Source organism: Podarcis erhardii (genome assembly GCF_964252035.2).
Source record: "Podarcis erhardii genome assembly, chromosome: 5".
Taxonomy (NCBI): Eukaryota; Metazoa; Chordata; class Lepidosauria; order Squamata; family Lacertidae; genus Podarcis; species Podarcis erhardii.
This window is the reverse complement of record NC_138509.1, coordinates 46,637,338-47,214,053: the sequence shown is the minus strand read 5'-3', so window position 1 is coordinate 47,214,053 and position 576,716 is coordinate 46,637,338. Positions and strand designations below refer to the sequence as shown.

The 576,716-nt window shown below is 41.2% G+C and overlaps 4 protein-coding genes and 1 long non-coding RNA gene across 17 annotated transcripts; 2 read left to right on the top strand and 3 right to left on the bottom strand.

The window, feature by feature from the left end:
- Positions 1 to 17,752: 17,752 nt before the first annotated feature.
- On the top strand, positions 17,753 to 71,702 carry WDR11 (WD repeat domain 11). Its single transcript, XM_081863644.1, has 29 exons — positions 17,753 to 18,112; positions 20,394 to 20,505; positions 21,337 to 21,490; positions 26,096 to 26,269; positions 27,220 to 27,406; positions 30,219 to 30,384; positions 32,686 to 32,800; positions 33,443 to 33,638; positions 34,461 to 34,564; positions 34,746 to 34,922; positions 36,653 to 36,737; positions 47,839 to 47,945; positions 50,968 to 51,043; positions 51,965 to 52,073; positions 52,396 to 52,520; positions 53,290 to 53,437; positions 56,632 to 56,738; positions 57,631 to 57,745; positions 58,677 to 58,848; positions 60,455 to 60,563; positions 61,320 to 61,382; positions 62,693 to 62,758; positions 64,620 to 64,797; positions 65,410 to 65,505; positions 65,718 to 65,883; positions 66,706 to 66,803; positions 67,774 to 67,919; positions 69,094 to 69,174; positions 69,595 to 71,702. The coding sequence occupies exons 1-29, from the start codon at positions 18,027 to 18,029 to the stop codon at positions 69,740 to 69,742; spliced, it is 3,666 nt and encodes a 1,221-aa protein (XP_081719770.1). The 5' UTR covers positions 17,753 to 18,026; the 3' UTR covers positions 69,743 to 71,702.
- Positions 71,703 to 152,207: 80,505 nt separating this feature from the next.
- Positions 152,208 to 311,278, top strand: LOC309342863. Its single transcript, XR_014157020.1, has 3 exons — positions 152,208 to 152,266; positions 238,951 to 238,991; positions 309,353 to 311,278. It is a non-coding gene; the product is annotated as an uncharacterized lncRNA (long non-coding RNA).
- Positions 284,913 to 426,611, bottom strand: FGFR2 (fibroblast growth factor receptor 2). 8 transcript variants are annotated; one of them, XM_081863653.1, is made up of 18 exons: positions 426,468 to 426,611; positions 388,057 to 388,320; positions 364,253 to 364,519; positions 361,873 to 361,947; positions 354,892 to 355,061; positions 341,735 to 341,858; positions 322,712 to 322,902; positions 321,728 to 321,872; positions 317,203 to 317,405; positions 306,960 to 307,111; positions 303,712 to 303,833; positions 301,985 to 302,095; positions 299,760 to 299,950; positions 295,122 to 295,244; positions 293,626 to 293,696; positions 291,892 to 292,029; positions 289,876 to 289,981; positions 284,913 to 286,734 (listed from the first exon to the last, which is right to left on the bottom strand). In XM_081863653.1, the coding sequence occupies exons 2-18, from the start codon at positions 388,229 to 388,231 to the stop codon at positions 286,570 to 286,572; spliced, it is 2,529 nt and encodes an 842-aa protein (XP_081719779.1). In that variant the 5' UTR covers positions 388,232 to 388,320; positions 426,468 to 426,611; the 3' UTR covers positions 284,913 to 286,569. The 8 variants fall into 8 exon arrangements, with proteins under 8 accessions (XP_081719779.1, XP_081719780.1, XP_081719782.1 ...); XM_081863654.1 differs by lacking the exons at positions 321,728 to 321,872; positions 426,468 to 426,611 and adding exons at positions 319,946 to 320,090; positions 396,318 to 396,967; XM_081863656.1 differs by lacking the exons at positions 321,728 to 321,872; positions 426,468 to 426,611 and adding exons at positions 319,946 to 320,090; positions 396,318 to 396,966 and having other exon boundaries at positions 317,209 to 317,405.
- A 60,065-nt stretch (positions 426,612 to 486,676) lies between these two features.
- On the bottom strand, positions 486,677 to 561,787 carry ATE1 (arginyltransferase 1). 6 transcript variants are annotated; one of them, XM_081863735.1, is made up of 13 exons: positions 561,452 to 561,787; positions 557,668 to 557,731; positions 555,943 to 556,005; positions 555,292 to 555,395; positions 554,813 to 555,064; positions 552,638 to 552,861; positions 549,723 to 549,851; positions 546,653 to 546,781; positions 535,926 to 535,958; positions 528,935 to 529,116; positions 525,894 to 525,993; positions 499,349 to 499,469; positions 486,677 to 487,615 (listed from the first exon to the last, which is right to left on the bottom strand). In XM_081863735.1, the coding sequence occupies exons 1-13, from the start codon at positions 561,534 to 561,536 to the stop codon at positions 487,437 to 487,439; spliced, it is 1,665 nt and encodes a 554-aa protein (XP_081719861.1). In that variant the 5' UTR covers positions 561,537 to 561,787; the 3' UTR covers positions 486,677 to 487,436. The 6 variants fall into 6 exon arrangements, 5 of the variants coding, with proteins under 5 accessions (XP_081719861.1, XP_081719860.1, XP_081719863.1 ...); XM_081863734.1 differs by lacking the exon at positions 561,452 to 561,787 and adding an exon at positions 559,549 to 559,759; XR_014157007.1 differs by lacking the exons at positions 486,677 to 487,615; positions 561,452 to 561,787 and adding exons at positions 506,287 to 506,400; positions 559,549 to 559,762.
- Positions 561,788 to 563,390: 1,603 nt separating this feature from the next.
- NSMCE4A (NSE4 homolog A, SMC5-SMC6 complex component) lies at positions 563,391 to 575,976 on the bottom strand. The gene is made up of 11 exons (XM_081864567.1): positions 575,643 to 575,976; positions 574,561 to 574,641; positions 573,406 to 573,536; positions 571,520 to 571,671; positions 570,512 to 570,614; positions 568,023 to 568,113; positions 567,466 to 567,560; positions 566,299 to 566,347; positions 566,067 to 566,152; positions 565,772 to 565,855; positions 563,391 to 564,982 (listed from the first exon to the last, which is right to left on the bottom strand). Exons 1-11 carry the CDS (start codon positions 575,911 to 575,913, stop codon positions 564,974 to 564,976), a joined length of 1,152 nt encoding a protein of 383 aa, XP_081720693.1. The 5' UTR covers positions 575,914 to 575,976; the 3' UTR covers positions 563,391 to 564,973.
- Positions 575,977 to 576,716: the final 740 nt, after the last annotated feature.

The following is a 576,716-nucleotide window of genomic DNA, read 5'->3' as shown; positions in this document are numbered from 1 at the left end:
TTTAAGTAGCAGGAAGAACTTGGGGTGACACACTAATCATTGGGAAAATGTAGCAATTAATACAAATAATTAAGGGCAATAAAGCAAACTGAAGAACTTGGAAGGGGATATTTATGTGTAAGCAGAACATTATTTCCTCACTCCCCCCCCAAAAAAAACCCCCTTTGCAGTATGAATTAATATAAATTCACAGAATCGGATAAGACTTAAAGCCAAACAAATCCATTTTAGATTAATTTATTTTTAGCTATGGAAACAGGGATGTTCTATCCAAAAGAGGTGTGTGCTCTCTATATTGCATCTGGAGCAACATGAATTCAGTCTGACAAGTTCCAAAGTTTAAAATATAGATGTAGCTCCCAGCAGCTGCCTGAATAAAATTAAACAGGAATTATTTGTTCTCTTTGAGGCTACAGAACTAAAAACATTAGCTATGTACAAAAGGGAATTGCTAAATCCAAAGATAATGTTGCTCAATGGATGGTCTGAGCTGCTTAAGAAGAATGTCTATAGCAAAGTTATGCGATAGAAGATCTGTGGTTTTCAAACTAGCTTGTGCATAGCCATGGGATGGCTCAGCAGCTTACTCATCATAAGATAATAAGTCATGGTGTGCAATTTTTCTGAATGTTTGTTCACCATTTTAACTTACTGTAACAGCTACTGCAGTGCTCTGATGTTTCCTTGGCCATCCCTACAAGCTGGGCAATAGAGGTGTGTCAGGCCTCACACACTAATATCCCTTTACCCGTGGTTCCACTAGCCCAACCCTGAGTTACAATAATAAAGAAGCGAAATAACAATAGACACCACATTTAAACACTTCAAAGTACAGCAAATGCAATTGATATAATCACAGTGTGTGGCTGATGTTTATAACTCTCAGCACTTTTAAAAAATCTGATTGCTATTGCTTTGTAACAGTAAACCCATTCTCTATATAAGGGATTGCGAATATCAGCACCTTTAGAATGCCCAGGGCAAGAAATAAACAGTCTAACTGAAATGGCTCCTTTGGATTGGATGTTCCTGCTCAAATCACGCAAACAGCTAAAAACAGGCTTGTAAGCAGTAGCAGCGCATGCAGTAAGACAAAGCCACCCTCTGAAGAGAGCATTGGTGTGTCTTCCCTGGATGAGAGTGGACAGTGACGAGGTTGGGGTGGTGAAGTTGCTCTGCTGGGAATGCCATTGTCAATCTGTTACTCCTGCCCAACCCCTAACCTCACCCCAATATCTACAGTCCTTCTCAGCCTCTCTAGACTGGACTTCTGGGATCTTCCCAGAGCTGTCAACCCCTCCTGAAAGTCCATGTACTGAGCATGCCCCACCAGCTAGCTCTGAGAAGAGAAGGAAGACAGCAGCTGCCACATGTTACTCATACTATCCTCAGTCCAGAACCATTGAGAGCTAACATTGTTGCACAGCTGCGTAGCGTGGGTTATCAGCACCCGGGGCAAGGCAAGTAATTTGCGCCCCCTAACCCGGGGCAAGGCAAGTAATTTGCGGCCCCTAACCCGGGGCAAGGCAAGTAATTTGCGCCCCCTAACCCGGGGCAAGGCAAGTAATTTGCGCCCCTAACCCCTAACCTGCCGCCGCTGCCAGCTTCTTCTTGCTGCTGCCTGGGCTGGTCGGGTGTGGTTCTCTCCCGCGCTCAGCGCTGCGCTGGGCGGCCGCTGCACTGTCCCTCCCCCAGATAGTCCCTCCCTCGCTCTCTCTCCGCTCCACACCGCAACGCACGCCTGGCACCCTCCCCCTCCACAGTGGGCGGCGACCCGGCAGCTCGGATTGGATTCGCACAGCCAGCACTGCAGTGAGAGAGAGTGAGTGAGCCAGGTAGGGGCAGAGAGCTGCGAGTGCGAGCGTGCCCCCCCAATGTTGCGCCCGGTGCGGCTGGCCCCCCCTGCACCCCCCACGCTACGTCACTGTTGTTGCAGAAGGGCTAGGTCTTGCTATAATGCTTACGAGTTACAATTTTTTGCATCAAAGGGTCTAAGGTCACTGCCAGTGACTGCTATTGTAGTCTTCATTAAAGGCAATACTTCTTGGAGGACAGAATTGAAATGTGAAGGTCTCAAGTTTAGTACTTGTTACTATGATAATGCAAAAGGCTTGTTGAGAGGGCAGCAAGTTGTCACTGTGACAAAGCTAATTTGTTGCCACGGTGCTTTTGTAGCAGGAACAGATTATAAGGTTTACTACGTGTGACACTGGCATCTGGGCTTACACATCCAGGGATGTAAGAACTCTGCGAGGCTTCATTGTGCACCATTATGGGGTGGTAATTAAAGCATATTGCCATTGTCAACTGCTACTATTAGGATCAGCCACATGACCAATCATTGGCACATTTTTAGCATTAATACTACCTTCTGTGGTGTGGGCAGAATGTTTGAAGATGCTTGTGCCTCCAGTGGTGCAAAAATTGGGCAGATGGAAAGCACTTAAGCATCTAAGAGACTTAATGTGCACCAGGAATGTGAATGAATGTAAATCCCAAAGCTTCAATGGCAAAAAAGTACAGAATAATATTCTGGCTCCTGTGCTGTATATTTATTTTCAAACTGCTTTTGAGAATTCTTGAGTTTTAGGCTGTAGTGCTATATACACCAACCTGGGAGTAAACCCCATTGAACACAATCAAACTTACTTCTGAGTAGACGCATGTGGGGTGGCACTGTTACCCTTTGTTGAATACCTCTGATAAGGGAGATCATTTCCTAGTTTTGGGGGGATGTGAGGTGAGTAGGTCAAAATTACCATGGAAGAAACCATACTGTGTCAACCATGGTTGTGTATGGGTGTATTTTGTCCCTGCTTTCAATATTGCACCAGAGTTCCTTTGTCTGCTGCTCGGGTCGGGTTGTATCCCTTTCTTGAGTTTCTTCTATTGTGGGATGAGAGAGGATAGGTAAAATATTTTCCTCTGTGTGAATTTGAAGGAGACAGCACCACAGAATTTCCTCACTTGTTGCTAGTGCCTGGCTCTATGTATTTCTTTCCCATGTGGATTTGAGCCAGCAAACTACTTAGCACATGTCTGCCTTAGCAGACAGCACCACATCAGAGTTTCCTCGTTGAAACATAAAAAACCATCAGAAAATAGCCATCAGAACAGATCAAAAAGGCTTTTGGTTAAATACTATTCTAGAAATTCCAGGCAAAACACATTTGGGTTACCTGATTTTCATATATGAAAATCATATATGAAAATCAGGTAACCTAAAATGTGTTTACAACAACAGAGTTTATGATATAATGAAACTCGTGGCATATAAATCCAGGGAAGAAGAACAGCACATTGCAGTTTTCTTTTCAGTCTGTCAAAGAGACCTATAAATGCTTTTAATGCCAGCCAGGGTAAAAGTGTGGGATCTCAGTCCATTTTTAGACAGCAGAATATCATTAATATTCAACTAAGAAGAAGAGCTTGCAATATTTGATGCAGATAAAATGCATATAGAGAGAAGTCAGATTAATAAAACATTAATTTCATATCAGCCTGTCAAGTAACATCACAGGTAAATAGAGAAGAAAGAGAGTCAGGTGTTTTCTGTAGGCTTGGATCCTGACAAAATGAAAGGGAGATATCAGGAATAATTAAGTCATCAGCAATACTTTAACTAGCTGTTCTAAATAAACAAGGCCAGATCCCATCTCAGCTAGGTAAACACGAGTGTTCCATTTGCTATTCATCATTTAAAGTTTGGAAATACACGACAAATCTCCAACTAACTGCACACTTGATGTATCTGAAAGTATATACTTGTGATAACCTAAGCATTTTGTTTATATGAAAATCAAGAAAAATAATGGTGGGGGGGGGGACAAGTTCAGAAAGTATCCTGTACTCATTTGGTCTTAAAATTCTAACATGCTGCACTAATGTGTTCTGTAGTGGTAAGGGTCATATTAAATGTGACATTTGTCACATAGTTTGCCCTTGCATAGTTGCACACACAAAAATTGGCAGAGTTGTTGTTTTTTCTCTTTAGTTGGCTTTCCTGGATCAATTGGGACCATGACACAAGGGAATATTAAATTTATCCCTATGCCCAACATTTATATTCCTTCAGAGGTACTAAGAACCTCTTTTCATACCAGCTTCAATAGCTACAGTAATTTAAATGATCAAATACTGTACCATGATTATACTGTAGTAACAATACCCTATGTGTTTTAACATATGGGCATGCTGAAGATGGTGAGGTCAATACTCAGCAACTATATTTGGGGCTTATTTTATGCTAGCATCAACATATTATTTATATAGAACTTTTAAACATACAAAGTGGTTTATTTAATTACTAAAGGCTTTCTTCCTGCTTCTTCCCCGTAGAAGAGGCTTCCTATTTTGCAGAAGGGAACTGAGAATGATATATAATAACTTGCTGTTAACTGAGCTTAGGACTGAGACAGGATAGAATTATCTCTGCCTAGTCCAGAACTACCTTTATCTTCTCTTAATGAATTTCACTGACAACCTTAAAGCATCTTGTAAATGTAATGGCTGAGTCCTGAGTTTTACTATTGAAGAATTCCTGCTAAATTGTAAAATATCTCTGGTACCTTTTCAGCTCAGATGCAAGGCTATGATTGCTCTCCAACAATACATTTGATCTTCAAATGTAATATATATTATTTAAACTGCTTCAGAGAAGGTGAATCCAAATGCTTTTGTCAGGCAAATGTGTTCTCAATCTGACTTATTGCTTGTGTGAATAAAACAGGGTAAAGATGAAGGAATGGGGGAAACTGAGCAGCTGCAGAATACATAAGCAGTGCAAAATATATGCTAGTGCAATGAAAATGTTTCTCCTACTTAGGAATTGTATAAAAAAATATGTTCACATTAGAACAGGGGTGAGGAAAATCAGAGGTAGGGACAGGAGAGAAATTCGGTCCTCTTTGCATTTAAAGGAAAATCTACCTAACTTGCACTTTCTGAAAGAACAAATTGAAACACAGCCATTTTTAAAAATGTGCACTTTCCTAAATTTTGCAGCAGAATTCTCCAGCCAAGTAATGTGTGCAAAAATGTATATATTAGGGTAAAAACACATACATTATTGAAACTAACATACAAAATGCATTATAATGGGGAGCATTGTGTTATAAAAATGCCTATATATTAGGCAAAAATGCTTATTATTATCATTATAATTATTGGCAGGACTCAAGGTGGCTTACAGATAAAAACAAGAATTGTTTAAAACACAGGGGGAAATCTATATATAAATATTGTGTAAAACATACAAATAATTGCAATGGAAACAGCATGACACAAGCCCTTTCATTCAAAGCAGTCAGTTCCCAAAAGACTGTTGGAATAAGGGCAAAGGGGAAGCCAGTCTAGCTTTACAACACAATGCTCCACATGGAGGGAGCTCCGGAGTCTAGGAGCGGCCACCAAGAATGCCCTTTCCCACGCCCCCACCAAGCATTCCTGTGAGGATGGCAGGACCAAGAGAAGGGCCTCCCCCAATAACGTGCATATTAGGAGAAATGGGCATTAACATGCTGGTGTTACTGAAATGAAGATTCAGGAAAAATGAGAAACCAGGAGAAACTGAATTGACAGATTTGCCCAGCAGTAAGTGGAGCCAGAGCCAAAAATGAGTAGAACCCCCACCCCTTTCCTTTATTTTGGATACCCATCTCTCTCTCTCTCTCTCTCTCTCTCTCTCTCTCTCTCTCTCCCTCCCCCTCCCCCTCCCTCTCCCTCTCCCTCTCTATTTATTTCTCTCTCAGCCCAATGGATTTCAGAGGGAGGGACAGATCACTCTGAACTGATGGCTTACAGAGGGCTTTCTCTGCTCCTCTTCCATCTCGCCATCCATTTCTGCTCCCCTTCCCTGTTTCTCTTCCTTCCCACCCCCCTCTTCTCCTTTGGGTTTCCTCCTACATCTGCATGAAATTAGGCCAAGGGCCTCGTGCAAACCTTGAGCTGCAAGTTGCCAATACCTCTATCAGAGCCCTAGGTCACCTGTTTTCATCTGTGAGATTTCCACCTGGCAGCTGCCTCCAGGGGCACGACAATAAATTTTGGTGTCTGAGGTGGAATAACAAACAATGCCCCCCTCCCAAATTGAGGTGTATATCAGCCCAGGGCTCGGTAAAAAACAAATGTAGATCATGCAAGCCTAAAGCTTGCCAATTTCTTGAGGTAAATACTCCTGAGAGCAGATAGCATCCAATAATTCTACAAGAACTGTCAAAATAGTCATGTACTGCCAAAGGAAATCAGACAAGATGATGAATTTCACTAACTTTGTCTCTCTTAATGCATGCTTGCCACTTGGGCACGTGCTTTCTGAAGAATAATCCTTAACTGTATTACATAGGCTGTTTACTCTGTTTTACTAGAATTATGATGGCATACTGAAGCAATCTTTCCCCAGAGTACATTGTGAATGTGACAGCGGCTGGATCTAGACACATCAAAGAAGCATTTCAGTTTGAAGCGGCTTAAATTTAAACAGGGAAAACAGGTAGAGAGAAGCGGAACTCCACATCACCATCTGGTGGCACAATGTTATATCGCACATACAACACGTATGAATCGATTTTTCTTTGCTAGTCTAGCTGAGTCCAGCCTTTGATACACACACACACACACACACACACGTGTAGGGAGTTCTTTTTTCGGGGGTGTGTGCAGGGGTATGCATACCCCTAAACATTTTGTGAATCTAAGTTTGGCCTCATTGAGGGGCAGTATTTCAATATGAGTAAGAAAATGAGAGTTCCCTTAAACAGTTTTTTAAGAAAAAAAGCACTGGATGTAGGGTTCCAGTACACTAATGTCAGTGTACTGGAAGAAGCAAAGATCACCACTGTCAAAGTGATGATTCTTCAACATCAACTTTGTTGGACTGGTCATGTTCTGCAGATACCTGATTATCATCTTCTGAAGCAACTACTCTATTCTGAACTTAAAAATGGGAAGTGTAATGCCGGTGGTCAACAAAAGTAGTTTAAAGACTCAAGGCAAATCTTTAAAAATGTAGTATAAATACCGACAACTGGAAAACATTGGCCTGCAAGTGCTCCAGCCTTTACCAAAGGTGTCATGGGCATTGAAGACACTCAAATTTGGGACAAAAGGGAGAAACGTGCTAAGAGGAAGGCACACTTGGCAAACCCTCACCATGATCAACTCCCACTCGGAAACTTATGTCCTCACTGTGGAAGGATGTGTGGATCCAGAACTGGCCTCCACAGTCACTTACATACCCAGTGTTAAAACCGTGTTTATGGAAGCCAATCTTACTTGGCTACGAGTGATCGCCTAAGATAAGAGATTTAGTAGTCTTGGGCTACAAATATTCTCCAGTGCAGTAGCTTTTATGATATTAGTATTGGGGTGGGATGCTGGACAGGAATGGAACAGTACACATAGCTGATTAATTTCATTTCATTCTGGACATGTCAGGACAAAGTCTGAATAATGCTCCACTTCCAAGCCCCTCAGTAGCCTTTGGCTAAGGAAGTTATTTTCTGTAGTTATGCTGTTGTTCCAAGAATTTGTCAGTTAAATGGATAGCAGGTAACAAATCTAGCAACTCATCTCATGGGGAGGAGTAGCATTATGGCAATAATTACAAAGCTTCAGAGAGCAGAATGGTTTGAATGAGAAGGAGCAGAATGAAGTGGAAAGATGTTGTATCTGTTTAAGCCCCATTCGGGTATTCTTAAATTGCATCCCTGGAGAGGGGCAAAGGGTCCTCTTGTCAGCCTCACCTCCTCTGAGAGGGATGAATCTGTCAATGTTAGTTTCTCTCAGTGTCTCGTTTTATCAATCTTAAACTCACTTTGTCACGATTTCTGCATTAGCTTGCATTTTTAAGTCCTCACAAAAACTGGTCAGCATTTTCGTGCACAGTTCTAAAATACACATTTCTGTATGTGACCTTGCCTAATAAACATGGTTTTGGCAAGCAATCCTCCTAATATAATGCATTTGTGTTTCTTCTTTAAAAATATGAAACTTGGAAACAGAGCCTAATTTTATCTGCTTTGCTACAGAAACTCCACACGATCCTTTTGAAATTCTGTGGGGATATAAATGAAAAGAAGGTGGGAAATGTAGCAGTTCCTCGAGTGGTTTAAAATCCTGTTTATAAGGATGGGAGTTCTACTTTTGAGAGAAAAGTTGAAAGTTCTTTGGAAGAAGACGAGATTATTTGAGGCCAAGCTTGTTTTTAAATGAGTGACAGACCATTGCTGTGGGAGGGTGCTCTTATATTTCAGAGAGCCCTTTTTGTAAGCGTTACCTTCAAACTCTGAGACTGGGACTCCTTAATTAGGCATTTCTTTGGATCAATATTTCATATTCACTCCCTACCTAACATACCCTTGTTTTTGGAGAAAAGAAGGCTGCCTTGCTTTCCCATGGTTCTCAGGAGACATAAAAGCAGCAGTTATAAACAGGAACACTGTAAATAAAACCTACCATAACATTGCTGCCAATGTGCCCTGGGATTCACAAGCTGATCTCTTGTGCTGCCAAAACTGGTCATTAAAGCTACATGCATAGACAGAAGAGTACACATCAGTGGCAGCTAATGCTTTAAGGGACCATCTGTTGTACCTCTGGGAAATTCTGCTGTTCTTTCCGAGAAGTTCCTTGAAGAAGGAAATGTGAACATAACACCCCCACACGTGCGCACACACAATCTAAGCGGAACAAGTTGTATCTCAGTAGATTTTCCTCACATGCTTTGAAAATAATTTCATCACCTGGGACTAGGGATGGGGTTCACAACCGTGTATCTATTTGTTCGTTCTTTTCTCACAGTAAACTTGGTTTGTTTCAGTTCTCAGCTTGTAAAATGCATGTCAGCTTGGCCTGCTCTCCCTTTATGAAAACGATGCAATTGACTTTGATTCTCCAGTTCTCTGTGTTGTGAGAACTCCTGACAGATTTTCAGCCATTTGCAGTTCTGCTCCTGTTAATCAAGGCTCACCAAATATCCATTCACTTGCCCCCAGGGATATTGTAATTTGTTCTTCTTGCAGTGTCTTTGATACCAGCAGAGCAACTTGGGCTCCTGACCATCTTGTCCCTTTTATATCACATTTCCCCTTAATTTGGTTTCAATGCAAGAAATAAAATGGTAAAGGGAATCAGAGAGCAGGGGTGGCTGAAATTTTCTGCGATAGTTACTTAGCAACAGTAAAAAATAAAAAAGGTATAAGGGTGGAATCCTAACATGACTTACCTGGGAGTAAGCACCATTGATTTAAATGGAAGTTACTGCTGAGTAGACATGGTTAGGCTTGGTTTTCTGGCTAGGCCAGTTATGTACATAGATGCTATTATTTTACTATTTTTGTTATCATCTGTTAGCAAAAGCAGTGACACTGCCATGGCAATGGCATCTTGTACAACATGGCGAAGTGTGTGTGTGTCCATGGATGTCTCTCTGTGTACAACTTTTACCCAAAAAATTAGTTTCCCAATTACTACCATTAAACATTATCACCTTCACAAGCACACACATCACACACAAAATCATGTCAGGATTTGAAACATAACAAGGAATGTTAATGGCTACTATCATCGCTTCAATTAAAGAGAGTTCAAGAGAATACACATTTCAGCAGCAGAATAGATCTGACATTGAAATGGGTTGCGCAGTTATGGTCTGGTTCTATAAATTGCCATTTAGCTTGTTATTTTTTTACGACTGGATAAATTCGTACTGCTGAGTATCAGCTACACTCAAATGAAATCTGATCAGCTCGCAAAGCTCATGAATGGCTGTGAGCAAGCGAGTAGGACTCAGCTTGAGTGCAAACTTCATTATTGCAAAAATCATACCACTCCACTGGAGACTAGGGCTGCCAGGTTGCAACAGGCAGAGCAGCCCAGTAAGGATGGGCAAGAAAGAATCTGTAGAGGTAGATCATCCAACCCTTTCTGTAAAATTTATTTTATTTATTAATTTGTATGCCACTCTTCATCCATCACAGTGCGGTTCACAACATAAAAATACAAAATGAGAACACAAAATATACATTTTGAATGCATTTACCCTTAAAATACATATTTATTGTACACATTATGGATAAAATATGCACTTTTGCATATGTATCACAAACTTCAGAGTAGTGTGCAATCCAGCTGAAAACAGAATTCTCATCTGCATATATGTTTGGGAGCTGGGAATAGGCCAGTTTGTTTTAAAACGTGGACCAAATGAAATTCTCCTTTTTGTCAACTTCACATGCATTTGATGTTTGCTATGTCAGCCTCCAGCTCTAATACATTGATAAAGTGTTAACTTTAAGGACACCATTATTTGAAGAGTGTGAGCAAGTTTGTGAGTCCTACACATGCCTGATGTGCAATATTGGAACATAGCTAGTCAGCACAGCTATTCCATGCTCACATGTAAGGAGAACCTGCAAATAAAACTTCTGAATAGGACTGCCATTTGGTCAACAGGTATTTGGTGAGCAGGGTTAGAATCAGGTTGGCAAATGCAATATCTTTGTTTAAAAGTGTTTCTGACAACCACAATTCTTTAAGAAGTCTAATATATTTTCAACTCTACTAATGGACGTAATATTTCAGTAATGTCATTCCCTTGTAATGACATTTGCAAGTGCAAGACGTTTTTATATGTGAGTTGCGATGGTTCTTGTGGGATGCTTTTTTTCCACATTAATTTTTAGCAGTGAACGTAAAACTTGCTTTTTCAGCACTATTTCACAGTCAGATCAAATCATGGGGTTACTTGAGGGAAACATTTACATAAGCTCTTTCAACTCTAAAATTCAAACAGGGAACAGGCCACAATAGGAAAAATACCAAGAACTATTTTTTTCTGGCTCTCTTAACTCATGGCATGCTTCACTGAAAAAGTTAAAAATGCAAAAATAGCTTCCATCCGTCACTGCAGTAATTCATATAATCATTAATGAAGGATAGCACAATAATGCAAATCTCATCCATTGTCTATGGACCAGGGAAATTTCAGCTGAGGCAGTTTTTAAAGATAGATTTATCTGGTTTTGGCAACTATGCCAAACTATGGAGAATATTCCATGAAGATTTGTCTTAGAAGAGATAGGAGCAAATGCTGTTGTTTTAAAATTGCAGATAGAAGTGGGTGAGGCTATGGCTTTTATATTCAGAAGCACAAGCCAGAGCTATAAAACTTATACACACAGAGAGAGAGTGCTGCTGTATTTAGGTATCAAGCCCAGCCAAAGACATTTTTTTGCCGGAGGTGGCACAGCAAATGACACTGACACATACACACACAGAGAGAGAGAGAGAGAGAGAGAGAGAGAGAGAGACAGGCCAACCAGTAGGGGTGACTTCTCCCAACTCAGGTCTATGCTAAAGGGAGATTCAACAAAATATAAGTTGGGGCTGTATATCCATTGCAGCTGCAGTCCATATATGTGGTTTAGAATGTAACGTACTGTGAAACTTCTTTTCTTTTTTAAAAAGGGTATTTTTTTGTTTTTGAAGCTTAAAGGTAGGCATGAAAGCATATGGGCAACGAGTGACATCTCAAAAGTGAGACATGGGACCAACCAGTGGTCGGTGAGTCCTTTCCCGTGACTATCCCAAACAGAATAAATTATGCAAATATATGCAAATATAATTGGCTCTGTATAAATTATGCACGTTGGAAAATTCACTTTTCTTTAACATTATTATTATTATTATTATTATTATTATTATTATTATTATTTCCTTTTAGGCCAACAAAGATAATTCTGATGGCTTGATAAGGGATTGATAAAGTATTGGTGAAGACTGAGTAGAAAACAGATGGAATTTTGTAATGTTGGTCATAGTAGTAGTAGTGGTAGTAATCTATTATTATTATTATTTAGTCCTCCTGTACCCAGGTTTCATCCCTGGCTTAAAGAGATTAATTAATTAAATACAATACTTATTTGGAGTGAGGTTTTTATTCTTGCTGCTTACCCAGTAGGAACAACCAACTTTTTAACTCATTAGGATTCTGCTGTACAGCCGTTTCCTCCCACCTCCAAATGTAACCACAAAGCTTCCCACAGAGAACATGAAAACAACATCTACGCAGGCTGCCTTTTGCTCTAAATGGGCCTCAATACATCACCCAGGACTGGTATGAGGGGCGGACCATGATGGTGGCTTCACTCGGCAGTATATCGCAAGTGAAATCACCACTCTTGGCTCCCTCCAGCTGGCACTGTTGGCAGACGGACTCGGGAGTGGTGGCAGTTTCACCAGCAATCTACTGCTGAGTGAAGCCACCATTCCACTCTGCCCTCATACCGGCAGAGGGAGAAACAAGCTGCATCCATGAGGCGTGATACAGCTTGTTCCTCCCTCTGCTTCTTTAAACTGCTCAGCTAAGCAGTGGGCAGCTGCCCTTGCCTCAGCCAAGCAGTTTTATAGAGCACCCACTGGCTTGCACGAGCTGGTGGCGGGGTGCAGGGCTCCGTGAAACTGCTCCACTGAGGGGGCAAGTGGTTACTGCTCTCCTCAGCCAAGCAGTTAGCAGAGTCCCAAGTCTGCCGTTGGCTCGTTCAGCTGGGGGGGAGGCCTCTCCCACCCCCAAGCTGAGCAGTTCAGGGAAGCCCCAATGAGCCTGAGAGGCATTGGGACTTGCTCACTGTGTACGGCTGGGCCATGCATCTCAGCTGCTCCTTGCTTCCCTAGCAGCCGAGATAAATTCCAGTCATCGTAATATATCAGCATATTATTTAGCTGCTGATATATCACGATGTTGAAAAGAAAGTATTGCCCAGCCCTAAACGAAATCATCAGAGGGTGAGCTGTCGTTCTAATCATAATGGCAATTAGCTTAGCTATTTCCCCTGTTGGGCCAGATGAGGCATGAATCCCAAACTTGTAAGTCAAACCCCTAATTGGGAACCACTGGTATAGAATATTCCGACTATGTGTTTGGCAGGTACCTGGGAAATGTGGGGGCACTTCAAATTTCTACATTTGTTAATATTATATTGTCCTCTACATTCCTTTTCAGCAATAGTAACATATGGTGTTTCTGCTCCCCCTGCTGGCCAGGTGCAGGTAAATCTTTTAAATGTTAATTATTGCTGACACCTTAGCGCTGTCTAGGGAGATAAAGAGTGTAAACTTTTGTTGACACTGAGACAAAACCAACCAAAAAGTGAGGGGTGTGTATGTGCCAAGGAGCTCAGTGGAGACAAGGAAGAGGCTGGAATAGCAAGCAAGGTTTCTCTACGAAGAGCCTTGGGCCAGAGGCCTTCTGTAGGCTTGCCCCCATCAAGCCCAAGTGGATAGAGTCAGAGAGGAAATATCAGATGGAGGTTCTGTGGGTGGCTGAGTCCTATGTCCTGTCCTATAGCTTGAGGGTGCTCCTGGATACAGCTTACTCAAGCGTCCTCTGCAGATAGCAGTGCCTTCTATCAGTCTTGCATGATTCCCCAGCTACAGCTATTCCTGGGCAGGGATAGCCTGGCCACTGTAGTCAATGTGCTGATAACCTCCAGGCTGGCTGACTGCAATGCACTCTAGACTGCCCTTTGGTCTGGTCTAGAAGCTCCAGCTGGTGCAGAATGTAGTGGCTGCTGGGAGGGGCAAGTAGCTGACATATGGCACCACTATTAAAACATCTGCAATGACTGCCTATCTGCTACCGACCAAAGTTCAACTTTGTTTGCAAAGCCTTAAACAACTTGGGCTCAGACCAGCTTAGTTAAGTGCTGCTTGAGCCCTTCTATCCCACCTTGATCACTGAGAAGAATATCTATAGGAGCATCTTTGGTTGTCTCCCAAGTTGGCAAGGCTCATCTGATGTCAACACAAAACTGAGTCATCAGGCTTAGCGGCCAAATCTTGCGGAATGCCCTTCCTGTAGTGATTCTGCAGGCATTATTCAAATTAATGTTTAAGAAAAGAAAAAGAAAAAATCTTAAAGTTAGCTGGTGATCTGTGATTTTCCATACATAGGGAGGCCCAGCATGTGTGGATGTTCTCTGTGTTTGCTGAGCATGTAGGGATGTTCTTGCAATAGTCACGCACAACACCTTGTCCTTCATAGTGCTGGGCATCTTGCTAATATCACCAAACAAGGTGCTCAGAGACAACTTCATAGGAGTACAAATTCCAAGTCAGCATTTCCCCCTTCTCCACCTTCCCTCTCAATTATCACTTCCCTTCGCGTCCAACCTCCTCTCAATTATCACTTGCCTTTGCCTTCAGCCTCTCTCTTTACCTAGCAGAAGATAGCCCTGAATCACTGAGTAGCCAGTCACAACTCACAAAGGCACTGGATTGATATTATCTTTGATAACTGCAGAGAGGTGAGTAGTAGTTATCTACCAGGGCAATAACACTGGCTCTAACCTTGCTGTCAGCAGCTACTGTAAATTACTATTTTTGCACTCCCCTGATGAAACTCCTCAGCAGCTCACCTTAAAACTCTAAGGCTTAAAGCCTCGTAATCTGGTGTTACAAGGTGACACTCAATTAAAAATGCTGTAAATCAATTGGCTTGCTCCAAAAAAAGGCAATCAGCAGAGGGAACCTTTGAGGAGTTTCTGACAGAACAGGCACTGCTGCCTCAGGGCACTTCCAGACAATCTGTTTATTTAGCACTCCTCCTGATTTGTAACTTTTTACAATTATTATTTAATTACATTTCTATACTGGTCATCTGAGGACCACAGGGCAATTTTACAATATAAAAATGCAAAAATACAAAAATATATAACATAATAATGAACAAACACAATTCCCCACCTCCCCATTTTAAAAGGCCATAGATTGTTTCATTAGCCAAAGACCTGAGAGAAGAGGAATGTTTTTCCTGGCACCTAAAGATATATGACGAAGGCACCTTACCTTTTGTCCTGCACTTTCCAGGGATGGGTCTGCACTTTAAAATTCAATGTCTGAGATCTTTTCTTTTTCTTTTCTCCCATCACGTTCCCCAAGGAAACACGCTCTTTAACACTGAATCAGAACAAACAGCAATTCGGGTTTTCTGAGGACTGCAGTTTGCTGCTATTCAGCAGTAAAGAATGACTTTTTGTGGGGAAAGCACCAGGCAACAAAAAAAGCAATCCGAGGGAGCTTTAAAGCACAGACCTGTGCCTAGAAATTCAGCACAAAAGGAAGTCTGGATGAGCCCTACATCATAGTAAGGGCTAGTTATACCATATTTTCCAGTGCATTTCCCATCACCTTTCTTACTGCAAAAAGACTGATTACTTTTTTTAAGAAGCAGGTTTGTTGAACACTGGTGCATCTTGTAAAAATGTACCCCTTATTACGGACATTGTATGTGAAATTGTAGGACTGTGCTCTGGTGCCGCACCCCAAAATGTTCTGTTGCACTGCAGCAGGATATACCTAGCCCCCCCCCCCCCGAAACTGGTATGTATCTGTGCAGAACAGATCTTGGCTGCAAACAAATGGGTTAGGTAAAAGGTACTGTATTTTTCTCTCTATGAGATGCACCAGACCACAAGACGCAGCTAGTTTTTGGAGGAGAAAAACAAGAAAAAAAATATTCTGAATCTCAGAAACCAGAACAGCAAGAGGTGAAAGCAGCAATCCCTCTTGCTGTTCTTGCTTCTGGGATAGCTCCACAGCCTGCATTCACGCCATAAGATGCACACACATTTCCCCTTACTTTTTAGGAGTGAAAAAGTGAGTCTTATAGAGCAAAAAATACGGTAAAAATGGCTGGAGTGTTTCACTGCACCATAGCAAGACCACTGATCCTCTTTGATTATATGGGATGAGAGCAAAATACAGGCAACTCTGAAGTTGCCGTTGGACTACTGATTGCTTCAAATACATTGGCAGTCAGTTGGCTGCTCATGTGCATAACCTGACTATGTTGGAGTGCTAGTAGAAAACTCAAGTAAAGCATATTGAATTTGAATGTGTGAATGCTGTCTGAATCAGACACTGTAATATTTCCATTTTATCAGCAGCTGCACAGCATCTTATGTGTGGGTGCTGTTCAATGTATAGTAACTAAAGTTCCACAGCTAGTGACAGCTGTGGAGAAACTTTTTACTAATGATATTCACACAATAAATGTTGCACAGTACCTACGGGGAAATGGGACAAGAAGCCCTATCTTTGTTACTCCCCTCTAAAAAAAGGGGGGCTGTAAGTGTAAAACTCTTGTGGGTGGCAAGAAATTGCAACATGGCAGGACTTCATACCTGACTGAAATCCTATCTGCCTCTTCTATCTAGGCATAGCAAAATATTATAGCTGTCTTTTTAAAAATGGAATGAAAAATATCCACTTCTCAGACGCTGCTCACCTTATAATAACATGTGATTCCACAACATATGGGGAATCAAGGCTGGAAAAGGCCACTTTAATAGCTTTAGGGTTGGCATCAGGGGAGGAAAGTCACCCTGCACAATATGTATGCAAGATGCATCTTCCCAGAAATTTGTGTAACCTACACACAAAGGGCTGTGTGTCAAGAATTGCATAGAAAACCAGATGTATCAATCTGGTGGTGTCTATGATAACAGCACATTGACTGGGAAACAGAATTATCCTATTGTTTCTCAAAGCATTGTTTGGAAAATGTGTTTGTCTCTTCCCATCGGGGGAATTAAATTTCTGAATTATTACAATACAGTATCACAAAAACCTATACAACTCCAGATCCTACAAAATTGCTGTCACCTTGCTACCTCACAAGTCTATTCAAGCCAGACAAAGGAGAAAATAGCAATCACTCTTTGCAAACAGCTTATCAACACAAGGCATTATCCAGAACAGCAAAACCCTCAAGTAATTATAGAAAGCATGAATGGTGCAGAGCCAGGAGTAAAAGAGCAGCAGGAGAAACATTCTCTGATCTGTGCTTCCAGGGAACTTCCTTACTTCCTTAGCTGCCTGGTCGTCTTTTGTCTTCAATACAGCACCAAGCCAGCCTCTGCCCACTTGGGAAGGACAAATCACAGAGAAAGTACAAAATAACATGCTTTTCAGTCCCACAAGGCTTGTTAGGCTTAAAAATAGATATCTTCTGTAAAAAGCTGCCAGTTACCAAGCAGAAAATTATTCTTAAGGAAAGAGTTTTCCTCCAAGCTTGGTCAGGTAACCTTGTCTTGTTTCTTTCAAACAACCTCAAGGCAACAAGCAGCAAGCCTGTGGTTTTCAAACCGTGTTCCAGAGAACCCTTAATTACCTTACACTAGGAAAGAGAAATGTCGGGACTAGGGGCCAAATGCAGCCCATCATGCATCTCTATCTGGCCCTTGGGATTCTCCCCAGGGCACACCCCCCCCCCCAGGCACACTGGTCTCTAAGCCACATCCTTCACCAGCCCTTCTTTGCATCCTCCTTGACTGTTTTTGTCTGGCTATATCCTGTATCCTTGAATTCAGGTAATACCTCTTGTTCACCTTAGGTGAAGGGTAGGGAGGGTTCTGTGAGCGCCTAAAGTGCCAAGTAGTCACAGAACATTCATAGTTCTTCTACACACACTTTTGCTTCTGGCATCACTGGCATGCCGCCCTCCGCAAAAAAAACCCTCCCAAAATAAATTAGAATTACGAATATCGTGCATTTTCCTGCTGTAGATTTAGTTACATCTTCTTCGTTCCTCTGAAGAATCCCTGCCTCCTCGCTCTATGGCAGGGCAGTAAAATAATAAATGTCAGAAATCCCGTCCGCGTGATTAAAGCCAGAAACTAAAGGCAATATCTGCTCTGAAGGCTCCTGAGCATGCTCAAAAGAGAACGAAGGCGGGTTAAGCAACAGCAGTTTCCGTTGCCTTAGTATACGGAAAAGAATCAGCCGCGAGCCCTGCTCAATCTTTCCTAGGGTCCCCTTCTCCCCCGCCCCCAACACAAACTATCATTTGGGGGGCGGAACCAATCTTCTTCAGCTGAGGGGGTACACCGGATCAGTCGGGGAGCTGGATTGGTGGTGCGCCATCTAACGGAGATCGCTTCCTTCCTTAGTTCTCCGTAGGTACTTTCCCCTGACCTGTCGGCCGCTCTGGCCCACCGGTCCGCCCCCACCTTGTTCCCTTCACAGCCATGCAGCCCTACATGGTCAACATCAAGCTGTCGGCCCGGACCCTCACCGGGGCGCTCAACCCGCAGAACCGAGGGGCGGCGGACTGGTGAGTGGCGGAAGCGCCGAGGGACAGGGGAGGAGGCGGCCACAGGCCACCCAGGCCGGCGGGGGACAGAGAGAAGAGGGTCGTTATAGCTCCGCGCGAGCTACCAGAGAGAGAGAGAGGTGGCCGTCCCATTTCACATGCTGGAGCCCCGTAGACTTCAGCGAGGCTTACTCGCGAGTAGGCGTGCACAGGGTCGCAGTGTATGGGCGTGAGAGGGGCGCCTAAGACCGACCAGCCTTATAGCCCTAATGTGAGAGGGGATTTTAGGGGCAAAGGATCCAGTGTTTCCCTGAGGCGTGTAAGCTGCTAATGGCAGTTGAGTGAAGTTCATAGAGCCTTCAAGAAGACCTGCATAATGCAAACTATTGCTAAAGCCTGTATGGGGTTATGGTGCAAGTGTGTGTGTGTGTTTGTGTGTGTGTATGTATATATGTATATACAGTGTTTTTTTCTGGGGGTACGCAGGGGTAAGCATACCCATAAACATTTTGTGAATCTTTCTGCTTTTGTCTGTTTACTGTACTGTATTTATTTTTCCCAATTTGAACTATAAAATGGTGATTTTTCTTGAGTCAAAATGAGAGTACAGTGCTACCTCAGGTTACAGGCGCTTCAGGTTACGGACTCCGCTAACCCAGAAATAGTACCTCGGGTTAAGAACTTTGCTTCAGGACGAGAACAGAAATTGTGCAGAAGCAGCGCGGCAGCAGCGGGAGGCCCCATTAGCTAAAGTGGTACCTCAGGTTAAGAACAGTTTCAGGTTCAGAACGGACCTCCAGAACGAATTAAGTACATAACCAGAGATACCACTGTACCCCTAAACATTTTTTAAAAAGAGCACTGTGTTTGTGTGTGTGTGTGTGTGTTTATTTTTATGGATGGAACCAGTGCTTTTTTTTCTAAAAAAAATGTTTAGGGGTACTCTAAGGAGGAGGGCAACCAAAATGGTCAAAGGCCTGGAAACGATGCCTTATGAGGAACGGCTAAGGGAGCTGGGCATGTTTAGCCTGGAGAAGAGGAGGTTAAGGGGTGATATGATAGCCATGTTCAAATATATAAAAGGATGTCACATAGAGGAGGGAGAAAGGTTGTTTTCTGCTGCTCCAGAGAAGCGGACATGGAGCAATGGTTCCAAACTACAAGAAAAAAGATTCCACCTAAACATTAGGAAGAACTTCCTGACAGTGAGAGCTGTTCGGCAGTGGAATTTGCTGCCAAGGAGTGTGGTGGAGTCTCCTTCTTTGGAGGTCTTTAAGCAGAGGCTTGACGATCATATGTCAGGAGTACTCTGATGGTGTTTCCTGCTTGGCAGGGGGTTGGACTCGATGGCCCTTGTGGTCTCTTCCAACTCTATGATTCTATGATTCTATGATTCTACTCTCATTTTCCTACTCATATTGAATACTGCTCCTCAATGAGGCTAAACTTAGATTCACAAAATGTTTGGGGGTATGCATCCCCCCAGAAAAAAACACTGTATGGAACATGTGTGGGCTGACATGTATGTAACTGTTTGACTTCTCCGCTGAAGGCATTCTCTTTCCAAGGTCCCCCAAGACAGATGGGTGCCAGCCATGTGTGGGTTAAGAAAAGGATGGCAGGTGTAGTGCTTGATTGTGGGAGCAGGCAGCGTCATGGGCACGTGAGCTTTGGCAACTGGTTTGATTTCAGTCAAGTGTAGGATGAAGAAACTTGAACTGGTTTGGTTGGCATCTTTCTGTCTCGGGAGACGACAGAAGAGTGCATCTTTGGGGGTAAAGTCAAACTGTTGGGAGAGTTACAGCGCTTGCTATGCTGTGGAGACCCATACAGGAGAGGCGTGGGTTTTTTGCAGTCTGTCCTTATTAAGTGGAAATGAAAGCTGTTTGTAAAATACTTAAGATGTCACCAACGGAGGGATTTAGGGTAGGGTAGAAATAAAAGCACAAGACTTGCCTTCACTGGAAAACTGAAGGGAAAAGTCTCCTGCAGTTGGTAAATACAACAATTTGGGGGTTCTTTTTATGCGTAGGAGTGGTTGCCAAAAGATTCTTTCAGTTCTCTAGTGATTCAGCTAGAGCTGCTTTCACTTCCCCCTTTTTTTTTGGAGTGGAGGATGTTTTGAGACATTCAGTGACTATAACTTTGGATCTAATTTATTTCCATAATTTATATACCACTTAACACCAGTCTCCAAGCAGTGTAGTTTAATCATGCATTTCATATATTTTGGCTTTGTTTTTATTCTATGGCATACCAGAATTATGTTTCTGTGTCTGACAGTATGATTACTATTTTCTAGGGGCTGGCAAGGGTTGATTGCATATGGATGCCATTCTCTCGTTCTGGTTATTGATTCCAAGACTGCCCAGACCCTACAGGTTTTGGAAAGGCACAAAGCTAATGTTGTCAAGGTAAGTTAATAACACATATCTTTGAAACATTGTAACCTGTTTAATGTAAAAATCAGGTAAGAGAAAATAATCAAACAGCAACCCTATCATGTTTAGGCAGTAATTGCATTTGTTTTCATAATGCTGTTTCAGTTGTAAGAAGTAACAAGTGTATTGCTATCTAACCACACCTCTTGACAGAAGTGTTCATGTTCAATGTTCCAGTGAGCCATTATTTTCAATCAAGATATTTCATTCCTATCGTCCAATTCTCTTATTATTATTTTTTACCTAACGTTCAACATTTCGTGGCTACAGAGTATATTCAGAGGCTACAAAGTATATTCAATCTTCACTGGGCTCTTGTGGGGGGAGGTGCTTGTTATGTTTGGTTTTTTTTTAAGTTTGTTGTACTTCTCCACATCTTGGTGGTCCTCCTCATGCTTTGGTTTAATTTCTGTCAGCACTTACCACTTGAGCTCACTGTCAGAGAGAGTGCTGTGAATTTGAAATTTGTTAATTTCAAATTGCCATATAAGAATATTGGTGGTATTAGATTTGTTTGCGCCTTGGGATTTATTCAATCTTCCCAATTCATTTATTACTTACTATACAACCTCATGTTATAGATTTGTAAGTTGCATATACTAGTAATAGTCTCAGGTTCTAATTTCTTCAGTTCCATTATTTATTTATTTATATTAAATTTATATACCTGCCTTCATTTGTAGATCTCAGGGTGGTTCATAACATAAAAATACAGTATAAAAACGCAATTCATTAAAAATAGTATTTCATGCTTCTGTTTATGTTACAAATATCTCTGAATGTTACTTATCTTCCTATGTTTAGGTTAAATGGGCTAAGGAAAACTACCATCACAATATTGGATCACCTTATTCTTTGCGCTTGGCTTCTGCTGATGCCACTGGAAAGATCATTGTTTGGGATGTTGCTACAGGAGCTGCTCGCTGTGAAATACAAGAGCACACAAAACCCATTCAAGGTAAGGAAACTTTTGTGTGTGTGTGTGTGTGTGTGTGTTACACCATCATTCAGTAATACAGTGGTACCTTGGGTTACATACGCTTCAGGTTACATACGCTTCAGGTTACAGACTCCGCTAACCCAGAAATAGTACCTCGGGTTAAGAATTTTGCTTCAGGATGAGAATAGAAATTGCACGCCAGTGGTACAGCGGCAGCAGGAGGCCCCATTAGCTAAAGTGGTGTTTCAGGTTAAGAACAGACCTCCAGAACGAATTAAGTTCTTAACCTGAGGTACCACTGTAAATGGATTTGCTAGCTAAAAGAAGAAGGTTACAAACAATAAGTAGTCAATCTGTATACTTCCATTTACATTCAAGTAATTCCTGCATGTGTGTTCCTTCTTGCGTGGAAGACATATTTCATATACCTATTTTTAAACATTTAATTTGCTTTGCTGGTGGGACTTTTGAATAGGATTGTACTGTAAGTATATCTGTTAGGAAAGACCAGAGGCCCAGGATGGTGAGAAGTTTAGAAACTGAATCCTGTGAGGAATGGTTGAAAGAGCTGAGTGGGTTTATTCTGGAGGAAGATTTAAGAGGAAACAAGATAGTGGTCTTCAAATATCTGAAGGGCTCTCATGCAGAAGATGGAGCAGGCTTGTTATCTGCTGCTCCAGAGCACAGGTCCGCAATTAATGGGTGCAAAGTGCATGAAAGCGGATTTCAGTTGAACATTAGTAAAAACTTTCTAAAAGAAAGCTTTGGTTTGACAGTGCAGCAGGCTGCCTCAAGAGGTTGAGGCCTCTTGTTTAAGAGAAGCTTGGAACAGCCACCTGTTATGGAGGCTGTGGTTGCATCCTGCAGTGCAGATCCTACATTGAGCAGGGAATTGGGATTAGATGATTTCCTAAGGTCCCTTCCAACTCTATTATGCAATGGTAAATCCTTGCATTTCAAGGTCATAACTCTCCTTATCTCACCTCCTCTGGGCATAACAATCTCCCCCCTTAGTTTTCTGTACCCACTACCCCCTCTCGCATTCTCCATGGTCTTACAGCTTCCCTTGGTTTATTTGTCCAATATTGACTTACTGTCTCGTACTGCTGACAAAGTCTAATAAATATAAACGACCCTCAATTTATTGTGTGGTTTATACATTTTGAAAAATGTGTTTATTTCAGTGTTCTGTTGTTCCTATCTATTTCTATTAGTGCCATAGGGAAAGGGTTTAAAACCTGCAGAGTTGGGCTTATACAGACTTTCCAGCCTTGTTAAATATGACAAACAATGCCCCGTTGTTCAAGGCTACCCTAAACTTGTTAGCTCAGTTTCTGGAGAAGGCCACTCCGTCGCTAGGCAACAGTGAATTAGTTCAGCAGCTGCATTTCAGCTTGTGGTACAGGTTGTATAACTGCCGATTTGCATCCACAACCAACAAACTACATTATCACTGAAGCTTGCATACCCAGACTTGTTCATATTTTTTTGCTTCATCACAATGCCTGGCAGGTGGGGGATGAAATTTGGGGTCTTTTATGTGAAAAGTAACAGGTATCTTGAAATGAGCCTATGATATTTCTCTTGATGATGCCAGCAAAGCAATATTGGAGAAGACTGATAATGTTATAGACTAACTTGCAAAAATAAACATTGTATAGAGTCATAGCTCAGTGGCTGAGCTCCTGCAAAAGGTCTTCATGTTGTCTCTATCTTCTTTTTCAGCCCTTTGGTCTCATGTAATTGATCTAAGATAGATTTGGTTTAAAATCTAATAAAGGTATTTATGGTAACCCTGACAGATGTATCATTATCAAATGGCACTAACTGCTAATTTAATATCTTTCAGTAAAAGGCAGTACAGTGGTACCTCGGGTTAAGTACTTAATTCGTTCCAGAGGTCCGTTCTTAAGCTGAAACTGTTCTTAACCTGAAGCACCACTTTAGCTAATGGGGCCTCCTACTGCCGCTGTACCGCCGGAGCCCGATTTCTGTTCTTATCCTGAAGCAAAGTTCTTAACCTGAAGCACTATTTCTGGGTTAGCAGAGTCTGTAACCTGAAGCGTATGTAACCTGAGGTACCACTGTAATAATATACAGGGATTCCCCTTTAAATTGTGGACTGTGGCATCTTGAGCAAAAAGAAAATACTGTATTCAACATTTTCTCTCTCATTCTGCCTCCCCCCCATTAATGCCCTTTAATGTCTCTCAGTTCTCTTGTGGCACTCCACTCTCTCTCCCCCTCCCGACTTTCCAGGAAGCTGTGCATCTCCTGCTGTGTATAATGCTGCCCACATTCCTCATTATCATCACAGTTATAGATGTCTTTTATTCCTGAAGTAAAATTCACAGCATCTTGGTGAAATTTAATTTCCAGCATGGGTTTTCATGAATAATTGATAGTTTGCTTGCCAAGTTGTCTCATAAAACTTTTCATGTACCATAATGACCCAAAGATTCCACCCCCACCCCTTTACTGCATTGCTAAAAAGCTGGTGAAGTTACGCGAAATCTGTGTGGATTGCTTCTGATGATGTGGGAAAGGAAATGGTCACAATGCATAACTTAACTATTCAATGCTGAATACTTTTATCTAATACTAAGTTGTTTAATTGCTGAAAAGGTTTTGCTGTTATTTAGTTCTGATGTTTCTCTGTGGATACATTCATTATCTATTAAGCTGCCCACATACGTAAGGTAATCTTTAATGCATTCCTCAATTGTTGGCAACATAAAAATGAAAGCATTGTAATTCCCTTCCAATAATTATTCACATTCTCTTCAGAATTCATTTTTCTTAGATGTCATTTTTACTTATTAATTTTAGCTTCCTCTGTCACAGATAAGGAATAGTTTAAAATGAGAACAATGATATATATATATATATATTACTTTTTCCCACTGATGGAGGTGGCTGATGCCCACATCATTTTTTGGCCCTGTCTCCTTTTTTGCTCTGTTTTAGAAGTAGCAGCCCATTTGTGTTATGCCACACACCAAATTGCAGCAAAATTGTGTTATGCAACATATCCAACTGCAGCCATTTTCTGGCTGGCACTCCATAACATTTTCTCAAAACTCCAGATGTGCCCACTGGTCCCAAAAGGTTGGCAACCTCTGACATAGAGTTTAGTTTTGTGTAGACTTAGGTATTATTTTAAATCGCTTCAGGACTTTCCTAGTGAAAAGTGATGTTACAGTATAATCCTAAGATTTAGATTTATTAGATTTGTAAGTGCCATTTGAAGATCTTTGCTGATGGGCAAAGAAATAAAATCTACACCCATTATGTCAGATATTCTGTCCTGGAACATTTATTGATCTGAGCCTTGGTGATCCTAGCTGTAAAAAAAGAAAAAGACTTCATGATTAAGATTTGCTGAAACAACTTACTGCTTAAAAAATGGAATTAAAATAAGAATTCTCTTCAGTGAACTTAGTGGCAGGTTTTGGGTTTATATTTCATTTTTCATGCTTACCTGTGAAATACAGAATGTGTATTAATTGGTTGCCTTTAATCAAGTCGTCATGCATCTCTGTTGCCCATGGGGTGGGTGGCTAAAATTATTCCACCAGAAATTTTTGTTCATTTAACATTTATAAGCCACTTGCTAGAACAAAAGACCTCTAAGTGGCTTACAATTTTCTTGGAAGCACAGAAGAAACATCTGCAAAAGTGCTAGTTTCACAGACCTAAGTGCTTAAATGGGCAAACACTGGATCAAGTAAACAGGTCTCAAACTGTTGGTTGATTTATATACTAATAAATAGCACCTTGAATTTGGCCCAATAACACATTGGCAGCCAGTGCATATCTCTGAGCAGGGCATTGTATTATGTCTGGGTCTCCTGTCAGTGGAGAATACTACAGCATAATTTGGATTGCTGTTTGTAGCTTGAAGTAATCCAATATTGATGTCACCTGTGCCTGAATTATTAAAGTCACCGTATCTGTTGGAATTAATTCATAACTATGAAAGTTGAAAATACAGCATTAGGTAACATTGGCAGCTTAAAAGTTTTTAGCTAAACTTTGCTAAATACAAGTAAATAAGCATGCTATGGAAAATATTTCCAATGCACCTTGAAAAATTTCTGCATTTTCTTTAACAAAGGGAAAATGCAATTTACACTTGCACACTTATGTGGGTTTGGCTCAAGATTCCTTAACTGCTGGTTTTTACTAGCTTCAGTCTCTTTTGATGCCAAGCTCTACCCATGTACAAGTGCCATGTTCTTTCACTGATTACAAATGTTCTGGGATGTCCTTGGGCGAGATACACTGGCAAGGGTTGGCAGCAGGACTTGGCTGAGTTGTGTGAGCTCTTGGGACCATGAGTTTGTATGAGGAAAGAGGTGCTGCCTGTGCGTGGCTCTCGTTACTTGTAAGATGGTTTGAGCAATTCTGGGATCAGTTTTTCTTTTTACATCAATAATGAGAGCTCTAACTTTATGTTTTACTGATGCCACATTCTGATGTTTGCCTCAGAAACCTAGAAGATGAAAAAGGGAGCTGTTATTTTTAGTTCCAAGATTGACTGACTGTTTTCATCTCTCCCTCTTTTCCCTCTACCTTTTCTTTCCTTTCCTTTCCTTTCCTTTTACTATTACTTTTTGACAGACATGCAGTGGCTGTGGAATCAGGATGCCTCTCGAGATCTTCTCCTTGCAGTTCACCCACCAAATTACATAGTGTTATGGAATGCAGATACTGGCACAAAACTCTGGAAGAAAAGTTATGCAGAAAACATCCTTTCTTTTTCGTTTGATCCCTTTGATCCTTCAAATTTGACATGTGAGTTCTGTTTTAGGAAAGTATGTTACCTTTCTGTTCTACAGGACTGAATATTGCTGTCATACAAAATCTTGCTGTTATATTGTAACATGTGCCACAGAGGCTTAAAAATGCAACATGAGAACTGAGAGTGAACAACATCGGACAGCTTCATTAACCTTGTGTTATTTTAGAGGTAGTTTGTGGGGGAAATGAATCTGAATGGTCAAATAAGATTGTGAAGGGAAGCCATGAATTCGTAGTTAATTACAAAGTTTGCCTCAAGTCAAAGTTGTGGAGGGTGAAATTGTAGCTCATATTACAATGCAAATACAGCTTTATCATGCCTATGGGGTGTAATAATTAGAAACGAGGAAATAGCTTCTGTGTATTACATGTGAAGAGATACGTAGCTTGGCATGTTCATTCAGAAGATGGTCCAATTAAATTCACTGGAACTTGCTTTTGGGTGAGTTGTATAGGACTGCAGCTCTTTCTCTCTCTCTATATATATTCTTATATAAAGTGTTGCATATAAGAATTGGCGGCATTTTCCAACCAGATTCCTTGTACTACAAGTCCCCTTAGTCTCACCAAGCATAGCCAGTGGTCAGACATTATGGGAATTGTGCTCCAAAACACCTTGAAGGTGCCTGGTTGGGGAGATTGCTTTGGGATAACACAATATAGCTGAGGAGCTGCAAGTAGGTGAAAGTTAGTGAAGGGCAACTGTGTCTGCCAGTAACCTTACATAATTTTTTTAAAGGGTTAAACTTTTATGGCCTCAAATAAGAATGGGTCATCTATCACTCTTTTCCACAAGGATGTTCCTTTTATCAGTTTGCCATGTATTTCAGCATTCGTAAAATTTGTTACCACTTTTCATTCCAGAAATACATTGAAAAGTGAAATGCTACCATCAAATCTCTCCTCATATTTTACAGTAATAACTGTCTCTTTTCTTGGTGCAGTGCTTACAAGTGAGGGGATAGTGTTCATTTCGGACTTCTCTCCTTCCAAGGCTCCTGTCAGTTCAGGGAAAAAGGTTTACATTTCCAGCCCTCGTTCTAGTCCTGTTCATAACAAGCTGGTATCTGCTGCAGGGGCTAAAAAGGCCTTGGACAAAGTAAAAATTCTCATCACTAATGAAAAACCAAGGTAAGTCTTAAGCATGTGTTTTTTACTGTGCTCACAAGACTTGTTCTATATAGATAAATCTATATAATACCTACAGTGCAAGGCATGTTGTTCTGGCTAATCAAGAATATGATAGGGTAAGCCCAGTATTCCATTTTTGTGCTTGAGACCTGGGATTGCTGTCAGTGTTTCAAGCCATATATGGCTGTGAAATATCAGGCTTTCAGAATGAGATATTTCCTTTATCCATGTAGACATGGTTACTTACCAGTTTTCCCTTTGTGATATTGCTTAAGTTATATTCCCTTAAGTTATATTGCTTCAAAAAAGGTTATTTACTTTTTCACTTTTGAAACAAGATTGCTGCCAACTGGAGCAGACTTCTGCTGGTGCAACCAGCACAACCAGCTTGTGCAATCCATCCTGTGCACCCTTGAAATCTGCTCCGGTTAGTCAGGGCATCATTTGGAGCAAATTTTTGGGGTGTGTTGGAGACTGCTTGTGGGGTGAGGAGAGGAAAGCAAAGTCCCAATGCACAAATGTAAGTCTGTTCATGCAGCATTGGATTCCTCCCAAAGGGAAGCAATGAGTAATTTTCTACTCTAAGAAGTGATGATTGGGTCAGCTCTACCAATAGGTAAGGGAAGGCAGCTCATTTTCAGATTTTGAAGTACCATTGCAGGGCAGAAAATCATAAGTTATTAGGTTTTTTTATATTCTTTTGCCATTTGAAGGTGGTCTTACATACAATTTATTGTTTGTCTTGGCCAGTAGGGCTGTTTCTGAACAAAGATGAAATTATACCCGTGGTTCCCAGCATGGGGCACGTGCCCCACAGGGGGGCAATTGGATTATTTGATTTTTAAGGGGGGCAATTTGAGAATGAGTTATTAACAGTTAATGGCCTTTTAGGTTGCCTCCACATGAGTAGGAGTTATTTTTGAATAATAAGAATTATATGTCACCGGGGGGGGGGGGTGTCGTCAGGATTTTAGAGATGCTTAAGTAGGGCATGGCCAAATAAAATTGAAAACCAATTCATTATATTCAGTAAATAAGCCAGTTGGACCTTTCAATACTTTCTTTGAATGGACTATAAACTACTGTGTGCATTTTCAAGCACTGGAATTCATGGACAAGTTCCAGTGATTTGGATTCTGAAAAAAGCAGTACCCTGAATCATCATATCATGAAAAAATGAGGGTGCATGATAATTGTCATTATAAACTGCCCAGAATAAAAATTTCAGTAATGCAATAAGAACATTTGAAGGGAGGGATGGGTATCTTTGTTGTTGGTTGGTTGCATTTGTTGTAGCATAAAAAGAATAAGTTTATATAAATTGCTTCAGAATCTATCTATTTGTTCACATGTGGTGGTATTTCTACATGGTTGTGGGGCATTTGAGAATGATCGCAGGGAGGAAATGTGGTAAAAATTGGCTTCCTGATTATGTAGTCTGCTGGAAAGCTCTCCTGTAAAAAGCCCTGTTTAAAATGTGTGCTCTTTTGTGGGTCTTGGAAGTGTCTACTGGTGTGTAAATGTGTGTTGGGGGGGGAGGGGGAAATCTCTATGTTGATTTTTAAAATATCACCACCTATTAAACTTGATTATTGCATTTTGATATTTTTCCTGCAAACAATTAAACATTAAGCTCCATATGGCACAATTTTCCTGCTTTGTTGCTGTTTTTCATCCTGAATACCTTTAAATGTGTCAGTAATTGTTTTAACAAATTCATCAGACTGTATTGTGAATCAGTGCTGAATGCAACATGTTAATGTTGGTAAGATCAATACTTTAATGAGAGCTTTAAGTTTTGAACAATAGGCTTGATGGCATCTCATTTTGCAATTCTTTGTGAAATGTGATCTCGTGTCAACTGGAAGGGCACGAAAAGCCTAGAACTATTTACATTTCCTCCTTGTCAAAAAGGAAACTAGTGGGGCAGCTGCCATTTCTTTGTTGCCCAGTAATGATAGAAGTATTTTCGGTGATGACTTGCACATGCCCTTAAGAATTATGGGTCTTACCCAAGTTTCATCGATTTCAGTGGGACAATTAACTTTGTCTGAATTGGAGCCTTTTATTAGGATTAGACATATGTAAGTGCTTGCCCTATTCCATGTCCCTCTCAGATTGCTTTAAATGGGTACATGCAGGTATGAATAAGCTGCAAAGGCTGAAATATTATAAATAAATGTGATATAATGGTGGTGAATTTCCATTTTTCTTTTGCTGTTCTCTATAATCAGGGATGGGAGAAGAGGGCATTGAACATGACAGGAGGGTTATCGTAGCTAAAAACTAAAAGGGTGTGATGGTGGTGTTTGTAAACCCATGTAGGGAGCCTGGGTTTACTCCAGAACCTAAACCTGCGATTGCAGCTGATCCTGGTTCTGTATGATGTTTCCAAAGGCACATTTGTCACAATTTACATGTTCAGGTTTATACTTAAAACTTAGGTGTATACTTGAATATAACCTGTAAGTTTGTTCTCACCATCCAACCAATACGTCTGCTCAGTTAATGAAAGAACCCTCTTTTTCTTGGCCCGGGCAAAACCCTTTAAAAATGCTTACTGCTTCCCTTAGTAACTAATGTAATGGCTTGGCTGTTCTTAAGAATGTGGAGAGATGCTGCTTCTATAGTTGCATGATCAATTATTGATGAGAGAAGCATCTGAGATGGGCTTGGTAGCTGTTTGCAAAGCTTGATTACATATAGCTGTTTAATTTGATCATAGATTGCATTTTGGATATTTGAACACTTGAAATCCTGGCCCCTTTGCAATGAAATGTATTTTAATAAGACTTATTTGTGATGTGTCTAGTGCTGAATCAGTAACACTGAATGACTGCCTTCAGCTATCCTACCTGCCTTCCAAGCGAAACTACATGTTGTTACTCTACCCAAGAGAAATCTTGATTCTTGACCTTGAAGTAAACCAGACAGTAGGTGTGATAGCAATCGAAAGAACAGGAGTGCCTTTCCTCCAGGTAATAAATCCATCTTGCCATTGTGCATGCCTTCGTTTTCATTTTATCTTTAGATTTCCATTCTGCCCTGTATTTGTCCAAAGCTGTAGATGACACAAGAGACAAAACACTTTAATTTGCAGGCTAAATGCAGCCCTGTGCTAAATAAGCTTGTTTCTTCCACAAAGCATTTCCCAAAGGTTTTCTTGAGACTTAGTGCCTTGGCTCACTTGCTCTGTTTCCTTATGGAATACAGATGTTTCTGTTGATACACTGGATGTTTGCAAAAATCATCCAATACAAAAGTTGTGAGTCAGTGAGGAACATGAAAGCAAAGGTTGATTGCTAAAAAAATAAACTAACCTTGAAGGGGCATTACAACTGACAGCTATAACCTTGAGATCACTTTTTCCTCCTTGCTAGCACTATTCCAGAATAATTGTCGACAATTTTATTGATGTGAGCTGTTGAAGATTGTGGGTGACAAAATGGAGAATAGAACATAAGGCTGTAATCCAAATCTATTTACCTGGGAGTAAGCCTCATTGAACTCAATAGGACTTACTTCCGAGTAGGCATTGCTAGGCTTTGCAAAGTGTATTTTATAAAAACCCACAAAGACAATAAGCAGTTGCTGGGTTTTTCTTGTGAGTTTGGATGCTGGTAGTCTTGCGGTCAATGTGTAGTGAAAAGCTGTAAGGTATGAGACACTTAAGAGTCTGACATGACCAATGATTCGGCTCTTTAGTGTCTGCTAGAAAAATCCACCTCATTTTGTGGTATTATAAAAATTACTAAAGTGGAAACAACCCCATAGTGAAAAGAAATGGCATGTTATACTTGTTTAGAAGTTTCCTCCAACAAAGGCACAAGCTTATTTGAACATCTGTTTCTGCTTGGTTAGGCAGCTAAGTAATGTCTGAAGCCTTATCTGAGCTGCCTTGATCTTTTAGAATATTTTCTTTATGTGAGCTAAAAAGAAATAATGCTAAGCTTTATAGCTTTTGTCTGAAACTAAAATGTGTGTGTTTTCTCACTTATGTGGATGGTTCGCATTTATGGCTGCTAAGATAGTGCTATTTTGAATGTATTCATAAAAAATAAAATTCACCTTCATGTGATTATGACATCAGAGGTTTATTATTTTAAGAAAAGAATTAAAACCTGATTGATTCCATTGATACAAGCACTGATGTATATTATTAGGACAGAGTAGCTGAAATCCCCATTATAATTAAACAATAATATTGTTTCAACTAAATAATAATAAATAACTATAAATAACTATAATCAGCTTTCAAGACATCTGAAAAATTGTTCATTGCAAAGCTGCCTGTAATTGGGTGTCCTGTCAGACATTTTAGTTTTTTAAATCTCATTCCCCAGTCTTTCTCTGCTGTGCTTGGTATCTCCATCAGTGGGGGAACAGCTGAAGCTGTCTTTGCAAGAGGGGGTTAGATAGAGCCTCTCATCTGATGTTTAAAGAAGTGGTGTACCTGCTGGTTGTCATATGATGTGCAGTTTTCTTAAACTGAATGTTCTCACTATATATATATACCCAAGGTTTTCTATACAAATTCTAAGGTGTGGTGCTGGTGAGTTAAATCTTCTACTTTCCAAGTTCTGCAGGCGGTATTAAACTAAATTGTTGCATGAGCAGAACAATTTCAGCTTGTACAATGGCAATTTTGCCCTTCTACACTGCCTCTGTTTACCCTGTGCTGGCCCCAAATCCTGTCCAAAGGGTGGAGGGAGCCTCAGATCAGATTTAGGGGTATGTGGGTCAAGGAGAAGGGAAAAATGTCCTGTTGTGCAATCTGAAGTGCTGCTTATGCACTTAGATGAGTACTTTGCAATGCTGTTTACAGGGAAATTGCCCACTGTGGGGGGACAGGACACCTTCTATCACCCGTAATCATTCTAACTTTATATGATGTTAAGTAATCAATCTAACTTTATATGATGTTAAGTGTGCATTTACTCTAAGCAGTATTAGCATTAATAATTAACGTTTTCATCCCTTTCTTTTTGGCAAGTAACCTGCCAGACTACCCTGTAACATGTACAAGTGTGTGTACTATTGGGAAAAATGGACTGATAGATTTCTGTTTGTCTAATAAAATAGTAGGCTTTTAAAAAATGAGTCCCATCCTATTCCATAGTGAAGAATGGGTCAATAAACTTTTAGGATGTTTGAGATATCTGTAACAAGTCCTCCTCTTGTTTACGTGATTTGTGCAGGTTTATTAATATGGAGGGTAAGATTTCAATAGAAACATGAAGAATAATATCAAACTTGGGGGTTCTTGTTTGTTTGTTTAGGTAATCCCATGTTTTCAGCGTGATGGGTTGTTCTGCCTGCATGAAAATGGCTGTATTACTTTGAGAGTTCGCAGATCTGTTGGTTGTATAAACAGTACATTAAACGAAGATCCAGGTGAGCAAGCTACTCCAGTCTACTGAACTAGGTATCTAGCATTTGAAGTTACAAATTCAATGTTACAACCAAAATTTGCATTTATTCTTATTAAAACTTGGGCCATCAGTTTTCCTAGCTGTATCATTTCCAGTATAGTAAATAACTTGAAGGTGTTTGATTACACAAGTCAAATAAAATCCCTCCACCTGGCCCAATGCTGAGATGGAGATGAGTGTAATTCCAACTTTGCCCTTGCCTTTCGCTGGCAAATATTGCTGCGTTGGCCAGCAATATATGTAGCACTCACACTGAAATAGGTTAGTGACCCCTGGCACAGATTCATTAAAATAGACTTGAACAGGGTATGAAAGACATAAAGCTGTAGATGTGACAAATGTACCCTATACCCTCACTTTCTAAATGTCTTTTTAGTAATTAGTTACTATGTCTTTATTATGTAAATCCTCCAGTGCACTGACCTGCCTCTGCTTCAAATCCCCCAATATTTTGTGTACCTCTATATTATTAAAAATAATGTCTGTTTATATCATACCATAGATGTAACAGTGGTAACCAGCAGAATTAGCACAAGAGCCCAGTGGTTGCTGCTTTTGACTGAAAGCTGTGCGTATCTGATATCTCATGTTTTGACATTTGCAGAACCTGACCCCATTCAGGAGCTGGTCTATGACTTACGAAGTCAGTGTGATGCCATCAGAGTTACCAAGACCGTTCGCCCCTTCACTATGGTGTGCTGTCCTGTGAATGAAAATTCTGCAGCTCTCATAGTCAGTGATGGTAGAGTAATGATATGGGAGCTGAAGTCCACCATTTCAGGCCAAAGTCAACGGACTAGGTAACCTTACTGAATGTTCAGGGGTTTTTTTTTAATTAGTAGTTTAAACACAAGGAATCCGTGGACTTGACAATGCTGCTTCATTTCTAATGTTTATAACCATGTTGTTTAGTACAACTTTCTACAACAAAGGTTGTTGTTCAGCAAAGCTGCCATTTAAAATGAGCAGCCAGATGACTATGGCTAATAGGGACGTGGCATACATAACGTCTGACAAGACTTGTATACGATTTATACTAATGTTGTGTGTATTAAGCCACAATTAATAGGCTTATTGCACCTGTGTGATATAGCATGGGTTGTCATCTTGTTTCATGTATTGTTCTTGGTAATTGTGGTGCTGTCTTCTCTCACCTTCAAAATCAGTGTTGACATAAAATACGCTCCCTCATTCTTAAAAGATCCCAGTTAGCTCCTCAATATCATTCCATCAATTTAAATAGGCATGATCATAACAAGCTATGTCTGCACAGAGGACAAACTTGTATATAGCAGAGAGGTGCAGCATGTTGATGTCATCTGTACATGAGGCACTCTAAGGGATCTCAGTTGACACAGAATGGGGAAACCAGCCATTAATTGCAACAGTGCAGTAATGTGCTGTGTTTTACTCTTGCCCCTGGACATGAATGCCATTTGTTTCATGAAGGAATACCATCAGGGTGGGGGACTAATCAGTTGTTAATTCCAGACACAGAGAATCAAGGATGCTCCTTTTTGTAGAAAAGGAACCTTTCTGCATAGGTCATCCTGGATTCTGTTTGGTGGTCAGGCTAAAAGAAGGTTGCATTCTTCAGTTTTATTGTAATTGTCTTTTTGCAGCAATTCAACTGCATCACCTTTGTACTCGCCAGTCTCATTCTGTGGAATACCTGTTGGGGCATCTCAGAATAAACTTCCAGACCTGTCACTGGATAGTATGATAGGTAAGAGTATGTGAGCCATAACAGTCTTCTATATTTTACTTCAGCTTTGGTAACTAATTTAGTTTACTATAGTACTCTAAAGCAAAAAGCTGTGTTTCACAGTTTTGAGATTGGTAATTGCTTATGGCCAAATCATGCATCATGAAACCTATTTTGCTTTTTCTGTTATATTGTACATCAGGGCAAGGCACACTTTCTACTGAAGAGCAACAAAAAAGTTACTGTTTGCAAGAAGTGCATTTAAAGTTCCTGCTAACGGGGCTTCTTTCAGGACTCCCTTTGCCTCCCTTTGCTATCCGCATGTGCCCACCTCTCACCACAAAAAACTTAAAACAGTATCAGCCTCTCCTTGCTGTCGGTAAGTGTCTTAAACAGTACAGTTGAATATATTGCTCAGTTTGACTTTTTGCAGTGATACGTTTGTATGATAAACTGTGTGTCAGTCTGGGGACTATTGCTGTCTGAAATAGCATGCCCTTGAGTTGCTTGAATTACTTCCCAGAATAAATGCTGTCTTAAAAGAGAGATGAAAAGTTTTTCCTGTTCTTAGATATTCCTGCCATATATATTATTAATTTTGTGATTTGTATCCCATTTGAAGACAAACGTTTAGTGTGGCTAAAAATGCATTTTCCCACTCATTAAAATACAAAATGCTAAAAGAGCAGTGAATTTAAACGACCCCAGCTAAATACCTGCTTAACTCTGGCTCCAAAATGCCAATCAGCACATTAAGTCCTGGCTTATATTTTAATACAATGCATTCTTAAAACTGGTTTAGTGAGGTATTTAAATGCATCTTCTGAAAGCAATTAATGGATTCAGTGTATAATGGCTGACCTGATCCCATGCTATGTGAAGAAATCCAAATTGTGCCCACTCAGATCTTGTCATGGCTTGTCTTAGTTTTTACACAGCACAATAGATTTTTGAAGGTTCAGTACTGACGCAAGTTGAAGTTTGATGCTTACTGTGGCAAGTTTCGCACTGACTTTTTAAAGGAAGCATTTATGTATGAAATGAGTCCTAAGTTCAATGCATTCATTCTGCTTGTGTAATGACAAGGGTAATAAATCAAAATCAGTCTATCAGGATTCTGCCTTGAAGGTTACTTATGGTCTGGCACCCTCCCCACTTGAATATACAGTGGTACCTCAGTTTTTGAATGTCTTGAAAGTTGAACGTTTCAGTTTTCAGTTTGAACCTAGGTTTTCGAACGTTTTGGAAGTCGAGTGGTCTTCTCTTCCGGAACAGATTATGCTCGAAAACCGAGGTACCACTGTATAAAGTCTGTCCACTTGGATTATCTTCTACCCAACTACCTACCCAAGTGCTACTATTTATGAAGTATACCTTCAGCCTTGCGAGAAAAAAGGCTGCAAAAGTCACTTGCCTACTAAGAGGCCAGTACCTTGTGTTTTAGTATTGGCTGTGGAAAAGGACAGGCTCCTTTCTCCATGGGCAACATGGAAGCCCAGGCTGGTAGTGGTGTTAGCAGCCTGGTTAAAGAAAGCAGGGGAGCTTCTACCAAATGAGCAGACAGAAAAATCTGTCCCTCCACTGCCAGCCTGCTTCATTTCTTCGTTTGGTTGCAGATGAATGGACTTTCCTTCCTTCACGGCCGGTGTAGAAATGTAGTTGGCTGGTGGAGGGGTTGTGGAACATTCTGTCTCTCTTCCGGTAGCTCATTGAATTTCCATGCTTGCTGCAGAGAAGGAGAAGCTCCTTCCCCCTGGCCTCCTTGGACGCTACCTTTGCTAGCATAGGAGTGAGAGTGGCCCATTTCACTTCTACTGCGCTACCCACTTTCCTCCATGGAAGTAGTCTATGTAGCCTATGGCTACCCAGTGAGCTCTTACACTCAAGGCTAGTGTACTTACCAGTGGATTGGGCCTAAGGTTGTGGGTGGGTAATGTAAAACCTGCCTAGCAATCTAATCCATCACTTGAGGATGAGTGACTAAAGGAAACTGTGTGGAAAAATAAGTATAAAAGATTCACTTTTGTGGTGGGGAGGGCAACAAAGTTGATTTTAAAATGTCAATGTGATTTCTGTAAATTTTGCAAATATTCAATTGACTCCTTGCAGGAACAAGCAATGGCTCGGTCCTGGTGTATAACCTTACCAGTGGGCTCCTACACAAAGAGTTAAGCATTCATTCCTGCGAAGTCAAGTGAGTTTCTTTAAATAGTTGCTGATTTTCTGGAGAAAGGAAGATTAAAGTGTTTAATGTTCTATAAGCAATGCTGGCATTTGGCTTAATCATAAACTAGTATGCAGGAAGATTGTTCAATAGGGTGGTTTTCTTTTGCAAATAGAGCCATAGTTCTGTGAAAACTGTTCTGCTTTATAAATATTTGAATTGGTAACTAGTGTGTGTGTGTGTGTGTGTTGATCAAGGCTGAACACAAGCCTTTGTGTCCCTAGACATTGCAGCATAGAGAATTTCTGCCTAATGTGAGTCTGATTACGGCTATATTTATAAGGACCATACTATGTGCGAGGCGGTTCCACAATTCTTCCTCCTGACTGCGTTTTGTATTAAACAAAAGCCCCAAATGGCCATGGAAGTCTGAAAAGCGGAATGGAGGACCACCAGCTATGGGAAGACCATGGACTGCTGAACTCCTAACTCTCATCCCACTGCTTGTCCTGTGTCTTTGTTCCTTGTGGGAAGGGGAGACAGACATGATAATTAGGAAAAGGGTTGCACAGTCCTTCAAACCTGCTGACAGTCCTTCACCATTGATCTTAGGCTTACGTGGCTGCTTATTTATTTAAAATTAAAACTTCAGGATATGGAATAATAAAATGGCTGTTACAAGTAACTTGGTTGCTTCGACTCTTGTGACATATTTCATTGCAGATCAATCTGTCCACGGAGTCTTACTTTTGTGCTACAACTGCCTTTACAAGGAGATATACAGTTATGAGATGCTGCCCCTAGGTAACAATTCAAGAGGATACAGTCTCATGCTCAGCATGTTTTGTGAGCATCTCAGTGAAATCTGAAACTAGAGTAAACCAGACTTGTTGCAAAGCCTCCAGAAGTTACTAGCCTGGAAACATTTGTACCCTCCTCCTTTTTACTCAAAAGATTCCCCTTCATTTTTCCCCCATGGGTGCCGCTCTCATTATTACCAGGAAGTGGTGCCTTTCTGCTTCTCTTTCCCCTGCCCCCCCCCCCCCCCGTTTTTAATAATGGCACACCCACCAAAGGGAAGTGCTGTTGGAGACAGTTCAAGCTGCCTGAGCCAGTCCTTCACCCAGAGTATTTCTGGGCCCACACCTTGGACCCAGAAGCTGGTCCACCTGGCAAAGCAGTTCAGTTTCCACCTGCTTTGCCAGCCTATTCAGCTTCTATATACCTACCGCCTGAGGAGGAGATGAATCCACTTCCTTTGTAGCCAGTATAGTCATTGATCTGGCTGGCAAAGCAGAGCTGTGCTCCTGCTTCACTCACCTGCATGGAACTCCTGGTCAGAGTCAAGACAGAAATAAACAAGCATGCAGTTTGAATATACAATTACTCATTTGTACTTGAAGCACCAGGTGTTTGGTCACAGATATGCGGAGCTGATTGAAGAGACTACTGGTCTCTTGTACCTACATGGGGTTCTTTTTTAAAAAAACAAAACAAAACTTACCACTACCTTTCAGGATGTGGTATGCTGGAAAAGAAATGTCTGTGACAAACATTATTTCTGTTATCTATGCACAGATATAGCACAGTTGGTTCTGATAATGCTTTTTTCCAGGCTACAAACAAATCAGAAAGTGGTTTATGCAATACAGTACAACATGACATTTATGCGTGGCACGTGGCAGACCAAATTGCTTTGGCTTATATCACTGATAAAGACATCAAAACACAAGAAGCAGTTAACTAGAAGTGGGTGATCATGAAAATCTGCTGTGAGCTTTATTGCCAAGTTCATATAGAGGATTTCTATTGCACACAGCAGTGTCTAGGGAAAAGAGTATTTGCTTTTAATCTTTGTCTAATTTCTTTTTTCTTCCATCATGTGCTACTGTAACTTTGATATTCTGTTGCTTAGCTTTCTGAGTCTTTTGAATCCTGCCATGTTTTATATTAATATTGGAACATTTAATGCTTTAAACATTAGTGCTAATATTTCCCCAAAGTTAATTTTAAAACTATTTAAAATGCCTTATCTCATTGCAGTTTGAAAAGTGTCTTACATAATTTTATATGCTTCACTTTAAGCATAATTATACTTTCATCTTTTTCTCAGTTTAATAATTGATAATGTTAGTTTGGGCATTGGAAAAGCCCAATCTTAAATGCAATCAAGTATTAAAAAATGTTTTGAACATTTTAGATTTTAAATTAAATTTAACCGAAATTTGCACGTGGCCCATAACTATTGGGACTACCCAATAGTGCATGAAATAAAAATATTTTTGTAATGATGGACAGAAGAGTGACAAAATGCAACTCAATTTTACATTTTCTATCTACAAAACCAAGGAACCTATTCATTATTAATTGTTCTGTTTTATATATGAAGTAAACAAAATATATTCTGTTTGGGGAAGTAAGTTATTATTATTCTTGTATATAGGTTCTAAAATTATGGATATTTTGAAAGGTAAAGGGTAAGAGTTTGAAAGCATACCAGTGCAAGTAGATAAATAGGTACCGCTGTGGCGGGAAGGTAAACGGCGTTTCTGTACACTCTGGCACTCGTCATGGTGTTGCATTGTGCCAGAAGCAGTTTAGTCATGCTGGCCACATGACCCAGAAAGCTGTCTGTGGACAAACGCCAACTCCCTCGGATATTTTGAAATATATTTGTCAGTAAGCATTGTGGGACTGATTTACAAATGAGTGCCTGCAGAATCAAATAGAGTAAACTCCCAAGTGTGAACAGTGTGGGTATGTGGACATAGTCAGCAACCATTTCCTTGCTTAAAAAAAAAATAAAAATCTGCTGTATTTCCAAATTGCTCAGGCACTGTTTGTGCTCACACCAGTTTTATCCTAGCAACAATCCTGCAATGTAGATTAGAGTAGATTAGGCATGGCCAAACTTGGCCCTCCAGATGTTGTGGGACTACAGTCATACCTTGGGTTGAAGTAGCTTCGGGATAAGTATTTTCGGGTTGCGGTCTGTGGCGACCCGGAAGTAATGGAGTGCGTTACTTCATGGTTTCACCGCTCACGCATGCGCAGACGGTCAAAATGACGTCACGTGCACTCACGGAAGCGGCGAATCGCAGCATATGCAGACACGGGTTGCGTTCGCTTCTGGATGTGAATGGGGCTCCGGAACGGATCCTGTTCACATCCAGAGGTACCACTGTATAACTCCCACCATCCCTAGCTAACAGGACCAGTGGTCGGGGATGATGGGAATTGTAGTCCCAAAACATCTGGAGGGCCAAGGTTGGCCATGCCTGGAGTAGACTAAGAAAAAGTGAATGGCTTAGGGTTACTCAGTGAGTATCTTGCTCTTCCAGAAGGTATTCATCTAAATGGGCACCAGCTTGGTGATATCCAGAAATTGGGGATTACAGTTCCCATCAGCCCCAGCCAGCATGATGAGGGATGACTGGAGTTGTTGTAGTTCAAAACATTTGGATGGCAGCACCTCAGCTAGTCCTGCTCTAAAGCTCTGTGGGACTTTACTGAATGCATTGAGGGATGTGTTTGTGCATGAAGGTGCTCATTAGAACAAGCAGGTGTGTATCAGAACTGCTGAACTGATAAGCAACAATTTTAAAATAGCAAGGTGGAGGGGAAGGAGAGCCTAGCAGTTATTTCTCTTCTACAGGCCACATTTCCTCACAGAGGCTGTATGAATTTAATATTAAAGAGTGACTTGAGTAGGTTGCCTTGGGTTAGTCAGAAGTCAAGAAGTTGCAAAATTCAATATCTTTCTATTCCATAGTTAAAGTGGCTGTTACAAATTGCACTGTATATAAAAATACATGAGCCTTGCACTAAAGAAATAGGTGCAGTTCATAAAACTGGTGTTCTGTGACTACTAATTGCATCCAATGAGAGGTAGGTAGTTTTTTATGCCAACTTATCTGAAAAATGGCAATATTCCAGTAATAGATTGCTCTTGCATTAATGCTGGAACATTTGCTCTGATTTAATGCAGTGAACAAATTTCTTGCACCTTTATTCAAAGGACATTAGCGGGGAAAGGCTTTATCAAGCATTTATAAGCAGAAGTACACTTGACTCCCAATGCTTCTAAGTGGCTTTCCCCCCATCAGCATGAAACTATATTTCTCTCTCTGTGTGTGTTGTGTTTAGATGTAGCAGAATAGCCCAGAATTCCAGAACAAAAAGATTCTTCTCCCCAGGACTCAGATAATAAGGAGAGGACAAAAATGGGTAATGGGTTTTGTGTGTTGGAGACTTTTTTAGTGGATTTTGTCCACAATTAAGAATATTTGTGCCATAAATCTTAATCCTGTACCTTATATTGTACAATTGAGTACAATAAAGTGTGTAAATGTTGTTGATAAGCAGCAGTCCCGTGCACAGCGGAATGATGAGGAGTACGTGCACATACTCTAAATTTCTTTATTTACACTTCAAAGCTGGTATGTTACAGAAAAACATCTTGCCTCTGCCGGAGCAGAGAAAAGCATCCTCTCTCCTCTAAAGCACGGAGAGAATAACACACACTGAACTGCAAAGGACAGTGAAAAACAGGAAACCAGTGTACGTCACATCCAGTCTCCCTTTCCCGTGGGAAAACCCAACAGTACGCTGACTGTGGAATGTAAACACCTGTCTTGTGACAAGCACTTCGCTGCACAGTGAAGAGAGCAGAAACCAACATCTGGTAGCAGAGGATCCTCCCCCTTTCTGTGAACATCACTGGGCAGCGTGTTCGTACAATATCAGTACAAACCCAACTTCTGCACATAGTTACAGTGTTGATCCCTTGATACAATCTTGGACAATACATCAGCAGGAATTTCATTACCTGGCATATAGGACACCGTTACGAGTCCCTTTTGAATACGTTCCCTAGCATGTTGCAACTTCAATTGCAAGTGCTTCGTGCTTTGCTTACAACCTTCAGAGTTCAGCAAAGCTAAACATGCTTTGTTGTCCTGGTAAACCTGGATTGGACATTTGACAGGAATTTTCATGTCTTTGCACAATTGTAACAACCATTCACAATCTTTAAGTGAATAAGACAGTGCATTCAGTTCAGCTTCACAAGTACTTAAGCTAACTGTTGTTTGCTTCTTGCATGACCAATCAAATAGACCCTGATTGTACATATAGCAAACTCCAGACGTACTTTTCCTGTCTGTAGTGTCACTTCCAAAACTTGCATCTGCAAATATTTCAAGACCACCAGACTTCTGATTGTTAAATCTCAGTCTGTAATGCATAGTGCCTTTCAAATACCGCGCTATGCGTTTCAGAGCTTTCCAATCCTTAACAGTAGGATTGTTGACTTGTCTGCTTAGCAAATTACAGCTAACAGCAATGTCTGGTCTTGAACATCTGGCAATGAAATTTAGCTTGCCTAGCACACTTCTGTACAGTGTAGTGTCAGAAAATGCTTCTTCAGTGTCATCTACCTGATAACCTGTTGTCATCGGTGTGTCTACAGGGTTAGCATCCATCAGGTTCAGTTTGCTTAACACATCAGCAATTTTCCGTGACTGGTGTACTAGAATGTTACCATCTTGATCTCTCTCTATTTCCAGAGATAGATAGTTGTTTACCTCACCAAGATCTTTCATGTCAAAGTGCTCTTTCAGTTGAGCTAGGGCATTATTGTACATTGTGACATCCTTCCAAAAGAATAAAAGATCATCAACATAAAACAAACAATACAGTTTCTTTTGCCCCTCCTCTTTGACAAATACACATGGATCAGCTTTCCCTTGCTTAAAACCTAGAGAAAACAATACTTCAGTGAGTTTTGTGTGCCAACACCGTGCACTTTGTTTGAGACCATAAAGGGACTTCTTCAGAGCACAAACAAATCCCTGTTTTACCTGTACGCCATCAGGTGGAAGCATATAAAGTGATTCATCTAGAGATCCGTACAGAAAAGCTGTATTTACATCATGGTGACTAATGTGTAGATTCTCCTCTGCAGCTAGCTTGAACATAAGCCTAATGCTCTCATACCTCACTGTGGGTGAGTAGGTCTCGTGATAGTCTTCACCTGGTACTTGTGCAAAACCTCTGGCTACCAATCTGGCTTTGTGTCTGACTATCTTGCCATTTTGATCAGTCTTCGCTTTGAAGACCCATTTGCTTCCAAGCAATTTCATTCCTGGAACTACTGGAACTAGGTCCCATGTTTTGTTCCTTTCCAAGGAATCAAGCTCAGCCTTCATTGCATTTAACCATGGCTCAGCTTCCTTTGAATCCAAATCCTGGATTTCTTGGAAACTTGAAGGTTCAAATACCTTCTTGGAGCTTTTAACAGCTGTTACTGCTATCTTAGCAAATTCATCAGCAAATCTCTTTGGAAGTCTGCCTTTTGTGGCTCTTTGTGACCTGCGAATTAGCCGTAGGTCTTCAACACTTTCCTCTTCCTTCTTGGGAGAAAAGTGGCCTATTGTGAACAATGGTTCTTCCAATTCTTGATCAGAGCTTTCAGAGGGTCGCATAGAGGCTTTCGCACTCTTGAAATCCTCTGAATCACCCGATTCAGTTTCAGACTCAGAATCAGAACCTTCATCAGTGGGTGCGGGTTGTTGCGGTTGCTTTTGACTATCCTCAGTCTCATCACTGTCTTCAGGATAACATTGGAAAATTCCCACATTCTCCCCCCACTTGGCATTGTACTCAACACTTCTTGTGAGCTTAATTGCCTTTGAGTCAGTCATCATTATTCTGTAAGAACCTTTCTGATAACCTAGAAAGATACCATGCAATCCACGCTTGTCTAACTTGGAGTTTTGTGGTGAGTGAACCCACATGTCAGAACCAAAAATTTTCATGTGTTTGATGTATGGCTTCTTGCCAAACATCTTCTCATACGGGGTACAACCAATCGCTGAAGATAACCTGCGATTATAACTGTAAGTGAAACATGAGAGAGCTTCGGCCCAATAACTCTCTGGAAGATTGGCATCATGCAGCAAGGTTTTTAACCCTTGAAGCAATGTCTGATTTGCTCGTTCCGCAAGTCCATTCTGCCATGGCGAGCGAGGACTAGACAAATCGTGTTGAATTCCTTTCTCAGTCAGAAAAGCTTCAAACTGCTGAGAAGTGAATTCTCCCCCGCGATCACTGAAAAGAGTCTTTACCTTCTTACCATGCACATTTTCCAACCAAGCACAGAATTCCTTGAACCTAGGAAAAGCCTCTGATTTCTGCTTGAGATTGTACACATAAATATACCTGGAAAATGCATCAATGAGAACCATGAAGTACCTGTTTCCTCCCAAAGAGGGCGCTAGTGGTCCAACCAAATCAGCATGAACAATTTGGTATGGTTCTGTAGCTTGCCTACTAGACACCTTACCTTTCGCAGCCATTTTCACCTTGTTTGCTGCGCATGCCTTGCACTTCATGTGGTACCTGCAGGGTTTAATAGTCATACCTTCAACCAAGGCAGGCATCTTAGATACTGCCTCAAAATGCAAATGACCAAATTTTCTATGAAAATCATGAATACATTCTGCATGCAAACTTTTGTTAGAACCTGCAATGCAACAAGTGTCATCCTGCACAACATCATCATAATACAAAACATACAAACGATCAACATATTCAGCATACAATACATAATCATTTTTCTTTGTGATGATGCACCTTTTGTTCTTAAAGGAAACGTCAATATTCCGCTCATTCAGCTGTCCAACGCTGAGCAGATTATGTTTGGCATCCGGCACATAAAGCACATTCTGTATCGATAAGTCCAAACTGTGAAGAACAACAGTTCCGTAGCCTTTACTGGGGATTGTGTGGTCATCCGCCTGGTGAATCGCACCTTCCTGCGGTGTAAAAGACACGAACAGTCGCTTATCGTTGCACATGTGGTGCGTCGCTGCTGAATCAACCACGAAGAAAGATCTAGACGTCTTCTGGACCTCTGCAACTTTTGGAGTGAAGCGTGAGACCATTGCCTTGTGCTGCGTTGTCCTGGACACCGGACCTTTGCCTTTGCCTCGGCCTTTTCCACGCGATGAGCTTTCGCTGCGCTGCTCTGTCTTGGCCCTGGGATATTTGCATTCCCTTTTCATATGGCCTAGACGTCCACACGAGTAGCATTTCACTGCCTTCAAAGCTTTGGCGCCATCTGGTGGTTCCACTGCACTATGGGATGACGTCTGTGAAGTCTCCCTCTTACCCATGCAGCTAGCACCCCGCCGGTCTGCTTCATTCAGAATCACGGCAGTAACATAGTCCACTGTCAGCTGAGCAGTAGGCTGTACAGCAATCTGAGTCGCAACAGACTCCCAACCTGAACCCAAAGATTGTAGTATCATGAAGGAATACACAGCCTCTGGAAAGTTGAGTCCTCTCTGTTGCAGCTCATGTCTCAGATTCTGCATCTCCATCAGATGTATACGCACATCTCCACCTTCAGCAAGAGCCATATTATGCAGCTTGTTAAAGTAAAACATAGTGGATCCAGCTTCTGTCCTCAAGTGAGCCTCTCTCAAAGCGTCCCAAATTTGTCTGGCTGAGGTCTTATCACGCAATAGACAGAGCTCTTCTGGGGATACTATCAATGTAAGAGTTCCCCTTGCTTTGGAATCTTTAGCTTCCCATGCATCTGTAACTGGAGCTGGGGGGGTGTCTGTAATAACTTCAAACAGACCCTCTTTCCGCAGAATAGCCTCTGCATAGAGAACCCAGTCCGCATAGTTATTCTTATTGAGCTTAGGAATCCCACAAGCATCCTGAAGGGCCATCATGACTCTGGCATTAGCCTTCTGCGTCATGTCTGCTGCTTTAAATCATGCTGCTTTATACAAGCTGCGTCTGTGCTGCTTCATTCCAAAGGCAAGTTCAAAACAGCCTCTGCCTGTGAGCCTGTGCCACTCTGCTTATCTGCAGCTGCTTCAAACCTTATTCCAAAGGCAAGTTCAAAAGGAAAGTTCTAAAGTGCTTTCTCTCTGCTGCCATAAATAGTGCTGCGTCATTATTTTCTGCAGCTGCTTTACTCCAAGAGCACTTTTAAAAGTTACTTTCGATTTCCCCGCATAGTAACTTTGCCCGGCAAACGGCTTTAAAAGTTCAAAGTCCAGCCATAAAGCCATTAATTAGAAGCTGGCAGGCTGCCCGGAGCAGTAGCACATACCTCATCAATCATCTTGACGCGCAGAGCAGATTCCTTTCCGATCTGTCCCCCTGCATTCCGATCCTTTGCCGGCACTCCGATTCGACTTCTGGAGCCCATTCTTAAGATGACTGCGTTTTTCTGGGCCCGGAACCAAATGTTGTTGATAAGCAGCAGTCCCGTGCACAGCGGAATGATGAGGAGTACGTGCTACATACTCTAAATTTCTTTATTTACACTTCAAAGCTGGTATGTTACAGAAAAACATCTTGCCTCTGCCGGAGCAGAGAAAAGCATCCTCTCTCCTCTAAAGCACGGAGAGAATAACACACACTGAACTGCAAAGGACAGTGAAAAACAGGAAACCAGTGTACGTCACATCCAGTCTCCCTTTCCCGTGGGAAAACCCAACAGTACGCTGACTGTGGAATGTAAACACCTGTCTTGTGACAAGCACTTCGCTGCACAGTGAAGAGAGCAGAAACCAACAGTACAATAGAGTACACTCGTCTTAACACATCAATGCATCTAAATTCTCAGTGGGTTAAGAGTAAATCATTAAGATCACAATCTCAAGTATGTTTACTTAGGACTCAAGACAGTGCCATACACTGATTACTGTGGGGAATGAGTGTGTCAACCTGCATCTAGGAACACCTAAACACTGGATTGTGGAACACTGCATTGTGGGAAACCTAAAATGACCATGGTGTGTCCTACTGCAATTTGTAAAGGTCTGGTTTCAGCATCATAGGAAGCTTCCTTATCCCGAGATGTGTAGAGCCGTTGACACAATTGCACTTAAGTGGCTTTGACATCACTGTGGAGTGTGCAGGCTGGTTCTCTAGTGAGCTGCATGCCGTGAATCAGGGGGGCTGATGCCTACAGGTCTGGTGGAGTTAACATTTGTCTGAACCTGACTTAATATAGAGGAGAGAACATTATCACGCCTATCATGTGGTGACGGTTCTCATCACCCTGGAGTCAGAGTCCTCATTTTCAGGGGATGAGGGCAAGGACTCTGAAGCTGAAAGAGAAGGGCATACAGGGCCACCCCCAAAAGCATGTCCGCTGGATCACCCATTAGTTCCTGTGCCCTGCCCTGAGAATGCAGTGTTGGCATCTGCAGAACATCTGTTTGAAGCCACTGGGAGCTGTCATTGGATTTGGAGCAAGGTGACATCAATATGCAGGAGATGCCCAGCTCATCTCTCCCTCCCATCGTAATCAGGAGAGGTGGTTTGAGTGCTAGATGGTGCTTGGAAGTGGACCAGAAGTAGAATTCTCCTAAGACAAGTGTTAGTATGTTCAGAGTTCTTAGCTCAAGAGGTGGGGAAATGGCCTGTTCTGGGGTTTCACTGTCCTGGAAGGAGCTGGTCCATATCTTGGCTGGGTTTCCATTTAGAACTCCCATCCTCCTGTTTTTTCAAAAGCAGCTGCACAGATTGCTAGTTTGTTTCTGGGCCTAATTCAAGGTGCTGAAAGCCCCAAAAGACTTTGGCTTGAATTCAACACCTGGTCCCGCTAGTGGAAGTCCACTCAAGCACTTCACCTAGCGCAACGGGGCATTCCCCCACTCTCTTTCCCAGTGCCTACCCCCATTTGGCCCCATTTGACATCAGGAGAACCATCAGAAGAGCACATGGGAGGAGGATTGGGGAGATGGTTCACTTGGGCAAGCAAAACACTTGCACTGCTAGACCATTTGTAACAGCAAAATGTTGAATTCCTCCCTTGGGCCTCAAATATCTGAAAGACTGCCTCCTTCTTTTCCATTTCAAGGGAAGGGCAAGCGGAATATACTGTAATTATTTTTTAAAAAGTAATTAAGTTTGTCTGACATACATTTAATGTTTCCAATTTGAGTGCTATGCAGTCCTCTATAATAATCTGTTGTATCCTCCCACACACACCCCTGCAGCATGCAATTGGAGCCATATTTTCCCCACTCCATTAATCTGCAGCATTTCCTACAAATTCAGATAGTTCGCATAATGTGTTCTATATATTCTACTCCGGCAGGGGCATTGAGTGGACAAGCTTGAGTGGCTTCCTTTCCTTTGCCACATCGACTCCTAATAATCTGGGGCAGGTGAGAAACGAGCTGCAGTTGGTTGATCTTCCCACAGGTAAATATATTGTGAAGCATAACTGTTGATGACAAGATAGGTGAGAAGTGATACCTGTGTAATGTAGGTTTTTTTGCAGACTCCTATCGGTTGGCTTCATCTCCATTATAAAGACAGGAGTGGAATAACTGAGGAAGGTGGCTAACGTAACTATTTTGAACTCTGAATTCAAAACATTTTAGACCATGATAGCTCAGCAAGCCCCACACTCATTTCGTGAATCATCTTCAGGGCATAAAGGAGAAGAAGTGTCTATGTCAGCAAAGGGTTGAATACTATTACAACTGCATATATTTTAGCTTCAACACCAATTCATACAGCACTAGGTTATAATTCCAGCTAACTCAGTAGTTTTCATACTTTATGCAGTCTTGTCTTCATTCTAAATTTACTATATTTGCTGTATTTTCAACATCTCCCATTGGAGATAGCCCATTTCTCTGCATAACTTGAAGGCAATTGCCTGTGGCCGCGAGGAATGCGTAGTGCGACTCTTTCCTTCTACCAGTCTTGAAATGATTTTAGTTTACAGTTTGGACAGGGGTTTCCAATGCCTTCAACTTGGTTTACTATATGCAAATAGTATATATTAATCTGTACATGTTTTTAAATTTGAATCAGTTGGTTGAAGGAAATGGGATTTGTTCAGTTTCTATCGCAAGAATTGAAGTGTTTTGATATTTATGGCAATATCTCTTCAGATAAAGGGAAAATGTGCCATGTTTAGGCAATTTTAAAAATACTTTGAACTATAGCTGGAAGTATTCAAAAAATAAAATCAGTTATGTACACTCAATATATTCTTAGATATTTAGAAAATGTAGTTTTTGCTGTAAGTTGGGTAATTAGCCCAACCAATGAACATCATGGCTGAGCTAGATTCTATGTTCAAAAAATAATGATTTAGCCACACCACCACACTGGTTTTCATACTGATGATATAAACTTAGCAGCCCTGTGCAAACCCCATTGAAATGAATTGTGATGGCTGGGACAATGCCTTCCATCTTCTTCGTTTTCTTAGCAACTTGGTAGAATATGCTTGCTAGTAACAAACTTCACACTATATTGTGATTACTGCAGCACGTTCAGCATATTTCTCAATTTCAAAAATGTTACCCAGATGGATTATGTTTTTAAAACATTCATACTGTTTTATAACTATGAGCTATAATGAAAGAATGTTGGTGAGTAAATGAAAATACTGGATCAGTTCATTTTCCTCCACAGGCAGTCTGCTATTGCTGCTTCCTGTGATGTTCTCACTAAGTAAAGAAATCTGCCACTGATAGGAAAAACAATTTTAGAAATGGCTAACGAAATGGAAATGTCCTTTCCATTTTCTGAAATAGCTTTCCCACAGTTTTTTAAATATACAATTCTATACTATTTAATATGGGGTTTGTGCAGAGGTAAGGGCAGCAAAAATAAGATTGTAATGATTTGGAAAATCTGTTCCTATTCAAGTAAGCATATTTTTTGACATTGTGCTAGTATCCTTCTATTAAACATAGGCTGTGAATATATCCAATACTTATTGTCTTGCGTAGGAACCATGTAGTTGGAAATGATCTAACAGATCATGTATCCAGCCTCCAGTAGTACCACAAATTATCTTCACCTTAAATTATCTTCAATAGATGCTCATCTAATCCTTACCATAGGGCTTTAAAAAAAAATTAAGCACAAACAAGCAAAACTAAAAATATGCAAATACTTTAAAGGGACAATTATAGGATCAGTACATATAACCACTCCTGCCAGCCTAGCAGTTCGAAAGCATGTTCCAGCGGGAAGGTAAATGGCATTTCTGTGTGCTGCTCTGGTTCTCCAGAAGCGGCTTAGTCATGCTGGCCACATGACCCGGAAGCTGTATGCCAGCTCCCTCGGCCAGTAAAGCGAGATGAGCACCGCAACCCCAAAGTCGGCCACGACTGGACCTAATGGTCAGGGGTCCCTTTACCTTTACAGATAACCACAATTGATACAGAGGTCATTTAAGATAACCAAATTTCTCTCACTTATGCAGAACCAGAAGAATATGCCACTATATGGCATTATAATATTCCGGGACTTTTGTGGCAGTGGAAAATTTTAAATTATGAGAGGGTTTTCTGAAATAGCTATTGTCTATCTGTTCTTTTACCAGAGTTTGATGTGCAAGTCCTTTAGGTCTTTCCATTTTTGTTAAGTTGAAATATGAGCTGCTGTCAGTAGCCAGGTTGCTAAATCTTTCAGGTATTGAGTACCCGCATGCCCATTCCATAAATTCTACAAAGCAAGTTCAGGAGACATTATAATATTGGTTTTACAGATTTTAGTCATTTCCTTATAGGCATCAGACCTAAATTTAGAGACCTCTGGACATTCCAAGATAAATAGCAGAAGATTTAGGTGAGATTGATTGAAAAGCAGCACAGAAATATAATCAATTAATCATTCACATGAATCACAAAGCAGCTTACAAACAATAAGTAACCAGTTATACCTTCAGAAATCCAGTCTTGCCTCCCTGGGGCATTTGAAGTCTTTTGTAGCTTCCTTGGGAAATTTCTGCAACTTGCAGTACCTATTACAATAGTTTGCACAAATAAGGCACATTAGAGACTTCAGGTGTTGTGCTGATTGTTCCGTTTCTGTAACTTGAAACTGATTGAGTTAGCACAACATCAGCGAGAGATCGTTGGAAAGTCTTAAATCAAAAAGGCTTGGAGAACGGTGGTAAATTGCAGATTGAAATCAGAGTTTCCATCCTTGTGTAAAGCAGAGGAAAATTGGGTTTGTATAATTGAATGGCTTGGAGCCAGCATTATAGTAATGCTTCATGCTCAATATCCATATTACAAAATGCTAGCATAATGTGTTTGCGTGGGCAGCAGAGACTCTACGTGCAGTTGAGTGCTGAGAAGAAAAAGTAATATGATCACTGTGATTAAATAAATAGCATTTGATATGTCAATTACAGTGGCTTTGCTTGTGGTTGCTACTTTACATCTTTTTTCCTGTATCTCTTGCGTCTTAGGTAGAAGCATTGCATTTCGTGGCGAACGAGGCAGTGATGAACCAGCCATTGAAATGATAAAGGTGTCTCACTTGAAGTAAGCAGATTGGCCAGGAAAAGTTGATGTGTTGAATTGTGCTAGAATAATCCAGTACCTACAGTGCATTTCTTTCTGTAGGAGGAAGGCAGTTGAAGAAACGTTATTGAAATATTGAGCAAACAAATCCAAATGTACTGTTGAAGAACTTGGTTGTGTGCCACTCAAATACATTAGGCTTTTCTTCAGTGCTATGCTTATGAACTAGGACAGGGAGTTATTGCTGTAATATTATACCAATCTTCCCCCTTTTCCATTTCTCCCAGAAGCAGTTCAGACATTATTTCGAGTTGCTTCCTGCACTGGTAGCAAGCTAGTATCTCCTTTCAAGGGGGAAGATCTGAAACCAGGAAGATCAAGTATTTTCTAAAGACTGGAGTAAATTTGTAAACAGTTAAAGTCTTTGGCAGGGATGTAATGACACTTGTAATGTGGAATTATTTATGGTAATTATGGTTATATAATAGATGGATAATGGTAGAAGATGCAGCAAATTTAAATTTAAATATAGAACCCATGGAGGGAGGGAAGGAGATCTGAACGTTCGAAAGAACCTTGTATTTTAATGTTTGAAATGGTTTTGTTTTATATGTATAAAATTATCAAAAACTCAATAATACATATATGTGTGTGTGTGTGTGTGTGTGTGTGTGTCTGTCTCCTTTCAAGGTTGGAATTACAGCCTATGCAATCACTCCCTGACTCTTCCTCCTCTTTCCATTAAACATATGCAATTTTTGAAAACGTTGACATCCTGAAAAAAGTTTTGTTTTGTTTTTTAACCAAGGAGCGTGGGATCAATGCTTGTTGCAGCAACCATGCTTTGTGCAGCTCCCATTCAGTTCAATAGCACTTCTAGGCTACTAGGAAATTCTCTTATATATGTATAATGCTGTAAATAGCTTCTTTTTAAAATTTCAGACAGTATTTGGCAGTAGTATTTAAAGACAAACCTCTGGAATTATGGGATATCAGGACTTGTACTCTTCTCAGAGAAATGTCAAAGAACTTCCCTACAATTACTGCTTTGGTAAGGAATGAATTCAGTCAGCTTCTCATCAAATAACTAATTCTTACATACCTTCTTGCTTTCAGAATGGTGTCTGTCTACTAATGCTAGAAGCCTTTCACCCTAGGTGGTTGGACTAGATGACTCTATAGGTTTCTCCCAACTCTACAATTCTGTGATTCTCCCAATGTAAACAGCCAGTAAGGAAATGGGACTTGACTTGCATATTGTTAGCTTTCATAGCATTTTTTAAAATCTCTCTCATGCATGTAACACTGAATCTAATTTAGGGTTGGTAAATAATATCTTAAGATGTGAACAGTCATGACTTCTGTTCTTCCAGGAATGGTCGCCTTCTCACAACTTGAAGAGCTTAAGAAAAAAGCAGCTTGCAGCCCGCGAAGCTATGGCCCGGCAAACAGTGGTATCAGATACAGAACAGAGCAGTTTGGAGTCATCGATGATCAGGTGTCAACACTATTCTCAATTAAAAACCACACCAAGCTTCTCCTTTGAGTATTTGTTTTCTTGCCAAGAATGCATTGCATTAGCACTGCATTTTGGATTTACAGACATTTATCAATGTTGTAATTTAAATGGGCTGACCTTTAAGAATCTTTGTACAGTGAAAGTAACAGTAGGTGGCAAAGCATGTGTCAGAATCTGATGCCCTGCATTACTGTAGCATGTAAATTGAAGCCCTGCATGTGTGAAAGAGATTATATGAATAGATCAGCTTCACTTTAATTTGTTGGTTTTATCATGGGCCTCCAGACCATGCCCTGGAACTAGGGACCAGAAACTGAAGGCGGTTGTTTCTTGCCTCCTTTAAGCTAATTGTATTTGATTCTTTATGTTGCTTTCATTAATAGACTACTTAGGGTGGAATTCAACATTGCCCTGAGTTGATAATTCTGTCTGGCAAACAGAAGTGCGTGCACTGATTGAACTATTTCCTCTCCCCCACATGCACTGTTTTGGGGGTTCACTTGACCTTCCAGAGCAATATCTGGGGATGGCATGCAAGCAAGGAGAGGGGGGCAAGGACTACTAGGACCTCTTGTGCTGGCTTCTGTTTGTGCTGCTTATAATGGCAATGTTTGAATTAAGATACAGCTTTTTTCTAATTACACAATACATATACGTACAGTATGTTTTCATTTAATAGTGTAAGTGTAATTTGAGTGAATCTGATCATTTTGAAAATAAAAATCACCAGTTGGCTTCTCTTTCAAAGCTTATTGCAGGAAGCTGAGAGTAAATCGGAGCTGAGCCAGAACATTTCTGCCCGGGAACACTTCGTGTTTACAGATACTGATGGACAAGTTTATCATTTGACAGTAGAAGGGAATTCTGTCAAAGACAGTGCAAGAATTCCTCCTGATGTAAGTTCAGTGCTATATTTCTAACTTTTTATTCCTTTTATAGATTTTTACAAAACGGCTTCCAACAACATACAGCAAAAAGTACCAATTCTTTTTTTCCCTTTCTTTTTTTAAACAGTAAACTTTATTAGTATTTTCCACACAACAAAAAACGAAAAATAAAAAATAACAATACACAAAAACATAAATATGAAAAACAAATCCAAATCTTACAAATTAATAGTATAAACACTTAAAAGGAAAACAAACGTTGACTTCCACCAATCCCACAGCACCTCCTTTACCTCTCTTCCTGTTTTCCTTATCATCTCGATCCTAGCATCTAAATATATATCCCTCTTTCTTATCCTTTCACTTCACAAGGTTATTCCAGACTCAGCCAGACTTCTGTCCTCGAACCTTGTCTTTTAAGGTATTCATTTAGGCACTCCGATTCCTTTTTCACTACACTTTTTGGTTTTTGTCTTATTATATCTGTCAGTTTGGCTAATTCTAAGTATTCTGAAAGCTTACATAACCATGCTTCCCTAGTGGGTAACTGATTCCCTTTCCAATACTTAGCCACCAGAATTCTTGCTGCAGACGTTGCGTATAAGAAAAATTTAGTTTTATCTTTTGGGACATCATCGTTTAATATTCATAAAAGGAATGCCTCTGGCCTTTTACTGTATGATATTCTTAGTATTTTCTTTATTTCTTCATGGATCATGCTCCAAAATTTCCCAATTCTAGAACTAAGGGTCATGCTTAGCATCACCGGAAAGAGCGCTGAAGAGTATAACAGACTAATCTTAGAATCATAGAATCATAGAGTTGGAAGAGACCACAAGGGCCATCGAGTCCAACCCCCTGCCAAGCAGGAAACAATCTTGAGGCAAACATTGTTAGTTTGACCCAACGACTCCAGTAGCCATGTAATGACTCTGGTATGCACAAGGAACTCCATGCCAGCACGATTTGGAATCTATTATCTCTGGCAGCAGAACTAAGAATACAAAATCTTCTGCTATGCTGTCCCAATGTCTCCAGTAGGATTACTTGTTAAAAACACTTCAGAATCTGCTTTCTTCCTTTGCCTTCAGATTAGTAGCGTGCCTAAACACACACTCTTTAAGTCATAGTTATGCATATGAAATGCTGACCTCCTGTGGTCACATAAACAACTTTTCATTGCTGAAATGTTCTAAATTATAGCCCTTGGCTCATCCCTGAAGCTACTCACATTTGACAAATCCCATCAACCTTTACCATCTCTACATGATTTGCAGCTTCACTGTCAGTTCTTAAATATTTTCAAACAGAATATTTAGTTTTCTGGTTCTTTGCTTTCAAATCCAAGTAACAAAAGGAGCTTCTAAATTAACCCCAGAGGCTAGTTTCCCGCCTTACTGCCCATTTATTATTTGACCACTAAACAATTGTAAACCTGACATCAAGAACCCCATTTGTCTTCTAAAGTGCCTGGATTTTTCTAAGCAAGACATGAAGTCATCCTTGCAGTAGCATACCATGTGTAATTTTGCCTACAGGCATTTGTAGGCTAAATGATTGTTTAGCTTCCAAATGCCATCATGTCGCAGTAAAACTGATCCCCCTCTTTCAGGGGAGATGAATCGTGCCACAAAAGAGGACATTCTTGGCCCAGCACAACATTTCACTCTGAAAGTCTTCATTTGTTCTTTTTCATTGCTTTAAAGCTTTACAAATCTTTTAGAGATGCTTTTCTCATGTGGTGTTGCCCTCCTTTATATAGGTCAGCAATCAAGATATTTTAAAAATCCTTCTGTTCAAACTGTCATGGTGTCTGTTTTCAGATAATGTGACAGCTATCACAAAGAGTGACCTGCTGTTATAAATCCAGCCTCCGATGGCTTTAGAAATATGTCAGATTATGGACTGGGGAGATGAAGAAAAATAATGGCAAAACTCCTGTATTTTGTGGGGGTTTTTCTTTGGGGTTTAGTAGAAAATTATCTGTTACAAATAGAGATGTATAATATATAAATGTTGAAGCTACTTCAACAACCTTTTATGTGAATGTCATTGGTAAAGGGAGGGGGTTATTCAAGTGATAAATAATCTATTTTACATTCTGTATGGATAATGGTTTGTGTCCGTGCAGAGGCATACATATAATTAGAGAGCATACATGTTCTGCTGTTATCAAATCACTTAACATCAGTGGATTCGTAAGTGCATTTACTTGATTGTGTGTAGATACGTCTTCATTTTTGTATTATGTGCAGTATAGTGCTAAACAAATAAATAAATTGTGGTTCACGAGTAGTTTGAGGGTCAGAACCTGGCTCTCTGTTTTCCTCTCCCAGCTACATTATAAAATAGTTCATCTTAAGCAAGTAGATTTGTCAGGGAGGACCTTTTATTCAGTTATAGGATTAAAAGAAAAGGTAACTGAGGTTGACTGCATATTCGACCTTGGCTTCTCTCTTCCCTAAAGCAAACATACAGTTGCTTCCCCATTGATCCTTTTATTAACATTTGTGCTTTAGCATTTGGAAGCTTTCATTTTCAAACCAAGGAGGGGAAAAAACCACAACTCTACAGTGTAGTACACATATTCCTGAGCTTTCAAAATATAATATAAAAAAAATAAGATTCTGGCCTCAAAACTATATTAATGTTGTTTTTAGTGGCCTCTCTTGTATAACAATGGAAGAATTTGACTTACTCTTTTTTGGTATGAGGTCAAAATACTCAGCATGAGTTGGCACAACATCACAAAGGCTAGAAACCAACCACATAGTTGATAATAAAAAAGCAATGGCTTAGATCCTAAAGCAAATTTGTTTAAGAAAGTTCACAGAAGAAAAGTTTTCCATCCCTTGCAGCATGCTACTCCCACAAGCTTCTTCAGACAGTTGTGCAACCCTTATGCTCAATGTGAGTGGAGTTCGGGGCAGTTTGGAATGATTCCCACATCCCCCAGCATCCATGCTGGATTCCACAATGATCAGAAGAGCCTTCTCACCCTCCGAAGAGGCTTTGCAACAGAGAGCAGGAAGAGTCTACAGAAGAGACTTTCCTTCCACGAACTTTCTTAAGCTAACTTAATTTGGAATGCAAGCCTGGTTTAACTGTTTTATAAATGATTGATTGGTTTATACTGCCACTTATGCCTATTTTGTGTAGTTTCTGTTTCACAGCTTTAATCTCTGCCTTTTAAATCTTTGCAGGGAAGCATGGGCAGCATAACATGCATCGCGTGGAAAGGAGATATCTTGGTCCTGGGAGATGTTGATGGAAATTTGAACTTTTGGGATTTAAAAGCCAGAGTATCCAGGTAGTGATCTGTTAAACAACAACTACCAAACAAACCCCTCCAATGAAGCCTAATTTACACATGACTCAAGTGATTGCCCCCCAAAAAGTCAGAGATTGAGGTGTGGAAAGTCATTTTCTGTGAATCAACAATCCCGTCGTGAGAAACTGCCCAGGAAAGCTCCTCTACACATATACCTCCAGAATCTTCCTGACATTTCTGGAAAATGCCCAAACCACATGGGTTATGTTTCACAAAAATGGCTAACCATGCACATACGTAGGAGTTCAGTGCTATATTTACTTCTTGCTGGCAACTACTCTACCAAGTAATAGAGAAAGTGGATCTAATTCATAGCATGTGTTTGAAATAATTCTAAATTTTGCCATAAAACCAGGTCAGACCCAAGTTGTCTATGAGCACACTAGCCATACAGCTTTCTTTTTACAAAATACAGGTCCAGAAGGATTGCCACACAAATACTGGGATTGTGTACGTAATAAGCTGACATGATGCTGTTGCTATAGTGATGCTTCCTGAGGCGGTTTTGGGGTGGCACAACCAGTGTGGCAGCACAGGGTGCTGTGCTGCAGGGACCCCCACAACAATACTGCAGAACGGAGCGAAAGAGGTTGGGGGGGGGTGCGTCAAATTTTAGCATCACGCAGGGTGCTGCTGAAATTTAAGAGCCCAAAGCCCACCACTGAAGCTTCACTCGTTTGCTATGTATTTAATCAAAATAAGAATATTTGTAGAGGGGCGTAGTGGTGGTTTAGATGACAAGTTCTCCTTATGATTCCATTATATGGAATACTTCCAGTTAGATGGTCTCTGAAGTTTAGTTCTTCAGTCTGTCCTTAAGGTAAACTCAAGGGGAAAATGTACTATTTGTGCCCTACCTTTTCCTTTCCAGGGGCATCCCCACACACCGAGGCTGGGTGAGGAAGATACGCTTCGCCCCTGGAAAAGGAAACCAAAAGCTAATAGCAATGTACAATGATGGAGCTGAAGTTTGGGACACAAAAGAGGTCAGTACCAATTTTGCTTTACTTGTCTGAATTGGTTCTAAACTGCAAGCATAAAATGATGCTTACTTGTGTCACAAAGGAGATTTAATTTTTCTTGGCTCTTTCAAACTGCTACCAGCTGCTTAGTTGGTTTTGCCTAGATTTTTCAGCCATTAAAGTGTTGCTAAACTAATTGGGTGAAATCCAGCATCAGTCATACTCTAAGCAGAGCCAGTGAAATCAATGGACTTGAGTAATTGTTTTATTGTGTTTATTATTTATCACAGATGCATTTGCTGCCCTGGGCTCCTTTGTGAAAAAGTGTGGGATATATATTTACTTGAATAAATCAGTCCATCAATTTCAGTGTATTTAATTTGTCTGATTTTCAGACCAAAGGCTCTTGGAAGTTAAATACATTCCACGTAGAAATACAACCAAGCATGACAACGACAGTTATTGAATGATGGCTTGCCCTTGTTTTTTCAATACTAGAGTTTTGCTTAACAGGCATTGTGCCCTGTTCAGACACATCACTACTATCTTGACTAGATTTAATTGAATAGAGAAGCTTCAAATTCAACCACAAGGGTGGGAGGGAGAACCAAGTATTACTAATTACAGTTGAATGTATGTGTGGTGTTAAATTTAATTTTTTTAGATGTTTATAAAACAAAAGTAGCCCAGTAACATTTGCAATAAGGACTGACAGTAGTAAAATGGAAAATATTTAAAGCATTTATGAAGTCACAGTAACGCTGCCACATATTAGCTGGCAGGATTTTACATTTTACATTTTGTTTTATATAATTGACTCTAAAGGACAGCCTTTCTCCCTTGCCTGATTATATTACTGAGAATCATGGAAACAAAACATAATTTCACTGTGTCTGTACATGGAAAGGGAGACCACTTCATCTTCTAAAGCTAAAATATGTTGCATTTTTTTCAGGTACAGATGGTGAACAGCTTAAGAACTGGAAGAAATGTCAATTTTAGAGTACTTGATGTTGACTGGTGTACCTCTGACAAAGTGATCTTGGCATCAGATGATGGCTGCATCAGAGTGCTAGAGATGACAATGAAATCAGCATGTTTTAGAATGGATGAGCAAGAGTTAACAGGTATGGGCAAAGGCCAAGCAAATGCAGCTCAGTTCTTTATTAGATTGCATTCATTTGGCACATGAAGTGATCGACAGAGGAGTGTTCCCTGTTCAAATAGCCAGAGGATGAGATAGATGTATATATTTTTTTACCAGGATTGTGGAGTCAGAAGAACTGAAATGTTCTTGACTTCAGGCAGGAAGCTACCACTAGCAGTTTTCCTGCCAGTGGTAGTGGCAAAGGCTCTAAAACTGAGTGTTCACAATAATATTAATGTTACAATATATCAGCCTTAAATGATTACTGTACTTCATAAGAGCACTTCAGAATGAAATGAAGAATGTTTCTTTGTTGACTATGTATTCTACCTTTTAAAATTATTATTAAAAAATAATTGGCCCATTCTGAGGTCCTTTCTCTGGTTTACTATCGAAACGGCCAGAATCCCAACAGTGTGTGCTTTGAAATCTATCTGATTTACTTGTTTAGACATTGCACTGTACAAGAGTTTAATCATTGTACTTTGGCGATTACTCAATATTTTTGTTATTAGTATCGTGACAGGGCACTTTCCTAAAGATACTTATACACAAATGTGTATGCAAGCTCCATGTTTAAAATAAATTGCCATCTTCTATTCAGCAGATTCAAGTGGTATTTCAGTCCATATTTTTTTGAAAAATTATATTTCTTGAGTATGTGTTGGAGTACATCATTAATTCTCTTTGCAGTGTAAAATAATGATGCTTCCCGCTCTCTGCTATTTTATTAGACTGTCAGTGTGATTTTTAATAATAATAATAATAATAATAATAATAATAATAATAATAATAATAATAAAAATATCTATTACTATTCACGGTCTTGCATTTTGAGTCAGATTCAGATTTTCTGTTGTATATTTACTATCAGATATCCCCTGGAAACACAAACAATTCTGTGACATAGCTTGTGCTGTTTCTGCAGAATGCATCTTTCCCCTCCGTGCTCCTGCCTTTTCATGAGCTACTTTATAATTCCTCTAGTCCTTTCTAACTATAAGTATATCCACTTGGTTTTTATCATCACTGCTCAGGTCTTTATTTAAATTGTAGTTAATGCCCTAGAACCAGAGCAGCAGAACTGTATGATTCCAAGGAAAAATTACACTTTGGAGCTCTTATGTACTACTGAGAAATAATCTGCCTCAAATCTGTGCTGGACTTTGTTAAGCCATGCCCCTAAACTATGCATTTACTTCTTTAACAAAAATTTGATGGAGGAGATCCAAACCATTTACCTTTTCAGATCAGTTTTTGAAACCCAGACTGCAGTATGCCTGCAAGCCAAATATTTCCAGTGAAGCTAAGCATTGACAACCGCGAACAAAAGAGAAAACCAGTCTCCTAACCCTTGGTCATGATTCCCAGGGTATGCACTCAAAATCACACCAGTCCATATTACAGTCTGTGCAATGGCAACAATTCTGGGGACTGCAGTTCTTCCTGGAACACTGTAATGAAAACAAGCCTTCTCATACTCCATTGCAGATGCACTGTAAGCAAGCACAGATCCCAAGTTCTTTAATATCAGATTGCCTAACAACAGATTTTCTTTCTTTTTCTCTCCCTTTTTTTGTTTCTAGAACCTGTGTGGTGCCCATATCTACTTGTTCCAAGAGCTTCCTTAGCATTGAAAGCATTTTTGCTACACCAACCGTGGAACAATAAATACACTCTTGATATTTCACATATGTAAGTCTAATATATATTATTATATTGAAACGCCTGCTTTTTATAAAATGGCAACATGCCCACTAACTGTTTAGGGGTATGTGGGTGGGTAATAAAACCCAACTACTTTCCATTTAAATACTTGAATTTTACCCATCTAGAAGTGATAGTTAAACATCATTTTAGTGTATCCATCCATGGGCAAAGTATATTCTCTCCTGTTCATGCATGAATAATCCACTGGTTCCTTGAATACATGCACATATAGAGCTTCAATGTATTGAAGTACAAATAAATGCAATTTGGTTCAATTTGGACTAGCCCTAAGAAGTGCTAATTACTGCAGAGTTGGGATTTCTGAGCATCCATTTCTCCCTTTACATGAGTAGAGCGCTCCTAACATTGCATTAAAAGGGAAAACCATTCCATTCACTGGACTCTGTAAGAGTCCTTGATTGACAGATATGGATGTTTTCAGAGAAGGTGACTCACAGTCCTGACTTGAAATGGAGAAAAGTGCCCAGAGTGACTCTGGGACATCTTGTCAGCATCTAAACACTGATCCAGACCTGAGAGAAACCCACTTATTTCAACTGCAATTGCTCTTGATTATTTTTGATTGGATTATTTAATTTCTATACCGCTTAATATATTAAAGTATATCTAAGTAGTATGCAAAACACTGAATTCTGAGCACAGCCATGCTCTTCATCAGATTGGGATGTTTCATCTGAGACTGTGGATATTTTTCTATTAAATCAAATGTTTGCATTGCAGAAATTATCCAGAGAATGAAAATGTTAAAAATCTGCTACAGGAACAGTTGCACTCACTGTCAAAGTAAGCATATTTCAGTTTGTGTTATGCTACTAAAATGCATTAACATTGTTTTCTTTTGAGTTCTCCTCTGTTTCTCTCCTATATGCATCTTGACAGATATTAATGTGGCAGTAATCTTTAAGTTCATATTTCTTATCAGATCTAGTCACACTGTTAACTTCAAACCTATATAGACTGAAATCCTATACATGCTAGCCTCAGAATAACTACCATTCAATTTAATGGAGTGTCTTCTGAGTAGTGTATAAGACTGCATTGCAGACAAGGAAACTTTTAGAACAGTTTTATATTTTTACTTTTTGTGTTAGTACCGCTACTGACAATCATATTGATCTGGAAGCCAAATTAGTGTTACGGATTGACAAAATAGTTTAGTGTGATGCAGAATCCATGCTGGCACATACTACATGTACTTAAATACAGTTTTAATCCATGACTCAGCTTTATCACGTCCAAAATTTGCCATACGTTTCAAGCTTACTTTTCCTTTAAAAATCCACAGCATCCCCTTAATAATAAATGTTTCCACAAAATACTGGAGGGGCTATGGGAACATATTTTCATATATGCCAAGAATATAGTACCATTAATGAGTTCTGGAGGCAAACCATTGATGAAATTATGCCCTAGAATTTTGTACTTGTAGCTAAATCAGCAGTGTAATGTCTTTTTAGACATCCATCCTTTTGTCTTGCTAGCAGCAGTACTAGAAATAGCATACCAGCAGGAGAATCTCATTGGGATTCTAGTGCAGTAAAACACTGATATTGACAAGCATACAAAACAGCTCCATGCTTCTAATTGAATGGCTATGAATCACCAATTAAAGAGTACAAATTATCTGATTTGTAAATGAATCATTGGTTGAATGGTTTTGTAAAAGATGGATGTCATTCTGTATAAATAACTTAAAACCTGTAATAGTGATATACTGACTCCACAGGAACACAGGAAGCTGCCTTATACAGAGTCAGACTATACAGAGTCAGACCATCGGTCCCTCTAGTTCCATATTGTCTACACTGACTGGCAGCAGCTCTCCAGGATTTCAAACAGGAGTTTTTTCCAATCCTACCTAGAGATGCCAGGGATTGAACCTGGGACTTTTTGCATACAAAGCTCCCTGTCAAGTTTCAGTGGTTATAATTTGTATGTTAACCTTTTTCCTTTTTGTAAAAATGTGTGGGAAATGGTTTCCTTTTAAGTAAAAACAACAACCACCTGCAGTATCTAGGTTGATGCACATAATGTGTCTGAATGTGTTTCGTAGCAAGATATGAAACTATAAACTATAAATTATCTTTTCTTAGTGACATCAGGAAACTTTTGCTTGATCCAGAGTTCACCCTCTTGCAACGATGTCTATTGGTTTCAAGGTAACAGAGAACATAAGTCGAAAGCACAATCCCTGTTTTGCAAGTAATTTGTCTGTAATCCTTAGCCTGGTGATCGGTATTTTTGCTTAAAACCAATAGGGCTATTAGAGCATGCTTTCTGTAACAGAATCAGCATCCCTGTATAAATGATAGGTGCAAAGGGGTATGTTTCTAATAAAAAAATCATTTGAAGTTCTGTATTTGATGGTGTTATTTATAAAGTTATGTACAGTAAAAGCCTTTCAGTCTTTAACTACCTGTCAAATCATCTTTAACCCTTTTTGTGTGGCTTCATATATTTACTTGTGCAAGATACATTATCTGGAAAGCATACATCAAGGTTTGGGACTTGCCATGTCAGAATGCTGGTATGAGATTGTGTGGCTGAACATTCTTGCCTGTAGAAAACCAGCATGTTAATTTAATTTTCTGTACATGTGGGGGAATAGTAGAAAGGACCATCAGTAGTAGCCAAAGGAGGCTTGCCCATTCGAGCTAATAGGGCACTGCTCCACCAACCTCAAACTGCTCTCAGTCAACCTCCACCTGCCCACCTTCCTATTTACAACCAGTCCAGGGAGAATCACTGCATGGTGCTGTCCCTCTGGAACTCAGCAGGGAGGAAGTTGGAGGCAAGTAGAATTAGTTGGCTCCACCTGTCATTGGTTCTGGCTCTACTTACTGGTGTACTCACTGTCTTCTGCCCAACTAGCTCCAGCGGGCACCAGCCACCACTGGTAGCATCATAATCCCAAGTGGGCTATATTGCTGCTTTTTGTCATTACATAGCAATTAGCATAAGAAGAGCACTGCTAGATCAGACCAAAGTTATATCCAGTCCATCATCCTGTTCTCACAGTGACCAATTAGATGCCTATGGGAAGTCCACAAGCAGGACATGAGCGCAAAAGTGCCCTCCCCACTTGAGATCCCTAGCAGTTGGTATTTAGAGGCATAATCCCTTTGATACTGGCTACAGCCATCCTGATTAGTAGACATTGATAGTCATATTCTCCCTGAATTTGCCTAATCTCCTTTTAAAGCTGTCCAAGTTAGTGGTCTTTACTTCCATTATATGCAGTAAATTTTATAGCTTGGATATGCACTGTGTGATGAAGTGCAACCTTTTGTCTGTCCTGAATCTTCCAACATTCAGTTTCATTGTATGAGCCTTGGATAGGAAGGAAAACCTCTGTCTGCTTCTCTATACCATGATTTATTTTGTACATTTTTTACATGTTGGCCTTCTCAACTAAAAATCCCCACCGTTGTGACCTTTCCTCATGGGGAAGATTGTACGGTGCAGAACCATGTGGTGTAGCGGTTAAAGTATTGGACCTAGTACCTGGGAGATCAGGTTTCAAATCCCCATTCAAGCCATGAAACTCACCTTGGAGCAGTCATCACTCTCAGCCTAACCTACCTCCCAAGGTTGTGAGGATAAAATGGGGAGAAGTACAGTATGTCCACCGCCTTGAGTTACTTGGAGGAAAATGGGTTATATATGTGATAAATAAATTGCTTACAGTGGTGCCCCGCAAGACGAATGCCTCGCAAGACGAAAAACTCGCTAGACGAAAGCGTTTTCCGTCTTTTGAGGTGCTTCGCAAGACGAATTTCCCTATGGGCTTGCTTCGCAAGATGAAATGTCTTGCGAGTTCTTGCAAGTTTTTTTCCTTTTTTTTTCCTTTTTCTAAGCCGCTAAGCCGCTAATAGCCGTGCTTCGCAAGACGAAAAAACCGCAAGACGAAGAGACTCGCGAAACGAATTAATTTCGTCTTGCGAGGCACCACTGTATTTTCTGCATTACTTCTTTGTGTTGCTGATGGTGAATATAATGACAGTCGTTTTATTTTGCCAGGCTGTATGGAGATGAATCTGAACTGCATTTCTGGACTGCTGCCGCCCATTATTTGCATACTTTTTCCCGGGGGAAACCATTAACTGTAAAAGCAGAAGACACACTGATTCCTCAAGGAAAATGGATCAGTCCACTAGATATATGTTATGATATACTGTGTGAAAATTCCTATTTCCAGGTATTGCAAGATTTTAAAACTAAGTCAAATCTCTTTGACATAAAGGCTTTTCTCTTATTCAGAGCTTTTATATTTAAGAGCATGTCTAACTGTTTTTGCACCAAAATATTTAATTATGTGTTTTTTAAAAGCAATTATACTGCTTGGTTATAATAAAATCTCTAAGTGGTTTACAAGGAATGTAAATAGATATACAGCACGGTTCAGTGTTTGTTGAATTTAGAGAACATTGATCACTGGTCACAGTAGAAATAGTATTTATTTTTTATTTTGCATTTATAGCTACATTGCCCCCTAGCCTGTGGCCTGATTTATACCAATTCTGCTCTAAAGACTAGGTGAATTACCATCAAGAGGTTCACTGGTCTTTGTTGTGAATTTGAGGAGCTTTCAGAAACAGTGGAGTTAACTCAAATATTCCTGTCTCCTATTGTACAAATGGGTTAAATTTCCAATAACTTAACTTCAATGTCAGGCAAACCCACAGCATAATGTCAATCATAGACCCAAAGTGATGCAACCTAAATACCTGGATTCATTGGTGGTGTTGTCTCATATGTCTTGTTGTCTGAAAAATCATTCTCACTTTCTTAATCACTTGATTATTTGCAGAAATTCCAGCTTGAAAGGGTCAATCTCCAAGAAGTTAAGAGATCAAATTACGACCACACCAAAAAATGCACTGACCAGCTGCTGCTTTTGGGCCAGGTTTGTGGCACCTAGTTTAGACTTTCTACAGTTGTTCAGTTTATTAGCAGGCTATGAATAAATGAGCAAAACATGGACATTAGGCATCGCTACAATGTAATTTTTGTTTTCTTAAAAAAAAAAGGTCTCAAACTTGTGTGGTGGGTTAGGTATTTCTGAGTGTAAAGGAACCATTGAAAGCTGCATAATGTTTTGTTTTCTCTCTTTCCTAGACTGACAGAGCTGTGCAGTTGCTTCTGGAGACAAGTTCCGAGAATCCCTATTACTACTGTGATTCCTTAAAGGCATGTCTGGTCACAACAGTCACTTCCTCAGGTCCTTCCCAAAGTACTATTAAATTGGTAGCGACCAACATGATTGCAAATGGAAAGCTGGCAGGTGAACTGTTTGTTCTGTTTCTTGAGCCCAAAATAATTACTGAACTGACTTAGGGGTCATGGGGGGAGAGGAGAGGGAGGGCAAGTTCCTTTGTGCAGCCAAAAGCAGCACTTAGTTGGATACCACTCCCAGTTTTGAGAGACGCTAGACGCTTGCAAAATTGCCTGCACCATAGTTAGCTAGGATAAAGTTGAGCTGATTTTATGCTGTGCAGGGACTGCCTTTGTAGATAAAAACCGACGTATCTATACTTTTTTGTGCTAATGAAGCATTAAAAGAAGGGGGATAATAGAGTTAGGAAATCAGCCCTGAGTGCTTACTGGAAGGACAGATCCTGAAGCTGAGGCTCCAATACTTTGGCCACCTCATGAGAAGAGAAGACTCCCTGGAAAAGATCCTGATGTTGGGAAAGATGGAGGGCACAAGGAGAAGGGGAAGATAGAGGACGAGATGGCTGGACAGTGTTCTCGAAGCTACCAGCATGAGTTTGACCAAACTGCAGGAGGCAGAGGAAGACAGGAGTGCCTGGCGTGTTCTGGTCCATGGGGTCACGAAGAGTCGGGCACAACTAAACAACAACAATAGAGTTAGGTGCAAACACGGCACTGCAACTAAATGGTTTCTTTTTGCTCTTAGAAAGTTTATTTGGGCTCTCTTAAGTGTCTTTCTACAGGATAATAGTAAATGTTTGTAAGTAATGGAATTTGGGTCAGAAGATAATTGGGCTGCTTGCACTCTCCAGGTAGAAATACTCACAATCTCTTTGAAATTCTCCATGTTTTTAAATTGTGTTTTGTTAAGCTTAGACAACTTCTTTTTCAGAGGGGGTCCAGTTACTGTGTTTAATAGATAAAGCTGCTGATGCCTGTCGTTACCTGCAGACCTACGGTGAATGGAACCGAGCAGCATGGCTTGCAAAAGTAGGCCGTTTTTCTCAGTCTGTCCTGTATGAGTTGCTCCTTGCTAATAAATGTTGCAGCTGGCACACTCTTAGTTCACTCACAGGAGGGTGAGGGATTTTCAGCTTCAGTGTTTTTAACTCTTGGAGGAGGTAAATTTCACGCATGCACATTTTGATGACAGCCTGTTCAGGAAACATCACACTTAAGATTGTTCAGGTTTAAGAATGCACATCAAAGAGAGTATTGCAGACTTCTGAATAGAAGCAACCAACATTGGGATGGCAGGGGGAGGCTGTTAGCCAATTCCAAGGGAGAAGAGTTGTTTAACCAGAATCATTGCCTTTGGAATTGAGCTGTCTATGACAGCTGACGAGTTGTTTTCCCTCAGAATACTGCCAGGTAAGTCTTGCCCATGTCTCCTGATTGGAAACTCATAGATCTCCAGAATTTTTTTATTTTTTTATTTTTTAAAAAATGCTGTTCAGGCCCAGCTTTTACTTCCAGGTTCTTACTTTTGCCTCCCCAGCTGGTCTTCCTTCACAGTCTCCTTCTGACCTTATGTTACTCTTTGCCTCCAGTTCCTATGGTCTCTCAAGTTCCCTTGTGTTCTTTATTGTAGTCAGACATTTCCCTGACCTTGCCTCTTGTGATGATGTTATTGTTGCTTTCTGCTAGTCCACTTCCTATGCTTAACTGGAACCCTCTTGCTTTTGGGGAAATACGTTTCCACTCAAGGCTCTTGGCAGGACCTGAATTTGTGGTGGGAACACTGGTGCTTTCTGCAGGATGTTCACCAAAACAGTTGTGTGAATACAAATCTATAAGAATTCTCCCCACCCCCAAATGTTGTTTACCAAAAACCTTTTTAAAAGCTTCCACCCAAAGGAGAGGCAATATAACTGGTATGCAGTATTATGTATATTTTTGTACCTTATTGCGCTGTTTCTTGGCTTCTAAGATTGCTTCAAATATTTCTAATCTGTCGCAGGTTCGTCTGAATCCAGAGGAGTGTGCTGATGTGTTCAAGCGTTGGGTCGATCACCTTTGTTCTCCACAAATCAATCAGAAATCCAAGGCCATCCTTGTCCTCCTTTCCCTGGGTTGCTTCGTGAGAGTTGCAGAGATGTTGCACAGGTCAAATGAGGCATTTTTTCTTTGCTTTGTTTATTTGAAAATTTACTAGGCATTCCTCAGTAGATGTATACTCAGCGGCATACGTAAAAATACTGTTGTTACAAATTTTGAGGTCAACAACAGGACCATATATACAAACAGAGGAAAACCAAAAGTAGAAAAGACGCACATTCAATTGAGAATTAAAACAGCAATTATACCTAAAAGGCATATCTGAATAAGCAGAATAAGTTCAAATGCATGTGTTTTCTCTGAGAGAGAGCATCTTAATTTTTCAGTAAGTAATCTGATTGGGCTCCAATCCTGTACCCAGTTACCTGGGTGTGAGCTTCATTAAACTTCAGTAGACATTTATTGTATTGTGCTGCTGTTTGTGTTTTAGTCTGTTACAGCAAACACATTAAGTGTCCTGTGGTAGCCAGATACATTGTGGTATAAGCATTCATGGATTAGCTCACTTGAAGTGTCATTTTCAGTTGGTAGGTAATACAGTGGTACCTCGCGTTAAGTACTTAATTCGTTCCGGAGGTCCGTTCTTAACCTGAAACTGTTCTTAACTTGAAGCACCAATTTAGCTAATGGGGCCTTCCGCTGCTGCTGCGCTGCTGGAGCACAATTTCTGTTCTCATCCTGAAGCAAAGTTCTTAACCCTAGGTACTATTTCTGGGTTAGCAGAGTCTGTAACCTGAAGCGTATGTAACCCGAGGTACCACTGTATAGAAGTGTGCAAGCACAGTTGCACACATACAATGTAAGAGAACAATATAAACGCTGGGCAGAGGTCTATGGAATACAAGCATTTTCATGGACTAGAGTCCACTCCATCAAATGCTATGGGGAATCTTCAGCTGGCAGATAGATACATGCACGCACAGTGGGCCTCAAAAGCCACAAAATGAGTAAACTACTATTTGTATCTCCTTGTTAATGTGTTTGAACTGTTATATTTCTTTAGTCAGTAGAGGCTAGAAAGTAGTACTTTTGCTTTTGGTGGCACAAATGCACATGCTATATAAATTCTTGCTCAGAATTGGTGAGCTGAGCCTGTGACCCTTTCCAAAGTTTGCATTAGAGGCATTTCTGAGTACAGTCACAAGCCTCTCAACATAGTGACAGAGAATGTTGTAAGCTGCCCTGCCCTTAAGAATAAAAATCATCTATTCTCTTTTAACAGCATGAGGTATTTTGACAGGGCAGCCTTGTTTGTTGAAGCTTGTCTCAACTATGGCACAATTGAAGTCAACGAAGATTCAAATATCCTTTTTATCCAGTGACTGAATACAAGAAGTATCTTAAATAGGATTGCTTTGGGGGTTCTGTACTGTGTAATGTGTGCTTCAACTGAATTACACATTTTGAGAGAAGAAAAAAATATTCATTGTTGAGGGAAGGGATAACATTTCCCCCAAAATGATATGGAGGATCCAGGTGATTATAAGCAGAGAGTTCAGTGAAAAATAGCACAAGTAGTATTGGGCATTTTCATGTTCAAGAGCCTAGTATTCCTCTCAGATAGTGCTAGCTTATTTAATTTAATTTAATTTAATTTAATTTGCATCACTTTCTAGAGTCATTATGATGACTCTGTTTTGTGGGGGATGGGAGAGAAGAGGTCTGGTAGCTGGTTGTCTGTTTACTCACTTCACTCTATGCATTCCTTAACCCACACTTTACAAAAACTCATCCATGCGATATTTGCAGACTATGCCAGAAGCCTGAAGACTCTGGGGTTTAAACAGGCTGCTACTTTATTTGCCTCAAAAGCTGGACCAGCTGGTAAAGATCTATTGAATGAACTTGAACAGCTGAAAGAAGAAGAATGACAGCTCTTAAGCGAACCACTAAAAACTGAGATTTCCCATCAGATGTAATCATCAGTGAAGTAGCTCTTTTAAAAGACAATGAAGGGGGGCTTCTTTATGGTAAAAATACAGTTTGGTCACAGTAGAAATTGGAAATGCTGAATGTCATGTGTGGGCAGAATTTTCTCCTAATTTGTTAAGGAAAATGTCTGCATTTCTCTTAAACCAAAATTTAAGTGCTCATAAGAGCTTTTAGCTACTTAAGGTAAAGAAATGATTCATCTTCTGGTGTCTTTGAATGAAAAGTACAGAGCCATTTTGCAATCCCCAAGCACCCATATCACATGATCTGACATTTCCAGCAGAATCTCTTGCATTGATGCAGATGATATTGGGACTCAGTCCTGCACTCTAGCATTCTCTGTGGCTTTGTGAAAAGGAACATACATTTCAGTTTGTACACTGCTTCACACATTCTGCTAAATATATCACTGCTCCAAGCAACATCTAAGCAGCTTGCTCACTTGATACTGGAGATGACCTGGTATTTCATGTCAAAGTGAGCTTCTTCAAAACGGGGGAGACTCTTTCACCCAAAAGCATGGGAGCTGTGCAATTCCCAGAGCTTGTCTGAGCAGTCTTCCTTACCAGTTGAGGAAAAGCTTGGACAGGATTCCCTTTTAAAGCATGATCTCTGTGTATGTCTTTCTTCACCCCCTCCCCAAGCCCACATGACTAGTAAGCCCTGCTGTGGACTTGCTTGCAGCCACTTGGATGAGAAAATGTGTAATGGGATCCTGCCTGAGCTTTAGCACCTTGTTGGGATGCTTCCCAAGCATTGTCAGACGAGCTTAGGAATTTCCCACGTTCTTGCTGTGAAAGAGTTTGGAGGCCTTCAGAGCCAGCATTTGATACGCTTCCTGCTTGTGTCAAGGAGCCAGGCAAGAGACATAGATGAAATTTTAAGTGGACTTGAATAAAAAACATATGAACTCTGCTGGATCAGACCGAAGACCTACCATCTAGCCCAGCATCCCGTTTTCCACAGTGGTCAACCAGATGCCTATGGGAAGCCCACAAGCAGGGCATGAATGCAAAAGTCCATTTAATGCTGGACGTTTATACAGAAGTCCCTTCAGGCTGCCTCCGATTCTAGAGGTTGTATATGGTTATTGTGACTACTGGTCATGATAGCTTTAACCTCCTTTTGTCCAATCCCCCTTTAAAGCTGCTCATTTTCCAAACAAAACTAAAAATGAGAGTATGCTCTCATGTATATTTTACTGAGCTCTCTTGGCTATTTTAAATCAACCTATAACCCTAACCTATTTTAAATGAAACCAAGTTTAAACTTCTACCAGTTGCGTAATACTGTTTTCTGTTTGGAACTGGGACGGGGGCCCTTTTTCAGAGCCACATTTCCCTGTGGGGGCAGCCTTGTGGGGCCTGCGTGCCCGTGGTTGGTGGGGCCCAAGGCCATAGTAGGTAGAGTAACAGATAAAACTCTCGCCTGTAGTGCAGTCTACATTGCAGCCATGTGAAAGCCTCACTCCAACTCTTCTGTCCTTGATCCTACATTTAGGCAAGCAAGAAACATTATCAAAGTTCAAGGGCTCTTTTTTTTCGTAGTTTTGTGTGTGTTTTTTTACAGTCAATCTGTATAAATTTTATGAAATAAATTCTCACCAGACAAAACCACTCAAGGTAGCAGGCCAGTGGGGGCCTTGGCCTAAGGAAAGTTCTGAGGACCAGAGAGGCTTAGAGGGACACATTCGACCTATAGCTTGAAGGTTCTCTCTACCTGGTTTAGGAAGAAAAGCACAGTTCTATTATTCTAATTCTTTATTTCTCCTTTTGTATTTTGGGCATTATGTGTGTGTTTAATTGCACGCTCAAATACATTCTGATCACGGCCTGGTCTCTTTGTGTCGAGGTTGACATCCCATTCTGTATACATTAAAGCTTTATTAATGAAAAATAATGTATATTTTAAATATTTTATGCAGCGTTTCTCCTCCAGAAAATCAGCATGGGTGTTCATCATCACTGTGGCATAATATGTATGGCTTCCTGAATTGCTTTGGTTCCATGGAGGTATCTATGGGTTCTGTTTTTTTAAGTATGCATCTTCAATGGAAGGGAGCACACAAAAGTTTCCTCCTTTTTGGCTGATGATCTAATCTAATCTAATGGGTATACTGTGCATAAAATGTATAGCTGCAGTACAATACCAAATTCCATGATGCACTCACTCATTCTTAGAGCAGAAAAAGATGTTTGGGACAGCTTCTCCCTACATCATTCTTGATAGTAAGAGATAGTAGTAAATCATTCAGTGAGAGCAAATGTATATTTCACAAGCAAGCACCCTAAGGGTGGGGATGGAGAGTCAGAAATGAGCAAACACATGAAGACTTCATAAAACTTGGGAGGAAGATTTCCTACCTACATGGGCTTCATAATAATAAAATATTAATGCAGAGTACAAGAAAACGGGGGAAACATACACATTTGGTATTTGGTCATTTAAACTTGCCCATATTGTTTTGTTCATTGTGTTTATTATAAGGGTGTATTATCAGGACCTATTTGCATTCCATGATTTTATAATTTCACTTACAATTTGCACTTAGAAATGGGTTCTAGGTCCTCAAACACAACTTTGTTTGCCAGTTTCAATAAATCAGTTAATTGTGCAATACTGATGGATTGATGTGAAACCAGTGTTTTTGCTTTGGAGCACAGCAACCACACAGATGGCTGCATTGCCTTTAACAGCTAATGTCACTTTGGTACAGCGAAGGGCGAAATGAAAAATCTTATCAAAGGAAGAACAACAAAATGACCCCTTTTCAAGTTCTTGTGGGAGAAATGCTCATGTTGGTTGGATTTCCGACTTCTCTGGGAACTGGATAATTGGTTTCTGGCAATATGTGATGTGCACTGAACTGTGGATTCATTTAACTGTATTTTGAATGCCTCCTTTGGCTCCTTTTCATACAGATTGCTTCATAGGATCAGTGCAGTAGAGGATCTTTTGATGCCTCCTCTTTCATCAGGTTGTGATTTCAAAATCGTTAGAATTTTAGACTGAGAATAGTCTTACTCAGATCCTCAGACTTCTTGAAACACAGGGAGTCTTTGCAGTGGTTGAAATGCTATTGTGGTTAACAAGACTGTTTGAGTGGCCTGCCTTCTGTGCTAGTGCTAAACAATAGTGCTAGCCACTTGAAGACACCCTAAAACAATCCTAGGTACTATATACCATGGCTAAGTAGAGGACTGCTCAAAACCCATTTATGATGTCTGGAAGCATTTCTATCTGCAGAATGGTCATAAGCTGGAGAAATGTATGAAGATGCTTGCTTACAGATGTTCTCAGCCTGCAAGACCTATCCCGTTCATTTATTTGGCAGGAATTGTAAAAGTCTGGGTGGAGGGATATCACTAATTTCAATTGAAGCATCAGATCTGTGGGCATATCTTTCTACGTGCATGAAAATGCTGTGTCCATTGAAATTAACAGGGCAGCTCACAGGAGAAATACCTCTATCAGAAAAACACAGATCTCGGATGTGATGACTGCATGATCGTATCTTTATTTCTTTGGTTCACAGTGGCATTTCCCCCCACATCTATTTTTTTGTATAGCAGGCCAAGTTATCTCTTAGAAATACTGGCTGGGGGAAAACATGATTATATGCGATTTGCGCTCATGAAAGCTGGTCAATTCAAAATAGTGCTTGTTGAGTGAATAATGTTCAGAAAACTGATTATCTTGATTTTGATAATTTGCTCATTTGTTAGCGGCTTGTCAATATTCACAATTTTTGTAGTCTAGTTTTTCCATATATCTTCTAGTCTCTTAAATTTCCTTTCCCTTTCTTTTCTCCTCCTTATGAAAGACATGTCTCTGTTTTTAGGAAGCCTGTAAGAAACCCTTTTTAATTCAATTGACACACAATTACTTAAAGTTGCTCAGTAGTCTCCATATTTGTGGACGTATTATTTTAATCTAAGCCAAGAGAACATTGCCGGTGGCAAACCTATTCACAGCAGAATTTGTTATATGGCATTTATAATAAGCAAAACTGATGCCATTGCTTATATACATGGAGAACTGTAAATGATAATGTCTTGAAGTGTTCTCAAGACATCTTCCTCAACACATTTCACTTGTCACAATATGCATTCCTTTTAGACAATACAGGAAGTGTGCAACTCTTGCCAACTCACTTTGGAAACACCTTGCGGGGCTTTGTGTGGGGGTTTTTTAAGTGTGCTACTGTCACATCACTACATTCAGTGTCCCCTTACAAGCTGTAGACAATGACTTGAAGCAGGAGACAGGGAGGGGGTGCTAAACATTATATTGCATTGAAAGTCAATGCAGCAATGTCCTGGTCCATTGGTAAAGAGAGAATATGTAATAACTTGGCCTTGGGGAAATTCACAACAAAACTGGCTTGAGGCTTTAACTTTTAGGCTAAGCCACATAACATACTATCAGCCATGCTCTTGGTAGACTCCATCATTAAGACATGTATAGCGGCAGCAGTCTTTTTGTAAAAGCAAGGCTGTGCATTTGCCACTCTAGAATTTCACATAGTGATAGTTAACATTTTTAAAATCAGTACCATCATGTTTGAAAATCGTTGACGTTGAGAGAAGCCTTACTTACACTGGGTTTATGTGCTTCACAGCATGTTCTGGTGCATGTTTACTCAGATGTAAGCCCCACTGTGTCCAGCTGGGTCTACTCCCAACTAAATATGCACAGCATTACAGCCTTAAAGTTTGTATATTTTGCACAAAATGAAGTGCCCCGTTGATTCCTTGTACAAAGATGGAACAAATCATTGTAAAATGCTTTTTGTTGTTAAGTCATGGAAAAGTTACTAAAATTTAGTTTCAAAAACAGTTAAGTGTGTTGTGATGTAATCCTAAAAATTGTAGATGTACCCTGATATTGTACAGATGTACTTAGTGAAAGTGTCATTCACGTTACTGTGGCATAAGCTTTTGTGTGTTATATCTGTTTTCGTCTATCTGTAAGCCATTGGCTGAGTTGCTGTGGTATCACAGATGCAAGAAACTGTCAACACAGTGCTGACAAGCAATGTTCTTTCTCAAAGAAAGAGATCCGTTTGGGAGAAAGCATATAGAGGCTAGGGACAGGGGCAAGTAGGGAAGCTTTAGAACTGGAAAGTGCACAAACTACTTAAAATGTAAGAATCAACTGGAAATTTTCTCCCTTCTACAATGGCTACATTGAACTCTTCTGCTGCCCCTGGTGGTGTGTAAAAGGTATAGCAGGTGGGGGAAAATCATTATTAACAATTCAATTGCCTGGCCACTGGTAATCTATTCACCCACATGGAGCACATGAAAATGAGCTTTCATGAGCTGAAAAAGGTATTTAAGTATACCTTCACAAAGAAACCAGAGGCCTTCCTTCTGGGTATTGTCGGCCAGAAGGTGTTAAAGAAGGATCGAACATTTTTTATGTATGCAACAACGGCAGCAAGGATTCTTATTGCAAAAAACTGGAAAACTCAAGATCTACCCACACTGGAAGAGTGGCAGATGCAGCTGATGGACTATATGCAACTGGCCGAGATGACCGGCAGAATCCGTGATCTGGGAGAAGAGAAGATGGAGGAAGACTGGGAGAAATTTAAGATGTATCTACAAAAACATTGTAATTTGGTTGAATGTTAAGAAGGATGCTAGATTATAAAAAATTGGCCACCACTAAACTAGATTTAAATTTGATGATAAGTGAGACTAAAGAAAATATAAAATTTTTTTGGAAGAAGTGCTAGATTATATTTGAATGAGTGGACATGAGATTGTAAACAAGTTGATAATTTGTTTGGAAAAATTTTTTAACGATGTAAATGGGAGCGGGAGACGTGAGGGAGTCCAAAGAAGTGTTGAAATTGTGGTAAAAGAAGTAAGATTGTTTATTATGTGTGCATTTATATTTAAAAACCTTAATAAATATTTATTAAAAAAAAAAAAGAAAATGAGCTTTCGTGTACTAAATACTTTACACTTTCCTTTATGCCCAAACATATACTGCCAGCATGTAATAGCTCCCTTTTCTTCAAAATAAGTGGATAAAATTCATAACTGCAAGAGAGAGGGTTCTGTTGCTATGAAATGTAAATAGAGATTCCTCTGAAGGCAGGCTGGTGACAGGTTACTGTATTTTTCGCTCTATAAGACGCACCAGACCACAAGACGCACCTAGTTTTTGGAGGAGGAAAACAAGAAAAAAAAATTCTGAATCTCAGAAGCCAGAACAGCAAGAGGGATCACTACGCAGTGAAAGCAGCAATCCCTCTTGCTGTTCTGGCTTCTGGGATAGCTGCGCAGCCTACATTCGCTCCATAAGATGCACACACATTTCCCCTTACTTTTTAGGAGAGAAAAAGACGGTCTTATAGAGCAAAAAATACGGTAAGTCATTCTTTTCTATTTCAATTAGGCTTCACCTTTGACAATGATCTATTGGTTCTGACAAGCTGCCATAAGATTACTATTCCTCACTGCAGATCTTGTTGGGAGCAAGGTATGGGAGGAAATATGTATCCAGAAGAGGCTGAAATGTGATCAGAAATATGAATGCTGCTTACAGTGGAGAGTACTGACCTTTCTCAGTTCTTACATACTGCAGAGCTGTCTTGAGTAACCCATGATGTGTTGTGCTACAGTTAGATTGAATGAAATGGAATGGCCAGATACTAAATTGAAAAATTAAATACTTGTAAGGCTCAACTGACAGCAATAAAAAACCAGGCCTTTAGCATCAGCAGCAGTCCTATGGAATGCTCTGCCAAGAGATTCAGCAGGCGCCTTCTGTTTCAACTGTAAACACATGCTGAAAATGTCTGTGTGCCAGGCGTATGCAGGCAATAGTTAATGGTCTCTAATTTTAATTTTTTACTTAAAAATACTTAGAGATTATAAACTTTGATTTTTATGATATAGCGACATATTAATATTTCTATTAATGTAGAAATGTTGGGAAAAGAAAAATGCATAGCATGTTACTGAACTTAATGGGACCTGGTGACAGCACTCACTTAAACCTTACAAATGAAACTCTGGTTCCCATTGTATTGAGATAATGAGAGCTGTAAGAATACTTAGTAGGAACGATAAATGTCAGCTTTCATTTTAGAGGCCGCAGAGTGCATGGTGGAGAAATGTAAGTCATCTCCCGCAAAACTGGATTAATACGTAGCTGAGAGAAAAAGTTTCTAAAAGATGGGGGGTGGAGAACTAAACTGTATTAAAATAATAACCAGTTCTAAGTTGTTGTCTGGAACAAAAAAAGCAAGAGCGACTCAACTTTGGTTGATGAAATCCGAGCACTAGTGATGCGGAAAGAGCTGTTCTGGAAAAGCCACCCCTCATGTTTCCTCTGAATTATTTCCTGCTACCAGCTTGTCTTCCATTCAGACCTCTCATTATCTCGTTATAGTCAAATTAATTGCAATGGGTGTTCTTAAATGTTGTTGTTCCTACTTTGCAAAACCACAAGCATCCTTCTTAAGGAACAATCTAAGCCATTCATGACAACATCCAACAGGCATTTCATCAGCAGGGCTCATTTTATCCTTTGTTTTATCCTTTTCTTTTTTCTTTTCTTTTTTACAGAGCCTTCCAGACTCAGAGGAAGTAATTTGCCAGATCAGTGTTCTTTTGCTCTTGTTTTCATGGCTATGGCCCCCCACCCACCTTTCCTCTCAGGCACTTCTTATCCCAAACATGAGACACGGGCACTAAACAAACTTGCTCTTGTTTGACTCACTTAAACTGGGTTCCCTGACCTGGAACTTGGCCAAGGCAGACTACATAATGTAAAGATATGAACCCGCGAGGCATAAAACCCAGGAAGTGAGCTACAAAGGTTTCCAAAAATATAGTGGGTATATCTTACTAATTTGGCCTGCCTCCCATTCTTCTCTCACACATGCTGTACAGCAGTCAATGCCCAAAGCCCCAGGCCAATGTATGCTGCGATCCACACCCAGAACTGTGGCTCAAACCAAGAACGTGTAAACTAACAGAGCTGTGTCCCCATTCAAACAAATGGGAAAGCTTTTCTCATGAGGTAGCTTAAGTATGTGTATCATCAGGGACCCTGTGCCCATCAGGAATCCTTTGACTATGGTGCCTGTGTGATTTCTGGTTTAGAGCTATCCTTTTTATTTTCGTTCGTTTCCTTCTAAGACCAAGTTGAGCACCACAAAATGCCCATTTTCGATTGCTTTTCTCCTGCGCTTGGCATAACCGTTCAAATGCACACCTCCTCTCCACCCTCAGTAAGACAGCAATTGAGATGCTGCCTTTTCCAGTTAAGGAACCAATCCATTAATTATTCCTGTGTCCGGATAGCTTGATACACATGTCATTCACTTCACTGGAATGCATTGTTCTGAGGCTGGAATTGTACGCTTGGTATGCTTGCTTCAGTTCCATAAAAGACTTTTGCTAAACAATAACTCTCCATGTGCAAGATTTAGAAATACCATGAAACTGCATTTTTTCCTGCATAGCTAATAGTCTGAATTCTTCTTTGTACATCACAGCCATGAAAGGGCTGCACAAGTAGAAAGGGTTGTGACTTGTGCTGGCTTCCCCTTGTTTAGGGGTAACTTAGTCAGCACCAAGTATCCCCCAAGCTGTGTACCTGCTCCTTCAGGGGGAGTGTAAATCCCACAAAGAGCAGGCAAACTCCAATTCATCTGCTCTAGGGAACCACCCACTAATAGTGCTTAAGTCTTATCTAGTTTGAGCTTCATTATATTGAACGTGATCCAGTCCATTACCGAAGCAAAACAATGATCCAGCTCTTTCACTTCCTGGGATAGAAGTTAAAACTTTTCTCTGATTCTCTTTCCTCTCTGAATGGCCTTGGGCCAGTATACCTGAAGGAGGGTCTCCACCCCCATCGTTCAGCCCAGACACTGAGGTCCCGCTCCAAGGGCCTTCTGGCGGTTCCCTCACTGTGAGAAGTGAAGCTACAGGGAACCAGGCAGAAGGCCTTCTCGGTGGTGGTGCCCGTTCTGTGGAATGCCCTCCAGTCAGATGTTAAGGAAATAAACAACTATCTGACTTTTACAAGACACTTGAAGGCAGCCCTGTTCAGGGAAGTTTTTAATGTTTGATGTTGCTTTTTTTATTAATATTCTGTTGGGAGCTGCCCAGAGTGGCTGGGGAAACCCAGCCAGATGGGCGGGGTATAAATAATAAATTATTATTATATTATTATTCTATTACCTTTGATGATTGCTTCCCTGTTCGGTTGTGCTTTTATTTTGCAGGTATGAATTGACTGTTTTAAGACAAAAATGAAGAAAACAACATAGCAATCTTGTCCCGATATTTTCTTACATTTGTGACCTGTCTTGTGCCCTACTTTGTAGCAGAAGGAATGTTATCCGTAAATGAAAGAAGTGTGTTACGTTATATTTTAGATTACATAATTATAATACCATTAGGAAAGATGGTACTGTTCTGTTACCGTCTGACACCTAGCACAATGCAGTCTAATCTTTTACTGACTCTTCTTTGGAATAAATGTGCATATGATTTTTACTGTTCAAAATAGTTGCTTTCAATGAAATGCCCTAACCTGTAAATGATAACCATAGTTCCTTTAGTAAAGACAGTCACAGACATTCTTACATATTTAATCCAGCAGAGTGCAGCAGAGATCAGGGAATCGTAATACGGAATACTTAATTATATCAGGGAATAGTGATTGTTGTGGGGAACAGAAACAAGCTCAGTAGTTATTTTCATCTAAAAGTGTGCTTAATGATATGGCAGCCCCAATATTACAATTTAGCAGAATAGCAGCAGTGTTGTGGCTTTTTGTGGAAAAATTACTATTTAAAATTTTAATAATATGCACAGGTCAATTTGCATTTGGAAAAATTTAGTTTGCATCAGAAAAATTGCTGGTGCCCTAGAATAATTAACTAACTTGTTTGTTTTTCTTTGTATTTAGTAAACAAAGCTAAAATGTTTGAAACTGCCAATTTTGCCTAATATTGTGTTTGCAGTTGGAAACCATTCATTGATATTAAAGAACTTATGAAATCGGGAGGGAAATATTTTGAAAAATATAGCAGTAGAAAATGTTCTGCCCCCTATCACTTGATAAAATATTTTCTTGAAAATTCTGCTTTTGTGTTTAACTGTCTTGAAAGGTAAAAATCCTATTGCTCTGCCAAGAGAAAGCGGAGACTACTTTTTCTTAAAACTGTGGAAATAATTCAGAATGAAATGATCTGATTAAAGTAGTTTAATGTGAACTGATGGATTATTGGAGAACATTTGGTTTTCCATGAGACCTCAGTAACATCCTGTCAAAATTCTGAGGATCGACGTTAAAAACATAGATGATGAAGGCATTTGGCTCAAAAGTAGTCAACAAACAGTGGTTTCCTGATTCCAAATTGAAAAGCAAACTACTTAAAAAATCATCTGACCTAGGCTTGAAGAACCTATCTAGAACTTGAAATGTGTGTTACTTAGATCAGTTTACATATCTTACTGACAGAAGAAAGGAGGGTATGAAAAATTTATGACAGGAAAGACTTGGCGTGTCAGAGTTTTGAAAGACACAGATCAACAAACTTGCTCGTACATGTTTGTGTGTTCTTTCCCCCTCTCAACTTCTGGTGAATTGTTGCTCCAGAGACTGATTTTACAGATTTAAACCTTTTCAATAAGCTATGACAAGGTAAGAGCCTAAGTGACCTCAGGTGAAAGAAACCGGTTACTGCTGGGAGATATATTTGTTCAATAAATCATCATTTCAACAGCCAGGTTGCTTTAACTTTGCCAGCCCTTACATCACCTGTTAAGAATGCTGCCTTGGCTGCGGAAAGTCATTTTTAGGAGAAATTCAAAATGCTGGGGCTGTCCTTTTCTTCCTGTCCATTTCAGCATGCAGTGTATTATTTAAGGCCTGGAGTAAGATTGTTCTGAAGCCATAACAGGATGCAGAGAAGCTCATTTAGAAGTGCTACTAGGCAGCAGCACCTTAAAGCATTCCACCGTAAAGTCATTAGGGGACCACATTTCGCTTACAGTTTGCATTATGCTTCTCTCTGTGTGTCATTTGAGCTCTCTGTGTTTCTCTTAAACGAGAACCAACTGGGAGAAAGCCACATCATCGGGATGAAGAAAAAGAAAAAATCTCCAATATTGCTTTGGAAATTTCACAATCAAAAGCACATTTTCGAAGCCCAGCCACTGACAGTGTGAACTAAAATAGGAAACATATGACATAGGGAACATGACAGCCGAAAAGAGAAAGTTGAACATTGTGACTATTTCATTATTTGTCTTCAAACAGTCGAGAGCGGCCTCCTCCAATAGAAAGCCCTTCAGTTGATGTGGATTACAACTCCCACCAACCCCAGCCAGCATGGCCATGAACAACCTAAGTTCAAATCCTCACTCAGCCTGTGTAGTCAGCTGATGGGAACTAAAGTGCAAAACAGCTGAGGGCACCAGGTTGGGGAAGGCAGCTGCAGTCTCTCTCTCTCTCTCTCTCTCTCTCTCTCTCTCATACACGCACACACGCTTCAGAAAACTGTCCTAGCACTGCTAATAACTTTTTTTAAAAGATTATTTTGCCAATACATAAATCTAGTCACTAACTAAAGACTGTGCCACCAGCTTTTTGCCAGTGCATGCTTGTACACGAGGAGCCACGTCTTGAGTAAGAGCTGAGCTAATGCTCTGACTGTCTGCTGCAGCAGGAGGAGGACTGGGAAATCTTCCTTCCAATGGTTGACATATGTCCTCTTTTCCCAGGACACATCCTCTTTTTCATGCGTAAGTAAAGTGAGAGTAGCCATAGCGATCCATAGTTAAAAGTAGAAGTCGGCAAACGTGTCCTCTTTTTTGCTCTTCAAAATATGGCGACCCTATTAGCTGAACAAAGCTGGCTTTAAACAGGGGAGAAGTCAGATCTGCACTCACCTGATGTCATCTACAGAGTACAGTGGTACGTCGGGTTAAGAACTTAATTCATTCTGGGGGTCCATTCTTAACCTGATGTACCATTTTAGCTAATGGGGCCTCCCACTGCTGCCACACGATTTCTCTTCTCATCCTGAAGCAAAGTTCTTAACCTGAGGTACTGTTTCTGGGTTAGCGGAGTCTGTAACCTGAAGTGTCTGTAACCCAAGGTACCACCGTACTGGCATTAACCAAACTACAGAGGCAGAATTAGGGGCATGTGACCAGTTTGATCACACTTGGTGCAGAGCCTCAGGGGTGCTGCAGCGGTCCACAACTATTATGTAGAATGGAGTACGAGAGGAGGGGGTGCCGATTTTTGGCGTCACATGGGGTGCTCCTGAAATTTGAGACCCTAAGGTTTGGCACTGAATACTAAGATCAGGGATGGGAAACCTCAGTCCCTTCATGCTTCTCTGTGTGGTCCTTGGAGTCCTCCCCAGGCTTTACCCCACACTGGTCCTGCTTTGCACCCTCGTATTTTTGCCTGGCTGCAATCAGTCCTTTGAGTATAGACAGTAGACTACATTGGGTTTGATTGATAAATGGCTTGAGCTGTAATAAAACAGATTCCTGGGTTCTTTATACTCTAAAGGCATCAGATTCATTACGTCAGAGTGTAGCTGTACAGAGCAACAAGATAAAAACTAAAAATGCATAAGGATCATAGACAACATAAAATGGCAACCCATTCTACTTTCTGGTGCAAAAGAAGAGAGAGGAGGAAGTTACCCCTAAGTTAGTGGTGGGACCACACATTGAAGGGATCACTTTGAGAGTTAATATGAGCACATAGATAAATGGTTTTGTTAGCTGAGAAAGACAGTACGCGTGGAAGTGGTATCAAAATACAAGGCTGTGCTAGTATTTATACAGCTGTAATATAAACAACCCCCTGCCCTTATGTTCCAGGTCAAGTAACTTTTTGGGTCATGTCCTTATCTTTTAAATATCTGTTTTGGCATAAAATAATCTCCCCTAAAAATCTTAAAATGACACAAGATGGCAGTGTTTCAGAGCATTGCTTGAGTAGGATGCTACATAGCTATAGGGGTTTTTTAGATGTCCATCTCAAAAATTCCTCTCTGTTCAAGTGACCTGGGATACAGCTTAGCTTGATCATGGAGGTTTGTATAAACAGAACATTTCACCAGTGTATGCCACATAATTGAGACTTATGGGCACCGGCAGGGTGCAATTGTGACAGGCTGTAGCCCATTCTGGTCAAATGGCCCCAGGTTGTTTAGGTGCCCTACAGCAGCTTCCCCCGGATCTGTGCTCCTCCAAATGTTGGACTGATGATATCAGTTGTAGTCCAACAACAATATGGAGTGCACTAGGTTGGGGTAGACTGACCTAGAGACATAAATATGCAAACATGCTAGTATTTATGTTCCTGCATTTGTAAACTGAATCCCAAGGAATGAAAATCTCTTCAGGAAATTAGTAGTTCCACCAAGGGACTCTGGAACAGTTGATCCGAGAAAGATGTGCTTAATTGCCTCACTGTCCCTGCCTGCTATAGGCCACCCTTGTGATGTCCATGCATACGACTGAAAGTCATTAAGTGCATGATTTTTCCATCCATCATTAACTTGTAACTGAACAGCATTGAATTTTTTTTTTAAGAAAACCGAAAACCTTTTATTCCCGTCTCATATGTATTGCCATCAGTTCATTTTATTTGCTACTTTCTTTACAGCACTTTGCAGCATATGTTACCCAAAGGCATCAGAGCAAGTTATAACAGTTAATGTAGATCATAAAACATGAAATATACTATCTAAACTTGCCCAATGATTTATTCTTGGCCACTAAATGCCATCTAAAAGAAAATTATTGTATGCAATTTCTGCTTGGGCCACAAGTTTGTACTTTTTTCAGTCTTTGGGGAAAGGCTATTCTTCACTTGTGGAACAGCTATTAAGAAACCTCGCTATAAACCTTTCTTCTATATACAGATATTTTCATGTGTGGGGAAGGGAAGCTATGTTCTCTCTCTCCCCCCCCCTTTTTTTCTTTTTTTTACCTCTGAGGCTTCCCTGATAGTGTAGTGTCCATGCAAATAAATTTGCTGGGAAATTTAAAATCTCACCCCAACACATACACCCAGTCTGTTTGCAATCCCATTTCAAAATGCGGCTCTGTAAATATCATGAGCATCTATTTATTAGCATTTGTAATATTGCACTAGATCAGAAACACAATTCTCCTCCCCTCTCTCGCACTCAATACCAGTACAGTTTTTGTCTATGTTTAATATTTTCTCTCACTTAAATATATATATATATTTAAAAGGTTAGTCAAAAAAATCTTAAGGTTGTCTACTAATTCCCTCTCCGCTTGCCAGAATGTGCATCTTACAGTACAAGACTCCCGCTATTATTTTATGGGTACTGTATTTCACATCTTTCAAAAACATTTCCATTGCTCATCTGCTTAATTTGCCATTTTGGTATACATTTAACCTAATTTCAAAGTAGAAAAATCGTTTGTCCTAGTCATTGAATGAGGATGGGAAAATCACACTGTTTGTAGTGGAACGAGAAACAGTACAATTAATGGCTATGTGAGTTTTGGGGCTTGCCGAGAAGCAGCTCCACATCATAATGTGCCATGGAAATGCCCACACAGACCTTAGCAGCCATTGTAGTCTTCTGGCTCAGATCATTTAGGGCTTTTAAGGGGAGATCCAGAACCTTGAATTGGGCTCAAGAACAGACAATGGAGTTTGTAAAATATTGTTCCATGCCACCCCAAGCTCTGAGTGCTTCCAGGCACTTACTCAGGGTTCACATTTCCTGTGGGAAATGAGGAACAGAAGAGACTGTGGTGCCTTTAGGATATATGGTTTACACATATCTACAACTTGATCCTACGATGGAGGGCTTCACGGCATTAACACTCCAAGAAGGTCGTGCTTATCCCATAGGCGCAGCCTTGGATTCAAACACTGCTCTCAAATGTTGTTCTCTCTCTCTCTCTCTCTCTCTCTCTCTCTCTCTCTCTCTCTCTCCAGCTTGCTGTTTTACTTCCAGGTAACATCACTGCCACTTTAAACTCTGGCTTCATCCTTCTAACGATGAGCTGGGGGAAGGGGCCAGACTTTCTCACACAGAGCTCCTTTCCATTGTTTCCCTTAATAGCTCATCACTCAGGCTATCACCTCAACACAGGAAGCTAGCCTGGCTTCTATTTTAACACTTGCTGGATCCAGGGGTTAGAAGGGTCTCATATACAGCTTCCTTCCCACCCCCAAACTCACAACTGTATCATTGATGTGTAGCAATATCACTGATGAGCTCTAATCTGCAGTCTAGCTACTGAATTCTGCATAAGATGAACTTTCTGGAGGCCTTTCAAGAGTAGCCCTGAAAAGTATGTTAAAGGAGTGCAGTTTGGAGGTGGCCAACTCTAGGAAGTTCATAGGGGGTACACCAGCTGAAGTTATGTTCATTATCAAATCGTGTTTAATAGTATGTTTATTAATGAATCATGTTTATTAGTGCATAGCATGGGGAAAGCTATAGTTACTACCCCCACAAAAACATATTGGCCACAGGTGGCGGCCATATTCTTCCCTCACCTCCACTGTCCCAGTGCTTTTTTTTCCAAGGCATTTCAAAGAAATCCAAGATGGTGGCTGGAAGCCACTTAGCTGCAGAACACTGGAAATTTGTTTTAAAGGTATCAGACGTTGGATGAGGTGCCTATGGAAGGAAGTCTACAGAACAGCACTTTGCTGTGAATCCCCTTAACCCTTGATCATGCCCTGTCACCATCCTTACATTCTAGGATCTGGCTTTGGCATTTGCCTTACCATTGAATCAGCTGTTCAAACATATCCTGTCCATTCACAGTTTGTCAACATGGCTTTGTATCTTTCAGGAGAGAGTGCTTCAAAACATTTTGTATTAATTGGGCATTCCCCAACTCCCCAAAGGTACTTTCCCCTTTCCCCTTTTTTTCTTTTATTGTTATTGAACAAAATCTAGGAGTGCTTTCAAACTGTAGCTGTTTTCTATTTTAAAACATTTTTAGCCTTTCCCCCACGTAATACAAAATAGAAGAGGTATTTATGAATGATGGCTGCAGCATGAACCAAAAAATTATTCTCTATTAAGACTTGTTATCGCCAGTCCTGGTCAAATGCCAAACTAAGCATTGCGGCCAGTGACAGTTTAAAGATCTTATATACCTTGGGGGTGGAGGGAGAGCTAAAGAAAGAGTTGACTTATGCTATTAGAAAATGTAGAGTCCCAGGAGCATACAGACTTCCTTTCTCGGCCTGGTGTCCTCAGACTCTGTAGCCTCTACATGACATCATTCCAGTATACAATCCGACTTTGTCCTTCCAGAACTCCCAACCCACCTGGCGTGGTGTAATATTTGTTGTTGCTCATTTTATGAACTACTACAGCTAGGACCCAACAAATCCTTAATTATAGTGCAAACTGCTTCTCTGCTACAATGCTTCCTGCCTTTCTCCCCTGGGAATTTGTAGTATTTTCACTGAGGCCAAAACTTGTGTGCAACAGATTTCTTTCCCTGTAGAGATCGCAAAGCTGTTTATGATGATAATAAGAAAATAATTCTAATATCTCTTGCTGAGGCACGGGAAGGGAATGCGGTTATGTATGTGTAAATTCTTTTAATACATGCAGTCAGCTGACAACTCAAGTGCCCCTAGTTACATACAAGCTGCCTTTTCTCTAATTCACCCCCACGTGTCTTGGGTCTATGTATAAGTGACATAACCACACATGAATGGCTGCAGTTTAGTAGTGGAGCATTGCATAGAAAAGGTTCAACTTTCAACAATAGGAACATAGGAAGCTGCCTTATACAGGGTCAAACTATTGATCCATCTACATCTAGATCTAGAGTGGCTGGGGAAACCCAGCCAGATGGGCAGGGTATAAATAATAAATAATAAATCATCATCATCATCACGTACAGGCAGCAGCTCTCCAGGGTTTCAGGCAGGGGACCCTCCAAGCCCTACCTGGAAATGCTCTACCTGGGACTTTCTGTACCCAGAACTGATGCTGTACCAGTGAACTATAGCCCTCTGTTGGCATCTCCATGGAGGGATTGGATAATCCCCAGTCTGAAAGCCTGGATACTTGGTGCCACTCAGGGTGGATGCAACAGAGCAAGATGGACCAGTCTGAAATAAGGAACCTGTGACCCTCCAAAGGTTTCTGGACTCCAACTTTCATCAGCCATGGCCAGTGGCGTAGCGTGGGTTGTCAGCACCCGGGGCAAGGCAAGTAATTTGCGCCCCCTAACCCCTGGATTTTAGCACTCGAGTGCAAGCGCGCCCCCCCCGATGTTGCGGCCGCCCCCCTTGCACCCCCCACACTACACCACTGGGGCTGGGGGCGAGCGAAGGAGCCAAGGACCCCCCCTTAAGGCTCAGCAGGAATTTATTAAATTTATTATTTGTGGAGCCCCCGCGGGCCGAGGCAGCCGAAGCCCCCTCCCCTCGGGCGCCTCCCTGCCCCCTCCTCTCCTTGGGCTGTAGGTGGAGCCCGCGCTCCAAGGCGCTCCAGATCTGGGCTTGGCGAGTGCCTCTCCTCTCCCCGGCCTGGTCCGGGGGCTTCCAGCCGCGCTCCGTCCTCGCCCGCCCCCCCGCGGCTGAGACTTGCGCTGAGAGCCGGAGCCAGCGGCGCCCCCTTCCGCCGGGAGACCTTCGCCCACCCGCCGGCTTCCTCTCGGAGTGTTTTGGGGAGAGCAGGGCGCAGCGAGGCCCCTCGGAGCTCTCCTCCCTCCCAGTCGGCAGAAGCAGCCGCCGCCTGTGGCTGGGCCGGGGGGATGGCGGCGGCGTCGGGGTGCGGAGGCTGCCCGTGCCCGGCCAGGCGTTGGTGGCGGCGTTGGTGCTGCTGCAGCGGCTGCTCCTCCTGCGAGCAGTGAGTGGAGCGCAGCCGCGGCGCAGCCGCGGCGGGGGGGGCGCGCGCGCTAGGGGGCAAGGCTGGCGGCGGCGGCGGCGGCGGCGGCGGCGGGGAGCCCGGCGGAGGAAGGAACTTGTCCCTTCCCTCTGGACTCGCGCCCCCCAGATGTTGCGCCCGGTGCGGCCGGCACCCCTGGCACCCCCCACGCTACGCCACTGGCCATGGCCAGTTGACAGGGATGTTGGTAGCTGTAGTCCAACAACATCTGGAGGAACATAGGTTTTTTAATCTTTGAATTAAATGATTCTTGTAATACTTCAATAGTGACTATTTAGAATCAGATGCTTATAGGCTTCCCTTAGGCATCTAGTTGGCTGCTTTAAGAACAGGTTGCTGAACTAGATGAGCCAGCAGGGCTCTTCATACATTCTTTTCACCCTACCCCAATTATGTGTGCACACAATAATGCGTAATTGATAGGGGTAGATTCATTTTATGGCTTGCTAATAATTTTGTTATTATGGCATGATACTATATGTGTCCTGACCATAGCTGTCAATGTTTCACTTTTTTTAAGGGAAATTCCCTTATTCCAAATAGGATTCCTCACAAGAAAAGGGAAAAGTTGACAGCTATGGTCCCGACCCCTTGGCCTACCTAGCGGCAAGTTAGTATGTGAAGTCCCCAGTCCAGGATTCATCCAAAGTCCAAACTGAAGCACAGTCTAGCAGAGATCCTGGGGCATCCAAGCTGAGGTCCATAAATATGGGCAGTTGAGTAGGCCCAGCACCTCAGCTCTGCTGCCCTTTTGTACTCTGCATGTTGACTGCAGCATATGGGCTTGATGAGGCATATGACCCTCACCTGTTCCAAGCCCACTCCAGCTGAGGAATCACACCCCAGAGCTAGCGAGATCCACCTGGCCAGCTAGGGAACTGGGCTGTGGGCCCTTGCCTGCCTCAGCCTCCTGGAGCACCCCGACTGCTGCTCACTATGCCTCAGAGCCTGCTGTGTTCGTGGACAGGGGCCCCTCTGGCTCTGGTGGTGGGTCCTGCTGCTTTCTGTGTACTGACCCTCATCTCCATGTCATCTTCCGTCACTCCGTGAGTACTTCCTACACCAACCTCTCCTTCTCCACCCCCAGCTTGCCTTGGTGTGTCCCACTTCCAGCTACAGCCCTCACCAGGATCTTCTTCCTCCTCCCTGTAGCCCTGCCAGTTCTTGACATTATGTGAAATAGATCCCTGAATTGCATTATTATTATAATTATTATTGTTGTTGTTGTTGTTGTTACGGCAATGTGATTTTTGGCATACATTTTGCCATTAGTATGTAGTGTAAACCACCCTGAGTACAGTATTCTCAAAAGACAGGACACAAGTTTAAAAGAAATAAAATGAGGATTGTTTGACTTTGAAGTGCCACAAGGCTCTTTGTAATTTCTTTAGAAAAAAAGCTTTCTCAGTTTAAAGGCTGCTGCAGGTTTTTGTTTCTGATAGAGAGAAATGGACTAGAACTCAACATTCCTGGGGCATTTGCTAAGGGAATGAAACAACAAACACTTTTTAATCTCAAGGGGGTGAAACCACCAAAATAACAAAAACAAGTACTGAACCCCACACATTTGATACTTGTTCTCTTCTTTCCATGCTATTTGACTCGCCTAGCTTATTATGATCAAGTACAACTTTTTCTGACTGCTGTTTAATTCCTTATGATGCCCATTTTGATTTCTGTTATAACATAGTTCAGCTGACACTTCTGACTGGTACAAGTCTCAGAAATCAACATTATTGTGGCTTGCACAGCTACCAGACACCATTTGATACCAAATACAGGCGTGGATAAATGCTTCTCCATGTTGCTTCTCATAGTGCTATCATAGTAACTTGGTTGGAGATGTCTGATGTCTGACTCTGCTCTATTTTGTGCCTTTCTTTGTAGGTGCAAATCTGCCAGGGAAGCAAGATTTATGGTGTTCTTTGCTGTTGATTTGTGTTCTTTTAAGACAAGTAGCACAAAAAAGTGAAGACAGAAATGACTGGCAGAAAATGACTTTCATAATAGACAAATGCAATTTGCTTACATAATAAAAACAAACTTAGAGCATGTGTATCCAAGTTATGACATTGTGTTTAGTTCACTTGAGAGGAGAACCGCTTTTCTGATACTTGGCAAAGTACATCAAGAGACATTTTGTTTTGCCCTGATGCTACTCACTTGAAATCTAGAATCTGAATCCAAAGCAAGTGGAAATGTTGTGAAACAAATGCATTTTTATTTTTATGCAAACATGGAATTTGCCACCATTGCCCGCTAGTAAATCTGTCTCCCTCTCCCTCGTTCTTTCTCTCCTTAACTGTAATTTTTGTGTTATGCGCTCACTGCTATCCTTTCTCCACGACAGTCTTCCAAATTAAACTTTAGGATTCCAGGAAAAAATTATAACAAATGTTTAAATCACTCAGAAGCTTGGGCTAATGTGAGGAAAAGAGAAGCACCCTTTGCAAGACTTGCACCGTAGCACTGGACCATTTTAATTTCCAGTGGCACATGTTACTTCTCAGGGATTTCATATGGCAAAATGATGTAAAGGAAGGTGACGCTTCCTTTAGGCTGCAATGAAGTAGGAATGAAGATGCAGGTGGGCATTTGAGTTAAACCAAAAGAGCACAGGGAAACTTGTACTTAGAAGAACATTTTGACACATTTTTCCTGCGGGGATCTGACAATCAAAACAGAACTTTTTATCTTGCCATTTGTCTTCTACCACAATCTCTAGCCAAACCATCGTTTGCCTTTTGCTGAATGGAAGTTGCAGTGACCTTGCTGCAGACTATTGACTGAGAAGTGGGGTGGCATTGGCACTGAATTTTGGCATTACACAGGGTGCCACTGAAATTTGAAAGCACTGGTAACAGAACAGTTCTTCCCCAAAGTATTGCATTGGGTTCAGCAGGAGAGGGGAAGATGATGGCATATGTATTTATTGACTTGAAAAAGCTTGGTGCCATTAATTAAAGGTACAAAGTTGGTTCACAATTGAAATATACTTGGAGTCGAGAGTGGATTTCATGCTCTTTATTCAGCTCATAGTGGTGTGGAGGAATGCAAGTTCCCCCAGAATGTCTGCTTTATATCCATTATTTACACAATGGGCCCCACATGATTGGCTAATTCTGGGATTATCCTGTAGGCCAATCAGGTTGTGGATTCACTTCCACCTGGAGCTGGATAGGGTGGCTCCTGCGGACCAATCATACTGCTGCATTGTTCTAGGATCAATCAGACTGCTGCATTTTGGATCCTATTCAACTCAGTACATAACAACAATGTACGTAAAATTACTGAACTAATCAGTAAAATCTACAGTTTAAAGTAGAATACAGTAAAATGCATCAGCATACATCTCAAGTTACCACAAAAGCTTGGTATTAATAGCCAGCAAATGCCTGAATGAATAGATGAGCCTTGTATGCTTCATATTGGGCTATAAAGTAGCTGAGAAACACATAATCAGATGTTGGTTACATTCTGCAAGACGGTTAATTATTTGAAAAGCAACTCTAATCTCACACGGGCCATTCACATTTAATAAATAAATAAATCATTCACATATTGCAAAATCAGTTCCCGTTATCAAGCCAAAGTACATTTATGTAGGAACAGGAATCTGACAGGGGAGATACCCAGAAAAGCCAACTTTCTAGCTCATTGTGTAGTTGGAACTTTTCATATTATTGCATTTGCAATGCGATTTGTATGCTGGTACCCTGGGGACTGGATCTATTATTTTTCAAAGTGATGTTCACCTAAGTTTCAATCTCCCTAAGTGCAAGATTCTTCAAACGGGTTGGTGGTCTGTTCAAAAGTATCAAATCCCAGTAAGGGCCGCACTTGTTATCATACATATAAATGAAATAGCAAGCAACTAAGTGGGAACTGAAGTTCTAGGAGTTTTAAAATATCAAGTTTTGTTTGCTTGATGTTGACCTCGGTGCTTGCTGTAATTTGGAAATATAAGACCCTGCTGAGTTTGTTAGTTCTATGGAAGCCAGCCAGAGTACTGGAGCTTCTAGGAATGCCTGCTGGAAGAAACAGTGCAAGTCAAGGTTAGATCACTGTAATGCAACTTCCTATATTGCCTTCTTCCAATATGCTATTATCAAAAGTTTCAGCAGGGTACATGGCATTGGCTGGGTTGCAGAAATGCATGCCTAGAATCACTTCTTTGAATCCCACAGCATACACATCCTGTCTAAGCAAATTTCACATGACAAAGTCTCATCCCTAAAAGTCTAAGAGATTTGGGTGTTTTCAAATGAGTGATTCAGTCCCATGCATGTCTCTCGGGTTTTATTCCTTTGAGGGACCTAAACAACAATTTCTGTTGGGTCTTTGCGTTCTTCCATTTCTTTACACCTGAACAGGTTTGTATCAATTCTTGTAAAATTGAAATCAGATTGATATGAACCACATGCAGGTACATTTTGGAAATAGTGAGACTTACTGCTCAAACTTCCTGACCTCATAGGAAGACTGCTCTTTTATTTATAAAGCAGTACCAAAACCCACATTTTACCCAAACTGTAGCAAAATGTGCTTTCTAGGAAAATTCTACAGATTACGCTTCTACATAAAGCTTGTTAGGTTCAGTTTGTATGGAGAAGGCTGTTGTTCCTTACAAGTTCTTTGATTACACTGTGGTCTGAAATTAAGGTCTTTGACTGATTGAAGTGACCATTGCAATATGGACTGGTTGCGTGTCAAGGTCCCCAGGGCCACCGCAACCTTACAAGTTGTGACGATTTGCTACGCAGTAGGCAAAAAACAAATGGCCCCAGCCAATCAGCCATATGGAAAAAATTCCTACCGGGCCCCTGCCCCAAGAGCAGACTACCCCATGACAAGCATAGCAAGGTCAAAGCGAACAACCCTAAATATGGGGGGGGGGGGCAGGCAATCTGATGCATGAGCAAAAGGAGGAAGCCCTAGCCTTGTGCAAGGAGTTTTAGCATTTCTGGCTGTCAATCAACAAATGGCAACATTAACTTCTTCCCAACGACAAGGGAAGCCCAATTGCATCAGTGGCCAATGATCAATTAGCCCACCCCACAACTTTGGAGTGTCCTGTCGGCCCCCACCGCAACACGTGCTCTCCATGAAGGAGAACATGCTTTATTCCTAAAGGCTTTGAACGATGTTGTGTGCCTTGCCTTTGTACAGTGAGTTCTTAAATTCCTAGGCTCTGATCCAAAGATCTTTGAGCACAGCAGAGGGCGAGAATCTGTGAGTTCTCACCTGCCAGACATATGCTGATAGCGATGGTTGGTGCTGTCAGACCTGATAACTCTGTCTATCAGTTCAATCAGTGCCACGCATGTAGTCCCATCGTGGCAAATGAACTGTGCATGCGTTTCATCCTTTTGTACATATGGAACCTAATTACGAAGGGATCAATGAATGGAAGATTTATTCCATGTGCCGACTGGTCCTTACTCATTCAGAACAATGGTGGTTGCCTGCTCTGAATTTGTTTGTAAAACTTTTCTGGAGGTTTCGAAAAGCACTCCATTTCCTGTCTCCAGTGGTGACAGAAATATGTTTGCCACTATTCGATCCTGTATTGTTCTAAAGCCAAGAACAATTCAGAGCTATTTATTTTAATATTGATGGACAGCAAGGATTCTATTTGGTAAATCATTATCCTAACAGTGAGTTGTTTCTAATATTATCTTGCTGCTTTTTGTATGTGTATATTGGACTCGTATGAACATATTTTATGTCAAATACATCACAGATTCAGGGATGATCTTAACAGATGAACATTTATTTTAGGTTGCAGTTAATAATTTTTCACTTTGAAGAATTGTTGAAGCACTTCAAAGAAGTGAAAAAAAATATGCCAAGGGTGAACTACTTATTTTGAATCATTATGATCCATTTCAGGAATGTGACCTGGTTTATAGATTTTATAAATAGATTTTCTTTCCCAAGAATGCATTCAGTTTGAATCCCATTACTACCGTTTATGATAAAACTCTGATCTCCTTTCCCCCATTCTCCCCCCCAAATACATACAGGAACACAGAAGCAATCATGGAGGTCACAATTTATAATTATGAAACTAAGAAGACTCACAGTGTGGTTTGCTTCTTAATTAGCTATGAAATAGTCTCTTTTTTACCTTTGGGAAAGCTGTGTGAACTTTTTTTCTCAATAAGTAAAAAAAAGGAGGTGTAATTATTATTTGTTGAACCTTAACTTCTCTAGTCAAATAAACACATTTTCCACTTTAAAAATCCCTGAAATTCCCTGCAGCAGGGGATCAAATAACTTGGAACTGCTAATGTGTTCTAGATCCTAATAGAAGATCAAATGGGGAACTGGTCTCGAACCACTGATCAATACATAATGTTCATAGCTTTTCAGATATGTTGTTGTTTTGACAATATAATGAACAGTATTTACCACTGAAGGGACATGGGTGGTGCTGTGGGTTAAACCACAGAGCCTAGGATTTGCCGATCAGAAGGTCGGCGGTTCGAATCCCCGCAACAGGGTGAGCTCCCGTTGCTCGGTCCCTGCTCCTGGCCAACCTAGCAGTTTGAAAGCACGTCAAAGTGCAAGTAGATAAATAGGTACCGCTCCAGCGGGAAGGTAAACGGCGTTTCGTGCGCTGCTCTGGTTCGCCAGAAACGGCTTAGTCATGCTGGCCACATGACCCGGAAGCTGTATGCCGGCTCCCTCAGCCAGTAAAGTGAGATGAGCGTCGCAATCCCAGAGTCGGCCACGACTGGACCTAATGGTCAGGGGTCGATTTACCTTTTCATTTACCACTGAACACCAGTAATATTCAGGAGTTATAAAGAAAACCGGTGATGTGGTAATGCAGGACAAAAGGAATTAAGGCAATCTTTAGGTTGTCCGTGCAGAAATGTATGTAAAATCTGGGAAACGATGGTTCTGGCTCAATGAAGCACTAATAAGAACTTGCTTAGAGTGCAGTAACGTTGAGAAATAAAAAAAGATGACAGTGAAGATTGTTAAGGCATTAGAAGTCAGGTAGGGCTGTACGAAACACAGTCCAAATAGGGAAAGCAGGTACTGCGTTTTCAAATAGTTCAAAAACTTACAAAATGGAAAATGGTTGTGCCATGTGTCCATTGAGGGTGGGATGGACTTGTAGGTGCAAAGTAGAGGATTGGATTAGTAGAATGTGTGTTAGATGTTTAAAGAACTGTGCAATAACTTTTCAACAGCAGCATCATTTCCCTTATACACAGACCACATACTGATTATCAAATTGTGCTCAAGTATCACACAATTGTTAAAACACTCACCCAATTCACAAATGCTGGTGTATTCTCTTCATTTTATATGGATCCTCACAGTTCTTATATCACCCCAGACCTTGAGTATTGTTTCACAACATCTCAGAGTTATATTAGTTAAAGAAGTACTTAATGTTTTAATCTTAGGTAATGTCAAAATGGCACAGGAAAGGGAGGGGGCAATATCGCTCTCTTTCTAAACACTGAATTCTTATCACTCAGTCTTCGAGCTGCCTTTTTTCACTTGGCGGCTACAATGTCCAATAGAAGAAACTTCTTAGAGAAAGTCAGACATAATCTTCTGTCCTTTCTGTACAATTCATGCTGACATAATTGGCTAAATAGCATTATTTTTCAATGGGGAAATTTGTGATCCTTTTATACCGGCTGAATTAAAGCAGGCCAGCAACAATATGATGTGGTGGCTAAAATGTCCTGTAAAATGCTATTGGCAGGAAGAGGATCCATGAAATCTATAGGACATCTTCCTGATTGATAATCACTTGAAAAATGAAGAAAGAAAAAAAGAACTGAAAACTGTTGATAAAAAATATTTTAAAAGGCTGCTTTTTATTTAACTTTGCTCATACACACACTGGCACATCTCTAGTTTACTGAGTCCCATGATATATGGCTGTACCAAAATGAGTTTGCAAAAAAGCCCATACGTTCCCCCAAGATGATGAAGATATAGAGGGAAGGTTTTTTTTATGTTTGATGTTTTATTATGTTTCTGTATATGCTGTATATTCATTTTTTATCTGCTCTTCACCATAAGATTTCACCATAAGATATAGTAATAATGGCACTGAGATATTATTTCCTACCCCAATCTCCTACTAACTTTAAACATTTATTTCATGCAACACACACATATACCAGAAATATATGATAGCTTCCCAAAGCTATCATGCAAATTTCCAGTTAGTTTTCTTTGAAAAGAATCTTCCAGGGATACATTATAAAAGTGAGAGAGACAAAGAGAGCGCAATTGCTTCATTTCTTGACAGAAGAGTCTTTAAAAGTACAGCCCATGCCAAGGTAACAGTTCACAGCCCCATTAAACTTCTCCAGCGAATGCCAACAGCTTCTCGTTGTGTTATCATGACTAGACCTGACCACTTATATCTTTGGCCTCAACTCCATTTGTTTTCATGTTTCCTATTCTGTTCTTCATAAGGTGGGGAAGACAGAACTGTTTGGCACGACATTCTTTCCCCCTTATTCCCTCAGCCTGCTTATCTTAACAGAGTCCAGGCTGGGTGATTTCATAGAAGCCATCTTACTTAGTCTTATCTATGTTATGCTTCTATATTTAACCAGGGAGGGTTTTGCATTGCCAAAGTAATATAAAGCATAATGCTACTAGGTGGCTGGCTTGTAAAGAGAGGCCATATATCACTTTTATGTGGCTGTTCAAAGAAGGAGGCATTTAATAAAGCCGAAAGAGCAAGCCAAGGGCCTCAGTTAATATAGAACCAACAGTTTAATTATTAACGTCTCCAAGTACTAAATCAGCTTGTGGGAGGACAATGCCAAAATATTACGAAAGTCAGACTAGATAACTCGTTGCCTTGAGGCAAAAGGTGTAGAGCAGCACAATGCAGGGAGAGAGTGTTTTGTTTTGAATCTATATCTAGAGATCGGCCTTGGTTAAAATATGGGCTAGATTACATTTAATGGAGCCCTTGACCTTTGGATCATGGGGACTGGAATTTCATCTTAATTCAGAGTCATGGTCTGGATCTCAAGAATTTCTGACTAGCCCCATTCCCATATAAAGAGAATTCCTGTTTCCAGTGGCCTGAGCAGTTTCGACCTGTAGTGTAATGGCTAAGTGCATGCATACGTAATGTTGTTGGCCAGCACTTTACACCGGTGATGGGGAACCTGTGGCCTTTCAGATGTTGTTGGGCTACAAATATCATTCCATGAAGGCTCACAGGCTCCCTTCCAACAACATCGAATAGGCCACAGGTTCCCCATCATATTATTTGATGTAGCCATACTGGATAAGTGGTGAGTCATCTTCTACTCTTTAATAGCAATCCCTCAACTAATGATAATTTTATCCTGCTAAAGTTGGCCTACTTACACTGCATTCACATCATAAAATGTTGGTTTAGTCATTTGTTGATTAATGTATGTGTAACCCTCAGATTCTTCAATTTCTTCACTGATTTTTTTACAAAGCATCCTGGGGATTATTAATTATATATCCATTTCATTTTTGAGATAGTCATTTCCTGTCCAATTCCACATGATTTTGCTCTGGCTATTCCTTTTCATTCTCTAATTCCATAGTATCATTAGTAAATATCAAATATTGGTCATCAGCAAAAGCTAAGGGGATTTGGTGTCAACACTAGTCCCATATGCCATTGTTTGTGTGTATGCATGTGCTTTCACTGAACAGCTCAACCATTCCAGAAACTCAGTAAATAGCTTTGGAAAAGTTCTCATTCTTTTGTAAACATGCATGCATCATGTATGACATAATATTCATAGTAAGGGTTGGGCTGATTCAGACAAGTCAGCATCTACCAAGTCAATTCCAAAATTATTCTGTGCATTAATTACAGTGGCTTCCCAGATTCCATTTTCCCTTCTAAATTCTTTATAAATTTCCTGCACTTTCCCAAATGTTTCTCTACAGAGTATGTCACAATTTCCCCACCATTTTTGTCGTAAGTTTCAGCATTCTAAACAGCTCTATTGTTTAGAGCAGGGAGTATCAGATTGCCCCACACCCAGGAAGGAAGACATGAAAAGCCAGAGCTTTATTAAATTACCAAACTCAAGGAACTGCAACAAACAGGATTGGTAAAATCAATCTGTGCAGGTATCATAAGAAGTTCAGACAAAAGGGAGTATATATCCCAGTTTCCCCTGAGGGTGAACTCACCCTGGCTTTAATCGACTGATTGGAATAGTAACTGATACGTGCTTTTTTTCATCTGGGCACCTGGAGGTGTGCCAAGGGAGCTGTTGGTAGCTGCATGCCTCCACCACTGTCCAGTGTCTGGAATCACAAGGGATGCTTCCCTCTCCAACCCCCAAGCTGATGAGAATGATGAGAGGTGGATTAGAAAGTACCCCTCCATATAAATAATATCATACATTGCGTGCTGTCACACACAAAAACCATACAAAGGATTCGAGGATTGCCCATACCCAAGCTGGAAAAACAAATGCAGTCATTTGACTGAGGTCTCAGGTTTGGGCCATCCATAGGACGCCTGAATTTTTTTTGAGCCTGGTCTGAAAATGTATTCAGAAGATAGGCCTTCCTTGTTAGTTAGCTAACTAATCCTTGCTTTCAGCTTCAGATGTTCTTAATGCTTTGCACTGTTTTCTTTGCTCAGTCAATAATACAGACCTTCTGTTCTGAGCATGCATCAATCATAGTGCAAATCCCAGACAAAAATAAACAATGTGTGTGTCTTCAAGGTGTAGCTGGAGTTGGGTGGCCATTTGTAGAATCTGAAGCTGCATCTTTCAAGGCTTATTCCTTACAGTAGGCCTTCATTGCTGTGTCAATCAGCATGCCTTTTGTGGACAGCTTTAGTCTATTTTCATTGCACTGACTGAAAAGAACTTTTGTGTAAGACTTGTCATCCCCCAGCAAACCAAGTTCTGAATGACTTGTCCAGCAACAAGAACAAATAGAACCAATGTATGCTGAAGTTATTATCTGCCTTCATAAAAAGTCTTTTGTTGTGATCTTAAAGCAACAACTGATTTAACCAATTATTGTTTATTGTTTCAGTAACAACAACAACAGGAGGCCATGAGTGCAAATCACAACGCACCATCTCACGGAGTTTCCATTTACACTATATTTTAAAGTTATTCTTATTAATAGGCGCCTGCTACCAGGAATGGATGAGAAATTGGTTTGGCTTGTATTTTAATCCAAACCTACCAGATCCGCATGTTCTGAAGCAATACACAAACTAAAGCAAACTTCCCCCCTGAAATCTGTACTTTTCTGAATTTTGCAATACTGTTCTCCCACCAAAGAATACAAAAATGTCTATGTGCCTGAAAATAAAGTATAAAAATGCATTCTGTTCAGGAACATTGCTTGCAAAAATGCTTATATTAGGCAAAATATCATACAAAATAAGTCAGTCAGTAGTATAATGAGTCAGTATATCCATTATAAATTCATATTCTTTTCTCTTCTGACCACAAACTTCACTAGTTTATGTTTTATTCTGATTTTCCTATGGTTCTTTTTTTAAGCAATGTTATATATATGGTTCATATATATGAACCAAAATGATCCCTCAGAGCAACTTGCTATATACTGTATATGGTAAGTCACTCTGAGGGATAATTTTGCCATATGGCTGAACATGAAAATGAGACATAAATTAATTAATTGCATTACCTTGCAAACTTCTTTGACCCATTTTTGGCATGCAAACGAAGGTGGTGGGCGCTGACCACACACCCACGTGGAAAAACAGGTGCCCCCAGAAAGTGTTTAATTGCCACTGTTAAGCTGTCTTGCAAATCTGCAGCAGTCCTTCAAACTTTAGGGGGAAAACCAATCCAACTTTACCCTGGTCTCTTTTTTTTTCTTCTCCTTCTGCAAATACATCTGAACAATGACTTGAGTGTTCTCTCTGAAATGTCTTAAAAGGTGAGCGAATGGACCACTATAAAGTCCAGAGTTTTTGGTTATGAAGGGCACCTTTCATTTGCCTGAATGGATAGCCACACAGCACCACATAACATTTGGTATAGACTTGTGTCATCACACACCAGAAATGAGGTAAGATGTTTATGGATGGAAATGTAAGGAGTGTGGTCCTGTACCCCTGAAATTATGCACAAAACACTGTTTCTTCACCTGCCTGTCAAAAGCTAAATTAAGGAGGACATACGGCAAATTTCTTCAGAGGAAAACCTCCAAATCATTTATTTGAGAGCTAATTATGTGAAATGTGTTGACCTCCAATATGTGGTCCAATTAAAAAAAGGGGCGAGGGGCAGCTCTGGAAACTGTGACATTTATTCTTAGTTCACTAGTTGCTCAGGTAGTGGTGAAAGCATTTATCAAAGAAATATTAGGACATCTATATAGTTTGGATACCATGTGCATTGAAAATTCGTTTAAGTATCCAAAATCAATTACACCATACTATACAAAGCTTTCCAACCTGTTAAGATCAGTTCTATAATTGAAAGTGGTGTAATGCAGCACAGATCACAGATGATGATGATGACGATGATACTGTTGCAGCAAACATTATAATATTGTAGGCATTGCTTTTTATTGTTAAATACTGCATACAATTTTTCTTTCTGCCTTAAAAGGCATAAGATTTTGCCAACATTCCATGATTTCCTGATGAAGATTTTCTGGTTTCTGTCTGCATCTCTAATTGCAGCCAAGATGGGTCTGAATGCCTTTTATATAATTGTTTAAAATATATTAAAATAAACTCACTCATAATTTTGAGATTATAAGGAATGAAACAAACAAATGCTTCTTCAATGATCCTGAAAATTGTTTCCTAAAAGGAACTACAGATGAGAAATGGTTGTCACTATTATTATTGTTATTGCTGCTTTCTGGCTGGATGTTCTTCTGCTGTGCAAAAACAGGGAGGTCTGCAGCGCAGTGGTAGAGCATATGCTTTGCATGTTGGATGCAAATGTCTCCTATCTGAAACCCTGGAGAGCCACTTGCAATCAGTGTAAATAATATTGAGCTGGAAGGACTAGTGCTCTGGCTCAGTGTAAAGAAGCTTCCTGTGTTCTTATCATGTCATGACATGGATAATCTCTCTTTCATTGTATGAAAAGGCACAGTCCATTACTGTGGCTTAGAACCAGTATGAATGTGCCCTCATAGTGGAACTTTGATGTTCAGTCCTGTGAGCTGGGATGCTATGTCTCCAGGGATGCTTCTGAAAATATTATCTGAATGCCCTCACAGAATTGGCGTTCCAGATTACCTAGCCAAGTCTCCAAAATGGAACTGATGCATTTGGTAAGACTAGGTCTAACGGGCCAGAGAACGCCCCAAAATGGTAACCTAGAGGGATCGCCCTACTTGATTTGCATATCGGGGTGATCCTTAACCTCGGATCAACCCTAAAGGAGTTATCAGCCAGCAACCAGGTTGGCTCATTCAGGATACATACCCAACGCCTATGCCAAATTGATTACAGATTGATTATATCTGTAATCAATAAAGCTGTGGCCATTTTGATTCCAAGCCATTTTGCTGCTTCTACACCCCCCCCAGTGGCCCCCGGCCTGCTGAGCATGGGCCCGCAAAGATGTGAGTTGCTTATGTTGAAAACAATTGCATTTTCATAGCCTCCTGGGGCCTTGACATCCCTCCAGATAGAAGTTATCTACACTTTTTTGAGAACATAAACAATTGGTTTAAGAAAGTTTCCTTCATCTGTCTTTTATCTTCTGTACTATGAAGGCTATAATGAGATGCAGAATGGCATCCTTCCATTTTATAAGCCTAATTAGGTCAAGCAAGCTGGTTCTTGTTTAATGCTCTGGTTGCACACACAGAGAGAGTGAGTGAGCGAGATAGAGAAACAAACAGAAAGGCAGGTGGTATAGCAGGCAAAGCCAAATGCTACAGGATTGACTTCTCAAAGGCAATGCATTTCTCTTAAAGCAGAACAGAATAAAATTGATATTTCTTACCTCTCTTCTTTACAGTCTGCTCCACTGAAGAGAAACCTCACTGTTCAATTGCTAGCAATGCACCTGCCTATAATAATCCAGCATTACAACCACTACACCACACTGGCTCTCAGAGGTGGTATGCCTTGGAATACTAGTTGCTGGGGTTCACAAACAGGAGGTTGCTATTGAACTCATGTCCTACCTGTAGGCTTCCCATGGGGAGCCAGAGTGCCACTGTGAGAACAGAATGCACCTGCAATGCACCTGCCTCTATAACTATAATTTGAAGCATACTTAACATCAGTATGGTTAGGCAGTTGAGAAAAAGGTAAATAATTCAAACTCTTGTTTCTAGCACTAGACCAGGTGGATTGGTATAAAAGCAGCCACAGGAACATGGAGGAAATCAAAATGCACTTGGTTCAGACAGATCTCCCAAACTGCATGAGCTCACAACTGTGGTTCTTTAAAATCCAAAGCGTGTATGATTGAGCTATGCATAAAAATGAGAACATTTCACTATGTTAGACTCAGACCTCTGGCTAATCCACGCCAATACAGCAACACTTCTCAAGCACTATATAAGTTATAATAAACAACCATTATTTCTCATCTGTCTATTAAAAAAAGAGTTTTATAGTTTTAGTATATCATGTCTATGTTCTCGTTTGTTTTTCAAAAACCAAAACGCATGCTAGTGGAGAACAAAACACTCTTGCACAATCAAATCTAACCAACATGTTAGCACCCTATAAATGCATATTGTTGGCTCACATAAGCACCAGTAATTGGGGTAGTGTAAATGACTATGTCATAGACATAGTCTTTATACTTGTATCAACCTGACCAGAGGTAATGGTTATTTTAACGCATTATGAAAGAAAGTACCTGGTGTACTGTTATGGCAAAAAGGGGAGTCAGATGCAGAAAAACTGGGATCACTAAGCAAGACGGGGGGAGAAATTAAACAAAATGGAAGCAGCTCAAATTGGGGAGGCATGTTGTTAGAGCAGATGTAGAAAGGCATTCCTTCTGAAGTAGAAAACTGGATGACTCAGGAGGTTTCGGAATCCTGAATCTTTGAAAATTCACTTTGGAAGTATAGTGGTCAAAAATGGTTTGAAAACTTAACGTGTGCCATTTTGATTGTATAAGTTGAGTGGGAGAGGTTGTCTGACAGTATACATGCAATGGTGTACATACCTTGGGTACATACAATGAATTCATGAAGGAACATGGCAATCCACACACAGCTTCCATGCCATTTCCTACATCAATGTGAGTTCCATGAAGGAAAATTTAAAATAGCTCTTAAGAGCCCTAGCTCATAATACTGGAATCTGAGGTCATACAATAAAGCTAGGCAATACAAAAGGAAGTACTTCTACACACATAGCTAAACTATGGAATTCGCTAGCGTAAATATAGTGATGGGTTGGTACCCAACTAAACTGATCTTCTATTGCAAAGACTTTTAGCTGCGCAGTGAGAGACCGTGAGAGACTGAGCTCAAGTCACTCAGCGAGTTTAGTGGGATTTGAACTCTGGTCTCCCAGGTCCTAGTCCAGCATTCTAACCACTACACCACACTGGCTCTCAGAGGTGGTATGACTTGGAATACTAGTTGCTGGGGTTCACAAACAGGAGGTTGCTATTGAACTCATGTCCTACCTGTAGGCTTTCCATGGGGAGCCAGAGTGCCACTGTGAGAACAGAATGCTGGATTAGATAAACCTCTGGTTTAATCCAGCAGAGTTCTTTTTATGTGCTTAGGAGTAGTTCTCAAATTACTACAATTCCATATGTCTCCGAGTTCATATATGACAGTCAGTGCAAATCCTTTATGTGTCTACTGAGACATAAGTGCTATTGAATTCAATGAGTAATTCCAGGTAATAGAACTGTGGCCGATGTGTGTTTTGCAACATGATAGCGTCCTCACAAGTCTTGCAGAGGGCAATGTTGGCCACATCATGCATCTGGAAATGGAAACACTCATTAGGGTCCAGACATGCGTATTTCACCTTCAAAAAAGGGGCATTTGTATGATTTTATTTTCAAACCACAAAATACACACCTGAGGTTGTTTGGTCCTTGGCAGCGGACAGGACAAATTTTCTCACTGTGTGCATAGGTTACACCTGCACACACTTGGTAGTTGTGATATTGACACAGATCCTCAAGTTATATTTAAATGCAACCTTTATAGAAGCATTTGTCTCTGTACTCTTCATTCTGGGCAATTTGTATTTCTTGCCATTAAATCCCAATATGCATTGAGACATTGTGCTTGGACCTCTACTCTCTTCTCCTACATCTGTCTTAAGACTGGATGAGTTAACTCTCTGTTGATCAGAGCTAATTAATAAGACAAGCCTCCCACAAGTTGCCACAAAAAGAAAGTTTTCTTCATTTGCACCATTTCTGGTGGAGGCTTTTCCTCTTAACTCCAAAAAAACCCTGCTGCACCTAAGGGCCTCTCATAATCTTTCTCTTCCCTTCACATCACTTTTCACAGGCTCCTTGTAAAGGAAAGTGGGTGTGAAACATTGGCATAAGGTAGGAGCTGTTCAGACCAGTTAAACATTACAACAATACATGTTGATTAGGCGATATTTTGGCCTCCTCCTTTGCCACATTCTACTTGATGACATCACCCTGTCTCATAACTCCTCCAGCCATGGCCAGTGGAACAGCAGTAAACACCGAATGGCTGTTGTAGAAAATGTCGAAACCACAGTTCCAGGGGGGGAAATAAAAAGGAGAAGGAACAGCCAGTTCTCCATGGGCGTCTTAACGTTCAGGCTCACGTGGAAAAATCCCAAAGAAGTTGGAGCAAGCTGCTTCGCAACAATGGTTTAGGATCCCATAGTACTTCCATAGTTTGAAGACACTGAAGCTTCCCTTTACCAAACACATGTACGTCTGTGATATCAGCCCCTTATAAAAATACCAGACTAGTTAATTAAGCCTTATAAAAGCAGAACAGCTACAACACATGAAAGCCATGATTGGAATAAATACCAATGTGAAGTGTAGAGTTTTGGACCACTATCATGCCTTTTATGATATAAAGAGTCCTTAGTGGGACTTTTCCTGTAAATTGCAGGTTCTGGAGTAAGCTTGGGTTTGGCAAAGGCCAAAACAAGATGCTTACTGCTGGCATAGCCACTCTTTTCTGGACTGAAGAACATTATGCTTAACATTACCAAATAGGTGTTTCACTCTAAGCTAGCACATGATAGTTTCTAATGAGACGAGAAGGGGTGAATGTTGGCCATGATTTCAGCAGTGGATGCACTACTGGGAAGGGAAAAGCTAACTAACATACAAGCAAGCCCACTGTACATCCAGGCTGCACAGCAACATGGAGGCAAGGAAGGCTGCTTGGCACAAGGCTGTCAAAGCATTGTGTAAACTAATAATGGCAACAATAATTCTAGTTTCTATGCTACAGTGCTAGACTACTGAGGTTCATCAGATTTAGATGAGCAGAAGCTACTTACCAATTCTTATCTCTCAGCAATTGCTTCTACGTATTATTTATATGTGATGTTCTATGTGCATTCTGGGAAAAGTCTATATGTCTATGCTATCGATGAGCATATGTGCATTGGCAGGCACACGAAAGGAAAGCAATAAATAGGATCAAATCTTCACTCGCAACAGGATTCTTTTGTGCGGTACTTTGCCAGTGTACAGGAGGACATCAAAGGAGCTTTTTCAATATTTAGAGAATTGCCTCCCCAGGGAAATTCATCTGATGCCTGCATTGTTGTTGTTTTAAGCACCAGGTTAAGACATCCTTATTCTCTTGATATTTTTAAATGAACCCTCTTTATTTAACTGTATAAACCAACCTTTACAAATAGATCTCAGGGCTGTATACGAATGAGTTTAAAATTACAAATGCATTCTAAATACAAAACAACAATGCAATAAAATGAAGAGGAACAAAACCCCTTAACCAGTTGAAAATCTGGAGCAAGCCAGCCAGATGGGCAGGGTGTAAATAGTACAATAATTATTATAATCTAAAACACCTGGTTATACTAATCTGGGTGTTAAAGATTATAATCTAAAACACCCAGGTTTTGACTGGGTGCTGAAAAAATAGTGTCTGCCCCAAATATTGCTTTCTGGGGGGGGGGAGGGGGGAAGGGGGGGCATTCCTTGATTAGGGTGCCATCACCAAAAGAGACCATGTCTTTTGTGCATACATAAGGCTCCTATTAGGAAGTGGGTAGTGCTGTGGTCTAAACCACTGAGCCTCTTGGGCTTGCCGATCAGAAGGTTGGCGGTTCAAATCCCCGTGACAGGGTGAGCTCTCATTGCTCGGTCCCAGCTCCTGCCAACCTAGTTTGAAAGCACGCCAAAAAGTGCTAGTAGATAAATAGGTACCACTCTGGCGGGAAGGTAAATGGTGTTTCTGTGCACTGCTCTGGTTTTGGTGTTCCGCTGCACCAGAAGCGGCTTAGTCATGCTGGCCACATGACCCGGAAAGCTGTCTGCGGACAAATGTCTGCTCCCTCAGCCTGCAAAGCGAGATGAGCGCCACAACCCCAGAGTCGTCTGTGACTGGACTTAACTGTCAGGGGTCCTTTACCTTTACGTTTACCTTTAAGGCTCCTTTACATGGAGCACAGCAAAGAGTCTCCTTAAATCTTATGGGTGGGAAGGGAAGTAATATTTTAAACATTGTAATGAAACAGCACATGCTCCAGTTCTGGAATTCTTTCGGAAATTCTCCTGATTTACATAGGAATTCAGGAGGCATAGAAAGCAGGGTAAGGCAAGCTAGAGAAATGAGAAAGGAAAGGAACAGTGGAAATCCTTTCATCCCCTTGTAATGACACTAGACTTCTTCTCTTATGTGGGAGAATGTTAAAAATAATGCAGATATATTTACCACCTAACGACTGCAATTTATGGCTGAAGAGGAATACGTTCTCTTTATTATTCAGTCATCAGATTTACGAAGTGAGTTTGCTCTGAGTAACCACAGCTATCCCAGTGGAAGCATCGAGTTGAATAGCAATTAAAGCATCCCGTTGCCAGGTGTCAGGCTGGGTCTTGCAAACGTTTATGTCACAATATGCTAACAGGATTAAAGTCGACGGTACGGAAGCAACTGGAGGTTTGCCTTGTGCTTCGCTTACCGTCTCGTGTTATCTTTGGTGTCTCATGCCTAAAAACCTAATACACAGCTACACACAGTGGCGAAACGTAATACCTTAAATCTCTGCCTTGTTCATCTGTTTGGCAACAGAGCCCGGAGTTATTGTTTCCAGAAATGGCAGAAGCAAAATGCGACATGCTCCCGGTGCCAAAGTAAACGGATGAGTATTGGCTGGCGATTAACATCCCCTCCCTGCTATGCCAATTGTTAACACATACCAATTAATTCTTTCTAACAAGCCATTTCTTTCCACGGAACCATCACTCACTAAACTTGGACAGCCCTCTCTGTGGATTTAAGTTACAGCAAAACTGCTCCCCCCATGCACTCTTTTGAATTCATATCAACACCACACTGCTCCCCATTCCATGCCACCAGAGCTGAACATCTCATGAGACACAGCAGAATGCAAACCTGCTTTGAAGTCTTCTCTTCCTTCTGTGAAGCCCTTTGCTCCCACTTGGGGTGTATACAGGCACTCTGTACATGTTCAAACCCTCTCTCTTCTCTTTATTATTGTTTCATACGTCCCAGGTCTGAGGGCAGAACCCTGGATTAAACTGAGCCCTGCAAGGTGATAACAGTTGGGGGTTTTTTTAACAACCAAAAAACCCTCCAGTCCCCTCACTGAAATTAACAGAATTAAAGGTTTCCGTGTTACAATGGCTTCCGTGTTACACAGTTGATCCTGAATCTTCCTGATACCGTGGTACCTCGGGTTAAGAACCTAATTCGTTCTGGAGGTCCGTTCTTAACTTGAGCTACCAATTTAGTTAATAGGGCCTCCCACTGCCGCCATGCAATTTCTGTTCTCATCCTGAAGCAAAGTTCTTAACCTGAGGTACTATTTCTGGGTTAGCGAAGTCTGTAACCTGAAGTGTCTGTAATCCGAGGTACCACTATACTTCCATGAAACACCACAACCTATTGCTAGCCTGAAGGACTGCCATTTCAACACTGGTAAAGCAGAAGGAAATGTTAATTAATTGCCATGATAGCCCAAGGAGCCCAGAGTGATGTACATAGTTCTCCTTCTCCCCACAAGAGCCCTGTGAGGCAGGTTGGGCTCAGAGGCACTGATTGGCCACCCAGTGAGCTTCATGGCCAAATGGGTATTTGAACCTTGGTCTTCCAGTTCCTAGTCTGACAAAGCGTGTTCTCCTTCATGGGGAGCACGTGTTGCAGTAGGGGCCGCCAGGACACTCCAAAGTTGGGGGCAGGCTAATTGATTGTTGGCCACTGATGCGATTGGGCTTCCTTTGTTGTTGGGAAGAAGTTAATGTTGCCATTTGTTGATTGACGGCCAGAAATGCTAAAACTCTTTGCACGAGGCTAGGGCTTCCTCTTTTCACCTGTGCATCGGATTGCACATCTCCCCTCCCTATATTTAGGGTTGTTCGCTTTGACCTTGCTATGCCTGTCATGGGGTCGTCTGCTCTTGGGGCAGGGTCCTGGTAGGAATTTTGTCCATCTGGCTGATTAGCTGGGGCCATTTGGTTTTTGCCTACTGCATAGCAAATCGTCACAACTTGTAAGGTTGTGGTTAGGCATTGGTTTATGGTTTGGTTGGTGGAGGGGCATGGATTGGCTGTGCCTGCCCCTCTAATGCTGCTGCTGCAAGGGATTCCGTTAAAGGAATACAGGGGCTAACAATTGCTTGTCCACCCTGTCAAGGGGGCTCGGGCCATTGCAAGAGCTCCTGGTTGCATTTGGGAAAGGTTGAGGGCAGGTTCCCTGCTCCGTCGCTACCCCCAAGTGTATTCCCCTTTTCTGACTTTCACAGGCGTGCGGAATGTCAGTCTGTCCCCCATGGGGGGGGGGCAGATAGTCGCAACCAATGCCTAAGCAACCACTCACATGTTTGTATTTTAATCAAGTTGTGGCCAAAATTATGTCAAAAACCTTAAACAAAAATTTCTGTGTGATGTGTGACTTATTGGGGTGGCCCTGGGGACCTTGACTGGGGATCTGATTGCTATGCCATACTGGCTCTCTTAAAATGAAGATGACTGACCAACTCTAGAAGAAAATGGGGTGTTCTGCTGCTGCACAAACCCACTGATACATCACTGTCATGGGAAACCACCCCTGGGAAAAAAAAAAAGAGGTGCTGTTGTATTCACATCTGCCTTCATCTGTACACAGGTGGACTTATATGTGAGTTTAATCAGTTAACTTAAAACTTTAAGTTAAGTTTACAAAGTTAGCTCTCTTTTTCCACATGGAAACTAGTTTGTAGAATCTTAGAATTGTAGGGCTGGAAGGGACCCCAAGAGTCATCTACTCTAACCCCCTGCTATGCAGGAATCACAGCTAAGTGGGGGGGGGGGAAGCCCTTTAAAACATTGGGGAAGGGGAGATTGGGGAAGGGTCTGGAGCAGGGTTGAGATATGTACAGTGCTTTTTTTAAAAAAAATAGGACACACAGTGCTTGGAATGCACGCTAAACTGCAGCATGTGAAACACATCCTAAATACAAACCCTATTAAGTAAACACAAGTATAATACACAGCAAAAAGCATAGCAATTAGTGCTGGGTGCTGAGCTGAGATTGTTGCAGGAATGCCTGGGAAAGATCAGTTGTTATTTTAAAGTTATTATATTTATGCAGCACAGTGAATACACACAGCCTGAGCAGAAATAACAGCTCGCTGCCCCAAGAGCTTAGAATCAAAGGTTTGTCAGTGCAGAGCGGCTCTAGCCAGAGTGGACTTTACACTGAACGGATGCTGACAGTTCAATTTTGTGAGATCCGAAGCCCACCGTAGCTTTATAATCTTGCCAATAAAGCAGCGGTTGTTATTTGGAGGAACTAAATGGCCCATAGCTGCCTTTAATATGTTTCTTTTCTTTTCTTTTTTTCTCTAGGAGAGAGTCCAGAAATGTGAGGGCTTAAGTTCTGAACCAAACACATTACTTTTAGAAATGTATCACGATAACCTGGCCCTAGGGATTCAGATTTGTTACTGAGGAATAGTCAGTAGGAAGTAAGAGGTTTCTCCTCATATGTCATTCCAAGACCCCTAGGCCCTCTTGGGGGGGGGGGGCAGGGAGAGAGAAAATTCTATTTCCCTAATGTCTTCAGACCTCTGGAAAATCTATCAATGCCAGTTAGACACAGGTTTCCACCCCCCCCCATGCTAGCAGTGGAACAGAGGCCTCCACACTACTTCAGAATGGGCATTTTAAAAAATAATGATTTTCATGCATAACCAATGTAGACTACATTTGGGGCACTGACTCAAGAGGCGAAAGCTGCTGTATCCCATTACTCATATCCAGAGCCACCAGGACTTCATATGTACGAAGAATTATAGACTTGCAGATTCATCTTGACTTTTCCTGAAGAGAAAATGTAATAAACTAGTACAGTGGGTGAGGCAGGTTAATCGCGCGCACACACAAGATCTCAGAAGAATGACGAAGCTGGGCGTCTTGTTCCTGTTTTGATGGATTTCTTCCAGTGATCAACTCAACTTGAGGAAACAACGTTTTAGGAGTCTGTGGCCTATGCTGCGAATTTGACTCTCTGCAGTAACTCTTGTAAACTTGTTTGTAAAGATTGCACGGAATTTCTTTGGTTTAAAACAAGGAACATTGCCATTTTATTCTTCTTTCTCAAACAATCAAGAGCTTCTAGTTTGGAGCAGCAGGTTTGGGGCAAAGCTGTTCATTTTTTCAGCTGTGTATTTGGGTTATTGAAAAACCGCAGCTTCAACTTACTTCAGCTCATGGGTAGGTGGTAACCCTATAATTTATACTGAAGTAATCCTTGCCATTGGGGCTATAACAGATTAATATTTGAAAACTCCAAATCTTCACGTTCTGAAAGCTTAGCTTGCAGTCTTAAAACTACTCCAAGTGGTAGCAGGTGATTGAGAGGAAAGAATCCGTGTTAAGTTTTTCAAATATATATCCAAATGTTTTTTCTCCTATAATTTCTTCCCAAAACAAAATGTTGTGCAAGCAGAACCAAAACAGTAGTTAAGGAGGAACTTATTGGAAAGGAGTAACTGTACTGTATATATTTTAAACTGTCAACATATACTCCCAATTAATCTTCTTTACACTTAGTGTAACCCGTTCCTTCAACCTGTTCTCATGGGATTTGTCTTCTGGCCTATGAAAATCTTTTTATTTTCTCCCCTGAAATTTTCCAGCTTGACAAAGTCCTTTCCTGACAGATGGACAGAGCAAATAATATAATTTTCCAAGGCCAGGAAATGATGCTGCTGTTGATACACCCTAAAATGGCACTGGTTTTTGTTGTTGTTGTTGCTGTACCACACTGCTGACCGAGCAGTTTGTTTTCTTCCTGGGCTGGGGCTGGCAAGACAGCCCTTCTGTCTAGAGCAGTTATTAAAAAAGAAAACCTAGTCTATTTGTGCTGGCTGCTTCTTTAATCTTCCTGTAGTCATGAAACTCTCAACATATATTACTGCCTGTTGTTCAGTTCGGTGTTATGATATATACACAGTGCTTTTTTTCTTAAAAAATGTTTAGGGGTACTCTCATTTTCCTACTCATATTGAAATACTGCCCCTCAATGAGGTCAAACCTAGATTTACAAAATGTTTAGGGTTATGTGTACTCCTGCGTACCCCCCAGAAAAAAGCACTGTATACACATATATATTTTCTTTTTAAAATCCCTTTTGCTAAAGCTGGACAAATGGAATACCTGAGCACTGGGATGCATTTATGCAACCAAAGTCTGTATTTCCTCATAGACAATCTTCCACTGAGCCAGTGAGAGCCAGTGTTGTGTAGTGGTTAAGTGTGGTAGACTTTTAATCTGGTGAACCGGGTTCACGTTTCCGCTCCTCCACATGCAGCTGCTGGGTGACCTTGGGCTAGTCACACTTCTCTGAAGTCTCTCAGACCCACTCACCTCACAGAGTGTTGGTTGTGGGGGAGGAAGGGAAAGGAGATTGTTAGCCGCTTTGAGACTCCTTTGGGTAGTGATAAAGTGGGATATCAAATCCAAACTCCTCCTCTTCTTCTTCCATGGTTAGCTTGCCAGTAGTATGTGAGGTCGGAGCACAGAGCAACATGGGGACAGTAACGGATGTGAGCCTTGTCCTTTTACAGTGTGCTTCATTGCAGTCACGTAAAGGTCTGAGTTTTCTGCACAAAGGTAATCTAGGAGCGTGTGGAACAAGGCCAGTGAGGGCCACGGTCTGCTCAGAATTTCAAGGGTCTGGTAGAGAGGCCTGGAGTGCCACACTAGTGTTCCCTGCTCCTAGTTCTTTAGCTACTTATAATGCAAAGCCAATGCTTGCTCTTGGGTGGATAGTGCACTTCATCTCACTCACCGAACCTGGTACCCCTTCTCTTGCCCTAGAAAACTAGATTGGCTATGAGTTCTGGAAGACCTGCTCCCTGCCTTGGAGGCCTTTTCCTAGCTGGCCCGAGAGGGCAGGGCCCTGACTGACTCCAACTACAAAAGCTGACGCTGCTGAACAGATACTTGGGCTGGGGTGTTTTTAAGGAGGTTTTGGGGGGGGGGCGTTGTTGTTGATGTCATTATTTGTATCTTTATTTCTAGATCTTATAATGACTTGTGTGGAAACTGTTCAATTATGGTTGTGTACTTTTTGATGTGTTTTATTGTTTATTACTGTTTTTGTTATGTTTGTAATTATGTAGTCTTTTCATGTTGTAAGCTCCTTTGAGCATGGTTTTAAACTATGGAAAGGCAGCATAGGGTAGGAAGACACTCCCTGAGATACCTTGCAGTTTTAGAAATCTGGCACATACTGAAGGATGCACGCCAGCAGTGGGAAGAAATCAACCTCAGATTTTGTTTTTTGTTGGGTAAGATTAGGCTGAACTTTATTAAATATAGTTTTACATCATGTACTTTAAAATATTCCCTCAAGTACACACTCCTGTTTTTTCTAGTAAAATATATCCGGTAAAAGTATTTATTCCTCATGAATGGTTCCTATTTAGTTCAAGTTCCTTCCTTCCTCTTGAGGTTATTGAACTGGTTGGTTTATTAATTCATTATTAGATGTCACTATTCTTTAATTATAATGTGGTTTATGTCTCTGAAGTCTCCTCCCCCTGGAAAAATGGCCAGTCTATTAGACGAGCCCAATAGATCATTCTGACAGGGTTAGAGACTGAGCCCCTCAAAAGGGCATACAGTGTTAGCAAGCAGTGGCTGTTGATATGCCCTAACTCACAGTTGCTATTTTCCAGCTGCTGTGCTATACATAAAAAAAAAAATATTTAAAACTGCAACGTTGTTTGCTCAAAAACACAACTCGCTGTGTATTTTCCTTCATTCGACAAATGTGTTAAATATCATACAGGTTAAGCGTTCCATTTAAGAGACATATGGCAAATAAAGGCACCTTACCAAGTCTCACAGAATATAAACACCTTCTGGAGATAATGAATAAATATTCATTGCACGCAAGAAGAACATATTAACCTTTCGGGCTTCGGATATTTGCTTTGCTCATGCAAAGTCAACTCTTCTTTTCGAGACAGTCTTTAACTCGATCGTTTCTCAGAACCACTGAAGGAACACAGAGGACTTGAAGTGCTCAAATATCACATGGAGGAGGGGGGGAAACAAGTTTCTGCACTATCTTATTGTAATTGCCAATTTAGTTTTAATGAAATGTCAAATGCATATTATCTGCTGCCACTGCCAGCTGTTTCAGATTTTTAAAAAACGAAAATGGTGGTCCGGAGGAATTTGCCAAAGATTTCATAGCTGGCTTATTTCCGTTGGATCCATCTGCTAGATAGTCCTTTCAAAGGGAAATCTCCATTATCCATTGTCTGCTTGAAATATGCTATTGCTGGATGTTATGGGGTGAGAGACATGTGAACTTATTAACATTATGAACATGATACTTATAGGCTGTAGCTTTACTGTGCTTTATATTGGATTAGGTAAGCCATACTCTTGCTGCTGTATCAGCTCTGACCCGTATGGAAAATCTATGTGGTCTTTTAGATGAAAATTATATTTATATACCTTCCTCCAGCAAGCACATCAGGCAACAAAGGCAGAGCCTGACACAACATCCCCAAACCTTTGAACCAGTGTATTTTCCTGGTCCTTGGCTATGGTTGGTTGCTGGACTCACTTCACTTGTCATTAACTGAGGCCAAGCTCCTTACTCTAGATCTCCTTGTATCTAGTCCCAACACTGTATCTGTGACCCCTCATGCAGTGCTCTAGGTTCTGGATTGCATCTCACTCAGCAGAGCTGGTACGTAGATCGATTTGCCTCAGGAATACAGATTGGACCATTAGCTTTTGCTCTTTTACAGATCTATGGTGATGTGGCCGGGAAGGCCACAAACAGGAAGAGAAGCCGAGAAGCACTCCATTGCCTCTTGAGACAGATGGATGCCAACAACTGGGGCTGGTGGGAGTTGAACAACATCTGGAGAAGCACATGTCTTTCCCCTTCCCATTTCAGAGTACCACAGTCATGTACATATGCTAAGAGTTTATCCTGGTGTCCTGCTCATCCATTCCTAGTTCCCTTGCCTCCTTTTTTCTCCATCCAGTTTTTATACAGATTTGTGAAGGCCCCACTGTTAAGCACATGTGTTCTCTAAACTGCACTACATTTCAGCAATCATAGTAATGGAAACTTCCCTCCTTTTTGTCCCAGCAATGCCTCTTCCATTTTGCTGAACAGGTCAAATAAACATGTGTCTCTTGAAATCAGGGTTTCATAAACACATCCGGCGCTGCCTGACTGGAGACACCTTTCCTCTTGTTCTGAGGTATTTATACAATTTACAGCAAGCTGTCTTGGAAGGTTGACTGACGCTCTCCAGCATAGCCAGGAGCATCTGCAAACTCTGCATATTAAATTAAGAAATTCTCTCTCTCTCTCTCTCTCTCTCTCTCTCTCTCTCTCTCTCTCTCCCCGCCCCCCGCCACATCCCCACAAGTTCCTACAGGAGAACAATTTCACCCCTCAGCATTTTGCCTTTGGCGCAGTACAAGGTTAAACTTTCTTTTCATTAATCCTGACTTGGTGCCACTTGAAACACCAACAACAAACCAGTTAAAGGAACATTCTGTGCCCTGTTACTTATCTATTTGTCTTAATGTGCCATTAGCATGATTGACTCTGATAATTTAGTTTAAGGCTCAAATGTCTATACAAATATTATAGATTTGCACTGCTGTTTTTTATAGACAGCCATGCCACATCTGTACTGCCTCTTGAGCAAATATCAGGTTAAATCCCCATGGTTGATTACCAGACATAAGCATGCCAGCTGATATTATTTTATTGCCTAGAAGATTAGGACACTTATATTTTTAAGTGTTTTAATTTTTTTAAAAAACACCCACCAAAAGACCTACTTTGGTGCCTTGAATGTGGTGTTGTAAAGGCATTATGCATCATATGAGGGACTTTATTATTACTTCATGCGTTCCAAGGCTAACCATTAAAGGCAACTTAGATGCCTCTAAGGCCTGCATCCTAGGCGGCTGCCTAGTTGGCCTAATGATAGCACTGGCTGTTGGCTGAGGGGAGAATTGAACCCTGAAACCAGGTCTAGTACAACACTCTAACCACTGAACTACACTGGTTCCATATTTCTTTCCTGAGGGCTCCAGGACATTAAAAACAAACTTTTTTTGACAAGGGTCCCACTGTACAGAAGAAATGTTCTATGACATGTAAAGAAGAAACTGCACGATTACAAGAAACCACAACTAACACAGGTGTCTTTTACAGTGAGTAAAGAGTTTGTTGGAAGCCCACAGTGTATATGTGTAGTGTACCAGCCTCATAGTTAGTGAGTGGGATGCACTGGGAATCATTCAAAGGTTTGGAAATTAGCAATTAGTCATTTCATGACAGAGGAGACAGGAAGCCTAGACAAAGTAGTTATTAAAAGGGATCCATTTTTATGTTCAGGCAGGTTCCTACAGGAATCAGGTTGAAGCAAAATTCCAAATTATGAAAGCACCACTTTCAGCTGTGTAGGATAAAGTTGGTTTTTGTTTTGAGAAGCTAATTAGGTTTTTTATTATTATTATAAGTCTATTTATAGACCATCTTTGCACCTATAGGCACATTCATTGTGCTCCAAATTAGTATTAGTTGCTGGGAATTAAATCTTGATAGACAGCTATAGGCAGAGCTGGATGTCCGTGCCAAAAACACTCGATTCTGTGATAAGGAAAAGCAAATTCTGCTGCAATGGCATTATGTAAATACTGAGGGGAATGAATACACATTAATGTATTATAAGTGCAATATTTGCTTTTTGGGGTTTTGGTAAAGTTTTAATTGATTTTTATTGAAAATTTATTCAGGAAAGGGGGGTAATCCTCAAAAGAAAGAAAAAAACACAAAAGGGAAAAGGGAAAAGAAACGCTTCAGCTCAATTAATGATACAATAAGCAACAGATGGAGACGTATGCCAGCAGAGCAGTGGGGGCAATCATTACCTACTATATATCCAAACATGGGCACCTGAAAACTACTTGAGTTTGAGATTGCAGGTCCCCCTTGCAGTCTTGAGTAGATGCTTGATTTTTCTTTCAAGAAGTAAAACAAATACATCTTTTGTTTCACTTTTAAAATGGATATAGACTTAAATTCTTATAGTTTTTAAGAGGGTTAGATAAGGGAGGGTATTTAAGAGGATATTTATGGAGGATATGGCTATCAATGACTACTAGCCATGATGACTACATTCTACCTCAGGAGCAGGGAACTGGATGCAGCCAACATGCCAGATCCTTAGCCCTCCATGGGGCAACTTTGATGGGTGGGTGGAGCTGCCTACCCGTTGATCACTTCATGCCATTATGACATCAGGTGACAACTCCCAAAGGGCTTGTTTTCAGTGCTGGTCAGCTAATAGCACACAGAGTGAGCCCCTTTAAAGGAGTGTCATCAGCACCAATCAGCTGACTCCGCATCTTGCTGATGGCACGACTCTGATTCTCAAAAAGTGTGGCAAAGCTAGTTGTGGTTGTGTGGATTTTTGTGGCTGTCATTTTGATTCCCCACCCTGATATGTTGATATTCTTGAAATATGCTGAGATATTACACATACACACAGTGGTACCTTGGGTTACAAACTCCGCTAACCCGGAAGTAGTTACCTTGGGTTGTAAACTTTGCCCCAGGATGAGAACGGAAATTGCGCTGTGGCAGTGGTGGGAAGCCCCATTAGCGAAAGCGCACCTCAGATTAAGAACGGTTTTGGGTTAAGAACGGACCTCCGGAATGAATTAAGTTCGTAACCCTAGGTACCACTGTATGTGTGTGTGTATTTATATATATGTGTGTGTGTATATATGTAGATATGTAGTTAGTACTGAGGCAAAGGAGTAATTGGAGATGTTTTGTGGACAGATTTGCACTGGTACACATTCTGGAGCAATAAACGTTTTCCATTTTTGAGGTGTTTGTAGTTCTATGTAACCTGACTTCTACACCACAGGACGGCTTTTTGTATTTTAAAGGATAATCGTTTATTAGAAACTCTGACTTGCTCATAAACTATTCAAAGAAGGGACTCTGGGGCTTTGCTCATTAAAAAAACGTGCTGACACTGTTGGTCACTTTGTTCTGGGAAGTTTTATGCTGCAGTCAGAGTAAGCATTCCATGCGTGGTTTGCAAAGAAAAATGGCCAATTGATGAAGTCAGGTGCCAGTCAGAGGCTGAGGTGAAGAGAGTGAGACCTCGGCATGGGAGAAAGGCCTATTTTACCCATTAAAATGACTTAGTGCATTGTCAACAGTGGAAGTGATGCTATTCCAGTTGAGTCTCCAGAGCCATCATCTGGCTGCAGCACTCTGAGAATGCAGGACAACTGAGGGCAGTTAACAAAGGCACCTTACTTTCCTTAGAAGGCAACAGTGGTATTAAAGCACAGTTTAAACATTTACATCTTTAAAACGCAAAAGCATGAAATCAGTTTTCTCTTTGTTCCCCCCTCCCCCATGCCCATAAATTTGCTCTATTTGTCCCCATCCTTCAGTATATTTGTCAGCCTAATATCTTCTCTGATGTGCTAGTTTTCCACATGAAGGTTCTTCTTCCTCTCCTTCTCCAACCCATTGCAGTCTGCAGTGCTATCGCCTGAACTCTTACTTGTTATTTGTAAGATATATGCCTCAGTGGGGATTAATCTCAGGGTAGCCATGTGTCCACCACACTTAAACAACTATCATATTATGTAACACCTTGCTTTTAACAATGTTGATTCCTTTTTAAATTCAGAATACCTGCGTCATTCATGTTAAATAGTTTGATACGGTACATTGTATGGTATATTTTTTCCTCACATTCTAAGGTTCTCCTAACACCTTAATCCTTTGCTTTAATAAGGTAGACCTTAAAACAATGTGCAAACATATTTTAAAATAATTAAAATCTGAAATCCACTACACTCAGCTGCAGACGCAGGGAATAGAGGCTTTCACAGCAGCCCCTGCAGCGGAAATGGGACAAATGGGACAAAGCAACTGGGGGGGGGGGCAAAGCAAAATCAGGAGCACACAGGGGATCACTTTTTTTAACACTGTAGGTTCCAGGGTTTGGGTCCTGAGTTGAGGGAGCTTTTGCTTCTCTCCTTCCCTCCCGCCTCCACTTGCCTGCCTCCTTCCCATCCTCTCCCTGCCTATGGTCAGCACCAGACTCTGCTCTGTGGGGCTTTTGGCCTCCTCCTCCGAGGAGACCCAAGGAGACTCCCCAGTCGGTGGAGGGCAGCGGACCCGCTGCTGGGCGCCCCTGCTGGGCGGGCACCGTGGTGCATGGCGCCACTCAGCCAAATGGAAAAGACGGCCCTGTATGGAATTGCTACCACAGGATATAGCAAAGGCCACAAACTTGGTTGGACAAATTAATGGAGTGTGGTTAAGAGCGGTAGTCTTGTAATCTGGGTAACCGGGTTCGAGTCTCCGCTCCTCCACATGCAGCTGCTGGGTGACCTTGGGCCAGTCACACTTCTTTGAAGTCTCTCAGCCCCACTCACCTCACAGAGTGTTTGTTGTAGGGGAGGAAGGGAAAGGAGAATGTTAGCCGCTTTGAGACTCCTGAAGGGGAGTGAAAGGCGGGATATCAAATCCAAACTCTTCTTCTTCTTCTAACTCTTGCCAGTGGCTACTAGCCATGATGGCTATAATAGCTCAGTACAGGTATACTCTGAATACCAGTTACTGAGGATTACAGAGGTTATCCTTCATCTAACCACCAAGACAGAGTTCACAATAAAGCAAAACTTGATGGGGTTTCTGTAGAAAGCAATTCTTGAGCGTATTGCAAATCTAGGTCATCCCTTGCCCCAACTGATACCAAAATGGTAACACAGAAACAATTCCTGAACCAAAACACAGTTACATAAGAACAGCAAGTGCCTATGATTGTATTTGTTCTTTGTGCTCTGATGACAGTTGTAAAAGTTGCACATGCAACTGCTAGCCATCTGCAAAACCCACCAGAGATTGCAGACTGGCCTCAGCAGTAATGTTTTCAGTATTATAAAAGATAATAAAGCTATAAAGAGGCAGAGGCAGCTGCTGGGATTCTCTGCTCTCCAGGTGTTGTTTATAGGCAGGCAAACAGGCACCTTTCAGAATACTATGCTTTAAGGTCACTCTGACTGCAGGCAGTTGTCAGAGATTAAAGGTGAGCTGAGTGCAGATGAACGCGAACAACATATTTGCCATATGTGCCTGGGGAGCTTTGGCATGTTTTTTGTTCTTAGCATTCCTGTGCAAAGCCACAGCTTTCCATATTGGATGGTAAAGAATGCAGTATATCATTTGCAGTGCAATTCTATACATGCCCACTCAGAAGTAAACTTTGGTTTGTTCAATTGGACTTTCTCGTAACAACAATGTAAAGAGAGCCGTGCTGGATGTGACCAAATGACCATCAAATCTAGCATCCCGTCCCCATCCTTTTCTCAGGGCTTACGATCCTCCAGTCTCAGCTCAGCCAGCTGAAACCCAGCTGAGCCAGAATGGTGGACTTGTGGTAGAAGATCTCTGGCTGGGCTGGGGTTGGGGGCCTACCATCTGAACTGGAGACCCACTGGATCCCTGGTTCAAATTGTTAGTTCCCGCCTCAGCTGGGCTAGTATGTCAGTGTAAGTCTCCAACCCTGGCAGATCTGAGCAAAGGATTGCTTCCTTTTGTACATAATGGAAGCTGTTGGCGCAACCTTTTATTTGTTTGATGGCCACTAATTTGGGCAGCATTAAAAGTAGATTAGACAAATCATTGGATGAAAAGGGTTTGCTTGAAAACTACATGGCAATTTCTTGAGCAGTGTACATTCCCCCCCCCCCCATTGAATAAAAACAAACAGTGTCAGAGTTCTTTGAGACTCTGGAAAGACAATGTCCCAGGTGTAAAAGTCAATGAAATACAAACAATTCACCATGGTATTATATTATTTGGCTGTCCTTGAAGTCTTTTTTCTTTTGCTACAATTTCTACCCCCAACCATGTTCTCTTTTTCTTCCCTCGCAGTTATGTTTTGTGTTTTCTAAATTACAGGTTTCTAAGGGAGGATGATGTCATCTGTCATGCAGCGCTTAATAAATATGAACAACAGGGAATATATTTTAGTTAATAAGTAGTTAAAGAACCCCATCGAAACATGCTGGGCTGTTTATACTTGCAACGCAGTCCCATGCAGTTACTCAGAAGTAAGCCCCACATTCGTTAATGGGGCTTACTCCCAGGTAAATGTTCACTGTCCTGCAGCTTAGTTATAGTCATAGCCTAGTCACTGGCCAAAAGGCCCATGCTGCCTTGCTTCCTATTATCATCTCAAAATGAGCACAGTGTAATTTTATTCCCCACTGTTTCTCTTCTTAGAAAACAGGGAGCCACTGTGTGCACATGGCTCTAGATCATGGTCAGCATACACCAGGGGTCAGCAACCTTTTTCAGCCATGGGCCGGTCCACCCTCCCTCAGACCATGTGGTGGGCCAGACTATATTTTGAAAGAAAAGATTGAATGAATTCCTATGCCCCATAAATAACCCAGAGATGCATTTTAAATAAAAGCACACATTCTACTCATGTAAAAACACGCTGATTCCCGGACCGTTCGCGGGTCAGATTGAGAAGGCATTTGGGCCGCATTTGGCCCCCGGGCCTTAGGTTGCCTACCCCTGGCATACACTAAAAAGAGAGAGATCCTTTTGGCATAACACACATCATAAATATACTTTCTCCAGAATCCCCCCTGCCTGAATGCTAGGACCTTTGCGTTTGGCTAGGCAAGCAGGTGAAAATAGCTATGGCCTTTGCAATTTGATAGCATGTAGTAGACCATCAATAGCATTTCAGTTTGCACAACAGCTCACAAACCACCTTTGGGTGGAAAGCGGCTAACAAGTTTAATTTAATCTAATAATAATCATAATAATAATAATCATAGTTTTGAAAGGTCTGCTGGCCTCTGTCTTTAATTTGCAAATTTACCAATTGCTGGAGATTTCAACAAAGTCAACAAAAATGTCAGTGTGGTTTAAAGGCACATGATGTAGTCACTTTGTTGAAGCTAAGCAGATTTGGATCTGGCCAGTGTTTGGATGGTGGGCCATCTGGGAACCGTTGTTTGTTTGTTTGTTTGTTTCTTTGTTTAAATTTATATACAACTTGATTGTTTCTGTGTTCTGGTACCAGGGCCCAGGAATGGATCATATACCACTTGGTTGTTCTTTTTTACTTATAAAAAGCCTTCAATGTGCATGGCACTTTGCACACTATAAGAAGACTGGTTCCTGTCCCAGAGGTTTTTTATATATCCTTCACCATCTTTATCTGCAACATTGCGTGAATGTAATCTTGCAAACCTCACACCACTGCTTTTTTCAGGCAGAAATGATAGCATGTGGTTAATTAAATTCATGCAAACCTGAATCTGTATAGGTAACCAGGTTCATTAAGCAATGAAAATTTTGCAGTCTTGATAATACCTTAACAAGACTTTTGCACACCATTACAATGTCATCTACCTGAAAGATGAGTGAAGTGTTTGCGCTGTTAATTAATCTACCCGTTCTGTATGTTTAGGTCATTAAATCTGAGGTGTTGCGTTTTTTCCCAGACAGAAGATGTCATGTGCCTGAAGAAAAGGCTGAGCTTTGAAAGTTTGGCTATTCTTCTGCCAACAGATGGCGGTTAGCTAATTAACTTTGGGAGATGCTTCTTGTTGTTAAACACCAAGAGCAAAAACTAGGGAGTTCTGGTAAATGGGGTTTTTAAGACCTGCTACTTTACCCTTGTGCCATTCCTATTAATTTCATAGGGTTTACATAATGAGAACTTGCCAGGGGATTCAGCCTTTGAGTACTGGAATGCTTGTTGTGGTGACTCTAAAATAATTTAAAAACGTCTAAAAACACAAAGGACTTCACCTTCCATTGACAGAAAGGCTTTGTCTAGCCACAAACCCCAGTGGAGTGATCCTGCTGGCAGTTGGGGTGGGGAGAATCAGCAGAAGACCTCTCCCCTTTTCTGCCGTTGGTGGGACTGATGCCCATATCCAACCCCAGAGCTACTAAAGCAACAGGGGATTGTATTTAATGGCAGCTTTGCTCTCACACCCAGTTTTCTCTGACCCCCAACTCGAGATCCTAGATATTGGAGCCCTCTGCATCATTTCCTGTACAGAGGGTCCCCCAACTCTCAGCAGCAGCTTTGGGTGGGGGGAGGTGTTGCAAGGGGCCACAGTGGATAGGAGCGGTTAGCAAAACATGAACATAAATGGTTGACATAAATGGAAAAGCCTTGGATACAACTCATGGTTCGATCCAAGGGGTGGATTACTTACCTGCAAATCCCAGATTTTTCTTCTTCTTCCTGCAAGATCCCACTGATCTTTTTGACAACAGTGGCAAAGGGCCAGGAGGTTTAAATAGGCACTGCTGAGGTGGGCAGGGATAATTAATTAATTAAATTTGTATAGGAATGTTTAGACCTCTCCTGGTAGCCCAGGCCATGGTGGGAAGGCACACCATTACCTTCCTGGTTATCAGATTGATCATTTGATAAGCAGAGAGAGCTGTGTGTCTTTGTATGTGTGTTGTATGTGTAAGACTATGAGTTAGCCACTCTCACTGCAGACATATGGTTCCTGGAGGATGGGCCAATGGTCAGTGCAGTCTTGGGCCAAAAAAAATCCCCACCCCAGCCATCTTCTTCTTTGGCGATCACTTCTGGCTCAGTAAGATTGTCTTCCATGAATATGGTCTTAACGGTGTGTCTGTGAGTGACTGTGGAGGCCAGTTCTGGATCCACGCATTCTTCCACAGTGGGGACATAGGTTTCCGGGTGAGAGTTGCCAAGCGTGCCTTCCTCTTAGCATGTTTCTCCCTTTTGTGCTTCTTCAAGTTTATGATGCCTTTGGTAGAGGCTATTATCCAACTGGCACGCTCGCAGGCCAGCATTTCCCAATTATCCATGCTTATACTGCATTTTTTAAGATTTACCTTGAGAGTGTCTTTAAACCTCTTTTGTTGTCCACCAGCATTTCACTTTCCATTCTTAAGTTGGAAATAGAGTAGTTGCTTTGGAGGATGATAATCAGGCATCTGAACAACATCACCAATCCAACAAAGTTGATCTTGAAGAATCATTACTTTGATACTGGTTTTCTTTGCTTCTTCCAGTACACTGACATTAGTTTCCCTGTCTTTCCAAGTGATATGTAAAACTTTTCAGAGACTTTCAAGGAGTTGGATATGGCGTTTATAAGTGATCCACATTTCACAAGCATACAGCAAAGTTTATAGTGCAATAGCTTTGTAAACAAGCATTTTGGTTTCCCTAAGAATGTCCTGGTCCTCAAACACTCTGTGATTCAATCAGGAGAAAGCTGCACTTGCAGAGCTCAGGCGATGCTGGATTTCAGCATCAATGTTTGCCCTTGTGGAAAGATAACAGTCCAGGTAGGAAAACTGACCAACACTTTCCAACGTTACATCATTAAGCTGGATTTGTGGCACTGCAGAGGGATTGTTTTGTGTTTGTTGGGGGTTTTTCATATTGAGTAAAAGGCCAAGCTTTTCTTAAGCTTCTGCAAAGATGTTTAGGATAGTTTGAACCCCTTAAACCTCTACTAGCAAGCATGAACCCTGCTTTATTTTGCCCTGCAAGTAAAAAAGAAAGGGGGGGACCCAAAGATTATTTAAAATAATCTTTTAAAACAAGCCTCCTATTTCACAGCTTGTTTCTTTTTTAAAACGTCCTCCTAATATGAGGTAGCTTAATTCAGGAACTGTCATGCTTTGGGGAAATAAAGAGCCTAAGCTCCGTGTAATTCAAAACATCAAATTATATGGCCATGAAAAATTAGGGTTTCTAATGGCAATGACAACTGACAGTCCACTAAAAGCGATAATGTGAATGCCACTATAGAACATGATATGTCTGTCTTTGCAGCCTGCTGCATATGGAGATATAAATTATCCAGTTAAGCCAGAGATGGAAATGATGGCTCCAATCCAAAACAGACTCTGCCACATGAACAAAGACTGGAGATTCTGAGCAGACTAGGCCATTAGTTATGTGATTAGACCAATGCCCATCCATGCATATTTCTAATTAAGTGCTTTGCATTGAAAATATACAGGCCTATAGCAACAGCTTAATTTAATACACATTTAACCACCATCAATGAGATGAACCCTTTAAATTTAATCTAATATATTTTTATTTCCAATTTATTTCTCAACTTTTGACCAGGAGAAAAATTATGTACTGCAAAACCAGTTAAAATCCATTTAAAGGCACAAGAACCAATACAAAGCAATAGAACAAACACACTGAAATCACAGCTGTCAAAATTGCAGCACTACAATCAACCAGCCATCTCAGCCCATTATCCCCAGAGGTCTTTCTAAAAGCAATAGTCTGAAGGCCAAAGAGAACAAGCCAAGTGGTCCTCTAATAAACCGATTCTGTCCCTGGAAAGCAAAGTCCATAATGACAGCACTACCACCAATAAGTCCCTGCTCCTTGCATACAGTTCCAAAAAGCTAGTACGCCTCTTCAGAAGACCTAAGCATATGAAGAAGACTTGCACATAATTTGTTTATTTAATTTCACAATATTTATACATGGCTTGATTGCAAAAAACAAACCCAAAAGGTTTACAAAAAAGACATATGCAACCATTTAACTGTACAGTTGTTCAGCTACTAGCTATGAAGTAGCACACTAAAGTGGGTACTTTTAAAAACATGGGTCTCAGCTATACAGCTGCAAATAAAACATTTTAACTGTGTTGTAAAGTGCATTATACAAATGTGACACTAGATGGCGATGGTGAGTTGTGGCAAATTCAATATATTTTTCTAAAAAAAATTAAAAAGCATTTTTACAACATTTTCTTTAAAATATGTCTAGATTCCCCCTTGGTCTTTTTCACAAGCTGAGTTCTTTCTCTTCAGTTTGAAAACAAAGAAAGTACCATGGCCAGCGGTAGCACACTCAGATGTTGCTACATGCTGGGGTTGACAAGGTGGTCATATGAATGGGCCCTGGTAGCATAACTACTAGAATTTCTCTCTTCCTGTCAGATATTTCACTTAAGTTTGATTTCTGAGACAGTTTTCTTCACAGCACTCCAGGAATGCATAACCAGTAACCGCATCATTACTTTTGCTCTGTGTCATTATACTAATTGGGGCTTTCCTATCTTAAACACATTTTAGGCAAACTGGGCTTGTTTCTTTAATTAATCTTCTTTAATAGAAGGAAACTGGGTGAACTGAGGAAGGTCAGAATCTGGGTCCTTTTTTGTATAAACTGTTCAAACCATGTAAGCGGTTTCCCCCCAGACAACATGAGGCAAAAGGTTGTGGGATGGAGGTTTGTTAATAAATGATTGAGAGGTCAGTAGTTCTAGGATAAGCATTTGATAAGCCACAAACTATTTGAAGCGATGTGTCCTTTGATCTGCCAGAGCCTCTGGCACATAGAGAAATGCCATGGTGTACCAAAGGCCTTCCTAATGTTCCCAGTGATGGTGTGCAAAGAATGTTTCAAAGAGCAAAGTAGGGGGTGGGTGGGAAGGTCTTTCACCTCAGCTGGATTAGTGGACCTTTAAATCAAGAGACTGACCTCCCTTTCAAAGAGAAGCATCTGCTTGCATTAAAGCAAATACATTCAACAGTCTATGAAATACATTTGGTTTTTGTCTATGGAAGACACCAAGTTGCGTCTCCAGAGTTTTGGTATTCAAGCCTATTCACCACCACTCAACAGCCTTCACCTGCAAAGTCACTTTTAGATGGGAAGATGTTAAACAAGTTCCACCTCCGATGGGTTTCCCTGCTATCTGTTGGTTGATAACTGCCACCCACAACACACTCTCAGATTTCAAATGTGCCCTCTGGTTCAAAAAGGTTGCATTTCCACCGTAAACAATGCCAGCTTTCCCCCTTGCTGCCTACTTCTTATCTGATGCACAAGATCCGTGTGATGCCATCTCTTCAGATTCCTCTGCAAAGCCATGAAGACTTTGGCGCATCATATCAGTCCGTACATAATGGTATCACAAAGCTACCTATATCATTTAACTGAAACAAATGCATACCTGTGGCAAAGTACTGTTACATTGCAACAAGAGTAAGATGAGTAATGATGTCAGCAACGGAGTTCAAATTGTAAACATCGAAGGAACAAGAATAAACAGTAGTGACATTTGAATTGAATTTTTAAAACTTTAAAAGCCGAAACCTGGTCATAAATATAAGCACCAATTCTGTGAATTGGCTATATTTCCACTGTTATTTGTAGCTCAATACTACTTATAATGTCATATTTTTATAAATTGTTTTCTGGTCATTGACCGTATTAAAGCTATTTGATTTGCATACTCCTTGTCTATTTAGCCCGCCCACCCCGCCCCCATTTTCTGCATGACATATTTTAGATTTTAAGCCCCTTTTGACTTTTTTCACATTGTAAAGTGCCATGCAACATTGCCATCATAAACACATATTGGCCAAAAGCATTCAAAAATTTCAATTAGAGCTTAAAAACAGCAACTACTCAATAACATTTGGCAACACCAGTGCAAACTATTTGCATGGAAATGAGTTTTTAGACACCTGCTATCTCAAGAACTCAGGAAGTTGCAACAATAAGTTCTTTGGAAAGCCAACCTGCAATTGTTGGGACATGCCACTTCACCACCAGTAATACTATTGAGAGAATTCCCAGAAATGCAGCGACTCTCAAGAGGCCGTCCATCCCATTCCAATAACAATTCAAATGTCAGTAAGTTGGAGCTGTGGGCAAAGATGAGGTTCAGCCAGCAGACAAACAGCTAGGTTTACTCTATTGACATCTTAAACTGCACATTGCCCTCTTTCTGACGACAGTTGATGGTTTTCTGGTTCTTATGGAAACTGCAATGTTTAGATTGACTCTCTACTTCCTGTGCGTGTGATGGGTTCTCACTGTCTGCAGATCTGTTTCTCAGAAAAAGCTTTCGCCCACCACCCAGGAATGTTTAGAAATGTTTATTTGTCTGCCTGTGTATCAGCATGTCCATGGCTGTGGGGGCGCATGTTTGTAAGTTTAACTAAGTTTAAGTAAACTTTCTGGTTTGACGCTGATAAGGGTCAGATGAAAGTAATCACTGAAACAGCTGCTTGGAGCAATAAACAGAACAACTTTGCACCTCATGTCTCCCTTAAAGGTAGCACCACACTGATATTATCAAATGGAGAAGTGTAATAACATATTTGAAAACCAGCGTGCATTTGTACCAGTCAGTGTGTTGCACTAGTAATAGTGAGGATTAATTGTATAATTACATCATTTATATGCCACTTGATCTTTTATAACCTATTTTAAAACATACAGTAGAACATTGCAAAGCATCAGATACTGCAATTGATGGTCAAGCAGCATGATGAACAGGACAACGAAATATCCTTTTAAATATTTAAAAAATGACAGATAAACATCAAATAGCACAAACATATAGTGAAATGGCACATATACAGTATCATTAGCAGCTAAGCAAAATAACTGAAATAGAAGCTGCGCCCACACTTCTCTGCCCCCCCCTGTAACCTTTCCCAAATACATCCTTAGCATTCTTCCCTACACAAACCGCACTCTCAGGCATTCCCACCAACCACATAGATGACACAGCTAATCCCCAGTCAACAAAATGTCCAGGCTGCAAAAATATCTCTGGTAGCATTAAGCATGATTTAGAACCAGCTTGTTTGCCCACCGCCATCAAGTGACAAACAGCGACATCGCTTCTCCCTGCCCATCTTCTACCCAGGTAGGGCCTTACTCTGTACTGATTCAGTCTCTGACACTGAGTTGTATTATGCAGCTTTGAAACACAAGCATTACAGATTATCGCTCTGGGAGGCAAAAGCACAATGCCAGTTGCCACCTAATAATATATCACTTACCTCCTAAGGTAAAGGTAAAGGGACCCCTGTCCATTAGGTACAGTCGTGGCCGACTCTGGGGTTGCGGTGCTCATCTTGCTTTATTGGCCGAGTACAGCTTCCAGGTCATGTGGCCAGCATGACTAAGCCACTTCTGGTGAACCAGAGCAACGCACGGAAATGCCGTTTACCTTCCCGCCGGAGGGGTACCTATTTATCTACTTGCACTTTGATGTGCTTTCGAACTGCTAGGTTGGCAGGAGCAGGGACCGAGCAATGGGAGCTCACCCCATTGTGGGGATTCGAACAGCTGACCTTGGCTCTGTGGTTTAACCCACAGCACCACCCACGTCCCTTCACTTACTTCCTACTGAATAATAAATTCAAGAATGCATCATAATGATGCTATAGAACATGATTCACAGGTGAGGGCAGGGTCCCGGGCGGGGTCCCACACACCTGCCAAAGTTGACCCATGGGATGGGGGGGGAGAGATAGTGAGCAGGATCGAACTCCCTGCCCATCATCAATCCTGCATTCTTCAGGCTTCAGGTGTGCAAAGTAAGTTTCAGGTAATGGCATCTCTTTTCTTTAACAAAAAAAGTGCTGCATGGAAAATAACGTTTTCCAAAGCCTACTAATGTCAGATTCTGGTTGGGGCAATGGTTATTACAAGCAACATGCCATGGTGCTTGACGGGAGTTAGCATACATAGTTTTTCAAATACAGTGGTACCTCAGGTTACATACGCTTCAGGTTACAGACTCCGCTAACCCAGAAATAGTACCTCGGGTTAAGAACTTTGCTTCAGGATGAGAACAGAAATTGTGCTCTGGCGGCGTGGCAGCAGCAGGGGGCTCCATTAGCTAAAGTGGTGCTTCAGGTTAAGAACAGTTTCAGGTTAAGTACGGACCTCTGGAACAAATTAAGTACAGTACTTAACCCAAGGTACCACTGCAGCATGTTCAGAAATGGTTCTGAGAACGGGCCCAGAATACTAAACTCATGTTAGAAAGAAACCTCAGCCAAAGTGACAGATCAGTGACTGCTGCATAACTTAATGGACATAATATTCACGGCTACATTCCCCAGAGAGTAAACGTAGACATTTTGAAATATCAACTCCTTCCCTATAATTACAAAGCTACGTAGTCAGCCCCAATAGAATGGGTGCCAGGAGGTTCCTGGCATCTAACCCCAGAGGTTTCTATGAATCACTCTGGACCACTTGACCACTGATTTATCTGTTCACAACACCCATAAATAATAAGCACTGACTGTAACCTGTAATACTGTGTCAGAGTCATTCTTTCCCAGACAGATGCAAAGGTAATGGTAGAGAGTAGAAAGTGTTCTTTCAATAAGCTGCTAGTTCTGTTCTAGTTTATTTATATACCATGGGGGGGGCAAAGGCCCCCCCCAAAAGTGAACAGAATATTAATGCAAAAAAGGGAAGAAACAGAAGACTATATTATAAAAGAGCAAATCACCCAAAACCCACTAGTCACACTGGGTATACCTTTGTGAGCTGTATTCCTACTTTTAATACAGATGTGGCCCCCCAGCATTCCATCTCTCGCTAGGGAGCCGGGTTAAATCACATCTCCAACTCTCCAACCTGCAGATGCTCCAGCCTCTCACCTAGGAGCAAGTCTACCTTCAACCAGTCACCCAGGGGGAGTGTCCTCGCCCTCATCGCACCCTGAACCACTACTAGTGTCCAAACAAAGCTTCCTTCTATATCATGTATTAAAGTAGAGGTAACCAATAAGGCCCCCCACCACCACAGATGTTTGGGACTACAACTCCCATCAGGCCCAACCATGGCTAATAGTCAAGGGAGATGAGATTTGTAGTCCCACCTGGAGGGCACCACATTGGCTAACCTTATATTAGAGTCTGCCAGGTGTTAACCAGAACAATGGCTCTGGTAACAGATATAAACATTCATGCGGTCAGGGCATCTACAAGCCTGCATTATCGTATCTGTGTGCAAAAATGCCTGGTTGTGCAGTATAGAATTCAGATTAAGAGAGCCTCGGCTTTCCTTCTTTCTTTAAAAGTTAATCCCTATGTCATTAAACATCTCCTTTTTTGCTTCTGTTCAGTTGTGTGGTGCATCAAGAGCTGCACCTTTTAACACTCATTTTACCATATTTGATAAAGTTTCTCATCATGAAAGTCACACTGGTTTAGAACTAGGTTTTGCCAAAAAGTGGTGTTGATGCTATTGGCAGCAACCTGCAGGGCCTCCTTACCCTCTGTAACATGTCAGTCAACTTACCTTGTGCCCAGATGTCACTGTGGTGAGTTTTAGCTTATACTCTTAGTTTTATGCTGGTTGTAATGTGTGTGTGATTTATTTGTATTTGTCTTTTTTTGTTGTAAGCTACTTTGAGTTACATTTTGTAAAAGAGAGAGAGAGAGAGAGAGAGAGAGAGAGAGAGAGAGAGAAGGAGAGGAAAAAAGACGATTATTATTATTATTATTATTATTATTAGAGTTTGGATTTGATATCCCGCCTTTCACTCCCTTTAAGGAGTCTCAAAGCGGCTAACATTCTCCTTTCCCTTCTTCCCCCACAACAAACACTCTGTGAGGTGAGTGGGGCTGAGAGACTTCAGAGAAGTGTGACTGGCCCAAGGTCACCCAGCAGCTGCATGAGGAGGAGCGGAGACGCGAACCCAGTTCCCCAGGATTATGAGACTACCGCTCTTAACCACTACACCACACTGGCTCTATTATTATTATCCTTGCTTTAGCATTGTCTGTCATTACCCTCAGACAGGAAGGCACTGACTCCAGAACACGAGGCAAGTTCCAGGATATATTTTAAATGAGAAATATTGCTGGACTACAATTCCCATCAACCCCCAGCCAGAATAGCTAATAGCACAAACAGTTCAGGACCACGATACCTCAAGGACCGCCTCTCTCCATATGAACTGACCCAGACCCTGCAATCATCATCTGAGTTCCTCTTTTGTGTGCCTCCTCCACAAGATGTATTGAGGGTGGCAACACAAGAACGGGCCTTTTCTGCAGTGGCTCCTTATTTGTGGAATGCTCTCTCTAGGGAGGCTTGCCTGGCACCTTTGTCACATATATTTAGGCACCAGACAAAAACATTTCTCTTCTCCCGAGCTGAGGCAGGCAAGGGCCTATAGTTCACCTCCCTAGTTGGCCAGGTGGGGCTCGTTAGCTCTGTGAGATGTGTGATTCCTTAGCTGGAGTGGGCTTGGAAGAGGTGAGGGTCACCTGCCTCATCAAGCCCAGTTGCTGCAATCAGCAGGCAAAGTAGGCAAGGGAAGCAGAACTGAGGTGCTGGGTCTGCTCAGCTGCCCATGATGCTCCAGGATCTGAGGGACTGTGCTTCGCTTTGGACTTAGGAGACTTGGATGGACCCTAGACTGGGGACTTGGCATACTGACTACTTGCTGCCAGGTAGGCCAGGGGATTAGGGCAATATGGCCTTTTAAATGGGGAGGGGGACTATTGTTTTTGTTTGTTACCCTATTGTGTAATTTTGTGTTTCTGTGTTTGTAAAACGCCCTGTGATCCTTGGATGGTTGTGGTATAGCAATTTAACAAATAAATACCGGTAATTGCAAGAAATGATGGGAACTGTAGTTCAAAGATATCTGGGGACTCAAGTTTGGGAAGTGTTATCCTACTGGTTGTAGCTGTGGTTGCCGAAGGGTCTGCAAACTGGGCAAAGACACTAGATTCAAGAAGGTTTGTTTTGAATATTTGTTCCCATTCCAAATAGGTTGTTCAACTGGGCTACCTTAGGTAGTTCTCCTCTGAAGGTCATGTTTATCTGCTTCATAACACAGCTGGCATCTGTGTATCTGTGTTTGCTTAATTCATTGTTTACCTTTCGATGATTTCATTCTCCTGCTTGTTTTGTGCAACATGGTTCAGTGGCCCCGACCTAGAAGTCACATGAGCTGAATTGATCTGGAATGTACATGATGGCGCTTACATGTGGGTTGCATTTCCGAGCCCACATGTAGGAATATGAAAATATGTGATTAATGATAATTGGAAAAGATAGGTATCAGTGTTTCCAGTCTGTAGTAGAAAGCTCAGAGGAAAAAAATTAAGAAGCGCCCTGAGTTTCTGAGATCTGATTATATGGATAATGTGTGAAGAATGGGCTAGGAAGCAAGAAAAAGTGAAATTGCTGGACAAAATTCTGTAACGTGCCACAGTTAGTGTGTCTCTTTTATGCCTTTGCATCATTTTCCACCTGACATGCTTTTTCACTCTTTGGGCCATTAACCAAGTCAATGAAAGTAGTTCCTAGAAGAAAGTATAGAAACATAGAACACTTAGGGTGTGGGGAGTAGGCATTTTTTGTCCCTGTCCCCCAGTTCCTTCGGCCACTCCCCGAATAAAGAGCCCATTTAACTACACCACACCCATGGGAAGCAAAAGATCTAATTCTGCCTGGCTGCCAGGTATTCTCCATGTGATCACTATTGCACTTTTAACGAGCAGCCATTGTAGCAGTGACATCAGCTGCAGTAGCAACAGCAGCAACATCTAAGACCTGGAAAGAGGAATCAGTGTTCCTACTTTGCCTTATCTTATGTTTACTATATATATATTTTTTGCTTATTGTCAGCCTTCTTCACAGCCTGTTGTCTGGTATTTTAAATAGAGGCACAGCCAAAAACAATCACTTTGGAACTCCTCAGCATTTTCTCTCCCTGAGGAAAGAGGAATAAGTAGTAGAAAGGATGGCTAACACACAACATAGCTTTGGAAGCTAGGGAAGATGATCATGAAAAGAAGCAAAGTGATGTGCCCTTTTGGCAAAAGGCAGGTTAAAAGGGGATTTGCGTTTTAAGCCTGTGATGTGCAACCAGCATGGGAAGATGTTCTGGTGCAACCCTCTTAAAAACATGGTGATGAAGTTTCCACAAATGTGGTGCCTGTCAGAAAATGAAGATTGCCTAATTTGTATTCTTTGGAAAGAGGAGCCAAAAAAAAAAAAAAAGTGGAACTGGGATAAAAGCTCGCTCTCACCCTCTCTTCTCCATCGTCACAGCCATGGCTAGGCAAAGCCCCCTGAGAAATTTGACTAGTATCAAAACTGTTGTTGGTCTCTCTCATAATTCTACATTTCTGTATAAGCTGCTGTGTCTTACACACTGCTTGGTTTAGTAATCATTCCAGTTTCTTACTTGGCCTCTGGGATCATTTATGGGCATCTGATGAAATGTAAGAAGGAATGCAGACCTCTTTTGAACATCAAACCTACTTGTTTGTGGGGTGTTTTGTAAGTCTTCTACGGATCCTAGGCGGGGTCAAATCTCTTTTCTGCCTAAATAGGACTGACTGAAAGAGTCTTTGTGAAGCTAGCCCTTTTGGTAAACATGACATCACCCCTCAATGTCATAAATCTCCTGATTCAGGACAAGAACCAACTAGTTTATAGTCTTGCTTGCAGAGGCACCAGCATTTCAAACAAAGTTAAAAGCTTTCTGCTAGACTATGATGCAACACTGGCTGCCACAATTCAAATGCACACATAAGTGGGAATCACTCAGCACATTTGTGTCAAAGCAAGAAAACCGGGGGAGCTTTGATTTAATAAATAACACAATGTCATTATTATTGTGGTTAACAGAGAAATTTATCTGAGGGTGGCAGATGCGGGAAGTCTTTTTAATGTGGAAAAGTTTTTTTAACCAAGTAAACCTATCAAAATAATCCTGTACCACAGTGTTTCAATTACCGTAAATGCCATCTGCCCTCATCCAAAGTCCTATTATGCACTGTGAGGCAGACACAGAATTCTTTTATGTTTTGTTTCCCCACTAACTTCGGGGAGAGGGTAATAATAATAATAATAATAATATCTTTATTGTCATTGCCCCCTCTCAGGGACAACGAAATTACTTGGCTGCTCCATCCACCCAGATAGGGCACTCCACTCAAAATCAGAACAACTATAAAAACACTAATTAAAACAATATAATATAATACAGCAAGGAAGATTAGATGACTTTCAAAGTCCAGGTTTCCCATTCAGGGCCGAGATCGCTCTGGAGAAGAAGCTGTTCTTGAGACGGCTCGTTCTTGTCATCATCGTCCTGTATCTCCGTCCCGACGGCAGGAGCTCGAAGAGACAGTGACCAGGATGCGATGGATCTTTTACTATGTCCAGTGCCTTCCTATGGCACCTTGTGGCATAAATCTGCTCTAAGGTGGAGAGTGGGCAGCCAACAATGCTCTCTGCTGCCTTAACAACTCTGCACAACCCCATCCTGTCATGGGTAGTACAGCTTCCGTACCACACACATAAGCCATAAGTGAGCACGCTCTCAATGGCACAGTGATAGAAGGCAAGCAGCAGTTTCTGCGGAAGATGGTTTTTCCTTAGGATTCTTAAAAAGTACAGTCTCTGCTGCGCCTTCTTCACAAGCCCCCTTGTGTTGACACTCCAGGACAAATCCTCTTGTAATTCAATACCCAAAAATCTGAACGTTGTTACCCTCTCCACACAGACCCCATCAATCAGAAGTGGCTGGACATTGCTCTTCTGTCTCCTGAAGTCCACCACAAGCTCCTTTGTCTTCCTTGTATTTATGAGCAAGTTGTTAGCTCTGCACCACTCTGTCAGCCGCTCCACCTCATCTCTATAGTCCGTTTCACCCTCCCTTTCAGAGATGAGCCCAATCACGGTTGTGTCATCTGCAAATTTGACAACCCTATTACTAGGGTGAGCAGCGACACAATCGTACATGTAGAGAATATAAAGGAGCGGACTAAGTACGCATCCCTGTGGTGTTCCTGTGTTAGTCTTAAGCGTATTAGAGGTATAAGGGCCCAACCGAACCCTCTGGGTGCGGTCCGACAGAAAGGCCGATATCCACCCACAAAGTGATAACGGGAGCCCCAGATCTTCCAGTTTAGACACCAGACGTTGTGGTAGAATGGTATTAAATGCCGAGCTGAAATCTAAAAAAAGCAGTCTGGCATAACCCCCCCCCCCCCCGCTGCTCCAAATGTGCAAGAACGGCATGGAGGGCAATCGCCACAGCGTCCTCTGTCGATCTTTTCATTTTATAAGCAAATTGGAATGTGTCTAGTCCCTCTGGTAAACAGGCAATGACATAATTTCGTACCAGCTTTTCAAAGCACTTCATGATTATAGGTGTGAGTGCTACTGGACGAAAGTCATTCAGATCTTCCGGGTTAGATTTTTTTGCTATTGGAACGATAGTAGAGGACTTTAGGCAGGATGGAACAATAGCCTGGGCTAGGGATCGATTTAAAATCCCAGTGAAAACTCCTGCTAGTTGATCTGCACAGTCTCTCAGTACCCTTCCAGCTACCCCATCTGGCCCTGTGGCCTTCCTTGGGTTGATTCCCTTCAGCACCTTCCTCATCTCTTCTTTTTCCACAGAGACTACCACATTCCTAACTGAGTGCATAAAGGGATTTATAAAAGGTAAAGGTAAAGGGCCCCTGACAGTTAAGTGCAGTCGCAGACGACTCTGGGGTTGCGGTGCTCATCTCGCTTTACTGGCCGAGGGAGCCGTCATTTGTCCACAGACAGTTTTTCTGGGTCATGTGGCAAGGCATGACTAAGCCGCTTCTACTCCTGTTGAAATGGATTGGGGAAATGACAGCATTTTACCCCAATCTACACTGAATTATCCATTTACATAGGCATATTAAATTAAAATGGAACGAACACCCATACATGGCAGGATTTGGTTTGCATTTGTGTGCACAAATCACTTCGTGGGGTGATTCATTAGAGTGCATGTGTTTATCGTGGAACCTATAACATGCTTTCATGTTTCCTGTGACAAGAGAAGAGGCCTGGATTAGTTGTACTTTCACTGATTGCTGCTGCCTTTCTTAACACGGCGGTCTGGATTTTTGTGAAGAAAACCCATCAAACGAAATTGTTGCTGCTGTGCAGTGTGTGGCAGAGAAAAGAAAAGTTGGCTAAAGCTGCAGATGACACTCTATTTCCCGACTCCTTTGCAGTTGTCTCTGTGTGCCTGGAGGCACCTGCTCCTTCTGACTGTCTCTTCTGTTCCTTCTGGAATCATAGGAACATAGAATTAGATGATTGGAAGTATCCAAAGGGTCACCACCCCCATAATCCTCCTCCAACCAGCACCAACAACCCCTACGGTGCGGGCAGCTGCTGCTTCTGCCACCATTAACTACGTGAGCCACCCTGCCATGTTCACATCAGCTTGACAGAGCAGAGTAAAAAAAAAAAAATCACAAAAAAATCTTCATCACTGGCACGGCACACAACATTCAGAATAGGGGATTTGTAGAGGACAAGTTAGGGACGCGGGTGGCGCTGTGGGTTAAACCACAGAGCCTAGGACTTGCCGATCAGAAGGTCAGCGGTTTGAATCCCCCGACAGGGTGAGCTCCCCTTGCTCGGTCCCTGCCCTGCCAACCTAGCAGTTCAAAAGCACGCCAAAGTGCAAGTAGATAAATAGGTACCACTTTGGCGGAAAGGTAAATGGCGTTTCCGTGCGCTGCTCTGGTTCGCCAGAAGCGGCTTAGTCATGCTGTTCACATGACCTGGAAGCTGTACGCCGGCTCCCTCGGCCAATAAAGCAAGATGAGCACCGCAACCCCAGAGTTGGCCACGACTGGACCTAATGGCCAAGGTACCTGGTCTTTGGGAAGAGGTTTAAGAAGAGGGCATCTGGACATCCTTGGCATGAGCTCTGGAAGGGGGAGAAAATGTGAAACCTCCTTATGCTTTCTCTCTCACATAGAGCAGCCTTTGGGGGATTTCAACCCAAAAAATTTAGAGGAGTGAGAGAGGCTTCAATGTAGAAGATGTTGAAGATCATCACAGACATTCCCACATTCAGAAAAAAGAAAAGAAAAAGGCAGTCCGATGTACCTCTTAATAATACATAACAGCCTGCTTGCCAATATCTATTTTCTTTATGTTTTGTAAGATAGGTCCCCCCTCTCTACCACTTACGGATGCCGTTACTGTTCAGCAGTTTCCAAGCATTTCACTACAGGAACTGAATGGAGCAGTGTAGCGTTTAGGACCTGCTTTTCAGTGACGTTGCTGCCAGCTCATGAATGGGAGACAGATGTTTGGCTATTATGGTGCCGTGCTGAAATGCATCTTTAAACAGATTTTCAAAAGTGTAAATTATTTTGGGGGCAGAGGCTGAGACTCCATGCACTGGAAATAGTCAAAAATACTGAAATTTTAGGTAGCCTTGTGTGTTGTGGGTTTGAGCCTTACGTTGGGTAAAAGATCCCTGCATTAGACGTGGGACTAAATGACCCTCATGGTCCCTTCCAACTCTACAATTCTGTGATTCCTGTAGGCAAAGCAGAACTGCTTCCCATGTTGCTTGTCTGTACAGACTTAATTCTATTTTTTGTCGTTGTGCTATTTCCCCAGCATTAGTGAGATGCTAGTAAGGGCTCTAACTGTGCCATGACATCTGTTTGCAATGCCAGCACTCATCCCTAAAAGACATGAAGTAAGGATGGTGTTGCCAGATAATAATAATAATAATATAATAATAATAATGTTGTTGTTGTTGTTGTTGTTGTTGTTGTATGAAGATGCATACATTCTGAGGCAAAATGCTCCTGAGCAAGTGCAGAGTCCATTTCCCCTCATCACTGTGTATCTTTAGAGAGACTTTATACATCAGAGTTGGGAAAGTTGGATGAGACTTCTAGACAGACTTGAACCACGTGATTCTTTTCCCAGAAATTACCGTAAGCGTTGGTGCCAATGAAACTATAAGTGGCAAAGTGACAAGTGGGCTGATTAGCACTAAAAAGCAAGATGTTGCAGAGAACAATGCCTCATATATCCGAAATCCTTTCTCTCCCTCCCATCCTGCTGCTGGCTAGTGCGATTTAAAACCTAAGAAATTATCAGGTTCCCAGTTCATGATCAGTCAATGTTTTTGAGTAGATGCACTTACAGCACAATTCTATATGATGAGGTTTCACAGAGTTCAGTGGAACCTACTCCCAGGTAAGTTGGTGTATAGGACTGCAATGCAGCCTTAGTCACTTGATTACTCTCTCTTCCCCTTCCCTCTTCATCTTTAAAACACTTGCGGAAATCTGTTGCTACAAAAGGAATACTTTTTTATCTGCATTTATCACTAAAGGCATTTCTTCCCTGAGGGGGTGGAGTGACATGCTCCTTTAGGAACTATGCTGAGGTATGAAACAAACCAACACAGCTGCATAAGGAGCATTAGTGAGTCTGTGTGCTGATCCAGGCACAACCATCCATTTATACCATGGCCTGTTACAGAATATTTCAATTCCACAGTTTCTGATAATGTCCCAGTTTCTTTCTGCTATACTTTTGTGAAACTGCTAAGGGAGCTTCAAACATGATAGAATTTCAGACCTAGGTAGCACTTCCTTATTAGAGAATAACATGCACATTACAGGTTGGATTCAGTTAACTCAGAGTAGACCCATTGCAATTAATAGACTCAAGTTTGCCAGTTTGTTGAATCCAACCCTACATATCCATCATGACATGATGATGCCTAAATACAATCTATCTCGTCTTCCATTTTTCCTTTGCATAGCGTCTGTTAGATTGTAAGTTTCAGGTCTGGGACTTGTTAGTTACTGACATTTTGCAAGCTGCTTTAGGAGCCTGTTTGGCTGAAGAGCCGGGTAAAAATAAATACATGCAAATAGATTTCAAAGCCTCCATCTGCTACAGCTTCCCATTTCATGAACGCACCACACGATAGACCAATATGTGATGACCATATCTGACAATGTATAGGTACTACTTGCATGTTTTTTGCTACATGTTTTGCGGCCCCATGTGGGGCTGTAAAGACTCGTGAGCATTTTTTTGAAAGCACACTAAAGCCTCTTGGAAAACACTTCTGGTAGCAGAAATAGCAAATTCATGACTTGGGAGGCTACAGAAAGCAAAGGGGGGAATTTGTGTGGAAAACTAAAAACGTACTTAGCCACCCCCCTTTCAATTTTCCTGCTCCTTTTGCTGCCCTTGTTATTATAGCTGCCTTCAGAGAGACCAAGCAAAGTTTGTGGGAGAGAGGCAATTGCCAAAGGAGATCACTTCTGAGAAGGGAAAGCTTTCTGGCTTCCAGGATCTATCCTCAAATTTCCTAAACCTTTGCATTTCTGTCTGGCGGTCTGCGGAATTAGTACATCTAATCTCAGGGCTGAGGGTTGGTATGTACAGACAGAATCCGAAGAGGCAATATTTACAGAGGTCAGTGCAAATATTTTACACTGGAACAATTTGCTTTGCCTTTGGTTTTTTAAAAAGGCAAACATCTCAGCGACACATTAAAAAGCCATCACGTTTCACCTGTGTCCGTGCTGTAGTTAAGAGAAAATAGATGGTTTTGAAGCAAACTCCTATATTGTTCTAGGTCATCCCTACTCTGGGCCAGGACAGGATCTGTGTTATTAGGGTGCTCATAAGCTTAGGGAAATCCGCCACTCTTTCCTAGAAATTTCCAGCCAGTGGTATAACTGGCTCCACAAAGGATTAGGGAAGGCTTTGAGTATCTACCAGGCAAAGGCTTCCTAGACAGGATGTTCATATTCTTCTACAAGGGGGGGCACCATTGACGTGTGTAGCACATTTCATTAGGCTGTGCACCCATGAATTTTGTTTTAATTCAACAAAGGAAAAAGGGAAAGAGGAGAATGACAAGACAAACAAATAAAGGCAATGAAGAGACAAGGAGGCAAGAAGGTAACAAAACAACTACTATAGGAGTGGTCAAGAAGCTAAATCAGCTTTTCCCTGCAGAAAATAAGACCAGTGCTGACCAGATCTGGAGGACCAAGGGCAGGATGACTCCTCTTGTTTGCTCACATGCCACAAAAGCAGCCCCTCACCCCCGCAGATCTTTCTTCACCAAAGGTGGCTGGTGGAGCTTGGACCAGGGACAGGGCCTTGAGACAGAGACAGATGCAGGCAGAAGAAAAAGGCTGGAATAGAGACCCTCCGCCCCATTCACCCCACGGCCACTTCCAGAGACAGATCCATTTCAGCCTTTTGCTTCTGCTTGAATCTCTCTCTCTCTCTCTGAAACATCAGAGTGTGCCTGGACATACTTAGCAACCCACCTTCCTTGTGCATATCTGTGGGGACCGAATGCATTATAATATTGCAAAAAAGAATTAAATAAGTTTTAGCAGCTGCAGCGAGTCATGCCTGGAAAAAACGGCTAATCCTGGGCAATACAAGAGACATGTGGCCCCGTCATCATTATTTGTCTCATTTATTCACTTCCTAGTAACATCTAGATTTTCTCAGTATGCGATGGGATGCTTACACAGTTCTCCTCTCCACAATAGCAATGATCTGAGGAGGAGATGGAGAAACTAGGCTACTTATGAAATCGTCAAAAAGAGGAAATGCATCACCAAAGAAGAGTACAAAAGAAGATGCAGATTTGCACCAATTTTTCTTTCAAAATCTGAAAGAATTACTATAATTTAAATAGAAAATTCAGTACATCTCACCACAGTGAGAGAAAGTGTAACCAGGTGACCTGTGAGCCTGCTCAGTCAGTTGTCCAACCCCCAAGCATTTTGGAGTGATTTGACCCTCTAAAATTTGCCTTTCAACTTCCTTTTTACTCATTTCAGGGTAGTTTCCCTTTCTGAAGTCAAATGTGACCATGTTGGATTTTCTTAGCCATGTGACACACTCTCTGTTCCCAGTTATTAGTTTTTTACACAGTAAGAGAGATGGCTCCTGCATCTTGTGACATCTGGATAAACCCTGAGGTAGGAAGGAAACTGATACTTTGCCCTATCTTTACAAATAAGCACATATAAGCCCCGTAGACAGAAATACTAATCTGCAGTTTGGCTGTTGTTCTTCCTATCAGATCCTCTGGCTTTATATAAAGGTAAAAATAGAGAAAACTCCTCCCCTTAACTATTTCACAAGATACACCAAATTTTGTGTGTGTGTTTTCCTCCAGACATATACCAAGGAATCAGAAATCTCATTTTAAATCAGCATGGTTTATTGAATAGTGTGTGCTTTCAAATACGAATGATTTTTCTTCACATTCTAAATGCAACTTCCAGTGAATAATACGTAGATTTATTAAATAGCCACAGAGAAACTCTGGGACGTGACGAGGTTAGATTAATATAAATTCCCTTAACACTTCAGCAAGTGGCCCTTTTGTACACTCAAAAGCATTTAGCCTACCTAAAATTAAACCAAAGAAACCATGTGCAATAGTCTCAGGGGAGAAAACAAAACCACCACAGGCTTTTCACTTTACTAAACCAAAGAACTGTTAATATTACTAGAGCTTAATGGAATTCCGAAGTAGGCCTCCCTGAAGTCTTGATTCTAAATCAAGGAGAGAACTCCAGTGAAGCAGGTCAGCCTTGGAAAAGCAAACTTGCTGCTTTTGAACAATAACACCAGGGAAGGGGATGGGGTGGGAGAAGACTTCAAAGTGGAGATGTTAATGTTGCTTGCCTTTTGCAATCGGACAGGTCAATGTAAATAACTTTTGCTTCTAAGCAGGGATGGATAAGAATGAATTTTGAATGACATTTGCACACTGGTTCATAAAGTGTGAATTAGGTTGGTTCGCATTAAAATGTGAACCAAACCAATTTATTCTCCAGCTCTACTTCTACATGTTTCTTTACTTGAACAATTATCCCATGAGACCAGCTACTGATATGACTAAAGACTGTGAGACATTTGCAAACCTCACATGTGGAACTGGGCTGATAAGTAGAAGGGAGCCAGTAGAAGGGAAAAAAGAGAGAACCTATCAGTTTTGGTTCTCTCCATTTTTCAAATCCTGAATTTTTGTAATTATGTTTCCAAATCCCCATGAAAATTCTGCAGCATTTTAGTGTGGATTTCTCCTAATAAAAACATTTTCAAGCCAATTTTGAGTAATGAGCATATTTTGCAAGCACGCTCCAATAATAATATGCATTTTGTATGTTATTTTCATTAATATATTGATTTTTAAGCAAATTCATAGAGGCAATGATGGCTTGGATGTGGGCCACTAAAATTGATGGTAAATTCTGAAAAGACATGTGTCCATGAGGTAGGGAGATTACCTGCTCTGGACAGGATGGCTCCCCTTTAAAAGGAGCAAGTCTACAGTTTTGGGTGCTCCTGGAGTCAGCACTGTCACTGGTGGCCTCAGTGGCTAGAATTGCTTTTTTCAGCTTCAGCTGGTTTGCCAGTTATGGCCCATGTTGGACAAAGATGACTTGGCAACTTCCAGATTGGATTGTTGCAATGTGCTATATGTGCGACTACCTTGAACTAGACTCAGAAACTTCAGTTGGTCCAAACTACACCAGATTACTGGCTGGGGTTTCTTTTCGCTCGCATAACCTCTTAAAAAACAACAGCAGCAGCAGCAACTGCACTGGTTGCTAGTTTGTTTCTGGGTCCAGTTCAAGGTGCTCATATTAGCCTTTAAAGCCTGAAACAACTAAGGCCCCTCAGTTTGTGAAACTGTTGTCCAGAAAACCACAGGGAGGGAAATGGATGCCTTTGTCTTCTCCCCAATACTATAAAATCAACCAATCCTTTTTTCACTTATTTCTCAGGATTCATACCTTGGGGTACCTCCATGATGTATGTTATTTTCATAAATTGTCCATAAAACAATGGGGGGGGGAGAAAGTTTTTTAAAAAACACACAACAAAACACACCCAAACCTGGTCTGGAGGGCACTGTCGTATCCTTGTGACTAGCCAGTTGCATTTTGTATGTGCATTATGTAGAATGATACCTGTTATTCAGCCACCCCCATGCATCCATTGGCTCCTTTTGCACCTGGATGATGTTTGGACATCAATGCTAAACTAGTGTGATTCTTCATTATTCTTCATGATCTCGTGTTTCAAGTCATAGGATTCTGCTGCCAATTAGCTGCTCAAAATATATAGGTTTGCAACTACATACTGTTGATATTACTCTGGTATAAGCAATGACATCTGTCACTACTCAATCTTTAAATAGTAGAGAAAAGGATATAAATTTATAACATATTATTGGCAAGCTACTTAGGGACACATCCTGGAACTGACATAGCAACCTTGTAAGGCTGTTAGGCATCCCCTCCCTCCCTCATTTCTCTGACTACAGGACCCTAAACCAACTTCTTCAAAACAGTGATTACCTCAGAGATTGTTATTTGAACTCAATAATATTAAGGGTCCAAGAAGAATCCAAACAATATTCTACAGGTTGATCATTTATCACTGTGGAAGTTGAAAGAGCTGGCCTGTTTTTTATACATCTGATTTTTTTTATACAAATAATTAATGCTAAGGAAAGAAAACCAAATTGGCTTAAAATCTTAAAATATAAAATAGCACCATTAAGGAATAGACACTGAATTATATTGTTTCACCTTCTTTTTAAAAATGTAAATTTATATATCAAACAGATGGGAAAGTAACCTACCGGTATTGCATTAATGTAATTTTTGAAATAGAATGGTCCCATTAGGATTTAGTTGTAGGAGGTTTTTGTTTGTTTTTTTGTATTAGCCCATGAAAAATGAAGCTGAAGAAAAGACTGTTGTTCATTTCCCTAATCTTTATATTAAATCTTTCTTCCAAGGAACGGATGTAGTGTCAATTACAGCTCTATCAGAATATTCTCACATTTTTGTGGCTGTGCCAAGGAATATGCAATTTATGGAAATACCGAGAAGTGCTTCAGGGGGAGATAGCAGATATTTTACTACCTGCATCTTTCCTGGCCCCCACTTCAAGAAGGTAAAAGGAGACCACTGCAGCAGGTGGAAGGGAGAATGAACAAAGACTTTTCCAAAGTAGGAAAGTAGCATGTGAATCACACTTGCCATTACAGTGGTACCTCGGGTTACATACACTTCAGGTTACATACGCTTCAGGTTACACACTCCACTAAGCCAGAAATAGTGCTTCAGGTTAAGAACTTTGCTTCAGGATAAGAGCAGCAGCGGGAGGCCCCATTAGCTAAAGTGGTGCTTCAGGTTAAGAACAGTTTCAGGTTAAGTACGGACCTCCGGAATGAATTAAGTACTTAACCCGAGGTACCACTGTATTTTAGCTGTTGGGGTGCTGTTTTTGTAAGAGTTAGGGATTTTTAAGAGTTGAAATGCAAGGGGTAATAATTGAGCTTTGAATTTAGAAACAGAGGTCTTAGATGGGACTAACTTCCTCAGCCTCTCACTCCCACAGAGAACTCATTTATCAGATCGCTAATTAAAGTATATCTAAGCAATAAAAAAAATAAAAATTCCAGTGATGCAAAGAATAAAAACATCCTGTAGACAATAAGCAGCTCTCAAACCCTCAGTGAATTAGGGACTTCCCCTGCATGTGAAGACAGGTTCTGGCAGATTTATTTTATTTTATTTTATTTCATTTCATTTCATTTCATTTAAAATAAATAAATTTATATTCAATAAATGAGCGAACATGGCGACTAGTGGGTCCAATGATCAAGAAGGCAGTTTCTGCATGTGCTTTAGAGGGCTCATCAACCTGAGATGGTACCCATCTAGGAGAAGGAAAGCTCTGATCCTGAAAGCGGGGTGGGGTGGGGGATCTTGTCGTCTAGGCAGCCCAGGACCTCCATACACCTTACTCAGGCTTTCACCCTCAGAAGGTCACCTCAGTGCTGCTAACACAGTGTTTGACTTCACCCTCGGAGGCGCACTCCATTTGTTTGTCAAGAGACAAACTGATGGCAACAAGCAGGTATAAAATATAACATTGCAAGAACATCCTGAGAATATGGCCTGTTCTGTGGCCCATTAACAGATAACAGTAGCAGAGACCACAGAGCAACTCATCATTTCATTCAAGGAATGAGTGGATGTCTTCTTCTCTTCCATCCCACTGTTGTTCTCTGGGTTTGCTCTGCTCCACATTTTGCTCCCTAAAAGTAATTCAGGGATTGGTGCATGCACAGTTTGCTGATGTTTCGGTTCACATCTCTGCCCCTCTCCAGTAGGTTTCCAATGCATCCAAGCACATATGCAGATTGGACTAGAACTGGGCGAAAATGTGGCAGATCTCTGTATTGTTAGTATTAGCATATACCATACCTCCTTGTGACATTGCGCTGATGTGTTCAGGTCTGGATTTAGGTTTGACGAGGCCCTGAGCTACTGAAGGTAATGGGGCCCTTTATATGTCCAGCTGTGCTTTGTCAACAACAAATTGTCACTGCTTTTTGTGCTGAATATATGCCAAAGGATAATTTATGGACCTAATAAGTAGCTAAAGCCATTTGCACATGCAGAATGTAGGCACCCTATGTATAGAAATGAGCCCATCCCTAATTTTTTATTTTTATTTATTGGGGCCCTAAGCTATAGTTTGTTTAGCTTATACATAAATCCGGCACTGAAGGGGTCATATATGCATTGAGCAGAAATGGGATCAAGATGAAGCCTGTATGGATTTCAAAGCAAAGGCAAGGTGGAGATGTATAAGTCACCATTCATCTGAACCATTTGAGTGATGCTTCTGGTAAAGTAGTGTCATTGCAAGTACTGGTTGTTCTGCAGGGGGCTGGCATCCTGTTGAAGTGAAGAGGTTTCAGCTGTTTCCACAACTTGACAGCTCACAAGCTGAGGAGTCCTAGCGGAGGATGCACTGTGTGGAGTATGACCTCGGTTAACTAGACCTAGGTCATCAAATTGCATTAACCAGATGAATTATAGAGACCCTTAATCTTTCTGCAGAGATAGCCCACATTGCATCAATTTTAAAAAAATCTTAATTTGAGGATTGGATTAAGCATGTCCTGGAACCTGTTATTTAGGATTGTGAATGTCTTCTGCAAAGAAAAACATAACAACGTTTTTCAATTACACAAGCACGGGGTTACCATAGTAATTTACTTAAATCAAAATAACTGCACCTATGCAAATAGCCTTTGGGGAATTCAGAACATCTAATTTAGAAAATAAATAAATAACACCATGTTGCCAGATGTGGTATTTTAAAAAATATATCCAGGAGGCATCGTTTATCTTGTCAGTGTGGAAAAGGTTCCTTTCTAGGTAATTTGAACCTCTTCTTGAGATAAAGTACTTATTAGGTTACAGTTTGGGAATTAGCCATTGGGCTAGAGGGTGAAAATATTTTGTTTAATAGCAAGTTTGCAGAATGTACTTCTTCTATTGGCATAATCTCTTTTTAAGGGAATGTCAGTTGAACATAGAGATAAGCAATGGCGCAGGACCTTTCCTGTGTCATTAAATTACATTATTTCCTTTCTTTTTATATTCCCTCAGACAAGATCAGTTCAGTGAGTATGCTAAAAAAAAAACGAACAGGCTAAAGAGCTGAACATTGTGTACCCTATTTTAATTACTTTTTGCCATTCTGTGAACAACGGCTGTGCCTTTTCCTCACAAAAGTCGAACTCTTTTACTCCATTCATTCAGAGTTTGGGCTACAGAATAAATATTTTACATTAAATCCCCATAACAGCAATTAAGTATTTAATATAACCATTTATCCTGGCAACCCCAAGATTGTCCCTGAGAAGGATGTTCCCCAAACCAAACGAAGCATTGGATCTTTCTCTCCAGAGCTGAATGAAGAGGGAGACCTAGGAGAAGGAGGCTGCCTTATAAGGAGTCAGAGCATTGGTCCATCTAGCTCAGCATTGTCTTCACTGATTGGCAGCAACTGTCCAGGGTTTCGGGAAGGAGTCTCTCCCAGCCCTACCTGGAGATGCCAGGGGTTGAATTTGGCACCTTCCACACATGAAGCAGATGCTCTACCAATGAGCTACAGAGCTGGTCAGAATTTCCCTCCACTGAATCAAACTGCTTAATTTTTTTAAAAAAAATCAAAGTAGTGCACACAGACCAGCAAAATAATTAACAATACTATGCAGGTGTGACTTCCAACCATGCCTTAGGTCAAGGGTTGCCATTATGGCAACTGCAGGTACCTCCTATGGCACCCGCAAAAGGTCTCAGAAAATATCCCCTCAAAAATCTAATGCACACTATTTACCACAAATTCATCATATCTGTATATTTCTTTAATCAGCCAAAGGCCTGGGTGAAGAGAAATGTTTTTGCTTGGTGCCTAAAGAGGTATGTGATGAAGGCACCAGGCGAGCGTCCCTGGGGGAGAGAATTCCACACACACACCACATTTCAGCGAGGTTTAAACTCAAAATATACCCCACCACAGCATGCACTTTGCTATTACTGATTATTTAACCGATTATTATATTAATAAGATTATTTTATACTTTAGAGAGCCTTGAGCACAGTTTTAATCTAAGTTCTTGGAAATACGTCTTGGAAATAAGAATTTAAAAAGCCTATGTCTCCTTTAGAAAAGAATTCAGGGGAAATGAAATGCTTGTCATATGGTGAAAATATGTTGAACTTCAAAGAAGGAATTAATAATAATTGAGAAAACTGCAACAAGTTTCTGATTTTTCTGAGGTTTGAACCTTATGCCAGATTTAACATTATGAAACTTTGATATGCCTTTCTGTTGGAGATCTCAAGACAGAAGGAATGTTTGGAAGGGGGAATTAAACCTCTTAGCATTTTCCCTTTGGCATTGTGTAACTTTCTGAGGTGGTGGGTTTATGTGATGTTCTTTACATGCTGAAACCAGACCCTAGAAAATAATGTCACTTACTTTCTTCAATCAATTTCTTATATTCTCCCTCTCCCAGAAAACACCTTGTTATTCAAAGTTGCAGAGAGTCTTCCCTGCTCTTTCTGTTTCCCTACCCAACACACACTTACTATGGCATAGCACTGCAACATCAATAGCACTGGCTTATTACTTACTGCATTCAAAACCAGCTACTACTAGTTCAGTGGATGAACAAAGAAAACAAATTATACCATTGCATTTGCAGAAAGCATTCCCTATGAGGTGTGGGGCCACCACAGAGAAGGCGCCGCTCAGTTGCAGGGCACTGCTGGTATTAATGCATGGGTAGGCTGATATGGAAGGAGGCATTATTTTAAAGATTTGGACCACTGGCAGTTTAGAGCTTTGTATGTCTCTATAAGTACCTTGAATCCTGCCCAGATAATAACTGACAACCAGTCATATTCTTTTAAATCTTCTGTTATATGAGATTGGCTCACAGTGCTGTTTGGGTTTTGTTTTTGTTTTGTTTTGTTCTTTTAAAGCACAGATACAGATAGGAAGCAAACCTTTGGGGCAGTGCACACCCCTATTTTCTACCATTTGCAACCTCTGGACCATTTATTCAAAGCTATGGTAGTCCAGGTACCTTGGAGTTTCCGTTGCCATAGACTTCAGCCTTAACTCCTTTTATTGTCTTGAAGTCTCATTCAGTTTTATTTTTTCACCCCCAAAATTAGAAGATTGAATCAACGCTTATAGGAATGAATCAGTTACAAATCCATATAGTGGTACTTTATTTTATCTTTCAGTGATCAGGTTTCCCATCTGCTTGTACCAATATTGGAGCCGATGCCTTCCACCACTGTGAAACAGTTATCCAATAGCACAGAAATAAGTTGCCTACCTCCACAAGTATGAACAGAAAGTTGCAAGTCCACAAATGTGCAATAATTAATTTAAGAAACTCAAAAGCTGGCATCAAAGAGAATAGCAAGGTTTTTGCCTTAGGAATTAAAAATGCAGCTATATGTCTGTAGGTTTGCTTTTAAAAGAGGCACACACTTCTGCAGTATAAGGGTCAATAATGTTCGTAGCTGTTCATAATGGCTGTCAAATCTTTGGTGTATCATCATTATTCCTTCTGTCATAGCAGCTTCTATACACATCTGCTCCAAAGTAAGACCAACTGAGTTCAAAGGTGCATACTCTCACATGGAACTGGGTATAAACTCATTGGCTATGAGCAAACCCCATTGAAATATGCATAGGGTTGGGCTGAACAGTATCCTTCTAAAGCTCTTTCATCTACCATGGACTTGGCTATACAGCTGCAAATAAAAAGTTTTAAGTGTGTTTTAAGTGCAATATACACTAGATGGCTATGGTGAGCCTTATGGAAAATTCAATGTATTTTTAAAAACCGTTTTCAGAATGGTTTTCCCTCATGGATCTCCCACACGGAACAAAACAAGGGAAGTAGTCATTGCTTGACTGTGGGTCAGATGAAACCAAGAACCATGTGGAACAATTCAATTAAGGCCAAAAGATTTACAGAGGAGGCCTGGACCTCAGAGGTGTCGATCTACAAGCCCCTGCAATGATCGCACTGGTGACCTATGCTCAGACTACTGAGGAGTAGCAGCAGGTGATGATGATGATGATGGCTGATGCTACTACTTCAATTTGTACCTTTTCTCCTATTGATTCAGTCAACCACAAGTAAATGATTTCCCTTATTGATCCTTGGGATTGGGGGAAAAACATGGTCACTTAGTACTTTTTGGTTGTTGTTTTTTTGCAGAAAATGGTGCATACTGACTTCAGCGTCCAAAGCTCAGATTTTGACAATTCTACTCTAGAGAACTTGCAGTTTAAAATTCCTAGATATTTTTTTAAAGCCTAAAGAACAAAACATAATGCTTTATTCTTGTATAACCTTTAGCACTGCATTTTGAGAGAATCCATAAAGGAAAATGCATCTGAAACACATGCTTTGAACAAAGAGCAATAGTGTTTGGGGTTGTGTGTTTGTGTGTGTGTTTTCCAGTTAAATGAGGAGCCAACTTCCTGGAAGTTCTCTTGCACTCCTGGCTTTACTAGAGGGCTTTTCAAACATGTCTCAAATGTGCTTGCATGGGTGGTCTACCTACCACAGGATTTCATAGCAGTAAGCTACTTTGTTTACCAATGCAAGTATGATAACAAAGTGTGTATACAAGCACAAAACAGACTTTATATTTGCTAAGAAGATGGAGGAGAATGACGAATCATAACTGAATATATCTTTTTGCAAAAAACAACAACATTGTTCTGGTGCATGCATTAAAAGAAGTATTTCAGCTAAACTGGGTTATTTTCTGCAGAAAGACAGATGTTTACCAGTAATTATTCTCTTTGCATAAAGCAGATCTGACTGTTTCTTAATCTCAAAATAAATAAGTAAGAATACATAGCCATATGTGGGCAAGTGTATGAGCGTTAACACCAATTCAATGTAGTAGAGAACAGTATGCTAAAGAAAACTGATGATATTTGAAATTCAATTGGTTAAAAAAAGAAATTGTTGCAGAGACTAGCAATACTACTAGCTCCCATGAGAGTATACAAAAATGTTGCATCCGTGTATAGGGATGAAGCTGTTAATTTTGGTTTCTCTCTGTTACTCATTTTCCCCAGTCTTAAATTCCATTGTCTGCATTTCTGCATCAGTGAGCTTTCTTAAAGTTCTCATACAACCTCTGCAGCATTTTGGGGTGCATTTCTCCTAAAATACGCATTTTGCATGCAGTTTTCTTTACTATACACCTACTACAAAACTATGAGTTTCCAGGATTTCCTAGGAAGAGAATGGCTATTAAACCAGTTTAATCCCGCAGCATGGGTATGTCCTTAGTCAAATTACAGCCCAACTCTGAATTCACTACTTAGGATTGGGTATGTCACTGTGCCAGCTTCCATTCACCATCTGTAAAATGGAATTATCCTGCTCATTTTACAGAAATGCATTACAGGAAAAGAACACAATTTACAATATTTTGCACTTTGAAATATTCTACATAATTGAAAGTGTACTTCTGATTTTTGTTCCTATCTCTTTTGGAGGTGGGGAGGTGATACCTAATTTGAGGCAGAAAACTATTTTTACCCAGTAAATTAGGAAACAGCAGTGAACTGCAAAAAATAAAAAAATAAAAGCTAAATGCAGACTCCTCAATTAAAGGTAAGATATTGGAAAGTATTGTTGTGGCAGTTTCGACAACACTCCAGCACATTTAAAAAGGAGAGTTTGCTCCCACTTCCTCTTTCCGTAAATTATCAGCACAGCACACACCACTTGGCTCTGCAGCTCAGGAGAAGTTTCATCTCTCTTCTTTCCTGTGCATGCAAGTTGAAAACTTTAAAAATGCTTCTATGCGTGTCACTTTGTATGTGTTAGCTGATCCAGCTGAAATGTACACAATAATGAATTTGGCGGAATATTTATACAACTGAAACGTGGTGAAAAGTTCAAGCAATATCCGAGCATCTCTAAATATGGAAGTACCTGCCAAGCTGTTGACAGCCAGCAATACTGCAGAGTAAAATATTTAACAGTAGAGGGTGAAGAGGTATCTTAGGTGGATAATTGCTCACTCTTATTAATTTACATATCCCCCTTTTTTTCCCCTGCCCCTTCTTCCACCTTCTCTCCCTTCATCTTTGAAACAGTACAGAAAGTTTTGCTCAAAACAAATAAAACTGTACCTCTCAGAAAGTGAGAAGTTTTATAACAAACCCATTGCAAGAATAAACTTGTATTGGAGCTGCATCTCTTTGTTTATGATTTATTTAAAACATTTATGGCCCCTTTCTTTACCTTTTGTAAAGTGTTAGCAACAATAAGTTAAAAATAAATTAAGCCAAAATGACTACTAAGAGAAAATACAGGAAAGATACAAGATTCTTTGATTAGGCATCCTCTAGTAACATTCCTTCAGTTCCGCATCTTTTTCCTTGTCTTCTTTTGCCTAGGATTCCTAATTTCCTTAAAATCATTTTATTGGTTATTTTTTAAAAATTTCCTACCCATTTTTTTCTTATAAAATTATCCTGAAACAGCATACAATACGAAATACAATAGAACTGTATAATCAACCAATCAAGAAACAACAAAACAGTAAAATGGGTGAAAGCAGATGCACTATTTACAAAGTGCAGCAACACAGGTTCAGCTAAATGCATCTTGTGTGGCAAGACTGGAGCAGGGGGACTCCACTCTGAATTTACTCTTTTCTCGGCTCCCCTCACTTGGTTTCATAGGCCAATCGAAGCTGTTTTCTGAGGTGCAGCCACTGACACATGCTGACAGCTTCTAGGAGGCACAGGTGAGAGCTGAGTGCAGGGTAGAGACCAAAGATGGACAAACCCCCAGAAGGAGCATGTGTCATCCCCCCCACAGGAGCTACCCCTCCCCTAACAGTCCATGCTCTGGATATTTGTATGGACTTCCTCCTTAATTTGTTTTCAGCCCTCCTTTTACAAATCTCCTGTGTCATTCAGACCCTCCAAGTGGCCTTATTTTCCAGGGACGTTTCTGATTTAGAGAAACCGTCCCGGTTTCTGGTTTGATTCTGGAATGACCCACTTTTCCTTAGGATGCCCTGTTTTCATTGGAGAAATGTTGGAGGATATGGAGTTATCCAAAGCCCCCAAGCTGTCTGAAGGCAATCCTGTATAGGGAAGCTTTTTTGATTGCTTAATGTTTTATTATGTCTTTATTTATGTTCAAAGCTGCTGTGAGTGGCTGGGGCAACCCAGTAAGATGTGTGGGGTATAAATAGCGAAATTATCATTATGGAATGGGACGTCCCTATCGGCAAAATGTTGGAGGGTGTGAGTCCTTTCTGTCACAAATCTGTTCCTGTATCTACATGGATAGGATTATGTTGCAAATATCACATTTATGCAGGGTCCCTGAATTATCTGTTGGTAAATAATTCTGTTTATTTCTATTTGAGCCCCTCTGTGCAACTCAGAAAAGCTTATGAACTTGCTGCCGTTTTCTGACAAAGATATCAGGAACCTGCCAATTTATATTATACATGTGTGCTATTTAGGTAGGAAGAGCAGTCTGAGAGGGGGAACAGGTTGAGATAAAAATAGCACCTCCCCCCCATCTCCTTTGTCTCTGCTCTGACAGCCTGGCCGCTTGACTTTAAATGATGTGTCCCTTGAACCTTTTGATGCAGCTGATACAGAACCTGCCCTGTTTCCCAGCTTTGTGAACCAGAAGGGAGAATGCAGAGGGAGGAGAAAGAGAGCGAGGGCAGGGACAGTGTGCCTACCTGGTGGTATTCACAGCTATAATTTTCTCCACATGGGAACATGTGTTCACAGTTGTAAAGAGATGTTGAGTAATTGCACATGTGAGGCATCTTCTCTTTAACATCCCCAGCATGTTCAAAGGTTTTCCTTCCTCCCAACTCGTCCCCCCCCCCCAGCCCCATTGACAATTGCATTGTGGCCTTTTTGTTTGTACTTAAGAGGGTGCTGCTTCTAGCTATAAATATAATTAGTAGCACTTGTGCAGTCTTGTTTTCCTCACTGGCCTACAAACAATTATGACTTGTAACCCATTCTCCATTGCCTTTGGAGTTCTTGCCTCCAGTGGTTGAGGAGAGGCAGACTTCTCAGCTCTTTGTCCCTTAAGACTATAGGTTATTATTAAGGAGGTTGATTGATCTCCCTATCATGGAGTTGCTTGTATCTACCACTCATTGCTTAGCTATCTCCCAAGGTGGGGGAAGCTCAAACAAACAGGAAGCTGTTCCCCTGACCTTAGAGGTGTATGGGCTGATGGTTTTATTATGGACAGTTTTTGTAGAGTCGTTATGATATCTACTCTGTCTGTGAGTTCTAGGGCTGGAGTACATACTCAGACTTCCTTCCATCCCTTGATAGGTTCTGCTCTCAGGTCAGGTCAGCACTCAATAAAGATGAGTAGGCTGATAAACAGTTGCTTTTATAAGGCACAACACATGGGGTTACAACACATGCTGCCCTAAAGAAGTTCCACACATGCAATGGAGAGGATTACAGTGGTACCTCAGGTTAAGTACTTAATTCATTTCGGAGGTCCGTTCTTAACCTGAAACTGTTCTTAACCTGAAGCACCACTTTAGGTAATGGGGCCTCCTGCTGCTGCCGCGCTGCCAGAGCCCAATTTCTGTACTTATCCTGAAGCAAAGTTTTTGCTCTGAAGCACTATTTTTGGGTTAGCGGAGTGTGTAACTTGAAGCATATGTAACCTGAAGCGTATGTAACCTGAGGTACCACTGTATATGGAGAGTTCCACACGCGTTATCTGCATTGGGAACATACTTGACCAAAAAGTAGGGTGGAACAAGTACTAACCCTAAGTTAGTACTTAGGGTTAGGGGGCGCAAGTGATTTTTAGTTTTAAGGATTTCCAGGGTTATTCATTCTAGGTAAAGAAATTCAGAGCTCCAAGGCCTTCCCCCCGACACACACTTGGATACAGTATCTGGAGTTATGCACTGCAGCATGTCAAAAGGAAGCTGTTTAGGGACATCTGGCGACCTCTTCTATTTCCTGCAATTTCTTCTGCCTGGTTTTGATGTCATTAGTTTTAAAGACTCACTCCTTAATGGATGCTACCTTATCATATGAAATAATTTCAGAGTGATAGAGGATTGGGTGTGCTTTCAATTAGGGCAATTGATTTTTTTGATTTTATTTGACTACTGAGGGCCAGGCCCTTGACCTACGATCGTAATTTGTTTTGTCTCCATTTGCTTGGAAAATACTTCTCTGTTCTCTATCCCCCCCCCCCACCGCCAAAGAACATTCCTCATCAGCAAAGCTGCCCACCTACCATTAAAACCAATAATTAAAAGATATTTTTACTATTTGGAAATACTGTTTTAAATAAATCAGTTTACAAGATAATAAAGGGGGTGGGGGAGCACAAAAGAGAAGCTTACAATATAAAAGTGTTTCCACCGATGTTGTTACTTTGCTTTTTACTTCCATCTGAATATCTCCTCAGCACACCTCTCTAGGGAGACTGTTTTTCTCCTTCTGTGACTACAGAGGGCAGCATTGATGAACTGTCAGAACTCATTTACACCAACAACGATTTAGGAGAATAATCAAATTAGGGTCCTGCAACTCCTTATTTGTTACAAATAATAATTAAAAAAATTCCACAAAGGCAGACTACATCTATGACCCCAGCATAGCTGAAGTGCATAGCTTTCTAATTTACTCATTTTTAAAAGTTACCATGTTGTACATCTTGCTTTAAAATCTTTTACACTTTTCATCACTGAGCAGAAACTAATTTTGTGACATTCTAGAAAAGGAATGAATAGTCAGAGCAATTAGGTTTCATTTTTAATTATGGAAAAGCTCCAGAATAAAGGAATATATGATGTGCCCTGAGGCTGCCTGCATATTTCGCTCTCATGTTACCTCTAATTTAGCTACTGAAATGCAGGGACGGAGCTTTTGCATAGGGGAACTGGGAGGGTCTATCTCTGTCCATCGTTCAGCCGGCTGTTCTCCATAGAACAAGAAGCACTTTTCATTCAGGTGTGTTTCTGATGGGGTGCACCAGACCAGATGTTAAGGCTTCTTTGTATTTTGAAGTGATGGCATAATCAGTTCTATTAGTTGGATAGAAAGGGATGCGTTCTTCTTTCTCTCCCCTCCATTTTATTAACTTCTCCATCATCCTAGAAAAAGTGGTTCATTAACAAAACAATACCACGATGCCTGAGAAAATAGTTGACTGCAAACAAAATGCAAGGAGTTGCCATCATCTGATTGTTGAAAAAGCTCATTGATGCATAACTGTCAACTTACAGATTTGAAAATAAGGGACCAGCAGCCTCGAAAATAAGGGATCAGCAGCCAAAATAAGGGATCAACAATTAATTTATAAAATACATATTTTGTTGCATGCAAATGGCTTTAGATACCTATTAGGTCCATAAATTACCATATAGCATATATTCAGCACAAAAAACCAGCAACAATTTATTGTTGACAAAGCAGAGCTGGACATAGAAAGGGCCCCATTGCCTTCAGTAGCTTATTTAAGGGACATCATCAATAAGGGACAGCAGCGGGACATGGCACTGGGATAAGGGACTGTCCCGCCAAATAAGGGACGCTTGACAGCTATGCTTTGATGCAAACTGGGATCTTTTCCATGGATATGGATAATTTGCCAAAATCTATTCATATGGAGGGAAATATCTGGTATATGCAGATTTTTTTAATTAACAGTATTTATAAACCCCCTTTCAATATATGTTTGCAAGATACTGTGCAAGGTTAAATAATAATAATAATAATAATAATAATAATATTCCCAATAAGCCCAGTTAAGACAATATCATACTATATTCTATTAATCGTTTGCTATTACTTTGTAACCAGCCTTCTTTGCTAGGTGGAGCAGCCACATTTCTATGTGGGGCACATTTTGGGGTGGAGTGGGAATGCACAGTGTCGGCCAATCCCCCTCTCTCCCTGACTGGTGGAGAGGATGTGAGAGCCAGGCCAGGGGAATGGAAAGGCAGTGATTTTCACCCTAACTCCTCCTCCATGCAGAGAGTGTGTTAACTTACACAGTGGACTATGTGAAAGTCAGAACAGAAAATTTACTATGATTCTTAAGAATTAAATAACTGGCTTTTTTATATAGGAGAGAATGATGCTAAGGATATAGTGAACAAGGGGAAAGCAAAATATATAAAACAAACAAAATAGCTTACACTATCACTAAGAAGTTTAAAACTAGTGCGGAATTTGTTTTCTCAAAAATCCACTCTGGTCTTGTTCTGGACATTTAGATTTTCCTCCTTGTTGGACAGCCAAGGGAAAACTGGTTACTATATGGAGGACCAACTAAATAATTGAAAACTAATTGTGAAAAGCAATTGGGTTTTCCTTTACTGGTGGCTGGGTTTATTTTTTTTTCTGGGGGAGAAACCACAAACTGAGCTGCACACATTGAGAAAATCAGAAATTGCCTAGCCAGTTAACTAACTGTAGTGCGTACAGCAGCGTTTATATTCTTCTAGGGCGGTTTTCATCCATTGCCATCCAGTACTCAAGAAAACGAAGAAAGAATAGCCGCTATCATTGTGAGTGTTTTAAAAGAGTAATTTAGGGTAGTTCTTTTTCTTGATCACTTTAAGTTATCTCTTTATTTCACCATTCAGCAACCCAGACCTGCTGTACTCATCATCATAACTGCAGAGTAAACAAAAGCTTAGTTCTTACTAAACACAAATATGTTTCTTTATTGCTGAGTAGGTAAAAAGCACAACTGAAACCGAAATCCAAGGGTTGGAGTCTAACTCTAGCCCATAATACAGAGTTCTAATATTTAACCCTGCAAGGCTCATGTTAATATACAGGTTGTTGTTTTTCAGGACCACATAAGTAATTATAGGGTGATTGTGATAATGGAAAATCCATACTCAATTCAAGAAACTCTTGAGTAAGCAGGTTCTTCAGAGGTTCTTCCACATGTGACTTTTGTTGTGCAATCACCCTGCCTTGCCCACCAAAGTTGTCAGAGGATCCTAAGCTTAAGTAGCTTCTGTTCTTAAAACAAGCTGACCTCCTTTAAACGTCATGTCACAAATTAAAAAGACAATATTCAAAAAATAAATAAAAATAAATCCTGGATGCCCATGCAACTAATAAAATCGGCTGCCACCCATTTTCTTTTTCAGTTTGGTATTCGTGTGCTTTCTGAATTATTTTTGTGGTATAGCATCCAACAGAACATATTCACCTCATGCCACTCACACATAGCATAACCAACATTGTGCTTTCCTTTCCCATTTGAAAGACAGCCTCGCAGGGTTCATTTCAATAGCAATATATTCCAGTGCTTAAACAGATACAGAATTGCAGCCATAGAGTTTGAGCTGCTCAAGGTGAAACAGCAGTGTTTCTGCACCTACTTTTTATGTTTTCCAGATGGTAATGTTAAAGGTGTGTGGCAAGTCTTAGCAAAACAGAATCAGTCCTTTTGACATTAATAAAGGTTGCAGTGTGAATAATATAGTAAAGGTATATGTGCTTATGCACACCCCTAGACTCACACTTCCATGTACATCTACCCACACCCTTACGTACAACAAGGGGAAATTGTGAATGAAGAGGAGGCTGGGGAGATATCAGCCAAGGTGGGAGAAGTTAAGTTGTAGCCATGAAATTACAAAAGGGCAGCGTGTAGTTTATAACTTCACACAGACGGCTGTGTAGAACATTAATACCATTTCAGATAAATCTCTATGCTTTTCAGCTGAGTTAATTAACACACCTAAATCCCAAAGTTATATTTTAGAAACAGATTTTTTTCTCTATAAACCTGGACGTGAGTCATACCTTAATTTAAACCAGAATACTCTCAAGAAAATGCAAAAGTGTGACTCTGCAGCACAGGATAACATAACAGTTATAGTCTTTTAACATGTACATTATGACTTTTCTGCATTTATACCTTTCAGAGAGCTATGCTCATCACTTGATAGTTGCAACAAGTGATGATTTCTCTGTATGAATGAGCCTCAAGTAGAACTTTCAGATAATTTCAAATGGAGATGACCTGTTCCTTGAAATTGGTTCATATATTCAGCTATCTACCATACTCTGGGACGTGGTAGTAATTGAATGCATGAACCGACTGGTCAGCTAGGCCAGCTCACATATGGGAGCCATATGTCCATCACCCTGGGTTCCATGACAGAAGAAAGGTGAGATATAAATGTAAAAAAGTGTTGAGGACAGGAGAGACAAATCATGTACATATGGAGTATGGGTGCACGACTAGCCCAAAACTGTATGTCAAAAAGGCATAGTAGCCAGAAGAGAGTGCTACAAATCCAATCATGTTAAGGATTGCATCCAACTAAATTCTATTCAGAGTAGACCTATTTAAATTCAATGGACCCATTTACTTCAGTTGGTATACTCTAACTTTGGGTGCAACCACAAGCACTGAAATCATTGCAACAGAGGGGCATATGAATGGTACTTAAAGCAGCCACTCAAGTAAACAAATAGTAGCCAGTTAGTCAATAAGGCTGTAATCCTGTGGACTCTTATTTAGGAGTTGGTCCCAATGGACTTGGGACTGGGGAGAAATGTGTTTCGGTTTCCCATTAACGGTGAACCTGAAATGTGTGCATTTCTGAATTTTGCAGTGCAGTGCTCCAGCCAAGTAATGTGTAGCAAAATGCATGTTCTGAGGCAAAGGGGGGATTCAAAAGCACATATTAGTAAAAATAACATACAGAAAACCATGCTCTTGGGGTAAACTGCTTTGTGAAAATGTGTATATTGGACAGAATTGCACACATATGTCTACAGTATTCAGAGGAATTCACATTAAAATGCTGGTGAATTTTCATGATGACTTAAAAAAATATCTCTCAAACTGATGTAGAAATTTGGAGATCTGGACTTAAGAATGAAGAAAGTGAGAGAAATGAAAACTGACATATTTGTCTATCCTTCCACTGAAGACTGTGTGACTTAGACACATAGTAAACATGTATAGGATTGCACTATATATTTACACGTGGGAGGAGAAAAACAATAGTTTTAAAGCAAAAAATACTTCATTTTTATATTATCTTATATATCTCCCACTCTCTCACAAACATGGGAGGGAATGTGTGTTTTATAGCACAATCATATTCATATTTACTTTAAAGTAAGCCCCACTGAGTTCAGTGAGACATACTCCCAAATATATATGCTTAGGATTGCAGCCTTAAGATTTCTCTTGCCATCGCCAATTTTTAAAAGTGCCTGTATTAAAATTTATCTATGCTGGTTAATCAGCAGCACTTTTTAATTACTTAAAATATAGGAAACGAACCACACACCCAACCTCTAATTTAGGACTATAGGAGATCTTTCTGAAAGATCTGAGAACATATTCCACTTCACTATGATGCTCTCTAATTTGTGTGGCCATTAACTGCAGCAGCAGCCCCCCTTTTTTTACTTTTACAAGCACATAATGTATAATGAGATTAATAGCTGGGATAATGAACATTCTGGCAAGGCATGGAAATAGTAGCGAGGAGAAAAAAGGAGAGCAAGATCTGAAAAGCTAATGATCCATTAAAGTGAATACTGGCTCTGTGTAGATCCTGCATTGTTCATTATTGCATAATAAATTTAATTGACAGTGATAGATTCAGCCAAGAAGGGAGCTCATCAAATAAGCCAGAAAACCTCCTGCTTAATTCACTGGGCAGACACTTGGGAATTCAAAGATAATTGAATTACAGTTTATTATTGATATTAATCCCCACAAGGATATGCCTTGACTACAGAAATGTCTTCTGATATTTTATTGAGTGGTGAAACATGTGTTACTCTCTATGAAATAATGCACACATAAGCGGTCTTGCTATGGTGCTATCATTTTCTCAAAGAACCAAAGACAGTCATAGGTGAGGGTCACACTTCAGGGAAACTGCCTGTACTAATTCTCCCAGTTGTCAGTACACCACTTTGCCCTACATATACTGGAAATGTCACATTCAGTCCTCCAGAAGGTATATTCTTATCACTCAGCAAGCCTTCCAGTTGACCTGGAAATAAAGAATAAATCATTTAATAGTCTACCTTCCTCAGGAAATGGTGGAAGTGAATATGCGACCTCTCCTACATTATTTCCTCCAAGCCGTGGGTCTTGTGACCCTGTTCTTAATTGGTTGTCTTCCTATCTGTCAGGTCGCTCATTCAGTGCTTCCACTGGGAATGTTCTCAGTCTGCTCCTCATGGTTCAATTCTTGGTCCCCTGCTATGCTGACTCCATCTCTTCTTGGTTGACCTCATCAAATCCCATAACCAGTGCTGTTTTTCTAGAAAAAGAGGTGCCGGAACTCACCATGAACGCCTCCTTCTTTCTCCTAAAATGGCAATGACACCCACCTGAGGAGTGCCGGAACTGAGTTCCAGTGAGTTCCTCCTGGGGGGGAAAAGCCCTGCTATTATTACCACTGACATACTGATGATACCCTCCCATAAACACCCTAAATGAATAACCAACAATGTTGAGCTGTTTCTGATTGCTTTCTGGTTTTCTTAAGTCTCTATTCTTGGTATACATGATTAGATTTCAGTGGATGGATTGCATCTTTAGCTGTGTCAAGCCAAGAGCTTGAAAAGTACATATATTTAACAGCCAAGTTTCTTCAGGAAAATAAACTTGCCATCCTGTTAGAAACTGCCTTCTCTGGGAAATGTGATTAGACTTCGACCATTGATGTAGAAATGACATTCTTTCTTTTGGTTCAATACTTCCCAGGCGTGATTCACCTAAGAAAATAAATTTTCATTTATGACGACTATATAGCAATATGCAGTCTTCAACATGGCAACTTTCCACTTCCTATCCTTATTGGCCTTGCTATATGATCACACAAAAGAATCTTTGTTAAATTCACCACACAGTTATTTATATGCTATCCCCAGCACCTTCCGTGGAATGTAATTTCTTTGCTGTGGTTCTTCTGCAGTTCTTCAAAAATTACTAAGTGTATATTGTAATCCAGCCTATGAATACTTTCTCTCATCAAAGTATATTTCAATGATGGGGTTCAAGTTGGCAGTGGTGTGTGAGGGTTACAAGACTATGTGCTTAAAAAGGGAGCAGGACTGCATTTGGGTCACATGCATGGGAGATGTTTTAGACAGGTTGTTCGTAAAATCAATTTGTTTTACAGTGGTACCTTGGTTCTCGAATGGCTTAGTTTTCGAACAAAATGACTCCTGAATGCCACAAACCCAGAAGTAAGTGTTCTGGTTTGTGAATGTTTTTTGGAAGCTGAACGTCCGTTGCGGCTTCCACTTGAGTGCAGGAAGCTCTTGTGACCAATCAGAAGCTGCATCTTGGTTTTTGAACGGTTTCGGGATTCAAGCAGACTCCCAGAATGGATTAAGTTTGAGAACCAAGGTACCACTGTATAAACTAAAAACCACTTATGTGAAAAGAGACATCAGTGGGAGAACCATTGTTCAATAGCGTGTTGGGTTTGTTTTTTATCCGTGACATTTCCACTTGTGATCCGAGACTAGGGTGGGATTCTCACAATACTTGTCAGTTGTAATCTAAGCCCAAAAGGGGGGGGGGGAGTAGTCAACCAACAAATGTACAGTTACTGATCCTGAAACTGTATTTCTATCTGCTTTATGGTTGTTTCCCCCCCTACAGTCAAGCAGTATATACATTTTATGACATAAATAAAAAATAAATGCTGATTAGATTGATTTAGGGAGGACACTTTAATTATAAACTACCGTATTTGAGGTCATCCAGTGGGAGCCTCCTGAATGTTTCTCCTCTGGGAACAGTTTATTTGATGGGAGGGCCTTTTCTGTGTTGGCACTCTAACTCTAGAAATGCCCCGTGTTTGTTCTGGCTTTTGGCAGCAAGGCTGTTTTCCTGTTTCATTCGTTCTATTGCCTAGAAGGTTTTGGGGATGTCAGGTGATGTAGAAACAGATCAAATAAATGAATAGATTTTGTGACAGAGGCTGAGGCACAACAGTCATCTCAGAATTCTCAGCATCCTTCCCTTCCTGCCCTTGCTCCCCCCTCCTCCTTCTTATTGCCCCCTCTGTTTCTCCCATTGTCCATATTAGGCTGTAAGCACTTTGCGGGCAAGCATGTGGCTGTTTTGCTTATGCAAAGGGTTTCACAATGTGATGCTACTGCAAAAATAATAACAGCAGTCCAAACTCTGTAGGCCGACTATGCTGTTTACTGAACGGTTGCTATTTCTACTGCAGCGACTCTTTCTGTACAGATTAATTTATCTGGATGGTTTAAATCTGAAAGAGGAAGCATTCAAAACATTTAAACATTCAGAATGTGAGTGCTGGAACGGTGGGGGGGGGTATCAGCAATGGACAGATCAGACTATTTATAATCCATGTCAGGTTCAGTGTGAGTGACAGGGACTTTCATGGGCAGCAACTAAACTCATGCAGGCTTTCACTGGATCCCACTTGGCACAGACTTCTTATTAAAAAATAACAGGCTGTGTTCACATTTAAAGCCCCAAAGAACCCTGGGAACTGCCATTTGCACCTCACAGAGATATAAGCCCCATCTCAGGTCCCATGATTCTCTGGGGGAAGTCATGTGCTTTAAACGTACAGTGTGTGCGCAACCATTGTCCTACACAAAGTAAAATAATGCAGGACTGTGTTCAGCTAAATGAAGAAACCTGTTCAAAGAAATGGGCTGTTCCTGTCTGCCTTAGCTGACTGAGGTTAATGGCTAGCCATCTCTGACCTGGGTCCAAATCCAGATCCTTGCCAAATTCCTGCAGTACACTTCTGTATTCAGGGAGCTCCCAGTTGAGCAAATTGCCTAGAAAAGTTAACCACTGGATTTGAATGAGTGATAAATGATGTGAGGGCTTAATCCGTTTCTGATCTCTGACACTTTGGGACAAGTCTGCCCCATTTCTGAACTACTCTGCAGATTATTTATTAAAATGTTTACAAAGATTTGCATTTAAATACAGGTTTAACAGTATTTCTGAATATGCACCTCAATAAATGCATTTCATATATGTGTGTTTTTGATCAGCTTTTTTTTGAACTGAGAACCGCATTGCAAAATGAAGAACTATGCTCCAGTGTGGGAGGTGTGGATCGGGTCAGTTCATATTGGAATTGCACAAAGCTTGAATAGCATCTCTGGAATGGTTTTTTCTCCCCCTAAAGGTCTCCTGTTAAAATAACTAGGAACTCTGACAGAACTGAATTTTCCATAATGGCTTTTTTTTTACTGCTGTAATACATAAACATATGCAGACATACACAGAGAGAAGCATTCACTTTTTGCATTGACTATGAAAAAAAACAAACCCGTTTAAAAATATTTTTATTTAAACGACATGATATAAGGCCATTTTTTCCAGTGCAGCCAACTGAGCATAGAGAGAAGCTTTGTATCCCTGTGTTAGTACAACAGTGATACGCAGCTACTGTCAGGAGACGGAGAAGTTTATATTAGAATTCATGACCCCAGTAAGGCAGAAGTACAAAGAGGTGCTGCCTGGAAGCTACTTGCCTGACGTCCTTGTAAAATAGAAGGAATTCCACATGCAAGGAGACAAGGTTTATTTTCCTTTTTAAAGTGTATCGAAGAACAGATCTAAAGTACTTCTGCATAGATTGCCCAGCAAAGTTTTTTCAGACGCTTGCAGTCATCTTATTTGTACTGAAAAATAAGTCAAGCACATGCCATTTTAATGTGTTTCCACCCCAAGACCTATTTAACATTAGTTTGGCAGCCTGATATTTAAGCCAGTGCAAGTACTGCTAAGCGAACAGTTCAGGTGAAAATGAAACCCTACTGTCAAGGCATCTAGAGGCAGCTTGATCACTTATTTTATGAAGCCATTCATTCAAGGATTTATAAACTGCATTTCTGCTCATAAAAATGCCCAGTGCAGCTAACAACAGACTTTAAAAGAGAGATTTAAAATAACTTAGCACTAATTTAAAGAAGCTTAGCGTCATACGTGTTCTGCTGGGTGCTCGTAACTTTGTTGCGTAAGAGATTGTGTAATCCGTTGTGCAACGTATTTCCGCCGGTGTGATGGTTGCATTGGGTTCCGCTGCTGGACAGCATTAAAACTCACCCACCCATTAGTGTGGAAGCCCTTGTGCGAATAGACAAATAATGTTGTATGCAGTCCAATCATATGTCTTTTCTGCTTTTTTGCAATAAGTATATAAATCACACTATTGAAAGAGAGGCAGGAGATAAAGCAATTCAGAAATAAATAACCAGCCCACTAGATTAAATGTCTGCTGAAATGAGAAGGTTTTTAAGAAGTGGCCCCCCCGCAAAAAAAACCCAACAAAGAAAGGAGAATCTTATACGTTTCTAAGCACAATTCAAAGTGTTGGTGCTGACCTTTAAAGCCCTAAACGGCCTCGGTCCTGTATACCTGGAGGAGCGTCTCCACCCCCATCATTCAGCCCAGACACTGATATCCAGCACCGAGGGCCTTCTGGCGGTTCCCTCATTAAGAGAAGTGTGGTTACAGGGAACCTTCTCGGTAGGGCCTTCTCGGTAGTGGCACCCACCCTGTGGAACACCCTCCCTTCAGATGTGAAGGAAATAAGTAGCTATCCTATCTTTAAAAGACATCTGAAGGCAGCCCTGTTTAGGGAAGTTTTTAATATTTAATGCTGTACTGTTTTTAACACTTGATTGGGAGCCGCTCAGAGTGGCTGGGGAAACTCAGCCAGAGGGGCGGGGTATAAATAATAAGTTGTTGTTGTTGTTGTTGTATTTCCAAGGGAAGGTGTTCCACAACCTGGGCACCACTACACAGGGCTATGGCTTTACCCTTGTTACTGTCCAGCACCTGGCACTCTAAGGGACACAGGGGCTCTGAACCTGAAGTTTCCATGATTGTTATATTTTAACAGACATGTCCTCTATGATCAAGTGGGGAACCTTTCTTATGTCAAGGGCTGCAATGCGTTCCAGGGATAGGATGGGCTAGAGTTGGCAGGGGGCGGGGCCAAATTCAAAAGTGGGTGGGGCTAGAGCTGTCTGTGAATATTCTATTACCATCTTCCCCACTTTCTCCCTTTCCTATTTTCAATCATTTCCTTACACACACACACCCCTCCCTCTATTCTCCCCATTTCCATTTAACAATATTTGTGTACCAGTTACCTGCAGTTTACATTAAATTTATCAAGAGAAGTCAAACTTTACTCATTTTCTGCTTCCTCTTCTATAGGATTTACACACATCCACCCCATGATTTGCCCTCAAATAAGTCCCTGTATCACAGGGAAGCCGCTTGCTTGGCTACTCTGCCTGTGAAAGGCAGCGACAGGTTAGAGACTCAGTAGCCTTATCGTGCATTCCCTTCGTCAGACAAAATTCCCACTGACATCAAAGGACCAAAGAGTGTGTGATTAAGCTCTATGTATAACTAGATTCCAAATTCACCTTGGTTCCCAGCTTCATTTGCGCACAAGATGAAAGTAAGCAAGTGATTATATGTTCTCAGATAATTGCACACATTATTAGTCTTCGGTGTGAGACAAAGCTTCTTTATAAACAGAAAGTTTGTTACTGCCAGAGGTCCACTTTAAAGCTTTCAGCTGACCAGTTTCGCAAGCTACCTAAAAAACTTGTCTCTCTGCCGAGCACAAGCTCCTTCACTCAAATTTAATTACCATTGACTGGAATGTTATAAAGTAATTTATGATACGGGGGCAATACTGCTTTTGGAGTTTCAAAAATTAAAAGGCACAGTCTGATGTCATTTGAAAAATAGTGCTGTGGTATTTGAGTCATATGTGCAGTTCACCAACATTACAGATTATTTTATAGGAAGCCTGACAAATGAAGCCATTCCCCAGAAGTATACATTTCCCCCCACCATTTTCGTTTCGTTGGGGAGGGGTCTCTTATTTCTTTATGTATTTTATTTCATTTATTCCTCACCTTTCCTCCAAGAAGCTCAGTGTGGCATGCATAGTTCTCCACTTCATTTAATCCCAACAACCTTGTGAGGTAGGTTAGGCTGAGAGGCAGTGACTGGCCCAAAATCCCCAGTGATATTCATGGTCAAGTTGGCATTTGAACCCTGGTCTCCAGGCCCTAGTCTGACACATTCTAAGTGCTACAGTACACAAAGCCAATCATGACATTCATTGGGCTTCATTATAAATGTTTACCTCATTCCCCAAGCGCTGCAAAGGGTGGATCTGGCCAGGCAGCCATGAAAGAATTTTTTAGAACTCACTGCACACTTCTATTCGTGTGAATAAACTCAGTTGCTGCCATCTTCATTTTGTCCTTCTTCCTGAAGCTTTGGGGCATCTTACAGGTATCATCTTTATACAGGTATTTAATGCACTGAAACGTATGGAAGATGAGGCAGAACACTGTTGTATAGGTGAATTTACAATGTCAGGTGAGCCTCAGATCAATGGGTATCTTAAATGAACAGTCATGGTTTGTACAAAATTTACAGCTGACATCTTCAAATCGGTGACAATGTAGCTAGGAGATACAATATTCACTTCCAAATCTAAGCATCTCCATGCTTTAATATATTTGGGTCACATATATAGCTTAATTTGTAGTGATTTGTCTTATTGAAGATCCTAATCATTGTTTAGTTGTATGCTACTTTCTCATGGCAACCCATGCTCTAAGTGATGCATAGCAGCAAAAAATGTTATGTAAGATAATTCACTAGCATTTACAAGAGGTAAACAGTCATATAAACAATAGGCTAATAGTGAGCATCACATTAATAAATATACAAGCCACTGATAAGATGGGCCCCATTTAGGTGGATTTTAAAAATGGCTATTTTTGATAAACTTTAGAAGCCGCACTTCATTGGAACTTAAGTATAAACATGCTAAAATGGAAATTAATGAGAGGCAATGATTCCAACGCAATACAGTTGACAACAATGAAAAATAATAATGCTCTCAGGAACACTGGAAAGGGCAGTGAGCAGAACAAATCACTGCACAAACACTGGCTGCCTAGGATGCCAAAATACTCAACAGACCAAGAGACGTGACGTGAGGTGGAGTTGTGGAGGAAAGAAACAGCGGCATCCAGAGGGCAGAACAAACTTCAGAGCCTACAAAAACTTTACACTGTTTACCAGAAAGTTTTTCTGTCTCTCTTTCTCTCTCCATTTGGGTATTCTTAAGAACCCAAAGGAAATGGAGCAATTTCTCTAACTCCATGTTTTATTATTCCATTTGCAAATGAGTCACAAAGGAAGACATTTTTTATTATTGGTAAAATGCTGGTTTCATGCTTTTTTTGTTTTTTAAATAAAATTGTCAACGTGTTTTGGATTCTGAATTCATCACCAGCTAGAAACTTTATAAAACAGCTCCTTTATACAAGTGAGGGCTGCCCATAACCTGGTGGACATTTTTGTCAAAGAGAATATGGCCAACGTGAGGGGGGAAAACCTCATATGATTTGAATTAAACTTAGATAATATCCACATTTGGCTCCTCTAAATTTGGAAGGAGGGTCCATCTGAATGACTCCTTGGAGACTTTGGCTTTTGCATAACTTTTATATTGAGGATTAGAAACAATGGCTTATTTCAGAATAGAAAAAGAAGGAAGGAAAACAGTTCAATTCTTCAAAGCATGTACATCAAGGGGCTGCCAGCCTCCCTAAGCTTGTGGGTACCACTTCTTTTTCTTCTGAGTGCATGTTGTGGGTACCACCTCTTCTGGTCACTTCCTGCCTCCCTCTCCTGGACCAGAGATGGGAAGAGAAAAAGCATTCTGACACACACTTCTAATAAATAGCCTAGGCTTATCTGGGCTTTGCCTACAACAGAAGAAGAGCTACTGAAAGAAAGCTATATAAGAATTTAAGACCTTGCTGGGTCATCTGGGTGGTGAACCTGCTGCCATCCAGATTTAATTGGATTACAGATCTGATGATTCATGGCTATTAGCCACACTGGGTGGAGCTGATGGGAGTTGGAGACCAGCTATGTTGGGAGGGTCACAGCTTCCCCATCCTTGGGGTAGTCTGGCAGTCTTTTAGCAGCAGCCAACCAGGCCCTCACAATGAGCTTATACATGATGATTATAGAATCATGGAGTTGGAAGGGATCCTAAGGATCATCTAGGCCAACCCCCTGCAATGCAGGAATATGCAGCCGTCCCATACAGGGATTGAACCTGCAGACTTGGTGTTACAGGCACCACACTCTAACCAACTGAGCTGTCATGGAACTGACACAGCTAACATCCATGAAGATGTTCAATTTTTTCAGTGGCTAACTCCTCACCTCCTCAAATCTAAGCTAGTTTATGTAACCGCTTGCTACATACATTATAGAAGCCTGATGTCTCCTGGGAACTGTCCCAATTAATGGCCCTTTGGGCAACGACTTTCTCTTCTTTCCTAGGGCAAAGATGCTTCTGATACTATTTCAAATTTTAGTAATTATTTTAAAGTTAAAAGGAAACTGGCTCTATATTTAGACTTGTAAAGGAAAATGTGGCGGGATCCTTTTCTAGGCTGTTTGTTTTATTTGCATATCAGAGCTCATACTATAACAAGCTTTTAACATGAAATTAGCCCCTGTTGAGTATAAAAGGGAGCAGTTAATCATCTCCCTTTGATTTACATAGCCTGAAGTTGGAAGAAGAGGGAAACCGGAGGGAAAGGAGAGTTGTTGGATGCATATGAACATTGTATTTTGCAAATGCCTCTCAAAAGTCACTGAATGGCTGGTCACTGCATAGGTATATCAGGGTATATTTAGTCACAGCTGATTTGAATTTGTGGGAAGAGAGTGTTTGTAAAGCTCAACACCTCAGAGATAATGTGGCACAGGTGACTCAGCAGGACTTCTGCTTTCAGCCTAGCTACTTCAAAACACAATAGGAATGAGTCATCAATCCATATATGGTAAACCTAACCACTGGACAGCTAACATACCGCCCGAAGGGCAGCAGGTGCCCCTCAATGCATTCTTTTAGTCAGCTTGCCAGAGACTATTGGAATCATAAGAATGTGAGCATACATTTTTAAATTTTTTATATATGAAGTGTCTAGCCCTCATGGTTGCAAGGAAAAAACAAGTGTAATGACAAAAGGGGCAGGGGGAGCTAAAGAATCAAAACAAAGGAAATCCAGATTTTTTGCATTATGTTTCAACATTCAGAAAGGGATAATGGAAACACAGTGCAACAGAGCCAATCAACTGCAGCTTAGTTCTGCCATGACTGCAAAAATTACGTACATGTTGTGTTAATTGTACTTACATTGCACTTCCAAGCAAACAACTCCACCAAGATGAAATCGGAGATGTCAGCATTCTCATTAGAGGCAATGGAGCATTTGAACTCAAACTAATCAGCAACAGCTTTCTAGATTATTGTACATTTCTGACACAGCTGAGAATCCCTAACAAGAGGCTGCATTTATCTACCCATATACGGTCCTACTGACTGTCTGCAAAGACTGAAGACGAAGCAGAGACAAATCTGGAAGCATCACAAATTCTGTCCATGAACTTTCATGCAAGCCCACTCACTCTCCCTGGTGTGGTGGCATTGTGGGCCAGCGGTGGCCTCCCTTGGGCCCATTGAGGGGGCTCAAGTCACTGGAATCGTGTCTGAAAAGGTGAGGAGCTGGATCCAAGCCTGCCTGCGCAATTGGCCAATGGCAGGCAGGCTTGGACGCAGGGCTGGCCTTGGGGGTGGACCTGACACAGCAGGTAGGCTGCATCTGGTTTGTCTGTAAAGACCGAAGAGGGAGCTGAGACAAATTCTGAAGCATCACAATCATTAGGAAGTCACAACTGAATGATGCCCCACATTAAGTGTTCTCTGCACATCTGCAAGAAAGAAAGAAGCATAGACTAGAACTGAAACACATGGTAGTATTCAATGCTGGAGGACTCCTTGTCCATTGTGTCCTTGTCCAGTGCATTCTGAATTAGTACAGTGCCAGGAAGACAGTATCACAGTCCTTTTATGAATATGGATTCAGTTAAGTTTCACATTCCATGCATTAGAATATATTATGTAACATAGCCTAGTCATAGAAATTTGCTTAATTTGCATATGTCACCCCAAACACCAATGGAAGTCTGGGATTCATTTGCACTGAATTCTAACTTTTCAATTTGGGGTACATGCAGCGATGCTTATGTATTTTGATTGTTTGGAAGAAATGACATTTCCGCATACACAAGCTAGACGTCTACAAACTAGTTTGTTACCTTTGGCAGCCTTTCAGAAGGAAGAACACACACTCACACATATATACATATATAGTGAGTGGGTGAAATGCTAGCTTTCCGATTCAACAGATCTAATCAAATGACATTGAGCAAGATCTCATGCGCCAAGAGGGAGGAATATGGCTGTGTTTTCAATGTCATTGTGTGGCGTATGTCATTCTATGGTGCCAGCTGTTTTGCTGGTATCAATTAAGCAACCCGTCTTGTGTTTCTGCTGGGAAACCTCAACAATCCTACATTTTTTTTCTCATAGAAAAAGAAATTGTCTATTTGTTAGTGAAATAATTAGAACAGAAGTTGGCACAAACCTTTCCCGGGGGTGGGAGGAAAGAAACATGCCCAAGGCTAATAGGAACGTTCTCCATCATAAGGCCATGTCAACCGAATGCCAAAACACTGACAAATATACAAAGTGTTCTGTAGGCAGTAATTCAAAACCCTTCGTTGGTATGATGTGTGCGAATTAGCAGAGCGTTGTTGTGAAAAAAAGAAAAGCCTTCATCGAAGCTGCAGGAATGACTGCTTTTGCTTTCTCTGTACAGTGGTACCTCAGGTTAAGTACTTAATTTGTTCTGGAGTTCCGTTCTTAACCTGAAACTGTTCTTAACCTGAAGCACCACTTTAGCTAATGGGGCCTCCTGCTGCCGCCGTGCCGCTGGAGCACGATTTCTGTTCTCATCCTGAAGCAAAGTTCTTAACCTGAAGCACTATTTCTGGGTTAGCGGAGTCTGTAACCTGAAGCGTATGTAACCTGAAGCGTATGTAACCCGAGGTACCACTGTACATGCTTGAGAGAGTAAGCCAAGCTGTATCCCACCCTCACGTTCAAGTGAAGTAGACAGATATCTGGGTTTCATGCTAGAAGGGATTTTGACCCTTGTTCTTCCAGCTGTAGAGTTTTGTGAGACTGCTGTCTCATTTCACCTCTAGAAAGTTTCATTTACTGCACTCCTGTTGATGGAGCTGCACAGCTGTGAGGAACCTTTGGCCTTTCAAACGTTGCTGAACTCCAACTCCCATCAGGCCCAGCCAGCATGGCTGATGGTTAGGGAGGAGGATGGGAAGTTTTGTGGAAGGCTTTCCTAAAAATGATCAGATTTGTCAAAGCAACAACCATGATATTTGCAGAGTATCTAATTTAAGTTGAAGTTCCTGTTCATTCAGTTGGATATCATTATTATAAAAGTGATAAAGACCCCTGGCCAGCTTTTTTTTCTTTTTCAAAAAAGAGAGCACTGATATTTGGAGACCATCGACTACTTTTATTTCATTTTAAACTGATGGTTTGAATCCTTCTTCTGAAATAAAAAGAATAAGGTGCCTTATTTGATTTGCAATATAATAAAGTTCTAAATTAGAGAGTCCCCGCCCCTGTCACTTGAGGGGAGATATAATTGTTTTTCTCTTATCCTTGGGCATTTACTTGCAAAAAATAGAAGAATTTCATTGTCTTTGCCAGGAATGCAATTGCTTGGATTTAATCCAAACCAGGAGAGATTGGAAGAAGAAGAAAAATAAGTTTTACCTATGTTGTTAGTTAACTTAAGTAGCACCAAATCACCTGGGAGAAAGGCAGATTTTGACTCATCCCCATATTCATGTTAAGATTGGAGATATTATTGGAGATAATATTGGAGATAATGTTGGTGTGTGGAGGAGTTGCAGCATGGCTTGTCATGTAACCCATAGGAAGCAGCGTGAAAATGGCTTCAATGCTGCTGGGGGAAAAGTGAGCATCAGATCCAAACATGTTGAAACAGCTGCTGGCAATTCTGTGTCCCTTCACCAATCCCCAAAGATCCACCTCACCTGCCATGGGCCATCTGATTTTCCAAACATCCCAGTTAGACGATACCAAACATTCACTCTGCTTTTTCATATGTCATTGAAAGTGGTCTTATGGTACAATGCTATCCATGTCTATTCAGAAGGAAGTCCTGTTGAGTTCGGTGGCACTTAAGTGAGTATAGGACTGGTGCTCTCATCAGCTAATTGTACACTGTTATTTAGAAGATAATCTGTGGCAATAATACAGACACAAAAGAAGTGGGAAGCGATTTTGTAAGCATTTCCCCCATGTGCTGCTGAATGCTTGGTCACCACGGCAATTGCTTTTTTTGGGGGGTCATTTACAGAGAAAGAGAGTACTATCAAAATTTGGTCACCAAGCTGCAGTAATGCAAAAGGGGGGGGGCAGCACAAATATTTGTCTTTGCATCAGTCATCCAGCAACATAATTTTCTTTCAGGGAGTTTTACAGGACATGACCCATTTAAAATTTTGACATGTTGTATATTTTACATGAGAGGAAACTAGAGAAAGGTATAAAATAACAAACTACATTTTGCCTATAACAAATTGTGCTTTTATAGGAGAAAATGTGCAGGTTTCTCTGTTAACATTGACATTATTCATTGGTTATTTTATTTTTAGCATTAACATTGTTATGACTGGTCTTTAATTATTTCCCATCGCTTTGCACAGTAAATCTGGTTACAGTATGTCGAAAGGTTAAAAGTTGCTTCTATTACTCTTACTGATATTGGTATTTTCAAAAGCTGCCTACATTTCGTTATAGAGGTTGCTTGCATAAACACCCTACATTTAAGGCACAAAGTATATAGCTTCCAGGGACGTGGGTGGCGCTGTGGGTAAAACCTCAGCGCCTAGGACTTGCCGATCGCATGGTTGGCAGTTCGAATCCCCGTGACGGGGTGAGCTCCCGTCATTCGGTCCCAGCTCCTGCCCACCTAGCAGTTCGAAAGCACCCTTAAGTGCAAGTAGATAAATAGGTACCGCTTTATAGCGGGAAGGTAAACAGCGTTTCCGTGTGCTGCTCTGGTACCGGTTCGCCAGAGCAGCTTCGTCACGCTGGCCACGTGACCCGGAAGTGTCTGCGGACAGCGCTGGCTCCCAGCCTCTAGAGTGAGATGAGCACACAACCCTAGAGTCTGTCAAGACTGGCCCGTACGGGCAGGGGTACCTTTACCTTTACTATATAGCTTCCATCGAGAAATCATGGAAAGTGTAGTTTGTTAAGGTTGCTGGAGGTTGCAGATCTGTGAGGAGTAAACTACAGTTCCCAGTGTTCTTGGGGGGAAAGTACAACAGTCCCATTTCTCAGAGGTGAAGAACAAGAAGTCGTCCCATTACACAGACAGAAACACATACAGGAGCCCTCTCACCAGATGACTCGACACTGGCAATAGGAGGGCATCCTCTGTAGTGAAGAGCCTAAGTAGCATAAGGTGGCCAATGTGGAGCCTTCCAGATGCTGTGGACTACAGCTCCCATCATTCCTGGCCAATGGCCATGCTGCCTGGGGCTGATGGAAGTTGGAGTCCATCAACCTAAGGAGGGCACCCCATTGGCTACCCTGAAAACTCTGGGACAAAATAACAAATGCATTCAAGCCAAAGAGAAAATCTCCAAATATAAAACATTCTCTACACTCATCTCCTCAAGCAGACAAAAATAAATTCTGTGCCTGGCTTTGACTGTGGCAAAGTCATTGCAAATGATGCCATTGTGATTCAGCGATCAGATGATTTGCCTCTCATTGTTCCAAAGGGATAAAGCAGTGAAATGTTCTTGATTTGTGGTGGATTGGAGGCCATTCTGAGCCCTTTTAGAAGACAGAAGGAATTAGTGAGTATCAGGGGCAGTAGCATAACTAGCCGCTCGGGTGCTTGGTGCGGCAAGTGCATCCTGCAGCAGGGAGTGCTGCACGCTGGGTGGAGCCTCTCCACCGCCTCCCCCTCAGCTGTAGGGCGGCTGAGGGAGAGGCGGAGGGCAGATGCAAGTCCCATGCTGCTGTTTCAAGAGAGTGCTAGGCCCCGCGGTGTGGCGCCCAGTGCCAGCCACCTTTTGTTGCATTTGTTGACTGAACTAAAAAGTTTTGTGAGCCCAATTTTTATTTTTATTTTATGCTCATATTTTTGTCATTTTGTCACCCACCAACCCCAGTGATGACACCCAGGACGACCTGCACCCCACCCCCACCCCTTCCTCCGCCACTGATCAGGGGTAAATACTGCCTCAGTTCAGTTTCAATATTTGGGAAACATTTGACTGAACATGCAATAGTTAACAGAGGGGCCAGGAGCATGCACGCTCCACCCTCTCTCTCTCTCTATCTCACGCACTCACACGGCTCCTAAAATTAATATCCACACCTCCTTCTACAGGACTGAAGCAGACCCACTTTTAAAGAGATGGATATGCTTCCATCATGTCTTCTTTGGTCCTGATATAATTATAATTGAACCAAAACAATTTGCATAGCTTGGTTGGTTTGGTTTTGTCTGAACATGCAAGCCTGGGAGCTTTATAGGATCCTGCAAACATGTTAAGGAGATAATTGTTGTGAAGTCTAATTAAATGTGTTGAAAAACTTATTGGCAGCTCCTAAAATTGCAATCTAAGTGATGCAAGAAATCAGAACCGTGGTGTCTTTTCTGGCGGGGCAGATTATAAAGCTGCTGCAAGAAAATATTTGTGCGTAATTGAAGTCCTCAGGGTGCTTTTTTCATGCATGTAGCATTAATTGAAAATAGAAGTTTCAGGGTATTGAATCTGATATGCTTTCAGTAAGACCCCCATGTAGATTTCAGCTAACAGAAAAAGTTAATTTGTTGTCCAGAGCTGTGATGCCCACAGCCGTGGACTGCTCATGTGGTTCTATAAGCATGTATCAGTGCAGGTCTAGGTTCTCAATAGATGGCCAAAAATGTCCAAGTAACTTCACTAGTTCTGTGTGCACAAATCACAAGCCATGGTAGGGAACATTTCTTGGTCCAAGGACCCTGTGCCTTCTAGGTCCAACATCCCAGTGGTGGGCGGGGCCAGAGGCAGAAGTGGGTAGATTTTACCTCTGTGCATTAGGATACCTTCTGCATATTCTCTCATACAGCCCTCTAGTCTATAGCCAAGCAAGCAAGAGGCATTTTCATAGTTTGAAGATACAATCCAGCAATGCAAAAACTCTCAAGCAGGGACAGTTTGTGATGTGGCTTGCAGAGAGAGGCTGTGTCTGAGGAAGGGGTGTGATGGGCCAGATAGAGGCTTGGAGGGCCACATTTGAGCCTCAGGTTCCCCACCCCTGTCCCATTCCATTATATCATGTCAGTAGCTTTATGTGTTGCATGCACCACAACAGAGATCCCATGCTTGAAACTGAGTGCCTTTTGGGAGTATCCTTGAGCAAGTTAGTGAACTTTTTTTTCTGCACCTCAGTTCAATGAGGAGAGAGAGGGGGGAGGGAAACACCTCTAGCTGCCCTTATTTCATTTGGTTCTCCATTATCCTGTTTCATTCTCCATTTATAATTAAGAATCCCCATCTTTACAACGTTGCACCAAAGTTCTGCTGCCAATGATAAAACACAAGAGAGTGCCCCAGTTGTCAGATTCACTTCACAGCAAAGGTTGACAATGACACTGCTGCCTTTTAGTTACCAGGTTAAGACATTTTTATTCTCACAGGCGTTTTTCCATAAAATGAATGTCAAACATTGTGATGGTAAAGGAAGCTGGTAATGTAATCACCCATTCTGCTGTGTGAATTGATTCTGAAGTGGTGACAAATCTGAAAATGTGCTTGCGTCCCTACCATTTTAATTATGTAATTGTATTTTACTGTAAATTCTAATTGCAAACTGTCCTGGAACATATCTGCATGAAGAGCAGTATACAAATACAATGAAATACAATGAAATTAATTAATTTGGAATTGGTTCAGGCAATATTGCATTAGTTAAGACTCTCACAAGGAAATGCTGACATAAGTAGTCAATTGCAACCATGGAGGAGGAGCTACAGTCTTATGCAAATCTTCCCTCGCAGCATTCTTCACCCTAAAGCCACATCAAATTAGTGCCAAAACACTAAAAAAAGAAAGAAATGCACAGTGTGCTCTGCAGTTGCTAACTTGAAACCCTTCATTAGTACGCAGTGTGCTGATTCAAAGTGGTAGGGGGGAGTTATGTTGAGAAATCTCTTTGAAACTGAGCTTTCTTTGTAAAAGCTTGCCTTTTTTTACATTTATATCCCACCTTTGTATCCCAGTCAGGTGCAGGATAGTGCTCAAACACACACACACAGACACACACACACAACAACAACAACAACAACAACAACAACAACAACAACAACAAATTTAAAACAATCCTAGCACTGAAACAGCAGTGTAAAAAAAAAAGAAAACTCAACATGTCAACAGATAGCAATCACAGTCTCTGAATATTCTGTTGATTAATTAAAAGATTTCGATACAGCTTTTCATTTGCATAAAGAAGTGTTGAAGCAGTTCACACAGCAATAAAACATAACAACCCCATACAAACAGTGATCAATAAAACCAGTAAAAATTGTAGTAACCAGTATTGATAATATTAAGGGTCAGCGAAAGCCTGAGTGAACAGGTATGTCTACAAATGGTAGCAAAAAGACCTCATGGTTGGTGCTCACCTGATCTCAATGGGAAAAGAATTCCACATGGTAGGTGTCAGACCAGAGATAGCTCTCTTCCGTACCCCACCAGTTGGACCTCTGCAGGCTGTAGTATTGGCAGGAGTACCCCATCTTTAGTGGTCTATATGGGAGCTGCCATTCCCAGCACCCTTGACAAACTACAGGTCGCAGGGTTTTCCATGACTGTGAAAGCAGTATGATAGTCCTTTAGATGTGTGGTGTGGATGCGACCCTAGTAAGCAAAATGTGAGATGTCACATTCTGAGATACATGCTACAGTGTCATCGTTGTCATCAGATGGTGCCTTCTCTATTCCACATAAAAAAGCCAATCAGATTGGAAGCGGAGTCCTGCTTCAACTCTGGTAACATGACATTGTCTTCTACTACCCCTGTGGGTAGTAGCCTACCTCCTTAGGAGGTGCAGAACAGCCCCTATGGCACACACAGCCCTTCCTTCCTGCTTATTGGCATCTGCCACCTAAGGCAGCTGCCTCACTGTGCCTAATAGTAGGGCTAGCCCTGACTGCCATGTCATCAACATACTGAAATGCCTTTGCCACCTTGCTTGCCTATAGGACCATCCTAATGACACTGCAGTGCCAGCTTCACAGCTGTATTTGTTGTGTTGCAAAGGCACCCCCATCTTAACCATATATGAACTGGCACAGCAACTCTTGGAATAAGATCATTGCTTGCCCAATTTACTCTCCATGTAAAGTTTTTAATGCAACCATTTATGTAAGCCTCTGGTTCATCCAGACCTTTGATCTTCTCAGTGTTTTGAATGCCCTCCAGCAGTTGTGCTCTTTCTTTTTAGGCCACTGTTAGTCAGAGGTTAGTTAGAAAATGCTTCATTATCCAGCCTTTCAAGGAAAAGTCCTGGAATAGTACAGTGCATTGGAAGTTTTCCATATTCCTTAACAAAGTAAAAATATTTGGAGAGGACATTTCCAATCAATTTAAATGAAAGGCCCAGATTTTATTAAAACCACCAATGATCAGGTTAAACTGCTCACTTTGGCTGTTTTTCTGCAAAGGGAAGTGTTACAAGATCCAAGGACAACATGCTGTAGGTTGAACCGCTGAGTTACTAAATGGTATACCATTACACCAACATTAATTGCCATTTTATTTTTATTTCCCCCTTATTCTCTTTCTCCTCGGCCTCAGGCCAAGAGAAGGGAGGAAAAGCCATTTTGAAAAAGATTCCTGTTCTGAACTCTAGGGACAAGGATATGAATCCAAAGTGGTATGTGCAGTGCTCTGCACATACATGAGGATTTTTCACAGCTCCCCTGTGGCAGCGCTTCACACACACACACACACACACACACACCCCAACACACACACCCCAAAAGACCGGGATTGATGGTCTGGATCCCTCTGGAGAAGCATCCCAAGGATCTGGAGAGACGCACCGAAAGCAAAAGATTGCCCAGTCTTTGAACACATGCAGAAGCACTTTGTATGCAAGCATGGGTTCCTGTAAGTTCAGGCCAAGGCTTTCACATCTCATTTATTTCAACCAAACTTGTTCTCCTGTAATAATCTGGACAACACCTCATGTTCTCAAAGTATGTTGTTGCAGCATTTCATTTCCTTTAAACATGCTGGGTCTAAAGATGTCTGGAAAATCTCTAACCCAGTGTGTGGGGGCTGGCGATCGTTCCTCAGACGTGACTGTGTCTATCCTTGACCAGCACAACTGGTGCCCAAACATGGCCCACCAGCGAAATATGATAAGCTGCCAAGTGCTTCTCAGCCCTGTTTTGAAGGCCAAGCAGCAGAAAGAGGAGGCTTATCATGGCTGGTGTGCCCCATGTTCTGTTGAAGGAGCAATTGCTAAAGGAGGTAATTCACCCCATGTCTTCTAATGAAGAGTTATCATGAAACCACTGCCTTGACCTTTTGCTTCAAGCAGTAGAAGCCCTGGCAGCTCTCGGTATGAATCCAAGAAGCATTTTAAATGTTTTAAAAGCATGTCTAATGAACCTGGTCAATCTTTCTCTACTTACCCAAGCTGCAACAAATATATCAAAAGCAGAAAGAGGGGCGGGGGGAAATACTCCGCAGCAGCAGGCTTTGACAGTGTTAAGCCTGGTGTTTTACTGCCTTGTTACAGAGTTCTGCATTGCACCCGTTCCAGTGGCAATGGATGGGGTATGACTGCATTACACTATATAACAGCATGTATTTTTGAGGTGGCAAAGTGCTTTTCAAACTTCTCAGAGAAGGTAATAAACTCCCCCACCTACACTAGGCAGTAATCTCTAGATGTTTCTATTATTTTGCTGGCAGTATCGCACCATTTTAAGGAAGTGTGTCAAGAAAAATAGAAATCCAGGCACAAGGAGGATTTAGGGCCTGTGTCAGCATATAATTTTGCCAGAGGGCCACTTTTCAAGGGAGTCTGGTGAAGGTTTATTCTATTTTATATCTCGCCTTTCACCCAAGTTGGGATTCAGCGTTCCCCTCAGTAAATTTTCTGGGGTTTTTTGTTGGATGCCTGTAATCTGTAACAAAGGTGTGCAGGGGAAGACAGAGAAGATAGAGAAGAGGTGGAACATCAGGAGACAAGTATGCCCACCTCCTTTTCCTGGCTAGGGATGCAAATTCAGAAAGCCTGCTGATTATTTTGAGTGGATCCTTTGAAACAGGGTGTTTAGCCCGTGGTTCTCTAGTTGTTGTTCTCTAGTCCAACTCCCAGCAAGCCCACCCAGTTTTAAAACAGTGTTGGACAACCTGTAACCTCCAGAGGTTGTTTGACTCCAATACTTATCAGTCCCAGTCAGCATATCCAAGGGGTCAGGGATGGTGGGAGGAGCAGCCCAACAACATTTAGAAGCCCATATGTTCCCCATATCTACTCCCCCATTATCTTTTTTGCAAATTATATTTTATTAACTTTTATAGGTACATAGGAAGCCGCCTGGCCCATCTAGTTCAGTATTGTCTACACCAGGGTTTCCCAAACTTGGGTCTCCAGCTGTTTTTGGACTACAGCTCCCATCATCCCTAGCTAGCAGGACCAGTGGTTGGGGATGATGGGGATTGTAGTCCAAAAATGGCTGGAGACCCATGTTTGGGAAACCCTAATCCATGGGTAGGCAAACTGAGGCCCGGGGGCCAGATGCGGCCCAATAGCCTTCTCAATCTGGCACGCGGATGGTCCGGGAATCAGCGTGTTTTTACATGAGTAGAATGTGTCCTTTTATTGAAAATGCATCTCTGGATTATTTGTGGGGCCTGCCCGGTGTTTTTACACGAGTAGAATGTGTCCTTTTATTGAAAATGCATCTCTGGATTATTTGTGGGGCATAGGAATTTGTTCATTTCCCCCCAAAAAATATAGCCCGGCCCCCCACAAGGTCTGAAGGACAGTGGACTGACCCCCTGCTGAAAAAGTTTGCTGACCCCTGCCCTAGTCTACATAGTGATTATCCAGGGTTTCAGATATGGATTTCTCCCAGCCCTACCTGGAGATGTTGAGGATTCAACCCAGCATCTTTTGCATGCAAAGCAGATGCTCTTACTACTGAGCAACAATTGCATATGCAACACACAAGCAATCAACAAAAACTGAGTACAATACAAGATCCTTAGAGAAGGATCAGTGAAAGTACCATCTGTGAACTGTAGTCTAAAAGAAAGGTTAAAGATGTTGCAGGAAAATAGGTTACGCCCCACTGTCCGTTTGTCTTATCTAGCCTCTCCATAAGGAATCGTGCTTAATGGGGCTGGGTGAGGGTGGGTACAGACTGACAGGAATCAAATATGGCTGTGAAACAATAACAACAATCCATGTATGCTGCATTAGCTTTTCAGAGAGAGCCGTGTCGACACCCTTTGACAACAGATCAGTCCCATTCCCCACTTTAAAGAGTCAAAATACTGTTTAGCACCGTTTGGAACTTTCCCTCTCCTTTATGGCATTTCCTGTATTAAACTGCACTTGATGAACTCAACTGGTGGGAGAAAATGAGTGCAGTAGTTCTGTTGACCAGTTGAGCTCTCTCATAGTACCAAAAGGGGAAAAAAGATCCCCTATTAATTTCCACAGCAGCCTTCTCCAACCTGCTGCCCTCCAGATCTTTTGAGCTACAATGTCCATCAGCACCAGCCAGCAAGGCTATTGGTCAGGAACGATGGGAGTTTGAAATATCTGAGGGGTGCCCCTGAAATGCACTGGAAAGTGCAGGCTACTGATTTTTGAAATCCTCAACTAATCTTTAAAGAGATCTGGGGATTGTTGGGAATGCAGGTTCAGAGGAATTGGCACGTCAAAGAAGGTTGTGCAAACTTGTACATTCAGCATAAGCTTATAAACTTTGCTCCAAGCCGGGCTGAGGTTTACATTTGTACTAAGTACCAAACCAAATCCAGCCCGCATTTGGCCAGAGTTTGAGGTTCATTGCACATAAATTCACACAACTTCACTGATGCCCCAGATAAATGGAGAATCCTGGAGCCAGTTGAAGAACCTCAAGGTGTTCCAAGAAAAGCAATTTTTGTATTGCCAAGAATATCTTAAATGGAACTAACAATAGTTGAGACCTGAAATCATGTTATTTCCCCCCCACCCCCACCCCACAAAAAAGTCAACTAGCTAAGTGCAGCGTGCAGGTTTCAAGTACCTTCGGCGGCAAAGAAATTAAGCAAAACAAAAAGCTACAAAACATCCAATGGAATTTGACTTGTCATCCAAAACTTGTGGTTCTGCTTTTCTTTCATTAAAGGAGAGCATACTCAGCTTTCAAGCCTGCTTTCAACTCATATCCCCTTCCTCACCCAAGCCTGCTAGCCCCTCAGAAAATGGCTGACTCATTACTGCCCAGGGGCTGGATGTGGCCCCCCAGGCCTCGCTATCTGGCCCTTAGAATGCTCACCAGGCCACACCCCTCATTGGATAGCTTTGTACTTTGAATGTTTTTGCCTTATTGGAATATATCCTTGAACTCTGATAATAGCTCTTGCTGCTATGGATGGAGGATACCAGGGTATGTGTGCTGGAATTAGCCTACCGTACAAAGGTAAACTTTCCATTTGTTGCTTGGCTTGCTTTTGCCCCAGCCTCTCCTGGGAAATTTCAGCCCTTAGGCTGAAAAGGTTTCCCACCCTTGCTTTACAGGATGGCTTGTTTCCTGCTCAAGTTTTGCTGAAGCTAAGCAAGCCTGGATCTGGTTAATGCCTAGTTGGGTCACTGCTTGGAGACTGCATTTAGTGGAAGATAAATACGAAGTGGAGAAACATTTGAAAGCAAGCAACTCCCATTAAATTCAGGGGGACTTACTTATAGGTACACATACATAGGCAGTAGATAAAAATAGTTTATGAGCACTTCCTTTTTCTTATTTTATTTATTTATTTATTGCACTTATATCTGACCTTTTTTCTCCAAGGTGGCGTACATGGTTCTCCACAACAACCCTGTGAAGTAGGTTAGGCTGAGAGGAAGCAACTGGCCCAAGGTCAACCAGTGAGGTTTTGTGCTGAGTGGGGTGGCACTGCAGTCTAAACCACTGAGCCTCTTGAGCTTGCTGACCAGAAGGTTGGCAGTTTGAATCCCCGTGATGGGGTGAGCTCCCGTTGCTCTGTCCCAGCTCCTGCCAACCTAGCAGTTCAAAAGCACACAAGTACAAGTAGATAAATAGGTACTGCTGTGGTGGAAGGGTAACCGGCATTCCTGTGCGCTCTGGCATTCGTCACAGTGTTCTCTTGCACTAGTAGTGGTTTAGTCATGCTGGCCACATGACCCGCAAAGCTGTCTGTGCACAAACACCAGCCCCCTTGGCCTGAAGCAAAGTGAGCGCTGTACCCCATAGTCTTTGACTGGACTTAACTGTCCAGGGGTCCTTTACCTTTAGCTCCCAGGTTCAGGTCCAAGACTCTAACCACTACACTGACTTCCCCGCTCTTCTCTTTCTATTCTTTTTTTTTAATCCATATTTTCTGGCACTACATTCAATGATGGTCTCCAAGGATCGTATTTCATTCTTCATACCTGAAGAGTAAGCTGGTATGTGGAAGCATGCAAACGTAGCCAAAGCTCTGGAGGTAATTTGAAGCACAACCTGTATTGAACTTGGCATATATACTTTTGATGGCACTCAGACAGAATGGTTTCCATTGAAACTTCTCTAGCTCACTCTCCTGATGTATTGTTTCTGTTTTCGACCAATTCACTCTGGCATCTGTATTATACAAAACGTTTGCAGTCCTTGAAGTTCATCTCACAGATAGCTTTGAGGCACATATTTAATATATGCATCTGGAGAAAAGAATTGCACTGTTCATGCCAGAACTAGCCATGCTGCCTTCTTTTCTACTCACATACTTGGAGGAAGAACATATGCCTTTATCAAAATCTCAGTTATTCAAACTTGCCGGATACCTTCAAACCATTCACATATACAACACTGCATTTTATGGCAAAAAAAAAAGAGTTTTGTGGTGGTTGTTTAAGAGATGCACCTACTATAGTTTTGAACATGACTCTGTTATAGGTTTCCAAGCATCACAATTTCACAGAATATAAGAAACAAGCTCTGAAACATTAAGGAATTTTTGTACTAGCGGACACCTGTTTCTACAAATACAGACCCCTCTGAAATAAGTGAGCACTGTTGACTTTAGAAAGACAAGCCTTGAAAGGTGTAATGAATGAATGGGGTTTAGGGTAGAAGTTGCCTGTTTCCTCTCTCTGCAAGATAAATTATTACTAGAGATACAAACAATCATTCTCCTTCTCCTTTCCACAATCTCCTCAGCAAATCCATCTCTTCCCCCCTCCCCCTTGATGTTAAAAGAAAGCAATGACCAAAAGAAGCAACTTGTGCATTCCTCCCTATGAAGTTTTCTTTTAAGCAAGCAGTATATGAAATGTACATGGTGGCCCCCTAACTAACAGTGTTTTCTAAATAAAGTATATTGCTGTTTATGCACACTGGGGTAGGGAGTTAAAAGTCTGACATCTAATTTACTAATAATCTATTATATTCCTAAAAACTTAACTCTATCATCTGCACCCTAGTAAAAATCCCATATAAATATATTCCTGCTGCTTGCGGTGTAATGGCTTACTGTAGGACGGATGCAGGTAACCACTTGTGGACCAGTCAACTCACTTCAGGGCAAATTACAGTGTGCAACCAATCACCTGTAGCATCCAGACATGTGGAGAAGTCCAAGCAACCCATCGGAAATGTCAGTTGGCACATGGCTACTTGTGACTCATGTTGATTTAGCTAGTGGCTACCACATTGCAAGCAGTTGCGCCTAAAGACTTATTAAAGGCAGAGCTTCCAAAGTCAATTCAAACAATAAACATAAGAGCATAAGAATAGCCTGCTGCACCAGGCCAGTAACCCATCTAGTCCAGCAACATGTTCTCACAGTGGCGAGCCAGTTGCCTGAGGAAAACTAGTGTCAGGGACTGGGCAGAGGAGGAATGGTGGAGACCACCTCCCTGGCCTGACCCTTCCAGAGAAGAAGAAGAAGACAGTTCAGAATTACAACAGGGGGTAGAGGGAGGCCACAGCTCAGAGGAAGATGAGGGAAAAAGCTGGGAAATAATGGGAGAGGAAGAGGAGGCAGAGCCGGAACAGCTGGCTGACATGTTATCACTAGAAAGCATTCCAGACCCACCATCTCCCAGAACCCGGCGAGCCTTAAAAGTAGGAGAGCAAACAGCTCAAAGACAGATGGTCCTAAGCAGCAACCATAGAGTGGGCAGTGCTGTTGATGAATGAGGAAGTGGTAGAGAAGGGGGGGTGGATATTCTCTCAGGACAATGCCATTATTCCAAGAGGCTGCATTCCCAAGCCTCTCTCTGAAAATATTGAATAAAAAGCAGGTGGTAAAGACTTTTCCTTGTCTGATCTGTTCCTGGCAACCTGCCATGGGGGTTGGATCTTCTGCCGCCTGACAACTAGTGAGCAGAGCATGCGAACAAAACACTCTCCCTTTCTGTGGTTTCCAGCAACTGGTATTCGGAAGCACGGCTGCCTCTAACTGTGGAGATAGGGCATGCCCATCATGGCTAGTAGCTATGGATAGGTCTCTTCTCCAGGAATTTGCCTAATCATCTTTTAAAGCCATCCAAGTGGCCATCACTGCCTCTGGGCAGAGTTTCATAGTCTGACTGCATACTGCATGAAGAAGTACAGTGGTGCCTCAGGTTACAGACACTTCAGGTTACAGAGTCTGCTAGCCCAGAAATAGTACCTTGGGTTAAGAACTTTGCTTCAGGATGAGAACAGAAGTTGTGCAGTGACAGCAGGAGGCCCCATTAGCTAAAGTGGTACCTCAGGTTAAGAATGGACCTCCAGAACGAATTAAGTTCTTAACCCGAGGTACCACTATACTTTCTTTTATCTGCCTTAAATCTTTGAACATCCAATTTCACTGGACATCCATGAGTTCTAGTGTTATGAGAAGTGTTATGGGGTTATGTGATAACATCAACTATTCTGTGACAGTTGCTAAGCAAACACAGATCTACAAGAAGAGAGCACTTTTTAATTATCCAAGCATAGATCTCTCTCAGAAGAAACTTGCCATTCACTTATTCCCAGTGGACTGAGTTCTGGGGCTGTGAGGCCTCCTGAATTCATAAAAAAGAATTGCTACAAGTGGAGTTTTGGCCCAAATGAAAACTCCAGCAAGCTTAACTTTATGTAGCATAGCATGGGAATTAATGGGTTTTTAACAGGGAATTCTTAGCACCTTCACATAACTATTTTCTAGGGGTTGCTTGAGGTATAGCCTCAAATGACTCTACATTAGTATAAACTAGGCTGTGCCAAACATTCTCCAGGTTCAGTTTTCAGGTAACACATGCTGATTTTGATAGGGTAAAAATATTTTCCCTAAAATGTTTGAGTTTTTATCTTTTTCTTCCGGCTGTTGTAGTTTGGGAACCACCTCCTACCTGCACTCACAGTTTCTGCTTCCTGTCTTAGTCCTAACCAATCAGGGTTTTTAGTAAATATTCTGGTCATAAATAGTGGGTTTTGGCAGGGTGGGAATGTTTTCCCAACACCACCACCCCAATTAGTTTGTGTGGCTATTCACTTTTTTTATGGTTGCAGCAGCTTGATAATCATTTCCCCCTTGGCTTCAACTTCTTAATCATGCCTGAGTTGGTCACAACCAATCAGGGATCATTTAGTGAATGGGATGATGTCACAACAACACCTAACATGGACACTAGTTCCTGACTTAAATATATGTGTGATCCCAGCCAATCGTGGATCTTACAATGAACAGATTGATGTCATGACATTATAAGGCCAGACATATTTGACTATCTGATAATGTCAAGTGGAGCCGAAATGGAGCAATTTGAGAGTTAGAACAAGAGCAATGTCAATGAACAGTAATCATAAAAGACAAAGATGTTGAAAAGGAGAGGCCTTTTTAGGCACTTCTGGAAATGTTCTTGATAAATTATGAGTATTTTTGGCCCAAGCCTAGTGAAAATTAGAAATAGCACACCGTTATTCTCTTAGTTCCATGCAAACTATTTAGCTATAAAGATTTCATTTTAAAAATGTGAATGTTTACTGAAAACAAGCTGGCACATAAAGTGACCTTAATGATCTTGATTGGAATGACCTTAATAGATCCTGGGACATCAATTGATTATCTTTAACCTTGCATAGAGAACTGATCAATTGGGTCATTCTTTAAATTAAACACCAGCAACAGTCCTGCATTCTGCAACACTTCAATTCCACATTCTGGGTAGACATTTAACCACTAACCTCTAATTGGAAAAATAAAATGACTTTCTGTGTGGAGTTTATTAAACACAGCATCTGGCAAATAAGACATTCACATACAGATTTCATTTTGTAGCAAAAATATTACTGCTAATTTTTAGCACATTTACAATATTTTTTTTTTACCTTGGATTAAAGAGAATGCCCTCCTCTCCCTGTCATGCTAAATTCACTCACTCTACTTTCAGCTTCAAACATTGTACCCTAGCTTATTCCTTGTCATGGAATTTCAATTTATATTTGAGGGGCATTACCTTATTTTACATTGACACTTTTTATTGGAATATATGATTCAAGGCCACCCCAAAACCAATAAAATTTAGATACAGGTCCAAACTTTGCTTCAAAACCACTTTCTTGGATGTTCAGTCTTACCACTTCCTAACTACTTTAATAGCAACAAATATCCTGTTTCAACAGAAATATTGCAAGCTTTGTCTTGAATTACAAGTGCCAGCAAGAGTCAAAGTTAAGGATAGATGATAGATAGATAGATAGATAGATAGATAGATAGATAGATAGATAGAGCATGAGAGAAAATTGCTTAGCCAAGTTCATACAATGAGTTTATAACTTTGGGGAAATTTGAAGCCAGATCTATGTCAAGCTCTAAATCACATTAGCTTCAAAGTATGAAAGAGACTGTGTGCACATTACCTTCAGCTCCAATGCACTCCTTCTGCTGGTGTTTGAGGCTGAGTACACATAATGTAACCTGTAGTTTTCTTGTTTGATGTTTTCCCCTCTCAGTGATAACTTCAGGACATACAGGAGGTTAGAGGAATGGGTAAAAAAATCAGGTAATATGCTTCAGGTAAAGCCTCTTCTCTGGGATGTAAAGGTAAAGGGACCCCTGACCATTAGGTCCAGTCACGGATGACTCTGGGGTTGCGGCGCTCATCTTGCTTTACTGGCCGAGGGAGCCGGCGTACAGCTTCCAGGTCATGTGGCCAGCATGACTAAACCGCTTCTGGTGAACCAGAGCAGCGCACGGAAACGCCACTTACCTTCCCGCCGGAACAGTACCTATTTATCTACTTGCACTTTGACGTGCTTTTGAACTGCTAGGTGGGCAGGAGCTGGGACCGAGCAATGGGAGCTCACCCCGTCTCGGGGATTCGAACTGCCAACCTTCTGATCGGCAAGCCCTTGACTCTGTGGTTTAGACCACAGCACCACCTGAGTCCCTTCTCTGGTATGTACAGCAAAGTAAAAATGCAAACAACCTCTGCATTTTAATTTCATTTTAAAATGTAAACAACCACTGCATTTTAAGCCACTAATGTGTTTTAAGCCAAAAATCAGTACATAAGGCTGAGATATTTGAAGCTTTAATAAGGGAAGTTCTGAGACTGTGATCAAAAACTTAGGGGACAGGTGAGTGGAGACTAAAAATTCACACCACACAGCATATTCTGTTTTTACGACCTCCTATTTTATAAAGACACCTCCTGATTCTGGTATCTGTCTGACAATTTAAGTGATTGCTGGTGTAAAAGTCCTTATACGTTTGAGTTTCAGCCACTCTTTTCATAGGGTCATATTTAATCTGTTTGTGATACAGTTCCTACATAACTTAGGGCAGTGCTCATATTCGTGTGATGGAAAAGTGGGGGCACCACCTCCCCTCTAGCATACAAAGGATGCAGTGCAAGAGCTGAGCCCTCCATCCAACACCCAGTCATGCAGAGCAGTTCCGTTGAGCAGATAAATGTAGGTTGGCAGGAGGAAATCTATGCAAGCAGGGATTCCATGCAACTGCCTATTACATCATCTGGGTGAGGAACGGATGGAAGCAGTGCCCCCACTGTTCCACTGGCCTCTCCTACATAATTCAGCTGGGCATCTGATTTGATATTTTTGACATGGTGGTTATTATTCCAAATATTCAGGCAGGTGTTGAGATTTCAGTTTATCCCATCCAGACCAAAGCTGACTCTTGGCTTTTTCTGGCTGGTATGTTTCTTACAATTTACATCAAACCCAGAGGATGGAAGTATTTCCATCCTATGCTAAAGCTGTTCCCAACAATAGGTTTTGCTAAGCTGTTATATGATCCTGGGTTTGGATATAAATTGTAACAGGCTTCAGGCACTTGGACAAATCACTAGTATCTGAGAGTGTTGGACCACCATGTGGCCACAGTCTTGCCTCTGAACTTGTATCAAACCAATGGCCTGGCAATTTATTGGTATATGGAAGCATGTTGCCTTGATTGAGATGGGATACCTCACCACCATTTACAGCCATAAGTGGAAAGAGAATGGAAAAATGTCTGCCCTTAGGCTGCGCCTCACAGGATCAATGGTGTTAATTTGCATTTTGGTTATTTTCCAGGTTGGGGAAGCAACTTTTGCCCAGCTTAGTACTTTTTAAACTTATGATTAAATGCACAACCGTCTTCCTCATTTCCTGCTCCCAGTTGATGTGTAGGAATACTGCTCACTACTCAACAACTTCTTCCTTGTCTGTTAGAGCAAAGGCAAAACTTATTGTGGGGAGGTGGTTTCATTATGATTAAAATGCTGTACGATTCTTTCCTAATGAAATCCCCAGTCAACTGTCTATTTTTAACACATATTAGTGCTGTGCTTGAGGGAAATCAAAAGCAACTATAGAATAAAGATAATGACTTACAGCATAGTTGTAGATATATTTATTTCTGTAGATGGCCAGTTTCCCTAAAGAATAAGTTGGGGAAATATTATCAGCTCATTATTACAGAACAGTCAAGTACTCAGGAAAATATTTCATGTCTTTGAATTGTGCAGTACTTCAGAGGAAGAATGACCCAACAGTAAGAAATAATAATTTATTGAATGACAAGTAAATCAAAATGTAGATGCTAATAGAAAATGAAGTAGGATCTGTGATTTTCTGCTTTTCAGGTGCATATATTTCCTTTGTCAACTTTCCCTCCTACTAATTGCTTTTCCCCTGGTGACCCTTTGCCGTGATACAGCAGTAGGGATAGAGGAGAAATTCAATTCAAAATCTCACTTTCCAAATCAATATGCAAACCGAAACACAGCTATCCTCCCAAATTCGCACTTAACCAGATTTAGCAATGCAGTTCTCCAACCAAACGGTATTTACAAAAATTCACATATTACGTAAAGCATGTGCTTAAAAATGAAGCTATAAGTGAAAATATACCAAAATGCATTATATTAGGGAATTGCTTTCGTCCGTGCACACACACGTGTGTGTGTGTGTGTGTGTGTGTGTGTGTGTGTGTGAAAACTACATATAAAAATGTGTTTATTAGCAGAAATTTGCACTAAAATGTTGATGAATTTTCATGAGGATTCTTTTTTAAACAAACTGCTGCACAATGCAGAGAACTGAGTTTAACATTGGAAAAATGAGAAACCAAAAGAAGTGAAATTGACAAAATGTTCCAGTTGAATTCAAGAAGATTGGCTGTAGCAGAATCCTCTGGGAGATGAGGTGGTGGTGGTGTATAGATAAAATAATGAGCTCCTTTGATGCAAATGACATGTTCACATTCCCCTAGCTGTCACTTTGCAGCTGTTGGCTGGTCATTTGGTTTCCCAGATCAAGGTCTGCTTCTGATTGTGTGGTTCAGGCTTGAGCTCTATGTCAGTGCTGAATTCAAGAGTTCTGTATATATTGCTACAAATAAGAGGCCAACTTAAAAATAAATTACACTGAGGACAAATGGGTGAAACCAACAAAAATTGGTTCCAGTGGTTTATCATAAACCATCCATTATGAATATGAAACCCAGTTTACATAAAAGAAGAAACATTTGGTCAAACAGTGAAGTTCCATGAGTGTGTGGTCGGCTACAGATGTAAATTTATGGTTCACTGTGACATGCATGAGCCTTTGGGCTCACATGTTCCCATTTCCCCTCTCATCTTTTAGCATGGACATGAGTTTTCACTTCTATTTTTAACTAACTGCCATTTCTACAATTTAACAAACTGATTAGTCTTAATAATGGTTGAGGGAAATGAACCATCTTCAAACCATGGTTTACAATCCTGGCTTGTTTGCCTAAACCATTGGTAGTGTTAACCATGGCTCTCAGTTCAAACCATTCAGCTGTGCTTAGATGATAATAGAAGCAAAGGTTTCTGATTCATGGCTGCTCAAGAGAAGTAAAGGGGAACTTGTGAGCCTAAAGCTTGCCCAAGATTGTGTCTATAGCGCTGGATCAGCATTACATCCAACTGTAGCCTATGTGTTCACATCCATGGTGTTTTGTGTTGGTTAATTTGTGGTGTTGGTCAACTCCAGAGATAAGAGATTGCCCCCTTCCCCCCCCAAAAAATAGTATAAAGCACATCAGGATGCTTCCATGATCAATGTGTATATACTGAATTTATGGAGCAGGGAAGAGAATTGTGGTGGCTGGCAGTACCTCTGAAATCCACACAATCATCAGCTGTTTGGCACAGAACCTGACTGTGTGCAGCATGTATAAATGCTATGTGCAGAACAGCAAACAGACAGACCTTGCCCACTCTTCCATGTGTTCGATATATCTATGTTGGTGCCATGAAGAAAACTGTTGTCATGTGTGAAGAACACATATCTGTGTGTCTTATCAATGGCATGACACTGACACTGACATGATTTGATTTGATTTGATAGTGGTCTGTGTGCATGATCATGTATATGTGTTAGCCATGATTTTTACTGTCTGGAAATTAAAGGAAGAGGAAAACTCCTTTAGAGTTAAAGCTTACATTATGATTTCTCTCCATCAGGCCAGAAACTAATATATTAATAATAAAGGGCTAGTATTCTCGTGTACTAAAATCAATGCATGTTTCTCTCTATACCATTATATGTGGGAATGGGGAAATTGTGACATGAGAATTAAACAGCAACTCTAAGAAACTGTGAAGCTCAGAAATAGCTAACTAAACAGAGCTCCACATATTTGTAGCATGTATATTTATTGTAGCTGATAATGCGTAAGCTCTAATAGTACTTGGTGTTGGAAACAGATAAGTGAATGGATGGTTTATATTACTAGCTATTCAGACGGCCTCCCTACTGTTCAAAACACCAGAGAAAGCACTTTTCAGTAGAATTATGGCTTTGTATTCACCCAGTGACCATGCATTATATATCTGCTTATGTGTCAGGAAAGTCTAAGTAGGAGCCACATTGACTTCCTTGTAGTGAACATTAGAGGCACTTCACGGTGGGGTTCCACCAATTACGATGACTGCTTTTCCCTCCAAGCATACAACAAGGAGGCTCAAATTTGCTATGTGAAACATACAAAGTGGAATAACTGAACAGATGTCTTAGTAAAGCATCTAGAAGTGACAGAAGGGCATTAGCTGCCTGGGGCCAAGGGGAAAAAATTGTCAAAACACAGCCCAGACAAAATAAATACTTAGCAAATGATGTTTCTTTGGCAGGTCATCAGTGAACGCTGGTCAAATGAAAATAGTGATGTGCCCAACCAGCTTTGAGCGCACTTATTTTAGGCAACTGCAAGGAGGGAAACACTGGGGGCTTTCATGCTGAGATGACGGGTTTGCTTGCACCTCTGCCATGTTAAATGCCAATTATTTTGCTCTTGTATAGGTGCACGCCCAAAAGGTCACTTCAGGCAAGATGTATGCATGTTATTAAAAAGCCACTGCGCTCTTGCTCGTTGTTGATCTAGCACCATTGCCCATCGTATCTCAAGTAGCTCTCTGAACATCTAGAGCAGTGGCTAAAAGAATGAACTATAAATCAGAAAACAGGACCAGCCCTACCGTAATGAGGCATCTACCTCAGGCAGCTGGCTTGGGGTGTTGTGAAAGGGCAGCAAATTGTTAGTTATTTTTAATTTCTTATTGTTGTCTTTTTGCTTCCACAGAGGGGAAGAGGCACGACAGGAATTTTCTGTCTTAGGTGCCAAAGGGTTCAGCTTAGAGACCATGTACCTTGAGGCGGAACTGGGAAATTGTGGCATAAATAGAATACATTATAATTTATAATATAATATAATAAAATAATATATAATAACTGGGGTGGTTGTTGTTGTTTAGTTGTTTAGTCGTGTCCGATTCTTCGTGACCCCATGGACTAGAGCATGCCAGGCACTCCTGTCTTCCACTGCCTCCTTCAGTTTGGTCAGACTCATGTTTGTAGCTTCGAGAACACTGTCCAACCATCTCGTCCTCTGTCGTCCCCTTCTTCTTGTGCCCTCAATCTTTCCCAACATCAGGGTCTTTTCCAGGGAGTCTTCTCTTCTCATGAGGTGGCCAAAGTACTGGAGCCTCAGCTTCACGATCTGTCCTTCCAGTGAGCACTCAGGGCTGATTTCCTTCAGAATGGATAGGTTTGATCTTCTTGCAGTCCATGGGACTCTCAAGAGTCTCCTCCAGCACCATAATTCAAAAGCATCAATTCTTCGGCGATCAGCCTTCTTTATGGTTCAGCTCTCACTTCCATACATCACTACTGGGAAAACTATGGCTTTTACTATACGGACCTTTGTTGGCAAGGTGATGTCTCTGCTTTTTAAGATGTTGTCTAGGTTTGCCATCGCCTTTCTCCCAAGGAGCAGGCGTCTTATAATTTCGTGACTGCTGTCACCATCTGCAGTGATCATGGAGCCCAAGAAAGTAAATTCTCTCACTGCCTCCATTTCTTCCCCTTCTATTTGCCAATAACTGGGGTAGGGAGTGCCATTTGGTGCTGTGCCTCAAACAACAGCAACATGTCTTGAGATGGCCCTTCAAATCTCACACCTGCCACGAACCCTATTGGTAGACTTAGGCAAACCATCCTCCACCCTCTCTCTATATTAGAGTGGGGTATTAATAAAATATAGACTTGCCTTATAAGGTTGCTGTTAAGGATGACAAGACCATGCATGTTAAGTGCTTTAGAGGCTATTCTTTCTTTAGACACACACACAAATATATCACCTGTTATGCAGGCATATCAAAGCTGTGTATGAGAAAATATATGGTATTCAACTAAGTATTACTCAGAGTAGACTAACTGAACTTCATGACTGTGAGTTAAGTTAGGTCCATTAATTTCAATAGGTCTACTGTGAACAAATCGTTGCTGAATACCACCCAGTATGAATATACTAACGATATAATACCGTAAAATCAGGCACACAGTAAGAATATAAAGATTATCTTAACAGCTGGCATCAATAGCCAGAAAAAGCCACGGTATACCAAAATGTTTTCTGCATGTGCTGGAATTGCATCTCTGTTGGTTCATACCTTGTATCTAGGGGGAAACTATTCCGTAGAGCAGGCGCCACCACAGAGAAGGCCTTCCCAGTGGCATAGCGTGGGTTGTCAGCACCCGGGGCAAGGCAAGTAATTTGCGCCCCCTAACCTGTGGATTTGCGCCCCCTAACCCGTGGATTTGCCCTAACCCCAGATGTTGCGCCCGGTGCGGCCGGCCCCCCCTGCACCCCCCACGCTACGCCACTGGGCCTTCCTACTGGTTAATGCCAGATGGATGCCTGCAGACTGTACGGCTCACCAGAAGGGCCTCTGTAGATGATATTTACTGATGGCCAGGTCTGTATGGGGAAAGGTGTTCTCTTAGATAACCTTGCCACAACTTGCTTAGGGACTTAGAAGCTAATACAGAACCTTACACTTGGCCCAGAGCAAATTGGCAGCCAGTTCTTCTTTTTCTTGTCGTCATTTGTATGTTTGGTGCGAAGCAAAGCACCATGTATTCAAATAAAGATATCATTCAATGTTGGATATATGGGTCAATCAATCAGTATTTATTATTATGGCAAATAGCCAGCATTAATATGGGATGGATGATTTAGCTCCAGTTTGTTTCAGTAGAATGAGGAAAGCTTCATAGTAAAGATACCACCACATGGGTTCTTAAAAATAAAAACAAAGAAACTTTTCTTTGTATTTCAAGGGCATTTTACGTATAGTCCATTTTGTACAAATGGAACACCACTTTTATGCATGCCATACACTCCCCCAGAGTCCTCTTACTGAGTGGTTTTTGCCACTGTCTGAAAACTTGTTTCTCTAATATGAAACCATTTGGAAGTAACCAAATCAATTAGACCCCTTTTGAGCTGCTGCAAAAATATTCAATGTTCAATTTTGTATTTTTAGGATTATAGTCAATCATATTTTATATGTGACCACAGTACTTGCTGCGGAGTTATTGTATCCCACACTGGCATCCTGCTGATGAGGGTTAGTCAACAACTCCAATAAAGAATCATATATTACCAGAAATGACTAGGAAGTTCAGTTGGATAAACTTTGGCACAGTAATTACATATCGAAGCTGCCTAAAATTGAGTAGAATGTTTGTGATGAAGTTTGAAATTTGGCTGGAGATTCCAAGGCTGTTGGACAGAATGTCTGGCTAGAGATACAGTGGCAAATATGCATTAGTTTGCGGCGAGGAATTCCAATGGGTTTTGGATACGCATTGCAGTGGGGTGGTGCAAAATAGAGCTTCCAGAGGCAGAAGGTTCTGCCAGAGGGGTGTTTATTGTGGGACTGGTGCTCTTTACACATGCGAGCTTTTTTGCAACACCCACATTGTTATCTAAATGCCAGACTGTATCACATACACACTAGATTAATCTGGATTGACCCTTCCCAGTAAATTGTAAAAATCTGTTGCCCATTACCCATTTTTGGTATCTCAGTGATCTGTTTACACTATCGAACCCTCTGTCTGGAAGCAACCAAAAAGTCATTCTGGATTGCCTCCCTTTTCCCTATCAGAAGTGTACATTTTTTTAACCAAAAAGCAACTGTCCTTAAATATGGTTTCTTAGGCTTCACATTCTTACTTCCTTGTTCTTTTTATGTTCACATAATAAAGTAAAGTTAGCATTAGCTAGAGCCAGGACACTCACAATGTTTCTATTTTTGTTGCAGCTATACTGCGTTCTTTTCATTTGTTTAATCAATTCATTGTGTTCTAACGTTCAGCGTTACTATACTTTTTCATCTTATGACCACAGCTAGATAGATACATAGATAGTAAGTGTGTGTGTGTGTGTGTGTGTGTGTGTGTGTGAGTGTGAGAGAGAGAGAGAGAAAGAAAGAGAGACAATCACATCTGTTTATACTAATATAAGAGGTGAGGATAGATTGAACTCCTGAAACCATTTATTCAAAAGGTTCCCGAAACACCTAGATTTAAAACTATTACTTCCAAATTAGGCAATTTTGGTTACAGTGGCCTTCAAATGTAATACTTGTCTTTGAGAGCTCTGTCACTAAAATTACCTAACTTGTCAACAAAAGTATTTTTTCTTCATGTTTCACACAGGATGTATCAGTGAGGTTCTTTAAACCTACACTTAGCCATAGGCAGATATGTTCTTTTTGGTTTCCCTCAGTTCATCATTTTTCCAGTATTAAATACAGTTCTCCACATTTCCATGTCTGTTTACAAACTGTGATTTATGTACACTTTAACTCAGTATAGGTATTTTTTACACACATTACTTGGCTGGAGAACTACATTGCAAAATTCAGAGAAGTGTGTACGGTATTTCAAAAGCTGGCTGTGTTTTGCTTCGCATATTGTTTGGGAAAGTGCAGATTAGGGAGGGTTGCCTTTAAATGCCAATGACATTGAAATAAATGATGAGGTCCAAGGCTTTGGGCAGAGTTCAAATGGCAGGTGCGCTGTGCCGCCCTCCCTAGGGCTTTTCCCCCTGTTAAGATAAATGCAGCTTCAATTCACAAACTCCCTCATCTTACAAAAGGCCTCTGCCAGCCCATGTGACTGTTGCCCCCTGCACTGTGTGGTTTGTGGATTTCAGCATTTGCTATCACACTCTTCACCTTTTAATTAAACTGCGCTCAATGAGAGAAAGAGGGAGAAATAAAAGGAGTTCTATTTGTCGCAGGAAATTTTACAGCACTGACAAAGGGATGGCCAGTGGCAGGCAGCCAAGGAGGAAACTCAATCTTGGTCAGTTTTTATTAAAGTAACTTTACACTGTTGACATTTGCCTTTGTCCTTATAAAACTCCCCAAACGCTTGCAAGGATAAAGGAGGCAGTTAAGCTAAGCATGGGAGTTGTTGGGGAGGAGGAGTTGGGCTTTTTTGCTTTTTTAAAAAGTCAGCTGCATAAGCAGCCGCAAGTCAGAACTACAATAGCATTGTATTAATTGCTCCTAGTGAGCAATAAATTTAAACTAACTTGAAGGTCATAACCAGAAAATGCTGAAGCTGAGGCCATAACGTCCATGACACAGCTTCAGACAAAGAATGCTTCAGGTTACAATATGAAAGACTGACCTTCTCTCATAATATTGAGTTTGCTGGGTATGTTCACAGGCTACCTCCTAGTGTTTTATGGATTATTATTTTGAGGGACCAATCAGCCTGAAAATGTCTCAGACAGCCTGGCAGAAAACACAAAATCAGGAGAAAAAAGAATGAAATTGCAGGCATAATGACTGTAACGCAGATTCATTTGGCTCTTCTCGGTTTCCAAGCAAACGCGTGCAGCATAGTGCATATTCTCTCTCTTGTTCTTTTTTTTTTTTTTTTTAATAACACATGACGTGCCGTGGAACTAATCCTGGAATCTTGTATAACCCGAATATAATTTCAGTCCTGCATTAGAATTGTTAAATCTCAACAGAAAAACACACACACACACACACACACACACACAGAGAGAGAGAGAGAGAGAGAGAGAGAGAGAGAGAGAGAGAGAGAGAAGGCCATGAAACCTAATGAAGCAACTTATTTCAGACATTCAGACTCAGCTTTCACGCCACATTTGGAATCACATTAATAAAACTCTAAGCACTTGGGTGCTCCTTTGGAAAGCATAGAGGGGCTTTTAACTGAAAGCTGGAACCCCCCACTGTTTGCGATGACAGACAAACATTAATGTGGAAGATCATTTCCAATATGGTTAGCCTGAACAGCTCCATATGGATCATGCTGAACTCATTTCCCCAAAAAACAACAACTCTTGAGTTTTAATCTCCACAACATTTCTGATGGTGTTCTTCATCGAACACATTTTCCTTCCCCCGTCCCTTTCAAAAAATTCCAATGGAGAGCTTCTGAAGCGACATAACCTTGTCGTACATTAGCTAGCCAAGATGACCATTGGCTTGGGTATCTGTTGGGTGGGTGGGTGGGTGTGCTTGCACTAACCATCCATCTCTGAAACTATGTGAATGTCTCTCACTTGTATCAGCCTTAATTTCAGGAGGTGAGGGGAACCAAGCTGTCAGGGAACTGCCATCAGTGCCGGAGGGAGAGAGCAAGCTCCAGAGGGATTCCAGAGAGCGTCCCGGGATGGGGAGAGGCAGCCCATCTTCTGGGGAAGAGAATCAGCGTAGCACCAGTGGAGAAGGGGGGCAGATGGGGGAATCGGCAAGGCGGTCCCATGACTCCTTGCCGGGGACCAGCGGGGAGAGTAAGGGTCCTCCGCTGCCTACGCCCTCCTTGCGCAGAAGGCTTCCGCGCAGGGAGAGTAGGAGGAGACTAGGCGTCAAAGAGCTTCTTTGCTGGAAGAAGTTTAAGAAACGCCCACTGACGGATTCTACCAGCGATTGAGACAGCCACGGGTGAGTGGCTGTCCGGACAGAAAAGTTTCACTCAGGCAACCCAGCCAGGTGTTGGCACCGGCTTATGCACGAGCAACCCCTAGAACCATTACACAAGCCAACACATACTCAAATCCAGTTTGTGAGAGTCCTCTGAGCCTTATCAAACCTCAACATCATGTCAAGGGTGCACCACTGAGGAACTGTAGTCCATTCTCATATGCTTGGAAATATGGTGTATGTGTGTTTGCGCGCGTGCGTGTGTGTGTGTGTGTGTGTGGCTTTCAGGTCATGGGGAATGGCTTCCAAATAAGCTTTCTCCCCAGGACTGCTTTCCCAGTTGGTGGCTGTCTCTTCATCTTCAGGGAATAAATTCCACAGTTTAATGATGTACAATGCAAAATAAATGAATAAAAATAAAAATATTTTGTCTGTCCTGAATTTTCCAGCATTCAGCTTTTCCTAGATAAACCCAAGTCATTGCATTATGCATTTGTTATTTTACTGCCTGTTCACCCAGTTGGGTTAGAACATTTTGGTGCTCCTCAGAATCCCTTTTTGTTTTCACCACATCGAAAAATCATCTGCAACCTTGGCTACCTCAGTGTTCACCTTTAATTCTAGGTCATTTCTGAACAAGTCAGAAAGCACTGGTCTCAATACTGATCATTGGGAGAGACTCTACTGTCTACATCCCTCCATTAGGAGAATTGTCAATTTATTTCTGTGCTTTGCCTCCAGTTCCTTAACTAGTTACTGATCAATAAGAGGACCTCTCCTCTTATTCCATGAGTGCTTAAGAGACTCCAGGGAGCTACTTTGTCAAAAGGCTTTACATAATGTCAGCTGGATCACCTGTGACAATCTTCAAGAACTCTATGCAGTTAGTGAGACAGGACTTACTCTTGCAGAAACCATGTTGGTCCTGTTCAGCGAGCATTGATTTCAATATGCTTGGTAATTCTATCTTGTCAGGCAAAGTGGATTAGAGCGGTAGTAAGTAGTCGCATACCTGAGATCAATGATAGCACTGGGGCAATGAGAGGAGGATGGGGTGCAGAATCAGAAGTGGCAGAATCAATGCTGCATTGAAGATTTGAACAGTGCCAGTTTTGGGAAGAAGAAGAAGAAGAAGAAGAAGGAGGAGGAGGAGGAGGAGGAGGAGGAGGAGGAGGAGGAGGAGGAGGAGGAGAAGGAGAAGGAGAAGTGGTGCTGATATTAATATATTGGTAAATGTGCTCTGGGTGGCAGCACAAAATGGCTGCCATGGGCACACACACACAAAATGAGGTGACAGTATTCCATACTGGTGAGTATTGTCACCAGTGTATTGGTGTATTGGAGTACTCACCAGTATGGAGTACTGGATAGAAGCATAAAATGGGGTACATAGGAATTATAAGGCTTTGTTTCATTTCAAATGAACTAATGTTCCACAATACAAGACCTGAAACTTTACTATGGACTTATACAAAGTTGTGGTTGTTGCGGGGGTGGGGGGATGGTGGGCAGGGAGAGCAAAAATAAGCCATCCTGGACTTCAGTAACCTCTATTTCACATTGTCAGTAGGCTTGATACATTCTGTATGAGGAAAACACACTTTGGACATTTCAGTAGCATTTCTGGATTCTGATGCCAGATAATACTGGATAATAAAAGTCTTATTATGATGTTTGCTGATTTCCCATTGGTTCCATGCTTGCTTCGTTGAGCGGTGAATGCATGCATCTTGTGGGATAATAGGATGCCATATAATGCATATTAATATAATACTGTATCTCTTTGTATTATATTCAGTAATCTGTTCTTTATTTTGTTTTTATATGGTGCATAATCCTATTACGACAAAAGCTGAAGCAATAAAGCTGGAACAAGTTCCGAAAGCTCTAAATATTGTTGCTTTTTCCATGTCTGGAGTTGTAACTTTCCACACAATAAAAGAATGAAAAATGCAGGAATGTGTAGTTATACAAACCTCAAAGATGCACTGTCAGGGGAAAAATATGCTTTATTTTCATCTAAATGCTGAATGTTGCTTTCTGCATCAACAGCAACAAAATGTTTGTTTTTCAGCTCAATGTAGTAAATGCTTTTTTTAAAAAAAACCTATATAAAATTATATCTTCCCTTATTTTTTAAAAGCTATATTTAGAGTCACCAATTGTTAGTTTTAAACTGAAAAACTCTTTTTGGCATCCTGTCTTTTAAAATGTTGGTTCTATTTCTATACAGTCAAGAGCATCTATTTTCCATTTGCTGAAGAGTAGTTCTCAAATTAAAACAATGCACAAAGTCTGATTGCCCTTTAAAGCAAAGGGGGGGGGGTAGAAAAAGAAATTTATTCCCAACCCCGCAGAACTTTGCTTTGGGCTGTCTCTAAATTAAAAAAGAAAAGAAAAGAGAGCCATTCAAGTTGCAAAACACAGAAAACAAAAAGCAGAGCAATAGTAAATATTCAGGGTAGAATTTTATGCAGTGCTAAGAAGAGAGTTCCATCAGCCTAAGCATTACCGCTTGCCAGGGGGAACAGTCTTCTCTTTCCTCCCCCTGTGCACTCCAAAGTGGATTTGGAGGAGGCGCAGGGGTTCAGGTAAAAGGTAAAGGTAAAGGACCCCTGAACGGTTAAGTCCAGTCAACGGTGACTATGGGGTTGCGGCACTCATCTCGCTTTTCAGGCCGAGGGAGCCAGCGTTTGTCCACAGGCAGCTTTCCAGGTCATGTGGCCAGCATGACTAAACTGCTTCTGGTGCAACAAAACACCGTGACGGAAACCAGAGCGCATGGAAATGCCGTTTACCTTCCCACCGCCACAGTACCTATTTATCTACTTGCACTGGCATGCTTTCAAACTGCTAGGTTGGCAGGAGCTGGGACAGAGCAACAGGAGCTCACCCTGTCGCAGGGATTTGAACCGCTGACCTTCTGATCAGCAAGCCCAAGAGGCTCAGTCGTTTAGACCACAGCGCCACCCGCGTCCCTGCAGGGGTTAAAGGGAGGGTGGAGAGGTGGAAATCTAGAGGTGAAAAGGTAGGTGTGTCAACATAAGATAAAAAGTGGGGTGCAGTTTGAACATGAGGAAGCAGATTGTATTGATTTTAATCAGTGAGCATTTATGGGTTCTTTTAATTCATGTGCACTAGATGATCACGGAGTGAAAATCATTAGGAGTTAGTGAAGAGCATAGCCATGTTTGGGCATGGGGGGGGGGGAGACATAAGAGACCATTTGGTGACAGTCAACAAAAAACCCTGTAGATAACAGCAATATGGCAGTGGAAGGCTGGATGGCTTTTCTTGGTGCTTAAAAATATATTCTTTTTCTCAACAAAACACTTGGTAATTAGACAGCCATGACCTCTGGAAGAGCTATCATTTGTAGGAACAAAGGAGGCACCAAGCTGCTTAGCCATTCCATGCAATTAATCAAAGTGTTCCCCACCTAAACATGAGGGACACACATTTGCCTTGCATTTCGTTTAACTTTTGTCTCCCACTGTCCTTGGGCTAATCTTTGTGATTGTTATTTTTGTGCTGGTTCCTTGTAGTCTCCAAGTTTAGCGTTTTTAATTCATCCGTGCTGAATCTGAGACGTTGCACCTGTGCACTTCTATGCATGAATATCCCTGTAAATTTGATAACATCATCCATTAGGAAATGCAACTTGACAAGAGTTTATTAGAGAAACGCTACTTCGCACACTTTAATATGGCACCCTCTATAGGTAAGGGTGGGACGCGGGTGGCGCTGTGGGTTAAACCACAGAGCCTAGGACTTGCCGATCAGAAGGTCGGCAGTTTGAATCCCTGCGACGAGGTGAGCTCCTGTTGCTTGGTCCCTGCTCCTGCCTACCTAGCAGTTCAAAAGCACATCAAAGTGCAAATAGATAAATAGGTACCACTCCGGTGGGAAGGTAAACGGTGTTTCCGTGTGTTGCTCTGGTTCTCCAGAAGCGGCTCAGTCATGCTGGCCACATGACCCGGAAGCTGTATGCCGGCTCCCTCTGCCAATAAAGTGAGATGAGCGCTGCAACCCCAGAGTTGGCCACGACTGGACCTAATGGTCAGGGGTCCCTTTACCTTTACTTTATAGGTAAGGGTGGAGAAAATGAATGCTGGCACACTCCACCACAACGACACAATACATTGTGGCATGGCTCCAAGCATGGGTGCTCTGCATAGCCTTACCCACTTATTTTTTAACCGCTGTGACACATCTAAGTTGTAAATGTGGTGGGACCATGCAACCATTCATGCTTTCCCACAATAGCTACATAGAGGCTCTTTATGTAAAGCAGTGGTGACATGAAATAGAGGAGATAGTGCCAGGATTGTGGATGAGCTAAGATTAGCTTCCACCAAAACTAATTTGCTGATGAAATTAACATGGCTGGCATCCTGAAAATGCTCCCCACAATATTCACAGAACCTATGGTGGACAATGGGATTCTACCCACTAGCCATGCTCCCAGTGACAAGATGCATACTCCCTATCCACATACAAATGTGCACACATAGAAATTCAAATGGAGTGGTCATTTTGGCCAGTTAGGGTCCCTTGTTAGCACTTGTCTATGAATAATGCCTCTTGAGACCAAACTGGGTCTGTGTGTTCTGCCACTAGGAATGTAGGCAGCAACTGCATTTATGTCCAGGGGTGCGGCCAAGGAGTGTGATTCCTTTTCCCTCAAGCAACTGGTGACTGCATTCGAAGAAGCTCAGTGGTTTCATGAATAGGTTCACTGGTGTAGTCACATTTAAAAACACACAAACATTAATACACACACACACTTATAGAGGAGCTGCACAAGGGAGAAAAGTCAAAAACTGGGCTTCAGTTAATTAGGAAGGGAATGGAGACAGATACAGTACTAAAAGAATGTGAAAAGAGGACACAGTCATATAATTTTTTTTTCATCATGAGTTTTTGGGTCTGGAAACACCCAAACCACAGTCCCGATGTGGTAAATCAAGAGATATTTACTTGGCATTACTCTCCTATCTTGTAATCACAGTACGATAAGCAGTGTGACCACAGTTTCATTCTAAGGGAAAATGGCACGAACTAGAGAAATTTCACACTTTTCATCTTGAACTCTCTTTTTGACTTTGTCAGAAATGCATAAATGCTGTGTAGGGACACACACACTCCACAATTGGGAATCTCTGCCTGGCAGACAGCAATGGCTTTCTTATCGGGCTTGACCACATGGCCAGTTTCAGTGCCAAAGTATATACATTTCCAGAGCACTGCTTGGAGAACAATACAAAAGTTGGTTGTCCCTCTTCCAAATGTCCATATACTGCAGTCAGTGTCAGCTCATTTTTCCTTCTCAGATTGTGTGTATTATTCTGTTCTGCTTCTCCAGCATTTTCCTTTGTTTTCTAAGTGTTGAACATTGCCATGCAGGTTGGCTTATCTGCAGCATGTGAGGCATGAACACCATTCCTGAAATGGTTGTGGCCCTCCTCAGTACTTTTTCTTGAGTCCATTTTAATTGTCCACCCTGGGTCAAATGGTCTCACTGTGTTGCCCTTATCTACGGTTTGGCAATAGCAAGCTTTAGATATGGCTCATTACAGTTATTAGCAATGGCTGTGCTTCCTAATGTGTTAACAACCTTTGGCTTCCCCTCCTGATGGTTCGCAGACTAGCAGGTCATTAACCACTGGAAACGACCATGTTTCTAAAAATTATATTCTAAGCTTTGGAATCCACAGATTGTACAAACAACGTGTCCTTTGTCCTTTTTCTAAAAAATAAGATGGACTCTCTCTCTTTTTTAACACAAGGCAGCCCAAGTCTTTAATCCCTAAATATTTCAGTTTATATCCAACTCAGTTGTACTCAGTTATACCACTTCAACAGTCATGGCTTCCTCCTAATGAATCCTGGGAAATGTTGTTTTTTATGGGTGCTAAGAGTAATTAGATACCTAGTTCCTTCACTGTTAAAGTTCCGAGAGTGGTTTAACAATCTGAGGAAAGTTTCTTCTGGGGAAACTCTGGGGATTCTAGCTTTTTTTGGAGGTGGGGATAGAGATCTCCCAAATACTCTCAGCACACTTAACAAAAGACAGCTCCCAGGATTCTTTGTGGCATAAATAGTGCTTTAAATGTATGTTGTTGCTGTAGCCCCGGACACCCAAATCCACTGGAAGCACTACCAACTCTGCTAGATAAGCCCATTAGGGCCCACAGATAATGAAACCTCGAACTGACCTTGCAATAAGTGAAACCCAAATTCGTATTCCAGGAGAATGTGGTAGGATCTCTGTGATGATCTTGATGTCTGGAGATATCAAGTGAGTTAGGACTCTGGCTTGTGTCCCAAGCTGGAAGCAGTGAAAGCAACTACTGCATGAAACTTTGAGGAGATGCTTCTGCAGCCTTGGCAGGATTTCCACTGCACCACCCTTTACTCATCTGCCTGCTAAGCTTGCCAACAGACCGAAGCAAGTGGTTCACCCTGCTCTTTGCACATTTTATAAGAGTTTGGATGCTTTTTACACAATGGAAATAAGCATTATCACCTTCCACAATGGTTGGTTGAAAAGCTGGCGGGACTACTCTTCTTTGACCTTTCTCCAGAGTCAAGCTTCCACATGGTGCCTTCTTCCTTAAGGAAGAATCTCACTGTTCAACTTCGCTCACCAAAAAAGCAGAAGGATCTGCAGGTTTGGATGTACTTCCTACATGGAATCATTTTACAGCAAGATGGGTCACATGGAGGGAACCCACATGCAGTGCAATCCTGCCCATGTCTACATGGAAGTAAGCCCCACTGAGTTCAAGTGGGACTTATTCCCAGGGAACATTATGCGATGTTTCCAGAACTGTCATTTCAGGTGATTCAAGACCATTTTTCGTTCCTGATCCATTTCACCCATGCAAACACATTCTTGCGATATTAGAATTCTCATGTTTGTGGTTCAGTTTTCAGCTTGCACTTTGCTCCAAAGTGCTTCATATTTTCATTCACATTACAGGGCTGCTGAAAGATTTTTGGAGCAGTATCTCATTATTCAAAGCTTGTTTGGACAAACCCTTTTATTGCTCAGCCTCCTTGTTTTCCCAAAAGGAGTAGGTAATATTTTAAAAAAATGTTTTAAGCCCTTTCTGATGCATATAAAATGTAATGCCTTTGGTAGGCCTGTACAGTCTTGTCATCTCTGCTTCTCATGTGGGATGAGAGAAAAATATTTCATATACCTTCCAGCGCATTATTGATTTGCGGTTTTCTTAACAACTGTAATTAAACTGTGCCGGGTCTTCTCTGTTAGCATATTTGATTCTGAATTTGTGGAACAACTTTATTCCTTTCATTGCTGGAAGAGCCTTATGGGATTGAATATGCTAGTGCTTGTAATGAATTTATAAGCTCCTAATTCTCGCCATCCTCACTGTCATTCTTACAAGCTCAGGAATCAAAATGCATGGTAAAAGGGAGGGTAAGACAAGACTGGAAGTTTCATAGTTGAATACAGATTTTTATCACTGCACTTTGAACAAAAATTAATATATAAATTACTATTATTACCCGTTTCCTTAATTCACAGATTACCATTAGTTACCACTAGTTGTCCAATGGTCTTGTCCCCTTTCAGTGTCCACATGGAGGGTGCTGAATGTTCACATCAGGGAATTTTCTCTTCTTGTGCAGGCTCCCTGTGCAACATAGAACCCTGATTATGTAGATTTAGAACTCTGATTCCACGTGTATGGAACAAGTATGGAACGAGTATCCCCTGAAGATGTTCTGCACCCAATATGTGGATGGCAACAGGGAGGACACAACAGAATGAACAGGCTGGACAGTCTTAACCTCCTACTTCGCCTTATTACATGAGAGGCATGTAACTGGGGCTGCAAAACAATGATAGATCTGAACTAAGTGTTCATATTCCTGTGAAAAGAACAAAGGGGGTTTCCTCTGTGATCTGTAATAAGGAGTGAGCTATAGCAGGTGCAACTGGAGTTGGAACCACCTATCAATTTTCATCCCTCTCAATTTCTCTAATATTCAGTTCTCCACATTTCTGCAGCAATTTGTGATTCTCTCCACAACCCCATCCCCACAAACCCTCATGATAATTCATCAGCATTTAGTATGAACTTCTCCTTATAAACACATTTTTCCATGCAGTTCTGATTAACATTTTTGCAAGCCCTGTCCCCATAATGCAATGCTTTTTCATATGTTATTTTCATGAATATAGACATTTTAATGTACACGTCCCCTAATATGTGCACTTTTGTACACACAATTTGGTTGGAGAACTGCACCACTAAAAGTGTGAACTGTGGAGAACAGTTGAGGCTAGAGCTGTGCATTTGCTCAAGAAGTGTAGTTTCCTGTTAAAAATGCAAACAAAATTACATTTCCCCCCTATCCCTGGGTGCAATGCAGCTTGCAGGGAAAGGTGGGGGAGGCAGTTTGTTGACTTGGCAGAATACAAGCCTTCCTCCCCTCTCGGGCTGCAGCAGTGGGTACAGATGAGTTTCATGCTGCCCAGGTGTTATGTATCCTTAAGTGGAGAGGCATTTATTCCCCATTCACCAAATTCAGAGCAATTCCCAATCAGCCATCGCTGGTCCTGCAGCCCATAAATTGATAAGTGTCCACACAGGCATGCTTTCAATGTAAAGTGTGAACAAGTTTACTCATAGCTTTGTACTTATTTGATTCTTTTGTCATATTTATAATTTGCCATATACCTAATAGTCCCAGGGTGGGAAAGCATTACTTGTTGTTGTTTTTTAAAAAAAGTACAATAAACCCAACATTTCAGTAAAATGTGCAACGAAAACACTATACAGGCGATATATAAACCTACCCAAATAGCTCATAAAACCTCACTCGCCTCCCAAAGGCTGAGTTGAAAGAGTCGTCAACTGCCAATGACACTGATGACACTGGAGGCACACCAGAGAGGAGGTTTTTTCAGAGAGGGGGCCACCAAAGAGAAGGTCCTGCAATGTGCTGCTATTCCCCTTAAGACTTCTGGAATTTATTCAGAATCTGGAAAGAAGATTTTGTACCAGCCAAGGAGGAGAGGCAGACTAAATTGATGGACTATGCTGAAATGACAAAACTTACAGGAGCAATAAGAAACCAAGACGGGGGGGGGGGGACTTTATCAAAGACTGGACAAAATGTGTGGACTATTTGAAATGTTTTTGTACACATATAAGTTCATTAGCAGGATTACCTTAAAACCAAGCAGTTAAAATAAATGTTAGAGGAAAACTGTTGATGTTGTTTAGTCATTTAGTCGTGTCTGACTCTTTGTGACCCCATGGACCAGAGCACGCCAGGAACTCCTGTCTTCCACTGCCTCCTGCAGTTTGGTCAGACTCATGTTGGTAGCTTCAAGAACACTGTCCAACCATCTCATCCTCTGTCGTCCCCTTCTCCTTGTGCCCTCCATCTTTCCCAACATCAGGGTCTTTTCCAGGGAGTCTTCTCTTCTCATGAGGTGGCCAAAGCATTGGAGCCTCAGCTTCACAATCTGTCCTTCCAATGCTTCCAATGAGCACTCAGGGCTGATTTCCTTCAGAATGGATAGGTTTGATCTTATTGCAGTCCATGGGACTCTCAAGAGTCTCCTCCAGCACCATAATTCAAAAGCATCAATTCTTCGGTGATCAGCCTTCTTTATGGTCCAGCTCTCACTTCCATACATCACTACTGGAAAAACTAGAGAGTAATTAATAATTAGAGTAATGAAGGAAAAGCAGGGTTATGAATTTTTTTAAAAAGACACCACAAAAGGGGTGGGAGAAGTCAAAATATACATGTTTATTGGGGAAATACTGGATTTGTATTTCTGTAAAAACTTTCTTAAAAATTGAAAAATAAAATTTATTTAAAAGGGGGGATTTAATTATTATTATCAAAATTTATATTCAGCCTGAGCATAGTAGAACCTCCAAGTGGTTTACAAAAGAAAATCCCTAAGTGGTTTACAAGATGAAAAATGCTTAAGCTTATTCTATGTTGTGTTTCCAAATTTAAGTCACTCTGTAAGGTAGTATACACACAGACAATTATTTTCTCGGGAGCAAAAGGAGGAATTGTCCCCCTACTGCTTCTGTAGCATTGGCTCCTGACCTTGTAGCATGCTAATTGTAATAAATGTAATGGAAAATAGGAGATATTACTTTGTTTTTTGAATTTATACCTCACCCTTCAATATTAATATCAAGTCATGCTTCGAGTGCTTGTTTCAGCATTTCTGGACTGCAGACGGAAGCACTTCAAAAATCTATAAAACTAGTTTGTCAAAAGAAAACTTTGGGGTGCAGATAAATAAACATTCTAATGGGGGATGCCTATAAATTTACTGGTTCCGCATCTCCAAGAAGCCATTATTTGTATAAAGCCAGGATTACTTACTTAACTTAATTTCGTTCTTTCTTTTTAATTGGCTAGTAAGCTGATTAAATGCAAGACCACTTATATTGACTAAAAACTTCATCAACCTTAATGCCACTGACATCATACGCCTCCTGTACTTTGACGGTATAGTCTGAGGGGATCCTAGTGGCCTTGCAAACCAACTCATTTATGTTGCAATGTATCTGTCACTGGTGATACCAGTTGCGGTTCTGCCTGTGCGTGTCTGATTTCCGCACACATTTTACAGGGTAGTAACATATCTATCGCTGTGGATATCGATCATTGTACAGATTACTCCTGGGCTTATTATTGGCAGATCAGCTCACTGCTCAGAAACAGGCTCTGCTCAGGACATAAAGCGTTGCTCTTAGAATCATAGAATCATAGAATCATAGAGTTGGAAGAGACCACAAGGGCCATCGAGTCCAACCCCCTGCCAAGCAGGAAACACCATCAGAGCACTCCTGACATATGGTTGTCAAGCCTCTGCTTAAAGACCTCCAAAGAAGGAGACTCCACCACACTCCTTGGCAGCAAATTCCACTGTTGAACAGCTCTTACTGTCAGGAAGTCCTTCCTAATATTTAGGTGGAATCTTCTTTCTTGTAGTTTGGATCCATTGCTCCGTGTCCGCTTCTCTGGAGCAGCAGAAAACAACCTTTCTCCCTCCTCTATGTGACATCCTTTTATATATTTGAACATGGCTATCATATCACCCCTTAACCTCCTCTTCTCTTGCCCAGCTCCCTTAGCCGTTCCTCATAAGGCATCGTTTCCAGGCCTTTGACCATTTTGGTTGCCCTCCTCTGGACATGTTCCAGTTTGTCAGTGTCCTTCTTGAACTGTGGTGCCCAGAACTGGACACAGTACTCCAGGTGAGGTCTGACCAGAGCAGAATACAGTGGCACTATTACTTCCCTTGATCTAGATGCTATACTCTTATTGATGCAGCCCAGAATTGCATTGGCTTTTTTAGCTGCCGCGTCACACTGTTGGCTCATGTCAAGTTTGTGGTCAACCAAGACTCCTAGATCCTTTTCACATGTACTGCTCTCAAGCCAGGTGTCACCCATCTTGTATTTGTGCCTCTCATTTTTTTTGCCCAAGTGCAATACTTTACATTTCTCCCTGTTAAAATTCATCTTGTTTGTTTTGGCCCAGTTCTCTAATCTGTCAAGGTCGTTTTGAAGTGTGATCCTGTCCTCTGGGGTGTTAGCCACCCCTCCCAGTTTGGTGTCATCTGCAAATTTGATCAGGATGCCCTTGAGTCCATCATCCAAGTCGTTGATAAAGATGTTGAATAAGCCCGGGCCCAAGACAGAACCCTGTGGCACCCCACTAGTCACTCTTCTCCAGGATGAAGAGGAACCATTGATGAGCACCCTTTGGGTTCGGTCAGTCAGCCAGTTACAAATCCACTGAGTGGTAGCATAGTCAAGACTAGTCTCTTCTTCTGCAGAGACTTCTTCTAGATGGAGGGGTGGAGTCGGCAGCTCTCCCTGATCCAGGGCTGAGTCCAAGTTTAAGTCACAGTCTCAGCTAAGCCTTTTCACAAGGGAAGGAAAGCCACAACCAGATGGAATTTTTCAAAGCCAAAAAAGAATGGCAGGATAGTTTTCAAAACAGACCCAGATGAGGGACAGATGAGACCCGAAGAGGCATATAGACACAGTCTCTTTTCCCTGCCTCTGTAAGCTAACCTTGAAATTGTTTTTAAGTGCTCTAAGGCAAGTGTAAATGTCGACCTCTTGCAAAGCAGTTACAAATTTATAGTTTTGCTTTAAACAGAATTTTTGTTTAACGATAACATTGAACTGAACGCCATACATTTCCTTTGATTTAGCTACGGTAGGTCCCAAAAGCATTCCCTAGAAAACAATAAACAGCTTTCTTAACCCAACTAGGAGCGGAGTTATCCAGAAGTGATTTACGCTGTTGTGAGTGACACTTTCCAGTACTGCCTTGCCCAGACAATGGGACAGTTCAAAAGAGCCCAAGCTGTGCCTATGAAATATAGTCCCTCCCAGGTGCCCTCCTTGAGAAATTGCTTTCTAATTTCCAGATTGGAGGTTTATGTTACTAACTCCATAGATGGCTATTTGCCCTTAACAACATTCAGATATGAGAGCGAAAGGAAAACATACTTTATGGCTCTGTGTGATGCAGGGCCTTGAAGAATGCACACTTGATCCCTGGACGCAGAACGCGCAATTATGCGTCATCTTGCATGTGGGTTATGTATGTTTCTGGTGCTGCCCCACCACTTTAATTAAACTGGAAACAGAAGGTTGTTATGAATGGCAAAATATCTGCCTTTACAAAATGTTTCCATTTCTTCAGCATGCACACAGGGTAGGGCTTATTCAGAGGCCGCCAAAAATGTTCATTTCAACAAGGTGTGAATTAGCCCTCTTAAAATGCAAGGTTTCTAAAAAGGTTTCTAAAATTTGGAACCAGATGACAAAGATGCTCAGAAATGCCTGTCCTAATGTTCTTGCTGAAACAGAGGAAATGAGAGTGAAAATTTGGTTTAACAGTTGCAGCCATGCTGGTTTTGTCAACAGGTGAACCAACCCATGGTGTGTGTGTGTGTGTTTAAATCACCCCACTCTCCCCTTCCACAAAGATGTTACTCAAAGTGTCCTAAAAGATAAAAGCCAACATTTTAAAATTGATCCAACCATAAAAATGCTGTTCATATGCAGTAATTTGTCATTGGCCTAAAAAGTATTGTAATAAGTTTGTGGTTAGGCTAAATGAGTTTTGGGGGTTGCTTTCAATTCTGTGATTTTATAGCTGTAAGAGTGGATTCTGTAGAAATTAAAGGGATTGATGAAGTGATCAAACTAGGTAGGAAATTTAGCTTGGGGCAGATTCTGCTTCTTTAGGACTTTGCATAATACAGGGCTGCTGAAGAAGATGGTTCATAAACTTCAGCTAGTGCAGAATTCAGTGGTCAGGTTGCTTACAGGGGCAAGACAGTTTAAGCATATTACACTGATCCTGGTCTGACTGTACCAGCAGCCAATTAGTTTCTGGGCCCAATTCAAAGTGCTGTTTATGGCCAAAAAAGCCTTAAACACTTTAGTACTGATATACCTCAAGGACTGCCTCTCTCCTTATGAAACTACCCAGACGCTGAGATCATCCTCTGACGACCTCCTTCATGTGCCTCTTCCATGGGAGATCAAGACTGGGTCTTTTATGGAGTGGTTCCCCATTTGTGGAATGCTCTCCCCAGGGAGGTTTGCCTGGCACCTTCATTATACACCTTTAGGCACAAGGCAAAAACATTCCTCTTCAACCAGGTCTTGGGCTGATTGACATTCAATGTGCTTTTAAATGTGTTGTGGGAGGGAGGATTATTGGTTTGTTTGTTTTTTGTTTTTTCATTTTGTAATTTTATGTTACGAACTGCCCTGCGATCTATGGATAAAAGTTAGTATACAAATTTAATAAATAATAAACAACAATAATAATAAAGAGATCACCAAGTACAAATGAAGTTGCCATCAGACCTAAAGAACCTTTGGGAAGGTGAACAGAAAGGAGCATATCTTCTCCCCTAGTCATCAGCATGTGTGAAAGAGAAAAAACAAACTAGCAAGTCTTGGGAATAGAGCTGTAAAGGAAACACAAAAGACCTGCAGAATCCAATGCTCCTCCCCCCCCCCCCCGGCTGGTCACCCTAGAAACCTAATAAACCTATTTCCAAGTAAACCTCCATGAGATTGCAGTATAAATGTCTCTGAAAACACAGAGGGCTGAAACCTAAAGGCAGACAGGGGAAACAGGAGCTACAGTGCATCTGTTACAAAGCAAAGTTTAATGCCAAGCCTCTTGCCTTAGGTACTAGGCCAGCTTCTATCCAAATCTCATGTGCCCCAATTCTTTATAACAGAAACCAGGTTGCCTAGTAAAACAGGATTTAACCCAGTGCCCTTTATCTCCTTCTCAGAGCTCCTTGGGGAGCTACAAATTGCATCTATGTAATTATGAGAAACCGAGTACCCTGGTGTACTGCAAACAGGGTACACCACAGGGGAACACAAATATTGGGATCAAATGGGAGACGTTCCTATCATTTAGCCAAGTTAGATTTTTTGTTGTTTCATTGACTTGGAGGCTCAGTCGAGAAAGCCATCAATATCGCAATGGTAAAATTGATTTTCATACTCTTGTTCTTTTTAACATACAAACGGATTGCCTTTTTAGGACATGAAAATGTTAACACTGATTTTGATCACCTTTGGGGGAATTTGTAAAAATAAATAAATCCATGTTTAGCATTTTCTCATTCTCAATACATTACAAAAAGAGGTAGATGTTATATATTCATTATTCTCTGGCAACGTGTGAGACGTCTCATCACATTGTAGAACAGAGGATGGAACTGCAAAATAAGTGAGACACCATAACCCAGATTCATTTGTAGAACAAATTGTAAAATCAGTCCAACAACAGAGCATGGAATCATCCTGGGGCTCCCGCCCCCATAAATCAACTTTGAATGAGGAAATCTGTTGGAAAATGTTGTGAAATGTCCATATGGGGTAGTTCCACAGTCCCCTTGAATTACTACAGAAGCTTGAGTGGCCAGAATGGAAGGCAGAGCAAGTGAAAGGGAATGCAAGAGACACAGGGTTGGAGCTTGGAACAACCATGGGGTCAGAACATTTTAGTTCTTTTGAGAGGCACCAGATGCCTCTGTTCTTGGTCCCACTTCTTCATAAATGAGGCCTTTTGCATTTTATGACAGTGCTCATCAATACGGAGTACTGGTGCCTCTTTTTTGCTGTCCATGGCAGCCATATTGTGCTGGCATCGATGACACTTTTATCAATATATGATCACCGGCACCTCATTTTTAATCGGGAAAAAACCCAGAACTGCCTAAACCAGAATCTTCCTATCTCTCAAATCTTCAGGTCCAGAAGGAGTGCTTTCAGGATTCAGTCTTCCTCTTTGTGTTTTCTAAACACTCCCATAATATGCAAAAGTTTCATAATACGCCCGTGCTAAACCCATTAAACTATTTTCTGTTTGCTTAATGCTCTGTAAAACGGAAGAAGAGTTGGCCTTCTAGCTACACGGAAATGACTCTTCCTATAACAATCTCATTGCAGTAAAAGAAACAATCTGTGGCTGTTCTATCCATGCGAAAGATGCAAGTCATCATCAGAATAAAAAAATGATGAGCTACCTTTGTGCTCTGATGTTGCCGATTAAATTAGCCACCAGGGAGAGACTTGCTTCTTTCCAACTCCAAGACTGGGCAGCCTAATAGCTTATGTACTGGCAATAGGGAATGTGCGGGTGATTATATCCTGGTAAGTAGTTAAGGTTAAAGTCCAAAAGTCTGTGGAACAAAAAGCTGTTTTCTATTCACATTTGGCTAGAGATACTCAAAATGAAGCAGACCACCCACAGCCTGACACTTAGGGAGACTGCAGTGCATTGAATCTGCTGAAAGTCGGCTACGAAAATAAAGTTGTCAGGAATCTGCTAAGAGCTAAGGAAAAAATTACATACAGTGTCATTTCTAAAAAAGAAACTCATGACCTACGCACATATATATGCTTAGATAGTCCTAACCAATTTTAGAGAAAACAAAAAAATTCCTTCCAGTAGCACCTTAAAGACCAACTAAGTCAGTTCTTGGTATGAGCTTTCGTGTGCATGCACACTTCTTCAGATACACAGATTTTAGAGAGAGAGAGAGAGAGAGAGAGAGAGAGAGAGAGAGAGAGAGAGAGAAAGAGGGTACCCTTTCAGGGGGGGTTTCACGGGGGGGGGAGTTTTCACTCATTTGTGGGGAAGGGTTAAAGGCCTGTTAATGGATGTATTCAAGACTTGAAAGAAAGAAAGAAAGAAAGAAAGAAAGAAAGAAAGAAAGAAAGAAGACATTTGTTGTGGTGACTTCTTTGTAGCTCATAATAGCCTGAAATTGAGGCTAAAAGGAAAAGGAAAAGGAGGTAGAAGCAAGCTGTCCTTGGCCACAGTAAGCCTTTACCTGGAGGAGTACAGAAGAAAGATAGTTAAAGCCAGGACTTCTGAGTCAGACAGCCTAGAATTATTGCAGTGAGACCTCTTTTGGGGTTCAAGAATATGTCACCTAAAATTCCATGATGGAAGAAAGGCACATAAGAGCATAAGAAGAGCCTTGCTCCTAGTTCTTCATCCTGTTCTCACAATGGCCAACAGTGCTGTGGCCTAACCACTGAGCTTCTTGGGCTTGCCGATCAGAAGGTTGGCAGTTCAAATCCACACAACAGTGGTGAGTTCCTGTTGCTCTGTCCCAGCTTCTGTGAACCTAGCAGTTTGAAAGCACACCAGTACAAATAGATAAATAGGTACTGCTGCGTCGGGAAGGTAAACAGTGTTTCCGTGCGCTCTGGCACTCGTCACGGTGTCCCATTGGTTTCGTCATGCTGGCCACATGACCTGGAAAGCTGTCTGTGGACAAACGCCAGACCCCTTGGCCTGAAGCAAGATGAGTGCCATACCCCATAGTTGCCTTTGACTGGACTTAACCATCCAGGGGTCCTTTACCTTTACCTTTTAGTTTTTCATCCTGTTCTCACAATGGCAAATGAGATGCCTGTGCAAGGTACCAGCTGCTAGGTGCAGGAGTTTTGTCTGTATCACCAAAAGAGTGGTATCTGTATATCTCTAGCCCACTCCCCAGGGCTGATACTGACATTGGAGGATCTAGATCAGGAAAATGGCACAGTGAAAAGAGTAAACCCCTTCCTCCTTCAGGGGCAATGCTGCCATAAATTCAGAGCCCCCTGCAGCTGCTTTAAAGTGCAATAAAAACAAGAGGTGCTCCCATCACAGGTTTCCTGCATCACATGTAATTTTGGCTCTTCGTTGGAGTCTTCCCAATAGGAAATGTATAGTTAAGCTCACAAATAAAAGCTTGTCTAGGAAGGAGTCTCCAGATATATCCACCTTAAGGCATATAACTTCTTAAAATGATTTGTGGTGCTCTGGTGTGATTCTGATTTCCTTCAGTATTTCGTCTTCCTGTCCTGGAAAATGTATGTCTGTTTACGTCATGTGTCACCACTGCCCCCTTTATAAACAACCAGCCAGAGAATTCTTCATAGAAAGATAAATGCAAGGCAAATCCAAATGCCGTCCGTAAGGATTCACAGAGGCTTAAGGGAAAGGGCTTGCTTGAATGAGATTCTGGCAGATGCACGGGGAGCTCTGCTCCTTCATGGGCTCTTCCTTCAACAGAGGTGGGCCCACAGACTTTGCAAAATTCAACTATCTGTAGAGTTCGGTCATTCTCTATAAGGTTTCAAGGGCTAAAGTTGTATTTTCATGACATTCATTCAGCGCTGCAAATAGGCTATTTTTACCACCTAAGCCTATGTCTACATCAAAGTAAGAGTGGTATGTGTATGTTTTGCTTCCCCTATATGTTGTATGGAATATTAATACACTATATGAGTCCCCCTTCTTTTCTATGATATAATGCTTTTTTCCTTGGGGGATGCAGAGGTACACATACAGTACCTCTAAACATTTTGTGAATCTTTGTACTTTTGTCCATTTAATGTATTTCTTTTTCCCTATTTGAAATATAAAATGGTGATTTTCTTGAGTCAAAATGAGAGTACAGTGGTACCTCGGGTTACGAACTTAATTCGTTCCAGAGGTCCGTTCTTAACCCGAAACTGTTCTTACTGAGGTGCACTTTCACTAATGGGGCTTCCCGCTGCCACCGCACAATTTCCGTTCTCATCCTGGGGCAAAGTTCGCAACCCAAGGTTCTACTTCCAGGTTAGCGGAGTTTGTAACCCAAAGCTTTTGTAACCCAAGGTACCACTGTACCCCTAAACATTTTTAGAAAAAAAAGCACTGGGTATTTATGCGTATACATACACTGTATATATTAAGTCACTTGGGGACCCTTTGAGTGACAAGTCACTAATACGTTTATGACCAATAATGATGATGATGATGAAGAAGAAGCTCACCATACCTTGACAACATCTGAGCTCCTGATTTTTAAACTTTAGGGTTGTTGAAATATATACAAAAAATAATAATCTATTTGAGTTGTGTGACTCAAAACTGGGTCTACTAGATCCAAAAAAATTAAGAAATGTGGACTAAAATCACTTCTGGGGCTCCTCCTGGATTAGAGGCCCTGCAGCTTAAGCTTCAGGAGGTTTCAGAGTAGATCCACTCCTACCCAGCAGACCTTCCTTGCTCAGCAGGAAATGGTAAGGTGCACATGGGGATGGAGAGAGGGAGAGGGAGAAGGTGGAGCTTGCATGTGTGATTGCCCTTGCCCCCTCTTAACTATTGCCATTCAGGCAAATGGATGTTTTCCAAATGTTGAAACTGCACTGAGGCAGTATTTGCCCCTGATAATCACTAACAGTGGAGAACATTCCTTCTAAAAGGACCAGAATGGCCTTGATCCACTATAAATCAAGAACATTTCACTGCTTTATCCCTCTGGAACAATGACAGGCAAATCCTCTGATCGCTGAATCACAATGGCATCATTCATGATGACTTTGTCACAGCCAAAGCCAGGCGCAGAATTTATATTTGTTTGTTTGAAGAAACGGGTGTAGAGAATGATTTATGTTTGGAGATTTTCTCTTTGGCTCGAATGCATCTGTTGATTTTAGATCATTTGTTCCACAGCTTCCAAGGGTAGGCAATGGGGTGCCTTCCTGAGGTTGATGAACTCCAACTCCCATCAGCCCCAAGCAGCATGGCCATTGGCCAGGAATGATGGGAGCTGTAGTCCACCGTATCTGGAGGGCACCACATTGGCCACATTCACTGTATGATTGTTTTATTCCTGCATGCTACTTAGGCTCTTCACTCCTCATAGGAATGGTGGAGGATACTATCCCATGGCCAGTGTTGAGTCATCTGGTGAGAGGGCTCCTGTATGTGTTTCTGCATGTGTAGCAGGAGGACTTCTTATTCTTCACCTCAGGCCAACTGTGACTTAGGCTTGCTTGTTTGTGCTAATAGCAGTGGAGTGTATGAGTGAGTAGACTATGGATAACCCCCGTGTGTGGCATTAAAATAAATAAAAGGGTATTTCTATGACTGGCTTTCTTCAGTGCTTTAACGTGGCAAGGACCAGGGTGAACAGGTTGCCAGGCAAAACATCCCCCTCTGTCCACAGCAGGGCAGCCTATTGCTTGAGCTATGCAGCTAAACCACATTAATAGGCTGGGGTTGTTAGTTATAAATCACATATAATAGCGCTGAAGTTTTATCCAGAAAGGAGTCCTTTAAAGAAAGAAGAAAGCCTTAAATTAATTATCTTTCTAGCTGTTCTACACTCCTGTGCCTTTATGCATTATAGGTCTGCTGCACAGGAAATCAGTTTCTAAAAATAAGATAATTTTCATTAAATTAGAATTATAGAGAGGATGCTATACGACAGTTAATCCTAAGAAACTCTGGGAGCTTTATAGTATGGTTTCATGGTGGCTTTTGAATGATATATAAGGTAAGATATGACACTCTGTGGTGCTTTATATTATCCATATGGCAATCATTTGTTCTGTGAGTACCCATTTCCCTATCCTTATAAGAGCCCATAAAAAGGAATAATAAAACTAAAAGTGATAGGGAGGTGGGTGCTCTTAATTGACACCACATGTCTGTCATATACTCTGTATTGCCCTTCTCTCTGAGAAGGAACTTTGCTCCTACAAATGAAATCTAAAGTTGTCCTTTCTGCACATTTTCAGGGCCAGGCAGCACTGCCCTATGTCTATAGAACAAATCCCCGCTGCAAACCTTAATGCCTGTTCATGCTGAATAGGTTGAATCTTTAGATAGGCTATCCTATTTTCTCTTTCACTGGACCAGACAGTCTTCAGTACCCTCAACTGAAAACAGAGCCATATTTAAAGGCAAGTCTTCTACTGTCACATGACTGGCCCACAATAAAGCCTTCCCAATGAAAAATGGATTCCAAATACATGCTCACCTTTAATGATCTTAAGAGTGGGGATGTAAGAAAGCATCACTTTCTGATCCACTCTGTATTTGTTGCATGCATCACTGTTTCTATTCCACTATTCAGTTTGCCTTCCACCCAAAATGCTGGCTATTGTGGCCAGTTACATAACTTATGTACCTATGTAATTAATTATGTAAACTACAGTGTAATTCATTATTCTGCCCCATTCATCTCAAAGCTATGGAAACCATGCAAGTGGCAGAAAACATAATCAATTACATATTGATTGTGAAAGCTACATAAAGAGTAAAGGGACCCCTGACCATTAGGTCCAGTCGTGACTGACTCTGGGGTTGCGGCGCTCATCTTGCTTTATTGGCTGAGGGAGCCAGCGTACAGCTTCCGGGTCACGTGGCCAGCATGACTAAGCCACTTCTGGCGAACCAGAGCAAACACTAATTGTATTCACCACACTAATTTCCATCTTGGACATGAAACAAATCAGCAATTTCTGCTCCTGTTTTTGTTTTCACCAGAATTCTCTGACATCTCTAGTTAATGTGTGTGAATGACTTTCTTTTAACATTCTCATGTGTGCCAGTTAGCTAACCAAAAAATTAAAAGCAAAGTTTTGTTCATGGACCATTTCAATGATCTAATGTCCAAAACCCCATGCAAGTAAAGCCTACAGATTTTAGTGGGATTGCTTGTGAGCAAAAACAGACAGGTGAACCTTCTGTAAGGCTGCACTACTATATACACCTACTTGGGAGTAGGTCCTATTGAACTTAATCCTACAGAAATCAATTGATCGTTCAGAGATGGGTTATGAGTTTTGATGTAATTCCTATATTACACCTGGAAGAAATTAGTGTATGGAAATAAAGGCTGTGTCCAGATGGCAGCTTTGCCCATGGCTGATTTAGCACTGAAGCACTAAACTGGAAGAGGAAGAAAATATAAACTTGAAGAGGAAAAAAGAGATGACAAGGAGGCTAGGGCTTTCCACAACAGGCACTCTTTTGAACTATGCCCCAATGCAAATCCTGCTAGACGCCACTGTAGAAGCCCTCAAAGTAGCTCTTGTCCGCTACCAGACTCTTGATTCTATAGCAGATAGAAGTGTAAGAATAACTCCACTACATCTAGAATTCTGAATCTGGATCTTTATGGAAAGCAACTTACACATTCGGGCCATTTAAGTTTAAGCAGCCTGGGCTCAACTGGTTTGACAATGGAACTCCCATGCAATTGAAAAATGTTGCAACTATATTACAAAAAAGTTGAGAGTTTTCTGAACTACTTTTCCATTCCTCTTTGGAGGAAAAGTGTGGTGGGTCTGGAAAGTTGTAAGCCAACAAAAACAAAACATTACAGTGAAATCCAGCGTGTTTCTTTTACTGGATAATAGTCTTTTATATGTGCGCCTTCAGCTAATAAATGTAATATAACTCAAACATTACTTATATTATTTAACAAAAGGTGTTATTGAGACCAACATGCATTACTATGCTGAATCCGGCCATCAAGTTCTCTTGGCCTTTGAAATATTGCTAGCCTGGAACTATTCCTTCCTCTCACCATTTCTTGATGGTTGAGATGGAGTTGTTGAAGGTAAGATTACAGATAGGTAGCCGTGTTGGTCTGCCATGGTCAAAACAAAATAAAAAAATTCCTTCCAGTAGCACCTTAAAGACCAACTGAGTTAGTTCTAGGTATGAGCTTTCGTGTGCATGGTATCTGAAGAAGTGTGCATGCACACGAAAGCTCATACCTAGAACTAACTCAGTTGGTCTTTAAGGTGCTACTTGAAGGTAAGATGTTCACCACCATGGAACTTACTTATGATTATGTTGTTTAAAACATCTTCAAATTGTCCTTCATCCTTACAGGTACCAGAGGCTATACAGTGGTTGTGACTAGATTAAGTAACTGATGGATATTGGAAAAATGCACAATTATCAACAAAGTGCATATATATAGAGAGAGGAGAATATCCTGACCTAAAAAACAACAACAACAACCCTGAAAAGCTATCCCATACTGAACTGGAACAATCAATAATTAAGTAAAGAAAAATATTTGGATTCTTTTCCTAAGAGGGGACCCCTTATGATAGAAAACAACCATTATAAAAACAATCCTAATTATGAAGAACAGAGGAAGCTGCTGCCATATACTGAGTCAAGCCATTACAGTGGTACCTCGGGTTACATACGCTTCAGGTTACAGACTCCGCTAACCCAGAAATATTACCTCGGGTTAAGAACTTTGCTTCAGGATGAGAAAAGAAATCGTGCTCCGGCAGCGCGGCGGCAGCGGGAGGCCCCCATTAGCTAAAGTGGTGCTTCAGGTTAAGAACAGTTTCAGGTTAAGAACGGACCTCTGGAACGAATTAAGTACTTAACCCGAGGTACCACTGTAGTTCATTTAGCTCGGTATAGTCTACACTGACTGGCAGCAGCTTTCGAGAGTTTCATATACAGTGGTACCTAGGGTTAAGTACTTAATTCGTTCCGGTGGTCCGCCGCGCCACTGGAGCAAGATTTCTGTTCTCATCCTGAAGCAAAGTTCTTAACCTGAAGCACTATTTCTGGGTTAGCGGAGTCTGTAACCTGAAGCGTATGTAACCTGAGGTACCACTGTACAAGTCTTCCCCCAGCCCTACTGAGAGATGCCTGCCCTAGTGAGAGATGGGACCTTAGATGCTCTCTGAACTTAAGCTAGCCCTTTTGAAGAGAAGGCACTGTACCATTATGCATGGCTAGTAATTTTCCCCCTAATACCTAAAAGCAGACAATGCAGGAGTCAACCTGATTTCCCAGGGCAGGGAACTCTGTGTTTAACTCATCACTAAGAACCCCGCCCCTTCTCTCATGGCCACCAGCCACACCTCAGAAGAAGAAGACAGGAAGTGGGGCAAGCAGATTCATGTTGGAAGAGGGAGCCATTTGGCTAGCCTGATCCGAAACCATTTAAGTTCCATGAAACCAAACAAAAGAGGGATTTATTATTTGATAAGTTTTCATAACCAGGCTACTTTAGAGTGAGCCCTTTGGGGACTGCTGCCAAGACGATATGATTAATCTGTATTCACTTTTGACATACTGCTGTCGTTATCTGCTTTATCAGTGACAAGGCCAATCAAGTCATTCTGCTTCTTTTATGGCTTGCTTTGCTGAAGCTTTAAAAAGAATTACAGGCTGGAGGGGTGCAGAGTTCCATTTTAAATCCACCGAGAAAGGATGCCAAATGTTTATACAACTACTGAGACTTAACAAATTTGTAGTTCAGCCATAGTGCATTCATTGCTTATACAAACAGTATTATTGTTTTTTTGTCAGATAAACCTCCTCTCTCTCTAATAGGGTGCTTAATCTGTTCACATTTCATGCACCAGGACAATCAGAGCCTGTTCTAGTGTCAATCCCAGAAGAGAGTATAGTTGAATGGTTAATTATACTTGTTCCAGTAAGGGAGTCTTGAAAAATACAGCATGATCACACAGAAACACATTTTCTCCGTTGTATATTTCCATGGGTCAGGAAAGTGACCCAACACTGAACAGATTCCAGACTGTGGAGTATATTTCGCATATGTATATGTTCAGTAAACATGGGCCAAGATATGTCAACAACAATAATAAATTCTGCTTACATCACAGTCCCGTGCATCTGCACTCAGAAGTAAGTTCCACTCTGTCCAATAGGATTTACTCCCTATTAAGTGTGTTTAGGATGTAGACTCAGTACAGGTGTAACCAATGAGGTGCCTTCCCAATGTTGGTGGACTACATCTGCCACCATCCCTGATCATTGGCTAAACTGGCTGGGGATGATAGGAGTTGTAGTTCAACATCTGGACGGCATCATGTGAGCAAATTTGGGTTAATATAACACTTTTACTATGTGCTGATCAAAATTGTTCACATAACATTGTTTGTGAACATTACAAAAGTTCCTTAAAGTAAAACCACTATAGAATGTTCTTGGTGAAAATCAATTGTTGTTTAATCGTTTAGTCGTGTCCGACTCTTCGTGACCCCATAGACCAGAGCACGCCAGGCACTCCTGTCTTCCACTGCCTCCCGCAGTTTGGTCAAACTCATGCTGGTAGCTTCGAGAACACTGTCCAACCATCTCGTCCTCTGTCGTCCCCTTCTCCTTGTGCCCTCCATCTTTCCCAACATCGGGGTCTTTTCCAGGGAGTCTTCTCTTCTCATGACTTCCACAAATGCAGCAAATTTGCCAGATTTTGAATCAGCACATGTCTGTGGATTCTTCCACCCTTCAAAATGTCTGGAATATTTTTCTAAGATCACTTAGCTCTCTGCATTTTCAGAACTGTCCAGTTTTAGATTTGATTTGAGCCCTGTGCTTTTCAGCAATGAAATCCACATTTTCTCTCGCCCACCCCACCCCACCCCCAACCACATTTGTTATTTGGTTCCACAGCCTTGCTTGGCACTAAGCATCCAGTTCCTGTGCCGATCTGATTAGGTCAAATTACATGCTTTTACTACTCCTACAAGCAAATGCAGCAAGCCTACAATTAAGTGTGAGGTGCTTTAAATCCTAAATGGAGCTAATGTCTGCCCTCACCAAAAGCCTGAGGTCCTCATTCCCCCCTCCTTTTAAATTGCTATTTTTTTAGGCTGCTTTCCAACAGCTGAGCCCCTATGACAAGTCAGGACAGTGAACCTACCTTACAGTTAGAATTACTCCCTGGCCATTTTTAGCATCTTTGACAGCTTGTTGAACATACAATATTGCCCTTGTAAGGGAAGAATGAATGGGAAACAGCACTGTGATGTCATTCAGTGTTATATAATATCGGCATTGAGGGAGAAACACCGTTTTGATGCATCCAGGGACGTGTGATAATTGCTGTTACCTTTCATGTTTCCTATCGTTTGGAACCCAAATAATAATCTACTTGTAAAGAAAGAAGAAAAATGGAACTATTTTGGCAAGCAAACTGAAAGCCTTAGAAGTATTTGCAGCCCCTTGGCCCAATGATTCCTAAAATAATGACAGAGTCTCCAAATTTGTTATGCTTTGCTATTCTGAAAACAGCAAAGAAGGAAATAAATAAATGACTGATAACTTGGCTTATAGCCTCTGGACCTTCAGGGGAAAAGGACTCCTTGTTCAATATGATTATATTTAATCCACTTCTTCTATAAGTTATGGCAAGCCCTACTTCGAGGTGAAATGTGAGATAATTCTCTAGAATTGTACTTATGGAAGTTGCAAGCATGTGGCCTGTGGAAAGGCACTAAATTAATACAGTCATACCTCGGGTTGAATGTGCTTCAGGTTTAGCGCTTTCGAGTTGCGCTCCGCAGCAACCCGGAAGTAACAGAGCACGTTACTTCCAGGTTTCACCGCTTGCGCATGCGCAGAAGCTCAAAATGACGTCACGCGCATGTGTGGAAGTGGCAAAATGCAACCCACACAGACGCACCATTGCGTCTTATGTTCTGTTCAGGATGCGAACGGGGCTCTGGAACGGATCCCATTTGCATCCCAAGGTACCACTGTAGTGCAAATCCTATGCATGTCAACTCAGAAGCAAAATCTCATTGAGTAAATGGGAACAGTATACTGCCCCAAGGTTGCTGGACTACAACTCTCATCATGCTGACCACTGGCCATGCTGGTTGGGGCTGATGGGAACTGAAGTCCAACAATATCTGGGAGGTTCTCCATCCCTGCCCAAACCTATAAGCTGCTATGCATCAAGATCTAGATTCAGGGTTCGAGCTGTAGTGATCTTGACACTTCTGCAGACTAGGGATAAATCCTCCCAAATTCATTGATATCACTTGTTTTAATTACAAGACGCTTTTCCAGGGCACATGGGATACTGCAGAACATAAAACTCTGAAAAAAAGTTGATCTGGTGTGACACATTATTGGTTTTAAAAGATTAAACTAGAGGTCTGCCATCAAGGTTTGTGTGGATAAATACCTACACAGATAACATTCTCCACCCCTTCAACAAACAATGGCCTTCCTTCACTCTTTGTCTTGTCAGTCTACCACTCTCTGAGGCAGTCTTCCCCCACCTGGTACACTCTAGAAGCTTTGGATAAAAACGTCCACCATCATTTATCTATATATCTCCCACCTATTTGAGTTGTTGACTGGAATGAATGGGAGTTGTTGGCCAAAACATCTAAGAAGATAAGAAGAAGCCAACTAGATCAGGCCAATGCCCCATCAAGTCCAGCTTCCTGTTCTCACATTGGCCAACCAAATACTTGTGGGAAGCCTGCAAGCAGGAGCTGAGCTCAGCAGCACTTTCTTTCCTTTCTCTTCTTATGCCAGATGTGCCTACTTCTTCACATCCCAGATCCTACTTCCAGTGAAGCTTATAGCCCTTAGTGCTATGCTTTCCTCCTCTCTCCTACCAGCCTCCGCTTCTCCAGCATCCTCTTTCATTCCTGCTGGTCTTCTTGGCACTCTTACATGCAATATAAGATGGGACATTGGTCTGTATTTATTTTTTTACTTCCTTTATTCTTTGCACATCCTCATTCATCCTCTTTTTTCCACACCATAGAACATTAGATACAGCAATGCGGTACTGTGGTAAAGAGAATGTGGACGTTAGATGTTGTTGGCTGTTCCAGAAAATAAATTACAATGACAAGTCTCACTAGGATACTGTTTCCCTTTTCCATGAAAAGGAAAAAGAACTGGGGCATTTCGGAGATCTCCACCAAGGAACAAACAGATCTAATTTCTTTCTTTTCTTGGGATAATTTTTGAGATAAGCCACTGTGTTTTCCATTTTAGGAAATACAATTCCCCCCATTTGGATCCAATTCTGAGAAAGCCACACACAAGTCCCCTTGAAATTAATAGGATTTTTGTTAGACACAACTAATTCGATCAGTTGATTTCATTGCTCAGCTAGCTTTCTCTGAAAAACATGTTTCAAACGTTCTACTCTTTAGTAATGTTTTAGTATCTCATACAATATCCCCTTGAAATACTTTACTTAGAATAATATCTTATTAGAATATTTTATTAAAATAAATCTTTTCATTAAGCTATTTTTACTCAGAAGTAAGACTGCTATACACAGTGGTACTTACTTCCAAGTAAGTGTGTTTTGTTTTTTGTTTGTTTGTTTGTTAATCACCTTCCGCACATACTCTTCAAAACAGGGTACTAAAAGCAATTTTAAAAATCTAAAAAAGTTAAAAGCAACACAGACAACAACAGCAGATAAATTTAAAACATCCATGGCAGAAACTTATTCATTCAACTAGGAAAGTGTGTCAGAACAAAAATAAATAAATAAATAAAATCTTCAGTCATTTCTGAAAAGTGCAGGTCATTTAGGAACGCATCCTATCATATTGCTGTTTCTGTTTTATTTTATTTTTTTAAGTTTCAATCCATGTTATCCAAAAATGCATATGTATCCTGTACTTTGTTATCACATCCTACTATTTGATGTGTTGTTTCTCAAACTGGCTTCACATTGAAGGGAATCCTTAACCTGTTTTTAGAATTTGTTTTAGGATTGTTTTGAAGGTCCCATACTCATAGCAGCCGCCTGGAGAGCTGAACTAATAAGCTGAGGTATAACACTTCTTAATAAAAAGTTCTGAAACCCGGGTTTTTAGAATTCTTGGGGGTTTTTTGAATTCTTGTTTTATCCAGCAGCCTGCTTTCATTGTTGCTTCCAAAGAGCTAATACCTTTCTCTGTTCCAATTTGAGCCGCTCCATTATCCGTATTTGGATATTTGTCTCTCCTCTCCGGAGGAAGAAGAGGTGAGCACACTTCCCCATCCCTGCCATCACCAGGCAGAGGTCCTGAGGGTTGTTGGTCCCCAGGTTCAGTTTACTACACATACATGTAGGTGGCTGAGTGGAAGAGGGTCAGATTTTTCCCCTTTTTGTTCTGGATATTGTTTGGTTCTTTCCATGTTAATTGTTTTTACCTCCCCCCGCCAAAAAAAATAAGATTCTGCATCTGCATCAAATTGCTTTAGATTCTTCTACATGTGGTTTAAACAAATAAATCATACTGGGGGGGGGGAGCTGTTTTCCCTACATACCTAAGCTACAAGAAACTGTACTGTACAAGTGTGATGCCTGCAAACCATCCACTGATTCCCTCCCACCCCTTCTTCTTCCTTGTTCTGTTTTGGCACCAGTATGTCTGTGTTTAACTTTATATCCCTTTGCCAGATTTGGAAAGTTGCTTAAAGTAATTATCACATTTTTGTCTGCAGGGAGGAAATTGGGCCCTGTGGCGCTGCTGAAGAAAATAATAGCAAATGGGTGTATATGAATAGTTAAGCAACCACTGCTATGATCTAGGACAAAATTTGTATTCAGATAGTCAAGACTTTTCATTAATACTTACTACAGAAGGCAGGCTATTAAGCTGGTGTGTGTGTGTGTAGGCACTATTCAAAAATGTCCCATTTCATAATCTAATTTGAATTAAGATCTCTGAATGCCATTGCTTATGTTGCCAAAACAGCAATAGTAACACAAAGAGGAGGTATCAGCAGACTTGGGGGGGGGGAGGACCTGGAGATCTGTAAAACCACAAAAAATATTCAGGGGAAAAACCCTAAAGTGGGGGGACCCCCCCCCCGAACACAATCCAGTGAGAACTAAGCACACTTAATGCCCATGTAATGCTGACAGATTGTCGAAAGGGGAAAAAAAAATGAAAACCAGGTAGAAGGGGAATGAAATAGAGTGGTTGAAAAGGTAAGATTGAGGAAAAGACATAGAGGGACCCATGTGCACAATACATTTAATGTAGTATCATACTATTTGAAACCATCATGGCTTCCTCCAGAGAATCCTGGGAAATGTAGTTGTTAGGTGTGCTGAGAGTTGTTAGCATACCCGTATTCCACTGACAGAGCTACAGGGGATTGTCTCCTGTGAAGACAAAACATTCTTGTGTACAATGAGTTCACGTATCGGGGCTTCTGCTGTGTATGTTTGAATAATAATCCTTTACATTCTCATTTTTATTTTTAACTTTTCAGCACTTCATTCTCGTACCTGACAGCGTCTCTTTAAATACAGTCTCACCACCAGCCCTGGCAAAACGCTTCTGGCAACACTTTCTAACGAAAGGCCAGTCCTGATTAGTTCTACTCTTGATATTCATTTCAGCTGCCATTAATCACGATGAACTCGGCGTGCCGATCTTGACGGCCGTGTGTAATTTCTTTGGAATTTCATTTTCATTTAACATTAATTAAAGAACACTTATGATAAAGTGTTACCAAAATGAATTCCTGCTCTGAAGCCTTGGTCTGCCAAGCTTCAACCTTCGGCAAATTGTTATGGGTGACTAATAGACATCCTAGGAAAATGAGCTTTGTTATGGAATCTTAATCTTAGCTGTGAAGCCGATACAGCAACATAACAAAAGGGAGGACAATCTTGAAGGAGGCTATCCACTTGCAATCGTATTTCTTGCCTGCTTTCTATCTCCTCCACCCCTGCACTGCCTGAAAGCATTAAAGATGCTTAGCAAGCTAGTTTGGTGTAAATGTGGCCTCTTGACACAATGGATCTTTACTCTTGAGAGACTGATTATGACACACTGATCAGACACAGGATATTAACCTAGCTGGCAATTCAGCTTCCTGTTGCTGAGGTTGTACAGACACCAGGGTGATCCTTGAGATGCAGCCTGGTTCATGAAAAGATTTATTTCTTCACTCATATTTCTTGAAGCTGTCATATCCCTGTCAAGAAAAAAAGCAACTGTATGCATTTGCTATGTCTTCTTCTACCCCGACCCTTTCCATCTGTGACATTCACCATGGGGTTTATACTTTACATTTCTTCCCCACCTTCCCAGCCTTAGACGGAGGACCACTGTTGATATAAAGGGCTTTCGCTGCATCCTGTTTTCACAAGAAATTCTGAATGGATCATGAATGAAATAAATAAACTTTAAAAAGAGGTTAGTCATTGTTCTTTCTCATTCTCATTGGACATTTACCATTCATCCCATAGATTCAGTTCCGTCATTTTGGCATTGCTCCCAGAGCACAAGGAATGCAACAGGTCTACGTAGGGAAGGGGAGGACGACCCACCGAGGAAGCAAAGAAGGGTTTCAACGTGATTCCCCAGTTCAAGACCTACTGAGCATGTTTCCTACATCTATGCCATGCATTTAAAGCACTTTTCTTCTCCCAAAGAATCCTGGGAACTGTAGTCTACCCTTTGTAAAGCTACCATTCCCAGCACCCTTGCCAAACTACACTTCCCAGGATTCTTTGGGGAAGCCAAGTATTCATTAAATGCATGATGGGGGTGTGACGGATTCAGGACCAATTCACATGTGATGATGATAATGATAATGATAATGATAATGTGATGGTACCTGATGTGTTTTACATGGTGAATATCTCCTGTGAAATTGCCCACATGAATGATTGTGTATCCCTTGGTTTTCTTGCTTAAGAGTGTTTCCTTCCACCCACCTGGCATTCCAATCCTCCTGAGTTCCAGTTTTGCCAACTGAAGTTTTAACGTTAATTCTACAGCTGAGCATGTGGCATTTGCTACAGCTTTTGGCTCCTTAAGTTCATTTACATCTCCCCCCTCCCACCCATTGTGCTGCATTTGTGCACTGATAATAATAATAATAATAATAATAATAATAATAATAATAATAATAATAATAATAAAATAATTTTATTATTTATACCCTACTCATCTGGCTGGGTTTCCCCAGCCAGTCTGGGCAGCTTAGTGTAGGGGCAGCCTGGGGGTTTTGTGGCAGCATCACTTGGGTAGGCTCTCTTCCTATTCACTTGTTATGTTTCCTTGGTGGTGAAAGAGGATGGGGTGGCCTAGCATGTGGTTGATTGTCTTTGGTTGGCTGCAGTGAGATTTTTTCATTCGTGTGTGGGGGGGTTGTTGGGTTAAGTTAGCCATTTTGAATCGTCTGCTGTCGATGGGTTCGTGTTGTATAATTCTTTATTTCCTTGACATCTGAAGGGAGGGCGTTCCACAGGGAGGGTGCCACTAACAAGAGGGACCTCCAAGCAGGAGATAGCACCAGTGCTCTTTTTCTGGGGGGACGCAGGGATACGTGTACCCCTAAACATTTTGTGAATCTGGCACGATGGCCTCGTTTCATGTCACAGTGTTTACTGAGTCTCAGATGGAGTCTGAGTCAAAATGAGAGTACCCCTAAACATTTTTATATATATAAAAAAGCACTGGATAGCACCACTCTGGCAAGACAGTCTGCAGGCAAGTAGAGTCTCAGCCTGCGATAAAAGGAAGGAAGGAAGGAAGGAAGGAAGGAAGGAAGGAAGGAAGGAAGGAAGGAAGAGGGAGGGAGGGAGGGAGGGTGGGAGGGAGGGAGGAAGGAAAATATGTGATCATACTAGTTTCCCATCAAAATTCTTTTTGTGCCATGTTATGCTGATGTAATCCTCCTGCACCCCTGGTAAAACACCACACAAAATAGACCTGGATGCAATTCTACATATGATCCCATCAAGGTTGCTCTGTCCCCAGAGCATGCCTACAGTAATGTAGACTTGGTGGGGAAGACTTAACTGAACCAAAAGAACGGAGTAGTTATGGAGAACTTCCCAGTACCAAATTTGTAATTGTATAGACACAAAATATTCTAGGATTTCTAATATATCAATTTGGAAACAGGACCAGGTAATTCAGAAATCCCTGGGGAAATATTGGATGAGGAGAATGTTATAGGCACCCCTTAAAAAAAGATTTGAGAATAGGTTGACAGATTGTAACACAAATATGCCGTCAATACTTTGGAAAAGCCCTAATGGTGTGGGAGAGATGCTATTCCAACTCCAGCTCTTCCACTGTTCTCTTGTCCCACCTCCTCCTCCTCTGCATGCTGTAACAAGCACATAGTACATGCCTAAAAATGCATTTCATCTCAAGATGACAGGAGACCTGACAGTGCTGCCTGAGTCACTGCCATTTGTCACTGCATTGCAATTGATACACATACTAAAAAGGTGTCAAAAGTAGTTTCATTTCTAAGGAGTCAGAAAAAGGTAGTAGAAAAGTTACATTTGCAGATTTGCACTCATATCAGAATTGTAAAAGATTGATTTTATTTGAATAACCAAAAGTGTTGTCACTGGATGAAATAGAACCAACCTAAGACAGCCTCACAGAGCTCATGTGCCTCTTTTCTTTCTGGCAAAACACGTGTATTCAGCATGGCAGGCAGCCATTCCACAGATTTATTTTTATGTGTATATCAGAGACATTTTACTCCACTCTTCAGCTGACAAGATTCCTGGGCAAGCTTACATAAAATCAATAAAAATAATAACAAATCAACAAAAGCAGGGAGGGAAAGCCGAGCCGATAAAAATCAATTAGCGATGAGCCAACATTAAATACAAATTTTAAAATCCAAAGCGAAAAGCTTCTTACTTTGTGCCAAAAGGAAAACAAACTTGTGTCCATTAAACCTCGAGGGGAGAAAATGGGAAGGTCAGGGCACCACAACAAAGAAAGCCCCGATTGTATTTGATGTTGGGCTAAGTAATGTGTTCCCTCAGTGCAAGGAATTAATCCTGCTTCACAGAACATCCCTCCTCTTCCCCCCACCCTAAGCCTATTCTGGGGTTACCCCAACCCTCCAGAGCAGATTTGGGGATGGCCTGAGCAGGCCTGGGCAGAGGGAGGGGCAGCTGGGTAAACTTGCCCTGGGCCTCGGAGGGCTAAACTGGGTGGACTTGCACTGTCATGCCAAGAATCTTATTGCAACAAGACTCCCGGCCGAGGCCTCAGGTAAGCTTGGCATGGGCCTGGGACATGCATAGGAAGAGGAGAGGGAAGAAAGTCGTGTTGCACAAGCAAAAATCCTCGCATTGATGGAACATGTTAGTTGGATACCACTCTTTATTGTCATTCATCATCCATCTCATCTTAGATGGCAAGGAGACCTGAAGAAGCACCTTTCAGCAGATTATAAGATCCCAGCAAGTTCCCGTGGGGGAAGAAAGTGCTCTCAGGTACCTGGTCCCAAGCAGTGAAGATTAAAACCAGCCCCTTGTTGAAACTTGCTCCAAATTTTTCTTGCCACTTAGCATCAAATATCTATTTTCCACTGATCACTTGAGAGAGTTTGGCTTTTCTGGTCATCTCTTCATGTTTTCACTGTAAGTGAGGTACCCATTTGATATTTACATTACTGAATACATTCAGGAATCCCAATTAAGGGGTAACCTTCAAACTGAAGCTCAAAATCCTACCATTCAGCCTCCCACTACTAAACCACAACCTTCCTAAAACAAGTTGTTTTTATTGCATCTTTTTTATTAAAAAAACAAAAACAAATTGTGAATAAACAAGTTATGCAAGAAATGGAGGAGGGAATCTTTTCCAAAAAAAAAAGAACAAACATTGCCTGGGGCTTAATATGGATGTCTGAATGTTCACTCACATGGATGATATAATGTGCTCTACTAAAAATAATATAAATTAATGATGAGCATTTCCCCTCTCTGAAGCCAACTAGTACACACCTTCTTCAAGCATCTGCCTGCAGCAACTTACCTACTTTTTCAAGTGCCAGGAACATGCTAACAGAACATTGTGAGTGAAATCTGAGGCTTGTGATTTGCCTCTGGACAAGGCAGGGAGAGACACACAGAGAGAGAGATTTAAAGCGATAATTGTAAGGATCTTGGGCAAATCATTGGAAGGTTCCCCTTTGCTTCCCTCAACTTTCTCATCCACACCATCCATTTCCTCCTCCTCCTCCTCCAGAGTCCACTCTCAAACATTTGATACTTGTATAAAAGGACTGACTTATTTCACGCTAACAGCAAAGAAAATACAAAGAACATTGGATATATGCTGAATTAGATGTGTTGAATGTATCAACTTGTACACAGAGTTTTTCTTTTGAATGGCAAAGAAGTATTCCACAAAATCTATCGGTGAAGTCCATGCAGATATCTGATACAATAAAAACAGAGCCCATCCTGCCAGAGCTGACCCTATTATTAGGCAATGTGAAGAGACTAGCACTCAGGCAGAATATGCTGGTGATCAGGAAGTGGTAGAGTGGTGTTGAAGGACAGAGCTGGGTGTGCCGAGTGTCCTGCCCTGCCCCGCTTAATGGGCATTGTCCATTGCCAGTGTTAAAGTAAGATTCGACTGCCAATTTGATCAGGTTTTGTAGGTTGGGTGAGGACAGGAACATCTTGTCCTTTGCCTCAGGCAGTCTAAAGTCTTGGGCTGGTTCTGCCTCGTGTTTAGGTCATGCATATAACTGAACAAAGCTTAAAGATATAACCTGAGTGTGTATATTAATATTAATATTTAATATTAATATATTAAAACCTGACCCCTTTGGAGTTTAATTTGATGGCACCAAATTTCAGACAAAGAGAAGCAATAACTAAGAGTGTATATTTATGTAGGTGGAACCACTTTTGACAGGATTAACAGTGCTCTACCAGCACAGAGTGGAAGCTGTGGAATGAATCTTGTTGGAGATATCCATCACTCCATTTGAAGATCTCTATTATATGACATTGAAGAAAAATAAGAGCTCCATATGTAACTAGCATTTATTAGAATGAAAAGAGAAGCAATATAACCACAAGGAAAAGAACAGTTCTCCTCTTGTTCAAATTGATGTACCCAAAATCTTATATTTATTGAAATGTTGTGAAGTAAGGAGTTAAAGCTTCTGTAACTATGGAAGAAGCAAGAAGCTCTTGGGGTATGAATGCTGTGCACCCCTTCATTGTAGACTCGGGCTGTATAAACCATATATCATAAAGACACTACTGGGTCTGCTGTGCCTCATTTTTCCAAAAGGAATCACAGACCCTGGGTAAGCATACCTGGAACCCCTTAATCTCACACTGCTGTAGAGATTAGGGTGGCATGTAAAAATAGTCTATGGCTATGGAGCATTCTTTTTGCAATGGTCTCACAGCCTGAACACTGGAAATAGAGGGGAAATGGCATACCCAGAATTACTTAGGCACAGTGACTTCATCTAAACACATTTCCTATATTTGCACTGGTAGCTTGAGTACTGTGTTTTATTACCCTGTTTTTCTAAGCAACCCCCTTCTTCTCTGTGTATTGGAAAAAGCAGGACTTTGAAGCATATGTTCCACTGAAAACAATGTCTGTTCTAATTTTGGGCTTTGCGTAGTCACAAAGGTGAGTAAGGATAACTTATTGCCAGCACCCCCTTCATCGCTTCTCATCACTTCTTCTCTTTCTTCTGGTTTCCACTTCCCACTAATATTCACAATATGTTGCGTGAAGTGATGAAAACGAGAAGCTTATTTCCATGACAAATTCAGAAATCACAACAGGGTGGAAGAAAACGCATTTAGCAGGCAAAAGATTCATGCAGAAAAGACTTCCCTTCTCATCCATTTGACAAAGTGTGTTCAGTATATTATAATCCAAATTTCTCTACATATACTGTTATCATTTTTCTTTTCTTTTCTTTTTTACCATTCAGATAGTGCTCCCTAGCTTCTCTGGAGTATGCAGGGAAATCTGGTGAATGTTACCATTCTTTTGCAGACAGGAAGTGACCGCATCATTAACACTATCCAGAAGTGAGCAGTGATAAACCTTGGCAAGGCTACAGACAGAAAAGCTGGGCAAAACGACACAAGACACTGATTATATATATATATATATATATATATATATATATATATATATATGTTCCAGTTCAAGGAAGAAAACCCACATGAACTCAAAACACACCCCATCCAAATAAACCTTGTCCTTTGCAGACTATAAACAGAATATGTTCGAGGCAATATATATATATTAGCTATGGCAGGGTAGTGAAATGAGATATTTTGCTGTTTCAATATAAATGCTGAATACATTTTACTTTGGGTTTATATATACACTTCAGAATATGGTCTCATTCAGTAAAGACAAGTTGTAGCTACCATCTTGAATTTATCTTGCGAGAGAATTTCCTGCTGTTATTATCTCAAGATCCTGGCAGCTTAATTGACACTGAATGCTGCTAACTCCACATAAAATGAAAAGAAATGTCCTGGGAGGGAGGGGAGGGAGGGCCTTCTGAGTTTCCTTTAGGTTTAACCTGAAACTTGAGAAGTTACCTGACTTTCTACATGCTGCCTGTGACTCTTACTGCTGTGCAGAGTGAATAGCTACCACCACTCCTGCTTCGGTGTAAAATAAGAGCTTGCTAATGAACTTCCCTTATTTTCTGCAAGGTTCACAACACTTAATTCATATAATCTGTGACCCTCCCTGTCCCCCACCTATAGAGGTAGAAGAATGCAAATACACTGCTATTTAATCTATCATTCACTATGAAAATTAGAATTTTTTTACATCTTTTTGATGGATGTAAGGACCTGAATTCTGCTCAACTGAATTTCCCTCCTTAATGAGTTCAGGGGAATCTAAATATTTGATTTGGCTCGCTAGATATTTTTGCTGCATATATTTAGCCCGTTCAGGCATGATCAGCAGCAGGAGAGTTCAATAGACTTTCTTCCATGTTCCTAAGTCTGTGGATTTGATAGCCAAGTGCTGGCTTAAGGTAGTCCAGACAACAGAGTGGAAAAAGAAACTTTAATACTAGGTGTGAAAATGGTGTGAACATTATGTACGTGTAATGGCACAAGATGTAGCCTGCACTTTGAGAGACACACCAACCAGTAAACCCAGCCACCCTTCTCTTGGCCCTCACCCTTGCCACCAAGAGGGCATCTTATGTCCATGGCTGCTCCCAGTAAACAGATCTCTAATATCTGTAACTTGCTTAGGGGCTCAGCAAACTCACTATACTGGGTAGTCTGCTCAGGCAATTAGTCGTAGAGTGAATTCCAAAGACTCCAGAGTAAAGGAAACCAAAATCAAATATGGCACTAGAGGTTTTTGTAGAACAGTAATTAAAATCATTATTGTCAAAATATCATTATTTTAAAATTTGATTTAATCAGTCCAAACACAAGAGCAAGGGGAAATTACAAAGGAAAACACATTGGAAAGCTGAGTGTAGTCAGACATCCACTCTGGACTTGAAGAAGACTGGTTTTGAAAAGCTTAAGGAACTTCTGGGTGAGATCCCCTGGTCAGAAATACTCAAACAGAAGGTGGAGTCCAAGTTGGATGGGAGTTTCTTAAAGGTGGAATATTGAAGGCAGAAAAGCAGACAATTCCAACAAAAAAGAAAAGTGGGAGGCATGTGAAGAAACTGATGTGGCTACATAAGAACAACATAACTGTTAGGTGGGTTTGTAGCTGGTTGACTAACCCAATCCAAAAAGTGTTCATTAATGTTTCATCATCCTGGGAAAAAGTGACAAGTGAAGTGCCACTGGGCCTGTTGTTATTCAATGCCTTTATAAAAGACTTTGAGGAAAGAATTGACGGAATGCTCATCAGATTTTCAGATGACACAAAACTGGGAGGGGTAGTGTCAGGGGTGCTCCCCAGCAAAGGAATGTACACGGCAGATACTTCACTCTTTATTGCCAAAGCTAACACAGCAGTTTCCATGGCTCTGAATACCACACACACCAATTTAGTGTCTAGGCAGCTATTCCCAGGTCTGTCATCTACAGAGCAGTTGCAGCAACCATCCACCATCTTATGTATAATCCCCCTATATCTGCGTGGAAGCTGCCTCTGTTCTTCATGCCTCAATTCTCTCCTGGTTCTGGGGGAAAGTGGTGCAGGAGAGGGTGGGGAAGCACCCGGCCCTTCACTTGCCTGACCTGCCAGTCTCTCTGCATGCTTTGATCTTGATAACTATGGTGCCTGGCACCTGATATTTAATTTTCAGAAACACACGATTGACAGGAATTGCAGGAAGAATTCTCCCTGGAAATGATAGAAGCTGAGTGTCATGGCACTGCCAGAGAATGCCGAGGAGGAGCAGGAACAGGCAGAGGGAGGTGGGCAAGAAGTGGCGATTGAGGAAAGAGGGGAAAGCCAGGAGGCGGGAAGGCTCTCGGATGTTGAAGCAGAGCCTCAGCACCGCACAGGAAGTTCTGGCACTGATAGTGAGACAATGCCTATTCCATCTGCCAGGGAGAGGAGAGAGTTAAGGAGGAAGGGGGAGAGGCATCACATGAAACTTCCCCATCTTTTCTGTTGGAGGAGAAGCTGGCGCAGGCCACTCCCAGAATCTGAACCAGCGGATTCAGATGCACAATTGTAATATGCTGTCTGTACATATGTAAAATAAAGAACTGTATATATCTCTGAGTGAGCAGAGGTACTTATTGAGAAGAGCATTCACAAGCCATTACACTGAGCCAGATGGAAAAGTTGAACTTTTTCCTTGTTTATAGTAAAGATGTTCTTTCCTGTGAATTTATTCATTCTGTCCCCCCCCCAAACTCCAAATCATGATGCTTTGCTGATTTTGCGTACATTGTGTTATGTTTTCATTCTGTTGAGAAGAACAGTGGCATTCAATCAAATTGCATTACTGGTACTGCAGTTCCATTATAACGCTGTGAAGATCTCTGAATTAGATATATTCCTTTCCACCACATTGGGGCTTATAGATACTCGTCTTTTAAATGTATAAATATTTATAAACTCGTTCTGCAGAGCTGGTCTCAATTGTCATAGGGGTATTTGAGTACTCTTGCCCTGCTTTTAAAAAATCAACCAGGACCTCTCACATTGAAAATGCGCCAGTAACTGTAAACCAAATGAGTGGTGGATGCCTTTACTTAAAAAATGTTTTCAAATGCTATATTTTGAGAATTTGTCAGGCAAAAAAATAAAAATGTCCCTCACAATGAAAATCCTATATAATGGATTAGAAGATGAACCAAATCCCAATGTTTATTCAGTCTAATGGAAACAAAGAATAAACTTGCTAGCATATCACAATAGAGAATTGTAGAAGGAGCCATAATAGGCCTCTTCTGACAGCCAGTGAAAAATAACATTTGTGCCTATAAAAAAATCCCTCATGTCTATATTTCATGTTGAAAAGCCAATAGGAGACTTCAGCCAAACATTTTTATCACTACACTATCTAGATTTATATTCTGTTTGAAGTCCTCAAAATGAAACTTTCAATCTACTCCTGGCTAAGTATAAAATTGTTTTCACTTTCCCTGGATATGGGACTGAGAGGTGGAGTAATGAGCAATTCTAAGCGCAGAAAGCCCAACAGTTTTTCTTGATCTTTTACAGTAGTGGGCAACTGGATGACCTTCCATGTGCTATTGAGCTACTACTTCCATCATCCCCAGGCAGCATAGGCAATGGTCAGGGATGATGGAAGTTGGAGTCCCAAGAACAGCTGTCTTACACTACAATTATAACAGACACACCAGCACAGTCTTTAAAGGCTGTGTGTAATGGTGGTGGTGGTGGCGGCAACTTTGGTAAAGGAAATGGAACATTTCAGGAAATCTAAAATGGGTGGGAAAGAACCATAATGTTCTAGGCTGCCCTTGAACTATACCATGTTAACGTTCTGATAAAGTAGCTTGGGCTAAAATTTTACAGCCTGGTCTAGAGACTTTGCAAATGATTCCTACTGAGGGTGCTGGGCCACCTGAACTTCCTGATCTGGTGTTACATCCTTCTTCTCCGCACAAGAAAACTCAAAAACAACTGTGGTAATCTTAATCAAGAAAGAGATCAAGGAGCAGTGGTGGAGCACATGTTTTTGCATCAGGGTCGCAAGCTAAAGCATGCAGGTGATGGAAAAGAACTCTGCCTGAAACCTTGTTGCCATCAGTAGACCTGATGAATGATAACTTCCTGTATTCCTGGCACCTGCACCACGAATTCAAAAACTGTGATAAGGAGTTTTAGGAATATGATGAGAAGCAGGGACAGGGAAGATCTAAGGCAGATCATATCAAAAACAATCCACTTACAGGAGGATTTGATATCTATATATTAGTGGTTCCCAAACTTTTATTCCCCACAGACCAACTGAAAATTGCTGATGGTCTTGGTGGACCATCTAATGATTTTTCTGCCCATTCAGCACTGTTCTAGATGCTGAATGTTTTTATTATTATTGTATTTTACAGGCATGCTGCAGACCACCAGAATGAAGCCCCCTGGACCGCAGGTAGGGAATCCCTGCTATATTTAAATTGAGGCTGCTAGAGGTTACTTTTGCAAGCAGGTGGCGCAACCTAGGGCTTAAACCAGGTATAAGGAAACTGTGGTCCTCTAGATGTTACTGGCCTACAACTCTCATCATCTCTGACATTGGCCATGCTCACTGGGACTGATGGGAACTGGAGTCCAACAACTTGAACTGGAGGGCTAAAAGTTCCTCACCCTTGGCCTAGCCAGTTTCTGTGTCAACATGCGAACGTAAGAGATCATACCATAACTGAAGAGACTCCTTGCTGATCCAGTACGGTGAAGTATTTGGTTATATGTGAGGTGGTCCATTGCATCTCCCAAGGCCAAGGAAGTTTGAGTGTTGTGCAACAATGAATCACTGTTCAAGGTTTCTTTCACTGCAAGACAGTTTTCAAGCAAAGGTGGCAATTGACTTGCTCTGCATTCATTCACTCTAATCTTAACAACACACAAGGAAATCATTATCCCTGTGCTCACAGTAGATGTTATATAGTTGGTGGTTCGCTAAACTAAAAACTTAAGCTCATATGGAGTTTCAGACTTTATAATAACAAATCTCCACACTTCCTACACACGGAACAAAAAGGTAGACTGCATGGGGGTGTTCACTTCCTTTTGTGTTCATTGCATAAGCCAAAAAACCAACTCCACAAAGTAAATGAAGGTTCTCCTATTGTCCTGTATAAACACCCCTTTGTTGCTTTCCAGTGAAAAACGCTGCTTAAAGAAAGCTTTATATAGATTTCAATAAAGAAAGCACTGTATGAAAAACTGGATTCACAACACAAATTAGACCAGCTCTGTTGCACTGACTGGTGCATGAAAACTAAAGCCAACCATGTCAGATAATATTTTATTTGGAGCTAAAGTGACCCATTGTGAACTTTGACATGCCACCACTTCCAAGTTATGTGTACCACTTTGACAAAAACTGGGCTGAATTTCTTTTGGCTGGGAGCCTATAGGGACCTATATTCCAATTTTACCTAATATTAGAACTAATTTTCTTTTTGCCTTACTGGCCAGTCACAATTTTCCCCTCTTTGCCGAATCTCCTCATAGTTCTCGGTGCTATTCTTTGTTTGCTTGCTTGCTTCATTTTAAAAATAAAACTCAGCTGTTTTGCTCCAGGAAACATATACGAAAAATGGTCAGAGCCCTCTTTTAAAATCTAATTGACTCCTGTATCAATCTGTTACTGCTGGCTTATCAAAAGCAAGGAGAGCCACGGTGCTGTAGTCTTAAAAAAGCAACAACACTCTTTTGTTACTATAGATCCAAAAGGGAGGTATGTACATATTTGTAAAATGGATTCTTGCAGACTTTTCTCTGTCAGCTTGCCCTAACTTCTGCCCAGAAAATTGGATTATTTGAGGTGATTAATTGTGTGGTAAATGCTCAGATCAATACAGTCAAAACTTCACATTTTGGCAAAGCTTTGGAAGAAGACTCAGCTATAGGATCTCTTTGAGTGTTATGCGCTGAATAATGTGTGCAAAGAACAGGATTAGGAGACAGGATCATGTGTGTGTGTGTGGCCAGATCATGCTTGGATGTCCTATAACATTTTATCAAAAGTCTGGAAAGGGATATGGTAGAAGGTTTACTAACTCTATATCTATTTATTACACAGATATCCCACCTTTCCTCTGCAAGGTAGGTCAGGCCAAGAGAGTGTGACTAATCTAAGCTCAGTCAATGAGCTTCATGACAATGTGGGTCTCTCCAGTCTTGGTCTACCTGCTACCGAGAGAGGGGTGGAAAAGGAAGTAGGAGACTCTTGGTGAGAAGGCTACCCTGTAAATTAAACTCTCAAACAGTAACAGTGATAAAGCAGTGGAAAGGTTCATTTATAACTGAGAATAAGAGGATCTGTGATGCTTTTACAGATTATTACTCTCCATTAAAAGTAAAGGTAAAGGGACCCCTGACCATTAGGTCCAGTCATGGCCGACTCTGAGGTTGTGGCACTCATCTCGCTTTATTGGCCGAGGGAGCCGGCATAAAGCTTCCGGGTCATGTGGCCAGCATGACTAAGCCGCTTCTGGCGAACCAGAGCAGCACACGAAAATTTACCTTCCCGCCAGAGTGGTACCTATTTATCTACTTGCACTTTGACATGCTTTCGAACTGCTAGGTTGCCAGGAGCAGGGACCGAGCAACGGGAGCTCACCTCGTCACAGGGATTCGAACCGCGACCTTCTGATCAGCAAGTCCTAGGCTCTGTGGTTTAACCCACAGTGCCATCCGCGTCCCTTTACTCTCCATTACACACTTCCAAAATGACTCTTATATCCACATTCTACTAAGAAGAGCATGGGTTTAGGAAAGTTACAAGTAAGAGAATTCTACATGTGTGTGTCTAAAATTAAAACTAGAAGCCCATGAAGTATTTCCTTACAAAGAGTTTGGGGATATATTCAACCACCCAGTAGCCGCTTTTTTTCATAGGATTGTCTCCAAATAGATTATTCTTGAGAAGAATCCAGAATCCAGATTGTTTTTAAATATGATTAACAGAAGAACCCTAACCCCTGATCCGCTGAGCTGGAAGGGATTAGGATGTGGTGAGGGTGTCCCTCCACCCGGCTCTGCCATTGCAGAACTCCCTGTTGCACCAGCTGAAAGCACTGGCAGTCTGAAGCTATGATGACATTGCACAGCCACAAGAAAAGGCTGTATAGTTAAGGGGAGGAGCTAGATTATATTGCATGAATCTGCAGTAGCTCACTATGGGTTCAATTCAGAGAAGAATAAATCAGCAGGCAGCCTTCGCTCTGTCATCTCATGCAAGAGTTTGTACAGTACCATAAAAGGCAGGTGTGAGAGCAGTTCTTGTGCTTCTACTTCTGCAAGAGATTGCACAAGCTCTAGAAAGAGTTGTACAATAGCACTTCCATCAGTAGAAGTCCCTTTTCTCATGAAGTATTTTTTGATCCCACCTCTTATCTTGCCTATTTCTTTTCGAACCCTTCCGTATTACTTTCAGCTGGACAAAACAGAGATGAAAATATAAACATCTTCATGTTGAGCAGTTAAGCCAGGGATGTATACAACATGGTCACAGAACGAAGGTGGGGAGGAATCAAATACCTTTTAAATCAGTACTGTAATTTACATGATAGATGGCCTGTGAAAGTTTAATACAGAGTAATGGAAATAAGTTACTAATGCACAGGTCAGAATGCACATAAATTGAAAGGAGGCAGGCTTAATGCAGAGGACACCTAATAAAAGAAACATACAAACTGGCAGCCAGCCAATGCAATATTAATATCTACAAATAGAGCACTGTATTAGATATGACAAACATTTCCACTGCCAGCCTAAATGAAAGAAAATGTTTAGTCTTAGCACACAAGTATGACTATGAAGTCATCAGAGGCCTTCATTTCAGGCCCATTTAAAATAAGCATTCCAACTAGCATTTCTTTCAACCAACATGTCTTCTGGGCACCATTTACAAAAATTCAAATAGTGACATAAGGGACCATCTTAGATTCCATTCAGTGCCAGACCTGCACAGAACATCAATAGATCCTTTGGCCATTGCTGCTGCTGCTGTTCAAAGAGCTGCAGTTCTGCACTATGGTAGGGAACAAGGGTTTTCTTGCTGCCATAGTAATTGACAGGCTCCTTTCACTCCTGTTCCAGTCTGTTATGTGGCATTCAATAAAACAATGTCCGGAGGAGATTCATCACAGTGCTATCTCCTTTTTAAAATTTAAAGTCCTGGCAGCTCGCTGGAGTGCACGATCCCATGGCAGTTGCTAGCGTGCAGTCTGGCAGGCCAACAGGTCCAAATCCTCTCCCCTTGTCTTGCTTCTTTAAAATAATTGTTCTGCATGCACAATACAGTTTTCATACATTAATTCTTGACTACCTTCAACCTGGAAAACAGGAGACTATGCAAAATGTTGGCTGTGGAACACTGAAGAATTCTGTTAAAGCACAGCAGCAGAGGATTATTTTTCTTTTACGTTAAAATCCTATGTAGATCTGCTTAATAAAAGAAAGAAACAAAAAGTTTTCAAATTCTGCAGGCACCATTCTAGACGGCCTCATATGTTATGTTCCATTGGAGGACACAGAGGGGGGGGGAGAGGGAGAGAGAAGCAAGAATATGCACTACTTGGCCATGTCTTAATGACCTTAAGGTAAGAAAAAGAGAAGTCTCCATTCTGCCCTGCCCTCATAAATAAAAAATTATTGAGAAAAGTGAATCCCCTATATGTCTACAAGTTGGCATACCTATTCTACTCTGGAGAGGCTCGTGTGCTAGTTAATTCCATCCACTTTGGCCAAAAGGAAAAAAGGTCAGAACCATTTTTTAATTTGTCCATAATAGTGAATGTAAACCACAGAGCTTCATTTTATGCAGAGCAACTTGGGATACAGAATACACACTGAAGTGCAGAGAACATACAGCATCTCAGAAAGAGAATGAGATTTACAGAGCACACCAATGCAAATTGACACCTATGCAACCCTCTAAAGCATATGGGTGGACTTAGACCAAGAGAACGGCTCAGCTATGAATCTCACTGGATGACCTTACACTTGTCTCTATCTTTCAATCTACCTGATGAGAATAAAATGGGGAAACTGGCTGTGTTTCTTCGCGAACTTCTCAGGTAAATTGAGTGATTGTACAAACATCCGAGAAAAGCAATGAACTTCCACAGCCCTGCCCATATACAGATTTTAACTATTTGAGATATGTAAGCATAAGGTGCATGCATTATATTAGACCCACAGAAAGAGCCCAAATTCAACTATTGGTATGGTTATCAAAGCCACCTAGGTTTCTTCTCTCAACAAATTTCTGTGAAATACGGGGATTAGGGAAAATGTGAAATTTTATCTCTCTTAACAACAAATGGCTGGCACTAGGCATTCTCTTAAAACACCTTTTTAATGGTCCCCTGAGATCACTTATCACTTCCAATCCTCTTTACATTCTAGCACACACTCCACCATGAACAGGATTTTATAAATACTATCAGCTTCATACTTCTTCTTTGACTTCCTCAGACAAAACACTTCTTCATTTCTCATTGTGCCATTATCTTTAAACACTCAGAAACATCGTTTTTAATGCATACCTGTTGCCAAAAACAGCAAAGACTCTTACATTTATACATGCAAGAGGAGATAAGTGCTTAACCCTGTTACCGTACAATTAGAGTCTTTCAGCATGACATTTGCTTGACAGATCCCTGCAAATCCCTCCAGTGACTTGCTGCAGACTGTGTTCCTTAAAAAAATATCTCCAGATGAGCCCCATTGAAAGGCAAACCAGTGCCTAAGAACAGCAGCAGCCAACTATATTTTGGTGCCTCAGCCAGAAAATCCATATGGCCTTCTCCCTTCAAGCTGTAGTAGCATTTGGGGGGTGGGGTTCCTCTTTGGTTGTGCCTGCCTAATTTGCACTTTCCAGAACAACTGAACTGAAATGTTTGAAAATCCCAACTTCTCCACACTTTGGGATGCCATTTTCTAAACAAGCAAGGTGTACCAAAATCCATTTTCTAAACAAGCAAGGTGTACCAAAATCCATATAATAGGGGGACACGTGCCTGTAAAAAATGCATATAACAGTAGTAATAAACATACAAAAAATCATCGTTAGGGAAAATTGCTTGTAAAATATCTGTACATTTGGCAAAATTTCATACAAAAATGTGTATATTAGGAGAAAAATGCACTAAATGTTCTTTGGAGGCTTTTTAAAATGCAAACTGATATGACAAACTGAAATGAAGAGTGGAAAAACTGAAAAACTGAGGGTAACCAAAATTAACGATTTGTCCTTCCCTAGGTAATATATACCATATATCTTACACAAAAAAACACAAAATGTTTCAATCCTTTTTATTGCTAAGAAATTTTATCTACAAGCACATAAATGCACAAAAGAAAAAGTGTGTGTGTATCTATGCATACACTTACACTAAGTAGAGAATAAACTTTTGATTTAATATATTTCCAATTGGGGGGAAAGAAAACAAGCTGTCCCTGCTACAAAGCTTCTAATAAGTTATATGGTTGAACATCATCTCATACCTTATTGTTCTAGTGCAGTACATAATAAACATGGACCATTTTTCAATGAAACATTTATTTCCCTTTCTGTCTTCTCTATATTTAATAATGTCTGTAAGTTTCAACATGTATATCACATCCCAGATCCTACTAATCTTCTCGTTCAGTGATGGCGGTTCTTTCTGTTTCCACTTATGGCCAACTGCTATTGTAGCTGTTGTGAATTCCCTTTCAAGGCATTCCAAATCAGCTGCTGATTTAAACACAATGCTCACTTTTGTACTGATTTATCTATAAGCAGAGAAACAGAACTTTTATTGAAATATTTAAAAAGTTCAGTAAATTTAAGTGTGATGGTGAAGTCGTACGTATCAGGCTTCTGCACTACAGGAAAAGAGAAATGTATCTGAAAGTGGTTATGCAAAGTGCCTCAGAGGAGATCAAACCCAGTACACAATATATATTAAAGCAAACCTAATTTGAATTATGTTAACGTTACCCATTGTGCCCTATACCCAATACAGCAAGCATGGAACTTAACGTTATCACATTTCGTTGGAAGCTGCCCAGAACCTAGTCTAGGGCAACCTAGTCAGATGGTGGCATCATCATCATCATCATCATCATCATGCTTTTGTTGCTGCTAGCTGATTATTTCTTTCTTAGGCCAACTGCTGGTTAGCAAACCAGTATAATAATCTACATGGAACCTAGTCTTAGGAAACCAGTCATTACATGTCCACCATGGCTCAACAACCAGCTCCTCCTTTTTAGCCTTGGCTGTTTAAGAAGCTCCTGCCGATTTGAGCTTCCTCTTGACACCCTTCATTCTCACACTAGCTGCTGACCTTCCTGAGACCCGACTGTTTGCCTGTCCGGACTCTGTAGCCCTGCTGAGGCCTATCAACTCTCTAGAATAGGGGTGGGGCACCTTCAGCCTTCCAGGTGTTGTTGAACTACAACTTGCATGATCCCTGACCACTCACCATGTGGGCTGGGGCTGTTGGGAGTTGGAGTCCAACGACATCTGGAAGGCCAAGGGGTTCCCTACACATGCCTCAAAACTGACCGTGCCACTTTGAATGATGTTTTACTATATAACTTAGGGCAATGGCCCTGTTACCATTTGGAATGCTGATCCTTAGTGTACCATCATAGTTCCAATAGGCAGGAGCAAAGGAGAGGGGAAACAAACTATACAGAACTCAGTGGTGTGCGGTCCATGGACTAATGGGACTAGCCTAGTCCCCTTAATGTTGCCAGCGGGACCTTTCTGTGTGCCTTCTGTGATGGAACTCCTACTTGGGGACTTCCCTGGCTTTTTTCTGGCCCACGTAGGAGCAGTCTGCATAGTTAGACTTGGTGAAGACTTGACGTTTTCCTCCCCCAAAAAGTTTTTGAGTTTCTGCTGAAATGAGGCTGCATTTTAATGTTGTATTTTAATCTTGTTTTTTAAGTTGTATTTCAATCAATTGTTTTATATCTGATGTTATACCTGAGCCTGGTCTTGGCTGGGGAGGGCGGGGTATAAATAAAATTTATTATTATTATTATTATTATTATTATTATTATTATTATTATTACCTGCTTAGCCAGTGTCTCCAGGCTCCAGGATCTCTCTCTCATTACCTCTGTAATCATAACAACACACACACATGAGTAGGAAGTGGCTGCTTGAAGCAGAACCGCAGCCCCTTCTTCATTTTTTTAAGGAAGAGTAGTCAGAAAGCCTGAAGTGCCCATGGGGTAGGGGTGGAACAGCCACTGTGTGTGTGTTTTGAAAGCGTGGTGTTTTAATAACATAAACCCCCAGCTCCAATCTGCCAGAACCTGAAGGATCAGCAGCAGCATGCAACAACCAACAATAACATGATCATAGAAAGGGAGAAGATGAAGAAAGGGCGTGCGTTAAAAAGTGGTTTTTTAAAGGGGGGGTCCACCCTTCCACCTGGGGTTGTCTTTTTCAAAAAACACACAAAACAAAGCAAAGCCAAACTTTTCTTATTTTTGCAAGCTGCTTGGAACTGGCAAATTGACCAGCTGGGGAATGGACTTCCTTGGGAGGCTGTGGACTCTCCTTCATTGAAGGCTTTTAGGTATCTGCTAGAGATGCTTGGGTGGAGATTTCTGTCTTGCAGGCGGTTGGACTAGAGCACCCTTGGGGTCCCCAACTCTACATACAGCCCTGTTCCCCTATAAGAAAATTCACTGCACGCCACTGACAGAACCTGTTGGCATGCTTGTGTTTCCATGCATGCAAGGACATGTTGGGGAAAGGTGTGTCGTATGCAAAGGGAAATTTGTATCTAGCTGCTACTAAGTACATGCATGGCTGGCAGAGAATAAGCCCCCAGATGTGTAGTCAGCAGGATTATTAACTGTGTGAGCCACTGAACAAACAGTTGCAGTGCCACCGTGGTTTCTAAGGTTTCTTAACATCTTTCTACCGGTGCTCCACACCTTCCTGATTAGCAGGGCTTGGGGGCAATGGCTGCTTTTGTAGCTCCTGTACTGATCTGTTTTAACTTTCTAAATTGACTGGCTTTTTCTGTTGGATGACAGCCAATTACTTTAATGGCTGCTTTGTATTTTGGGTGTTTTTGAGGAAGGGGGAAGGTACGCTGCTGCTTCTAGGAGTTTTGTGATTCTGTTTTATTATATTTAACATATAATAAATATATATTAAAAGGCCTTCAGCCTTTTTAAAAGACATATAGGAGAAAGTGGGACAGAAATGGTTAAATAAATAAATAGATGCCATAATAAATCTGGTAGTCTTTAGGGTGCCACAAGACTTTGTTGTTTTAGCAATTTCAAATCGATCACTGTTGTTCATAAGACCACAGCTGTAAACAGTTTGGAGCATACTTTGCTGAACTGATTCCTCTGAAGCATTTTTGAAACATCAAAGGTGTTTTGCATCCAAGCCTTTATTCAGGGCTTTTCCTTCATGCAGTTGATAATAATAGTGAAGCAGGTGCTCCGCGAAATGCCCAGTTGTGTGAAAGCGTTTTGCCGTACAATTATTTTCCCCTCAGAAAGTGGGGCGGGGAGGCAGCAGGAAGGAAATGTTTGGAGAATCCAAAAAGCTCAAAGACATGTTTGAAACCATCATGGCCTATAAGCAGTCGCCTAGCCCTGCTCCAAATAAAATCATTGCAGTTTTTAAAAGTGGCTTCTAATCTCACAGCTGAAGACTTTTGAGATTCTCAGTCAGTTTCTCTCACTTGTGTGGGATTAACCATTTCAAAATAATACCTTGCTCTGACTAGGCAGTGACTATGTTTGTGAAACCATATACAGTGGTACCTCGGGTTAAGTACTTAATTTGTTCTGGAGGTCCATTCTTAACCTGAAACTGTTCTTAACCTGAAGCACCACTTTAGCTAATGGGGCCTCCCGATTTCTGTTCTCATCCTGAAGCAAAGTTCTTAACCTGAAGCACTATTTCTGGGTTAGCGGAGTCTGTAACCTGTAATAACCTGTAACCTAGTGCGACAGTATAACGTTTGGGTATGATTTAAGGCAAGCAGAAAGAACACTAAGAGTCTGAAGTGAAGCTATTCAAAACCAGAGAAGAATTTTATGTAATGGAAAAGCTTGAAGACTGATAGGCAGCTGTCTCCTCCAGCTTCAGTAAATTAGGCCTTCGGAGTTACTGCTGCTGACAGCTACCTTAACATCTGTCTGGTATTTTTAAGGTGATAACATGCAGCTGATGTCTTTGATCTAAATGGAAAATGCACATCAGTCACAACACTTGGAGAGGCCCTGTTTTTGGATAGAAGCGTTCACCAAGCAGGAAAAATTGCTGAGAATCTTTTCAGTGTACGGTCAGAAGAGAAAAGGAACTAATATTTTAAAAATTTTCTCCAAACAGGCTTCCCTGCAGAAAAGTGTGGCCAAAAGCCCACCCTTTTCCACACAAGAGCAATTCCAAACAACCTTGAACCTTGTTTTTCAAAAGGATACCACGGTGAAAAGTATTCACTCCTATTTCAGTGACATGAGCATTTGCCTCATACAAACTCTGGTTTCAATGTCTCTCAGTATTTGTCTTTAACTAACCACAAGGGCTCAAGGAATGCCTCTAGTTTTCCATGTTCCTACAGCTCAATATGCTTTCAATTATTTTCCTGGCAGAGGTAAAGAAAGGGGGTTTGATAGTCTTAGGTCCTTATGTCAGGAGCATATAAATGTGCCTTTTTTAGAAGGATACAAATATCGCTTTCTTCTCTGACTGTCTGATATAGTAGCAATTTCTAAAATGAAAGAGCAGGCTTTTCTTACAAGCACTGAAGAAGACATTTGGAGACGGGAAACAATGCCGTTTATCTGTGCGTCCCTTGTCAATATTCTTGGGCTCCTACCTCCCACTGAGGGAGTCAAAACTGAACCAGTCCTGAAATCTGGGCTAAATATGTATTTATTTTTTTCTTGAACTGGAACAGAATATGAGCAATTAGTTGCAAGTGTGCTGAACCTGAGCCAGAACAGAACCTAATGAATAGGTGCAGGTTAATGCTTCAGAATAACAGCTCCAAAATATGGCTGTGTACACACTATACATTTAAAGTATATGACTTCCCCCAAAGGATTGTGGTAACTGTAGTTTGCTCCTAACAGAGCTACAATTCTCAGCACTCTTAACAAACCACAATTCCCAGAATTCCTTGGTGGCGGTGGTGGTGGCGATGCCAGTGCCAATGCGTGCTGCAGACCTCGCTCCAGCCCCTCTGCAATGCTTCCACTTCTGGGACACAGTGCCCTTCCAAACATGCTCTCTGGAGCATGCGTGTGCCCCCCACCCACCCCCATTTTTTAAAAAATAAATAAATTTGAAATGCTCCCCAAACCCCAGACATTTGTATAAAATGCAAAAATCCACCCAGATGGGCATACTGCCCCCCCAAAAGAGAACATGTCCAGACATATGGCAACCATAATAAAGGTAAAGGGGACCCCTGACCATTAGGGGTTGCGGTGCTCATCTCGCTTTATTGGCCAAGGGAGCCGGCGTACAGCTTCCGGGTCATGTGGCCAGCATGACTAAGCCGCTTCTGGTGAACCAGAGCAGCGCACGGAAATGCCGTTTACCTTCCTGCCAGAGCGGTACCTATTTATCTACTTGCACTTTGACGTGCTTTCGAACTGCTAGGTTGGCAGGAGCAGGGACCGAGCAACGGGAGCTCACCCCATCGCGGGGATTCGAACCGCCGACCTTCTGATCAACAAGTCCTAGGCTCTGTGGTTTAACCCACAGCGCCACCCATGTCCCATGGCAACCATAATATATGCATGCAAATTTATAAATAATTATATGAGACATCTCACTATAGTGTGGAAGCCTGTGTCTGCTGTCTGAGTGCTAAAGAAATAACTGTTGATAGGCATCTTCAAGACTTTTGTTCTCCCTTCTTATAGTTCTTTGTCTTTAACCTGGCACAGGATCCTTCAAACAGACAACTGTCCTCTGACAGCCCTCTGAACCGACAACTGTCTTCTGTAACATAGGAAGGGAACTTGTTTGAACCGAAGGCCCTCAGGCCAACTACACACACTGTGAACACTGGATATAAAACAGCTCAGGATTAACAGACATCTTGGTTAGTTTACAGCCGTGTGCTCAGTGCAGAATTGTAGCAGCTGACGTAATGGAATCCGCAGAGTCAATACCAAAAGAAGAAACTGAAAAGTAGATTAAAATAAGAATAATCTAGCCATTTGGATTATTATGCTTCCAAATACCAGGAAATAGCTTGGAAATTGCTTTCAGGTATCATGTTTACTAAAATTGCTTTCCTGTATCATGTTTACTAAAATGCAGAGTTATTATCACCTACCGGGGGGTAACTGGATATAGATTGTAGTGTTTGTAACATAAGAATTATTGATGGAGCAGTGAGTTAAATGCAGGCTGCCACAGAGTGCTTGAGTGTGCTTTTCCCTTGCAGGTGAATGCAAGCATCCTTTCTGTGAGTTTACTGTACTATTTAATTCAAAATATCAGGATTAGAGAAGTTTGTTAAGCATAACAGCAATGAGTCAACTTCATACTCTTTTATCTTCCACTTAACTGATTTCACGCAAGCTAGGATATCCGTACCAAGGAAGACGCCAATAATATCTACTCCCTTTTCTGAACTCTAATTTTGCAGATCCTTTTAAGAACAGAAAGGTATATGATGCACACATTTGGTCTGCCAAAAGGTCCAGCAAGCATTTCAGGTATCAATGAGTGCTTTTGTTTAAAGGACACTGAAAAAGACACCATATCTCACAGACGTTTCCTATTAGAAAGTACATTCCTAATTTTACCCAAGTATATAGAGATACTGTGCTCTGTTGAGAAGATGAAATTTTGGATAAAATGTGCTTCAGGCCTCCTGCAAAGTGAGCTTATCCAAGTAATTGGTCCCTTCAGCTGAACTAGAAATAGTTCTATTAAAAGTGATGGGAACCATTTAATAGGGCTGTAAACCCAAGTACAAATTCCTTAAATTCCTTATGTTCCTATTTGTATTAAACAAAACAGGTCCCAATTGTTTGTTCATCTCTTTCAAGGCCCAGGGAAATCCCTGGGTTCAAATTGGCTAATAATAATAATAATAATAATAATAATAATAATAATAATTGTACCCCACTCATCAAACTGGGTTGCCCCAAAGGTTTAGCTACTGTAGAATTAATTCAGCTTCACACTGTGATGTTGTGCAAACAGTAAACATACAACAAAATGCAGTAATCACATTAACACTATTGTCTAAGACACTGATGTCACAGGACTTCAGTTTGGATGGTGTGTGACTCAGTTTGGCCCAACCCATGATCAATTTGTGTCCAACACAATTGCAACATCCACACCATACAGTACTTATTATACCACTTGAACAGTCATGGAGAATCCTGGGAATTGTAGTTTGTAAAAGGTGCTTATCAAGGGAGCCGCTGACCTCACAAAGCTACACTTCCCAGCAGGGCTTTTTTGCAGCCAGAATTCACCAGAACTTAGTTCTTGCACCTCTCAGGTGTGTGCCATTGCCATTATAAGAGAACAAGGGAGGTGTTCATTGTGAGTTCTGACACCTCTTTTTATAGATAAATAGCACTGTTTTCCAATTCCAAGGGACATGCCCTGGGTAATAAGATGTTGTGCACCACTGCAGCAAATACAGTTGCACAACTACATTGTAGGAGAGATGGATATGACCATGCCTTGTTCCACTGCGATCGCATGAAATACTATTAATCTGGATACACATGTCAGTGCAGATGTATATCTGCATCTGATATAGGAAACAAGATCGCCTGTGGCTAAAGGTAGGGCAAGACCTTTCCTCTTCACCTCGGAAACCATCTTCATTTTTGTGATCATGCAATCAGCAAGAAACTCAAGGAGTTTTGTGAGGAATGATTGCAACTGCAAAACCCAGGTGACGGACTCCCCCTCCTTTCCATTGCACATGGGGGTGGGGAGGTAAGGCAACAGAAGGAGCAAGTGCCCATCAGACTCCAGATTTTTAGATAATATTTCAGATCATGCTCAGAAGTGTCATTTTAACCTCTGGAGTTGGTTGTGCCAGCCAGTGGTGAGGCCCTCTGTCTTCTCTCACTGGTTGCCCTCCCCTTTGTGAAGGGGAGAATCTGGCAAATGAAGGGGTCTAAAGTTGTGACCTTTTTTGAAGTTCAATCCATAGATGATCCCAGAAGTGGGTTATATTCTCTCCCCCCCCCCCCACCAGCAAATTGAGCACTCTCCTCATTCTCTCTTATGAGACAGCCTGCTTCTGTATGTGGACCTCTGTTACTGGCTCTGGATAATGGGACAAAATAGCTGAAGAGAGCCCATGCTGGGTCAGTTCAGGCCTTGGTCACTGCTTGCCAAACTGAGCCTGATTTAAAGTTTGGTTGCTGTCGTCCCTCTGATAAGCATGACAGATAGGGTTGCGCATGGGACAGAACATTTGTGGTTCTTTAGCTGACACCTTTTATCTTTAAAAGAAAGTTGCATAGCGTTGTTGCTTTCTTTTTGCAGATTCCATACTTGTGATTTGTACATTTTGTTTAAGAAAGAAAGAAAGAAAGAAAGAAAGAGAGAGAGAGAGAGAGAGAGAGAGAGAGAGAGAGTTAAATTATTTATACTGCTAGTCTAACCCATGCATCATCTCATGCTGTACCACTCATGCCAGTGCAACAGTGGGATGCAATTTGTAACTGAAACCGCTTCATTCTAATGACAGCAAACAGCCCAAATGGCATTTAAATGGGAATGGAATTTAAAGTAAAGGAATGGAATGTTATTCTTTCTCCAGTCATTGGGGTGGGGGGAAGACTGGGCAAAAGTAAGTTCTCCTGCATGCCTCTCTGTTGAAATGAATAGGAGCTGCACAAGAGCATGGCTACAAACTCATGCTGATCTGTAGTAATTCCATTCAGGGCCAGCCCTATTATTAGGAAGAGTGGGGTGGCTGATTTGGGGTGTCATGAAAGGCTAGCTAATTGTTATTTATTTAATTATATTTTTACTCCCCAGGAGGGTGAAGGTGTTTGTTAGATTTTCTGTCTCAGGCACCAGAACAATTTGACCAGCCTAGGATATCATGCACTTTGACTGTGGGGCAGAGGTGTTATTTATCATTCATACATTGGATAAAAACTCATTTATCACGCTCAAGACAGAGGACTTTCTAAGGCAGGGTACAAGAAAGTAGAACAGTATAAATACTCATTATATTCCGGGTCTAGGCATGCTTCTTCAGAAAATTTCCAAATCAGTCTGAACACAGCTGTTTTCAGTCTCAGATCCAAAGCTGCCCACAAGGGAAGCCATGGCAATTGGATATACTCATTGCAAAGCCAAAATGTCCAGTTACATGCTTTCTGAAGCTCAGTAGCCTTCTATTAGTTTGCCTCTGCTTTGAAATTGAGAGCAAGGCAAAGCACCTCTCTGCTTATTGAAGGCAAGGGTAACCCACTACATTTTGCTGCCTGGGTCGAGTGGATAAGATAGTATATCGCCCATTTCAAGTACAAGAAACTTGTCAGATTGCCAGTTTGAACCTCCAGTACTGGCAATAGGGCCCAGAGGTGGAAAGCTAGCTGAAATGGTGGAGGGTGGACCACCAGGTACAGAGAGGTCTGTGCTGCTATGAAGGGAGAGAGGCTCAGGTGGAATGGTCTTGACTTCCTCACATGCACACATACACACAGTGCCTTGCTGCCTGAGGCAGTGGCCTCACTCTTCCTAATTGTAGGGTCCTGCTGGAGGCTCATGCTGACTGAAGGAAGCATGTGAATTAGTTAACTCTCCTAGAGGCCACTGCATCTGTCAGTCACTGAATTGATCCTGTGTTTTTATGGAATTGTACAGGATGGGGATGGTGTAGAGCAGGGATGGGAAATACTTTTCAGTCTGAGGGCCAGATTCAAACCTGGCCAACCTTCAGGAGCAAGAGGCAAAAGGGGACAGGCAAAAGTGGCTGGGGTCAAAGGTTGCCAAAGCAAAAAAAAATCAATAAATACAGTGAGGCAAAAAAAAAAAAAATGCTGGAAAATCGCATTTTACATAATGTTATGTGTTCTAGAGACATTTTCTGATGTCACACCCATGCAATGCATGCTGGGGCCCCTCCATCTTAGGCAGAAGACAGCACCTCTGAAATAATACTATTACGTAGTAAACCTGTTTGCTACACAGGAGCATTATTTATACGTACTGCCTCTGATTCGACTGTTTAGGTACAAAACTTCACAGTTTATTGGTCAGGCCCTCCGTTTCTAGACGATTGACAAGCATTCTCCAGAATCTGCAAATTTGTCCTGTTTTCATGAAACAAATGCCGTCCCTTCTTGTGGGGCAGGGGTGCCAATTCATCCCCACAAACCAGTTTTTGGACAGCATATTAAAATGCATTTGGGTTAAATGTACAGCTACGCTCATGATCACACAGCAAAATGCCGAAGGCAGTATAACAAGCTAGAGAGCAGGGATGGGTAACTTGCTCCCCTCCAGCTGCTGTCGGACTCCAATCCCCCCTGATGATCGGCCTCATGGACCAAGGTTGATGGGAGCTGTAGTTCGTCAGCATCTGAAGGACCACAGGTTAGCCACCTATGGGCTGGAGAGAGGATCACTACTGCAGAAAGAACGCTGAATTAAATATCTGTTTGCAATGAATCCAGAATGATTCAGTGTGTGGTGGCTTGTGGGGAAAGGGGGAAACTATTTTTCTTCTGCTGCTCAGAACGGTAGGAGCTAAAAGCCTTTCATAATGAAAAGTATACAGAATGACAACAGCTCTCAAGCCTATGTATAAACATAATTGCCCGATTTGGGGTTTTGGAACGTTTGTTCCTCCAAACCTTATACTCTTTTTTTATTTTCAAATAGCATGCCCCCTGCCAAGAAGTTACATTTTTTCCTCTCTTTAAAATAAGCAGTGAGGGCAATGGCATGATGAACAAATTTCATTTCTTCTGTTCCATTTTTTCCATCTTTAATACAGCCTCCAGCAGGCCAAATGGCACCAGTGCAATTGCTAGTAAGTCAATACATCTGGCTGCATTCCTGAAATGACAAATCTGATGGATAGAACTCCAGCTCCTATACAAAGCCTCTTTTCAGAATGCTCTCTCCCTGGTACTTGTCTGCTCGAAGCAAAACCTAATGTGTGAAAACAAAATAAAAATCAAGCTCTTTCACCACCACCCCATGCTAGTGTTTCATTTTCAGTGGGCTAATGTTATTATTAACACAGCTCTCTCGTGCTGCCCAGATTCTGCACCTCTGCCTGGATACGATGAGAGCTTTCAATTTGGCACCAAGGAGATGAGCGGCTGCTCTGAGGGCTCCTTGCTTTGCTACAAAAGCATGACATAGCACACTGCTAAGTGTCTAGAACTGATCAGTATCCGAAGAGATTCTGCTTTGCTCACCAAAAGCAATGTGATTGTGTTGGAAATTGCCAGTGGTGAGGAATGCAAGCATGCAGAGAGGCGTTTTACCTTTCAGCTTTGATGATCTTTCAGCAAGAAATTATGAGCTAGACATCATGTGTGACCTTGCGACTGTATATGGGGAACAATCTGTCAGCACATCACTGGGGTTTAGTCTGTGAAGGGTTCAGCACATGCCCATGGCATGAAGGTGGGATACCTGGCATTCCATTACTTTAAATTTAATGAGCAACTAACACCAGATCTGTATGAACTGGGTTGGCTAAGGAGCCAATATTGACCTTTAATGTTTTCTGAGACCATGATACCTCAAGGATTACCTTCACCTGTCTGGACCAGCCCAACCCTTAAAACTAGCCATGGTGGGCCTGCTCTTTGGTTCATTGGAAGTAGACATGCCTAGTGGCTCCTTAGAGTCAGTACCACAACTCTGAAATATCCTCTGTGAGAAAATCTAACAGATTCTACTCATCCTACTTTCAGATGGCCTATGAGGACATTCATTATTGGAGTTTTTAAACTATTTGAACGGCTCTTGTGCCGTCTTATCTTTCATTATTATTATTATATACATTGCTTCTGATTTATGATAATTTTTTATTATTTAGATAAATACGATTTTTTTAATGTAGAAAAGTGGGGTAGGAACCTTCCCCCTACTCCTGGTCCATGGAATCAGGGTACCCTATTAAAAGGATTCAGGGCCATAGCACCCACAAAATGGTGATTTCAGAGGAGGGGTTTGCCCTAGTTTGATGTATATCATAAAGCGATTCATATCCTTGGTTAATCCTGCCAAATAATCAACCAGCAGAAGAGGTTAGTTGATTCAGACTGCACACCCAATGCCTGTGCCAAAACCTGCTGACATCTGTGGCCTGTTTAAGTCCCAAGTGGTTGTCCTACAAGTTCACCATGCCTTGGCCCAGTGCCTGCGGCTTCACTGCCCCTGGACCCACACACTGTCCTTCCAATAACTTCCTTGGGATTTAATTGGCTGCCCTCAGACGTTTTGTGGTACCTTTGTGGAAATGTGTTTCACCTCTAGATTAGAATGAACAGGAAGTCGCCTCCATCCTAAGAAATGTTTGCACTAAAGGAGATCTGAGATATATCCCAGAACCTCATGTCTCTAGACTTCTTGGGACTCCTCTCAGAACCAAACCTCATTCTCCCACTGCCTGCAGAGGAAAAAAATGTCTATTGGCAGGTACAGTCTGAATCCAAGCCTAATTTCCAAACAGACTGCAAAACCCCAGACCTGCAAACCCACCAGCCAGATCTAATTGCTCACCTTTGACATGGGCTTTGCTTTTTGAAATAAAACAAATAAAGGAAAACAAATGTTGAATTAAAATTTGCCCATTTGAATGCCACAACATGAAGATGATATTTTCAAAAAATGCATTCTCAAAATGTAATATTTCAACATGAAATATTAGTTAGCCAGGCAAAATGTCCAGTTCATCACATTCAGAGCTATTCCACTGAATTTTTCTCAAATGCATGTACTTTTTTTTCAATAGTATGTTCCTTGATTCCCCTTCATCCAGGAAATCCTGTACAAATGATGTAGCTTCTTCCACAAAGACATGACATTTCTTTGTATTTCTTGGCCACACAGAGTGAGGGAAAGGGGCGAGGCTTTTACGAATGTCAGAAACACTCTACTATTTCTGTAGTGAATTTTGTCCAATGATACATAGATTTTCCTGTCCAATATAACTAGTAAATACTGAAAACAGTGAAAAGAAACAACAAACACAGATCTATACAAACTCAGGAGAGTAAAGTAGCCTAACATTAGTCCCTTTAACTCATCAACAAACTGAATAAGGTAAATCTGTAGGTTTAAACCCAGCAGAAAGTATTGTGGGTGTGGAGATGACATCCCAGTTAATGGAGCAGAAGGGGCACCAGCGTACCAGTGAGAGGCAGTGTAGTGTAGTGGTTGGAGTGTCAGACTAGAACCTGGGAGACCAGTGTTCAAATCCCCATTCTCTGGGTGACCTTGGGCCAGTCACTCACTCTCAGCCTGACATACCTCACAGAGGTGTTGTGGTGGTACAATGGGGATGAGGGGAACTATGTATGCCACCTTGAGATCCTTGGATTGGGGGGGGGGGAGAGTGGGATTCACTGTTGTTGGCATCCATCTGTCTTGAGAAACAGTGGAATGCACCTCCAGGAGTGAAGTCAAACCACTGTGTTAGCAGCACCCAAGTGACCTCTCTGGAGCACAGGCCTGGGCAGTGTATATGGAGGTCCTGGGCTGCCCAGACAATAAGATCCCCCTCTCAGCCTCACTGATGTGGGCCAAAAGAAAGCAAAGCAATACATTTGGCAACAGCTTGGCTGCAGGAATGGCTGGAAGGAGGCGTGCAAGGCGCTATCTAACCATCTTAGGGGCTGCACTCCGGATTTGTGTAGGGTTTATTCCTAAACTGCAGCAGCAGCAGCTGCAGCAGCAGCAGTTTAGAATCAGAGTTGAAATTGCCTTCTTGTCTGCTGGGCCCACTATTGGTCTCATCTGCTCAATCCACCAGAGCCTGTCTTTGCATGCAGGGGAAGTCTCACCACAGGTTCGAGACCCACTGGCTACCCTCAGCTGGTTTAGCTGGCCAGTTGAAGCCATTCCTGGGGTGTGGCCACTGTCACATGCTGACAGCTTCTAGGAGCCACAGGTGAGAGCTGGGAGCAGGGTGGGCGGCAAAGGTGCACAAACTACCCCAGAAGGAGCATGACATATCCCCAGCCAGAGGTACTGCTGTTCCCCTAACACCCCATATACCCCTCGTTGGGGTTCAAATATAATTAAATAAATAAAGTGAGCGTGAAAGTTTTAAAAAAGTGAAGAAGGGAATTTTTGCGGAGGGGAAGTGCAAGTATATAGAAGTTTCCATCTCCTTCACCTGGGACCCTTTTCCTCTTAAAATCTCTTGCTTTCTTGGCTCTCCTTCTCTTCCATTTACTTTCTCTCTTATACACCTACCTTTCTACAATATTGCAACTGAACTGTGACTTATGTCTACTTTGGCCCTGAGGCCTTTATCAATAGTTCCTCATTCTAGGTGACGCAGAGAGCAACCCAGGTAATAGCCAATGAGCCTAGCTCAGCAGGTGCAGCAAGAGACTCTTAATCTCAGGGTCGTGGGTTTGAACCCCACGTTGGGCAAAAGATTCCTGCATTCCAGGGGGGTTGGATATCATGACCCTCGTGTTCCATTCCAACTCTACAGTTCCATGATACTATCATCTAGAATACATATTGAGACATCTAGATTGACAAATAATATGCCAAGTTGTCTGCCCCGTAGTATTTCAAGGAACCACTGGCAAGCCATTTGTCTCTTTTTTATCACAATAAGGGTGTTCACATATTACATTTAACACAATAGCTGAGCAGCAGAAATCAACCAGTATACCCCCTTTCACACAAACACTTGTAAAAGTGAAGAGACACCTTGTACCTGTGTTCAGTATAATGTGTGAACAAGCCTTTTGTGCAAGTTTGGTCACTTGTCGATGCTTTGCAGCATGCATACAGAATGCTGGATTGCAGTAGTGTTGTGATTTAAGCAAATTGATGATTTTGAGTATTTAAGAGGAACTGAATGCATGCAACTTCATTCACAAATGAATTTAAGGTGGGGCATAGCTTATATGTAGTGCGGCTTCCAGATTTGCACCCCATTATGATGTCTATCATCTGGAGACGAAATTGAAAACTAGAGGTTGCTATCTAGACAACAGCAAACCGTGGCTGCAAAAAATAAAGGCGCTTTTTAAGGTTCATTAAGCACTAATCAATGCCTAGATTAAGACTAAGGAATGACAAGTCTCAGATGATTTGAAAGGGTGTGTTTCATGCTGTTAAGAAATTCAAGAGCCAGACAAGGCCGTCCCGCAGTCTATTTAATTTAACAGATAGTCATCTATTATACATTTCTTAGAGGACTGAGAGCGTACTGTATGTCTTTCTCAAAACTTTAGAGCACACAGTAAAAAGAGTAGGAAAGAAAACAATCTGAGTGAAAGGAACACAATTTTGGAAAAGGACCAGCTTCCTTCTGTTCCCCGGCCCCCAGAAAAACCACCAATTAAAGTGACATTACTGCAGAACTGTGCCGGAAAGCCAAGTGGATGCTGCTTGGATCCAGTCAAGCAGTTCACAGACTGATGGAAAGAACTGTTCATACCACATGCATTTAGCGGTTAATTGACCTCATTCATGAACATCGACTTTTGCCAACAAAAAATTAAAGTCAATATCCCTATTTATTTCATATGCTTGTTTGGTGTTTGCTGAATGAGATATGCACCGGGTTTTTATTCCAGTGCTGGAAAGAATGTGGGAAAGATTGGTCAACATGTATGTTTATGCTTTGTCTCTGTTCCACAATGGAAAGGGTTGTCCATGGCAGCCATCATTTCTGTGCTGACTAGTATTAGTCAGGGTCCAGTGCTAGCAGTGTAATACCTGTCACCATGATGTGTGTGAAAAAGATAAATACCTGCCATAATGCAATGGAGTGGTTTCTCTCTCTGCTCTGTGAATTTCGTCCCCCCACCCCATCCGCAGCAATATTTGGAGCCTCCTGGCATACTTAACTGTTCAAGAAAATAGGTGTGTGTGTGTGTGTGTGTGTGTGTGTGTGTGTGTGTGTGTGTTCCTGTGGGACTCCTTTCAGATCTGTCAGTTTGTCAGCTACAAACTATATACTGAATATTTTGTCATTTTCCACTTAACCCTGCAACAGCTATGATGCATATTAACCATCTTCTGCCCCCCCCTCCCCATGAGAAATTGTGATGGAATTTATAGTGTTTATGGTTGGTTGGTTGGTTGGTTGGTTTTGTAAAAAATCTATAAATACAACTTTTTTAAAAAAAAAAACCTTAAAAAAATTTAAAAGTGTGTGTTTTCACACATGTGTGTGTTTTCCGCCAGACATCTCAGGTTTATTTCTCTATGAAAATTAGGAAAACTCTGTTCTTCCCCACTCCTGAATCTCACAGCACTGATCTGACAGCAGCCTTGACAGTGTGACCTGATGCATGTTTCGTAAGAGAAAGTAAGTCCCATTGTGCCCAATGGGATTTACTACCTGGTCAGTATATTTGGGGTTGGACCCTAACAGTGCAATCCTATACATATCTCCTCAGAGGTGAGTCCCACTGAGTTGAATGGGGCTTACTCCCAGGAAAGTGGGGAAGGAATTGCACTTAACTGGGTAAAGTGGTGCTTTTCAGACTGTGTTCTTAGGAAGGCTGGGACTCCATAGAATCCTATCACAGTTTTCTCAGTGAGAAAAACCTTGTTCAGGTATTATGCCAGTTCCTTCTGTTTTGTGACTTTTAAAAATGCAGTTGTTTTTAATTGCAAATTATATTTACTATTTTATTGTCCAGAGAACTTGGTTGAGTGAACAGTATATAAATGTGACAAATAAATAAAGGACTATGATTCAACTTTGCTGCTAGACACAAAATCATGGTAGCAAATAGGCTACTGCCAAGTTTGTATCTTACACTATCAATATTTAGTTAGTTTCTGAATTCTTCCTCCTAGCAGTTCTTCACCTTTTCACTGCCCTGAAGCCCCAGTTCTCATGAGGAGCTTTTAAACTTCCCCCACATTTAAAAAGAGGCATTTTTGTTGCTTCTTTGGGAAAAGACACATCTCAGCTCTGTACACCTATCAGACCATTGTATGTTTTCTTTCTGATTCTGGGCCACCAGCGCCTTTTGATCACAATGAGAGAGATACATTGGCAGCATTTACTTGCTGGCAAAGTTTTAAATGGCTCCATTTATTTGCAATTGAAGGTGTACCCAGCCTTAGAAAGACATTCATCAAATAAAGGCAACACATAACTTTCCCATTACCTAGGTGTAGCCTGAAACTGCCACTATACAATTTGAAGAAAAAAACAAAAAAAGCTATAACTCAGCTTGCAATCTGGCTCCCATGCCCATTAAAGCTCAGTCTAAATATAGTTTTGACTGCCACCCCCAGCCTTTATAATATACTGTTCAGTTTTACATGTAAACTCATAAACGCTCTATAGCACATGGTACTGGTGGCTACCCAGAAAAACCTGAAAAGCGTGGGTGTGTTGCCTTAAGATACTATTGTGCTTTGAGATAAGCCAAGCAGCAAACAAAGCACACTTTATAACGAGCTGGCATAGCTGCTGCCTGCGATTTCAAGCATCTGAATGGGAAAACAGCTCTGGATATTTATGACAAATGTCTTGTTTCCTGATTTATGTTAGTACCATGCTGTGCTCGAGCCGATTTTGGTCAGAGAATGGAGCTAATAGGCTCGCAATTCTTTGCAACTAATTGAATGTGAATTGCGCTGGGCAGAGAAAAACCTGACTGAGAGCAAAAGCCAGTGATGTTGAAAGGCTGAGGGAGCATGTTGGTAGGAAAAAGCAGGAGAAGAATCTACAGTGAAAGCACTTGCGAAAAAATCAGGAATGACCACAAGGATGGAGCGCCTGACTTGGAGCCAAAAATCTTTTTACATTTTCCAGTCACAATATCAAATTCTTAGCTTCCATATCTGGATATCTGACATTCGTAATGTGCAGCAGGCAAAGCCCCCTTTTCTATAAATTCAGAGTACGCAGGACTGTAGGAAAATAAGAAATGGGCAGTACAAAATGGATTGGTACACTTTTTCGGGTATGTAGACATGTTGAATCAATCACATTAGAATCAAGCCTGGCATATATTTTATCCTGCAAAGCTAGAGTTAGGCTCTGGCAGAACAGGGGTGGCTAAGCTTTTAGGGGCTAAGGGCCACATTAACTCATGGTGAACTCTCTGGGGAAAACATGGCAACTTGGGTGTGGTCAAAATGTTGAAGTGGGTGTGGCTAAAGTGTAACAGCAGGTGTGGCAAGAGCTGTTTAACAATTAAAGCCATAAGCAGCCATCAAGCGGTTTGATGCTCACAAACGTTTCAAGGAACATTTGGAAAGAATTTAGAGGTAGCTTCAGCACAGGCTTCCATTTAGCAACAAACTGCTCCTGTGTAGGAAACAGATATCTAGGGACTGTGAAAGGAGTCGATTTCAGAAGTGCCGAAAGGGTATGCTGGAAAACGAAGACAGTTAGATTTCCATCAGTTATAGGATAAAAGTCTTTGGGACTATTTTAAGGGGTGAAATGGGAGAGCCCACTTTGAAAAGCTTGATTAGAGAAAACCAGAAGGATTTCTTAACAAGGAGAGTCACGCTTCACTTGGCTATTGGAATTCACGAAAGTTTTCCAGCAGCTATGGGAGAGGACAAGGATATCGTACACCAGCTATATTATTTGGCTATATCATGCAGTCGTTCTCCACATTTAACTTTCTTAAGTATAGGGAAAGGATGAGTAGATGGTATGGGAACTACATAAAGCAAAATGCGCTTAAGCCTTTTGGGAAAGGTCGGGTTTGTGAAAATGCAACCCTGACTCACGGAGCTAATTGCATATGTAATGATCATGGTTCAGACGGAGGGTGGAGGAAGCTGCGACAATGAAAAGGCACGTTCCATGAATTCAGCATTGAAAGCAGTTGGCATAGTAAAACCCCTACCACCAATGAGATGTTTCTCTCCATGCAGTTGAGAGCGTATGGAAAGAGACAGCAGACACACTCACCCAAGCCCTGTAGTCACAGCTGATTCCACAGAGCAAGATGGTTGCTTGTTGAGATTTTCACAAATGCCTAGGCATGCTATGCAACCCTATCCACTGTTCTTGCCATTGGGTTCAGTTGGGCTTCCTTCCAAGAAGGCATGCACAGGATTTAAGCTGCATTTTAGTAACCAGAGCAAAGACTTTTCTCCTTACATATCATAATGAACACATCTGAGCCCCCACATAATTGTTCCATTTAAATATTGACACAGTATAGTAGACATTCTGCCAGGTCCTGTTTTCTTCGCAATTAAGTGTTAGATAACAGAACATATGTACCCAGCTGGATACAGAAACCCAGAATTTCTGAACAGCGTCCCAGTTTCAGGAGCCGGCATGGAGTCAAAATGACCTCTCCCTTGCCAGTGCTAACAAATTTAGATTAAATATACAGATACAGAATTCATTGCCTGATTTATTGTCAATACAGTGTTAATATTTGCATCCACAGGATCTGACATTTTTCAACCATTTGACAGTGCTGGGCTGAAAAGAAGCTGGGGATTTGCTTCCAGGATGACCTGGAAAACAGTGGAACAATTGGAAAGGTTTACTTTCTAGGTATGAAAAATTATGGTAGGCCCAGGAAATAAAGCTTTGAAAGAAGAATTTAAAAGTGTAGATTAGGTGTGTAGAACCAGTGATCCTCCAGATAATAATTGGCTACAATTCTCACTAGCCCTGACCATTGGTCATGCTAGCTGAAACTCTTGAAATCTGGGTTCTAATAACATCTGGAGGCCCTATCCCACATGCAGATCTTTCAAATGCTTAAGATTCTACCCCAAACCATTTTCTGGTGAGATTAAAGGGCATTGCTTCCAAGTAACTATGTTTAGGAGTGGGTTATAGAATCATGCTAGCTCCACACACTGCCACCAGGCTCCCCAAAGAGCATCCATTTGATCTTCATTTGAAATAGTTCCCCCTCTCCAGTGCAGATTGTGAACAGAGAGGGACTGTGTATAATCTTGATTTGAATAATGGCTTCCAGGGAAATAGTTCAGGAACCCTTGCCCACTGCTGCTACTCCAATCGAATTCACAACCCCTTTTTCAGGGTGTTTTGTGTTTTGTTTTGTTTTGGGGGGGGGGACCCTGCCAGGAAAGTATTCACAAGACTCCTGGATCTCATCTATTTTGGCCCAGATTTAAAGAATATATTTTCAAAGAGTTCTAGTTTTAATTCCATAGTATTAAGTCAGCTCCACACACCAAACATCTATGATCATCAGCCCAGCAACAGTTAAAAGTGCACCATATTTAGATTATTATTTTTTGAAAGAAAGGGGATTTATTTCACACAGTCTTCTAGTCTAGTCATAATAAAACATATTTTGAAGTTTCAAAAAGATTCATTCACTCTGGTTGTTGCAGGTTATCAATCGCCATCACAAACACAGTGCATTTACTCTATATGACCACTGTTTCTTCACAGAATAATTTCTTTATTTCTTTTAAAAAAACACTGAATGCATATTTGTATGAAAGAAATCTTTGATTCCATTTATGCAATGCAGCTGTGAAGTCAAAAGGGCCATGTATTCTTATTTTTTATTTCAGTCTAAGTTGTATACTATGTTACAGAAAGATCTGCACAAACAGTATGAGTTTACAAAGTGAATTTGACATGCCTTGGCTTTTAAAACTGCTGAGCACTGTGGTGGAAAAGTGACACATAATATTTCAAAACACAATCAACCAACAAAACAACCTTACATCTAAATAAAAACAACTCTGTTATAATCAACATAGCAACAGGATTATAGTATCAAGCTAACAATATTAAGGGGACGCGGTGGCGCTGTGGTCTAAACCACAGAGCCTAGGGCTTGCTGATCAGAAGGTTGGTGGTTCAAATCCCTACAATGGGGTGAGCTCCTGTTGCTCGGTCCCAGCTCCTGCCAACCTAGCAGTTTGAAAGCACATCAAAGTGCAAGTAGATAAATAGGTACCGCTCTGGCGGGAAGGTAAACAGCGTTTCCGTGCACTGCTCTGGTTCACCAGAAGTGGATTAGTCATGCTGGCCACATGACCCAAAAGCTGTCTGCGGACAAACACTGGCTTCCTTGGCCAGTAAAGCGAGAAGAGCGCCACAACCCCAGAGTCGTCCACGACTGGACCTAATGGTCAGGGGTCCCTTTACCTTTACCTAACAACATTAAAACTAAAAAGCTATTCAGGTTATTTAAACAGATGCTTAACTTCATGAAGACTCAACCCCAAGGAGAAATATTGGATCGGCCATTTTGAAGTGTCTTGAAAAGTCAGAACCGTCCGGTGTGTAAAGTGTGTGCTTTGTCATGGGCCCACTCTAAACCCCATTAATCTGGGGTCAGTTCCAATGGAATGTTTCTCAAACTATTACTTGTGGAAACAGCGCCAGTTCTACCATGTTGTTTCCTGAATTCCCTCCAAACCATTCCCCTCTTAGAACACAAGGAGAGCCCTGCTGGATCAAATCAAAAGCCCACCTTGTTCAGGAATCTGTGGCCAACCAGATTCTTCTGAGAAACCCACAAGCTGGACTTGAGCACAACATGAACACCCTTCCCACTCATGTTCCTCAGCATCTGGTACTCAGAAGCACACTGCCTCTGATACTGAGCCATCGTGACTGATAGTCATTGATAGCCTCATCTTCTGGGTTGGAGGACACAGTCTGTGCCACATGGCCCACCATGTGCTTCCAAATCCAGTTTGCTGCTCGCAAGTGTGGTGCAAGATTCTATCTCGTTCCCATGTGTAATGGGACGGGGCATCTTGTTTTTCTCTCAAGCGGGCATAATGTGACCCTGTGTGAAAGTAATTGCTATATGTATGATATTGATGGATTCCTCAGTAGCAGATGTAAGCTGCTATCTTACACACAGGCTTAATCTGCACTATAATTTTAAAATAGTATTGTACCACTTTAGACAGTTCATGGCTCCCAAACAATCATGACGACTGTAGTTTGTTAAGGGTTTAGAGAGCTATTCCCTTGATAGAACTACAGTTCCCAGAGTTCCCTTGGAAGAGGGTCTCATTGTTGAACCACTATGAAAGCCGTAGCTCTGCAAGGAAGATAGTAGTCTCCTAACAACTCTCAACACCCTTAACAAATCACAGTTCCCAGGTTTCTTTGGGGGAAGCCATGACTGTTTAAACTGGTATGGTGCTACATTACATATATAGTGCAGATGGGGCCTTAGTTAGGAATAAGTACTACTAAAGTCAGTAAGTTTTATGAATAAACATTTATGAGATCAGACTGTTAGGTGAATACCACTCTACGCTGGAAGTTTTCTTTGCATATGTGTTCACAACTCAAACTTGCCAGATGAGTGCAGAAAAGTAAGCCAGAACTGGTGCATCAATTGGGTTTTTTAATGGGATAGGACCAGGCTACTTTTGTTCTGGTGGAGAAATTTAAACCAGCTGTAGTCATGTGGAGTTAAGAAGGCAGAGTGATGACTTGCATCTGGATGCTGGTGGTGGTTTGGGACTCACCTTTGCTGGAGGAAAACACCAAAGTTCATTTGAAAGATCCACTCTTTTAAAATTCTGAGAATACAGCAGAAGAGATATGTTGTAACAGGTTTTTTTTCTGCTTGCTCTTTACTGGGATCTCGTGAAAACCTGGAGAAGGGAATTGTTTTATAAAGCAAAATGCGACACAGTAGAGGTGATGGAGAAGAATGCAATGGCTGCAGTGTTCCCTGTACACTTGTGCAATGGACTTATGGCTATGTCCCCACTCCCAATATTTTTGGGGGGGAAGCAGCCCTAATGATCAGGGGGCAGTGGAGTCTGAGTGCAGAGGAAAGCACAGAACTGAGGGAGGAGAAGAAGAAGAGGAGTTTGGATTTGATATCCCGCCTTTCACTCCCCTGAAGGAGTCTCAAAGCAGCTAACAATCTCCTTTCCCTTCCTCCCCCACAACAAACACTCTGTGAGGTGAGTGGGGCTGAGAGACTTCAGAGAAGTGTGACTAGCCCAAGGTCACCCAGCAGCTGCATATGGAGGAGCGGAAACGCGAACCCGGTTCACCAGATTACAAGTCCACTGCTCTTAACTACTACACCACACTGGCTCTCTGAGGGTGCCATGGTTTCTGTGGGTGGCTACTCCTGCTGCTGCTGTGGAAAGAGCCCCCAGCTGCTCCTGACATTGCAACATGACATCACACGTGTGAATAATTATTATTATTATTAATAATAATAATATTAATAATAATAATAATTTGTACCCAGCCACTCTGGGCGGCTTCCAACAAAGATTAAAAATACATTAAAATGTCACACATTAAAAACTTCTCTGAACAGCCTTCTGATGTCTTATAAATGTCAGGTAGCTGTTCTTCTCTTTGACATCTGGTGGTAGGGTGTTCCACAGGGCGGGCGCCACTATTGGGAAGGCCCTCTGCCTGGCTCCCTGTAGCTTTGCTTCTTGCAGTGAGGGAACCGCCAGAAGGCCCTCGACACTGGACCTCAGCATCCGGACAGAATGATGGGATGAAGTCACATGTGCACATAAACCCCATTTGCAGCAGAACTTGGTGTCTCTGGCACTACACCCTTCTCAAATCAGCTCCAAAGGGTTGGGGTGGAGATATATGCAGGTGTATTTTCACCTGTAACTCGTAGTGAGAACCTGACCACTAAGACTGCAAACCCTAAACTTATTTGCTTGTGTCTCGCTGAAATTGGGGGTGGGTGGGAAATACTTCTGAGTTAACATGGTTAGGCTTATGCTGCAAATTAAATTGAAAGAAAAGTGCATACTACGCATATTTAAGTGGCAGAAAGGGGGAAGAAATGCTGTGATTTGTTTATTGTATACTAAAAGAGCTTGCATAACATCAGCCTGTAGCAATGGCATTGAGCTGATTAATGCCTTTCAATTTCTTAAACTCAGAAAACAGAAGAGTAGTAATCTCCCCCCCCCCCCACCCAGAGCAGGGCACAGTTTCAGGTATAAACTTGTAAAAACATCAAGCGCTAATGAAATGAAAAGAAGGTGAAATCTGCAGGCTGCAAGGCAATCAGATTTAGGGAATACTAAAGAGGAGCAGATTGGTGCTTGCTTAATGTTTTATACCAATTTTTTGTTGTTTAAAAAAATTAATCAAATGCATATTTGAAAACTAACATTTATTGCCTTATGGGACACATAAACTGTTCTACAATCCTAGCTGGTGTCCCAGTGTTCAGAGGGGATCTTAGTCATATTAGGCTGCAGCACTGAAAATATGTTTGCTTGCAGAATTTATATTGCTTGGTTTAAAAACCTATAGACACCTCAGCTAGAGACTACTCTGGTTTCCAGACTTGTAAAACAAAATAAAAACACTTTAATTAGCCTTGAAGGGGCATTGGAAAAGGGCAAACCAATCAAAACTGAATAAACATTTTTTGCCAAGTTACAAGCATGAGTAAGTTCTTACTCAGCTTTGGTTCTACACTGACATGTATTATACATAAAAAATATACAACTCTGAGCTTGGAGCAAAGTTGCTAAATGAGGAAGTAGCGTTTATCCAAGATTCAGTTTTTAAAATGCTGGCATCTTGGCCTTAATCATGTTTACTCAGATAGGTAAGCACATTATGGCCCACTCCGGAAAAAATAAACATAAAACATGTAAGTAAGCCCCATTTATTTCAATTAGCTTGACTTCCAGGTGAAAATGCTTCAGGTCATGCTCTTAGGTTGCAAGGCAATGCCTACTCATTTGGAAACAATTCCCATTTAGTGAGATTTCAGTGGAGATTTACGTCTGGACAGACATGCATAAGATCAGGTTGCTTACCTGAAATCTTAATCACACTATGAATCAATGCAAATGTTCCAAATCCATCTTGTTTTCTCCACCCAGGCCCTTGCCAGCAGAATGGAATGTCTGTCGCTCTTTCAGACACTATCTGTGTTTCTATGTGTAACATTCTCTGCTGTCTGAGTCATTGTTCCTTTTTGTTTGGTGTACTAAAGGCTTGTTAAGACACTGTCCACCTAAGGTGACTGAAATATGTGAACCGCAAATGAACTTGGCATGAACGGTAAATTTAACCGCTATTACTCACTTCATTTTTATTTCAGCTAGTTATCTGGGCTTGTTGCAATGCATTCTGGAACTCAGAATAAGCCTTCCATTTCATGGCTAGAAGTAAATCAATAAACAGACATTACCTACATGATAATGTGCTGATCATTTCTTGACATCAACGACAGTACAAAATCTACCAGGTGCCTAATAATTGTGGAGACTGTATTTCAATTTATTTAAACATCTGATTATAGAAAGAACATGACAAACATACTGAGTAGCCAAATTGTCTTGTAGGCTATTTCAATAAACAAGATTAACAATGTGTTCTTAAATGTAATCATTGGGTTGTATCCAAGAAAGTCATTGTGTGAGTGGAATGACTTCCTCTCACTCAACAGAACCTTCCCTTCTTCGCTCTCCCTTGCGTACTACCTGCACTGCCATCAAATTCTGTTCTGAGGATCAGATTTGCAGCTGGTCAGATTGGGAAGGCTGTGTCTAACAGCCTATATTTCCATGCTTTGCTTTGCTGCATGGCCAGGCTCCTGAGGAACTTACTACGGTTTTAGGCAGAGAGACAGTGGTCACCGGGAGCAAGATCCAAGTGTCTGAGGTGCTATGGCCAGTGAACAAGGCTCACCCAGAACCCTTTGCTATAGAGGTCAAGGTATATCACCTAACCTGATTGGGCCTGTTGCTGAAAGGAGGATTCATTGCTGGCAGGGATGGGGAAGAAATGCAATTCAGATGTTAGAAGGATGTTGGAATGAAGTTATGTGGTTTTAGCAGAAATGATATAAAGGATTAAGTAAAAATGGATAGTTAATTGGTGAAAGAAGAGAGTGTATGTTAAGATAAATTATTAGGATAAAAACAAAGATGGAAAGGATTTGCTGAAATATCTAATTGAACTAGAATACAAAAAAGGGAGGTGTGAGGAGGTCAAGGAAACAAGCAAATGAAAAATAAGCTATGGGAAGGTTTGATTTGTTTTTTTCCTTTCCTTTTTTCTTTTTTTCTTAATTGTTTGTATTTTTCTGGGTTTTTTATTTTTTGCTTGTCTGTATTCATGGTGATGTATTGTCTTGTTTTTTCTTGCTTAATTTAGTGTTTTCTTTTTGTAATTTTTAAAACTGGAATAAATATTATTTTTAAAAAAAAGAAATGCAGTTCAGTTTCCTATTAAAGTGACCCTACCTAAATATCACTTTTCAAAATAATAGGCAAACTGAAAGGCAACCAAATCTTTGAAATTCACAGTTCCTTGAATTTTGCAGTTCATTTCTCCAAATGCATTTACTAGACAAAGTGTGCATAGAAAAGCATACACCAGTGAAAATGACATACGAAAATGCATTATATCCAGGGAAAATGTGTATTAGGCAAAATTGCATACTAAAACGTGTCTGTTAGCAGAAATTCTCATTAGAATGTCAATGAATTTCCTTGAGGACTTCTTTTTAAAAAGAAAACTGATGTGGAGATGCAGAGAAGGATTAAATATTGGAAAAAAGAGAAACTGAGAGAAACCAAAACTGTCAGTCACTGGTCCTTTCTTGCTGCTGAAGCCACTCACCATGCAGATGACATCACCATGAGTGATTCAGCTCAGAGGCTGAATTCTCATTTGATATCTCTTATATTAGCAGTTCAAGACCCCCTGCATACCCAAGTTTAAGAGCAGAAAGGTGGGTATTTAGGAAGGCTGATCATTTGAAACAGATGCATGGCAAAACTGAGATTCTCGTGTCCTAAGTCAAAACCAGTATTCCACAGATTTTACAGCACATGGAGACCCTGATTTTACCAAGCATGTCTGAAAACAGTAATTCCCAATCTGGGGCCTTCCAGATGTTTTGGACACCTATCAACCCTGGCTATCAGCCATGCTGGCTTGGACTGATAGGGAGTTTGTGTCCAACAGTTTAGCCACCCCTACTTTACAATGCAGTTTACCCCTTTCCATACAAAAAATAAGCCTATGCAAACAAGGCAGACCTTTACATTTTAAAATGGAAGAAAGTATTAATCACTTGGTATAGTATGTAATGCAACAGTTATTTGGGGTGTGCTCCATAACAACAGGCAAAGGCAGATACTTCAAAGGAAGATGACCAAATATTACAACATGACAGACAGCTCCATCTCCTGAATCAACAGCTTGCTCCACAAGCCATTTGACCCATGCTGACTTTTGGTCCTGAGTTCTGGAACCAATCCCTGGAAAATGTTCTTATAATCAGTCAGTTCCAAGAAGCATCTCACAGTAGGTTGCTCATGGAATCATAAATGGCAAAAAGGCACCGCTGATACCAGATTTGTCTTTGAAACACACATTTCCACATTCTTTGTTTGTGCCACTTTGAAAATGACTCACACAATGGTGATTTTACCTCTTCCTGTGGGACACCACTCTACCAACAAGAAGGCCTTGTAGTCAGGAATTTTTATTTTTATTTTATTGGCACAATGTGAATTTGGGAACCATGAAGGCTGATCTTTGAGTCCACAATGCTCAGTAGGGTTAAAGTCAAGCAAAATATATCTTTCCATCCAAAATATTATTATTTTTCTGGAAGATTTTTCTGAGAATGCAGAGTTTGAGAAGTAGCAACTGAAATAGGAAATCAAGATTATAGCACACAATTACTTGTAGTTTCATGGCTGCAAGTAATAGCTATAATGACTACCCAATCTTTTTAGCAGTACTCTGGAAGTGAGAGGAGAAGAGCATTCAGGCATCCTTTACTTAAAAGAAGAAGAGGAGGAGGAGGAGGAGGAGGAGGAAGAAGAAGAAGAAGAAGAAGAAGAAGAAGAAGAAGAAGAAGAAGAAGAAGAAGAAGAAGAAGAAGAAGAAGTTGTTTAATTTTAATATCGTATCCAGATTAATCAAACTGTATCAAGCAGGGAAATCACCATCACTGCCTCAAAGTACGTTTACTATAAACCAGGGATGGGGGAACATTTTTCAGCCTGACACGCAACCTTCCAGGGGCCACATACAAGGAGTGAGCAGGGCCAGAGGCAAAAGTGGGTGGAGCAATGGATGTGGCTCTTACTTTTATACAGAACACTACATTCCAGCTACACAAATGTCAGGTTTCTACACCCACAAATCCCTTTCCATCCTCCGTCTTGGTATGCAAGAGGAATTATCCCAAATGAAGGACAGGCAAAAGCACTTGTGGGGTGTGTGGAAATGGGCCCAGTGAAGAGAGGCTGTGACTTGGGGAGGAACATCACCTAGGGAGAGTGCCAAGGGCCAGACTGGGAAACTTGGAGGACCTCATTCTCCCCTGGGGCCTGAGGTTCCACACCCCTGTTGTAAACAATAAAGATGATTTCGGCCTTCTCTGGAGAGAGTTCCAGTCAGCTCACTTGTATCCAGTATTGAGTAGGTACCTTGGGCAATGCCTGGTGTGGGAAAAGGAAGCAGGGTGGTATCAAAAGGTAAGGGTAAAGGGACCCCTGACCATTAGGTCCAGTCGTGGCTGACTCTGGGGTTGTGGCACTCATCTCGCTTTATTGGCCAAGGGAGCTGGCGTACAGCTTCTGGGTCATGTGGCCAGCATGACTAAGCAGCTTCTGGCGAACCAGAGCAGCGCACAGAAATGCCGTTTACCTTCCCGCTGGAATGGTACCTATTTATCTACTTGCACTTTGACATGCTTTCGACTGCTAGGTGGGCAGGAGCAGGGACCAAGCAACGGGAGCTCACCCCGTTGCGGGGATTCAAACCACTGACCTTCTGATCGGCAAGTCCTAGGCTCTGTGGTTTAACCCACAGCACCACCCGCATCCCACAGGGTGGTATCAAAGTGGGAGGCAAATAAGGAGTTGGGATTGATACTTTCCACAATGCCATTGGCCTACTTCGCTAGAATTCTTCTTTTATATAAGTGTGTCGTTCTCAGATCATAAACCCTTTCACTGGGTAGGCACCATGGTTTATATTCTGTGTTGTATCTGCTGTCTGGAAATAACAAAATGAAGAAAAAGAATTTGATCCGCAGCAGTCTATCATTCTATACTTACCTCAGCTAATACAGGGAGCAGTGTGACAATATAACAAATCTGATCCATTTTAATGATGCAAAGAAGTTAGCTTAGCAAATGGTTTGCTTTATCTCATTTGGACACACAGCAGCGTGAGAGATAAAAGTGCTTAGAGACTACCCTCTCCCATCCGCTTAAATCAGGCCAGTGCAAACATGTGATAAATGAGACCCATTTGAGAGAAATGATTAACATGGAAAGTTATACATAACCAATTAAACTTGTAAGCTAAACTTAGATTCCCAAGGGACATAAGTGCAAATGACGTAACTGTGTGATTCTGGTTTCATGAAAACGGTGGAGAAAGTGAACTTTACGTACTGTATGTGGGGTCTCAGCTTTCCCCCGTCTCACAACAGCTACTTCATCTCCAAAATAACATTTTATCTGTAAGTTTATATGCTTGCTTAGGAATGGTAAACGGTCTCTCTCATTGGTTAAAAGTGAAAACAATTCCTTCAGTAGTAGTTGTCCGTGCGGTCAAATATACTCCAACTCTTAGGATGCATAATAGCAATATACCATCTCCCCTGCTGTTCTTTGTGTTTGCAATAATTATATAAGCAGTTAAGAATCACCAATTATGATGATAAATTATAAATAAACTGTTGTTACACTCTGGGCAAACAATTTTGTTGTCATTAATAACAGAAATGATAGGAGTAGTAATATGTAGTATTTGCATAATGCTTTTTGAGCACTCAAAGTATTTTGTACATTATTTTGTATATTGTATGTACATTATCTCAGTAATCAAAGATTTGTTTATTGTTGCTATTTTGACCATCATGGTCATATCAACCACAGAAATAAAAAAAATAAAAAATAAAAATAAAAATAAAAAAAATAATAACATACACTGGCACAATATAGAAGAACAATGTTGAGTAAAATATGCTTTTACATTAATATATACCCAAATAACCTAATAATACTATACTATACTATACTATACTATACTATACTATACTATACTATACTATACTATACTATACATCTCAGTAATCATTGTGATAGTGAGTCTGTTGCAGATGATGAAGACTGATGGCAAGAAAATATAGCTTTTGTTAAAGATACAAAGGCTTAAGGACAAAGGTTTGAAGTGACCACCACTGGAGATCTCCTGGATTTCCTGGGAGGGCAGCTAAAAGGTCATAGGATTCTGCAGACCTCCCTCATCCTGATGGAGAGGGATGTCTACCACCAGACGGATGTGTGCAATTGGAAGTCTCCATGGTGTGATGGCAGAAAGTTCTGGCAATGTGCTATGATGGTAGGAGGGTCAGCAATGGGACATATGCATTGCAGGAAGGCCATGGAAAGAGTCACTCTGCTCTTAATTGAAAAGACAGTGGCAGAGTGAAGGAAACAAAATTAGACCTAACATGTTCTTCTTTCCCTAGAAATTTTAACAACAACAACAATAGTAAAGCTTTTGGCAGTGATGACCCTGGAATCAGAGTCCAAATGCTTGTGCCTCAAGTGCATATTACGTACTTCTATTAAGTGAATGAACTTAATGCCTATAGAAATTGGCATAGAAAACATCTTCACAATACCAGATTGTTTTATTTGGACATGGTTGCAACCACTGAAAAACCTGGTACTGTACTAATAAGGACCATATATACAGGGTGGTCTAAGAATCACATGCTGAGGGGGTAAATTACAGTAAGTGTTCAAATTCTTGGCCATCAACTTGGAAACACTTCTCAGTTCATAGTAGATGTTATGTGTGAACATTTTTAAAGCGTGCAGATTCTGATATAGGAATTCTCATATCTTAATTCTGGGATCAATGCACACAAGGATTTTATGGTGTTTCCACCAAAATAAGCCAATATTTTTTCATATGACACTGGCATCTACCACTTGTCGGGATTGCTAGGTGTTAAAAGTCATGCCTAGGGACAACAAATGTTACAGTGCACCATTCTGCTGAAACTACAGCTCTGCCCATATTCTCAATAAAGTGCCATCCAGAATAGGCATTAGGAATATCTGCAGCATGTACAGATACGCTTCATTGTTCATTTTGCCACAGGATCAATTTAAGCAATCTCCTCAGAGCCCTACCCACTATAAACATTTTGCGCATGAATCATCCATCAAGGCCCCAAGTTTCTTGGCTTAACAGCAGGCATGGTGCCTGTTGACATTACATCTGAAGCACAGTATGAAACATAGATTTTGGATTACCCATATCATTCTTCAGAAGAACGCTTTGCCACTTCAAGAAAGGGTGATGAATTAATATGGAATCATCTGCCTTATATATGACATTAGTTCTGGCTCTTTCTTTCATCTTCCTTGTAAGAGATCATTAGTGGCTTCAAACACGGCATTTAAAATAAAAACCAGTTGAACCAGAATCATAGCCTTAAAACCTTAAGTTTGTGTTTTCATGGTCATATGAAGTTAGTAATTTCCACACATACATTTTCAGGGTTTCAGTGCTTTGTTCCACCCAGAGTGTTTCGGGTAAAAGGAATGTACTGTACACATTTTGTTGTTGTTGTTCCAGGCATGTTTTTTGTGTCCCAAGGACTCAGGACAACTCTTACTCCTGTGGATAGAGAGTGAGGTACTTCAAGCTCACACCCTCCAACATTTCTCTGATGAAAATAGGGGTGTGGTATTCAATTGTAGTAGTAATAATAATAATAATTTTATTATTTATGCCCTGCCCCTCTCACTAGGTTGCCCCAGCCACTCTGGGCAGCTTCCAACATATATAAAAACATAACGAAACATGAAACATTTTTTTTTAAAAAAACTTCCCCATACAGGGCTGCCCTCAACTGTCTTCTAAAGGTTGTATAGTTACTTACGTCTTTGGCTCAGAGATCACATAACTCCATACCCTCCAATATTTCTCTGATGAAAATAGGGTACAGAAAAATGGGACATTCCAAGGTCAAATCAGAAACTGGGATGGCTTCTGTAAATTTGGGACTGTCCCTGAAAAATAGGGACACTTGGAGAGCCTGCAAGCTGGTTTGTCAATCATCGCTTCCATCCAACTGGGAAGCAGTTTAAGCAGCAAATCCAACCTCCTACATGACTTGTAATCGAGCCAAATAGAGCCAGATTCTTTATCAAACCAGCAGAAATGCCATGGGGGCTCAGGCAAAGAGATTGCCTTCCCTCCTGACCAATGAGTGACTGGGCCAATGAAAAAGATGATCACGTGGCTACATAAATTCAGCCCATGGACCTAATATGGCCCAAGGGGCTGTTACTGGCAAACTTCACCCATTCACTAATCATGTAGTATCATTTGACATCACTTATAAATCTTTTTGATCTGCCCTGATATTTTCTGTGGCATTCCCAAGGGAAGACTTACAATTTTACATACCTTACACATTTTGTAAACATTTTACTTATTTCAGATACAATTTCCCCAAGACATGGAATACATTAAATTATGTAAAGTACATAACCCCTGCCAACCATAAGAGGCCTGGCCAGGTTTGAATCTGATGCAATTGGTTCCTCACTCCATGCTTTTCCACATGACAACGACTGTACCAATTCCCAGACCTTTCAAATACCTTCAGATTTGAATTATTAACATGCCACAGATTAAGAAACAAACCAGGCCTTTCCCTGCCAATCCTGCCTCATGTCTGTAACTGGGGAGCGGAGGAGGGGATAACGCACAGTCTTGTCTGCCCAGCCCCTTGTGTTACCTCAACTGCCATTTGTGCTACACTTAAGCCATAATTGGCACACCTGCTTCAATCCCAGCCCTCAGCCAAGCAGCTGTTAGAGCTGTGTTTTCATTGGGGTGGATGAGCAATTAAGAAGGTCAATGCACAGCTTTTGTCTGAGACTAAACCGCACACACACAAAGTTACTGTAGCCAAATGCTCATGCTTCTTGTGGTATATGAGCGCGTGATGACAATTCCCCACAGATTAGAACCCTTTTCTCATCCTAGCGAAACAGAGTGAGGTTCTGCGCATCCAGGAATGCATCTGTAAATATACTGCAGTGATGTCAGTGCTGAATCTGGTAATGTCTAAGGGTCAGATATGACAAAAACAATGCACTTTGCAGACCTACAGGCAAAAAGAAGGAAGAAGAAAATGTTCTCTTTCAGGCGCAGCTTCTTGTGACTTTCACTTCAGTAAGAAATAAAGTTTTTGTCCTGATTCACGTAGTGCTCGCAGGGTGAGGGAGGATGGTGAGGAGACGGGGGCCAGTGCTCAGGAACCAGAGCAGCAGGACCCACCACCAGAGCCAGAGGGGTCCCTGTCTCCCCAAACACAGCAAGCTCTGACGCATAGGGAGCAGCAGGAGGAATGCACTATGAGGCAGAGGCAGGCGAGGGCCCACAGCCCAGATTCCTAGCTGGCCAGGTGGGGCTCGCTAGCTCTGGGAGGAGGTGTGTGATTCCTCAGCTGAAGTAGGTTTGGAGCAGGTGAGGGTCTCATGCCTCATCAAACCCAGATGCTGCAATCAGCACGCAGAGTAGCAAAGCAGAGGTGCTGTGTCTGCTTAACTGCCCCTGTTGAGGGACCTTGGCTTGGATACTCCTGGACCTCTAAGGGACTGTGCTTTGGGTTCAACTCTGGACTGTATGCTGACTGCTGGACTTCAGACTTGGCTACTTGGATTGACCCTGGACTATTTTTCCTACCAGGTAGGCCAAGAGTTCAGAACACTAGGGCTGTTTCTCAACCAGAGGGGTGTATAAAGACCTTGTGTTCCAAAAAAGATGTACAATATAAGTACATAACAGACAATATTTTACTATAGTAGTGTGAAATGTTATGTTTGGAAGGTGACAAGACCGTACACAACTTATTATGTGATCTGTATGTCATCATGGATGAATTGTAGTTTGAAATTATCTCATGTCCATTAGCATGGAAGCTTACAAGGAACCCTTTTAATCACTGGCATTCAGTCCTCCAAGAGGCATTTTTGAAACTGATGTTTGAATCAACATGCCAAAGACGATTTTGAACAATTCACTTCTGAAATGTTTTGGTTGAAGTTTCTCCCTGTGTACCCCCAAAACAGGAAATCAGTGCCTGCACATCATCATTCTGATTTCACCCAAAGCTGGTTCCTATGTTCTTATGGCAATTAAAGCAAAGGAGCACAACAGACTGGATGTTGAAAGGGACGTAGGATGTGCCCAGAATCCAAAAGCTTATGACAAGCATGCAGAATCAATGGTTGCACTGATAATAATTAAAGCTGAATCCTAATTTAAAATTTCATGCTTATTTTTTGAAAATCTGAAAATTTCTTTTAAAATGACCAGTGCTTTGCTTTTGTTGTAAAGCTTCTTAAAAGTCATGTTTCAACCCTTTTGGAAATCCAAGTAAAATAATTAGAGGAGCCAGGTTTGAAGTGGGCTGTGAGATTTGTATGTTAGGATTTTTATCTGTGTGTTTGTTTTTAAAGAAAACAAGGTTGACAAGCACTAACCTCAGGTTTCTGCTCTCTGTGTGTCCCTAGCTAAAATCATGGATGTGCAAACAGGTTCTGTGTGCATGAATCCTTGGTCTGATTCAGCAGCTGCGGCTGCACATGCCTAGCTCTCTAAAAGGAGGAGGAATCACACTAAGAAACCATTTGGTAGAGACGCTGCAGTGGGAGGTGGGTGACTGAATTTCACTAAGTTTTACTCAAAGTAGACTTGCTTAAAATAATGGACCTAACTTAGTCCCATCCATTTATTTCAGTGGGTTTACTATGAACAAGCCTTAGTTGAATACAGTGGTACCTCGGGTTAAGAACTTAATTTGTTCTCGATGTCCGTTCTTAACCTGAAACTGTTCTTAACCTGAGGTACCACTTGAGCTAATGGGGCCTCCCGCTGCTGCTGCTGCTGCTGCCACCACACAATTTTTGTTCTCATCCTGAAGCAAAGTTCTTAACTCAAGGTACTATTTCTGGGCTAGTGGAGTCTGTAACCTGAGGTACCACTCTGCTCCCATGAAAAAACCTCACAAGTTTTTGAATTCCCTTATTATTTTTTGTATTCTTTCTGAACTTGCCTTTCCAAAAATGGTATAGTTGAAGGGGTGGGGGTGGGGAGAAGTCTTGCAATATTACCAGGAGTCCCTCAGCCAATATCAATTCCGTCTGTAGCCAGATGTTGCATATCCCTGTGTTGCTTCAGATGTCAGACAAAGCAGTTATCTATTCCTTTTGCCTAACACAGGCACACACATATATAAACACATACATTTCCATGGAGGGAAGGAGGGAAATGCTGTTGCAATCAAAATAACAAAAGACGTGTCTTTCTAAAAAGAGGGTGCACAAAATTGTTTACTTATGTAGCCATGTGGCTTTGCAGAACTTGCGAAATATCACTTTCTTGGCCTGAATTAACAGAAATCTGCCTTCTTCCAAGATAGAATATTGTATTAATAGCTGCTTCATTCAAACTGAAGAGGCAGCATCAAATCTACTCCTGTTGCTGCAGAGATGGAGATCTTGCTCTATGTCATTTCGCAGTTCTCCATACTCACTGAAACAGAATGATACATGTGAGGAACTCCACAGTGACTCTTAAGCATGAGCCTCATTATCTTGAATCGATCTTTGCTCTGCATCTGGAATAGCTGAAAGTTAAAGCCCTTTGCAAAGCTCATCTCCTGTGTAGCCCCACTTTGACCAAACCACCCTGAAGTTTGAAATGGATTCAAGAGGATCTGGAAACTATAGCCAAGTTGACTGATGGCACTTAATTGCATTCTGTGTTTCATAAATACTATACCGTAAATCTACTGATTGTCATGGAGAACAGGGTGATTAATGGGGGCCGCGGCTGTGTGCAGTTAGAGTTACAAAGAAATCTTGAAGATATGGAAGCCTTTGAGGACACATGTGTTCGAACGACTGATGCTTCATGCTAGGGCAAAGAGACTCTTGGGGCCAGCAGGTTTGGAAGGAGGAAGGGCCCTGAGAGTAGATATAGTAGATAGCAAACATAATGCATTTCTCTTCCTTCATATACTGTAGAAAGTCATGAGAAGCATTCAGTGTACTGGTTTGCACACAATGCTAAGTCATGGTTAACATTATCCATAGCTATGTCAACAATAGCTAACAAATTATGGTTAAAGCTTAGGCACCTGGCAGAAAACTTAAAACCTGGCTTATTTCTTCCCCCTCGTTCTCCTGTAAAAGGAGACACTGGCCAGGAAGAGCCACCCTTCACTCATGGCTCTATAGCTTTTGGGCAGTGACAGATTCTTAGCCATAAATAAGAAAGAATATGTTGTGACTGGTACTGAAATCAATTCAAAACCTGATAGCCAAGTGTGTGTGTGTGTGTGTGTGTGTGTGTGTGTGTGTGTGTGAATATGATTGAGTTTACAAAAATATGAGCATTGTCTCTTTTTTCAAGTTTCAAGTTTCATTTTCTACAGATCGGTTTCATTTGTTGTGAGACATTAGTGTTACATACAGTGTTAGGTTAGGAAGGAAAGTGGGGAAGAGGGGGAGGGGAGAGTGATGTGGGGTTAGGTGGCAAAGTTTCTATTCTTCTGCTTAATGTACGTGAGGGGTGTTGTGTCAGCGTCACTTGTGTGGGTTCTCTTACTATTCACTTGTATTTCTTTGGGGGTGAGAGTGGTTGGCAGTGGCCTAGGGTATGGTTGGTTGTCTTTCTTGTCTTTGGTTGGCTGTAATGAGATTTGTTTTTGTGTGTGAGTGGGGTGCGTGTGTGTTTGGATCAGGTTAGCCAGATTGATTCGTATGTTGTTGGCGGATTCTTGTTGTTGTCTTGTTGGGCTGTGTATGTGGCAAAGAGGAACCATACTGGGGTGAAGGCATCTTCTATTTGTCCCCGTGTCAGTTTCAATTTATTGGTTAGTTTTTCTAATAAGGCTGTTTCCCATACTACTTGATGCCAAGTATGTTTTGAAGATTTTATAAACTATGTGAGCCATATGTGTGTAGTTTGATCAAATCTCTCGCCCACTTTAAGCACAAAAATCACCCCCAATAATTAAAAATGAAGTGTAGTAGACCAATTCTGAATGGGAAGATGAGGTTGGGGTTAACTCTGACATTAGGAAGGAGAATGTGACTTGCCACAAGCACCAATTTTAAGATGTAAGAAAAGATGAGTCTGCTGGAGCAGCCCAATGGCCAATTGAGACCAGTGTCCTGTTCTGTTGTCAACCAGTTGCCTGTGGGAAACACGTAAACGGAACCTGAGTACAAGTGGTCTTCTGCACTGTGGTTTCCTACAACTGGCATTCATAAGCATTACTGCCTGTGACCATTGAGGCAGAGCATAGCCATCATGGCTAGTAGCCATTAATAGCCTTGACCTCTACGAATTTCTCCAATCTACTTTAAAAATCATATAAATTGGTGGTCATCATAGCTTCCTGTTGGAGCAATTTCCATAGTTTATGTGCTGTTTGAAGTACCTTAGTTTCACTGGATGTCCAGTTCTGCTGTTATGAGAAAAACTCTCTACCACTTTCTCCATAATTTTCATTAAAATTTTAACTTATCATTAAATTTAATTAATAATTTAATTTATCATAAAAAATTCAATGACACGTTATATTTTTACCACCATGCTGGAAGGGTTGTGATTTAAATTTTCTGCTGTAGGCATTGCAATGCCATGGACCACTGCAAGAACCCGTCTATGTTGAAAGTTTGACGAGAATTTCAAATCTCCTTGTTTCAAAATGCTTACCCTGCTCCTTCCTCATGTCCCAACAAATGCTGAAACAACAATATGCCACCATCGCACTGAATTTACTCCCTCCCAAATGGTCTTCTCTGGCTTTGCTCTCAGTTGTAACTGAGGAGACTTCTACTATCCTTTCCCTTCATGTTTATATAGCAGGATATCCAGATGGCATTGAATCTTGAACCCATAGCTCTTTCCACAATACCCTGGGACCATTTGGTGAAGCTAGCAGGCTACAAATAATAAAATGCTACCTGATCCCACTATGGGAAAAAACTATGTAATGATCCTAAAACAAATGTCTTCCATTGAGGTGAAATTTCTTGGCCCATTTCAGAATGATTTGGCCCCAAAATTACCGGTATTTGGTGCATCAATTTCAGAACAAACTCTTCTAAGCACACATTGCAAACTCCCTTAAATGATCCAAAAGTTGTTGTTCTTTGGAATCATTAGGCAGGGCTATTTTAATCAGTCAAGTGTTTGAAAGCTTTGTATCTGGGATACAAAGTATTGTATGAGGGCATGTGTGGGTGAGAACTAAGTTTATTGACTTTTAAGGAGGCCTGGAATGTATAATTTCACCATCCCTTGGTGTGGTTGTGAGTGATAGGCAAAAGGTTATCGCAGCTAACACTCAAAATGAAACTTACTACTGTGACTTTTAAAAGCTACAGTTCTATGCCCACATATGAAGGAGTTAGTCCCACTGAACTTACTGGAACTTATTTCTAAGTTATGTATGGGAGCAGCCTGCATGAACTTGTCAGAAGTCAGATTAGACAGCTCAAAAGCCTCTGATCTTTTTGCTAAAGGCCTCCGAAAACAATGTATTCTAAGATGCTGGAAGGACGTCTTGTTGATTTATTTTTTTTAAAAAAACCCACTAAATCTAATTTGCAAAAATCACTTGTTTTGTTTTTCTGGTTTTACAACCATTGCAGCTATAGCCATTCATGTTGGAAAAAATACTATTCAGTTGTCAAATTACATTAAGTAATTCACAGAATAACTCATAAAGTGCATTTAAATGCTTATGTTGCACTTAGTCCAGTGAATTCAATGCTGTGTACATGTCAAGTTCTCTATCTTCACAACAACCAAGAGAGGTAGGTTAAACCGATAGTGACCAAGCAAAAATTAGAATCTATGTCAGTCATGAAGTTCAATGGGTACCTTGAACAGGGATACTATCTGCCTGTATGTTAGCATCAAAATAAATGCTACTAGTAACTTTGAAGGCTTTAACACTCTATGCAACAAGCATGCACACACATGAGTTAATGAAAGGGAGAGAGGACATTTTCATGTTATAGATCCCAGCGGCAAACCTTTTGTGTGAATCAATAGCTTCATATTTGGCTTAAAGGCAACATGCCATATTGATTCCCAAAATAAGATGACTCTATAGCAAATGTTTGAAGTTTCCTTGAACACACTGACTCTGGGATGTAATGACATAGAATTGTGACATTGATGCTATTGTTTTTGTAAGTGTCCATAGCTCAGTATTTAGTTTCCAGTTTGTACATCTCTGTGGCAACAGAATTTGGGGCAGAAGGAAGCACTATATTCTACTGAATATAGACCTTTAACAAATAAAATAAAAATAAAATAAAATAAACTGCGCCAGAGAGAAATGTCTAGACGAAATATTGTATCTTGGCCACAACCCTCTTTGAAACGTGGTTCTTGGCAGGATGGAGTTTTCCATAAATTCTCACTTTTTCTTGTTTGAACAGATTATGCCATTGAATTCTCTAAAAGGGGGGCATGTGAAGGAGTTTGTGCTGCACTTAGCACTCTTCTAGCCCTTCCATGACCCCTTCATGACCTTTTCTGTTCCCGAGAGAACAAAAAAAAATTGAATTCTTTAAGCCCAGTGTAAAGCACTCCATTGCAGAGTCACTGGTACAATGCAGCTTTATAATCTTTTGCATTTTGGCCTTTTTGTATGGGGACAAACTTTGCTTGTCTTTTTGCTTACTATTAGCATTATTATTAACAATACTTGGTTGCCCTTTTCCAACTACAGTGGTACCTCGGGTTAAGAACTTAATTCATTCTGGAGGTTCCTTCTTAACCTGAAACTGTTCTTAACCTGAAGCACCACTTTAGCTAATGGGGCCTCCTGCTGCCGCCGCCGCCGCACGATTTCTGTGCTCATCCTGAAGCAAAGTTCTTAACCCGAGGTACTATTTCTGGGTTAGCGGCATCTGTAACCTGAAGCGTCTGTAACCCGGGGTACCACTGTACTGAAATAAATTGGGAATGGTCTGGAAATGACGTGTAATGGATTGTGCTGAATGTGAACAGTCATACATTAACAATAACTAACACAAACTAATGGGTGTTCATTCCATTTCTGGCTATATTATCGCAGAAAACCCGAAGCCATTTTGTAAGACACAAATGATTTAAAAAAATAAGATGCATGACATTTATTTTGTAATGTTAACATTAATATCCGTAGAAAGATTTTTATTGTCAGTACAAAAATTAACAGATTTTAATACTTTTTACCCCCTCCCCCCATTTTAAAAAACATGTAAAGTCGGTATGGATTGCATTCATATTGCATGGCTACACCAGCGTGAAAGGTGATTTGAATGTGAAAACATAATGCTTTAAATTCTGAAAGACAAGTTATAGAAATGCAGTAATATTTTTGGCCAGGCACCAGGGCTGACACCTGGTACAGCAGGATGGTTTGGAAAGCTGTAATGGAGCAAGAATAAAATAACCCCTCAGAAAGATGGTCAGATTCCAACATGAATTTCTGTAATTGCCATGATGACAACCTCGGTGCTCTCGTAGTACAAGAGGAGCCTCAAAAGCGTGTGTTTGATCAAAATATCCAAAAGCATTATTGGACGTTCAGCAAACATAGTTGCTAATCTGAAGCATGTACAGAAAGCTAAGAATTGAGGTTTAGGGCATTTAAAAATTGTAGAAGTTTAGACAAGCTAGAATACTATGGAATAAGTCTCAGACTTTTGGGTCATTCTACTGAGCAATTTAATTAAATGAACAGGGGTGGCCATCTAACTTTTTTGGATTTGAGGAGTTGTAAAGTGTGACAACCTAAACAGCTACACACCTGGCAATACAGGGAGCAAAATACTTTCTCATTAAAGGATACTTTTTTTATTTCTGAGAGTTTAGGCTGCAATCCTATACCTGCTGAACTCAAAGGGTAGACATGTATAGCATGTCACTGTTAAAAAAACAACCCAAATTAATCAAAACCTTAATTCCCAAAATTAGTTATATACCGTAAATATTTCTCTCTTTTTTTAAAAAAAGATCTGACAACTAGTAAAGTTTGAGCAATATATCTACTAGTTCTCTGTGCTGTCTGCATAGAAATGCCATTTAAATTACAAAATAACACAACCCTATAAAAGATTAATTGTTTTGTACATTACCAATTAATTAATAAATTAATGAGATAACAATTTTCCCTGAAAGCAAAGTATTTTTTCACCTTTAGGTGGTGATATTTTAAAAAAGAAAAGTTTTATGTATGAACAGCAATTACAGGTAGCTGTTTCTTTTTTTAAAAAAGGCTAATTTTGCTTGGTGAAGTGAGACATCCATTTTCAAATCAATACAAAAAATAATTCATTGTAAATATATATAATATATATTTATACATATTTGATTATATTTACATACATCCAGCACCTATATACTGCATTTGTGCTCTGTAAGTGTGTGCCAACATATATTTTCTCCAAATATTACAAAATAAACAAGGAAGGCTGACCCAACATTTGCCTCAAGTCCAACTGGTCCACTGAATGTAGAAAGTGTGTTGCGGTATCCAGACCTGTCAACTGGCATCCAAATATGGCCCGTAAAATTCTTCTTCTGAAAATTGTTTGGCATTCCAAAGTACACCACTTTTTCCCCTGGTGTGATCATAACACCTTTTGCCAATTTTTTGCTTTTGTTTTGGTCCCTACAATTCATATGTACAAACAAAAATCCTGTGTGTCTGAAGAAAGGCTCTTTTTTTTCACATGGTAGGTAGACATTCTTGTTTTCTTACTCCTTTGAGGAATAAAATAAGGGTTCTTTTCATGTTTTGACACTGCCGTTTATGTGCTGGTACTTAGGGAGGCAAGGTTCATAAGGCATCGGATCGGCAGAAAAAACAGAGTCATCACCTGAAGAACAGGAACTCCTTGTGTCTTGGTAGCTAGGTGAATACTGTTCCAGTGGTCCACTAAGATCTAGGTACTCCTGTAAGATAAATTCATACACGTATTTACTTTAGGAGTGTACACATTTACTTTTGTGGGGTGTGTGAATGTGTGTGCGTGTGAATAATATCACATTCATATAGAAACACAAACAAAAAAAACAGGCTGGCACCATTCAGCATTCAAAAGTAGATTTCTTGAATCAGTTCACATATCACAGTAAACCATGGTTAATAGCTCACTGTAAACATGTGTAAGAGGGCTCTCTCACTTTTCCTGATCTCACTGGCGCTCTGTACCCAAAGGGTTTTTCTTGGCTTACCGCTTGTGATTTGCTGGAAGCAAAACAAACCATGATACTTGGGTTTGGATGGAATGCAAAGCCATATATTGTGGGTCATTTCATCTGCATGCAAGCATGAAGGAGCCCTCTAGAGACCAAGCATGGTACAAACTACAGTTTACTCAAGATGTGCACACAGGGCCAGTGTCAGAACTAAGAATGTAGAAAATTGGGGATCAATCCCTACCCATCCATGATGATTTCTTTTGGGTTGCTGGCTTCATTTCTCAGCTAACTCAACTTTATATAGTAGATGTGAGGATAACACTGTAGGGAAAGAAGGCCTTAAGCTCTTTAGACGGAGAGTTGGGGGGGGGAGGGTAATACCTACTCATAAAACTAGAAGTCACCAGAGGAGTGTGAAAAAGGAGCGGGGGACCCAAACCAACAAAAAAGGGAATTCTGAGGCAGATGTGTCAGTTCCAAAAACATCAACTTCAACCACACCAGTTGAGACATATACTGTAGCCACATCAAAAGCAAACATTTTGCTTACGATGATAAAAACAAAATTTCACCCTACACAGAACTATTTTTTCCTCCCCAGCACATGGAAACAATTTGCAGAGAGAACGATCCTTTCTTTCCAATATCCATTTGGTTAAGCTGGCTATTTTGTATTTTATAATATCATATTTCAATTTACATGTGCTCAAGCAAGTAATACCCAAGTCACTGCAATACAGTACTCTAAGTATATTTTTTTGCTCACTGTAGTTGCTTCCACCAGCTTTTGTGGAACTCAATAAACTTAGCAATGATTTTGAGCAAGCCCCAATGAAATCAGAAGGAGCATGGCACTTTCATTCAATGAGTCTAACACAGAAAACCTTCCTAGTTGCTTGTGTCCTACATTTTCATAGCTGGGGAGGGGGGGGGCAAATAAGTGATTAAGCATAGGGACCTAGGATTCTTCTTGTTGACGGCAGAGTGACCAACTCTGTCTTGTCGCTGGAAAGCTGAACCAGAGCCACCAATGGAGACCTGGATTAATTATGTCTGTGACATAGCCATCTGGATTGTCTTAGCCAGAAGAGGACCATCAAGGGTGTGGTATGTCAAAAAGGGATAGGTTTGTGAAAGTTTGGTTTTTCTATTTCCCTTTCATATTATAAGGGAAAGCATACTTTGTATCCCCCAGTCTATTCAGCTCCTATATGGAAAGGCCTTTTGAAAGTGGGGCACAGGATATAAGGCATAGGATCCTTGCGTTAAGATGAATTTCCAAGTCCATGGGAGCTCACAATGTTACATTGGTGGATGCTTTGCTTGCTACTGTATTGTGCTTTGCTTTGTACAGTCTTGTAACAGCTACATTTCTGTGTCGTTTTATTTGTCATTTGTAAATGTTTAATGAAAATAAAATAAATCTTTAAAAAGAAGAGGAAGAGGAAAAAAAGAGCTATAGTGTCAGCTGAATCTGAAGCCAGGGCTATAGAAGTTCTTGAAACAACAGTTTTGGCAGGAGAATAAAGTTATTTTTTCTCCTTGAAATGCTGCTTCTCTTTCAACTTCTGCAGAGCAGCTGTATTCATTTAAATACCAATCGCTTCATTTGCTAAACCACAAGTTACAATTCTAAGATGTGAAAAATCAATTTTTAAAAGCTGGGCTGTGTGCGTGCGTGCGTGCGTGCATTTTTAACAAATTATGTGATTTCTCTTTTTTAAAAAAAACCAACAGTGAATGTTTTCCTATTAATACAGTGATGGTTAATTCAATGTAAAATAAACAGAAGCATGGCACACAGCAAAAAAAAAAACACTTCATAGTACACTTTTGATCTGATGTTACTTCCATATCTTGTAAGTACTCTTTCATGTCTGATCCCTGTGATCTCCGTGTCTATTTAGAGACAATATGAATCTATCGGTATGCACAGGCTAAAATTGTGGCGCCTCTACCATCAATGGCAAATAGCCCATTGACTTCAAAAGAAGTTGTCATTTCCTCAATATAAATTAGCATGACAGCTTTTAGGAAAAATATGGAGCGGGAAATTTCTACCACAAATGGAAGGAGAAAGCTATAGGGATACCCAGTGAAAGACTTTATCCATGTGATTCACACATATTCAACAGATCCATATATTCACTGAAGGATGGTTCAGTTGACGAATTTATGTGATAATCCTTACTTGGTTGTTAGCTTCAATATGTGGCTATAGTATGACCCCTAGATGTGGGGAAGTCCATGCAGCTCACAATTTACCATGGAAGACAATCCATGATAGCTGGTATTCAAGGGTGTACTACTTCAAAAATAAATACCAACCTGGGAAGAAACTCCATTTCAAATTAAAATGCAAGCCTAAGAAATTTTATAATTTGTGGGTTCAACAGAATCTCCAATACTGTTTCTCCTCTACAATACTTAACTGATCTTGGTGCTCTGTTCAGACTTCTATTTCTACTATACCTATATAAAAATCAGAATCAAACTGCAGTGCACTTTAACCCTGAAAAAGAACTCAGGATGGAATGGGGTGATTCTCACTGGCACGGATTAGAGGAAGAGATTAATACACTGAATGCACCTCTTTTAGTTTATCCATAGAAATTAATAGTTGTTTTTCAGATACTTGGACATGGTTGTAGTGTGGGCAAAACCAGTCCTCAGTGCTTTGTACTCTGTGAACAGGGATTCTACCAGGGAATGTGTGCAATGTTTATTGTGCATAACTTGTGCAAGTGCCCTTCACTGCTAGGGGCCTTGCAATGCACAAACTCTCCTTAACATACCTTGCAATAGGCATGTTCTCATTTAAGATGCTCCTTATAACAATGAAAGCATTTTGCTTGTTCTTTCAGAAGTTTAAAAAGCAAGCGCCTTACTCACCTCATTAGTTGTGAGAGTGAGGATCCGATCCAAGTCCTCCACAAGCTGCTTAAAAGTAGGTCTCTGGGAAGGCACAGCATGCCAGCAATCTCTCATCATCATGTAGCTGTGGAAGGCAGAATTTCATTGTGTTAATTAACTCAATGTGTGTATGTCAGGCATCTTCCATATTCACAATACTTCAGGGCTGTTCAGTTAAAGTCAGGGTGTGTTCACATGTTACAGTCTGGAGTATTTAAGATGCATGCATTATGAACGATGGTGATTTCCATTGATGCTTATTCGTATTCTACATATACAATTATTATTATTGTTGTTGTTGTTGTTGTTGTTATTATTATTATCATCATCATCATCATCATCATCATCATCATCATCCTTTGTAGCCTATGTTCTGTCTTTTGAAATAAAGCTCAAGGCAGCTCACAGGGGAGAATCTGAGTAACCATTATGTGAAGCATATACTAGGCAAACCAAGAATGGTTCTTGTGGAAATTATTTCACCATTTGTAAATATAAAAGTTCATTTGTTTGACAGTGTTTGCACTCTCAGCAGTTTTACTGTTTTGCTGATCAATTTAATATACAAATTTATTGCATTTCAGTGGTATTGTATCTTGCTTTAGGACTATTTTAGAATAAACAAACAAACCATTTGCCTAAAAACAAATGCCTCATGCTGATATCTAAAAGCCTGAGGGATTGGCCAAGGGGTATATTTCGGAGCATTGTTAAGCGACACAACTTCTCCCACCCCAGGCTCAGGCAATTTGTGAATCTGTATTTGAACCACAGTGCTGGAGCATTCATATAACTCCAAGAGGGCAATCCAAACCCAATATCGGCTGGGATTAGTGATTTTGAAATAGGTGGCTCTTCAACTGAATTACGACCATAAGTAAGTTGTTGTTGTCTAGTCGTGTCTGACTCTTTGTGACCCCATGGACCAGAGCACGCCAGGCACTCTTGTGTTCATGACTAAGTTAGGTTCATTAATTTCTATGGGTCTACTCTGAGTAAAACATAGTGGAATGCTACCTTAAGTTTCTTTAAAAAAAAAAGTGGTGAGGCTTCTCCATCCCCTATACTCTTCTCTCTTGCCAGTTGTATAGCCTGTTCCAACACTGGCTTTGTTCAGTCATACAGTCATACAGCTCCATTTCCAGCCCCACACTTGAGAATTACAGGATCACTATCCACACTCTTTCAAATACATTATATGGGGATGAGCTAGGACATTACTGGCATTAGACTGGGGCTATTTCATGCATAGCACTAAAGATAAAACATGTTCCTATAACTGACTGGAAGGCCCCACATATTGGGCCACAGCATATATATGAGCAGAAATCACATGTTCCACTGCTGGTTACTTGATGAATCTGTGAACCATATGCTGTGCTTAAAACAGGTCTGGAAAGCAACTTTGGGATGTATGAGACAGGTGCATGAGTAAAGAAAATACTTTAAATTAAAAAAAAGCCTGTGGGGTTTTCAGACCCTGTACAGTACTTCAGACAAGATATACTCTTGCATGATTCAAGTCAGATATTGTGTAAAGCCTGCTGTTGAGGGCCCAACGAGGAGGGCAGAGAAGAAAAATGGTTGTTGAGAGGGCATCAGCAGCACTGTGCTGAGGGCCCCTGAAGTCTGCAGCTGGACCTGGTCTAAGTGCAACTCAAACAAAAAGATCAACTTATTGAGGTGTACTTTTGGCAGGTCCACAACTGACTGCATAATTAAAACTTTCCCAAATCATACGCTTCCTGTTCATATTGCTAAAAATATGCAGTATCAGATATGTGATGGTTATCCTGGCTTTTAACAGCTGTGATGTGTATTTTCAGGACCCTCCCTGTTCCTGATTAGTTTAATCTCTTTCAATACTCATTTTTGAAGCTGCCCTGTGTGCACATGCATATAATGTTATAGTGCTCCCATTGTATCATATAAATATTGCTGATTACATTAGCACATCCCTCTTCAGCCCATGGCCCAGCAAGAAAGAGTTCTTACAGTTCACTGGTGCAATTGGCAGGTTTGTCCATTCTGTGTCCTTCTTTCAGCAACTTGAAGAGCTCTTCCACTGGAATTCCTGGATACGGTGACCCTCCTAAAGTGAAGATCTCCCACATTAGCACACCAAATGACCATCTAAAACAAGAAAGGGAATAAGAATGGGGCTGAATCAGATTTACTAAAGACAGCATAGAGACATCTACTTTTAGCTACCTACCTTATGATCTGAGCAGCAAAGTTGTTTAACACTACTTTCCTTGCTTGTTTTCCTCTTTCTGGCGGCAGATGAATAATGATAGCTATCCATCTACCTTGCCATTTTTTACCAATCCTGCAGAAACCAATAATCTACCCCACCTCCAAATATAAAAATCATTTTGTTTGAGGAAGTACTTCATGATGAAAACAAACAAAGAAAAACAGAGAAATGTTGGGGGTGACTCAGTTCTTTTGCTAAAAATTGAGCAGATCTGCTTCTGCAAACAACTTGGATGGAAAACCTCTGGGAATCATGCAGAAACTGCTCTGAGTGCTTTGGGCGAAGAGTATGGCAGGGCTAGCCAATGTGGTACCCTCCAGTTGAAGTACAACTCCCATCAGCCCCAGCCAATGTGGCCAATGGGCAGGAATGATGGAAGTAGTAGTCCAACAACATATGGAGGGAACCACGTTGACTGCCCCATAATAACACACACATAGGAGAGAGACAAAGAGACACAACCAGAACCACGGAATCATGGTATGTAAGTAGGGTCTGGCTGAATCTAATCCAAATATAAGCAACCTGTTCCATAGTTACAATCCAAACCATATTTGCTTGCAGATACGTCTCGACAATCCGTAAAGGCAGGACTGCGTAAGGCAATGGCATTTGTGTGTGATCTGCTGTCAGAGGCTGATGACAGACCAAAGGTTGCATGAATACAATAAATATGTGTATCAGACATTTGCATGGGATTCTGAAACAGGCGAGGACTAGCATAGGAAACAGACTGTTTTGACTATTTTGCTTCTTGTCCAAATGTACCTGCAATTCTGAGGAAACCCTTGCAGTCACCGATTTACGAACAATTAACAGCAACTCAAGTCTTAGTGTCTCCACGCTTTGGTTCAGAAAATGCTCCAACCAAACCATTTAAAACAATGCTTCAGAGCTGCACATCTGTAAAGAAGGTTCAAGGGAAGTAAACTTCCGCACTGGCAAGAGGAAGCCAGTGTTTTCTACCTTTCATGTGCTTTGAAGCCAGCCAGATTAGTAACAGAGCACTGGTCTGCAGTCTTCCAGAAAATCCTCACTTTCTAAAGCTACCACTTACTGGGGAATAAAACGGCAGTCACAGGTCTCAGGAAGTAAAGGAGGGGAAAATAATATAAAATCTACCAAAGTGAGGTCAACAATATTGCTGAAATAATGAGTCCATGAGGCAGCAATGATATTGAAAATATCCATTGCTTTCTTTGGTTCTGAAGTTTTCCATGGTAATTTTTAAAAAAACAAAAAAGCCTTTGCAAAAAAACAAAGCACAAAAAGCTTTTCTTTCCAGCTTTTTAACCTGCCAGAATAAAGGTGTCTGGCTTGTAGTAAATTAATTTACCTTGGTGGATCAAAGGTTGAGAGACATATTTTAATCTGTTGCATATATATTTCTATTACATGTAATTCAAGTACACTGGAAGAAGCTATAAATGAATAAAAAGATAAAAGTAAGGTTCTAAGATAAAGTTACTTACACATCACTTTGATGTGTGTAAACCCTGTCAAATAGAGCTTCTGGTGCCATCCACTTCACAGGCAGCCGACCCTGGACATAAAATAGAAAAGCAGCAACTGGTTATCTACTGATCATTAGTCAATTTCAGCAATGAATCTGGCAAAGATTAAGTCAAGCTGCAATACTAAATTTTGCTAAAGCAAATTAACAGTTCCATGAAACATTAGAAAACACAACCCCTCTTCCCTTAGTCTCCTGGCTCATTAACATAGTTGTGATTCTCATTAACTTCTATAGAATAAGAATTTTAAAATGTCTTATTCAGAATTGAAAGAATCAGAAAGTCAAGCTCTGCCACAGCTTCCACCCCACCAAGGCATCGTTCCCCAATCATCAGCACTCTGCAGAACCTGTATAATACAGGGAGCGCTTATTTTGCTGTATTCAAGCATAGTCAGGGGTAAAAAAAAATTAAAAAACCAAAATGTTGGAATATGCCCTTGTGCAGGTGGCAACCATTTTGCATGGGGATTCCATTCCTGGCCCCCACACGCACTGCATTAGCCTGCCCCTGTTCTGCCCTCTGCTAGGTCCAAAAGGACCCGGGCATCAGTGATTGTGTGTCAGTTGGACAAACACAAAATGGTCGCCGCCTGTTTAGCAGTTCCTCTCCTCAACCTTCTCAGTCAAATAGTCCTTCTCAGTGTCACATGCCCACAGACTGGATCTGTTCAATGCCTAAATGGGAGACCAATGGGAGACCACCGATGTAAAGAACCCTGATTTCTGTGCTGGAAAGAAGATGCAATATAAATGTACTAAATAAATAAGTTAACTAAAATGACAGCTGACCCAGAAATATGATTCATGTAAATGACCACGCAGGGGCATCTAGTATAATGTGCAAGAGAAGCCCCGCATGTTAGGCCTTTTCTATATAGATTTAATCACTACTTTGTATGCTAAGAGATCCTGTTGCTTTTTTAAAAACAACAACAGAATAAGCTGCTATCCACAGTGAGGGCATGCCATTTAAATGGGGAGTGCTTGTTATTTAACCAGCGGATTGCCAAGAATGTCATAAGCTTCTGCTGAAATGTGGGTAATAAAAGACTTCTACAAAACTAAAACCAAATGTTAGTAATTTCATAATGGATACATTCCACAAAATTATCCATTGATTACAAAAAGCCAAATTTATATTCATATTCGGTATCTAGCTAACAGTCAAAGAATGTGCTGCAAGTTTCATGGAGGCCATAAAACGAAAAAGGCTAAAGCTTATCCTTTAGAAAGCATCATGTAACACGTACTCTCCCAGCCGGTGTAAGCAGATAACCTTCCTTTCCTAGTAAAAAGGGGTTAGGAATCCTAACACACTTGCCTATTATTTTCATTTCTTTGATTAAAAGTTAGGCTGCTGTACAAGAAGTCCATTAGGAATACATTTGCCATACTTAAATGCACCAAGGAAAAAAGATACCGGATCAAGTGATAAGACTGCCATCCACTTACATTAGTAGTCTTTTTATAATAATCTATATTGTTGATGTCTCTGGCCAACCCGAAGTCAGCTATTTTCATGACGTTGTTTTCAGTTACCAAAACGTTCCTTGCTGCTAAATCTCGATGGATGCACTGGGAAATAAAATTTAAAATATGAATTCACAGAAGTGAGTACACGCATCCCATCTGCAACCCGATTCCCAACTTGATAAACCTTCAGCCATCAGAATTCACACTGCTTCATTCAGGTACACACAGTCAGGGACAGATGTGAAGGCTCAGAGAAAAATGGAATCATTCCAGAAAAAGTAGCCTCCCCCCCCCCGTTTTTAAAAAGCACTTCTCTCCACCCCCCCAAAAATGTAAAACATTCTTTTAAAATGATGAACGAAAGGAGACAAGGAGTTCATATACTTAGTCCCTCAAAACTAAAATGGTGTAACTCAAAGACTTTTGTCTTAAATTATGTACAGATCACTACAATTTGTTTATGCTGCGGACAAGCAAGTCCTGAGTACAAGCAGACAAGCAAGTCACTGAGAGTACACAACTCAAAAATGCAAGAGCAAGATGCATTTCTGCCTCTTGGAGGGCACTGCCATTGTGATCTTCCTTCGCTTGGCATAGTTGATGGATCTGTTTCTGTCCTCTGGACTATGCCTCAAAGGACTGGGAGTGGAAGGAAGTACAGAACAACATAATTTTGTGGCCATGCGATTCTTGCTGCTATAATCTGACCCTCCCCACAATTTCTCTCAGCTGTGTTTCTGCACCTGGGAAAAAAACATTGCTGGGAGACTTCAGAAAGGGTGAGGAGGTAGGGAATGCAGGTGGAAACTAAATGACATGTGGCAACCACTTGAAGGCAGGTTTTGTTTTAAAGCATAGAAAACAATTCCCATTGGCCAACTTTCTATACTTAAAACACATTTGTCAGAAGACAATTCACTCATGTTAAAGCTTTCTGGGAAGATGGTTTCAACATCCCTAAAAATAGTCAAGCAACATGTACCAAAGGCTCCAGAAATACTGTCATTTCTCCTAGGAAACCAGTCTAAAGTCTCCTGCCACTTAAAACCTGCTGATTTTATCTTTCGCCATTAAAGCACAGCTCTGCAATAGTATACAGTGATACCAAGTAATTATTTTCCACTGCTTTTATGAGAGCGTTTAAAATACGGCAAGATTGCAACCAAATCTTTCCCTTAGTGACTACTAGAGAAATCTCTAAGAAAATGCATTTGAAAACTCACAACTCCATTTTATGCTGCGAAGGGAGACCATCCTTCAACTGAATCAAATGTTTAAAACTGTACATTAAATTGCATCATACAGCTCCTGAAATAGCTTCTCAATGACTTCCACTATAAACCCCATTCGTATGGACTCAACAACTTCTAAGTTACATTAGAACAGGAATTCAAGTTAACATGTGGAGTCAGAGTGGCTACTTTTTGCAGAAGTATATAAAAGTAAAAACAACTATATTTTCTACCCCACCCCCCAAAAAAGGCTGAAATGTAGCACATTTGTGCCCTCTGAGATATCCAGCATACTAGCTGACTGGCATTTTGAAACCAAGTTACCAACTTTTGAAAAACTAACATTTTGTAGAAAACGTAAATAATGAAATTTGAAAGTGGTCTCCTACACCCTTAACCTTCTTTCCTCCCTTCACGTCAGCACCTTTTTGAAAATGCACAATTGACCTTTCTTGACTCAGAAAGGAAGTTCTGCCTGCTGATGGAAACCATAGCTTGCTTTAAGCTCTTCTGTCATTAGTAATAAGAGGCAGCAGGAGAAACATGTTGTGAAACTTTCTACTGGATTTTTTTTTCTCCTTTTGGTCCAGGATATCATACTTCCACAGTGCAACGCTACATGCTCTTATTGATGGGCTTTTTGAACAGGAATTATTCTTTGTCATGTTATTTCTTTTAACCAAATCTGAATCACAAGGTGCAGATCTGGCTTTGATCCACTAAAATAAAAACCCATAAAATAAAACATTGTAATAAAATTCCATCAACATCAAGATCTATATTAGAATTTATTGGAATGCCATTAAATTCCAAAAGAATAGTTACATCACAACAAAAACAGTGGTCCAGTTTGCACATTATAGTAATGTTTTGCTCCGCCCTTAATCTCACAGGGAAGGAACAAACTATGAACCTTGGCCGAGTGTCAAGTCAGAACTAGTGCTATGCCAGGCATTTTTTCCCGCATTCAAAAACTATCAAAAAGGGAGAGAAAATGTCAATGAAATTCACATGGTGGTGTGCAGAGGGTTTATGTCACCTTACTTTTGAGGTGGCCAAGACTGTGAATGGGCCTTTCTTTCATTCTACAAATCATTTTCAAAATGACAGTGGCAGATCTAGATTTCGGGGTCTCAAACTTCAACGGTGCCCTGGGCAACGCCAAAATCAGCATCTCCTTGCCTCTTATGCTCCGTTCTAAATCATGGTTGTGACACCCCCCTCTCCTGTGGGTCCAGTGGAATCAAACTAGCCATGCTCCCCTACATCCACCTCTGGGTTGCACAGTCTTGCTGGTGCAGCACATTACATGACTCACAGAAGCAGTAAGACCCTTTTAAACATTACAGTTTTTTTTCAATTCTAGAAAGCATTTTTCAATGATTTCTATCTATCCACCGCAGTCAAGCCGAAGGAGTATTAAAGGGGAGGAAGAGGGACTTTTCTTTCGCTTACCAGTCCCACAAGGCTGCGTGGTGATAAAAAGAAATAAACATTATTTCATTACAAGTTTAACTGCCTGGTAAAATCTGTTGCATTTGCATTTTTTTATTTAATGTCATGTTATAAAGATGACAACTGGACACACTGAATTTCTGTGTATTTCTGTTCCTGGATGGTAAGAACATCCTGAAAATATAAACTCTTATTATTTCTGCCCAAAGGAGCAAGTAAGGGTATGGGGAAGCTGGTGAAATGCCAATATTAAGCTGTTTAAAGAATCAGAATGTATTTCCCTTTTGTTTAGTTTCTCAGATGTGACTACTATCTGTTTAATGCCTTGCACTCTCAAAACCTTCCATTCTGCTGGTACATTTCCGTTCTTTTGGGGGTTGGCATTCATTCAAGGATGCGGTTTCTCCTTCTCTAGGGCAGAAGATTTGTGCATGCTTGGCAACTGCATTTCTCTATTTAAACAGCTGAAGTTGGCTTGCATGCCAAAAAGACAATGACCATGTTCCCACACGATGCTAAGCCATGGTTTGGCACTATGTGCACAAGCACAGCATCCAAAAAATGGAATGTCTGCCTGCAAAATTTAAATACAGACTGAAATATTTAGAAAATATTACTTCTGGTGTAACAAGCAACTCACATAAAGGAACGTTGATTAGCATGTGCTAGTACACAATGCTGTAGTCAACAACAAAGCCAATTATGTTCTGTCTGACTCAGTTACTAAGAAAGCTGGCCTTGCACCTCCACCATCGTCTATTAAGCAGAGGACTGCACTGTATTTACAGGCACAGGAAAATTTAAGGTTTAGCTGTGGAGGAATCTGCCAAATAGGGATCTCCAAGGACTGAATATCAAAATGATGCTATTACAGTTAGTTTTCTCAGCAGGCAAATATTTTAAGTGAAGACAAATGACTAATTTGCTTACAGGATTGCTGCTGCTTCTTTTCACCAATTAGCCAATGCCGGCAGATGGAATTCCCTTGAAACCTCTTGGGAAATGAATGGTGCTCTCTTTCATATTCAGTAAGTTAGTAAACTGTTTGGGCTTTAGTTTAATAAGGCAAATCTCAAGGTTATGCTTTTGTTGCCTGGCTAAACAGCTCACAGTTTATCCACATCAATATTGGAATTCATGAATATCTAAGTTCATTTTCTGATATTGTTTGCCGAATAATGATTTCTTTGTTCTGTCTTTAAAAGAAACCTTAGCCGGCATAACCTGGCATTTGATTACTTACGCATACATTTGCTTCCAAATTAAATGCAGCTCTTTACTGGAGCCTCTATGAACAATTCTGCTAGTAAAAATGCTTATTAATATTAAAATAGCTGAAGCTGCCATTCAAATGGATCAAACTGAAAAACTTGAAAAGGAAGGAGTGGACAAGTTATTTAGCACTAAGAGTTACTTGCTTTTATTTATTAATTTTGCAGCCCTGATCAACCTAATTTGCAAAATATTATATGACTGTTGCCAACTGCATTTGGAAATGCTCTGCAATTCCACAAGAGGTTTCTCCTCCTATTTCCCTACAGTCCCACCTTTCCTGCATCATCCGGAACAGGAATTCCCCGAAATTTCCAGAGTTGACACCCTCACCTTCTACCAGAGGAATCATCACTGGAATTTAGAATGTAATACCCATTTGCCCAAATAGTTAAGAACACTGCTATTGTCTCTGGGCCTGAGCAATGCCCATAAGCTTGATGTAACACTGGGACAGTATATGAGTATAAAACTCAGAATGTGTTGTGACATTCAGGATGCCAATCTCATGTTTCAGATCTGTTTCTTCAAAAATGCAATTTGTAGATGGAAGGGAGGGAGGGAGGGAAGAGGAAGGAAGGAAGGAAGGAAGGAAGGAAGGAAGGAGCAAGCTCATTTAGTAACACAAAGCTGTCATCTTTCAATAACAGTGGCTTACTTTTTGTGATGCTAAGTATTCCATGCCTCTTGCCAACTGGTATGTACATGAGACTAAATCTTTGAATGTCATCTGCTCTTCAGGAACCCGGTTAATATCAAATGAATATTCCATCCCTGGTGGCCGCCGTGCTCGCAGGTACTCCCGCAAATTCCCTTTCGAAGCATATTCAACCAGCACGTAGAGTGGTCCTTCAAAGTGAGCAGATAAGACAGTATATGAATGAATGAAAACCAGGAGCAATATATATATATATATATATAGCATGAATCTTTTCCGATTCATTGGATGATTTTTCTCAAAATGCTATTGCCATGTATTTCTTTAGAAAATAAATTCATTCTGTCTGTAGTACAAGTAGCATGTTTATTTTTTAATTAGACTTTTCATCTGCCCTTCACTTTATGGTCCCAGGACAGGTTGCAACAATATAATATACAAGTATAAAAAAGAGATAAAACCACTGCAATTATAAAACAAATAGAACTATTTTCCAAATAGAGCAGAATAGTATAAATTCAATAAAAGAGGTGATTCTCACAAATAAAAGTTACTGGAGTCCGAAACACACCCAACTCTTTAATACATTCAGTTCAAATCAGCTGCCTTCAAACATTCACATTCTCTTCCCCCCCCCCCTATGATGCCATACCTACCCATCCACCTACTCCAGGTGAACATACACAAGATCACAAAGCAGAATATGCACTCTTGCCACATTTTGCCTTCATCATAAGAACTCCCTTCCAGTCTTACCAAAAGCAGAAGGGAGGTGGAGCAGTTTCTGCTTTGTATTCTTTAAGCTCAATAACCAGATTCAGGTCTCTCCTCCATCGGGGGTGGGAGAGGAGATGAACCCATGGGCTTGACCCCCTGACATGCACCATCTCTCTCAGCATTTGTACAGTCCCACACATATTGGGGTCTGAACTTCTGCAGCAGGGAACTTTTTCTACCCAAGTAGGCTCCATGCGCAAGTCTAGTAAACTTGAAGAAAGGGTTTCTAAATCAGGCAGGGATTCTACTGAACAGCAGGCTCCCAGCTGCAAATGTTCAGCACCAACATATGGGGTTTGCAGCAATGCTGGCAGAGATGTGAGGGAGGTGGTGAGCCAAACGAGTTCACCCTTGCTCTCCCTTTCATGTGACAATAACTGAGGGGGTGGAAAGCAAAGAGCATATGAACAGGGCTACTGAGATTGGCACGAGATGTTTAGGTAAAACAAAAGGAGCAGGAAGTTTAACATGCCTTTTACTTTTTATTCCTCTCCATTTCTGACCATGTGAAAGTCATCTCATGTTTTTCAGACATCAAGGAAATGTAGAAGGTCCACTGAAGAGCTAACTTGTGCACATGAATTTCATCATGAAGTTCCACCCACTCATTCCCAACTACTTTTTGGAATCTTATTTGCTCTTCATTGTTCCATCAAATGAACAGGAACAAAAACCACTGTGAAACTAGTGTTCAGCACAACACTAGCTTTCAGTTTTCAACGCTAGCTTTCAGTTACCAAAGAGTTAGAATAGGCTGTAATACAGGAGGAATGCAGGTCACATTCTGTCGGTAGAACTGTGCAAGAGTTGCAGTAGATCAGCAAGGTTTCTGGCTCCAAACTGCTGAACAATAGCAACAACAAAAATATTTGTTTCCCTTCTAACTAAGGCTGCTGTGATGGTGAAAGCTGGGGTGGAGGGAATCAGGAGTGGATTGTGGATTTTGAAGTGGCATGGCTGTAGACATTCCTGCACTGAGCATCCACTCAAAGGTGCCCTGTTCCTTAATTCTGAGAGAGTGTTGTCTTTTCCCTAGCCAGTATTCTGCACCGGGCTCCAGTGGAAAAAAAACAAAGTAGATCCCAAACGCCTGAAGTCTGCCCACCCCAGAATGAACTTAATTAATGTTGTTATTGCAACGTGCCCTAGCAATCAGATGGGCAGGCTGAAAAATAATAAATACATAAATTAATCCACCCAGCATTTGAATCAGAGAAAAGTACTGTGTATAAATAATTGACAAATGTTGCTTCTATATTCCTCTCCTTTTAGCCAGTGATTCAAGTTCCTGCAGATTTTCAAAACAAATTCAATATGGCATCCATCTATCCACTCCCACAGTATCATTTTTATTACACTTGCACAGAATTAACAGACAAGAGTATGTCACATACTAAAAACTACACTATATCACCACCTTCAGTCTGTAAAACCAAAACGACACTCACCGTCCTGAGTGCAGGCCCCAAGAAGATTGATGATATTTTTGTGCTTCCCAATCATTTTCATCATCTCCATCTCGGACACTAGGTCAGAGAGGTCTTTTTCTGTAGCATCATCTGCACAAGACAAAATGAGTTCCACCAACAGTTTTAAACTAGCGCACCAGCTCAAGTGGTTTTTTCTGCTACAATGTTTCCTTGCAGGCTCTCCAACTAGCTTGATGTACTTTACAGGCCATTAAGTTAGAGATATAGTAACACTGTTTCCTTGCATCCCTGGTTCCCAAGGCCAGCAACAAAGTAAACCACTGGTCCTTTGTTGTTTAAGCTGTGGGCTCTGCTTCTCATTGAGTAAACCTCCATGAAAACAAAAGAACATATAACAAAAATTAGGAAACCGCATACATACAGAACGAAGGGAAACTGTATCACAAATAATTTTAAGAAACTTATATACCATCAAAAAGTCCTACTGTATGATGTAGTCCAAATGTTACGATTTCAATGTGATGCCTATCAGTCTCTTGTCTGGGAATTCTACCAGTTCAAGCAACTTCAGAAACCTCTCTCTCTCTCTCTCTCTCTCTCTATATATATATATATATATATGTATATTGCAGGGAGGTTGTAAAACAGGCCAACCTTGGAAAGTTTTGATTTCCTACTGTGGTTCTCCAGCTCCATGAAACTTAAAACTGATTTCCATAAGGAGATGAATATGCCTTGTGTCATATCAGACCATATAACACAGTAACACTTTAAATTAAGACCTCCTTAATTGCCCATCTCTGCACCTTGAATGCAGATATCTCAGTTGCAAACAACATATCAGAGAATTACTGGCAACACTTTCATGCGAAATATTTTTATTTTTTCCAGTGTTCAGTAGTTTAAAAAAATATTATTATATTAATATAATAAACATACAATGGTTTAGATTACTTATACAAGATCACTGATAGCACACCAAATAATGGATTAGCTCCATAATTAGTGATGCATATGTCACTCAGAAGTTATCCTAAATGGTCTTTTTCTTTGTTTATATGCATTCCCTATCATGCTGGAGGCTTTTGTTTGGGCAAAAGGCATTTGAAGAATTACCTATTTTGTTTACAATGTCAGCCATTATTCAGGCTTAAGTATAAATATGTATTTTTAAAATTAAGATCCCAGACTAAGTATAGTATATTTGTTTTATTACAGTCAATGACCAGTATCAAGATAAAATTACAAAATTTAAAAGCCCACAATTGTATAAAATCCATTCACATAAACATATACTAGATCCCAGAATAAATATCATCATCACCATCATATTTCTATATATTGCCTTTTACAAATGTTTGCACTCTCTCTCTCACATGCACATTTTTAAATGTGTTGGAAGAGACTAGGTCAGGTCCTGTCATTTGTTTACCTAAGGCAATTTATGCTACAGTTGCCTTTCAGTAACTTTTAGCCAACCAAACGAAAGCATGTAGACTTCCCTGTGGATCAAATCAAGAGTTGAGGAATAAACAATTGTACCAAGACTTTGACTTGCTTGTAAATACCTGCTGCTAAAGATAAATAGACTGTCAAAGGCACTGATTTATACCGAAAACTGCTGAAGCCTGAGGTGAACAAAATGAACTTTGGCCTTCTACAGTTAGAGAGTTTGGACGCCACAAAAGAAACATTATTCACAGAACCTGCCACCTCGCTCAATACTCCCTTTCACCCCATATTACCTTTCAGCATTTTCACTGCAACAGTAACGGCTTCTTTCGGCCTGTCTTTGTCGATTCCCACCGCTTCCGCCATAACAACTTGACCAAAGCATCCTTCCCCAAGGGGCTTCCCTAGTGTCAACCTAGGGATGTAAACAGAGGATTAGCGCCTGGCATCTGATGAGGAGATGAAGTCGGTGAAACTCAAGAGCGAAAAATAAAATAATCTTTCAGCAGACCACTTTTGACCAGAGCATTTGTTGTAAAGAACTAACAGGGGTCTTAATAGATTTCAGGGCTTGTGCACGTGCCTCTAGCGAGTTTTCTGAGGAACAATTTCTGTGTGTGCACTTACCACTTACATGACAGACCCTCTTCATGTACTTGCAAAAAGAGGAGCTGCAATTCCCAGAGTAGTTTAGTGATCAATCTGTCTTTACAGGGAACTTTGGGAACTGTAGCTCTGAGGGGAATAGGGGATCTCCTAACAATTCTCAGCACCTTTAGCAAACTACAGTTCACAGGATACTTTGTGGGAAGCCCTGATTGTTAACACGGTATGATTTGTACGGTGTGGATGTGGCCCTCCTTCCTTTTCCAGAAAGGCCACAAAGTGACAAGGAAGCTTAATTAGAGAGGCTTCCCTTTTCTACCAACTTTGGGGAGTGCTTCATATGAACCACCACAGAGCATGGGAAGAGTATCTTTTTCTTCACTGCTAAGTAATCACAACTAGCCCCTGTATTTGCATCTGCAACTAGACAGAAGGGCTTCCATGGCTGTGTAAGAAAATAAGGCCTATTCATTATTCCCAACATATCTAGACACAAAGTGTTGTAAACTTTACAACAATGGTACTAGAATCTCCCCACCCTCTTGATACTAATGGCCAAAGAACTTCCTGTACGAATGAAGGCAGAAAACCTTTATATTGATACAGTGAATCATTATTTGTGACGTGCATTTTAGCACTGTGAATTCAGAGAGATTTCTGAGAGGAAGGTCTTTGTTTGTCAATATTGCAAAGGTGATCTAACTGTCTTACTTAATTGTAAAAGGCGCCCTCCCTGGAGCAAGAATTTATCTTGAAATGAATCGGGGATACGGGATCCTGTTTTTCATATGCAGCTTTGTTTGTTTGTTTTCTTTACTATTTGCTTTGCGTTTTTGACTATTGTTTTTTCAGTTTTCCACAGCAGACAGATAGAAATTATTGTTGTTAAAAATCTCCGATTAGAAATTAAGCACAGACCATATGTTAAACTAACAACAGAGCCTCTACTGCCTACCTCTTCCACTAGTTCTGGCAATGTGTCTGGTGCAAGAGGAGTCCACTGTATTCTCTCCTGGAGAAAATTAAGTGGGCTTGGCAAAATGCCATGATTAAAAATCAAATGGGATGAGTTTAAATGGGGGCTTTTAATTGAAAAAAGCTCTCAGTTTAATCATGCTAATGTGAATGTATACACTGGGCTATATCTGTTATGAAAATCGCATGCTACTTTGACAATACACAAAGACCAATGGGTTGTATGTTTTGTGCTGACATCATGCTACATTTCCCCACCCCCACGAAACCAAAATTGAATTTAAGATCTTGGCAGAAAGCAAACATTTGCATTGGAAAATGGTTAATTTATGTGCTCTTGTACTTCTAATATGAACACAACAATTCTGTCATTGTGTCTCTGCAGCCCCCAATCTAATAAACTGCTCTTAAAGAGCCTTCTTTCATTACAAACCCTCTCCACCCACATTTATGCCGAATGCTGTTTTCAAACGTTTAATGCTCTAAGATTTTCCGCATTAATGTTTCCCCTAAGGGAAAGGGCTGACAGAATTATATAGACAGACCCCCACTGTTGACTAGAATCTTGCAGGTGGCAAGTGAAATGCATGGCACCATCTTTCATCCACATAATTAAGACTATTTCCATAAACAAACATAAAATAATTTTTTTCCTTTTTTTTTAATCAACAGGTAAAATTTCAAAAAAGTGGTTTTAAATTTTCAAACAGTAGCACAGTTTCTAAAATGTTTCTATTTTTTCCTGTAAATTCAACACTAATTAAAATTAATCCTAGTTTTAATGTGTGTCCTGTTTCATTTCAATATTATACGCTTAGCATACACCAGGCACTAAAGAGCATCGGTTGTATCCAACAGTGTTGTTCAGCTGACAGTAAGCTTGTGCAGGGGAGTAGTTTTCAGTGATTCTTCCTCTCCCCTACGGCCCCCAGTATCCCTCCAAATACATTCTGGAGGGTGCCCCCAGGCTTGTGGAACTGATTTAGAGAAGGCTGAAAGGGAAATGGGGAATTACTGGAAATGGCTTCCCTCTACATCGGGCATAGGCAAACTCGGCCCTCCAGATGTTTTGGGACTACAACTCCCATCATCCCTAGGTAAAAGGACCAATGGTCAGGGATGATGGGAATTGTAGTCTCAACACATCTGGAGGGCTGAGTTAGCCTATGCCTGCTATACATTCTTTGGACAGAAACTGTACTGTCAACTGAGCGCTACTGTTGGATACAGAATCCGTGATCTGGGAGAAGAGAAGATGGAGGAAGACTGGAAGAAATTCAAGATGTATCTACAAAAACATTGTAATTTGGTTGAATGTTAAGAAGGATGCTAGATTATAAAAAATTGGCCACCACTAAATTAGATTTAAATTTGATGATAAGTGAGACTAAAGAAAATATAAATTTTTTTGGAAGAAGTGCTAGATTATATCTGAATGAGTGGACATGAGATTGCAAACAAGTTGATAATTTGTCTGGAAAAAACTTTTAACGATGTAAATGGGAGCGGGAGACGTGAGGGAGTCCAAAGAATTGATGAAATTATGTTTGTGACAGAAGTAAGACTGTTTATTATTTGTGCATTGATATTTAAAAACTTTAATAAATATTTATAAAAAAAAAAGAAACTGTACTGTCAACTGAGCGCTACTGTTGGATACAACTCCATATCAGCTCATGGTGGCAGTGGGGAAAGCTTTGCTCATGTTGCTTGAAAGCCCCTTAGCCCTCTTGATGCACCATCATGTTAGTCCTATTGATGCACCACAGATGGCATTCCAAAAGCGAAAGGTAGCACATGACACATAGGATGCATAAGAGAATCCACAAAATATGTTTGTATTATGAAAAAAAGAATATTTTTTTTTTAGTCTGTCATGGCTGCTGGAAGTACCAGTCTGGGGGGGAAAGGAAGTCAACCAGAGCTATTGAAATACCATAAATGGCAAAATTTCGCTTACTTATCTCTTGGGAACTCCCATTTTGGATCTTCTGGTAGTTCATACTCTGAGACTCCTGCCAACATTGGAGCATCAGCATTGGAGGAGAGACGAGTGGTTATTCTCACCAAAGGTGTGTTGGAGTTCATGGAGGAGCTAGAGTCTGCAGACACCTGTTATGAGAATACAAGATGCAAAACGAAGATGTAATCTTGGTCCAATTACTGCAAACTGGCAATAGAGAGCAATCAAGCCAGGTCATAAATGGCACTCGGCTACTGAAACGCTCACTAAGGCACATGAACATGACTTCAGGGTTCCGATCAGTTTTGCCTTATTTCTGCTAATTGGCTACATATTAAGATGAGTTATGGCTACAAACCCAAACTTTTAATATTCTGATATAATTGGATAACTGCATTACTGTCACTGTTTGTAACCATCTTCTTCTCTCACTTTGCAAGTGAATATTTTTTTTAAGAGAGCGCTCTTTCTCTCTTGCTCTCTCTTTATGGTAACTTTTCTCTAAAAAATTAAGCACAACTAGAAGTGGTTTTCCATCCATATGTGTTTTTAAAATTTGAAGCAAGCTTATTATGTTCATGAGTACATACAAGGAACTTGTCATGACTTGAGTGACTCAGCCGAAACAGTGTTGTTACTATTTTGCTAAAAAGCACTTGAATTATCCTAGGTATCCAAATACTACTTTCCTATTTAACAGCAAACAAAATATCTGTTCAGATCTTGATGTATCTACTTAGTAAACTTTTAATCCACACAGCCAGGGAAACTTATAGCACCTCACCAATACTACTACTTGAATAATAAGAGTCTGTCAAATCCTAACAAAATTTAAATCTCCACTACTCTACAGATCAAAACGACAACAAGCCAATATGAATACAAAGTTCTCACATAATTTTTGGAAGTTCCTTAGGAACTATTGGTCTCTTTAGTGATAGACACCAATATCTTTTTCTATATCACCAGTAGTACTGATAAGAGTGTTCTTGGTCAATCTTACAGATAGGTGTGTTTGCAGTCAGTAAACAGCAGCCACTTTTGAATGATCGCAGCTCCCCTTAGTAAGCTGAGATATGCCTGAGAGCTATGCACCTGCAGGCAGTTCCTTTGCTTCCCCATTTATCTGAGTGACCAAGGAAGCCACAGTAAGCTTCTGCTTACATCCAAAAATGGAACTTTGGTTAATAGATTCCAACAAGTCAGGAACTGGGAGTTCATATCAACTCTGGCTTCCTGCCTTGTTTCACCACTTCTGTGAAAGGAAGAGTGAAACTGGAACAAAGGGGGCTGTGTGCTAGTGCATGAAGCTCATGCATATATCAGCTGATTAAGCAGAGATCTGACTGTTGGAATATGGTCACTGTTTGCAAAGTATCCGAAGAGGAAAAATGTTTCTATGGTGTCTGGCATCCAAATAGTTCAGATCTTCACAGCCGGATTAAAAACTCCAGTATGAATTGTGTCCAGAAGGCTAAAAGAAAATACTGCATGGATGAAGACTGCTCATGTCTGATTCAAACATGAAAGTGGCAGGGTGTTTGCAGAAACAAAACAATTCCATAGGGTCAAGATTCCTGGATGCTATTTTAATAGGTTTTTCCCAAGGATCAGCAGGACAGCCCAGTTCAGTGTCCAACCAGCCCCAGGCATGGAGGCAGATGTAGAGACTTACAATGCAATCCCATCAATCTCCATAGGGCTGGTGGCACAGCAGCCATCTGAAAGCCTTTGAGGTAACATTCATTCCAATGACATAACATATGGATTTGGCCATAATGATACACACCAGAAATATGCATGCCTACAGAGAGTGTTCAAGTACAGGGCACATGCAGCACACTCTAAGAGGCACAAACAACAGTCAGCATGTCTGAACCTGTATGAGGTCACCACAACCTCCCCATTAGTTGTAGAAAGACGAAACAAACATTTCCCTGCTCACTGTTGCAACATGCAACATTTGCAATAGGTTCAGGAACGCCTCAAATCTGAAACTAGAAAAAGGGCGCCAGGGAGGCTGAGCGTTTGCTATCCTGGTGTCTCTACTCCCCCCCCCCCCCCCAATACACACTTGTAAGCCTTCAGTTGCTGATCACTGCTTCAATATTTGTCTGGGTGCAGTTTCAGCTGGGTTACCTACACCTACTGTGGTCATTTCACAAAAGAGCACATTGAATGTGCAATGCAGTTCCGAAACTGAAGTGGCTTCACAATACTTACCACTTAACAAAACTGGACAAAGGAACTTTGTTTTCATAAACACTGTTGGAATAAGACCAAGCAATGATGCCACTTAATACATGGAAGTGCCATTCCATGCAACACAATCTGGTTGTTGATAATTCTGAAATGAATAGGCTTTTTCCTCCTCTACCTCTTCCTTCCAGATGGATGTTGAAATGTTTTGCAGCCCATAGGCTACTATCTTGTTAGAAGGATAGATGGACGTTCTCGTGCCAAACGTTTTCTTTATCACTTGACAAGAAGTACTTGAAGAGCCGGTGATTACAACGTCCCAACCCAAACTAGAAACTGCACATCTTTTAACACAAGATACCTGACCTTAATCATGATATAACGTTTTATTAAGACTTTGCATACAAGTTATTTTATCAATTTCTACATGTTTTAAAAGCACCTTGAAGAGTTTCAAACTTGCTCCAGAGTAACAAATGACGTTATTTTCAATAAAACTGTGCTAGAAAAAGGAAAATATCACCTCCTATATATTTTTGGAATCTTCTATTCACTGTGACTTAGAACCTGCTGACCTGGTACAACAGCTTTCTGAATGGCTGCAATGACACGCCAAAAACCAATCTAGCCTGAATTCAAACATCTACAGCTTAAGTAAACAATGTAAACATGCTTACTTAACATGCTACAATGGCTAGCATGCTACAATGGACAGGATGGCTAACTGGCTCCAAATTTTTTATTTTCTGAAATCTTTCCATTTATTTTAATTTCATTTTGAACTGTACTAAGATCTCATCATGAAGTCTCAAGAGAAAGGGCAGATTATGAGAGAAATTGGTAGAGAAATGCAAATAGATACATAACCTCGGTGTAAACTCCTGTGAGAAAGGAGAGCACTGAGCATGGTGGAAAGGCCTGGTTTGCATGCCATGCTAAACCATAGTTTAAAACAAACTATTATTTAATGTGAACAATCCAAGGTTGGTTCTGGGCTTACTGATGATGATTTGTTTGCACGAAAAACAAGCCAAGAACCCGAGCTTGGACTACATGACAAGTCACGCTTTGACAAGACATGTTTTGTCTGCAGTGTGGCAGCAACAGGACTATAGGAGGAGCATTGCGTAAACTTTGGGGCAGTGTAAGAAAGGCCCTGCTGGATCAGGCCAGCCTACACCAACATCGTATACTCACAGTGGCCGACCATACACCAATGGGAAGTCCACAAGTAGGAACTGAATGCAACAGCACTGTTCCCACCTCTGCTTCCTAGCAACTGGTATTTAAAGGCATATGGCTTCCAACAATGGCGACAGTTCACAGCCATGATGACTAGCAGCCACTGATCCTCCATGAATTGGCAGTCTCAATCTCCAATCCATTTCCCTAATCTTATTCCAAAACCATCTTTTAAAACCATCCCTTCCATAACTTAGCCATGCATATCTAACATGTCAACACACTTCCCATCCACATTAAACCATTTTTTTAAATACTGTGCCAAACTGTAGTTGTTGCCCTTACTACACTACAAAATTGCTTGGGAATTTTTTAATGTGAATCCAAACCTGGCAGAAATTCAGTATAGCCCTAACTTGGCCAAAATCAGTCCAACCCAACTCTATGTTGAGTGAGAGAATAGGCAATCTGGACTACTATAGAATGATGTTAGACAGCCTGCCCAAAGCCAGACGCTGTTTTTCAGAGTACTGAACTATGACTGTTTTTAAAGTAAATATAGATTCCTTACATGGTACATCACACATATTGGAAAATGATCTGAAATCTGCTCATTTCACCATTCACATATCAATTCACCAACATTTATCTCAAAGGTCATATCATTTGTTTTCCTAGACAGAGAAGAGTGGTGTGCAGTTTTGCTGGGGAAAGCCTGTTTAAACTTTAAATCCATAGCTGCACTGTGTTGCACATGATGACGTTACAGGAAAAGCTTGAAGGAACACTTTGCCAATTCATTCTATGTTTGCAGGGAGGGGAGCAAACTCACCAGTAAGTGTAACATCAAACAAGTCCTCAGCGTAAATACCAAGACTGCGTACAAAAAAACTGACTCCATTCTAGAAAAAATATTTAGCATTAGCTATTTTTTTTTTAAAAGGATCGGGCCAGTCTCAAAGGTAATGTATTTTTGATTGATTCATTGGAGCAGAGCATGGTATTATGGAAGCTGAAGGACTATTAAAAAAAATTTGTCCATTGGAAAAAGAAGAGTATAGCAGCGCAAGTTGGCCCAGGATCCAGGGAGGCCTTCTGGGACCAGCCCACACTTTTAAAAGCCTTGTTCTTCCACTGAGAAATAAAAAGGAAAATGCCTGGGCATTTTCACTTTCTATAGGTTATTTCATTTTACACAGATTTGCTTCTTAGAGCCTTTTGTGTACACAAGTTAGAGTTGCACTCCCTCAAAGCCAATCTTCTGCAGGACTCAGTGGTGGGTGGGGCCAGGGTGAAATTCTAGTGAGAGGTCTCACATGGTAGAAGGTGCTCCTTCAGATCATTTCAGGCCTCTGGATTGAATTAAGAATATTTAAAGGAGGAAAAACATGTCTACAGACCCAAGTTGAACATCAATGTTTAATATCAGACAACCAGTATCAGATCTTCCTGATTCCTCCATTATTTAACTCTCTCCACATCAGAGTACATGGCAAAAGGGATGTGAGGGAATGTGAAAGCTAGGGAAAGTAAAATGAATGAAAAGCACACAGGGCTTTATGTGCAAACCTCATACATACAAAACCTACAACACCATGTTCAGGGCTTCACCCATTCAAGCAGAAGGAACAGCCCCATGGCTCCTTAAACAAAACCACTATATTTCAGAGATCTTCACCTCACATTCTCAGGAGACGTTTCCACACACACACACACACACACACATACACACAGTTATATACAGTGGGACCTCGGGTTAAGTACTTAATTCCTTCCGGAGGTCCGTTCTTAACCTGAAACTGTTCTTAACCTGAAGCACCACTTTAGCTAATGGGGCCTCTTGCTGCCACTGTGCCGCCGCCGTGCAATTTCTGTTCTCATCCTGAAGCAAAGTTCTTAACCCGAGGTAATATTTCTGGGTTAGCGGAGTCTGTAACCTGAAGCGTAACCCGAGGTACCACTGTAGTTTTAGGATGTTATGTTGCAATTATACATTTTCAGGCAGAGCTGCACATTTCTATAACTGTTCTAATAAAGTTAAAATGACAACATCACTACAGTGGTACCTCGGGTTACATACGCTTCAGGTTACATACGCTTCAGGTTACAGACTCCGCTAACCCAGAAATAGTACCTCGGGTTAAGAACTTTGCTTCAGGATGAGAACAGAAATTGCACGGCGGCAGCAGGAGACCCCATTAGCTAAAGTGGTGCTTCAGGTTAAGAACAGTTTCAGGTTAAGAAGGAACCTCCGGAACGAATTAAGTACTTAACTTGAGGTACCACTGTACTCAAATCTGTAAAAAAATATATATATTACTAATCCGTTGGAAGACTGAATTCTTTTAATATGACGTTTCAACTTCAGTGAGGTCCACAAAGCCCATGGTTGCCTTCGCAAGCCTGGTGTCTTGAAGCTGTTTTAGATTACAACTCCCGTTAGCCTCAGCCACTGAGTGCCTTATGACACCCAGTATACCAGAAATTTCCATACCACAAACTGTGATTTTGGAAAGTTTGATGCTTAATCCTATACATGTTTACTGACAACTAATGCTACGTCCCATGAACGTATTTCCAGGTAAGTAGGCATAGGACTGTGACTTATATCCTTTTGAGAAACCTGAAAGGTGATCTCTCTGTGTTATGGCATCACTTCTTGCAAGCCCCCAAGTGTACACAAATAATCTCCTTTGGGACTCTGCTTCTCAGCTTTAAAAAGTAAGAGTGCCATCAACCTTCTCTACAACTTCCAAGTCACCTAAACTAACTGATCCGTAAATCCTGTTCAAAGGTAATCAGGTTATTTACTCCTAATGCTACAGAGACAAAAGTAAGGAACTGAAACTTTTTATTTGACTGAACTGATATATAGGTTACTGCCAACTCTTTTAAAGGTTTTTAAAAAGGAAAAAAAACAAGTCTCAAAAATACAACCAAGGCTTGCAGGGACTCAGTGCATTGCAACAAAAAAATAGGCCTATTCAACTAATCCAGGAACACATGCCTGTTAAACAAAACCCCCTCTGTTTTTCTAACTCCTTCAGATTTACAGCAAATGTATGAAACCCTAACCTTTAATGTACAGAAACTAAACAGTTACTTCTGAAAATCTAAGTACATTAGTCTTTGCCTCTGGAAACCATGATTTCTCTAACTGCTGCTGTTGGCAGAGAGCATTACTTCCGTGCAAAAATGTATCGAGAACTATGAAAATAGAAACAAATTTCCTTGCAATGCTTACAGCAGATACTTTCACAATCCAAAATTTAGGAGTGGCTGCACCTGAAAACATGGAATGGAATAAACTTGGAACAACATACAGAAGCATTTCTAAAACTACCAGTTGATACCAGAAAAGTACTCGGTTGCGGAGTATTTCCTTTACATGGGCAAAAAGGTAAGAAAACTGAAATGTCAGCTACTCAACAAAACCAGAACACGAACAACAGTGCATCAAGTTTACCATAAGCATGCAGAATACAATGTTTTAAAGGTGGTTAATAGAGGAGTTTCATTGTGCAACTGCATGACAAATGATGGCAGTGAAGTCTGCTGTTGGCGAAGAAAGAGACAAATGATGAAAGAGTATTTAACAAACCAACAGACTGGGATAACTGCCCTTTGGAAAATGGTGAGTTTATGACAATCCATGGTCTGACCACTGACAGATGGATTATATACCAATGGTATTTTCTCTGTCATCACCACATGATCAGGTCATCTTGCTGCTTTCATTCCAGTCACAGCCCAATAATCTCCTTTTATTCCAGAGCTGATACAAATAGCCTATTCTAAGTGGGTTTAGACTGAAAGCTCTCTTTAGTAGAGAATACAACATTCAAATTTTCCTGGCATACGTTGTTTGTGCAAATGCATGCACGTGTACATGACAGCCACATACAAAGTTTAGTACTCCATGAGAGTAGATGAAATAAGTGTCTCTCGTACAATTGCTTAAAGCATTTTCATTCTGCAAGTGGATTAAGTCGGCTCCCTGGAATACTTTGGCCACACTGCCAGCTGCATAGAGGCAACTGGGAAGCCTTTGAGTCTAAATTCTAAGACTCTTAATTTAAGCAGAATTAAGTCAGAAAATAATTGTCCTATGCCATGGGATTTCACCTTGTGGGTGCAAATTAATTGGACAACTTTCCAGGGGCAGATACACATTGGCATGGTTCACATATAAAGTACATGAACCTTAGGTTCATGCACTCCCTTTTCTGCTCCTCTCTGGCCACAAGGAACACAGAAATACCGGCTTCCATTTTCAGCTAACCATAGTTTGTTGTTCGCTTCCAGTTGAGAACTGTGATTAGTGCTAACTGTAGTTTATTGAAACAAGCCAATTTTGCTGGTAAACAATCCTGGCTTGCTTCAATAAACTATAGTTAACAGTAACCACAACATGGCATATGGCACAGAGAGCTGTAATAAGTAGGAGAGATCAGCACAAAACGGGAATGTCACCTTGCATAATCAGAAATTTCCACTAGTGCAAAACTACAACGGCATGCAAGCCTTAGCATTTGCATGTATCTAAACTATAACCAGGGATGTGGGTGGCACTGTGAGTTAAATCACAGAGCCTAGGACTTGCTGGTCAGAAGGTCGGTGGTTCAAATCCCCATGACGGGGTGAGCTCTCGTTGCTCGGTCCCTGCTCCTGTCAACCTAGCAGTTCGAAAGCACGTCAAAGTGCAAGTAGATAAATAGGTACCGCTCTGGTGGGAAGGTAAACGGTGTTTCCGTGTGCTGCTCTGGTTCGCCAGAAGCGGCTTAGTCATGCTGGCCACATGACCCAGAAGCTGTACGCCGGCTCCCTCGGCCAATAAAGCAAGATGAGCACCGCAACCCCAGAGTCGGCCACGACTGGACCTAATGGTCAGGGGTCCCTTTACCTTTACCTTTAAACTATAACCGATACATATCTCTTTTTCTCAGCTGGGTTGAGGAATCAGTCATAGAAGGAAACAGGTCCATTCAGTCTAGCTTACTCCTACTTGGCATGGCCAGCAGTTTTTGTTTCCCTGTTCAAACCACTCTACCTAGGCAGCAGTGTGTTGCAAGTATGGAACAGCTGCACAGTCGGTCTGATAGTAAATTCTCTTTGGCTCACACATAGCAGTAAGTTAGATCTTCAGAATGAGCAAAACCCAAACCCTGAGTTTTCCAATAGCTCCCAGAAAATATTGGAGCAGGCATTCTATATCCTGTGGTGCAGTCCCTGAAGCCTTAGAGAAAGGGGAAGAGGCTGAGCAGAGAATCCAAATAAGACTTCAACAAAGCCTCACTGGTCAAATTCATGACACTTGCAGTTAAGTTGGTCTTTTTCTACATACCTCCCACTTGCAGAAGCTGAAACAACAAAACCTATTTGACGGGCAAGCATTAATATAGGTGAGATTGAAATAGGACATGAAATAGGATAAACATGGAGAGGACACATGATTCAATAAAGTTCCAAATGTGCACTCGTTAATTATACTCAGCAAAAACATATCATTGTACACAATCCAATTCCACTGAAATCTGATTAAACACAGGAAATAACAGGTACCCTTATTGATGGGATATAACCTGAATTTTTTTAAAATACAATTTTTCCAAAAAATATTCAGTTTGTCTTTCTTAACATAGCAGGCCTAAATCATTGCACGAAAAAATTCCTGAAATATTTCGAGCTCGCCCTGCCCCCCCAACTTCAACATGTTCAGAAATCACTATATCCACTAACTGAATATAAACAAAGCATTAAACTCCTGAAAGTCCTATTTGTGTTGAATATACATACTTTCAGGAAAGCTGCCTTCTTACAAAGGAAACAATAGAATATATTTTACAACCAAATGTTCAGATCAGTTGAAGTGATATATATCCATGTCCAAATTTACAACCTTGCTGGATAACAACACTTGTGACATGCTCATTATTTTTAAAAATATGATTCCTCTCTAGAAACAAACATATATTATAAAAATATATCATGTGAAATGACGCTGCACAAGAATACTTAAAGGGAAGGAAGGGAGAAAACTTTGAGGAGTGGGGGGGAAGCACAACTCCCTCCCAGTTATGCGTTCCTGTGTTTAGATGCTTTAGCAAAACATGTGATTCCCCCTTTATTCCACTGTCTGTGGCACCAGCTAATCTGATAAGTAGCTCAAATGGAAGACATACCTGAACATATACTATTTTACCTCTTGTGTTACTTAAAAGTGTTCACATTTACCACATCCTCAAAAAGCTTTTTTTCATTTTCCACTGGAAATTTAATCATGCTTCCTCAACTTTACAGCATCAAAGTTCCTGCTCTGAGATTAAATAATTTTCAGCAGTCCTGCTTTATTTAGCCTAGTGGTTTATTGATGTCAGAACCCAGTACAAGATTCAGAAACACAAGATAGGTTCTGGAACCACACAAGTGAAATCACCTTGATCCAACATTAACTGTAACAGCTGTGCTCCCTAGCTTCAGACCTGGTGGAAGAGCAGGGTGCCTCTGAGCTTAAGCAGAGAGCCCTTGCGTCTTTTCTTTTTCTTTCTTTATTTACGGCTATTAGCCCATAAAATATGTACAAACATAAAAGCACAGAAGCATAAAAACCAATACATCTAACAACAGGAGGGGAACACCACGATGCAAGGAGCCCTTGCGTCTCCACTCAACCACTACAGGATTCTTTGAGACACCAAGCTTGAGACAGGGAGTTATGGATTCAAAGCAAAATGGAGTGCTACAGCCCCTCTTCTTAGCAATCAAGTGCCACTTCAGTCCCACGTGTTTCATGAAAAATGATCTGCTGGCTTGTTTTGTTTATAGGATAATAGGGTTTTTAAACTCTTTATCTACTTTCTGTTACCTGTCTGCGCAGAGGAATGCGCTTAGTCAGCTTGTGCACGGCCGGCTGGCTACTGAAGTCCGGCTTCTTGGTGGAAGATCTCATGTGGCACAGAATGACTGTCACCACCATGCAGACAATCAGGAAGACCCCTACACAGTAAATGGCTATCTCCAGGTAGTCTGGCGATGTTGGAAACGGTTTGTCTTCTACAGGGCCTAGAGTGCAAGTACGAAGGAGTAAGAGTCATGAGGAAGAATTACAAGGTAGCGAAAACAAATCGGCAGTACACATCAAACCAAGTGGTCTGGTTTGCAACGAACTACACGAGATAAAAGAACGCTGCTGATTTCCACAGCGTGGAAACAGCTACACTGAGAGTCTCCATGCAGCCATTTTTCAAAGTGTCGGCTTAAGCTGGTTGCTACCCTGCTAAGCGAGCTTAGTGAGGTACTTCTGGATAAAATCACTTTGGTATGAATAGCTGATCTTATTTAACTTCACAACGAAAGGCTACATGCTTAAATTATGCCTGTGATCACCTTTTCTTCTCATTCTATTTTTCTTTTTAGCCTAGCTGCTTGAGACAGGGAAGTGGGCACATAATTCACTCCAGATGAATCAATATTTATCCCAATCTCCCAATCTCTGGCCTAAAGCAAATGACAGGTTTAGTAAAATAATTTTTCAAGAGCATTGTGTTTAACTCTGTGGGCCACCTGAACACACAATGAAAGGCAAACAAGCACTGAATTAGCTAGCTAAAAAGCAAGGCTTATGGGACGCCGAAGCATAACAAAGCTCAGGCATGAACTGGCCTGGTTTAGGTATCCAAATACTTCTACTGAAAATCAGGATTCACAAAAAGTGTTGAAATGTATTGGACAGCGAATTTGTATTAACAGCACCTCTCTATGCACACTTACTTGGGAGTAAGCCCATTGAATATAGTGGGATTTACTTCTGATTTAATAGGCACAGGATTTAGGCTGTAAAAGTCCATAGGAATTGAGTGGCTAACTAATCTTGGAATACTCTGAAAACAGCAGACTGCTGGTGGATCTCCATGACCACTTTCTCTTAACTAGGTCCACGCCAGTTCTCAAGTACCGGATTTAGGTATCAGCATATTCCCTGCCCCCTTCAAAAAGAAACTCATGCAGCTTTCTTCAAAATTCTTCAAGAATTCTTCAAACTGGGCTGTCCCATAGCAGGAGGACAGTATGAGATTCTACTCTGACATTGGTAGATCACTAAGTTCCAGAACCAAAAAGAGAATGCATTTTTAAAAATAATAATAATAAATATTGGTATATTTTCACATATATAGGTAAGTCTACAGATGGAAGATCACATTCAGATCTTAACAGCACCTATTCTGTGAATGGCATCAAATGGCAATGCTAGTTTTACAGTTATTCTCTTCATTAAGTAATTGCACAGAATTTATTTTTCAGTCATGATTTAACTAATTAAGAAAGCATTCCCATTTTTTACATTGCAATGATGACACTTTAGTTAATTATGTGGGGTTTGACAGCAAATAAGAATTGAGACAAAGCACTTGTCAAGATATTTGTTATTATTATTATAATAATAATCTGTTCCTAATCCTTTTACTTCATTACTCTGAATCATCACCATCAGCATTCTGCAGCAATATCTGGTCATTATGCAAGCAATGCACATTGCAACATGTTCTTCTGTCTCATTTTGTATTAATACAAGCATTCACTCATACTGATTAAGAAGTGGTGCTTAAGCGCTTGCAAATATGGAAAGAACACTGCAAGCAGAAGCAACTGCAACTTTAAGCACTGACTACCTGTTTAGTGGTGAATGCACCTCGGAAGCCACAAAGGTTAATAGTTAAAGATGGTAGTAATGTAAGCTATCTCTTACATAAAAGAGAGAAGAAATAACATAGAAACCTTGAGAACAACTCATATAGCAGCACAGTACTTAATGAACACATGCAGTTACCAAACCTATATTTTAAAAACATTAAGACTTAATATATATCTTGACCAGCAAATTATTAACTGTGCAAGTAATTCAGCAGTTGCTCTGCATTGAACAGTTATAAAGCAAGATAGTTTAATTAGTGCAGACATCTAAAACTATATTTTCCGACAGACAACCAATTTCAGGCAATGAAGCGCATTAATGTGTGTTTCTGCTAAAAACAGAAACAACATCAATCCAAGCATGGCAATACATGCTTTGCAGAAAAAGCAAATTAGCTGTCATTTGCTTAGAACATGCAACATTTAAAGATACACCAAGTTGATTCCAAAGATATGTAAAAACACCGCTTCTGTAATCACATTTCAGCACAGCCAATTCTCATATATACACGTGTAAACCCAGGCAATTTGACTGGGTTGTGGTATTTCATTAAATATGACTTTGAAATTTCCCTTTAAAAACTTCCCAGGAGAAGATTTTTGAGTTTCTCTCAGGGAGAAGTTTATGATTGTTGACTTTTGGTTATATAATCAAGTGTCAAGGAAAGCCTCTTTTTTTCCAAATTTATAATGAACATTAAGGTAATTGGGGGGAGGAGGTGTTTAAATGAAGTTTGAAAAAATTACAATTCATCTTTTTAAGTTGAAGTGCAGCCTTTTGCTGCGGTGAAGAACATTTTAAAGGAAACCAAAAGTCCACTTCTGAGACAGAAGCTGTGCTAATTTTGCAGCAATCAACAATGAAGCAGGGGAAAGGGTAGGGGAACCACTGAAAGATAGCAGTAATATACCTGGCAGAACTGTCAACCATGCAGAGTGAAAGGATATCCCAATAGAATTACCCGCCAAGCATGTATACTCCCCCGCATCCTCAAAAGTTACATTCCGTAAATAGAGAACCTCAATCTCTTTGTCCGTGGTGTTAACACCGGCAGCCTAGAAAAAAAAGGGAAGCAAGAGAAAAGCTAGACATTTTAGGAATTCTTGTGGATGGGAAGTGGAACCACGGGGAGCTTGGCACTTCAGAAGAAACGACCGGTGCACAGCCGTGGGGGGAGATCCCATCCACAAAGCCCTCAACCAAAAGGCAATTACCAACAGATCCCAGCTCACCTCAGAGAGGAATGAATCATCAACACCCTTCACCAAACCTACTCTCACCACCTAAGAAGGCATGCAATCAAAGAACATGGAAAAAATTGTCCACAAAATGTTTGGAGAAGAAAATGACATAAACGCAAATAAAGATGAAACAGACAGAAGAACAGGGGACAGGACGTTCTGTAATGCCACTTAAAATGTCCTTCAGATTAATGAAGACATACATTTCAGAGACATACAGGGAAGGGCTGAAAATAAAGAGACAAAAATACTTCAAAAAGAGGTGTTTTCATTACAACCTGTATTAAATATAGCCCCAAGAGTTCCTTGTAACCAAAGGGCTGAGGGAGAACTCAGGCTATCACCGCCTCAGATAATAACTTAAGTCAAACCTGAGATTTAAATATAATGGAGCAGTTTAGGAATCCATCATGAACCCAAACGCAGGTTTGTCACAGGTAGGAATGCCCAGACAAACAGTTGGTGCTAGAAGTAAACAGGCCACTACTGCTTCAAGTGATCATAGAAATAAAATATATGGATAATAGATTTTCTAGATGCGCTTACTTGCTTACATTTGGGTCTATTATGATGACCCAAAGTCTGGAAACAATTTGGTCTGAACAGTTCACCTTATCTAGAAAAAAAAATTGGGCCACCCAATGTGGTGAGAAATAGGTGTACTGATAAGGCACACAATAGGATTTACAAATATGGGAATGTAAAATTCAACAATCCCTGCTTAACAAGATGGTAACTATTGCTGCACTGTCTTGAAGTAAACAAAAGGAATCAAGACCTCTATATGTATGCCGAATGACGATGGAAGAGAATTAGTTCTATTCAAATATTAAGATTTAACATATTTGCATTTTTAAAAGAGCATGAAGCTTTTTGCCAAAGCTAAAGTGCATACCACACTATTAAAAAGGTCCAAATGAGACCCATCACATGGCTATGCAGCACTTTTGTAAAGATGGAAACAATGATATAAAATGCTGGCTCGTCAAGTGGATAGGTCTCAATGAATTCATGTTCAGTCTTCTACCAGACTGAGACACGTGGCCTTGGAGGCAATCTGGTATGTGCAACACCTCATCACTTGATCCAACCTCAGTGAGTAGCTACGATTTCCAGAACAGTGATCAATATATAATACAAAGAAATAGAAGGCAACAGTGCAAAAGTAAGGAAGACTCAGAATCTTTCAGATTCTGCTGGGGAAAAATATATACGAAGACAAATGATACATCAAAGAGAAAACAGAAAAGACAAAAGGTTTCAGAAGAGGTAACTAAAACAGTATTTGTGGGAATTTTTCCATGGCTACTGGAGTAATACCAGTTGCATCTCCAAGAGAGGATTATAAATACACCAAGGTCATGGAGTTATCCTACAAGCTGCCTGCAGAGTCCCAAAGCACCAATTTTTTCCAGCTTCTACATCCAGCTTTCTTTAACAGACGTCGTTACCTTTTTTTAGCAGAACCGTAAGCCAGGCAGACTGGTTGGCCTCCCCTATATAATTGGAGACCTTACAAATATATTCTCCAGCATCCGCCTCTGTCACATTGTACAGTTTCAGCACTTCAGCATTGGAACTATTTATCCCCGAATGCTAGAACAGACCAATAACACAGGAGAACAATGTAACTACTGCCCCAAATGTAGACACCACCATGGTCCCGCCACCAAAACACTTGAAGGAGTCTTCCAGTTACTACAAATGCTAGCATTGAAATATTGCACTTTAAAACAACAGCAGCAGCAGCAAGAAAGATTTCTTACAAAATTGGGGCAGGAAAGCTTCTGCCCAGATAAACTACCTTTTTTGTTTCTTCGCTGTGCAAAATCATTAATTTCTGGCTCTACTGCTAAGCTTCATGGGAAATCACTACTATAAAAATTAGCTGTTCCTTAGGAGCAAAGCCAGGCAAAAATGACATATTTTTAAAATGGCTGCTACCCCTAAAATGATTGCCCTGTCAATAGTTCACACTTGGGGGAGGGGGACACACTCAGTATCTTTATCATAAGGAAAATGAGCACTGACAACATCCTTTGGCAACAAATATGGTCATTACAGAAGGGCCTATAATGTTGTCCAAGCCTCTTAATATATTTCCTTTGATTTATTTTGGATACTCTTTGCCAATGCACAAATCTCAAGTGATGCCAAGATAACGGCACTGCAATTCTTTTAATAAACCACCATGATGTCTGAAAAATAGGCAGACAATCATGCTGATGGATAAAAGACTTTAAGGAAGGTGAAATACGGAATGAATTTTTGCTTTTGTTTATACCAACAACTCAGTATTCCACTGTATTTATGTGTGCTGGCAAGGATAAAAGTCAATTTAAAAAATCTATCCCTTGACCTTGTTCAAAAAGCTTTATAACATTCTAAAAAGAATTGCTTATTGTTCAAAAGAAAATAAGGAGGGGAAAGCTCACCTTTAAAACTTTCAGGTACGGCAATCCATCTGGCCCATATTTACTTCCATTCTTTTCTGTGTGTTTTATCCACTGGATATGAGGCTGAGCATCACTGTAGACTTTGCAGACAAACTCTGCATCACCCCCAACAACTGCGGAAGTATTTGCTGGTAGGCCAGCTTGTAGGATAGGCCTGTGAGGCGATCGCTCTGTCAGGAAGCAAAGATGGGGCGGGGGGAGAAGAGAGAGAGAGAAACGTATAAAGAAGCAGAATTAAGCAGCACTGCCAAGAAAACTGTTAGTGAACATGAGCCAAAAAGCCCTGTAAGCCTGTTGGCTGACTTCACTGAAATAACGCTGTAACCAAAACGTAGAACAAAAACTGCACTTCAAAGGAGGTGCTTGAATACTCCAGTTGGAGTGCTGTCTAAAGACTAGCCTTTTAGAAGAAAAAGAAAAAAGATGGCACAGAGCAGAAGACTGTATAAAGTGGGGGAAGGGAAAATAGGGCACAATTAACTAAGGATACTTTTTTTAAATCACAGAAACTTCTATTTATGTGGTATCAAATATGAGAGCACCACTCTCTGGGGTTGTTCCCTACTATATGGGGTGAGGGAAATCTATCATCTATCTATCTATCTATCTATCTATCTATCTATCTATCTATCTATCATCTATCATCTATCTATCTATCATCGTCTTCAGTTGTACGGTAATTGATTTTCATGAATGTCAAACTAGAAAACAATATTATGATTCACCGACTTAATAAAAAAGAATTAAGTGTGTCCTAATCTGAAGTCAAATCTACAGTGGTACCTCAGGTTACATACGCTTCAGGTTACATATGCTTCAGGTTAGACTTTGCTAGCCCAGAAATATTACCTCGGGTTAAGAACTTTGCTTCAGGATAAGAACAGAGATTGTGCTGCAGCGGTGCCGCGGCAGCAGGAGGCCCCATTAGCTAAAGTGGTGCTTCAGGTTAAGAACAGTTTCAGGTTAAGAATGGACCTCCAGAACGAATTATGTTCTTAACCCAAGGTACCACTGTATTGCCAAATCCTTTGGGTGAGGGTTTACTGAGGTATATTGTAACTGGAAATTGTCTAATTAGGCAAAAATATAAACATAGAAGGGAAAAAGAGAAGCAAAGACCAAACAAAAATGCTACCAAAACAAGTATTTTTTTTTAAAAAAAAGAATAAAAGACTAAAATAAGCAACAATTAATATATATTATTATAGAAGGCATTCACTAATTGTGAACTATAATCATGTACTGATAATAACATTACTGCAAAGAACATATATGGCATCATCTCATATACATGTTGGTTACGTAACAACCTCAGTCAAGGAACCATTATAGATTTTCCACAATTAGGCCTATTGGGTCTGTCCCAAAGGGTACCATCAGTGCATAGGACCATTACCTCACATGAACCAGAGTACCAGTGCTTTTTCACCAGCAAGCACTACTACCTCATATGGTTTGTAGGTAGTAGCTCTTGAAACTCTCAGCTTTAGGGAACTGCTTTTAGAAGACATGCTTCAGAAGCCACACTGTATGCCCAGAGCTCACTGTGTGGCCTTCTGCGTCATGATCACAACTGGCAACTACTGTTCTAAAAAACAACTTCTATTATTTCTTTTAATAATGGGATTTCCAAAGGGCTTTCCAAAGCTCTGAACTCATGAGATCATTCTGTGGTTTGGGCCTTTGAAAGACTCGGTACCAAACGTAAAAGGGTCAGCTTATTAAGTTCCATCATCCATCATCGTGAAATGATGCACAATGGTCTTTTTCCAAGATGGCCATCGGGGAGAATACTGAATTGGCTTCTTGGCAAAATCTGTATGTTCTTATTCATCAGCTTGAATTATTTCACAGCAATCTTGAAGTATTAAGACTCAGCAGTAATTTTATGCCATTGGGAAGAAAACACCATTAAGGGATTAGAAGCTAATGATTTTCCTTGACGGTATTTGGAACTCAAGAGTATCTCACATGTCAAGAAATGCAATCTTTTTTGTTCTTGTTCTGCTTCATTACATGTTTGTTTGTTTATTTATCTGATATTATTTTGCCTCTCATCTCAGGGCAAATTATAATAAACAGGAAAATAAATCAAACAATTAGACACCTGAAATGAAAAACTTATTAAGTGCTTTATTTTTTGTAAGTGTAAACAAATTACACACAATTTATTTTGGACTCTTCATTTCCAATGCCGATCAGAAGGTCAGCGGTTCCAATCCCTGCGATGCGGTGAGCTCCCATTGTTTGGTCCCTGCTCCTGCCAACCTAGCAGTTCGAAAGCACATCAAAGTGCAAGTAGATAAATAGATACCGCTCTGGCGGGAAGGTAAATGGCGTTTCCGTGTGCTGCTCTGGTTCACCAGAAGCAGCTTAGTCATACTGGCCACATGACCCGGAAAAACTATCTGCGGACAAACGCTGGCTCCCTCGGCCAGTAAAGCGAGATGAGCGCCGCAACCGCAGAGTCGTTCGTGACTGGCCTTAACTCTCAGGGGTCCTTTACCTTTTTAGAGATACATTAGTTATTAAAACTAAATTATAGTTATTTGAGGAAACATTAAAAACCATCCAAATTCCAAATAGCATATAGTCTGCCATGCAGTGCAATCCTATACATGTCTGCTCAGAAGTAAGGCTCACTGAGTACAATGGGATTAAGCTCTGGTACGTTTGTATAGGACTATAGCCTTCAACATGTTGGCTTCCCCCAAAAAATTGTCTGAAAAGCACAACACTGGGGTGTAACAGCAAATAATGACACTGCCAAACAATAGGATCTTTAATAAAGGCCATATATTTGGCACTCTGCAAATGCCTATGGGGAATTTACTTACTGAGGCAGCACTGGCAACATACTACAAAGCAGAAGCCTTATTTAACTTGTAGCTCTTGCAGTGCTGTTTTTAAATTACTTCATGGCTGTATGTTGGACGGTGTGTATGACTTGAATTCATCCAACATAAAAGATCTGCTATAGTTAAGGTCTGGGAACATAAAAGGCCTTCATCTGGTGACAAAAAGACATCTATTTAATCACCTATAAAGCTTCTCTGGGAAAGAATTTCATAAACAGGGTATCATGACTCAGAAGGCCCTCTTCTCACCTTACTTTAAGACGGCACCCAGTGGAAGCCCTGCAGAAGATGTGTGGGCAGGTTAATACTGTATGGGGAAAGTGGGCCTTCAGGTCCCAAGCAATGCAGAGCTTTAAGTACTAATTCTGTACAGCACTCAGTAATGGACCATGGGGCAGTACATTTCTTTTAGCACTGGTGAGTTGTGTTTCCAATGCCCAGTCTAAATTCATATTCTAGCAGCTGCATTTTGGACCAAACTGCAGTTTCTGACCAATCTTCAATGGCAGCTCCACATACAATGCACTGCAGTAGTCTAACCAAGACTCGGTGAAGAGACTACAAGGGTGAGGGAATTTCACCTTTTGTATTGATACATATTCCTCATGTATAGGTATTTCTTATTTCATTCTTAAAATGTTTTACTTCTTCTCTTAGGACAATGACCTCACAAGTTGGTTTCCAGTGACAGAAAATACAAATTACCAGGAAAAATGAACAACGTAAGGGCAGTGTGAGAGGGATCACATCCACAAACGTCAGAGAAGGCTATGCTGAACAAACAGTTCCAAAGTGGGACTCCAACAATTCCCTCATGGAGAAATGCATAAGAAAAACAGGGAGAACTCATGGACCTCTTTGGAAGTGAAGGATCCGAACAAATGCAAGAAAGCGCAACTCCATCAACCTTCTTATATTTGCACAAGCCACTCTCTGTGTGTTGCCTTGTCAGATGTAGGAATGGTATACTTTAAAAAAAAAAAGTGAAATGCAAATTGTGGTTTAATGTAGCAGTTAATATTTTTATAGTCCTGGAGAAAACTTATAAAGCTTTCCACCCTTTAATAAATAAGCTCCAACTCCATCTCCCCTACCCATGTTTGGGTACAAAAAGAAAAAGAAAAAACAAGTATGATCTCGCTTTAATGGAAACCTTACACCATCTTCCAAAACATATTACAATCGCCTTCAGTATAAAATGAAACCTTAGAGAATATTATTTAAAATGTTTTTAGAAAGTCAGTAGGCCTCATGTTTCATTTATCCACATCAGGGTTTGATTTCCTTCACGACCTTACTTCTTGCCCTTAAATGGGGGTGGGGAGTCCCCAATACCATTGGCGGGGGGTGGGGGGAGAATCACCACTAACATTAAAACACAATGTGTTTTGTTTATTTCACTTGAAACTTTTTAACTTTTAGCTACATGTGCTAGCTTGCCTGAAATACATGTAGCTGATCTGAGGTTGGAATCTTTAGCTCTAACATTTTAAGGGATGTGTAAAAGTGTTCACGTAAGGCACTGGCTGTGGATGATTAAGAGTAGAAAATGTTACCAAAGTTTGAGGCGTTTTAGTAAAGCGCTGCATATCGAAGCAATTGGCTTCTTCAGGTACTTCATCTAATAATAAATGACTTTCATTGACTGCAACATTAAATCTTAAATTTGATTGCTGTCCATTGCAATCCAACTGAGTGCAGCAACTGTCACTGAAAGAATAAGGCATTCTGCATAAAGCTGTCATATATAGGTTACCTAATCATAGAGAGTATGCTGGCTGCTAACAACAGTGGTACAGTGAAGGATGCTGTTTCAAGGTAACAAAGCAAACATGTAATCTGGCCTAAAAAGATCCAGGCATCTATCTAACTGCCTTAGAACAAAGCTTTCCAAACTTTTCATGTTGGTTACACACTTTTTAGACATGCATCATTTCACAACACAGTACCAGTAATTCAGTTTTGCATCATTTCGCGGCACAGTAATTCAGTTTTACTAGAAAACTGGATGTTAAACTAACCCCATTCCAGCCCAGGAGGAGCACATGGAGCATTCACACGACACACCTAAACACTGCAGCTGACATACTAACATGTCATGACACACAGTTTAGAAAGCTCTGCCTTAGAAATTGCTGAATTTTCAGTGATATTACACACACACACACACACACACACACACACACACACACACTGCACTCTATGTGGGGCTACCTTTGAGGTGACTCAGAAACTACAACTAACCCAGAATGTGGCAGCTAGACTGGTGACTGGGAGTGGCCACCAGGACCATAGAACACCAGTTCTAAAGTATCTTCACTGACTCACAGTACATTTCTGAGCACAATTCAAAGTGTTGGTGCTGACCTTTAAAGCCCTAAAGAGCCTTGGCCCAGTATACCTAAGGGAGTGTCTCCAACCCCATCGCTCAGCCCAGAAACTGAGGTCCTCCACTGAGGGTCTTCTGCTGGTTCCCTCACTGCGAGAAGTGAAGTTGCAGGGAACCAGACAGAGGGCCTTTTTGGTAGTGGCGCCCTCCCTGTGGAACATCCTCCCTTCAGGTGTCAAGGAGATAAAGAACTGCACAACTTTTAGAAGATATCTGAAGGAAGCCCTGTATCGGGAAGTTTTCGGTACTTGATGTTTTATGTTTTTAGATATGCTGTAAGTCTATCTAATGCAAGTCTAGTGGCTTTAAACTGTGACCCTGCTCCCAAGCAATATGGAATATTTGATAGACATACATGGGGAATGACTGCCTTACATGAGAAGCTGGCATTCCACACCACTAGTAATGACCCAAATTTATATCAGGTTCCCTTTCCTTGTTCTCTCTTTCATTTAAGTGACTCTGTAGTCTCACCACTGATGGAGCGGCTCCAGCTATTTACTAAGCTCAGCCTTACGTGTTTTCCAGATGTTTTGGACCACAATTCCCATCATCCCTTACCACTGGCTATGCTGGCTGGAGCTGGGGAAGTGGTGCATTTAATAATCATTATATGCAAAGTATGCACAATTACGACAAAATAAGGGTGAGAGGAAAAGTGGGCAAATATTACCATATTGTTCTCTTTTAATTTGATAGCTCTGTGGGGTTTTTTTACCAAAGCCTTTTCACTACGCCTGCATGAAGCAGTGTATTAAAATATAAAATCTGCTGCAGTTCATTTGTCAGGTATCCAGATTGTGCCTGTGCATTCTGACTAAATATGGTAATTTAAAACATTAAACATTACAGTGTTAGGCAGTTGTTGGTATATGGGCAAGTAGCGGGGGCGATAAGAGACTATGTCACATTCCTGAAGAAGAATAAAAACTGTGTTTATGAAAATATCTTAAAGACAAAGGCTAGCTCTAAAATACAAAGTACTGCTAAAGTATGCTAAATAAATATATTGGCCTTTTGGAGACCAATTATATTTTGTTCTACATCTGAAAACAGTTAAAGTAAAACTTTATTAATTCTTCATTCCAAACTATAAATGTTAAATTTTAAAACACACACACAACTTCAGAGCCTTTGCTTTCCCAGTGCTATAAATCCATCAGTATTCAGTATATGTATTCTCTTATTTACTCATGCACAAAAAGGTCAAATAGGCACATGGGAAATAAATCTTTGCTAATTGAAACTTCAAAAGTTTCCATTTTGAACATGTAGATGGTTGGGTTGTATAAAGCATGCCAACACCTTTCCCTGTAATTTTTATTTAAGGGGCCTTTACATACAAGGGGGGAAGTTCCTGGACACTTCAGTCTACAGTGTCACTGATAATCTTTGAAAGAATAAATATGCACTCATATATATTAAACAAAATCCTATGGAGTTCGGTTACCCTGAGTTCAGTTCAGGATTCAATGGGGGGAAATTACTCCTAGTAATGCAATCCATGCCAACAATTCCATGGGGGAGAGGAACTGTAAGCAAAGGGTGGTAGGTATCATTTCACCTAGAAAATAGCTATATCAGTGTCTGGAAAATAAGCCAGTGAATGTTTCTGATCTGGTTGCAAATTGCAGAGAATTCACCTTCTAAAATGTGTTTAATAAGACATGGTGCAATTCAAGTTCTCAAAATCTGCATACATTATTCTAATAATCCTTATAAAATCCTTGTATGGGAGGTCAGTATGTTCACTGAATAAGCAGACAGAGGGATGAGACCAAGAGAACAGTGGTATTCCTAAGGTCATGTAGTGAGTTTGTGGACATACAGTGGTGCCCCGCAAGACGAATGCCTCGCAAGACGAAAAACCCGCTAGACGAAAGGGTTTTCCGTTTTGGAGGTGCTTCGCAAGACGAATTTCCCTATGGGCTTGCTTTGCAAGACGAAAATGTCTTGCAAGTTTTTCCGACTTATTTTCACTCCCCCCCCTTTTTCTAAGCCGCTTATCCGCTTATCCGCTAAAAGCCGCTAAAAGCCGCTAATGGGCTTGCTTCGCAAGACGAAAAAACCGCTAGAGGAAGAGACTCGCGGAACGGATTCTTTTCGTCTTGCGAGGCACCACTGTAGTAAAAACGCTACATTAACCACACAGTCAATGTACATCCTTAAAACACTGCCCTTGTTACACAGGCAAGTAAAACAGTTCCACTATCACTAGAGTTCAAAGTTTATAGGGAAGTTACGAAAAATTCTTGGGAAGTTAAGAAAATTCAGATAAAATCTCTCTGATGCACCCATGGACAGCTGACATACCAGAGTATCAGGTGACTCAGCACGTCATCTACTCTCATGATCCAATAATTTCATCTATTGAGACATCAAGTACAGCATCTTTGGCTGTGATCAAAGCCAGATAAAGAATGTGGAAAGTGTTGAATGAATGTTATCTGGGGTCAGCCTTGTTCCAACCCTTGGCTCATGTGTTTAAGCATTCACTTAAGATACTGCTGTAACTGTGAGGAACATTGCTACATAGCTGTTTTATATGTGAGATGAAGCTCAAGAGCAAAATGATTTCTAGAGCAAGATTCACAGCTCTTCATACTACACCTCTTTCACTTGCAGGCTGCCATGAGAAAGGATAAAATGAGCTATCTGTTGGCTACAAGACTGTGGATGGATTTTCATGCATATGGGCTTTTCTATGTTCTTATAGGGGCAAAGTACAAGTGTGCACTGATCCACAGTGGACCATTAGCTTTCTTACAGTGTGAATTTCTGATAGGAGAGGGTTGCTCCCCTCTCCCTTTCTGGCATGAGTCTCTGGAAAATCCCCAACAATATCCATGGACTTTGTGCAAATGACAAGAGGATTGTGGCCATTAACTGCAATACAATCCACATTTAGATGTGCTTCAAATCCTGCATTTTGGCTCTTTTTGTGAACAGGGACACCTAATGGTACAATTCCAATAAGGCTTTCAGTGGCTGGAGTTAGTGTGCGGGCAGTTACTGTAGACCCTAGATTATTCACTGCAACTAGGAGCATATTTGACTGAATAATCAGTAGACTAATGGTATTCTCATTGTTTAAGCTCCTTTACAAATTAGCAGTCATGTGCACTTACAAGAAACAGTGAAACAATACTATTAGGGAAACAATGTATTGTTGAAATGCAGCAGAATGAGATTACTAGATAATAGCCGGTTTTAGAATCATAAAGAAACATTGGCAGATTCATTGGCAGATTCAACAATAATCAAACTAGCCAGAGTTCAGAAGTACATGTAGTGTTGTGTATGTGCACAATAAAACATTTACAATTTTTATTCCTTCGCCTATCTGAAGCCTGGTTCCTCAACATCAAAGTATTCTTATCTAGGACAGTCTGAAAAAAGACAGCATTGTTTAATCTTTAAAGAAATTTGCTGCCAAGTTCAACTCGTACCTCTGTCTATGTTTTCATCACTGATTTAATCCTTAGCAGTGTTCAGGAATCTGTATCTTTGCAAAACTCTCAGGTATGTTGACTATGGCTGTGATCCAGAGGTCCATGTATGAGCCTTATGCCTACTAGAATGTTTTTAATTTTCCGTTCTCAACAATTGCTACTACAGAACCCCTCCAAACTGATTTTTTAGAACTCATGAGTTCAATTAGGCACACATCCATGCAGCTCCAGATACCACAGTTCTTGAAACTGCAGACAAAGAAAATATGCCCAGAATGAGCAATAGCCATTGCTAATCTTGTGGCCCACTATATTCTCCAGATATCTTCATGGATGGTCAGACTCATTAGGAGGTGTGGGCAACTTCTGGTTCCCCAGATGTTTCTGAACAACAACCCCTAACATCCATGCTTCTTTGGGCTGATGGGAGTTGTACTTCAGCAACATCTGAAGAACCAAAGGTTCCCCACATATTCTCCATAGGAAACCTGGCATCACTTGGCAATGAAGGCTTCACAAATACTGAACATGTGCACTCAGCTGGTAGGAAGTCAAAGCAATGGATGTCAAAGCAACAGATGCTGCTGCTTCTTTTCCTTAAAGGGGAAACTGAGCAGAGTTTTCAACAAACATAATTCAAATTTAGTAAAGCTATTGGGGGGGGGGGGTCAGACAAAGTAGCTTCACTTAGTCATCCTCACCCAATATCTTAATGGGTAAGGAAGAACCATGTTTTTATCCTTCGTGTTCTCTGCTAATTATGCGCCCAGTTTTACCACACGATAATCAAACTATGCTCTTTGAAAATGTATCCATTACAAAGGTTTAAGTGATACAATGCACCACCAGCCACTCAGAAATTGCAGTATGCAACATGAATGTTCTTGTTTTAAAATGTTCAGTTGTCATCGCTGGCTAATGGTCTTAATACCAGTCCGCTCTTCATGCAGAGAAACCCATTGTTAGGCTGCCACAGTGTGTGTTTCATGAGCTTCCCCAGAGGAAGAGGCTGTCGTGTCTACCCTGCTAATCTTGGGGTTAACCACTATGATCCTTGTTATGGCACAGGCAAAAGCCAAAGCTTTAGAACATCTGAACTACCAAGAACAGCTTTGCTTGGGCGAGGGAAAATATGGAAAGCATAACAATGAAATAGTGTGACTGAAGGATTTTTGATTTTTTTTTTTTACTTTGTTATTTATATATATATATATATATATATATATAATTTTAGATTGGAAAAGAATAAAGCAGAACTACTCTGGAATGTGAAATGCAAGACGCAATTTCTCCCACACACGGCTGAAACATAGAACCAGCCAAATGGGAGACACTTCTAGAATCTCTTGGCAATATATCATCAGATTTTTTGGGAGCTCGATAGCAGTTAGGAATGCTTGGAGATGAAAATCATTTATGTCAGCCCCATCACAATACAGCCTTGCAATGGTACTGCTGCATGAGCTTGGTAATTGCAGTTGGAAATATAACACTGAAATGCCAAATCTCATACAGAGTAAAAGGGAAGGGTAGGTGGACTGTGCTATCATTATGGCCCCAGTCCCATTCCATCCAGGATACGATACATAAATGGTTGGTTCATTGGGTACATTCAGATGTTGGGATTATAGCATTTGTTTTCCTGGCTGCAATTCTGTCCCTGTTTCCAACATTCCTTTTACACTGAATTACCAATTGTGTTATAGAACTATGGGGTTTTTTATTGACATACCGCTATGTCATGCTAAATTTCATTTACACCAGCAGCCATGCTGTGACACAACTGCAGATGTCACTGGACATGTTGCCATCCTTTATGCACATGAATGCTTGTTTTTACCCAAGAAATGGCAGAAAGATTACCTTCCCAAATTTTGGCATCCATGAAAAGGGTTGGGAAAGAACAGCACAAAATTCCTGCAGTTCTCTGAGTTAACAGGGCTGCAAACAGATTTTTTTTCTGGAAGCATTTAACACAGAAATGAGCACCAAAATTCTGGTCGATTCCACTTGGTTTGCAAAAGGGGCTTTTATGTCATGTGAAAGAGTGTGTATCATGCCAAAATTATCAGGTAAGGAAACATCAGGGAAATGGAATGAAGTGCTGTCTGAGTATAAGCCATAGTCATTTTTATGTCCTCTCCTTACCACTGTAATGCACATACAACTAAAAGCATCACTAGGAATGCATGGTAATGAACTACACACTGTTTGTAAGGAGAGAAAATGCAGCTGAATGTTGTTTCATTGCTACAGGATAAGAATATAGGAACGTGACAAGTCAAAAGCTGCCAGAGCCTAAGTGCATCTAGCTCAGTATTGCATGCACAGGGTGGCAGCAGCTCTCCAGAGTTTCAGATACAGATCTCTGCCAGTTGTACCTGGCAGGGATTGACCAGGGACCTTTTGCATGCCAACCATGCAGTCTCCACTAATCAACAGTGCTTCTCTGCAGTATGAGATGTCAATATGTCCTAATTAGTAATGTTGATTGCAAAGCAATTGACCTTTCAATAAAACACAGGGCTAGAAGGCTGCCTGCTCCAGAAATGTCTCAATTTGGTTTCCAGCCCTGGAGAAAGGGTACAAAATTTTAAAATGATGATATTCTTTAAAGTGCAATAATTCTACTCCGGCGTTCTCATCAGCTTTGGACTTGAGAGAGAAACAAAAGGTGGGGGGGGTGTATGTGCCCTGCATTGCATATGTAAGAACTGGGGAAGTGATAGAAAAGGGCTAGTTTTATACTCTGAAACCTGTTCTCCATTTTCCTTAAAAACGTTCTTCCCCAGCCTCCCTGGCTGCTCACACTTCCTGATCTGAAAAAACCTCAAGGGAGAATTTACACCTGGGTTTAACTGAAATCCATGAATCTGGGGGCACTGGCTACTGCGTGCATGAGACTGGTGTGCTCAATAATTTAATGTATTCAATAAGTTCTTCATTTTACCTTCTTCATAGTTCAGTTGGGAGAGCATGAGACTCTTAATATCAGGGCTGTGGGTTCTAGCCCCACATTGGGCAAAAGATTCCTGCACTGCAGGAGGTTGGACTAGATGACCCTGGTGGTCCCTTCCAACTCTACAGTTCTATGATTCTATGATTTCTGCACTGACTTCTTCAAAAACACCTTCACTTAAAATAAAAAGAGAAGAATAGCTGACAGAGGTATAGTGTCCATGGGAAAGTCCAGCCAATGATGACATGAGGTTTTTATAAAGTGCAGGCATCTGGGGAGGCTGCAGAATACATATCTTAGAAGATATGGTTTGCAGAATCAAAGAAAGGACACTTACAAAACACTTCAGCTGCCATGAAATTAAAACAAATGCAATGAATATCCTGACCCCACACATGAGAATTACATGAAATAATTTTCTCCACTTCGATAAGAAAATTTCTTTTCTCATTAATTCATGAAGAATGGTTATCAAAATTGCATAATATATTTTTTGGCACAGCATTACAAAGGACAGAGCAAATAGATGGTGAGCATATGGGCATGTAGTGGCAAGGAAGTAAGTTAAGTGAGGGGCTGTGTGATCCAAAAGGCGCAATGCAAGTATGACAAATCCAATGAGTAACAGCACCTGGATATATTTTTTTAAACCCTTTGATAAGCAATGACATTCGCTAAGAGCAAATCACACAGCCTCTAGCTCTAAACAATTTGTGTAGGGTTTCTTTCCTCTCCCTCTCTCTGAGCTAGTTGCTCAAGTGTTGCCAAAAGCCCATGCCAGGTGTAAAGTCCACAGTCAGGCTTTTCTCTTGCTTTGAAAGAAAGTTTCTTCCTTCTCAGTTTATCCAAATACCTAGAGGCAAGCACCAGTGTGGATTCCTGCCTGCCTCTGCCCCTGTCTCAGCACGTCCCAGCCCTCAAGTGCTCAGGTAAGTATGTCAGGCTTATCCTTGCTCCTGTAAAGAGTTAGTCAACAACTGCAAACCTCGCTGCCAGAAAGCAAGTTGGGACTTGGGTAGACTATATACATTTAACTCTTGCTGGAAATTAATTAAGCAGCACTTGAATGTTTCTATTAAGGATGGAGTTTTCTCTACTGCTGTGGCAGAATAAGGTTCAACTAAACCTTGTAAGGACACCAACTTGAATATCCCCTGTGATAAAAAGGCTCTCCCTACACCCTCATCAACTACACTATTGCCAAAGGAGTTGTGGAATATTGTACAAAGATCAACATGAGCTTGAGCAGTCATTTGGAAAGGCCTAAAGGCTACCCTTAGTTAATTCCTGAAAACAAATGAAATGTTTTATTATGTTTTATTTTTAGTGATATCTCACTACTGCTTTGGAGAAAGAGTTCTGCTAATACCTGTGGATAGGTACGTGACAATTACTCTCACACCCTTTATTGTGTTTTGTGTTTGGACTCCAGCAGTACAACCTACCCAACAATAATCTTACATGAGCCCACTGCAAATACCCATTTATTACACAGACATAATATATGGCTGCTGTTCCCTATGTTCATAAATTCCATTGTGCCTCAGAACAGCCATACATAGACTCAACTGAGCTATAATGCACAAGTTCACGGTGCTTCTTCCAGACTGACATAGGCTCACCATTGTAGACTTGTAACTTACCCTTCCTCTGACTGCTGTAATAATTACACACAAACCCTGTTGCTTGGTTGTAACACCATAACGTTTTTAATTATGGCTATCATCAGCCATACTTTATGTCAAAGACCAAGTAAGTGACTCATTTTCAATCTCGGTTCAATCCTTTCGCAAACTTACACTCAGTGGGACATGGGGGACAGAATCTACATGTGCAAAGTGTACAGCATGTTCCCAACACCCAAACCATAGTTTGGCCATGACACCTAGTATGAGTCACACACCTAGTATGAGTGTCTTATCCAAATTAATACATGGCTGTAGACCATACTTGCTTAATGCGTAGTCGTTAGACTACAACTCCCATCATTCTTTACCACTTGCCATGCTGCCTCTAATTGTAGCCCAAAACACCTACAGGGCACTAGATTGATGGAGCCTGTTTTCTACTCTTCACACATGATCAGTTTCCTATGTCACTACCATTTATGAAATCAGTTACTCCTGATGCATGCATGCAATGTTGCATGTAACAAACTTATGCACAGCAAGAAGCATGCAGGGGATTCAGTAAAATAACTACTTCTGTTCACTGCACATGATGGCATTCACAGTATCAAACTCAGAAGTGATATCATACAGAAAATTCATGTTGTGTGAAATGGTCCATAACTCTTTTGTAAGGTACTAGTTTATAATAAACGTGACAAACGTCTCACAATATAAGCTCTGAACAACAAGCTCAGTTTATATGGTACAATTCTTGTGGGGAAAGGATTACTTCCATAGGCTAAGACCCATGTTTTTATTTAATCATAAAATACAGACACATATTACTCAGTGCCTGCTCACCCTTTTAGGTTCCCACCTACATTACACCCACTATGGCATTGTTTTAAGGATCTGCATTAAGGCAATCTTATACCTGGAATATGATCATTTAAAAAATTTACCAATATTGAAATTCCTGAAATTATAATTAAAAGAAAGGGGTTGGGAGAGGCTTACATGAATGCGGAGCAGGCAGGGGATTACTGGCCAAGTTGCCAATTTATATGGGGGATGAAGATGTACTCAGAGAAAAACAGAAGTGGCAAACTGTACAATAGATGCTTTAAAAACATGTCATCTTCTCTCCTTCAATAGAGACTATACAAGCTGAAATGTAAACACTGACATGTCCTAGCTACTAAGCAAGAGCCCCATCTTGAAAACGGGACAACGCCAAGGACATTTGCTGAACAACAGATACATAAAACATGTAATGAACTGGCAAAAGTAAATAGGGAACGGTTGTTTGTCCTTTTTCACAGCACCAGAACTGTAGCTATCTGACATATTAAGATCAAGAGAGACTTTAAACAGACCAGGTTGTGTGTGTTTTTTACACATTATGCTGTTGAACTGAAAAGAACATGATGGGCAACAAAGTTACTGAGTTTAGACAGAGCCAGTCATTTTCAGTAGAGCTCAGCATCTACTGCTAAAATAGCCAAGGCAGAAACTAAAATAGCCAAGGCATGTGGTAGCCTTCAGTAACTTGCAACTCAAGAGTGAAAAATACTTGCAGTTTATTTAATTGCTGATTTCATCAAAGATATATATGTACCACTGAAGCCATGATGCTGAGCTAGAAGGATCTTACATTTCTATCCTCTAAAAAATAGAATAAAATGTTCTCTGCCTTTTCCCATAATCTGCAGCCCCCAAACTGTACGGCTGCCTTTCCGATTAGTACCCAAATTCTATTCCATTTTCTCTGCTATCAACAATGTTCCTATCTAGAGTTTGCAGCAGTTGCCGCTCTACAGGGTCATGCCAAGCGCATGACATGAGCAAGGTAAGAATGCGCTATCAGGATGACAGGGAAGGAGTGGGCTTATTTCCAGTTTGGATCAATTCACCCTTCTATAGCTTTTCTGGCTCCTCAATGTGGAAGCCAGACACATACACAAGCACACAGCATTCTGTTAATAATAATAAGAGTCATAATTTCAGTACAAGAAACACAAAAGTAGAGAACATTACCAATCATCAAAATGTCCACCTAAGGCAGTGTCTGTTTTACTTCTGAGTCTCCAGACAAGTTCTACAGTGCAGCTAGAAGCTAACTGGACTACTAAGAAAATTCTGCTTACAGCCGAATGTTCTTCTCACATTTGCAGGAAAATATTAGATGGTGATGTACTTCCTACATTCACAAATCTGAGCTAACAGCTGAGAATATTTAGCATATGCACTTCAAATGAAACCCTTCACATTCTGCTAGCTATTAGTGCATGCACGGCAAAAGATTCAGGCTTTCAAAAGTTATTACAGGCAAGTTAATAATGGCTATTCCCAATTTAGCATTGTGTCACCATTTGGCAACAGGCTTGCTGTGAAAACTCCAAAATCTATGATGTAATAAGAGGTTACACTACAACGTGTCACACAGACACATTAGTATAATGTACTGCCATATTTTAACACTATTCATTACCATTAATATCAAACAGGTCTGCTCTGAAATCAGCTGAACCCATGGAAGAGAGAGAGAAAAGAAAGGAGCCCACAGGTTAGCTTAGCTGAAAGCACAAGGAACGAATAATGTCTGAGAGGCTTCCTTCCCTACGCTAATATATGCCTGTGTATCACATGAAGCTCAACTATTAATACTGCTTTTCCTCCTCTTCATCCCTGGAACATAAAAAGAGCAAGTACAGGAAGAGATGAAAGAGTAATAAAGGGGAAAGAGTTTAGATTTCTGGGTTAATGCTCTGAACTTTAATCACAAATCCACACACTGTAACTGGATTATTCACGAACATATTTTTTTTTTTGAAGATTTAATTAACTTTCCTGAGTACTTCCACTTCTCTTTCCTTCACCCAATTCATCTTCTCTATGTTTTTCATGTTTGGCATCACCTTCGCCAGGACTGGAGCAGTAAGAGACATGCTTCATAATTTGCCTCTGCTAGTCTTTCCTTCTCTCCCCCTCCTCCCTGGTCAAATTACCATTGGGTAAATTACTCTCCAGCTCTATAAAAGCTTGGTCATCTGCCTTATCCTAGCCAAGTATTAAGGAAGATTTTACTACACAAACTGTGCAAATCTATGGTAAGATGTGTGGTAAAATGATCATTAATATGAGCTTCACATCAAACTGTTAATCTCTCATCAGTGAAGAAAATAGTAAAAATAATAGTAGTAATAATAGTAAACATAAATCCCAACAGATTAGTTTATGTAGAAGGGCAAACAACTAAAACAAGCAAAGAGAAATTCATTTTATACTGCCCAATTTAAATCTGGTTTCTATTCTACAATTTACTCAATTGTTTCAAATTTAATTGAGGGCCAATGTGTTTTAGCAAAATGGGTTCAACACAGGGCAACTAATTGTGGTCAGTTGTGTATTAAATATGAAGGAACATTTGCTCTGCAGAGTTCTACAGACTTTTTCCTGGATCTGTCATCTAAGCACCATCAAAGTATGTGATTGCTCTGTTGGGTTAACAAATGTAGCACCAAATCAGTTCCATTCTGAGCTGTGTTTAGCAATGGGAAATATAAGGAATACAGTGTTGGGGTAACAGAAGGAAACTTTTTAAAAATATTATTTACCTATATTATTTATCTTGGGAAGGAAGAGACCCACACACTAGGGAATTCAAGGGAAATAGCTATTGCAGGTTTCTAAATTATATTCTGCATTACCACATAATTCAGCTCTATGCTACAGTAATCACCTAACTAAAGGGGCAAGAATCTTCACAGTGTACCTTTCTGGCTCTTACAGATGAATGGAATATGAATAGTGACCAAAGAACCAGCTCTGTGGGAGAAACTGAAAGTCAAGTGGAAGAGTCCCCTGTGGAGTCTAACACTTCAGCACTGGGCATCTGAATCTAGCTACCATTCTGATACAGCATCACTATGGCGTATTGTGAGAAAACAAAGTGGTGGCTAGACCCAGCCAACCAGAACTGCAAGAGCACTGAACCGGGGTGGTGGGGAAGGGGCATTTAAAGGAAGGCCCAGGCAGCTTCCCAAGGATGCCAGGTACTGATGCCAGCCAGCCCTAAATAGGACAGTCCTAAATGTGTTGAGCTCAGAAAAATCCTCTTACTTCTGCAGGTTAGAAACCAAAGGATAAAGAAACCCAGGGCTCCTTTCCCATCATTACCATTGCTGTTTCCTCTTACTCTGCGCTAAATTTCAAATTCTGGATCATTTCCCAAACCCGGTGAAACAAAGCTTACCATGGTTGCAGCTGAGACCAACAAGTACTGAAAACAGCACCAAATGTTTCAAAATGTAACCAAAAAGCCCAAATTCTAACATGCCATTGCCAAATAAATATGATGAGAATTAACAGACAAACACGACATTTTCCAAAATGGGTTTGTAAATACTATAGATTTCCTTTAAGAAAGGGAGGTACATGCTTTTAGAAAAAGTGCATTTCTAGACCCTCAGAAGAAGAAACGAGACCCCATGATGGCAACTGAGCACATTCAGAAACCCCTAATCACGATGGAAAATCTTGGCCTTACTGTTTACTTTTATGATTCTCTCTATGAAAGTAGCAGACATAGCAATAAATGACATAACTCTCATTACCATTCCATTCATTCATGCAAGTCACCAATATTTTCTGCCAGGAAAAATAAACTGTGCAGAATATTCTTGAATGTAAGGCATTGAAAAGCTTAAAGAGGAAGAAGAGGCTAGGGGCTTCTGGTAAATATTTGCCTAACTTTCAGAAAACAAAAGAAAATTTCCCAAAAAAGTAAAACTGCACACACTGTGGGGATTTCAAGACAGTGTCTTTTTCAGACAGTTTCATTCCTGGTATTTTAAAAGAAGTTTTTTCCTTCTAGACTCCCCTACTTCTTTTCTGCAACACAATTCTTTGAAGTACTGTCCACGAAAGGAGAAAATACTCTTAGGAGAGAAGTGTATATATTCCCTTGGTTTCCTCCTTTGCTAGATATTGTGGACACACCCACTCCCTGGTGAGGGAACATAATTCAGCTGCACCCTTTCAGCAGCTGGTCTGTACAGGATGGAGTCATGTGGAACGCAATTTACTACTATTCCTGGCAGCCGTTGGAGCTGCACCTTCAATAAACATTGTTTAAACAAGTGTTCAAACAAAAAAAAAAATGGTTTAGTCTCCAGGTTAGTTCACCTCAGCTGAATAAGGAGATTTTGCTGTGGGGAAGGGGAAGAGAGATTTCTATAGCTCTCCAACATCCTAGGTTTCTTTGGGTCTTAAAGAATCAGGCCACACACCACAAATTAAACCTATCAAAGTGATTAAGATCAACCCTGAATTATGTCAAGAACCTATCATTTTTAAATTTTTAAATTAAAAAAACTAAACTGTTCCATTTGTTAATTTACTGTACTTAAAAGCACTTATAAACAGTTTAGTATTTTAAAATCTCTAAGCAGGAACAATAATGATCATTAAAACAAAAACACAACAGTAACGAAAAGAATATGAAAACAGGAATTCAAACTAACAGAAAAACAGGGCCTGATCTGAAGCAACTAATGGTCACTGCTTCGTGGTATGGCCTATTCTGCTTCACATATGCTCCATTCTAAGTCCATTTTAAGTTTTACGTTTAGTTATTTTCACCTTTTAAAAAAAAGATAATTTGGAGGAAAATAAATCTAAGTCATCACTTAAAGAAAGAAAAAAAACATTTAGCCACTGAGAGTTTACTCACCAACAACATCAAGGTGGTACGTGTGGTTGATGGATCCATGAATATTCTCCACAATACAGGTATAATTTCCTTTGTCCGATGGGACTACACTCTCCATTATGAGACTCCAATGCTGATTTCGGACCTAAGAGAATTTCAAAAGTGTTTTAATTAGCTGACACCAACCCTCATCATGGGCTCACAAAGATGATGCATTTTAACCCTTCAAATAATTCATTGTTTTTCTATTCTAACGCACCACAATTTGCTGTGGTACCCCTGAAAAGTAGTCAGATGCTTAGAAACCCATAGTGGAATAACCCGCATCACTATGTCAGCATGGTGGCAGTGTCACAAAACTCCAAATACAGCAGGAACAAAAACCCAAATGATACAAAATTAGCAATTCTGCATGGATGCAATTATCTGATCAAATTCATTCTAAGTGCTGACATCTGCGATTTTCTGAACTGAAAGAACAGAACAGAAAGTGAAGTATTTGTTTAGTGACTTTTTATTGATCTATGTCACACTTTCTTTCAAGCACCTCAAGGAGGAATACATGATTTTCCCCATCTGCATTTTACCTTCACAACCCTGCAGGGTAGATCACCCTGTGAGCCCAGGTCACCCAGTGGGTTTTGTGGCAACGTGAGGGTGCTGATTCCAGCCAATACTCTAACCACTACACTACACTGGCTCACAAGAGTTATGAAAAGTCACAGGAGATGGAGAACAGTGATGAGCACAGAGGACATACTTCCAGATAACAAAACGCTCTGCCTATGGCTCCCATTGTTTATTGAGATTTTAAGAGGTACAGCTGCAATCCAAAGCCCTACATAGATCATGGAGTTCTGAATAAACATGGCCTAGTCCATATTCTTTAGTGCTGAGAACTGCTATACATTGAAATTCACACAGATCACTTTCCCATTTCAAGGATTACAACGTAGTCTGTTCTCTGGCAAATCCCCGATAGCACATCAGAGATTTTATATAGAGATGTGGGAGAGAGGCTAGGAACTTTTTTCATTCTTTTAATCGACTACAATATGTGAACACTACCTCTGGGGACAGAGTTCCTAAAACAACAACAGATGTTTAACGTCCGCAGAGCTTTGTGTTATAGGTGCTGGTGGCTGCCCTTTTAAGCTTGGGACCTAGTTATGGGAAGGAGTGCTGACCTCTGCATAAACCTGACCAATCCTTAAGAACAGCCTCTGAGACTCTGCTCATGAGTCTTCCATCAAGAAATATTAAAGGGGAAGGAATCATAAACAGGGCCTTTTGGGTGGTAGCTCCATTCATGAACTTTCTTCTTAAGAAGGCATGTGTGACCAGTATACTGTCAGCCTTAAAGGCACTGAAGACTTTTCTATTCCAAGCACTGAACTTCAGTTGCAGCTTTCCATTTCCACTGCAGTAACTTTAATCACCAAAGGGATATCCCCACTTTTTAAAAGAGCAGCTTCTCAGCTCAGCAAAGATCCTGCTGCACACAAGTAATGCACTTTTGTGTCCTTATTTGGTTACTGGCCATCATTAACATAAAATCTCTTTTATTTCCTAAGAGTCTCATTAGGCAGCAAGGCACCGGTACTGCTATGTTATGAATGCAGGCTTTGAACTTTAAAGCATCAGAAAAAAAGATTTTCTGTGCCTGCATTCCCCCCCCTTTTCAACTCTTGCTTTTTCACATTTATGAGCCCAATGCTAACCTCCTGGTCAGGAATGTGATATAAGATAAGCATCAATTCCAGAATGAAAATTTGGGTGTGCTTTGTACATTCAGTTAGCTATTACACACCAGGAAACAGTCTGTGAGGAGCCGAAGTTTCGGTCTTAACAATCACTGCTCCTGCAATGTCCCATTCCCCCGTCCGCACTGTGACTCAGGCAGGAGTAGCTCAACATAGGTAGAGAATTATAAAGAGCAGTTATATAAAAGAGGGCTAACTATAGGGTGCAACTGAAAGGATATTTACTGATGTATACTGGGAACCCAAAATGCATACATCTTTGCCCCTACAGGAACTTGAAACCAAAGCAGTTCCCACATCCTATACAGCAACTGTTTAGAGCAGTTCTCCCGATTAAACTTAGTGGGTTGTGAATGTGGATGGTGTAGGTGCATGCAGCAGTCAGCACTGAATGAAGCTGGTTTTTTTAATGAATTTGACAAGCACTCAGTCATCCACATATTGTGCTATTGCTCAGCCCCTTTGTGTGGTGCATGAAGGCTGAGTTGCAAGCTGGGCACCTTCTGAAACAATCATTACTGTTTCAGTGAACGTTTTGCACATGGCAAAGACCCTTTCAACCCAAAGCCCACAACACATCAATCTGATTAAGTGAATTAGCTAACACAGATAATTCATTCAGTTCCCTAGCACACAGAAAACACAACTTGTTCGTTCCCTTACATTATAGTTCAGTGCCATTCATTGAATCTGGACAGCGTCTGCTAAAATCCTACCAGCACCATCTTATCATTTCTTTCCAAAACTCTGTACAGTTTCCACAGCACTCCACCTATCATGCTCCAATGTCCTTACCTTTATATTTAAGTCTTCTCAACCCCTAGCTATAGGCTGATATCAAACTCATACAATTTAAAGTAATGTAGAATATCTACTTCTTTCCATAGAAGATTCCTTAATGACCTCTTCATTCTAAGCTCCGCTGCAGTACTCTTCAACTTGCAAATAGAGTGTGTGCTGCCTTATGGGAATTAACATGCCCCATGCCTTTATCAGAGATATTTTCCTTCTTGCACTGATTTATTAAATATGGTAGCTATGAACTGCTTTACCATATTTCACACTTTTGCAAGCACTCTCTTTCTCTGTGTGTAAATAGCTTTTACAATATCTGCAGCTAAAGATTTTTTAAAAATATGATTCTGTAATTGTAACCAATAGACACAATTACTATAGCACTGTTAATCTACAATGTACTTAAAGGCTTTATCTCACATGTCCTTCCAATCATTCTAATGTAGAACCCCTATTATTTCCCTCATTTACTAATGAAGAATTGAAGATGAAGGTTCTTTTGTATTTCTGAAAGTGGTAAAAAAAATATTGGGTAAACTGTGGTATATGTATGAGCTGATCATCTGGATCCCATACATCTCTCACACATGATGAAGGTATGATGTTCTTCTTTGCGTTTCAAAGCAAAAATATGACTTGTGATGTAATCCTATGTTTGTTAACCCAGAAGGAAGTCCCACTGAGCTCTGTGGGGTATACTCCCAAGTATGCAAGCCTAGGAGTGCAGCCTTACTTGTGCTTCCCCTTTCGGTAGTCTCTCATGAAAGAGTCCTACGTGAGTCCAGATTATCTCAGCTTAATACACTAATATATAAATGAGACTTTTGGTGACATGCACAGCTGCTTTGCTTCTTCCTTCAGATGAACGGGCAAACCAACCAGGAAATTTCAAATTAATTCAAATTAATAGAGCCAGTGTGATGTAGTGGTTAAGAGCGGTAGACTCATAATCTGGTGAACAGGGTTTGCTTCCCTGCTCCTCCACAAGCAGCTGCTGGGTGACCTTGGGCTAGTCAAACTTCTCTGAGTCTCTCAGCTTCACTCACCTCACAGAGTGTTTGTTGTGGGGGAGGAAGGGAAAGGAGATTGTTAGCCACTTTGAGAATCCTTAGGGTAGTGATAAAGCGGGAAATCAAATCCAAACTCTTCATCATCATCATCATCTTAATGGGGAAACTATAGACAACAGCTTTTGAACAAGTCCAGATATTAAGACAATATAATGGTCTGGCTGGTTCTTAAGCCTTTAACCACAGTTTCCTGGTTGGGATGACACAGCAAAATAGGTAATGGAAGTCTCACTGGTTTGTTTGCTTGGCTGAAGCAAAGGGCTGCATTTACTTATTCATTGATTTCATGAAGTGATTTAACAATTTAAAAAACAACAACATGAAAACAATTTCAAATCCAATAGGGATACAGATTGGGGCAAAGATTTCCACTTAAAAGCTTTGTTGAAAGAGGATGGTCTTCAACAGACATGGAGAATAAAATAAAGACAACACCTGTCTGATACACAACAGGAAGGAATTCCAAAGGGTAACTGTTCCGACACTAAAGTCCCAATTCCTACATCATATGGAACAGACCTCTTGATGAGATGGTACCTTTAGGAGACCCCATCTGGCAGAATGCTGTGATCAGCTAGATATTATAATGGGTGAGACAATCTTTTAGATGTCCTGTATGCTGAGTGAAAAGGCTCACTTATATCTCGGCTTATTAAGCAGAGATATGATCATACAAACACAGTCAATTATTTTCCTTAGACTAAGCAGAGATTTTCCTCAGATTTGCCCAAGTAGAAGCTTGAAACCAGGTCCAAAAATGTTTTAGGAATGACATTCCCCTGCATCTCAACTGCTTCACATTTTACACACCTAGTTCCTCATCATCATTTTACAACAAAAGAGAAATACCTTCATATGTTCTGATTTTTGTAAGGGGAGGGTGTGTGCGCGCATGCACACACACACACAATTTTTTTATAGTTAGCCAACATAAACCTGGTCTCTTTACCCTATCTGGTTTGAAAATATGAAAAGCAGACTGTCTGAGACGACAGCCATTCCAGTGTCTAATTTGGGAAGATAACACCATCAGTTACATTGCATATAATATGAACACAAAGATATTGCCAGGTTTGTGGATAGGGCTGGGGGGAGAACCTGCTACACTGACAATATTCATCTAATATTCTAAGTGAGATTGATACTGTGTCTACTTTTAAGCCCACAACTTTTAAGCCTACCTACGTCATACCAAATAATCACTTTAGTTGCACAAAGTGTTTATGACACCGTGTCAAGAAACTACATTTATAATAGCTCAAGTTATTCCTCTTGTTGACAAGGCAAAAACCTAACAAGATCTATCTTTTTCTTTGCTGAAGAGGCTGTTAGCTGTTGGGAGATTACTGAATCAAGCTGTTAACCAGCTAATCAATCCTCATCAGTTCACAAAGTCTGGGCAGACTGTTAATGTAGACAGCACGTATTTCTTTTTTTAGAGTCCGTCTCTCCTCTTTATGAAACTAGTTCTGAGGAGCAAAATTTTGTAAGTCTTCTGCACTACTCAATGAAGATTTAGCTCATGCAAAGTATGAACACAACTGGCTGAAGCTGAGACTTTCTAGTGGAATAAACAGTCCTCAGATAGACATGTGGGCAACCTCTTCTATACATTAGGCAAGCCATTTATGCTTCAGCACATGCCATAATATGAAAACCTACATTCTGTCACAGAATGTTATTCCACTTAAGAGACAGCCAAAAAAGATGGAAATTATGCTTTTAGAAGTCACTAGAGTTCAGTTATGTTTACTATGCAAAACCACTAACAAAAAGATCCCGGTACAGACCTTTGAAGTATCGCATAAACAACCCAACTGCTGGCTTTATAGGCATCCTGTTTTGGACTCCAACATGCTACCTTCGCCAAACTCGTCTAATGGAAGTTCAGTGAGTGCCATATCAAATATGCACAATTATGCTTGGTAGACATTCAAGCTTCTTCAGCGAGGGGCACCAGTTCCGCCTGAGGAACCTTGAGAATCCACTTGCTGGAATACAGTAAGAATAGTCCCAGAAAGCTGTGTGCTGGAGCAAAACTAAGTACCAGGAAAGTGAAGCTACTGGGCTCCAAAGAAATAAGAAGAATCTTTTAAATTTTAGACTGGGTGACGGGCATGAGTGGATGGGAAGAAGACCATGAGCAGTGACAGCACAATTAACCTATTTACAAAGCCAACCTTCGTATGGTTCTGCAGCATGACATTTGGCCTATGCCTGCCAGACTGGGATAACAGACAAATGTTGTTCTAATTAAAAAGAAGCAAGGGTAGGGGGGGAAATACCCTGGCTTCTCTAAGCAGGTTTTGACAAGCTCTGAACACAATCCTTCTCAGGGCTAAAAATGACAATTCACTGAGCAAAGTTCTTCGAGAACTAGAAACCTCAGCTAATAGATTCCGCATCCCACAACTTGCAGACAATATCTGCGCTGCCAGCTGTTACAAAGAGTTCAGCATTTGAAACAGAGTCTTTTGATATCTCCTCCTAGATTTTTTGTATCTTAAAGGTAAAGGTAAAGGGACCCCTGACCATTAGGTCCAGTTGTGGGGTTGCGGCGCTCATCTCGCTTTATTGGCCAAGGGAGCCGGCGTACAGCTTCCTATTCCTATTCCGCATCCCTATTGTAACTTACATGCCTTTATTTGTCTCAAGGAAAACTCATGACCCAACTACTGGATAGTAACAGCCAATCAGAATGCTTCTAGATGAGTGCATTTCATGTTATTTAGCTTCCTTATTAAAAAAAGAAAAGAAAGAAAAGTCAATATACACTAGAACTTTTGCACTCAATTTTGTTAGTCGGTTTTTTGTTTGTTAGTTAGCTTTTTTAAGGATCCAGGCCAGTGGCTATAGCTATAGATTTTGCTGATCATATGTTTGAGAGCTTTGAGCCTCCAAAGTAAGTTTTTTTTAATGCAGTGACATAGTTAGGAAAACAGGCTGTCACATGCAAGCTGCCACCTTTCACTTGCCTTGCTGATCTAATACGTGAACAGGTTTTTAAGCAGTGATCAGTTGCTCTGAATCCCACCTGTCTTCAGCTGACTTGTCCTGAGATCTTCCTCTGTTACAGCATATAGAAACAACAGTGGGAGCCAATTTATGATGCCAGAATGGAGGTATCCATGGCATTTCCTTTTCCAGTTTGGTACCATAGTCCCCATAGTCATGGTGAAATCCCCACGAGTTCCTCCACACATGCAAATGAGGAACAGAGTCGCTAACCTTCTCTATGTGACAGGAAAGTAGTAACTGTGTTTTGATCTCTGGGATAATGGAAGAATGAGCTGCATAGAATAGACACAGGATAGGACTGACACATCCAACCTATACAAAGAGATGTACTGAGCCATGCTATAACAGGGCACACAATACTGTTACATATTTACAGCCTGATCCTATCCATGTCTAAGAATACATTTCAGTGAGTTCAATGAGATGCAGGGTAATCTCTCCCTCCACCACTTGTTGTTGTTTAGTCGTGTCCGACTCTTCGTGACCCCATGGACTAGAGCATGCCAGGCACTCCTGTCTTCCACTGCCTCCCGCAGTTTGGTCAAACTCATGTTGGTAGCTTCGAGAACAATGTCCAACCATCTCGTCCTCTGTCGTCCCCTTCTCCTTGTGCCCTCAATCTTTTCCAACATCAGGGTCTTTTCCAGGGAGTCTTCTCTTCTCATGAGGTGGCCAAAGTATTAGAGCCTCAGCTTCACAATCTGTCCTTTCAGTGAGCACTCCTTCAGAATAAATAGGTTTGATCTTCTTGCAGTCCATGGGACTCTCAAGAGTCCCTCCAGCACCATAATTCAAAAGCATCAATTCATCAGCAATCAGCCTTCTTTATGGTCCAGCTCTCACTTCCATACATCACTACTGGGAAAACCATAGCTTTAACTATACGGACCTTTGTCGGAAAGGTAATGTCTCTGCTTTTAAAGATGTTGTCTAGGTTTGTCATCGCTTTCCTCCCAAGAAGCAGGAATCTTTTAATTTTGTGACTTCTGTCACCATCTACAGTGATCATGGAACCCAAGAAAGCAAAATCTCTCACTGCCTCCATTTCTTCCCCTTCCCCTTCCTCTTGCCACGATACGTCTCAGTGAGTTCAATGAGATGCAGGGTAATCTCTCCCTCCACCACTTAGTATTAATTATTTTCTGTACACAGTGGGAATAGCTCAGTTGGCAGAGCATGAAACGCTTAATCTCAGGGTTGTGGGTTCGAGCCCCATGTTGGGCGAAAGATATCTGCATTGCAGGAGGTTGGACTAGATGACCTTTGTGGTCCCTTCCTACTCCACAGTTCTATGATTCTCTTCTTGTGTTTCATAATAAAAAATGATCATAGGATGGCAACACTTTGTATACCTCTTAACTCCTCTGAATCACAATGGATTTCTGCTCTGTTATCAGAAACTGAAATCATGAATTGAGCAGCAAAGAAAGGAATGAAGTGCCGCACTCTGCACAATCTCCACAAAGCAAGGCAAATGGTTACGTGGCTCCTATAGATTTGCATCCATATATTGAAAACTATCATATATTTACCCAAGCTGAGCTACAGTGTGTAAAAAGGGCTGTGGTAAACGTAGCTTATCAAAACACAGCTGTGGAAACAAACACCCCTTTTAATACTTAAAGCAGTAAAAACTGATAGGACTCCATTTACTTTCTGGGAGGTGAAAAAGAAAGTAAAGAGCCTTGTTCAATCTCATTGGCATGCACTATCTTGCTACGGTCCACACAGGCTCCCCATTTGGGGAGGGGGAGATTATACAGGAATTCTTCCAAAGACCCACAGCCATGTGTGTGAGGAGGAGGAGATGGTGATGGTAGTCGGAAGAACCACACTCAGCTTGGAAAAGACACAAGAAGCCAACAGCCCTTTGAAATATGACCTCTGCGTATCTTGGAAAACCCAAGTGTTTCCAAATGTTTGAAAAACAGAGTCACTCACAACAGAAGAATCAACTTCTGAGTTATAGTTTCCTAAAGAACTGGTATCATTTGTGCACTTCCATCCTGAATAAAAAAGTGAAATGGTACATTCATCGAACAAAAGGACAAACTGCTAAACACACAGCCATGGGCAGGGTTTTTTTGTTTATTTTAAAGGGTATCACACTTTCTGTTCTAGAAGGAAAATGATAACAAAGGGCTTGTCCACACTTCCGCTTGTCCAGTGCCTAGAAAGCAAAGGTCTCAGAAGTTGATTTGAGTCTTCTGGGCATGGATCCAAGCGGTTATGCCTTTGCCGTTGAAAACCTGCTCCTTAGCGCTAAATCGGAACAAACTGCAATCTACAGAAAACCTACTTGCTTGTTGTTCTGATTCAGTGCGAAAGATCGGGTTTCCCCAGGGGAAAGTGTTGGGCAAACAGCAGTGTGGATAAGCCCTAAGATGAACCAAGGAGCCATAAGGAATGTCAGGTTTTCCTTCATCTAGCTTGCTATGTCAGAAAAAGAAGCTGTATTTCCACCCCCCAATAATGCAAAAGTCTGTGTATGTGAGGTCAACTGCAGTTGCAGATATCAATATTCCACTGTAACACAAAATGTCTTCTATCTTCTAGTGGTGATCTGGATTATGAATATGTCTGTTGGAAATATTATACCTATAAAATCAGAGCCATTTCCTACAAATCTGATTTACAAAAACCTAATCCTTTGGCATGTTTTGCTGAATGTAGCTCAACGGTTCACCTTTTTTTTATGCCTATCCATACAGAGAGATAGCATGATCCCCTGAAATAACTGGTTCTGATCAATGCAGCCTATAAGGACTCTAATAAACACCAGACCTGTCCAGGTTTTTTTATTATTATTCTGCTACAGCATCCCATGGAGGTCAGAAGAGTTTAAGAGAAAGGAATGGTAACCATGAAACCCATTGGTCTCATGTAATAATTTTGGGGAGAAAAAACTCATGGCACTTTAATCATGCCATTTGGGGGCTCTGTAGTTTAGGCTTCCCCAACCCGACACCCTCCAGATGTTGTATAAACCCTGGCTAGCTATTTGGCTGGGGTTGGTGAGAGTCCAGGGTCAACTGAAAAGGCTGTATATACACATTTAAAAGCTCACAAAAATGACCATTTAAAATGATAGAAGTGCAGTGGGAAACAGGAGAACTTTTTGCTACACCTAATGGATGTCTGTGGACTGTACTTGTTAAATTTGGTAAATATATTATCTAACCCACCCACACACCCCCACTTTGAATATGGCAAACAAATATACCCCTGCTTCTAATTTATGGTGGACAATTCACACACGGCCCCTTCAAGGGTGTGCTTCTGGTAAGGGGGTGTCACATTTTCTCAACATTTACTCCAATTTTTTGTTACTGAAAAGTGTTGTCCTTATCCCAGGTATGACATTCTCTCTCTCTCTCCCACTACCATGTATGTGTTGGCAGAGGAAACAGAGTTGCTCAATTTCTATTTTTTATAATTGCTGAGGCTGTGCTCTCTTGATCAAGGTGAGACATTCTCAAGGCAAATTCTGGAGAAACTGCTTGCATGTTCACCTTGATGACAAGACCAGCCGACAACCTCCTCCAATAGCTACCTTCTTCTGGTGGGGCTTGCTGCCAAGATGAACTGGCAACCTCTGAAGTAGCCCCTTGTCAGTTTCACACCTGCAAACCAACCCAGTTAAAGACTCTAGGTAAAGTCTGGAGGCTTATTTTTTATTATTTTAGCTCTTTAGCGGTTGTTTGTCCTAGACCATTCTGGCGTTAGAAAAGCTATTTTGGAGGTCCATTGCCTTCCTACCAAAATCTTGAATCTGGAAATGCTCTACAGTGGTGAACCAAGTCAAAGAATTGCATAAGCCTGTGACTTTCTGCTAGTGAAAGGCCACAATCCAAAGAGCACTACTCTTCTTGGGCAAGCCAAGTGGGATTTCCCCCCTTGCAATATTGCAGGGAGTGGGAGCATCTGCTGTTCAGACTGCTTTCCAAGTGCCCTCCATTTTAGAAGCAGGCCAAGTGACTCTAATCAGTGAACATCAGCTTACAGTTTTATGTGTTTGTTATTCTTTGAAACAAACAGCTGCACACCTTTCTCCCCTAAAAGGCAGAACACTCATTAGGATTGGAACAAAGTTTCTCTTGTGCTCCAAGACTAGACTGACTTTCTTAATTAGCTTCATTTCACTCTATCATCCCCAAGACAAGTGTGTAAGATTGAATGGTAGCCAACTCATTTATGCGTTTTGGTATTACGAAAAGCAAGGAGGTGTTGCCAGGTGCACCTTTATATTATATGAGGTAAGCAAATGTAGTTAGAAAAGTCTACTTCATTAATTAATGTTCATCTGGAACATTAGCATGCCTCCATCTCTGGAAAAACTGACACTTTCTATAGGAAATCTGGCTAGAAAGGAAAAGAATAAAAGATTTTAGAGCCTGTCTTCTTTAGCATTTGAAGCGGGCATATTTTCAGAGGTTACTCACACATTGTGGTAAAACTTATAACCTATCCTGGTAAGAAAACCATGGAGAGCAGTAAAGGGCTGGAACAAATTGGCCATTGTAGATTTACAAACTGAAGTTAGGCATTTGAACTCTTGAACAAATATATGAATTCATATTTGCAGAATTTATATAATGAAAAACCACTTAACTGGATGCTTTAAGAAAGTCCTTACAGGCCATTAAGGGGTATTAATGCTATAGCCCTCACCAACCATCCTTGAGGGCACCTTGGCATCCTCTGAGACCCATGTAGCTGCCACAGCTAAGTCTTCATCTGCCCCATTATAATTTTATCTCGAAGCACACCTGGTTTCCTCTGATTAGGCCAGTTAGACATGATTGGTCACTTTTTTTATTTTCCAGGCCACTTTCTTCTTTTTTGCATATATAAACTACATCCATACTTATGAGAGCTTGAGTTTCCTGGCTCAATTTGAAGCTCCCTCTCCAGGTCTACAAAGCTGCTATGATATTTGTAGGTGCATTATCAAAATTACACCTTCATGAGCGCACCTGCAACATTTTGTAGCAAGTCCCACTTCTATCACTAATTGCCCGTTTTGCAAAATACAAAAGGCAGGAACCATTTGTACTCTGTATCTTTCTCACCCCATCATGCATGGTGCCCAGCAAACAGAAAGTTTCCTGCCACTTACACTTTTCCCATTGACTGAGCTGCCACAAGCAGGGGACAGTGTTTTTTGGAGAGTTCAACATGCCTAATGGTGTACATAAAAGTCCAACTAGATTTTGTGCATATTTTATTCACAGTAAAGGTTTCTTTAATGATGACTCTTTTCATGTGAGGGTTTTTGTTTTTCGTAGTTGATGAGGGTTATTTTGTGGAAGTGTTTGTTTTTACATACATAAAGATCATCCACGTGTCAGCTTAAATAACCAAATAAAAGCAAAATTATCAAATCCTAGTGTTTTTCCCCTCCCTGACCCCAGTAGGTACCTGAAGGTTTAATATTAACTCTAACTTGGCACTCTAGCTAACCTCTCTAGATGTCCTTTCTAATCAGTAACTCACAGTTTGAATGGAAACAACTAATCCGATGCTACTTTCAATTCAAGCAAACCATTTTAAGTAATTGCAATTACTTGCCCTCAAAACACTACTTTCTGCATCTATTTCACAGACCATAAAATCCATAAAAATAGTCTTCCTGCTCATTAAGTGTGCAGTCACCAAACCATAAGATTTTTGTTTTGCTTTGTTTTACTATAAGTCTGCAAGTTGGAATATTCTAGGCTGTCGTAGCACAAAAGCACAGACTGTTAAGAACACTTCTACAAACAATGTTTTCGTAAAGTGTTTTTCCCCCTTGTTTTTTCACCACTAACCCCTTACTCAGTAAGAGCTCTATTCACAATGTCTGATCTTTTGATAACTTGACCTTACAAACAGAAAATAAGAACAAGAAAAAAGCTCTAGGGAAGATGAAGAGAGCCAGAACCAGACTCCTTTAAAGGTACTGCATTTACAGAAATTTACTATAGTTAGGGCCAGCATTGTCCAGCAGAGGCAGGCTTCTGGGCATATCAGAGCTTCAAATCTGAGTTTAATTATAAACACAGTGAATAGGAACATAGGAACCCACATTGTACAAAGCCAGACCACTGGTCCACCTAGCTCTGTATTCTCCATACTGACTGAAGTTTCAGGCTCCCCATCCCTCAAAAAAGCCCTATTCACATGTTACTCACATAGGGCATAGGTTGGAGAAAATAAACTACTGACGTAAACCAGATCACATGACATGGAAATATAACTTTCCTATAGAATAGCCACATCCTGTGATACCTCTGGAACAGTCATGGGGAACATGTGGCCCTCCAGACATTGATTAGACTACAAGTGACGCCACTCCCAAGCATTGGCCATGCTGACTGGGGCTGATGGGAGTTGTAGTCCAACAACATATGGGATGCCACATATTGCTTTACATGGCTGTTATGACCATGATATAAGTCTGTACAGCATGCTGCATCTAAATCTTATTGGCATTCCTACGTATAATACACCAACTCCACCTGGCATGTGGAGGAAGGAAGATGTGTCTTACCTTGTATCCACCAATGCGATGCTCTTGCTTAAATTCTTTGCCATTTTTTAGCCACCTCATGGTTGGTAGGGGGTTTCCTGTAGCTGGACAACGGAACTTGACAGTGTTAGCTGCTGGAACTGCATGTAACCGCTTCTCCATTTTATCAGTTTGTGTCCATTTAGGTCCTTCTGTTTCCAAAAATGAAAGAGAGAAAGCGAGAGAGAAGAAGAAGAATGTAATCAGTTGTCATTTGCATGATTTCCAGTATGACACAACATACTTTAGGGGGAGCACTGAAGTTCTACGTTGTTGATTTATGTCGCCTTTGGCAAAGCATACAAGACACTCGAGTACCTTAGAAATTTCAGTGTGTACCTAAAGACAAAGATCTACCCTGCTTCAGCTAGAGTTATTGCTTGTGATTCATGCCTTACAGCAAGTAAGTAAAAGTTATTTCAAGAAAGAGAGCTATAAAAATAAAATGACACCTGTCATCTTGCCATAGCCTTTAAGCTTGAGGTAACCATTTTAAAATGCAGAAATAAAAATTGTACTAAAATGCAGAATGTTTGAAACTTTGAAAGTTTGCCTGTGTGAGAGAGAATCAGAGCCTTCATTTGAAATGTTGGCCTTATTTTCCTTTGGCTTGGAGTATAATAACCAATGACTGCCTTTCAGATGACATGAGTGTCTGTGTGTGTTTAGAACTGCTGTTTTAAAAAAGGAAAGAACAACTATGATAACGAACAAAATCACTGGAATTGTTTCATACAAGGATCTGGAATTTTACCCAACCCAACCCAACAGCAAAACAAGTTCCTCTCTCTGCTGCTGATCTCTCAACTTGCAGTACAACATGGTATGAAATTCGATGTCAGAGTTTGGATGGGAAGCAAACAAATCTCTGAGCAGAGTGCTTGTTAAAACACCATGGTTTAATTCTAGGAAAAACAGACACTCACTCTAACTAGCTACTCAAATGCTATTCCATACCCAAGGGAATATTCCTGATGTTCCCTCTCCAAAAAGAAAACAAAACAAAAAAAACCACCACCAAAACAGTGCACTAACTTCAATAGAAAAGGAACACTATTTCTAATCTCTCCTGTCCAAAGAGTTTTGTGAAAGTTATATATCGATTTGGTTAATACAGATAACAATGGCATGAAGACAGATGTGCCTGTTCCAGATATTTGTACTAATCCATGCCAAGTAATCAACTCTGTCCCGTGTTTACTGATCTTACATGCTAGGAAAAATCAGCCTAAGTATAAAATCACAGGAACAAACAAGGAAGATTATTGTAACAGGTGGTTTATAACACCTAGCTAAGAACCTACAAAATGACCATCCCCAACATTAGCAATGTTTTATTTTCATTTTGAAATCGGCATTTCTGAGTGCAGAATTTTTCCAAAGCAGTACCCTAAACAATCTTGGCCCCCCATAGCTCCTTTGACATCCAGAGTTTGGTAACGATGCCCATTAATAATATTATGTGGGTTTATGCAGCCATAACAATACTATGAAGAAAACAAATGTTACATTATATATTTGTTTATCCTCAATAGCATAAATCCTCTCAGTAGTCTCCAAGAAAAAATAAAATAAATACAAAACAAGCTGTTTAGAAATGACTGGTAAACCTGTGTCCCCCTCTCAATATTTTTGGACTACAACTTCCACCATCCTTGGCCATTAGCCACGCTGGCTGGAGCTGATGGGATTCAGAGTCCAATGACATCTGGAGAGCCACAAGTTCTCCAATCCTGTCTTAAAACCATAAAATGCAATACAGCAGAAAATAAGATAAACAGAGCTCACAGATCTGATACATCCTTAAACTCCAAGAATAAGCAAAGATCTGTAAACCACTAAATGGTTTTATGATTGAAAAGCCTGGAAAAATAAACAAGGACTTCAGCTGGCAACAAAGGGATCACAATGTGGGAGCCAAGAGAGTCTCTCTGGGAAGGGTGTTCTACAAGTGTGGCACCGCCACTGAAAAGGCCCTCTCTTTCTCATAGCCATGAGCCCCAGCTCGTTGGGCAGAGCCACATTATATAACATCTGGACATCTCTGTTGGCCAATAGACTCTACAAAACACCCACTGGTAAGTTACGTTTTGACAAAAAAATGATGTTACTGGATGTCAACACATCAGTGATGAACTGCAGAAGACTGAATTTTCAAAGGTAAATAAATGCTTTTAAAGGGGCACCATAGCTAAGCCCCCTCCCCCCAAAAGCAGGATCATTACTAACAAAATTGAAAACAAATCTGAAAGCATAAGAACTGCATTGGCTTAGCTGAAATTACTACAATAGGTTTTCAGTATCTATCCATAATTCTCCTGCTGTACAGTAGTGACCTGAGCCCTCTACTGCAGATAACAAGAAATCTGATTAACTGCACAGTTATATAATGACCGTGCTTAATTCAGTTCACTCATTTACCTGTTTAAAAATTAAGGATGGAAATCTATTTAACGGTAAGGACTTTTAATTATTTTACAACAGATCCTTCCTGAAATAAATCCATTTACTATGGACATTTTTAGGACCAGAGGGGTCCAGAAACATAACCATTCCTCTCTCAGCCTTAATTCATTTCCTTTATTACAAGCTACTGCTCCATAACAAACAAACCCTTCCGTTTGTCAAACATTTATGGCAGTTCTTGAAATCAGCACACATAGAATTCCTCCACTCCACTTCCCCCAACAAACCAAAATAAAAATACAGCTGGAGAAGAATACAGCAACAGAGTCCTTAACAAGCCTCTTCACTGAAAGAAAATATTCAAATTTAAGCATTAAAATTATTCTAGAAATGATACTTGACTATTTCATTTTAGCCTGAAGCTTTAAAATTTAATTTAGTGGAAAAAAATCAATGGATATTTGGAACATGCAGTTGCAAGCATAACGCCGGGAAAGTTATAAATATTTAAAATTAAACTCCACAACCAACAAAATTTTAATTATGCCAAAAGATACATAGGAGAAAGCACCATTAAAATGATTTGCTAGATACAAAATGGCAACAACACTAGAGGGGAATGTGGAAATAAAGCAGTTAAGTCGAGGATCACAACAAAAAAGGGGGTTCATCTAACATGAATGTTATTAAGTACCGATACATGAGTACATTTTTCTTTTTTCTGCTCTAGCGCTAGCACGTTCCACAAAGCAGTTTCTTTTGATCAGACAAATAACCCTGCTGGAACAAATCCCAAATTCCTGATAAAGTTAATCCAAACGGCACATGAACAAGATTGGTGCTAAAGAGCACAGGAGTCAGCCGGCGCTGCTATAATCACAAGAACCCAGCAGATGCGATGATTCTTTCAGTGCTGTGAACTCCGTTATCAGTGACAAGCACTTTGGCAAGAGCACAATGGTTACCCGATTTCTAGTTACTGGGCCTTTCCATCACACTGCCATCTTGGTTTCTCGTCATTTCCCACTACAATAATGATTATAAATCTGAGAACAAGCAGAGTAGGAAGCACATTAACTGGCCCTGGGCAAAGCAACGTCTCTCGGGGTGAGAGTCCCTTTTTACCATGGTCACCTACTCTCTGGTTTATTGTACATATTACTAATATGATCTGAAACATTTTGTATGCTGCACTGTTTTGATAGCATTTTCTGATAGTTTCATTATTGCTATTAGGTTGCAGATTGATGAAACACAGCCAATCTTGGGTCTATTTATTTATTACTCTGTATTCACCATCAGCATTTACGGCCAGGTGTTACATAAACCCCTATTAACCTCTCTGTAGTCTTGGATCTTGCGGGATCCATTACATTGGCAGCTACGTAATACTGTAACATTAATGGTTATTAATGTTTTTATACTTTTTACAATAAGAAATGGAACAGGATAATAACTGGAAAACGTGAAAACGAAGTGGGAAGGGGAAATTTACATCATGGTATAGAATACTATATTAAGGAGAAAGAGTTTCATGGGGAACTGTTATCTGTTGCTTTTCAACTCCAATATTGGATGGTCAAGGGCCATCTCTTGTTAAATCAACTTTACTGGTTACTGCTTGAAGCTTTCCTTTTGTATGTTAATTCAATGATAGAGTGTCCCCCTACCCCACCCTATTAGTCTGCTACAGCTGGAGTGTTTTTATTTCTTCAGTGTTGAGTGATGCAAGGTTTAGCACTGGTCAATAAGCCTGCTTCCAGCTGGAGAACTACACTTCTGATTGTAACATGCAGGAGTATTGTTTTCAAGTTCCTGGATAATACGTACTCGGCAATTTCCTGTTTTATATCCAATACTGTGGCTCCAAATTGGGGTTATTTGTGTGTGTGTGTGTGTGTGTGTGTGTGTGGTGCAGCTGCAAAAAACATGCATAGAATCAGATCTGATCCACTTACACCTCCAAAAGAATATGTTTTCGTGATAGGTCGATTTAAAGAACGCTTCCTTTAAATTAACACTAATTAGTAGTGTTGGTATAGATTTTTGTGTTTTGTATTCTTGTTTTGAATTTCTCTGTTGTTAATAGCCCTGGGATCTTCGGATGAAGAGTGGTATATTATTATTATTATTATTATTATTATTATTATTATTATTATTATTATTATTACAAGCATTCCCATTCAGCTTGTTGCATTGTAATATTACTTGCAGGCTTCCCATGAGCATCTGGTTCACTAACGTATTAACAGCATGATGGACTAGGTGAGCCACTAGCTTGACCCAGAAAATATTTAATTTATTTAATCAGTTTTTTTCTCTGCTTTATGGCCAGAGATCTGCATTTTTTGCTGCTGCTATGTTTGCACCTCATGGTAAAAAAATAACACTCCAACAATAGGTGGAAGTAATATAAAGCACATTCAGTATACTGCTTGGATTTAATCTAACCTATTGTTTTCTCACAGTTAGGATATCTGCCCACAGATGAGGTAAGAATTTATATATACAATATATATTAATAAGTGTGTGTCTCCATCACAAAGTTGCAGTAGAAATAAACATGGCATAAAATGACAAATGAAAATGACCCACACACATATACGTAAAGTTCAGAGTCTCCTCTTAAAGCAACAAGCTGCAAAGCCTTTCCTTACTTTTCATATTATAAATCTAACACTCCTGTTATCACTGATCATTACAAGAACTGCCATCTAAGCCTATCTAAAAGCTCACACACGTAGCTGGGCTTCCCCCTAAAGCTATAAACAACCCTACGCCTGTGAATAAACACGGCTCTAATTTGCAAGTCAAATAAGCCCACCTACAAATCACATAAGCCCACACTAGCATTACCCGAAAATATACTCACCCCTCCCAGAAAACTCATAATAATTCAGCATCTGGAGATGAAAGGTTCTAAATCAGGGATGGGGAGCCTGTGGACATCCAGGTGTTGCTGAACATCAACTTGCCTCAACACCTGCCAGCATTGCTGATGCTCAGTGTTCCAGGGAGAGGCACTCCTACATCTGGAGGGTCACAGGTAAGCAACCCCTGTTCTAAATGTTCAGGCTAGAGGGTACTTTGTATAATTTAACACCATGGCTTATTGGAAATGAATTGTCCCCAAGTTAAAGCTTCTTCACAACCAAGGTTCTTTACAAACACTTGTTGACTTTTCTTTCCACGAAACATTTTCAATACTCTAGCCACAGCAGGCATTTGCCTCTATGGGACCCTGGTTTCTTAAAAAGAACCTACAGAAGCATCAACCTAGGCAGAGGTTCCATCCCCTACCTATTCAGGGCCAGCAGTACCATTAGGCAGAGTGGGGCAGCTGCCTCGATGTGGCATATGATGAGGGAAGGAGTGTGGTGTTGAGGTGCTAGAGGAGAGGGCTGTGGCTCCCCCACAGAGCCTGCCCGGCAGCCCTTAAGCCTGCCTGCTGGTCAAAAGCAGTGGAAGATACCAGGATTGAAATTAGATTCAGCTGTCCTTCCCACCATCTTTCAATATATGGAATGAAGGGGGCAGAAAGATCTCATCCTTTGTTTCAAGCAGCAAAAATGTCTTGGTTGGGGGCTGTTGAGCAGTTGAGCTGGTCTTTTGAGCGTTGAGCTTCAATCCACAGTATTTTATACTATGTTGGGCAAAATATATTGCAGCAACACTGTTGTGGGTGAGTGGTGATGGGGTGAGTGGTGCTCCTGTTAGGATCAGAGATGAATCAAACCATTTCTCCAAATGTTGATCTAGTACTTTGGAGGATTTGTGAATTCTTACCTAGGACCATGTCAATGAGCTTGCTGGGCCTTGAACCTTAAGACTTTCTATTTGCAAAACGTGTATTCTACCCACCAAGCTACGAGCCTTCCCTTACAGACATTCTCGCCTCCTTCTGCTGCATGTGTAAAACTGGACCAGTTCTAAACATTTGGTAGGCCTAATAAAAACTACATATTAAGGTATAGAATGCTAAAGGAAGCATTTGGTTTCAAATTCTTCCAACCCATATTACTAATGTAGGAACAACATATAAGCGTCTGCCTAGACAGCTAACCAAGTAGAGTATATTCTTTGGGACTAGACCATACCATCATTAGGAAAGCTTAAGTTGGAAAGGGTCATTACATTCTCTTTCCATGGATTTTTCTTTTCACTACAAAATTAATTACAATTCGATTTCATAACCATCTCTTGAATATTGTCATTACAGGAAACTACAACTCTGATCCAGAAATGAAGAAAGAGGGGAGGTGTCAGTACAGAACATGTTGAGTTAAAAAAGAAGAATTGCTAAAAGGTTAATGGCAACTAAGACAAGAAAGAATAAACAAGCAGGCAAGAATATGATAATAGTTTATTTCCATGTTTCAGAAGACCAGAAATACACAAAAACAAAGAGGAAACAAGCCAGTTGAAATCTACAGCTAATAGATTGCTCATGCGTTTAACAGCCAAGAAAGTGCTTGAAGAGAGTGCAGAAGATTAGGTGGGGAAAATATTTCCATATGGATTCTGCCAGGCACCTTCAGCAGTCAGAGAGTTACTTACTGATTTGGTTGTTGTCATTCACAAAATCCTCAGAGCCGTCGTTGTCATCTTCATCATCTCCAGATGAAAGAACATCTGAAGTTTAAAAATTTAACATTGTTCACCTACTACACATTGCAAGCAAACATACACACCTATTTTCTGGACTCATGTTGTTTCTTTTATGTCACATCTGGAACAGATCTTGTTTAAGAGATGCAGCATCACACACTTTATGGCATATATATATATATATATATATATATATATATATATATATATATTCCATGATCCACTGAGGCTATATGTTTGTGTAGGTAAAAACTGTACACAGCCAGAGGCTTCTTTGAAGTATCTGCTGCTAAGGAACCTCCAGCTGAGTGCACTGTTCATCCCTGCATGCACATATAGTCTAGTTGGGTCATGGCCATAGATGTTTCCAAGCAAAGTTTCTTATTCTAAAGAGCTGCTGATATTTTGTTTCTTTGAAAATTAAACACAAAAAATGACAACAAGAAAGGATTACCGTATTTTTCGCACCATAGGGCGCACCAGACCATAGGGCGCACCCAGTTTTTTGGGGGGGAAATAAAGGGGGGAAAATTATTTTTCGCCCCCAGGCGCGGGGCTGGGGCGGGGGAAGCTCGAGCTTCCCCCGCCCCCAGCCCCCAAACAGGCAGCTCTCTGCAAGCCGTGGGAGCACTCCCGCTGCTTGTGGAGAGGTCCGCGAAGCCTGGGCGCGCTGAGCTCAGCGTGCGCAGGCTTCGGCATGCTGGCAACTCTCCGCAAGCAGCGGAAGCCCAGCGCTGGGCTCCCGCTGCTTGCGGAGAGGTGTGCGAAGCTTGGAGAGCGTGAGGGGTCGGTGCACACCGACCCCTCTCGCTCTCCAGGCTTCAGCGAAAGCCTGCATTCGCACCATAGGACGCACACACATTTCCCCTTCATTTTTGGAGGGGAAAAAGTGCGTCCTATGGTGCGAAAAATACGGTATTTGTTCCTGAAAAAGCACGTGTGGTTTACATTTTGTGTGTGTGTGTATGTATTTGAAGGTTTCGATACTTAAAAAAAATGGAGTTCTGGTATAGTTGATCATGGAGAAGATTTGGAGAATAATTTCAAATGATGGGTGTTGTTATTTTCTAACATGACTGTGCAGTAAAACCAAGTATTGTCTCCACATTGGTTACCCAGTTCTCTTACTTATCCATACACACTCTGCCCCAGTCCCAAGTATACATCTAAATAGGTCCACATAAATTACCACTCATTTGAACCAAATTAAGGTTTTTTTAAAAAAAATATCTCTTTCTCAATGAATAAGATTTTAGGTTATATACAAGTGGTAGGGAAGGAAATGCAGATGGAAATGCAGCTCTTAAGCTGAAGAAAAGGTTCCCCATCACTGCTATATAAAGTTTGTGGCTGTATGAACCAGAGTGGGAGGGTAGAACTACCAAACAGAAGTTTTCTTAAACTGACATCACTATAAACTTCTTTTATATTATTTCACTGAAACATTATTCTACCACCCTTCATCAAAGCTGACTCCAAGGTGGCTTAATTAATACAAATGCATGGAGTGGCTTTTGAAAATAATGGGACTATGCAGAATTGGCAAAACTGACAGCGAAATGATGATGATTATTTTTTATAGAAGAATGGAGGACTTATGTGGACTATTAAAAAAAATATTATAGTCAAATCACAAGCAGGAAGAAAAGTGATAAAATAATTGTAATAGAGAAACTTTTTTGTAATAGATGCAGCAGTATGAGTAAAAACATCGTGGAGGTGAGGGTGGGAAGTCAAATAGTGAAACAATGTAATTGTTTGATTTGAATGTTCTTGTGAAAATGTTTGAAAAATGTGTGTGTATATATATATTGCATAAAGCAACAAATAAGATATTCCACATTATTATTATTATTATTATTATTATTATTATTATTATTATTATTATTATTACCCCACCCATCTGACTGGGTTTTCCCAGCCACTCTGGGCGGCTCCCAACAGAATATTAAAAGCACAATAACACATCAAACATTAAAAACTTCGCTAAACAGTCCATAACATTTATATATAGCAGTCCATAGCATGCACACGCGCGCGCGCACACACACACACACACACTATGTGCTTGAAAGAAGAAAAAGCTTTCCCCCCTGGCACCTAATTGAGCCACCTGAGAGGGCGAATTCCAGGGCACCACAGCTAAAAATGCCACCAACTTTACCATCCAACAGGGGAAATGGTCTAAGAGCATGAGCAAGCTGGCAAAATAAAGAATATTATATATGACCAGAATGTCTCTTTAATGCTTGAGCAGAAACTGGCTATACATACGCATATAATAAATTTAGGTTACAGCTATTTGCATGTAGTAAAAAAGCAAACTCACCTGTAATATTTATAATGAAGTAGAGGGTCTCACTGTCTACAGCCCTAACAGCAGTGCAAGCATAAAGGCCTGAATCTTTGGGTGAACTATCTTTAATCCGCAAGTATTCCCCAGTCATGATTGTTCGATTGCTGGGCATCAAATGGACCCCATCTTTAGTCCAAGTGATCTTGATTGCATCTTTCAGTTGACAGTGCAACATCAAAGAGTCTCCCGGAAGTATAGAGTATACATCAGGCTGAGAGATTTGATATTTGGTTGGTGGCTCTGCAAAAGTGGAAAGTAGGTGGGCACAGAAGAAGGATGGAGAAGGGACAAAGGGGGGGGGGGGAGAGAAAATTTCCAACAATTGTCAGTGAAGGCCCTCTTCGAAAATGTGTGAATTTTTCATAAAACTGGGGAAAGGCAAGCAAAACTGATGAAGCAGCTTCATCCATGATGTGCTGCAAGCTTACAGGACAGAGTATAAAAAGTAGAAGGCATGGCTTTGGATAAGAAAACCGCAAGTTTGAGGAAGGTGGCGATGCTCAGGCCGGGAAGTATGCAGTCTGATTATACGTTACAACACAAGAATCCTAGTAACTTGATAACCGCATCTGATGAAGTAAGCCCAGGGCTTATGCAAGCTCAAGTTGCAATAAATTAGTTTTTTTAAGTGCCATGTGACACTCTGTCTTCTTTGCTAATAATTTACAGCCTCCCATGCTGTGGAGTGCATGCAAGGAGAGGGGTGTACGAACAAATTCTCAGTATTACAGCTAATCAGTTCTGGCTCTAGAAAAGGGACTTGGAACATATGGCCATTCAGATGTTGTGGGACTCCCAGCATTCATCAACCCTGGCCAGCAGGGCCAATAGTCAAGGATGTAAATTGAGAGTCCAGTGAGCCACAGGTTCTCAACTCTGTTCTAGAGGGAAGGCCATATACAACACAATTATGAATACATTTAAATGAGAGACGTTCATTTCTTGGAACAGTGTTCACAATTTATACCCAATTTGGGGGACCAAGTGTTGGCAATTTACAAACCCAAGCGCAAGGTAGGTAGCCTTCTCACTCTTTTATTGTCCTTGCAGTGTCCTGAACTGGACAAGCTAAGTAGCATGTAACCTTCACCAAAATCAGAGGTGTGATTTGAGCTACATCCTGTTTCTCTGCTGGTAGAATTTCGCACATGAGGACAGTGACTAATCCTTCCGTAAATTAGCTCTGCAGAACCACTGATTATTTTTCCACAGAAAAAAATGTTCCCCTCACAGCCTCTTCTCCAATTTGCACCATCAAGGAAAAGCAATTCTTCATTTTCACAGAATAAGATTGTGTGACTGCTATACATACTGAAACTGAGACCTAAACAATATTTTTATACAAATGTTAACATTTTACATGTTTAGATTTTACAACTGGGTCTCAAAATGTTCAACAGATCGAAATTATTTGGCAAGCAAGTATTCTATGAACTCTCGTACAATTTTACACTTCTTTTTTTACAAACTTGATGAGGTAATTATGGATTCCATCAATCCATTATACAGGTGTTACAATTTGCACCAACCGAGGGTTGTTAGGAGGGCGGGGGGGAATCATTATCCAGATGGAGAATGAGCTGTTTTCTGCATATATATTTTATATCAGTAAAAGGTTAAATCCAAGAAATGTAGCAAAAATGTCACAGAACGAATGATTGATTTTAGGTTTGCTGACACTTCAGAACAAGCAAGACTGGTTTACTGTATAGAATTGCATTCACTGTTCTCCGTAACCACTGCAGCTCATTCTATCTGGTGTAGTAAATTTGTTTTACTGAGCTTAGTTGTGGCCGGCATTTCCCAGGAGTCTTTGAAATTGACCTTCAAAAAGAATGTATATACAGTGGTACCTCGAGTTACAGATGCTTCAGGTTACAGATGCTTCAGGTTACAGACTCCGCTAACCCAGAAATAGTGCCTCGGGTTAAGAACTTTGCTTCAGGATGAGAACAAAAATAGTGCGGTGGTGGCGCAGCAGCAGCGGAAGGCCCCATTAGCTAAAGTGGTACCTCAGGTTAAGAACAATTTCATGTTAAGAACGGACCTCCAGAACAAATTAAGTTCTTAAACCAAGGTACCACTTTATGTAGATCACTTTATTAAGATACCAATTTTGTCCAGTGTCTAAATAACCCAGTGAGGGACTTTACCAACTAATTAAAAAAAAAAAAAAAAACCCACCCCAAAAGGCTAGAAATGGAACATGTAGCCACAACATGGCAGGTTGATGTTAAATTCCCCATTTAATAATCCAGTGATTATAAAGCCAGGAAGAAGCATTGGGTCTGCATGTTTCCTGCCTCCCCTTGCACACCAGCTTTCATACTGTGAGATCCTAGACCATTCAGATGCAGCCTTCACTGACCGTATGTTCTTCAGATGTTTTGGACTAGAAATGGGTTTGATGGAAGCTGCAGTCCAAAGCATCTGGTGAGAACCAAGTTAGCAAAGGCTACTTTAAAATACAGCCACATGTTAGAACTGAAACATAAAACTGTGGCTTAATGTTTATTTACTAACCAGGATCAAATCATGGTTTAATTTCCTGGTCAGTAAACAACCATTCTACCAGAGCTCCTTAGTTTGGACAAAATGGGAAGTTAGTCTAAAGAGATCAGGACTGCAGCGCCCAAGGCAGTGTGTGAAGGGAGAGGTGAGGAATAAGCAGGCACAACTCTCATTCCCAGCTTCCTAAGCCATAATTAAAGAATCTGGGAACATTTCAGTTGAAAAGGCCTGAATGTCTCCATCCATTATTCTGGCAGCACTTGCATGCTAAAAAACCCCACTCTTTTTTACTTTGTTTTTTAATAAGCATCCACTGAATCCACTTTCAAGAGATGGTAAGAGTTAAATTTGACCGTAGTTAGGAAAGAAATTGCTAACGATTCAGAAAAAGGAAAAGGAAAGTTCTCTTAGGATGTGCACTGGGCATATAATCTACAGTATAATGCAATTTCAGGATACTCCTTAACACAGTATTCTTATTCACACCAAGTTTTCCACTTTTTCAGCCCAACACTCAGTCATCATTCTGTGGCAACTGAGCATGCTCAGTCCACATTGGGCTGCGGTTTCCTCCCCTTGGTGTTCTTTTCCGTTAAAGATTTGTTTGTACTTCTGCTAACCTTGGAGAATGCCGCCACCACCCCAGAGTGGTGCTGCCATTACATGAACTACATGAGAATCATCCTTGAACTTCAAAATTAAAAGGAACTGATGCTCCTCCTGTGACTAAGAATGCCGTGGCAAACATAGGATATCAAGAATCCTCATGACATATAAATTAGTTTGGAAATCAATATCTATTTCAGGTAAGCTTTTTGTTCTGCCAAATTCAAATCTAACAGCACTTAAAGACTGTCACTTTTTATAATGTTTGCCTATAAACTCTCCCAGCACAGTTTTTGACGATGTGCCCAAAAGCAAACAGAGAACAGGTGGGATACTACAGCATTGTGCTGTCCAATTCTTTCATGTGAAAAGTCCTACAGGTTTAAGCACTTAAGGAGTTCCAGCCAACATGGAAACTGCTCTGCTCTGCAGAATTAACCCATCTCCCACTGTAGTGCTCTCCGCCAAGCTTGTAAAAATACTTATTACACTTATATGGAGCTTAACACAAAAAAAAAACTATGAAAGATAAGCTCCTGCACTGACTTACAACAAAATTTTGAACTCATTGCTTTACGCGTCCTGGTGGGTGAAGACTGAAGAAAGGAGGTTCAGACCCCCGTAGGGTCTTTCAGCCCATCACATGACTTGACTGGCAGCTGCCATTGGAGTCTGTGCAATTCTCCGGCTCCTAAAGGAGAGAGACCTTGCTTCCCAAGGGATGCCTCCCTTGTTCCAAGTTTAACACTACAGCAAGCAAGATACCTTGGCCCTTAGTGCTAGCCAAGGAGCTAACATCTTTATTCCTTAAGCAGCAAAGTAAACCTCAATTTGGGACGCGGGTGGTGCTGTCGGTAAAACCTCAGTGCTAGGACTTGCCGATCATATGGTCGGCGGTTCGAATCCTCGCGGCGGGGTGAGCCCCGTTGCTCGGTCCCAGCTCCTGCCCACCTAGCAGTTCAAAAGCACTCTTAAGTGCAAGTAGATAAATAGGTACCGCTTTATAGCGGGAAGGTAAACGGCGTTTCCGTGTGCTGCGCTGGTGCTGGCTTGCCAGCTGCAGCTTCGTCACGCTGGCCACATGACCCAGAAGTGTCTTCGGACGGCGCCGGCTCATGGCCTCTAGAGCGAGATGAGCACGCAACCCTAGAGTCGGACACGACTGGCCCGTACGAGCAGGGGTACCTTTACCTTTAAACCTCAATTTCCCAGTCTAACCTGCAACTAATTATTCAGAGCTGGCTGGAATAGAAAGAACTAAGAGAAGTTACTCGTTCCTCTTGGGTTTTTTTTATATCTGCTGCATAACAAGTTTGGTGAACTGGTTACCTGCAATGCCTTGCCAATTGCTGTGATAAATAAATATCGCCAGACCGCAGCTCACCAGATTTCTGATCAGATGCTAATATTTGCAAAAATTTCCCTCAGCAGGATATGAGAAGTCCTACTCAGGTGTTTAAGGTTCATTTCATGGAGATGAACTCAATGTCTCTGCCCCCTCTGTAGTATTCCAAACAGCCCATCCACTGATTTTTTAATTAATGAAAAGCAATTTTCTGATGTCTTAGAAAATGATATAACTGTTTATATTACTTGTATAGCAAACTGATATAACATGTTTATATTACTTGTATAGCAAAGCCAACATCTTGAAGTTGCCGTGCTTGCCTGATATTTTATTTGCAACTGGCATCCATTTACTTTTTGCTAATGAACTCATGAAATGGAAAAATTTCCACGGGAAAATACGGCACTGGTATTTTTTCTGGAGGGAAAATTTATTTTGGAAAACCTTGTGTAGGCTCTCCATATGACTCAGAACCCCTGAGCTAGTACAGAAGGCTCCCTTCTGCAGACAGTCACACTGCATTGTCTGGAGCACTGCAGAGCTAGCTTGAGAGCCAGTGGCGACAAAGAACACATCCCCACAAATCTTTCACTTGATGAAGAGCATGTGGATTTCAACGCCTGAATAGGGCTAGAGACATGCAGCTTACTACGTTCTTTCTACTATATGAACTGCCCATCAGTAGGAGAAACTCAAAAGTAGCCAAGTGTGTCTCCTAGAACTGTAGGAGGCTGAGCTCATCTCTTTCTGCTGAGGAGGTGGAACCCTGGAAGCCATGGGAAGCTTGTTCTGCTGCCCGTTATAGATAATTTATCCCTTTATCCCATTCAAAACTTGGATGAAAAAGCAGTGACACAGGCACAAACCTAGTTTCCTGATCAAACCTTGGGCTCTTTTTCAAAGTCTGTTCTTCTCTTTAAGGAAATATGAAAACATATTCCAGTTTTTTACAACCAAGAAATATTACATGCTTGTTCTAGGAAGCAGGTATTGAAGGTCAAAAAAATAAATAAATTCAGCAGGATGTTGCAGATCTTTCCCATGTCTTTTACTGGTGCCGTAAAAAGGGGCTGAAGTAAAAAAGAAAATTGGAGCTAACTTCTGGGTTGTTATTGCAAAATTCTCATGGACCAGTCTAAGAATGTGCTGTTGCCCGTCCCCCAAATGTTGCAACCAACTAGGGTTGCCATACGTTCAGATTTTCCAGTTGGCAGTAGTGTCTGGGCGGAAATCCGGAAAGTGTCCAGGAAAATCCGGACATATGGCAGCCCATGGCAGCAGTGCCATTTTCCCCATAAAAATAGCTCAAAAGCGGCATTTATTTTTATGCTTTTGCCCAAAAAGCTCAACAACTTTTTTGTCTGGATTTTCACTGTTTGAAATATGGCAACCCTACAACGGACAGATTGTTTCCCACTGCAAGGTGTCTCTAAAATAAAATTAAGAGGATGTTGAGCTTTAGACGAGCTGCTAATCAAAGTATAGACTTAACCGTTTTTGTCATACTAAAAGTCCTACAGAAAGTATAAAAAGTCCACCCCACCCCACCCCGGCAACATGCTTTAAGAGACAATTACACAAGTGCTTTGGATCAAAGAAAATGGCTTCTATTAAAATACCATCCTCAGAAATACTGTAGTCTACCACTGACTGCCTTTTAAATAATAATAAAAATACAAAATCACCCAACTAGCTCACAGCTGCTTCCTTATTTATCATCCATCCATGGAATCTAACGGAACGGGTTTTGTAAACACAGGCTACAAATATTAGGCAAACATCATCAATTTTTTAAAAACCACCTAAAGTATCATTCTTGCCTTATACATATGGTAAATGCTTCCCCATTTTAAAAATGTATCTCTTTTTAGCCTTGTGCAAAGTGGATTGTAAACCTCTGAAGTTATCTCTCTCCATCTTGGATCGACTAATGGCCAGTTCCTGCTTAGCTTCTCTGGCATAGCTGACCCTTACCCTGTACTGATACCATGGGAAATGAGAAGGCTGTGCGGGATTTGTGGCTACATCCATCAAAGGACACCTTTCCAGAGCCGATGGCACTGACATGGGAAATCATTTATCCTGCTCTCCCAAGTTGGGCATCCAAAGGCATTTGTCGCAGAGTGAGGCAAAGTAAAAACACTCAAAGTGGCGAGCAGGCTTGTTTCGCGCACACACACAAATGATAAATATAATACCTGTACGTGTACGTGCCTCGTATCTCAGGTTCTACAAATGCTAAAAAACAACAACCTTACTCTCTCTCTTTTTTTAAAGGAAAGCTGATAATGTAGGAATTATGGTTACTCAGGGGAGGGAACTGCTCCCACTATAAGGCTCCCATGCCTCCCAAACCATAGAGCCTCCCCATGTCAAACATTTATTGGTTTGGCATGGGGCTTGAGCATGCAGAAGCAGCAATGATAAAAGATTGGCCCTTAATAGATACTGTTGCCAATTGACATACTACTAGACAACTTCTCATCCTTCAAATATTAACACTGCAGGCCTAACAAAAGCCCTATAATGAAGTACTACACATTTTTAAATGGTCGCTCCTCTTTCGGGAAAGCTTTGAAGCCCGCTTGTTTCCAGTAGTCTACTCAAGAGGGACTTCCTATACTGCACTGTAGAATTGTAGAGGTGGAAGGGACCCTAAGGCTCATCTAGTCCAACTCCCTGCAGTGCAGGAATCTCAACTAAAGCCATCCAAACTCTGCTTTGAAACCACCAGTGAAGGAGAGTCTGCCACCTTCTGAGGGAGTCCGTTCCACTGTTATTCCTCAGAAAGTTATTCCTTGTGTTTAGTTGGAATCTCCTTTCTCATAACTTGAAGCCATTGGTTTGGGTCCTACTCTCCAGACCAGGAGAAAACAAGCTTGAACTTCTTTTGTATGGATTTACCTGCCAGATTGTTGGTTGGCTGGTTTGGAAGGGGCAGTGGCGTAGCGTGGGGGGTGCAGGGGGGGCCGGCCGCACCGGGTGCAACATCTGGGGGTTAGGGATAGGGTTAGGGGGCGCAAATCCAGGGTTAGGGGGCGCAAATTAGTTGCCTTGCCCCGGGTGCTGACAACCCACGCTACGCCACTGGGAAAGGGGGCAGAGGAGGGATATGTATTTTTAAAAAAATGTTTTTTCAATGTTGTGAAATATTGTTCATGTTTATTATCTTAAAATTATTTATTCTATTTATTAGATGAATAACTAGTCTCCAAGTGACTTACAAAATTTTAATAGCATAAAGACTATTGTGAAATCAGAAAATTAATTATTATATTTTATTGTATCACTATTATCATTTGTATTTTGTATAAGTCACCTGGAGTAAGCATGACTCTTGAGGGCAGCCTATAAAATTCTTGAAGTAAATAAATAAAATATTCATTTAGGTTGCTCTATGGTTTGATATCAACATATCTTCTTTTGGTTTTGTACTTGTTTTTAAATAATGGATTGGGACCTAGACACTGCACTTAATATGCTGAGCAGAGTTACGGGGGGGGGGGGAGTATTTTATTTTAAAAATAAATGCCATTGTTCTCATGTTGTCCTGTTAGTAATTTGAGCAACAACAAGAAAAAGAACACAGATTTTTACATTAATGTCAGGGCCAGCCAAGGTATTTTCCTACCTGAGGCACAAGCGCAACAGGTGGTACTCACCTCACCTCAGGCAAATTGCACAGTTCCCAAGGCCTACAAAGCTATTCTATCACCTGAGAAAGAAAATCTGTCTCTTCCATCTTCCCAGGAATAAAATCAAAGCAATAAGAAATTCAGTAAATCTAACAATTTGTTGCCTTTTTGTGACATCAAGATCAGCTGACGGAGCTGACAGCTTCATTCCACCTCATGGTAGAACCGGCCCTGATAAATGAATAGGTCAAACCACTTCTCTGCAAGTCACAAATAATTAAGCTTGCCTAAGCGCTTATCTGTGCCTTTATCTTCTACCTGTGCCCCTTTCCCCCTTACTCAGAGCTAAAATTCACCTTACTCAGGCAAAGATGCCCCGTGGTCAGTATTCCATACCTGAGCATAAAACCATAGAAACTTTGCCACTGTGCATGCACCAACTTTTTACTTTGGTATCGGTGAGAAACTGAGAGGATTCCTTTGATTCCGAATTTTACTGTGTTGAACAGAGAGGTTAAAAACCATGCTGAAGTCAATGAAGCAGCAACATTATGGAAGAGAACGCCCGTGAACCCAGTTTTCTGCCAGCCTAGAGTACATTCTGTTGATTGGGTTTTGGGGGGCAGGGGAAGGAGGAGTATATTTTCTTGTTGATTTCAGACAGCTGCCTGTCCTATTAGCAGGTGAGATGATGGGGTGCAACCAGATCTAGGAGAAAGAAGCCAGAGCATGTAGGCTGGTCTGGTGTAAGGGAGAGACAGGGCAGGAGTTAGACACTGTGCTTCTCAAACATGGGTCCCCAGCTGTTATTGGACTACAACTCCCATCATCCTTAGCTAGAACAAGTGGTCATGAATGATGGGAGGAGGGCTTGGAGGTTTCCCCATGTATGAACAGGCACACATACCTTTATAAGTTTAAAATATAGTCATACCTTGGGTTACAGACGCTTCAGGTTGCGTTTTTTCAGGTTACGGACCCGCCGAAACCCAGAAGTACCAGAATGGGTTACTTCTGGGTTTCGGGGGTCGTCCATGCTCAGAAGCGCCGAATCACAACCCATGCATGCGCAGACGCGCCACTGCGGGTTGCGAATACTGCAGGTTGCGAACGTGCATCCCGCACATATCACATTCGCAACCCGAGCGTCCACTATATAACTATTATCTTTTTTATTATTTATTGAATTTATGGATTGCTTCCCATGAAAATATCTCAGTGTGATTAACCATTTTTTAAATAATGAAAAAATCATAAATAATAAATTACATCAAATCAAAAACAGCCATGGACAATTCCCCACCCACCCCCCGCTAAACTTCTGTGCACCGCTCAGCAAACTGGTCTCAGCATTAAAAAGCTTTGAAACCACATTGTCCATATGTGGGGTTTTCTGTGCAACTATCAACTTTTCCAGCTGTGCTGATGAATATTCAGTAAGCCCATCATAAACATCCTCTTGGACGATGAAAGTCCTCCTCTGCCAAGGACAGCCCTACAAAAAGGCAGCGAGTCCGCCCCCCCCCCTCTAAATACAAAAAAAGACTTCAGTAGCAGAACAATGCAAAGGAAAGGAATTTGGCTGAATTTTCGAACTCTTTGACAAACTACCAAACTCATACGCTGGGAACTTTAATTATAATATACAAGCAGGAAAGTGTGATAAATATGAGATTGTTGTTTGTGCATGGGAGGGGGGAGCATGGGAACAAAGCTGTTTCTCTCATTGTACTCTGAGGCAGATATATCCAAAACAAAGAGCACATTTTCCAACACTTTTATAGGAGGACTCCTAAATCTGGAAATGCAAAACTGAGACTTAAGAAATCTGCTGTTCCGTTATTACTGATATTTAAGATAAATGCAAAAGGGAAAATGGAGACTCTGCTTCCATTTACAGCCACACAGACTTTCAAGGCTCAAGTTATGGCTGAGGAGTTTTCAGAAGGGAAAAAGATAATGCGAAGCAGCAAACACAGTAAAAAACTGGTTCAAGTTATAGTGTGCCTGAAAAACAGAACTGACTACTCATGACCGGAAAGGGGAAACTGGCCCCTTTGGAGTCAGCTGGAATGAGCTCCCTCACCAGACACGCTACTCTGCTATAGGTGAGGGATCCTATGTTTCAGACTCCGAATCATATAACTAGCAGGGTAACAGTTCACTGCGGCATGAACTGTGCTTGCATCTTAGGTCACATTTACATCACACATTTAAAGCACTATGACACCATTTTAAACAGCCATGGCTTCCCCCAAAGAATTCTGGGAGCTGCTTAGTGCTCTGAGAGTTTTTAGGAGCCCCCCTATTCCCCTCACAGAGCTGCAATTCCCAGAGTTCCCTGGAAAGACAGCTTGCTGGTTAAACCTTCATCAGAACTGTAGTTCAGGGAGGGGATCTGAAGTCTCCAAGGTCCTATTTCAGCACTCTAAACCAACATGCACCGTTGTGCCCAGGGAAGGTCTCCGTAAATATCGTTCAAACATGCACAATTTGCAAGAGACCGATTGCCTTTCCTGCTCAGGAAATGTCTGCACTGGCTTGGCTCTCTTACGCATCCCCTTAGATATGCCCACATTTTACTGGATGCCAAGCCAGGACACCCACCCTCCATTCTGGGCAGAGGAGAAATGTGAAAAGCTTCATTATGAGTAAGGGTGACAGTAGCTAATACAGGTGTTTTCCTATATATGGGGCAGCTGATGGGGAAGAATATGCCTGCCTTACATGATTTGGGGATGCCACCTCTTTAAATTTGCCAGCCATGTTGTCTTGTGCCATGCCACCACAGTAGCCATTTTCTGACTGCTCTTTCTTGAAATTCCAAATGTGTTCACTGGCCTAAAAAGGTTGGCAAACCCTGCTCTAAACACTACACTACTACTCACACACTTCAGTGCTTTGAATATCCAAAAGTGCCATACAAATACTAATTATGACTTTTATACTGATACCATCTGCCCTGTGTGAAGGATGAAGAGAGAAGGGGAAACAAACAATACCACACCAGGGCCTGCTCCGGAGACAGGCTGTCCCCTCCTCACTACAAGGCCAGCTGGCACCATCTGCCCTGTAGGAAAGGACATGTGGTGTTGGCTCTTGTTTCTTTGCCTGTTGTTTTCTTTTGTGAGTGTGTGGTTCTTGGTGTATCTGTTGTGTTTTATAAACGATGTTAGCCCCTTTAAGAAACCTAGTCAAAAAGCAGGGTATAAATCTGCTAAGTAAATAAATACAGTGGTGCCTCGCAAGACGAAATTAATTCGTTCCGCAAGTCTCTTCGTCTTGCGAGTTTTTCGTCTTGCGATGCACGGTTTTCCATAGGAATGCATTGAAAATCAATTAATGCGTTCCTATGGAAACCGCCTTCCCCCGACCTCTTCTGTCCGGGCGATTTAAAAGCCCCTGGGAAGGCAAGCAGGGGGGACAAAGACTTTTGCCCCCCGCCTGCCTTCAGAAGAGGTCCAGGACAGGCTTCGCGGACCTCTCCGCAAGCAGCGGGAGCGCTCCTTGCGGAGAGTTGCCAGCGCGCCCAGGCTTCGCGGCCCCGCCGCCCGGCTTCGGGACATCGTTCCGATGCCAGGCGGCGGGGGGAGGCTTTCTCGCCCCGCCGCCCGGCATCGAGACGATGCCCCGAAGCCGGGCGGCGGGGGGAGGCATTCCTGCCCCGCCGCCCGGCATCGGGACGATGCCCCGAAGCCGGGCGACGGGGGGAGGCGTTCCTGCCCCGCCGCCCGGCATCGGGACGATGCCCCGAAGCCGGGCGGCGGGGGGAGGCGTTCCCGCCCCGCCGCTCGGCTTCGGGACATCGTTCCGATGCCGGGCGGCGGGGGGAGACTTTCCCGCCCCGAAGCCGGGCGGCGGGGGGAGGCGTTCCCGCCCCAAAGCCGGGCAGCGGGGGGAGGCGTTCCTGCCCCGAAGCCGGGCGGCGGGGGGAGGCTTTCCCGCCCCGAAGCCGGGCGGCGGGGGGAGGCGTTCCCGCCCCGCCGCTCGGCTTCGGGACATCGTTCCGATGCCGGGCGGCGGGGGGAGACTTTCCCGCCCCGCCGCTCGGCTTCGGGACATCGTTCCGATGCCGGGCGGCGGGGGGAGGCGTTCCCGCCTCGCTGCCCGGCATCGGGGCATCCTTCCGAAGCCCGGCGGCGGGAGGAGGTGTCCCCGCCCCGCCGCCAGGCTTCGGAGGAGGTCCGAGGACAGCGGGGAAGACGAGCTGCGCTTCCCCACTGTCCCGGAGATTTCCCTATGGGCTGTCGTCTTGCGAAGCAAGCCCATAGGGAAATTCGTCTTGCGAAGCGCCTCCAAAACGGAAAACCCTTTCGTCTAGCGGGTTTTCCGTCTTGCGAGGCGTTCGTCTTGCGGGGCACCACTGTAAATGAACTCTGTATGACAGGAGTCTCACCCCCACCCACCCCAGGGAACCAGCAAGGGGAATCTACAAGAGAAACCAACAAAGATCCAAGTATTCCATCTGAAGAACAATAAGTGACAAAACAGAGGACCCAGTTCTAAAATGCAGTGTAGCAGGAAATTACTCCACAGGACTATACTGCAATGATCTTGGCCCCAACATGCGCAAGTCTACCATTACCTTGTCACCAGCTTTACTGCAGGGCCAAAATGGATGCAGCAGAAACAAACCTAGTTGCCAAAGCATGAACATGCATAGAAAAATACAACATTTCACTCAGAAGGTGTGAATTTCATTGAATAATTTAACCAGCTAAGCCCAGTTCCAATAAAAATAAAACAATACTGCACCATACTGCTCTTAACTCAAGAGTATCAAGTCACGGTATTTTCACATTGTGAAAAGCAGCCCGCATTCAACCTAACTAAAGAAGAAGAAGAAGAAGAAGAGTTTGGATTTGATATCCCGCCTTTCACTCCCTTTAAGGAGTCTCAAAGCGGCTAACATTCTCCTTTCCCTTCCTCCCCCACAACAAACACTCTGTGAGGTGAGTGGGGCTGAGAGACTTCACAGAAGTGTGACTGGCCCAAGGTCACCCAGCAGCTGCATGTGGAGGAGCGGAGACGCGAACCCGGTTCCCCAGATTAGGAGACTACCGCTCTTAACCACTACACCACACTGGCTTTCAATGACTTTCTTCTATGCTGTCATATGAAAAGAATATTGCACTTGGGTGGCAAGTTGTGGCCAGACAGGACAATTGCTCCACCAAAGTCAGAGCTAATCACTCTCACCTATTAATCACTCACTATTCCATTACGATTTTGACAAGATTTGCCCCATCAGTGGTAGGCACCCATGAGGTCTCTCATTTTCCCCAGGATAGACACACTCGGCTACCTTAGCCATTTAAACTGCTTAAGCAGGCTTGCTATTAGGAGAGCCTGACTAGCTATTACCTTACACACACACACACACGCTGAGATTGAAGGGCATCATAAAGCTAGATGACAGAGACATGACTATAGTGTCTTACCTCTTTATTTAAATATAATTAGCTGACATGGAGGTGCATGACTTTGAGTGTTTTAAAACCCAAAGGTATCATCTCTGCCTTGGCCTGCTTTGTGACAAGAGAATCTGAAAATGTGTGCACACAACATTAATCACAACTTAGCTGCACAGTGGGACCCACGCAAAATGTAAAACCTTTATTGGCCTTTTAAAAGCCGATTAATATTCTGTGCTGAGGACCAAACTAGTCACAAAAGAGCAGCCTTTTGTTTTAGGTTCAGTTGCTGCTGAGTGCCTACAAAGAACAGAGCAAGAAGGAATGAAAAATGCAGCATAGGCTGAAGTGAGGGAAGTTGAAATGGAACCTTCCCAGGACTGTGCTTTCCGTCCATCTCCGGAAACCATTTTAGAGCCATTTGTCTTTTAAAAGCTTAAAAACTGTGTAGGCTCTGTTGACTGGGTGCCTGTGAATGGTGTATGTGACTCAAACTAAGCCTGCAGCCCGCAAACCACTTGGTAACGTCAACAACACAGAAAGTGATCTGAGCATTGTAGCCTAAGTATTATAAAGAGAAGACATTGTCATAATTAAACAAGGCCACCCTTCCTTATTGAGGTGGCCTACCTCACATTTGGGGGCAAAAACACACACACACAATGGGCTGAAGCATGAACTAGTGCAGTACAATCCTATGTGTATTTACTTGGAAGTTCAATGGGGTTTACTCACACATAAGTGTGTGTAGGATTGCTCTCTCAATTATAGTACTGTAACTTGAAACTCTCGCTTCCAATGAACTGATTTTAATTAACTGGCCTCGTGATAATTTCGCTGACTTTCTATGGCCACTCAGCCAGTATTCCAGCATCGTTTCAGACTTAGAAAGCAAGAAACCTTTCCTACGACCTTCACCATTTTCAAAACAGCAATTTCCAGATATCTTGCTCTATTACCTATACTTAAATTACACAGTCCTTTTCTTTATAAATCTATTTCCAAAAAAAATATTTACTTTAAGCAGGAATTAAATATCTGGTTAAATGAGGTACTAAAAGTAAGGAGATTAAAATGTTTCTAGCAAAGTTGGAAAAGGGGGTCTACAAAATATTAAGTGTCACGCTGCACTTATTATGGGCGCAGATTCACCATTTGTTGCCTCATCCATTATAAAACCATGACTTCCCTTAAGAACTCTGGTCCTGTCAGCATTTTCATGGTAAACTCTCTTGTCACTTGTAAAATGTAATTACAAATTCTCAGGCCACAATAAACTATTTTAAAATTTGGCCATTTCCCATTTTAATCATCTATGGAAAATAACTAAGAGTGAAGGGTTCTAAGGAGGCTAAGTAGGATGCTGGGTGTAGGATGCCATGTGGGGGTTCCATGAAGCAGCTTCCCCAACCTGGTGCCCTTCCCATTATCTCTAAAGGTAAAGGGACCCCTAACCATTAGAACCAGTCACGAATGACTCTGGGGTTGCGGCGCTCATTTCACTTTACTGGCCGAGGGAGCCAGCATACAGCTTCTGGGTCATGTGGCCAGCAGCGCACGGAAATGCCGTTTACCTTCCCGCCAGAGCGGTACCTATTTATCTACTTGCACTTTGACGTGCTTTCAAACTGCTAGGTGGGCAGGAGCTGGGACCGAGGAACGGGAGCTCACCCCGCCGCGGGGATTTGAACCATCGACCTTCTGATCGTCAAGTCCTAGGCTCAGTGGTTTAACCCACAGCGCCACTCGCATCCTTTTCCCATTTTCTCTAGCTCCCTATTACCTCTAACCATTGCCCATGCTGCCTGGGGATATTGGGAGTTCAGCAACCTCTAGAAGGCACCAAATTTTTTGTTTGATGTGCCTAGAGCAGGCAAGAAAACTCCTACCTGCAAAGGCAGGAAATGGAACTGGACCAAGGTGGTTGTCTCTCCCCTGAAGTATCCCTCAAAGCTTTTTTTAGACTTCCTGCCAGTGGGTGGAGACAACCCACATCATGGATCCCAACTCTCCCCTACAGGAGGTGGTTATCTTCCCTTAAACAGAAGAAGTTGCCCTCTACAGACAAAAATCATTGGTCCAACTACCTCAGGACCGTCTCTATATTGACTCACAGTGACACTCTGAGTTTTCAGACAAGGATGTTTTCCATGCCTACCTAGAAATGCAAGAGATTGAATCTAATCACTCCTGGATACAAAACATATTCTCTAAAAGTGAGCCAGCAAGTTAGATCTGAAATATATCTATCCAAAATTAGTAAATGTAACTAAGTTCCTGAATTCAACGTACAATTTTAAATGAAAAGCACAACTGCTCAATCTGAAATGCAAGGCTTATATTAAAATCTAGGGCTGTATGCAGGAACTCAGATGCCAGTGGTGTCTGAATGCAAATTAACCAATCTCTGCAGGAATTGTAAAGTTCAAAACTTTGAAATTTCAAAAAAAAAAGAAAAGAAAATTATTTCACACAAATAGTTTTGCTTCTAACATACGGCAATTAATAAAAGCCCTTTGCTCTTGTTTACTTCTACAGCATCCCCTAGTAAGATCCATGAGAGGAGACTCACAAGATCATGTGAACATCTGAATGCTTCTGTTCACAGTATAAACCTCTTTGAGAAACAAAATGGAAGTTTGGAGGCAACCAAGAAAAGAACCTAAGCTTGGGGTCCATGATGTGGCACCAATAGGGGCATAGCGCCCACAGATACACATTACCTTGGCACCTGTGAAGACCCCCTAATTTTTAATGGGGAAAAAAACCCCCTGAGCTTTTACCAAGGGTGGTCCTAAGTGGCTAGAATGAAAAGCAGTCATCCAAACACTCCACCTTAACCCTAACTCTAATCCTAACCCTCTCTTTCCCAATAAAGCCTTTGGCCCCCGCATAGATGTGTGTTCCTCTTGGGTCTTGCATGCTTTTAAATTTTTTGTCTATTCTTTAACACTGGGGTGTTTTGCCCAGTTTTTCTTTTTGTTTAGTAGGAGCACTTTGCCTGTTTTGTAAGGGAGATGCTGTCTACTCCCCCCCCCTCTGTTTTATTGGGGGCGGGGCTTGTTTGAAGCTGGAATTCTAAGCATCACCAGTTTTCTTCCGTGAAATGGATCCTCTGAGGGCCCCATGACAGTTTGCTGTGCCCTTGAGCCAAAAAGGTGTCCCTGGCTTAAAAACTGTACCTTAGGAAGATTGTAAATACTTTTGTTTTCAAAAATGAGAGAGCAGTTTAACTTAGAAATGGTTATATTTAAAAACCCAGTGACAGTTTGTCTGTACACCAGCTGAAAAGGGATTTAAATGCCAAAGAGAGACCAAATTAACTAGCCCAGCAGGTTTCTCAACAGACAACGTGAGTGAGAGAAGGTCAAGAGTGAGCTTGCTATTTATCAAATACATGTCTAAACTAATTATTCAATTCAACGAAGTTGTCTTTCAACCAGTATGTGCGGTCAAACCTCCCATCCTTAAGGGTTAACTTCATTAGGGTTCACTCTGTGACAAGAATGTTGATCAGGTTTAAAAGCCTCTCTCAAGACACAAGGCATTCCACTTACACAATGCAGAATTAATACAGATTTCCTGCTTTAAAAGAACTAGCAAAAAGCAACTGTAGGAGGCAAACTGCAGCTCAAGTCTCACTTTTTATCAGGAAAAGTCACTCCAGGGTGATTTACCCTATGATTGACATGTTGGAGATTCCTTAGAATACAGCCTCATGTGGACCGATCAAGATTTACCGCATTTCCCAGAAAGTAAAATTTTACAGATGTTCAAAAATAGCTGTGCAGAAGAAAACTTACATACAAAAAAATTAACCTCTTAGTTTCCATTCTAAGTCATAAAAAGAAAATGGGGGGAAGTAGAATGATACTACTTAGCCATGAAGCTCTAAGGGTGACCTTGGGTTTCCCACTCAGCCTAACCTACCTCACAAGGTTGTTGTTAAGATAATATGGTGGGGAGGGAACCATGTACGCCACCTTGAGCTCGTTGGAGGAAAGGTGGAATACAAATGCAATAAAGAAAGAAAATAAATAATATTTCGCTAAGCCTACTCTCTTTCCTTTTATTGACACAATGCATGTGTACAAAAGCGTACAATGTAAGAAAAGCACCAGTACATCGTCAGTTGTCTGTATTTAATATGTGGCTAAACTGCAAACAGGGGGCTTGGGAAAACCCTTCATTTCCAAAACCTGTGCTCAAAAAAGCAACTGCGTATAGGAATCTGAAATCATAATTGTGTCTAGGATTTTTTTAAAATTAAAAACCTTGTCCCCTCTAATTCAAGCACCATTTCCCAGTCCAGCAAAAGTGCCATGCGTTCAGTTATATGCATTCTACCATGAGAGTAACAATTATTAGAACTCATGTTGCTGTAAGGAAAAGCGGTGGAAATTAGTTATGTTTTAGATCAGGCTTCCTCAACCTCGGCCCTCCAGATGTTTTTGGCGTACAACTCCCATGATCCCTAGCTAGCAGGACCAGTGATCAGGGATGCTGGGAATTGTAGTCTCAAAACATCTGGAGGGCCGAGGTTGAGGAAGCCTATTTTAGATCAAATAAAAAGAACCCCTGCTAGTTTGTATCTAACAGTGTTACTCAACTGATGGATAAGGCTTCCATCATGGGGGGCGGGGAGCAGTTTCTGCTGTTTCCCATTGTCCCCTCTCCCCTGCAGCCCCCACTCCTAATATGCTCCAGTGGGTTCAGGGACCCTCCAGAGCAGATTTAAGAAGGATGCAGGGGCTGTGGTAGTGCTGTGGGAATCACCAAAATTGCTTCCCTCATTGTTCTGCTGAAAAATGCCTTATATCAGTTGACAGGACCAGAGGATACAACACAGCAGTTAGTACGGTACTTTGTAGTCGTATCTGTTGGAGAAAGAGCTGATGCTAGGATTTTGAAGGCAATGGCCAGGAAGAGCTTATGCCCAGTTACAATCTACCAGAAGACCCTCAGTGTTCAGCCATGGGCTGCTTGCGCAATAGCAAAGACCATAGTGGCATACTTTTGGGTTGTTGAGCCAGGATTGTTATTATTGTTAAATTTGCTTACATTTTGCCCATCTAAATTTTCCAGCAATGGCATTTGCTCAGTTCGCATACAGAAATTCCATAGCATTCCATGCCTTGTTACACCTGGAAGAAATTCTAGCACAGATGGCAATGTTTTAATATTATCTAGATGAGATTAGATACTTGGGATTCTAATAACAGGCCCCCAAAACTGGGAGCTACATGCTGGTGTTTCTTAACTACGTGCAGCCTAGCTCTGCAGTTACTCATGTTACTTTATGGCACTTCACAACAGAATGCTGTTGTTTAGTCATCTGGGGCTGTGCTGGTAATACTGGGTTGTCATCGTGACTATGCTTGGCAGCAAACTTGATACCACAAGGTGCAATGGCGTGCTTACAGCAAACATATTCCGGTGTACAAATATGGTTTATTATTTGCACAACAGCAGTGCCTGAAGGCTGCTCTCAAGACTGGGGTCTCATCCATTACTATGCAAACAGCAATTAAGACAACATTATGAGAAACTGGCAAGCAAAGAACTGATCATCGACACATGTAAAAGTTACTTAACCACCTTGAAAATGTTCCCATCAAAATAATGCCATATAGTGGGTTTAGTATCATCTACTAATCAAATTAACTGAATTGTTCGTAAGTCATCATTCTTGAATGAAAGCACATATTCAATCAGATACTCTAAATGCCAAGTGTTTTGAAGTCCCTGAAGATGTGCCAAGACAGAAGACCCAACGGGACTCATGAGAGTCTGTTAGGTATACCCTTTCATAAATGGTGTTGCTTCATTTAAAAATCCATGCTTGGAAGTTCACTGGAGTCTGTCCTTGAATTTTAGGAGAAATATCTTAAAAATGAGAAGGTAAGGTTCTTCATCATGGAGCCTACATGAAGGTGCACCTCAAAGATGCCCTTGGCCACAACCACTACCTGCTCTTCCAGGTGTAGTACCACAAACACCAAAGTGTCCCTGAAATGTGTTAATGTTCAATTGCTGTAATAGGTTTTGGACTTCATATTCTATAAATGAGGCACACTATAGTCACAACCACACCATACAGGCATTCCTGGGAACTGTAGTTCATTAAGGGTCCTAGAAATTGTAGCTCTGTGAGGAGTCCCCTAACAACTCTCAGCATCCTTTACAAACTACAGTTCCCAGCATTCTTTTGGCTGTTAGGGTGCTATAAATGTGCTTTAAATGTATGATATGGATGTGACCCAAGTGTAGTAAATGAAGGGGAGAAAAGCTACTATACCCCCTTACCTAGGAGTAAGCCTCGCCTCACTGAACTCAATGGGTCTTACTTTGGAGTAGAGATACTCAGAGGATATGACTGTGTGCTCACCAGTTAAGTATTAAGATGCTATAATATCTATGTGATGTTCTGAGAACTTTCTCTTTAAATAAAATAATATGTTCAATTTCTTTGCAGTTTAAAAATCATTTTATAATAATTTTGTTTGATGAGGTTAATCCAAATTTAATCTGATCTTACACTCACATTTTTAGAAGAAGTCCCAGGCAAACTTTCCTGGGAGTAAACCCCATTTTACATAGTGGGAGTTGCTCCTATATAAGCATGTGCTGGATTCTGATGTTAACCCAATTCACTAAATAATTCCTTTACAGTCACATGAAGTGTCTTACATTCTATTCTTAACTCAAGTAGTAAGGCTTAGGGGGATGCTGAGGGGTCTTTAGACCTCCCCAGAGAATAAGCATGGTTTTTTTCTCTGCAGAATGTACGATTGGAAAAACAACAACAGCGTAAAAAAGGAGTGTTTGCAAAAGGAGCTGAGCAAATTATGGCGTTTGAATTCCATTATCATCCCACACTCCTGCATCTCTTCTGCCACATGAAAGTTCTTATTATGCCATTAGGTTTGGAAGCCTGTTTTCTCTCTGCTAGTAATTCTCCAGTGTTCTCACATCTGAAATTGTTTCATATATGTAAACGACATTTCTGCCGCAGGGGGGGAAAAGTGGTTGTTTTTCAATAATGCCACATGCTGATAAGATCCAGATTCTGTACAGTGAATATCTAGTCCAGAAGCAAGATGCTTTTAAAATGCACACTCCCTTCAAAGAGCTAATCAGAAGATAACCCCCACCCCTAAAAAGAACGAATAACTACTATGATGACCCCAAAGAGTGGATTCTTCCTTTACTACAACATTCTGCGCTGTGCTGTAGAAACATCCCTGCCACTTTAAGCCTATGATCAGGGGGCTTAGAATAGGAAACAGCCAGCAAAGCAAATTACTGAACATAAACCAAGAAGCACACAAAACCTTAAACTTTCTTTGGAAAACAAGTATAGCAGGCTGCTAGCCCTCATGGTTGCAGAGAAAATCGTGAACACATGTTGGTAATTTATCAGAAGCAATATGGAAAATACATTGTTTTTCCATTCTGTTTCTACCCTCCCAGCACCTTCTCCCCAAACGACCTCATAATATTGCTAGACACCTTTTCATTCCAACTTTCCCCCCTCCACTATTCTAGTCTATACTGATGGCAGCAGCGACTGCTGGTAGTGGAGGAGGAAAAATGAACAGCATAGTAACATCAGGAGACAGAATAAGCCGTTCTTCATATTATGCTAGGGCTTCATCCCTGATCCCTGAATTCCTCTCATGAACGCTGGCTGGCTGGGGCTGATGGGAGTTGGAGTCCAACAAGGTCTGGAAGGCCTCTGTGGAGGGAATAGAGGGCCAATAAGATATTCAGCTGCCCTTAAAACAGCAGGGCTTTAGTTGGATGCATTCCCAAGGCAGCAAGCAAGCAAGCTGCAGGTGCATGCCTTAAACATGTCATGAGTCCTGCCTCTTTTAATCTCACCCAATCAAAAAAGCCATCTCTAGTGGGCTCAGCTGAAGACAGGCTGCACTATCACTACACTTCATTAAGATTTATTTTTTTCCTAGAAATGCATAATTCAACCGGATCACCAATGTAAATAAACTCTAAGAATTGATTCTCAATTTCTGGGCATCTCTAGGAAGGCATAATTTCATATACAAATGAGTAAGCAAAAAGAAACAGAATCAATTATGCATTCCAACAGATGGAGGAGAGGGGTGGGAGAGGGAGGAAGCAAGCCCTAGTCCTATATGAGATACAGAGGCCAAATCGCCTCAAAGAAGCATCTGGGAGAGGACACATTTCATGAACATTAGACTGATGAGATTGTTTTGACAGCTCAGTTAATATAAATGTGTTAGCTCATTGTATTACAAGATAACAGCAACTATATTAAGAATGCACTAGGCCCCTTACTGTGAGGCCCAGAAGGTGGGGGGGATAGAGCACAGGGGCCCTCTATTCCATTCAGCATAATGCAAACTTTCTTACTCCCAATACATACGCTGTAATCAAAAACTTCATCTTAAAATTCCAAAAATACCACAGATTGAGGAACTTGGGAGTCTGGATGTCCCTAAACGAATATCAGCTCCAGAGGAGAGTTCTAAACGATTACGGCTGCAAAAACCCTCATTTGTACAAGACACAATAGCAATTTGAAGTGTTGTCATTCTTCTGTGTTTTCTTTGGCATGCACCGGCATGCAGATTTTGTTTGGATTTCAGAACACCCCCTGTAGCGTTTCCACCACAGGATTTTTCTGCGGCTTAGAAACAATAAGGGGAAAAGTTGCTAGAAAACTAGCAAGAACCAAACATACCCACAAAAAAAGGGTCCATTTTTCTATTAACAGCCCAACACAACATGCTACTCATGGACTAAATGTGGCCCAATATGTCTGTTTTTGGGGCCCACGAAGGATAACCCTTCACATGCACCATTTATCAACTGGGTGCTGTCCAAGAGTTGCCATCTTTGAATATTCACAAGTCTTTGGGACAGCTTCCCAAATTCTGGGGTGCACCTTTTGGCAGTACCTCCACAGCCCTAAAACCTACCTTTAGACACTGCATCTATCTGGGGATGGTATCCACAGATTCTCCACCCCCACCCCCATGACACAAAAGATGCCAGTACTATACCTTCATGAGCTAATAATAAGTGGAATAGGGGGCTTGGGATGAAAGGAAATGCAGCAGAGAAATCCTTACAGGTGCGTAGATAGTAATAAATGATAATGCAAATCTAGTGATGTAGACATCTATGAGTCCAATAAACATGGCATTGCTCTGTCAAGTAAATTAAGATATATAAACATTAATTGTGCTGCATGTGGTTCATGAGACAGCTAAAGGTCACCCCCAATTAATGATAAGTGGTAATAAAATGGCTTTTGTGGTCATTTTTGAGCTATGCATCTCTTTTCAATAGACTACCTGTGGACAAAATTACAATGAACAAACAGAAAGGGGTTGTTGTTTTTTCAAACAAGAGAAGCATTTTTTATGCACAATGTTGCCTTTTTTGCTCTGAAATAGCTTAGCATGAAATTTTGGACTGAATCCCAACAGACTGCTGTTAAATACTATGGTTTAGAAGGCCTTATTCCTCTTGAGAAATGACTAAAGCCTTATTTGACGATGGATACCCCAGTGTGAGCCCCTTACAGTCTTTTTTCATGTTACTGATGTCATGTTTTAAGACTGAGTACAGGAGATGATGACCTTTCAGAAATCAAAGCTTAGCTCAAACAAAATTCATGACGTTATTTGTAGGCTTAAGTTGTCAAACAATGAATTAAGCTCCCTATTTTGCAAAGATGTACACATCTCCTTAACCAACCAAGAAACAGTGCAAACCTATAAATGTCTATTCAGCAGTAAATCCCAGTTTTCAGTGGCTTTTCTCCCAGTTAAATGTGTACAGAATCGCAATCTTAACTTTCTTAAAATAGTAGCAGCTTACTTGCGAGTTCTAAGGAGGAAAGCTTTGAAAATACTTGTTCTAGGGGTCACACTATAACCAACATGGTAGTTACATATATGTTACCAATACATCCTCCTATATTTTGTCCATAGCCACATTTTCTCCCTTAGCACTGAAGCTAAAATAGTCACACCTGGAATTAGTCACAGCATCATTCTTCTGTTGGGTCCAATAGAGCAGTGTCAATGGTAACAACAAGGTGACAGAAAACTAAGTTCCTGTGTGGAAGAGTTTCCACAAGACACACAAGTGATGAGATCACCTTGGTGCTGGTGGTACATGGTTATTTATACAGAGCCTGAACTTCCTCGGAAATTAATGACCCCATTCAAAAAAACAAAACTTAAACAAACAACAACAGTGACTCACCTTCAGGTTCCAAAGTGGTGTCTTCACCAACTAAATTGTATGATGGCCGAGCCAATGAAAATCCAGCCATGGTGATCACCACCAGGCAGATAAGGCAACATGAATTCCAACTGACCATCTTCTCAGTGCCAGTCCCTGATCCTCTTCCATACCTCCATGTGGACTTTACTCCCATCTGAGCTCCTCTACGCAAGCATGGGCTGAAAGGAGCACCTTAAGCCTTGATAATAAGTACCTTCTTACTCCCGATTACTGCTGGTTCTCCTAAGGGAAAAGGAGAAGGACATTTGGTGAGTTAAGGAAGCCAGAATTTCTGCATTTAAATTGCAAGATCCCCAATCATGCCTCCATTTTCATCAAAGGTTCAGACAAATCCAGGACCTGCTCCATTTTTTATTTATTTTTATTATTATTATTTGGAGGACTCCAACATAGGAGGTTCCCTGGAGTCCCGAACTGAGTTGGAGGGAGAAGTAACATAAGCAACAGGTTGGGTAGGAACCGGCTGCAAGCCTGTGTGAAGCACAGAAAGGATTACAAGGAAGCTCAGAGCAGGATTGCCTGGGTGTTTGCTGATAAACTTTCTCTTCTTTTGGAAATCCTTCACTCTATCAGAAACTGCTACAAATTGCACATCATTAAGCTTTAGCTTCATTTTCACATGGATCATCTGAGGCTGAAGAAATATAGTCACAGTGGTCAAATACTAAGTCCATTCTTTTGGCAAAGCCTACATAAGTATCAGTAGGCTCTGGAACATTTGTATTCAAGTTCTACATCTACTGACTCACTGAGCCAATTTAAAGCTACAGAAATAACACATAGCACCTTGCTGGATGTTACTACTTTAGTGCAGGCAGATGACCTCCATGCTTGAATATTTCAACACCTAAAGAATTCCCCTCACACAGAAAAGTGTGTGTGCCACTGAAAATAATACCATTCCATCATTTCCCCCTGATGGGCTCGTTTACTGTATTCAGGGAGATAGTTGTGTTGCCTAGAAGTGATAGAACATGCAATCAACCATGTGCACCCTGAACTGATATAATCAAGGAAAAGTTTTACTACGTATGTGCCATATTGCTTTTGTTTCTCCCTCTTTTATATCATAGCAACAGACAAAAAGCTAAAATCTCTCGCTCAGCCTCAGGTCTCAATCTGTGAACCTGCCTCCAGGGTTGTTCCAAAGGGAAAACAAAATAAAGTACATTTAACGTGATATAAACAAGAAGGAACAGCAATACGCAACTACCAATCTAACCTTCAAACACTCCTAACACTATGGCTTAGTATACTTCCCCCCTGCTTAAATTACCGTATATAACATATTCCAGTTTTCATTCTAAAAACCAAAGTCAAATATTAAGTACTGGCAGTAACCATTTTAGGTGCATCCAATTGATATCCAGTTACCAACACGGGAGAACGGGAGCAGAACAGGGTGGAACAGGGGTGGGGTACACAGGGGCCAGGAATGGAACCCCATGTGAAATGGTCACCGCCTTCAGTATTAAGTCGTCAACAATGCAGAGTTCTAAACCTGAAAATGCAGATTACCAGCTCAAGGCCCAAATAACCATGCAATATTCTTTAGGATTTAAAACCACGAGCCCATTCTCAGTTTTGAACAGATACACCTGACATTTGAAAATACTCATTCTATACATGCAAAGCAATCTTGCACATTTGCTAGGAAGTAAGTCCCACTATGCTGAATGGGGCTTATATATTTCTCAGTGTGTTTAGGTCTGCAGCTTTATTGAACTAGTAAAGCACAGAAGGTAATTGCACAGTGCCATTCCATGAACATTTGCATAGTTCCATGTTTTGTTTTGTTCATTGTATCCCACTTAAAAAAAAAAAACCTTAAGTAAGAAAAGCTATTTATAACCATCCTATCCTAAACAGTATAAAGGCAGTATAAAGTCTGTTTTGGAGACCTAATCAGGTTTAATCCAGTTTATTTCCTGAGGTAAAATCTTTTTAAAAACCTCAACAACTTCAACCCTAAAAAAAAGGTCAACAACTTTGGTCGGCCCTTCACTTCATCAAACCTGGCCCTCTTTGAAAAAAGTTTGGACACCACTGGGTTAAAGGCAGCTTCCTATGTGCCTATGTACCTGTTGTATGACTATCTGTTATGAAGCATGAAGGCAGCTTCCTCTATTTCTAAGAAGAAGAGGAAGGAAAAAGCAGCAGTGTGGTTGGCCCTCTTGCCTGGAGAGATGCAGCAGCAAAGACAGGGAAGGAGTTGCTCCTTTGGGGAGGAGGAAAAGAAGTATTAATGGGACCCATGTCTCCAGGATACATGAATATTTCTTCGTGCTCTTGGGCTGAGGAGTTTTTAGATGCCAGCACATTGCTTAAGGGAGCTACTTTAATCAAAAAATATCTATGAAGTTTGTTTTAAGCAAATAACATAATTGTATACATGTGCAGGCCCATCATGTTTCATTTTACAAAATTACCACATTCTATTTTTGCGCTGTGCAAATCCTTCCATGAATTTGCATGGCAGAAGGCCAAGAATCAATTAGAGCAGACTCTCTCTCTCTCTCTTTTTATCAAGGTACACACGGCCAGACAATGCAAGATAAAGATAGAGCAACTCAAAGCTCTGTTCAGGGAGAGCTAGCCTTACATGGTTTGGAAGTGTACAATAAAGTACCCTTTCATGCAATTAAGTCTGAAATCTTCCAAACATTCAACTCCGGAGCATTCTGTTCTGGAGCAAGTGATTACAAGACTGAACATTCTGGAGTATGTGATTTGTGGGCTGAAATGCGCATTTGTCTATAAAAGCAGTTGTCCTGAAATCGGGAACTCTGGATTCATCTTGCTGACATCTGTAACTGTTATTGCTCAACACTCATATGGCACAGACCATACAAGGGATAGAGTCCCAGTCCAGGAGGCTTGCAAGCTAAACCAGGCAAGGGGAAGCCGGGAAGAAGTGATGCTGTGGAAATGGAGTAAAGGAGAGGCAGGTGCCAAAGGAGAAGCAGGTAACATGAGTTAATTTTACCCAGATTCCTTTTCGCATCTATTGGAACACCTACAGCACCTCACCCATGAAACTCAGCCCTTGGTCTCAAGCAATCCACCATGCTTTCATCCCCACTCCCCTACCTGCAGTATGGACATAACAGTCCTTCCACCAACTTAAAGGTAAAGGGACCCCTGACCATTAGGTCCAGTCGTGACCGACTGTGGGGTTGCGGTGCTCATCTCGCTTTATTGGCCGAGGGAGCCGGCGTACAGCTTCCAGGTCATGTGAACAGCATGACTAAGCCACTTCTGGCAAACCAGAGCTGCACACGGAAACACTGTTTACCTTCCCGCCGGAGTGGTACCTATTTATCTACTTGCACTGGTGTGCTTTCGAACTGCTAGGTTGACAGGAGCTGGGACCGAGCAACAGGAGCTCACCCTGTCGCAGGGATTCGAACCGCTGACCTTCTGATCGGAAAGTCCTAGGCTCTGTGGTTTAACCCACAGCGCTACCCGTGTACCTCCACCAACTTAGCAGGACACTTAGAGAATCATAGTTGCAGAGTTAGAAGTGACCCTGAGAATCATCTAGTCCAAGCTCCTTTAATGCAGGAATATGCAATTGTGCCATTCGGGGCTTAACCTGCGACCTTGGAGCACCCACTCCAACCAACTGAGCTTGTAAGGATTGATTGAGATAACGTATGCAAAGCTCTTTGAAATGAGAGCGCTGTGAAAGAGAAGGGGTTGTGCACACCCACCTTCAATGCACAAGAGTGTGAGAGAAGCAGCTGCAATCTGATAAATCAGAGGGCCGATGAGATACACAATTCAGCCAAGGCGACAGCTCCCATGAAAACTCTGTTGGTCTGGATGAGAACAGCATTTACGAAGCACCTTAGTAACTGTACCAAACAAAAACCTCTTTTGTTCCCTCACACAAACACAGCACCCAGACTTCAGGAGGCAAATAAATCAAGCAGCCATGGCAATTATGCTCTTCTGTGCGATATGGTCAGTGATGGATTTCCAGAGGTTATCTGTCAACTGTGAAAGAACAATAGATAAAGCTATTCTCATTTTACCTATTCTGCTCTCATTCCTGCGCTACCCTCTTACACTCTGAGCACAGCAATAACTCAAGAACCTTTCTTCCCTCTGGATGTGGGAGACCCAAATTCCAGTTAATACTCTTTGTTTAGCCTGTGCTCTTTCTTTCTCTCAACCTAACCTACATCACGTACTGTGAGTCTATGGGGTAAGATGCACATGTAAAGAGCTCTGCTCACCCAAAGATCTAGAAGTGGTATGTTATCATGCTGCCCACACTAGTTATCTCAAAGTATACCAGGGAAAAGTAGTTATGGGCAAAATCCTTCCAGCTCAATATCTGACATAAAGTTGCCAAAACTGGACAGTTATTGAGACAATGTATGCTGCCCAATAGAGAAAATTCAATCTAGGTTTTCTAACGTATTACAGTGGTACCTCGGGTTACATACATTTCAGGTTACATACGCTTCAGGTTACAGACTCCGCTAACCCAGAAATATTACCTCGGGTTAAGAACTTTGCTTCAGGATAAGAACAGAACTCGTGCTCCGGCGGCAGCGAGAGGCCCCATTAGCTAAAGTGGTGCTTCAGGTTAAGAACAGTTTCAGGTTAAGAACAGACGTCCAGAACGAATTAAGTTCTTAACCCGAGGTACATCATGCTTCAGAAACAGCACATGCAATTCCTTAAAACTTTTACCAGTAAGATCTTTGGTGAAATAAACCCTTCAGTGCACAATATTTTCTTGAAAGGTCACTGTTGATTTGATACTTAAAGCTAGAAAATGGGACTGAGTCAACCTCACATGACATATTAAAGAAACTGGTGAAATATATTATCAATAAAGGGCATGGGAGGCTTAAAAGCATGCAATCCTTTTAAATAAATTTAATTTCTATAGTTGCATAATGGTTATAGCCAACCACGGAGACCCATTTGTTCTGCTCCTACAAACCACCTAAAGTGCTTCTCTTAAACCCATCAGTGCCTCCCCAGACTACTGATGCCTTATTACAGGATTCATAGTCTCTCTAAGAGTATACAAGTTACCCATAACTCTATCTTAATGGAAATATAGACTGTCAGAATTTTTAAAAGGGATATAACATGAGGCTTTGGGGGGGGGGGAGAGAAGAGGAGACAGAAGAGTTTCTTCTATGGAGCTGTAACAAAAGTGAGACTAACATCTTACAACACACTTAACTTCAACAAAACTACCAGGCAAGGAACTTGAAAGTCCAACTTGACATATTTTTAAAGAGCACAATTCACTCTTTCCCTATAAGACATTGGAAGCAATATACCCCTTACACGTCAACAGCAAACTCAACAAGCCTTTGAATTACATAATTCTCACTACATCATTTCCACAGGGAACATTAGTCTCCCCAATTACGGAGTCCCACTTCCACCTCTCCAAGCATATGGGCCTCTCTAGAAGGTGGAGGGGGCGGAGACCCAGACTCCAGTTCTTTCCCTTATCTTACTTGCTATAGTCGCTGCTAGATGGTTTTATAGGGAGACCTCCTACCCTGGGGTAATTATGTACCTATCTCAATGTTTGGCACACAGTCCCAGCATGCTTCTTGGCCTTCACAATTCTGGCTTCCTGACTACAATAGCATAATCCCTCCTGGAGTCTCAGGCTCAGTGAAAGCCACACGTAGTGTTTATTTTTCCCCTTGAAAGGGAACTCTTTTCTCTCTTCTATACTGCCCTATACTGGGGAAGGAGTTGTCAGCCACCCATGATTGATGGCTTGCCTGGCCACCCGCTCATCAAGTCAATTTTCACCTCAGTCACATACCTGCCCAAATGTCTTTGCCAAACTGACAAGCATGGGAAAAAACAGCCTGGGGTTGGAGCCCTACCAAATTCCTTCAAGCTGCCACATTTATTTACTTTTTTTTTTTAATGTGCACGCAAACAAGTTGTGCTTGTTCTAGAGAGGCAGTAATTAAATCCAAGCCTAAGTATTCATTTTAATCTAGCTCCATTGTTATGTGGGCAGTGTTTATCACTCCCCAGGGAGGTTGTAATTTGCAGAGAGTATGTCATCCAAATCAATACTCTGACCTGTGTATCCTCCCTAGGCATTTAGAGTACAGCCAAAAAAAAAAAAAATCTGTGCAAGTGTGGATCAATGTCCTCCACCAGCTTATAGAAAATTAGCTGTATAGCAATTAAGTGACAGTAGACTGGGTCTGATCGCAGGAGGAGAGTGAAGCCCCACTAACCCCTTCACACTGCCATCTTCAAAGGGATCGGCTATTAAACATTAATTCTGGACGGTTATTCGGGGAAAACAGCCTGGCAGCATCAATAGTTTTGCTTTGTCTGAACTTCCTTCATTCACTTTTCTTGGGGACTAGCCTGTTTTTCTCCAAGTCTTCTGTGGATCAGAAAGAGAGAGGGGGAAATCTGCATTTTAATTGACATTCCACAGAGGTCCAGAGGCCGCTTATTGCAGTCTATTCAAACCAAACAGGCTTTTCAGATGAAAATGAGTAAAGGCAAGTAGAAGATTTACAGGGATTTGGTACAAAAGAGACAATGGGGTTTGAAATGTTGATGGCGCTTCACACCAGCCACATAATGGGCCCCTGTTTGAAAGGCAGTTTTATACACAGAATATATATATATATATATATATATATATATATATATATATATAGGGTCTCCTCTTTTTTTTTAGAGGAAGGAAAATTATGGGTCACATCACTAACACACACACAACCTCCCCACGAGAAGGACCTCCTGTTCTTTTGGTTTGTGTTACTTGTACATCACGTTTCCACTAAGCTCCATGTAAATCACTTCTCTCCATATGCACAGATTGTTGCAACAGTCACTAAAGGATTCCATGTGGGGGTTTGGGGGGGGCGGTTGAGGTTTTTTTTTTTTGCCTAACTAGGTCCTTCCACAGCACTATAGGTGAAAGAATCTGCACAGGCTACAGGTTTTGATGTGTTCAGCATCGCTAAAGCCCGGTTCCCCTTCTTCCTGCAACTGAATAAACTAGATCCCCTCCAATTCTCCCCCTCTTCAAACAAAAGCCCTTTAATGCCACGCCAATTAAATCATAGCTCTACAATTTGGGTCCTGTTACAACCGTAAAAAATCCACAATGATTCCTTTTCTTTATGGAATACATTCTGCATATCATCTTATCTGGAAATATAAACAGGGATGGGGGCTCAGCTGGGGTTTAGAGCCTAAAAAAAAAATCAGCTGCCAAGTGAAAACCTCTGACCTAGGAACAACTGTCCTTTAAGGCAGCTCAGCCAGCATGGGGAGGCACTCTGCACATGCTCAATAGTTCATCTTGTAATCTTTCCAATGTCCCAAGCCCTGGCAACAGCTTTTTAAGCAGGTACGCCTTTGCTCAGATTATTGAACTCAATAGGCTAACATGCCAGAGGAGGATGAAATATGCATAACAATACTATTTAAGCTTTTTTACTATGGAGTAGAAGAAGGGGAGAAGACGTGGTTCTGAACTTCGCCTGCTTCTTGAAAGGAAACAACCACCTTGTCACCACCTTTGCCATCCTAAGCACTTCCACCTGGGCGCAAAGCCCCCAGGATCCCTTGGAATTTACGCACTTCCAAATCCATGTGTTAAACCGCAGCCTCGCCTGCCATGCCATCTAAACCACATCACCACGGAAGACCTCTGAGCGAAAAGCGCCGCTCGCGAAGGGCTAAAAAGTAGAGGCTGACGACGGGGTGCAAACTGTCAACTGCAAGAGGAGCGGGAAGGATCCTTGCGGGCGCCCTTTCGGAAAGGAGCTCCCGCGCTCCCAGCCCTTCGGGTGGATCCAAATCCGCGCCAGGCCCCACGCCACCTGTGGGGACCCACCGATCAGACCCACGCAAAATATCGAGAGCGTGCGCTTACTACGCCTCGGCAGTTGCCACATGTCGCTCGGCGAAAACATCCCAAATGCCAGGCTGCGCAACGACGCCGCTCCGGGAGATGCCCCGGCTTTGCAGGGGGAAACCTCTTGCGAATTTCGATCGCGCAAGCGGCACACACGTTGCTTCATAAATGCACAAAGCGATCGCACCGAGGTGGCCCAGGGAGCCTCACTCCTGGAGATCCTGAGGATTCCTCTCTCTCTCTCTTCCCCGATCGCCCCCCTTTCCTTTCCTTTCCTTTCCTCCCCGGCCCCCCTCTCCTCTCCACTGCAAGCCAAGCCTGGTCCAATTACCTGGTATGAAAAGGCTCCGCGTAAGCGATCCGCTCTTCCTTTGCAGCGGGCGTGTGTGCGGGATGAAGCCCGGCGGCGCCCGCAGCCTTCTTTTTCCCCGCAGCGGGGAGAGGAGGAGAAGGAGAGGAGCACCTCTCCGTAAAAAAGTAAAAAATAAAAGCCCCACGATCTCGCCTCTCCGCCTTTACTCCGCGCGCAGCCGCTCCAACCCGTCGCTGCGAAGCCCCGGACCCGCGCGGGGAGACTGGGCCACCGTCGCCCCCATCACCGCTGGCGAGCCAAAGGCTGCCTTCTTTTCCGGCGCCCCCAAACCTCTCCAAAAATTAAAAAAAGCTGGACGGAGCAGCAGAACAGGGCTGCGTTTGCTCTTTTTATTTAGAGAAGGAAAAACTAAAAGGGTTGAGGAAAAAGGAGGCAAGCAGTGTGTCGCGATTTTTCTTTTGCTTTTGCTCTTCTCCACTTCTCTAAAGATCCAGATTTAGGGAGAACTTTCCCAAAAGTTGTCGTTACTCAGAAAAAGGGAAAAGCACAGCTGCCTTTAAGTCCAGATCCAGTCCATTCAGAATCCCTGTTGCAAGCAAACTCGAAAACTTTATCAGGTCTACAAGCCCTTTCTCTCTCTCCCTCTCCCTCTCTCTCTTTCTTCCCCCTCCTTCCTCTGGTCACTCCCCCGAAGTTGAAACCTGAGCCATTTCCTGGACAGTTCCTCTGCCAATCACAGCAGTTCAGCAATAGTTGAACTCCGTAGGCTCTTCCCCTCGCACTGGAGATGCATTAAGGAGAATAGGGCTCTCTTTCTCTTTCTTTCTCTCTTTCTCTCTGCCTCTCTCTCCCGCAACCTCATAGAAAGCACTCAGGGGGAAAACGCCTCCAAGCGGCACCACAAAACCAGCAAGCAAAGAAGTAAAATAAAATGTCATCTCCACACACACACACACACACACAGCCTCCTGATGTATTGCTGATATTCACAGCCTTGACTGGAGTTTGGAAATGATGTTGCAGCCCAACATCTTATGCTGTAGATGCTTTAAAAAGAAGAGATTTCAGATAATTGAGTGATCACTTTTTGCCCTCTGGAATCTCCACCACCTGGTGGGCGCAGGATGACCCACTGAAGATGTCAACACACAAACACATGCACATCAAGACCAAATAGAGATGTTTTGTGTGGCAGCAAAGATCACTTTTGTCCAGTCCGCAGGGACATATCTTAACGTTTTGGGAAGATGACTAATCCGTAATTAATTTCTTGTTGTAGCATCACTGGGCATAAATGGTCACAGAACAAATACTGAAATGGATGTAGCATTCTGCTAGCATGGCATAGCCTAGTAACATCTTGTAGAAGCCAAGATGTGAGGGGGTTAAGGAGAAAGCAGAGAAGAGGAGAAAAGGGTTCCTGGTAACAGGGGAAGGGGGAAAAATCAGATTTGAAAAGATAAATCTCTCTCCCTGCCTCCCACCCACCCACCCCAACAAATTTTACCAAAATATTGGCACACCAACCACAGATTCATAGAGCTGGAAGGGACCATGAGGGTCATCTAGCCCAACCCCCTAGCAATGCAGGAATCTTTGAGCAATGTGGGGCTTGAAGCCACAACCCCGAGATTATGAGAGTCTCATGCTCCACTGACTGAGCTATCCCAGTATGTTCCATATGTCCATAATCTATTGGGAAATTCTCATGTGTCTGTTGAAATTAGTGTGTTTCTCTTAATTTCAATCTCAATGTTTAAAGGAAAACTTCCAGTTGGATTTGCACAGAAGTCAGAACAGCCTTAAATCAGCTTTCCCCAACCTGGTGCCCTCCAGATGTTTTAGATTACAACTCCCAATCGCTCTAGCCAGCAAGGTCAATGGTTAGGGCTGAGATTTGTTGGGTAAAACATCTGGAGGGTGCCATGTTGGGGAAAGACTAGTTTAGATTTTAGGTTTCCTACATGAAAACACTGGGGGGGGGCAGGACAAATAATACATATGGAAACAGACACTTCTAAATCCAAGTTGCAACACTAAATGACCATATCACATTCATTCATTGTCACCATCTATTAAACCTAACACAATCCATCACAGAATTAGGTGTCCTTAAACCTACTTAAAGCAATGGACCTCAGTGTCCATAACTCTACATTGAATTGCTGCCATGATCCTGCAGACTGCAAGTGGTGGGTCTACTCCTGAGTAAGCCAGTAACTTGAGGGGTACATCATGAGAACTTGCAGAATTGCTTAACTTTCTTTGTACAGTGGTACCTCAGGTTACATACGCTTCAGGTTACAGACGCTTCAGGTTACACACTCCGCTAACCCAGAAATAGTGCTTCAGGTTAAGAACTTTGCTCCAGGATAAGAACAGAAATTGTGCTCCGGCGGCACAGCGGCAGCAGGAGGCCCCATTAGCTAAAGTGGTCTTCAGGTTAATAACAGTTTCAGGTTAAGAACAGACCTCTGGAATTAATTAAGTACTTAACCCGAGGTACCACTGTATATATTATGAAAGCATTAATCACGTTGTAACCGTACCCCAAACTCTCAGTCTCTAGTCCCTCCAATATTAACCTTGGTAGCTCAGCAGGAACTAGTACGGTAATGAAGCACCCACCCACAACATAGGGATTTATGCATATTCAAGGGTATGGAGCATTTGCTGTGTGTGTGTGTGTGTGTGTGTGTGTGTGTGTGTGTGTGTGTGTGTGTCGGGGGGGAGGGAGAGACACCCAAAGAACCTCCCCAACAAGGGCTATATATGAGCAAATTCCTTTCCTAGGGCCAAAAGATAGAAACTGTCATGAAGTGATGATAAGGAGAAGATGGAAGGGAGGCTATTGATAGCTGGGAAATACAAATACAGTAGGAAAAGATAGTTGGTCTGAAAAATGCAGCTAACAATGGAGAGCTGTTGGAGAAAGAGAGGTGGGGAAAATGAGGGTTACCCATGGGACCACAGGCCAATTTCTGAGACTGAGTAGAAAGAATTTAGGAGGAAACTGATAGGAGATAGTTGGCCATCCATAGGAGAAGGAAGAGAGAGAGGGAGAGCAAAATTATGACACTGCATACTGATAAAACCACTGTACTTGAAAGGCAACAAGAATAGGAAGAAGGGACATTTCTCAAATAGACTGAAACTGTTGTCACATAAAGTAGATATTACTATCATAGTACGAGTGTGTGAACGCCTGAACACTTTACTACTAATATTCCTGCTGTGTGCTAAGCCATGGTTTGTCTTAAGGTGTCCTCTGAACAAACATGGTTACAGCCTGTGCTTTATCTGGGGTGAAACAAACTATACACCTGGACTTGTGTGCCATGCTGAGCTAAGAAATGGATTACCTCACTCCAGCACAGCCGCATCAGGACCAGAGGTAGAGCAAAGCAGCTTAATCTCTTCTTCTGGAATCCACACATTCATGCTCAACCATGATTTATCATTACTATTACTATTATATCTATTTATTTAGGATTTGTTTATCTGTTTATAAGTTTATTTAGATCCCACCTGTCTCCCAGTCTGGGACTCAAGGTGGCTTTTGGTTTGTGTTACATACTTACCAGGTTATAGAAACTTTGCACAATAAGTTGGGGCAAACCAGTAGGTTGCTTACACCCAGAAAACATACATGTTCTGAAATGCAGGAAAATATAATACGCACAAAACATAGAAAAATTGTGTGTGTGTAGAGATAACAATAAAGAAAAAAGTGGGGAGCAGATGCATGTTTTAAAAAGTGAAGTAAGAAAGAATGTTAGACACATCAGTATGTTTATTGAGAGTACTGCAGGGACATATATGTCTCTACATGACAGTGGGATGATGGTGGTGTGGTTTTTTTTTTTACCAAGAAGAGCTCTCCAGAGTGCCAATCGCATAATCAGTTTTGATAGAGGCCATTTGACACACATGTGCCAATATTGCTCAGGGAATATTTTAAGTGTGAATAAAGGGATGATTGTTACTAGATATGGAAAGATCACTGTCCCTTTTGTAACATGTTCAAGATTTTTACAAAATCTTTTCACTGTTGAACTGCTGACAGCATTTCTTAGAGAATATTCACCAGTAAAACAATACATTGTTTTTGGGAGACAATCCAAACATTCGCCTTGGATAGAAAGTACCCTGTTTTCAAATATAGGGAATAGGTGCAGCAAGAAAAGGCCAAGGCCAAAATAAGAAAGTTTATTGCCAGTCCCCCATTGTTTTTTATTTTACTTTTCGCCACTTAACAGCACAAAAATGATTGCTGAGGTGGAGAATCTAAAAAATAAATAAATAAAATGATGTTTATTTTGTGCCATTTGAGGAGAATTTTTCATTTTAAATTATTTTCAATATTTTGGTTTAATCTTTCTTTATTTCCAACCTTTACTTATTCTTTCACTGTTAGCCACTTTTCTTTTGAAAGCAGAACATGTGCATTTTGGAAGGCAGTTGGCAAAAACACATTTTTAAGGAGGAAAAATAAAATCTGCCCATACCACAGCAAATCAAAACCACATTTTATCATTTTTAAACTCCTCTTTATTTATGACCTATTTTGAAATGATTTTAACTAAACAATCTCAATTAAATTATTTCTACAACCTTATTACCATCACTAAAAGATAAACAAAGCCTGAGAAAGTGTTTGCTTTCATGAGTTAATGGTGGATATTCAATTTCAGATGAAATCCTTAATGATACCATGAGGATTTCAGAATTGTTGTTTTAAATCTAATTCTTATCATTCCAGATAAGTGTTTGGCATGATTTAAATACAAAAATGGAGACGTTTAGCCACACATTTATGTAAGTCCATAAGACTGAATTGTTAGATCGTGTCAGTTTACACATGCTCATGAATTGTAATTCAACAAGAAGAGTATCAGAGTCCAGTGTGAACATTTAAGATGGACTGTTCTGAAATAAATCTATTTAATTTTTCCTGACATATTCACTCATCCGCGTGCAGAGAAATAGCCTTCCACATATAAATACCGTATTTTTTGCTCTATAAGACTCACTTTTTCTCTCCTAAAAAGTAAGGGGAAATGTGTATGCGTCTTATGGAGCGAATGCAGGCTGCGCAGCTATCCCAGAAGCCAGAACAGCAAGAGGGATCACTGCTTTTGCTGCGCAGCGATCCCTCTTGCTGTTCTGGCTTCTGGGATTCAGAATATTTTTTTTCTTGTTTTCCTTCTCCAAAAACTATGTACGCCTTATGGTCTGGTGCGCCTTATAGAGCGAAAAATACGGTATACTAGACAAGGAAGGCAATAAGTTTCTTTATTGGGGAAAAGCACATACCCAGCGTTGATAAACATATGAATTAGTTTCCTCCCAAACCCTCACCAGCAATGCTGTTTTGGGTAGTCAAAAGCCCACTACTAAGGCAACACATATTTCTAATCATGATTTGACATTTGTGCTTACGATATTATTTAAAGGTAGGCATCATATTCTGCTGTTCTTACTTCTTTATAAAACGTGGTCACAAAAGTGCATACCATATTAACAGAGCCAACAACCTTCTCAAATTCAGACTCAGCTCTGCAATAACAGAAAAACAAAAGCAACTTAAACTGCTTTCACTTTGACTCAGGATAACTTGCACTGCTTTGGCCCATATTTATGTTCAGATAGTTAACGATAACAGGTTAAGGCAAACAGGAATCACGTTTCAATAAAGTCTATGTTACCTCTTTCATCTCAAATAGAGGCTTTCCAATCCCACTATCTATCCCCTAAACTTTATGAAAATTATGCAAGTGGCATCAGTGGTGAGTTCAGGGCAAGCTGATGAGTAGCCGATGACAAAATTGGTTTGCCTTAAGCCTAAAGCAAAGATGGTGAATCTGTGGCTCTCTAGACGTTATTAAACTCCAACTTCCATCAGCCCCAGCCAATGTGGTCAATGGTCCAAGATAACAGGAGCTGTAGTTCAAAAGCATTTGGTTCCCCAGATTTGCCTTAAAGGGTGAACACTTATTCAGGAGAAACAGAATGAGATATGAATTCAGGCATACAAAAATAAAGATGAACCAAGCAGTGCCAGGGATGTAAAATGCAGTGAGCTTCTTGCTCCCATCTGCATTTCAACCAGTATTGCATGGAGCTGTTCACATCAGCGATGGAGGCAGGGATGTCTTCACCAGATGCACATGACCTTTTTTGTTTCCCAGCCCCTGCAACCCACCTAGAACTACTATTCATTAGAATGATTGAATTGTAGGACTGGATGGGATCCCAAGGGTCATCTTGCAATGCAGGAATTACAGCGGAAGAAACCCTGACAGATGGGCAGCCAACCTCTGTTTAAGAACCTCCAATGGAGGAGAGTCCTTCACCACCTAACTATCATCTGCACTTGGGTGCTCATCTGTGTGCTGGCTGTTAGGCTATATATGTTCACATTAACACTTACTCCACATCCAGTTTTCTAATCAGATTGAAGCTGGTCTGGTGGTGGGCGGCGGTTGGGGGGGGGGTCAAACAGCCATATTTGTCAAGGGCTGATATGTATTGTGGCTAATGTTGTGCAAATGCAATTTCAAAAAATAGAATGGGGGGCATTGATGTGGAGTAAGCAGTAATGTGAACATACACTAAATTACAGGGAACTGCAGCCGCCTAATCCTCCTCCTGTCTTTCCCTTTCCTGTCTCTGTGGCTCTTCCTTCCATCCTGTGGAAAGCTTCCCTTTTCCCACCTCCATCCACCCTGGCTGTCCCTCCTGCTCTCGCTGTCTCTCCTTCTTTCGTTCTGTTCACCTGTTCTCTTCTGTCTCTCCCTGACTCAGCCATTTGTCACTCACCCACCTTGCCTGCCAACTGGTCCCAGTCATGTTCTGAAGTTGATCGGGTGCCTGCAGCCCCTTATCCACTGGCCAAGGCTTCCAAGTTCCCCACCGGTGACCAAGTTGGCCTGCAGCATCCCAGCACCCACAGGTGATATTAAGAGTGGACGCCAAGGTGGTGCCCAGGAGGTGAAGGGACTTCCTCAACTGAACCCAACACCTGCTCATCACAGGGCCACTATCTAATGGCTACAAGCAAGCCAGGGCTCAGGGCTTAATTCTCCTTAGGTCCTGGATCTTGGTTAAACAGCTTGGTTAAACAGTGCATACGTAACTATGGTATCTGATCCCAGAAGATGAGGTGTTGGCCAACAATTTGGAGGATTAGACAAATTCATGGAAAAGACATTGATCAGTGGCTATTAGCCATGATGGCTATGTTCTACCTCCACAGTTATGTCCTTATGACCCATGACTCTGGAATCTGTATCTTTACCAGGTCTAACATTCTAAAACACTGTACTTTGGTCAAGAGATAAAAATTAGTGTATATAATAGCATATATTATAATGTCATCGCCAATATAAATTATAAACATCTTGGGAAGTAAGAAAAATATTTACAATGTCAGAAACAAATTGCATATCTTATTGAGCCATGATAGACAGTTATCTAAAAAGAACTGCTCCATCAGGAATAATCTTAACATGCAATCCAAATCTAGACTGCAACTTAAAAAAAATGTGTATCTGGAAATAAAGGACATAGATGAATCAATTAAATTAAAGCAAAGTGACATTTAAACAAGAGCCTTAATTTATTCTGCAGCTATTTAATACAATTGAACATTTTGTATCATGTCTTCAATGCTAACAGATAAATGCAACTTTCAAGGACAACAAATCTGCAAAATGAATGGTTCTCTCAACTGAAATAAAGCCAATGTAGATTCCTGCTAAATTTAGTAAGACTCCATCTCTATATTTGCATTCTTGCAGATACCACAAATTTCCTTACAAATTTCCAGAATTCCACTCCTGCAATTTTATGCCCCTGTTGCACAAAAAGCTTTTGCTGAACTGCACCTTTATTTCATTTATTTTTTTAATCACCACAGGTCTTGGTACAAGTTTTGAGTTTTCTAATTCAGAAATTAACATGTCACAAGCATGGTACAGATTTCACAGCTCCAAGTGTGTCTCTCTCCCATTGAAAACATTGTTAACACATTCTCACATAAATTACCGGAGAGCACAGGAAGTAGCAATAGCTTTACTCCATTCATCAATAAGTTGGCTTCCTCTAAAAAAAGAAAAAGCTCCCCCAAAGATGACAACATATAGACACTTAATTTTTATGTCTGGAAGCAGTTTTCAGAATTTATTCTTTCGGGTGATGAAAAGACAACAATTTATCAATAGCACCCTCTTCATTTAAATGAGCCAATTTTCAAGCTTGGGCACAACAACCCTCTCAGTTGAAGAAAAGCAGAAACATGTTTGGCAGTTTTAAAAAAAAAATCAATGCTGTCATCATATTTAGGCTTCAAGTGATCTCAGAAAGCCCAGGAAGCTTTTCACACTAGTTAGGATGCTGAATGAAGGAATAATCTCTTTACGGGTTTTTTTTTATATTATTATTATCATCACCATGCCCCTCTTCTTCTCAAAGTGGCCAGAATCCTTTTTGTCAATTCTGCTGCACGTGAATAGTGTGGCTAATAAGCCTATTAATGAGGTTCCACAGCAGAGTGTGAATAGGTAAATAAGCCCCAATCTGTCGAGGTTCAGCAGCAAGGGCAGTAAAGCCATCAAGAGCTAAAGGTGACAGTTTGAACTGAAATAGGAACAACAGCTCCAGGTTTCAAGCCAAAGAAAAGGCAGACAAGGCGCCCATTCAGAAACTGGCTACCCCCAACCGAACCCTATTATCTTGCTGTTTCTTCCCCCTTTATAAAATGCCTCGAGTAGTCGCTGTTTAAAAAAAGCTCTTGAGACGTCCTTTTTCATTCTGGTAATGATACATCAAGAGGGAATAAGGAAAATTAGGACCCCACTACCCCTCTGCACCACAACTTTCAAAAGAAGGAATAGTGCTGCCTCTCAGCATATGGACTAAGTGAGAAAGGGATGTGGGGGGGGGGAGAGAGAAATGAAAAAGGGGGAGGGCGCTGGCATTCCAGATCCATGGATTCACTTTGTCCGTGGTTAGTCTGTCTATTTGGTCACTATTTATGTATCAGATTTAATACATAGACATACCCTCCAACTTTTCTCTGATTAAAATAGGGACATCCTATTCAATATTTATTTATTCATACATACATACATACATACATACATACATATATACATCATTAATCCATCCATCCATAGGGACGTGGGTGGTGCTGTGGGTTAAACCACAGAGCCTAGGGTTTGCCGATCAGAAAGTCAGCAGTTCGAATTCCCACGATGGGGTGAGCTCCCGTTGCTCAGTCCCTGCTCCTGCCAACCTAGCAGTTCTAAAGCATGTCAAAGTGTGAGTGGATAAATAGGTACCACTCCGGCGGGAAGGTAAATGGCGTTTCCGGGCGCTGCTCTGGTTCACCAGAAGTGGCTTAGTCATGCTGGCCACATGACCCGAAGCTGTACGCTGGCTCCCCCGGCCAGTAAAGCGAAATGAGCGCCGCAACCCCAGAGTCGTCCACTACTGGACTTAACAGTCAGGGGTACCTTAACCTTTACCTTTACATACATACATACATAAATACATACATACATACCGTGCCCATCTGACTGGGTTGCCCCAGTCAAACATATATAGTGCAGGCTGGAAGAATGACATGAGGAGGATGCAACAGGGCAAGCACCCACCCCACGCTACACCCCTGTGCAAACTTCACTAGGGCTGGAATTCCACAGCCTCAGGGCAATTATAGGAAAGAATCTTCTCCTTGTGGCTGATGCTTTTCCTTTGCACAGAGTAAAGCTCATGGACACGGCCTTGTCTGTGCTGAATGTGCATGGCATAAGGGCTTAGATAGGGACGGCACGTTTCTAATAGATGTTGGTCCCGGACCTTGAAGGAGTTTAAAGCTAAGCACCCAAACCTGGTGCTGGGCCTAGAAACTAACTGGCCTCAGAATTAACTGGTTGGATGTGTTCATGTCTTTGCACTACCCATCTGTTAATAAGAGCACTTCACATGGCCCTCTAGTGGAAGGGATATGCCAGATCTGCTCCTGTGTGTAGACATTTATTGACCTGTTTATCAGAAAACAGTTTCTGTAGCCACCAGGCCTCCATCGAAGGACTACAGCGTTGTTTACAGTCAAAGTTGTATGGTAACCAAAGCAAGAAAGTCTTTCAGATACGTGTGTGTGTGTCTGTCTGTTTGTGTCTGTGTGTAATATTAATCAGCAAAAAAGCTTTGTATTGTAAATTTTGGAAATCAATCCAACTTCTATAGTTTCTTCCCCTCAGAGTCTCTGTCAACTCTAAGGAATTCCCAGCAGTAACCTATATAAAATCCTGCCAAGTCCTAAGAAAGAGACAAGTGCTGATTGTACAATAGATTTGTGGGTCATGCAAAACGTTTACATCAATTTACATGCATTTTTTTCATTCCCACTAGCTGCTGGTGGCAAAATGCCCAGCATTGAATCCAGCAGCAGTAGTCAACGGATAAGATCAATGTGATCAATATGGCGAAACTGTTTATTTGGATCTTTGCCACTGGCCAGAAATAAGAGAGTATTAAAAGGAGATTGTGGGCAAGAGTACTAAATTCCCAAGCTCTGCATAATATAATATATAAGTGCACAAACAGGGAGGGGAAACTTGGGAGTCTAACAACAGCTGGAGCATCACAACTTGCATCAGTCCCAGCCAGCATGGCTAATAGCCAGGAATGATGGGAGTTGTAGTCTAGGAAAATCTGGAGGTTCCCCATGCCTGCTTTAGTGTGATTATTGTGAGCCAATTTCCTCCACCATCCAAGGGTGTTCTCTTTTTCTAGAAAAATAGCACTGCTCCTAAGCAACCTACAATCCATTTTGAAAAATCACAACACTGCCCCATCACAACCTGAGTGATCAAGAGTATGTTGTTGTTTGCTGTGCTTAGTTTTTTTGTTCTGCATGTATATTTTGAAAGGGAAAAAAAGAAACCTGGCAGGCTTCAGAAGGTTTTATGGAGTATGCACAACAAGCTGTCCATCTTGATAAGCCAAGGCATCATCATGCGATACGACAATAGAATGGTCTGTTGATTTCCTTGTGGGAAAGAATAAATTCTTCTCCTAAATTTTACAGAATAAAAAAATATATATACAGATGTTTGAAACTGTGGATAAAATAATAAATCCAAGGAATTTCCAACAGTAACCTATAGAATACCAGCTCTTTAAATAGGACATTGTAGAACTCATTTCTTCTTACCTGTCCTTTTATTTTTAAGACATACAGTCATACCTCGGGTTAAATATGCTTCAGGTTGAGCGCTTTCGGGTTGCGCTCCACTGTGACCCAGAAGTAACGGAACACGTTACTTCCAGGTTTCACCGCTCGTGCATGCGCAGACAGTCAAAATGACGTCACACGCATGCACTGAAGCGGCAAATTGTGACACGCGCACGTGCAGGCGCGGGTTACGTTCACTTCAGGATGTGAACGAGGATCCGGAACGGATCCCATTCATATCCAGAGGTACCACTGTAGTAGAAATTTTAGTGGCCCTGGATCCAAAGCATCACACACCTAGTTCCACATGCCTATAGGAACTTTAGACTAGTATTTCTTATGCCACAACCCCTCATCTCACTTTCCACTTCTATTTTGGAATGGAGAATGAAGTGCAGGTGGGTTCCCACAAGGCAAGGCACAGTGATAACAGCAATAACCTATACTGAACTACAGAACTGAATAACAGCGGCAAAGCAACTGCTTATATACATTTCTGAAGGCCCGGGCCACTCCCACTCCCAATGTGATTGGCTGTCTAAACTTCCAAGCTGCGAATCGTGACTCAGAGTTTAAGGGCCAATGGCAGAGGCCCGAATTCTGAAATGTTCTATGATTGGATATCATGTATTGAATCAGAACACAGGAGCTCAGAATTCTTAGTCCAGACTCAAACTCAGGCAAACACAGACCACTGAATACATAACAGATAACATCTTCCCAAAGTACCTTGCAACATGACATGGCGATCTGCCACTCAAAGAAACAAAGGGAAAAGTCCCAGGGATTCTGGGCATAGGCTGCATTCACACCATGCAATTTAAGCACATTATTTCCCCCGCTCCAAAAGAATCCAGGAAAATGTAGTTTGTTAAGAGTGCTGGGAATTGTACTTCTGGGGAAGGTAAACTACATTTCTCAAGATTTGTTGGGGAAAACATTGTGTTTTCAATGCACTTTCAATGTATGGTGCGTTTGCAGCCATAGCCTCTATTAAATGTATGGCTGTTGTGTGCTGTAAATTCTACGCTCAGAGCATTTACCTCACAGACCCTCCAAGTGTCCCTATTTTCCAGGGACAGTCCCAGATTTACAGAAGCCATCCCAGTTTCTGATTTAATCCTGGAATGTCCGCTTTTCCTTAGGGCGTCCCTATCTTCATCAGAGAAATGTTGGAGGATAAGGAATAGGACGTACCTATTTTCACTGGAGGGTATGTCTTCATTGTTAAGTTGTAATGCATGATTTTGGTTGGGAGAGAGAGCAATTTCAAGCAATGCACTAGTTTCAAAATATTTTGCTCTGAAAAGCAATAAAAAGGGAAGCTCTTGGACCGTAAGTAAATATCAAATCTGCTAGAAAAACTATGACTGCATTTCTAAATAGCTTGCCATTTCTAAATACCATGCAGCATTTTAAAATACATTCACAATAAACTTAAAGCCATTTCTCACTAATAAAAATGCCAGCAGGATCCAAAATAGTTGCTATGCCTTTTAAATAAAAAATTTAAAGAATGTAATTTAAAATATAGGAATGCACCAAAAAATGATAAACACCAAGCTGGTACACACACGATATCATTATTCACCGATCTAGCTCTTCAGAGAAAAGAAGAATATGCAGGTTCACACTAACCATTTATGCAATTTAAAAAGCTGCAGCACAGAAAAGGACAATTTCTCGCTTGTGAGTTATATTCCCTAAAGCCTTACATTCAGCAATCTGTTTTCCCACCTACTCAGCATGTAGAAACAAGCTGCCAATTACATTCTGGAAAACAGAGAAGCTGACACATCTTGAACAGAAATGGCTGCATTCTCCAAGCGAGTAGGGAGGAATGAGGATGACAAATTCCTTAAAAGGGACGGTATAATTGAAAAATGAAAAATAGAAGAGGAATGTCAAGAGACAAGCAGAATGGTTAAGGCTCAAGTCAGAGAGTCAGCCAAACAGAAGACTACACCCTTTCTCTTTTTATACCTGGAATCTAAAGAAGCAAAAGAAACTGCAAGAATAACGTAACAATAAGCGATCCATGTGGACTTTTCAGATGTGTTTATGGAATATGGACAACTGTGACTCCCAGCTGTGAAAATGGACAGAGTTATCCAGTGAAGGTCAGAATTAAATTATTTCAGCAAGGGCGAGAGGAAGCAGTTTGCAGCTGGCTGTGTGATCCGTATTTTGTGAACGAACCTAAAGCTTTCTATTCTCACCCCATCCTTCAGAAGTTTAAAGCTGATGAAGTTGGGAGAAGGTAAGGGGGCGCAAGCAATGCAAAGGTGTCACAAAACCTTTGCCCAAACAAAAGTGTCATTAATGCTAAGCAATACAGTGGTGGTGGTGGTGTTGTTTAGTCGTTTAGTCGTGTCCAACTCTTCGTGATCCCATGGACCAGAGCACGCCAGGCACTCCTGTCTTCCACTGTCTCCCGCAGTTTGGTCAGACTCATGTTTGTAGTAGCTTCGAGAACACTTTCCAACCATCTCGTCCTCTGTCATCCCCTTCTCCTTGTGCCCTCCATCTTTCCCAACATCAGGGTCTTTTCCAGGGAGTCTTCTCTTCTCATGAGGTGGCCAAAGTATTGGAGCCTCAGCTTCACGATCTGTCCTTCCAGTGAGCACTCAGGGCTAATTTCCTTAAGAATGGATATGTTTGATCTTCTTGCAGTCCATGGGACTCTCAAGAGTCTCCTCCAGCAATACAGTGGTACCTCGGGTTAAGTACTTAATTCGTTCCGGAGGTCCGTTCTTAACCTGAAACTGTTCTTAACCTGAAGCACCACTTTAGCTAATGGGGCTTCCCGCTGCTGCTGCGCTGCCGGAGCACGATTTCTGTTCTTATCCTGAAGCAAAGTTCTTAACCTGAAGCACTATTTCTGGGTTAGTGGAGTCTGTAACCTGAAGCGTATGTAACCTGAGGTACCACTGTATCTGGGTAATCAGCTAAAAGTTAATTGTTTGATAAGTATTTCATAGAATGCTGCAATGCCTCCCCAGGACCCCTGAACAGAGCACAAATCTAGACAAGAGTGGGTATTAGGTTCAGACTGCACAAGTTACTGGCCATATTTACAAAAAAAAAATGGCTTAGTCTCTGATTTGTTTTAACTGTTCTTTTTCTCCCCTAAGCATCTCCATCTCTTTTCATGTTCACTTGTCACAAAATAAGGATCATATCACCCCATTACTGTCAAGGGTTAAAGTAGAAGTTTGGAAATGATGGAAATCCTATGATAAATCAGTTTTCATTGCCAGACTTTACAGAACTCAGCCAGTAATTTTTATGTAGAGCATTCAGAAGCTAGAAGAAATGAACAATCTTTTGCTCCCAAGGGCCACATTCCCCTTTGGGTAGCCTGCCAGGGACCACAAGCCACTGGTGGACAAGGCCAGAGACAAAAGTGAGTGGGTGGGCCAGTGGATATAAATTTTATCATTGTACAGTAGGCAAATTTCTCCACACACTCACACACTGTTCTGTAGCTTCCATCCAGGCAAACAAGAGTCATTATTAGAAACTGGTGGAAGACCACTGCAATAGTCCCGCTGCCATCATATCACATTCACCCTGGTGAAGCACCTCAGATACACTGGTGGAATGCTTTCATAAATGAGCCATTTCAATGGCAAAGCTATACAGGCAGACAAGCTAAATGGGCTGGAGTTGTGGGCAGGATGTAGGTGGCACAAGCAAGGAGTACATTCATGCCAGATCCTATACCACCTCAGTTGACAGCCACATCCCCATAGACAGCACAGCTTTACATCAGCCACAGACCCAATGCCCAGAATTTCCTTCCCAAAATTTGACACCTCTACGTCACCCATATTACCATGATGGAGAATGATTTGGCTCCCAAACACAGCCCAGCTGTGGGGATTGGGACAGCATTCATTCATAGTTCAGTTTCCTTTCAAAGGGGGTCTCAGGAGGCTTGAGCATAAGTGGAAGGTTCACAGTATTAACACTCCCAACAGATTCTTCTTCTTCCCTGTTAAGAGTTCAAGATTTCTCTGTGCCCTAAAGGTCTCCTAGATTAGTTCTGATTTTGTCTTACAGCTGAAGCTTCTTAGCTATTCTCTTTTGTTCTCATTTTATAAGGACCAAATTAGCACATTCCTTATAGGGAAGGGGAGAGAAAGGATTAAGCCCTCTTCTCCCATTCTCCCTCCAAGGAATCCAGGTAGGGAGTAATCTCTGTAACAAGGGAAACAGTCGGAGCCACTGTGATTGTATCTGGCAGTTCTACTGGTGCAACCAGTTGGGCACAACCCACTAATCAGGGCCTGTTCAGAAGTAATCCAGACTAACCCCCAAAACACATGATGATATGAACCTCACACAGGGAGACCATAATTCAGATGGTATGCTGTGCAGCATGGTGCAACCATGCCCAGCGGTAGCCAAAATGGAGCTTTTCAGATCTTGTTGGACTTCAACTCCATCAGTGCTAGTCAGCATGGTCAATAGTCAAGCATGGTGGGAGTAGGAGTCCAGCAGTATCTGCCTAGATCTCTAACAGATACCTTACCTGAGGACTCCAGACACAAATAGTTAAAAGTAACAACCATGCCAACAAGTGAGGGTGCCAGGGAAGAGAAATCCAGGCAGGTAAGCAAAGAAAGATGGAATCCACTCTGTAATGTATAACTGTTGCAGCTGCTTCCTATGCTATTCAATAAAGGCTTTAAAATATACCCAAGGCTACTTGCAACATCCTTAAAACGTTAAAAACCAGCCAATAACACAATAAAGCAATACAAAATGATGGCGGATAATTTCCCCAAAGCTAGCAAGCTAAGAAGAATTGAAACAGAACAACCTGCTAGGTCAAATTTTGACCAGAAGATAAAAGTCTTCACTTGCTGATGGGGGGGGGGGTGCTAGGACCTCCCTAACATAGGAAATCCCAAAGTTTTAGTGTTGTCACCGTAAAGGTCATTTTAGGCAGCTGAGATTACTTTCCAAATAAAAGGTATAGAGATAAAAATTTAGGTCCTAACTTGAATTTTGAATAATCTAGAAGATGACCATCACATAGCGGTGAATCTTACAACAAAATCTGTTTATTGATTCAAACGTTGTCTGGCCTCCTTCATAAGCTAAAGTGGATGAACTATGTGATAAAGTTCGGTGAAGAGAAAGGCTCTCCAGCTCAGAGAAAAAGGGGTGCAGGTGAAATCCTTTTTATCATGTATTAAACCAGAAAGATGTAAATGATGACATTTGATTGAATCCAACAACTTCCTCTCCCTCACCTCCTTACAGGAACACCCCTCTACCAAATCTGACCCAGGTGGTTGGAGGAAACCCCAGAACAGGCGAGGGAGCAGTTTCAAAAGCCAAACGGAGAGAGGCAAAGCTTCCTTGGAGAAGCAGAAGTCAATCCATGGAACTTTCACAAATCATTCCTATGCTGATTATCTCCAGGATCACATGGCAGGAAGATTCCTCTGCAATCAAGCTTCTAGTCACATTGCTGTGGGCATTCCTATCCCCTCCCATAACTTCACATTGCTTTTTAATTATTTGATACAAAAATGTTCTTAAAATTTCAATGATCCCCAGAAATTACACTACTTTAGTCATCTCAACATATCCAAAAGATTCAGTTTTCTTTTTCTTTTGTTTCTATGTAGGACTATTACGATATTGAATGATGGCAAGCTGTTTGGGTCATTGCAGTAGGACTGTATTTTTTAAAAAAACAACAACACAGAAATAAATTTCTTTTTTAAAAAAGCTACACACATTTTGATTACCTTCAGAGGATGTGGGAGAGGTTTCTGTGGTGAACCTGTGGTTGATCTGTTTATTTGTTTGCTCTAAATTATTGGTTCTCACCCTGTGATCTGCAGACCGCAGGTGGTTTGCCAAAAAACTTCCCGATGCTGTTGACTCTCCCTCCCTCACTTCCAGTGGATGAATGGCATGTTTAAAAGCTTTTGAACACTTTCCCAGGATCTTTCTCTCCTGTCCATCTGATAGCTTGAGCTTCCAATGCTATGGTGTGAAAATGCAATGAAGCAAAACTCTACAGGGCAGCCATGCCAGAAATTCAAGGCTCCATTTTTCATGCTTCCCCCATCCCATTTTGTGGACCATCTGAATTGTTTGTCACAAACATGACCACTCCAAACCTCCTAGCGATACACACACACACACACACACACACACACACACACACTTTCAACAATAGTTTCAGAGGACTCATTCACCAAGTAGGCCAGCTTTTCCCAAACTGATGCACTTGTGATCAGCACACCCAATGGTCAGGGCTGATGGGAATTGTATTGCAACAACGTCCACAAGACACTAGGACGGGAAAGGCTACAAAGAAGAGTGGCAATAGGTGAATTAGTCATCATTGGTCTAATGATCCTGGGTTCAGGTGACATATTACTAAGCCAAATATTTGCTTAGCTCCCATCCCATGCTGTGTTAAAAGGACATGGGAGGAGCAATGACGCTGCAATATCCTTTCTAGGAGCTAACATGGTTACATGGTTCCAGTAACCTCGAGTCACCAACATTCCTGGAGTGGGGTGGGGGGGAGTGCATTTAAAATTTTGAGAGCAGGCTGGGGTGCCAGTCTCAAAAATGAATTTCATGGGGGTAGGATTACATGGGGGTGTGGCATAACACAACATTAGAGAGACAGCCACCACCACCCAGCATCCTTCTGCTTACCACAGGACTTATGCCAAGTCTCCTGGATCAGGCCAATGGACAGTGGGTATTCAGATGACTATGGAAAACCTATAAGCAGGACCTGGGCATAAGATCCCTCTGCCCTTCTGCGGTTTCCACCAACTGGCATTCAGAAGCATTGCTGCCTCTGAACATTAGTATTATTAACTGCTATGAATTATAGACATGCATTTCTATAAGACCATGGAAGCAGGGCATAGCTAGTAGCCACTGATAGCCTTCTTTTCTGTGAACTTGTCCAATCCTTTTTTTTAAACCATCCAAGTTGGGGACCATCACTGCCTCCTGGGGGAGCGAAATCCACAGTTTAGCAACTCGCTATGTGAAGTTCTTCTGTCTGCCCTGACTCTTCCATCATTCAGCTCCACTGGGTGTCTATAAGTTCCGGTGTTATGTGTGTGAGAGAGGAAAAACTTTTCTCTATCCACTTTCTCTATGCCATGCGTAACCTTCGTTCATGCTGTTCCATACTCACCTTTTCTGTGTAAACTAAAAAGTCCTAAACGGTGCAACCTTTCTTCGTGGGGAGTTGCTCTGTCTCCTTGATCATTTCGGTGGCTTTTTTCTGAACCATTCCAACTCTACAGTATCATTTTTTGCGGTGAGGTGGTCAGAACTGTACATCGTATTCCATATGTGGATGCACAATAGATTTGTATAATGGCGGTATGATACCAGCACTTTTATTTTCAATTCCTTTTCTAATGATCCGTAACATAGAATTTGCTTTTTACACAGCTGCCACACACTGGGTTGACAACTTCATCGAACTATCCACTACAACCCCATGGTCTCGTTCCTGGTTAGTCACTGCCAGTTCAAACCCTTTAGTGTATATGTGAAATTAAGATTTTATTTTATTTTATTTTTGTCATGACATTCTTCAGTTGACATTTGTTTATATTGAATTGCATTTGCCATTTCACCATCCATTCACTCAGTTTGGAGAGGTCCTTTTGGAGCACTTTCTGATCCCTTTTTTTACAAATCCTGTATGTTGTTTTCCCCTCCCTGCAAATCGTAGAGTTACGCAATAAGCACGAGCCATCAAAGCCTTCCCTCTATGCAGATAGCTATAGATAGAGGAGTTCAGCATGAGTCTACAAAGGAAGATAAGACTGAGAAGATAATCTTTAGTGCACACTTCACACTTACCAAAAAGTCCGACAGTGCAATCTTACATGTGTTTAGTCTGAAATATGTCCCACAATGTTTGGTGGGGCTTTGCTCTCTTGTAAGGGTGCTTAAGATTGCAGCCGGAGAATGCTTGCTTTCAATTGTGCCATTAACATGAGTGAAGGCAGCCCCTTGTCTCAAAACTTCTGTAATTGCATTTTGGATACTTATCCAATGATCGTATCTGTTGGCACTCAGACCAAACAGAGAGGCAACCGTGGCCTCTGGGAGAAATTCCTGTATAACTCATTCTGCTATCACATGCACCTCCGCAGTGACACACCCTGCCTGCGTTTGCTGGGGAGAACATAGATAACCTCTTCTAAGGCTTCAAAGGGATTGCCAAACCAGACTGAAACAAACGTGCAGCAAGTGTGCGGGGGAGGATCTTATGGTGGTGGTTTAGATAGCAATTAGATTAGCATCCTTGCCTTGGGGGGAGCCCAAGGCTGCACGAGTTAGGAATGCGTAATTAAACATTTTGACAAAGTGTGATATTCGACTCCATCTCAGTCACTGAGGCAAGGGACCGCTTGGGTGGTAAATGATATCACCTTTCCCAATATCAGGCCACAGATAGCTACAAGGACAAAAATTCTTCGGCCTGCTAGTATAGCAAATCACTAATCGCCACAGAAGCGCCGAAAAGAGTTTGCATATGCAATGGATGCACAGTCCAGTCGAAGACGCCAACAGTGTGCTGGTTCCCTATAGCCCATTTATCAAATATGTCCTATTCCGCAACCTGGCTCCCTTCACGTTTTATGGACTACAATCCTCAATGACCCCAGCCCACTGATGGTGAAGGATGATGGGAGCTGTAGGACTACTTCCTAGCACCTGAAGTTGGTGTGTTTTAAGGGAAGGATTTGCTTTTATTTTTAAAATTTCTGAAAAGTAGGAGCAGCTGTCTGGCAGCCGTGCTGCCTTCCTGCACTTACAGGAAACCTCAGACAATGGAGTTGCAGAGGGCAAATCACTGGATTACTTACAAAACAATACTCACAAACACCCCTTGGCTACCTCAAAGATAAGGTAAGTGCAACAAAAAACCTGTGCCCCCCAATAGTATTTTCTCTGATCTTTTTCTTTGAATTTCTCTGATAATTTTTCAAATGCAATTTCTTTTATTATTTGAGAAAAGTATGGAGAATGGTCAGGGAAATGCAGGGGGGAAATTCCATCTGGCTGTACTGGGAGAAAGCGGTTTCAACTCCAAACTACCTGCCTTTTGTCTCATGGGAGAAAATATATAGATACCATGTGGTACCTGTGGTCAAATCCACCCCACATTTAAACCACATGGTTCTTCCCCCACCCCCACCCCTGGGAATGGTAGTTTACCCACACCCAGCTACAATTCCCAATGCCCTTAACAAATGAGAACTCCCACGATTCTTTAGGAGAATCTCTATACTTTAAATGTGCTTCAAATGTTTGGTAGGTTGTGTTTGTTGTGTGTTTCTTCCCTTCCCCACCTCCATCACAAATAGCAGCTTTGGCAGGTGGTGTTCCAATTACATTATGAAAGCAACATGGGAAAATGGGCCAAAAACTATCTCCTCATCATAGTGGCTGCTCTTTCGAGTTTTAAAAAACTCACAGCCGATCCTGATGATAGAACCCACGTGCCTCCCCCGGTTGCGCCATCTATCTCAGAGGCATGTAACACATTTCAATATTGTAAAGTAATATGTAGACACCTTAGATTAGAAAGCCGGTGTATGGGGTTGAGCAAGTGTTTGAACTTCAAACAGGAATTACACCATGCAACATTTTATCACGATTTCTCAATCTTCATGGGATGTTGCATCGTAATGCCTTTGCATTATTCCTCCCCTGAAAATGGGTGGTGAGACTGTCTCTGGAGTTTATGCTAGAAATGCAGAATGTGCAAAACTGAATGTGCAAAACTTACACATTGTAAGGGGTTGCATTTTTCTCACAACTTTGAAAATAGGGGGGAGGTAGGAAAGATTTTATGGCCCAGGTGGCATCTCAGCTATGAATGGTCGTATACTATGGAAGTGTTAGGATAGAGCTGGTGTTCTTACATGTAACCCAGAGTTGTGATATGAATATGTGGACCAAATTCCATTCCATTATGCTAATAGCATTTCAGGTCACAAAGCAAAGAAGTGGACAAAAAGCCAACTTATCGCTGGAACGCTGAATGAGAGTTTAACCTATTGTTTTGCTCTATTCAGCCAAACTAAACAAGGAAGGCTCTGATCCTGGAAAAAAATCAACAAAACCCATTGTAGTGTATGTTACTAGAAGGGGGGGGGGGAGAGAGAATGTGATTACTCACTATTCAGTGTCACTCTGAAGCTAGTTCAAGTTTGCAACTGGAAGTAGAGAACAGGAAAGCATTCAAACCGATTGCATATTGTCTATTTGAAATATTTGACTTGGAAAATCAGCTCTAGGTAGTATTAACAGCTAACATTCTTGCCAGTCAAAAATGACTTGCTATGATTTTTCAAGAGGGAGGGAAACGACACATTCCCAAATTCGCAATGAGCACATTGATGTCTGCAATAGTGCTGTTCCTTGCTGCATGTCACCCAAGCATATCCAGGTCTGCATGTTCCAGCCTAAGCCTCAAAACAGGAGAGAAGTGAAGAGAGAACATGGCATTCAGACCTATTTTTTGATGGTACACAAAATATTATTTGTGGAAAATTCAGAGTCTCTAGAAGCTAGTCAGTCTTATTGCCCTTGCACAGTGGGACCGCCACTTTCTCTCCATGCTGCCCCGGGTAGCCAGCAGCTAGCTGCATGGAAGGGAAGCCCAAGGAGGAGCTACATGTTAAGCGTAGCTCATTCAGTCATTTATTATTTGCATTGATTTCGTTCCAGGATTCCTGCCCCGCAGGTGAAGCAGCAATGGCTGGCTGAGCATCTAACACCCCTCCTCAAGTGAGGACAAAGATATATTGAAGCTCAATCATGGATAAATTATGCACAAACAATAAGGCCAGAAAATGGGCTGCATGGCAGGGACAGTAGCAGGAAAATAACTCCTGCTCTGAACCATGTTCACTACTCCCCACTATTTCTATATGATTTTAAAAAAATATTTATATCTCACCTTTCTTCCATCATAGAACTCAAGGGAGTTTGCTGGGGGGGGGGGGAGAGTCACCTGGTAGTCTGTCCTCCAGGCACTGTCCAGACCCAGACCTGCTTAGCTTCAACAAGGTGTCTGCATCACATATCTTGCCAGAAACTGCCTGAGCAGCCTATGCAGACACCACAGGCCAGATAGCATTGGAGCATATCCAAAATGGCAGACATGCCGTACATTAGCAGAATCTGAAGGTTTGTGATTTGAGTTTTAATAAAAACTTAGAGAGGACCATATAGAGCAGACTGCAGAATTTAAATGTGTACCATCACAATATAATTCAATGTGGTCCAGCTAATGCTAATGCTAGTACCAATAATCATTTAGGTTACTGGAGTTCTGCAAGAACACCCATGCACAAACCAAATGTTCCAGCATGTTATGTTCACAGTGGTCCCTTGAAATTCTGTCCCACTTGTATGAATGCTACCTTAGAAGTACTTAAATTACCAATTATTTAAACCAATTTCAAGGGTTAGAAACCGGAGTTGCAGTTCCTAAGTACAGCTTACCACACTTTTGTCTCAAAGAGTTTGATGGAGCTTAAACCAAACTGAGTACATGATCAGACTAGCAGTTGAAAATCCCTTAGAGATATCTTTAGCTTCCTCTCCCCAGCCTCACCTTACATTTAGGCTGTGCTGAAAGCCTCCTGATGTCACTGAGCAAACTTGTGCACTCTTATTTCACAGACAAACAATGGTCATTGATAATGCTAAGATACAGAAATCAGATCCACTAAACCATTTTTAAACAGTAGAATCTCAAACTAGAGACTAATAAAACCCACATCTTCCTTGTCTTTGGAGTAAAGCCAGCTCTCCAATAGAATTAAGTGACTTAATCTATCCCATGCATGCCATGGGTAAAATAAATAACCCCTTTGAGATTCCTCTCAGCAGGAAAGCCAGAAGGGTCCACTCATCAGCACATTTCCAAAACAACTTTACTGATCCTCACTCTAATAAAGGCTAATCCAATATTTCAAAAAAAAACTGGCAGAGCCACTCCACTTATTCCTCACTTGCTAAAATGTCCAACTATATAAAATAGAGATAAACGTTTGGCAGTTCAGCTATGGCAGTGGAGCTTTCTGCTGCTGCAACAGGAGGCTTCTAACAGTAGATGGCCAATGACAGGCAAAGCCAACTGATTCTAGTTTTGTCCCCCATCCTCCTCCCTGCAGGTTCTGCAAGGGCAACACTGATACTTAGGAGGAGGAGGAGGAGAGGAAGCCAGTGCTACCACCTCAACTGGTTGTTAGAAGCCAGGCAGGTAGGTGCTGGCTGAGGACAGACTGGTGGGGCAGCACCTCATTTGCCTGCATGGACCAGCCTCTACTGCGTCTCCCATGAACCTTCCTTGCCGCCAACAGAGAAGGATGCCCACAGCATCCAACAGCCTCAAATCTGCCTCCCCCCAAAGCTTAGAATTGCTCCCTTAATTGAAATTTTCTGCTGCTTTTAATGAATGCATTCTTGATTTTCAAAAATCAAATGTTTATGTTCTTATTCATATCGTCTTAATTCCATAAAGCACCCTGGTACTTCTGACACCTTCATTACACTGTTTCTGGCAAATGTTGAAGACACATCTCTTTACACTGGTTTTTGACAGTTGAGGTGTATATTTTAAGGACAAACATTATTTTTGTGAGTGTAAGTTTTTTTTTTAAAAAAAACTGTTTTTAATGTTGTGTGTTAATGTGGAAACTCGCCCAGGGACCTTAGGGTGAAGGGTGGGTAAAACGTCATTGTCGTCATCCAGAACACTGTTTTTGGATAGTTCCATAGGCAACTCCTACTTTGGCTCTCCTTCAAACAAATCATAAGCCAAAATTTTAATGTTCATGCCTATAAAACTTTACAGATTAATAGTTATAATGTACTTGGTAATTCATTTAAATCACATCAGGAATGAAGGAAAGCCAGAGAATTTAGCATTTAGCGGGGCAATTTCTTTGCTGGTTAATGAAACAAGCAATGAAATGGGGGAGAAACTGGAATGCCACTAACAACACTAACAATGCAAAAAGCAACTTATTTGCCAATTAGGTATAAAGCAGTCAGCTCAGAGGCTTGTACTTTACAGACATAGCCCAATTAAGTTTGACAACTTATGGCTCAGGTGGGCTTTCAATCCGTACCACCATTAATAAAAGCCACAACAGGCAACTCACTCAGGACTCAGCTACACAGCTGCAAATAAAATGTTTTAAGTGTGTTTCAAGTGGTTGTTAGAATGTGGTACTAGATGGCTATGGTGAATTTATGGAAATTCAATATATTTTTTAAAAAGCATTTTAAAAAGGCATTTTCAGAATGTTTTTTATATGTGTGTAGATTCCACCTCTGTCAAAATCAACTGCCTCCTTTTCATGGTCAGTCTTGATGTATAAATAAATGTACTTAAATATAGTTGTACAAAATAGAAGTGAGCGCAACATTTATATCAAACTTAAATAAAGTTATTCACAGTAGGTAAAGGTTAAGTCCAGTCAAATTTGACTATGGGGTGTGGTGCTCATCTCCACTTTCAGGCCGAAGGAGCAGGTGTTTGTCCCCAGAAAACTTTCTGGGTTATGTGGCCAGCAAGACTAAACCGCTTCTGGCACAATGGGACACCGTGACAGAAGCCAAAGTGCACAGAAACTCCATTTACCTTCCCGCCACAGCAGTACCCATTTATCTACTCGCACTGGTATGCTTTTGAACTGCTAGGCTGGCAGGAGCTGGGACAGAGCAACAGAAACTCACTCCATCACATGGATTCAAACTGCTGTAATTACGATTGGCAAGCCCAAGAGGCTTGGTGGTTTAAAGGCAGTATTTGCAGCAATCCTGTTGGACTCATGGACAGGATCATATGCCTTAGGCAGTGGTCTGGGAGTAAGATTCCTATTCTTGATCTGTTATGAGGGGCATTCCCCTGCATGATTTATCTTGATAAGTAGTTAGAAACGGGATCTATATGAAATGCTTCCCCACCCCAAGGGTTGCTCTCAGTTCAATGCGAGAATGTCAGATTTGCAAATGTGGAGACCAGCAAAATTGCTGCTAATTGCTAGGTCAAAGCAATCATCAAGGAAACCTTGACACGCATGCAAAGAGCTAACTGGTATTCAAGAGGAGATATGTTTAAGGATAATGAAATCTGCAAGATGGCATTGCAGACACTGGTACAGTGGATCTGGCAGTATGGTAATGTCTGGAAGGGACCCTTTCAGTAAGACATACTCTACTGAATAGGGTAAAGGTATTACAGGCCAGTCCAATCTCTGCTGAGCTGTAGCAAAATTCCAGTGGTCTTGGTACTCAACTAGGATTGTGTTTCTGCTGGGAAATCAAGACACAGTGGGGACTGTCATCTTTATGAAATATGATTTATCAGGGTAAATATGGTTGACAAATATGGTTTGTCAGGATAATGACTTTGTCATCACCTGCCTTTGTTCTTTGACAGCACATATCTACAACCTGTTTAAGTGTAGAGAGGGTTCACAGCATTTAAATCCCAAGGGGGGGGGCTCATCCTTTCCTAGCAGCCCAGTATTGGATTCAGAGGCATCCTAAGCCCCATCTCTCTGTAACAGCCTGTTCCAACCAGCCAGCATGGCTGCTGCCCATCAGTCCCTGCATGGAGTTCTGCCTACTTCCACCTGCTTCTTCCCAACAGTCATTGCAAGAAAACTCTTCCCCTTCTGCATCCATCCCTTGTCACCCTGGCAACTTTCGTTTCAAAGGCGGTGACATCTCACCTCCTGTAATCCTGGTAGCCTTCTCCGTTCTTTTCCGATGCTGAATGTCTCACCTTTTGTCAGGGCAATGACTTTGTCATCACCTGCCTTTGCTCTTTGACAGCACCTCTCTAACCAAACTCCTGAGGAAGCTGGCTTGTCTTAAAATTTTTTAGGCCTTGCTAAATCCATTGATCAAACCCCACCATTTCCTAATTTCATAAATTATGGGGATACTAGAACACAGAAATGGTAGGGGATCCTTGCCCCCTGCAAACCCATCACATGAGAGAAAAGGAAATAGAGGACGCTTCATCTCAGACTTTTGACTGCCCACTCATGGCTCTGGTGGTGGCAGAATTACAATCCACTCAAAAGTACTTTCCTAAGTAATTTGTATCACTTATAGATTTTGCCATCAGAAAAGCGTCCATTTAATGGCTTTCCTTGTTTTAGCCTTATTCTCTACCCCAAATCTTCTCCCAAGAACCAATGAAGTTCACAATTAGCAGCAACAACAATTCATTGCTTCCTGTCACCGTTAAGAGGTTGCTTGTTTGCAGGGGAAATGTTTACATGGGAGGAATCAAAATGAGCATGAACATCTGGACACTGGAAAGCTTGCGTGTGGATGCTACACACACACACACACACACACACACACACACACACACACACACTGCCTGCTTACTCCCTATCTATCTATATTTGTAGTAAATAGTATTATTAAGTACTGCAGCATTCATCAAATACTTAAACATATGGACCATTTTCAGTAGGAAAATATGTTCACAATAAAATAAATCCCTCTGCCTTTCAGGGCTGCAAATTCCATTTTAAAGGCGCAATAAAGGCTCAGGGAGTCTCAGAGGAAACAATGCATTACAAGTCTTCGCTAAAGGTTGCCTCAGCCATCTGACCCTTCTGTTCTTGGCTCGGTACGGTGAGCTCTCCAGTCACCAGTAGGCCAAGATGTCTTTTCTTCAAGTGAAATGCTTGGAGGGAAGTTCTCTCCAAGGCGTATAGTCCCTGTATATCCACATCATATATTTAAAGTGCATCCAACACACATTTAAAGGCTGTGACTTCTTCCCAAGGAATCCTGGGTACTGTAGTTTAAGAGGGCTGGAAATTGCAGCCCTGTGAGGGGGAACCTCTAAGCCTCATGATTTCCCTTAAGCCTTATTAATCAACATTGTTAATCACCTCAGCCACACTATTTCTTTCAGTATTTTTTCATCCCACCCCTCCATTCCAAAGTGAAGCTTTCCAGGCAGATAACATCAGCAACTTAAAATAAAAGCATACCATATAATTAACATAACAATTAAAAAACACGGTAAGATAAACCTAGGAAGAGCCTGCTGGATCAGGCCAGTGGCCTGTCTACTCTGCCCACAAGCAGGATTTGAGCAGAACAGCATTCTTTCCTCTTGCAGTTTCCAGCAATTGATATTCAGAAGCATACAGCCTCCACCAAAGGAGGCAGAGCTTAGCCATGATGGCTCTTAAGGATAAGGGTAGCCTTATCCACCATGAATTTGTCCAACCCTCTTTCAAAACTATCCAAGTTTCTGGTCATCCCTGTCTCTTGTGTGAGTGACTTTGATACCATAATTATGCACAGTGTGAAGAAGTACTTTCTTTTATCTGCCCTGAATCTTCCAACATTCAGATTCATTGGAGCTCTCATGTTACGAGAAAGAGGGGAAAGCCCTTTCTCTAGCCACTTTTCCACGCCAGTCATCCTTTTTATACACTTTTATCGTTTCACTTATTATTCACATTTTCTTGAAATTAAAAGCCCCAAATGTTGGAACTTCTCCTCATAGGAAAGACTGGGTAGCAAATAAACAAAAGGTCTGTATTTCAGAAGGAGAAAACAAAAATGGACACAGAAAACAGACCAAAGGCCTTTAGATCACAATAGAAAACCAATTAGGAAGCGGTTTGGAGCAGGAGTGATATGAGTTCAAATCCTATCCCCTAAACAGTCATAAAGCTCACATATGGACCACAAACCAGTGGTAAAATATATTCCTACCAGATGGTCAAGATCTCAGTCAAGAACATGGTAGCTGTATTTTGAACTACAGTTTCTAAAAGTCTTCAAAGGCCGCCCCACGACCAATACACTACAGCACAGTGGAACCTCGGGTTACGTACGCTCCTTGCGCACGCTTTGGGTTACAAGCTCCGCTAGCCCAGAAATAGGGGCTCCTGGTAGCGAACTTTGCCCTGGGATGTGAGCGGAAGTTGCGTGGCTGCAGCAGCAGGAGGCCCCATTAGCAAAAGCGTGCCTCCGGTTAAGAACGGTTTCAGGTTAAGAACGGACCTCCAGAACAAATTAAGTTCATAATCGGAGGTACAACTATACTCAAAAGCCAGAGGTTACCAGAGCCTTAATTATATTGGTTGTACTTAGATGATTTAGATGATTCAAGTTTAGTCACCTCAGAGTGGAAACAAGTCCCCATGGTATAAGGCAGTGCTTTTTTTCTTTAAAAAATTTTTAAGGATACTCTCATTTTGACTCAAGAAAATCAACATTTTATAGTTCAAATCGGGAAAAATAAATACAGTAAATGGACAAAAGTACAAAGAACATGCATTACTCATTTTGAAATACTGCCCCTCAATGAGGCCAAACTTTCATCAGTAAAACACCACACATCCACATTCCACACTGCTTCATACATTAAACGTTCGCTTCCGTCTGAGACTCAGGAAAAACCGTGACAGGAAATGAGGCCGCCATCAGGGGTAGCAACGAAACTGGCGATTCACAGTGCTAGAGAAGAAACTAAAAGTTTTATTTTTTTAGTTTCTTCTCCCATTAGATTCACAAAATGTTTAGGGGTATGTGTCCCCCTGCATCCCCCCAGAAAAAAAGCACTGGTATCAGGTAAAGATATCTCCAAGCTCTGCTACTGCAGATGCTGGTGGTTAACCCTGGAATACCATCCCCATGTAATTCATGTGTTTTAACCACTGTTCCATTTTTTGGAAAACCTGAACATAAAGCCTCGATACAGCACTGCAGGTTACAGTCAGTGAGTGTACACTCTATGCACCTATGCACTTATTTACACTGCAACTGATCTGTACTAATCAACCAATGGACAGCCTTTCACACAAATACCTGTACATGCACAGAGACAGCTTATACCTGTGTTCGGTCTAGTAAGCGAACAACAAGCCCACTGTAATAAGCTCTGTGAGAAATGATAAGTTGCAAGGCAGGAAATACCGTCTCATAAAAGAAGCATGTTTCATTTTCACTTAACATTCTCATCAGCAAGGAAAGATTTATGTGAGCCAAGACTTTAAAAGGTCAAATCAACTCCATGACTCCTGAGTCAAATTAGATGGCTAGCCTTTGGAGCATGACAGGTTGGCAACCACTCACCTAATGTTACCTGAACTGGTTTTGCCTTGTAGAATTTCCCAAATCCCTTGGGATATCCATCCATATTTTCTCACATCACATTATGAGATACAGAGAAGCAGGTCATAGCACAGGAATAGGGAATCTGTAGCTGCTCAGCTGTTATTGGGTTCCAACTCTCATCAGCCCCAACCAGCATGGCCAATGGTGAGGGATGATGGGAGTTGTAGTCCAGCAACAGCTTGAAGACCAAATGTTCCCCTTGCCTATCTGGATTTTTTGCCTATGCAATGCTGCTTCTTGCTTGCCTGGATAGGGAGAGATGCCTGAATGAGAAGGGATGCTCACCACTGTTTTAGAAGAATGACATATTCAACAAGAAGCACAAAGCAAGGCATGATGAGAACTAGGGAGTCTCTGGTTCTCAGTCCAAACCACTGTAAGCCAATCACAAGATCATTTCCTCTGCATCCTGCCCAGCCAGCTCAGTAAGGCATCCACATGGTCCCTGCATGACCCATGCTTTAGTAAACAAAATCAAATAAGCAGCAGCAGAAGCAATTTTACATCAAGAGCAGAGTCAAAATACAAAGGCAGGCAGCAGTGTACTGTGGCCAGCAGCTGTTTCCATCCTGATGCATATACGATTTCCCCGCCTCCAAATGCCGTGAAGAAAATGCATAGAAATGTGCAATCGAGAGGCTCTGCCTGGGGACCTTAGTACACGGCAGCACAGAGCCCATTTAAGTACAGTTCAAAAATAAATGTCACTTTACCTGGTCTCTGTTTCTCCATTCAGTACGCAGAGGCTTGAGGAGCACGAGGCACTACGAGGGCAGACAAAGTGGTGCTTGAATAGGTGTGTCGAAGTAGCTCCTGCATGTTGCAGCTTGACAGCTCTCCTCTGTCATGTGGGTGGCATTCTTACAAAGAAGCAGAGACTTTGCAACTCTGAAAAATGATATCACAAGGCCAAGTTAACTCACTGGGTGCCTTAAGAGGCAGAGAGCAAATGCACGTCACAGAACAAGACAGTCTTCTCTTGCTGACAGCAACTGCACAATTGCTACTTATTTTGTGTGTGGGATCCAGGCGCCTTCGCTAAAGAAGAGGCTGCTCAGGGTGCAGGCAGGTTGCGTTTTCTAAGCAGTCGACAAACAATACTGAGGAAAGCACAACTTGCTCAACAACACTGTTGTGATTGCTGTGCACTTGTACAAATGTCACTGGCAGCTATTGAAAACTGCCTGAAGATAGGCATGCCATTATCTACATTCTTTCTGTTTTGTTTTGTTTTAAGAAAGTGTTAGATTTTGGGTGTTCCCTTGCGAAATGAAACTTGTGGAGGAAACCTGACCCAGATCTTTTTAAACCAACAGCAGCAACTCCATTTTCCACCCATGCAGATAAACTTATTTCACTCATTTTTTCATTTACCTGCTCCTCTCCACTGTAAGAAAATTATGAAGTGGGTATTAAGGGAATAGCAACTCTGATCTCACCCTGCCAGAGCACAGCCTCTCTGACATTTGGCATTTCGAGTAGTGGTCCGTGTAGTGGGGCAGAGCTATGGAGTCAGCCTCACAACACTGATATCACCAAAACTTACTTGAATGGGGGTGAGGCACAGGGCAAGTGCATGGTGGGGATGCATGGATCAACTAATGCTGCTTCCAGGCCACCCACACAGCCCATATTGTGTTCCTCCCCTGCCCTGGCAGGGGTGCTGGCAAGTGCAAAGAGGGCTCTGTATCTCTGCCCTACCGCACTGCCACATTATTTGCCACCACAATATTTGCCATGGCCAGAGGACGCACGCGCGCACACACACACACCTAAAATATATTATGCATAAAATACAACCCTATGCACAAATCATTATTTTTGTAATGTCATTGGGTGATATCCTATGTTGTTTACACTCAACACTGTAGACCCAAGGAAATCAAAATAATTCAACAAAATTTTGCCAGCTGAGTTAGACATTAACTCTACTAATGTTAAATTTCATTTACTATCTTCTCATGAAGGTTGCTATTCCAAAATGTATCAAATGACTTATAGCTTCTTAAATTATCCAATTTCTCCTCATTTATTTGTTTGTATGCATATCTACCTCCTTTTTCTTTTCTTTTGCCAATACATAAATGACCACCCTATCCATTTTCTCTTCCTTTAAAAGAGTTTTGTCAGAGACTTAATCCTTCCACGCAGACAAAAAGTTCTGGCCCATCGAAGAACAATTGAAATATCTGAAATATTCTCAATGGGAGTAACATCACTCAGCATGAAAAGAAACACCAATGAATACATTATTATCTGCATATCTAATAAAACACTTCCAGAAAAACTCCTATTAGATATAATTCTTTATATTTCACTTTTTTTAAAGGAAGCAGCTTATTTAGTGGCACCAGCTACTCACAAGAGGGAGGTATCAACAGGCTGCATTAGGGAATCCTAAATTTTGCAGAAATACTAAACAAACAGCAGAGAAACCCACCCGCTAAAACAGCCTAGTAAGTAAATACTCTCTCGTCATGCCCCCCCCCCCACTTTTATATTGTTATTTCCATCTTCAGTGATTTGCTTGGTCTGAGAGGTACAAAACATTTAAAAAGATTCCAGAAAACTAAACAATAGAATAACACATAGTCTCCCACATTTCCAGCACTACCAGAATATATGTACAGTATCTATTGTGGAGGTCTTCACGTGGATTGCATTTCATTTAACAAGGCAAGAGCTGGAGCTCTCACATGCACTGCTCTTTCTCCGTAGGTCCTCCTGATTGAAGGTTATGTCTCTCTCTACCCCATCCAAGCGAGGCAGCCAAGAAAAAGAAGGAACAACGGCTGCTTCTGCCTGTGCTACTACTACTACCACAACTACCGAGCACAGAGGCCTCCTTTTTTCAATATGTGATTTATGGAATGAAGCTCTTGGCATGTCTGCCACAGGCTGTCACAACATGTGTCAGAACTCCAAGACTGAAATATTATCCCATTGCCTTCCAAAATGGATTGCGGCTTCGAGCAAATTCTTTTAAACAAAAAAAGGGGGGGGGAGAGAATTTGCAGGCAGTTCTTTTCTCAGGAGTCTCTGTTCTTTCTTCCTGCAGCCACGTGAAAAGAATATTAATCTGACGTCTTTCTCCAACAGCAACTTGGGATGCTTCTTATTGTTCTTTTGTTCTTTTAAGTGTACATTCAGAGGATCTCAGGGTAGGAGAAGACGGCTTCCCTCTCTGCATTCACTATCTCTGCTACTCGGAGCGCTAATAAAACATGGGTAGTACTTATCCAGATTGGCTCAAAGACAGTGGAGCCTCATTACTCAACTGGAGCTCAGGGGCTGACCAGGGAAGCTGAGAAATGCATATGGAAGGGGCTGATGGGACGGATATGGGAAGGTGGCTTCCAACATTACACGTCATGCTTTGAAAAAGCACAAAGAAAGTGGCAATAAAGTGCATTCTTCTGTAAAGAGTCAAATGTAAAAATGGTCAGATATGAGCAAGATTTGAGCCCAGCAGAAAAATTCCCATGAACCCCACTCTACATTATTAATTCACCAGTCACCACATTACCAAGACAAAGGACATCAGCCATTTTCTACCCACTCCAGATGTCCTTTTTATTGTTACTTCATGATGATATGTGTTCACGATACTATGGGGTTAGTTATACGGGGTCCCATTTTCAGCACTGTTTGTGCCTGCAAGTTTCAGGGCAGACATGCAGCTTTGTTTTCGACTGGTGCGTGTTCTGTAGCTTCCTGCCAAAATTCTGTAGCTTTTTATATAGTGAATGCCCTTTTGCATCCTACTCGTGTTGTGCTATAGCGCAAGGCTGCTCCTTCAAACAGCAATCACATTGGTGAAGCATCGCAGAACTAATAAACTGAAATGATGTGCCGATGGTCCAATATAAATCCACTACCAATGTCCTTTTAGTGTATCAATAGTATGAATGCACCTGCAAAAAAACAACAACCCAAAAAACCACCAGTCTGGAGGGGTCCTTGCATTTTCAAAAGTGAGACTTCAAACTTCTGGAAGTGTCTTGGAATCCTCACACCTCCCCCTCAAAACATTGCACTAAGCATGGCCATGGACATAGCCAAGGAGGGGGAGGGAGGGGCAGCTGTCCCCCATCAATAAAAATCAATTAAATACATTGATAACTGAGGTTCTGTTCACCCCCCCAACAAAAGGCCTGCCCCCCCCCAACAAAAATCCTAGCTACACCCATAAGCATGGCCAGCCTGTGGCCCACCCATTCAATCTGAGAATCTGTTGGATGGATTCCATTCACCTCTGCTTTCTAAAAATGTTAATTTCTTGTTAATTTTCTGTTGTTATCTCTTTTGAACATGGCACTCCATTTCTGTCCATGAACTTCATTAGCTCCTGCTCATCTCCTGTATTAATTGGAAATTGTATGTTTACTTCCATTCTTCTTGTGTAGTTCACTTCTGCTTTTCCTCCTGCTGACCACCTCTCTGCTATTAGCCATTCTCTTTGGAATTCTCTTCCCAAGGCTGGTTTCAGGTTTAAAGGAGTCCTGGGCAAAGTAGGGCTTCAGGTGGGCCTTGTCCTCTGTTGGCATATTCCCCTTCAGCTTACCTGGCTGGTAGCAGGTAGCTGTGCTCTAAGCAATGACACTGACACAAGAAGCAACTCAATGTCCAGGAATGATGCTGCATCAGGTACATTGTGGAAAATTCAATCCAGATTTTAACCTTTATTTAAAAACAATAATAATGGGAGAGTAATGTCAGCGGTGGGCTCTGGTAGCTGTCCAAGAATGGCAGGTGCTGATGCCAATCATGATTAATTCTGCTAGTATTCTTGTTGCTCTTTCTTTGTCTATGTTCTGATATTTGTCTTCCAAAGGTTTACTGTTGCTATTTCTGCTCTTGGAAGTACAGTGGTACCTTGGGTTAAGAACTTAATTCGTTCTGGAGGTCCATTCTTAACTTGAAACTTTTCTTAACCTGAGGTACTACTTTACCTAATGGGGCCTCCCACTGCCACCGCACCACCGCAGGGCGATTTCTGTTCTCATGCTGAAGCAAAGTTCTTAACCTGAGGTACTATTTCTGGGTTAGCAGAGTCTGTAACCTGAAGCATCTGTAACCTGAAGCGTCTGTAACCCAAGGTACCACTGTAGTCTCTGTGGGACTACTAGCAATGGGCAGCTTCATAACGCTTCCAGGCTCATGGTCTTGAAGGAGGCTTTGCCAGAGATTTCATGCAGCACAGGGCCAATGCCTCTGAGGCTACACAGCAGCTTCTAGACTCAGTCTGCGTAAGTATGGTCAATAAAAGTTGTCCTCTCAAGGATAAGGGACAAGAATGGGTGAAGGGGACCTCTGTCAGCTATATGTTACTTATTAATTATCGTTTATTTATAAATTGATTTATATAGCTGCAATATAATTACAAAATCAGAACACATTAAAAAAAAAAATCAGAGACCATCAACTAAGTATTACAGAACAATTATCACTTCCTTGACTCCTTTCCTTTAAAAATGTAGGTTGATAATTTTTTTTAAAGAAGGGAATAGGAATGACAATATGATGGATTATATAGCAGTGGCCATTATGTATTATATCTACTTTTAGTGATGGGCTCTATCACTGTCCAGGGACCATCACAGGAGATTCTGGCTTTTTGCAGCTGTGTTATATAATGCTCCTCACTTCCAGAGGTCATGAGTAGGAATGGCTTCAGATTCCATTGAGTTGCCTTCAAGACCACATCCTGCTTCCTTCACCGAAGAACAGAAAGGAGCAGAGATGCTCTGAACCAGGTATGCATTCTGCCCACTCTTATCCCCTTCACTGGCTATGTGGCAACCATTCAGAATTTTTGCTCCTAACAATCAGAGCACAGTGATCAAAGTATATCCATCCCTGCCTGGGCTATAGGTTGCGTGGCATTTCTATCAGATAGCACAGCTAAAGTTACAAACATCAGTGGGATGTGTATGCACTGAACTGCCTATGAGGGAGGGATGACATACTAAAGAAAATCACCTAAAAGCAGTTTTGGAAATTTTGTTCACCATCTGGTTCTCTGCCTCATTCAGAAGCAAGGCCCCAGTGTATTAAATGCTGAACAAGCTATAGGATCTCAAAGAGCTCTTGGTGCAATCTACCCGTAATGGATATGTAGTAAATTGTTACTGAAAGCTAAGACACAGTGAAAGAGTGCCCAGATGATGGAAATAACCAGTATCCATCTTGATTGCTCTGTATCTAAGCTTTGTTGCTCTTGCATTGCAGAAACAGAGGACGGACAGCTGCCTCATTAATTAGCACTGAAAAGAAACACAGAGCCATTTGTGGTACATGAATGGAATGATCTCTTAAGGGTATAACATCAATACTAGGGTAATGAACAACAGGGCCCAGGGGGACTGTGCTAAAACACAGCATCAGAAATGCATCCTTGCTAATTATTAAACTCAAAAGAAAATTGGATGTAAAAGAAAATCATGCAGCCAGTTGAAAAAAAATAAATAATAAAAAATAATAATGAGAAAAAATAAAGCGAATAGGAACTTGCTATAAATCCTTTCTCAATGCAATTTCAGGAAATGGCTTTAAAGCTTGCAGGATTTGAGTTTCAGCTTGAATCATATTATTTCAATAATAAGAATTACAGTGACGTTTTCATTTCATCCGTTGACTGAAAATGTGTGAAATGTGTGAGACCAGGCAGGCAGGCAAGCAGGCAAAGAGCAGTGATTCTAAATCCTTCTGCTGACCAATCTTCTCTTCCTCTAACACAGAATAATTTCACTTTAGAAAACCAACCACTGCATGTAATCAAATTGGTAAGCTGAGAACGTAAGTTGAATGGATCTCTGTGATTTGATGAACTATGAACCCATTCAGTGGGCTGCTGAATTCTGTGCCCAGGTTGTATTTCAGCCTATGTCTACCAGACCCTTACAAAGTTTTTTTAAAAAAAAAATAGCTGAAAGGTGCAACAAAAATGTAAATTTAGTTGCAAAAATGTAATTTTAGTTGCCAGGTCTACCCACTCCATGAGGAATGCCCACGTAACACACAACTTTATATGTATGACATACCTGCCAAGTGCTCCAGGAAAAAACATGGAACATTCCATTTTTTAATGAGAGATTGCAGGGGCCCCTTTGGGTGCTGTAACCACATCAAACCCAATCTTATTTGGACACATGAAGTGGGAAACACCACAAGTGTCTCTCCTTGAGAATAAAATACAACCGTGATAAATTGAATAACTAACAATTTGCTGCTTTTTCATGGTGCCCAAAATCAGCTGCCTGAGGCAACCACCCCACTTTGCCTAATGGTTGGGCTGAGCCTAGAGTTATTTCACCAAATATGGCAAAAGATGGGATGCCATTTCCACTTTGCTTTGTATCCCAACTAGCACACACAAATTGGGAAGGAATTGGGTAAAGGTCACCTCTCCTCAGCACCTGCACTTGCTATTTCACCGATGGAATATGGCCATGGCTAAACTTGCAGGATGGAAAATGAACCATTCTGTGTTTTTCACCTTTTTTTAGAAGTCCAGAAGCTTTATCCTTTTTCAAATTGAGCATGTGAATCCATGTACTTTTATTAAAAGTTACTACTGTTGATCATGACCATAGCAAATTGATTTTACTAGCTTCCCATAACTACATTTGAGCTGGCATCGCTTTAGACATTTTACTTCAGAGAAATGTCAAGTATGCATTCGTCTCCCTGACCGCAGCTCAATTCAAACAAACTAGACTAGACATCTAATAATAAGTGTTATTCATTCAAAAAGGGCTCCTCGATGAAACAGCACATAACTTGTCACTAGTATTTCATACTGTATCCAGCAAGATATATTAGGCAAGGAGGGAAGGTAATACTCTTTCCTTCTCTTTTAATGATGCTTTGCATTTTATCATGTAAGACCACAGAAGGCCTTCAACTGAAGCATGCCTTCAACTCTCATATTGGTTTTCATTCTCTTGCTCCGCAGACCGCCAGGATTTTCTTATTATTGGAAGCAGGAAAAATACACAAGATCCAACATTACAAAGCCTGAAAAGTCAATTAGAACTAATTGTTTCGGGTTAGTCTATGAAAACAGTATGGCAATGCTGTATTTACAGCCGAGTGCCAAAGTAAAGAACAAAAGGTAGCTTGCAGAGTTTTGTTTCTCATAGGAAAATTTATATTTTGAAGCTTAATTTCTAGCAGACTTGGTTAAAAGTTGGCCTAAAAACACAATGTGAGGTCTCAATCCACGAATGTTTTGTGGTAGCTACTCTTTGTCTCTCTTTTTGTTGCATGCCAGGGGACCTCTTTTTTGTCTAGCATGTGATGACTTTAGAGTCACAGAGCTTAGGCGCAGAGGGACAATTTGTTTCCAGTTTAAAAACAGAGCCCCACCTACCAGACCCCCCTCCTTGATTCCACCCAGCATGAGAGCCTTTGTACTTCAAGTGGTCCTTTTCTGTATTAATGATTACAGATAGGTAGCCGTGTTGGTCTGCCATAGTCAAAACAAAAAAATTCCTTCCAGTAGCACCTTAAAGACCAACTAAGTCAGTTCTTGGTATGAGCTTTCGTGTGCATGCACACTTCTTCAGATACACTTCTTCAGATATTAATGATGACACACAACCAACTCCCTTGTTCCCACCCTCCTGTAAAGAAAATCAGCACTGAAGCATGAGCAAGATAGGTTGAAGATAAAGCTAGCAAGCATGGAGGAGCAGTGATCAAATACTGTGAATCTTCAGCTGTTACAGGTGATTTACTAATGATCTTGCTACCTAACTTAGAAACCAATACTGAAGAGTTCTGAGAATGACTCCACCATTTCTGAAGCATCTTCTTCCAGATTAGCACTTGAGTTAGGTGAGCCCTGCTCGTCATGCATCACTACATAAAAGACACAACAATTTGTGTGCTGTTTTTATCGTGCCAGAGATGTGCACAGTACCACTAACACATACAAACAATCCTTCCTTGGGCATCCTTGGCTAAAAGAAGGGGATGTATCAAACAGGATGCTTGATCACCATCACTCATCATAAATCACAACATGCAGACTCTGAATGGCTTATATACTGAATGTAAAGGTGGTGCGCCCCTTCAGTTGGTGTTGTTCAGCAAACCCAGGAACTCAACTACAGTCCAAACTAGGTTGGCCCAAAGGAGCCCTTGTAAAGGGTCAGCTCAGTTGTCTTGAATCAGAGTCAATAATACTCTAATACGATTTTGCCAATTTTTTGTTGCACGCTTAAGTAACCACTCTATTTCCTTCTGCAAAAGAACATCAACTGGGCCCTGCTGGAAGATCTGCACTCAGCTGGCTACCCAACCCCAGAACAATCTTAGGTCCCAGATTTGTTCATTACCCCCAGGAGGGAAAGAAACAACTTAAGGGTCTGTTCCAATATACTTGCCATTCTTAGCTTGGCATTCCTTTTTGCTCAGCCAGATGTCTGATCCCCAGAACTTGCCCAGAGTATTTATTGTTCCTGCCTGAAGACTCACCTTAGGCATTATTCCTCATCCAGTCAAGACCAGATATCCAAAATGAAACAATCTTAATTCTCATATTTATTATAATAAACTATAAAGAGAGGAAGGATGTAGCAACCAAGGAACACTGTATCATCAAAGCCTGCGGCACAAACAAGGACTGTATTAAAATGCTTTCAGATGGCTCAAAAAAGGCTCTGTCCCAAGCAGTAGGTTTGGTGCTCTGAATAGACCCCAACGTAGAGCACAGGAGCCAAAAACTTTATTTTTAAAAAATGGCCTTGTTTTCACTTGAACTGAAGCACAGAATTCTTTCATAAGCAGACATGTGGATTTGATGACATGCCAGTTTGACTTTCGGAAATAAAATAGAATCTAAACAGAGTTGTGCATTCATAGTAAAAGTCACACTTCGGCACATACAAAATGCACTTTTAAAGGGTTATGAGTTAGCTCTATCTTACCTGTGTCTTCTTCATGGCAATGCAAGCTGCTTGTTCCTAGTTACTGAAAGCAATTAAGCCATTCACAACATAAGGTAAGGGTTGGGTTTTTTTAAGCCTCCGTGGTTATGAGCCAGTTTGACAAGAAGGAAAATTTCCTCTTGACAGCAACTATGATACCGTGTTAGACCCTAACCCTTATCTGATCAGCCTTCCCTCTGGTTGGAGAAACTGCTTGGCATGAGGCTCAGTGATTGTATAAACACAACACCCCCAAGCCTTACAGCAACTAAACTTGCACTTCTCATCCAAATGGCAGACTGAAAGTTTAGCTGGGTCAGGAAAGGCAACACAGTCTAAATGCAACTTCCCATGGAGTTGTTATTCTGTCTGTCTGTCTGTCTGCCTGCCTGCCTTTTTCTGAATTTTTGTTTTCTTTTAAACCTGGGGGACCTGTGGCCCTCCCAGATGTGGTTGGACTCCTGTTAGTCCCAGCCAGCATAGCTAAGGGACAGGGGCACTGGGAGTTTGGACCCAGAACTATATTGGGAGGGCCACAGCTTCCCCATCTTTGTTTTAAACAGAACAAGCACAACCATGACGAGAGGGATTTAGAACAGGGAATTAAGGTATAATGGGAACAGGTTATGACTGACAGGGGAAAAGGGATTGATGTGGTGTGCATAGATTGCTTCACAAACCTTTGTTTAAACCCGCCGCTCCCAAGTTACCACATGATGTCATCTTTCCCTCCATCATTTCAGGAGATGAAGATACATTTGAGTACAGTGGTACCTCGGGATCCGTTCCGGAGCCCTGTTCACATTCTGAACAGAATGTAAGATGTGACAGCATATCTGCGCGTGCACAGATTGCGTTTTGCCGCTTCCACGCATGCGCATGATGTCATTTTGACCATCTGTGCATGTGCAAGTGGCAAAACCTGGAAATAATGTGCTCCGTTACTTTGAGTCACCGTGGAGCGCAACCCGAAAATACTTATCCTGAAGCGTATTTACCCCGAGGTATGACTGTACTTATAACAGCCCAGTTCACTCAACAACCCCATCCTGTCCTCATCCCCTCCCTCACTGCAAACCCTTATAGATTGCTGAAGGCTTTCCTCCACCTGCCAAGACTCCATATTGATTTACTCTGAAATAGCCTTTCCTGTACTGGCTTGAGAGGCAGGTGTGTTAGAAGCATATTTTGGCATTGAGCGCTATAGAAATAAATACATTACTGCTGCTGCTTACAATAATAACCATTTCCATTTTGTTTATTTTTTATTTTATTTTATACCCTACTTTTGGGTCCTCTTTGCACTCCTGAATCATTTTAAATAAAAAGTTTAACAGGAAGCTTAGTCTCACAATAAATCTAGTTAGACTTACAGAAAATGTAGAACTCAGCAGTGCTTACTAGCAACTGGCATGAAAGACATAGGTGGAGCCATGTGGATGGGAAAGTAGTAGGCTCTAGAGCATATATATATAAAAAAACATTACACACGCACACATACACTGTTGATTTTCCCCAAAAAACCAAAATGGGAACCAATACTCACCAGGAAAAGGCATCAGAATACGGAAAATTTGAGCATGCATGTCATGTATGGAAGTCTGCTACACAGATGTGTCCTTAGTGAAATTACTTGTTGTTTAGCACATGCATGTAATGTGTAAGATCAGAGTGGATGCCTCTGAGCATTTTTTTAAGACTTCCAGATAATTACTCATAACTGAGTTGCATCTCTCCCAAAAAGGTGGGTCATATCAGTATCACCTCCACCACCTGTGTTTTCCTAATAACTCTTTTTTTTAAAGCAAAATTTTACAATTCAAAGGAAGAAGAAATAAGAATACAGAAGAAAAGGGCAGATGAGATGAAAGACAGAAAGAAAAAACAGAGGAAGAAATAAAGACAGAAAAGGGGCCTAATGTGACTCTAAGCAAATTTTTCTGGTCCCTCCCAAAATCCAGTTTTGGACAGGGGTGTGGGGCGATGGGGAGTTAAGTAGACAGGGTGCTATGATGGGGAGAAAGGTTTAAACCCAGCCCCTTGATGAGAATACAAACCATTCCCTCCCCAGTCATCAGCCAAATCATTTTATAACTAGGGAGGAGGTAGCAATAACCATTGCTGCCATTTACGATTCCCTTACAACAAGTACAAGGTGAAGTTGCTCCTCTCTCTTTGGAGGAAAGCAACCATGATATGCAAATCAGGCTAGTCTCCATCTCAGCGATTCCAGGCATCAGATACTGTTGAGTCCTGCTGCTGAGCAGGCAGCCATTGGCACAAAGCTTCTCCCTATGCTAGAGGAGGTTGGCATGACGCCAGTGACCACCTTCCTTTGAAATAGCTCTGTGTCACATTAACTTGGAATATTGGAGGTCATAACGACAGTCTGTCTGCAGCATTTCAAACAGTCGAGAGAGACACGCAAAGAAAACAGTTACGAGTTCCCAAAGTAAACTCTTTTGGTTGATCAGCAAAAGGTCTGCTGCGGCTGCACACAAACTTCAGAAGGGGAGTGGAGCAACTGCTATGGATCAAAAGCAAGTGAGCTCCCTCAGTTTAATCACCAAAAGGCTGCCACAGTGAAATATTGCACTACAATTAAATGTGCCACCCTTTTTATGCCTGCCATATTTCCTCTGTTGGTCTCTTCAATTTCAACCCAATTTGTCTCCTTATTTTGCATTGTTTCACAGTGCTCATAAATGTTTATTCCTCTCTCCTTTATTTCCCACAGGCCTCTACAGAAATGCTAGCTATGCTGAGGCACAAATTAGACCTAATATTACAATGTGGGCCTGTCCCAATCACATATAAAAAAGCCTAGCTGTGAAAAAATTCTTTATATACTTTAGAGAAAGCCCTCCTGGATTAGGCCAAAGGCCCATCTATCCCCACATCCGGTTCTCACAGTAGCGAACCAGATGCCTGTGGGAAGCCTACAACCAGAATTTAAGTGCAACCTGGCTCCACCCTGCTCTGTTTCCCAGCAACTGGTATTCAGAGGTACACTGAATGTGGAGAAAAAACTTCTACTAGCCATTGTAATGGCTGGTAGCAATTAACAGCCTTATCAAAAATAACTTGCAGGAACAAATTCCATAGTTTAACTGTGTGCTGTGTGAACAAGAGCTTTTCTTTATCTGTCCTCAATCTTTCACCATCTTGCTCAAGTTCTACAATTATTATCCGGGGGACATGGAGAGATGTTTCCAAGCTTGTGGCAGCAGGCTCCAAAAAGATAAGACACAGGCAAGGAGAGGTTTTTCTGTCAACTATTTATCTACCCCTTTTGCTCCTAAACCTTGGTTCCATCCCTGCTCTGTATGCTGTTGGGGCAGGCCCACATTGAAGAGATGGCCCAGCTTCCATTACCTCTTGGTTGGTTCCAGCAGAGGTCTGCTTGTTGCATCTGCTACAGAAGAGTGAAGGACCAATGTTGTTCTATAGCCCCTGTTTTTTCTCCAGTATGGAACAGCAATCCCACAATGCATCTTCAGCCTGCTATTTTCACCCCATGCCTCACTCTTTTTCAACTATGCTCCAGTATGTCATCCAAATGAGCTCAATTGCCCCTTTGTTTCTGCAGGTACAGCTAGCTCTGGTACAAAGGCACTCCGTCTTCAGATTGCCATTGTCTCAGAGTTTGTTTATTGTGAGCAACGCCGGAGCCCTGCAGCTTCTGGTGACTAACACTGCTAAGCATCACTATGCCTCTTCCCATCCCCAGAAAGGGAACGAAACAACACAAGTCCTCAGTACTTCTTTTGTGCAGGCACAAACTGAAAGCAAAATGTCAGGGTGAGCAATGCAAATGCGGTTTCTTAGCCAATGGTCCATCTGTCCTCTCACTTCCCTTTCTGTCTCATTTTTCTGGATGCAGGCAGTGTTCATAAATAGTCTATATATCAAAGGAACCGGCTGAGTTTACACTCTAGCTCCTCCTGTTTACCAGGTACAGTCTCCATTTTCCAATACCTGTACCTAGGCAAAACAATGTCCTTGGTTTTTGCTGTTTGGGATAAAGCCAACTGAGTTCAATGGGACTTACCCCAGAGCTAAGTGTGCATAAGATTGCAACCATGATTATTTATTCTGGGATGAATTGGAGAGAATTGACACCTTCTATTTTAACAAACGCTGAAATCCCAGGCACATTTACTTTTGAGTAAACAAATGTAAAGGTAAAGGACTCCTGAATGGTTAAGTCCAGTCAAAGGCAACTATGGGGTGCAGTGCTCATCTCACTTCAGGGAGAGGTAGCCAGCGTTTGTCCACAGCTTTCCAGGTCATGTAGCCAGCATGACTAAACCAACTTCTGGTGCAACAGAACACCATGATGGAAACCAGAGCGCACAGAAAAGCCTTCCCGCTGCAGCGGTACCTATTTATCTACTCATACTGGTATGCTTTCAAACTGCTAGGTTGGCAGGAGCTGGGACAGAGCAATGGGAGCTCACCACCATCAAGTGGATTTGAACCGCCAACCTTCTGATCGGCAAGCCCAAGAGGCTCAGTAGTTTAGACCAGAGTGCCACCTGCATTTGTAAACAAATGTACAATTGGCCCACATGCATCAATTGTATTAAATATTCTTGAACTTAAAAGGGGAACATGGGTCAGTTTACTGACATTCCTTGCTTTTGAAGCTGTTGTGGAATAGGCTGCTGCCAACTAACAGAATAAAGCTTCCATCAAGCAACGAAGAGCCCTGATCAATGAGGGCTTAAAAGGCTATGTGTGAGGTTCAAGCAGTGATCCTTGAGCCGAGAACAGAAATGTCCTGCTGTAACTACAAAACAGAGGGTATGGCTAACTTAAATACAGTATATGTCCAAGTTAGAAGGGGCATAAGGAAGTTACGCAAACACCCACAGGCATGATATTCAGAAGATGGGAGTTTGTGGCTTTGGGGGCCTATGCTCATACCACCACAGTGAGGGCTCTGTAATCAGTAAAAGACTCACATCTAGGGCACCAGTAATACAGAAACATCATCCTTACTGGCTGCCTTTTAAGTGACTTCTTTCCTCTTCTCTTAATTAAGAATACGGCAGCATTTTCTATCACTATAGGAGTGTTTCAATTCCCTTATATTTGCTATGGAACCATTGTCAAGGGTATAGTGGTAGTGGTAACCTCAGGCCCAGGAAATGTCCCCCTGCCTCCAGTCCTTTCTATATGGCCCTTGGGACTCTCACCAGTTCACATCTCTCACCAGTCCTGCTCCACATCCTCCACAGTGTGTCCATGATATTGACTCTTGCTTGCTTGTGGAGAATGGAGAGACATGTGTGGGTGTCAGAAATATCTAGCAAAAGCCATAAACCTTTGCTTTTCACATAGGTGGGATATATAACATACTGTATGAAATTAAGAACCTGCACTGTTGCTCTGGTCATTTTTGCCTCTGGCCTCACCCACCACTGGCTTCACCCACCAGCCCTGCAGAAGGTCACCCACAAAGGAATGTGGTTCTCAGGTTGAAAAAGGTTGACCTCCCCCTGAGGTGCGTCTCTCTCTGCCCTCTCTCTGCCCTTCCATTGCTGCTACCCAAAAACCCACTGAAACTTAAAAAGCAGAAGAAGTAACTCCTATCAGCAGTTCAAATACAAGGATGTTCAGAGCTATTCCGTTAAAACAGCTGCTTATGCTACATCGTTGGACAAAAAGTACATGGATTTTCACAGACAGATAAATGCAAAATTAGCAATAGTTACTATAATTTAAGGGACACAGGTGGCACTGTGGGTTAAACCACAGAGGCTAGGACTTGCTGATCAGAAGGTCAGCGGTTCGAATCCCCATGACGGGCTGAGCTCCCGTTGCTCGGTCCCTGCTCCTGCCAACATAGCAGTTTGAAAGCACATCAAAGTGCAAGTAGATAAATAGGTACCGCTCTGGCGGGAAGGTAAACGGCGTTTCCATGTGCTGCTCTGGTTCACCAGAAGCAGCTTAGTCATGCTGGCCACATGACCTGGAAGCTGTCTGCGGACAAACGCCAGCTCCCTCGGCCAATAAAGCGAGATGAGCGCCACAACCCCAAAGTCAGTCATGACTGGACCTAGTGGTCAGGGGCCCCCTTTACCTGTACTATAATTTAACTAGAAATACTGCACATCTCAACTGGGGGAAGACTGTGACCAGATGACCTGTTGCCTGCTCAATCTGCTGTCTGGGTGCTAAATACTGAGAGGCAACATCAAGGGCCCAGCTCTCTCTTCCTACGGTTCTTTAACTTTAAGGTAGTGTTGGACCAGGCAGCCCTTTAAAACAGACTGCCATCTTTCAAATACAGGGCTGCAAAGTAGGATATGTGGTTTAGCTTCTACTGGACTTCAGCAATAGCAGCAGGCATCAAAGAATTCTCCTTATCGTGAAAGGAGCTGATGGGACATGGTACACTTTGGAGTAACAGTGGAGTGTTTGAGCAGGAGAGTGAGGTGGAGCAGAGTGGGGCCTGGTCATCAAAAAGCACACTGAGTGTTTGTGGAATGTGTAAGAGTGAAGATTAAAGCTTACTTTGCACTTTCAGGTTCTCAAAAGTGCACCGAACACTTTACTGCAGAAAAAGAGACTGTTGAGGGTAAATTCAGTGTGACATGTTAAACGTAAGGTCATCATAAGTCGCCTATAGAATAGCACAGGAACAAAAGGCTCATTAGATCATTTTCTCACTGAGTAAAGGGAGTACGTGTAAGACCTTATGATTCTCTTTAAATGGTTATTGTTTCTTCACCCTCTCCATGGGTTCTGATTACAAAGTAGAAAATAAGGATTAGACTGGGTGGACAAGCTTTCAGTGGGTGCTTCATAAAGAGGTCCACAACCAGAGTTACCACTTAAAGATGAGTAACAGGAACTTTGAGAGGGAAAGACCACAATGTAATGAGTTTCTTTTAAAACAAATATTTGTGGTGGCTCAAGGGCAAACAGCACAAAATCTTGCCAGCGTTCAGTCAACTGACTCTGCAGAGCTCTACTCATAAAACACCATGCAAAGGATAGCCTGTTATTTGTGGCCAGTGGTTTCCACTGATCATGCTCCCAGATGTTAGGAACATTTACAGCATTTTCTTCCCCTTTGCAGCGGTGCGCCCCCAAACACCCCACATAAAACACAGCAGAGTAGAAGTGGCACAGAAACCCAGGGTTCCTTCCAGCTTTAACAGGCTGGACTCGAAATCACTGCATCATGAAAACATAAAACCTTACGTTTTGTGCAGGGCTTCCAACAACAGAGGCAGTTTCATGGAACATTACAAACTGCACGTAGACACATGAGCCATATCCTCCGCCCACTGAAACACCAGCACCACCACCTCTCCTAAACTGTACAATATGCACATCGCAGCCCAACTTAGCCAGCAATCAAGGAACATGGGATCCAACTCAGCCAGTGCTAAGTAGCCAGACAATATGTGATTAAGTTTGTTGGGAAGACCTCCAGAAGGGAGAAGCCAACATGGGAAAGTGCATGATAAAAGTGCTGAAGATCTCAGCTTGACATCCGAAATTAGATATCCCAAGCACAATGCTGGGCATGACATCAGCATGGAATTTAGAAATGAATTTGAACCTACCACATAAGTAAAGCTCTTGTTTTTCCCTCTTGATGGTCTCTCGGTTTTGTGGTTTCTTCTGCTTATCTTGGGAAAGCAATTAGGTCATTGGTTTAGACTCTGCTTGGGATGTAATGTGATCAGAGAATAAAATCCTCATATGCGAAGGCAAGATTGTAAAATGTTATTATTTCAACCCTCACCCCCTAACTGGCACCACAAGGAGATTCTGGGCTATTGATAGTCCCTTTGACTAATCACAGCTTCTTGGCCCTACATAACAGCGATGTGCAAGTCATTTGACATGGTACTATCAAAAGTATAGAAGTTTCTGAAAGAGTATGGACCCTGACAGTGCAATCAGGAATCTTCTTCTTCTGGCTTTAGCATATATGAAAGGTTTCAGGGAGAAGAAACTTTGGTCCTACACATGTATGCAGAAAAAGAAGTGGGGAGCAGCTTCTGGGTGCAAGTTTCAGGCAGATGAAAAGGAAACTCATACACAGTATTACATATGTCTATGCTTGAATGAAATTTCAACATGCAGAATTACTTCTATTTTAGGTTGCTCTTTCCTACTATGGGGAAGAGACCTTAGTTCCATGCTAAAACATATGCTTTGCAGGCATCACAAGACACAGATATCAATACATGCATATAAAATACTGGTTACAGTCAAAAGAGTACTCAAGGGAGGGGGGCTTCTAGGACGAAAGAGAAATTGTGATGCTCCCTTGTTATTTTTGATACTGGATACTGCATGTTGCTTGATAATCATGTTATATTGATAGTATTGAAATGTGTTATTATGTTTTGGTTTTGCTACATTATTATGAAATTGTTTTTGTAGTGTTTATAGAAATGCATCCCTGTTTCTTTGTTGTAAGCCACTTTGAACATGATTTTTTTATGTGGAAGCATAAAAGCAGCATACAAATAAAAAGAAGGAATAAATGAAAATTAGCAGTGGCCAATTTCTTTGAATAATAAAACCAAGACTCTCTGAGTAATATCTTGACTTGGCAAGATAGTTTTTTATGTGTTTTCCCTGTGTTAGGACCATAAAATGCTGCTATGGTTGTCTTCCCTATTTTAATAGTCCTGTTTGCACTGAATATAATGGGTAAATTAACTTTAATGAGACTAGAATGTCCTCTTGTATCAAATCAAATCAAATACTTCTATTGGCATCACAGTATAAAACATTTTAGGTCACTGGGACAATTAAAAGGACAAGGGTGAAGCTGTCGAGGGTCATAAGGTCACACTGTGATATTGTCCTCTTGTAAATTCTTATAAAGTTGTCTTTTTAAAAAACAACACAATGTGTAAACAATATAAAGCAGTGTAGAAGCCCATTTCTTTCTAGACTTCAAGAAATACAAACTGCATATAACCAAGCCATCAAATATTCCTTTTTGTATTTCAGCATCATATTTCTCCTTCATGTCTCTCAAAGGAAATGTTTAAAGTAAAAAGGGAATGATTGCTCCAAGCACATAATTAATTGTTAACCAAAGATGAATCATGCAATACTTGGAATAGTTTAGGCAAAAGTTTTCCTGCTCATAATTAATTGTGGACACAAATGATAGCACTCAGGCACTTAATTAACTGATCGTCCCTTTAGCTGCAGTGAACAAGCAGGTATTCACTGTCGCTGGCCTCATGATGAATGACATCAGGAATTTTAGTTGCTCTTGCAAAACCGCAGGTGTGAAATTAAAAAGCCAAGTTCTAACCTATTCAATATTGTGAGGTTGTTTTTTTGTGTAGAGAGGGGTGAACAGACAACTATCTCGCTCCCTCAGCTGGGCATTTTGACTGTTAACATGGCCTCTTTATTTATTTATTCAACACACTGTCATTCTGCGGAAAGTTGAGAGCAGTTAGGATCTCCACCCCCACCACATGAAGTTCATTTTGGAAAGGGATTTGCACAATCCCTGCCTGCTTTTCCGGCATACACATCCAAGTGAAGGAGCGCTACTGCACTCCACTCGTAATATGGAAGAGCCACTATTAGTCACAAATGAGCAGTAAATTCAAGCAATGAAACAGCAGGGTTACATTCCACATTCATCCACAAAGGACAGCAAAGAGTGATGCAGCAAATAGCAACAGTTGCAAACATTTAGAGCCTCCCCAAAGCCAATACGCCTTAACATTTCCTTTCACAAATCTCTCCCCCCCCCCCCCCCGCTTAGCCAGACTTACTTCCCTTTCTACATCACCAGGAAAGGGGCAAGTTCTTCTAGTTGGAGGTGGGGATCCTTTTCAGCCTGGCAGGTCGGATCCTGACCTCACCCACTGGGCCGCTTTGACAGATGGGTAGGGCCCATCTGCCTGTCAATCACCTGACGTCACCATCTTATCAGATGACCCATTTCCCCTTTCCAGGGTGGCTTGAATTTAAGCTGCACTACAAGGACAGATCCCAGCTGATGCAAATGGGCTTCCACTTGTCCTAGATGTTACAGAGAGAAAGGGAAGAATTAAATCTACAGCTGCTGCTCTCAATACTTGCCACGTAGTCAACATCGTTTGTAACTTGGGCCTAACAGCCAAGGTCAAAAACACCACAGCAGCATGAAACAAGAAGGATTAAGCACAGTTTTCACCCACAAGAGGTGTTGTCCCTATTTCTGCTAAGAAAAGTCTGGTTGCCTCAAAGTGTGTGGGAGGTAAACTATGCAAGATAATGTTGCTGGATTACTTGGTGTTAAAGCCAATTGCTTAATTGTTGTTTTGGTAAGTTAGCACACAAGTAATTTTAATTTTGCAGAAGACAGAAGAAGCAAGAGTCACACTGTGTGAGAGAGATTAGAGTTAGTGAGAGAGAGAGAGAGAGAGAGAGAGAGAGAGAGAGAGAGAGAGAGAGTTCTCACTGAAATGCTCTCAAGAACACCATGCTCATTTACTGCTACTTATGCTCAGAGATGGAAGATGTTGCAGCAGTAGTACAAGCCTCTGTACTCATGTCCTTGAAGCCCTTTCCCTCAAATCCACTGAGCATGCTCAGGAATAGTTTCTTTTGCATTATCTTATAGCTTCCTGGTATTTATTATTATTTACAAATGATGTCTCAAAGCAGAATACAAAAATAAAATTCTAATTCACAATACTTAAAAACAACAAGCCACTTTATAACCATCAAGGTGATCAGACCCTAAAAAACCAAATCTCCCCATCCCCAAACATAGGTTTGACCACCAAAGAATGCCCCAGAAAAGGGTACTACCAACTACACAAATTAACACCCTACAGAAATGTCACCCCCAGGATGCCAATGTTGATGCCAGGTGACCCTTCCTTGGGAAAACATTCCATAAATACAGTGGCTTTGCCATGGATGTTGATATCCTCCAGAACCAACAGACTGGGTTGGCCTCCACAGAACATTTGAGACCATGGGGAGACTACTGGGCAGTGAGGTGGGCAGTATTATCAGCAGAACCCCCAAAATGTTAAATGCCCAACCCAAAGTGTAAAACTCTCCAGACTTGTACTCAGCCAGACAGGAAGCCTGAAGAAAGAGAGAAAGATCAAACCTAGTGACCACAATGGTCCTCCTCTTCTTAGTCCTTCAGTCTGCTCTGAGGCTGCATTGAATGCTCAGCTGGGCACAGGTGGGAAAAAGCAACTCCGCCCTTCTCAGCCACCTAAATTTCAGTTGTGCATGCCCGTCCAGCCTCCTCATCCATGATCAGGTTGTAGATGGGGAGCTGAATGTGTGAATGCTCAGAGCATGGAAAGGCCAATCCAAAATATTTGGCTCAATTTAAGAATGGCGTATTGATTTTGGGTGGAGGTTGCACATGAATCAGTTAAATGGAGAAATCCCTCTCATCGGAAATATAAGGCACAAACCAGAGACTCAGTCAGGGAAAGCAGACAAATAGGTATGCAGGCACATGAACTTGGATGTGTACTGACAACAGATAAGGAGTTGCGTACACATGCATATCATCTGACACAGAATTAAGAACTTTTGGAGGGACTTGCATTTTTCCTGGGGTATTAAAGCATCTATTAGAATTGAGCAGTACATCTTATCAGAAATAAACTTCAGTCCAGCTGTTGGATCCAAAATCCCCCATGAGTAAAGTTCATTTTGTTTGTTTGATGTGCTCCATAGAGTGCTTAGCAGCAGCAACCCCTTTTTTGTTCTAAAGGCTGAAATCCATCGGGCTCCTCATGCTGAGTGCCAGTCTCCTTGGTATTGGAATAAAGATTGCAAGTTAACCCTAGTGATGGACAGCACTGCCTTTGATAGTAGGTCAATTTAACCCTGTCCTTACTCAATAAGCAAGGAGTGAAATTTTTGGAGGACAGTTCATATCAGAGCCGGTGGTGTGAAGAATCAAGGGGGAAAGGGAGGCGAAGAAAGCTGAGGAATGCAAACCTTTTGGATACAGTATGATATTAAAAAATATATGAGATATCTTGTTATTTTGATTAAACCTTAAAAAAAATGATAGCAGACTTAGCAGCTGTTCAAACAGCAGTGGTTAACATCCCCCACAGGTCTGTCAGCAGCAGAACTATAATGTATTGTGACACTCCTCCCACATTTTGTTTTTTAACCATGAAGAACTACAATACAAATGGCTGCTCATAGCACTAGCAGCTCTGCCCAGAGAACACAACACTGAAGGAACTTTCAGTTCATTTTTTCTTTTGTTTGGCTAAGAAGATCACGGGAGGAGTGAAAGCTGACTTTGGCTCTTACTTTGTTTTATTGGGCTGATGAGGCCCACCTCAGAGAGAGAGAGAGAGAGAGAGAGAGAGAGAGAGAGAGAAAGGTAGCCAGAAAGGATGACTAGTTCTGGAAAGTACTCATACCTACAGAGTACAGTTTACATTAAGGTTCAATAGAAACTGGCAATTTAACTTTGTCTAAGTTCTGCATGGTGTTAGAGGGAGTCATATCAAGCTCTAAAGGTGCCATGTCTATTGTTTTTGTGAATTAAAAGTGTCAGCCCAACATTCCACAGCACACATGAATCAGTCACTGAGATTTCCAATGTGCCAAGTTTCATGCTTGGCACACCAACTTTTGAGGTTATTTAATTAACATGAAGAAAAGGGAACTGTAATAACACACAACCCAGTCTTGCAATCCTTTGTGAGAGCCGCAGAGGAATCATGAAAAGCCCTGCGTGATCCTGATTCCATTTACCGGTAATTTTTGCAGGAGTTTTGGGTTGGATCCATTCAAATGGGAAAACCAGAGGACCAATAGACCATCTGAGCTGACCAACACAGTGAGGTTGAATGAACTACAGAAATAGCTCAACACCAGCACAGAGAAGAAGCAAAGAGCTGTCATTAGAGAGCAAGTGTGAACAAGATGCAAACACAGTCTTCAAAGCATGTTTGTTTTTAACATCTGAGTATCCAAAGCGCCTCAAAGTTGAGGGCACTTCAGAAGGATCCCACCTTGGCTCAGAGAAGCATGGAATCTATCCAAGCAGCCCACTTAGTTCTTAATACAGTACAGGATTCATCAAATGCATCCCATAATTTTTTTATTCAGAAATAAGAAGTAATTGCCAGTAAGGCCAAGAGGGAGGGAAAGCGACTATAATTCCTGAAAACAAATTCAGGAACAGAAACAGCTGTCAGAACAAAAAGTGGTGAATCAACCCAATTGGACAGTTACAAAGCCCAGAGATTTTACACCCATCCAATAATAATGTTTTATGAATAAAAAATAGGAGGCTGCTAGAAGAGACAGATGGCATGGCATTTTGTTTCAAACTTAAAATTATTCTAGCCCCTCCCAACTCTCTAGATTCTCTAGAAATGCAACACTGACTATTCACCAGGTTGTTGTTTTTTAAAAAAATGCTACTATGAGGTGATTTCCTTTCCCAAATTATCTTGTCCAATGTGCATTGGAATCATACTGCATCCCAAGTCCAGCAAAGCTGCTCACTGATGAAGCTGTCATAAACTGGCAGAGTAGACTGGATTTAATATCAATATGAAGTCAACCATACATTTTGCAAGGAATAAAATATAGCTGCATCTGCTTATGTGCAAGTTACACAGCTCCTTTGTGAACAAGGCAAATCATGTTCAGAAGCTGGTAGCAGGGACATAATCTTTTTCCATGTCAGAGACAGGTAAGAAAATCACATCCTCACAGGGAAAACTGTGTTTCCTTTCTCAGGAAAAAGGAAAGATTAAAATATTCTACCACATCCCAAGCTCCATTAGCTGGCTTTACAGAGAAGTCAATCAACACATGCTACAAGTGCATTCCTGAACACTGAAAAGCCAAAGCTCTGTGGGAAGAAACTAAATGCAATAAAATATTACTAGAACTGTGTTCACATTTTGCTTCCCTGAATAACTGACTGTGGTTCCAGTACTGAACAGCATTGTTTATAATCACAATCCAGGTATCTTAAATTATGACGGCACACAGTGTCATGGTTAGAATTAGCATACAACCTGGATGGAATACAAAAGCCTCTGGTACATTAGTGTTTTATCAGAGGAAAAGGTTGTTTTTGTGATTGTCGATTTTTGGTCCTGCGCTTTAGAACCATATTGAATGTGGATGTTACCCAAGAGAGAAAGGAATGTGGTCTCTTTTCACGTGCACAAATCATGGCACTGAATTCAAAACACAGGAACTGTGGCAATGCACTTCAAAGGCTTTCTGAAAGTATCATTTGGCAGCTGGCTGGTTCTTTAGAAAAACCTGCTAGGGAACATAGTTGTGGAGTTGCATTCCTCCGATACAGTTTTCTCCAACCTAATGCCCTTCAGATATTTTGATCATGCCTGACCACACTGGCTGGGACTGATGGGAGCTGTCAGCAAAAACATCTGGAGGGCACCAGCTTGGAGAAAGCTGCATCACCTAAGGCAAACACTCTTTGAAGGGCCTTCAGTTGAAACTCCAATGATCCATCATATAAAGGTCTAACCCAGCCCCTTTTCATGCCAAAGATTATCAGAAAGTTTCCAAAATGATTGCAGATTATTAGAAAATGATTACTCAAAGCATAATTAACACATTTTTTAAACATTTTAATTACAGCCTTCCATAACACTCGAAAGGCAGGTTGCATCCAACATGGTTGGACACTTGTTTTTACATTACAGAGCAATGTATAAATAGTACAATTTTGGGGGGAAATCCACATGAGCCAACCACTTTCATGGGATGACAATATGTCTCAAATCATTTTTTTTCCAAAATCAAGTAACTTTGTTTAAGAAATTACAGCAGTAATTGGATTATTTATCATGGTTGCTATTTCGTGTTCTAAACCCCTTCACTGTACTCATAAAGAAAAAGAAAACCTACTCTGTATTTAAGCTTTTCCTTTGTTATCTATAAATGTACCTGCATATGTCATATGGTAGGTGTGGGGAATCTTTGGTCCTCCAGATGCTGCTGGACTACAACTCCCATCAGCCCCAGCAAGCATGCCCAATGGCCAGGGATAAAGGGAGCTGTAGTTAAGAACATAGCAACAGCCTACTGGATCAAACCAATGTCCCATCGAGTTCAGCATCATGTTCTCACAGTGGCCAACCAGCTGCCTGTGGGAAACCACAGAGCAGAACATGAGCACAAGAACACTCTTACCGCCCGTGGTTTCCAGAAACTGGTATTTAGACACATTACTGCCTCCAGCTGTGGAGGTAGTGCATAGCCATCATGCCAAGTAGCACGATAGCCCTCTCCTCCATGAGTTTGTCTAATCTTCTTTTAAAGCTATCCAAGTTGTTGGCCATCACTGCCTCCTGGGAGAGCAAGTTATGTGCTGCATCAAGAAGTACTTTCTTTTATCTGCCCCAAATCTTCCAACATTCATCTTCATGTGGTGTTCATGAGTTTTAGTGTTATGTGAGAAGGAGGGGGGGGGGGAATGTCTATCCACTTTTTCCATGCCATGCATAATTTTATAAATTTCCAATCCTCTAAACTAAAAAAATCCGAAATGCTGCAACCTTTCTTCACAGGCAAGTCGCTCCATCCCTTTGATTACTTTGGTGGTCATTTTCTGAACCTTTTCCAACTCTACAGTATCCTTTTTAACCAGAACTGTACACAGTGCTCCAAATGAAATCCCACCATAGACTTGTACAATGGCATTATGATCAGCAGCATATGAAGGGTCCACGGTTCCCCACAACTGCACTATGGCAAAGAGCATGAATCTATTGGCCCACTTCAAGCTCACCCAGAACATGAGAGGAGCGAGCATAGCTTAGTGGCAGAGCATACCCATGCAGAAGGTTCTGGGTTCAATTCCTGACAGTTAAAGAGATCAGTAGCAGGCAACAACAAAGACAAATACCTGAGATCTTGAAGAACCACTGTCAGTCAGAGTAGACAACACTGGGTTATAAGGACAAATCACCTGACTTAGTGTAAGGCAGCGCTCCTTGTTCTTGGAACCATTTTGTATAGACATAGGCACTAACATTTTTTTGACTCCCCACTCCCTCAAAGGGCAGACATCCATGCCAAATCACAAATCAATTTGGAAACTAACCTTTAAAAGGGGGGCGGGATTTGGCTTGGAAGCCGCCATTTGTGAAAGAAGTCCAAAGGCCCTTAGCTATGAAGCTTTGGGTCTGGGCCAGTAACTTCATCTGATAAGGCCATTAGATCAGCACCACAATATTAGGCATTAGTTTCATCTGTACTACTTGAAATGAGTTTCATATTTACAGAGGTATGGTTTTAAATAAAGCCCAAGTGGACCATTGTTCTTAAAAGTAACGATATGCTGACTTAAGTCAACAACTTGCAGAACTGCAAGGGCTAAATTGCACTAACACAAAACGGAGAATGTGAAAGGGAGGAAGTATGTGTGTACGTGTGTGAAATCCCCTGCATTTCAAAGCCTCTCATAATCAAAGCATTTGAAGAGTTCCATATAGCACCCTTAACTGAGCTTGACTGTATTTGCCAAGCCTAAGTATTTTTTCACAAGAACATGGGGGGGGGGCTAAAGAATCCTTGAATCAGCCTGACTCCACAAAAGGACCATTGTTTTATCAAAGCTCAGACAAACACAAGAGCATGTGATCATCCACATTAGAAGCCACCTTGGTTAATTCAGCTATTTTCTGCCATGATCTTAAAATGCCTTTTTAAAAAGTGGTGCTATGAGAGAAGCTGTCTGGATTTAAACTGTAATTATTGGTTCAAGCAGAATATGAACACATCACCCATTGCTGCAACCTACCATTCCTTCCCACCTTCATTCTCCTAAATCAACCTGCAATCCCATCAAAAGTTCTCAGACCAGATTTGCAAGGGCAGCTAATCTTTCACCATTCATGGTTACCTGTTTGTAACTTCATTAGAAAAGAACAATTCCTGCTGACTCAGCTGGTGAATATTAGCAAAGATTTGCTGATGATCCAACTCATGAAAAGGCTCATATGTGTTTGCCCAATGATAATCAAAAATAATTTTATACAGGGCAAAATTCTTCATTCAGTCCTAATGCAAGTCAAAGACCAGGTTGCTGTCCATGTCAACAACTGCTGGGCTACAACCACTACAGCCTATGAATTTTCTAATATGTTTGTTACATTCCTTGTATACACTAAGTGTTTGTTCAGATTTCTCTTGGCTCTGATTTCATTCTCTTTCTAGTTTTGTCAATGTGTGTCTTCTCTCTCTCTCTCTCTCACACACACAAATCCTGGCTTGACATTTTTTTGGATGAACTTGCTCCAGTTTATCTTTGGACAGTAGACTATGGTAATATTATTCCAGAACAAGATCTGTTTGGATTAATAGCTTCCAATGGTCCTCTCTAAATGCCTTGTCCTTGCTTACAAAAACAAAATTGACAAAGCAGCACCTTTAAGTTATCTTCTATGATGCAGGAAAGATGACACCAATCTTCCTGAAGGCAAAGACCTTGGACCAGGAATCTCCAGCTTCTTAAAGAAACTATATGACCAAAAACAATGAAGGAGCAAGCCATGGCTGCTGGTCCTGAGAGGGGTGTGGTTATTCCTCCTGTTCAGCCTTTCCCCTGAAACCTGGGTGCTCCACCTCGTCTTCAGTACGAAAGAGTGTTATGGGACAGAGGTAGCCTTGCAGTTGGCAGCAGAGGAACCTGGTAAGGACAAGGTTCAGGCTACTTCCTCCGAGAACCTCCAGTATCTCATTCAGGGCTCTTTTGGCTGGAGGACACAACCCTGCCACCATCTTCTGACTCAAGAGGAGTACCATTGACTCCCCAGCCTCATAGAAGCCAATGACAACAAAATAAGATGAATACTCTTTGCAGTTGCCTTAGCAGGGCATCCCCTGGAGCTGTCCAAGGTCATGTGTACACTCTTGTTGATGTGCCCTCTTGACTGGATACTGCATCACACTTTCACAGAACATTTATCCCATGATCACTGGTAGGCCTGCGGTTAAGCCACACATGAACATGCCTCAAAAGATGAGATGGTATTATTATTATTATTATTTCTACCCCACCCAGCAGAGAAAGTTCCCATAGTAGAAGTCTTTATCCAATTGCCATCCATCCCATATGTGGCCTAGATGAATTTGCTGTGTTTTTGCCATATAATCCATTTCACTAGATCCCTGCATAATTAAGTTGCTCTGCTTCCAGTTTTATATAAGCTCCAGGCAATTTGGAGAAATAAAGTTATTTCCAAACTAATATGAAGTTTAATGAAAAGGTTGAACATTTTATAATACCCACATTAAAATTAGTATTTTAAAATTTTTTGGCTGAAAATGCAATCCTTAGGGGTGGGCCTTTATATAACGGAGGCATCATGCAGAAAGAAGCTGCTAAAGAGATATGCTCCTTTTTCCAGTTTGGTTCTATTTTTCAACTTCAGCTGCTGTCATTCAAACTGTAACCCCCACACCCTCACCATGCCATATCCCAATAAAAGCTTAACCAAGGATAGGGAGCCTGTGGTCCTCCAGATGTTGCTGGATGGCAGCTCTCACCATCCCTGACAACTGGCCATGCTGGCTGGAGGTTATGGGAATTTTTTTTAAAAAAACCCCAAACACATAGAAGGCTATGGGTTCCTTAAAGGTAAAGGTAAAGGGACCCGTGACCATTAGGTCCAGTCGTGACCGACTCTGGGGTGGCAGCGCTCATCTCGCTTTATTGGCCGAGGGAGCCGGTGTACAGCTTCTGGGTCATGTGGCCAGCATGACTAAGCCGCTTCTGGCGAACCAGAGCAGCGCACGGAAACGCCGTTGACCTTCCCGCCGGAGCGGTACCTATTTATCTACTTGCCCTTTGACGTGCTTTCGAACTGCTAGGTTGACTGGAGCAGGGACCAAGCAACGGGAGCTCACCCTGTCGCAGGGATTCAAACCACCAACCTTCTGATCAGCAAGTCCTAGGCTCTGTGGTTTAACCCACAGCGCCACCTGTGTCCCTATGGGTTGCTTATCCCTGTGCTAAAATAACTGTAGTATTCTGGAAGAGCATCCCCCCTCTCCGTACACAAAAGATTTACAAGTTTGTGAATCTGATGGGCCAAGATCAAATAGTCAATCATCATTGGTTAAAAAAGGCTGGGATACTATCTCTAAATGAGACCAACCAATAGGTTAAACTGCTTATTTGGCTGACAGCTACAGCTAGTTGTCTGTTTAGTTGTTAAAGCTGATATATTTTACAACTCTGGTCAATTGCATTGTTTCTTGATGTGCCAAACAAAAAGACATTTCTCTCGCTCCTGTTCTGACAGGTGGATTTTTAAAGCTAAAGGGAACCCCTGCTGAGATCAGCTTTGTTTTCCTAAACAAAAAGCAATGAATCAGGTGTTAATTGACTGAACACCCACACACCTCTGTGCTTATCTACCTTTGGGTAACTAAAGCAGCTCTGCATGGCTGCGGAGACTTGCCCTTTGGAAAGTGGCAAGAATGCATTGTTTTGCTCTCAGTTTACTTATTCCTTTTCAGGTTACAATGTAATAGCAATCAGAAAGAAGAGCATCATTGCCCTTTACCCAATATCATAAAATACAGCGGTACCTCGGGTTAACTATTTAATTCGTTCCGGAGGTCCGTTCTTAATCTGAAACTGTTCTTAACCTGAAGCACCACTTTAGCTAATGGGGCCTCCTGCTGCCAATTTCTGTTCTCATCCTGAAGCAAAGTTCTTAACCCAAGGTACTACTCCGGGTTAGCGGAGTCTGCAACCTGAAGCGTATGTAACCTGAAGTGTATGTAACCCGAGGTACCACTGTATACAATAAACCACAGTATTGGAGAAGTCCATTGTTGTATACCAACCTATAACACTTTTCTAAATGTACACTAAACATATCCTGCTATTTCTTGCTAACAACAGCAGTAAATTAAAAGAGCACTGAACTGATTCAATGGATTCAAGAAAATATTTATTCACGCAACACTGTCACCTCTTGCATAGCTGCAAAACAAATCCTTTGTCTTAGTTTGAGGGGAGAAAGAGAAGAAGTGCTCTAAGGAAATCATTAAAAATTATCACTAAATAAAAGCATTGGAAATTCAGTGCAGAAAGGCAAGGATAGTGTAAATCCACACATATTCCGAATGAAGAAAAAGAAAAGAATTTGGTTCTAATACAGGAGAGGGCTCAAATGATGTTTTTTTCTAGAAATAAGTTTTTTGTTTTTTAAGTGCAAAAGTAGCCTCGCTTGAAAGCAGCTAAGTCAGAATTGGCACTAGTAGTGTTTTTTATGCCAACAAGGAAGGAGACAATGCTAGTTTTATAAGCAGTGTTGTGGTTTAAAAAAAAACTTCTGTACGGGTATTTATGGACATATTTCAGTATTTGGTTAATAAGTACATGATGTTCCAGCATTATCCCTTCACATGATGGCCAAGGCAAGGAATGGAAGACTGGTTCGAAGGAGATTCTGCATTTCTCCCACATCCGCTCACATTCCTAAGCGGGTATCTTTTTTCACTCTCTTTATGGATTTTCACGAGTTCACAGAATGACTCCCATATGAAAAAACATTACAGGGACAGAAACAAATAAAAGTTAATGGGAGTAAAACACAGAGGGCAGAATGGGCTGTAAGAGAGGAGGTGGTTCAAGAAAAGGGGAAGGGGGGGTAAACTGCTAGAAAGAATATATATATTTGTCACAATTCCTGCAAACCTGTATTGTTTTTTTATAGCGATACAGGAAAACTGTTTCTTGAAAGTTCCTTTAACAAGTTTAGCCTTAACGCGTTAACTTTCCTAATGAAGTTTTGCATGCAAAGCAGGATGTAACAGGGCTTCAGACAAACCTGGGTGGTTGGGAGGAGGAGAGGCAAGTTTTCTTAATTTGAATTTGCTTACCAAATAGGACATGCAAATGGCTCAGTGACTGAAGTGCTTATAGCAATCACAACCTGGCAGGGGGAGCAGTGAGCGGGAGTGAGGCCCCTAGTTGGTGAAGTTGTGCATCTATCCTCATGATGATAATAATGATCTCAGCACAGGGACAGCACAGGCCTACGCCAGAGTAGGGAGATGCCTATCATCAGTACAAGCACCTCCCCTCTTGCATGCAATTAGCATGCTTGAGACAGCTAACACATGCACCATTTCCAGCACCACAAGGGGGCAGGGCGGGGGCTGAACAGGGTGGGGACATGTGTGCCGTGCTTTGGAGCGTAATCCCAGGGTCAAAACAAATGCAAAACAAATGAGACATATCCCATACAAGCTATGTGAAATATATACTATATAAGAGCTCTGCCTAGGACACACCATTGTGGTCATATTCCTTTAAGATTGCATTTAGGTTGATTATCTACACCTGTCACATGGTTTTGCTTATTAATGGTGTATTGAGACTCACTGGCCATTACTACTGAGAATTGTCCGAGAATCATTGCTTACGTAATCTGTTACACACTTCAATGTTATGTACAACCTCTGTATCTTCTAATGCTTGATAATGCTTAATAATGTATGAACTCTATTTTTAGTCATGATATAACAGATTTATATTTGTGATCTCTACATGCCAAATATTAATCATTGTATTATCAAGTGTTTATATTTATATTATATACAGTGGTACCTCAGGTTAAGTACTTAATTCGTTCCAGAGGTCCGTACTTAATCTGAAACTGTTCTTAACCTGAAGCACCACTTTAGCTAATGGGGCCTCCTGCTGCTGCCACGCCGCTGGAGCCCGATTTCTGTTCTCATCCTGAAGCAAAGTTCTTAACCTGAAGCACTATTTCTGGGTTAGCGGAGTCTTTAACCTGAAGCGTATGTAACCTGAAGTGTATGTAAGCTGAGGTACCACTGTATATGAACTCAAACAAGAATGTATTAAGAAAGGAAGAAATATATCTGCATTGGATTTAATTAAATAGGTCATATACCTTGCTTAAGGAATGTGTATGGTGCACATTCTGGACTTGATTTTTATGTTCGGAAGTAACCAGTAAAGAAATGTGTTACAAACATTACCATTCAGCCTGTTGCACTCTATATGTTGTAACCTGGAAAGTAGCCCCTGCATACTGAGAGTTGCCTGTACCTCAATGAGGTGAGGCAGAGACTACCAAGGAGACTTTGAGGAAATGCTAGGGGAGGGACCTGTTCTTAGCCTGCTCACATGCCAGTCCTAAGGCGTCACCCTATTTTAGGATTGTGCATGAGCAGGGCACTCAAGGGACACTTGCAGCATGGGCAGCCAGGACATTTCCTTAGGTACAGTCAAGTCAACAAAGAGTGGGCACCCGCCTGCCATGTGCATTGATCACAGCTGATAATTTGGTTCCCTGTAAATGTTTAATAAAAAGGAGGGTGAAATTTCAATCAAGAACAGTGCCTGTCTCTATCGCTGCTATTCCTAAGTTGAGATGCAAGAAGGTAGGTTGTAAGGCAGAAATATGTGAGACAGTGCAGGTTTGCTTCTTGCAAAGTCCCATTTCTGAAGGAATTTGCAGGTGAATAATGCTTCTCTTAAGTCAAAAAGGTGTGTTGTGTTGTTGCTTTAATACATCCTGCAGTTACATATTATGCTTTCTACAAAGCACTTGCTCATTTTGCAAATGGATAATCAAAATCCCTCTCTACCCCCCCCCAACTGAAGAGAAATTTTAGCTGAAAATTAGTTATATTGTATCATGGATATTTAATCTCTTGTTATTTTTCTTTGTTCTAACATACCTTCTTTTACATAGTTATACAATATGCCTATTTTGGATGGCATATGCCAGAAATGAGGCTCAGCATTTAGTTATCACTTTTTTAAAGTGCCCAAGCAAGGAGAAGCTTCAATGCCCTCCTTCAAAGTTACCCACATTAGCCAGCATTTAAAAAGTACCTAGAAAAGAGATGTACTCTGTTGCTGTCCCTCATGCCTGCTTTTAGGACAAAGTTAGAGTTCATCGCCTCTAACACTAGCTAAACTGATGAAGTGCATTGCAGGAAAACCAAAAAGTTTGATTCAGCTGTCACATCCTGGCTCTGTGCTATTCTCATATACTTTACTAATCCATCACAAAGAATCAGGCAATGAAGACACTGGGAGTTCTTAAGATGTCTTTTGAAAGAGATTAAACAGACTCCACATTGGATTAGATGCCTGACACTTTTAGTTTCCATTACATTTTGTATACCCCCTCAGTGCACAAACCTGTTCCAAACAATGTATTCTAATGCAGATTTCCTTGACTCGCTCTAGGATTTCAGGGTATGTAAACCCAGCTCTGCAGGAAATTCTATTATTAAGCTATCTTCACATCTCAGGGGCAGTGTGATATGCCAAACAGCCATCTCAAGGATGCTGGGTTATAACAGGGGTGAAGTGGGCAGAGGTTTAGCTTAATGAAAAGGCCAACTTTCATCTCTGGGTCCCAGTGAGAGGGCCCCTTGTGAAGTGTTTGAGCATTCCAGGGCATTCCCCAATTATATGTAAGCACACTTGTGTGAAAGAAAGCAGAATCTCACACTGGAGCACACACACTGATTTAGTGTGTTTGTGAAGAATTTGTTACTGGAGATCAGGTTTAGCTAAGACAAATAATATATAACATGCAGTAAAATAAGCCTACAAAAATATTCCACTCCTCGGTGAAACTTTTTTTTTTCTAAAGTAGAAAATGGTATTTCCAACAAAAAATATGTATTTTCCAGCCACTCCACCATATCTCACAGGGGTGGAGGGGGGCGGGGGCGGGGGCGGGAAAACCACTTGTATGAAATAATTCAAAATCACGAAGCCCTGATGAAAATGCTATGCAGGAAAAGTATAATCAGGAGCAACAGGGTATCTTCTGCATACAGTACTAAAATGGAGTAAGAAGAATTTCTGCTTTCAGCTTAATAAGAAGAGGGTTTTTTTCAAGGGAGGTCTACCACTAGAGCTGTTTCCTCATCTTATTTTTACTGGCAATAAAGATGTAAGAGGTTTACAAAGAGAAGTAGAAAGGTTTTCTGTTTTTGGCTTTTCCTAGTCCTGTGGCCAACAAAAAGGATGTACCTCCATGACAGAAATCCCTGGGCCCCTGTGGTTTGTTCTTTTTGGGGTGTTTTCATAGTAAAATATAGAATAGTTAATTTCTACAAACCTAATAAAACTTCTCCCTGTCCACATATGTTCTGGAAGCAACTGCATCGACTTAATAAAGAGTCAGTCATTCCAATTGTTCATCGTGTTTTCCAAGCGCTTTCATGGGGATGTAGGAAGTTGCAATTTGGGGATTGTTCAAACAATTGCAAACCGCTGTGTGATATGGTCAAGTCCGATTGACTTAAATACATATTTCAAAATGAACTGTGATGGAACAATCCTCATTCCGTGATCCACATTGCTGGTGGGGGTTACGATGTGGTCGAGGTTCCACATTGCTCTGCTTCTGCTCTGCCTGCTGAATGCATGGAGGAATGCATAGTACCACCAGTGGTATTTCCATCAGTGGAAGGCGCTGAAATCCCCCTAAATGTGGTGTGACAGACACCAGATTTAAATTTAAATGCAGCAGAGCAAGTTTAGCCATGGATCTATTGGAGAGGCACAATGTGGGTCCCTCTGCTGCAGTAGCCAGGAGCTCGATCAATGAAAACAGTGAGCCCAACCAGCCTCTCCTCCCTTTACCCTGGCTGGTGTAAGCAGCAGCACTTCGGATGTAACAGTGGTTCTGCTGCTTTGTTCTGGCCTGTTTCTCCTACTACTTTGTGACTCGGCAGTAGTAGATAATAGCACAATTCCATCCTTCTTTAGAATCCCGGCCTTCTAGGCACAACCCCAAAATTAATGCTTTGATTCCAGCACACAATTCAATCCTTGCCTCAGAGCAGATATTCCTGTCAAGCTTCCTTTACCCCAACAGCTACCCATATTTAGTATAACTGATATGCTCCCTTTCCACACTGACTTATAAACAGAGATTTATTTATGAACCCAAAGCGCACAACCAGCTAATCGTGCTAAAATAAAGTACCATGATATAAAGTACCATAATATAAAAAAACTAAATTAAGGAAGTAAAACACTTTTCAAAACAATTAAAAAAGCAGAGCAGCTAACAGACCAACACTTAAAATACCAGGGCAAATAAAAAAACGGTTTGCAGAAGTTTATGGTTGATGAGTCATTTTGTATCTCTGAGATCCTGAGTTCCCATTTCCAGTTTGCTTAAGCAAGCTAAAATTCAACATTTTGGCAATTATTTGATTGGTTAAAAAAACATCACCACCAGATATGTTCAAAAGTGCTTGAACAGAACCTCTGCAACCTTTTTATCTCTACCACACTAAATTGTACATTTTAAAAATGCTAACCTTATGGCTTGCTCCCAGCTGCTTGGTCTGTCAGCCAATAAAAACAAGCCAATGGGAGAACTTGCAAGCATTATTAATATGGATTGGACCATAGCTATGACACTGGCCCCTGGATACACAAACAAGAGTAAAATAATTCTAAGGTGCTACAGACTTACCCCATGTCAGCTATCCTTTACTTTATCCACAAGTCACTGGGACTGCATAAAGGACCACAAACTCCACCCCCTCTCCACACCATAACAACAGCTCAATTAAAGTTATTGGGGTTTATTAAAAGTTGTTTTTTTTAAAAAAATAAAGTTATTGTTGTTGTTGTTTAGTCGCTTAGTCGTGTCCGACTCTTCGTGACCCCATGGATCAGAGCACGCCAGGCACTCCTGTCTTCCACTGCCTCCCGGAGTTTGGTCAAACTCATGCTGGTAGCTTTGAGAACACTGTCCAACCATCTCGTCCTCTGTCGTCCCCTTCTCCTTGTGCCCTCAATCTTTCCCAACATCAGGGTCTTTTCCAGGGAGTCTTCTCTTCTTGGCAGGCGCATCTACCCAACACTGCTATTCAGTGAGGTGGACGGGATGCGGCAGCAAGACCCCCAGTGGCAGGCAGGGTGGGGATCCCCGCGAGGGGGTATCTGGCTTGCACCCCCTCAAAATGTGCATGGGGCTACAGCCCCCTTAGGTCTCCCTAAGCTAGGCCCCTGTTGCCAGTTGCTGCTAGCCTACAACTCCCATCATTCCTGTCCACTGGCTTTGTTGGCTGGGGTGATGGGAGTTATAGCCCAAGATAGCTCGAGGGCACCAGCTTGGGAAAGGCTGCTGGAAGACACGTTTGAGCATGAAACTCACGTGAACCTGCCACATGTGACAATGAATGCATGGATTTTCCACTGTGTATTCAGTTTGTTGCTTCCATGTAGGAATGTTCAAGTGCGTAGAACAGCCTTGAGCAGCTACAGAAAGTCAGCCGGAGTCCTTTGTATTACAATTCCCTGGTGTCCGGGGGAAGTGCGGTGTTTATACAACCACACAGCAATTATGTAGGAATTTATCTCTGGTTGGCTTGGCTGAACTCAGGTTACTACAATGCTTTTGCATGGATGTGTGAAAACACCTCTAGACAGCAGGCAAAACATGGCCAAATGCTCTTGGGGGCGAGGTGATGGTGGTGGAAGCATACTATTTCCTTGCCACTTGAAAACATTAGCAGCTGTCAGGTATTATTTTGGTTATCCATAATGAGCCCGCTTAATGGCTACAGAGATCAAATAAGATATTCAAAAGGGCTGCTGCAAATAAGGAGAGCAAATGTGGAAAGTCTGGCGCTTCGGCAGATGTCGAAATGTGTATATATTTATTTTTCTTCCATCCACATTGGTTTTATTTACACTCATTTTATTGTGGATTTGTGCACACGGTCTTTATTGATATATCTTTCTGGGAAATCTATTGAAAAAAGGACACAAAACCCTTTCCAAAACTCATCTAATCCCAGTAGAATACTCCAAGGAATGAACCAACGAATTACAACCAAGTCAGAGATGGACCTGAATAAACAAATGGGAGTTGCTCTGCAGCGTGCCTCATCATGTCTTATCTTGTGTTCTCTCGATTCTCAACATCTTCATTTGTGGGATCAAGCTCAAGGGTTTTTAAAATGCAAATTTCAGATTTTGGAAAAGAAACATTTGCATCCTGTAAAATCCCTTGGACTGCAAGCTCTGCTGAATGTTTGGTTTATTTGTGTTGTGCTTGGTCCAGGAGCCTTTACTTTGGCAACCAACCAAGCTCTGCTGAGGTGCAGCCGCCATTAATTAAAATGGGGCCTGTGTGAGAACTCAATAGGAAATCCTACTGGCATTAATGGGTATTGTGCAGCAGCAGTGCTTAAAGGATAGGGCCCTTCGGAAATTAAAGGAAACAACAGTGGTTAAGAGAAAGTACTTTCAAACTCAGTTTATTCAGTAGGTTTTTAAATGGCTGAGATACACACTCACACCCAACAGGTTGTAAAAGAATAGGAAATCAGGTTATATATATATATAGAGAGAGAGAGAGAGAGAGAGAGAGAGAGAGAGAGAGAGAGACATATACATATACACACATACATACAATCGCAGGGGCAGCTGAATCTATAGGCAATCAATTTATAATAAAGCTGCCCCAAAATCCCATTCCTAGTTCTGTCAGCAGTCCAGCTCAGACTGTAATTCCTTTGCTTGAACCCCCCCCCCCCCGCAAAAAAAGAAAGAAAGATATACCCCAGGCCACTTCCCGCCCAAACAAGTTGAAAACGTTACACATTCCATGTGTCAGAAAGGGAAGCCGGCACCCTGCCACACTTTTCCTTGAGGGCACTGAGTAGTACGCGAGCACAAAGAGAGCTTTAGTTGAAATGGAGATCCTGGCTTGCTCAGATTTACAGTGTATGCCATATGCACGCTTTCTATTTTAGATTTAAAAAATAAATAGCCCCCTGGGAAAAGCTGACTGTAGGTCAATTTAATTTTAACTCACCTCACCACAGCTCCGAACAAGGCCCCCTTTCTTGAAGGAGGCCTACTATTCCTGGCTGTTTTGATCAGATCTGAACACATGCCTTTTCCTTACAATACTTGAGCAAAACTGTTATAAAAGGCACTATCTTAAGAGTCAAAAGAGCTTTGGCTGTAACTGGGGGGGGGGCGGGCGGGCAAAGCAACACAAATCTGACATTAAGTCCAGCCATGAAACCACTAGAAATGCTCAGTGTTTTCATTACTATTTCAGATTAGGCCATTTCTATTTTACAAGGCTTGCCTTGCTCTGGAACTTTTCTGGGCTGGTTCACACATTAAATTTTCAGGATTTGCTAGGGTTGCCATATTTCAAAAAGTAAAATTCCTGACATCCGCGAAGTTTTTTGGGGAAACCTCCCCCCAAAATAGTGATTTTTCCAGTGCATTGCCATACACCCGGGTTTCTCCTGACATTTTGTCGATTTTGCAAAATTCCCCCGAGACCATTTTTACACCCGAAAACCAGGACATGCCAGGAATTTTCCTGATGTATGGCAAGCCTAGGGTTTGCTGCCACAGAACATGTAAATAAACTTGTTTTTTTCCACATGCTTATTTACTTAACTACATATGGAATGTGTGGAGAAACTTTTGTGTAAACTGAAGGACATAGGAAGCTATCTTACACTGAACCAACCACTGGTCCATGTGATTTAGTATTGTCTACACTGACTGGCGGGGACGCGGGTGGTGCTGTGGGTAAAACCTCAGCGCCTAGGACTTGCTGATCGCATGGTTGGAGGTTCGAATCCCCGCAGCAGGGTGAGCTCCCGTCATTCGGTCCCAGCTCCTGCCCACCTAGCAGTTCGAAAGCACCCCTAAGTGCAAGTAGATAAATAGGTACCGCTTTATAGCGGGAAGGTAAACGGCATTTCCGTGTGCTGCGCTGGTGCTGGCTCGCCAGAGCAGCTTCGTCACGCTGGCCACGTGACCCGGAAGTGTCTGCGGACAGCGCTGGCTCCCGGCCTCTAGAGTGAGATGAGTGCACAACCCTAGAGTCTGTCAAGACTGGCCCGTACGGGCAGGGGTACCTTTACCTTTACCTTTACACTGACTGGCAGAACCTCTCCAGGGTTTCAGGCAGGGAACATTCCTGAGGTGCTGCGGGACATTCTACGTGCAAGTCAGATGCTCTGCCACTTAGCTGTGGCTCTTCCCCATAGCTACAACCACTTCCATGATCAAAGAGCCTCATCATTGACATACCTGTGAGTTCTCAATGCATGCAACAAGCTCACACTATTTATTTCTTTTCATACAGTTATATTCTGCCTTTCTAGTGGTTATGTTGTGGGTTATGGACAGAATAAGGGCTCAAATCATACCGCCCAACTTTTTCAGACCCCAAACCAGGATGCATGTTGTTATGCCTATCGGTGTGGTTGCTCGAGAGCAAACAGGCAAAATCCCCACTGGTCTTTTCAAAGGCTTTATTATTGGTGCAAAAACATTTACAGTGCAGAACTCCTCAATTCCATGTCTTGCTCAGTCACTAGCAGAATCTGAGAGTGGGCGGTCCTTAAACTTTCCCCAGCAGAGTAGTCTCTTGACCCCCATCCGACGCCTCCCCTCTCTGCGCGAAAACCTACTGCGCAGGGAGGGCTTGGGTAAAGGGGGACCTCCCTCCCCCCCCGCTTTGCTCATGCACGGTGTCTTGGCTCTTTCTTGCATCCTCCGAGCCCTGCACCTCTTCCCCACTAGAGGCGGGGCTTCCCTCTTCCGCTGAGGCAGTGCTGCTTCCCACGATCCTTGGAGCCTCCCTGTAATCCAGCTGCCCTTCCACCTCTCGCCTCTGAGCTGATGGCAGTTCCCTGACACGTGTCTTCTGGGCAGGTTCAGTGAGCCTTGCTTTGCTCTCACCATGAAAAAAGTGCTTTTTTCAGGTTGAGATCTCAGCCCCCCCCCCCAACGCTTTCTTTGGAGCAAGAGCGTAGTGTTAGATTGTGGCATCCAAAATGGCTGCCATGATCTCACAAGAAAAAAACAAGAAGTCCCATTTTCTTCCAGGGCACTTGGCATGTGTACAAAATAGGTATGATACTGACAATCTGTGATAACATTCACAATTTATTTTCACTTGGGGGGCTCCTAAAGTTTCAGGGTGGGTGGGTAACAAGTGTCTGTATCAATATTTGCATATTATTAAGTCACACTCAGAGAGACCCAATTAAATTAATGGACTCAAGTATTAAGCCCATTTATTTCACTGGGTTTACTCTGAATATAACTTACTCAGGTGCCTATATTTTTTTGCGAGATGGGGTTAACAATGTGGGGGTTTGCATTAGGTCAAGGAAAATGGCAAAAATTGAAGGTCCCCGTGGTGACAGTCACAACCCTCCTAAGCCATGCCTATTTCAGTCCTCAGTGACACTTGTTTGTGCGATGGCCATACCATAAAGTGTGCCTGTGTATCAGTTCACATTCATTTAGCTGATGTGCTTTGCAATCAGGCAGTTTGATTTGAATATGGAAGTGGTGCTGATGAAAATGAGTATTACACTACCAGCCCACTGTACTGCACTGCAGATAACAATATCTGCAATTAATTTTATGATGTGCTAAATCCGGATGTGAGTTCCTGGGGCACTCTGATGATTTATCACCTCTGCTTTCAACCTGGGCTTTCCAATACAAGTCACCCAAAGGAAGTACTTCCCTAACACCACCCAAAAAATAAAAAATGGCCAGGTGAATCAGCCCTTGACAAATGTTGCACATGATTCAGAAACTGAAGACAGATGTGTCAAAGTAGAATGCTGCATAGGCTTAAAGGAGGAAATTTAGCCTAATGGAAAGGCAATGAAAAAGAAGCCAAATTCAACAACACAGCCCTGACTTATAGAAGCTTTGGTCATGCAGCAAACATAAGCTTGTAGTCAGTTCAAAAATCGGGTCACTCAGGAAAGCAGTGTCAAGCGGTGGGGGATTCATTTTAAAACTAAAAATATCCTGTTAACAATACCAAGAGAATTGGTGCTACGACACAACTGTGAATCAAGCTTTTACAACAGGAAACGCTAACCCCCTGGAAAACATTCTGCTAACGCATCAAGGAAATCAAGCCAACCTATGGGGAATTGAACATTGTATAACCTACTCCTCACTCTCTCTCAATATTAATAAATTATAAGCCCATATGCTCAGTGCACTGCTCCCAGATGGTGGAAGTGCTAAGCTTCATAATGAAAAGCGGGACTAGTAGAGAAAGTCTGATACGAAAAACAACCGGAAGGGAAGGTGAGGGCAAACACTGATTTTATGAAATAGCCCCATTAAAGGGTGATCATTGCAATCTCAAAGGCTTGTAAGTGCAATTTTTTATAGCCCACCACTTCTAACAATTCAGCCGCAATGTCTAACCAGGGACAATTAAATCTAATTTTATTGTATCTACAGCAGTGCATGATAGAGATGTATCTTGGATTCTGAAATCCAACAGCAACAGACCAAACCTGGTAGAAAGCTGGCATAGCTAAAAGATTCACTTTTACCCAGTTAATTAAAATGTATTTATTGTAACTGATTAACATTGGAATAAGGTGATGGTCAAAGAACAGTTCATGAATAGGATTACCTGTATATAACTAAACATTCCTATAATCCAGAGGTATAAAGAACTTGTTCACAAAGCTGCCAACAGAACTGATTTAGTCAAAGAGTATTTTAAAAATATTTTTGAACATCTACATTACTAACTAGTGGCACCAGTTCAGCTTTCAGTTCATACTATACAAATCTACTTAGTTCTTCTAACTGGAAAACAGACTTGTCCATCCATGGACTTCTTCTGCAGTCACTGTTTCCATGGTGCCAACCATCAAATTAGTTGCTGCAGTGTTGCTTTCATCAAGAGCAATCTTCTCATAAGACAGGCAATTTCTTATTTTTTAAAAAAGATAAAAGTATGGTAGAAACCTGGACATGCCATTGACGGATGCCTTACTGTAGATGAAACACAGCCAAGACAAGACACATGTTTTCCAGAGAGTCCTCCACATAGCTAAGCTGCGGCTGTCCTTTACACTGTGTAGACCCCGTGATGGCTGACAACACTAGATGATAAATGTGGAACCTTAAAGCTCTTCTAGAGACTCTTCCATTGACCCTGTCAGGGAGAATGATTTCATATTTTTTAAGTACTGAAGGGGGAAAAGAGGCAAAAGGTAATTTAACTGACTTTGATGGTGCTGTTTATGGAGATGATCCCTTTTCTCAGCCTGCCTGTTCATGCAGAGCCTAATGAGGTGATGTCTCTGCTTAGCAGCTGCTTGTCTCCAATCCAAGTTTGAACTACTGTTTGCCTCCCCCCCCACCTTGCCCCCATTATTAAAGTACTGAGGAAACAGAACTTTAAATTAGTACAAAATTAACACATGGGCTTCAGACCCTGAGAAGTTTATCATTCCTGTCTTGGTTGATTATCATTTTGAAGCATAACTTTTCTTTACCCAGAAGACAAAAACTGGACTAGGAACACCTACACCTATCTGAGCAATATTTCCAAGCGCCAATGAAAGTTAACTTGCCAAGGAACTGGGACGTGCGTTTTAGGCGCTGGTCTTGTCTAGACTAGATTATCGTAATTCTCTGACAAATGACATTTCTTCCAGCTGCTTAAACAGCCTTTACTAAAGAGCTGTCTCCTGATGTTTTTCTGTGCTCTAGACTCGCTTCAAAACAAAATTTATTACAAGCATTTTTGCGCTTGTGAAATGCTGCAATTTGAAAGAAACCGATTTTGTAATTCTTTTTTGGATGTATTCCTCACCTTTCTATTATTGTTCCAAAAGAGGCTTTGAGCAGTTTGATGCCATCCAGATTCTTGACTACTAAAACCAGTGCTTTTTTTCTTTAAAAAAAGGTTTGGGGGTACTCTCATTTTCCTTTTCATATTGAAATACTGCCTCTGAATGAGGTCAAACTTAGATTCACAAAATGTTTAGGGGTATGCGTATCCCTGCGTCCCCCCAGAGTTACCCTGTGTTCCCTGTATGATATTTTAATACAGACTGTTACTGGGTAAGAAGACACTTCAAAATGTTGTGGTAGGTCCCTTTTGCAGCAAATGCAATGACTAAAAACAAATAATAATTCACTTTAAAAAGAATCACAGAAATTATTATCTGCTGACATTGGTGAGAATGGGAAGATGGAGGACGAAATGGGACTATTTCAAAATACTGACTTCTCCAATTTGATAATATTTTAAAATGCGTGTGATACCTGTGATGCATTTTAGGCAGAGCAATACTACTGTTTTCCCTGCCTAACCAGTGTATTAATCTTCTCATAATGAAAAGCTCTAAGATGTGCTTTTTGGAAAAATTATGAATACTTACTTGGCAGTGTTTTAGAGGAAAATTTTAGACAGACTTCAGAGCATAAAGCAACAGACTTGTCACTTGGAGATTAAGCAGTGATGTCATTGAAATAACTTCAGAGGAAAAAATTGTTAAGTAGGGTGATGGGTAAAATATTACTTTGCTCGTGCAGTAATTGGTAGCTGGTGTTCCTGGCTACTGAATATCATTCAATTGTCTGTCATGATTGCAACACACTTTTCTAAAATCACATCTTTTTAATTGGCTGAAGGATGAAGTTTGTGTGTGATACATGCATTGCATATTCCACCTTACCTGTATTTCATCATTAAAAAATAAAATAGAGGGGCTATACGCAGCCAAGAAACACTTACAACTACTGTCATCTTTGAGCACTTGAGAGTGCATTTGAAATGTAATGGTTTAAAGATAATTCTATCCCTTTCCATCTTGAAAATTTAATTTCCAAAAGAAATGTGGTCCAATGTGAAGCATATCCAGCAGTATTTAGGTTTTCTTCCTAATAACCAAATCTGCCTTTAACAAATGCACAATTTTTAGTCAGTCTTTCCCATGACTGTGTAAACACTTTAAAAAAGAGAGATAGTAAAAATTAGATTTGGCCAAGTTGGGTATCATACATAGGCAATGAAATTGTTTTTTGTTTTGTTTCTTCAAATGTAAACTTTTCATCTTCCCCCTAATCCCCATTAACTTGGCTCAGTAAACTCTGCAAGAAATATCCACTTCAACGGGTTTTGGACTGGCCAAGTACTTTAATGATCTGACACACACATCCTGTGATTTTAGGGACTGTATTAATGAGAAAATCAGTACAAGGGGAAATAGTCTGCTTGCTTAATGCTCTACGTGCATATACTCTGAATTACAAATACCAATCCTAGTCCCTTTCCGTTTCTATATATCATATACAATGAATGCATCAATCATGAAAAGAACCAGCAAGTTATCAATCATGTACTTGCACTTGTAATAAAGCAGGCAACCCTATATAAAGAAATATGAAATATTCTATTTTTACTTTTTCTGTTAGAGATATATTATATATTATCACATTTGTCAAGCTTGGTTTTTCCCCAGATAGGGACGAGGAACTTAAGTGGTGTTTAAAACAGCATACAATGTGCTCAAGACTGCTAGGAAGATAATTAGCAAAGTCAGTCCTAACAGATATGATCTCCTGTTTAAGGTGGGAAAGAGTCTGAATTCAGGATCACTGTATAAGGATTAATGTCTGAAATAAAAATGTTTAAACTGCAAAGTTATACAACTCTGCTGATTGTTTATCAGTGCAACTTTTAGACATCTCTTCATTACAATCATAGAGTGATTTCCAACATAATAGGAGACATCATGACAAAAACTTTTTTAAAAAAATCCCACCACTTATAAAATCAACACACATAACAGTAGTTCAACAATGCTATAAAATGTTGGGCAGTCTACCTTTCAGGCCTCAAATCTGTGAGCTGGAGAGATACAGGAACATTGCATTTACCTTCCTACATAGAACACCTGAGGGATACACCAGTGATTCCTACAGGTGCTGAGGGAGAGTTTGAGGTGTTCCCATTTGGAACACTAAATATTGTGCTTGCCTCCTTGCCAAGAATTTGCCCTCTTCTAAGTTACAGACCACCCTTCTTCATTGCATGCAGTTTCCAAACATCTGCAGCTTGAGTAAAACACCTAATGGTACTCTGTGCAGTATGGATTCAAGCACATGTATGTTTACAAACCAAACCAAATTCTGAGTGCAGGTGGCCAGAAAACACACACACACAATATAAAGTCTCAGAATGGGATGAAATATGCAAGAATCTAAGCAATTAAGAGAGAGAAAACGGGACAGGACAGTTTCCTTCAAGGAGCTGGCCTTGAGTGCAAACACATTTCTCTGGCATTTGTGCAAACAAGCAAGAAAATATCCTTGTTACGTTATCAGTTGTCAGGAAAATCCCTTAATGAGGTCTTAGTTTTCCTCCCAGGCCTTCTCCCTTAGTTCTTGCTTTCCTCCCCCTCTCTGCTTGTGGCCTCCACACCCCCACCTACATTGTGAATGGAAGAAAAGTGTTGTCTGGGACGGACTATTATGCAGATTCATGAATTTATAATACGCGCGCACACACACATACACACACAAAGAGAGAGCCATCAAAATACACTTCCTCTTACTTTTTTTCCACCCGATTGTTCAGAAAGTGAGAGTGCTAAGATACAAGAGCAAGGGAGATAAATATGGCCCACCAAAAAAAAAAAGAGTTTTCCCACAGTCTTTAGCCTCTTCGGGATGCTAATCCTATTGAGGATATTTATGCCGGCAAAACAATGAAGGGAATCCCAAACACAACCCCAATAGGGCCAGTGCTCCTGCTGGCTGTCCCCCTGGCACAGCAAAGGCACTTTCCAGAGACCAGCTGCCTGTTGCCATGGTAACCTCTTTGCGAAGGGCAGCCCTTGGCACCACACTTAAAATACTTTAGACTCACCACATGCTTAGCCAAAGAAAGGCTGAGAGTTTCCATTTATCTCCTTGGCATCCTGATTAACCTAAAGACAAACTACATCATTTGAGTTTCAATCAAACGCTCCAGCACAGGATGAAGCCTTCCAAGGCTGTATTGACTCAGGAGAGTGATGTCTCTGCTGAATCCGCCGGGACTCCTTTATTGCAGATTAATCCTTCACAAGAGGGAAATCAAGATATTTTCTGCTCTGGGTTTTAATAAACACGTTTGACAGATACGGAGAATTATACAGGGTAACCACAAAAAGAGTAAACAGACGGCTCCGATTTCAGCGATAAGCAATAAAAAGAGTATCAGATAAACTTGTAGCTGCAGAATCCTTATGGATATTGTTCTAATGTGATTTTGAACTATGTATACACTAGCATAGTTTGTTTGCCCTTTACAGTGGTACCTCGGGTTACATATGCTTCAGGTTACAGACTTCGCTAACCCAGAAATAGTACCTCGGGTTAAGTACTTTGCTTCAGGATGAGAACAGAAATCGTGCGGCAGCAGCGGGAGGCCCCATCAGCTAAAGTGGTACCTAAGGTTAAGAACAGTTTCAGGTTAAGAACAGACCTCCGGAACGAATTAAGTTCTTAACCCGAGGTACCACTGTATTTTAAATTTCTTCACAGGAAAATCTCCCAATCTTATACCCATTTTAACACTTTTAGTCACATGCATACTGAATGGGTGGGGTGAGCAGGCATGACCCCCCTCTGGTTCATGGCTCCTCACCCCTCACAGGTGTTAAGTGTACAGTGTGTAGAGATCTGTCTTCTGATCAATGGTGGGGATGGGCAGGATCCTGCTGCCTCTCCCCACACTGAGTATAATTGTGTTCAAAGGCATGAAAAGGGCTTATATGTAGAGACAAATGAATATGTCAGTTTTTGTTTCCCTTGGTGTTTATTTTTCCAACCATCAAGTTCAGTTTGTCACATTTCCTCATCAGTTTTTATTTTTTAAAAATAAAACATTGTGACAACGTGGCAGCATTTTACTGAATATTTCTTTGCAAGTAATTTCCCCTGATGCGATGCATTTTTGTCTATGCATTTTTATGTATACGTTCCCCTAATACACACATTTGCACACATTTTGGGGCTGGAGAACTTCATTGCAAAATTAAGGCATGTGCACATTTCAAAGGATACCTGTGTTTCAGTCTATGTATTGTTGGAAAATGCAAATCAGGTCAATTTGCATTGAAATGTGAACCAAACCGAACTTCTCCATTTTCTAGCTGCATGTGGGTTGAAACGCTTCAGCAGAACCACACATTATTTTGTCAACTTATGGAAAATAAATACGCCAGTTTTCATCTTCCATAGTTAAATGTGACAGCAACACTGAAAGTCTTGCCAGGTGGTAATGGAAGAAACACTTTACTACTACATTCATGTTAACCATTAACCCATCCACACATAGTGGATAAGGACATCTTTGCTGCAGGGAACTGGGCTCGCTCCCCAGTTTTGAGATTTGGAGTCATTCCCCCCCCCAAAAAAATACAGTTAGCAGGCATGAGGTCTCTCTCAAAAAGAAACCTGCTTGAAGAGAAGAGCAAGTAAAAGAGAAGATTGGCCAAAAGGGGGGGGAGAGAAAGAGAGAGAGAAGCCATTTTGGATCAGACCAAATAAAAGTTCATCTAGTTCAATATCCTTCCCCGCCGCCCCCAATGTGTTTGTGTGCAGGAGAGAAAGAGGGAGGGAGAGAGAAGTCAAGGCTATAACTTCAAAATTTGTGGTGCACAGCCACTGCAATTTATTCTCCTCTCCCCTTTTCTGTCTTTCTTCCCCCAGGTTATAGAATTTCAATCTCAAACCACAGCCTAATTTTGGTATAAAGCCATCAGTGGGTCCCATGTTTTCTTAAGAGACTTGGGAATTTATTGGATAGCCTTCTTGTTGGACCGTGTGTCGAACGAGGCTTGGTTATTTTGGCTTGAGGGATATGCTGCAAACATTTAACATCTTGCTTGCTCTTACTCTTTGGCTTGGCAGAAATAGGTGCACCGTTGCCCTGGGGCCTAATCTCTCATTTGTATCCAGTCCAACGGAGCTGCTGAGTTTTCTCCTACTACTGTAGATGCTGCTGCTGAAGTCACAAGAGATAAAGAGGTGAGGGGAATTGAGGGTGGAACCAGATGCGATGCTAATTGAATATTTGCATTTAAAATGCAGATCTTCAAACAAATTCAGATAACACCTGCTGGGAAGAGGGTCTGGTCATTATTGGGGTTGCATAACTCATAAATATAGCAGCGTAGGAAAAGCAGCAAGATTTAGCAAGCTGAGCTTCCTAAAGGTCAATAGGAAATGGCTAAGAAACATTTGCACAGGTCTATAGGAGAGATGGTTCTAAACATCCATAGATGTGGAGGTTGATGTTACTGTGGAAATCTGTATAGAGTTCTATACAGATAGAGGAGACCCAATAAAACCAATTCATTGGGTCTACTCTGAGTATAATTTACATAGATATCACCCCCATTGCTTTTTAATGTTAACTCTTGAACAGAGAGTATCAGGATAATTTGACAGTTTGATTTATGTATCCCCATTTAATTTTAATACGTTTATGGTTTGTGTGTTCTGGCTAAGGAATTTCTTCACCTTCCTTGAATTCGCTTATGGTCCATTGGTCCGCAAATCCTAGTGATAAACTGCTTGCTCTTCCTCCAAGGTTGCCATTAGGCGGGAGCAAAATGTTTCTCAAAATACGAATTTCTCTCTCCTTCAAACAAGGGGAACATCTTGATAACAGCCAAATGCACACTACATGTGCACTCCGTTTGTAAAAAGTAAACACAACAATGGAATCATTTGGTTCTAATTTGCTGGCTGGCCTAGAGAGCTTCCCCAAGAGGGGATATGGAAAGCAGCCCATAAATTATCAACAAAGTCTGCACGATTTTAGCTGCATATGAAGAGCTGCTCATCTGTAATCTCTAACCGTGTCGCCCATAAAAAGATAACATAAACTTTGGCAGCCTTGCGCACTGCCTCAGAGGGGAGGCTCAAAAAGTAGGCATGCTGGATTTGACCTGCATATACTCAGAGCTGTAGTCCATAAGGAGAGCTCAGATGGAGCAGACAAAAGGCCTATCCCATCCACAGTGGCCAACCAGATGCCTATAGCAAGCCCACTACTTAACAACTTACTTACATTACCCATTTCTACTGTAGTGCTCAGACTTTTTTTTTGCTCCAAGGCCTGCTTTGTTCCTGGTTGTCCCTGAAGTATGGATGAGGACTCTCTCTCTCTCTCTCCTACCCCAATCCCAAAGATTATTGCTTTCTCTGAGTCTAAAAGTCAATTGGTTCTGCTGGAACGATATTGTTGTAAGGCTTGAAATTTGGACAGGAGAGGATTAATGGATTTCAGGAGCAGAATACTTTCCTTTCAGCAAAGAGGAACATGTCTCAGATGTCAGAAAGCTGACGGGACTTAATTCAACAGCTCATGGCTTTCAGCTTCCCTTGCTATTATTATGAATAATATTTTTAAGAGCGGATTTCATGTACCCCTATTCTCGATAGAACATCTTCCTTACTTTTATGAAGCTCGCACACACACAAAAGTTACTTAAAAGCCCACAAAGACAATATTTCAATGTCCAAAATAAACATGAAAATGAAACACCTTCCCACTTGGGATTTTAGCCACAGACAATGCAAAAGAATACAGGAAAGCAAGCATCTTTGAAATATGTCACTTCTAAGCTACTCAAGGGTCAAAATAAGTGTCTCATTGTGGTGGCAACTTAGGATTTAGGATTCAGAACCTCTCATATCCTAAACATTGCACAGTATTTTACACAATTATTTATAAGTAGTAAGAAACATGACTTATGATGGGGATCTGCTTTGGTATGGAATACCTATGCTGATCGTTACATTTGAATTCCCACACTGATTTAATTAAAAACGTGTGTGTGTGTGTGTGTGTAACTATTATGAATAGAATCATCATGAGTAAAGTCAAAGATAAAACTTTTAACACAGATGTGGGTAGGTTTTTGAAACAAAAATGTTTTCAGCAGGCATCTGAAATATATAGCGAGGGCACCTGCCTAATGTCAACAGACATGGAGATATACAATATGAAGATGCCCAACAAATCTCTCATTACTTAAATTAAGTGCCCCTTTTAAAGCCAAAATCTTCACAAAACCAGATGGGCAATGCTCCCCCCTCTTCATCAATAAGCACAAGCCTTCTGTGGTGTCTTAACATTGATCTGCATCATCCATCCATCTTCCATACACCCGCCTCTGGCTGCTGCAGCAGCTGTGACATAGTATCTGGGTGCCAATCTTTTAAAAGCTGTGCAGTTCTCTTGGTTGTGGGTTTAGAGTCATTTGCATCCAATCCAACACTGCTGCCTTCTGCAGTCTGCTATTATTATTTTTCTAGCTCACACTTTAAAAATGAAATAAAAAATGCTAGCAACATTCCAGAAGTTTCCCTTTTAAACTAAGAGGACTGCAACACATTTCAAAGTATACAGATAGCTCATGTGGAAATAAATGACTGAGAAAATGGTCTACATAACTAAACACTTCTTTAATACGACCAGCACCTCTTTCTTCTCGTCCACACTCAAAGCAACATGGTGAACTTGGTCGTGATTCTTGCTACTAGTAAAAGCCTCCTTGTTATGATGGGAAATAGGTATTGGTGAAGGGCCCGTGCTCCTCAAATGGGCTAGATGGTGCGGTGTGTTACCAAAGGATGATAAATCAATTCAGTGTTGTGCCTTCTTGTATTAAGTGTATAAGCAGGCCGTGTTCTCATCAAAAGGTTATCCCCAAGAGTGGGATCTCGATCAGGGCTCACCTGGTTCCTCCTCCTTCTCTGCTGAACCTAACACAGCCACCGCTAATATTTAGCATTAACAATGTGTGGATTTCTAACATGGTACTAGTATGCAATCCATGAGAGACAAGCTACTAAGAACACATGAACCCTCTCAGTGGACCAGCCCAAAGGCCTTTCTAGTCCAGCATCCGGTTCTCACAGTAGTTAGCCAGATGCCTATGGGAAGGTCACAAACAAGGCAGTGCTCTCCACACTCATGATTCCCAACAACTGATATTAAGAGGCACTGTGGTCTAAACCACTGAGCCTCTTGGGCTTGCCAATCGGAATGTTAACAGTTTGAATCCCTGCAACAGGGTGAGCTCCTATTGCTCTGTCCCAGCTCTTGCCAACCTAGCAGTTCGAAAGCATGCCAGTGCCAAGTAGATAAATAGGTACCAGTGTGGCAGGAAGGTAAACGGCATTTCCGTGCACTCTGGCTTATGTCATGGTGTTCCGTTGCACCAGAAGCAGTTTAGTCATGCTGGCCACATGACCCAGAAAACTGTCTGTGGACAAACGCCGGCTCCCTCAACCTGAAAGCGAGATGAGTGCTGCAACCCCATAGTCGCCTTTGACTGGACTTAACTGTCCAGGGGTCCTTTACCTTTGACCTATTAAGAGACACACTGCTTCCAACAGTAGAGAGAAAACACAGTCATTGTGGCTAGCAGCCACTGACAGTCCTATCCTCCATGAATTTGTCTAATCTTCTTTCAAAGCCATCCAAGATAGTGGCCATCACGACCTCTTGTGGGAGCACATTCCATAAAGGACGATTCACGAGCAGGTCCCAAGGTGGTTGTAATTATTTACATAGTATTAAAGGTAAAGGGTAAAGGGACCCCTGACCATTAGGTCCAGTTGTGGCCGACTCTGGGGTTGCGGCGCTCATCTTGCTTTATTGGCTGAGGGAGCTTCCGGGTCATGTGGCCAGCATGACTAAGCCGCTTCTGGCAAACCAGAGCAGCACATGGAAATGCCATTTACCTTCCCTCCAGAGTGGTATCTACTTGCACTTTGACGTGCTTTCGAACTGCTAGGTTCCACAGAGAATGACATCTCTGGTGGGCAAACATAAGCAGCAGAACTTATAAACCCCGATGCTGTGTGAAAAAAAGTACTTTCTTTAACCTGTCCTGAATTTTCCACCATTCTGCTTCATTGGACGCCCCAAGTTTTGTATTATTAAAAAGAAAGAAAAACTTCTATCCTTTTTCTCTACACCACACATAATTTTATATACCTCTATAAACTGCAGCATTGTACAATCATACCCAAGCCATGTCATCCCCACAGTTACTCATTAAAAAAAAGAGGGGTGGATGAGTTTCAACAGCTTTCAAGAATAGAGACAAGCTTGCATCTTATCAGCTTGTATATTCTTTCCTTTAATGAGCTCATATTATAGACATATAATCTACAGCCTTTAAGGTAAAACTAGCCAGTTTTGAGGTAGAAGTGGTTTTTCACACATCACAAGGTACGTGTTAGTGCTGTTGGGATTCATTCTGCCCGCCATAAATGGAAGTTGAAAGGAGATTGGTAAGCAAGGCCATTATTAATACCGGAGGGCTGGCAATGAGGCAGCTTCAGTAGCTTCTTCTCGGAGGTGTGAGGATTGGATTAAGGGCATCCTGTCATTTCTGCTTCATTAGATATATTGCTTGTTTGTCGGCAGTTTCCATGGTCGGTTAAGCAGCGGCAACCCAGGAAAGAAATATGAGGGATTACTGGGGGGGGGGGGATTGTTGGAGGCAACCAGATATTCTTTGTCCATGTGCATTGGTGGTGGTGGGGAGAGAAAAGGGCAATTGCCCCCACAGATGAACCATAACCCCCAGATTCTCAGTTTTCATTCGGAATTTTTTCTTCTTCTAGCATTTGTACAGCTTGAGATACAAGACCATATGTATGGCAATTATCTTCTCACTTCTTAAAAACGAGACATCAAGCATGCTCCCACCTTTTAGTATTTTACTTCCCTCCCCCTGAAAAATTCCTGAAGACGCCCATGCTTTCTGCATGACAAATACACCACAATTCTAATTTGTTTCAATAATCTGATCTACCAGATGTAACATAGATTTGTGCTGTGGGGTTGGGGGAAGACGATGAAAACTAAGTGTATGCATTGGGCTCTGAAAAGCAAACAGGTCTAGCACGCAATATGACAGAACCGATCAGCAACTTCTAAACTCCGTGGACCAGATCATCTGGCCACTCTAGAGAAAAGCAGGTGAAGAAAATCTTAGGAGGCTTGGAGAAAGCAACAGAGACAGAGCACTACAGTAGAAATGGGTTGTAGAAATAGTGTTTAAGGATCATGAGAGGTCAGATTTCTCCTCCTCAGTTGTATGGTTCATCAGAAATAGCCATACTGGGGTATATAGAAAGTGGGCAACCATTCAGTGGAAATAAGCAATAGATTCAAGTCATGGCAATAGGCTACATTTCCAGGGTGGCTGAGAGAAATATAGGCTGTTTGACAAACCAAAACATCTGAGAGGGAGGTGGGCAACATGGCAAGATCATGTTCAGCACATTCAGAACTGCGACTGTAGGAGAAAGTGATCTAGAAATGGCTGGACTGGGCTTCTTGAGGAGCAATCGGCCCAGGAGTTGCTGTTCTTGGAGAAGAAAACCAGCTCTCAGCCCAGCTAGTGGGACAACTGAAAGGGCAAGGAAACACCAGATACACTCTGGAAAGCACCACAACTGGAACAGGAAGTGCAAAATAGAGATCATATGAAAACTATGAAAACAGAATGTTCTTCAACATACTGGAGTAATTAATCTTTTTAGGTATTCTGGTTAGGGAGAAGGAATCCAGATTATAAGGGCTGGCATATTAGTCAGACCTGAAGGATACATAAAGATTTTTTTTTAAGAAAGTAATAATCAGAATCCTCTCCCCCCAAAAAATGAATATAATTATTTGAAAGTCTTCATGAGAACAATACCTTCTCCTTTTTCCCTCCCCGCCCCCCATAGCACACAGCACACCTCTAAAATTTGCTCTGTTAGGTTGGGCGACTCTTCAGAACAGCGTTTGAAAGGTGCACAGGTGGAGAGAAGAGAAACCAGAAGTCCCATTGGGCAAGCAGATTTCCATTGCACAGGCAAGCTCACACCATTGGAGGTTGCTCAGTCTATTGTTAGCATGGCTCACACCATCATTTAAATTCCAGCTGCTCCCAAGTATTCCAGATCTGAAAGTATATTCCTTGTTTCAGAGTCCTTCCATTGATTTCCCCCCACCCCCTAAAATGCACTCTAATATACTGCATAATCTTACGAGATTATTTGCTTGTTAGGTGTTGCTCCATCAATAGACAAGAGTTAGGTTACATTGCATCTGGATAATCAGCTTTAATGAATGTGTGATGTTTAATTCAGAAACGCTGGCGGAAATGACCACGAACACATAATGTACTACTTAATATTTCCATTTCTCAACTTTCCTAAATCCTTGACACAATAAAATTTATTGCTCGCCTACCTAACAAATTACTGCCTAGCTGGCATTTCTCATCTTCCGGTGCCAGTGAAGGGAAACAATGAGACCTACTTAACATAAGAAGTGCCTGCTAGATCAGGCCAGAGGTCTATCTAGTCCAGCATGCTGTTCCCACAGGCCACAACTAAGACCAACATTACTCAACCCTCCTGTGGTTCCCAGCAATTAATATCAAGTACCTGGATGCAAGGCTTATATCTGACGTCTTCTCTGTATGCATGCCTATAGCACTTTCATTGTAAACTGCTGAGATTTGTATATTAAGGATATATATATATATATATATATATTAGTAACATTTGCTCTTCATTTAATTTCTCATTGTAAAGGCAGAAGGTAGCTCTACATTGCTTCCTAAAAAATTAGTAATAGAAGCCTCCACCCTCAGGGGTATTTATTATAGAATTAGAACAATTTTATTCCATGATACGGTCCTTTTGCTTGCTTCCCCTGCCTCAGATGAGAAAAAAGCTAAGGAGCAGTCATTTTAAAGTGATTATTCCTAAGCTATCCTGGTTCGCTAATGGTCACTTAAGCATCAACTCACACTAAAAAGGTATTAAAGATCCATTACTCACACACAGGACACACATGGTTTCAAGCTGGAGTGGGGCTCTGATCTTACCCCTAAGGGATAGCTCAGTCAGTAGAGCATGAGACTCTTAATTTCAGGGTTGTGGGGTCAAGCCCCACATTAGCTGAAAGAATCCTGCATTGCAGGGGGGTGGACTAGATGACCCTCATGGTCCCTCCCAGGTCTGTGATTCAAGCAAGCCTCAAGGCCCAAGGCCCTTCCCTTCAACGGCTACGTGTTGAGCATTGTTTTCAGTAAGGCACTCCTGTTCGGAGCTTGTGCATATACCACAGGGGTTTCGTGCAGCCAGGAACTCTGCCACATTGGGTGTCATGATCACATGAAGCCCCTATAATATACAAGCAGCTATTTGTGCTTAGGGTGTTCCCTTGCAGAAAACTGTGCTCAACATGCAGACATTGAGAGGTTGTGTTGTGTTATGTCTTATTTATAGACTGCTTTGGGGGCAACCCCCCCCAAAAAAACCCAGTGAGTATCAGATTAATACAGAAGACTGCTACAGTAAAAGTACAACCAATCCAAACAATATTTAATAGTAAAATCACAAAAATGCCCACTAGGCACCCTGGGTGTGTGTTTGTGAGCTGCATTCATGATTTTACCACAGGTGTAGCTCTCCACCAGTCTATCACTTGGAAGATAAACTAACTCACCTCTCTCTCCAACTGCTCCAAACCGATCAACCAAAGGGAGTGTCCTTTTTCTTGTCATACCCCAAATGGGTTCTCTCTCTCTCTCTCTCTTCAAGGCTGCCCCACTGCTGCCAACAACCCACCGACAACAGCCTACAAACAGGCCTCAATCACCCTTCATAACTGGCTACAGCTGTGGCAGATTTCTTGCTCTTCACCATCAGCTGGTGAAAGCTGCTGGCTCCCTCACCAGATGGTGCAGAAAAGGTTTGGGGAGGCTAAGATTGGTATCTACCCCAGCCAGGAACACAACTTTAGGTTTCAAGCTGCCCTCCTCCAGCTTGAAACCATGAGTACTCTGCATGCAAGACAAATCCTATGGAGTGTCTCTGAAGCCATTGGCACAGCCAATCTCATAGTTCAACAAGCCACTTTTAAAACTGAACAGTCACTTGCCTGTGGCCAGTGAGGACCGCTGCAAAGAAAGCTGCATTCACCTATATGCCATTTCTTTGGATCACAACCTTAAGCGTCACAGAAGTGAACCAATAAGCTGAAGACACTAAAACAGCTTACTCAGCACTGTCTTTGTGACTCTTTATTGCATCCATTGTAGCATACAAAAGGCATATTTCATATAAAGTAGAATCATAGAATCATAGAGTTGGAAGAGACCACAAGGGTCATCGAGTCCAACCCCCTGCCAAGCAGGAAACACCATCAGAACACTCCTGACATATGGTTGTCAAGCCTCTGCTTAAAGACCTCCAAAGAAGGAGACTCCACCACACTCCTTGGCAGCAAATTCCACTGTCGAACAGCTCTTACTGTCAGGAAGTTCTTCCTAATGTTTAGGTGAAATCTTCTTTCTTGTAGTTTGGATCCATTGCTCCGTGTCCGCTTCTCTGGAGCAGCAGAAAACAACCTTTCTCCCTCCTCTATGTGACATCCTTTTATATATTTGAACATGGCTATCATATCACCCCTTAACCTCCTCTTCTCCAGGCTCAAGTACTTTTTAAAAACACGACAATTACTTTCAACTCCCGTAGCTTAATATAGTGTAGCGACTGAGCTTCTGCATCAGGATTTGGGATGAAAGCATTCAAAGAGAAGCAGGGGAAAAGGCAGAATTGGAACAGTAAGGACATTGTTGAAATGACAAAAAGCTTATTACCAACGAACTGTATGCGATTTGCAAGCTTTAACATGCCCCCTGGTGGCACACCCACATAGCCTGTTATTTTATTTTATTTTGTCTGATGGAGAAGCACAATTTATGTAAAAGCACCAGGACTGATCATTTTAGGTTTCAGCGCTTTACAAAGTGTTCCGATTGACTTGATTACTACAATAGCATTCCCTTGCAGTTATTGTAGCGTATAGGCTTTCAGGGACACTATGCCTTCAATTAAGTCTGAAGACAACATTTGTGGCTTCCTTACACAGAGGAGCTAGATGGTGTATAAAAATAATTCAAGGAATAGGGTAATCTCTCTCCCACACCCAAAGGATAAGAAGACATTATAAAAACAGAAAGTGTGAAGAATGAGGTATTAAAATCCTCTTTCCAATTAGGAAAAAAAAAATAGTCATAATTCCTTCTTCTGTTCCAATATGTAAATATGCCTCTTTAGAGACAATCTTAATATAAAGGTAAAGGTACCCCTGCCCGTACGGGCCAGTCTTGCCAGACTCTAGGGTTGTGCGCTCATCTCACTCTATAGGCCGGGAGCCAGCGCTGTCCGTAGACACTTCCGGGTCACGTGGCCAGCGTGACGAAGCTGCATCTGGCGAGCCAGCGCAGCACACGGAACGCCGTTTACCTTCCCGCTGGTAAGCGGTCCCCATTTATCTACTTGCCCCAGAGGTGCTTTCTAACTGCTAGGTTGGCAGGCGCTGGGACCAAATGACGGGAGCGCACCCCGCTGCGGGGATTCGAACCGCCGACCATGTGATCGGCAAGACCTAGGCGCTGAGGTTTTACCCACAGCGCCACCCGCGTCCCCTAATCTTAATATACCTTTCCTCTAATTTTAGAAAAAAAATATTTGATTTGTACTGCCAGCACATTCCTGGTCAGAAGCAAGCACCGTTGAGTTAGGACTTACCGTATTTTTTGCTCTATAGGACACACTTTTCCCCTCCAAAAATGAAGGGGAAATGTGTGTGCGTCCTATGGAGCGAATGCAGGCTTTCGCTGAAGCCTGGAGAGCGAGAGGGGTCTCGTTCTCCAGGCTTCAGGCAGCTATCCGCAAGCCTTCGGAGCACTCCGAATGCTTGCGGATAGCAGCCTGAAGCCTGGGGAGCGTAGCGCCAACTGCTGCTGCGCTCCCCGGGCTTCAGGCAGCTATCTGCAAGCCTTCTGAGCACGGTGGGAGTTCCCCCTGGGCTCAGGCTTGCGGAAAGCAGCCTGTTGTCCACAAGCCTTCTGAGCATGGAGGGAGTTCCCCCCGGGCTCCGAAGGCTTGCAGATAGCTGCCTGTTCTGGGGGCTGGGGTCGGGGGAAGCTCGGGCTTCCCTTATCCCAGCCCTGTGGCTAAAAGCCCCGGGAGCGGCGGTGAGGTTGCTCGGGCATCCCCCCATCCCAGCCCCGCAAGCCCCGGGAGGGGCAGTGAGGTTGTGCGCAATCTCACCACCACTCCTGGACCTGTTTGGGTCTAGGAAACAAAAAACAAAGCCGCACGCAGCTTCTCCCGGCTAGAGAGGTTGCGCGTGGCTAAAGAGGAAGCCAAGACTCCCCCCCCCTAAAAACTAGGTGTGCCCTATGGTCCGGTGCGCCCTATAGAGTGAAAAATACGGTCTTCCTCAGTAAATGGGCCTAAGACTACAGCTGCATTTACTTTTGTATGTAGACTCTGAAGTTATTTCAAGTACTTGGTTCTGACTCCATCTCTCTGCATTTCCTTTGTTTTTCTTCCCCTTTGTATATTCAAAAACATCACCCTTCTTGCTGTGTATTATCTGATCTTAGATTGTGAGCTTCAGGGCAGGAAAACAAGTTTAAAATTTTATTGGATGATACCATACCATCGTAGGCACTTTAAAAATAAAATATGAGAGGAAAAGGATGAAAGCAATTATGTAAGGCACTTAATTTAGGGACGAATCTTTTGCCTTAAAACAGGTTCCTGTGCCATAGATGAAGCCCAGAAAATTGAGGTGTATGGAGAACAAAACAAACTCTTTCTAAAAATGTACTGATTCATCAAACATCTTCTTTCTTGAAGACAGTTATTGTCCTAAGGGACAGAAACACATAATTAAAGGAGATTATAGATATTAAGAGTCCTCATACATTCAGAGGAAATGAGGCAAAAATGAAAAATATCAGGAAGACAATTACGCATAGGTTGTATCCATAAATCCTTCAACTAAAGGAAGTCATCATGTAGGCTTAATGAATGCTGTCCTTTTCTGCTTCCATTTTAAATAAATCAGGTATTGTTTACATTAATCCAGAAAACAGCTTGCGATGTCAACATAAACAAAATCCACAACACAATGCAAGGTGAGAAAGCTTAAGAAAGCTTGCACTTCCTATATGATGAAAGACCTATACAACACTATCTCCATAAACTACCCTACATGGGAGAAAATATACATGCTAGGAAGAATGGCAGGGGGCAACCATGTGACGCTGGCAATAACAGATAAAGTGGACTGAGACGACTGCAACAGAGACGTCTGGCTTCATAGTTAAGCTTAGATCTCCATATTTTGGGTCAGAGGGGGCACTTGTTTCATTTACTGCTTATTTTGAATGTCTGAAGCGTTGTGCTCTGTAGTCCAGATTTCATTGTGATTTGTGATGATCCGCTTACAAATCACAGTGTAGGGACCATTCAGATATCCTGCTGAAAGAGCAACTGCATTAAAAAAACGCCTATAAGAACTTATTTAAAAGTTAATTTATCCATCTTCAAGGTCCACAATGCCCTATGGCTAAATGGGTAGGAATGCTTTGGGGGCAGCTTTTGTGAAAGACTGAAGGGTGGTCCGACATTTAACTCAAAGGTCATCAAAATGAAACGGAATTGAGTTTACCCTGAAACCAGACATATGCCACTCAAACAGCTGCCAAACAAGTGTCATTAATGTGTCTACTCCAGAGCTTTCCAAACTTCTCATATTGGTGACACACTTTTTAGACATGCATCATTTTGCGACATAGTAATTCAGTTTTACTAGCAAACCGGAGGTTAAACCCTTTTCTAGCCCCAGGAGGAGCATGGGGAGCGTTCACATGACACACCTACATACTGCAGCTGACACGTGTTGTGACATACAGTTTGGAAAGCTTTGGTCTACTCAATTACACTGGGTTTTAGTGTTTTATAAAGCCTATATAGCCAATCAAATGGTACAGGATGCAAACTGATATATTTATAGATACTTAGTGGCTAGAGAGTTGGACTAGGACCAGGAAGACCAGGGTTCAAACCCTGACTCAAATATAAAGCTCACTAGATGACTTTGTGCCCAACTAAATTAGAGTACAGTGGTACCTCGGGTTAAGTACTTAATTCGTTCCGGAGGTCCATTCTTAACCTGAAACTGTTCTTAACCTGAAGTACCACTTTAGCTAATGGGGCCTCCTGCTGCTGCCGTGCTGCAGGAGAACAATTTCTGTTCTCATCCTGAAGCAAAGTTCCTAACCCGAGGTACTATTTCTGGGTTAGCGGAGTCTGTAACCTGAAGCGTATGTAACCTGAAGCATATGTAACCCAAGGTACCACTGTAGACCCACTGAAATTAATAGATCTAAATTAGACACACCCATTTATTCCAATGGGTTTACCCTGAGTATAACCTAGTTGAATTCAACTTAGTATGCTTTGTTAAAATCTACAAATAGGCAATTCTACCCTGTCAGTTTTTTGATCATGCTCATTAGGCAAAAGTTTAAATATGGAAGTTATAAAAGGGGGGGGGGACATGAAGAGACAACCCATCACATGTACCTTATCACAGTCTTTGAATGTTGTGGGTTTGTTAACACAGTTCTTGGGGTCTGAAGTTTTGACACCTGGAGGGCACGACATTGGCTACCCCCACTCATGCAAACAGTTTTCTGGGAGGAGGAGGAGGTTGATTCCAGTTTCTTCCTCCTTTCTTCAACTGATCTTCACTTTTATTACTCCCAAAGTGGTAACCCCAACAACCTGTTTAGCAAAGCAGATGCTCATTGCAACAAACAGGAATGGCATCTCTGAGTCTGCAAGTCATACCGAGTATTGTTTAATCAGCAACGTAAGTAAATTTCAGATGCACTGCTGAATTCTTATAGTGTGTTCTATCAGACACGGACACAGAAATTGATAAAAGGATTTCTATGAAAATTAGGTTCCCAATCCAATTAAAAGCATATGTTCACATTTACAGCTGTGTACTTTACAATTTTTTAAAAAAGAACAACCTAAGTATGAGTGAGAGCAACAGTGCCGGATATACAACTATAATGGCAGTAGTAGGGACACTTCTGTGTTTTGAAGATAAAAAAAGCATTTTTAATGAGATTATATATATATATATATATATATATATATATATATATATATGGAATTCTAGAATTTTGCAATGAACACAAATAGGCATTACAAATACAAAAAAGTGGGATGTACATCAAGGTACAACATCAACCTGCTGCTTTATTTAAAGTAATCTCTTTGGTAATTTGACCACAAACCTAACCTTGGCTTCAATTCCAATATTTTCCAGAGTAACAATTTAATTACAAAAACCAAACCTCCATGTTTCTTGGTATTTAAAGACTACTACACATTCTTTAAAGCAAAAATTAAAAATTGCAGTGACTCTCTAAAGCTACAGTGCATAGGTTTACGTTAGATGGCTTTGTATGTCATATAGTACAGATTATATAAAGTCCACAAGCCAGAATAAACTGGGTTTTGCTATTGGATTCACTGGGACAGAAACAGGCTTAATTCCAAGCACCATAGTTTAACTGTGTTCTGGAACAGAGTAGCATGCAGCTGCACATTTTAGCCTCCCATTTGTAGAACTTACACACATTTCACCATAGCTTTGATACATGTCAGCACCCAAGTGACTTCAAATATTCTCCCTAAGAGGAAACTACAAAGACCTACAGGAAAAATTGTGTTCAGACCATTTATGTACTTCACACCATGCACACTTTTCAGAATGCAAGGAAGGGATCATGATAGCAAAATAAAACAAAGGGCCTTTATATTCTGCCAGACCCTTGGCAGAAAGGTGAAAAAAATGGTATTTTCTTTTAAGATAAGCCAGTGTATTCATTCATATAAAGTGCCTCCATTTTCAATAGGCATATCAACACAAGGGCATACAATAGGCAGTTGTGCAATAAGATACAGTGCTGGAGAACACCTCAAGAACTGACACCTCAGCTTCTGAAGAGTAACATTCGCTCTGCACATGCCTGCCCCACTAGAGTTGCATATTGTCGAACACTTTCTTCATCGCTTGGCCCCTTCCTCCTCCTCTTGTACACACTGTAACGCATGGCTGTTCTCTTATGCAGAATACGAACCTGACCCAATTCCTTCACATTCCCTTCATCAACTGTAAGAAAAGAAATATGGGTGTATTAATGCAGCAGCCAGATGAACAGGAAGCATTTGTTGACAAATGAAAATATCAAAATGCACAAGACCTTATATTTAGATACTGATATGGTGATACAAGACAACAGTGTTGTTTTTAGAAAGCGTATCATTAGGTGAACATTTAAAGGAACCGACCAAGTTCCACTTGAAGATGAAAGAGGTGTGTGGATTTTGGTTGCTCTTCAGAAATCAAGAATGAATGTCATCAGTTGAGTTATCACACCAGGATCCCTACAAAATACACCTCAGGTTCCTCTGCCTATCCAAGTTTTGTGCATGTACAAGAATCCAGATACCAGAGAGAATCTACTTGTTCACTGTTCCTACCAAGCAGCAGGCAAACTATGTGAGATTTAAATGGCTGATGGAAATTAAAATCAGTTTTCATATGCAAGTCATCCAAAATCACTTTTGTTTTTGTTTTAAATTTGCCATATTTGGCATCTGGCTGAGATGGTCTGGGGAAGAATATATGGCTGCTACAATACTACATGATCTTTGTGAATTCCTTCAAAACTACAATAGAAAAGATTTATTGTTATAAGCTTATGGTACACAGGAAGACCTCAGAGTCACAAAAATGTCTACTCTAAATGCATTACATGTCTGAAAAATAAGCTCACCTGGAGTGTTGTCTACATGCTGTTTCCAGGACACATAAAAACTTAACATTTAAAGCCAGCATTATTTTAACGTTGGTCGAAAACCTACACTAGGGTCACAGCATTTTAACTGAAGTAACTCTTTTGCCCCCTCCAAAAAGGAACTAATTCTGTTCCAGATCCAGGTAGGTAGCTGTGTTGGTCTGACACAGTCGAAATAAAAAATTTTAAAAATTGTCCAGTAGCACCTTCGAGACCAACTAAGTTTGTTCTCGGTATAAGCTTTCATGTGTATGCACACTTCTTCAGATACACTGAAACAGAAGTCACCAGACCCTTATATATAGGTGAAGGGTGGGGTGGGGTTTTTCTCAGAAGGGTAGTAGCAGATGGATGATTGACTCAATGGATATGGTAAACCTGTTGACAACTGTTAATGACTGCAATTAGTCCTACAGGAAAAAACAAGGGATAGTGTGCAGATGACCAAAAAAAGCTTTAGCACATGGGTAGGCAAACTATGGAAGCCGCCCAGAGTGGCTGGGGAGGCCCAGCCAGATGGGCGGGGTATAAATAATAAATTATTATTATTATTATTATTATTATTATTATTATTATTATTATTATTAGGCCCAGAGCCGGATCCGGACCAATCGCCTTCTAAATCCGGCCCATGGACGATCCAGGAATCAGTGTGTTTTTACATGAGTAGAATGTGTCCTTTTATTTAAAATGCATCTCTGGGTTATTTGTGGGGCATAGGAATTTGTTCATCCCCCCCCCCCCCCAATATAGTCCGGCCTCCCACAAGGTCTGAGGGACATGTTTGCTGAAAATGTTTGCTGACCCCTGCTTTAGCATGTGAAATGAGACATTTCTTGCTAAAGCTGATTACATAGAATGACCAAGTAGCTCAGGCATGTAAGTTACCATGCGATAATTTTCCCAGTGGTGGAAATGGCTCCATTATTGTGTGGTAAAAGCTCTGACATTAGCACAAAGCTGCATCTGTCAGTATGAAGAGTTCACATTTTTAAAAATGCCGACATCACCTATTCCTTCATCAACACCTGAAGATAGTTTCTGCTTATGATCATTTTCACACTATCTGCTTCAGTGTTGATACCTATATGTTAAACACTGCATCACTGACCAATATCTATTCATTTTGTCTAGAGACACCATGCTCCAATTCACTTCTTCATTAAAAATGGCTGGCACTTGCTTCACATACAACTGAAGTCGCAAATGCTGATTTGTCTTGTTCATAGCTTTCTGAAATCCATTAAGCCTTCTGAAGTGTAGCCAATATTTCTCCAGTGCTCTGTCAGGGTTTTACTTTTTCTGTTCTTCTGCTTCCGGTTCTACACTCTCATTGGTGACATTTGCAAAGGAAAACACGTTCAGGTTCAGCTCCAGAATAGGACATAAACATAAAGTGAGTTTTTAACTTCTTAAAAGGAAACGGAAGACTTATATTTACAACACCTTCAGGCAAAATATTAGTTGTAACCTGAACAGTTCTGGCGCCAACCTGCATCTTTAAACAAACACCCACACGGAGACTTTATTTCAGGACTGCTCATTACTTTTAAATCTAATTCGTTTTATTGAACCCTGAAACCTGATACTGGAGGGACATTCCTTTCTGCCTTACATTGCTCCTGGACTCAGAGTTTATTTCCTGAAGTGGATGCTGCTGTACATCTACCTTGTTTTACTTGCCTACGTTCTCCATGGCTGGCTTCAGTTCTGTGCCACTAGTTGAACATGGAAGGTATGCACACATTTCCTTCTCGAAGCAAGATATAAATCATGCCTCTGCTGGAATGAGAACCATCTTAGCTATAGTATAAATAAACATAATAAGCATAATAAACTATCAAACTGGGATTTTTCCTTCGCCAGCCAAATCACAGTTTTGTCTCTATTCGGATTCTGGGCATAACTCTGCAAATAAATGAAGCCTCTAAAATCTTCTGCAGAGTTTTTTTTGTGATTGATCTTTGACAGGTGGGCAGGAACCTCGTAATGATGTCAGGTGATTGACACCTGTTAAAAGTTCAAAGACATGTTTTTGGTGCCAATGAGCTGATAGGCACTGGAAGCAAGCCTTCAAAGGAGCTCCCTGTTAACTGTGATCAGCACCTATAGGCAGTCTGTTTGGAGAAAGCTTGTTTGATTCAAACTGAAATGCTCCACATGGAAAAAAAAATCCCATCTGCAGACATCCTGAAATGGAAACATATCCCAACTTAAATGGATACTTACACGGAACTTAAAGGGTTTAGTGCTAACACTTAAAGCATACTGGATTTTTAGCACACTTTGTGTGTTAATTGATTACTAGTGGCAGGATGTATGCGTTATCAACAACTGTTTTTTGTGCATGGCCACTACTGGTGCTGGAGTGGATGGTGCACAAAAGCTGAAGCCAAAATAAAGGCTAAATGTGTTATTTTTTTTAAGGTGCCACAAGACACTATTGTTTCTTCATGGTGTTGAATGTTAAGCACCAGTCTCAGCTTGCTTGCTATTTTATGCTTTTTGGTTGGTCCTAAAAGTTAAAATTCCTGCCAACCTAGCAGTTCGAAAGCACATCAAAGTGCAAGTAGATAAATAGGTACCGCTCTGGCGGGAAGGTAAACGGCCTTTCTGTGTGCTGCTCTGGTTCGCCAGAAGCGGCTTAGTCATGCTGGCCACATGACCTGGAAGCTTGGCCAATAAAGCGAGATGAGCGCCGCAACCCCAGAGTCGGTCACGACTGGACCTAATGGTCAGGGGTCCCTTTACCTTTACCTAAAAGTTAAAATATGCTTTTCATGTGTGTGTGAGCGCGCACACATGTGTGTTTCCACAAATCCAGTTCAGTACTTAAAAGGGTAAGTAATAAATTGATTAGGAAACTTTGAGATAGTTTTCTAGCTCCAGTCTTTTATGATTCTACTCCACATAAATGTAAATTTAGGAATAAACTTTGTGATCAAAACTCTGCTATAAAAAACTACTTATCAAAGTATGATTTATGCTGTCTCTCAAAAAGAGCCTTTACAGTGTAGCTTTTAGTCAACACTAAAGCAATCTCAGATACTCTTTGTAAAAACTTAAAAGATGTAAGTAAGTACCTCTGTCACCACAATAGCACAAGTAATTTACTCAGTTTGAAGCTGGCTAATGTTCCTGTGCCAAAAGTCAATCACAGGAGAAAAGCATTCACTTTATTCATTTTAACCCTTAAAGTAGGGTGGCTTTGACTGGATTAAAGAAAGCATAAAAACCAAACAGGATCTGCTGCTGTTTAAAGAAGACAAAGTATGACATAAGAGCAAGATACGTCTTTCAACTGAACAAGAATTAAACCAACATTTCTATTCTATTTTACCAAGATCAATATTAAAAATTTGCATCTCCTGCTCTTCTAAGAACACATACACGAGGCATGATAGTAAATATATGAAATATTTTATAATACAGGTCATAACGTAAGAACTAGTTGTCAATCAAATATATGTCACCATTTTGAAAGTGATCTCACAACTGATATGGAGAGAGGTCTGCTACATGTGTACTATTCCGAAGACATGGCCTGCTTCCTTCTGAAGCTGCATATCAATTATTCTCAGTTGGCAAATGTATTACATTGTCTTTCTTTCAGATAAACATATGAGAAGAGGCTGTTCTCCAAAATATTAAGATTTTAATTTTTGAAACCAAAAGGCTTCTAGTTCCTATACAACAATACGAAGTAGAATAAAAGATATGACTTAATTCAAGCCTAAATAGCACTTGCTATTAGGCTATTTGCTATTAGACTGGCCAAATGAACACTCATTATATGACATAATTACTTTCTCCTAGGAAACTTTATTGACTCAGGACAGGAAACCCTGGGATGTTCCTGCTTTAGCAGAATCCAGAAACTGTGGCGTGTTCCTGCTCTGACTGCCTAAGAAGCTTTCCTGCAACCTTACAGTGGATTTAGCTCAACGAAGTCAAGCTTACAATACCTCTTTATTTTCTCTTCCTATTCTTTCAGCTGCTCAGGTTCCCTGATCTGTAGTGACTTTGTATTATTACTGCAAATTAAAACTGTGCCTGGGAAGCCAAAAACAATTGGTTGATAAACAACTTTGACTTCCCATCCCTATTACTTTTGACTTGGTCATATTTGCTCTGGCTTTCCCAGCCAGGGATGGCTGAAGCTATTTTGCTACTGTTGTAAGAAATGGCTGGTGGGAAGTCTGTAGCTTGGTCGGGCCCTCTCCTTAACCATGTCCTTGGCAAAGCAATGTTAACTAGCTACCCCTATAAAAGACACAAATGCACCACAGCAAGTGCCCAGAAGTCGTTCTTCTGTCAGCAGAGGGTAGCCTGTTACCGAGTCCCAAGCTGTTCTGTCCCATGTATAAATACTTATCCTCCAACCCCAGAAGTCACTGCCTCAATGCAGCATCTCATAAGACTGTGTCATAACTGTTAAACCCTTTAGCACCGTGAACCTTGTTCTTCAGAAAACCACTCAGTTTCATCCTCTCTCGCTCTCCTTTCTCTTTCAAGGTGTAGAAATTAATTTTGTATCATTCAAGTTGTGTTTCCAGACAGAGTCCCAGAATTTTATTTCCCTCACGTTTGATTTCATGGCCTTTAATACCAAATCACTCTCTCCTTGCCCTTACAAAAAATTTAAAAGCAAGAGGGCTTCCATGCTCCCTAGTGCTGCTGGATTCAATTATGCTGTGGTCAGTGGTGCTTAGTGGTTTGTCGTAAGTTCTATGGGCAGTTTTTACTATTAATATAAGCAGCGGGCCTTTCATCCGTGCACTCCAAAATAGGTGCGCCAAGGAAAGGGAAGTTATATCTGAAAAAAATATCAAGAGCACTTAAAAATCAGGTATTTAAAAAGGGGAATCAAGTACATATGGATAAATCAAATCACTCTGGTTCAAAATGTTATAGCTGGTCTATAATTAATGCAACCAAACCAACAAACCAATGCTGCACTCAGCCAAACATAGAAAGAAATAGCAGACCTTTCCTAAAACACAATATGCATCACAGGGACACTTCTAACATTCTATACTTCTACAAGAATCCTTTAGAATTATCCCCAAGCAGGCATAAACGTTAGAAGTATTAGGTTGAAATCAGTCATCTTTCTTTTTTTTTTTTTTATAAATATTTATTAAAGTTTTTAAATATAAATGCACAAATAATAAACAGTCTTACTTCTATCACAGACATAATTTCATCACTTCTTTGGACTTCCTCACGTCTCCCGCTCCCATTTACATCGTTAAAAGTTTTTTCCAAACAAATTATCAACTTGTTTACAATCTCATGTCCACTCATTCAAATATAATCTAGCACTTCTTCCAAAAAATTTTGCTTCCGGAAGTGGCAGAAAGATATATCCAGATTTGTCTGGCAGGGCAAAAAGCCCAGAATTAAGTTTAAGATATTAACAGATGCGAAAGAAAGAGGGGGCTTTGCCCTGCCAGACTTAAAGTTGTATTATGAAGCCGCAGCTTTTTGCTGGCTAAAAGACTGGCTACTTCTCGAAGACACTGACGTGTTGGACTTGGAAGGTTTTAACAATGCTTTTGGTTGGCATGCATACCTATGGTATGACAAAGTTAAGATCAATAAGGCCTTTAAGAACCATATTGTCAGGAAAGCAGTGTTTAATGTCTGGACAAAATACAAAGACTTACTGGAAAATAAAACTCCAAGGTGGCTCTCACCTCTGGAGGCTAAGGCCCTAAAAAGACCCAATATGGAGGCTAAATGGCCAAAATATTGGGAAATATTAGAAAAAGATGGAGACAATTGGAAATTGCAGAGTTTAGAGAAAATGAAGGATAAGGTGCGAGACTGGTTACATTATGCTCAGATTAAAGAAGTTTTTAAAAATGATAAAAAGTTAGGGTTCCAGGTGGAGAAATCGAAGTTAGAAACTGAATTGTTAGAACCAAAGACTAAGGTATTATCTAGAATGTATAACTTGCTGTTAAAATGGAATACACAAGACGAAATGGTCAAATCGGTTATGATAAAATGGGCACAGGACATTGGGCATAACATTATGTTTGAGGACTGGGAAAGGTTGTGGACCACTGGGCTGAACTTCACCGCATGTAATGCTCTGAAGGAAAATGTAATGAAAATGATATATAGATGGTACATGACCCCAGTTAAACTTGCCAAAATATACCATTCGTCTGATAATAAATGTTGGAAATGTAAAGAAAACGAAGGAACATTCTTTCACCTCTGGTGGACATGCCCTAAGGTGAAGGTCTTCTGGGAAATGATATATAATGAGCTGAAAAAGGTATTTAAGTATACCTTCACTAAGAAACCAGAGGCCTTCCTTCTGGGTATTGTCGGCCAGAAGGTGTTAAAGAAGGACCGAACATTCTTTATGTATGCAACAACGGCAGCAAGGATACTCATCGCAAAAAACTGGAAAACTCAAGATCTACCCACACTGGAAGAGTGGCAGATGCAACTGATGGACTATATGCAACTGGCCGAGATGACAGGCAGAATCCGTAACCTGGGAGAAGAGAAGATGGAGGAAGACTGGGAGAAATTCAAGAAGTATCTACAAAAACATTGTAATTTGGTTGAATGCTAAGAAGGATGCTAGATTATAAAAAACTGGCCACCACTAAATTAGATTTGAAATTTGATGATAAGTGAGACTAAAGAAAATATAAAATTTTTTGGAAGAAATCAGTCATCTTTCATCCCAGTGGAATGTGCAGCTCTGTAATTTTAAAGTGATCTTTAGACCTTTCCACTGTTGCTTCCTCAGAAATGCTTTTGGAGCGATTCCTGAGAAAGCATACACATTGAAGACATTACACTGATGTTTATTTCCATGTGATATTTTTCCAAGATCTAGAAAGAGAAGATGGTAGGAATTTGAGGTCTTATGAAGTTACAACCACCTTACACCCCTCGCCACCACCCAAATTTCATTTATAGGAGAGCTGATTTTAGCAGGATTTAACATTTGTGCTTGAAGAACAAACAGGTTCAGATAATGGTGTTCTCTTCTCTCTAGTAAATGCAGCGTAACTAGAATTATTTAACAAGGTCAGTGATTCAAAATTTCATCTACCTATTAGCATTTTCCTTCTCATGCTAGAAGTGGAGTTGACAAATTTGTTTGGATACAGTTCATTAGCACTATCTCTACTGTTTAAACATACTTTATGATCAAGGATCATGCTGGATTATGAACTTCAGTTGCCTTCAAGTGTTTATAAAGTTAATTAAAAACAGATGCAAGTTCCAAAATGTAATAAGCTGAAGCAGTTGCTGGGAATAATCAATGCAGTTTACCCCTCCCCCTCTGAAAAATGTGGAGCAAGAACCTTACAAACTCTGCCATGGTAACTATGGGAAAATAAATGTATTTCATAGCTTTTGTTTCTTTAATCAAAGGCTTGCTCTCCCCACCCACTCCTTACAAGGAAACTGCTAATACGTACTAAAGTTATGTGTGTAAAATATCTTCAGTATCAGAAAAAAAGTTCTTACTTAGAACTGATGTATTCTTTAGTCACTAGGGTTACAATCAGGCTGCATTAAAAACATGTATGCTTTGCTGCTAACTTAACAAGTACTGAGATGCATCTCTGGGTGAACACAATGCATTGCTGTTGTTTAGTCGTTTAGTCATGTCCGACTCTTCGTGGCCCCATGGACCAGAGCACGCCAGGCACTCCTGTCTTCCACTGCCTCCCGCAGTTTGGTCAAACTCATGCTGGTAGCTTCGAGAACACTGTCCAACCATCTTGTCCCATGTCGTCCCCTTCTCCTTGTGCCCTCCATCTTTCCCAACATCAGGGTCTTTCCCATTATTATTCATTATTATTATTAGCTATGTAATCTCACTCTCAACTGCCTAATAACTTGGACTTTCTGGAGTGGGGGAAGGAAAGAAAGAACACATATTACAAAGGCACATCTAGGAAATCATAACAAAATAGAAATTTCTCATAAACCTATAGAATAGTTTATTCTCTGGAACTTATTGAACAATCTGTGGCCCATGCTTTAAAACTTTGTATGACAGCTACATGGCTACTGGCGTGCTGTTTTTGTTGTGATTGTCTGTATGTTCTTAATAGAGACATTATATTAATACATAGTTCTAATTCTATTAATGTTTAATTGTTTTTAATTATTGTTTTCCCCCTCCATTTTGTTCCTAACTATCTCTACTTTATCTCTTCTCATTTGAACAACCCTAAGATTAAGATCACCAAATGGGACTTTGCTTCAAGTTCGAACTTACGGAGAAGCCAGATTGGGCTTTGACAAGAAAAAGGGAATTTTTTGTTGTAGTTGCAGAGATTTGGAACATTCTTTCATGGCTTGTTTATTTATTAATGCAGCTAATGACCTGACAATGCAGAAACAAGTAAACAACATTTTTTGGAAACAGCAAGACAGACACGCAAGAAAGGAGTACACAGTATTTTCTCAGTTTTCATAAAAGCCAACACAACCCAAGAGAAAAAGTTACACTAGAACTGAGGTCTCAAAGTCTCACATCTACCATGATCTTATTGGGCTCACTGAAAGCTCTAGTCTTTTTCAAATATAGAAGTGTTTGTACACGTCACACTCTCTATGGAATAGCGATTAGTCTGCTTCACCTTAGCTTAGGAGGCCGTGTTGCCTTAGAGGAAATAGATTAATCTAGTTCAACTATCTTTGTTCATTAAACTCTCTCAAATTTATTGGTAGGAATCAGCCACTATCAATTTTCTATTTTGGGAACTTGCACAGAAAGAATGGTCCACCTACACAACACAAAGGAATCAGGGACACCCAACTCTTGAATGTCCCTGAATTTTATTTATTTATTTTGCGCATCTGGCGCATCATAACCTTTATATTATCCTTACAAGGAGAGTAATTTCAACTGCATGATGAACCTTCACAGCAGAAACACACAACACCAGCATAAAGACGCTTCAACAAAAATTGGTCTGACATGGTCAGGATTATGCTGTAAGTATGGTTGCTTTGTATATCGGCAACACCAGAACACTTTCAGTAATCTCACTTCTGAGTAACTGTTTCCCTTCCTTTGAGATTCACTTTTTCTCCCTAATACTCTTTAGTTAGTAGTTTAAAATATGTTTTCTAAATTTTGGGGTTGAGAAGCTTAAATCCATTAAAGGAATGGGATATTCATCAGTTGTAACTATAATGAAAGAAAATCAATCGTATGTTAAAAATACATTAATATTACATAATAAAACAAAGCAGCAGTCGATAGGCCTGGGCAACCACAAAATGAATGAATGCAATCAACTGGTATCCAGTTATTTATTTCGTTTCATTTATGAAATGTTTCCAAGAAACATCTCAAAGCAATAACAGTCAGCAAAGGCCTGAATAAATAACTGAGTTTTTAGAAAGCACCAAAACGACATCAGAGTTGGCTGCAATTATGAACTATTACAGTATGATACCTACAGGTCTTGTTATGGAAAGTCATTTCATGTGAAACAGAGCATACCATTGTCTGTCTAGCCCGATGTTTATACTCACTGTATTTTAATTAAAGGACTTATTTTACTGACAACTGTAAGGAAGTGTTCTGCAGGAAACCGGCCCTGGAATGGAGCACTGCTTCCTTCAAGAAAGCAGCTACCCAAACCTCAAATGACTGTAGCTCACAGCAGGCCTTCTGCTGTTCAGCATGTAGCTATGTTTTAATTTCCTTAAACCACAGGACATAAGTCTGAATTCAGATCGTGTCTGGGTTGATGTACTCAGGATAGACAAAGATGCAGATTTTTATAGTTTATCATTTCATAGTGGCATACATACAAGACTTAAGATTCTTTACCTAATGTTGTTGCCTCCCTTCTTATATTATAATGCTGCCATCTTGGGCACCAGTTTACCCATACTCCCAGTTTTTTTCAAGCACATCTATTAAAACAGCACAACTTTTCTTCTCTTTCTTAGGCAAGGGCAACTTGAAACATTGCCTACCTTGAACCCGTTCACTTCATTTTTCAATTTGTAATACCTTTCAAGCTTCTCTCTCAAGTTCTGTAATGCTATGTCAAAAAGTGTTTCACTTCATAACAGATCCAGATTTTACATATCAATTGAAGCATGATAGGAGCTCACTATACATGGTGTCACTCAACCCAGATTTCATGATAAACACCACTTTGGTTTGACGGCAGGAAGTGTAGCATATTCATATTTTTCTGGATAATGTTATTCAGAGTCAAACTTGTGTTTTCATGTTTGCATTATTTTTTTATTTGTTTTTACACCAAAATAATATAGAACACAGTACCATGATTGACACAGGTTTTGTCTGAAGAACAGTCTCTAAGACGACATCAAAACAACAAACCAAGAGCACATTTTAGGGTGCAAGTATGGCCTTTCATAGCCATCACTACACGTTAGGTGGTATTGTACAGAAAATACCATGAGATTGTTCAAATATTCATCGGGAACAGTGCAATGGTGGCAGGGAAGAAGCATATTTCACACACAAAAATCCCCATTGTGTAGAGGCTCCATTAATGCAAACTGGGGCATAAAAATGCATCCAAAGTCCGTTTACATTGAAAAGTCAGCTTATTTGTGTGTTTTCTGTGGGGGTGGGGATTCTCTACTACTATACTTTCTGAATGCTGGTCTCTGGTGAATGTGTGAAATGGAGCACTTAAAGTGTGCTGGATGACTTAAAAGGGACTACTTATACACTAGCTAGTAACTAAATGGACTCTACGAGTGGGAATTAGCCAATTAAAATTACTGAATAAATGAATACATGGAAGATGCTAACAATGTCACTTTAGCCATGGGACACAATGTACATTCAAATGTTTAGCATTTATAGCAGGCATGGCCAACCTTGGCCCTCCAGATGTTTTGGGACTACAACTCCAATCATCCCTAGCTAACAGGACCAGTGGTCAGGGATGATGGGAGTTGTAGTCCCAAAACATCTGGAGGGCCAAGGTTGGGGATGCCTGATTTATAGTCTAATATCTTACAGTATATGCAAAGAATGTAAATTATATACGTACCTGCTTTTAAGTCTTGATTGAAGCGACAATATTTTGAATGCTCAAGAGAAGGCAGACACTGTTCAGTAGGTACCCAGATATATGTCTCTGGACACAACAAGTCAGATGGTCTGTACTGGCCCTAGGAGAAAAAGGAGAAGAAGTAAGTGGTATGTTATTAAAAACCAAAAATCAAAAATCAAAACGGAACTCCAAATGTTTTTAGGTCCAGAATAAAGTTTATCGTTAGCAATAGAAAATTCTAAACAAAATAATCCATCCAAAAAAACAGAGATGGACACACTATTTCTCAAACATGTTTGTTCAGCTTTGGTGGTTGAGATCTCTTCACACTCTTTTATCTTTTACAATTAACATTTTAGCTCTATTATTAATTTAATCAATCAGTGGCATTTTTTCTCTTTTCCTGAATGAATACAACCATTGATACACAATGCACATTAAAATCAACTTGTCTGACTGCTTAATCTTTTTGAGCACCTAGCTCAATAACCCTTCAAACAGAATAATCTGATGTACTGCTAACTGAAATGTAATTTGAGAACGGGGCAGATTGGGCTCTTCAACCTGGGAAGGGAGCTCATCTAGGTGAAGGAAAACTCTCATCCTAAAACCTTTGCTGCCTTGTGGGATATCTTCAGGAAAAGTAAATGCCAAGAAGTTAAGCCCTATACAAATCCGGAGAGGAGTCACTAAGGTAGTTGGATGGTGCTTTGTATACCTCCTTCCAGCAACTCCTGCAACCAACCTGGTGTCACCGTAGCATTCTTTCTTTTGGACTACATCAGTGAGGCCAGCAGAGGCAGGCCTTGTCGTCTGGGTGGCCCAGGACCTCCATACACACTGCCCAGGCTTAAGCCCCAGAGAAGTTATTTTGTTGCTGCTACTGCAGCGGTTTGACTTCATCCCCGGAGAACCACTCCATTGTCTCTCGAGACAGATGGATGCCAACAATTTGAGAATGAACAAATAAGTCTCAATGTACTTCACCTAGCTTAATTTGTAACTAGTTGATTTGTAGCTGAAAGGACTAGGAATAGAAACAAAAGTTATTTTAGAAAGACAAAGTCAGAGGGATCTTGGGACACTTGTATTACAATAAAAATATCTAACAAATATGCAATGCTTTTTAACGTAAAGGGGGGGGGTAACTGTCTGGCCGCATTTAGATTACTTCCAGAATCATCGAAACTGGTTTTCTTACTTACATATTAACAATGTGCAGCTTAACCACTTATTTAAAGTTACAGCTTCTAGACATATTGCTCCCTGCCTTCAATATGGGCATTACCTTTGTGCATGAATATACTATTTCTACAAAGGGTGCATGATTGCCTCAAATCATGAGTTTGCCACACACCTCACCACTTCAGAGTTATAGTAAGCATCCTGAAAATTATTCGCGGAGTTGCAATTTGTGAAGAACCCTTATTTTGTACTGCAGTCAGGTTAGCCACCCAAATCTAGAGAAGCTGAATAGTGTACAAATAAAATGTCTGTATGATGACCAATTTATACAGGGAATGTGAAAGGCTGTTTTTTAAAGATAAGAAAGAAAGAAAGAAAGAAAGAAAGAAAGAAAGAATATTGAACCTTCCAAAAAATACATGGATTGCTGCCCCAGTGCTATGTACAAGTACTCTGAAACAATACACAGACTCCTGGCTCTTGTTAAAGCTCTGTGGATAAAGCTGAGTAAATTTAATAGAAATGTGGCTTTTTAAAAGAATGACGACTCAACAAAAAATAAATATTGAAGAAGCTGTAATAGTTATGCAACTTCCAAAACATCAGGGTTTTTACTGCATTAAATATCACAAACAAATCTTGTTTACTTTCTTCTCCAGGTTAACACTTTACTATTTTCTTGCAGAACTGGATAATTCCACATAGATGCAAAAAGATATTAAGCAATAATCTCACATATGACATGTGGGTAGAAAAAAATTAGACCCCCCCCCAAGTGGATATAACATACTCAAGTTCTGACATATTAAAGTCCTTTTAACAGTTCTTAATGTCATATTACACACAAACGCACACAGAGTGATAACTATTGAATCATATTCCCTGCTCTTTTATCCTGCTACGGAGAACTCTGTTTTTGTTAAGGCAGCCTTCCCAAAACCTGGTCCCCAGATGTTGTTGAGAGCACAAACCTCACCATCCCTGATTATTGGTCACGCTTACTGTGGATGGTGAGAGTTGTAGTTCAACAGCATCTGGGGATTCAAAGTTGAGAAAGGCTTGTTTAAGGTATAAAAATGTGCTTTCCGCTGAATTTAAGTGACCAGTGGCAACTTTACCTACTGGTCACTTCACATGCAACATAAATCATGGTTTGGCGTCATGCGAATGAGTTGCAGCATTCTTTGGAAAACACCCCCTTCTCCTTCAACACGGCCACAAGGAGGAGTTCTGCTTTTTATTAATTGCAGCTTGGCAATGCAAACAGGATAATCTTGTGGAATGGTTTGTTGAAACTAACCAACTTCAAACCACGGGTTATGAAACCTTCGCCTTGTTTCAGAAAAATCAAGTTATACATGAAAGTACTGTACTTCTAACAAAATTAAATTTCATTATTGCATATAAACAATGTTCCCTACACCACAGGTAAAGGCTTAAGCTTTTGAACAAAGATAAAAATGCTTTGAAATGCTGTCGGCCTACTGCCCCACATTTTCTTTTTTCCCCATTCTCCATCTTGAGAGATCACAAAGATGTACTCCCCAATCAGGGCCTAGTCTCACACCAGCTTCATCATGTGATGGCCGTTAGAAACCTGAGTCCATGTAACGGACATTTACAGTGGCACATCTGATCCCACACTTGGCTACGGAAGCCGTTCATTATGTGCAAGTAATAAACATGGCTGGGTTCTCCTGTGCCCCAACAGCAAAATGAAAATGCAACACTACACCTCCTAACAGTGGTCACGGTAATACAACTGCATGGTTACTGGGCATAATCTGTGTATCCCACTATCCATGTGATAAACCACAATAAAGTAGCTCTTTTCTTGAATGGCTCACAAAGTATCCTCAGTATTTCATTTTGTTTATTAGATTTATTTATAGCTTCACACAACCAGGAAAACCAAACCAATTTAGAAGGGTAAAATACAACAACAACAAATAACTAGAATATCCATTAAAATGGTACTGATATACTAACTGTTGCAGGATCGAACTGAACAGACTAACACACCTGCTGCCTACATGTTAGCAAAGATGGAGACTGTCTACTTCTCATTTCATGATGCAGTCAGTAAGAGAGAGAAATGTTTCTATCTGAGGCAAAAGGTAAGAGTACCCTCAACAAATCTGTAGTTTGGGTTGTACAGTACAGTGGTACCTCGGGTTAAGAACTTAATTCGTTCCGGAGGTCCGTTCTTAACCTGAAACTGTTCTTAACCTGAAGTACCACTTTAGCTAATGGGGTCTCCTGCTGCAGCTGTGCCGCTGCTGCACGATTTCTGTTCTCATCCTGAAGCAAAGTTCTTAACCCAAGGTAATATTTCTGGGTTAGCGGAGTCTGTAACCTGAAGTGTATGTAACCTGAAGCGTATGTAACCCGAGGTACCACTGTACGGAATGTGGGACTGTGTAGAGGTTCCTAATACCCACCATAACACTAGCCTATCCTTGTTTTGTAAGGAAGGTATATTTTAACCAGGGCTGCATAAAGTGCACATTTCTCTGCTCCCTTGTTTTCCCTCTTCTCCCCTGCTGTGCTCCTGCGGTGCAATGCACCCAACCCCACCCCAAAAATAAATTCAACCATATTCTCTTGTCACTAGTTCCCTTTTGTAAAAGATACACTGAAAGCAAAACACTTACATATGACATTAATTCAGGCCAATGTAAAGCATGGCTGTATTTTTTATTGGAAACTTCTGGAGGCATGCTTGGCAACTCTGCCATAAGGTTCCTTAATTGAAGTATTCTCACTCTGCCTTGCTATGTGTTCAAGTTTCTGTGCTAAAACCAATCTCTGGACTTCTGTTCCAAGGCAAGGCCAAAGGTTTTAATGAAACTTAAGTCTGAAGATTTACTTTTTAAATATTTTGGAAAATCTGAGGGATTTGGTGAGTATTTGAGATGAAGGAGCATCAGCACAGTTTGTTTTCACAGACTAAGCCAAATATGAAAAGTAAAAGCTCCGAGGAAAGATAATAGTTTCAAAAAAACAAAGAAGGTCAAGTACCAGTAGCACAGAACAAACAGAAAAGGTTAAACACACATTTAATTCTTTTATCAGGTAAAGTGTACATCTGTGTTCTATTTTTCCACAATAACCCATTGATCTTTTATTAAAAGCGAATTAAGGCAGCCTTCATCTCAGTTTCCAGCCAGCTGCTTAGAAGAGGAGCCCTAACATTACATAAACAAAATAACCCCAAATTATCAACAGCAATGCATTAAGGCAAAGGCAGCGCCGTCATATGAGAGAGACAGAGAGAGAGAAGGAGAAAATGAGCCAGCCTAAACGTTTATTAAATTCAGCCTTTTCCTTGAAAGGGAACACCAATGGAATCCCAGCAGCCAAGTACTACAGCAGACCCTTGCTCCCTGATTTCATTGCATAAACAGAGATAGGCATTATCCACCCCCAGGAGAGTGCTTTGCAAGTGAGTTCTGCTACTCTGTTTTCGCAAACTGTGTTTAGACTGCACCACACAGAATAAAAATAATAAAAGAGCCGAATCAGAAACAACAAAGATGATAGCCCCCTCCAGGCATGCATCCCATAAAGAGGAAATTATGTATAGAACGGTGATGCACCAGTGGTCGTGCTGCTGACATTCATGCATTACATATGGATGTCTGCATGGGAATGCCTACATGCATAGAGAACTTGAAAGGTTCAGTTTTATGTCTGAATCAGTGCAATCAATTACTGCTACCCAGAGCAGAGAAGGAGGGATTTATATAGGTGAGGGAAGGAAGACTGGGCAGCAGCAGCATGCAAGCCCATAGGCTCCTCCTAATAGCTCAACTGGGCCATCATTCCGACTTCCTCTTTATTCCCCCATGCTTTAGTTTTCTGGCGCATCCTAGTCATTTTTCTAGCTCTTGCTTTTAAAATCTTGAATATCTTAAATGGCAAGCGCGCTCTCTCTCTCTCTCTAAAAAAAGCTGTTAAGTTGCTTCTAGTTCAGAGTTTATACTGGGGGCTGGGAAGCCTTTCAAAAAGTCATTTAGCACATTTTCTCCTTCAGCTTTCATTCTCTCCTAGTCAGAGTGCTGCCTAAATTTTTTCACACACCTCCAGTAAGTCACACGGCTTAGTGTGCATATGTGGCAAATCGTCAGCTGTGATCTGCTGGGAGTCTGTATGCATGCAGCTGAAACAATGATCCAACTATCCAGTCCAAAAGTGATTTGGTGATTAGATGCACTCCTATGTTAAACAGATCCACCTACCACAATTAGCATAGCCACATAATTATTTAAATATTTTAAAACTGAGGATCATCTTAACTTTTTTTTTTTCTGCACAAGAAGGCACCACTGCGACTTTATGCATAAAATAGAATTTTTAAAAATTAACTCAGTGGCTTTGTTCACACGTAATGCTAAATGATAAGTTTATGGTACATGTAAGAGCTTCAACAAGACCCAGGTAAGTGCCAGGCTTGACCATTTCTCCTGTCTCAGTCCTCCTCCAGGATAGACAGGAAGAAGGGGTGCCAACTTGAATAAAATACTGGGGGGGGGGGCTAAGTAAGACCTGCATAACCAATCACAAGATGTGGCACATGCACACCATTCAAATGGCAGTGCCCATCAACTTTGGGGGCAAAATCCATTTGAAATACCTGCTCTCATTGGTAGCCAGGCTGCCTCAGTCACACATACCGTTGTTGTTTAGTCATTTAGTCGTGTCCGACTCTTCGTTACCCCATGGACTAGAGCACGCCAGGCACTCCTGTCTTCCACTGCCTCCTGGAGTTTCGTCAAATTCATGTTGGTTGCTTCTATAACACTGTCCAACCATCTCGTCCTCTGTCGTCCCCTTCTCCTTGTGCCCTCAATCTTATGAGGGCACACATACTACAGTCACACAAACTCTGGTCTGGAGGTTACCAGAGCATGGATAACTGTGTGGAACTTATCATTGTCCAGGAATGGCTCAAAACACTCAAATGGTAAAAAGTCCTTCAGTTCCACAATACTCTGGGTCTCCAAACAGAGGTCAGGATCCGAGTACTTCCAGACTGCAAACTTGATCCTTTAGAAGTGCATCCCCAACTCCACTTTGTTAGGTTTGTTTGATCTTATCTTGCCAATGTATTCATGATAAATCCCCAACACAGAAAGCTGCAGCCAAGTAAGAGAAGCATGCTTCACAGCATCTCTGGATATTAGTAGTTTTGCATGGATGTTGAGTCACATGGGAGACAAATGGAAATGTGGAGCATAAACGATATGGAACCAAGCAGCAGTCTCCCAGTCTTCATGGAGGAGGAGAACTGCTGTATTTCTAAGTTCCGTAAGGATACCATGGTAGGTATACTGAAAGGTGACAAGAGGTCCAGGAAAATTAACAGGGCTACACTTCTCCTGGATCCAAATGGATCCAAACTAGTGACAGAAACCTTCTCATCAGCTGAGTGGCATTGCTGGATACAATCCAATATCATGGTAGGTGTACTGGGGTAGGAGAGTGAGAAGACACCTAAAACTGATTAAGTAGCTTCCCTGATAACTTCTTAAGATGCAGTGATTCTTAGTAGTATTAGCATAAACATAGCCTACTAGAAACCCAATAGAGCATTTTTCATCCTTGTGCACCATTAATGTTCTCTAAGAACATGTACAGACGGATTTTGTATAAAAGGGCAAAATGCTAACAGCATTGTGAAAGAAAGGTAGACAGATTCCCTATTGTTTTGAAGACGATGCTATTAATCCTGTCTCTGCCAAACTGACCTCTTCTTGGGAGAAATCTGATAGTGTAGAAATTCTCATTTCCTTTTCTCTCTAGCAGGGTAGACACCACTGGACTATTCAATTTTCACTAGCTCTCCGGAGAACCCTAACAAGCTGTGCCCAAGAAAAAGAAGGGAAAACAGCTATTATATGTGCAGCACATTGATTTGAAGAATTTGAACTGTGCACTAGAAATGAAACAACAGGCTTCTAAAAGTTGTTTTAAAGTGTATTGCCTATAACAGATATAAACATTCTTGGTTTTTGTACAAGCTTTTACAAGCTTACAAAAAGTATCAGTGACTGCCATGTGAACTTTGTGTAAAAACAGTCTTAATAGAAAACACTGAAACAAGAGCTGGAAAAGACCCGTTAGGTCATTTTGTCCTGCTGGGGTAGGAAGTTCCCTCCAGTAAGGTCTCAATTTTTTTGCAGTCTGATCCATGAGCTGTAAACATCCCCAAAAGGAACTTCCCCCACAACACAAATTCTATTCTTAGCAAGCATATTAGGATCCTCCACCCCAATTTCAGCCTATCCTTCACAGTTTTATATATTGCATGACTCTGAACTGCTTCTTCCCCAAATGAATTTCTTACAAATCCAAATAATTTACATTTCATTTCAGAAAGCTGTAAACTCATCTTGTATCAAGGATCTTTTAAATTCTGCTTGGGGTGGAGTCTGAACATATAATGAAAGCCAGTCTTCCCCAGAAGGTCCCCTTCACCCCACTCTGCCTGCTATGAAGATATGGACCTCAGAAAAAACTATGCCATTGCTTTGTGACCTATTGGCTCTGAAAACAAAGAACACAAGTCGCCTCGTTCTAGACTTAATTTTAAAGGACCAGCAGTGCGGCTTTGAATATATATAACATGCTTATTTACTTTCCTCAATTTTTAAATTAGCCTGATCAACACTGGCAACTTTTGTTATACACACTTATCTTATTTTTACTGGAACATTGCTTATTTGCTTAGCTATATTTATAGTGGGTTTTATTGTTGTTAGCTGCATTGGGCATTTTTAAGGGAAGGTGGGATACAAAGATAATCAATAATAAAGCAAAGCTCAGGGTGGCTTCTTGTTAGAAATCTTGCCTCAACTATATGTTAACATTCAAATCTTTTATTACAGTCACACCTCGGGTTACAGATGCTTCAGGTTGCGCGTTTTCTGGTTGCGCACCGTGCCAAACCCAGAAGTACCGGGACGGGTTACTTCCAAGTTTCGGCGCTCGCGCATGCGTAGAAACACTAAACCGTGCTTTGTGCAGAAGCGTGACCCATGTGTGCGCAGATGCGTTGAGAACATGCCTCCCGCACGGATCAAGTTCGCAACCCGAGCGTCCACTGTATTCAGATTTTTAAAAAACTGACTTTTACAAAATTCTAGTTCCAGATCTCCAGTGGCAAACAAAGACTGAGCAAAACAACTCAACCTGATCTGAATGCAAGTTTTTATTTATTACATTTTTACACTTCCCTTCTTCCAAGGACATTGCATGTTCTCTCTCTCTCTCCCCCCCCCCCCCCACTGGTCCATCTTTTCCTTTCAGGACAGCCCAAGATGCTCCCAGAGGATAATCAGAGAGGGAATTTGAGCCTGGATCTGATCAGTCATATACTCTGTTTCAAGATAAGTCAACTTCAAACCATGGGTTTGGCCAAAGCTTCACAGCGGAGTGAAGATTTGAAACTTTTGTTTCCATAGCCCTGGTTTGATATTAACCACTGTACAACACTGGCATATTGAAAATAACTGCTTAACAAAATAAAATAAAATAAAATTGAACAACCTCAGCTGGAAATATTCAAAAATTATGAAGAAAAGAGTAATATTCTGCCAAGTCAGGCTTGGTACTCACTCTGATAATGATAATGATAATGCTAACCCTTGGAGAAATAAAGTTACTGTATACGTTCAGAGTTTTTGTACATTTTTTATGCTGGTTGTGGTATGGAGCAAAATGTCCATTATGTATAAGGGGAAAAGCTTCAAAGCAATCATTTTGATTATCACTGTTTCAATAGAAATGTAATAAGCAAAAAAATAATAATTGTATTTCTCTGTATAATTCTGCAAGGCAGTGAATTATATGGTCTCCTTTTACTGATTGAGAGCCGAAAGCAACTGGAAAAGATAGAAGATTTTGGACACACATCATGAATGAAGTGGAACAGAACATATCTACAAAAAGTGTTGAGATATTCCAGAGAGAGCTGGGGGAGTGAGACATCCCAATGGCTTATTGCTAAATGGGCTTACTTTGAACCAATAAATATGTCCCATATTTATGAGACTATCAGACAATAGGTTTTATAAAAGACCTAAAGTTATCTAAAGTGAGAACTTGCTGAAATCTTTCAGGAGCTTTAACAGGAAGAATTATAAACAATCCATCATCACACTATCATAAAGGTCACTACTGAATAATTTGTCTTAAGAATTACAAGGCCCAGAGAAAAGTAAAAACTCTCAAAATAACTTTTAATGTTTCACTCTGGGCTAAAACAATGGAATGAAAAGATTAATCCCTACAGGACCAATAAACATTATTTAGTCTACATCAGATTTTGTACCTTAGCTCCAGACTGCTGATGACAGAAATAGAATGTTTATGGATTTTCTACTGAGGTTAAGATATCTGAATGTTTATCCAAAACTTAAATAATGTCCAAATGACTGACAGGTATCAAAAGAGTTCTCATAAGAAACCAAATATTACAAGTATGCACACACTCACTGGGGTCAAATAAAACAAAATGGGTTAATCTTTGTTTAAATATCATCTAGGGGTAAACATAACAGCAAAAAACCTGAGTCTATTTAAGGATAATTATGAAAAATGTTGGTCTGAAATTAAGAGAGACTTGGATAGTTGGACAAAATTGAAGCTTTCTTTGTTAGGCCGAATTGCTGCTATCAAGATGAATGTATTGCCAAAAATGTTGTTTTTGTTTCAAACATTACAGATTGTGGACAAAACGGAGTGCTTCCGGAAGTGGCAGAAAGATATATCTAAATTTGTCTGGCAGGGCAAAAAGCCCAGAATTAAGTTTAAGATATTAACAGACGCGAAAGAAAGAGGTGGCTTTGCCCTGCCAGACTTAAAGTTGTACTATGAAGCCGCAGCTTTTTGCTGGCTAAAAGATTGGCTACTTCTCGAAGACACTGACGTGCTGGACTTGGAAGGTTTTAACAATGCTTTTGGTTGGCATGCATACTTATGGTATGACAAAGTTAAGATCAGTAAGGCCTTTAAGAACCATATTGTCAGGAAAGCAGTGTTTAATGTCTGGACAAAATATAAAGACTTATTGGAAAATAAAACTCCAAGGTGGCTTTCACCTCTGGAGGCTAAGGCCCGAAAAAGACCCAATATGGAGGCCAAATGGCCAAAATATTGGGAAATATTAGAAAAAGATGGAGACAATTGGAAATTGCAGAGTTTGGAGAAAATGAAGGACAAGGTGCGAGACTGGTTACATTATGCTCAGATTAAAGAAGTTTTTAAAAATGACAAAAAGTTAGGGTTCCAGGTGGAGAAATCGAAGTTAGAAACAGAATTGTTAGAACCAAAGACCAAGGTACTATCTAGAATGTATAACTTGCTGCTAAAATGGAATACACAAGACGAAATGGTTAAATCGGCTATGATAAAATGGGCACAGGACATTGGGCATAACATTATGTTTGAGGACTGGGAAAGGTTGTGGACCACTGGGCTGAACTTCACTGCATGTAATGCTCTGAAGGAAAATGTAATGAAAATGATATATAGATGGTACATGACCCCAGTTAAACTTGCCAAAATATACCATTCGTCTGACAATAAATGTTGGAAATGTAAAGAAAATGAAGGAACATTCTTTCACCTCTGGTGGACATGCCCTAAGGTGAAGGCCTTCTGGGAAATGATATATAATGAGTTGAAAAAGGTATTTAAGTATACCTTCACTAAGAAACCAGAGGCCTTCCTTCTGGGTATTGTCGGCCAGAGGGTGTTAAAGAAGGATCGAACATTTTTCATGTATGCAACAACGGCAGCAAGGATTCTCATCGCAAAAAATTGGAAAACTCAAGATTTACCCACACTGGAAGAGTGGCAGATGCAGCTGATGGACTATATGCAACTGGCCGAGATGACTGGCAGAATCCGAGATCTGGGAGAAGAAAAGATGGAGGAAGACTGGGAGAAATTCAAGATGTATCTACAAAAACATTGTAATTTGTTTGAATGTTAAGAAGGATGCTAGATTATAAAAAATTGGCCACCACTAAACTAGATTTAAATTTGATGCTAAGTGAGATTAAAGAAAATATAAAAATTTTATTGGAAAAAGTGCTAGATTATATTTGAATGTGTGGACATGAGACTGTAAACAAGTTGATAATTTGTTTGGAAAAAAATTTTTAACGACGTAAATGGGAGAGGGGGACGTGAGGGAGTCCAAAGAAGCGAAGAATTTGTTGCGATAGAAGCAAGATTGTTTTATGTGTGCATTTTATATCTAAAAAAACCTTAATAAATATTTTTTTTTAAAAAAAAAATAATAATCTTTGTTTAAATATCATGTGCCTCTGATATGGTTAGGCTGCAATCCTAACTACAATGACTTGGAAATAAGCATCACCGAGTTCCATGGGACTTACATCCAAGTAAAAATACGCAGGATTGAAGTCTTAGCTTCTGTGCATTGTCTCCTTCATAAAACGGATCCATAATACAAAAAGGTCTAACTCTTTCCTTTCCTCCCCAGCAGAACCACTTTGTACTGACACACATAATCTGGTCTGGAGTGCCTCCAACCCTCTGATGTAGTTTGGTAGGTGGGAACAAGCCAGTGCAGGAAGTGGAAGTCTCCTTGTTTTAAGTCATTTCCACTCATGGAACTGAATACCACCACATATGCTTGCAGCCCTGGAAAGCATACTACTGAACAGCAAATTCACAAATTTATTCTGCTTAAAACCCCCCAGCATGCAATACTTTTGAGACTTTGGTTCCAATATGTCTAACATTTGTTTGTATGATATACTGCTATATTAAACTTATTTTAAGATATACTAAACTTACAAGCCATTAATTTTTATAAAACATTTTGAAATGTTGTATATAAAATGGCTTCAGAAGGAAAGTAGATCAGCTTAAGGCACCAAAATAAATCGTATGTTTAAAAAAGGTACCATTTCAGTTTAAGAATCCTTTACTTAGAACAGGGAAAAGAGATGTTTTAACAATGTGCAGAGATTATATATTATACTTAAAATAGATTATGACCAATGGATGTTCCATTAGGGCAAACAGGGCACTGCTCCACCAACCTCAGCCTGCTATCCACAAGCCCCACCACCTGCCTGCATCCTTATATACTGTGACCATGGCAATCAGCTACCTCCTCTTTAGTCTCAATGTTACCTTCAGCAGGGGGGATGATGGTGACAAAACTAGCATTAGTTGGCTGTTGCTCCACCTACCGTTGGCCTCCATGCCTTCCACCCTACCAGTCCCAGCGGGCAGCAGCCGCCACCAATTTTCACTGGGAATTCATGGGTGAGAGAGAAGCAAAAATAAAGTTGTAATTACATGAATTCAGTATCAATGAACTAAGACTTTTTGCTAGAGCTTTCCTTACTATCAATTGCTTTTCCATGAAATGTGAACTATTCAACAATATAATATATTGGGCTAGTAGGGGAAAATTTTCTCCAAAAATTTATCCTCACATTAATGGACTTCTGCATGCCTCACAAAAGACTGCACAATTTTCAGTACAGATATTTAAATCAATAAAGTGCAAATTGTTCACCTTCTTTTTTTAGCCTCCTCCCCCCATCCTTTGTGCTTCTGAAGTTTAACAGCCCCTGCTTCAAAACTGTTGGAAAGAAAAACGGGTGGGTTATATAACAAACCTGTTGGAGCTCAATCCTACTGAAGTGTGTTCAGAAAACATTCCCAATTGTTACATTCCTACAACACATTTTGTTGGCTTAGATAGTATACATTTTAAAGTTGTTTCACTATGGCTTTCCTAAAAATAAACACTGCATTTTTAGCTTATCCAGAAACGACTTTAAAATATATATAACGTAGGATAGCAAACTGTGTTGCAGCAATGTAACAATAGGGAAAGCAAAAAAAAACCTCCAGCAAAAGCTTTAGGGTGTGGGGAATATTCAATCCAGTATGATGAAGTTTGGGAGGCGTCTCAAGTTGGGTGGCCACCAAAAGACAGAAAACACACCACATGTGCTTCTACGTGTGTCTGTGTGTGTATAATTAAAAAATCAATGGAATAAAATTATTATGCATCTCCCCCCTATCGGGAAGGACTGTAAGCATGTACCTGCACTGTCTGCTATCTAGTTTGCTGACTGTCAATGTGCAACTTCAAGATCCCTGTTGTCCCTTTCAGCCAAATATGGACAGGACAGCCCTTCAAACAGAAGACTAGAAAATTGTTCACACAGCCACCACAGGCTCAAGAGCAGCTAAAAGGTATCCAAGGGGCTGGACAGTGGCAGACTTTGGTCTTTCAAATGTTAGCGGCACCCTTTTAAAAACTGTTCTATGACTGCCTGAGGAGGCATCATTTAATTATTTAGGAATGTGTGCTCTGCCTTCTAAATAAATTTTATACAGCATCTTACACCAAGTCTATCAATAATATAACCAGTAATGTAAAAAAAAGAAAAGATGCAATTTAACAGATAAAAGCAGCATCAAACTTTGCTGTTAAAAATACTTTTTTAAAGCATGGGAAACACAACTGGCATCAAAGCGTTACTGATGAGGTTGCCAAACAAATCTCCTTAAAGACAGCGTTCTATGAAATAGGAAAATACCTCTCTCTGGTGGTGAGCATCACCCACCATGCCTTAGTTGGCAGAGACAGCCAGAAAAAAAGGCTCTGAATTTTACCACACTGAGCAAAGAGTTTGATACTCAAGGAGGATTTTGAAGATCAGCGCCATCAGTTTGGAAATGGATTTGCTAGTAGTGCAGCTGCATAAGAATTCGTGAAAGCATCTGCAATCTAACATGCTTCAAATTAACGGTAGCTTACAGACTGTGTTAAAAGGCAAGCCTGTCCACAACACACAGAAAGCAAACCTGATAGTTACCAGCACATGGAAAAATGGGACACGGATATTTGTGTTGGACAACCCTTTCTAGAACAACTTAAAAACAGATGATTGAATCCAGGCTCTATGTTCTTCCTTTGTGGCACTGAAGCCCAAGTGCTATATTTTTTGTAATAATAATTATGCAACTAACTTCTGAGGCTTACAAAACGAAGATGGGAATCTGCCAGCCTCTCCACTATAACAAGGCATGCCACAATTTAAAGAACGCACTGAAAACCTTTTCGCTTTCAAACATCAAAACTATTTGACACACGCATAAAACGCTTAATATCCCCACTGGTTCTTTTGTTTGGCAGCTTTTTTGGTACAACATTTCAACACCGTGCAGGACTGTAGATGCTGTTGTTGGAAACAAGGCACCATGTGGAAGCCTACCCAACTCTATGCAATGTTGAAGGACGATACAGTACATCTAGGAGTCACCAGTTATTGCTACTGACATTTCCTTTCAAAACAATCTGATTGTGTCAGAATGGGTTCAACTGCTACTCTAATATATTATGAAATAACACCTACAACAATTTCCCTGCTCTCATCCAATTAGAGATTGTATCAGGTACTTCAGCATGGAGGAAAAATGCACCCTAGATTTGTTCTAATCCTTTTTAGCCAGCTGCTTTAATATAACAGAGGTAATAAGTAGTTAAAGGTAAAGATAAAACCTGCTGAGTAGCCACTGTGAATGACAGGAAAGAAAACCTATGCATATTCTGGCGAGAGTCACCATTTAGATATGATGGTCATCAACACTGGCTATCCCAATTTTACACGCAGCATTTCCTGCAATGTCCCTGCAATGCAAGTGTTTTATTACATGCTGATATGGCTGGGGTAGCCAACGGCAAAGCCTTCTCTAAACCCTCCTTTGCTGTAATAGGTTTGGACATTTTCACACACACCCCTATTAAATATATATCCCACCCTTTCACCCAAAGGAGCCAAGGGTGGCAAACAACAAGTGATACCACACATTCAAATCATCCTAAAAACAATTCAAGAAAGACTTCACATTTAAGAGCATATTGAAAGATAAAGATCTTCAGTAGGTGCCAAAAAGGCAACAGAAGCGGTGCCTGTCTAATATTCAAAGGGAGGGCATTCCAAAGGGTAGGTGACACAACCCTGAAGGCACAATTCCTACATTGTGCGGAATGGACCTCCTGATAAGATGGCATCTGTGAGAGACCCTCACCTGCAGAGCACAATGTTTAGCTGAGTATATAAAGGGTGAAATTATCTTTCAGGTATCCTGGTCCCAAGCTTTACAGGGCTTTATACATGTTTATAAATGTTAAGGATCCTGATGTTATTCAAAGCAATAGCAAAGACTCCTGAGATGATCTACAGATCAATTACAGTGGTGCCTCGCAAGACGAAAATAATCCGTTCCGCGAGTCTCTTCATCTAGCGGTTTTTTTGTCTTGCAAAGCATCCCTATTAGCGGCTTAGCGGATTAGCGCTATTAGCGGCTTAGCAGCTTAGAAAAGGGGGGAGGGAGGGAAAAAACTTGCAAGACTCGCAAGACGTTTTTGTCTTGCGAAGCAAGCCCATAGGGAAATTCGTCTTGTGAAGAGCCTCGAAAAACTGAAAACCCTTTTGTCTAGCAGGTTTCGTCTTGCGAGGCATTCGTCTTGCGGGGCACCACTGTACTGTATACCATAAAGTGGAAAAATACTTTAGTGATGCAAAATGTGGCACATTCTAGATTGAATTCACACTTACTATGACCAACTACAAAAGTACTGAGCAACTGGGAGGGCAGAGTCTATGGACTGAAATCATGCAAGAACATGGACAGTGAAGGCCATTCTCAGTACAACATCAGCCAGGGCTACGAAATGTCCTACTCTTTCTTGTGAAGTAGGCTATATAATCTAGTGGGAGATTGCCCAACAAAGAACTGATGCTCCAGGAAAGATAATTTATATTTATATAAGATGAATGGCACATTTCTAAAGAACACTCCTCTGCATGCTTTGCCAGAGTAAATCATAGCACTCTCACAAGCCATTATATGAGCTGCCCTCTAGTTTTGATCTAATTCATGGCAATCTTCTTTGTGTTTTGCTGTGATTAGTGAGTGTGTAACTACACCAGAGCATGAATTAGACATGATAAAACTCTCCCTAGTGTCTCATTCAAGAACAGTTTGTCTCGGGCTTGTTATGGGAATCTGGAATTAATCTTTCTGGCAGCTCTCTTTGACAGCAGTAGTCAAATCACCCCTAATAACTCAGTGGCTATTAACCCCCTTCCTTTCCCTTCCCCCTCAACTGACTTTATAATCAAGCACACCAAGATTTTAAAAAATGGAAGAGTGGAAGTTTAATGTATTATTTCAATTGATTATGTGTTAGATTATTAACAAATTAACATTATACATTTTATATAAAAATATATTCGATGCACTGCCTTCATGACACAGAATGTAAACTTCCATCTAGTCTGACTTAAACGTATGTTATTAACATATATTATTTGCATACAGAGCAGTGTGGAAATTACATTTTCCAACATTAATAAAGAGTTAAGTGTATATGTCTAGGGAAAGCATTCATTACCTATCATCATGCTTCACAGTTATTGCAAGGTATTGCAAACCTTATTGCCTGAAACTCAGATTTTGGCCACATGCTACGTCAACTGCAACAGATCACCATGAAAATCTGAAAGGAACTGACACTTCACCTCATATGACACAAAGCTGGCAAGGTCTGTCACTCAAAGTGGGCAGAACAATGCAAAAAGTTTAGTGGGACATCTCCAGGGGGGTTTTAAGAAATGAAATAGAAAGTATCGTATACTACTGTAGAGATTGTCTATGCCTCTTATACACATGAACATTCAAACTTGGACAAGCAGTAAGCAGCGCAGCACTTGCTCACTATGGGCAGTATTCCACTAATTTGGTGTGCACAGGGATTCCCACTAGTGCACCGGGACTTTACTTCCTCTGCATCCTATCCCACTCTCATCCCCAAATCTGCTCCACAGGGAGGTTTATTCTGTTAACAAAGCAGAAATGCTTGCACTGATGGCACCAATTCCTTAGAGCCACCCTGAATCCCACCCAAAATTTCTACTGTGCTGACTTGGGCAAGTTACTATTTCTCAATTTAATACACCTACCTCACATGCTAGGAATCTGCTATATTGAGACCTGACTTAAGTACTTGAGAAGCAGGGAGAAATCAAAAACAAAGAAAGCCATCTATGTTTTCTAGAGAGAGGGCATGTAAGAGAGAGCTTTGCTTCTACCCTTGAAAGTTACCTTTTGCTTCTGTTAACATGTAACCAACAGTGCTTTCAACAATGTACTCAGTCATCAACAGCGACAACTTCCTTGATTCTGCTGCCTCCTAATACAAATGGAGAATGAGACTCATAGGAGAGGTGGAGCCTCACATTTCACAGTATACAATGCTGTTAGTGATAAGTAACAGAGTTCCTTGAAACCGTCACTGAAAGGTAACATCAGTATCACAGTGTCAGCAGCAATATGCCTTACAATATGCAGGTGGTCTTTAAAAGAGTAGCTGTGAAACTTAAAACATTAAACTTTAAACCTTGTTTTTAGGACATTCTGTTAGCGCTAGATGCAAGTGACAGAGAGCAACTGCAGCTGCTCCAAATTTGCCGTATCTGATTAGAGTTCTCAGTTTCCCCAAGCCAGGCAATCAGCTTGCAGCATCTGGAAAGGAATTCATTCAACTGCTCCAGCAGGTCTTAGTAGCCCTTGTAGGCCAATGCATAAACTCTTAGGCAAGGAAGTTCCAGGGCGAGAGAACCATCAGCAGAGTGGTTTGTGAATTGAACTCTTCAGTACTCATGCTGGGATGTGTGTGTGTGTGTGTGTGTGTGTGTGTGTGCACGCATGCATGCATGCATGCATACATGCATAGGATTGGCTGCAAATATCCAGTGCTGTAAATAATAGCACGGAGGAAATGTAACAGAGGATCTCAAAGGATTCCCCCCCCCCCAAGTAAATGAAGAAAGCAATACTTTTGAACACCAACTCCACACTGTTCAGAAGAAATCATCCTATAAAATGGAAATCTAGGCTTGGCTTTCTAATTGCTCTAGAACTTATATTCCCATACTTCCAAAGATCTCATTTTCAGACACATGGACAATTTATTTGTTCTAATGCAAAAGTGAGCAGATCTGAACAATATATCAGTTTGTCTGAGAAATGCAACAAAACCAGTGTTAAGGGCAGTAAAAACTTTTAACTGATTCAGCCTCATTGGTTTATAAATCATAGTTTTAAAATGCTTACATTATTTCATGCTAGATCTTGTTATGCTTTATTTACATTCACTTGGCATAATACAGCACATTCCGCATGCCACTCAATCTCCTTGCAACAGGGAATGGGAAAATGACTGCTAGCTCTATGACTGGAGCTCTAAAATATTCCTATCACATGCTCTGCACAGGTGCATGACCTATTTGGCCCAGCAGTTATGGAAACCCTTCAAGATTGAATGGCCGGGGAGAAATATGCAAAATAAAATGTGAGTTATAGAAACCAAAGAAGATAGAAACTCTTTTGAGTTTTTGCATTTCTTTGATCCGATTCCCTTAGAGTCTTAAAAGGGAAAAAAGAAGTGGTGCAGTATTAATTAGTACATATATATAGCTGTGGGTGCAATGTTCTTTCAGTGTTGCTCTAGAACTTCTTTTACGTTGTTTGCGAGTCTGCTAAAATGAATCGCCAAGACAGAAAAGCAGCTGGTGTTGAGTGTAGGGAGTTCCCTAGCTCAGAATTGGATCTTTCGAATAAATGTGCCCCTACCCAAGCCACCACTGACAAACTCAACAAAGAAAAGGAAGCATCAAAGCTTCATTTAGAACAGCTCGTTTTCAGTGATGCAAAATTCAGTGAGTCGCTTTTCAGAATATATAAAAAACCGAAGTACTCCGCATTATATGTTCTGCATTTATTGGCGCACTGATTACCTGAAGACATGGTGAAATAAGAGCATCTACAAATCAACCGCGTTATATCAATGTGACTATTGCTATTTGTCATTCCATCTATTTGAAGCATCCATAATGAAGCAGCTTAATCTAGATAGCTCAATAAAGACAGTGGTCTGGTGAGCACACCACGGCAAGCCAAACCTTGACCTAGAACAAATGTGCAGTTTCCTGGAGAAGAAATCACAGTTACTTCACACCTCCCTAGTCATTTTGCTGCTGCCCTGAGCTAAACCAATGTAAATCTTCGTGTACCATGCAAACCCACTTCGTTGACAAGCTCCCTCCAGAATAACTACTGAAGTTTGTTCTTAGTTACAGCTCCTTGTTAGTTTGGAGACAACTTAACCGCAAGCCTGGGTTTGGATGATGCACTAAGCCAAAGCTTGGCTTAGCTCAAGCTCAGCAGTAAAGGACCAGGCATGAGTAAAGCAACTGTGAGCTCCTTGCGGGTGTTTGGGAAAGTTTAGAAAGTAAGCTACTGCCTTTACTGAACTATCTAGATTTGAATGTCAGCAATGTGTGAACCAGGCTAGTATCTTATAAATAATAGATGCTCATTTATAAACCATTACTAGAACCGGCAAATTACCCATATCTAAATCAATGTGACGTATAGTCTAGCCCCCTCCACCCAATAATGTAATGTGTTACATGTGCATCTTCATTATAAATCAAACTTGTACTCTTATCAAACCCTAAAAAACAGAGTATAAGACATATTCCTCTAAACCTAAGGTTATTAGTACAGTGGTACCTCGGGTTAAGAGCTTAATTCGTTCTGGAGGTCCGTTCTTAATCTGAAATTGTTCTTAACCTGAAGCACCACTTTAGCTAATGGGGCCTCCCGCTGCCACTGCGCAGATTTCTGTTCTCATCCTGAAGCAAAGTTCTTAACCTGAGGTACTATTTCTGGGTTAGCGGAGTCTGTAACCTGAAACGTATGTACTGTACTGACTTTGTTTCAAATATTATTTTTTTCTTTTTAAAATAGTCCTTATGGATTCAGATTGAGGAGGAAAAATACACAAGTTAAACCCAGTTGCTGTAGCTCTAACTTTTAGCCCTAACTTTCTGAGAAGAGTTACAGATAGGTAGCCGTGTTGGTCTGCCATAGTCAAAACAAAAAATTCCTTCCAGTAGCACCTTAAAGACCAACTAAGTTAGTTCTAGGTATGAGCTTTCGTGTGCATGCACACTTCTTCAGATACCAAGAATATAGATACCAAGGTATCAAGAAAGATACCAAGTATCTGAAGTTGGTCTTTAGTTGGTCTTTAAGGTGCTACTGGAAGGAATTTTTTGTTTTTTCTGAGAAGAGAAACACTTCCCTAGATTAAGTCATCAATCAGGATCATGTCACATCACCACAACCTCCTTCTAGAGTAGTCTCATAAGGGTTTGCTTCTGCTCACTAAGAAATTTAAACTAGCTCCTACACATTTTGAATTATGCCACAAATATCAACCAACCACAAAAGAAAGCTGTCAGTTCTATATAAGCCTCTATCATAGGTCCCTGGCATTGTCGATAAGTATCACTACTTTAGCAAATAGCAGACTGTCATCTGAAATCAGCTAAAATACAATGAGGCTAATAAAGTATCCATCAGGAAGATGCGAAGTGCCAGCTGCGTTGTGTGTGGGGTTGGCAAGAAATCTGCAATCCTTTCAGTGTTATAGTGGCAGGCTCACAAGAGAATGTGGCTAAACAACATCCTGTTGGGCTTTTGCTGTGCTGTGGTTTTCCATTTCTGCTTAGGCAGCAAAGCCAAGTTTACTGAAAAAGGTTAACTAAATTCCACAGCCAGGGAACTGTGAAAAAGCCAGAGCTCAGGGGATTTAGGCTGCCAAAGCTTGACTTTGCGGATGTGGAGCTGCAGACTACTACTGTACCATTTTTCAATGCTGCTGAATCCCTCAAAACCTAACCACGGAAAACTGGTTCTCAAGCACTGCACAATAAATACCTTCTGCTTATGACCACAGCCTATCAGAGGTATTTAGCGTAATGATTAATCACAGATGAATTGGCCTCTTGTTTCTATTCTGACATTTTGGAATCCTTTCTACTATTCTCTCTCCATCTGATATCAAGCCATGTCAGGAGAGTGAAATGGACCAACTGAAATAATTACATTTCCTGTGGCTTTTATGCAAATCTGGAAGAAGTTTCCACTAAAACACCTTGTTCAAGTAATAGAAGATTCTCTAGAGTTTTAAAACATTCTGAGATATTAACATTTTTTTTCAGAAGCTATTAGTTCTACTGTACACTTCAAAGTATACCTTCTTTAAAATTTGTGGACTCAACGGAAAAAGTTTTTGAGAAAGCAGACAGCTGGCCAAAGTAAAGACATTGTGGGCTTAAATTGAAACTAATTTGCATGAAAATGTGCATGCCAAGAGAGCCTGAGAAATGCCACAGGGCAAGGAAGCTGAGCTTAAAAAACAAAATGAGTATCTTTTGACAACTCATATAAAAGCTTAAGGTTAATGAAGGACAAAACAAAAAGGTGTTCACATACAACCATATATTTTCCAGTCAAAAGAATATAAAGCAGGAGCTGTCTGATAGTACCTTTGATAGTAAAGGGACAGAACAACTTTGGAATAAAAAGCATGGGAACTTAAGTTTGGGCTATAGTTCATTGTATAGGATTTTTTATTTTTGCTTTCTTACAGGAAAGTACTCAACCAAGCTATAGAGAAAGAGCAAACTATATAAGAACCAGACACAAAGCCTTGACACACACTGCTATAAATCTTAAGCCTCAGTGTTCTGATCCCATGTTTGCAATATGTACAATAATATCACAACTAAGAGGGTGGAACCAATCATGGGAGTTTTTTCCACCAGATCATCACCTTACTGGGAAGTTTATAATGCAAGATACATTGAAATTACCAGTACAGTGTCATGGTACAGGTATAAATACATAAATGCATAGTGCATGTGTAAATTAAACACACCGGGCGCTTTCAGGTTGGCAATCTGCCATCTACAGATAGCAAAGATGCTTTTCCTGACTGGTGCTAGACATCCATGCCTCATCCTTATGTGAAAGCCAGCGAGTAATAAAGAAATGACATTAACTGTCAGGCAGTAGCAGTAGTCTTCCAAAGTCCAATTAAAGTAATGGAATGCTTAGGCTTCAGACAATCCTGGCCTGCTCACTTCTATGCACAGTATTAAGTGGAATTGTTTATGAAGGATATTGACAAGCCAGAACGTGTGCAGAGGAGGGCAACCAACATGATCAAGGAATGGTTGAGGAAGTTGGGCATGTTTAGTCTGGTAAAGAGGAGACTGAGAAGATGTATGATAACCATCTTCAAATATCTAAAGGGCTGTCACATGGAAGATGGAGCAAGTTTTTTTCCCCCTGCTCCAGAGACTAAGACCCGAACCAATGGATTCAAGCTACAAGAAAGGAGATTCTGACTAAACATCAGGAAGCACTTTTAACAGTACGAGCTGTTCGACAGTAGAACAGCCTTCCATGAGAGGTGATGGACTCTCCTTCCTTGGAGGTTCTTAAGCAGAGGTTGGATGGCCATCTCTCATGGATGCTTTAGTTGAGACTCCTGCATTGCACTAGATGGAAGAGATGACCCTCAGGATACCTCCCAACTCTACAATTCTTTGGTTCTATGTTCTCCTACTAAATCAAATAGGTCTGTTTATCACCATTATTTTTATATCTCTTTTAGACAAGTCAAGGTGATGAAGAATAACATAAATCATTACTGGAAGGGAAGGTTGTATACTAGTTTGTATTTTCCAACTGAATGTATTAGTGAGAGAAAATATAAAGAGCAAAAGGAATGAATCTTGAACATCCCTGGGCCAGGCTCAGAAGAACTGGCTTTGGAGGCCATATCTAACATTTAAAATCTGCTTGCATGTGAGAAAAAGGATTGATGGGTACGAGAGTTATAGGAGTGTTACTTCTAAGCAGAATACACAGCATAGGGCTATATAGACAGTTTGAGCAGGTATAAGGGAGCTTCCTATATGTATGGAATTAAGCTGAACTTCCTTGGAGTTTGTTACTGAGTTGCATGTTTAACTTCTAGGGGTTGAAATCTCTTTTGAGTCATTCAATTCCTTACAAACACTTTACCACCATAAGTGCTCTCTGTAGTTCCAAGGAAGACCAATTTAGGAAGACTGTATTTCACACTTTCTGCCAAAAGCTGGATCAGCACATCTTTGTAGCATTTATGGAAAGAGTATCACATTTTTAGATGGAAAAGCCAGGTAACCACTAAAAATGCATTTTGTCAGGGCAATATTCTGTCTTGCTCAGCAGATGGAAGCACATTTCGAAACACCACTGCACTTTAGTAACTGGTGAGAAGCTCAATTTAGGCTGGAAGGAAGCTTTCCTAGCCAAACCAATAAAAAATCTTTACACAGGAATATATAATTTAAAAGAACAGGATCAAAGGATATGAAAATTACAAGTCAGGGTGGGGGAAAGTACTCTAGACCCAAAGATCAACTGTCATCAGTGATATTCCCCTCATCAATCTATTAAAATTTGAGGTTTATCTATTCATATGCAGGGGGCAGGCAGCACATTTGCAGCTTTTCCAAAGTGGCATATGAAACACAAAAGATTTGCAAAAATAATTCTGCCCCCAAGCAGCGATCGTTCTTGAACATGAACCAGCCATCCTTATTTTGAAATAAGTTACTGGCAAAGTAGTGCTTCCATTTGTACTTCAAGGCAACTGATTTTCCCAACACATTTAGATGTTAAAGATGCAACCATAGTTGCAAACTTGATTCACAGATACTATCTGACTGAGGAAGCTATTTTACTTCTTATCAGGAGCCAGTCCTATCATAAAAGGAAGGCAAGATAGGATGCTTCAGCCAGCAAATGTGGAGAAGAGGCAGACTTGGGCTGAATTGCCTTGCTTGACATGCAAATGAAAAGAGCAAGTGGCAAGATCAGTGCTTTGGGTAGTATGCTGTGTAACAGCAATATATGGACTACTGGACTTGGAGAGGAATTGGAGTTCAACATGATGGTGGCAGAATTATGATGTATACATGTAAATCTGTAAATGCATTTAGAGTTGATGCTTCAGGCAGCAGAATATATTGATGGGGAAGTTATCAAATGCATACTCTCTCTCAAACCAAACAGTCTCTCAGTACAACTTTTGATTCTTAAGCGCAAGTATGCTTGGCAAATCTCCCTTGAACATTCATATCTTCCCATTCCTTCTAGAATCTAGAGAACAGAGACAGAGAGCATGAGCAGAGGCTAATGAGGTGGCAGAGGCAGGGCTGCACTGCTTACCTGACTTTCCAACACTGCACATAGGTGCTGGTTACTGAAGCAAGGGGTTCAGCATGGGCACATAAGCAGGAGTGTCAGATGAGTGCTGCTGAGTCCACACTGCATTGATCTCTGCTGCCTCCCCACTTCCCATCCAGTAACCAGCAGCATTGTGCACCATGGAGAAGCCAGTTAAGCAACCTCAGGTAAAGGCACCATTTTGTATTTTTCAAATTTAGAACCATTCCATGCAGCAAACTGTTTCCAGTGTGTTCCTAAGCAATGGCTAGGTGAACAACATAATTTGAATGCTATTAGGTAGCTGATAAGTGTGAGTGTGTCTAAAAAGCCTGGTTTGTCTATGTAAATTTGCAACACGCACTTTTTTTATTATTTTAATGAAGCACCTTGAAAATCTAGGGAATGGCTGCGGTAGGCAGTAAGGTCACCATTAACACGGCAATAGCGAAGGAGTATTCAAGCCTTGCTGAAACTGGAATAAACTTTTTACACTGCAAAAGAAAAGGACGTTACAAAAGGAGAAGCCTCTGAGACACCTCAGCCCTTTCACACTGGGAACAGCATCTGCCAGCTTGGGAGCCACTTCTTGTGTTCTGGTTTGTTTGTTTGTTGTTTCTACCAAAGCAGCTCTGTTCTCCAAGTGAATTACTCAGGAAGCACTGTTGTCCAGAAAAGGGAAAAAAGCAGCACTGGAGGCATTACTTCTGGCCCAATAAATACACTTGCCAGAGCAAAATGGAAAGATGCCCCACAAGCCTCTTTATCGGGCTGTAAGAAGCCTCTCATACCAATTCAGGCCAACAAACCTTCTAGTGGAATTTTGCACATGCAGGTTGGCAACACAGCTCAAGATAAGAGATCTTTCCCATGCCAGAGATGATCCTTGGAGGTGCAAAATCAGGGTTTAATGCATGTGATGCATACATTCCTCTTGCGGAGCTGACCCCTCCATGCTTTGCAAAAATATCTTAGTGACCTTGTCTCAAATTCTGTGGCCTGCTTTTCTACTGTATGCTTGATATTCTGTTATATACATAGCTATATACAGATTTCCATATCCATATTGTAGATAGTATGAACATTTGGACTGCAATCCTAAAGAAACATTTACTGGAGAGCAAATTCCACTGAGCACAGTGCACATAAGCATTGTTAGAATGTGAGACTTCCTCCCCACCCCCTTTTTTTAATTAAAAAATGGGAACTCCAAGCCACAACCAAAAGAATAAGACAATCCTTTATATGGTGACATATACCTAGTAATCAAACATAAATATGTATTTGGTATTAATTCTTTCCATTTTTCTTCTAAACACTGAGGCAATAAGTTAGCTCTATACATAGTCATCTGATGAACACTGGTATGGTGGTTCATTTACAGTGGTACCTTGGGTTACATACGCTTCACGTTACAGACGCTTCAGGTTACAGACCCTGCTAACCCAGAATTATCTCGGGTTAAGAACTTTGCTTCAGGATGAGAACAGAAATCGTGCGGGAGGCCCTATTAGCTAAAGTGCTGCTTCAGGTTAAGAACAGTTTCAGGTTAAGAACGGACCTCTGGAACGAATTAGGTACATAACCCGAGGTACCACTGTATTTCTTTACAGCAAACTAATTAAAGAAACCAAACTGTAAGGAGTTCAACAAAACCCAGAGATATTCTATAGACGTCATATGATTTCAAATCATTAAAAACATACTAAATAAGTTTTGGGTTTTTTTACCAACCTTGAACAAAATGGCTGGTATCCAAAGAATGACTTTAGGGATGCCCAAGGGTTTTGGCATACCCAGTGGAATTTCTGGTTTACTTTCCTTTGAACAGAAGATCTTTGCCCAAAGTTGCAAGCTGCTTTGAAAGTCCTCTCAGTTTTAAATGTGGTTTGCTAGGTGGCATGAAGGCAACTGTTTGTGAAACCCTAGCCCATAGTCTTCTTGGCATGTAGAACTAGTTGCCCAATTCATTGGATACCAGCCAGTAAATCTTATGCAGATAAAAATATAAAATACTCTAGACACTTGAAAGAAAACTGAACAGAAGCCAGCTCCATTTTGGCCAAGCCAAAGCAGGGAGAAGTCATACAGAACAGTCACATCAAACACCAGACTGAATTCAGACGCATTAATAAAGTAACTTTAGCCTTACCTTATATCTCATTTTAGGGCATGAATGAATGTAAAACCCCATGTAGTAATAGCATAGGTCAGAGGCCTTTTCATGAAGTTGCCTTGTAAAAGCAATTTCCCTGTAAAAGAAGCAATCATTCTGAATGGATAAAAAGATAATACCAGATAGATGTGTTCACAGATGCAAGGAGCTCTTATAATACAGCAAACGTGAAATAAAATGGAATGACCTAAATTTTGGCCTATGTTAAAGGGATGATTACATTTAAGTAAAGAATGGGAATAATAAATGCAGAGACAGTTCCATATAAAAACCCAACAAAACCACAAACTCTTCTACTTAAGAAAGCCAATTTTGCATTTTGTCCTGCCAAGAAGCTAATCTGAAATTCAAATTGCAAGTGATTAAAGGCACCCTTTTAACAGGTTTCCTATTAATATTCATGCACTGATGTTCTATAGAAGTCTGGCCCAGTCATTGTATTCAGCGGGCTAAGACAGTACATGCAGACTTCAGAGAATTTAAAAATCAACAAGTTTCAGGAAGCTTGCAGTGAGTTTGAGTAATTTACATGCAAATATGCAGCAAGTGCTATTTTCCATATTTGGCGAGTGCTGTCTTCTGTGCTCGTCCCATTTATTTATTTGAAAGAAAAATTACAGTATTTTAGCTTTCTTCTTATTCAGTCTTGAGCCAGCAAGAGGCGAGCGGTGGTTCTCCAGCTTTACATCACTTGGAGACAGTTGCTTTCATCTAACTTGGGACAACACTCTAAGTGATGTGTGTGAAGAATGCACAACTGCCAATTTCCCCTCATTTTGTTCTAGCCAGCAGTACTCCTACTTGGCCTTCCAGCCTCAGCTTTTGTTTGAAGTGTTTCAACAAAGTAGGTGGCAGATGAGGACTAAAAATGGTCTGCTGCTAATGGTCTGCAATTCCTCTTGCAGGTGGTGGCTGAGCCACTGTGGTATCCTAGATTTTATGGAGGGGGGGCATTCTAACTGCTAAGGAAAAAAAGACAGACAACTAAAATAGAAGTTTAGGTAAGCCTGCCTGAATGACACAAGATATATACAAGGGTAGCCAATGTGCCCATTATTCAAGCAAATACGAAAACCCACTCATTTTAGGCAAAAAATAATTAAATCCCAAAGAAACATCTGCAAAGACCTGAAAAGCACAAAGTCCATAGATTTCACAGTCATTAATATTTGCCTTAATGACTTCAGGTAGCATTATGCATGTTAACTTATGCGCGAATTTTCATTTTGAGAGTAAAACCATTCAAACAAATTCCTTTATTAATATATATTATCTTTGTCCTTTTGGTTGCTTTTCCAGAACTAGAAGTTACAACATATCACTTCATCATTTGTCTAATGCATGGGTAGGCAAACTAAGGCCCAAGGGTCGGATCCAGCCCAACTGCCTTCTAAATCCGGCCCGCGGACGGACCAGAAATCAGCGTGTTTTTACATGAGTAGAATGTGCCCTTTTATTTAAAATGCATCTCTGGGTTATTTGTGGGGCATAGGAATTTGTTCATTATTTCCCCCCCAAAAAAAAATATAGTCTGCCCCCCCCACCCAAGGTCTGAGGGACAGTGGACTGGCCCCCTACTGAAAAAGTTTGCTGACCCCTGGTCTAATGGATTGGGTTCTTAGACCGTGGGTTTTTCTGAAGAGGCCCACCCATTTAAAGATGTTTAAGCAATATTTTAAAATAGGATTCAAACTAATAATGCCACCAAGCTCAGGAAAGGCTTTTCCAAACATCCCTGAATAAAATTGGTAACAGCCTGCATAGTATCAAGTTCCTCCACAGCTTCTTAAGGGCTCTCCATTCCTAGCCTTCTGTTAACTTAGGTAACTAAGTTACTTTAGTAACTTCACATTAAGGCGTCTACTCCTGGAGGGAGTTCATATTTACTCCAGGTTTAAGAAGCTGGCAACCTGACTCATGAAAACAGACAGAACCTAACCAAATTTACACCAGGGATGGGGAAATCTGTGGACTTCAAGATATTGGTTATCCCACTTTACATCACCCTTGAAGACAGTTCTTTTCATATGAGTTTAAGTAAGCTTGTCTAGGTGTCACCTTACATACTCTATAGCAGGCATGGCCAAACTTGGCCCTCCAGCTGTTTTAGGACTACAATTCCCATCATCCCTGACCACCAGTCCTGTTAGCTAGGGATGATGGGAGTTGTAGTCCCAAAACAGCTGGAGGGCCAAGTTTGGCCATGACTGATCTATAGGCAAGGGCAGCCAGTGTGTCTGCCAAATGCCGAACTACATCTTCCTTCATGCTGGCTGAGGCAGTTGGTGTTGAGGTCCAACATAAGCTGAAGAGCCAGGGGTTCCACACTCCTCCTTTACAGTTTATTATATATAGTGAAAGTACTTCAGACAACCCAAAACGCTGCTAAATCAGCATATTATCAAGGAATAGGAAACTAAAAACATCACTATTGGCAGCACTCCTGTGAGGGAAAAGCATTCCATCTGTAGGCAAGCAAATGTGAAAGTGTGGGATTAACACCACACTGGTCAGTTCCAACTGAAAAAACAAAGAAACAAAGCTCCTCTCTGCATTTAAGGGAGTCACTTGTGGGAATGGTCCTTCATGCATGCAAACAAATGCACAACATTTGTGAATGCACAACAATGTGAATACAAAACTGAGTGATGATGACCTGGTTTTGGATCTGTGAGAAAGGGAAGCAAAACAGCAACAGAACAGTCGTTTGAAATGGCCCAATACAGCAAAAGTGGTACCACAGAGCTGATCTGGCCACACGTTTCACTTCTTACTTCCATCTTCCAAAGTAGATTAAACCCTTTGCTTTAAACACTGAAGTCAACCTAATTTAAATACTCAGACCAATTAAATTAGAACCTATGAGGTAAATGTTTTTCTTACTCTAAAAAAATTAAAATAAAATAAAGCGAAGCAGGCCTTTCATGTAAGACTTTGGTTTTCATTTTCATTCTATGCTTTAAAATGCCAATAGACCTTTAAATGACTACTACATAACTAAAAAAATACTTCCTTACCTTAGTGCAGAGTATACGCCTAAAGATAGGGAAGAATAATCAGGATCATAGTAGAGATACACAGATGACACAGACTTTGGAAGGATGTCAATGACACCCACAGCAATTATCTTTCCATCAAACCAGTACTGCTGGTGGAAAGAACCATAGCCACAATCTGGACCATTAGGTAGATTTTCTGCCTAGAGAGGATAGATCAGCATAAATTCAATTGCAAAATTTAATCAGTTTATAAAACCGTAACATTATCTTTAACAATGAGAACCATTTTGAAATTCAAACAAGCAAATGCACTGAGTAACGTAAAACTGAGATAAAAGTAAGACTCTGCTCAGTGAATTAGGCCCTTCTTAGCTATCTGCCCCATTCACATAGCCAAACAAAATGACAGATGGAAATCTGAAAGTTTTAGGTGCAGAAATAAGAGATTTCAAGACACTTCTATGGAGCTGTTTCCAAAACAGTTTACAATATATTCACATGTTACGTTAATATTTATTAACTAACAACCACCAAATCTTGCTTTCGTTGCCTTGCAGGTTTCCTTATATTGAAGTCTACTGGCCTCAAATGTCAAGCCTGGAAATAAGGGGGTTAACCTTTCTTAGCAGAGTTATGAGTGACACTGAAACTGATCAGCCATAAAATGAATAAACAGACAAATGAGTAAATAGAATCCAACAGAACAGATTCTGCTCACTGGTTCTTCATCCTTAAAAGATGTGGATAACTAGCTGCATGTAGAGATATGCTGAAAAGTATACTTTCACAGGATTATGAGGATAAGATCATGCATGTGAAGAAAATTTATACAGGGAGCCAGCCCTAAGTTATAAAAAATCACAAACAAAAGCTTTGTTGGAGAACTATAAACTATATTCAACTGGATTATACTCATTAAATTAGAACTGCTTGAGGTAAGCACTCTGGAGGGAAAATGAGGTATACATGTTTGAAATAAATCAATAAATGTTAAGTACACTGGTCCTCCCCTCCTCTTGCAACTTAAGAAACCCTTCTTGTCCAAGACAATAATCTAATTCACCTTCACTCCATCACATCAATCTTTTAGCATTTACGGGAATCTTTTCAACAAAACTGGATTAGAAAGGATTCATTTAATAATTCTGCAGAACAATATGCTAAAAACATCCACGACTGAAATATTTTTAGCTTCTGAGCAACCATGCTTCATTTCTGCTATTTAAAACAGATGCAATGGATATAGGAGTTTTAAAACTAAACCAAACTCACATTTTGATTACTGTTGTTTATATAACACAACTACTATGCACAGTACTTTACAAAAGGGCATTATTAATATATTAATTCAATTACTTGAGCTGAAGCTAGCACCTTCAATGAATCCAAAGACATTGGCCACATTTGGATCCTCATAGCTCAGCTTAATATGCCAAGATACACACGAGCCTTTTGACCACATAAAAGCCCCTTTGTGGAAAAGAACAATTAAACTAGGTAGTGTCTAATGTACAATACTTTCCAATCTTGTTTGATCCAGAAAACTATGTAGTTATCAGCTTCTGAACAAGCCAGTTTATTAAACCAACTTCAAACCATGGTTTACAATCGCAACGGGACGACGAGGAATGAGGCCAGGGAAAGGCTGGCACTGCAGCAAAAGGCTGCTGAACACGCCCCCTCCGTGGCACCTGGTTGGATGGCCACGGGGGGGGGGGGCGTGAGCGCCAGCCAGGTGAGCTGGAGGCAGGGGGCAAATGCCCCCTGCTGGGCGGTGCTCGGGCTCCCGCCCACAACCACTCCCCTCTCTTTCAGGGAGGAGAGTCTTAGTTATCAGCTTCTGAACAAGCCAGTTTATTAAACCAACTTCAAACCATGGTTTACAATCCTGGCTTTTCTTGAAGGTAGTTTTCTGGTTCATATGAGATGGAAAACTTGATTAATTAAAAACTTCCTGGTTTATTCGTGGCACATGTAAAGGGGCTGTATGCATTTGCAAAAAGGTTGTGTCTATCTCAACTTTATGAGTCAAGAAACAGCCATCCATCCAAAGTCAGCTCAGTAACTACTGAATCTAAAGGTACTGAAATACAAACTATGAACATTATTCTTTATATACCACATATGTGTAATCTGTAGTAGTAGCCTGAGGATGTAGTAGGACAGATTTGCTCCAGCCTCTATGGTATCAAATGCCAGGATGACATTACTTTGTAATAATTTCCAATGAGATTGACACAGGAGGTTATTTTCAATTTTTTCCTACAGATAAAAGCTAGTTATAAATTCTACTTGAGTTCCTATTCCATTTTAACCAGAAGTTATTTGTCTGTTGTTATCCACTATATCCTGATAGCATACCTTTTTTTGCACCTAACAACCATCTTATGACTTCCTTAGATGTGATTTTAAAATTTATCCTGTACTCAGGATAAATAAATAAAAACTGGGAGTAACAGGAGGTTTGCAGGCAAGCCAAGACCATGGCACGAGACACAACTGAGGCTACGTAGCAGGACTGCTTGGAGTTAAAAGAAGTTAAAAGAATCAGCTGATAATATTTGTACAAGTGGATAGAGAACTGGAGGAAAGGGAGGAAAGGGAATGCAAAAGTCAGAGAACCAAGCAGGGAGGAAGGCTTATGCACAGTGTTTACAAAACTGGAAACTGGCATTTAAGAGAATCATTTTAAGAGCATATAACTATTCAGTAATGAAATAGCTCCCACTGATCTGCATTTATCTTAACAAAACAAAATCTTTTCAGTAGTTATAGCTGAAAAAGTACTACAAACTTCAAATAACCAAACAAATCTAGTTTATCCTCCAAAAAAATCAATCCATAGGCACAGCTTACTCCCATTAGACTAGTTAAGCAACATCAATCACTTCAACAGTGATACATGTCAATTGCTTCTGCTTAACGAGTTGGTGCTTATAAAGAAGAGCTGAAAATCTTTACAGAGTCAATTCCCTGGCAACACAAATAGACTATTCTTTACATATAGACTGCACTTTTCTTTCCAATAACATGTTTATTCTTTTAATAATTTAAAGACTCTACATGAAAAAATCAAACAGATTTTTTTGAAAAACCACTTTACTACTGCCAAGAGAGTTGTCTCTAAAGAGTTTATTGAGAATTCAAAAGAAAAACAGAACTCAGTCACATAAAGTTTAATTTTTGTTTTGAAATTATTTGTGACATACATGGTAAAGAGGCTTTGCAACGATCACGTGGAGTTTGCTTTTAGTTGGAGAATTTCAAAAATCCCTATAGCCTTGGATATTTAAGACTTTTTATTTGGCTTCTTCTAATTGAAAACATGTGCAAGTGGTGCCAAACAAAATTCAGTTCAAGATTCAAAATATCAATAAAAAGCATTGCAGGGGGAAAAAATCCTTGGCATAAACCTTCCTTTTTTACAGCAAAGTGTACATAAGCACCCATACAGCCATACAAAATAAGGCAAATAATGGAAATCGGTTGCCTTATTTGACGAGGTGATAAAAGCTCTTTCCCCATTAAGTCTAATGATCCCGATTAGCCTTCATAGCCTTCAGGTTGGGAAAATGTAAAACTGGGTGGGGGTGATTAGATTCAGCAGAGAAAAGGAACAAACTCTCCACACATGGCTTCATTCAAACAGCAACATATCAAATTACTGGTGCAATTACTATAACCTGACAATTTCATTACACCCATGTGGTAGTTAACTCTTTAAGACCTACAAAAAACAAAGTCCTCTTAGCTGTTATAAATGAAGTAATCTGAAGCCTCGACTCTAAAACCTGTTCTAATTATTCACTAGCCCTGGTTATCTGTTTTTAAGAAGCAAAAACAAAGTTGAAAACATTTAGGTGCCTTTGAGGTTTCTTTTTAAGGCAAAGGAACTCAAAACACAAAATAGTTATTGAAAATGCAAAGCACATATTCTGCTTTGATAATTTCAAGTTTATATTTTGCAAAGTAGGCTGTAGCGTGTAAGATATGTTCATCCTTAGTCATCCAAATCTGCCCAAATATTTTTCTCAAAGTAAGATAGGTTAACATGCATTCTCAGTGAGGTTTGTTACTTGCCACTCAACTTCAGGGGAGCGCTAGAAAGAAGCTTAGTGATGATAGGATACACTATATATCCTAGCAGAATAGTAGGGTGAAGCATCTCTAGCATGCTGGGGTGGGATGGATGTGTAAAGACCCTACAAACAAATTCTGCCTCACCAAAAATGCCATTAGTCAAGCATATAATACAAACCTGTTTTTCTAATGGCATGTATAAACTGAGCCTCACGGGGGCTCTATGTGTTCTCATACTGATCTGCCTTAAAAAACTGCCCACCCTGTAAGGTATCCAACAGCAGTCTGTGCTAATATTTTGCATCAGTGAGTAAGGATTAGCCACCCACTCATGAATGGGGGGGGGGGGAATCTGCAAAGTATCCTATCAATTCTGATGGTGGTTTCAAATTCTCATGTTATGGCTAATTAAGGAGATCAGACAAGCTAAATCTGATCAAGAAGCCAAACACTGTTTCAAGAAGGAAAGCAAGTAGGGAGTCAAGAAAGGAATGCATTTCAGAAGCCCCACATGCACGGATGGGATATTTTAAAAGGTATCAATTTGCAATTCCAAGTGGATACTTGAAAAACAAAAGGGAAATTATGCTTGCTGCATTTAAATCTTTTAGTTATTAAGCTTAAAAAATCTATTATATGCAGTTAATAATTTTAAAGAAACATGTGTCAGAAAAATACATCAATAAATTTCTTTAGTGAATATCCATTCATCAGATTTTGGGATGTTCAATGTATCTGCAAATTTATTTAGTTGCCTAACACAAAGTTGCCTTACACAGGGCAGACTCTAGGCAACTCGCAATCAACATACAAAATTATTTAAAACTTCAGGCATTTAAAATTTAACCAAACCAAAATGGGCACTTAAATGCAAATTGTATTCATTCAGTCAGTCAGTCTGTAATCCCAGGGCAGTATACAAAATCAAGAACATAATTTATGGAGTATAATAATAAAAGCATAATACAGATCATAATAACAGACAGCGTAATAATAAAATAATCATAACAACAGCCCCCCCCCTAACAGGCCATAGATTTAATTGCTGAAGGCTTGGGTAAAGATGAATGTTTTTGCCTGGCACCTAAAGACAGGTAAGGATGGTGCCAGGTAAGCCTCTCTGGGGAGAGCACAGGTGGGGAGCTACAACAGAAAAGACCTATTCCCGTGTTGTCATCTTCCAAACCTCTCGGGGACATGGAGAAGGACCTCAGGTGACAAGTGCAGGGTCAGTTCATATGGGGAGAGGTAGTATTTGAAGTCCTGAGCCATGTAAGCTTTTATAGGTCAGTGCCAGCACTTTGAAATGGACCCAGAAACTAATTGGCAGCCAGTGCCATTGAGCCAAGATCAGCGTTATAAGCTGAACTTGTATTGTCCTGGTGAGCAACCTAGCCATCAAATTTGGCACCAGCTGAAGTTTCTGACCAAACTGCGGGAGGCAGTGGAAGACAGGAGTGCCTGGTGTGCTCTGGTCCATGGGGTCACAAAGAGTCGGACACAACTAAACGACTAAACAACAACAACAACAAGAAGAAGAAGTTTCTGAACCATCTTCAGGGGCAGCCCCACATATAGCGCACTGCAGTAATCCAACTTAGTGGTTACCAGAGCACAGGCCACAGAAACTGGGCTATCCCTGTCCAGATAGGGGCACAGCTGGACCACCAGCCAAAGAAGGCATTCTGGACTACCAAGGCCACCTGACAGTAATGGATCCAGGAACACCCCCAAGCCATGTACCTGCTCCTCTATATTGTTTAACATTCAAACTGGGCTAACATATGCCCTACATTGGAGTGGTGAGATCTCAGGGGCTGAATGCAGGCCTTCCACATCTCTCTATTTAGCCCTCAGAACTCTCCCCAGGCCCTCTCCAACTTAATTCACAAGGGAATGAAACTTGTGGGCTGAAAAAGGATCCGTACCCCTGCCCTACATCCACCCCACTGCCAAAACATCAGACTCAGCAACTGAAAACTGGCTAGCGTTAGCTCTAATTCAGGGGTTTAAACATATGTGTTCCTCACTGTGTGAGAGAAGGCCATTTTGAAATGGGGAGCCTGTTCCCCGTGTCCTGACTGCTAACCACACGGGGAGCCTACATGCAGACAGCAGGCTTCCTGCTTTAGAACATCTGCCCCAAATGTGGGCAGTGGCTGGGATGGAAGGAAGAAAACACAGCCATGCTCTTTCCCTCACACGATGGGGAAGGTACATGTATAAATATCTGGACATGGATCCAGTCATTATGCAACTGGTATACTAACAAAAAATCCAGTAAATGGAAGCAATTGATAACGTGGTGTAAAATCTGGATTTCAATGTACACATACCAGGATTCAGCAAGACTGAAAAGTTTTTTTGGGGGTGTCATAGTGAAGACTCACCCATGGCCTTATTTATTAGCTTGCATAGGTTAACCTTTACAACAAAATTCACTTTGATGGACAAGTCCCCATGATCATTTGGAAAAAACAACAACCAAAAAACAAAGTTCATTCGTTATATTTGTATTCCACCTTGTCTCCAAGAATTCCAAGGTGGCACACGTGGTTCTTCCCCTATTTTATCACCACAACAACTTTGTAAGGTAGGTAAGGAGATAAGAATGAGAGAAACTGACTGATCACCTAATGAGCTTCATGGCAGAATGGTGATCTGAACCACTAATGAAATATTATCTTCATTCAAGAACCATACGTTAGTCCTCTATAGTATTCAGTTAAGAAATCTTGTGCAAACTCATTTAGCCTTTTCAAGAGACTCAAAGTATTCAACAAGTCACAACAAAATCAAATAGATGCAGATTATCCAATTTACTGGAACTGAGGAAATGTTATAAATGTAATGGTAGACACCAGGCAGAGATGAACTATAAATCTGTATTAAAAATGTAAATATTTTGAGTTAAAACATGATTTCTTACCTCAAGTGGAGATTCACAGAGGAACCTTGTGAACTGCATTTGGGATGTTTATCCGGAGTCCAGGGCACCAAGGATACATGTCCAGTATGCAGCAACACACATAAACATAACAAAGAGAAAAACAAATAAATCAGAAGGTTTTTAACATAGATGTATTGCTAACTATTACGGTACGTTAGGAATTCAACTTGTACTTAACTAGCAGCCTCATACGCAGTGTTGCAGTGAATTGCTAATAAACCCCCAAAAACTCAATGCAATTTTGAAATCAGTAGTTAAAATTAATGCATTTCCCCCCCCCCCCCAGTGTGCAGTTCTCTATTTTAATTCAAAGTAGTGCCCAACTGCATCCAAACAGACAAAGATCTGTTCTCAGGAACCATTATGCATAATTTAGTTATGATATCTTAAGTGGTGTCCGAATCTATAGTGAACTGACAAACGAGTTTCCCAAAAATATAGTAGAAGCCTGACTAAGGTATATTCAATGGGTTACGGTAAATTTACAGATGAGTTCAAGTTGCCTCTTCTATAAGCCAAAACAACATTGAGAAATAAGAAGGGCAATAATTGCTTTGTGAAAATCCCCCATGGTATGACTAAAATAGTAGCTTTCTTAAGTTAAATGCTTGGAGAAAGCCTTGCTCACCTGACATTCTCTATGTGTGAGGACAAGCAAACTACCACCCAACCAACAGAACATCACCTCCTCACCCCTGCACTCCTCAAAATCTGCTCTAGAAGGTTGAGGGGACCTCACTGGAACATATTTGTGAGTGTGCAGGAGGGAGGGGAGGAAGATGAAGTTCTGTTGCATTAGCAAATGTTCACTTGCATATTGATTGCTGGATTCCACCGACATATGCATTGTGAAGGCAAGGCAGGTGCAGTTGGCCAGCACCAAAGGCTAGTAAGCAATCTGAACCAGGGCTCAGTGAATGGATTTCCATTTCTGCTTGGGTTCATTCTCATTTGCCACGTGCAAGTGTCAGGTCCTACTGAGGAGTGACCTTCTCCACACATACAAGGCACGCATGGAGTCGTCGGACCACTCCTAATGTTCAACACCTTGCTGCCCCTGCTGCCCCCCAAAACAGCAAAAAAATGAGGCTCCTATGTGTGTACAACTGCAAAGGTTGTGGAATCAGGACCAGCAAGGTGATTATCATGGGGAGCAGGACTAGTCGGGAGTCTTCTCCAAGCATCTCCAAAACAGTCAAGTGGCAGGGTACCCTTTTCCAAAGGATCTAGTGCATCTGTGAAGAATGTCTGAATATGGCGCCTAAGGTGACTGCTGCATGGATGCATCCAATACATTAATTTCAGCAGCACAGTTTGTGACACAGTAACATCTGGTTGGCCACTGAGTGACTAGAATGCTGGACTAGATATGCCCTTGGTCTGATCCAGCAGAACGGTTCTTATAGTCCATTTGTACAGAACGTGACATTCAAGAAGAAAGACATAATGTATTGCTGACAACCACTTGAAAGCTCTTTTTAAAAATGAGAAAAGCCTGGAGCTTTCAGTTTATACTGGAGGAACCACAAATAACTCTGAGCACACCTGCAAAAGAGCAGCACACAAAGATGGTAGCTGAATGACATTTTGAGCAACGATTCAAAAGAAAGAGGAATATACAATTTGTAAGAGGGTCCAGTATCTGAACATCACTTGGAAAAGTCCTGCTTTACAAGACTTTAATTTGATTTCACACCTACAGCAAATTTAGACAAAGAGGTTGGTTTTAAATCATTGAGCCCCCCCCCTACAGTTTAGCAAGCATCCTTATATATTAGTGCCTTATAAATCATTCAACACATATTAATGATGGCAGACATTTATTTTGCTTGTTAACAAGAGTGTGGGTGGGGACTAGGAACATCATAGGGAATAAAGCGTACGGGTTGGTTAACACTTTCATACATGCACACACAAATACACATGTTCTTCCCTGCAACCTTTCCTCTCAGGATTCTCCCACCCTCCCGTCAGTTTGGATGAAGGGGAAAAAATCAAGCAGTAGGGGGAACGGGAACCATTTGTGTGTCTCTCCCCCCCCCCCGCCATCAATTCTCCTCTACAAACATTTCACAGCCCCATGCTGATATTACAAGGAAAACATGGTTTTGATATTCTTACCCTACCCTTTTTGCCTTGTCATGGATAGTACTAATCTCATTCTATGGGACCACCATCAACATTCAGAAATCTTCAGAAAATTGAAATGTTGAAAAATAGTATTTGTATACACTAAACCATTCATACCACAGGATAACCCAAAGAATGTCTGCTTGTGCTAAAACCCCAAATCAAAAATATATTTTCCTCCTGTGTCTACTACACACTATGGGTTGGATCTAGACTCTAATACTTTGAGGAGATCCAATGAAATCTTTGGGACGGTAGTCATCCCGAAGTCAATTCATATAAATGGGTCTACATCTGGTATGACTAGGTTGGGATCCAACCTTAGGGCCTGGTTTAAACAATATGCTGCCCAAAAGTTTGGGTCTCTTGAACTGATTGATTTATATGCAAATAAAGGTGTTTTTTGTAAACCGCTTTGAGTTTTGTTTCTACAGTCAAGCGGTATATAAATTTTACAAAATTAAAAAATGATAAACCTTGTTTATTGCTCACTATCAGTTGCTACTGAAGAGTTTGCATTTCTTGAAACCATTGAGTAAAGCAGGCATTAAGAACATAATAGCCATAAATTGCTAGGGTAGCATATGCCTTTATGCCAATATTAAAAATGTATTTATATAGCAATGTTTTTATTCTATGTGCTCTGGTCCATAAATGCTTATGTCACAATTTGTTAACATGCCACCAGATGCTGTTTTAACTTGTCCATAAAACTTGTGCCAACTGGAAAGCCATGAAGTACAGTTGACTATTTCATCAAAAGAAAGCAACATGGTTAAATACACCACCACCATGCAATTTAGATTCAAATGAATCAAGAACTAAAAATAAGGGTAATATGGATTCCTTCCCTAGCACTATCTAATTTTGGTTTTGGTATTGTTCTTGCTGCAGTATGCCTGAAGCTGAAGGCAAGATCTAATTAACCTCCAAATGGATGGTAAATATTTAGACAAGCCCTTTGACAATCAAAAAGGAGCCTTCCATAAGCCTAAGCCCTTGTCAAAGACAAGGGAACAGTGTGGAGTCTATTGTTAGGCCTTTCGGAGTCATTCACAACCAAGGTGTTCAAAAGACTGGGTAATCTGGAGATTTAGGATTGAGGCATGGGAAAATTGTTGGTTTCATTATTCTAATTATACCTCTGAATTTGAGAGTTATAATGTAGTTTCCAAAGATCTATTCATATTTGAGAAAGAGGCTGATTGCTAAGCATCTGCATTACTTTGCTTTTATGCAGACCTCAGTAATTCCTTAATTAAAAGATCTGGCACCAGAGGAAGACATAGTTGACATTGGAAAGACTTTCAAGAATTTGAATTCTAGCTTTTTGTTGGTCAGCAAATGCCAAAACATTTTCTAAATATTTGCTGACTTTCCAGAGATTGTTCTGCAACATTTTACTTCAAATACCTAAAGTTAACTTAGAATACATGAATGTCATGAGTTGTAGCCATTGCTGAGCAAAAACATTTAGCACCTTTGATTGGATCAAACTTCCATGTATCAGAATAGGAGTAGGGAAACACTTTCGGTCACGTTCTCTTCTGGGCAACCAGTCAGATTTGGGTACATGATGTATGCCACTTATGGCAAATGAAGCCATTTCAGAATGGGGCAAAAATTCCTATTCAAGAAGCATCACTTTCTCTGAGACCCAGTTGAATCACACACTGTGCTCTAGTGTATCAATAAGTAAGCAAAAGAAGTGAAGATGCAGATTTCTTCCAAATATTTATATTTCAAGCTGGAAAGGGATTGTGGGCAAAGGCAAAATATTGTTTTTTAAACAGATCAGCTACTAGCCACAATGGTTATGCTCTACCTCCACTGTCACAGGCAGTATGCCTCTGAATACCAGTTGATGGGAATCACAAATGCTGCACTCAAGTCCTGCTTGCAGGCTGCCCATCTGGCTGGCCACTGTGAGAACAGGAGACTAGATCATGGATAGGCAAACTAAGGCAAACAAAGGCCCGGGGGCCGGATCCGGCCCAATATACTTCTAATTCTGGCCTGCGGACATTCCGGGAATCAGTGTGTTTTTACATGAGTAGGATGTGTGCTTTTATTGAAAATGCATCTCTGGGTTATTTGTGCGGCATAGGAATTTGTTCATTTCGAGCGCGCCCCATACAGTCCAGCCCCCCAAGGTCTGAGGGACAGTGGACCACCCCTGATGAAAAAGTTTGCTGACCCCCTGGACTAGATGATCCTTGGGCCTGATCCAGTATGAACTGTAGCACATCATGTATTGAACCACCTGTTAGTCATACATGATTAGACCTACTGAGGTTAATGGAGATGACTAACTTAATAATAAGTTAATAAGAGCGGCTAACAACAGTAAAATGATAAAACATTCTAAAATCATTTCATTATAAAATTAATTCAAAACAGATTAATGGCAACCATTGGGCTAGAGTTCTGTGAGGATTGCCAAAGGAGGGAGTCAGGCTGTGCCCTGGCCAAAGGCCTGGCGGAACAGCTCTGTCTTGCAGGCCCTGCGGAAAGATGTCAAGTCCCACAGGGCCCTAGTCTCTTGTGACAGAGCGTTCCACCAGATCAGAGCCACAACCGAAAAAGCTCTGGCTCTGGTTGAGGCCAGCCTAATCTCTGTGGCCTGGGTCCTCCAAGATGTTTTTGTCTGAAGACCATAAGTTCCTCTGTGGGGCATACCAGGAGAGGCGGTCCACTAGGTACGAGGGCCATTCATTCATATGGGTGTACTTCGAGCATAACTTGTTTAGATACAAACCCATGTTCTTTACCTTCCACGTGCTTCGGCCTCCATGTTGTCATTTTGGGGAGGCACTGCAGCTCCCCCCCCTTCAGTAACATTATTGCATGCAGCTTTTTAGACAGTGAATATTTTGTAGGTCTTTAAATAAATTTTCTTCCAAAACAAATATTTTACTAAGCCTAAGGTAAGAAGGTAGTCCAGCTTTGCAGTGGAAACTGAGCAACACACTGTTTCTTTCCTATAAACTTGTCATTATAAAATATGCCAAATGTAGTGGAGTAGAATGCTTGCTTCAGTAAGGCTAAACAGCAATAAAATTGTTAACTATGGCTATTTGAGAGAACTACTGTCAGACTTATGATCATGTATGGAAATGTTTTCTAACTGGTGTAATTGCCACTTGGTTTGTTTTGGTTACCCTGCAGATGTAAACCGTTTCTTCAGAATACCATAAAGGGATTTAATTGCCAAACATGAGTTTTAACAAAAAGAGCATTATGGAAACTGCGTACGGCAGCCTCAAAATAGCAACCCTGTTATCAAAGGCAGTAATAGAACATGGAAATATATTTTTTAAATTTAAACTTCTTAATCAGATATAAACTTGTTAGTACTAGTAGTGGCATAACTTTAGTCCTGAGAATCTGACATTAAAGACTTCTAAGAAAAATAGCACCAAAGTACTATATAATAAAGGAAGTGTAATCCATGTGCACACACTTGGTATTCCTGATACTGTGTTAAGGAAGAAGAGACACAAAATTAGTTAAGTAATTGTAATGGAATTGCTGCTAGCAGTTGAACATTAAAATTTAAAAAATTACAGAGACCTCTTTATCAGGTAGAAGGAAGATGCTTACGTAAACAAAGTGCTTACTTCTCGATAAATTTGAGTTACCTGACATAATAAAGGCAGATTTTAAGATGCAGACCATCCAATCTGCTGTATGTGTATGTTAATTTAAATTCCAGCACTTTTTATTTAGCCCCCTGAATTTTAATTCCAAGGCACAAGCCATGGCAAGTTTCCACTGAGGGGTTGCTGTTTCCTACTGAAAAAGAAATGGGCAGTATGCAGATGAGAAAAGACGCTGGTGTTGTCTTCCTCAGGAAAACCCTGCACATATCGTTTTGCTTGACGGCTACACTTTATAAGATCCACAGACAGCTTGTGTGTTGCAACATTATGACTTGAAGACACGCTGTGCTAGTGGTGCAAGCTGCTGTCAATATAAACACTATCAAATTTGAAAAGCAAATTAAAACGTTATTTTTAATAGGTAAGGGTCTGTTACTACCAATGCAGATCAACCATTCAGAGGGCTTCAGCATTTACTATGGAGTGATATTCCCTTTCTGCTATGGAACCAGTTTCAGAGACAGACATTTGTAGGGAGCAGAAGACTATTTAAAATCTCTTTCAACTTAAAAAGCACCAAACACCATGTAGTTACACTGATGTCCTTGCAACAGTGGGTGGTAATTCAGAGGAATTTCCATTCCATTAAGGCACCACAGCAAGGACTAACAGCCTGTTTAACTGTCAGGAACTCTGTATGTTGTCAGAATCGTTTTTCATAAGAGAGTGGGCAATATAAAACTGCATGTTCATATCCACTCAACTTTCAAACTCTAGTTCCTAGATCAATGAAAGGAAAAACTACAAAGGTTGTGACTTAATATAAAAATCATTAAAACATGTATGCATTGTGTAAGAAAGTAGGGAAGGTGTTTTGGATGCCTGACAGAACAGCTGCTGCAAAACTCTGGAAGATAAACACAAATGTGATCTGGTTTGTCACACACACTCTACAAATTGTACACATGAGCTCCTAAATCCATTCCCACAAAAGGTCTGTGGAATTCATGAAAGTCTCTGAGCAATGTCTCTAAAACATACTATTACTTATGCATTAAACTGACCCTGCCTTCATGAGATTTATGCATTTAAGTTAGGTATATTATATCAATTCCCTCAGATAACTACATTTAGATGCTTGAAGAAGTTTTTGTCCAGGTTTTTGGGATTCAGAGTCTCAGAGCAACCAGTGTTTATATTCTTCTTTCTAAAAGTCCAAAGATTAAGGCACTTCCACCCATTTGCTAGAAGTTTATTTGAAACCAATTTCTTTTCATACTGCTTCAAAGCTCCTGCATCGTGTGCTCCTGTCATACATCCTACATATCAAAACCTCATATGATCATAGTCATAGAATTGTAAATAATGCAGAAATCTTTTACCCAAAATGGGGTTCAAACCCATAACCCTGAGATCAAGAGTCTTATGCTCTACTAACTGAGCTATTGCTAGGTAGGTTGCACCCCTTGAAATACCATAAGTAGAGTCTGTTGGATGGTCTAATCTTCACTTAGTTGCTTGCAATCAGTTCTGTTATTCAGTGCCTTTTGCCATTTGTGCCTCTACATTTGTTTATTTTCATGGTGCAATTCCTTTATTATAACTGTTTGCAATGAAGTACATCTTCATGGGGTACATTGCAAAAGGAAGACTGCACAGGATTGCAGCCTCAACATTTAATTATTGCTATGTGCATGCAAAATACAAGACTGCTTTGTATCTCACTTTCTACAGGTAGATATTTAGCTTAATATGCCTTATTTGATGTTTTTTGGAGGGGGAACAGAATACGGCATACAAAATATTACAAAGTGGTACCCTGTTTGCAAGCATCTTTCCATTTTAGGAAATAAGCACCAAGACTGATTCCTAATTGTTTAATTTGATCTATATGAAAACTAAATGCTGGGGGGAAATGAAAAGATAAAGCCTCTTTCCTAATAAGTACAAGAGTTAGCAACTTCTGTCAAGTAAGGCAAATGTGGAAGTCAAATATCAACTAAAAGTGGCTGGAGATCTCAGGCTACATGCTCAACCACTGAATAATCCATTCCCTGCAACATAAAGGTATCCAGAAAGGTGTGTTAACAAACAACACAATTGTTTACTTGAACATCAGATGAAAATGTTAAAACATTTACATTTGGAGTCAGTTACAGCTATATCCTAGTCTAGATACTGAAATATTCTGTGCAAACTTGTTTCCTAAGATTTAGTAGTCCTTTTCCAAGGGCTAACCTGTAATACTATGAAGGCAATAAATTAAGGGTGCAAGCCTTGGTATCTACTTTCCTAGGAAGAAATGCTGCTGAACACAGTGTGACTTTTTTCAAACCCTGACAGATATGCTCTATTCATCAGGCAGGCTTTTGGGGAGACAATTTAACAGCATATTAAAAATGAAAATGAATGTTAACTGTTTATGAACCTATCACTAGCCAGAGAACTTCTTATTTAATAAAAATAATTCTCATGGCATATTTTCTAATCTGGCACTTGATATTAACAAGTATCCCAGATGTTGATCTACATGAATTGCATAGTTCCTAATGTATTTGTGAACCAAACCTAGGTAACTTACACATATGTAATGTTAACAACATGTTTATATCTCATCATTTTAGCAGCAAACAGTCTTTTTTAAAAGTAAGTTTTAAAAAGGAACTGAAGACACCTACATGTCTAGTTTTGCTCACAGAAAGTGGCTTTATAAATACTGTATGTTTTTCCTACCCAGGGATGGGGGAGAGGGAGGGTTCACCTTATAAACTATTAAACTAAAGGCAGACCCAAAGTCAACTGGGAAGGCGATTTACCATTGTGTAACAGTTCTTTTGAAGTTGTTATGACATTCTACAATCCTAATAAACATAATAATATCATTTCAAAATAAGCTATTTAGAAGTAGGCAGTGCATATTTAATTTGAAAAAAAATAGATGCCTAAATCATATTTTCCAAGGTAATAGCCATTTTATAAAGCAGGATGAAGATAGCCTCAGCACTTTTTCTTTCTAAAATGTTGCATAATTATTATTTTTCATGTACTTGTTGCTCCAGCTCTTCAGCCAGTGAGGCTCCCAGATCAGCTTACGTTGCATATTAAAAGAAATCAGAATTACAATAAAAACAATCATAAAACAAGACAATAAACAGAAAAGCAGATTAAAAATCCAGCATTACAACAAATATATAGATATATATATGAGAAAACTGAGCAAATAAAATAGCTTTATATGAAGTAATTCCATATATCCAACAGGCACCATTTAAAATCGACTCACTCAGTAAGTCTCCAATCACACCTAATTCGTACAGGTTTTACTGAAACCAAGATTTCCTTTGATCTCAGTCCAAACTGAACATGACAACTGTGGTGTCCTACTGGTGTAGGAAGAGAAGGGAGGAGGTTTGATTTTATCAGCAAAAGAGCTCCATGGGCAAGGGGTTACACTGATTACATATGCCTGGCTTAGTCCACCCCCGCAGCTTCTTATTAATATGCCAGGATCAAAACTCACATTTTGATCCTGGCTTGTTTCAACAAATCCAATCCTGGTAAAAAGAAGCAGCAGTAGACATGAAGCACATGGGGCTGGCAAAGAATAAACAGAGTGCTCTTTTCATCCTTTACCAGCCTTCTTGTTCACCTGGAGGGAATTCCATGCACTTGCCTGCATGGAATTCCTAGTAACCGATGTTGGCCAGGTAAGTGGTGAAATAAGAGACTGACTTAATACTGGAAGTGGAAGGTTTCAATTGTCTCCTGTCGGAATACTTGAGTAAAAGCTAGCATCGGCTCCACACATAGAGCTAAACCATGGTTTACTGTTACATCAAAAATGGGCAACTGCTGACCTTTAAACACTTGCAATATGCCCAACATTCTACACTTAAATTCTTCAAGATGCAGACTGCAAGCAAGTTAATTTTCAATATTACAACAATACAAGAAAATGAGGCAATGTATAGAATCAAAAGGAGTGGCGAAAACAAGAGATTAGAGACTGCAGTAAATGTATTTTGAACTGTAGCCATAACTGATGTTAAGCTTTCAAAAAACAAAACACACACACACACAGAAGTTATGACACCTGGCTATATAGTTTCTGTAAAACTTTAAACTTTCCATTAAGCTGTGATGTTGAAATGGCCCAGATTTCTTGTACTGATAATTCCAATTGTCGTCAATCCTAAATTGATCATAACATTTAGTTTCAAATGTCTGGAAAACAGGAGGCTTTTCGTTTTAGCCATGAGTTTAGTTTTCTAAATCAAACACTAATCTTATGTCTGTTACTAACATAACACTGACTGATCTCTAGTGTCTTTTTTGACTTGCACGTTCCAATCTGACCCCTTCCTCTTCTCTTCCACTCAAATCCCTTCCCCTACCACTTTTAGTACTATACATGGCTAGCATTCCATCTGAAATGACATTAATGTTAGTCATTAAACCACATTTTTAAACCCACTTCAAACTCTGGTTTAAAGCTAACCATGGCTAGTGTTAACTGCAATTCAGGTGTAATGCTAACCATGGTTAGTCATGGAAAAGGATATGAAGGACTTCAAGCCAAAGAGAAGATGATGGGGGAGAAATTGAGCACATGAACCAAAGAGATTGAAGAATAGGGAGAAGCATGCAAACCGGAAGGGTACACCATGACAGAACAGGAAATATTACACTTACACTATACCTGGGCCGAGCATACTTATTTCAGAGCAAATCCCATTGGTGATACTGGGATTTACTTCCAAATAACTGGATTAGGAGAACAGTAGAAAGCTTATTCCAACCGATTCAGGACACAGATAAAATACTGAGTACATAAGAACGCTACTGCTGGAAGGCACATCCAAATCCTAATTCCCCCACCACATTCACAGATCTGATGGAAAGTCAATTCAATATCCTGTTATTCACACCACCAATGATAATAAGGACAAAAAAAGTGCATGCATTTAACTGTACCTGATACTCGTTACATTCAAAAGGAGAGTCCTTGTGTATGGCCATCTGATACTTGGCAAATAAAGCAGCAGACTGGGTGAAAGATGATTTGAACTGCGGGTCCTCTAAAGAAACAGGTACTAACCTCACCTTCAGAGCAAGGGAAAACAAAGGTACTTTGTTGGCATTTGTCCAAATGCTTCTGAAGGTAAGGCTAGTATGCTATCTCCTCAAATCCATTTCAAAGCCTCTTCCTAGGAGACATACAAGGAAGCCCAGCAACCGCAGAAATGTATTACTAAGATTTGAAGCAATGGTGGCATTCTAAGTGCTAGGCTGGTTCTGCACTCCAGGAACAGGAAGAGCTCGTTTGCATACCAGCTGAAAACAGTAATACTCAGAGCCACTTAATATTCTATGCCAATTATCTCTCCATGCAAAATAGATAATGTAATCAAAATTCCAGGTAAGTCAAGAAGGATTTGACTGTCTCATGTTCTAGAAGGAGGTGAATTCTAAGATTTCTCAATAAGATCAATAATGGAAGGCAAGCTTGCCACCTACAACCAGTATTTCGCTGCATCCTGGAGTTGACATATATTTTCTAGAGTGTACTCTCAGTTCAGGCAAAGCAGTGATGTTAAACCAAAGGCCTGGTCAATGCTTCAAGTGAACTGGCTCTGTAGTTAAGGTTTACTCATTACCGGTCTAGTGAGAATAGATCTAGATTATCAGTTCTCAATTAGAGTTTGTAAACCTGAGGGCTATACACAATTCTCATCCAAAAACCTTTCCCACCACTCCAAATATCTTAATCATGCATTGTAAATAGCAGAACTAATACCTCAACAGAGCTGCAGAATATGAACATCTTCCAAGTTCTGGCCTTCACTGGGGTACTCAGCCTCCCTCCCACCCAAATGGAAGTCATACAGAAGAAACCTGCTTCCTGACTTCTACATTAATCCACATACTTGTCACTAGATTATGTTTTAGGCACTAGTGACCTAGGTTTTTGCACCTCTGGACTTCGTCACTCTATGTGTTTGGTCAATCACAGCCAACATAAAGGCCAGTTCTGAATACAGTGGTACCTCGCAAGACGAAAAACGCGCAAGACGAAAGAGTTTTCCGTTTTTTGAGTCGTTCCGCAAGACGAATTTCCCTATGGGCTTGCTTCGCAAGATGAAACATCTTGCGAGTTCTTGCGAGTTTGTTTCCTTTTTCTTAAAGCCGCTAAGCCGTTAATAGCCGTTAATAGCCGCTAAGCCGCTAATAGCCGTGCTTCGCAAGACGAAAAAACCGCAAGATGAAGAGACTCGCGGAATGGATTAATTTCGTCTTGCGAGGCACCACTGTACACACAATCCCAAAGGAATTATCCATAAAGTATGATCTACTCTGCAAACTAAATTCCCTACCATCTACCACAATCCATTATAGTAGACGCTGCCCACCACAATTTACATAGGCTGGAATCCAAATTTAGCCTTCCACAAACAGAAGGGCTCCTTCTGTCCAGAGATGACTACTGATCCAGCAGATTCTCTCTATTCCCTGGCCCCACTGTTCCAGAGGATCCTACCAGTCCTCCAGAACGGTTTTTCAGGCACCACAAGGGGGAATTGGTTAATGTTGCCCCCCCCCCAACTTCTACCAGCAGGAATATCCCCAGTGGCGCTCCACTCAGAGGATACACCCTCCAGCAGCAGCTAAGTCAGGACCCAAGACTGTTTATCAATGATTACACAAAGTACAGTCATACCTCGGGATAAATATGCTTCAGGTTGAGTGCTTTCGGGTTGCGTTCCGCAGCGACCCAGAAGTAATCGAGCCCGTTATTTCCGGGTTTCGCCACTCGCGCATGCACAGACGGTCAAAATGATGTCATGCGAATGCGCGGAAGTGGCGAAACACGACCTGTGCACGCGCAGACACGCTGTCATGTCTTACGTTCTGTTCAGGATGCGAACAGGGATCCAGAACGGATCCCGTTCACATCCCAAGGTACCACTGTACATTTTGAATGGAGAAGGATGCCTTTATCCAACTGATGCTTATCAGGAAACACTAACACTTTCTAAAACCATTCCACCACACACACACACACACACACACACGCTAAAATGACCACTATTTGTGACTTATTTCCATTGCTGAATTCAGATATTTTGCCAAAGAAAGCAGACAGAACAGTGTGAACAAAGTGAGTTGGGAATTGTCAGGAGAGAGAAGAAGCAGCCTACATTAAGGAAAAGGAATTGCCAAAGGATAGATGAGGGTATGAGAGCAAACTGCAGTATGGACAGGGGCATCAACAACACATTGAAGCAAAAGAAATAATGGGTACTGATCAAAGAGGAACCATATCCTAGATACCACATGTCTTCTTGCCTGAATGAAACTAGGGGCCTTTTCAGAATTTCACAGTACCTTGCAAAGGTTGGTATGTTAGGGGCAGAAGAGAATGAAGATGGAAAATAAAAAGTAAAGATTTAGTCAAAGAGTTGAACAGGTGTAAGGAAACCATTTCATCCTACACACACACTCTTCCAATACCTTGTTCTCCTTCCCCATCCAATATGTGACATACTTTATGGATAGGACCTCAGCATAAATTAAACCCAAGGTTAACTGTGCCCTAATTTTTTTTTTTTTTCATAAAATTTATACACCACTTGATTGTTTTGACTTTTTTATTTTAAAAAAAAGCCTTCAAAGCTATTTACAAATATTTGTGAAACACATTCAAGCCCTGTAGGATCGCCCATTAAATAGGCTTGAAAAACTTTCAAAATCTAGCTACCCTACTGTTTGGGGAATTTAAAGTGTATTTCACTAGTTCACCTGCTCCTCTTTATGCACCATCTCCAATGTCAATGGACACCCCATTATTGCTTCTCCTTTTGCTTGAAAATGTCTTTAATTATTTGTGGCACTCATGAGATATGCAAAACCTCCTTGTACTTCCAGGATTTAAGTTTTGTTTAATTTTTTTTTCTTTTTTGAAGTTTCTATGGTTATTAATTATTTTAAAGGAACAGCTTCCAAATGTCTCAGAATAGACCAAAGCAACATGCTTGTGTCTGACCTGGCTGGCGGTTGGTTTATCAGGTGGGTCCTTGTGAATAACCATCTGGTAACGTTTATAGACCTGGTAAGACTCCTGAAAGGTGGCTTTGAACAGGGAACTTGGTGGAGATGATTGCACCAGCCTCACCTTCCAAAGAAAGATATTCATTATTGGAATAATAGCCATTCAAAAGCTGGGAAGAATACAAACAGTTAGAAACTAACTATAGTTAAATCAACATTTACACAATGAAATCAACAATACTTTTAAACAACCATTTCCCCCTGAGGCCAATGTTACTTTCTGCTCCACTACACCTTTTTTTTTTTTTAAGAAATGAAAAGATTATTTTCCATGTAACCATTTAAGTTTAGTTTCCAGTCATTGTTCTGTAAACACTGTGCACTTTACTCAATAGTTTACAAAGTCTAATACAAAATCAATTTTGAGTGAATCATGCAGTTGTATAATTAGGATTATTCAAACGTAAATACATATATTCTATACATGTTGTAAGAACAAAAACAAGTTGCTACTCAAGTTCACATCCACCCTTAAATTGAAGGGGGTCATTTTTCTTCCTGCAATTTTCCTATCAGTCTTTGCTGTTGGCTATCTACTATCACCTATGCACTATTTTGAGATGCCAGAACACTGATGATATTTCTTTTAACACAACTGAATAATTTAAATCTCCCTTAAATCCTATTAGCACAACTTCATGTTAACACATACTATACTAGCAGTTCAATCCTAAGCATGTTTAACTCAGAAGTCTCAAGGAGTTCAATGGGACTTAGTTCTTAGTAAGGGTGTTTAGGATTACTGTTTCAGCCTCCCCTTTCACTATATGCCACAGAACCCCAGAATATCAGCATTATCAAAAGGAAAACAGACTTAGCACACATAAATGTATGCTTTAAAATGTGCTATTAGTGGAACTATACCCATTTTTCCTAAGAAAAAATAAACAAACATGCCAGAACGAGGCATGAGAAGTAAGCCAAGAACAAATACTGGTTGCCACTCATGGTTTGGAGGGAAATAAATAATAGATTGCATTTGGACAATGTGACAAACGAGACCCTGACTTGTTTCACCTGTGGTATGGCAAGAATGGGGAAGAAGCACTGCAAAAAAACTTTTCAGCAACATGCACCAGCAAGTTACTCACTAGCATCAAACCATAGTTTGTTTTAAGCCATAGTTTAATGTGATACATGACCTGGGCCAACGTATGCCTCAAGTTCACTATTTTTTTCTGCTAAAGCTAATGTATCAAATTTTTGATCCAATTCTCATTAAGAAAAAACTATTTCCCTTACACCTTGGCTATGAGTCATGTCTTGCAAGAGACCAAGCAAATACCCTGTCATGGCTAGGTGCTACACTGAACAGAATCTGACCTGGTGTGGCAATCGCAAATGAACAGAGCAAGTGGAGTCAGAGGTCATGTTAATGCTAGGCAGTAATCAAGGAGCCAAAGTCAAATGTCCTTCCAGGGTCAGAGACAAGCTAAAACAGAAGCAAGGGTGGGTCAAAACACAGGAGGCAAGCACATGACATGCAAATGGTTTTTGACAGCAGGGTGACAAAGGGAAAGTTACAAGATGGAAAAATATAAGATCAGGGACAGAATCAGGGATGAGGCAATTTAAGTGCCCAGAAGGGAGGGAACTATACTCAGCCAGGGTGTGCTTTTGACCATCTAGAGCAGGCACCCCCAAACTCGACCCTCCAGGTGTTTTGGGACTACAATTCCCATCATCCCTGACCACTGGTCCTGTTAACTAGGGATGATGGGAGTTGTAGTCCCAAAGAGGGCCGAGTTTGGGGATGCCTGATCTAGAGCAAAGGTTCCCAGCTGAAAAAAGCCCTGCCACCATGCACCATCACCTCCTTCTGTTGCTTGCCTACTCTCTACCTGCATGAGGCCCCTTGCTGTGGGGAAGGGCTGCAACCAGCAACAGCAGGTGGGACCCCCTCTCCCTTACTTGCCAGGCTTTGGGAAGTGGCTCTTAATATCCAGTAGCCAGTGACAAACTCTGTGGCCCACCGGATGAGAGCTACTGATCTAGAGGTTTGCAGCCTCAACCCCCGAGACAGAAAATCCAGCTGAACAGTGGTGACAGGCATCCTCTCTCTCCCCTCCACCAATTTTGAAGGAGATGAAGGGGCTGCTTGGAAAGACTGGTTCACAGTAGCAAGGCCTAGTTTCCTAGGGACCAAGCACTGCTCTCCCAGGAGCTGTTTGGTGCCCAGGGAAGTGGTGGCCAAGAGGATAAAGTAATTCTTTGTCAGCTACCTTGTATGTAAGTTTCAGCACATTGCCCAAAACTGGTTAAGAAATTATTCTCACGGGGTGAATAGGTAATAGCCTCCTATGCCATCATATGCATATCTGGAGGAAAATAGGTCCTAAAAAATTCCCAGAAATGCACAAATTATAGTCAGGAGTCTGGTAGTGGAAATTGATAAAAATATTTTGTGAAACAGCATCTTCTTCAGTAATGTAAAAATCTAGCTATTTGTCATTTCTAATTTTTACTTCAAATTAGGGGACTAATTTTATATAACGTTAATATCTAATTACAGTTCCACTAATGTGATTTTTGTTCTGGAAATGTGCTACGCTATTCATTCAGGTGGAACCACAGCACCCTCTTGTGTTTCTGCAAAGAACACATCCACTTAAGTTTTGCACACACTAACATACACACAACAATGTCTTATAAGGCTAAACTGAAAACATCACAGGACTTTTCAAATGCCAGTAATTGACACCAAGGCATGTTATAATGCAACCAATTTTTACAATTAAAAGTAGAACATTTTTCACATCTGACTAATCAAATACCTTCAACATAAGCAGCAGTACAAGAATGACATGATGGCTCTATGTATCACGTCAATCAAAGTGAGTATCTCAGTACCTCTAACTGGTGCACAGGTTCAGTAGGTAAGGAGGCAAAAATGAACTCTTCAATTGATTTGGGCTGATTGGTTTTAGCTTTCGAGCGCTGACCAAGCAAAACCTGAGCCTCAGTTTGCAGCGAAGGATTTTGTGTCTGGTTCTGAAGGGTCTTCTGCAATTTATGTTCCTTCCTTAGTTCCTTTGCTTTACGGCAGGGTGGCTTACTCAAGTCGGCTCCTTTCCCTAGAAAGGCAATGCGTACATACTCAATGGGGAAAGTGTGTGCTGTAGAATAGCTACATTCGTTCACCTGTATACTTTTATGACGACTGGAAGAAAGGCAATGAATACCATAAGCAAAAATGTAATCCTCTTCTGACACTCCAGTTACATTTTATTATTGTGCTTGTATTGGGGAAAATACCAGAGTGATCCCCAGTCTCTCTGTGGGTTTGCCTGGATGCTCCAATCAATACCAAACACCAGTCAGATCAATTAACAGGCATTTATTTAGCACCAGAATGTGATGACCACATGTCGTCCCCTTTGCCAGAGAGGAAAGTGGCCAGCTCAGCTAGGTAAAAGGCACAGCACTATTTACACTTTAAACATTCCTAAACAACAGCTATTCTGCCTAAGTAACTCATATGGCATAGCAATGGCCTTCTCTCCTCTCTCCCTCCCTCTTCCTTGCTTATCTGTTCCAACTACTGTCTACTCAAAATGTATGTACTGCTTGTTTTTTAGTACAGTGGTACCTTGGTTCTTAAACACCTTGGTACTCAAAAGCCTTGGTTCATAAACGCCGAAAGTAAGTGTTCCAGTTTTCAAACATTTTTTGGAAGCCATACGGCCGATGCGGCTATCAGCTACTGTTTCCAGGGCGTCTGCACTAATCAGAAGCTGCGGCTTGGTTTTCAAACATTTTGGAAGTCAAATGGACTTCCAGAACGGATTAAGTGTGGCGCTTTTGTTTTTGCTATTTATTTTGTGTTTTTGTTTTTGAGGCTTTTTCGGTTAATTTGTTTTTGTGACTGTGTGGAACCCAGTTCAGCTACTGATTGATTGATTGATTGATTGCGTGACTGCGGAAATGGATAAAAGCGCCCCATCCAAACAATGGCTATCATCAGTGCAGGTAAGAAAATAATAATAATTTTAATTTTTTATCACCTACAATAGTGTCTTATTTATTTTATAGTACAGTACATTGATTATTGCTTTCATTTTATGGATCAATGGTCTCGTTAGTAAAATTCATGTTAAATTGCTGTTTTAGGGGTTGTTTTTAAAAGTCTGGAATGGATTAATCTGTTTTGCATTACTTTCTATGGGAAAGCACGCCTTGGTTTTGGAACACTTTGGTTTTGGAATAGACTTCCAGAACAGATTAAGTTTGAGAACCAAAGTACCACTGTATATGTCTGCCTTTCCCATAACACTTGTACTCATCACTTTTAAGGTTAAGCAGCACAAATAATTTCCTACTTGTGTATAAAGTTATAATACTGTATTTGTAAGCCACTCATTAGTCTCCTCCCCCGTTTTTTTTGCAAAAGTAACTCAAAGCGGGGCCAACAGTCAAGAAGGTGGTTTCTGCACGTGCATTAGAACCAGCACGAAACAAAACTGAAAAATCTAGAACGCATTCATATTTTTAAAATGCAGGATTAAAACACCCCACCCACTAAAAGAGGCTACTGATAAATTAATTAATTCCTGGTTAAGGGAAAAATGATTTTGATGGGCACCTGAAGACAGGTAATAATGGTGCCAAGTGAGCCACCCTAGAGAGAGCCTTCCACAAGCAGGGAGCCATGACAGAAAAGTCCTGTTCTCATGTCACCAGCCTCCAGACTTCCTGTGGGCACATGAAGAAGGGCCTCAGATGACGATTGCAGTGTCCTGGTCAGCGCATATGGGGAGAGGCAGCCCTTAAAGTACTGGGGTCCTGAGCCACATAAAGCTTTATAAGGTCAAAAGTAGGACTTTGAATTGGGCCCATAAACTAACTGTTAAGCCAGTGCAGTCAGCACAGGATTAGTGTTATATACTCAGGCTGTCTTGATCCAGTGATCAACCTGGCCGCTGAATTCTGAACCATCTGCAATTTCTGGAAATCACACAAGTCAAACAAGGAAGAAAAGAAGGTGCAAAGCTGTCTTGCCATCTTCTTATATTAAAGATTAGTTACCTGGTTTGGGAACTGCCGGACTAACTTTAGCTGATTCCAACGGCTCCCCAGAATTGGCATTAACTTTCTCATGAGACAATTCAATATGTTCTGAGTCTGCTTTCTTCACAGTTATTTCCCCTTCCCCACTCTCCACCTTCTCCAAGTGATCAGGATTGAGGGGTTTTAGTTCAGCCTGACAGCTGCCTGGTTCGTCTTTTAAGAAAAAACTGCAGCCATCAGTATCTTTGGTGTGAGAATCCATAGGCTCCACTGTAAATAGGAAAAAAATTAGGACAAACCATGAGCAAAAGAGAAAGGACAGCTGATAAAAAAACACTATATAACACTAATAATTAAAATTTAAAAGACCGCTACAGCTCTATATAATTTACATGCCATTGACCTATTGATCTAAGTAAAAAAGAAATTTAATTGCACAACAATTTCAACAGCACAAAACCACAACAGTAAGTAATGTTTAAAAGACCGCTTATTACCTTCACTGTCTACTACAGGGATTTCCCCCTTCATTAAGAATTTCAACATCTTCTTTAGAACCTTCTTATGTGATTTGGAAGGCTGGAAATGTAAGGCCCGGCATCTAAAAAAAGAAAAAGGGAATATAGTCAAGGTATCCGCCAAATAATACAGTATATTAAACAAAAATTTGATATGTATGTTATCAATCAGTCATGTAGTCTAGGTTCCATGGAACAGTTTAGGCTTTGTTAACAATACCACATTAATTAGTGGCTAGTGATGCTCTTTCGATATTTCTGTGGATGTTTGGAATTATGACAACATTAACATTTAATCACCTGCATTCACTAAAGTGAGCTGAGAAGTTACATGGAATTAAAGCCCAGCAGAACACACAGTTTCAAAGTCTTGCAGTGTACAAATTACTCTGATATTTTTACATCTCTTTTCAGCAAGGTTCTTTACAACACTACAAGTACAACTAGAAGCATTTTATGCATAGGGTTCCAACCTGCTTGCTCATAATAAACTGTTTACCCTCACAGCAACCTGCTTCATAGCTTAATGACATCACGAGTCACCATTTCCCATTAATATTCACATTAAGCAGATATCTGAATCTGTCTATATGTTGACATTCAAAAAAATATACAGAAGTATTGCCTTACCTTATTGTATATTGAGGACAACATGTACGATTCATAATAGGCTTGTAAATGTACTTCCCACTCCTATAAGTTAAAAAAAAAACAACTTAAAATGTATGTTTAGTTCTTAGAATAGCCATGAATTATAAGGTTTAAATAACTTATTTGTTTAAACCACGATTCCTGGGTCACACATAATGCTAATCTATGCTCACGATTCCCACCCAGCATGGTCAATGGTCAGGGATTATGGGAATTGTAGTCTTGTTAAAGAACAATGCACTAAGCCAGGGTTTGGCATTATGTGCAAACCAATCTGAGACCACTGTATTTAAACTGTCGCTACATATTTATTTAAGAAATGTATACCCCCGTTTCCAAATGCTCTCCGAGGCACATGATCATAACCATCCAAAGCAATTAGCTCGTCTCTTGGTGATGTGCAATGCAGCGGCATTCTGGAGTTATTGCACTATGACTGCTGGCCTTATGGGACTCAGAAGAAATAGGCTGCCCACGCCTGGAAGTCTTCTGCTGAGAAGTACTAGACATATATCTACTAAAGGTGGGAGTCTCCACATAGGCCAGATGGAACATGGGCCCCAGCTCTTCTGGAAAGGTCCACTCAAGTCTAGAGCCCCTCTTTTCAAGAAGGTATTGCTAGTCGATTTCTTGCACCAAGATCTACCAGAATAATGATCACTTTAGGTGACTTAGTTTTAAATGGAACACTTCAAATGGGCTGCTGGTCCTAATAAAAGACTTCTCTTAGAAGGAAGTCAAGTTGTCCCCTATTCACAAATGGAGAACTTTTCTGATAGTATACAAGTTACAGTTGGTTTAGATATTGCAACAAAACAGAAAAAGAGCAGGAAATGAAATGAACTCGCTCATTGCATGGGAGCTCTTGAAGGGCCAAACTGAAATTTATGCTTATTATGAACGAGACCGTAAGGGGGCAGCAGAATTATGCACTGTCTCCTTGCCTTCTCAAGTCTCTCTCCATAGCAAATGCCCTACTTCTTCCTTAATTGCCACTAAAACCTGCTAACCTCTAGGTGCTCAAGGATGTAATCTAACTCCCAGCCAACATGGCCAATGACCAAGGATGGTGGGGGGTTGAGTGTAGCAATATCTAGAGGAACCTAAGCTTACTATGCCTGAACTGAAGGCCACATAGGCACAAAAGTTAAGTAGAGCCTCCAAACCAGGTTAACTAGGGATAAGTGCATTGAAGAGTTAAGAGTCTACACTCTTTCCTCAATAGAAATACAGTGGTACCTCAGGTTAAGAACTTAATTCGTTCTGGAGGTCTGTTCTTAACCTGAAACTGTTCTTAACCTGAAGCACCACTTTAGCTAATGGAGCCTCCCGCTCCCACCGCACCGCTGGAGCACGATTTCTGTTCTCATCCTGAAGCAAAGTTCTTAACCCAAGATAATATTTATGGGTTAGAGGAGTCTGTAACCTGAAGCATATGTAACCCAGAGTACTACTGTAGACACTGCCATATATTTTCTGTGATGAGGAGTGAGAAGCTAAGACTGAAGAAGCACAAGCAGGGCAGCACTTTGCTAACATGACTTGAAAACACTTTCCCTTTCAGTTTCCTCATGGTACAATGTGAAGTTTATGATCTTACATATTTTTACAATAAAATGTGGCAGTTTGAATTCCACAATATGCTCTTTAATATTGAAACACTGGATTCAGTTACACCAAAAGTGCTCAGATGGCATCTCTTACCTTCGCCAACCTCTGTCGATAAGATCTTGGTAATCTTGGACAGTCAGTGAATGAGCCCACATGCCTGAAACACACATCAAACAAGACATGCAGAAGGGGGGAAAATAAAAACTTCAGTTCAAATAATGGGAACAAAGCCAGTTCCTGTGGAAAGCTACTGCTTCCTGTATTTCTTTGCAACACAAAACTTAAAAAAAAAAAAAACCACTGCTGAAATTTTTTAAACACAAAATTAAAACTTTGTGATGAACATTAAAATCCACATTCCTCACAAGTTTTGCTACATCCACCCAACACTTCAACACCCTATATTTAGTCTCTACCCCAATCCCACTGACCAATCTAATTTACTACGCTCCATTAGCTTTTTCCACCATTACTCTCCCCAAGTCAATGCTTAAGGGAAATGGTCCTATCTGCATTAGCAACAGGTTCTCCTTGTCCTCCTTTGACATGTCACATTCACCTCTATCTGCTCCTTCTGTCTCACAGGCATTCAGCAACTCTGCCAAATCTAGCTCTGTGTTTATTCGCCCACCATTTATTCTGTCCCATTGTTCCTTACTGTCCCACCCCTCGCCTCTTTGAAACAAAATCCATTTCTTTCCTCAAAAATATTGAACCTCCTCCTCTACTATCAGTTTTTCATTAGTTCCTGCTCACACTCACAATATTGCTCTTTAACCCAGCAGAGGGCCTATTACTATCTCTGGGTGAGTAGCTGTAGATCAACAAGGATTTGTGACATCCTATTCTTTTAACAACAACATGACTTCCCAACAACATGACTTCCCCTTCCCAATTAGGCAGGCAAAATGAAGAGAGCTTGGAGAACAAATATTTTGTGTAGAGGAGGACTGTGAGCTCAAAAGAAACCCCTGCACAGCTTAGCAGCTGCTAAGAGGCAGTCTGTTTTACACCTGGCTCCAGCCAGCCACTCTCCACAATATGACACATTAGTGAAGCCTGCCTTCTCTGCTTTAACCCTCTCAGCAGTCACATTGCCAGGCCTTTTGTACTGTCCCCGTGGTTCTTCCTAGTTCCGAGAGCCAAACCAAAACACAAAACAGGGAAGGGAGTGGGGAGTAAATAAAGAACCCAGAGAGAGGACAGTAACTAACTACCAACCATTTTTATGAAGAAGGCTTGAGTTCATGAAAATTTACACCCGTGGTTCCCTACGTAGGGCACATTCCCTATGTGGGGGGCAATTTGATTTTTAAGGGGGGCAATTTGAGGATGCCTTTTAGGCTTCCTCCACATGAAGAGTTCACTTTTTTTATAATAAGAATTATATGTCGGGGGGGGGGCAGAATCAGGATTTTAGAGATGCTTAGGTGGGGCATAGCAGAAAAAGAAAAAAGGTTGGGAACCACTGCTTTATACCATTAACACGTTTGGATTTTGGATGCAGGTGTGTGTGTGTGTGTGTGTGTGTGTGTCCCTTCCCAATCCCTGCTGCAATCCTCCAGATTGCACAGCAGTCCCTGGTTTTTCAAGGGAGGCCTGAAAGGGGTAACCCACCCCCTTACCTTATCTCCTTGTGGCAGCCCCTCAGCTACTGCCCTAGAAGGAAGTGGGGTACCCAGAAAGTGGGCTTGTGGGTTTCATTAAGCCCCCCACCCCGCCTCGCTTCTTCACCATAGCTGGGAGGTGGCAGGACCTTAGGTGAACACCAACCCGCCTAGACTTCCAAGGGTCTGCAAGGAAAGTGAATCATTTCGGACCCCCCAAAGCCAAGGCCCAGCTCAGCCCTCGCGCACTTTCCATGCATCTAGCGCTCTGCTCTTATTTCTTTAAAAGGTAGTTTTAAGGAAAGGGAGACACGCGCGCAGCGCCCTCCCTTCCTCTGCTGCTTCTCCCCGCCCTCGGGACCCTAACCGTGGGAGAGGTTGCCGGTGTCGCTCTTGCAGTAGCCGCAGCGGTAGCCGTCGTCTCCGCCCAGGTACTCCACGATACTTGGGGAACTACTCCCCCCCGCCGCCGCCATCTTTGCCGGCCGGCTTAGGGTGCCACAAACCCTTCAGGGGCCCCGGGAAGCAGCGGCAGCAGCGCCGGCGGCCGCCATCTTAGCAAAGGGCAAAAGTTTGGGTGGAGCAGGGAGAGGGCTCCAGTCTCCCTCGCTTTCTGTCGCGACTTCCGGGAGCCCATCGCACAGCTTCGCATCTTCCATGTGCGGGGCCAAAAAAAAGAGGCATCAAAGGTAAATACTGCGTCTTAAAGGGACAGGTTTCTTATTAGTTGCAGCGGGTTTAAGTTTATCGTATCCTCTGCCTTAAAAAAAACCCTTTAGACATAGATATCGTTTCTTTTTCTGGCACGGTTTTGGGTTTTTTTCCTTCTTTAAAACCATCGTGGCAAACAGAAATTCAACAGATGGAGATGAAATGATGGGAGAATCATTCACCTGTTTTGTTCACTTTGCTGCCTGCTATGCAGCCTTTGGAAGGCATTGTAAATTTCCCCAGAAATAGCTCGATACTGTGTCGCTAATGCAGCCAGTGAATTCTCAGTTCTCACAGTTGTGTAGGAGGTATCGTGCATACATCTTGCACACTGTTGGGCATCAATCCCACTGTGTAGAATGAGATTCCCCAGGTAAAGAAACATAGGACGACAGCTTTATTTCCACTTGAAGTCACTCCAGGCATTGGGAAAGTAACATATAAACTATTAAAATAATTACAACATCTGCTCCAGAGCTCCGGGGCCAAGTATACCCTTCCCTTCCGTTTTGTCTAATTGCCTAGCCAATTTTTCCCTGTCCTCATACAATCTGATTAATGAGCAAACTACTGCTTTAAATTATGTCAGTAGGATAAACATTACTGAAGCTGCAGCCCTCTCTACCCACTCAGCGGGACTCACTTTTAAGCAGACTGCTGCCATACTGAGGAGGGAGGACCAGAGTGCTCAGGTTTCCAATTTTTTACGGCTTTCTGACATTTTAAAACGTCGGACGAAACTCATAGACGACAAAACAACTATGCAGGTTCATCGGAAGCAAGTCGCACTGAGCTCAGCCGAGCTTCACTTTCGCACAAGTTTATTTTGGTGTAAATCCCACTGTTTGTGCGGGACTAAACGGTGTGCTCAGTGGGGTTTACCCATTTGCAAGAGCCTTACTTCTGAGCAAACGGGTATTAGGCTAGGCTCTAAACGCCTCCTTTTCGCGGGCTTAATTTCTCTTAATTTCCTCCTCGCCCAACTACGTTTCCCCATTCAAAAACTCCGAAGCTTTGTCCAAAAAAACCAGCTTTTTTTGGAGCCAAGAGCCTTGAAGGTTTGTTTCAAAGCTGGAAGGACGAAGGAGCCCTTGCCCTATCTCGAGTTTTCACTTGTGCTACTGCTGCTCCTCGGCTGCTAACAGGGGGGGGGGGGGAGCAAATGCAAGGGCTGCGCGGCACTCCCTGGTTCTCGGGAGGCAGGCGGCCGGCAGCAGCGAGGACAGGAAAAGTCTCAACACGAACGCCGCCATTAACTCCCAGGCGGAGAGCGGGGCAAGCGGCGGCCCCTTCTTCCGAAGGGCAAGAGCACAGGGGGGGCTCCGTAAAAGCAACGGACAGGGCGTGCCAGTTCCGCCATCTTTACTGAGGGAAGGGCGTTAAGTAAGAAGCGGCGGAGAGAAAAATGCACCCGCGACAGGTGTGCTGCTGGCAGCCGTCGCTACGTAGTCGGGGATTTCCTCTGCAGGCACATCGGCGCCTACCTTCCCCGCCCCCCGCCCCCCCCCCGCCTTAGTTAGGGCCTTCCTGAAGTTATTCTTCCACCCTCCAGCTCTTACCGTGGCTTGCTTTCCCCCCGGCAGAGTGACAGTAGCCGCACCGGTAGCCCTCTCTCGTTCCTTCGTAGGCCACGACGGAGTCCATGATGCCCAGCTTGCGCTAGGATGCCTCGTTGGCAGAGGAGGGGGGATCGGAGCACCTTGAGCCACCTGCTCCACCTTGCGATCGTTTTGGCAAGCTTCTCCCCCTCCCTTGCCCTTCACCTGTTCCACCCACCCGAAATAATGAGCTTCAGTTCCCGAGGATGCGGCTCTAGGAGCACCATCGCCTGCTAAACAGGAGCGCTCTCTCCCCACCTCAAAGCACGTGCCTCTTGCTTTCTGGGTAGGAAACAGCCGCGCTTGCACTGGAATGTCCCTTTTCAGAGCCCCAGCTTTCAACAGCCGACTGCTAATACAGGGATGTGCAACAAGTGGCCCTCTAAATGTGGCTGGGACTTCCGTCTCCCATTATCCCTGACCACTGGCAACACCGGCTGGGGCTAAAGGGAGTTGGGAGTCCAGCAACATCTGGAGGGCGTAAGTAGGGTGGCCACCCGCTTTGGACTCGTAACCAGAAGTCAGTGTGCAAAACGCTAGATTTGCTGCAATTTAACGAAATTGTCTCTCCCAAACTCCTCTCCTAGCCAAAATCCAGGGCTCACTAGCATGTGGAAGTGCATGCTGACAAGGGGCAGAATGAGAAATAGCTTGCTCTTACACATTTAAAAAATATTTTTATATTAATTTTCCACACACAAAACCTGAGAGAACATATGCCTTCTTCCTTTTGTTTCTGGACAGAAATGCTGGTACACCAATCACTTACATGAAAGTCTTTGACTGCTATAGGCTCCTGCCACTACCACACCAGTGTGAAAAGAAAACTAGAAGCTTAAAGTTGAGCCATTTATGCAACTATAGCCAATGACACTTGCCACTTAATGGAAGAAGGACCAGATCAGCATTTATTCTGCCTTCAGACCATCCTTTGCTGGCAACAACGGCAGCTGTTTAAACAATACAGTATTTTAATATTGTGCTACCACACTAGAAGGATAGTTCCTTCAAACTCTGCTCTTCTTGAGTCCAGAAAGATATAGATTCACACAAATACATTCATCCTTCAGTTCTCTAGTTCCTAGGATGTCATTCCAAGGGCCATAAGCACCATCTGATTTCTCTCTCAGGCCACATAAATCTGAACTCAAAGGTCTCTATTCCAGCTGCCACAGAAATGTCCCCACAGTTCTGATATGAAGGAGTGTGGTAGCAATAGAGCTTTCCCAACTCCCTACTAGTTTTCCAAACCGGGGGTTGGGAAAAGAGACTATGCCAGGGTTGGAGATTATTTGTCAAAGGGAGTAAAAGCAAACAACCAATAGCAATTTAAAAATAATAATAATCATGAACAAGGCCTAGAGGAGAGCAGCACTGTTCTGCTCTGTAGGCATGAGCCTGGTAGGGCACAGGATGAGACAGGCTTACCATTTTTCCTTCACCTCACCTTAGATTTCAGTCTTAATTGTCCTGCAGGTTTCCAGGTGGGGTGGGCATGAGAAATAAATTGATATGACCCTACTACAGGATATGGGTTAGATGTATGCACGTAAGTGATTAAGTCCATATTATGGAGGCTGGTGACAGAGGGGCCCATATTAGGCCAATATGAAGTTCCCCCTGGCCCACTACACATGCAACGAACTAAGTAAGAATTTTACTAAGCTCCTGCACAGAGAAATCCACAGAAGTTACATAATTCTCCTACCACAGGCTAATGGTTAGAGAGGACTATCCTTTCATATTCACGAACACAAGTTGTACATTGGTCTATATACCTACTATAATGTTGGTATTAAAGCTAGGTTACAATTAACATTACTATCACCTCACCAGCATGAGAGTTACCAGTTGGCAACTGATATAACTAGAAAAATTACACACACATAACTAGAAGAGATACAGCATTTGTGGTTTTATTGAATATTCTTAACATAAGGAAACTGAACTGTACAATTTATAAACAATGCTTGCCAATCTATTTCTGAATGGATTGTTATGGCTGTTGTATCTGTTTTCAGCACAGTTTGTAGAAAAATATTGTATAAATTCAAATCTAATATATAGTACAATTTGGTTTTATATCTATGCCTTTGTATTTTGTTCCAAGACCCCTTTCATATAATCTTGAATTATCACTTTGCTTTGATTTTCATGTAGTTGAAACCAACTAGTTCTTTAAAAAGACAGCAAGTTCTGTGGCCCATAAAACAAGGCAGCTCCAGGAATACATGGTTACCCCAAAACCGATAATCCAAATGCAGTAATTGGATCTTCTTGATTCTTTTAGACTTTAAGGCACATTTGTCTACAAATATAGGTAGTTGTATGCATGTGGAAGGGAGGCTGCTATAGGTTGAAGGACAACTAAGTTACGCTACAATATGGTTACGTAACATACAAAAAAAAATTCAAAGCAAACTTCCATGTTATTACATTCTATGACTTTGTTTGCATGTCATAATTTGGCTTATAAACTATCAGTCACATTGGTACAAGTTTAGAAAACCATGCTCATTTCACCCCACAAGCTGTAACCAAGGCTTATCCTTGGCTTACTGGTTCATGCTTTGCTTGAAGAGAAGCAAACCACGAACCAAGGCTCCAACATAATGCTAAGTCAGACCACTGCTTAGCTTCAAGTAGCATGACAAGCCATGTCATCAGGGGATGAGCAAAGCAGCCACAATTTTCTGAATGCACACCAGTATGCTTGCTCGTTGAAACCATAGTTTGAGCTTTGCGTTACATGCAAACTCTGCCATTAGAAAAATAATGATATTCCCTCCCCCCCCCCCGAGTTGTTTCTCGGACATGCCACTTCCTTCTTCCCTTCACCAGAAGTAGCCTTCATAGAGCACAACACAAATGCATATGTATATCTATTTTGAGATGTACAGGAAACTTGCTATTGAAGCAGTTTCAATGGAAACAGACCTTGATGCACTCATTCAGCCAGCTGTGGAGGTTTTATCATGCAGAAAGATACATGTATCACTCTCTCTTCTTAGCTTTCCATTTCTAAACTCTTTTTCCCTTCTCCCCATCATCATATATAGATGATGGAATTCAGAATCTGATGTGGCTAAGCAAACACCAATCTCTTTGTTTTATACCAAAGGCTCATTTGCAATTAACATGTACTTAACACTGTGCAGATTACAATGGAACCATCCCTCAAAAAGAGCTAGGGTGGAGCCATTCTAAATCTTCAATGGAATGAAGTTGAAACATGTAAAAACATCACCTACAGAACGGACATACAGAAGGGCAGAACCTTCAATTTCAAACTTTTGCTGTTAAAGCACATATATAATACGTTATCACCTGGAGAGACAGAGATTCTCCTATTCAAATATCTTGAATATTCTCCTATTCTCCTATTCAAATATCTTGAATAATCCTTAAATAGAAAAGGATTCTGCCATCCTTCTGGCAAAACTTCAAACAGGAAACTGGTCAGCACTGTCTTCATATAGATCCTTAGGATGCCTGCATAATAAATAGAACACAAAGCACTACAAAGTAAGCTTTCTTATGTCTTCAAATATAATAAAAAAGTAAGGCTGTCATAATGGTGCAGTTCACTTGGCTGCTGATAGGTGGCGATAGAATTATGAGAGCTGCTGGTCAACAGCCGCTTTGGAGGGCAAGTAGAAGGGAAGCAGAGGGGGGAGGAGGTAGCAAATACAGGTAGGTGGGTGACCCAGGAGAACCGTGCAAGTATTATCAAGACAGGCTGGTGAAGTGCCCCGGCAACAACCTTACTCTGCTGCTGCTGCCGCCATTGCCCACCTCACACCAATGATGCCATTTTAACCTCAGCTCCCTTCTTCAGAGGGAGAAGAATGTGAGGAATATGGAGGGTAGGAAGACAGAGGCTGGCAGCTCAGGCAAGTCACAGAGGAAGGCAGGACAAGGCACCTGTACAGCAACTATTCTGCTCTGCCAACGCCTACCACTTCTCTATATTCTCTATATTCGTAATGTATTTTTGTTGGTGTTTGTTCTTTGATGCTATGGCCTGTCGGCTATGCAAATAAAGTTTATTCTATTCTCTCCTCCTCGGACTCTGATGCAAAGGCTGAAATAGTTTTGGGGTGAGGAGGGCAGCATGAGCGGAAGAGGCAGGAGGAGGTCTAAGTGGAATGGGGTTGGTGAGTGAAGGGAAGCAAAGCAACCAAGCAGTGTAGCCTCTAGTCTGTACATAAAGGGAAGAATCACACTGGAAATAGCATAAAACGTTTCTGGGGTAAGATTTATGCCTGAAAGGCACCTTACATTCTCTTTGTTTCCATCTGATGTCCCAGTCTTTCTGGCAGGTGGAATCATGGGCTGTGAAATCTCAAAATTCCTCACAATATTCTGCAGCAAAGAGTTTGATTGTAATGTTATTAGTTCAATTCATCCTCTTGTGCATATAACAAGCACATTCACAATAAGCTCTCTGACTTTTCTCCCAGCATCCGTTAAACATATGAGGTCCATAATTGCAGAATTGTTACGCAACATGTATCTCTGGCCAATAAAAATATTCTTCCTCTGACTACTTCACTTATTTAACATTTCCATTTACCTCCCATTCTTGATAACTCATTGTTATGACTGCTTGTTTCCGTGCTTGAGCATCCTCGTCATTGTCTTCTTCAGGCGTTAAAGGCTCTATCAAAATAAGTTTAAAATTGTTTAAATGTTTTTTGAAATTGGAAAAAAGATATATTCCAAAGTAAAAACAGTATACATGTATGTAAGTTTAGTTAACTTTAGTGTTTGTTTTTTTAAAAAAAAATCTTAAAAATTATTCTTGCCTATTACAGGAAGCTTATCCTGATCCAGTTTTATTCCTGCAAGTCCATCCTAGGAGAGAAACAACTTTAATTACTAACAAGAATCAAATATGCTTAACTGATATGCAAGAATCAGAAAATTGACATTCACCTGCAAAGCTCAGACATAATGAGAAATCATGATTTCCTGCTACGAGGATGAGCCACAGGAAGCCTCATAATAATTTGTCGTCCCCCCCGCACCCCCATTCCCTTTTTCATTCCCCATTTTAAAATAGATTTGTTTGAACTATGGTTACTGAGAACAAGCCAGGATTTCCCATTTTTCAAAATATTTCAAGGATCAGGCCACGTTCCCTATGGTTTTCAAGTTTTGAATTCTAAACCCATTTAATGATCGGGAGAAAGCAGATTGAGACACATGGTTCAAGATTACGTATCAAGCAGGATATTGGCATCAGGAGCACACAGTTCCTCCCCACCCACACGAAAATTACGCACAAATTGCAGGAAAGAATTGCATGCAACTGTCAGCAACCCATAAATATAAGCTGTTTCTTTATTTATTTTTATTGACTTTGACAACTTTGATTTAAACTGGGCTTACACAGCAAATTTCGGAAATGTTTTGTTTTATAGAAGTTGTTTAAACAGTTATAACCAGCAGAGAAACTATGCAGAAATTTATGTAAAGGTTTGCACATCAGAGGGGAGGATCCATAGAGTTCTCTTGGCCCACTTTTTAAAGTGTAAAATTTTCAACGTGGACAAAGTTAGAGGTGTTCTGTAGCTGGGATTATAAATGACACAACACAGGTACTAGGCTCCAATGTTTTCACTCAGTCTTTCCAGCCGGTGCCTTCTTGCTATTTTGGACTACCAGCTCCAACCAGCATAGCCAATGGTCAGAAATGGCAGGAGCTGTAGCCTAACAACATCTGGAGGATGCCAAGCCAGGTTAAGGAAGACTAATTTCAGGTTATGTTCATATGAACTATTTGTTAATCATACATGGCTATGGTGAGAATTAGCTAACTAACAGCCCTGGGAGAAAGAAACTTCCAAGCCCCCTGCTTCTTCGCAATTCTGCCTCCAAGAAAATTAAGTACAACAATGGCAATCATGGAAGTATGAAAATAAAACCAGCTTATTAGTGACAAAAGAAAGCTTCAAAAAGTTTCTCCTTACCCTTATTAAGAATGAAACGTGAAACATGTTTTCCACAGTTCGTGCAAAAGAATCTGGATCAGTCACAAACTCAAGGAAGGATATTGGATTATTAGCTACAGAAAGAAGAATGTGGCTTTGTCGTTACTGCTACAATTATCTACCTCTTATCTACCTCCTCTCTTGCTTCCTTTAAACTCTCATTAGGTAGCAATTCATGCACATCTAAAATTCTGGAGAGATCTATTTTAATTTCATACTTGCTCTTTTCCATTGCAGATCCTGCATTGATTGAGAACAGTGGTCCCCAAACTTTTTTCCTCATGGACCACTTGAAAATTGACAGTGGCAAAGCAATTTACTAGGTGAATAAGCTTTTCCAGAAATAACACCTGAGAATTTAAGTAGGTAACAAAAAGCAAGGCTATAGACACAGACATTTCAATTTCCAATGTTGTACCTTCACGCATCAGAAGAAAAGGATTAAGTGCTGCATTCCCCTCCTCCTCCACAGTTATTCTTAAAGGAGGCAGGAAGAGAGAAAACTGGACCCCGCAATATGTTCCATTTATACTTACGATCTTCTCTGTGATAGGCTTGTAAGAGTCCCAAGATCCTCTCTACTTCTTTTTCTGTAGCTTCCTCGTGAGATTCTTCCATTTTATTCAACTAAAGAACCCAACAAGACAACAAGCTATCATTCACGCAGCTGCAGTTTAAACAGCATTCTCCAGTTCCCCCATAATATTTTGCACTTATAGCAAGGAAATAAAAATTATGTAACCCTTATTAAAGTCAGCTGTATTATTTTGTGCACTCCTAAGGTCAAATGAAAGATCTACATCAATATCTACAAGATACAAGTAGATAATTGTAGGCTATATATACAGTCGTACCTTGGATCCTGAACGCCTTGCATGTCGAACGTTTTGGCTCTCAAACGTTGCAAACCCGCAAGTGAGTGTTCCGGTTTGTGAACGTTCTTTGGAACCCGAACATCCGCCGCAGATTCCGAATGAGTGCAGGAAACTCCTGCAGCCAATCGGAAGCCGCGCCTTTGTTTTCGAATGTTTTTAGAAGTCAAACGGACTGCCGGAATGGATTCCGTTCGCCAAGCAAGGTACGACTGTAATATATATATAGAGAGAGAGTGAGTGTGTGTGAGTGTGTAGCTTAAATATTTAGGTATGTCGAAGTTTTGCTCAAGCTGCCGTATTCTACTGTCCCAAAGGTGGCGGGGGGGGGGGAATGTATGTGCCAACTGAGACATGACTTTTAAGTCATACTACTAATGTACAAGGAAACTCCTGGGAGAGAGCTCAGGAACAGACCAAATTGAAGAGCAAGTTTTCAGTGGTGGTTTAAAGGAGTTTTATGCCTGTTTACAAACTGCAATACAGTGGTACCTCGGGTTACAGACGCTTCAGGTTACAGGATTTCGGCGCTGCGGGTTGCGACCGTGCCTCCCGCACAGATCACATTCACAACCTGAGGTTCTACTGTATTAGAAACTACCTTCCACTTCAACAATACATTTTTTTCCTTGAACGCACATCATATGAACATAGGAAAAAACCTCACATCACACCCTGCTCTACTAAGACAGTTCTGTGCTTCAGGACAAGCAATCTTTCAGAAGGGGTTATAAATTTGCAAAAGGCACCTCAGTTGCCTGCTTATGGGTATGGTGATTTCAGAGTGGTTGGGGAGATGAGGTTGAAATTCCTACACTGTCGAGAATGTCATGGGGGTAACTTTGGGCCGGTCACCACCTCTCAGTTTAACCCAACTGGCAAGGTTATTTTGAGGATAAAATGGTCAAGACCCATACACCTAAGGTTCCTTGGAGAAGAGTGGGCCACATATGTAATATGTAGTGCCTCCCATCAGCTATAGCTGGTGGCCCAGCTGTGCCCCTATCTGGAAAGGAGCAGCCTAACTTCTATGTTCTTGGTAACCTCTAGGTTAGATTACCCTGCAACATATGATACGTGGCGCTGCCTCTGAAGACAGTTTGGAAACTTCAGCTGATGCAGAATTCAGCAGCCACTTTGTTCGCTGGGGCAAGATGGTTTGAGCATAGAGTGCCGATGCTTGCCCGACTGCCAATTAGTTTCCGGGTCCAAGTGCTGGTTTTGATCTATAAAGCCTTAAATGTCTCAGGACTGCAACAGCTCAAGGGCTGCTAACCCCGCTCCAGCAATCAACATCCTCAGGAAGGCCCACTGGGTGCTTTCATTATATATTTTAGGCAAAAGGTGAAAACATTCCCCTTCTTCCAGGCCTTCGGCTAATTGAACAATCTATGGCCTTTTAAACTGGGGGAGTGCTTTTTGTTTGTTACTGTCATACACGTGGAGGAACACCTTAAAACAAGTAGCAGAGTTCCCAAAAATAGATCAGAGGCAATAGTACTTCATACAGCAGAGCTTTGCGCTGAAGGAAAATGAGTGCAATGGTCACAAATCTAAATATATTCTGGACTGGCACAGTCCACAAAAAATCCACTTGCAGCACTTACAAAAAATTATAAAATTATAACAAGACTAAAACTTAACACCAGGCATGCTATGTACAGAAAACGACACCAGAAGGAAGAGAGCTAGAAAGAGAAACCCAAGCTCCTTCTGGCCTATATTAAGAGTCCGCATGACCTTAATTGGAAGAGATAAGAGAACCAGTTCAAACCAGCTTCCCAGAAGGTATAACCCAAACAATCATGACCCTTCTGCCTGCTTCTCTCACACAGAGAAGCTTCTAGGAAAGATCTCTACAACTCAAATCAATACTTTCTGCAGTAAACAATGCAAACTGACAGTTACTATGTTATATATTTGTATTTTTATATTCTAAACCACCCTGTAATGCTTGGATGAAGAACAGTACAGAAATTTACAATGTCTTTATGCCTGAGTCCTGTTTTGTCACTATACTTTGAACTACAATCAATTATTTCCAGCCTTCAACATGCACCCTTAAGCTCCATGTAGCTTACACTTGCATTGCAGTGGGTTGGACTAGATGACCCTTGGGTCCATTCCAGTTCTACAACTCTACACATACACACCTGTGCAGGCATTGCCCTTCCTTCTTCTTTTGATCCTGGCTTCTTTCGTTGCCTCTCAACTCGCGGCCTCTCGACAGGAGGATCAGCAGTAAAAGTGCCCAACCTAAACCAAATAAAATATCCTAAGTCCCTGTTTTTTTGGGGGGGAGGGGGGAGAGCCATAGCTTAGTGGTGAACATCGCCTCTGCATGTAGAAAGTCCCTGGCATCTCCAGGTAGGGCTGGGAATGTTCCCTGTCTAAAACCTTGGACAGCCATTGTCATAAGTGTGGCCGGTACTGAGCTAGATGAACAATACTGAGCTCAATGAAATGTGGTCATTGACCGTATTAAAGATATTATTATTGTGCAACATTCCAAAGACCTAATATAAAACTTGAATTCAAGATTCCTGCAAGCAAGTGTGTGGAAACATAAATTTCGAAAGAATTTGATGCTGAATCTGAGAGATTAATTTTGCAATTAGTGTCACTGAGTTGCCTGTGGAGAGGTAAAATTGACGTCCAGGCTTGTGAAGACAGAGTACCAGCATATCTCTGGAGAACACATGCTTCCCAATCAAAGGAATACAGAAAAGGCCTCATAAAACAGCTGTGTGTAAACAACAACATGGCAGCTGGGCATAGAAACAGGAAATACTACTTTATCTTCTCATTCTGAAAAGTTCAAAATAAAGGTAGCTGCAGTCCAAAAGCCATCAGTCTCTTTTCTCCAGCGCAACCTGGTTAACTTCCTGTCTACATTTGGTGCAACACCCCCTCAAGGTGCAAGGCAGAAAGGACAAGACAGGGAAAAGCCTCTGCTGCTGCTTCTCTCCATCTCCAGATGATCAGCAGCAGCCACTGACAGAAAAGGACCAAATGTTGAGTTCACTTGGCTATGTGATCAGACAGCACTCTGCAAAGGTTTGTACTCGAACAGGGTTTTTGCCAATCCCTTCTCTACAAGGTAAATCCTGCAAGGCTTCTCATACCACAGTTAAGTTGAAGGAAACCTCAAAGAAACTTACATGCAGTGGAAAACGGGTGCTCTTTTAAAATACTTCATTGCTTCTTGACCTAGTTTAGTCCAAGCATCACTAGGCAAAAATCCACCATCAGCCTGCTCTTCTTCGCTATCGCTATTTTCTCTTTCCAGGCGATTTAAACCCATAAATGATAACTGTGAACGAAACACACTGCAGTATCATTTCCTATCTGTAGCAAAAATGTACGTCGCCAAAAACTATGAATCCACTTTCTAGAAATAGATACATGAACGGAGTATCAAGTTAAATACGTCAGAACTTTGAAGGAAATTACCAAAGAAACGTAAATGAGATTCTATTTAATCTAATAGAATCTCATGCTCAGAGGCCATTCCAAGCACATAGAGGGTCAAACCCCAGTTGTATCGCTCATAAACTTATTACAGACTTGCTACTAATTTAGCAAAGTTCTATATTAGAAAAATCCTTACGTCTGGCTCAGCCAGGCTTACCTTACAGTCTTAAACTTCAAAAATAAATAAATCAATGTTTTATTATTAAAACTGAGGGCTATTCAATTCTAGCTACACACTGGACCTGCAGCATGTTGTGAACCATTTGCAATGTCCCAGCTATTACAACCTGTTACTCCAAGTCAACAGAGGCAGAGCCCTTTCTGGTTCTTTTCCCTACCAGGAACTGCTCCCACCAGCTTCCTGTCTGCAGATGTGATCAGCTTAGCGAAGACAAGGGAGACCCTTATCCTTTCTACATACCCTGGCAACATGGCACATATAACCTTATTTGGCTCTACTGAACCACAAAGGGTACCTAGTAACAAATGGTGACAGCGCTGGCACCTGCCTGATGTAAGAAGTTAATTTAGAAATATAACACAGATTTTAACTTACTGCCGCAAGCAACTTGGCTCATGACAATACTGTGAGAATTGTACAATTCCACACAAATGTGGCAAGACTGGAAAATATGGTATTGGGCAGAGTTTAGTTGCCCCCAACCAAAGGTCATGTTAAAAATAAGTTCCTGTAACAGAAGCTTTGTGGGCAATGCTTGGTGTTCTTATTCAGTTCTCATTCTGGCTTCTAATTTTTTTTAAGAGCTCTAGTACCCTGAATAGTTTCTTGGCCCTCTCCATAACTAAGAAATTAAAAATACTGACTAAATAAACAAGCAAAATATGCATAATTTAGAAAGTTTAAGCATAACTAAGAAGTCAGCTTTTCTTTGCACATAACCAAAACTATGCTGCTGAATTTTTTTTATTTATATTTTGACTTAAGCACAGAGGTTCTTTTCAGATATGGTTTGTGTTAACCATAGTTAAGAACACACCAGAGTTTGTCTTTCTAGCTGTCCACTACGGTTTTAAGCTGCTTGTTTGCTTATTTCTCTCATCTGTTCATAACTCGAGTTTCACAAGTTCTTGATGATGTAACACATTCTTGGAGCAAATAAATGGCCCTAAACTGAACTGAGCACAAATTGTATTACAAACCAGTTTCAGAACCCAGTCTGTTGGTCCCAAACAAGCCACAGCTTGTGAACAGTCTTTGTTCACAAACTTAAAAAAACTCCATGGTTTAGCAAAATAGCCCATGATTTTGTATTACCTCTGAACCCAGAGTATGTCCTACCCAGCTATGTGAATCTTGCATTTCATACTACAGGATTTGGGACCTTTGTATATTTGCGACCTTCGTATAAGTGCTCAACAAAGTGCTTATCTTGCAACAATAAAGTTGTTATTTGCTTTCACATCTATACTAGAAATAATTTTGCTAATGAGCAGTAGGTAACCGGGGGGGGGGGGGGGGATGGTGATGGTGATTTATGGACCCAACTCCTATTTAATAACTCTTAAACATAGCAACTTTATATTACTTCAAAACTGATCACTCCAAACTTACTAAATCTTCAGCAAACTCAGATGGATCAAACACTGACATCTCCGAGTGCAACTGGCTTGCTTTTTCCTTTCCTAGATTTGATGCCAAAACTAGGAACTGAGCATCCAAAGCAGCCTCCCTTGCCCGGGACACTGTTATGAAAGAAATACATTTTGTTACTGTCAGAGACAACTGAAAAATAAGAACAATTTGATTTTAACTACCACCCACTTTTCTAAGGGGCCAAGATTTCAGGCCCTCAAGCATTCAATGAGATCTACTAGATTTTTCATATAAACTGTCTTGCGCACCAACTATGAGAAGATGGTATATATATCGTATTTTTCGCTCTATAAGACGCACCAGACCACAAGACGCACCTAATTTTTGGAGGAGGAAAACAAGAAAAAAAATATTCTGAATCTCAGAAGCCAGAACAGCAAGAGGGATCGCTGCGCAGTGAAAGCAGAGATCCCTCTTGCTGTTCTGGCTTCTGGGATAGCTGTGCAGCCTGCATTCGCTCCATAAGACGCACACACATTTCCCCTTACTTTTTAGGAGGGAAAAAGTGAGTCTTATAGAGCAAAAAATACGGTGAGTAAAATTGGCATTGATATATGAAGCAACAAGAGGATGCTAGGCAATGGAAGCTACCATGTAATTGTTCCTAAATCAACCTAACATTCCAATTCAAGAATGGTTACAGTTTTCCAAGTCAGTAGGAAGGAAGCCCCTGAAGACATCTAGTTGGAGTACAATTATTTGTACATGTATCAGTCATACTCTATCAACAGGCACTGAACCAAAGAGCCAGAAAGATAATGTTTCAGAGAAATGAGAAACTTCAAAGGCCTTGAAAACAGAAAAGAACAGCTACCCTCCTCTGCCCCCGCTTTTTCCCAGGCCTTCACACTCCTATTCCTGCTGTTATCTAAGGAATGCAGAAAGCTAGAGCCAGCATCCTTGAAAAGATTGCTTAGTGTCTCTCCTCTTAGGACGTTGACTTCATTTAAAAAAAATTAAAATTAAGTTCAGTTCTATTTGACACGAGACAAAATATTAGTTACTTTTTATTTCAAGCACTATTTTATTTCAAGCACCATTTCCAAATGTAAAGTGGGTGGGGAGGCGAGAGAAGTAAGTATAAGTATCTATTGTGGGCTACCACCATCTTACCTCCTGTAAATAGTCTATTTGCATCTTCCAAAGCCTCTGTGAGTTTATCATTTCTCGTGCTCAGCATCATTTCACGATTCTCTAGAATAAAAATCAAGCATAAGTAATGTGCTTTTAAAGGAAAACAAAAAAATAAAAACACATAATCCAAAATATACCCCTCAAGTAAATATGAATGCAAGTCAGTTACAGCTCTGAATCGTACCTCTTGACTTATAGCTTGTTTAACTTTATGCATGTTCTAACCACAGCAACAGCTCTAGAATCATCAACCTAACAGCACCTACATTTAGAACAAGCATACGCAGGTTGGAAACCAGGTAAGAAGCACCACTCTCTATACTTGCTAGCGCAGGCATTAAAATAATCTTGGGAGGCCATAACACTTAGGATTAGGGTTTCATGAGAATTTCTAAAGAAGAGCATGAGAAAAGCTGCCAGTGGGTTGGAAGAAAATATGCTTTTAATTGGCGCTATTTGATGAATAAAGAATAAAGAAATAATAAAAGCCGTGAGATTGAAAATAAACAGGGGGATTCACATATCACTATTTTGTCCCAAGTGGGGTATGCCGTTCCAGAGCACACTCGAGGATATGCAAACTATCTGAACATTTTTGGTTTCTCCTTCGTACTACCCGCAGCAACGGAAGAGCTGCGTTTGGCACCTTTTCCGTCGCGAGCCACGACACAAAAGCCATGCATAACTTTTCCCATGGCCGACGGGGAGTACAGTACGTATTGCTATTACAACTCATGACACAGAAGGGAGAAAGTGAAAGTGCGGAGAGGGGGGTAGGGACCTTGCAGGAGCGGCCAACTCTCCCACGCCTTCCTGGCGGACCGTGGTGAGAAGAGGGAGCTGGATCAGTGGGGGGGGGGGGCATATGGGCTCTTTCCCTTATGTGGGCACAAGACCAGCAGCCCCCCACCCCACTTCTCTACCAGTCTCTACCAGTCACGCCAGCCAACCTTTCCCTAGGGCGCGTAGGGGGGACGGACGAGGGGCTCGGGGGACTAGAGGAGCCCTGCGCCTGCAGCGAAGCTCCCCCACGCGCCTCCCCTCTCCCGCCCCGCACCTACGCTGCACGGAGGAGATGAGCTCCCGGTACTGCTGGCGGAGCAGCCGCCGCGTCGCTTCGTCCGCCCCGTCGCCACCCGACGGCCCCGGCAAGGCGCCCTCGGCTCCCGCTGCTCCTCCGGCCGCCCCGTCCTCTTCTTCGCTGCCTCGCCCGCCGCCATCCCCGTCGCCCGCTCGCGCCCGGCGTCGAGGAGTGCCGCCGTCGGGGGAGCCGAGCTGCTGGCTTCGGGAGCGCCGAGGTGCGTCGCCGCGGTCGCTGCCGGAGCCGGACATGGTAGCTGCGCGCTCTGCCCCGCGCGCCTCTCGAGTGAGAGCGGCTCTGCCCTCCCGCTCTCGCTTGAACCGCTCGGGGAAGGAGAAAGGGGGCGGGGCAGACTCCGGACGCCCTAGACACACGAACGCGTAGAGCGCCTCGCTCGACTTCCGGCGAAAGGAAAGAGAGAGAGATGTTAATCGGCTCTATCCTCCTCTATCTCTAGGATACTCGAGGTGAGCCGGAAAGAGCGACGGAAAGCCGAGGGGTCCGAATCAAATCGCGAAGCGTAGCTCAGCCGCTGATGCTGCTTCTTTTGCGCCAGCGGTTGAAAAGGGTGCTGGCGCCTTTTAAAAGACACGTCGTTCAATGTGGTTGTGTACATTTGATCTTTCATTTATGACTACTTTTAGTTTTGTTATGTTTGTAATTATGTGATTTTTTTAATATATATGTTGCAGGCTGCCTTGAGCATGGTTTTAACTTTGGAAAAAGGCAGTATACAAATGAAATGATTCATTGATCCCGAGTTAAAAGATGCATAAGCTATCACTTCTCCTTTATAATACACCCTCCTTTATAATAATCATCATTTGATTCCAGAAACACAGTTAAGGTAGCAGCACAAAATCCAGGGAAGTGTTTTCAGTCTATACAGTACCTAAAAAAAAAAAAGCAACTTTTTGGGAACAAAATCAGTCAACAAAATTCTGAAACATATCTCATGTAAGGAGGAAGAAACTGCTCTTTTGGGGGGGTTCAGTTTTTCCTATTCCCCTAAGCCTTTCGACTGTTGCCAATGCGTGCAGCGGTAGGAGCTGGC

What these genes read in the sequence shown, in the direction of transcription:
- WDR11 (XM_081863644.1), top strand. Translation starts at nt 18,027, where the DNA reads ATGCAGCCCTACATGGTCAACATCAAGCTGTCGGCCCGGACCCTCACC. An exon ending in GTCACTGGATAGTATGATAG is followed by an intron (nt 34,565 to 34,745) that starts GTAAGAGTATGT and finishes ATTGTACATCAG; the next exon opens with GGCAAGGCACACTTTCTACT. An exon ending in GGATGAGCAAGAGTTAACAG is followed by an intron (nt 58,849 to 60,454) that starts GTATGGGCAAAG and finishes TTTTGTTTCTAG; the next exon opens with AACCTGTGTGGTGCCCATAT.
- FGFR2 (XM_081863653.1), bottom strand. Translation starts at nt 388,231, where the DNA reads ATGGGAGTAAAGTCCACATGGAGGTATGGAAGAGGATCAGGGACTGGC. An exon ending in CTTCATTATAAATATTACAG is followed by an intron (nt 361,948 to 364,252) that starts GTGAGTTTGCTT and finishes TTTAAACTTCAG; the next exon opens with ATGTTCTTTCATCTGGAGAT. An exon ending in GTACCACCTTGATGTTGTTG is followed by an intron (nt 322,903 to 341,734) that starts GTGAGTAAACTC and finishes GCTTCCTGACAG; the next exon opens with AGCGATCGCCTCACAGGCCT.
- ATE1 (XM_081863734.1), bottom strand. Translation starts at nt 559,657, where the DNA reads ATGGCGGCGGCGGGGGGGAGTAGTTCCCCAAGTATCGTGGAGTACCTG. An exon ending in CACCGGCAACCTCTCCCACG is followed by an intron (nt 557,732 to 559,548) that starts GTTAGGGTCCCG and finishes TGTGTGTTTCAG; the next exon opens with GCATGTGGGCTCATTCACTG. An exon ending in AACCTGTGCACCAGTTAGAG is followed by an intron (nt 549,852 to 552,637) that starts GTACTGAGATAC and finishes TTTCTTTGGAAG; the next exon opens with GTGAGGCTGGTGCAATCATC.
- NSMCE4A (XM_081864567.1), bottom strand. Translation starts at nt 575,913, where the DNA reads ATGTCCGGCTCCGGCAGCGACCGCGGCGACGCACCTCGGCGCTCCCGA. An exon ending in GCTCATCTCCTCCGTGCAGC is followed by an intron (nt 574,642 to 575,642) that starts GTAGGTGCGGGG and finishes TTTTTATTCTAG; the next exon opens with AGAATCGTGAAATGATGCTG. An exon ending in GAAGGGCAATGCCTGCACAG is followed by an intron (nt 568,114 to 570,511) that starts GTGTGTATGTGT and finishes TGGGTTCTTTAG; the next exon opens with TTGAATAAAATGGAAGAATC.